This window comes from Mirounga leonina, unplaced genomic scaffold (assembly GCF_011800145.1).
Source record: "Mirounga leonina isolate KUSES-001 unplaced genomic scaffold, KU_Mleo_1.0 Mir_204, whole genome shotgun sequence".
NCBI classification, from domain to species: domain Eukaryota; kingdom Metazoa; phylum Chordata; class Mammalia; order Carnivora; family Phocidae; genus Mirounga; species Mirounga leonina.
The window spans coordinates 7,072,030-7,572,716 of record NW_023270513.1 but is presented as its reverse complement, the minus strand read 5'-3'; the positions used below and the strand labels follow the sequence as shown (position 1 = coordinate 7,572,716).

The 500,687-nt window shown below is 37.7% G+C and overlaps 4 protein-coding genes and 1 pseudogene across 9 annotated transcripts; 2 read left to right on the top strand and 3 right to left on the bottom strand.

Moving 5' to 3' along the window:
* Window positions 1-3,561: 3,561 nt before the first annotated feature.
* Window positions 3,562-8,486, bottom strand: LOC118026049 (cytochrome c oxidase subunit 7B, mitochondrial). The gene is made up of 3 exons (XM_035028791.1): window positions 8,326-8,486; window positions 4,938-5,062; window positions 3,562-3,762 (listed from the first exon to the last, which is right to left on the bottom strand). Exons 1-3 carry the CDS (start codon window positions 8,363-8,365, stop codon window positions 3,685-3,687), a joined length of 243 nt encoding a protein of 80 aa, XP_034884682.1. The 5' UTR covers window positions 8,366-8,486; the 3' UTR covers window positions 3,562-3,684.
* Window positions 8,487-14,639: 6,153 nt separating this feature from the next.
* Window positions 14,640-73,043, top strand: MAGT1 (magnesium transporter 1). The gene is made up of 10 exons (XM_035028790.1): window positions 14,640-14,840; window positions 24,533-24,702; window positions 28,140-28,257; window positions 60,051-60,191; window positions 60,804-60,944; window positions 62,015-62,104; window positions 62,743-62,806; window positions 67,913-67,987; window positions 70,780-70,870; window positions 72,986-73,043. The coding sequence occupies exons 1-10, from the start codon at window positions 14,739-14,741 to the stop codon at window positions 72,999-73,001; spliced, it is 1,008 nt and encodes a 335-aa protein (XP_034884681.1). The 5' UTR covers window positions 14,640-14,738; the 3' UTR covers window positions 73,002-73,043.
* Window positions 73,044-94,703: 21,660 nt separating this feature from the next.
* ATRX (ATRX chromatin remodeler) lies at window positions 94,704-404,247 on the top strand. Of its 6 annotated transcripts, none has more exons than XM_035028784.1 (36): window positions 94,704-94,934; window positions 101,910-101,971; window positions 154,676-154,788; window positions 180,115-180,170; window positions 181,285-181,337; window positions 182,312-182,436; window positions 185,106-185,219; window positions 191,333-191,439; window positions 193,278-193,345; window positions 193,647-196,732; window positions 209,174-209,246; window positions 219,034-219,167; window positions 219,645-219,821; window positions 226,557-226,650; window positions 243,945-244,047; window positions 245,420-245,638; window positions 281,693-281,834; window positions 282,912-283,021; window positions 293,481-293,627; window positions 293,791-293,968; window positions 302,532-302,669; window positions 304,483-304,658; window positions 305,964-306,081; window positions 323,605-323,735; window positions 324,428-324,516; window positions 324,645-324,817; window positions 342,920-343,073; window positions 349,095-349,201; window positions 360,413-360,521; window positions 375,965-376,142; window positions 377,469-377,663; window positions 397,581-397,730; window positions 398,584-398,709; window positions 399,463-399,558; window positions 400,081-400,209; window positions 401,131-404,247. In XM_035028784.1, the coding sequence occupies exons 2-36, from the start codon at window positions 101,916-101,918 to the stop codon at window positions 401,407-401,409; spliced, it is 7,503 nt and encodes a 2,500-aa protein (XP_034884675.1). In that variant the 5' UTR covers window positions 94,704-94,934; window positions 101,910-101,915; the 3' UTR covers window positions 401,410-404,247. The 6 variants fall into 6 exon arrangements, with proteins under 6 accessions (XP_034884675.1, XP_034884674.1, XP_034884678.1 ...); XM_035028783.1 differs by having other exon boundaries at window positions 191,330-191,439; XM_035028787.1 differs by lacking the exon at window positions 101,910-101,971.
* LOC118025883 lies at window positions 135,700-136,200 on the bottom strand (annotated as a pseudogene).
* A 29,064-nt stretch (window positions 404,248-433,311) lies between the features above and the next one.
* Window positions 433,312-442,207, bottom strand: FGF16 (fibroblast growth factor 16). Its single transcript, XM_035028782.1, has 3 exons — window positions 441,217-442,207; window positions 435,090-435,193; window positions 433,312-433,748 (listed from the first exon to the last, which is right to left on the bottom strand). Exons 1-3 carry the CDS (start codon window positions 441,488-441,490, stop codon window positions 433,503-433,505), a joined length of 624 nt encoding a protein of 207 aa, XP_034884673.1. The 5' UTR covers window positions 441,491-442,207; the 3' UTR covers window positions 433,312-433,502.
* Between the last annotated feature and the right edge of the window lie 58,480 nt (window positions 442,208-500,687).

Genomic DNA, 500,687 nt, shown 5'->3' with positions numbered 1-500,687 from the left:
TCTCTCTCTCTCAAATAAATAAATAAAATCTTTAAAAAAAGAAAAATGTGCCTTCAGCTCAGGTCATGATCTCAGGGTCCTGGGATCCAGCCCCACGTTGGGCTTCCCTACTCAACATGGAGCATGCCTCTCCCTATCCCTCTGCCCCTCTCCCTGCTTGTGCACGCGCGCGCGCTAATAAATAAAATCTTTTTAAAAATCACATCACATGAAATTAAGATGGCTTTTAAGTGGGCTCCCAATTATTAGCAAGTTGACAGTGACTTGCTTTATTTTAGTTTTTTACATCTTACATTTAACAATTTTCTTACAATACACAGTTAAGCTTTCAAAGAAATTCACTGAAAGTCAGAAACCATAAAGCTTTGTCAGTTTCAAATTTCCCAGTTAATTTTTATGTAAAGATTATGAGCTGCAAGACTATTACATACATCCTTAGTCATTGAAACTTTCCCTCACTCTAAAACACCTCACATCTCTAAGTGCATCATCCCTAAACCCCCTTATCAATGCACAAGCATACCAACAGTTGTATATACTCTATTACCTAAGCTTTCAAATAGAAGGGAATGTCTTCATGTAATCAGGTTTTCTGGTGTTGAGCATAGTAGGTGCCCCCAAAATGCTTATAAAGTGGTATTAATATCTCCAATAAAGTTAATAGTCACAAGGGTGAGAACTCATTATCTGTGCCTCTACAATTACTATAGTACCTAGTTCTAAGTAAGTTTAATGAATTTATTTTTTTAAATATTTGAGAGAGTGAGCACACAAGTGAGCCTGAGGAGGGGCAGAGGGGAGAGAATCCTCAAGCTGACTTCCCACTGAGCACAGAGCATGACCTGGGGCTTGATCTCACAACCCTGAGATCATGACCCAAGTGGAAACCAAGAGCCAGATGCCTGACTGAGCCATCCAGGCACCCCAATTTAATGAATTTAAAAGAACAGAAAACACATAGTAACATAACTTACATTTAAATGAAGAATGGGATTTATGACACTCACCCTAATTTAAAAAAAATACTTCATAGCCCTCCAACAAATAACATTTCAAGGATTGGCATGCTTCTGAAGTCACTTACCTAAATTCTTCAAATGTACGTATTTTTGATAGGAAGACTAATTTGACAACCTTCCCACTCTAGATATTAAAACACTCAATGATGTGTTTTGGGATAAATTGAGTGCCATTTGTGAAAGGATAAAACTTTGACTCAGTACATTAGGAAAGCTGCAAGGTCAGAACACTGTGATGAAACTAATTTAGACTTAAACTACTGCTTCATTTCTGGTAGTGGCTGAGGTAGTTTTAGAATTACTCATCAGGACAAGGTAACTACAAAATTAAGCTTTAAAAGCCTGTTCAAAAATGCCAACTACCGGGTGCCTGGGTGGCTCAGTTGGTTGGGCGACTGCCTTCGGCTCAGGTCATGATCCTGGAGTCCCGGGATCGAGTCCCGCATCGGGCTCCCTGCTCAGCGGGGAGTCTGCTTCTCCCTCTCCCGCTCCCCCCTCTTGTGCTCTTTCTCTCTCACTCACTCTCTCTCTCAAATAAATAAATAAAATCTTTAAAAAAAAAAAATGCCAACTACCACCACAAGGTTTTATCACACAAAACAATATATATGCTGGCAAATGGACAAATAGACATCTTTAAAGGTCATATTTTTTTGCCTATAATAGCTGACAATTACCACCTGACAGAAGTGGTACAAATCATACTGAAAATTACCTGTAGTCGTTAGTAATGCCAATTCAAAAATAAAAAGGTAAATAATCTAATGGAACATTGAAACTTCCTTAAGGACAAGTGTTTATTTTGCTTAATCGCATCTCAGGGTTACATGCATTTGTACACTTCACTCGTATTTTAACATGCTTTCTAAGTATGATCAAAGTGTTCATTCAAATTTTATCAAATACGGGCACTATCATGTAGTTACTAATCTTGCAACAGACTTATTTTGCAGGGACATTCAACTTACTTTTCCTACTCAATGAAATTACTTACTGGCTTTGATGCATTTAATGAGAAAACAAGACATACTGCCATGAGAGCATTCTTCTAGTATTTCATGTAGTAAGTAAAAATTTTTCAGATGTTTGGTTATGCATAAATCCTTATCTGTATCAGGTAAATTTGGAGAGTCCTAAAAGCCATTTACCTGAAAACTTACTGTATAGGTAAGTGAATTTTGGAATCTCTAATTTAGCTAATATAGATAGATTACTCCACTGAAATTTCATTTTCTGCTTATTTGAGCACTATCAACAAATGAGGCTTTTTACACCTTTAGCCAAGGAAGTACTGAAGTACATGGTGTAGATGTTTTCTTCAGTTAGCATCTTACATATAAAATCCAAAGTCATACTGAATTCAGGATAATACATGCATCAAAAAGTTGGTATAATTACAGAAAGTCAACAACAGAGGTCACCACCAATAGCTGGATAAGTGAAAATAAACTTTTTTTTTTTTTTTTTGGGCGCCTGGGTGGCTCGGTTGGTTGAGCGACTGCCTGCCTTCGGCTCAGGTCATGATCCTGGAGTCCCGGGATCGAGTCCCGCATCGGGCTCCCTGCTCGGCGGGGAGTCTGCTTCTCCCTCTGACCCTCCTCCCTCTCACGCTCTCTGTCTCAAACAAAAAAGTTTTGTTTTTTTTTTAAAGATTTTATTTATTTATTTGAGAGAGAATGAGAGAGAGAGAGAGAGAGAGAGAGCATGAGAGGGGGGAGGGTCAGAGGGAGAAGCAGACTCCCCGCCGAGCAGGGAGCCCGATGCGGGACTCGATCCCGGGACTCCAGGATCATGACCTGAGCCGAAGGCAGGCAGTCGCTCAACCAACCGAGCCACCCAGGCGCCCAAAATAAACTATTTTTGACAGATCCTTTCGTTAATACATCCTAAATAAATATAATGAAAGACCCAAAGCTCTAAGATTAATATGCCAAAGGAGCCAAGGAGCTAGCTAATCTTCAGACATCCTAAGAGTTCATTTGATAGGACCACTCTTCCCTTGGGTCTGGTGACACCCCAAGTTCTCTTGGCAGGAGTAAAAACAACTTAATACCAATTCCAAATATAAACATAAATTAGAGATGAAATGTAGTAGGCATAATCAGTATCTGGACACTCAAAGATGACCTAGAATAACTCTGTGATCAGTTATTCATGAACTGTAACTTTAGCCTACTATAAAGTTGACTTCCAGGTGACAGCCCAATTTTACTTTCATTACTACCTCAGAAAGAAAAATTATTTAAGGGGCACCTGGGTGGCTCAGTCGTTAAGCATCTGCCTTCGGCTCAGGTCTTGATCCCACTGGGATCAAGCCCCGCATCGGGCTCCCTGCTCCGCGGGAAGCCTGCTTCTCCCTCTCCCACTCCCCCTGCTTGTGTTCCCTCTCTCGCTGTCTCTCTCTGTCAAATAAATAAATAAAATCTTTAAAAAAGAAAAATTTAGGAAATTGTAAAGCATCTCACTTAAATAGTAACACTAAGATTAAATAAATGAAAAGTGATCAAGCTTGGTTTCATTACAAAAGAAATAAACCGACAACAAAGGTTTCAAATGTACTTTATTTCTTCAACCATGCCATATTTTAATGGGTGCACAGTGCTTTTACTTGGCATCAATTATGAGTTGGTTTTGAAACAATTCAGTATTACACCAACTGGGATGATTACTGATCTCTCCATTCCTTTGGGGTGACTCTGCCAACAGGGGACAGGTTCCATTCTATTCCAATTTGTGTTGCTGTCTGTAAGAATTAAAATGCTATTAGTTATAAACGTTTAAACCAGAGTCCACTCTCCCTTGGAGACTATTTCTTAAAAGTGACAAAGGCATTCTACTCTACAGGTTAAAAACACACAGAAATCCAGCTGGGATATAGTGCCACCTCCATGTAGGCCAAAGCTAATTGCTGTCCTAATTCTCTAGACCAGTACTGTTCAACAGAACTTCCTGAGATGCAAGAAATGTCTAGATCTTCACTGTCTAGCACAATAGCCACATATGGCTATTGAGCAACTGAAATGTGGCTAGTATGAGCAATTTTCATTAATTCAAATTTTTACCCCACATTTCTCTAGTACCTCCTCAAACACTGCTTCACTCAACCACAACTACCTAAATACTGCCAAAGAGCACTTTTATAATATCCTTTCATCAAGGAACACCACCTCCAAAAGTGCCCCTGAACACACATTTGTTCAACATCTAATTACTCTTCTAATTAAGTACACACACCTATTTTGACAGTATATTTAAGGAAGGTTAAAACAAGAATGAAAAGCCCCACTAATAAATATTTTTGTTTATTAAGGCAAGGTTAATTGGTATCTTTTAAGAACAACTTACATATTTATCCTTTTAACCAATAAGTACATCAACTAGTAAGAAGATTGTTAAATGTAAGAAGTAAAAAACTAAAATAATGAAAGCAAGTCACTGTACATCTCAACCATCAGAAATGTTGTACTCCATTCTGGAGCAGAGTTTTAGAAGAGAAATTGATTAAATGAAGGAAGGTGACCCAAGATGGTGAAAACCCTGGAAACCATGTAACAAAAAGTGATTAACAGAACTAAGGATGTTTAATCTGAAAGAGAAGATCCAGGAAACTAGTATCTAATTTTTCTAGTTTCTTTGGTTTCTAGTATCTAATGGTTGATACATGGAAATGGGATAATTTCTTGTTGCAAGAAAATGATGGGGAGTGCACCTGGCTGGCTCAGTTGGTGGAACGTGTAACTTCTGATTTCAGGGTTGGGAGTTCAAACCCCATGTTGGGTATACAGAATTACATCAGAAAATCTCTGAAGTCCCTCCTAACTAGAAATGTATACTACTCTGTGAAAACATTTTGAATACATAAAATAAATAGGAATGGAAGACATCTAATACAGAAAATTATCAGTCAATAGTACTTACATATGCCCATACAGCAATACAGAAAGTGGCTCCACTAGCTAGTATGGCATTACCATATTTGTCATGGAAATCAGACGTCCTTTTCTGGTGGCTCTGCCTTGCCATTGTTTGTGGAATGCTTTGAACTAAAGAAAAAAAAGGAATACAGAAGCATATCTATCAATTATAAGGAAAAAAGAACATGTAATTGATATTGCTAATCAGGAAAGCAATGGATGTTAACTTTATAGTACTTTGCGGTTCAATACAATGTTAAAACATATTGTAGCAAACAGCAAAGCAGTATACTTTAAATGCATCAAAAATAATATAATTTGACACATGTATAGATATGTGAGAAAACAAATATATCAAAATGTTAATTGTATCTATGCAGTGCAGTATGTGTGTTTATCATACAATTCTTCCAAATTTTCTCTGTCTTAAAAGTTTTCATAATAAAATCTTGGGGGATAAAACAGAACGGGTGATGCCAGTAACATTCACTACAAACCTCTGGAACTTGGCTCCTATTCATTTATTTGAATATCTAGGACTTAAATTTTCACTAGTTTACTCTGCAGTGCTCAGCAACTTACAACATAAAAGGGTAAACTCAAAATGAATTTCAAATTAAAGCATACCAAATGTTTATGACCTTAAAATTACAAAAAAAAAAAAACCCTCCAAAAACTAGAGTAATGTTGATTTTTTTTTTTTTTTTTTTGAAAATTATTAATGAGGGCGCCTGGGTGGCTCGGTCGGTTAAGTGTCTGCCTTCAGCTCAGGTCATGGTCCTAGGGTCCTGGGACTCAGTCCCGGGTCGGGCTCCCTGCTCAGCGGGGAATCTGCTTCTCCCTCTGCCCCTCCTCTCTCTCTCTCTCTCTCTCACACTCTCTCTCTCAAATAAATAAAATCTTTTAAAAAATAAATAATTACTAACGAATACAACACTATGCTAAAAGAAATACGGTACATGAAAATGTGTAAGACACAGACCCTGTCTTCAAGTAACCTCCAATCTAAAGGTGGATATGAGACATGTATACACAAATCGCTGTAATACAAAAAAAGTAGATTAGCAGCTAAGTACTCTGAACAGCAGGTAGGATTTGGTTATGTAGATGTAGGAAAGGGAAATCTGAAAAAAAGCAGAGGGAAAAAAAGCCCCATGTTCTAGAAAACAAATTATGTTTGAAGACGAGGTGTACAGACAAGCAATAGGGATAAAACTAGAAAGGATAATGGAGGGCCACTTTTTTGGTAGAGGCAAAGGTTTCTGAGCAGAATAACATTAAAACTTTGCTTTACTATTACTTTAGTAGAATGAGTTTTCAAACTGCCTCTAGAGGCTCTTAGGAGAGCTTGGCAAAGAGCCAAGACTGCAAAATACGTATTTCCAGATTTTTTTTTCTTTCCTAAGTAACAGATCCTTACTGTTTTATTTTAAGATTTTATTTGAGAGAGAGAGAGAGAGAGAGAAGGTGTGTGGGGGGGTGCGGCAGAGGGAGAAGCAGACTACCCACTGAGGAAGGAACAGGGAACCAGACGCGGGGCTTGATCCCAGGACCCTGAGATTATGACCTGAGCCGAAAGCACATGCTTAACCCACTGACCCAACCAGGCGCCCCAATCCTTATTGTTTTAGAGCCTCAAATGGTACTTATGTAATGGAAAGCATGTGTCTTTTTAAGATTTAACTGAGAGAAAGAGTAGGGAGAGAAACAGACGATCCCAAGACCCTTGAGATCACAACAACCCTAGCTGAAAGCTTAACGGACTGAGCCACCCAGGCGCCCCTGTAATGGAAAGCATATTTAAAAAACAAACAAACAAAAGAAACAGCAACACTGCCCATTCACTGGCATTTAAGAATATAATGGCTTCTGGGCGCCTGGGTGGCTCAGTTGGTTGAGCGACTGCCTTCGGCTCAGGTCATGATCCCGGAGTCCTGGGATTGAGTCCCGCATCGGGCTCCCGGCTCAGCGGGGAGCCTGCTTCTCCCTCTGACCCTATCCCCTCTCGTGCTGTTTCTCTCTCTCTCTCTCTCTCTAATAAATAAAAAATTAAAAAAAAAAAAAAGAATATAATGGCTTCTATGTGATACAATGGGTTATTTCCGGCTAGTTATTTGACCATTAATGATTTCTCTTCTTAATTGCCTTCCAGGTTTTCTTTTCACCTTTAGACACACTTGGAATGAGCAAATTTACAAACATTTCACAATATATTCTGCTCTAGAGCAGTTAAAAAGTGAGAGTGTGAATTCCACATTGGAAAAAAAACACAAAAAATTCCCTTTCCTAGGGTACAAGGCCCTACCTGCTCAAAGGGCAAATAAATTAAAATTACCAAACAATTCTGCAACATCTCATGACCTCAAAATTCAGGTAACCCAAGTGGATTTCTTTAGACTTCTCTTCTGTAACAAGAAATGGTTTAGTTACCACCTACTGGTCATCTCATATAATCCTCAACAATTGTTTGAGGTAGTAATTATTTGCTAACCCCCTGTTTTACAAAGCAGGAAAATGAGGTTCAGAGAAAAATCATTTGCCCAAAGTGAAAGAGATAACAGACGTGGCTTTTGGAATATTAAAAAACCAGTTGGGTAACTATTTTTTTGGTGACTGTCAAAGCTGCTTGAGTGTTTAGAACACAATCTAGTAATACCACTAATGACTGTAAACTGGAAATAAAAAGATGGCTAAAGAAACTAAATGGTAATTGCTTAAGGTCACTTTCAATGTAAAACAACTGCTCACATTACTCAAGGTCACCTTCACTGCAAATCAAGTACGGAAATGAATTTTCTCTTTCCAATCTAGTGCATTCTCAATACATAAGGCTGGTCTCCAAATTCCCTTGTACCTGCCAAACTTTTAGATAAGAAAAAATTACAATTGTTTTCGAATAAGCTAATATTCATTTAAAAAACCAACAAACAACATAAAAGCTGCATGGCCACCACTTGGGTTGTCTCCTTGCAATGAAACCAGAGAAAGAGCTAGATTTCCAGTTTCCTTCCGTTACAGTTACAGGAATTGGAGAGGAAGTTCTTTGGGGGTAAATGTACTCAAAGCTAAAATTTACGAAATTAGAAAGAATGAGTAGTGTCCACCAAGAACCTCCTTCCCTGAAATCATAGGTAAGTGAGTTTAAAAAGCAAAAACAAAAAACAAGGCTATGCTATGACTCTGGTAACAGAAAGTAAGCTGGGAACCAAAACAGAAACACTGGGTGATTAAGTAAATGCTAAGGACGGCTTCCCAATTACTTGGGGCGAGGCGGGAGACTGCGCATTCAGGATTAGAAATCGGGATGCAGGTGGAGGCAAAGGGCACGAGAGACCACTAGGACAAATAGGTAAAAGGCGGTTGGAAATAATTTGCTCACAGTTTTTGCTTACCTCGGAGACGACTTAGAGCGCTTCTGGCTATGGGAAACATTCTGAAGCTGAAGACAGAACGGTGCAACTGCAGCTGCTGCTTTGCTACGACTTCGTTCCAAGTCTCCTTGCAAAGAGCCCTGAAAAACAAAATGGCTTTCGGCTGGGCTCTTTAATGAGTTAATGAAATCTCGCGAGACCTGTAAAAAACCACACCCCCATAGATATTGTAATCCTCTCTACAGACAGGAAAGATAAAGGCTTTTTGGGAAATGTAGTTTCACGCTTTGTAAATGGGGTGTGCTGGTATTTAGTGAAGAATGAGAGAAACTCTCCCCGTCCCACCCGCCCCTTGGAGCCAGGTTTAGGAGCCGATACACTGATCTTAGATTGAATCATCAAAGGCACTAGCTTCAAGTTGGTGTTTCAGAGGCTAGCAGTTCTTTTGAGCCCCCCGAACTTCCTTCACTTCTCTAATTTTTTGTCTCCTATTACTGTATACTAATTTGTTTAACTTTTAATTTTGAAATGATTTCAAATTTAGAGAAAAGTTGCAAGAATAGCAAAAAATTTCGTAATATGTGGGTAAATACGTGATAAGTGGAAGTGGAAGAACCGGTAATGGACCTTCTGACTCCACCAGTCTGTGCTCTGTAACATTTTTGAAGAGTATAGGCCACAACATAAGATCATGGCCTGAAGAGTATAGGCCAGTTATTTTATAAAAGTTCCCACAAATTGTGTGTGCTTGATATTTTCTCATAATTAAATTCAGTTTATGCACTTCTGGCAGGAATACTACATAACAGATGTGTCTATTTAGGGTATCTTGTCAGGAAGCACACAATGTCCCATTATTGTCTCATTATTGCCAACTTTAATCCTTTGGTCCAAAGAGTGGCTTCCAAGTTCCTAAACTAAAGTTACTGTTTTTTCCCTTCGTAATAAAATAAGTAACGTGAAAAATACACCGACTTATGTGAATATCCTGTTCTTCATCAAAATTTCACCCACTAGTTTTTGTATCCATTGATGATTTTTGCCCAAATTATTAGTATGAAAGTTTCATATGGTGATTTTCTAATTCTATCATTCCTTCTCTTTTTTTTAAGAATTTATTTATTTGACAGAGAGAGAGAGACAGCGAGAGAGGGAACACAAGCAGGGGCAGCGGGAGAGGGAGAAGCAGGCTTCCTGCCTAGCAGGGAGCCCAATGCGGGGCTCGATCTCAGGCCGCTGGGATCATGACCTGAGCCGAAGGCAGACGCTTAACCAACTGAGCCACCCAGGCGCCCCTAATTCTATCATTCCTTCTATATTTAGTAGTGGGTGTTCTACTGTAAGGGAGGAATTTTATCCCCTCTCCAATTTATTTGTTCATTATCAATATGGATTTGTGGATTCAGTAGTTATAATCCATTACTATCATGATTTATTTTAGTAATCAAGAGTCCCAGATGTGATCAGTAGGATTCCCTTCAAGGTGTCTTATATGTATTTTTTGACATAACTTCATTTTTTTTTTCTTTTTGAGCACGTGTTTTGTTTTGTTTTTTTTTTCTGACACAAGATGTTCAAGGTTCATCTTGTACTTTCCCTGCCCAGCACTGGAACTAGCCAATCCTCTAAGAAGCTCTAATTTCTTTTAGAGATGGCATTTAGCAACATATATTCAGTACCAGGTATGCTCATTGATATTGGAGTGTCATTGCTTCTAGTCCTTTCAGCAAATAGAGCTAGGAATATATGTTATGAATGATAAATTTATACTAACACCTCCAATTCCAGTCCAAAAGCTCTTTTCTACTTTCCCTCATTTCATATTTGTATCTCCCTTCTTCCAGAGTGAGAATCCTGGCTCTAATATCAGTGTTTATGCTTATTGTATTAAACAAAATAAATTTTCAGGATTGCTATACTCATATTACTATGAAAAACAAACCTACTTAGCAGAATTTAAGATTTGCTTGTAGTTTTTTTTCTTTAGACTAATGGGATATAATCAAAGCGGTGTGTTCATAAATTGTTCAGATTAGTTTTTTTTTCTTTAGTGTGGTTGTTTTTCATTTGAAATAGTGTCAAGCTCCCTTTTTCTGTTTGTATTCAATTTAAGTTTTACCACATTCTTACTGATATGATTTAAATTTTTTCTAATTTTATTTTTTAAATTTTTATCTACTTATTTTTTTAAGTAAGCTCTACACCCAATGTGGGGCTCAAACTCACAACCCTGAGATCAAAAGTTGCATGCTCTACAAACTAAGCCAGCCAGGTACTCCTCTAATTTATTTTAAAAATTGTACATAACATAGTATTTACCATTAATAATTATTAAGTGTACAATTTAGTAGCATTAAGTACATCTACATTTTTGTACAGTCATCACCACTATTCATCTTATTCATCTTTAGAATTTTTTTATCTTGAAAAACCAAATGATTTGGTTTTATATTTGGATTATTTTAGAAATGTTTACATTATTACAAAAGTAAAAACTATAAAAACTTGTATACTTAGGGAAGTGTCATTCCCCACCATAACTGTTCCACTCCATTTCCTCCACCTCCTGTAGATAACCAATTTCGTTAGTTTCTGGTTTAACTTTTTCTGTGTTTCCTTTTGCAGGTCAACTGGCAGCCAAGTCCTCTTTATTACCTCCTCCAACAAACGTAAAATGGGCAAATATGTGTATATTTTCCTATTTCCTCTTCTATTTTACACAGTAGCATAATATGTATATTCTTTTGTACTTCGTTTTTTTTCACTTAACAATCGATCTTGAAAACCCATATCATTGGGTGCCTGGGTGGCTCAGTTGGTTAAGCGACTGCCTTCGGCTCAGGTCATGATCCTGGAGTCCTTGGATCGAGTCCGGCATCGGGCTCCCTGCTGAGCAGGGGGTCTGCTTCTCCCTCTGACCCTCTTCCTTCTTGTGCTGTCTCTCATTCTCTCTCGCAAATAAATAAAATCTTTAAAAAAAAAAAAAGAAAACCCATATCATTTACACAACTCTTCCTCATTCTTTTTTTTTTATAGCTGTGAAATACTCCATGGTATTTACAAATGTTGGAGGAGGTGTTAAAGAGGACTCGACTGCCAGTTGACCTGCAAGCTGGACCCAGGCAATCATATACTCCTCACCCAAACCCCATTTTGGGAATGTACATTCTTCCTAATTTTCCCAAGTGGGAGCTATTCCAACCACATAGCCTTGAGAAAGTAAGTTATTGTTGAGACCACCTGGACAGCATATGTGACTGAACCCAGTTAAGGCCTCTATATAAACTTTTGAGATTCTGGTGGGCAGGTGGGAATCTCTAGTCATTTTGCAGCTCCCCAGAACAAGCCTCATGAGTTCCCTTGTTTATTAAAAACAAAACCTAAGTGTCCATAGATAGATAAATGGGTAAAGTGTGTTATACACAGTGGAATATCACTTAGCCATAAAAAGAATGAAATCTTGCCACTTGTGACAACATGGATGGGCCTAGAGGGTATATACTAAGTAAAAGAAGTCAGATAAAGACAAATACCATATGATTTCACTTATATGTGGAATCTAAAAAAAAAAAACAAAATAAATTAAACAAAAAACAGAAACAGGCTCATAAATACAAGCTGGTGGTTGCCAGAGGGAGGGAGGATGGGTGAAATAGGTGGAGTGGATTAAAAGGTACAACTTTCCAGTTGTAAAATAAATAAGTCATGGAGATAAGGACAGCATAGGGAATTTAGTCCATAATATTTTTATAATGTGGTATGGTGACAGATGGTGACTACACTCATGGTGGTGAGCAGTGCATAATGTATAGAATTGTAAAATCACTATGTCGTACGCTTGGAACTAATGTAACATTGTATGTCAACTATACTTTAAGAAGAAAAATAAAAATTTTAGGGGCTCCTGAGTGGTTTAGTCGGTTAAGCATCTGACACTGGCTCAGGTCATGATCTCGGGGTCCCGGGATTGAGCCCCAGGTCAGACTCCGCACTCAGTGGGGAATCTGCTTCTCTCTCTCCCTCTCCCTCTGCCCCTACCCTGCTCATGCTCATGCATGCACTCTCTCACTCTCTCAAATAAATAAATAAAATCTTTAAAAATAAAAAATAAATAAAAATTTAGAAAAAACTATCAACTTAGAGTGGTCTGCCTCAGTCTCTCCTTGCCCTGCATATACAGTGTCCAGTTTGTAAACGAACAATGTACCGTAGTATATTCAATCAGTCTCCTGTATTTGAACATTTGGGTATTTTTGAGAATATTTAAATTATAAATAGTGCTAAAATGAATAATTTTGTGCACATATATTCTTATTTTTTGGATTAGATTCCTAGAAGTGGGATTCCACATATAAGTGAAATCATATGGTATTTGTCTTTATCTGACTTCTTTTACTTAGTATATACCCTCTAGGCCCATCCATGTTGTCACAAGTGGCAAGATTTCATTCTTTTTATGGCTAAGTGATTATCAGAGGATAAATGCATATGTAGTTTTGCTGGATATTTTCAGCTTAACCTCCATAGATATGCCATTTTGCATTTCCACCAGCATTGTATAAGGGTGCATGTTTCCCCACAGCCTTGATGATGGCATGTATTGAATTTTTGCCAACATGATAGGTGAGATTTCTGTGTTCTTTAAAAATTTACCTTAATTTTTATTCATTCAATTTGCATGCAGTAAAATTCATTCTTTTTTGGTGTACCAGTCTGTGAGTTTTGACAAGTGCCTAGTATAACCACCCCAACAATAAAGGACGTAACAATTACATCACCACAAAAATTTCCTTTGTGTGGCTCCTCTCTCCCCACATCCAGCCCCAGATAGCCACTGATCTATTCTCTGTCCCTTTGAGTTTGTCTTTTCCAGAATGTCATATAAATAGAATCAAACAGCATGTCCCCATATACTTTTATTTTGTATTATTCTTATTATGAGTGTCTGTAAATGTCTTAAAATGTTTTTCATATCTCCAGATCACATATTTTCACTTCAGAACCAGCTATTTTCCCTTCCATACACATATCCTTATCTCTGCAACATAATGAAATTCTTTTTCTCTGTGCGTGTGTGTGCATGTGTTTCCCAGCGAGGCCTAAAAGAGTAGTCATATGATGTTTCACATCATGGAAATAAATCCAAATTATAGACAAATGATTTTATTTTGTTGGTATTTTTCCTCTTGAGTATATTATTCTTCTCTAGTTAAATTATCCCAGTTTTACAACCCACTATGATAAACAAACCTGGACCAAATAAATGGAAACTTCTTCAGCTATGTAGGATTTTTATTATGTTTTACATAGGGGAAATGATGTTTAAAGAATATGGATTATGACACAAAAACTAAAAAGACAGAAATGCTTCCTTACAACCTTGGCTTCATGCTCATCTTCCAAACAAAATAAGAAGTCAGTATTTGCTGTCTATAACCAGAAATTTAAGTCCTTGTCTTAAAGTAATAAATTAATAAGTTTAACTTTAAAAATGTCATGAAAAAAACAACTTTAAAAAAATCACTTTTGATGTCCGCTCTGTGCACCACACATGGCACAGTTCCTGGGACACAGAAGGTATTCAACAAGCTCTAGCTCATTTACTTTTAAAAAGTCTTCAGTGCCTTTGGAGGCCAGGAGAGCATAGAGGGTATCACATCTCAGCCTTCAGCTACATCCTTGAGTTAATGATGCTGTCTTATGTACTCATTGTCTTAATTAGGAAAAGCAAATACTGGAACGCCTAGCTCACCTCTTTCTCACCCAACATACTTAGTAGTTTTCTGCCCCGGTTTTAATCATGCTTAATACTGCAAAACAAAAATAAATATTTCACAGTGTTGTTCTTTTTTTTTTTTTTAAAGTCTTCAGTGATAATAAGTCTGTATCTGTTTTCCTGCTTTTACTTTTTTCATCTTGATTTGAAAAACTTTAGAGGCAGAATGAGGGAATAAGATAGCTAACAATCACGTGGCTAGGTCCGAATTTTCTAGAATATTACACAAACAAGGAGGATTCCAAGGTACTTCTAAATGAATGGGGAAAACATTCCATCTTAACAGCCTGAAGCCATTTTGGACTAGGAAAAAACAAAAACTGCAACGCTTCACAACTGCGCATGCGCCTGTACAGACGCATTACACGCCTCATCTTTGCGTAAATGAAAGGGGCAGTTAATCATCCTTAGCGGACCAATGAAAAACCACCAGATTATCCTTTTTCTATTGGCTAACGGAGACCAATTAGAAGTGAACCGTCTTTTAGCGTGCGTCTAGCGGTAGAGCGTCGTGACGTAATGTGAAGGGTCGCCCAGAAGGGCTGAGCTGGACCAATGAGGCGGGACAGGGGGCTGGTTTGCCTGTTCTCACGCCCCGCGCTCAGACCCAGCCCGAGGAAAGTTTCGCTTCGAGAGAGAGAGAGAGAGAGAAGCGAACATGGCAGCGCGTTGGTGGTTTTGCTGTGTCTCCGCGAACATGGCGGTGGCGCTGCTGCTCAGTTACGGGGTTCCCTCAGCCTCTGCCCAAAGAAAGAAGGAGGTGAGGACGCTGTTGGCAGCAACACGGGCTTTTCCCAAAGAATGGGGCTTGAGAGGGTCTGTACTCCTTCCCATCCCCTTTCACCATTGGTTCTGTGTCTTTTGGTGGCTCCAGTTTCACCATTTTTAAGAATTAGGAGGTTCGCGAGAGAAGAAACTGTAACTCCTTGTCTTCTAGGGATGTAGAGCCTGAGAGGGGTGGGGTAGATGACAACCTGGCTTCTATAGGCCTGTGCGTGTACATAGCTGAGAGTTTTGACACTACTTTGAGTAGGGGCCCCATCAGGTGGTAGGGGAAGTTTGACTCTAGGTCCGGGGGTAGAATTTCTTGAATCTTTCTGCTGTCAGTAGATGTAACTCCCTTATAGACGTCTGAGAGCTATACGTTTGTAGCATTTTCGCTTCAGGAATGTGAGAATTAAACTGAAAAGCTAAACTAAGCCAGGTTTATGACATTGTCCAAATAATTGATTCAAAGCAATTTGCTGGGTTGGAGGCTCTTAAACCATTTTCAATCATTTACAAATATCAAACATGCCAAGCACTGTTGTAGAAGCTTGGTATGCATAAGTGAACAAAACTAAGATTCTGTCTTTGTGGAATTTACTGACTGTGGCAAGTAGAGGAGATAGAGTATTCTTTCCTTACCATTAAGCAATCCAAGCAAAGAAATTTTAACATTGTGTTTTGAAACATTTATGACTTAGAGCCATATGCTCTTAGAGCTTTCAGGATTACTCACAATTATTTATATTATTTATGCTCCCTGATTTTATGGATGAAGAAAACTGAGTCCTAAGCTTACACAGTTACTTGTTGGAGAACAAGGACTAAAACTCGAGGTCAGTCAGTTTTATGCTAGTTCCTGTACATTTTGTGCTGCTTCTAGTACTCAGGTCATGATGTCAGGGTCCTGGGATCAAACACCGCTTCGGGCTCCCTGCTCAGCAGGGAATCTGTTTCAGGATCCTCTCTCTCCCTCCCCCTTTGCCTCTCCCCCATTCCCCCACCCTGCTTGCACACACATTTCTCTCTTTCTCAAATAAAAATAAATCTTTAAGGGGCACCTGGGTTGCCCAGTCAGTTGAGCGTCTGCCTTTGGCTCAGGTCATGATCCCAGGGTCCTGGGATCAAATACCACGTCGGGCTCCCTGCTCAGCAGGAGCGTCTGCTTCTCCCCTCCCCTCTGTACCTTACCCCAGCTCCTGCTCTCTCTCTTGCTCGCTCTTTCTCTCAAATAAATAAAATCTTAAAAAATAAATAAAAATAAATCTTTAAAAAAAGATTACTGTGATACTACTTAGAGACAATTTTAAAATATAGGTGTTCTGTTGTAGAATACTTCTTTTGGTCAATTTTTGAAAACATTTTTTTTTTTTAATTCCCAGGTCTATCCACCATAGTAGATGTGGCTTTAAATAGGTTGATGCCTGGGCTTATAATCTTTAAGTATTCCTTTTAAAAAGACACTTTTCGGGATGCTTGGGTGGCTCAGTTGGTTAAGCGTCTGCCTTCAGCTCAGGTCATGATCTCGGGGTCCTGGGATCTAGTCCTGCATCAGGCTCCCTGCTCAGCAGGGAGCCTACTTCTCCCTCTTCCTCTCCCCCCAACCCCTGGCTTGTGCACCCTCTCTCTCTCTCTCTCTGACAAATAAATAAAAAAAATTAGACACTTTTCTTAAAATACTATAATTAAAAATCACTCCAGTTCGTCCTGGTTGTCTATTGTTAAATGTAATGCTATTCTTTTTTTTTTTTTTTTAAGATTTTATTTATTTATTTGAGAGAGAGAGAATGAGAGAGAGCACATGAGAGGGGGGAGGGTCAGCAGGAGAAGCAGACTCCCTGCCAAGCAGGGAGCCCGATGCGGGACTCGATCCAGGGACTCCAGGATCATGACCTGAGCCGAAGGCAGTCGCCCAACCAACTGAGCCACCCAGGCGCCCCGGAATGTAATGCTATTCTACTTACCTGATTATTTATACCTACAATAGTGTTTTCACGGGAACATTGACTTATTCTCTAATATTTATTCAATGCCTTCTACATGCCAGGCACAATGGTTTTATCTATAATCCTCACAATAACCCTGCAGAGTAAGTATTAACCCCTTTAGAAAGATGAGGGAAGAGGGGACTGATGTTGAACAAGAGAGATTATTGGGGACTTGCCCAAAGAAGACAGCTCTAGAGACTGAGCTGGGATTCCGCCCCTGCTCCCACTCCAAACTCAAAGCTCTTTGCTAGGTCACAAAGACTTCTTTTGAAATGACTTGTTTTATTTTTATGATGAATTATATCCCCTGTGGTAGAAGGGAAGTTGTTTGTCCTTGCATCTGGTGTCGTTTTAGGAAGGCAGCATGATAAAAATGAAAAAGCATGGCCTTTGATAAAATGATCTATATATCTTGGTCTACTTCTGGGAATCTGTAATAGAGAAATAAAATGAAATATGGAAAACAGTGAATGCACATAGCATACTGAAACCTAATAAAAATGATCATAATAGGGGCACCTGGGTGGCTCAGTTGGTTAAGCGACTGCCTTCGGCTCAGGTCATGATCCCAGGGTCCTGGGATCGAGCCCCGCATCGGGCTCTCTGCTCAGCTGGAAGCCTGCTTCTCCCTCGCCCACTCCCCCTACTTGTGTTCCCCCTCACGCTCTCTCTCTCTCTCTCTCTCAATTAAATAAATAAATAAATCTTTAAAAAAAATGATCATAATAATGCTAGGATGATAAATTTCCACCCTTTTCTCAGTTTTCAAAAAAATTTTGTAAAATTTTAAAGAGCATATATGTTAATGCAACCCTAATGATCCTTAGCCAGTTGCTGAGTTTCATTTTATCAGTAGAATGCAAAAATGCCTGTTTGCATATTGTGAAAATTAAATGAGGGCTGTAAAGTGTCTAATGCCACCCCTTGCATGTAGAAGACATTAGATGAATATTAGAAAATAAGATTGTGTTCCTCTGTGGTAGTAAAATATTTTTTGGTTGATCTTTTTTGTGATGTTCTTACGGATATTCAGAAAGTAGAATTACTGCATATTTTGACAAGGCAGGTTATTGTTGGAAAAACTTCTACATTTTCTGACCTTGCTTTGAAAACTGACAAATGAAATTGTCACATGTACAAAAAAGTCTCTGTGATTCTTTAGAAAATACCTTATTACTAAGAATCAAAGGCCCAGGAGCAGTTGCAAAACAAATGAAGTACCCCCTAAAACTAAAACATCAAGGAGAGGGGAGAGAATGTATTTTATCCCTGTCCAGAAAGTAGGTACACTGAGAATGGAGCAGATGACATTTAAGGATTAAAAATGCTCTCTGCTCTCTGTCTGTCTCCTTCAGTCGTTATCTGCCAGATGTGTTTCCAGATCTGTTCAGTGTCACTCTTAATTTAAGGATGGAGTTGGAAATGTATTGCTTAACCAGGACTCTTATTTTACTAATGTCTGAAAACAAGTGGATGATTAAGAAAGCTAAAAATACCAAGAATTTTTATAAATAAACCCTGATGGTGTAGAACACAGATACAGTCAAATAAGTTTGGGGAAAGGGGAAGGAGGTGCATTTTAGAGGAATTCATACTGGTGATGTTTAGCTTTATTACTTCTGAAATTCAGAAGAAATCTTAATGGCAGGATCAGATTTTAGCTTTAAATGATAATGGATTCCTGTATGCTATTTTTCATGAGAGATGTTCAGGGGCAGTAGGAGAATTTGTAGTTGTTAAGACTTAATCTAGTTTACTAGAGCTAATTTAGATAAATATTATGCAAGCAGGTAGAGTGAAATTAAACTATTGTGTCACTGCCTTTTCTTGGCCCTCTTAATTCTTTATAGGCCTAAAATGTTCATCATACTTGATTATTGCTAACAAGATTAGAGATATTAATTGACTTCCTGTTGGGATTATTTTGTGGTCATACTAATTAAAATGTTTTAAGAGCACAGAGAGTTCAAGCTTACTTTGCTGGTAAGTATTTTAATTGTGAATAATTGCTTTTTTTTGTTTTGTTTTATTTGAGTCGAAAAATAATGTCCAGAAAGGGGGGAAATTTATTATAAAAGTCCTTCCTTATACAGTTAATGTTTTTCCATAGCAAGCCTATATTTTGTTTTTTTGTTGTTGTTGTTGTTGTTGTTGTTTTAAAGATTTTATTTATTTATTTGAGAGAGAGAGAATGAGAGACAGAGAGCATGAGAGGGAGGAGGGTCAGAGGGAGAAGCAGACTCCCCGCCAAGCAGGGAGCCCGATGAGGGACTCGATCCCGGGACTCCAGGATCATGACCTGAGCCGAAGGCAGTCGCTTAACCAACTGAGCCACCCAGGCGCCCTATATTTTGTTTTGAATTAATATATCTAATGCAAATTAAAAACTGGATGGATATATTTTCATAAATGTTTAGTAAAGCTGTTAGTGGAAAAAGTATTTGCAATAGTTGTTTCCAAATCAATTGCTTTTTTTAGTTGCTGAATAATTCATTTGATAAACCTCTTACTTTTCCCTACTGTAGTCCTTTGTGGTTCTTAACTTTAAAGTACTAAATAATAGAAGGACGCAAAGGGTATGGGCAACATTTTAATCCTTTACTTTTGAAGGTTGTCTTTGGAAGATAAAGGGATATCTGGGGAGTGCATAGTGTGACTTAGTGAAGATGCTGTAGAAAAACAAAATTTTTATTTCTGAGCCATAGCTTTTAGTACTCAAACAATGGGCTCTTGACAAAGAATGAAAGGTACCCTAAGGAAGAAGGTTCTTCAGTACTAGAGATTTACTCCAATCAAGAAAGCTTTCAACTCAAATGTGAAGAAAAGAGAAATTCCTTTATAAAACCATATACTAGAGAAGACAGAGGACTAGTGAAAGAAGTGGCTAGGACCTGTACTCTAAAAACTATAAAACATTGATGAATGAAATTGGAGATGACATAAACAGTTGGAAAGATATTACATGCTCATGGATTGAAAGAACAAATAATGGGGCGCCTGGGTGGCTCAGTTGGTTAAGCGACTGCCTTCAGCTCAGGTCATGATCCTGGAGTCCCTGGATCGAGTCCCACATCGGGCTCCCTGCTCAGCAGGGAGTCTGCTTCTCCCTCTGACCCACCTCCCTCTCATGCTGTCTCTCATTCTCTCTCGCAAATAAATAAAATCTTTAAAAAAAAAAAAAAGAAAGAAAGAAAGAACAAATAATGTTAAAATGTCCATGCTACCCAAAGCAATCTGTAGATCTAATGTAATCCCCATCAAAGTACTAACAGCATTTAACACAGAACTAGAATAAACAATCTTAAAATTTGTATGGAGCCACAAAAGACCCTGAATAGAAAAAGCAATCTTGAAGAATAAAGCTGGGGGTATCACAATTCCAGGCTTCGAGTTGTACTGCAAAGCTACAATCAAAACAGTATGGCACTGGCACAAAAATAGACACATTGATCAATGGAACAGTATAGGAACCCCAGAAACAAACCCACAATTACATGGTCAGTTAATCTTCATCAAAGGATGCAAGAATGTGCAATGGGAAAAAGACAGTTTCTTCAGCAAATGGTGTTGGAAAAACTGGACCATATTCTTACATAGCATACAAAAATAAACTCAAAATGGATTAAGGACCTAAATGTAAGACCTGAAACTATTAAACCCTAGAAGAGCACAGACAGTAAAGTCTCTGACATTGGCCTTTTTTCCTAGATATGTCTAGAAAATGTGTCTGACATTTGGCAACATTTTTCTAAATACGTCTCCTGAGGCAAGGGAAACAAAAGCAAAAATAAACTATTCAGAATTCATTAAGATAAAAAGCTGCTGCCCAGCGAAGGAAACAATCAGCAAACTAAAGGCAACCTATGGAGTGGGAGAAGATATTTGCAAATTACATATCCAATAAAGGGTTAGTATCCAGAATATATAAAGAATTTCTATAACTCAACACCAGAAAAACACAAATAATCCAATTAAAAATAGACATCTCTCCATGGAAAGATGCTCAGTATCACTGATCATCAGGGAAATGCACATCAAAACATAAATGAGATGTCACCTCACACCTGTCAGAATGGCTAAAATGAAAAACACAAGAAACAAAAGGTGTTGGCGAGGATATGGAAAAAAAGGAACCCTCGTGCACTGTTGATGGAAATGCAAACTGGTGCAGCCACTGTGGCAGTATGGTGGTTCCTCAAAAAATTAAAAATAGAATTACCATATGATCCAGTAATCGCACTACTGGGTATTTACACAAAGAATACAAAAACACTAATTCAGAAGGATATATGCACCCCTATGTTTATCACAGCATTATTTACAATAGCCAAATTATGGAAGCATCCCAAGTGTCTATTGATAGAAGAATGGATAAATATGGATATATATATACAATAGAATATTATTCAGCCATAAGAATGAAATCTTGCCACTTGCAACAACATGGATGGAACTGGAGAGTATAATGCTATGTGAAGTAAGTCAGAGAAAGGCAAATACCATATGATTTCATTCATATGTGGAATTTAATAAGCAAAACAAACGAAGGAAAAAAAGACAAACCAAAAAGCAGACTCTTAACTATAGAGAACAAACCAGGTGGTTGCCAAAGGGGAGGTGGTTGGGGGGATGGGTGAAATAGGTGAAGGGGAAAAAATAAAAAATAAAAAAAAAATACAGGATTTTACAAATCTGAAAAAAAAATAGGTGAAGGGGATTAAGAGTACACTTAATTTGATGAGCACTGAGTAATGTATAGAATTGTTGAATCACACACAAAAAAAGAATTGTTGAATCACTGTATTGTACACCTGAAACTAATATAGCACTGTATATTAACTACTGGAATGTTTTAAAAGTATCTCAATTATTAAGATGTTATATTTGAGTTATCTAAAATATATCACATTCCTCAGTCATTCCAGGAACATCAAGTAGCAGTTTATTATTAGGAATGATATATTTTCCCCTCTTATTTATCATTTGAATAGCTTAATGTTTATTTAATTTCCCTGTGTTATACATAGATATTTATATAACATGTAGTCCCTACCCATAAGAATGAGAATGTATAGCAGTAGTTCTGAAACTTCAGTATATATAAAGAATCACTTGGGTTACCTGTTAAAATTTCGTATTCTCGGAACCTACTGTAGACCTACTGAATCAAATTTACTAGAGGATGAAACCTGGAAGTCTTAATATCTAACAAGCTCCTTTATACCAACCACACTTGGAGAAACATTGGTCTAGAAAGTTTATTACCCATTATGCTGAGGGCTTGCTCTGGGAAGTTTTGGTTTACTTTATCACCACATTTTTATATTGTGTTCTGATCAGTAATGAATTAAAAAATTGGATACATAATAAGATGATAAAAACTTAAATCATACTGTGAAAATTCTTTTCAGTTTAAACTGTGGTTCTCAATGAGGGAGGATGGGAATTTTGCTCCCAGGGGTTATCTGGCAATGTCTGGAGACATTTTTGGTTGTGGCAGCTGAAGGTAGGGGTACTACTGGCATCTGGTGCGTGAAGATCAGGGATGCTGCTCAGCATCCTACAATGTGCAGGACAACTCCAGACAACGAAGAATTATCTGGCTCAAGATGTCAGTATTGCCACTGTTGTAAAACCCTGGTTTAGAGTGATCTGTTTCCTCAGTATCATTGTTCCCCAAATCTTTTAATTATTTGTTATACTAATCTTTTGAGAGTGTATATATTTCTCTATGGGCTTAGAGTCTATATTTGGTTTTCCATTTGTGACATATTCATTTTATGACTCTTACCAGAATTATTCTGAATCTGCTACAAAAGTAATTTTTGTGCATTCTTTCTATGTTGTTCATAGGTATACTCAGGAAATATTTTTTTTTTCAGTATTGGCTGAATTTAGCCATGCTTTAAAGGTAAATCATGCATTTTTAGAATCCATGTTATTGTTCCCTTCCTGGAAAAACAAGTTCCATTTCTTTTTTTTTTTTTAAGATTTTATTTACTTATGGGCGCCTGGGTGGCTCAGTGGGTTAAGCGACTGCCTTCGGCTCAGGTCACGATCCTGGAGTCCCGGGGTCGAGTCCCATATTGGGCTCCCTGCTCAGCAGGGAGTCTGCTTCTCCCTCTGACCCTCCCCCCCCCGTGCTCTCTCTCTCTCTTGCTCTCATTCTCTCTCTCTCAAATAAAATCTTTTTTAAAAGATTTTATTTACTTATTTACTAGAGCAAGCACGTGCATATGAACAGGGACAGAGGAAGAGGGAGAGAATCTCAAGCAGACTCCCCACTGAGCACAGAGCCCAACATGGGGCTCGATCCCATGACCGTGAGATCATGACCTGAGCTGAAATCAAAAGTCAGATGCCTAACCAACTGAACCACCCAGGCACCCCAAGTTTTGATAGTTTTTAAAAATATAACTACTTATCTTTTGTCAGATATGTGGTTTGAAAATATTTTCTCCCACTCTGTAGCTTCTCTTTTCCTCCTCTTAAGATGGTTTTTTCTAGAGAAAAAAAATTTAATTTTGGTGAGGTTATCTTTTTATTTTCTTTTTTATGAATCATGCTTTTTGGCTTCAGGTCTAAGAACTCTTTCCCTACCCCAGGATCCTAAATGTTCTCTCCTAATCTTTTTCCTAAACAAAAAATTTTTTAAGTAAGCTGTATGCCTAGTGTGGGGCTTGAACTCACAACCCCAAGATCAAGAGTCACATGTTCCACTGACTGAGCGAGCCAGGTGCCCCTTTTTTCTTTTTTTCTAAAATTTTCATAGTTTTCATTTTTAGGTTTATGTGATCCAGTTTAAGTTTTGTATGAAGTATGAAGTTTAGTTCAAGATTCCTATTTTTGACTATGGATGTCCCATTGCTCCAGCACTATTTGTTGAAAACCTAGCCTTGCTTTACTGAGTTTTTGCACCTTTGTGAAAAATCAGTTGGCTATACTTAATGTAGATCTGTTTCTGTGCCATTGATCTGAGTCTATTCTGTCATCAGTACCACTCTGCCTTGCTTATTATAGCTATATAGTAAACCTTAAAATCAGGAGTGATCCTCCCATTTTATTCTTTGTTTTCAAGTGTTTTCAAGATTGTTTCAACTGGGATGCCTGGGTGGCTCAGTCGTTAAGCGTCTGCCTTCGGTTCAGGTCTTGATCCCAGGGTCCTGGGATTGAGTCCCACATCGGGTTCCCTGCTCAGCGGGGAGCCTTCTTCTCCCTCTCCCTCTGCCTGCCACTCCCCTGCTTGTGCTCTCTCTGTCAAATAAATAAAATCTTTAAAAAAAAAAAAAAAAGATTGTTTCAACTACTCCAGTTTCTTTATAGGTGTGTTTTGTTTTTATTTTGTTTTGGTTTTAAGAAGCAAAATCGTGTACAAAACTAACTGGTTTAACTCAACATTCTTTGGAATCTTTGGCAAATGAAAGGTTTTATGATTTTATATTTTATTTATTAGTATAAATAAATAATTCACATCAACAGGGCAGTATATGATTAAATCTCATCATGGAATAATAGAATTTTAAGAATAATTATCATTATCAGGCCCAATTATCAGATTTTATTTTTAGGTTTCTCACATTTTCTGTGTACCTCTCTACGTGTTAGTCTTGGTTTTAGGTAAGTTGCCTAGTTAAAAGGAACTTCAAATGCCATGCTAAGAGCATTAACACCACGTTCCTTCCTTTTTTTTTTTTTTTAGATGGTGTTATCAGAAAAGGTTAGTCAACTGATGGAATGGACCAATAAAAGACCTGTAATAAGAATGAATGGAGACAAGTTCCGTCGCCTTGTTAAAGCCCCACCAAGAAACTACTCCGTTATTGTCATGTTCACTGCTCTCCAACTTCACAGACAGTGTGTCGTGTGCAAGTATGAACTTTCAACTACACTTAAAAATTAAGTAACATTAGATTTTAACTGTTTCTCAATCCCAGAAGAACCAAATTAGTTCAGTGGGCACATAAACAATTATTGTATATACCTTACTTAGGATGTCTGTAGTAACACATGCTGCCCTTTCTTAGAGTCATTTCTTGGTTTCCACATTAGTCGGGGGAACAAAGAGCAAGGATAAAGTATTGTGGTAGCCATGATAGGAATAACTTAAAAACTGAATAATCATCATATAAATTGGTATCAATTTATATAAATGTATGCCAATAGGATTGATGTAGTATTTTATTATTTGTAAGTGCTTTCAGTTTCATACTCTTATTTTATACAACAACCCCAGAAGGTAAGTAAAGCAAGTATTCTCTCATTTATGAAGAAATAGGTTCCAAAATCTTTTAACTGGTCAATGCAAAGCTAGAGATAATTATTAATGCAATAATGGTAGCTACATCCAAATTTGGAATTACAGGAGAACATTTTTAGAAAATAAAGATGTATGATTTAGAGATGTTTTCTTTTTTCTAGATTATTTTGTAGTGATTGAAAACCTTGGAAATGGAGACTAATCTCACTTAAACTTTCATCAAACAATGGTTTATTGATTTTATTTTACTGTTTGAGTAATCTTAGGAACAAAGATTGATATTTCTTTAAACAAAAGGACTATATTTCTTTATTTTATTTTTTTAAAAGATTTTATTTATTCGTCAGAGACAGCGCAAGAGCGAGCACAAGCAGAGGAAGCGGCAGGCAGAGGGAGAAGCAGCAGGCAGGGGGAGAAGCAGGCTCCCCATTGAGCAAGGAGCCCAATATGGGACTCGATCCCAGGACTCTGGGATCGTGACCTGAGCTGAAGGCAGATGCTTAACCAACTAAGCCACCCAGGTGTCCCAGGACTATATTTCTTTAAAACAAAATTTAAAGTAGTGGGTACTAAAAAATAGAATAGCTTTTGCTTTTTGGTATTTTTTTAACTTATATTTTTAGATCAATATGTGTGATCTGGGAATTCACGTTAAATAAAATGACAGAGCTACCTGGTGAAGAACCAATTTAGTAAAATCTTGAAGGCTTCCCAAGTTCTGACAGCCTGTGGGTCCATGTGAAGGATTAGACAGTTTTTTTTTAGAATATGCATTACGTTACCCCAAGACTTGCTAACTTTTCTTAAAGGATTTTCCCCTCAGAGGTAGGAGATAGTCAAGGTATTTGATCCCAGAGTACTTATTTTTGAGTACATATGCTGGTTAGTAGGTATTAATTATGCATAAACTTAAAATCTAGAATCACAATTTAGTCATTTCAGCAATCAGGAGTATACAAAAATGTTAGGGAACAAATACAAACTCCTTCATAATTCTGTATTAAATGCAAATTAATGACATTTATTATTAACCTAAGTTTTTATTAGTATCTTACTTTCTATAAGACCGAATTTAAAATTAGCTCGCATTTTCCTAAACTCATTCAAAAAATAAAAATTAACAGCAATGTGTATAATACTATATATTTGGTGCTATCAGGATGAGAAGTATAAGATGCCCTACCTTATCATATGGCTAGGGAAATGAGTTCCACATGTGAAAATTTAGCTGGCAATATAAGGCAATTTATAACTAAGTACCAGATGGGTTATGTGCATAATAAATACTATAAAATTTCAGGGAGGACATATAACAGGAAGATTAGGGTTGGTCTAATGGAGAAGAAAGGATTTGTATTAGGGCTATACAGATGGATCAGATTTAGATAGAAGTGGGATATTTTGGTTAGAAGTAAAGATGTGTGTAAGGGCACAGAGATGGTGGTAAATAAAATGCTGGAATTAAGAGATCCTGTTTTATATTGATTAGTAGTAAGGCTACGTAAAAGTTAGATGCCTTATTGGAACTGGATGATAAAGAACCTTGAATAACCAGTGAAAAAGCGTGGAGACTGTTCTGAAGGTAGGAGAAAAACAACAATGGCTTCGGAGAAGAGTAGGAGTTTCAAAAAAGTAGTAATTTAAGAAGACTGATGTATATTGCAGCATAAGAATGATTGGAAGAGGAGAAACTAGAGTCAGTATTTTAATATTCTAATGTCAGATATTAAACATCTGCCTTTAGCTGATAGCAATAAAAATAAATGGGAAGGTAGGGCGCCTGGGTGGCTCAGTCGGTTAAGCGTCTGCCTTCGGCTCAGGTCATGATCCCAGGGTCCTGGGATCGAGCCCCGCATCGGGCTCCTTGCTCAGCGGAGAGCCTGCTTCTCCCTCTCCCACTCCTCCTGCTTGTGTTCCCTCTCTCGCTGTGTCTCTCTCTGTCAAATAAATAAATAAAAATCTTAAAAAATAAATAAATGGGAAGGGTTGGAGTTAAAAGATAATCACAAATGAAGAATTATCACATCTTGGAAACTGAAAGCATACGGGCAATAAGGAAAAAGTCAAACATGACTTGAGGTTTCAATTAATCTCAATTCCCTAGATTCTTTTTATCTTTCACCCTAATAATTCATCTGACTGTATTTTTATTTACTAAATAATAGCATGTTATATGTTAGATTTATAAAATGGGTTACTATTATAGTCTACTTTCTCTGGAAATACTTAAACCTTGTCTTTGAACACTTAAATTTAGAGTATTAAAAATTGTTGGGGCACCTGGGTGGCTCAGTTGGTTAAGCGACTGCCTTCGGCTCAGGTCATGATCCTGGAGTCCCGGGATCGAGTCCCACATTGGGCTCTCTGCTCAGCAGGGAGTCTGCTTCTCCCTCTGACCCTCCCCCTTCTCATGCTCTCTCTATCTCATTCTCTCTCTCAAATAAATAAATAAAATCTTTAAAAAAAATTGTACAGTTAGCTGGATTTTACCAATGACTACTTAAAGAGCTTTGAGATAAGAAACAAGCACAAAGTGTGAAGCTTAGTCAAGTAACTACTTTCTGTTGAAATCCCCAACACTTAGGATAAGGCTTCTCTTATGCCAAAACAATGGCAATATTTTCCAAGGTTTGTCCTAACCCTGTCAGCAGAACCTGACTGGTGTTTGTTTCTCTCTCTCTCCCTCTCCCTCTCCGTCTCTGTCTCTATATCTCTCAAAATATTTCCCCAATTGGAAAAACTGCTATTGCTTCGTTTCTGGTTTTTTTTTTTTTTAAGATTTTTATTTATTTATTTATTGAATGAGAGAGAGAATGATAGAGAGCATGAGAGGGAGGAGGGTCAGAGGGAAAAGCAGACTCCCCGCTGAGCAGGGAGCCTGATGCGGGACTCGATCCCGGGACTCCAGGATCATGACCTGAGCCGAAGGCAGTCGCTTAACCAACTGAGCCACCCAGGCGCCCCTCTTTGGCTCTGTTTTACTGCTGATAAATTAGATTGCTTTTAAAAGTGTTTTATATGTTATCTTCACAAATCTGATTGTATCCAGGCAAGCTGATGAAGAATTCCAGATCCTGGCAAACTCCTGGCGATACTCCAGTGCATTTACCAACAGGATATTTTTTGCTATGGTGGATTTTGATGAAGGCTCTGATGTATTTCAGATGGTAAGATCTTTGGCTTATTTTATTAAGTAAGGATAAGTTAACTATAGATAAAGTGGAATATATCTTTTTCAATAGCCACAAGAAGTTTTATTTATATATTCATTGTTATCTAAGTATACTGGGTATATAATGTTATATTGCTTTCAGGTGTACAACATAGTGATTTGACAGTTCCATACATTACTTAGTGCTCAACATGATAAGGGTAGTCACCATCCATTACCACAAAAGGTTATTACAATATTATTGACTGTATACACTGTGCTATACTTTACATTTCTGTGACTTACTTTATAACCAGAAGTTTGTTCCTCTCAATCCCCTTCACCTATTTTGCGCATCCGCCCTTCCCTCTGGCAACTAACCACGTTTGTTCTCTGTATTTCTGAGTCTGTTTGTTTGTGGGTGTGTTTTTTAGATTCCACATATAAGTGATATCATATGGTATTTGTCTTTCTCTGTCTGACTTATTTCGCTTAGCATAATACCCTCTAGGTCCATCCATGTTGTCATAAATGGCAAAATTTCATTCTTTTTTATGACTGAGTAATATGTGTGTGTGTGTGTGTGTGTGTACATACATGCATACATGTCATATCTTTTCTATCCATTAATCTATCGATGGACATGTGGGTTGCTTCTATATTTTGGCTATTATAGATGTCTCTGCAATAAATAGGAATGCATATATCCTTTCTAGCTAGTGTTTTCATTTTCTTTAGGTAAATACTCAATAGTGCAATTCCTGGATCATGTGATATTTCCATTTTTAATGTTTTGAGGAAGCTTCATACCGTTTTCCATACTGGTTGCACCAATGTACATTTCCACCAACAGTGCACAAGGGTTCTCTTTTATCCACATCTTCACCAACACTTGTTATTTCTTGTCTTTTTTATTTGAGCCATCCTGACAGGTGTGAGGTGATATCTCATTATGGATTTGATTTGCATGTCCCTGATGATTAGTGATGTTGAGCATCTTTTCATGTATCTGTTGGCCATCTGTATGTCTTCTTTGGAAAAATGTCTATTCAGGTTCTCTGCCCATTTTTATTTATTTATTTTTATTTTTTTTAAGATTTTATTTATTTGACAGAGATAGCGAGAACAGGAACACAAGCAGGGGGAGTGGGAGAGGGAGAAGCAGGCTTCCTGCTGAGCAGGGATCCCGATGTGGGACTCGATCCCAGGGCCCTGGGATCATGACCTGAGCTGAAGGCAGACGCTTAACGACTGAGCCACCCAGGCGCCCCGTCTCTGCCCATTTTTAAATTGGATTGTTTGGTTCTTTTTGGTGTTGAGTTATGTAAGTTCTTTATATAGTTTGGATATTAACCCCTTACTGTATATGTCATTTGCAGATATCTTCTATTCAGTAGGTTGCCTTTTCATTTTGTTGGTTTCTTTCACTATGCAAAAGCTTTTTATTTTGGTATAGTCCAATAATTTATTTTTTATTTAATTTCCCTTGCCTGAGGAGATATATACATAAATATGTTTCTATGGCCAATGTCCAAGAAATTAGTGTGTATGTTTTCCTTTAGATACATGGTTTCATGTCTCACATTTAGGTCTTTAATCCATTTTAAGTTTATTTTCGTATATGATGTAAGAAAGTGGTCTAGTTTCATTTTCATGTAGCTGTCTAGTTTTACCAGCACGATTTGTTGAAGAGACTGTCTTTTCCCCTTTGTATATTCTAGCCTCCTTTGTCATAGACTCATTGACCATATAAGCCTGGGTTTATTTTTGGGCTCTCTATTCTCTTCCATTGATCTATGTGTCTGTATATGTATATGTACCATAATGTTTTGATTACCTAACCTTGTAGTATATCTTGAAATCTGGGATTGTGATATATCCAGCTTTGTTCTTCTTTCTCAAGATTGCTTTGGCTATTTGGGGTCTTTTGTGGTTCCATACAAATTTTAGGGGTATTTGTTCTAGTTCTGTGGTAAATGCTGTTGGTATTTTGATAGGGATTGCATTGAATCTGTAGATTGCTTTGGGTAGTATGGACATTTTAACAATACTCTTCCAGTCATTGAGCATGGTATATTTTTCCATTTGTGTTGTCTTCAATTTCTTTCACCAGTGTGTTATAGTTTTCAGAGTAAAGGTCTTTCACCTCCTTGGTTGTATTTATTCCTAGGTATTTTATTCTTTTTGGTATAATTGTAAATGGGATTGTTTTCTTAATTTTTCTTTCTGCTACTTAGCTATTAGTGTATAGAAATGCAACAGATTTCTGTATATTTTGTATTCTACAACATCACTGAATTCATTACTAGTACTGATATATTGTTGGTGGGGTCTTTAAGTTTTTCTATATATAGTATCATGTCCTCTGAAAATAGTAACAGTTTTACTTCTTACCAATTTGGATATATTTTATTTCTTTTTTTTTAAGATTTTATTTATTTTTGCGGAAGAGAGAGCACACATGAGTGGGGGGAGGAGGGGCAGAGGGAGAAGCAGACTCTCTGGACTCAATCCCAGGACCCTGAAATCATGACCCAAGCCAAAGGCAGACACTTAATTGACCGAGCCACCCAGGTGCCCTGGATATCTTTTATTTCTTCTTCATGTCTCATTGCTGTGGCTGGGACTTCCAGTACTGTGTTGAATGAAAGTGACAAGAGTGGATATCCCTAACTTGTTGCTGATCTTAGAGGAAAAACTTTTAGTTAATTTCACCATTGACTATGTTTGCTGTGGGTTTTTCATATATGGCCTTTATTATGTGGAGGTATGTTCCCTCTAAAGCCACTTTGCTGAGAGTTTCCGTCGTGAACAGATGTATATTTCAGATGCTTTTTCTGCATCTGTTGAGATTATCACATAGTTGTTTTGTTTTTGTTTTTTTAAGATTTTCTTTATTTGACAGAGACAGACATAGTGAGAGAGGGGACACAAGCAGAGGGAGTGGGAGAGGGAGAAGCAGGCTTCCCACTGAGCAGGGAGCCCGATGCAGGGCCTGATCCCAGGACCCTGGGATCATGACCTGAGCCGAAGGCAGATGCTTAACGACTGAACCACCCAGGCACCCCGAGATTATTACATAGTTTTTAATCCATCCTCTTGTTAATATGATGTATTACGTTGATTTGTGAATATGGAATCATCCTTGCATCCCTAGAATAAATTCCAGTTGATTGTGGTGAATGATCCTTTTAATGCATTGTTGAATTCAGTTTGGTAATATTTTGTTGAAGATTTTTGTGTCTGTGTTTATCAGAGATACTGGACTGTAGTTTTCTTTATTGTAGTGTCTTTAATCTGGTTTTCGTTCAGGGTAATGCTGGCCTTATAGAGTAAGTAAATTTGGAAGATTTCCTTCCTCTTCTATTTTTTGGAATATTTTAAGAATAGGTATTAATGCTTTTTTAAATGTTTGGTGTAAAATTCACCTGTTAAGCCATCTGGTCCTGGATTTCTCTTTGTTAGGAGGGAATTTTTTTAAGATTTTATTTTTTTATTTGAGAGAGAGAAAGTGAGCATGAATGCACAAGCAAGGGGGTGGGCAGAGGGAGAGGGAGAAGCAGACTCCCAGCTGAGCAGGGAGCCCGACATGGGGCTCAATCCCAGTACTGTGGGATCATGACCTGAGCAGAAGGCAGTCGCTTTAACCGACTGAGCCACCCAGATGCCACTGTTGGGAGGGTTTTTTTTTGATGACCATTTTAATTTCATTACTAATTTTCTATTTTTTCCTGATGCACTTTGGAAGATTGTACATTTCTACAAATTTATCAGTTTTTTCTTTGGTTGTCTTTGGACAGCCTATAATTTTCAATAATATTCTTTCATAATCCTTTGTATTTCTGTGGTTTTGGTTTTTATTTCTCCTCTTTCATTTCTGATTTTATATATTTGCATCCTCTCTTCTTGTGTTGATGAGTCTGATAAAGGTTTATCAATTTTTTTCATCTTTTCAGAAAACCAGCTCTTGGTTTCATTGATCTTTTCTATTGTCTTTTTTTTAGTCTTTATTATATCTTTATTTCTGCTCTAATCTTAATTATTTACTTTCTTCTACTAACTTTGGGCTTTTGTGGCTCTTCTTTTTCTAGTTCCTTTAAGTGAAGGTTAGATTGATTTTTCTTTTTTTTATTTCTTTCGGTAGGTCTTTATTGCCATAAATTTCCCACTTGGAATTGCTTTTACTGTGTCCCAAAGATTTTGGACTGTTATTTTTTGATTTTCATTTGTCTCCATATATTCTTCAGTTTCCTTTTCAACTTTTTTGTTAACTCATTAGTTGTTTGGTGGCATATTTTTTTAGGTTCCATGTCTTTGTGTTTTTTCCTAGTTTTTTCTTGTAATTGATTTCTACTTTCATACCATTGTGATTGAAAAGATGCTTGAATATATACAATGGAATATTACTCAGCCATCAGAAAGGGTGAATACCTACCATTTACATCAACATGGATGGAACTGGAGGGTATGATGCTAAGTGAAATAAGTCAATCAGAGAAAGACAGTTATCATTATAGTTTCACTCATATGTGGAATATAAGAAATAGTGCAGAGGACAATAGGGGAAGGGAGGGAAAACTGGGAAGAAATCAGAGAGGGAGACAAACCCTGAGAGACTCTTGACTCTGGGAAACAAACTGAGGGTTGCGGAAAGGGAGGTGGGTGGGGGGATGGCGTAACTGGGTGATGGGCATTGAGGAGGGCACGTGATGTGATGAGCACTGGGTGTTAGACACAACTAATGAATCATTGAACGTTATATCAAGACTAATGATGTACTATATGTTGGCAAATTGAATTTAAATTAAAAACAAGAAAAGATGCTTGATATGATTCCAATAGTCTTAAATTTTGAGACTCGTGTCTAGCCTAATTTATTATCTGTTTAGGAGAATATTCCATGTGCACTTGAAAAGAATGTGTATTCTGCTGGGGTTTTTTTAGATAAAATGTTCTATATATGTCTGTTAAGTCCATCTGGTCTAATGTGTCATTCAAAGCTACTGTTTTTTTATTGATTATCTGTCTGAGTGATCTTAATTTTTTAAAGATTTATTTATTTATTTATTTGACAGAGAGAGAGAGAGAGGGAACACAAGCAGGGGGAGTGGGAGAGGGAGAAGCAGGCCTCCAGCCAAGCAGGGAGCCCGATGCGGGGCTCGGTACCAGGACTCTGGGATCATGGCCAGAGCGGAAGGCAGACGCCTAACGATTGAGCCACCCAGATGCCCCCTGTCTGAGTGGTCTATCCATTGATGTCAGTGGGATGTTAACATCCCCTACTATTATTGCATTACTGTCAGTTTCTCCCTTTATATCTGTTAATGTTTGTTTCATTTATTTAGGTGCTCCTATGTTGGGTGCATATTTATAATTGTTATATTCTCTTGTTAGGTTGATCTTTTTATCATTATGTAATGTCTTTTTACAGTCTTCTGTTTTAAGTCTATTTTCTCTGAATTAAGTATACCTGGATTTTTTTCCTGCTTCCATTTTCATGGAATATCTTTTCCACTCCTTTACTTTCAGTCTGTGTGTGTCTTTAGGTCTGAAATGAGTATCTTGTAGGCAGCACATAGATTGTTCTTGTTTTTTTTTTAATCCATTCAGTTACCATATATTTTTTGATTAGAGCATTTAGTCCAGTTAAAGTAATTATTGATAGGTATGTACTTATTGCCATTTGTTAATTTTTTCTGGTTGTCTTTATACTTCTCCTTTCCTTATTTTCTTCTCTTCCCTTGTGGTTTGATGGATTTGTCTAGTGTAATGCTTGGGTTATGATGTCCTGTTTTACATTTTTTTAAGTTTTTGTGTAACCCTTGAGTAATTTTTGTAGATATAATTGATTTTACTTCTTTTGTGTTTTAACTTCCATGCTGGCTTTATAAGTGAGTAATCTACTGCCTTTACTATATTTTTGCTTTCACCATTGAAATTTCCTCATTTTATACTTTTCTTACTTCTAGTTATGGCCTTTTTCCACTTAAAGAATTCCCTCATCATTTATCATAAGTTTGGGTTAGTCATGATGGACCTCTTTAACTTCTTTTTTTTTTTTTTAAAGATTTTTATTTATTTATTTGAGAAAGAGAGAATGAGAGAGACAGCATATGAGAGGGGGGAGGGTCAGAGGGAGAAGCAGACTCCCTGCTGAGCAGGGAGCCCGATGCGGGACTGGATCCAGGGACTCCAGGATCATGACCTGAGCCGAAGGCAGGCTTAAGCAACTGAGCCACCCAGGCGCCCTCTTTAACTTCTTTTTATCTCAGAAACTCTTTATCTGTTCTTTAGTTCTGTTGATAAACTTGCCCAGTAGAGTATTTTTGGTTGTAGGTTTTTTTTCTTTCAGCACTTTGAATATATCATGCCACTCTCTTCTGGCCTGCAAAGTCTCTGATGAAAAATCAGCTAGTAGCCTTATTGGGTTTCCCTAGTATGTAACTGTTTTTGTTTCTTTTGCTGCTTTTAAAATTCTTTATTATTAATTTCTGTCACTTTATTTTTTATTTTTTTAAAAGATATTTATTTATTTGACAGAGAGAAAAACAGCGAGAGAGAGGGAACACAAGCAGGGGCATGGGAGAGGGAGAAGCAGGCCTCCCGCTGAGCAGGGAACCTGATGCAGGGCTCGATCCCAGGACCCTGGGATTGTGACCTGAGCCAAAGGCAGACGCTTAATGACTGAGCCACCCAGGCACCCCAATTTCTGTCATTTTAATTATTATGTGTCTTTGTGTAGATCTACTTGGGTTCATCTTGTTTTGGACTTTCTGTGCTTCCTAGACCTGGATGTGCTTCCTAGTCCTGGATGTGCTTCCTAGTCCTTCCCCATATTAGAGAAGTTTTCAGCTATTATTTCTTCAAATAATTTTTTCTGCCCCTTCTCTCTTTCTTCTCCTTCTGGTATCCTTATAATGCAAATGTTATTACACTTGATGATGTCATAGAGGTCCCTTAAGCTGTTCTCTTTCTTAATTACTCTTTTATCTTTCTTCCTGTTCAGTTTTGTTCCTTTCTATTACCCTGTCTTCCAGATTGCTGATCCATTCTTCTGTGTCTCCCAATCTGCTGTTGATTCCCTCTAATGTATTTTTTAATTCAGTTATTGTGTTTTTCAGCTCTGTCTGGTTCTTTTTTTTTTTTTTTAAGATTTTATTTATTTATTTGAGAGTGAGAAGGAGAGAGCATGAGAGGGGGAGGGTCAGAGGGAGAAGCAGACTCCCTGCCGAGCAAGGAGCCCGATGCGGGACTCGATCCCGTGACTCCAGGATCATGACCTGAGCTGAAGGCAGTCGCTTATGTCTGGTTCTTTTTTTTATATTTTTTTATCTCTGTGTTGAAGTTCTCACTGAGTTCATCCACTCTTTTCTCAAGTCCAGTGAATACATTTACGACCATTACTTTGAATTCTTTATTGGGCATACTGCTTATGTCCTCTTTGTTTCACTCTTTTTCTGTGATTTTGCCTTGTTCTTTTATTTGGGACACATTCCTCTGTCTCCTTGTTTTGTCTATTTCTCTGTGTTTGTTAATGTGTATTAGGTAGGTCAACTACATCTCCTAGTCTTGAAAGTAGTGGCCTTGTGTAGAAGAGGCCTCATGGTGCCCTGCAGCACAACCACCCCTGTTCACCAGAACCAGGTGCTTCCTGTGTGAGCTGCATGTGCCCTCCTGTTGTGGATGAGCTATGATGACTGTGGGCATGCTGGTGGGCAGGGCTGGCCCTCAGCCAATCTGGCTTCAGTGACCTCCTTCACTTACTGCAGCTGCACCAGGCAGGGTTTTCTTCCCACACTGTTCAGAGGCCCTGCTGCAGCACTCACGGGCTTGCTGTTGGGTGGGTCTGGCCCCAACCCTGGTTGTCTACAGCTAGGTTCTGTGATAGCTGCAGATGCAGGGAAGGGCAGGGCTGGCTCTTTGCATAGTCATCTAAGAGGCTCAGCTCTAGGAATTGCAGGGATGCTGTTGTGTGTGGTTATTTCCTCCCCGTCCCAGGGCAGGAGTCACTTTGGAGGTTCCAGCTGAGGCTGCCTGCCAGGTGTGGTGGGGCAGGAGCCACTTTGGAGGGATACCTGCCAAGGTGAGTGGGTTGAGTGGGACAGGTCTACAGGGGAACACCAGGGCTGGGCATGTGACAGTAACAGGGTAGGTTGAAAGTGTTTAAACTGGCTCCCACAAGTGTGTGACCCTGTAGGCTGGGGAGGGCAATATAAATCGTGCCTGCCAGCACTTTTGTTCCCACAGAAATCTGTAGATCCCTGCCCCTCCAGCACATATCCTAAAATTAGTGAATAAAATTCCATCACGTATACCCCAGGTGCTTTTCAAACTACTGCTTATATTTATATTTCAGACTGAGTTATTTAGTGTGCTGACTCTTTGAGGACAGGGACTCATTTTCCTATTTCCTTCTTGCTCTCCCAGAGTTCAGACCCACTGATTTTCAGAGCAAGATGTTATAGGGACTCATCTTCCCGGTGTGGGCCCCCAGGGCCAGGGAAGCACTTTGTGGGATCTGATTGACTGCCTTGCTCCTCTGTGCTCCTAGTTCCTTGATCTGTTCTACTTTTCTTTTGATTTCTGTTTCATTGATTTCTGCTCTTCCTCCTCTTTGTGGTTAGTTGCACTGGGGTTTTGGTTTCTAACCACATCTCCATGCCTCCTACCCTTTTTGATGTAGTCTTCTATCTATGACTAGCTGTGTAAGATCTGTTCTCCAGTCTTCAGGTTATTTTCAGAGTTAGTGTGCAATACATGTAGGTGCTGACTCATTGTGTCCATGGGACAAGGTGAGCTTAGGATCCTCTCACTCTGCCATCTTCTCCCGGCCACAAGAAGTTTTGTTTGTTTGTTTTATTAGCTTCAGAGGTAAAATTTAGTTACTCATCAGTTACATATAACACCCAGTACTCATTACATCAAGTGCCTTCCTCAATGCCCATCACCCAGTTGCCCCCCCTTCCCCCTTGCCCCAGCAACCCTCAGTTTGCTTCCTGGAGTCAAGAGTCTCATATGGTTTGTCTCTGTCTCTGATTTTGTCTTATTTTATTTTTCCCTCCCTTCCGCTATGTTTATCTGTTTTATTTCTTAAATTCCACATATGAATGAAATCATATATTTGTCTTTCTCTGACTGACTTATTTAACTTAGCATAATATCCTCTAGTTGCATTGATGTTGTTGCAAATAGTAAGATTTCATTCTTGTTGTCTGAGTACTATCACACTGTATACCACATCTTCTTTATCCATTCATCTGCTGATGAATATCTGGGCTCTTTCCATATTTTGGCTATTGTAAACATTGCTGCTATAAACATTGGGGTGCATGTGCCCCTTGACCACTATGTTTGTATCCTTTGGATAAATACCTAGTAGTGTAACTGCTGGGTCAAAGGGTAGCTCTATTTTTAACTTTTTGAGGAACCTGCATACTGTTTCCCAGAATGGCTGTACCACTTTGCATTCCCACCAACAGTATAAGAGGGGTCTCCTTTCTCCACATCCCCACCAACATCTGTTGTTTCCTGAGTTGTTAATTTTAGCCATTCTAACTGGTGTGAGGTGGTATCTCATTGTGGTTTTGAATTGAATTTCCCTGATGCTGAGTGATGTTGAGCATTTTTTCATGTGTCTGTTGGCCATTTGGATGTCTTCTTTGCAGAAATGCCTGTTCATGTCTTCTGCCCGTTTCTTGACTGGATTATTTGTTTTTTGGGGTGTTGAGTTTGAGGAGTTCTTTATAGTTTTTGGATACTAGCCCTTTATCTGATAAGACATTTGCAAATATCTTCTCCCATTCTGTAGGTTGTCGTTTACTTTTTCTGTTTCCTTTGCTGTGCAAAAGCTTTTTATATTGATGAAGTCCTAATAGTTCATTTTTGCTTTTTGTTTCCCTTGCCTTTGGAGACATGTCTAGCAAGAAGTTGCTGTGGCCAGGTCACAGAGGTTGCTGCCTGTGTTCTCCTTTAGGATTTTGATGGATTCCTGTCTCACATTTAGGTCTTTCATCCATTTTGAGTCTATTTTTGTGTATGGTATAAGCAAGTGGTCCAGTTTCATTCCTCTACATGTGGCTATCCAATTTTCCCAACACCATTTGTTGAAGAGACTTTTTTCCACTGGATATTCTTTCCTGCTTTGTCAAAGATTAGTTGACCATAGAGTTGAGGGTCCATTTCTGGGTTCTCTGTTCTGTTCCATTGATCTATGTGTCTGTTTTTGTGCCAGTACCATACTGTCTTGATGATTTTTTTAAACAATTTTATTTATTTGAGAGAGAGAGAGAGAGAGAGACCAAGCATGAGCAGCATAAGTGAAGGGGGAAGCAGACTCCCTGCTGAGCATGGAGCCTGATGTGGACTCGATCCCAGGACTCTGGGATCATGATCTGAGCCAAAAGCAGATGCTTAACTGGCTGAGCCACCCAGGCACCCAATACTGTCTTATGATTACAGCTTTGTAACAGTTTGAACTCTGGAATTGTGATGCTACCGGCTTTGTTTTTCTTTTTCAACATTATTGTGGCTATTTGGGGTCTTTTCTGGTTCCATACAAATTATAGGATTATTTCTTCCAGCTCTGTGAAAAATGTTGATTGTATTTTGATAGGGATTACATTGAATGTTTAGATTGCTCTGGGTGTCACAGACATTTTAACATTATTTGTACTTCCAATCCATGAGCATGGAATGTTTTGCCATTTCTTTTTGTCTTCCTCAATTTGTGTCATGAGTGTTCTATAGTTTAGAGAGTACAGATCCTTTAGCTCCTTGGTTAGGTTTACTCCTAGAAATCTTACGGTTTTTGGTACAGTTGTAAATGGGATCAAGTCCTTGATTTCTCTTTCTTCTGCCTCATTGTTAGTGTGTAGAAACACAGCAGACTTCTGTGCATTGATGTTGTATCCTACCACTTTGTTGAATTCCTGTATGAGTTCTAGCAATTTTTGCATGGAGTCTTTTGGGTTTTTAACATAGAGTATCATGTCATGTGTGAAGAGTGAAAGTTTGACTTCTTTGGTGGTTTGGATGCCTTTTATTTCTTTTTGTTGTCTGTTGAGGCTAGGACTTCTAGTACTTTGTTGAACAACAGTGGTGGTAATGGACATCCCTGACATGTTCCTGACCTTAGGGGAAAAGCTCTCAGTTTTTCAGGATGATATTTGCTGTGGGTTTTTTGTATATGGCTTTTAATATTATTAAGGTATGTTCCCTCTAGTCCTACAATGCAGAAAGTTTTTATCATGAAAGGGTGCTGAATTTTCTCAAATGCTTTTTTGTATCTATTGAGAAGATTGTACGGTTCTTGTCCTTTCTTTTATTACTGTTGTGTATCACATTGACTTGTGGATGTTGAACCAACCTTATACACCAGGAATAAATCCCACTTGGGCGTGATGAATAATCCTTTTAATGGACTATTGGATCCCATTAGTTAGTATCTTGTTGAGAATTTTTGCATCCATGTTCATCAGGGATATTTGTCTGTAATTCTCCTTTCTGATGGGGTCTTTGCTTTTGAGATTAAAGTAATACTGCTCTCATTGAATAAGTTTGGAAGTTTTCCTTCCCTTTCTGCTTTTTGAAACAGCTTCAAAAGAATAGGTATTAATTCTTTAAATGTTTGGTGGAGGGGCGCCTGGGTGGCTCAGTCATTAAGTGTCTGCCTTCGGCTCAGGTCATGGTCCCAGGGTCCTGGGATCAGGCCTCGCATCAGGCTCGCCGCTCAGCGGGAAGCCTGCTTCTCCCTCTCCCACTCCCCCTGCTTGTGTTCCCTCTCTCGCTGTGTCTCTCTCTGTCAAATAAATAAATAAAATCTTTAAAAAAAAATGTTTGGTGGAATTCTGCTGGGAGGCCATCTGGCCCTGGACTCTTGTTTGTTGGGAGGTTTTTGATTACTGCTTCAATTTCTTTGCTAGTTATGGGTCTGTTCAGGGTTTCTATTTCTTCCTGTTTCAGTTTTGGTAGTTTATATGTTTCTGGGAATGCATCGATTTCTTCCAGCTTGCCTAATCTGTTGGCATATAGTTGCTCATAATATGTTCTTATAATTGTTTGTATTTCCTTAGTGTTGGTTGTGATGTCTCCTTTTTCATTTATGATTTTATCTATTTGGGTCTTTCCCTTTTCTTTTTGATAAGTCTCGCTAAGGGTTTATCAATCTTTTTTTTTTTAAAGATTTTATTTATTTGACAGAGAGAGACACAGCAAGAGAGGGAACACAAGCAGAGGGAGTGGGAGAGGGAGAATCAGGCTTCCCGTTGAGCAAAGAGCCTGATGTGGGGCTCGATCCCAGGACCCTGGGATCATGACCTGAGCCGAAGGCAGACGCCCAACGACTGAGCCACCCAGGCGCCCCGGGTTTATCAATCTTAATAATTCTTTCAAAGAACCAGCTCCTAGTTCCTTGGTCTGTTCTTTTCTTTTAATTTCTGTTTCATTGATTTCTGCTCTAATCTTTATTATTTCTCTTCTCCTGCTGCTGGATTTAGGCTTTATTTGCTGTTCTTTTTCCAGCTCCTTTTGATGTAAGGTTAGGTTGTGTAGTTGAGACTTTCCTTGTTTCTTGAGAAAGGCCTATATTGCTATATACTTCCCTCCTAGGACTGCCCTTGCTGCATCCCAAAGGTTCTGAACTGTGGTGTTTGCATTTTTGTTGGTTTCCGTGTGTTTTTTAAATTCTTCTTTAATTTCCTGGTTGACCTATTTATTCTTTAGTAGTATGCTCTTTAACCTCCATGTATTTGCGTTCCTTCTACATTTTCTGTTGTGATTGAGTTCAAGTTTTAAAGCATTGTTGTCTGAAAATATGCATGAAATAATCTCAGTCTTTTTGTACCGGTTGAGACCTGATTTGTGACCCTGTATGTCATCTCTTCTGGAGAATGTTCCTTGTGCACTTGAGAAGAATATGTATTCTGTTGCTTTAGGATGGAATGTTCTGAATATATATGTGAAGTCCATCTGGTTCAGTGTGTCATTCAGAGCCCTTGTTTCCTTGTTCATCTTCTGCATAGATGATCTGTCTACTGCTGTAAGTTGCGTGTAAAAGTTCCCTACTATTACTGTATTATTATCAGTGTGCTTCTTTAATTTTGTTATTAATTGGTTTATATAATTGGCTGCTGGCGAGTTAGGATAAATATGTACAATTGTTATATCTTTTTTTTGGATAGACCCTTTTATTATGATATAGTTTTCTTCTTTATCTCTTATTACAGTCTTTGGTTTAAAAGCTAGTTTGTCCAGGGGCACCTGGGTGGCTCAGTCATTAAGCATCTGCCTTCGGCTCAGGTCATGATCCCAGGGTCCTGGGATCGAGCCCTGCTTGGGCTCCCTGCTCTGTGGGAAGCCTGCTTCTCCCTGTCCCACTCCCCCTGCTTGTGTTCCCTCTCTGGCTGTATCTCTCTGTCAAATAAATAAATAAAATATTTTAAAAAATAAAATCTAGTTTGTCTGATAAAAGGATTGGTACTCCAGCTTTCTTTTGATGTCCATTAGCATGATAAATGGTCCAACACCCCCTCACTTTCAATCTGGAGGTGTCTTTGGGTCTAAAATGAGTCTCTTGTAGACAGCATATTGATGGGTCTTGTTTTTTTTTTTAAGATTTTATTTATTTATTTGCCAGAGAGAGCACAAGCAGGGGAGTGGCAGGCAGAGGGAGAGGGAGAAGCAGACTCCCCACTGAGCAAGGAGCCTCATGTGGGGCTCAATCCCAGGACCCTGGGATCATGACCTGAGCCAAAGGCAGATGCTTAACTGACTGAGCCACCCAGGCACCTCACGGTCTTATCCAATCTGATACCCTGTGTCTTTTGATTAGAGCACTTAGTCCATTTACATTCAGAGTAATTATTGAAAAATATGAATTTAGTACCATTGTATTACCTGTAAAGTCGCTGTTTTGTAGATTGTATCTGATTCCTTTTGGACTCTGTTACTTTTGGGATCTCTCTTTGCTCAACCATCCCCTTTAATATTTTTTGCAGTGCTAATGTAGTGTTCACAAATTCCTTTAGTTTTTGTTTGTCCTGGAAACTCTATCTGTCCTTCTATTCTGAATGATAACCTTGCTGGCTAAAGTATACTTGGCTGCATGTTTTTCTCATTTAGCACATTGAATATGTCATGCCAGTCATTTCTGGCCTTCCAGGTCTCTTTGGACAGGTCTGCTCTTGGCCTTATGTGTCTACCCTTCTAGGTTAAGGACCTCTTGTCCAGAGCTGCTTTCCGGATTTTCTCTTTATCTCTGAAATTTGCAAGCTTCACAATTATATGTTGAGGTATTGATCTATTTTTTATTTTATTTTATTTATTTATTTGACAGAAAGAGACACAGAGAGGGAACACAAGCAGGGGGAGTGGGAGAGGGAGAAGCAGGCTTCCTGCGGCACAGGGAGCCCGATGTGGGACTTGATCCCAGGACCCGGGGATCATGACCTGAGCCGAAGGCAGATGTTTAACGACTGAGCCACCCAGGCGCCCCTGCATTGATCTATTTTTATTGATTTTTGAGGGGTGTTCTCTGTGCCTCCTGGACTTGAATGCTTGTTTCCTTCCCCAGATTAGGGAAGTTCTCAGCTATAATTTGTTCAAATAAACTTTCTGCCCCCCTCTCTCTCCGTGCCTCTCTCTCTCTCTCCCCCTCTCTCTCTCTCCCCCTCTCTCCCTCTGCCCCTCCCCCTCCCCCTCCCCCCCTCCCTCGCTCCCTCCCTCTTCCTCTCTCCCCTCTTCTGGGACCCCTGTTACTTCGCTTTATGGTATCGCTGATTTCTCGAATCCTCCCTTTGTGATCCAGTAGTTGTTTTTTCTCTTTTTCTCAGGTTCCGTATTTTCCATCATTTTGTCTTCTATATCACTGACTCTTCTGCCTTGTTTATCCTTAGCAGTTAGAGCCTCCATTTTTGACTGCATCTCAGGAATAGCATTTTTAATTTTGGCCTGATTAGATTCTAGTTCTTTTATTTCTCCAGTGAGGGATTCTCCTACTCTTTTTTCAAGCCCAACTAGTATCATTATAATCGTTCTGAATTCTAGTTCTGACATCTTACTTATATCCATATTGATTAAATCCCTGATAGTGAGTACTGCCTCCTGTTCTTTCTTTTGGGGTGAGTTTCTCTGTCTTCATTATGTCCAGAAAAGATTAGATGAAAGAGAGAGAAAAGACAAAAATAGCAAAAACAACACCAGAAAAATACAAACAAAACAAATCAGAAGTAAAGAGAAACAAAACAAAAAATGAAACGAAGTAAAACAGAACAAAACAGTAAATTAGATCCTGGATTTATTGTGGTTTGTTTATTTAAAAAAAAAACAAAACAAAAAACTAGATCCCAAATTAGGAAAGTAAGAAAAACATATATATACAAAAATAAAATACAATGAAAGGAAACCAAAATAAAATATATATGTATACGTAATGTAAATATAAACATAAAAGTTAAAAAAGACTTAAAAAAGAATTGATTAAATAAGGAAATAGCTGGAAACAATAATAGAACTGAAAGACTAAAGAATTAAAAAAAAAAAACCCACAAATGCTATATACTGTTTTCTCTAGAGCTGAAGTTTTGCAATTCTCTGTGATCGGTAACCTTGGTGTTAGCTGGTTGTTCCTGTTGGTCTTCTGGGGGAGGGGCCTGTTGCACTGATTCTCAGGTGTTCTTGCTGTGGTGGAATTGTCCCTCCCTTGCGAGGAGGCCTGTTTCAGTGTAAGCGGCTCCCAGATTGCACTATGTTTTGCTCCCTGCAGGCTTTCATCACCAATGGGGGGATAAAAATTGCAGCACCCCGATCTCTAGCCTGGAGTTGAACGTTCGCACCTCCCATTTTTCAGTGAGCCCTCACAGAAAATCAGTCAATCGCTCTTGTTTCCCTGGTTTCCGTCTGAACTCTGTATTCACTCAGCCTATGACTGAGTGTTTTTCTCTCAGGTACATGACCCTGTTTTGAGTCTCCAAACTTTACAGACTCCTATGGTGCAGACCCGTGCCATTCCTCCCAGGGGAAGGAGGGGCACCTTGGCATGCTTCTGCCTTTTGCTGGGCCCTCTCCTGGAGAGCAGTTACCCGACCGTGCAGTGGTTCTGCAGTGGTTCATGGTTTATGGCAACATCGAGCAGAAAGCCGCCTCCTTGGGACACCTGGGTGGCTCAATCCCTTAGGCATCTGCCTTCGGCTCAGGTCATGATCCCAGGGTCCTGGGATCGAGTGCTGCATCGGGCTCCTTGCTGAGTGGGGAGCCTGCTTCTCCCTCTGCCTGCAGCTCCCTCTGCTTGTGCAGTCTCTCTCTCTCTCAAATAAATAAAATCTTAAAATAAAAAAAAGAAAAGAAAAGAAAGCTGGCTCCTAAGCTTGCTGTTTGCAGCCGGCTTCCTTGCTCTGATGCCTGGGAACTCTGTCGCAGTCAGGCACCCCCATTCTTTTTGTGACCCCGGGAATCCTGAGACCACCCTTTCCCATCTGGGATTCTGTCCCGCTTCACCACTTGAGCACCTTTAAGGCAGGGATGTTTCCCACTGGAGCAAACTTCTTAAAGTTCCGATTTTGCCTTCCACTGCTTGTAATACTTTCTGGTAGCTGGATTAAGGCAGCTCCCTCCTCGCTTTGGTTTTATCTTCCAATATATTGCCCTGGGTTCACATTTCCTCATCTACCTCGCAAAAAGTGGTCTCTTTCCTATTTGTAGAATTACAGCAATTCTTTTCTCAGATCTCTGGTTGATTTCTCTGGTGTTCAGAATGATTTGTTAACTATTGAGCTGAATTCCAGGAACCAGATGAAATTAGGGTCCCCTACTCCTCTGTCATCTTAACTCCTTCTGGCCACATGAAGTTTTTTTCTTTTTCTTTTTCTTTTTTAAAGATTTTATTTATTTATTTGACAGAGAGAGAGACAGCGAGAGAGGGAATACAAGCAGGGGGAGTGGGAGAGGGAGAAGTAGGCTTCCCACAGAGCAGGGAGCCCGATGTGGGGCTCGATCCCAGGACCCTGGGATCATGACCTGAGCCGAAGGCAGACGCTTAGCGACTGAGCCACCCAGGCAACAAGAAGTTTTAAATAGGACTTATCTTATATGAGATCTAGAGTAGTTAGTGAAATAAAAGCTGAACTTGAGCTAGCTATGAAATGTAATGGTGGATGCTAACCTATTAGAATATAGAAGATGGGTGGTAATCAAGTAGGTTTTATATTTTTTTTTATTATTTTAAACCACGTATAATACAAATGTTACCATTTTAACCAGTTTTAACTCTACAGTTTATCAAGTAACTTTTTATTTTATTTTTTAATTTTATTATGTTATGTCACCATACAATACATCATTAGTCAAGCAAATTTTTAAATCACAGTGTGAATCCCACCATTATGCCACATTGTAGTTCTTAGTAGAACTAGGTACCTGTCTGCCCTCTTGTTTCCTGACTTAGTGGAAAATCTCCTTCTTGTTCAAAGCTTAACCCTTTTCCTGTGTTCTGCATCCCATACCCATTGGCTCTATCAGTCATGACTTCTTGCACCTGTATTTTTTTTTTTTACAGCTTTTTTAAAAGATTTTATTTATTTGACAGAGAGAGAGAGCACAAGCAGGGGGAGTGGCAGGCAGAGGGAGAGGGAGAAGCAGGCTCCCCGCTGAGCAGGGAACCTGATGCAGGGCTCCATCCCAGGACCCTGAGATCACAACCTGAGCCAAAGGCAGACGCTTAACTGACTGAGCCATCCAGGTGTCCCTTGCACCTGTATTTTTTAAAATTAAGATTTTTTAAGAGCAGCTTAAGGTTCACGGAAGAATTGTGGGGCAGATATGGAGATTTCCCTTATACCCCTTGCCCCGACACATGGGTAGCCTCTCCCGTTATCAACATTCCCCACCAGAGTAGTACATTTGTTACAGTTGATGAACTTGTATTGACACATCATAATGACCAAAAGTATATAGTTTATATCAGTATTCACTCTTGTTCTTGTATATTCTCTTGGCTTAGACAAATATGTGATGATAAGTATCCATCAGTATGGTATCATAAAGAGTATTTTCACTGTCCTAATAATCCTCCATACTCTGCCAATTCATCCCTCCCCCCAACCCTTGGTAACCACTGAATTTTTTACCATTTCCGTGTTTTGCCCTTTCCAGAATGTCATATAGTTAGAATCATACAGTATGTAGAATTTTCAGGTTGACTTCTTTCACTGACTAATAGTACTTAAAGTTTCTCCATGTCTTTTCATGACTTGATAGCTCATTTCTCTGTAGTGCTGAATAATATTCTATTGTCTGGATGTACCAGAGTTTCTTTATACATTTCATGTATTGAAAGACATCTTGATTGCCTCCACATTTTAGCAATTATGAATACAACTCCTCATAAACATCCATGTTTATGGATTTGTGCAGACATAAGTTTCCAGCTCCTTTGGGTAAATATCAAGGAGTGTGATTGCTGGATCATAAGGTAAGATTATGTTTAGTTTTGTAAGAACCTGCCAAATAATCTTGCAACCTGGCTGTATCATTTTTCATTTCCAAGAGCAATAAATGAGGGTCTCCATTACTTCACATATTCATCAGTATTTGGTGTTGTCAGTATTCTGCATTTTGGCCATTGTAATAGTCATGTAGTGGTATCTTACTATTGTTTTAATTTGCATTTCCCTGATGACACATCATGTAGAGCATCTTCTCTTTTTTTTCTTTAAATAGGTAAAGAAGACTTTTTTTTCAAATTTTTAATTTCTAGTTAACATACAGTAAAATATTGGTTTCAGGAGTAGAATTCAGTGATTCATCACTTATATACAACACCTAATGCTCCTCATAACAAGTGCCCTCCTTAATGCCCATCACCCATCCAGCCCATCCCCCACCCTCCTCCCTCCATCAACTCTCAGTTTATTTTCTGTCATTAAGAGTCTCTTATGGTTTGTTTCATTTTTTCCCCCTTCCCATATGTTCATGTGTTTTGTTTCTTAAACTCCATATAGGAGTGAAATCATATGGTATTTGTCTTTCTCTGACTGACTTATTTTGTTTAGCATAATACACTCCTAGCTCCATCTACATTATTGCAAATGACAAGATTTCATGCTTTTTGATGGCTGAGTAATATTCCATCGTGTATATACCACGTCTTATTTATCCATTCATCAGTTGATGGACATTTGGGTTCTTTGCATGTTTTGCTATGTTGATAATGTTGCTGTAAACATCAGTATGTATTTAAATCTTTTAAATACCCCTTCAAATCTGTATTTTTGTATCCTTTGGGTAAATCCGGTAGTGCAATTGCTGGGTCATAGGGTAGTTCTATTTTTAAGTTTTTGAGGAACCCCCATGCTGTTTTTCAGAGTGGCTGCACCAGTTTGCATTCCCACCAACAGTGTAAGAGAGTTCCCCTTTCTCCACATCCTTGCCAACACCTGTTTTTCTTGTGATGTTAATATTAGCCATTCTGACAGGTATAAGGTGGTATCTCATCGTGGTTTTGATTTGTATTTCCCTGATGATGAGTGATGTTCAACATCTTTTCATCTGGATGTCTTCTGTGGGAAAATGTCTGTTCATTTCTTAACTGGATTATTTGTTTTTTGGGGTGTTGAGTTTGAGAAGTTCTTTATCAATTTTGGATACTAACCCTTTATCAGATAATGTTATTTGCAAGTATCTTCTCTTACTCCATAGGCTGCCTCTTAGTTTTATTAATTGTTTCCTTCCTAGGGAACATTTTCAAAAGCTTATTTACCATTCGTACATCTTCTTTAATGAGATGTTTGTTAGGTCTTTGGCCCATTTTTTAATCAGCTCATTTGTTCTCTTACTGTTGAATTTTAAGAGTTATTTGCATATCTTAGAGAACAGTCATTTATCAGATGTGTGTATTGCACATTTTTTCTCTTTGTCTGTGGCTTGTCATCTCACTCTCTTGACTTTGTTTTTCACCAAGCAGAAGTTTTTGATTTTAAGGAAGTACTACTTACCAGTTATTTCTATCATGGATCAAGTCTTTGGTATTGTATCTAAAAGTCACTATATCCATGGTCATCTAGGTTTTCTCCTATGTTTCCTTCTAGGAGTTTTATATTTTTTCCTTTTACATTTAGGTCTGTGATCCATTTTGAATTAATTTTTGTGAAAAGTATAAGGTCTGTGTCTAGATTAGGTGGGTTATTTATTTATTTATTTTAGCTCATGGGTGTCCAGTTGTTTTAACACCATTTTTTGAAAAGACTTTCTTCATTTATTTTTATTTTTTAATTTATTTATTTTTAGAGAAGAGAGAGAGTGAGCAAGTGGGGAGAAGGGCAGAGGGAGGGAATCTTCAAGCAGTCTCCCCACTGAGTGTGGAACCTGACGTGGGGCTCAATCTCATGACCCATGAGATCATGACCTGAGCCAAAACCAAGAGTCCAATGCTTAACTGACTGAGCCACCAAGGCGCCCCCCTTTCTCCATTAATTGCCTTTTCTCTTTTGTCAATGATCAATTGACTATATTTATGTGGGTTATTTCTGGGTTTTCTGTTTGTGCCGTTGATATATTTGTCTGTTTTTTGGCCAATACCACACTCTTGATTACCATAGCTTGAACCTGGGTAGTGACAATTATCCAGTTTTGCTCTCCTTCAGTATTATGTTGGTTTTTCTGAGTCTTTTTCCTCTCCGTGTAAACATTAGAATGACTTTGTCAATATCCATAAAATTACTTGCTGGGATTTTGACTGGGCTGCATTGAAACTATAGATGAAGCTGGGAAGACATCATGACAGTATTGAGTCTTCCTATCCTTGAACATGAACTATCTCTCCATTTCACTAGTTCTTCTTTTTTTAATATTTTATTTATTTGTCAGAGAGAGAGAGAGAGAGCACAAGCAGGGGGAGTGGCAGGCAGAGTAGGCAGAGGGAGAAGCAGGCTCCCCGGTGAGCAAGGAGCCCAGTGCAGGACTCGATCCCAGGACCATGGGGTCATGACCTGAGCCCAAGGCAGCCACTTAACTGACTGAGCCACCCAGGCGTCCCTCGCCAATTCTTTGATATCTTTCATTGGAGTTTTGTTAGTTTTCCTCATATTGATCTTGTACTTATTTTGTTAAATTTATACTTAAATATTTCATTGGGGGGGATGCTAATGTCAGTGCTATTGTTTTTTATTTCAAATTTCTCTTGTTCAGTGCTGGTATGTATGAAAGCAATTGACTTTTGTATATTGAATTTGTATCCTGTCACCTTGGCATAATGGCTTCTTAGTTACAGGAGTTATTTTGGTTGATTCTTTTGGATCTTTTACATAGATAATCATGTCATCCATGAACAAAGACAGCTTTTTTTCCCTTCCTTCCCAATGTATATGCCTTTTATTTCCTTTTTATCTTATTGCATTAGCTAGAACTTCTAGGATGATATTGAAAAGGATTGGTGACAAAGGCCATTCTTGTACCTGATCTTAGTAGGAAACCTTGGAGTTTCTCATCATTAAGTATAATGTTAGCTGTAGGATTTTTTTTTTTTTTTTTTTAAGATTTTATTTATTTATTTGAGAGAGAGAGAATGAGATAGAGAGCATGAGAGGGAGGAGGGTCAGAGGGAGAAGCAGGCTCCCCGCCGAGCAGGGAGCCCGATGCGGGACTCGATCCCGGGACTCCAGGATCATGACCTGAGCCGAAGGCAGTCGCTTAACCGACTGAGCCACCCAGGCGCCCCTAGCTGTAGGATTTTTGTAGACATTCTTTATCAAGTTGAGGAAGCTCCCCTCTAATCCTAGTTTACTGAGAAATTTGATCATGGATAGGTTTGGATTTTGTCAAATGCTTTTCCTGTATCTATTGATAAGATAATGTGATTCTTTTTTTAGCCTATTGTTATGATAGATTGCATTAATTGATTTTTAAATTTTATTTTAATTCTAATACAGTTAACATACAGTGTTATATTAGTTTCAGGTGTACAGTATAGTGATTCAGCAATTCCATACATCATACAATGCTCACCACAAGTGTACTCCTTAATCCCCATCACCTGTTTCACCCATCCCCCCACCCACCTCCCCTTTGGCAACCATCAGTTTGTTCTCTACTGTTAAGAGTCTGTTTCTTGGTCTGTCTCTCTCTTTTTTCCTCTGCTTATTTGTTTTGTTTTTCAGATTCCACATATGACTGAATCATATCCTTCTCTGGCTGACTTATTTCACTTAGCATTATGCTCTCTAGCTCCATCCATGTCATTGCAAATGACAAGATTTCATACTTTTTTATGGCTGAATTATATTCCAATGCATACATATACCACATACATGTACTACACCTTCTTTATCCATTTGTCTATTGATGGATACTTAGGCTGTTTCTGTATCTTGGTTATTGTAAATAGTGCTGCTATAGACGTAGGGGTGCATGTATCCATTTGAATTAGTGTTTTTGTATTTTTTGGGTAAATACCCAGTAGTGCAATTACTGGATGATAGGGTAGTTCTATTTTTACCTTTTTGAGGAATATCCATACTGTTTTCCACAGTGGCTGCACCAGTTTGTACTCCCAATAACAGTGCAGGAGGGTTCCTTTTTCTCCACTTCCTCACCAACACTTGTTGTTTCTTTGCATTAATTGAGTTTTAATATTGAACCACCCTTGCATGCTTGGAATAAATCCTCATTGGTTGTGGTATATAATTATTTTTGTACATTAATGATTTAATTTGCTAATATTTTGTTTAGAATTTTTGCATCTGTGTTCATGAGAGACCTCAATCTATAGTTTTCTTATGTCTTTGTCTGTTTTGGGTATGAGGATAGTGCTGGCCTCGTAGATTGACCTGTGTGTATTCCCTCTGCTTTATCCTCTTTTTTTTAAAGATTTACTTACTTAATTTTAGAGAGAGAGCTGGGGGAGGGGCAAAGGGAGAGGGAGAGAGAGAATCCCAAGCAGACTCTCTCCCGAGCATGGAGCCCAAGACCGGGCTTGTTCTCACAACCCTGAGATCATGACCTGAGCCCAAATCAAGAGTTGGACACTTAACCAACTGAGCCACCCAGGCACACCCCCCAAGTCCACTTTCAAATAACACTATACCACTTCATGCGTTGTGTGAGTAACTTAAAAAAAATATTCCTAACTTCTGTCTCCCATCCCTTGTATCATTTCTGTCATTTATTTCATTTATATTTAAACATACATAAATGCATACACAATTGAATACATTGTTAGTATTATTTTGAATAAACTGTTATCTTTTAGGTAAATTTAGAATAAGAAAAATAGGGGCACCTGGCTGACTCAGTCAGTGGAGCATGCAGCTCTTGATCTCAGGATTATGAGTTCAAGCTCCACATTGGGTATAGAGATTACTTAAAAATAAAATCTTTTTTTTAAAGATTTTATTGATTTATTTGCGAGAGAGAATGAGAGAGAGAGCACATGAGAGGGGGGGAGGGTCAGAGGGAGAAGCAGACTCCCTGCCGAGCAGGGAGCCCGATGTGGGACTCGATCCCGGGACTCCAGGATCATGACCTGAGCCGAAGGCAGTCGCTTAACCAGCTGAGCCACCCAGGCACCCCTTTTTAGGTTTTTTATTTATTTATTTGACAGAGAGAGACACAGCGAAAGAGGGAACACAAGCTGGGGGAGTGGGAGAGGGAGAAGCAGGCTTCCCGTGGAGCAGGGAGCCTGATGTGGGGCTCTATCCCAGGACCCTGGGATCATGACCTGAGCCGAAGGCAGAAGCTTAACAACTGAGCCACCCAGGCGCCCCAAAAATAAAATCTTAAAAAGAAAAAGAAAAGCATTTATTTTATTTTCACTTATTTCTTCTTCAGTGCTCTCCCTTACTTTATGTGGATCTAAGTTTCCGACCTTTCTTATTTTCCTTGTCTCTAATGAACTTCTTTTAACATTTCTTGCATGAAATTCCCCTAGTTTTTGTTTGTCTGAGACAGTCTTTTTTTTTTTTTTTTAAAGATTTTTATTTATTTATTTGACAGAGAAAGACACAGCGAGAGAGGGAACACAAGCAGGGGGAGTGGGGAGGGAGAAGCAGGCTTCCCGCCGAGCAGGGAGCCTGATGCGGGGCTTGATCCCAGGACCCTGGGATCATGACCTGAGCTGAAGGCAGACACTTAACGACTGAGCCACCCAGGTGCCCCTGTCTGAGACAGTCTATTTCTCCTTCACTTTTGAAGAATAATTTCTCAGGGTGCAGAATTTTAAGTTGGTGGGTTTTTTTCTCTTCACACTTTAAATATTTCACTCTCTTCTTGCTTGCATGGTTTCTAAAGAGAAGTTGGAAGTAATTCTTACCTCTCTTCCTCTCTGAGTAAGATGTTTTATTCCTCTGGCTTCTTTCAGGGTTTTTTGTTTTTTTTTTTTTTAATCTATGACTTTCTATAGTTCAAAGATGATATGCCTGAGTATCTTTTTTTGGCATTTATTCTGCTTGATGTTCTTGGAGCTTCCTGAATCTATGGTGTGGAGTCAGATGTTAATTTGGGGAATTCTCAATCATTACTGTTTTAAATATTTCTTCTATTCCTTTCTCTCTTTTCCTTCTGGTATTCCCATTATGTGTATGTTACATCTTTTATAGTAGTTGACCTATAGTCCTTGGATATTCTGTTCTGTTCTTTTTAGTCTTTATTCTCTGCTTTTCAGTTTTTGAGGATTCTGTTAATATATCCTCTAGCTCAGAGATTTTTTTCCTCAGCCATGTCTAGTGTACTAATAAGCCCATCAAAGGCATTTTTATTTCTGTTACAGTGTTTTTCATTCCAGCATTTCTTTTTGGTTCTTTTTTTTTTTTTTAAAGATTTTATTTATTTATTTGAGAGAGAGAAAGAGAGAGAGAGAGAGAGAGCATGAGAGGGGGGAGGGTCAGAGGGAGAAGCAGACCCCCTGCTGAGCAGGGAGCCCGATGTGGGACTTGATCCTGGGACTCCAGGATCATGACCTGAGCTGAAGGCAGTCGCTTAACCAACTGAGCCACCCAGGCGCCCGTCTTTTTGGTTCTTTTTTAGGATTTCCATCTCTCTTTTTACAGTGCCCATTTGTATTTGCATGCTGTATAATTTATCCATTAGAGCCATTAGCATATTAACTATAGATTTAAAAAATTCCCTGTCTGGGGGCACCTGGGTGGCTCAGATGGTTAAGCAACTGCCTTCGGCTCAGGTCATGATCTTGGAGTCCCTGGATCGAGTCCCGCATCGGGCTCCCTGCTCAGCGAGGAGCCTGCTTCTCCCTCTAACCCTCCCCCGTCTCATGTACTCGCTCTCTCTCTCATTCTCACTCTCTCAAATAAATAAATAAATCTTTAAAAAAAAAAATTCCCTGTCTGATAATTCCAACATCCTTGTCATATCTAGTTTTGATACTTGCTCTGTGTCTTCAAATCATGTTTTTTTTTTACTTTTAGTATGCCTTGTAATTTTTTTTTCATAGCCAGACATGATGTACTGGTTAAAATGAACTTCTGTAAATTGGCCTTTAGTAATGTGGTGGGAAGGGGGTACGTTCTATGGTCCTATGATTAGGTCTCAGTCTTTTAGTGAGACTATACCCCTGGACTATGAACTTCACAAGAGTTTCTCAGCTTTTTCTCCCCCCTTAGGGGACAGGATAGCATCTTCTTTCATTTGAACTAATACAGTAGCCTTTCAACTGGTTCACTTACCACCATCCATATAGTACACTCTCCCTATTACCTCTATAACAGTTTCCAGGGGGTTTTTTGGAGAGTATTTTTTTAAGCTTTATTTATTCATTTAAGAGAGGGAGAGAGAACGTGCATGTGAGTTGGGGGAGGGGGCAGAGGGAGAGGGAGAGAATCTCCAGCAGACTCCCCACTGAGTGCAGAGCCTGACACAGGGCTCAATCCCAGGACCATGAGATTATGACCTGAGCTGAAATCAAGAGTCGGATGCTTAACCAACTGAACCACCCAGGCATCTCTCTATAGAGTATTAATAAGAATAATTGGGGAAAATTAAATTTGGGAACCTTGAGGGTAAACAAAATTAAATTTTATTTTTTACATCAGAGTATCATGATCTATGAAGGATCTGAGGGCTTTATTCTACTTATAAGCTAATGAGTTAGCCTGCTATGGTTTCATAGATACTGGCAGAAGAAATGATACTCCTGGGTCGGAGTTAAAGGACTATTATTCACAGCAACAACGGTATACAGAGTATCAGCACTTTCTTGCACCATTTCCCTAAGCCCCACTTTCCATAGGACGATGCAATGAAGGCCAGTGGTTTGCATTATGGGAGAGTATCTCCAAGCTTTGGGAAATCCTTCTATAAAGGGTTGTAAGCATGCATGCCCTTTGGTTTGGAGGAGGTATATTTCTATCTTCTAAGACTATACAAACACCCTTGAGAAAATCATCCAGAACAAAGGTAGTCAATTCCTCGGCATGCAGCATGTGCAGAAACACAAGAAACCTATGGAGAATTGTCTCCCAACACAGGACTTCTCATAGACTTTAACATGCTGGTATATGTTATCTTTCAAATCCAGTAGTGGGCTGTGATATGCAGAATTTCCCAAATTATTGGACTATTTAATGGAGGATTTTGCTTATATTCTATGGAACATACTTTTGAAAATAGTGGCATATAAAAAAAAAAAGAAAGAAAATAGTGGCATATAGACTAAAGCCAAAATTCCTTAGTTTTCCATTCATTCACTCTTTACTACAGACACGTAACCACCTTTCTAATATTTATATTACATCATACACTCTTATTTCAGCATCGTTGCTTGTTTCCTACAACATGAAGTATCCTTACTCCCTTTCTCTCCTCTCTTAAAATTCTACATACCTTTAAGCCTCATTTCAGATACTCCCTTGCAGCCTTTTCAGATCCTCTAGATGAAATGTGAATCATCCCTTTTCTTGTGTTGCCATACTATTTTCTTATATTTCTATTATACATGTATCCACATTCTACCTTATAGTAGAATTAGCCCTATAGTTATTTGACGGTTCCTCTTAGAATATAGTCACTTAATTAAGAGCAGAGTCAACATCCTGTAGCTGTCAGTGTTGAGTACATAATGGGTGTTCAGTAAATATCAAACAGCTTAATGTTCCCATTTTACAGTATGTCATTGTGCCAGTCATATTCCAGTCACAGCCCCATAAATCAAAACCAGTACATTTATAAAACATGCTACAACCCAAAAGATTAGTGCATTTAGCCTTTATTAGACCACAGGAAACAATTTCTAGAGTTTAAGAAATTGCTTTCTCGGGCACCTGGGTGGCTCAGTTGGTTGGGCGACTGCCTTCAGCTCGGGTCATGATCCTGGAGTCCCGGGATCGAGTCCGGCATCGGGCTCCCTGCTCAGCAGGGAGTCTGCTTCTCCCTCTGACCCTCCCCCCCCTCATGTGCTCTCTCTCTCTCTCAAATAAATAAATAAAATCTTTTTTAAAAAAAAAGAAAAGAAATTGCTTTCTCATTGTCTGTTATTCAAGTTGGGATTGTTTTAGAAATTAAAAACTAATTCCACTTATTTTAACAATATACACAAAGAATTTCTGTTAGTGATTTATAAAAATACAAAACTAGTTTTCTTCTACATCAAATAGCTTTTCATAATTGATTCCCATTTTAGAACTATATTTAGAGTTAGTTGTATAAGGATGGTAGTATGTCCATTTGTGGAAGAAATTCAAATCTTGGGACGCCTGGGTGGCTCAGTTGGTTAAGCGTCTGCCTTTGGCTCAGGTCATGATCCCAGGGTCCTGGGATCAAGTCCTGCATCAGGCTCCTTGCTCAGCGGGGAGCCTGCTTCTCCCTCTGCCTGCCGCTCCCCGTGCTTGTGCATGCGTGTGTGCATTCTCTCCCTCTCTCTCTTTCTCTCTCTCTCTCTCACAAATAAATCTTTAAAAAAAAAGAAATTAAAATCTTTCTCCAAATAGTAGTGTCATATGCCACAGTATATGTGGGAAAATATATATAACACGTAATGTGCTATCTTTGCCAACCTTAAATATAAAATTCACTAGTGTTGAGTACACTCATATTGTTGTGCAACCAATCTCCAGAACTCTTTTCATTTTGTAAAACTGAAACTCATTACACATTAAATAATTCCCCATTCCCCCTTCTCACAGCACCTGGCAACTACTATTCTACTTTCAGTCTCTATGAATTTGACTACTGTAAGTACCTCATATAAATGTAATTGTATGGGGCGCCTGGGTGACTCAGTCTGTTAAGAGTCTGTCTTCACCTCAGGTTGTGATCCTAGGGTCCTGGGATCGAGCCCCACATCGGGCTCCCTGCTCAGCGGGGAGCCTGCCTCTTCCTCTCCCTCTGCCTGCTGCTCCCCGTTTGTGCTCTCTCTTGCTCTCTCTCTGTCAAATAAATAATAAAATATTAAAAAAATAAATATAATTATACAATATTGGTCTTTTTGTGACATTTGTATTATGTCCTCAAAGTTTATCCATGTTGTAGCATGTGTCAGAATTTTTTTTTCTTTTTTGAGGCTGAATAATGTTCCATTGTATGTATATAGCACATTTTATTTATCCATTCATCTATTGATAGACACTTGAGTTGCTTCCATCTTTTGGCTATTGTGAGTAATGCTACTGTGAATGTAAGTGTACAAATATCTCTTGGAGACCCTGCTTTCAATCATTTTAGGTATATACACCCAGAGTTGAAATTCCTAGATCATGTAATAGTTCTATTTTTAGTTTTTTAAGGAACCTCCATCTTGTTTTCCGTAGTGGCTGCACCATTTCATACTCCAACCAACTGTACACACAGGGGTACCAGTTTCTTTACATCCTCATGTAAAGTTGTTTTGTTTTGTTTTGTTTGATAGTAGCCATTCTAATAGGAATAAGGTAGTATTTCATTACAGTTTTGATTTGTATTTTCCTAATGATTAGTGATGTAGAGCATCTTTTCATGTGCTTGTTGCCCAGTTTATCTCTTTTTGAGAAACATCTATTCACATCCCTGCCCAGTTTTTAGTCTGTTTAGGGTTTTTTGGTTGTTGTTGGGGTTTTTTTTGTTGTTGTTGTTGTTATATTGTGGATATTAACCCTTTATCAGATATATGATTTGGAGATATTTTCTCCCATTCCATAGATTGCCTTTTCACTCTGTTGATTGTATCTTTAGTCTACAAAATATTTTTAAAGGGCTGATTTGGTATAAAGTTGTTACACTAGTAATTATGAAAATACAAGTTACAAGAATGGTGATGTACAATATTTGCCCATTATATGAACTTTTGGTAAAAATATAGAGAAATAGATACCTTCCTAATTGATGGGTAGAAGTATAAATTGGTACAGCCACTTTGGAAAGCAAGTTGACTCTATCCATTTTAATTTAAAACATTTCTACCCTATGACCTAACAAGTCCATTTTTTGGAGAAAAACTCTCACCAGATATACAGGAAGATATATATGTGGCTGTTCATTGCAACATTATATTTATTTGGAAAAAACTAAAGTCCAGCAATAGCATAGTTACTTGGTAATCTATAAGAGTGAGGTTAATACACACACACACACACACACACACAAACACACACACTATCACGGATAGATCCCTCACACATGGCTGCATATAAAAAGCAATTTGTAGAATATTATAGTTAATATGATACCATTTGTGTTAAAGCAGACGCAAAGCAATATTGTGTTTTCTGTTAGTATACACACATGTATATGAATAAATTCAGAAGGGTCTAGAAATAATAGTGGCTGCTAGAATTGACTGCAGTTGGTCCTTATAATCCTGTAACTTTTTTTATTTCATAAGGGAAATGGATTCATATATTACCTAGATTTTTACACATTTTTTAAAAAATCCAAAAGTGGTATAGTTAAATATTGAAGATTTTGTCCTAAGGGCACCTGGCTGGCTCAGTTGGAAGAACATGAGACTTTTGATCTCAAGATCGTGAGTTCGAGCACTCCCACATTGGGTGTAGAGATTACATATACACATACATACATACAAATAAAAAAAAAAGATTTTGACCTAAAATTTGGGTAGCAGTTTGGTGGAGTGAACACGGTCCAGGGTCTGGTTCTTAGCTTTTCAGACTCAGAAATTGATTTTTTTTTTTTTTAAAGATTTTATTTATTTATTTGACAGAAAGAGACACAGCGAAAGAGGGAACACAAGCAGGGGGAGTGGGAGAGGGAGAAGTAGGCTTCCCGCTGAGCAGGGAGCCTGATGTGGGGCTCGATCCCAGGACCCTGGGATCACGACCTGAGCCGAAGGCAGACGCTTGACGACTGAGCCACCCAGGCGCCCCCAGAAATTGAATTTTTAACAATGTAGCCGGAATTTATCTAGTTCTGGAGACCTTGTGCACACTCACCAAACTAAAAATCTGTCAATGAATCGTGGATCACCACATCCAAAACTAATGATGTATTGTATGGTGACTAATGTAACATAACAAAATAAAATTAAAAAAAAAATCTGTGGACGTTGGTAACTAAAGGACTCAGCTATTAATTCATTAATTTGCCATATTATACTGCCAAGGAGACCAAAATAATCATATCCATTAATCACTATACCCTCCTTCCTTATGGGAAAGTCTAAAAAATTACTGTTAGAGGGTTCTATTGTGAGTATAGAATCAAAGCAAGGGAGTTGGATTGTTTTATTGTCTGATGTCCTTAAATTATAAATGTTTTATACAAGCTAATCTCCCTTATAGGGTTACCTGTTGAGGGGACCTGAATGTTTGCGTCTGTTGGTCAACATCTTTTCCCTGGACTTAGACTTTTTCTTTCCTACAAATACAGTTATATCGGGAAAGATATAATGCAGATGAGTCAGTTATGGTTTCTTTACCTAAATAATTCCAATGTTGTCTTCTTTAAGCATACCATGGTCACATAGAGAATGTGATGCTTATCAGTAAACATTTATGAAACTTTTAGAATTAACTATTTCTGCATATGACTATTTTGTATTCTTTTTTTTTTTTAAGATTTTATTTATTTATTTGACAGAGACAGCGAGAGAGGGAACACAAGCGGGGGGAGTGGGAGAGGGAGAAGCAGGCTTCCCGCTTAGCAGGGAGCCCCATGCGGGGCTCGATCCCAGGACCCTGGGATCATGACCTGAGGCGAAGGCAGATGCTCAATGACTGAGCCACCCAGGCGCCCCTTGTATTGGTTTTCACTGCAATTTTAGAGCGCTATCTTGTTTACTCCCGATTGAGAATGTACTCTATTTGGAGCTTACTTCAGCTACAAAAGGCAGTTTTAGTTCTTGCAAATGTATTTTTTTTACATAATTTCTGAACAGATTAAAATGTTTGTGATATGGGAGATTTTCCATTCTAAAGGAGTAGAGTGTACGTTTCTTAGCCAGGAATTAATATTTGGTCAGTAAAGTGTACTAATTAAGGTCACAGGCAGTCTTGGGTTTGAATCCTAACTCCACCATTTTTCATTTTCCTTAGGCAAATCACTTGACCTACCTAAATCTGGGCTTCCTCGTCTTTGTAAAATGCCTAAATTTCAAGGTCGTATTTGCTGTTAAGATTATTTTCTTTTTAAATCTTTTTTTTTTTTAAGATTTTATTTATTTATTTGACAGAGAGAGAGATAGCGAGAGAGGGAACACAAGCAGGGGGAGTGGGAGAGGGAGAAGCAGGCCTCCCGCGGAGCAGGGAGCCTGATGTGGGACTCGATCCCAGGACCCTGGGATCATGACCTGAGCCGAAGGCAGACGCTTAACGACTGAGCCACCCAGGCGCCCAAGATTATTTTCTTGATAACTTATATTTTCATGGACTTCTTTTTATTCAGCTAAACATGAATTCAGCTCCAACTTTCATCAACTTTCCTGCAAAAGGGAAACCCAAGCGAGGTGATACATATGAGTTGCAGGTGCGTGGTTTTTCAGCTGAACAGATTGCCCGGTGGATTGCTGACAGAACTGACGTCAATGTAAGTTTCCCTACCTTGTAGAAAGTTACTTTTCCATTATCCACTTCCAGTCTTAGTGGGAGGTCCTAATTGGTCTCATCCCCATATCACTGAGGTGGTAATGGTCTGGCAGCCCCTTCATAAATAGCATTTAATAGAATCATCCTGATGAAAGAGTGAAATTATAAAACATTTTCTATTACCTTATTGGATTCAGCATGGAAACCACTCTTTTGACCTTATTTATTAAGTCCATGGACTATCTAGTGATACTTTGCAAATAATTCTTAATCTAAAAGATGTTATGTTGTAGTTAAACAGAATATTGTACCTATCCCATCCCATTTTGGGATACATTGTAGACTATTTTGATTAGGATGAAAAGAAGTATGATTTTTCCTGAAAATATAACCACACTAATTTTTTGAAATTTTTGTTTAAATTCCAGTTAACATACAGTGAAATACTAGTTTCAGGTGTAAAATATAATGATTTAACATTTCCATATAACACCCGGTGCTCATCACAACAATAACCACACTAATTTTGATTGCTTTCATTTTGAATTAGTTTGACCTATATAATTAACAAGTAAATTCCATGCTTAAAACATTTTTCTTTCCTTTCCATTAGATTAGAGTAATTAGACCCCCAAATTATGCTGGTCCTCTTATGTTGGGATTGCTTTTAGCTGTTATTGGTGGACTTGTGTATCTTCGACGAAGCAATATGGAATTTCTCTTTAATAAAACTGGATGGGCTTTTGCAGCTTTGGTAAGTGAATTTTAGAACAAAAATTGTTTGCATATATACAATATTGTATGTCAAATATATATAAATTAAAAATTTTTATAAGCTTAAAATAAAAGACTAATAAGATGTATTTTAAATAACAGCATCCCTATATTTGATTTTTTTCAATAGAATTTACACATTTCTCAGGAGTACTGTCTTGTGTAAATGAAGACAAAAGTGTTTCAAATACTGATACAGTAAACTATTTAGGAGATAATTATTTAAAGAACTATGATAATTTGGGCGCCTGGGTGGCTCAGTTGGTTGAGCGACTGCCTTCAGCTCAGGTCATGATCCCAGGGTCCTGGGATCGAGTCCCACATCGGGCTCCCTGCTTGGCGGGAGGCCTGCTTCTCCCTCTCCCACTCCCCCTGCTTGTGTTCCCTCTCTCGCTGTGTCTCTCTGTCAAATAAATAAATAAAAATCTTTAAAAAAAAAAAAAAGAACTATGATAATTTAAATAATTCTGTATTTAGATAAGTAGTAAAAAAACAATGATTTTTAAATACTTTGAATGTAATAAATATATCTAGAAGGGTAACAACCTCAGAAAATAAACCACCTCAAAACTTTTTAAAAAATTGTTTGCATACAATATTGTATTGTTAGGTAGCATTTTGTTTTATTTCCTACCTGTGAGAGGGATTTTATATATTTTTATTTCATGCCTTAAAATCAGTTTGTTTCCTCCAATATCTTATTAGCATGGTCCGAGTTTGGAGGAACTTGTACTCCTTTTTTGTCCAACCTAAATGATAGAATGTCACCCCTAAGAAAATATGCAGTTCTTTTGAAAATATTCTCATAAAAGGCTCTTCAGTTTTCAATTTTTAAACATCTTTCAGCTTATTTATAGTTTTAAAATAGGGGTTTCCTTTTGGAGTATTATTGATTCTCATGAAATACAAGCCTTAGTCAAAAATTATTCATCTAAAAAATTTGTTCATGTATTACTTGAGCAGACATGCTTTTTCATAAACCTGTTAATCTGATCAGTATAGGAGCAGCTGCACCATGATATGAGTATTTCCTTAATTTTTGTTTCCTAGTGTTTTGTGCTTGCTATGACATCTGGTCAGATGTGGAACCATATAAGAGGACCACCATATGCTCATAAAAATCCGCACACAGGACATGTGGTAAGGGAAGTTCAGAATTTCTTTCCATTATATACCAAAGTTAACCTTAATAATTATTATCTTGTGACACCATTGCCGAGATGTGAAGGAACTAGGTTTAGTTTTGACTTTTCAATCTGTCTTGGATGATGAGCTTCAATTTCTGAAACGTGCTCTTAAAAGTGGAAAGTTCTTTATCCTTATCACATTTGGTGAGTCCTTCTGACTAAGCTGGCTAAGAATGAAAGTCAGCTTTCAACTAAATAGAGTTGAAATGCTCAAGTACTTGCACATCTCCTGTTTCTAGCCACTGTGCGAAGTATTATTAGATACAGTGATAACAAGAAAAACAATCTTTGTCTTCATGGAGTTTACATTATTGTACCTCATGGTCTTGTACACTGAAATATTAGGTTTCTCATATATTCTGTTGTTGAGAACATAGTATAAGTACAATGAAAAGACAAATGAATAATAAATAACACAGAAATAGTGTTTATTTTTGTCCAGTTTATTGATGAATGCCACAGACCCAATGCTTATATACATCAGGTGAATTAATAATTTCATAGGGCTCAAAAATAGCCCATTTTAGGATTAGAATACCAAAAGTTAATGTATATTTAAATACTTAATTTTGTCTTTTTTCCTCCCCCCAGAATTATATCCACGGAAGCAGCCAAGCCCAGTTTGTAGCTGAAACACACATCGTTCTTCTGTTTAGTATCCTCTTTTTATAATAAGTCCTTGGTGCTGCATTTTAATTTATCTATCTATATGTTTTTATTTATATTGCTCCTGTTTTCTGGATTGCAGGACTTCCTAAATCTGTGGGTCAGTACCCTTAATTCATTTTAGAAAATGTTTGGGCTACTGTCTCTTCAGGATTGTTTTTCTCCCATTTTCTCCATCTTCTCCATCCATGGCTTTCAACTGAGAGCCTGGTGTATGAACCTTGTCATTCTTTCTGGTAGAACCTGAACCTTAATCATGGTCTCGAGACCTTAACACTGGAGGACTACCAAAATTCTTCTCTCCTAAGCTTTGTCCTAACTTTGTGAATATAATTATATAAAACGTTTAGGATATTGGAATATTCTTACTTTTTCTTTCTGCCTAAAGGTTAAACATTACTTAAGGCTTCACATACATTTGGAGCAGATTGCAAGCCTATTGAAATACTGCATTTTTTTCCTTTCCAAGTTTTAATTTAGATTCCAGTTAGTTAACATACAATGTAAATTTAGTTTCAGGTGTAGAATTTAGTGATTCAACACTTAAATACAACACCCAGTGCTTATCACAAGTACCCTGCTTAATCCCCATCACCTATTTCACCCATCCCCTCACCCACCTCCCCTCTGGTAACCATCAGTTTGTTCTCTATAGTGAAGAGTCTGTTTCTTGGTTTACCTCTCTTCCCCTCCTCTGCTGCCATTTTTGTTTCTTAAATTCTGCACATGAGTGAAATCATATGGTATTTGTCTTTCTCTGACTGACTTATTTTGCTTGGCATAATAGTCTTTAGCTCCATCCACATCATTGCAAATGGCAAGGTTTCATTCTTTTTTATGGCTGAATAATATTCCATTGTATATATACTAATACTTCTTTATTCATTCATTAGTCAGTGGACATTTGGGCTCTTTGTGTAATTTGGCTATTGTTGCTATAAACATTGGGGTACATGTATCCTTTCGAATAAATATTTTTGTATCCTTTGGGTAAATACCTAGTAGTGCAATTGCTGCACCGTAGGGTAGTTCTATTTTTAATTTTTTGAGGACCTTCCATACTGTTTTCCAGAGTGGCTGCACCAGTTTGCATTCCCACCAACAGTGTAGGAGGGTTCCCTTTACTCCACATCCTCGCCAACATCTGTTGTTTCCCGTGTTGTTAATGGTAGCCATTCTGACTGGTGTGAGGTGATATCTCGTTGTAGCTTTAATGTACATTTCCCTGATGATGAGTGATGTTGAGCATCTTTTCATATGTCTGCTGGCCATCTGTGTCTTCTCTGGAAAAATGTCTGTTCATGTCTTCTGCCCATTTTTTAACTGGACTGTTTTTTTGGGGGTGTTGTGTTTTATAAGTTATTTATATATTTTGGATGCTAACCCTTTATCAGATATGTCATTTGCAAGTAGCTTCTCCACTCCATAAGTTGCCCTTTTTAAAAAAAGAGTTATTTATTTATTTTTAGAGAGAGAGTATGAGTGAAGGGGAGGGAGGGGGAGAGAGGGAGAGACAAAGAGAGAGAAAGAGGAAGACAAGCAGACTCCCTGCTGAGTGCAGAGCCTGATGTGGGGCTTGATCCCACAACTTTGAGATCATGACCTGAACAGAAATCAAGAGTTGGATGCTTAACTGACTGAGCCACCCAGCCACCCCCGTAGGTTGCCTTTTAATTTTGTTGATTGTTTCTTTCACTGTGCAGAAGCTTTTTTTCTTGATGAAGTCCCAGTAGTTTATTTTTGGAAATAAAGCATATCTTGTAAATTTGGTTAATTGGATACAAAATGGGAATTTTTTTCGGGGTGATATTTTTTCCCTTATTTTGTTTTTGCTTCTTTGGTAGTGGTTAGGAAGATTTGGGTGATACTTTCTGAGCAATTATTTTGCTAGTTGCTGTGAATGTATGATTTGTCTAAGGAGTTTATAGTATTGGGATAAACAAAGGTTTACAGGTTATAAGAAAGGCCCTAAATGCTGTGTATCACTAGGTGTGAGACAATGAATAAAGCTATTTAACTTTGTTAGGGGTAGGAAACTTTAGGGAAGACTAAAAATCCTTTTTTTTTTAGTGGTCACAAAGCCTAAAAACTCAAAACTCAAAAGTTACCATGTTAAAAAAAAAAGTTACCCTGTTAATAAGAACAATAGAATGAGACTACTACTAACTAGTAGTTACGAGTTTAGAAAATATCCACATATTTATCATTATTTTAATATTGTATAATTTAATACATGATTAATAAAGCAAACTATATGAGTTGCTTGGTCCACTAAGCAGCTTTTAAACTTGTATTTTAAACTTTTTATGTGAATTACTATATTCATGCAGAAATGTTCACAATTCATAAGTGCAGTGTACAGTTTGATAAATTTTCACAAAATGAACACAACTGTGTAACCACCCAGTTGATGAAATAAAACTTCACTCATATCCCAAAGCATCCCCAATCTCATCACCCCCTCCTGATTGCTACCTTCCTACCCAAAATTAACTACTCTCCTGACTCCTAACAATATGGATTAATTTTACTTATTTTTTAACTTTACACAGATGGAATTATACTTTAAATATATTTAAATTAAAAAAATAAAACAGATTAGAAAATTTTCACCCATGTTCTGAAACCCTAATATTAAAATCTAGGTTTATTTTTGCATATCCTCTTGCATTCTTTGCTTAGTTGTGTCTTTTTGGGGGGAAGCTCCTTTTTTTGTAGTTACAGACATTGTGTGCAGTTTGGTTTCCTAACATAAGCATTTTCTATATGGTTGTATGACCTTTATAGTTACAAAAGTTGCATGAGATTTACAGATAAATAAGAAAATATGGGCAAGGAAAAGGAAAAATAGTGATCATTCTTAATGTTTATATAATGGGTATATCATAATTCAATTATTCTTCTATTGTTGAATGTTGCAAAGAATGTTTACTTGGATATAAAAATAATTTGGTGGGACACTTGGGTGGCTCAGTCGGTTAATCATCTGCCTTCAGTTCAGGTCATGATTTCCTGGTCCTCTGATTAAGCCCCACATTGAGCTCCCTGCTGAGTAGGGAGCCTGCTTCTCCCTCTCTCCCACCCCTGCTCATGCTCTCGTTATCTCTCCCTCAAATAACTAAATAAAATCTTTTTAAAAAGTACCCTGTAACAAAAGCCTATAGAAATGATCAATCTTTACATGTATCTGGATATAAAGAACCTCGGTTAGAAAAAGTTGTCATTGGAGAAAACAACTTGTCTAAGCAACTAAAAGCATGATGAATGGGCATCATCCCTAAAAAGAGGCTATTGACAACAGTACAAGATGGTAGTGAAGGGATGAATAGACAAACTATAGGGCCAATTACAAATTCAGGCCTTATCCGAACACCTGTTTTTCGCTTTCTGCTTAATCATACCCACGTGTGGTAGCCTACAATGTGCATGTGTGTATGCATAATTGATTTGGGCATTTTTAACTGTTGTTTATGTTCACCAAACTGCAGGGTAAATCTCTTTTTTTTAAAGATTTTATTTATTTGACAGAGACATAGCGAGAGAGGGAACACAAGCAGGGGGAGTGGGACAGGGAGAAGCAGGCTTCCTGCAGAGCAGGGAGCCCGATGTGGGGCTCGATCCCAGGACCCTGTGATCATGACCTGAGCAGAAGGCAGACACTTAATGACTGAGCCACCCAGGTGCCCCTCTTTTCTACCAAAACATATGGTATTTGCTTTAAAATTCAACTTTGCTTATTTTAGCATTCAACCATGCCACGTGTATCCTATTTGCATGAGTAGGTATATTTTTGTATTTATGTAGTTTCCATAGTAAGGTGAATAAAAGTGAGGTGATGACATATAGGATTCTCTTTTTTTATTAGAATAGGACAAACTTAGGTAGTTGAGTAGTAATTTGCGCTTTAGAGGTTGATTGTTGAAATTCTGGAGAATTTTTGAGAAGTTATTTTTCAAATAAAAATGAGTTGCTGTTCTCTTCAAATGGTGCACAGTTCAAGTGTATTCATTTTTGGAGGGTGGTTAAATATGCAAAAAGGCTATTTAATGTCTTAAAATATATCAGAGCACCTGGGTGGCTCAGTCGGTTAAGCGTCCGACTCTTGATCTCAGCTCAGGTCTTGATCTCAGGGTTGTGAGTTCAAGCCCCCAAAAAACAAAACAAAATAAAATATATACAAGGTTGGAGCAATAGTTGCAAGCATGTCCAGGAAGGTTATTTCAAAATACATGTCAGGAAAACTCATACTTCATCTGTAAGTTATAGTGGGGTGGACATTTGTTTAAGATACTGATTTTTCATTTGTACAGATGAAGTAATTTTCCAACTTTAATATTTTTATTATACCTTCATAGTAAATAATTGTCATGCTGCATAGATACAAGATTCCCTATTTTATATTTTTAATCACCCATCTTTTTTATTAAAGTGAAATTCACCTAACATAAAATTAAGTATTTTAAAGAGAACAGTCCAGGGGCGCCTGGGTGGCTCAGTTGGTTAAGCGACTGCCTTCGGCTCAGGTCATGATCCTGGAGTCCCTGGATCGAGTCCCGCATCAGGCTCCCTGCTCAGTGGGGAGTCTGCTTCTCCCTCTGACCCTCCCCCCTCTCATGTACTCCCTCTCTCTCATTCTCTCTCTCTCTCAAATAAAAATAAATAAAATCTTTAAAAAAAAAGAGAGAACAGTCCAGTGACGTTTATTTTTATTTATTTATTTTTTAAAAATATTTATTTATTTGACAGAGAGAGAGGTTTGACAGAGAGAGAGTACAAGCAGGGGGAGCAGCAGAGGGAGGGGGAGAAGCAGGCTCCCCGCTGAGCAGGGAGCCCGATGCGGCGCTCGATCCCAGGACCCTGGGATCATGGCCTGAGCCGAAGGCAGACGCTTAACCAACTGAGCCACCCAGGCGCCCCTCCAGTGATGTTTAGTTTAATACATTCATAAGGATTCCTTACTTTAGTAACAGTTTTTTTTAAATTGAAAGTTGGAGATCTATATATTCATTGTAATTTTCTTCATGAAAGAGTAGGAATATTAAAGTGGTATGTCTTTTGTGTCTGTATGAATTTCTCCTTAAACAATTTTTCTAAGATGGTGGGGTTACCTTAGGGATGGTGCTGTTATGTGAAGCTGCTACATCTGACATGGATATTGGAAAGCGAAAAAGTAAGTTATATATTATGCCAAAATGTAACAATTCTACCTTCTTTTTTTAGAATATATATATATATTTTTTGTTGTTATGTTAGTCACCATACAGTACATCATTAGTTTTTGATGTAGTGTTCCATGATTCATTGTTTGTGCATAACACCCAGTGTTCCATGCAATACGTGCCCTCCTTAATACTACCTTTTTAATTTGATTTTTATTTTTTATTATTGAATTATAGTTGACATACAATGTTATATAACAGTTCTGTGTTTAACACAGGAAAAAAAATATCCTCTTCATCACTTCCCCCTCTTAGTTATATTATTTTACTACTTTATTATTTTAAAAGTAACATATACTTATTGTAAAAAATGGAGGAAATCAGAGTGTGAAACATTTGGGGGGAGAGTTACCCATTATTCCATCACTGAGAAGCTAAAAATTTTAATGTTTTAATATAGTTTCTTCCATTTGTAAAAACATATTTAAAACTGTATAAAATTTTGAATCTTGTACCCCCCTCTTTTAACTGGAGTTAAATAATTCACTAATATTTTCCTACACATAATTTTAAATTTGTACCCTATGCTGTAATTTAACCATTCTGATTCTGTTAAACATTTAAGGTTTTTTTCTAACTTCTATTATAATAAATATTTCCTTAGTGACTATTGTAGTATATTAAGCTTTATTCTCATTTCATGTTAATTCCCTAAGGTAGATTCCTAAAAGTAGAATGACTGTATAGTCCTCTGTATTAGTATTTTTAATCCCCTTGATGTTTTAAACTGATGATGCTAAATTGTTTCCTCAGATATTATGATAGTTTAGATTCCTACTAGTGGTATTTAAGAATGCTTGTTTAAAAAAAAAAAAAAACAAAAAAACACTTGTTTCACAGTAACTTTGTCAGCATTAGCTAAGCTCATTAAAAGTGTGTGTGTGTGTGTACTTGCTAATCAGATAAGGGGCAAATGTTACAGTATTTTGTACTTTGGTTATTAATGAAGTTGAATATTTTTCTAAATGTTTATCAGCTGTTGTGTTTTCCCTTCTATAAAAAGTCTTTTTGTCTTTTGCCATTTATCTATTATTCTTAGCACTTTTTCTCTTGGTTTGTATGGACTTTTTATATATTAAAATATTCACACATTGGTATTTGTTGCAAGTAAATGCTAACAATGTAATTTTATTTTACTTACATAAAATACGTTTAAGTCAGAGTTTTCCTTGTATGGCTAAAAAGGTAAATGTCATCGAATTAACCTAGCTAAGTATAGTCTACTTTTTCATTTGAAAAAAGATGATGAGATTGGATTTCAAATTTGGGGATTCTTATTTTGCTGAATTGAAATGAATTTTTGCATATTGCAAAAATAGAGCTAATGTATCAATTTTTTTATCCAGTCAATATACATCCTTTCATTACCTGACTTTTAAAAACTTGCCTATTTCAGTATTCATTATTGGGAAAAGGCCCTCTGGGTACTACACTGGTAGTATGAATTTAAATTATAAAACATCTTGGTGACATATATTAAAATAATCACAAATAATAATAACAAATACTTAAACATTTATTATGTACCAGAAACTGCCCTAAAGACTTTTAGATATATTATGTGAAAAAAGTAGAATACAAACATAAATACACTGATACTATATATATACACACATAGGTGTGTGCATGTGTGTATTTAATTAGATAAGAAAGACTTCTACAATGGTCATGTGTTAATACTCATTAAAAGATATATTTAACATTTACATTTTAGCCCCTAATTATATTATGTGAAATTTTAAGAAGGAAAAAGAATTGTTCCCTAAGTATAACAAGACTACAAGTTGTTTTTAGTCGGCCAGTAAGTATGTTTCTTTAGAACTTCCACTGCCATAGCACACATGCTTTCCCACATCCCCACCTCTATGCTTCTTAGCCAGTCTTAGTCTGAGGACTTGAAGAGCCTCAAGTTATGAGAATCATGGCTGAGCATTGTGGGGTCAGCATCCAGAGGTAAGATTGTTAACTGCTATGCTAAACCAGAGCATATGAGATTAATGGAGAGAGCTATGAATTTAGAACTAGGATTCGTGGTATTTTCACCTCATTATTCAAAGGAGGAATCCATGTTGAATGAGTTCCTTACATAGGCAGTGTAGTTACCTGTAAATGAATAAAGTACTTTCAAGTGAGGGTGTCACAATGATGTTGTTAGATGTCTTTAAAACAATATCAATACAATAAGGCCACGTTTAAGGCTTTAGAAGAAATTTAATAAGTGAGTGATTTTCTTGTCAGTAGTAGAATTTTCTAACACTAAATTCTTTTTTTGTTTAAAGATTTATTAGCATGAGCATGCTCACATGAGTGGAGGGAGGGGCAGAGGGAGAGGGAAAGAAGCAGGCTCTGCTGAGCATGGAGCCTGACTCGAGGCTCTATCTCACAATCCTGAGATCATGACCTGTGCTGAAATCAAAAGTCAGATGCTTAACCTGCTGAGCCACCTTTGCACCCCTCTAACACTAAATTCTTGACTGTGATGACTTTAAAGGAATTTATTATTTCATACAATTAAATTGCACAGGTGTATAAATGGAACTACTCTATTATATTGTAATGGGTCAAATTAATTGGGAAGGCAGAATCCTAAAGATTTAAGAATGGGCATGAAAATTTTTGGAAACTTGAGGTTTACCACTAAATTATGTCCCTTGCTTTTCACTCTTGGAAATGTGACTAAAATTTATGCCCTAGTTCTTTATTATACTTAACATGCTCATTTTACACTTTTGTTTTTCTGCAGTAATGTGTGTGGCTGGTATTGGACTTGTTGTATTGTTCTTCAGTTGGATGCTGTCTATTTTCAGATCTAAATATCATGGATATCCATATAGGTATGATTATTTTATACTATTATATAGTGATTACCTATACTTACAATGATTAGAGTTGATGTTGCTTTATAATATTTTTTTTTTGCTTTACCTCCAAACTATTCTAGCTTCTAAAGCAGACATAGACTTTAACTTAGGTATGTTGCATGTAAAAGTTAACTTAAGATAATTATGATATAGTGGACAATAGTCTGTGATTTCTCACGAACATCTTTGAGGGTTATTCTGACATCACCTAATTTAATCTAGAAATCTAAAAAACACTTAATGATTAGAATATTTATACCTTGTCTGCATACTCTACTTTCTCTTGAGCAAATTATTTTTTAATGTTTTTTAAAACTTCTCACACCTCTACTTTTCAGGGCTCTTTAGATGGCATAAACAGAACATTTGATTAGAATCCAGTTTATAGAGAGTATAGGAAAGAGTGTTTAAGAAGATCTAAATGTCTTGAAATGTTCATAGAGATCTCTAAGGCTCAGGGAAGAAATTACTGTCCTGGTCCTAAATTCTTGATTTTATTCTGTTAATAGCCTTGAGAAAGGTACCTACATAATGGGGGATGTTGTGAATTAGTTTTATAATATGAGTGCCAGGTACCATAATTCATGTTCTTTTTTTTTTTTTTAAAGATTTTATTTATTTATTTGACAGAGAGGTAGAGAGAGAACACAAGTAGGCAGAGGGAGAGGGAGAAGCAGGCTCCCCGCAGAGCGGGGAGCCCGATGCGGGACTTGATCCCAGGACCCTGGGATCATGACCTGAGCCTCAGGCAGCCGCTTAACCTACTGAGCCACCCAGGCACCCTCATGTTCTTTTAATACAACATTGTCTTGTTGTATAAAGGATTGTGAACAACTAAAGATAAACTATATCAAGTGATATTTTTGAGAGACAAGTTCATTCTTCATATTACCTTTAATGCATTTTTAGTAGATAAGTTTTTTAAACATTTCATTTACTTATTTAGAGAGAGAGAGAACATGCACACAACGGGAGGGGCAGAGGGAGAGAGAGAATCTCAAGCAGGCTCCATGCCCAGTGCAGAGCCTGACACGGGGCTGGATCTCATAATCCTGAGATGATGACCTGAGCCGAAATTGGACGCTTAACCAAATGAGCCATGGAGACGTCCCTTGAATAGACAGTTTTGAATAACTCCCTGGTTGATTCATTATATTGTGACATTCCTGGATGCCTTTTGATCAATGAACAACATAAATTAATCTTTTTGCATTTTTTTTCTTCCAAACTTAATTTTATTTCTTTTTAAGTTTTTACTTAAATTCTAGTTAGTTAACATATGGTGTAATACTAGTTTCAGGTGTACAATTTAGTGATTCAACACCTCCATACAGTACCCAGTGCTCATTACAAGTACACTCCTTAATTCCTGTCACCTATTTAACCCATCCCCCCACTCACCTCCATTCTGGTAACCCTCAGTTTGTTCTCTATAGTTAAGTCTTTTTCTTGGTCTATCTCTCTTTTTTTTCCTTTTGCTTGTTTTATTTCTTAAATTCCACATATGAGTGAAATCATATGGTATTTGTCTTTCTCCAACTGACTTATTTCACTTAGCAGAATACTCTCTGGCTCATCCATGTCATTGCAAATGGCAAGAATTCCTTCTTTTTTATGGCTGAATAATATTCTATTGTGTATGCATGCCACATCTTCTTTATCCATTCATCAGTTGATGGACACTTGGGCTGGCAAATGTAAATTAATTTAAGAACAAAACCTACCAGAACTTTGATTCTTGATTTATTCTTCTGTGTATTTATATTTTAAAATAATTTCTCCTCTATAGAATATTAACTGGGATGCAAGGGTAATCTTGCTGGGATTTCTATTGCTTATTTCATCACCATGGTTGATCGAATTATTAATCAGTGTCTCTCTTCATGAGATTTTTTAACAAGTTTATGTCTATTTCCTTCTCTCCTAAGACTATCTTGATATCTTGGTGTTTATCACTTTTTGTTATTAATACTAAAAGTTTATTATACATCCACCCAAATGGTCTTTTGTCTAAAGTCAAGATATTTATTAGAAGTAAGGCTTGTTGTTTTTTCAGAGACTAATAGATTCTTAATATTTTTGTTTCAGCTTTCTGATGAGTTAAAAAGGATCCCAGAGATATGTAGACACTGGAGTAATGGAAATTGAAAAATGAAAAGAGTGTGTGTGTTTGAAAAGAAGAATGAAATTTGTGTATTTTGTATTACCTCTTTTTTTCAAGTGATTTAAATAGTTAATCATTTAACCAAAGAAGATTTGTAGTGCCTTAACAAGCAATTTCTTGTCGAAATCATGAAGTATTTGGATACAGTTCTCGTCTTAACCTTCCCTTCCTGATGAACTAGTTAATTTAGTAGAATTAAGTACATTATAAAAATTTTATAACTACATTTTAATTAAAACAAGGTTCAGAACTGCTTTAGTTAACTATTGGCCATCTGATTTTATATTATCTTATCCAAAGGTAGGGGAAAAAAAGTCCTGACCAGGTGTTCCTACATAAGCCTATTACAGACAGATGCATCAGGAATGCATTCTTAGCTGTTCCATCTTTGCATGTATGTGTATACTTTGTATATCTTTCCTTTTGGTCAGAGAAATCGTTATGTACTATGTGATCTTCTGACACGTCTAGCCTTTAGAAAAGATTAGCCGGTCCTCCCCCTCCTTTCATGTTTCCTACTGAAATACAGTGCTAGCTATGCTTCTTGGTCGCTGTAGACATTAAAAAGTCTAAATACAGGATTATGATTTCTGCATGAGTGTGGTGTTAACTACTTTTGTTTGGAAAGATTTCAAGTTCATCCTGTCTCCTTAATTTATTTAAGGTAGGTCCCTCTCTAATAAAAATGTAGCTTAGTGCTAAAATCAGTGTAACTTAAAAATGGTCTAAATTGTTTCTACAAATTAGAGATTGTCACTTCATTTGTACCCCACAGAAAAAAAATAGGTTCATCTAGTTAAGTCGATTTCTGTATTACAGTTACAACATATTTCATTAACCCTTGTATTTAGGAAAAGAACTCCCCTAGATTGGGAAAAGCATATCCTGATATATTGAGTTGTTGCTTATGAATAGAAAGTAAATTGTTTCTTGAAAGTTGTTATGTTTTTGCTATTATTTTAGCCTTCATTCTTTCACTTTAAGTGGAGAAACAGTAAACATTTGAAGAGGTTTTATTTGAATTTTGTCTTTTTTTTCTGTGAGTGGAAATAACCATATATGCTAACCAAATTTTTGTGAAGAATGAAAGTTGATGGTTATCATTAGATCTAGCCATAACCTCCCCCATAGTTATGAAGAGTATCCTGAAATTTCACTATTATGGAAATATAATAATGACTGTGAAAAAATTTTTAAAAAATCTTAGAAGTATTACATTAAAATAATACTTTGCCTACTACTATTTACCATCTAATAACTTTCCCATGTGGTCTAGAAGTCTTATATAATAGAGATTTGCAGAAGAGATGAATATAATTGCCTAAGAAGAAATGTTTTATGTGGATTTTTTGTTTTTGTTCCAAGATTTGGCAGGTCAGGGCATATAGTTGACCTTTTACTCTTTAGTGGATCCACTTTTTGTTAATTACTTCCCTATAAATTGTGTGATTCTGGATTCCTTATCTGCTGTTCTTGTAATTGTCTCAGGCCAAATAAGTTTATGCTGTGATTCTTACGAGATTTGTATGAAGATGCCCTGATTTGTACAGACTGACCAGGGTAATACTACTGCCATGTAATCTGTATAGCTTCAGATAATGTGCCATGAGCATTGAAAGAATGACACTTTTTTGTATTTGTTTTGTCTCCCTTAAGAGCACATTCTTCTTGTGCAAGGAGAAGAGTTGCATTCTGGCTAAAATCTGTAGAAAGCAGATTTACTAAACTTAGTTACTTTTGTGGAAGTTTTGAAATTCGCTTTCATCTGAAGTGCCTTAAGTAGACTCTTAATTTACTTTTCTAGTAATGTTTTAAATATTTCTTACGCATTTTAAAAATACTATTCAAAATGACACATTGTAGTAGCAAAGATAACCAAATGTCTGGCTGTTTGCTTTTTGACCATATCAATAAACTTTTACAATCTAAACTCTTAAGTTTTTTTATTAACATGTGAAGAGGGGTTAATTTAAAACACTAAATTAGGATTGTAATATTAGGTTATTTCATTTTTTAGAAAAGATTATTTGAGAGAGAGAGAGAGCATGCTCACGAGCAGGGGGAGGGGCAGAGGGAGAGAGAGAGAATCTCAAGCAGATTCCCTGCTAAGTGTAGAGCCTGATGCAGGGCTCTATCTCACAACCCTTAGATCATGACCTGAGCTGAAATCAAGAGTCAGTCACTTAACAGACTGAGCCATCCAGGTGCCTCTAGGTTATTTAATTTTGAGAATATAATTAAATTTCTTATTGTCCTAATGACAGTAAATTTGATAGGCCAATTTCCTTAAGTATTTCTAAATTGAGATACATTCTTCCAGGATTCCATATGTTATCTTTCATTAATGTTCTCACCCAATATGTTAGTCAAAACAGCCAAGATAAGTAGATGAATGGCTGTCTTCAATGGTTGATCTAGTTTTGTCCCAGTTGGTGAACATTGTGACTAGGTAATTAGCTTTTTGTACTAAATAATTTATTTGAAACAGTTACCCAGACAGATGATATCAAGTTATATGAGACTGGACAATAGTACATTTGCAAACATGGGATGGGAACACTGGACAGGAAGTAGAGAGATCCGGCTTTTAAACAGCTTTTAGTTCTTATTCTCTGTCTAGTTATGTGACCATAGGCAAGTCACTTGAAATAGGTTCTCTCAGGACCTATTTTTTTATTCTAAGGTGATTGCATTTGGACTAAATTACTTCAGTGTTCCTTCCAGCACCACTGTTTTAGGTGCAAAATATTAAAGATATATTTAAATTTGAATACATATGATTTGTGATATTCAGGTTTGGTATTGAATTAAATCAGTTGAAATGTAGGAGGTTTTGTAATCAGATTTCTGAAGAAGCTGTGAAATGCTTGTGGAGGCCATTATAACTGCAAGTTGTTTAATATGCATTGAAATATTTTTTAGAAAGGATATACTTGAAACTAAAATGTTAATATCAGATCTTGATTTAAATGCCCAAGTATAAGCAAGAATGAAATCAACTGTATGTAGCAGTATGCTACTATTGTAGAAAATCAAAGCCAAAGGAACCTTAAGATACCATTTAATCAATCCCTTCATTTTAACTGCTGAAGAAAATCTGCCTTAGATGGGTGACGCAGTTCACTGGAGGTTATTCCAAGGAAAGGCCTACAGGTTTCCAGTTTTGCTGCGAATTTCCTTTGGATTGGGTTTCAGTGAGAGATGTAAATGACTCCCTGGAGACATGGAAATCATAGTCTACCTTGATTGTTTCCTGACGTCTAGATCCTGAGAAAAGAGTCCTAATGAGAGAGGCATTTCCCTAGAATGGCTGATGTAGGCTTCAGAAGGGAGGAATTTCAGTGAACTCCCTTTAATCTGTGAAAGTAGAATTTAGGGGCACCTGGCTGGCTCAGTCAGTAGAACATGCAACTCTTGAGTTCAAGCCCCACATTGGGCCTAGAGCTTACTGTACAAAAAAAAAATGGTAAAGATGGCAAATCGTATGCATATTTTACCACACTTCAAAACTAAAACACTAGTGCCTTGGCCCCAACCCCATATTGGCATTTACTCACTGACACCACTTTGTATTTCATCATTGTCCTGAAAATACGAGTACAGTCGGATAAAGTCTGACTTATGGTTAAAATGTTGAAGCATGGTCTTCAGGCTCTTTTGGGGGACAATTTAAGGACATTCAGATAAACCTTGCCTGCACAGGCAGTGATGATTAGTATATTCCAATAAGTGCTTTGTAAATAATGACTTACAGCTGGAAGAAACTCATTGAGCTGTGTGGGCATCACCGAATATCCAGACTCAGAAATGATCCATTTGGTTTGAGCCTTCCAGTTTATGACGCCTGGCCATGGCTCTGTGGCCAGCAGTTGCAGCTGGAGAACTTCAGGTCTGAAGTTCTTTTTGTGACCTTCAAATAAAATTAATAAAATGTTTTTTCCCCCCTCAAACACATCTCACACATAATTTCTGGGAAGTTTTCCTGACCTCCCACTTTGGGTTCTATACTCCTCTTTTATATAGTGCATGCTGATCTCTGTTACTATCTTGTAATTACCTGTTTTCTCCCCTAAACTGTAATTTCTTTGAGAACAGGAGTACTGTCTTATTCATCTTTGTATGCTCATTTTCTAAAATGCCTGCCTAGTACATGCTCAGTAAATTTTCAGATTGAATAAAGAAAAAAAGGTCTTTGCTCTTGAGTTGTTTACAATCTTGTGATGGAAATAAACATGTAAACAAATGCAGTCCTATGTGCTGGTGGGAGAATATGTGTTATGGGTACAGAGAAAGGTTTCATTACTTTCTTGGGGTTGGGATGGGAGGCAAAGGGAGAGGTTTCTGAGACAAATTGAAATTTTAAAAGATGATTAGTCCACAAGATAGATTTTTAAGGTCCTAAAATGCCAAAATATTCTTTTGTTTTGGTCCCTGCCCCCACCTAAATGCCAAAATATTCCTGCAAATATAGTATCATATCACTTCAGTACTTAAAATCTGAAGTCAGAGTCATTTACACCTTGAGTCATGCCCAGAGTTACATGGTACTTGAAAACTTCTAAATGAACAAAATGCATACTTTAAAGATATTCTTACCGCCCTTATCCCTTTTCTTGTTTCAAAATTCTTTCAACATACCTCGTTTTAATTGCCCGTTCCCAAGTTATTAGTAACTCCAAACATCTTTTCTTGTATCTATTAGTCATTTGTATTTCTCTTACAGTTTGGGCCTCTAATTCTTATGGAGTCTTCTTAGAACTGAGGTGGAGAAACTTTAGGGAAACGGAGAGGATAGTAGGGAAATCTGAGGCAAAAAGGAAAAAGAGGGAGGGAGGGTTCTAGGACCAATTCCAGGGCCCCTTAAAACCCAACCTCTCTTTCTCCATGGTTAGATTTCCTCTTTCCTCCCTCTTTTGCCCTCTTAAATGTCAAATTCACTCTCATAAGGCTGACCTCTCTTTACTTCTTTTAATCAAGATTTTCTTTCTTTAAAAAGATTTTATTTATTAGAGAGAGCGGGGGGGGGGTGATGGGCAGAAGGAGAGGGAGAAGAGAGTCTTAAACAGCCTCCCTGCTGAGCATGAAGCCCAATGCAGGGCTTGATAGCACCACCCTGAGATCACAACCTGAGCCCAAAACAAGAGTCAGGACCTTAACCGACTGCACCACCCAGGCGCCCTGAGCTTTTCTTTCTTAAGCATGCTATTTGGAAAGATGCAAGCCAGAAGTATAAAGAACACTGAATCTTTCTTTCTGGCCCATTTTCAGGTGTAACATCTGAGGACAACATGTAGATGACTGACTGTTTTATCTCAGGTTTTTATAAAACACCAATGTCTTGGTAATATAAAAAACAAATACAAAAGTATCGGATTACCATTTTGCTGTAGTATACACAATAGGTTCAAGGCCCAACAGCTCAGCAGAAGAAAGGAAGATAGAATTCCTTAATAGTGATTAGGTAGCTAGTTCTGTCAAATATTAATTCAGATTAAGATATTAGGAATAAATGGCCAGAGGAGTTAAGATAGTGGAGGAGGAGAAGGACCCTAAGCTTGTCTCATCCCTCGAACACAGCTAGATAGTTATCAAATCATTCTGAACACCCAAGAAATCAATCAGAGGTCTGAGAGAACAAAAGCTGCAAATCAACAGGTACAAAAGCGACCACCTTTTGGAAGGTAGGAGGTGCAGAGAATTGACCTGGGGGAGATAGAGTTGTGGGTATGGGGGCGGGGAGGGAGCCTGCTTATGGAGGCCACTGCAAGGTATTATAAGCAGAAGAGCACCAAATCTGAATTAGAAGTCTGTTGCCATCGGGAACATGCCTAGCTTAAAGGTGCTCAGGTGGCAAAGCGGGGCAGAATCCCAGGCGTGACAGCAGGGTCTGAGGATCCCCTGAGTTGCAAGAACAGGGGCGCCAATGTGCTGCACTATTTCCAGGCAGAGGAGCGGGAAGCCAGCTGAGAGCACCAGGTCTTGGTACTGGTTTTCTGCTCTGTTTTGCCCTAAACTGTGAACCATTGTGTAGTTGTTCAACTGCTTTCTTAGGATTGGCTGGAAAATAGCAAAAGGGCGGCAAGACCTTCCACCAGAGGAAATGCTTGGGTCTATGTCATGGGAGTCCCCAAAGTTTGGAGTTTTGAAACTCAGTTGTGTGCCTGAGATAAAAAACCTTGGTCACAGGAAGGGTGAATGCAGGGTTCAGATGGAAACGAGGGACACGAGAAGGGTGATTGAATGCTCTCCTGTGTGGGCTCACTGAAAAGTGGGGTGGCATGAAATTTCGGTGCTGGGGCTAGAGAGCAGGGTGGTGGCATATTCATCCCTCCCATCAGCACTGAAACCCTTTGGGGAGCAGAACAGCGCCACCTGGTGGAGGCTGGAGACGCTTACAACAAGCCCCGCCCGCCTGTGCCCTAGAGGCACATTTCCACTGAAAAAAGTCTAAGAATCAGCACAGCAGGCTCTTATGCCAGAAGACCAGCGCAAACAACACTCCCACCAAGTCATAGAGTGCTGCAAAGCTTCAGCTCTAGAAGAAATGGGATCTAGCATCCTTTTTACATTTATTCTTTCTTTTTCTCTTATGTTTTCATTTCTTTTCTTATTTTTTCAATTCCTTTTTTATTATTTTTAAGTTATTTATATGCATTTATATATTTTTTATTTTTATTTTATTTTAGTTTTTATTTTGGGATCTACATTCTTTTAACAAGCAGACCAAAGCACACCCAGGATCTAGTTGTGGTTGTTTGTTTGTTTTTTTCCTGGTGTTTTTTGTTTTGTTTTCTTTCTTTTGTTTTCTAGACAGAATGATGAGATGGAGAAATTCACCCCAACAGAAAGAACAGGAAGTAGAACTCATGGACAGGGCTTTAACCAATACAGATATAAGAAAAATGTCTGAACTAGAATTTAAAACAACGATTATAAGGATACAATCTGGGGTTGAAAAAGCATAAAAGACACTAGAGAATCCCTTACTGCCGAGATAAAAGATCTAAAATCTAGTCCAGCCAAAATTAAAAATGCTATAACCAAGACGCAAACCCAAATGGAGACCATAAAAATGAGGATGGACAAAACAGAGGAGTGAATCAGTGATACAGAAGATAAAATTATGGAAAATAAGCTGAAAAGAAGAGGGGAAAAGGTAATGGATCACGAAGGTAGACTTAGGGAACTTAGCGACTTATTGAAATGGAATAGCATTTTTATCATAGGAGTCACAGAAGATGAAGAGAGAGAAAAAGGGGCAGAAGGTTTATTTGAATAAATTATAGCTGAAAACTTCCCTAATCCGGGGAAGGACAGAGACATCAAAATCCAAGAAACACAGAGAATTCCCATTACATTCAACAAAACCTAACCATTGCCAAGGCGCATAATTGTCAAATTCACAAAATACACAGACAAGAAAAGAATCCTGAAAGCAGCAAGGGAAAAAAAGTCCTTAACCTACAAAGGAAGACAGATCAGGTTTGCAGCAGATGTGTCTACAGAAATATGGCAGACCAGAGAGCAGTGGCAGGAAATATTCAACATGCTGAATGGGGAAAATATGCAGCCAAGAATTAATTATCCAGCAAGGCTGCCATTTAGGATAGAAGGAAAGATAAAGAGTTGCCCAGACAAACAAAAACTAGAGTTTGTGACCACTAAATCATCCTTGGAAGAAATTTTCAGAGGGGACTCTTTTTTTTTTTTTTTTTTTTTATCTTATTTATTTGAGGGAGAGAGAGAGAATGGGGGGAAGGGCAGAGGGAGAAAGAGAATCCCAAGCAGACTCCCCACTGAGTACAGACCCCAACACAGGGCTCGATCTCATGACCCTGAGATCATGACCTGAGCTGAAATGAAGAGTAGGACACTTAACCAACTGTGCAACCCAGGCACCCTGGGGACTCCATGAGTGAAGGAAAAAAAACCCAAAAGCAACAAAGACTAGAAAGGAACAGAGAACATCACCAGAAACACCAACTCTACAGGTAACACAATGGCATTAAATTCATACCTTTCAATAATCACTCTGAATGTAAATGGACTAAATGCTCCAATCAAAAGATACAGGGTATCAGAATGGATAAAAAACCACAACCCATCTATATGCTGCTTATAAGAGACTCACTTTAGACCTAAAGACACCTGCAGATGGAAAGTGAGGGGATGGAGAACCATCTATCCATGCTAATGGGTGTAAAAATAAAGTCAGAGTAGCCATACTTATATCAGAATAACTAGATTTTAAAACAAAGAGTGTTACAAGAGATAAAGTAGGGCATTATATCATAATGAAGGGGTCTATCCATCAAGAAGATCTATAACAGGGGCTCCTGGGTGGCTCAGATGGTTAAGCGTCTGCCTTTGGCTCAGGTCATGATCCGGGGGTGCTGGGATCGAGTCCCGCATCGGGCTCCCTGCTCAGCGGGGAGCCTGCTTCTCCCTCTGCCTCTCTGTCTCTGATGAATAAATAAAATCTTTTTTTTTTTTTTAAAAAAAGATCTATAACAATTGTAAATATTTATGGCCCCAACTTGGGAGCCCCCTAATATATAAATCAATTAATAACAAACATAAAGAAACTCTTGCATAGTAATACAATAATAGTAGGGGACTTTAACATCCCACTAACAGCAATGGACACATCATCTAAGCAGAAAATTAACAAGGAAACAATGCCTTTGAATGCCACACTGGACCAGATGAACTTAACAGATATATTCACAACATTCCATCCTAAAGCAGCAGAATACATATTCTTTTCAAGTGCACATGGCACATTCTCAAGAATAGATCACGTACTGGGTTATAAATCAGGCCTCAACTGGTACAAAAAGGTTGAGATCATACCATGCATATTTTCAGACCACAACACTATGAACCCTGAAATCAATCACAAGAAAAATTTAGAAAGACCTCAAATACATGGAGGTTATATAACATCCTACTAAAAAATCAACAGGTTACGGGCGCCTGGGTGGCTCAGTTGGTTAAGCGACTGCCTTTGGCTTGGGTCATGATCCCAGGGTCCTGGGATTGAGTCCCGCATCGGGCTCCCTGCTCAGCAGGGAGTCTGCTTCTCCCTCTGACCCTCCCCCCTCTCATGTGCTCTCTCTCATTCTCTCTCTCTCTCAAAAAAAAAAAAAATCTTTAAAAAAAATTAACAGGTTAATCAGTATATTAAAGAAGAATTTTTTAAAGATTTTATTTATTTATTTGGGAGAGAGAGTGAGAGAGAGGATGAGAGCGGGGTGAGGAGCAGAGGGGGAAGCAGACTCCCTACTGAGCAGGGAGCCCAATGCAGGGCTCGATCCCAGGACTCCAGGATCATGACCTGAGCCGAAGGCAGCCACTTAACTAACTGAACAACCCAGGCACCCCTAAGGAAGAAATTTTTAAAAATACATGGAAGCAAATAAAATTGAAAACAGGACAGTCCAAAACCTTTGGGATGGAGCAAAGGCAGTCCTAAGAGGGATGTATATAGCAATACAGGCCTACCTCAAGAAGTAAGGAAAATCTCAAATACACAAACTAACCTTACACCTAAAGGAGTTAGAAAAAAAACAGCAAATAAAACCTAAAGCCAGCAGAAGATGGGAAATAATAATGATTAGAGCAGAAGTAAATGATACAGAAACAAACAAAAAAACCCTGGTAGAACAGATTAACAAAACTAAGAGCTGGTTCATGGGGCACCTGGGTGGCTGGCTCAGTTGGTTAAGCATCCAGCTGTTGATTTTGGCTCAGGTCATGATCTTAGAGTTGTGAGATCGAGCTCCATGTTGGGTTCTACACTCAGCTGGGAGTGTCTCTGAAATTCTCTCCCTCTCCCTCATCCTCTACCACCCACTCCCTGTGCTCTCTCTCTCAAATAAATAAATAAATAAATAAATCCTTAAAAAATAAGAGCTAGTTCTTCAAAGGAATTAATAAAATTGATAAACCCCTAGCCAGACTTATAAAAAAGAAAAAAGGCAGGACCCAATTAGATAAAATCACGAATTCTGAGGAGAGATCACGACCAACACCACAGAAATACAAACAATTATAACAGAACATTTTGAAAGTTATATGCCAACAAACCGGGCAACCTAGAAGGAACAGACAAATTCCTAGAAATTTACAAACTACCAAAACTGAAACAGGAAGGCATAGAAATTTGAACAGACCTATAACCAGCAAAAAACTGAATCAGTAATCAAAATACTCCCAACAAACAAAGTTCCTGGGCCAGTTGGCCCAGTGGAATTCTACCAGACATTTAAAGAAGAGTTAATACTGATTCTTCTCAAACTGTTCCAAAAAATAGAAATGGAAGGAAAACTTGAAAACTCATTCTATGAAGCCAGCATTACCTTGATTCCAAAACCAAAGACCCCACCAAAAAGGAGAATTAGAGGCCCATATGCCTGATGAACACAGATGCAAAAATTCTCAATAAAATACTATCAAAGCAAGAGGCACCTGGGTGGCTCAGTTGGGTGAGCATCTGACTCTTGATTTTGGCTCAGGTCATGAGCCAAAATGATCTCAGGGTCATGAGACTGAGCCCCATGTGGGGCTCCACACTCAGTGGGGAGTATGCTTCTCTTTCTCCTTCTCCCTATGCCCTGCCCCCTGCTCCCGCTCTCTCCCTCTCTCTAAAATAAATAAATAAATCTTAATAAAATAAAATAAAATACTAGCAAATCAAATTCAAAAGTACATTTAAAAAATTATTCACCACAATCAAGTGGGATTTGTTCCTGGGCTGTAGAGGTAGTTCAATATCTGCAAATCAATCAAGGTGATACACCACATTAAAAAATAAAAGCATAAGGACCATATGATCTTCTCAATAAATGCAAAAAAATCATTTGACAAAATACAGCATCCTTTCTTGATAAAATCCCTCATCAAAGTAAGGATAGATGGAACAAAACTCAACATCATAAAGGCCATATACGAAAGACACACAGCTAATATTATCTTCAGTGGTAAAAAACTGAGAGCCTTTCCCCTATGGTCAGGAACAAGACAAGGATGTCCACTCTCACCATTACTATTTAACATAGTACTGGAAGTCCTTTCCTCAGTAATCAGACAACAAAAAGAAAGAAAGTGCATCCAAATTGGCAAGGAAGGAGCCAAACTTTCACTTTTTGCAGATGACATGATATTCTATGTATAAAACTAGACAGACTCCACCAAAAAATTGCTTGAAGTAACATGAATTCAGGAAAGTTGGAGGATATAAAATCAATGTGTAGAAATCTGTTGCATTTCTATACACCAATAATGAAGGAGCAGAAAAAGAAATCAAGGAACTGTTCCCATTTATAATTGCACCAAAAATAATGAGATACCTAGGAATAAACCTAACCAAAGAGGTAAAAGATCTGTCCTCTGAAAACTATAGAACATTCATGAAAGAAATTGAAGAGAACACAAAGAAATGGAAAAATATTCCATGCTCACAGGTTGGAAGAACACTGTCAAAATGTACTAACCAAAGCAATCTACACATTTAATGCAATCTCTACCAAAATACCACCTGCACAGAGCTAGAACACACTATCCTCAAATTTGTATGGGACCACAAAAGACCCCAAATAACCAAAGCAATTCTGAAAAAGAAAAACAAAACTGGAAGCATCACGATTCCATATTTCAAGCTACATGACAAAGCTGTAGTCATCATGACAGTATCCTACTGTCACAAAAACAGACACATAGATCAATGGAACAGAACAGAGAGCCCAGAAATGGACCCTCAACTCTATGGTCAACTAATCTTTGACAAAGCAGGAAAGAATATCCAATGGAAAAAAAAAGACAGTCTCTTCAAATGGTGTAGGGAAAACTGGACAGCCACATGCAGACGAATGAAACTGGACCACTTTCTTACATCATACACAAAAATAAATTCAAAATGGATGAAAGACCTAAATGTGAGACAGGAAACCATCAAAATCCTAGTGGAGAACACAGGCAGAAACCTCTTTGACCTCAGCTGTAGCAACTTCTTACTAGACATGTCTCTGGAGGCAAGGGAAATGAAAGCAAACATGAACTAGTGGGAATACATTAAGACAAAAGTTTCTGCACAAATCAACAAAACTAAAAGGCAGCCTACAGAATGGGAGACAATATTTTCAAATGACATATATGATAAAGGGTTAGTATCCAAGATCTATAAAGGACATGTGAAACTCAATGCCCAAAAAATAAATAATCAAGTCAAAAAATGGGCAGAAGACATGAATAGACATTTTCCCAAAGAAGACATACAAATGGCCAACAGACACATGAAAAAATGCTCAATAACACTCGGCATCAGGGAAATCCAAATCGGAACCACAGTGAGATACCACCTCACACCCATCAGAATAGCTAACATTAACAACACAAGAGACAACACATGTTGGTGAGGATGTGGAGAAATGGAAACTCTCTTACACTATTGGTGGGAATGCAAGCTGGTGCAGCCACTCTGGAGACGCTGAGATCATGACCTGAGCTGAAATCAAGAGTCTGACACTTAACCAACTGAGCCACCCAGGTGCCCCTGCACTGAATTCTACTCCATAATCCAGTATTGCACTGTATATTAATTAAATTTAATTAATTAATTAATTAATTAATTAAAAAATAAAATTACGACATGAAAAAAGGGAATAATGTAATAAAAGATGTGCAAGACATGTACTGAAAAGTAAAAACATTATTTCAAGAAATTAACACCCAAATAAAGGATATGCCCTCTTCATAGATGTCAGAATTCAATATTATAAAGCCCCCAATTTTCATATCAATTCCAATAAAAATTTCTGCAGAATTTTTTAGGGTGTGAAGATTGAAATGCTGATTTTAAATTTTATATGGAATTGTGAAGGGCCAAAAATAACCAAAACAGAAAATGGCAAACACCTTGGAGGACCCATCCCTCCATAGAAACACAAAAAATGAGCAAACACTGTCAGTATCAACGTTTCCCAAACTCTGGAAAATAGTCAAAGGTTGAAAACAACCAAGTGAATGCTGAATCAGGAAAAGGCAACTTAGGCATGGTAGGAGAGCTTCATGCTGTTTTAGCCTTGCCCTATTTTCCCACTTCAGTGTAGCAGAGTCTTGAACTCAGCCGTCTGTTTTCTCAGTGTGGGTAGCTGGGCCCAGAGAGAGCAGAGCAGACTTTGTTCCCAAAACATTGTGTTGATCTATTTTGACCTGTCTGTGGGTTCCCAAAAAGAATGGCACAAGGGGCTTTCCTTAGTTTTGCCTCATTCAGAAGTCTCTCAGAGCAGAAAAAGAACTAGGAACAGGGTGTTCCTTGAAAATATTGAAAGACAGATGAGCAAGCAACTGCTGCTTGGGGCAAAACGTTGCAGTTGTGACAAACAATAGATCCACTAAAAATCTAGGAAGAAAAGCTGAGAAGACACTTACTTTGAGAAAGAAAAAAGTTTTATATACCCCAAACAAGATACATACTCAGAAAAGACTTAAGAATTCTCTCAGCTTTCACCCTTGGCTGATCTTTATGCTCAGTAGGAGCAGGAATTGAAGGCTAGGGCAGAGTTGTAAACAGACTGGCTAAGCATGCTCCAGTGGCACAATTGGGTCACACACACTACTTACACAAAATTAGTTTAGAAGGCTCACTAAGCAAAAACTACAACCTACAATGAGCAACAACAGTCCCTGGGAAAGGAAGAGAATCTGGTTTCCAAAGTTACCACATTATGATATTCAAAATGTTGTTTTCAGAAAAAAAAAAAATATGAAACATACAAAGAAATAAAAAAATATGGCCTGTTCACAGGGAAAAAATAAAATTAACAGAAATTATACCTCAGGAAGCCTATATATTTTACTTACTAGAAAAAGACTTTAAATCACCTATTTAAATTATGTTCAGAGAGCTAAAGGAAACCATGTTCAAAGAACTAAAGAAAATCAAGTGAGCAGTGTCTCACCAAACAGAGAATATCAATATAGAGATAGATCATAACAACAACAAAATAGTTATTACGTGAGTAAAGGATGATGTGTTAACTAACCTAATTGTGGTAAATATTTCACAATGTGTATCAGATCATCGTATTGTATGTTTTACACGTATACAATGTTATATGCCAATTAGATCTCAGTAAAGCTGGTAAAATAAAACACATTAGTCTTGGGGAAAAAAATAAAGAAACAGATATCACAAAAAGGAACCAAATAGAAATACTTGAGCTGAAAGATACAGTAATGACAAAAATTTACTACTTCAAAAACACATTCGAGGGGCGCCTGGGTGGCTCAGTCGTTAAGCGTCTGCCTTCGGCTCAGGTCATGATCCTGGAGTCCCGGGATGGAGTCCCGCATCGGGCTTCCTGCTCGGCGGGAAGCCTGCTTCTCCCTCTCCCACTCCCCCTGCTTGTGTTCCTGCTTTCTCTGTCTCTCTCTCTCTGTCAAGTAAATAATAAAAATCTTAAAAACAAAACAAAACAAAACACATTTGAGCAGGCAGAAGAAAGAAATAGTAATCAGGAAGATAAACCAATTACAGTTATCCAGTTGGAGAAGCACAAAGAAAAAAAAGACGAAAGAAAATTAACAGAATCTAAGAGACATGTGTGACAGCATCAAGCACACCAATATACACATAATAAGAGTCCCAGAAGAAGAGGACAGAGAGAAAAGGCAGAAAGAATATATGCAGAAATAATGGCTGAAAATGTACCAAATTTGATGGAAGACATGAATCTACATAAGCTCACCAAACTCCAAGTAAAGCTTGGAGCTCTAACAAGCTCACCAAACTCCAAATAAGACAATAATAAAATAAACACACATAAATAAAATAAAAAATAAATAATAAAATAACACAAAGAGATCCATACCAAGAGAGGCAGGCAGATAGACAGAATATCTTCAAAGTGCCAAGAGAAAACTGATTTGTCACTTATAAGAGATCCTCAATAAGATCAACAGGCAATTTCTCATTAGAAACCAAGGAGGTCAAAAAGTAGTGGGATGACATATATAAAGTACTAAATGAAAAAATTATATGAACCAAGAATTTTATTTTATTTTTAATATTTTATTTATTTGACACGGAGAGAGAGAGCACAAGCAGGGGGAGCTCCCGGCAGAGGGAGAGGGAGAAGCAGGCTCTCCACTGAGCAGGGAGCCCGATGCGGGGCTTGAGCCCAGGACCCCGGGAACATGACCTGAGCCAAACGCAGTTGCTTTAACCAGCTGAGCCACCCAGGGGCCCCTGAACCAAGAATTTTAGATCTGGCAAAACAATCTTTCAAAAATGAGGGAAAAATTAAGACATTCCCAGATAAACAAAAGTAGAGAGCATTTGTTTCTAGTAGCTCTGCCCAACAAGAAATACTAAAGGAAGTTCTTTAGGTTGAAATTAAAGTACACTATACAGTACTCAAAACCATATGAAGAAATAAAGATCACTAATAAATGTAACTACATGGGGAAATATAAAAGCCAGTATTATTGCATTTTTGGTTCACATCTCCTTTTTATTTTCCCATATGATTTAAAATAATATACATAAAGCAATAATTATAAATGTATGTTAAAAGCACACAATGCATAAAGATATATTCGATGATAACAACATAAAAGGGGATAGATGGAGCTGTATAGAGTCACTGTTTTATATACTATTGAAGTTAAGTTGGCATTAACTCACACTACACTGTTGCAAGTTTAGGATATTTATTGTAGTTCTCAGGATAGCCACCAAGAAAATGATGTGAAAATATACAGAAAAGGAAACGAGAAGGGAATCAAAATGATACAGTCCAAAAAAAATCAATTAAACACAAAAGTGAGTAGTAATAGAGGAAATGAAGAAGAAAGTATATATGACATATAGAAAATAAATAGCAAAATAGCAGAAGTAAGCTCTTCCTTATCAATAATTATTTAAATATAAATGTATTAATTTCTCCACTTAGAAGGCAGAGAATAGCAAAATGGGTTTAAAAAAGCTCACAATTGGGCGCCTGGGTGGCTCAGTTGGTTAAGCGACTGCCTTCGGCTCAGGTCATGATCCTGGAGTCCCTGGATCGAGTCCCGCATCGGGCTCCCTGCTCGGCAGGGAGTCTGCTTCGTCCTCTGACCCTATCCCCTCTCATGTGTTCTCTCTCTCTCATTCTCTCTCTCAAATAAATAAATAAAATCTTAAAAAAAAAAAAGCTCACAATCCAACTATAGGCTGTCTACAAGAGACACACTGTAAATTCAAAGACACAAATAGGTCAAGAATAAAAGAACAGATAGAAAACCTTATTCCATGCAAATAGTAACCAAAGAGAGCTGGGGTAGCTGTCCTAATATCTGACTTTAGGTCAAAAATTGTTGTAAGTGACAAGAAAGCCATTATGTACTGATAAAGTATCAATTCCTTAAAAGAATGTAATAATTATAAACATATATTGATAGAATTGAAGGAAGAAACAGACAGTTCTACAATAATAGTTGGAAACTTCAGTATTCCACTTTCAATGATTAATAAAACAAGAAGGAAGATCTCTAAGGAAATAGAGGGCTTGAACAACACTATAAACCAACTATAATGACAGACTTATACAGAACACTCCACCCAACAATATCTTCTCTGACTACAATGGGACAAAACAAGAAATCAATAAAAGAAGGACATTTGGAAAATTCATAAGTATGTGGAAATTAAACAGCATACTCTAATTAAACAATTATGGGTCAAAGAAGAAATCACAAGGGAAGTTAGAAAATAATTTGAGATGAATGAAAACAAGAACATAAAGTACAAAAACATGGGATGTACTGAAATTATTGCTCAGAGGGAAAGTTATATCTGTAAATTTCTAAATTAAAAAGAAGAAAGAGCTCAAATCAATAATAATTTTATAACTTAAGTAACTAGAGAATAAGAAATTATAGATATATTATAGATATATAATATAATAACCTAAATATAGAAAATATATAGAAGTAGTTACACGAAAATCTAGCAGAAGGAATACTAAAGATTAAATTAGAATGAAGACACACAAAATAGAGAATAGGGAAAAAAAGAATTCAAAAACAATAGAGAAAATTAACAAACTCAAATGTTGGTTTTTTGAAAAGATCAACAAAATTGACACATGTTTAGTTACACTAAGAAAATGAGAGAAGACTTAAATTGCTAAAATTAGAAATAAAACTGAGGATATTACTACTAACATCACAGAAGTAAAAAGGATTATAATGGGATATTATGAATGATCGTACGCCAAGTAACTACATAATCTAAATGAAATGGACAAACTTCTGAAAACAGACACACTACCAAAGCAGCCTTGAAAAGAAATAGAAAATCTAGGAGTGTCTTGGTGGTGCAGTCTGTTAAGCATCCAACTCTAACCCTAACTGTTGGATGCTTAACAGACTGCACCACCAAGACAGGTCGTGATCTCAGGGTCCTGAGATCAAGCCTCACGTTGGGCTCCACCTATGGAGTCTGCTTAAGACTCTCTCTCCCTCTGCCCCTCCCCTCTCTGCATGTGTGTGTCTCTCTCTCTCCCTCAAATAAATAAATCTTAAAAAAAAGAAAATCTGAACATACCTATAAAAAGTAAGATTGAGTCAGTAATCAAAAACCTTCCGGGTTTTTGATAGATGGGTGGGTCAGTCGGTTAAATGTCTGCCTTCGGTTCAGGTCATGATCCCAGGGTCCTGGGATTGAGCCCCACATCTGACTCCCTGCTCAGCGGGGAGCCTGCTTCTCCCTCTCCCCAACCCCCTGCTTGTGCTCTCTCCCCCTCTTTCTCTCTCAAATAAATAAATAAAATCTTTTAAAAAATAAAATAAAATAATATTGAGCTAAGGTTTATGTTGGAATAATTGCTACTTGAATTCATATTTGCTAGCAGAAAATGGATAGTTGTTTTGTTGCTTACAACAAATACAATTATTTAACTTTCTCCCATCAACTTTATAATATATTCTTATTGTGGGAAATTCAGAGAAAATGGAAAAATAGAAAACAGGGAAAAAAAAATCACTCAGACATATCACCTGAAGATAATTAATCTTCATGTCTTTGGATGCATCATCCAGGGCTTTTTGCCCTACTAACACCTTTTCTTTAAAATGGAATTTTAAGGGCGTCTGGGTGGCTCAGATGGTTAAGCGTCTGCCTTCGGCTCAGGTCATGATCCCAGGGTCCCGGGATCGAGTCCTGCATCGCGTTCCCTCCTCAGCGGGGAGCCTGCTTCTCCCTCTGCCTCTCTCTCTCTCTGTCTTTACGAATAAATAAATAAAATCTTAAAAAAAAAAAAATGGAATTTTAGGGGGTGCCTGGGTGACTCAGTCGGTTAATCGTCCAACTCTTGTTTTTGGCTCAGGTTATGATCTCATGGGTCATGGGGTTGAGCCCTGCATTGGGGGGGCTCTGCGCTCAGCTGGGAGTCTGTTTGAGATTCTCTGCCTCTGGCCCTCCCCCCATCACACATGCCTCTCTTTCTCATAAATAAAAAAATCTTTAAAAAGATAAAATGGGATTTAAAAAATATTCAATGTAAATGCTGTATTTCTGTAACTGAAGGTAATATTTTAATGATTTGTATCATTCACATTGTGAGTGGTCACTGACTTTGCCCGTTTTTTAATGAAGGTATTTGTTTGTTGTTGTTGAGTTATAGATGTTCCTTACATTTTCTGATATTAACTCCTTATTCAGATATATAATTTGCAAATATTTTCTTCCATTCCATAGGCTGCCTTTTCACTCTGTTTATAGTCTCATTTGAAGTGCAGAAATTTTTAAATTTGATATAGTCTCATTTGTCTGTTTTACTTTTGTTGCCTATGCTTTTGGTGTCTCATCCAAGAAATTATTGCCAAATCCAATGTCCTGAAGTGTTTCCTTTATGTTTTCTTCTAGGAATTTTGTAGGTTTAGCTCTTTAATATATATATATATATATATATATATTTAAAGATTTTATTTATTTATTTGACAGAGAGAGACACAGCGAGAGAGGGAACACAAGCAGGGGGAGCAGAGGAGGGAGAAGAGGCTTCCCGCTGAGCAGGGAGCCCGATGCGGGGCTTGATCCCAGGACCCTGGGATCATGACCTGAGCCGAAGGCAGACGCTTAACGACTGAGCCACCCAGGCGCCCCAGCTCTTTAATATATTTTAGGTAATTTTTGTTCATGCTGTGAGTTAAGGGTCCAACTTCACTCTTTTGAAAGTGGATATCCAATTTTCCCAGCCCCATTTGTTGAAAAGACTGTCCTTTCCTCATTGTGTTGTCTTGGCAACCTTGTCGAAAATCATTTGGCCTTATCTGCAAGGGTTTATTTCTGGGCTCTTTTTTTCTGTTATATTGGAATATACATATATCTTTACAATAGCACACTGTCTTGATTACTGTTGCTTTATAGTATGTTTTGAAATCAGGAAATATGTGTTCCCCAACTTTGTTCCCCTTTTTCAAGATTGTGCTGGTTATTCATGGTCCCTTGAACTTCCATGTGAATTTTAGGATTTTTTTTGTCTAATTCTTCAGAAAGTACCATTGGGATTTTGATAGGGGTTTTATTGAATCTGTAGGTCCTTTTGGCTAGTAGAAACATTTTAACATTAAGTTTTCCAGCAATACATGGGAATGAGATGTCTTTCCACTCATTTGTATTTTCTTTGATTTCTGTTAGCAGTGTTTTGTAGATTTCAGAGAACAAGTCTTTCACCTACTTGGTTAAGTTTATTTCTAAGTATTTTATCCTTTCTGATGCTATAGTAAATGGGATTTTTAAAAAGATTTTTTATTTATTTATTTGACAGAGAGAGATAACAGCAAGAGAGGGAACACAAGCAGGGGGAGTGGGAGAGGGAGAAGCAGGCCTCCTGCCGAGCAGGGGGCCCGACGCGGGGCTCGATCCCAGGACGCTGGGATCACGACCGGAGCTGAAGGCAGATGCTTAATGAGTGAGCCACCCAGGCGCCTTGAGTGAACGGGATTATCTTACTTTACTTTTTAGATTAGTCATTTTTAGAAACAGCTGATTTTTGAAAATGTTTTTATTTTAAGGAGCTCTATGGTATTCTGTTGTATGGATAACATAATTCATTTAACTGTAGTCTCGCGGATATCTCATTTTTCCCACATAGGATATAACTGTTGGATAAGTTCCTACAAGTTAAATTCCTGGATTACAGGAATATGCATTTAAAAATTTAACTGATATGGGGCGCCTGGGTGGCTCAGTCGTTGAGCGTCTGCCTTCAGCTCAGGTCATGATCCCAGGGTCCTGGGATCAGGCCTCGCATCAGGCTCGCCGCTCAGCGGGAAGCCTGCTTCTCCCTCTCCCACTCCCCCTGCTTGTGTTCCCTCTCTCGCTGTGTCTCTATCAAATAAATAAAAATCTTAAAAAAAATTTGCCTGTGTTTATCAGGTTATCAAAGTGTTCCATTCAACAAAGGCTCACCGTTTGAAATTCCAGTAGAAAGCAGCACCTAAATACAACAGGAGTAATTATTTCAGAAAAAGCAAATAAAATGAACTAAAACATGTATGTCAGAATAAATTTGGAAATTAGAAACTATTTGACTTTACAGATCTAATTTGTGACTTGCAGAGATTACCAGTGGACAATTAGAGAACATAAAAGCTGGAAAGGCTTTTAGAGATCATCCAGCCGAACCTCTGTAATGAGAAGGAAATAGACCTTGATTGGTTGGTTTGTGAGCTAAACTTCACATCACATCCTGTGTGTGTGTGTGTGTGTTTCAGGTGGCAGTTTAGAGTTTATTCAGTATTGAAAGAATTACATGAAGATTTCAAGTTGGTCTTATATATATATTTGTAAGCATGCTGGCATGCTGAACAGTCTATATAAAACATCTAGAAAAGTAAAGAACTTGATCGTAACCTGGAATATGGGAAAGAAGACATACAGGATGGTCATATAGATTAGTGTTTAAGAGTGTGGTGTCTGGGGCGCCTGGGTGGCTCAGTCGTTAAGCGTCTGCCTTCGGCTCAGGTCATGATCCCAGGATCCTGGGATCGAGCCCCGCATCAGGCTCCCTACTCAGTGGGAAGCCTGCTCCTCCCTCTCCCACTCCCCCTGCTTGTGTTCCCTCTCTCGCTCTTTCTCTCTCTCTGTCAAATAAATAAATAAAATCTTAAAAAAAAAAAAAAAAAAGAGTGTGGTGTCTGGTCTGAATCTTGGCTCCACTACTACGAGACTTTGTGTTTTGGTTTCCTCATCTGGAAAATGTAGTTAACAAGCGTCCGTCTGCCTCAAAGAGAATAGGGATTACATGAGATAATCCGGATAAAGGATTAGTATAGTGCCGGGTATATAGTAAACACTCAATAAATGTAAATTGCTGTTATTGTTTTGTCAATATGTCAAGGAAAAGAGGATGGATCGAAAAGCATTTTCAGAATAAAGTCAAAATACGTCACTAGCACTTTCAGGTCATTGGGACTGAATTGGAGCCCCAATGAAAAGGTGGAGGGGATCAAATGACGTAGACCGCCTTAGCAACAGGCCCCCAAAGAAGGTGAATTTCAGTAACCAATAAGAGTTTGAGCTGTGGAGGAGGTAGCCAATCGGTAACGGAAAGAGGAAGAGGGAGGACGCGCCAATTCTTCTGCCTGAGCCTCGGCCCAACAAAATGGCGGCGGCGGCGGCGTCGCTTTGTTTCCGCGGCTCCTGCGGCGGGGGCAGTGGTAGCGGCCTTTGAGCTGTGGGGAGGATCCTGCACCAGCTATAGTGACGACTAAGAGTCCATTGCATTTCTGTCGTAACCCCGTGCCGGAGAGCGCAAAGCGGCGCCCTACGGTCGTTGAAGCTACACGGCGTTGAAGCGAAAACATGACTGCTGAGCCCATGAGGTAAAATACAGCCCCGTCTCACGGGTCCTAACGGTCTGGGTCTATGCGCCTTTTGAGTAGGGTGTTTGGGAAAGCTTTGGCTTGGTGGGTTAGGCCGCTGTGTTGCTTAGCGGAAAGAGACATCGTTTTCTCTTTCGGTGAGAAGGGTTTCGGAGTTTCGGCGGTAGGCTCCAGCCCGGGGTGGGGGTGGCGGTGGCGGTGGCGGTGGCGGTGGCGGTGGGGGGGGGCGCGGCCTGGCGTGTTGGGCGCTTCCTCCAACCTCCCCTAACCGGTGAAGCTTAGTTGGCCTCGTCTAGTTTATTCTTTGGTGCCTGTGGAATTGAGACCCCCGAAGTCGGAGGCGTTTTTGGTATCCCGGTCGTTCTTCCTAATTTTTGGGCCTGGAAGCTGCGTGGGTAAGGAGAGGAGGTGGGGGGGGGGGCGGTAGAGGGGGAGGGGCGGGCGGGAGGATGTGAGATCCTGGGACGAGTTAGTGGCGTTTGGATAGCAGGAGACGGGAAATACCCCAGCTTTGCGGATTTTATTTTTCTGCAGCCCCTGGGGACAAGCTCTTTTTTTGGGGGTGAACGGGTGGGTCTTGCTCGGTTTTTACATTCCTTCTCTACTCCAGATCCTGAAGGGTATCCTTGGATTTATCCCTAGGCAAGGGGGTACTAACGCAGTATACTTCTTGTGAAGTCAAGCTTTAATGGGTTGGTAAGGCAGACCTCAAATGTTTCTCCACTTTCTGGGCAAATTTCGAGCAAAAGTAATTAGACCCTACTTTTAAAAAATTTATTCCGTGAGGGATGAGGAGCAGGTTAATGTGGGTCGATGGGAAGTAAGATTTATTGCAAGGGAAGCTGTGCCTGGTAGGCCTCCTCTTCCCAATCAAGCACGTTTATTAGGTTGAGGTTGTTATTCTCTTGTGCTTCTGATTTGCCTCTTGATAGTGTCTAAAAATATGGGTTGTTAATATGAAATGTATACTACTTTTACACAGGTGGCTGGCTTGCTTTTCAGGCTGTTTGACATCTGACTTTTCATCCCTTGTGAATTAAGTAATTTTTCTGCTCTGAAATGTATCCTTGGCGCCTAGTGGCAAAATAAAACTACAGGGAGCATGGATCAGAATTGCATTGGTAGTTGGCAAAATGTGCCTTTGAGTAAGTATTAATGATGGTTGACGCTTTTAGAGCACTTTACCTAGCATGTAGAGTTTGGGAATGAGCCTGTGATACCTATTATGCCTATTTTTCTACATTAATAAGCAGTAGATCGATCATTTCCTTTCCTTGAGGGAAAAAAAAAACACTTTAGTTCTTAGATTATAGATCCCTAGCTATGTAAAGATTGTAGTCTCGGTTTCTGAATTTATGTTAATTGGTCCAGCTACAATAAACCTTTATTTATAGGGTATTGGGCATGTAAGAGGTACCCAGTACAACTTGTTGGCTGGTTATTAGATGCTCATGTTCATTTACATGAAGGGTGTACCTTACAGGTAAATATAACCTCTAGATTTTACTGAAAGTCTCACAAAAAGGAGACTTCATTTTATGCCAAGGTCAGTTTTTTTGTATTGGTCTTGAAAAGTGCTTATTGTTGACTTTCACCTGTATAATCTTAATTCTCAAAACAGCCATATGGGGTAGGTACTTAGTGTTCCTCATTTTACAGCTGAGGAGGAAACTGAGGCATAGGGAGATCAAAGAGCTTGACTAGAGCTATAGAGCTTGTAACTGGTAGAGCTGGAATTGAACCCAGTTTTGACTCCAGAACTTATGTTCTTAACCACAAGGCACTAATGCCTCCTTGAGCTGCCATGTCTAATGTGATTATGATCATTTTAATTTAGCCCAAGTATTACAGTGGAAGAAGTTTGTGTTAGCTACCATTGTGGTTATTTGTTGTAGGTCTTAGAGCTTGTAGCTTTTACAGTATTTTGCCTTTTATGTACAGATGAGATGATGAGAAAAACTGAAACACTTAATTCCAGGAGAGACTTAAGCTGCATGAAAAACCCCTTGTAAAGAACCACATATATAAATGTTAATTTAAAAATGTATGATGCTCCCTAATTATTTACTGTGAAGGAGCACCAAGTGGGTGTTCAGAACTGTCTCAGGCTGAAGTGTCATTCATCTCAAGTCATATTCATAGTCAAGGATAATCTGACAGGTAATGCTTGAATGAGTAGAACCCACAATACTGAATCACTCTTGATTCTCTCCTAATGTGAGGTAGAAATAATAGAGCAATTCTATACATTATCATTAATTTTATTTTACACAATAGTTACAGATTTTTTTGTATCAGAACTTTGAGCACTTAAAAATAAGAACAAAGAATAGTTCTGATTTTTACTAATGTTTATAAAAGATATTTTCTATGATTCTGTGGTGAAAAAATAGCCAAGAGGCAAGAAGGGGGGGAAATAAACTGATGACCTGGCTAAATCATACACTGAAAAATGAGTGGCTCAGTCTTTAAAAGATTTTGTTTTGTTTTGTATTTTATTTTAAATAAGATTGGCTTGTTTCTTGAAATATCATTATGATTGACAGATAAACTTTTTTTGTATAAAGGTCAGAGATTTGATGGGACTTGTCATTCTTTTTTTAAGATTTTACTTATTTATTTGCGATAGAGAGAGCACGAGCAGGGGGGAGGAACAGAGGGAGAGGGAGATGTAGGCTCCCCACTAAAGCAGGGAGCCTGACGCAGGGCTTGATCCCAGGACCCCAAGATCATGACCTGAGCCGAAGGCAGACACTTAACTGCTGAGCTACCCAGGCTCCCCGACTTGTCATTCTAATCATTATGGCAGCTGATTACTTGAAAACTGACAGCAGTATAACTTGTTATTGGTCTTAAATTTTATTTTTTAATTTATTTATTTGTTTTTAAGTAAGCTCTGTGCCCGGTGTAGGGCTTAAACTGATAACCCTGAGATCAAGAGTCATGTGCTCTTGTCGACTGAGACAGTCAGGTGCTCCATGGTCTTAAGTTTTAAAAGGCAGAAGTTATCTAAATGGAGAGAGAGATGCTGAGAAAGTGTCTTAGAAAGTATCTGTTAGGGTAGTAAGTCACAATCATTGCCTACTAACCTAATTTTGAAAAATGTTATCTGTGAAATATTTGCATTCCCACCGAGTGGAAAGTATTAAGCCAGGCTGTGGAGGGGGAGTACCTGCAATTTTTATAAAGGGTTTTGAAAGCTTTTAAATACCAGTTGTTTATGTTGCTAATTGGGTGAAAAGAAAGACCTTTGTGACTTTAATTTTGATCATACCAGTTCTCATTGGCAACCCTTGGTATAGTTGACCATAAGCTTTCAGTTATATATTATATTTCTAGAGATAAGATACATGTAGTACTTAAAGAAATTATAGATACAGGTGTGTGAAATAATTTTTTCTGTAAGAAATTGTGTGTATGTGTCTGTTTCACTCTTGGAGTCTGAATAAATTTATGGATTATATCAGACAAATCTTAGGTTTACATGAAGTCCTTTCCTCCAGAACTTGAATGTTCTCTTGCACTTTGGCAAAAGCTGTTCAAATGGTTTAAGCCACTGGAAAATGATGTTTAGATCTTCTCTTAGGAATGTTGAATATAGTAGGACAATAAAAGGAGCATCTAAGTAGGATTTCTCTGTACCTGTATGCTAATGTTTGTCTTGTGATTGGCTTGATAGCTGACATGCAAGGTATCATCCTCCGTTTCTCCATCTGTAAAATGGGAGTAAGTTTAATAGATACTGATAAAGCCTGCAGTTCTGGAGGAAGTAACATGGTTATAACAGTGGTTCTTAAAAGGCAATAAACTGAAGCTCTTTGTGATGTTTGCTAATTCTTAACTGTTTTAAGAGTGTAAAGAGGTCCTGAGATTAAAAGTGTGAGAACTGCTGGTGTAAGAGGAATGAACACTGAACTCTGAGCCAAACCAGGGTTTTCTAGGTATAGCTCTGTTGCTTAACTGATTGTAGGACCTTGGACCGATTTATCCTTTCCAGGCTTCTGCTTTGTCATTTGCAAAATGAACCTGTACTTGATGTTCTATAAGGTTATTAAAAAAAAATGGGGGCATCTGGTTGGCTCAGTCGATAGAGTAGGTGACTCTTGATCTTAGGGCTGTGAGTTTGAGCCCCACATTGGGCGTAGAGTTTTAAAAAAATAAAAAAATAATTCTGCTTATGTGAATGTTGATCATTTTTTGGTTTTACTTTGGGGGTAGGAAGAAAGGTAGTGCTGAAGGGAAGTTTCTTTAGCCACGTATGCATATCTTTTTTTTTTTTTTTTTAAACTTACATGGTTAGGATACAGGTGTTTTGTTGATGATATCATCTGTCATCAATGTACACGTATTTGTGCAAACATTGGAAAGGAAACACTTTTTGTTGAGTAGTTTGTTAATATTGTGGCTCAGGATATGTTCCATTTTGAAAGATTATTATATCCAGGATATTATATTTCTACCCTTTGTTATTTAAAGATTTATTTATTTATTTATTTGTTTATTTATTTATTTATTTTAGAGAGTGAGAGAGTGCAGTGGGGAGAGGGAGAGAGAGTTTCAAGCAGACTCCGTGCTGAGCACAGGGCCCAATGTGGGGCTCCATCTCACGACCCTGAGATCACAACCCGAGCTGAAACCAGGAGTCGGATGCTCAACCTACTGTGCCACTCAGGTGCCCCATTTCTCCCATTTCTGCCTTTTTTTTAAAGGTTTTATTTATTTATTTGTCAGAGAGACAGAGACAGAGAGAGCACAAGCAGGGGGAGCAGCAGGCAGAGGGAGAAGCAGGCTCCCCGCTGAGCATGGAGCCCTGTGCGGGGCTCGATCCCAGGACCCTGGGATCATGACCTGAGCCAAAGGCAGATGCTTAACCGACTGAGCCACACAGGCGTCCCGATTTCTGCCCTTTTATGTTTAGGGATGATACTTACGAAAAGACCTTTATTCTGGCCAATTGTGCTTTTTGCCCTGGGAAAAGGTTCTGTGAATTGTGTGCTATAGTCACTATTTTGAGATCCTGTTTCTTGAGACTTTGTCTTTCAGTTTTGGCTTGAAGTAGCCATTCTTGGTATCTATAGTCCAGCTTTCTTGTTGACTGTTATATACAATATTGTTTAAGAAATTATTGGTATGGCAGTGGTGTTCATGTGTTTATATCCTGCACTTCATATTTTAGGAGAATGCTTTATTAGTTGATCAAATACTTGAGTATCAACTAGGGGTCAGGCACTGTGCTATGGTATGCAAAGTTTAATACAAAATTCTCACCTCCCTAAGGCATTCTTAACCTAGTGAGGGAGATACTAAGTACATAAGCAGGTATGAAACAGTGCTAAAATAGAGGTATATTGGTTTTACTGGGTACCAGAAATGAAGGAAAGCCTAATTTGGGGGACGTCTAGGAAAGTTTTACAGAGGAGGTGGTATCTATATTGGGTCTTGAAGATGAGTTAGCAATTGAGGGCTGACTGTGAAAAAGGGCTGCCCATGCATCAGGATTAGTATGGCTAAAGATTAGTCTTATTTTCCGTATGGCAGAGGAAATTATAGACATGTACACAAATAATTTTGAAGCAGGATATAAAGTAGTAAATGCTGCAGTAGGTAAAAACTAAATTCAGAGTAGGAAGGTATTTCTGATGGGGTCCAGGGAAGGCCCTTGGAGGATAGGTACGGTTTTGACAAAGAAAACTGGAGGAGAGTCCAGATGTGAGATATAGTAGCTTGAGCAAAGGATTGTGGTATATATTAGTGTTTTCTCTTGGGAAGCAGGTCAACTTAGAATTTTTAACTCAGTTCCTGGACAAATATTGTATAACTATTGTGCAATTAGTATGTTTTTTTCCCCAGCTTTATTGATATATAGTTGACATACTACACTGTGTAAGTTTAAGATGTACAACGTGATGATTTGATATATGTATATATTTTGAAATGTTTACCATGATAAGGTTAGTTAACACATCCCTCACCTCACATAACCATTTTTTTGTTCTTATGGTGAGAACATTTTAAAATCTACTCTCTACCGACTTTCATGTAATAGAGTATAGTTAACTATAGTCACCATGCTATGTATTAGATGTCCAGAACTTATTCATCTTCTAGTGCAGTTTGTATGTTAACTTTTGTGGCTTGATGATCTTGAAAAAGCCATATGTGCCCTTTGTAAATGAGCCTGATAATTTCAGTTCAGAAGAACTGTCACAAATATTTTCCACTTTTCTTAAAGATTGTGTAGAATTTAATGCACGGATTTTGATTGACTATGATTGTTCAAAATCTATCCTTAGTTTTTATTTTGGTCATTTGAAGTGGTCAGTTGACTTTTGGATAATCACTGATTTATAAAGTCCAAAATCAAAGTAATTTATTTTCATGTAATACTAGATTTGTTATTTTGCTTATTTGAATTATCTTAACTGTTTTTTGATTTATATGATAGCATTCCAAACCTAGCTCTGCTATAATGCTTGTTTTGAATATGCATATTTGTCCCAACAAGATTGATACATCAGGGAACAATTTGAGCATAAGACAAAATTTGCATTTTCTTATGCAGGATTTTGTCTGCAAGGTCAGGGATCAGCAAATTATGACCACCAACCAGTGGCCTGTTTTTGTAAATAAAGTTCTGCTGGAACACACCCAAGCCCATTTGTCTGTATTGTCTGTGGCTGCTTTTGTACCACAATCTCAGAGTTGAGTAGTTGTAACAAAGACCTAACTGCCCACAAAGCCTAAAATATTTACTATCTGGTCCTTTATAGAAAGTTTTCCCTGGGTGAAAACAGGAAGCTACACCCAGCTGAACTAACTGCATTAAATCATGCATATACATGCACACACCTCACACCTCAAACATCTGTTGGCTAGCTCAGTGCACCCCTTGCGTTGTAAGCCACTCCCATCCACGTCTGTTGTTACAGTTTTCCATCCGATTTCAGATAACCCTCCTTCCATATCATTTCACAGTAATTCATGAGCTGCAGCCCTTCTGATGTACTTCCACAAGCAAACTTCAGGTCTTTTTCAAGGTAAAGTGCTGTATTTATTGTTGTGTTTGTGTATTTTTTAATCACCTCATGTATAAACTGTAAAATTGTGCTATCATTTTTATTAGGTTTCTGTCTTTTTAAAAAATGTGTCACTGATGAAGTTTTTTGAGTGTTGTAGTTCTAACCCCATTTTCCCTATGAATCCTTTGGTGTTCATTGCACAATTTTGCATAACCTGGTGATTTTTAGGAACTCATGTGATTTCAGAACTGACTGTAATTGTCATGCTGCAAAAAGTACTAATTCATTCACCAAATATTTCTTGGACTATGTGAAGATTAAATGAGTTAAAGGGCACAGATTAGTGTCTGGGACATACTAATTACTCAAATACTAGTTATTACTCATTACTATTGCCATGTGCCAAGAGCTGTTCAAAGTACTGCTTAGGTGAACAAGACAAATTAAAGCTTTGTCCCCATGGAGCTTATGTTATACTTCAAAAAAATCTGTATTAATACACATTTTGGCTAGTAACTTAGTCCTACTCCCATAAAAGACATTTGGTGTTTTTATAGATAACATTTTAAAAATACCCAGAGATCAAAGACATTTACTTAGAACAACTTTCTTGTCAGTGTCTCATTGATCTCATGCAGTATTTTATTGAATGATTTTTAAAGATGTTTTTAATAACTGTACCCTTGGGAGATGAATCTGATCTACCTTCAAGGAAATAAAGAATAATCATCTGCTTTTTACTATATTTCAAAATAAAAAGTTAAAAAATACAAATTCAGACTTAATTTGCAAAAATAGTATGCAGGTTGTCATAGGCCCTCCACCCAGATTCAGCAAATAGTAATTTTTTACATTTGCTTTATCATTCTGTCTGCATTATTTTTGAGCCATTTGAGAGTAAATTGCAGACATGATGCTCCTTTACCCCTGAATACTTCAATATGTATTTCCCCAAAATAGGAATATTCTCTTATGTAGCCTGAGTATAGTTAGCAAAATTAGAAATTAACATTGATACTATTTCTTTTTTTTAAGATTTTATTTGTTTATTTGAGAGAGAGAGGGAGGGAGAGAGCACAAGCAGGGGGAGCAGCAGAGGCAGAGGGAGAAGCAGACTCCCTGCAGAGCAGAGAGCCTGATGTGGGGCTCCATCCCAGGACCCTGGGATCATGACCTGAGCCGAAGGCAGCTGCTTAACCGACTGAGCCACCCAGGCGCCCCACTGTTTCTTTAATTAAAAGATTTTTTTAAAAGATTTTATTTATTTGAGAGAGAGAGTGCGTGCACACATGTACGCACGAGAGGGGGTCAGGGGCAGAGGGAGAGGGAGAAGCAGCCTCCCCATTGAGCAGGGAGCCTGAAGCGGGATCCCAGGACCCCGATATCATGACCTGAGCTGAAGGCAGATGCTTAACAGACTGAGCCACTCAGGCACCCTAAGATTTTATTTTATTTTTTATTTATTTGTTTGTTTGTTTGTTTGTTTGACAGAGACACAGTGAGAGAGGGAACACAAGCAGGGGGAGTGGGAGAGGGAGAAGCAGGCTTCCCGCTGAGCAGGGAGCCCAGTGGGGGGCTTGATCCCAGAACCCTGAGATCATGACCTGAGCCGAAGGCAGATGCTTAAGGACTGAGCCACCCAGGCGCCCCCTTAGGATTTTATTTTTAAGCAATCTCTACACTCAGTGTGGGGCTTTAACTCACAACCCTGAGATCAAGAGTCGCATGCTCCACTGACTGAGCCAGCCAGGCGCCCCCATACAATACTGTTCCTAATCTACAGACCTTATTCATGTTTTGCCAGTTGCTTCATAATGTCCTTTATAGTGAAAGAAAAAAAAATTTTTCTGGTCTAGCATCCAGTTTTGGAGCATGCATTGCAATTCATTGTCATGTCTCTTTAATCTTCTTTACTCTTGAGCACTGTACCGTGCTTTTTTTTCCCCCTTACATATTTTTGAAGAACAGGATAGTTAATTTGGGTTTGTCTGATATTTCCTTGTGATCACGTATTTTGCTAGAAATACTATGAAGTGATGTTGTGTCTTTCTCAGCACATTTTAATTTATTTTATTTTTAATTTTTATTTTTTTAAAGATTTTATTTATTTGACAGAGAGAGAGAGAGAGAGACAGCGAGAGAGGGAACACAAGCGAAGGGAGTGGGAAAGGGAGAAGCAGGCTTCCCCCTGAGCAGGGAGCCTGATGCGGGGCTCTTGATCCCAGGACCCCAGGATCATGACTGGAGCCAAAGGCAGATGCTTAATGACTGAGCCACCCAGGCGCCCCTTTCTCAGCACATTTTATCAGGAGGCATATGATATCTTTGCTTTTACTATATTTTAAAATGTATTTTCTTTTAATACTAAGATTATCAATCAGCTCATTCTCTGCCATTTAATTTAGGTATTTGAAGCTAGGTTTGGTTAATTTCTATAGAGTTGGGAAGAATTTGCCCACCTCTTATTGGTGGGTTTTTTTTTTTTTTTTTGCTTTTCCCCTTTTCCCCTTCTTCATATATGTATCCCCAACATTCAAAACCACAAAACACCCTATTTATGAATTTTCATAGTGTATTCTAAGTGTCTGCTAAAAGTAGAGAATCAAGAGTGAATGTTTCGGGGTGCCTGGGTGGCTCAGTCGTTAAGCATCTGCCTTCAGCTCAGGTCATAATCCCAGAGTCCTGGGATCGAGCCCCGCATTGGGCTACCTGCTCAGCTGGGAGCCTGCTTCTCCCTTTCCCACTCCCCCTGCTTGTGTTCCCTCTCTAGCTGTGTCTGTCAAATAAATAAAATCTTTAAAATATATATATATATATATAAATAAAAAAATAAATAGAAGCACTAAAAAAAAGAGTGAATGTTTCATGTTAAAGTGACTGCACCTGTTACTTGTTAAGTATATGAAATAATACATTTCTTTCAAAGGCTGACTATCATGCATCCAACACAGCTTACTGAATATCTCAGTTTAGACACCGAAGAGAAGATATTGGAGGGTACTAAATGACTTCAGGGTTGTTTTGTGGGGTTTTTTTCCCAGGGTTGTTTTTTTTAATACTCAACAAATCACTCTTCTTTTAAGGAATGCCTGAGCAGACATTATCTTCATTTTAATAAGCATTTATTATTCCTTTGTACAAGGCAATATGTTATTTCCCACATGGGAAAAAGATGAACCCTGACCAGTTTCCTCCTTTGAGGAGCTTACACTCCAGGAGAGAGTACTCTGAGTTTTAAACAAGGAACTCTAAGCAGAGTGTGTTGCTTATTATAAGAGAAGTAAAACAAAATTCAGAAGAGGGGAAGGGAACCTTCTTTGAGCTGAGTTGTGGTATGATTGGAAAGTCATGTGTGAATTATCTTGCAGAGAGCTTCGAATGCTATGCTTAGGAATTTCAGACTTTATAAACATAGGGAGCTTTTTTTTTAAAGATTTTATTTATTTATCTGACAGAGAGAGACACAGCGAGAGAGGGAACACAAGCAGGGGGAGTGGGAGAGGGAGGAGCAGGCTTCCCACTGAGCAGGGAGCCCGATGCGGGGCTCAATCCCAGGACCCTGGGATCATGACCTGAGCCTAAGGCAGGCGCTTAACGACTGAATGACTCAGGTGCCCCAGCATGGGGAGCCTTTGAATATTTTGAGCATGGGGTTACATTTGAGTTTACTCTATGCCAATCATTGGAAATACTGAGAAGATAGAACAGTCCTTTAGACAAGGAATATATTTAGGAGTATATAGACCTATATGTTCAATTCCCATTCCCCCTAAAAGTATAGTAGCAGATGCTAAGTACCAGCTGAGTACTAATGACATATATGGTATTAGAACACAGTAGTTTAGTACTTGAATCGGGTGGAATGAACTTGGATAAAAAATGGAATTTGAAGTCAGGAAAGGATGACTTTTGGGAACTTCTTCCTCCTTCATCCCCATTCCAGTAGATATTAAAAAAATTTAAATGACTTGTGTTCCTGAATATTGCCACCCACTTACTAGTGTATTCCATGATTTGTCTCTGACATCTGAATTCTAAACAATAACCTGATTATTCTGGATGGGAGCTAGGGTTACCTGCCTAACTTGAAGGATGAATTGTGGAAACAGGTGCTTTTTTTTGTCTCCAAAATCTAAATGTCTTAAATTTGTATTTATTTTTCTGCAGAGAAATAGAACCACAGTTCTCACCTAAAGACCCTTTTCTTATAACTCCTTAAAACAGGAATAAAACTTTTTGCTTTGCTTTCTTGCTGTTGCCACATTGTTTGCCTCTTGTCTCCATTTGCAGACTGTCTTTGGGTGGGGTGGGGTGTGGTGTATCATTGGAATGAGCTGTATTTACTAAAGCAGAAATCAATGTATGAGGTGAGATGAAACATTTCTTGAAGGTTTTAGTAATTAGGCCCACATGAACATGGTGACCTTTATTGCAATGTAATTTTTATTTAGAGTATTACACAGAGACCGCTATTTAAACATAATAAGGCAGAATGCTGACCTTATTCAAATATTGCTGCTTTATTACAAATTTGTAATTTCTTACCTCCATTAGAGCATGTATACTTTTATATTTAAAAAAATAGACTGGAATGTTTTTAGTCCTCCATTGTGTCTTTTTCTTTCTTTTCAAATTTTTATTTAAATTCTAGTTAACATACAGTATAGTATTGGTTTCAGGAAGTCTTCATTTTTTAAAAAATATTTATTTGAGAAAGAGAGAGAGAGAGCACAAGTAGGGGGAGGGATAGAGGGAGAGGGGGAGGGAGAAGCTGACTCCCTGCTGAGCATGGGCCCTGATGTGGGGTTTGATTCTAGGATCCTGCGATTGTGACCGAAGTCAAACACTTAACCGAATGAGCCACCCAGGTGCCCCCTTCATGGTTTCTTAAATGTTTTGGAAAGGTTGACATTTTTTTTTTAAAGATTTATTTGACAGAGATAGAACACAAGCAGGGGAAGTAGCAGATAGAGGCAGAGGGAGAAGCAGGTTCCTTGCTGAGTAGGGAACCTGATGCAGGGCTCCATCCCAGGACCCTGCAATCATGACCTGAGCTGAAGGTAGCTGCTTAACCGACTGAGCTACCCAGGCACCCGGGAAAGGTTGACATTTTCTTTTTTTTTTTTTTAAAGATTTTATTTATTTATTTGAGAGAGAGAGAATGAGAGAAAGAGAGCACAAGAGGGAAGAGGGCAGAGGGAGAAGCAGACCCCCTGCTGAGCAGGGAGCCCGATGTGGGACTTGATCCTGGGACTCCAGGATCATGACCTGAGCTGAAGGCAGTCGCTTAACCAACTGAGCCACCCAGGTGCCCAAGGTTGACATTTTCATACCAATTCTGAATAGTGTTTATTTGCCCAAGTAGGTACTGTTGGTACTGAGCCTAATTAAACCAGAAAAATTTAAGCTCTGCTCTTAAGTGCTTTTAGACTAAAAATAAATAACACAAGACAAGAAGATAATTAATAAATCACAGAGATATATTTCCCTGATAACAAATATGGCAGATACGGAGATAGCTTATACATGCATACCTATGAACTTTCGAAACAGATTTTAAGACATTTTTCTTGTGCTGGAAGGGAGAATGGTAATGGACAAATATTACTGTTACCAACCTTGTTGTTTGTATATTTCTTTTGTTATTTTTTAGTTGCAATAAAATATAAAATTTAGCATTTTAACCACTTTAAAGTGTATAATTCAGTGGCATTAAGTACATTAAATATATTCAGTGTTGTGCAACCATCATTGCTGTCAAATTCTGGAACATTTCCTTTACCTCCCAAAGAATCCCTGTATCTCCCAATATTCTGCATCATTGTGCATCCGTTACCTCTGTCCAACTCCAGAACTTTTTTGTCATCTCAAACTGAAACTGTACCCATTAAACAGTAAGTTTCATTCCCCTCTCCCCTAATCCCCTGGTAACTACCTTTTCACTTTCTGTCTCTGATTTTAACTATTCTAGATACTTCTTTATAAATGGAATTGCACAATATTTGTCCTTTTGTGTTTGGCTTATTTCATTATTTAGCATAATGTCCTCAAGGTTCACCCATTTTGTAGCATGTATCAGAATTTCATTACTTTTTTTTTTAAGATTTTATTTATTTATTTGACAGAGAGAGAGAGAGAGAGAGACAGTGAGAGAGGGAACACAAGCAGGGGAGTGGGAGAGGGAGAAGCAGGCCTCCTGCAGAGCAGGGAGCCTGACGCGGGGTTTGATCCCAGGACTCTGGGATCATGACCTGAGCCAAAGGCAGAGGCCCAGCGACTGAGCCACCCAGGCCCCCCTAGAATTTCATTCCTTTTTAAGGCTAAATAATATTCCATTCATTATGTATGTACCATACATATTTAGTTTATCCATTCATCTGTTGATGGACATTTGTGTTTTTATCTTGGCTGTTGTGCATAGTGCTTCTGTAAACATTGGTGAACAAATGTCTGTCCAAGTCTCTATTTTTAGTTCTTTTGGGTATGTACCTAGAAGTGGAATTCTAGCTTTAATTTTTTGATGAACCACTAAACTGTTTTCCATGGTGGCTGTGCTGTTTTACATTCCCACTTGCATTGTATAAGGGTAAGAATTTCTCTGCATTCTTGGTCAACAGTGCTTTTTGTTTTGTTTTGTCTTTTAGAAAAATGAGCTTATACAGTTTATTTTAGAATTAAATTAACTTAAAAAATTTAGTTGACTATGTCAATTATACTCAAAATATAAAACAAATGAATTGACAAGAAACTAAAATGAAATAAAGAGGATTAAGAGGTACAAACTTCCAGTTATAAAATAAATAAGTCATGGAGATGCACAGTACAGCATAGAGAATATAGTCAATAAGATTGTAATAATGTTTGGTACAGATAGTGACTACACTTATCATGGTGAGCACTGAGTAATGTGTAGAATTGTTGAGTATGTGTGTACCTGAAATTAAGATAACACTGTATATTATTTATACTTCAGTATTTTGTTTTTTTTTAATAATAGCTATACTAACAGGTGTGAAGTGTTACTGTAGTTTTTATTTGCATTTCCCTAATGACTTGTGATATAAAGCCTCTTTTCATGTGTTTATTGGCTGTTGGTATATCTTTGGAAAAATGTCTATTGAAGTCTTTTGCCCAATTTAAAATTTTTGTTGTTGTTGTTGTAGGAGTCATTTAAAAATTCTGGATATTGGGGTGCCTCAGTCAGTTAAGTGTCTAACTCTTGATCTTACCTCAGGTCTTGATCTCAGGATTGTGAGTTCAAGTCCCGGAAGGGGCTCCATGCTGCGTTTGGAACCTACTTAAAATAAATTCTGGTTATTAATCCCTTATCAAATACATGATTTGTGAATATCTTTCCCATTCTGTGGGTTGTCTTTTCACTCTTTTGGTAGTGTTCTTTGATGCATGAAAGTTTTCAGTTTGGATGAAGTCCCAAGTTATCTGTTTTTCTTTTGTTGTATGAGTGTTTGGTGCCATCCAAGAAATTATTGCCAAATCTAAAGTCATGAAGATTTATCCCTCTATTTTCTTCTTTTTCTTTTTAAAAGATTTTTTTTTTTAAGATTTTTTAATTTATTTGACAGAGAAAGACACAGCGAGAGAGGGAACACAAACGGGGAGTGGGAGAGGGAGAAGCAGACTCCCTGCCGAGCAGGGAGCCCGATGCGGGACTCGATCCAGGGACTCCAGGATCATGACCTGAGCTGAAGGCAGTCGCTTAACCAACTGAGCCACCCAGGCGCCCCTAAAAGATTTTTATTTGTCAGAGAGAGAGAGCACAAGCAGGGGGGAGCGGCGGGCAGAGGGAGAAGCAGGCTTCCCACTGAGCAAGGAGCCCGATGCGGGACTTGATCCCAGGACCCTGGGATCATAACCTGAGCTGAAGGCAGATGCTTAACTGAGTCACACAGGCATCCCTATTTTCTTCTAAGAATTTATAGTTTAGTTCATATGTAGGTCTTTGATCCAATTTGAATTAGTTTTTTAAAAAGATTTTAAAAATTTTATTTATGTATTTATGTATTTTAGAGAGGGAGCAGGGAGGGGCAGAGGTATAAGGAGAGAGAGAATCTTACACAGGCTCCACGCCCAGTGTGGAGCCCTTGCGTGGGGCTTGATCTCACAACCCTGAGATCATGACCTGAGCCAAAATCAAGAGTTGGATGTTTAATCGACCGAGCCACCCAGGTGCCCCAAGATTTTATTTTTAAGTAATTTCTACACCCATTGTGGGGCTTGAATTCACAACCCTGAGATCGAGTCACATGCTCTACTGACTGAGCCAGCCAGGCGCCCCTGGAATTAATTTTTGTATATGGTGTGAGATAGGGGTCCAGCTTCATTCTTTTGCATATGGATATCCAGTTCTCCTAGCACCATTTGCTGAAGAGACTGTTCTTTTTCCATTTAGTGGTCTTGGCGTCATTGTCTAATATCAGTTGACCATAGATGTATGGATATATTTGTTTTTTTTTGTTCTATTTGTCTAACCTTATGCCAGTAGCACACTGTTTGATTACTTGAGCTTTGTAGCAAGTTTTGAAATTGGGAAGTGAGAGTATTCCAACTTTGTCCTCTTTCAAGATTGGTTTAGCTATTTGGGGTTCCTTGAATTTGCATATGAATTTTAGGATTGACTTTTCAATTTTTGCAATAGTGGCTGGGGCAGTTTTAATAGAGATTACATTGAATCTGTATATTTTGGGGAGTATTGCTCTCAACAATATTAGATCTTTTGGAACATGAGATGTCACTCCATTTAATCGGAATTGTTTATTTTCTTTTTTTCATTTATTTTTTGTAGTAATCTTTACACCCTATGTGGGGCTTGAACTCATGAACCTGAAATCAAGAGTTGCAAGCTCTTCTGACTGAGCCAGCCAGGCTCCCCTTGAATTAATTTCTTTTAAGCAGTGTTTTGTAGTGTTCATTGTACAAGTTTTGAACCTCTTTGATTAAATTCATTCCTATATATTCTTTTTGATGCTTTTGTAAATGGAAGTGTTTTCTCAATATTCTCTTTGGATTGTTTATTGCTAGTGTATAGGAATATAACTACTCTCTGCTTGTTGATCTTATATCCTGCAACTGTGCTGAATTCATTTATTATCTCTACTTTTTTATGGATTGTTTAGGATTTTCTATATGTGAGATCATGTCCTCTACAAACTACTTTATCCTTTGCTGTTTGGATTGTTGTTTTCTTTTTAAATTTCTGTTGAATAGAAATGGCAAAAACAACCATACTTGTCTTGTTTCTGATCTTAGGTTGTAAGTTTTTAGTCTTTTCACTATTAAGTATGATGTTAGCTGTGAGTTTTTCATTAATACTCTTTATCCAATTGAGGAAGTTCCTTTCTCTTCCTAGTTCTCGGAGTGTTTTTATTGTGAAAGGGTGTTGAATTTTGTCAGATGATTTTTCTGTGTCAACTTAGATGATTATGTGATTTTCCCCCTTTTTCTATTTATGTGGTATTTTACATTGATTTATTTTTGCCACACTTTGCATTCCTGGGATAAATCCCACTTGGTCATGGTGTATAATTCTTTAATGTGTTACTGAATTCTACTTGCTAGCATTCTGTTTAGGATTTTGTATCAGTAGCTAGTATTTTTTTTTTTTTAAAGATTTTATTTATTTGACAGAGACACAGCGAGAGAGGGAACACAAGCAGGGGGAGTGGGGGAGGGAGAAGCAGGCTTCCTGCAGAGCAGGGAGCCCGATGTGGGGCTCGATCCCAGGACCCCAGGATCATGACCTGAGCTGAAGACAGACGCTTAACGACTGAGACACCCAGGCGCCCCAGTAGCTAGTATTTTGTTTAGGATTTTTGCGTCAGTATTCATAAGAGATATTGGCCTGTATTTTTCTTTTTTTGTGATGTCTTTGTGGTATCAGGGTAATGCTGGCCTTGTAGAATGAGTTAAATGTTCCCTTCTCTTCTGTTTTTGGGAAGAATTTGAGAGATGATAATTATTCATTAAATGTTTGGTAGAATTTACTGGTGAAGCCACTGATTCTGGGTTTTTCTTTTTTGGGATGTTTTTGATTATTTTTTTTATTTTTTTTTAAAGATTTTATTTATTTATTTGACAGAGAGAGACACAGCGAGAGAGGGAACATAAGCAGGGGGAGTGGGGGAGGGAGAAGCAGGCTTCCCGCCGAGCAGGGAGCCCGATGTGGGGCTTGATCCCAGGACCCTGGGATCATGACCTGAGCTGAAGGCAGACGCTTAACGACTGAGACACCCAGGCGCCCGGGATGTTTTTGATTATTAACTCAAGAGATTGAATAGTTACAAATCAAAAAAAGAAAAGAAAGAAAAAAGTGGCATTGGTATTTACCTAATGTGGTTGCTTTTACCATTGTTCTTTATTTTATAATACAGCTCCAGGTTACACTGTGGTGTTGTTTCATTTCAGCCTGATTGCTCCCTTTAGCATTTCTTGTAGGGCAAGTATACTAGCAGTGCATTTTCCTCAGCTTTTGATTTTTTAGCCTATTTATTCATTTTTCAGGGATACAGAATTCTTGTTTTTTTTTTTTTTTTTTTTGCAGCAGTTTAATACTCAATTTTTAAAAATGTATTTAAGAGAGAGAGCACAGGGGGAGGGGCAAAGGGAGAAGGGAGAGTCTTAAACAGACTCCACCAGGACTTGATCTCAGGGCCCTGAGATCATAACCTGAGCTGAAACCAAGAGTTAGATGCTTAACCAACTGCGCTACCCAGGCGCCCCTTTTTGCAACACTTTAAATATGTCATCTCACTTTATTGGTTTCCATGGTGTTAAACTGTTAATGAGGATCCATTGTACTTGTCAGTTGTACTCATTGATTTCTAGATTTTCTTTGGCTTTGACAGTTTAATTATATTTTGTCTCACTGTGGAACTCTGTTTATCCTTCTCAGAATTCATTGACCTTGGATATGTAGGTTCATGTATTTCATGAATTTGGGCTGCTTTGACTATTACTTAAATATTCTTACGGCTCCTTTTTCTTCTCTTCTGTGACTGTCATTATGCATGTGTTATGCTTGATAGTATCTCACAAGTTTCTGATGCTCTGTTCATTTTTCCTCATTCTGTTTTCTTTCTGCTTTTCATACTGGGTACTCTGAGTTGGTGCTAACTTTAAATTCACGTATTCTTTCTTATCCTTGGTCAGATCTGTTGAACCTTTGTCGTGAATTTTTCATGTCTGCTATTGTATTTTTCAACTCCAAAACTTTATTTGGTTCCTTTTTATAATTTGTGTATTTTTACTTCGGTAAGACATGCTGGTTTCTTTAGCTCTTTGTATTTAAAAGTTTATTTAAAGTCCTTGCCTATTAATTCCAACATCTGGGCCTCCTCAGGGACAGTTCTGTTAATTTCTTCTTTTTTCCCTGGGAATGGGCCATACGTTCTTATTTCTTGACATGCTTCTACGTTTTTGTTGAAAACAGATAATTTGAATATTGTAATATGGCAATTCTGGAAAACATTTTTCCCCCTCCCCAGGGTTTGTTGTTGCTTCTTGTTGTGGTTTTTGCTTAGTGAACTTTTTTTTTTAAGATTTTATTTATTTATTTGAGAGAGACAGAGAGAGCACAAGCAGTGGGGAAGGGAAGAGGGAGACAGAAGCAGGCTCCTGGCTGAGCAGGGAGCCCCATGTGGGGTTTGATGCCAGGACTCTGGGATCATGACCTGAGCTGAAGACAGGCGTTTAACCGACTGAGCCACCCAGGCGCTCCTGCTTAGTGAACTTTCTTACCTATTTTCACAAAGGCTATATTAGTTATGTCTGGATACTGAAGTGTTTGTTCTGGTAGCTTATTGGTTAGTTAGTGGTTTGACAAAACTTTCCTTAAATACATACAAGCAAAAAAAAAAAAAAAAAAGTTCAAAAACAAACAAAAACCCAAACCAAACCAAACCAACTCTCTCTCTTTGCAGATTGGCTCAGTGTTGGGGGTACTTCTCAGTGCTTTGCCAGTCCATTTAAAACTCTTTTGTGACTCTCACTTCCTGATTGGGTGGAGGCTAAAGGTCAGCTAAAGGTGAAAGTTTATGGTCTATTGTCTTTTCTGAGCATGTGTACAGTCTTGGGCATAGGTGTGGCCTTCCAAATTCCTTGGTATGTGCTGGAGCTTTTTGGAGCTCTTATTTTTTCCTGTATCTCTATCTGGCTTCTTTCTTCCCATCCTTTTATGTCTGTCAAGTGCCTGGCCCACTTGTTACCCCTTGCCCTGGTGGCTGTGGATAGTATATTTGCCTTTAAAAACTTTGGACAAATCCTGTTTGTTTTGGGAACTTGCTCCTCCTGAGAAAATTCTGAGGTGGGTGCAAGAAAGACAACCCTCATCCCAGTCTGTTAGATAATGGCCAAACAGGTCAAAACACACAACCACAATTTTTTAAGAATAGGATCCACATCACTACCTTTGGCATCTGCAAGTTCACTGGGAATGTGGACCACTATCTTCATGGCTGCCATCTAACTGGGAGTGGGACATGGTAGGTGCATAAAGTTAAAACACCACAGTGCTCTCATACTGATGTTCAGCAACTTTTTCTATTAACTGTTCCCTGTTAGTTGTAGGTTTTTTATTAGATTCTAGATTTCCAAAAATGTTGATTCAGAAATTTTTTACTAGTGTAATTGTTGCCTTAGTGGAGGGACAGAATTTTGGAATTACTTGCTCCACCATTGTATATGATGTCATTCCTGGTGTGTTTGTTGTAATCCCTATGCCAGTGCCACATATTCTTAATAACTATAGCTTTTTATGAAATCTGCTAGGGCATGAATGCCCACATTGCTCTTCTTTGTACTGTCTTGGCAATTCTTGAGCTTGTACTGTTCCATATTATATATCCCTTCTTATGTTTCCAAATTCTTTGATTAGTGTTTTATTCTATTTTCGTAAACATTTTTAAGGTCTAACATGAGCCAGGGATTGTTTTAGGTCAGGGCTTTTCAGTCTTGGCATTATAGACATTTGGTCCAGATAATTCTTTGCTGTGGGAGGCTGTTCTGTGTATGCATTGTATCCCCGGCCTCTGCGCAGTAGATAATAGTAACAACCCCCACCACCACCAGTTTTGACAACTGAAAATGTTTAAAGACACTGTCAGATGGTCCCTGTGGGTGGTGAGGGTGTGGGAGTGGCGCAGTCCTCCTGTTTGATAACCACAGTTCTAGATGATTGGAATTCATAGATAATTAATATTGAGCTAAGTGGAGGAATAAATGACTGAAATACACTGTGATGTGGTTAAGTACAGTTACAAAGATATGAACCAAGAAATGTGGAAGAACAGCAAAAAATTCCTTTGGAGAGTTAATGGCAATATTTTCCAAAGAGAGGGATGGCAGTTTTGAGTTGGGACTTAAGGCAAGGTGGTAGTGTTGACAAGGAGGGGAGATGTTCTAGGTGGTGCAAAGGTCATGTCTAGGGACTTGATAGAGGGGCCCTTTTGTGCCTTGAGAACAGTGAGACATTGTGATTGGAGAGGATATGGGAGGTAGAGGTGAAAAAAGGAAGGTTATTTGGGTTAGATTTGAAAAGGCTTTCTATGCTAGTTCTTCATTTTATGCCTTTTTATATCCTAGAAAATCAAATAATATGTCTTTAGAGTAATACAAACTTCTTTTCATGAACAATGATAAAGTGAAATGATTAAAATTACATGGTAAATATTACACTCAAGAAAATAGCTCTAGTCTGTGAAGTATGAAAATAGGAAGGGGTGGAGATTTATATAAAACTAAAACTAGATGTCCAATATTACTCTTAAATCATACCATCCTTCGTGTGGACTGTTTTCATCCTGTATTTGTCAAATTCTTAAATGTTATCATCCTCGATGATGATTCTTGGTATTTAAATAGAGGATTGAAGTGGCCAGATATACAAAGTTGTATGTTTTTGTCTAGCAAATTATCAGTGATATATTTTAAACTGTTCTGTTTTCTCAGATTAGACATGGAGTCAGATTAAGTGAAACTGGTCTCCTATAATAGTTCCATGTCCTTAGAAAAGGAAGATACTTGAAGAGTTAAAATGCTACAAAATTTTTTGTAACTTTTATCTTGATATTATTTCAAATTTAAGAAGTGTTATGAGTACGGGCGCCTGGGTGGCTCAGTCCTTGAGCATCTGCCTTCGGCTGGGGTCATGGTCCCGGGGTCCTGGGATTGAGTCCCACGTCGGGCTCCCTGCTCAGTGGGGAGCCTGCTTCTCCCTCTCCCACTCCCCCTGCTTGTGTTCCTTCTCTCTCTGTCAAATAAATAAAATCTTTAAAAGAAAAAAAAAAAAGAAGTGTTATGAGTACAAAACTCCTGTTTACCCTTTTTCTAGAGTCACTATTGTTAACATTTTGTTTCAACTACATTATCATTTGTATATTCTCTGGTTATATTCTTTAACTTGGAAGTTCTACCTCTCATTGTCTTCTTGACCTTGACAGGTGTTTTAAGTTTTAAATTCCAGTTAGTTAACATAAGTGTAATATTAGTTTCAGGTGTATAATATATAGTGATTAAACACTTCTGTACAACACCCAGTGCTTATCACAAGTACACTTCTTAATCCCTATTAACTATTTTATTTTTTAAAGATTTATTTATTTATTTTAGAGAGAGACAGAGAGAGAGAGAGAGCGCACGAGTGGGAGGGGGAGAGGGAGAGAGAATCTCAAGCAGACTGTGCTGAGCACTGAGCCTGATGTGGGGCTCATCTCATGACCTTGAGATCACGACTCACGCTGAAACCAAGAGTTGAAAAAAAAGAAAACAACAAAAATGAAACCAAGAATTCGATGCTCAACCAGCTGTACCACCCAGGCGCCCCTCCCTATCAGCTCCTTAACCCATAGCCCCACACACCTCCTCTGGTAATCATCAGTTTGTTCTCTGTAGTTGAGTTTGTTTCTTGGTTTGCTTCTCTCTCCGCCCCCCCCCCCATGCTTGTTTGTTTTGTTTCTTAAATTCCACATATGAGTGAAATTGTACGGTGTTTTTCTTCTAACCTTGATTTTTTTTTTTTTTTTTTTTGAGGGAGGGAGGGACAGAGAGAATCTCCAGCAGGCTCCATGCCCAGCAAGGAGCCCAGCATGGGGCTTGATCTCACAACCCTGAGATCATGACCTGAGCCGAAATCAAGAGTCAGACACTTAACCAACTGAACCACCCAGGCACCCTTGACTTTTTTGAAGAGTACAGTCTAGTTCTTTTTTTAGAATACCCCTCGCCCGCATCGGGCTCCCTGCCCGGCGGGAAGCCTGCTTCTCCCTCTCCCACTCCCCCTGCTTGTGTTCCCTCTCTAGCTGTCTCTCTCTCTCTGTTAAATAAATAAATAAATCTTTAAAAAAAAAATAGAATACTCCTCAATTTGGGTTTGTATGATGCTTCTTTATGATTAGATTATGGATTTTGGGCAGAAAAACAACAGGAGTGATGGTGTGTTCTTTTTAAGTGCCTCTTAGCAGGAGACACATGATGTCATTTGGTCCCATTACTGGTGATAATAATTTTGGTCACTTGGTTAAAGTGGTATCCACCAGATTTTTCTTTCTCTCTTTTTTTAAAGATTTTATTTATTTATTTGACAGAGAGAGAGAGACCGCGAGAGAGGGAACACAAGCAAGGGGAGTGTGAGAGGGAGAAGCAGGCTTCCCGCTGAGCCGGGAGCCCTATGCGGGGCCCATCATGACCTGAGCCGAAGGCAGACGCTTAATGACTGAGCCACCTAGGCGCCCCCCACCAGATTTTTCTATGTGAAGTTAATTTTTTTTCCATTTTTAACAAATGATTCTTGGGGAGATACCTTGTAAATATCTTGTTCTTCAGTAAACTTTCACTTACTAATTTTAGCATTCATTTATTACTGTGATTTTTTTTTAAAAATTGGTGATTGATTTCATTTCTTCAACATTTATTAGTTTGCATTTACAAAGCTGTGTTTGAGGAATAATATTTTTTAAAGTTATCATGGAGAAATAATGGTGTAAGACAGTAATAGGTCTCAAATTTGAAAATAAACAGCTATAATGAAATGAATGAGAAGTAATAAAATATAATAGAGAATAAAAAACCACCATATGGACAGGACCATGGAAATTGTGTTAAAGCCTATCAGTCCCAGATTTGTTCTGTTTGTTGTAATCCATTGAGGAACAGTTTGCAGAAAAATAATCCATGTGTGACAATTTGCTGTTTTCTCCATTTTTGTCCTTTGGTTCCCTACCTCTCTCTCTCTTTGGGGTAAAAATTATGGATTGTGATGGAAGTTCATAGGGGAAAGAAAAAGAGCCCAAAACTCTGAGCCTTTAATGCATTTTTATATTTACCATATAATCTTTAAAAAATATAGACACATTAAATATGGAAGACTCTTTGAATCGTATTACTTTAAACCAAGATTTCTGAATAGAATCACTGTTGACATTTTGGACTAGATAATTATTTGTTGTGAGGGGATTCTTGTGTGTATCATAAGATGTTTAGCAGTATCCTTTGTCCTTTATCCACTAGAAGCCAGCGATAATCCCATACAACCAAAATTGTTTCCAGACATTGTCATATGTACCCAGGGGCAAAACTGCCCCCATTGGGAACTGCTGCCTTACAGCCAGTGGTTTGTCTCATCTCCCCCACAAAGGTTCTTTTAATTCCTTGTACATGTGCATATATAATGTTCACATAGTTATAAATAGTTGTGATTAAATTTGGGAATCAGTTTTTTACTTAAAATCCTTTTTTGTAGTTATTTTTTCTTTTTATTATAGTATACAGAATAAAATTTACCATTTAATCATTTTTAGATCTACAATTCATAAAATTTACCATTTAACCATTTTTAAATGTACAGTTTTATGGCATTAAGTATATTAACTGTGTTGTGTAACTTTTACCACAATCAATTTGCAGAACTTTAAAAAAAATTTTTTTTTATTTTTGTGTATTTTTTAAATTTTATTTTATTATGTTAATCACCATACATTACATCATTAGTTTTTTTTAAAATTTTTATTGTTATGTTAATCCCCATACATTACATCATTAGTTTTTTTTTAATTTTTAATTTTTTTTAAATTTTTTTATTTTTTTAGATTTTATTTATTTATTCATGAGAGACAGAGAGAGAGAGAGAGAGGCAGAGGGAGAAGCAGGCTCCCAAGGAGCAGGGAGCCCGATGCGGGACTCGATCCCAGGACGCTGGGATCATGACCTGAGCCGAAGGCAGACGCTTAACCATCTGAGCCACCCAGGCGCCCTTACATCATTAGTTTTTGATGTAGTGTTCACGATTCATTGTTTGCACATAACACCCAGTGCTCCATTCAATACGTGCCCTCTTTAATACCCATCACCAGGCTAACCCCTCCCCCCACCCCAATTTGCAGAACTTTTTTTTTTTTTTTAAGATTTTATTTATTTATTTGACAGAGAGATAGCGAGAGCAGGAACACAAGCAGGGGGAGCGGGAGAGATAGAAGCAGGCTTCCCGCCGAGCAAGGAGCCCGATGTGGGGCTCGATCCCAGGACCCTGGGATCATGACCTGAGCCGAAGGCAGATGCTTAACGACTGAGCCACCCAGGCGCCCCTTGCAGAACTTTTTGATCATCCCAAAGAAAAACTGTTTACCCATTAAACAGTAATTCCCCATTCCTTCCTCCCCCAGTTCCCTGGTAATTTCTATTTTGCTTTCTGTTTCTTTCATAGTTAATTTTTTAAAAAATTTTAAAAAAAGATTTATTTGTTTATGTATTTGAGAGCGAGAGTGTGCGCATGCCTGAGGAAGGGAATGGCAGAGGGGGAGGGAGAGGGACAAGTAGACTGAGTGCTGACACCGATGTGGGGCTTGATCTCATGACACTGAGATCATGACCTGAGCCAAAATCAAGAGTTGGATGCTCAACTGACTGAGCCACCCAGGTTGCCCCTCTTTCATAGTTATTTTTAATCCATTTAGTTGCATCTCCTCTTACTGATTAAAATTCTAAAATTCTAATTTTTATGTGACAACAACTTTATACTTAAAATGCTTTTTAAAAGATCACCTTAGATTATATTCCTAAGAGAGGGATTAGTGAGTATAATGTTATGAATATTTATGATTCTTTGATCATTTACCAGTTGCTTTCTAAAGGGTTTGCAATTATTTACACTGTTAACAGAATGTGTGATTACCCATTTCACTGTACCTTGGACAGTGGACATTATTGCTATTTCAGTTATAGGGTATAAAGTGGTACTTTGCTATAAAGAGGTTAAAGGTAGTTTAACACGTTTTACTGATTACATCTTTTTTTTAAAGATTTTATTTATTTAGGGCGCCTGGGTGGCTCAGTTGGCTAAGCAACTGCCTTCGGCTCAGGTCATGATCCTGGAGTCCTGGGATCGAGTCCCGCATCGGGCTCCCTGCTCGGCAGGGAGTCTGCTTCTCCCTCTGACCCTCCTCCCTCTCATGCTCTCTGTCTCTCATTCTCTCTCTCTCTCAAATAAATAAATAAAATCTTAAAAAAAAAAAAGATTTTATTTATTTATTTGGCAGAGAGAGACACAGGGGAAAGAGGGAACACAAGCAGAGGGAGTGGTAGAGGGAGAAGCAGGCTTCCCGCTGAGCAGGTAGCCCAATGTGGGGCTCGATCCCAGGACCCTGGGATCATGACCTGAGCTGAAGGCAGATGTTTAACCGACTGAGGCACCCAGGCGTCCCCAATGACAAGATTTTTAAAATATGTTTAATAGAATACAGATTTTTTTTTTTTTTTTTTGAGAGAGAGCATGAGTGGGGAGGAGCAGAAGGGAGAGGGAGAGAGAGAATCTTAAGCAGGCTCCATGCCCAGGGTGGAGCCTGATGTGGGGCTCAATCTTAAACAACCTGAGATCAAGAGCTGAGCTGAAATCAAGAGTCGGACACTTAACCGACTGAGTCACCCAGGCACCCCCAGATGCTAGTCTTTTATATTTGCTGGAAGTGTTTTTCCTGGTTTTCCTTTATTTAAATTGTTACGGTCACACCTGGGTGGTTCAGTTGGTTGGGCTTCTGCCTTTGGCTCAGGTCATGGTCCCGGCCTGTGTCAGGTTCCCTGCTCAGCAAGGAGCCTGCTTCTCCCTCTCCTCCCCGCTGGTGCTCTCTCTGCTATCTCTGTCTCTCTCAAATAAATAAGATCTTTAAAAAAATAAATTGTTATGGTCTTGAAACTTAAATATAACTTTCTTGGCTTAGGTTTTCCAACATAAAAGAAAGATTGTAGTGGGAAGAGATAATAGCATTCAGTGAAAACCAGAAGTAATATTTATGTCACTGTAAATGTTCTTTTTAAATAGTCATAGTTGTAATCTAAGAATATACTATTTATACTGTTCAGCTTAATCTTTAATATTTGAGATTTTTCTCACTTGTTTTATTTCTGGTGTTATATTTAATTTGCTATTCCTTTCTCTAAAACATAGCTCTGAAAAAATCTTTAAAGATTTTATTTTATAGAGAGAGTGTGAGCAGGGTAGGAGCAGAGGGAGAGAGAGAGAATGTCAAGCAAACTCCTTTCTGACTGCAGAATTCAACGTGGGGTTTGATCCCACTATCCTGAGATCATGACCTGAGTCGAAACCAAGAGTCGGATGCTTAACCGACTGAGCCACCCAGGGGCCCCTGAAAATTTTTATGTAATAATGATTTCAGAAGTGAGGTTGTCATGGTTTTGAGTGCTATTATGATAATGGTATATATAGTGTTTTGCCTTCTAAGAAATGGCTAGGACTATATCTATAGGTAAACAAGAGATAGGAGTTAAAATAAACGTATCTCAGTTTTTCAGGAAAATTGCTGAAGAACAATTTTTTCTATTTGTGGATACTATTTATATTTAATGATATCCTTCTAAGGAAGCATGGATATGGTTCATATTTCCTTAGTTTTGAGTAGTGTGGCCTAGGCGTGATCAATTTTAAAAATGAGTTCAAAACATTTCCTTTTATTCATAAGTTTGTTTTATTAAAGTTATTGTTAAAACTAACATTTATTTGTATAATGATAGATAATAAATCTTTGTTATTTGTGTGTGTTTTTCTAAAAATTAGGAAACATGCCAGAGGGAGGAAGTTCTGTCCTTACTTTTACGCTAGATCTTTGTGAGGATTGTTCAGTTTCCTGGTTTTGACAGGATGCTAAGTTAACAAAGATAAACAGCAGGATGATTGGCACAGTAGATTTATTATATGACATACCTCCCATTTAGTGATGATAGCTAGCTTGATTTCTGTTTATACTTAAATAGTTTGTAAGGGAATGAAATGACTTTGAACCTTTGGGTAGTGTAAAATAAGTCAAGGTATTTTCACGTCATGGAACATAGTGTTACTAATAGAATGAAATATTGAGAAAGCACTGGACTAAGACCATGCTTTCTGTAACTTTTAGTTCTGGGTCTTCTGATAACTTTATGACCCTGGGTTTCAATTTTTTCCTTTTTATCTAGTCCAGTCCCTCATTTTAAAATGTTTTTAGCTCTAAAATTCTATCCCTGTGTTGGGTTATATAACAATCCTACGAGATAACCTAGATTAAGAGAGGAAGGGGCGCCTGGGTGGCTTAGTTGGTTAAGCGACTGCCTTTGGCTCGGGTCATGATCCCAGGGTCCTGGGATCGAGTCCCACATCGGGCTCCCGGCTCGGCGGGGAGCCTGCTTCTCCCTCTGACCCTATCCCCTCTCATGCTGTTTCTCTCTCTCTCTCTCTCTCTCTCAAATAAATAAATAAATAAAATCTTTAAAAAAAAAAAAAGAGGAAGGCAGTAGCATTTCAGAAATATGGTTTGGGGTTGAGTCTCAAGTGAGCTAGAGTTTTCCTTAAGTCTGAGGAGGGTATGAATTAAAATGGAGGGATGTTGTGATCTTTACATTGCAGAGGGAGAGGGAATTGCTGGTTGGTTATTATTTCCAGGAGTGGACATGGAGCGGATTTACTCTTTTTTTTTCTTTCTTTTGTAAAGTAATCTCTTTGCCCAGCATGGACCTCAAACTCATGACCTCAAGATCAAGAGTTGCATGCTCTACTGACTGAGCCAGCTAGGCACCTCTCAGCTGATTTATTTATTTATTTTTTAAGTAGGCTCCACAGCGTGGAGCCAAATGCAGGGCTTGAACTCATGACCCTGAGATCAAGACCTGAGCTGAGAGCTGAGATCAAGAGTCGGATGCTCAACCGACTGAGCCACCCAGGTGCCCTGCTGATTGACTCTTAAAATCAAAGATGAGGATGGATTGGTGATCCCTTTTGGCAAATTTAATAACTGGAAGGTATTTTAATAGTCATCTAGTAAAAATCTAGTTAGTTCTAGAACTATGACGAAGATTATTTCACTTCCAGTTCAGGGTTCTTGGTGTAATACTATATTTTTAATAGTCCATTAGGATGTTTCTATGTATTTTCTAACAATAAAGTAAGAATATTTTTATATGATGTGTGTCAGATCTCTGTTCAAGAAAATAAAGGACACTTGCTATGTTTTAAAGTGATTTTTACATTTTTTAATCACTGCCACAGTCTCAAGGAAGTAAATTAGCCACAATTCTCTTGTGACACTGAATTATTTGGAATATTCTTGATTTCCTGTATACTAGTTCACATGCTTCAGGTTGGTTCCTTAATATTTAAATTAAGATGAGGTAATTATTATTATTATTTTTTTAAAGATTTTATTTATTTATTTGAGACAGAGAGAATGAGAGAGATAGAGCACACGAGAGGGGGGTGGGTCAGAGGGAGAAGCAGGCTCCCTGCCGAGCAGGGAGCCCGATGCGGGACTGGATCCAGGGACTCCAGGATCATGACCTGAGCCGAAAGCAGTTGCTTAACCAACTGAGCCACCCAGGCGCCCATAAGATGAGGTAATTATTAACCGAAATCACTACAAAAAGCCCTCAGAAGGGCTAAGGGAGCTTTCCAAGAATGTGCAGTTAGTTAAATAGTTTTGATCAGAAAAGGTTTTTTTTTTTTTGTAAGATTTTATTTATTTGACAGAGAGCGAGAGGTTTGACAGAGAGAGAGCACAAGCAGGGGGAACAGTAGGCTGAGGGAGAGGGAGAAGCAGACTCCCTGCTTAGTAGAGAGCGCAACTTGGGGCTCAATCCCAGGACCCTGGGATCATGACCTGAGTTGGAGCAGATAAGATGCTTAAACGACTGAGCCACCCAGGCAGCCCGAAAAGTTTCTTTCTTTTTTTCTTTTTTGATTTTTTTTTTAAGATTTTATTTATTTATTTGATAGAGACACAGTGAGAGCGGAAACACAAGCAGGGGGAGTGGGAGAGGGAGCCTGCTGCGGGGCTCGATCCCAGGACCCTGGGACCCTGACCTGAGCCGAAGGCAGGCGCTTAACGACTGAGCCACCCAGGCGCCCCACTTTGAGTTTTTAAAAGATTTTATTTATTTGTCAGAGAGAGAGCACAGCAGGGGGAGAGGCAGGCAGAGGGAGAAGCAAGCTCCCCACTGAGCAAGGAGCCTGATGCAGGATTCGATCCCAGGACTCTGGGATCAAGACCTGAGCCAAAGGCACATGCTTAACTGACTGAGCCACCTAGGTGTCCTGAAAAGTTTCTTTTTCTAATCGCAAAGTAGTTTGTTGCAATGTGTAGTTTCTCCTTTGGATTTGCATAGTCCATAGTTTTGACCCTTTTTAAAGTTCAATAACCAGTTTAACAGTAAGACCTTTAGAGGTCAGAGAAGATTCCATTTGCTAGGAATAGTCCTGATGCCTTCTGGAGTATGAGGAAAAAGTGAGAAGAGTAAACCTCTGGTCTTTCATAAAATTTCAATAATTTTTACTTACCTTTCTTTTGTGAAACATTCCTTATTTGACTTTTCCATCATGTGTCTTCTATGTGTCAGAACTTGGGTCTCCTTCTCTTTATTACCTGTGTGATTTTATTACAGTGAAAAATGTGGAATAAGTTAGAAGTTGGCCATAAAACAGTTCACTTCTGTTACCTTCTTTGATCAGAGTGGGCAAAAGTCCAGAAGTTTGGATCAGATTTATGGAATTCAAGTCACGTCTTGGTAACTCTTAATACTTTCCTAAATGCAGGGAATATGGGAATTTGGAGGTACCCTTCAGATTTAGAAATGTCCATAAAATCCAGGATCAGTACCTTTTTACAAGATTATGGTTTAAGGTTGAGCCAGGATTAGTTATATCTTTAATATTATAAAAAATTGAGAGAAGATGGTGGAGGACTAGGAGGACCCTAGGCTTGTCTCATCCCATGTACACAACTAGATAACCATTAAATCATTCTAAATAACCCAGAAATCAACCTGAAGACTGACATAACAAACTCCACAACTAAAGGGAGAGAAGAAGTCACATTGAAGAAGGTAGAAAGTACGGAGACATGGTTTGGGGGGAGACATGGTTTGGGGGAGAAATGGATCGTGGTTTCTGCAAAGGGGAGGGAGCTGTGGTCACAGAGAAAGGCAAGACAGAGAGGAGGGCACAGAGGCACTCACAAGGAGAGTGCGTGCGTGTGTACACACGCACACATACACTTACACACATACACACACACAATGGAATATTACTCAGCCATAAAAAAGAGTAAAATTTTGCCTTTTGCAACAGTGGGGATGGAGAAGACAGTATTTCTGTAAGCAAAAAAGAGAAAGACAAATACCATATAATTTCACTCATATGTGGAATTTAAGAAACAAATGATCATAGAATTAAAATAAAAAACCACCAAGAATCAGACTCTTACCTACAAAGAACAAACTGATGCTTACTAGAGAGCAGGTGGGTGGGGGATGGGTGAAGTAGGTGATGTACATTAAAGAGTGCACTTACTGCGATGAGCACCAGGTGTTGTATCACTAAATTGTACACCTGAAACTAATACTACATTATATGTTAAGTAACTAGAATTTATATAAAAACATAAATTTAGTCTTCCATACAATAATATGATGTCTGGAATTTGTTTTAAAATAATTCAGTGAGGACATTCTATTTTTTTCTTCATACTTTTCTTTATATTGCACTTTCTATACTGAATTTATTAAGAAGGAGGATGTGGAGAAGAGTCCTTAGCAACAATAAGCTAAAAGTTCCATACCTAGAGTATTATAGAGAAGAGATGTGAGTAAATGAGCTGTAATTCTTTTCTTTTCTTTTTTTTTTTTTTTAAAGATTTTATTTATTTATTTCACAGAGAGATAGCGAGAGAAGGAACACAAGCAGGGGCAGTGGGAGAGGGATAAGCAGGCTTCCTGCCGAGCAGGGAGCCTGATGTGGGGCTCGATCCCAGGACCCTGGGATCATGACCTGAGCCAAAGGCAGACGCCCAACAACTGAGCCACCCAGGCGCCCTGGGCTGTAATTATTTTCATTTTAAAAGAGAAGTTAATACTTTTTTCTGTTAAATATCGGGCTTTCTTTAAGATACAAATGGAACCAAACTATAGTATAGTGTGCCCATTATTTGGCCAGTATTAGAGGAATGTTTCAAAGAATGTCTCAAATTATTTAGTGATTCTCATTTAACTTCATTAAGAGCTCTATTTGCATTTGATGTTTTCTAGTCTTGGGAAAAGGAAATAGTGGAAAATGGATTCATCCCCAATCCTTTGGAATAAAATTCAGGCAGTTTGAGCTTAACTTGCTTTTACTTTGTTTTGAAGGCTTTTTTAAATTTTTTATTTTAAGTATAGTCTACCCTCCAACGTTGGGTTCAAACTCACAACCCCAAGATCAGGAGTTGCATGCTCTCCCAACTGAGTCAGCCAGATGGCCCAAGCTCAGTTTGCTTTTAGTCTGAACTTACTTTCATTTGGAATTATATGATATAGTGATAGATTTGGGTTCAAATTCAGTTCTCTTGCTTTGTAACCTTTGGAAAGTTCCCCAATATCTGAGTTGTTTTTCATCTATGCAATAGAGACAGTACTTAAATGAAAATTTTTATGAGATGTCTAGCATAGTGTAAGCCCTTAACAAAACCGAGTTGCTTTCCCTCCTCCCTGTTTTTCAAAGTGGATGCATTTAATAGCTGGAGACAAAATTTCATGAAAGAGCTATGAATAGCTCTGATGTACATAACAAAAAATACAGAAGTTACCATATAAGTTGATTCTGATTTTTCATACCCCCCCCCAGGTGTATCTATCTCCTGGAACATTCTTTTTTTTTTAACCTTTTTTTTTAAAATTTTTTATTCTTATGTTAATCCCCATACATTACATCATTAGTTTTAGATGTAGTATTCCATGATTCATTGTTTGTGCATAACACCCAGTGCTCCATGCAGAATGTGCCCTCCTCAATACCCATCACCAGGCTAACTCATCCTCCCACCCCCCTCCCCTCTAGAACCCTCAGTTTGTTTTTCAGAGTCCATCGTCTCTCATGGTTCGTCTACCCCTCCGATTTCCCCCCCTTCATTCTTCCCCTCCTGCTACCTTCTTCTTCTCCTGGAATATTCTAAAGATAAACTAAAAACTGTAGTTTCAAAGATTATCTAATTCATCTGTTTATATACCTTTTGCCTCTAGCATGATGATTTTATTGCTTGTGTGAAAAAGTTAGTATATTTCAAGCCTTAATTAGCATTTGTCAAAACTTTTAATTAGCGCTTGCATTCAGCAAGATTTTATCTGATTCATTTTTTTTGTTGCTTGGGAAATAAACTTTATTTTTATCTGGAGAGATTTGCTTTTTAGAACTTCTTCAGAATTGAATAGTGATCCACAAATTAAATGATAACCCTAATGGCTTATAGATGGGCTTAAACCATTGAACATTTAGCTATATAGGAATATATGACTTTGTCTTATTTCAGAAAACCTAGATTTTGTTTTTCTCCCATTTCCTCTTCACCAAAAGAGAAATGAGTCTTATTTAAACTGAGTTCTAGTACTCTTTGCACTACAATATATAGGGATATAGATTCATTCTAAATCAAGTTCTAGAGGAAGATAGGATTTTTAAAAATTTATTATTATTAATTTTTACAGTGGGCAAAGTAAAATTGCATTTCGACTTCCCTTGAGGGTAGTCTTTTTTTTTTTTTTTTTTTACCTACGATTTTTTTAAATTTAAATTCCAGTTAGTCAACATGCATTGTACTATTGGTTTCTGGTATAGAATTCAGTGATTCATCACTTATATACAACAACCAGTGCTCATCACAACAAGTGCCCTTGGAGGGCAGTATTTTCACTTACTTAAATCTAAATTCATTCCTTTTGAGCTAAAATGTTCTTCATCTTGATAAAAACCTTCCAAAGCTTTCTTTTCTAAAAAGAATTTTGTATGCTTTTCTTACAAAATAAAAGCAGTAATACTTGTACTTACTTTTTACGTTAAAGTGAATAGAGTATATTGAATTTAGATAGATGTGCCTCAAATGGAACAAAGTAAATCTAAGCTTTTCAAATAGTTATCACATATTACCCACCCTCACGTGATCTTTATTTTCTCTTTATTCTATATAAAATAATTACATCTTTTCCTCTTTATTTTAAGTAAGCACTGTGCCCAACATGGGGCTTGAACTCACTATCAAGAATCACATGTTCAGGGTGCCTGGGTGGCTCAGTTGGTTAAGCTACTGCCTTCGGCTCGGGTCATGATCCTGGAGTCCTGGGATCGAGTCCCGCATCGGGCTCCCTGCTCGGCGGGGAGTCTGCTTCTCTCTCTCCCCCTCCCCCCTCTTGTGCTCTCTCTCTCTCTCACTCTCTCAAATAAAAAATAAATAAATAAATAAATAAATAAAATAAAAAAAAGAATCACGTGTTCAACCAACTGAGAGCCATTTGATAAGTCTAGTTATGTCACCATATAAAGTTATTATAATATTATTATATTCCTTATGTCGTACATTACATCTTCATGACTTATCATTTTATAACTGTGAGAAGAGTTTAAATGGAAGTTTTTCAGGCAGGAGATATTTGTGAAGATGACCTGAATTCCTTTTGCTTTGACATTTTATTTTTTTTTTAAAGATTTTATTTATTTATTTGAAAGAGAGAGACACAGCGAGAGAGGGAACACAAGCAGGGGGAGTGGGAGAGGGAGAAGCAGGCTTCCTGCTGAGCAGGGAGCCCAATGTGGGGCTTGATCCCAGGACCCTGGGATCATGACCTAGCTGAAGGCAGATGCTTAACGACTGAGCCACCCAGGCGCCCCTGCTTTGACATTTTAATGCTATACAGATGCTTTAGAGGATTTTCAAAAAAGCATGAACAATTAGGAAGTTCTATCTTTCAGTTCTATTCACTTATGTTATTACTCTTAGATTACAACTTATCTTTCCACTGAGGCTTCAGCTCATTGAAATAAACAGACTTATATGACTTTTTCAGATGTTAAGGCTAGACCTGAAAATTAGAAACTCAGGATTTTGGCCATTTCTGAATATCTTTTATTTAGTCATTGTGAAATGATAGGAATAACCATTTAATAGTTAAAGAACATACAACATTTGCATTCTGGTATTGATTTAAATTCTCCAGGATTGGAGCCATCAGCTGAAAAGAACTGAATGAGGAAGTTTAACCAGAGAAACAATTATTTTTAGCTTTTGGTGGTAAAACTGTCATGGAGTTAGGTTACACATGTTGGACAAGATTCTCAAATACCAGTATGATACAGAGTAGGAACTTTAGTTGTGTTGAGGTAGGATTAGGGATGGATAGGTTTATTGTATTATTTTCCACTCTTTTATCAGAGTGCAGAATATACTGATTTTCTCTTGTTTCTTTTTAGTTGAGTCCTCTCGTAATGCTAATCTTCATATAACTTTAATTTTTAGGCATGGATTACATAGTTTGCTTCTGATGAACTCCTTTTGAATGCTTCAGTTTACTTATAAGGTCTTATAAAAGGCTTAAAAAGACTTATCAGTCTTAAGATGGCTTCTACAAAATTTGGAACCACTATTCTGTTTATTAACTCAAATGAATTTGATCCAAGTTTTTGTGAAAAAGGAGATTGCCCCCTTTTTGTTTTTAGGGAAATGTTCAATGATATGCAGGAGATTTTCAGTGGCTCTTTGTATTCAGGATACTTATTTGTGAGGGACTGCCTTTTATGTTTTTTAAGATTTTATTTATTTATTTGGCAGAGAGAGATAGTGAGAGCAGGAACACAAGCAGGGGGAGTGGGAGAGGGAGAAGCAGGCTTCCTGCCAAGCAGGGAGCCCTATGCAGGGCTCTATCCCAGGACCCTGGGATCATGACCTGAGCCGAAGGCAGTCGCTTAATGACTGAGCCACCCAGGCACCCCGAGGGACTGCCTTTTAATGTATCTTATTTTAGGACTTGAGAAGGTTTAGATTTTAGTAATGCCTTGTTTTTTGTTGTAAATTTTGGATTCTGTCCTCAGAAAAATAAAATTTATCTTCTACAATGATTATTCTATGGTGCTCATGCTGAATGTGACTTGTCATCTGGTATACTTAATTTTCATGTTTTTAGATGGCTGAGAGGCCTCAGTGATTTTTAAAAAATTTTTTTAAGATTATTTATTTATATGACAGACACACAGCGAGAGAGGGAACACAAGCAGGGGGAGTGGGAGAGGGAGAAGCAGGCTTCCCGCTGAGCAGGGAGCCCGATGCAGGGCTCGATTCCAGGACCCTGGGACCATGACCTGAGCTGAAGGCAGATGCTTAACGACTGAGCCACCCAGGTGCCCTCATGTTAAATCTTTTAGTTTGAGTCCATTTTTTCCTAATTGAAAAACATTTTTTAAATTTGATTATAGTTGACACATTCTACTTCTTGTTTGGAGGAGAAATTGTATGAAAGATCAAAATTCAGGGATGCCTGGGTTGCTCAGTTGGTTAAGCGTCTGCCTTCGGCTCAGGTCATGAATCCAGGGTCCTGGGATTGAGTCCTGCATTGGGCTCCTTGCTCAGCAGGGAGCCTGCTTCTCCCTCTGCTGCTCTTCCTGCTTGTGCTCTCTCTCGCTATGTCAAGTAAATAAATAAAATCTTAAAAAAAAAGAAAGATCAAAATTCCAGTGCAGTTACTGTCAAAAGATCTATTAACAATTCAGTTAATGACAAAATCATTTTTTTTTTAAAGTATATTTAAGTAATCTCTGCCCAATGTGGGGCTCGAACTCATGACTCTGACAAGAGTTGCCTGCTCTTCTGACTAGCCAGACAGGTGTCCCCAAGTCACTTTTTAAAAATAACTTTATTGATATAAATCACATACCATACAGTTTATCCCTTTAAAGAGTACAGTTCAGTGGTTTTAGTATATTCATAAACCTATGTAGCCATCACTACAATATTCATCACTCCAGTAAGAAACTCCATACCAATTAGTGGTCATTCCTCATTTCCCCTCACATCCCCTACCCCAGATCCTAACAACCACTATTTTACTTCCTACCGTTATGGACTTGTGTATTCTGAACATTTCATATAAAACGAATCCCACAGCATGTGGTATTTTGTGACTGGCTACATTCATTTAGCATGTTTTCACAGTACATCCGTGTTGTAGAATGACTCAGAACTTTATTCCTTTTTATCACTGAATAATATTCCATTCATCATTCGATGGATATTTTGTTTGTTTGTACTTTTTGATTATTATTCATCATGCTGCTGTGAATATTCATGTATAAATTTTTGTGTGAGCATGTATTCTTATTTCTCTTTGTTATACCTAGGAGAATTGCTGTGTCATATGGTAACACTGTTTTGGGGGCTCCTGGGTGGCTCAGTTGTTAAGCATCTGCATTCCGCTCAGGTCATGATCTCAGGGTCCTGGGATTGAGCCCCACATCGGGCTCCTTGCTCTGTGGGAAGCCTGCTTCTCCCTCTCCCGCTCCCCCTGCTTGTGTTCCTGCTCTCACTGTCTCTCTCTCTGTCAAATAAAATCTTTAAAAAACAAAAAACACTGTGTTTAACCAACTGTTTTTCAAAGTGGCTGTATCATTCACATATATATCAGCTGTGTATGAAGGTTCCAGTTTTCGGGGTTTGTAGGTGGCTCAGTCAGTTGAGTGTCTGACTCTTGATTTTGGCTCAAGTTATGATCTTGGGGTTGTGAGATCAAGCCCTGCATGGGATTCTCTACTGGGTGTGGAGCCTGCTTGACATTCTCGCTCTGTCTCTCCCTCTGCTCCCCCCACTCCCCCACTCCCCGCTCATGCTCAATCTCTCCTCTCTCCTTAAAAAAAAAAAAAAAAGGTTCCAACTTTTAACATCATCAGCAACACCTCCTGTTGTCCATGTTTTTGATTATACCCATTCTGGTGGGTGTGAAGTGGTATCTTGCAATTATTTTTTATCTTGGTAAAGTATATATAACATTTAAGTATATATAATATTTATCATTTTAACTATTCTAAAATGTGCAATTTAGTGGTATTAAATACATTTACAATATGTAATAACCATATATACCCAAACTCTTTTATCATTCCAAACAAAAACTTTGTACCCATATTGGTAATTTCTTAAATAAATGGTGTTGAGTCAGCTATACATCCACGTGCAAGAGAATGAAGGTTGGACTCTTAACTCCTACCATATATAGCTCAACATGGAGCAAATACCTAAATTTAAGAGTTGAAACTATTACAGCTCTTAGGGGAAAACATAGGGGCTAATCTTCATGACCTTGGATTTGGCAATGATCTCTTAAATGAGATGTAAAAACTCAGGCAACAAAGAATAGATAATTTGAACTTCAAGAAAATGAAGAACTTCGTGCATCAAAGGATGCTATCAAGAGAGTGAAAAGATAAGCACAGAATGGGAGAAAATATTTGCAAATCATATATCTGATAAGTGTTTAATATCCAGAATACATAAAGTACTCTTACAACTCGGCAACAAAAAAACAACTGAATTAAAAAATAGACAAGGGACTTGAATAGATACCCCTTTAAAAAAAATTGTGGTAAAATATGTAACATAAAATTTACCACCTTAACCTTTTTTTAAGTGTATATTTCAGTAGTGTTAGGTACATTTCCATTGTTGTATAACCAATCTCCAGAGCATTTTCATCTTGAAAAACTGAAACTCAAAAAAAAGAAAGAAAAACTGAAACTCTATTCCCATTAAACAACAACTCCCAATTTTCCGTGGCATCCCTTTACTTGTAATCAGTGTCTTTATATTTAAAGTGTGTTTCTTGAAGACAACATATAATTGGGTCTTGTTTTTTAATCCACTCCGACACCTGAGTATATCTACAGTGATAATATGACACACTCTCTTAGTTGTCGTATTTAGATTATTCACATTTAAAGTGAAATTTGATATATAGTTGCATCAAGATCATGTTTGCACTTGTTTGCTTTTTTTTTTTTTAAAGATTTTGTTTATTTATTTAACAGAGAGAGACACATCGAGAGAGGGAACACAAGCAGGGGGAGTGGGAGAGGGAAAGCAGGCTTCCCGTGGAAAAGGGAGCCCGATGCGGGGCTCGATCCCAGGACCCTGGGATCATGACCTGAGCTGAAGGCAGACGCTTAACGACTGAGCCACCCAGGTGCCCTGCTTGTATCCTTTTTTATCTTCCCCCTTTTCATCTTCGGTTTTAATTGAACATTTTATATAATTTCATTTACTTTCCTCTTTTAAATTATACTTCTTACTTTTTTTTTTTATTGGTTGCCTTTAGTTTGCAGAATACATTAGTATCTTGTTTAAGTCCACTTTTAAGTAACACTATAGGTTTCCCGTGCTATGCTCAACATAGAGCATTCTTATGAAACCTTTCATAAGCTGAAATAGCTTGCGGTGAAGAAGCAGTTACCATTAGTTTACATGGAAAAAATTTTGAGCATTCCCAGACCTGAATAACCTCTTTTAGGCTTTTCTGATACCTTAGTACACATCTTGCTAATGGAATCACAAAATGAATCGAGATAAAGGACAAATGCTGACAGATGTAGTTACAAAGGTGAGAAGCTGGGTGTAGTTCCCTGGGGAAGGAGCTTGGCAGTGCCACTATTGCTGCTCAATGCGCATGTGCACTGCCTCTGTAACAGCCTGCTGTAAACCAAATGCTAAATGCTCTTCTCAATTTTGTCTTCTTTCATAAAAGTGAAAATCCTCTGAATTTCCTTTGGTTAGTGAAAACAAGTACTAATGTAGATGTTCCATAAAAGTGAAGTGGGGCACCTGGGTGGCTCAGTTAGTTAAGCATCTGACTCTTGATTTCAGCTCAGGTCATGATCTCAGGGTGGTGAGATTGAGCCCTGCGTAAGCACTGGGCGTGAAGCCTGCTTAAGATTCTCTCTCCCTCTGATCCCCCCACCCCATCATGCGAGTGTGTTCTCTCTAAGAAAGTGAAGTGGCATATCATAAATCCTAAGGGATTCAGTATAGGGTAGGCTTTGGAGATAGAGTTCCTGATTTTCAACTAAGTAGTTGTAGGTGAAAATTATTTAACTCCCTCATTGCATTCAGCAAGTAAGTGCCTTTCTGAGCCTCAGTTTCTTGAGTAATAAAGTTCTCATGCAGTTTAAATCAGGCCAATGTGTATAAAATGTACATACTAAATTTGGTAAGGTTATATAAGGAAACCCAAGACATAGGACCCGCTAAGAAAAATTCCACCATTTACCATAACAGCTGCTCTTCAGTAGTTGATATCCAGTGGCCTAGTAGAAACCTGCATGGGACTATATCACATTTGGGAATAAACTCAAAGCATAACAATTTTATAGACAATTAGACTTTATTTCATATGCTTATATATTTAATATTTGATAGCTTTTTTAAAGAAGATTTGTTTTTTCATTTCATTTTATTTTTTTAAAGATATTTATTTGACAGAGAGAGATGCACAGCGAGAGAGGGAACACAAGCAGGGGGAGTGGGAGAGGGAGAAGCAGGCTTCCCATGGAGCAGGGAGCCCAATGCAGGGCTGGATCCCAGGACCCTGGGATCATGACCTGAGCCGAAGGCAGATGCTTAATGACTGAGCCACCCAGGCGCCCCTTGATAGCTTTTTTTAAAAAAAGATTTATTTATTTAGAGCATGAGCATGAATTGGGGGGGTGGGGGGGGGAGAGAGAGAGATCTCTAGCAGATTCCCCGCTGAGCGGGGAGCCCCATGCAGGGCTTGATCTCATGACCCTGAGATCATGATCTGAGCTGCAATAAAGAGTTGGACACACAACTGACTGAACCACGCAGACACCCCAATATTTGGTGGCTTTTGAAAGAATTTCTTATAATTTCACTTGAATAAGGCCATAAGTTAGGAGATTTTCAACACTTTAGTAACTAGTAAACATGTAATAAATAAAGGAGATGTGGAAAGAATCTGTTGGATTAGTGAAAAGTCAATTATCACTTTTTAGAAGTGAAGTTAGGGATACTAACAAATAAATGAACTGTGTATTTTATAATCCATGTAAACATAATTTTAAAACTAGAAACACATGCACATATGAGTAATTTCTTGAAGTAGATTGTCTTGAAAAATCTCAGGAAATTATATTTTTAACTTAGTTTGAATTATATATATCCAATCTTCATTTATAAATTATAACTTTTCCAGCATGAAATCGGTGAATTTATTTTATCACAAAAAGGTAAAAGAATGTAATCTTATCATCTAGATAATACCCACTATTAACATTTTTGAGTATATTTTAAAATTTTTATGTATTTTTTTAAACATACATTTTAATTTGTTTGGTACTGGGGCTAAGAGGCAGGAAGGGTACCAAGGCAGAGTCTGGGATCAGAAAAATGTAGTAGAGTGGCGTTAAGTCAAGTGGTTGTGTCAGGGGAGGCAGCCACCTGCTGGGAAGGGTCAGCCTCAAAGTATTGATCCAGCATGGCCTCCACCTGTCCCTCTTCATAGTCCAACACCTGGAACCTGGAGCTGTCCGCCATTCTCCAGATCATGGCTGAAAGCAGTCGGCCAGACTGTGGACGGAATAGGCCCAGGATTTGCTTATTGAGAGCCACAGTCTGGCCCAGCTCATAGCCTATACCCAACAGTGGCTGGGTCACTTCTTCCACCACCACATATGCCTGCTGCAGCTGGGCCAGGTCCCCCTCATGGATGAGCCTGTCACCCCCAGCAGCCTCTTACCTGAGCTCGCCCAGCTCGGTGGCTACCATGTGCTCTGTGAGCGCCCCCTTGAAGCACCTCAGCTGAGACACGATCCGCCCCTACAGTGCCTGGTCCTTGCATCTACCATGGATGCTCCCGCTGAAGTACAGGGCCTTGTGGCCCCGCTGGCCTGGCTCCCTGTGTTCCTGCATTATGCCAGTGCTGCCTTTGTTCCCATCCCCACGCCCTATGTATTTTTAAGACATAGTTCCAATCATATTTCATGTACAATTTATAGCCTGCTATTTTTTGGTTAGCATTGTTGCATGAACTATTTTCTATATTGTAATTGAACTTTTCTGAATTTTTTTTTAAAGATTTTATTTATTTATTTATTTATTTATTTATTTATTTATTTATTTGACAGAGAGAGAGCGAGAGCAGGAACACAAGCAGGGGGAGTGGGAGAGGGAGAAGCAGGCTTCCCGCCAGGCAGGGAGCCCGATGTGGGACTCGATCCCAGGATCCTGGGATCATGATCTGAGCCGAAGGCAGACGCTTAACGACTGAGCCACCCAGTCGCCCACTTTTCTGAATTTTTTAAAAAAATTTATTTTGAGAGAGAGAGAGAGCGAGCGAGCAGGCTAGTGGAGGGGCAGAGGGAAAGAGAGAATCTCTAGCAGACTCCCTGTTGAGCGTGGAGCCCTGGAGCACACTGGAGCTTGATCTCACCATCGTAAGATCATGACTTGAGAAGAAATCGAGAGTCCAGTGCTTAATGGACTGAGTCACCCAGGTGCCCCATTTTTTGAATTGTTTTTAATGACTGGTAAGATATTGTATAACTTATGCATACCTGTTTACTCAGTATTAAACATATTATTTATAGATTTTTTGCTGTTGTAAATAATTCATAGATCATTATCATTTGTTATTAAAATTATTTATTTAGATTTATTTTCTTTGTCTAGATTAAATATAGGCAGAATTATTCAAGGTAGGATCAAAGGCTTTTTGCCAAGTTCTTTTCCAAATCCTTGTATTGCCACTGGACATTTGAGAGAGTCTATTTCATAGCACCTTGTCCTACAATGAGCAGTCATTTCTCCCTTAAATATTTCATAGGCAGCCCCCCCCATATTTAACACTTTGTAGCATTTAATAAAGTTGTAGTTTCATATTCATTTCTTAATGTATTTTATTTACTTTTTAGATGAAAATGTTCACAATTTTTTCAAAAGTTACTGTAAGGGGGTCAGAGCAAAGTAATGTGTTTTACATTGCTTTATTTTTTTAGCACATATTTATCTACTAACCAAAGGGATGATCCTAATAAAGTCAGTTCTTGGATAGTTGCATGTAAAATGTTTGTGATAGAGATAATTGAACATAGTAATGAATTCAAAAAAGATGCATTTGCTCATTGAACTGAGCTTGTTTATTTTAACAGCTTATTACTCTCTAAGGTGATGGTGGGATTTTTATTATACTTTTCATGTATCCCGGTGACATTGTTCATTGTATTACATTCCATTATTAATATCCTAATCTTCCATTTTCTTATTGTGCTTTCCTTCTAATTCCATTCCTGGTGTTAAGCCAATATACTATTTGTTTTTTTTTTTTTGTTTTTTTTAAAGATTTTTATTTATTTGAGAGAGAGAATGAGAGAGTGAGAGAGCACATGAGAGGGGGGAGGGTCAGAGGGAGAGGCAGCCTCCCTGCTGAGCAGGGAGCCCGATGCGGGACTCGATCCTGGGACTCCAGGATCGTGACCTGAGCCGAAGGCTGTCGCTTAACCGACTGAGCCACCCAGGCGCCCAAGCCAATATACTATTTGTAAAGTTGAAGGCATTCTGAGTTTTTCTGCCATCAGCTGAAGTTTCCACAAACCTCGTTCCCAGTTTACAAGAAAACTTTTAAAGTGCTCTCAGTTTTTATGGTGATAGTTTTGCTACCAGAAGTGTGACACAATCTGGCTTGGCCATTGTACCTATTTTTCACAGTGCCACTCCCATTTGTACTTCCTTCATATATCCATGAAAGCCTTTACTCTTCCTTCATACATTCCTTTTTTTTTTTTTTTTTTTAAAGATTTTATTTATTTATCTGAGAGAGAGAATGGGAGACAGCATGAGAGGGGAAGGGTCAGAGGGAGAAGCAGACCCCCCGCTGAGCAGGGAGCCCGATGCGGGACTCGATCCCAGGACTCCAGAATCATGACCTGAGCTGAAGGCAGTCGCTTAACCACTGAGCCACCCAGGCGCTCCCTTCATACATTCCTTAAAACCATCTTCCTATCAGCTGCTGAATTGTAGCCATGGTGGGCATGGGTAACAGGGTCTGGTGCAGGAAGCAAGGCACTTGGTCTTGGGAAATGTGCTTTGCTTGACACCTTCTAATCCCAACCCCTATACCCCCAATCCCAACCTCCAATCATCAGTTGATGGCTACTTGGACTGCTGCCGTATCTTGGCTATTGTAAATAATGCTTCTATAAACATAGGGATACATGTATCCCTTTGAATTAGTGTTTTTATATTCTTTGGGTAAATACCCAGTAGTGTGATTGCTGGATCATAGGTAGATCTACTTTTAACTTTTTGAGGAACCTCCTTACTGTTTTCTAGAGTGTCTGCACCAGTTTGCATTCCCACCAACAATGCATGAGGGTTCCTTTTTCTGCACATCCTTGCCACCACTTGTTTCTTCTGTTTTTGAATTTAGCCATTTTGACAGGTGTGAGGTGATCTCATTATAGTTTTGATTTGCATTTCCCTGATGATGAGTGATGTTGAGCATCCTTTTTTTGTCTTTTGGCCATCCGGCTGTCTTCTTTGGAGAAATGTCTATTCATGTTTTCTGGTAATTTTTAAATTGGATTATTTGGTTTTGGGTGTTGTATTCTTTATATATTTTGGATACTAACCCTTTATCAGATATGTCATTTGCAAATGTGTTCTCCCATTCCTTAGGTTGCCTTTTAGTTTTGTTGATGGTTTCCTTTGCTGTGCAGGAGCTTTTAATTTTGATGAAGCTCAGTAGTTTACTTTTGCTTTGTTTCCCTTGCCTCAGGAGACCTATCTAGAAAAATGTTGCTACAGCCGATATCAGGGACCTTACTACCTGTGCTTTCTTCCGGGATTTTAATGGATTCCTGTCTCCCATTTAGGTCTTTTATCCATTTTGAAATTATTTTTTGTGTATGGTGTAAGAAAGTGGTCCAGTTTTATCCTTTTGCATGTACCTGTCAAGTTTTCACAACAGCATTTGTTGAAGAGACTGTCCTTTTGCCATTGGATATTCCTTCCTGCTTTGTCGAAGATAATCGACCATATAGTTGTGGGTTTATTTCTGAGTTTTCTATTCTGTTTTATGTTTCTGTTTTTGTGCCAGTACCATACTTTTTGAGAACTACAGCTTTGTAATATAACTTGATATCCTGAATTGTCATACCTCCAGCTTTATTTTTCTTTTTTAAGATTACTTTGGCTATTCAGGGTCCTTTGTGGTTCCATACAAATTTTAAGATTTTTTTGTTCTAGTTTTGTGAAAAATGCTATTGGGATGCTTGGTTAGGTCAGTCAGTAGAGCATGGGACTTTTCAACTTTGGGCTGTGAGTTCAAGCCCCATGTTGGGCAGAGCTTACTTTGAAAAAATAAAGATTTGTTTTTAAAACTCAGTGTTGTTGGTATTTTGGTAGGGATTGCATTAAATATGTAGTTTTCTTTGGGTAGTATAGACATTTTAACAATATCTTTTAATCCAGTCCATGAGTGTGGAATGTCTTTTCATTTCTTTGTGTCCTCTTCAGTTTGTTTCATCAGTGTTATATAGTTTTAGAGTATAAGTCCTTCACTTTGTTGTTAGTTCCTAGGTATCTTTATTTTGGGGGCAACTGTAAATGAGATTGTTAATTTTTCTTTCTAACACTTCATTATTGGTGTATAGAAATGCATCAGATTTCTGTATGTTGGTTTTATATCCTGCAACTTTACTGAATTCATGTATCAGTTCTAACAATTTTTTGGTGGAGTCTTTTGGGTTTCCTATATAGAGTATCATGTCATCTGCAAATAGTGAGAATTTTACTTCCTCCTTACCAATTTGGATGCCCTTTATTTCTTTTTCTTGTCTGATTGCTGAGGCTAGGACTTCCAGTACTATGTTGAAAAAAGTGGTGAGAGTGGACATCCCTGTCTAGTTCCTGACCTTAGGGGCAAAGCTCTGTTTTTCCCCATTGGGGAAACTGATATTAGCTGTGGGTTTTTCATATGTGGCCCTTATTATGTTGAAGTACATTCCCTCTAAACCTACTTTGTTGAGAGTTTTTATCATAAATGGATGTTATACTTTGTCAGATGCTTTTTCTACATAGACTGAAATCATCATATGGTTTTTATCCTTCTCTTTATTGATGTGATAAATCACGTTGATTGATTTGTGAATATTGAACCACTCTTGAAACCTAGGAATGATCCCACTTGATCATGGTGAATGATTTTTTTAATGTACTGTTGGATTTGGCTTGATAGTATTTTGCTGAGAATTTTTACATCTATATTGATCAGGGATATAGGACTTCAGTTTTCTTTTTAAGTTGTGTGTTTTTCTGATTTTGGTATTAGCATAATGCTGGCCTCATAGAATGAGTGTAGAAGTTTTCCTTCCTTTTCTCTTTTTTGAAATAGTTTGAGAAAAATAGGTATTAGAAGAAAAGATGGTGGAGGAGTAGGGGACCCTATTTCAACTGGTCCCCGGAATTGAGCTGGATATCTACCAGACCACTCTGAGGACCCACGAAATCAGCCTGAGATGTAAAAAAATAGATCTGGATCTCTACAAACAGAATATCGCAGGTGGTTGGTTTCAAGGTACAAAGCAGGGAGCCGTGATTCCACAGGCAGATAATGGAGGATAAATGGCAGCGGGAGGGAGCCTGGCCGTTGGGGTCCTGTACCGCCAGTGAGCGATAGCCTCGCGCGCTGGGAATGGGCCACAGACTCGCAGACCGGTAGCCACGGGGAAAGGACGTTAGGGCAGCCCTAGGGCAGAAACGCAGAGCGGTGGGGTCATGCCTGCGAACTGGGAGCAGCTGGCGGTTTTAGAAGCACATGGGCAGAGACGTGCCGTGACCTGGAGGCAGGACTAGGAGCGCTGCAAAGGGGCGCACAACCCAGGACGCTGCAGTTTATAGCAGCATGGACAGAAACGGAGACAGTGTGGCCTGGAGAGCTCACTGAAGAACAGACTGCGATCTCTCTGTTCTGAGGCAGAGGGTTGGAAATGGTCTCTTCTGCTCTGACTCTCGGAAGAGACATGGAAAGCCGCCAGGGAAAGCCGCTAGAGAACAAGAGCCCCAATTAACTGATTCCCACTGAGCCCATCCCCCGCCACAGGGGGGCAGGGCAACTCCGCCCAAACAGGGTTGCCTGAGTAACAGCGTGGCAGGCCCCTCCTGCAGAAGACAGGCTGGGAAAACAGGCCAGCAACCCTAAGGTCCCTAGAAAACAGATGCATCTTGCTTGGGTTCTGGTCAGTAATTTGGATCTATACATTCCCTCAACCACCAATCAACAGAATGACTTAGGAGGAGGAATCCCCAAAATAGAAATACTCAGAGATTATGACTTATGCAGCAGATTTACAAATGGATGCAGATATAACCAAGATGTTGGAGATGGAATTCAGGCTAGCAATTGTGAAGACAATGGCTAGAATGGAGAAATAAATTAATGGCAACATAGAGTCTCTAAGGGCAGAAATGAAAACTGAATTGGCAGAACGTAAAAATGCTATCAGTGAGATCCAATCTGATCTAGATAATCTAACAGCTAGGATAAGTGAGGCAGAAGAACAAATAAGAGACCTGGAAGACAATTTAATAGCTAAAAAGGGAAAAGAGGAGGCCAGGGAAAAACAACTCAGAATCCATGAAAATAGAATCCGAGAAATAAGTGACACCATGAAGCATTCCAGTGTCAGAATAATTGGAATCCTGGAGGGAGTGGAGAGAGAGAGAGGACTAGAAGATGTATTTGAGCAAATCGTAGCTGAGAACTTCCCTAATCTGGGGAATGAAACAAACATTCGTGTCCTAGAGGCAGAGAGGACCCTTCCCAATATCAAGGAAAACAGGCCAACACCCCAGCATGTAATAGTAAAACTCGCAAATCTTAGAACCAAGGAAACCATCTTAAGGGCAGTTAGGGGGAAGAGATTCCTTATGTACAGAGGGAGGAACATCAGAATAGTGTCAGACCTAGCCACAGAGACCTGGCAAGCCAGAAAGGCCTGGCAAGACATATTCAGGGTACTAAACGAGAAGAACATGCAGCCAAGAATACTTTATGTGGCAAGGCTTTCATTTAGAATGGATGGAGAGATGCAGAGCTTCCAAGACTGGCAGAAACTGAAAGAATATGTAATCACTAAGCTGGCCCTGCCAGAAATATTAAGGGGGGTTCTATAAAAGGAGAAAGACCCCAAAAGTGATATACAACAGAAATTTACAGGGACAGTATAAAAACAACATCTTCACAGGCAACATGATGACAATTAATTCATATCTTTCAATAATCACTCTCAACGTGAACGGTCTAAACGCTCCCATAAAACGGCACAGGGTTACAGATTGGATAAAAAGACAGGACCCATCCATATGCTCTCTACAAGAGACTTATTTTGAACCTAAAGATACATCCAGACTGAAAGTGAAGGGATGGAGATCCATCTTCCATGCCAGCGGACCTCCAAAGAAAGCTGGGGTAGCAATTCTTATATCAGACAAATTAGATTTTAAACTGAAGACTGTAGTTAGAGACACAGAAGGACACTATATCATTCTTAAAGGGTCTATCCAACAAGATCTAACAATTGTAAATATCTGTGCCCCCAACATGGGAGAAGCCATCCACATAAGCCAACTGCTAACCAAAATAAAGAGTCATATTGATAACAATATGTTAATTGTAGGAGACCTCAATACTCCACTCTCAGCAATGGACAGATCATCTAAGCAGAAAATCAACAAGGAAACAAGAGCTTTGAATGATACACTAGGCCAGATGGACCTCATAGATATATACAGAACATTCCACCCTAAAACAACAGAATACTCGTTCTTATTGAGCGCACATGGAACTTTCTCCAGAATAGACCACATACTGGGTCACAAATCAGGTCTCAACTGATAACAAAAGATTGAGATTATTTCCTGCATATTCTCAGACCACAATGCTTTAAAATTGGAACTCAATCACAGGAAAAAATTTGGCAGAAATTCAAACACTGGAAGCTAAAGACCACTGTGCTCAAGAATGTTTGGGTCAACCAGGAAATCAAAGAAGAACTTAAACAATTCATGGAGACCAATGAGAATGAAAACACATCAGTCCAAAACCTATGGGATACTGCAAAGGCGGTCCTAAGGGGGAAATACATAGCCATCCAAGCCTCACTCTAAAAAATAGAAAAATCCCGAATTCACCAACTAACTCTACACCTTAAAGAACTAGAGGAAAAGCAACAAACGATGCCTAAGCCACGCATTAGAAGAGAAATAATGAAGAGCAGAGATCAATGAATCAGAAACCAGAAACACAGTAGATCAGAGCAACGAAACTAGAAGTTGGTTCTTTGAAAGAATTAGTAAGATCGATAAACCTCTGGCCAGACTTATCCAAAAGAAAAGAGAAAGGATCCAAATTAATAAAATTATGAATGAAAGTGGAGAGATCACATGACTAACACCAAGGAAATAGAAACACTTATTAGAGGGGCGCCTGGGTGGCTCAGTCGTTAAGCGTCTGCCTTCGGCTCAGGTCATGATCCCAGGGTCCTGGGATCAAGCCCCGCATCGGGCTCCTTGCTCTGTGGAGAGCCTGCTTCTCCCTCTCCCACTCCTCCTGCTTGTGTTTCCCTCTCTCACTATGTCTGTCTCTGTCAAATAAAGAAAATCTTAAAAAAAACCCTAGGAATTATTATCGACAACTATATGCCAGTAAACTGAGCAATCTGGATGAAATGGATGCCTTCTTGGAAATCTATAAGCTGCCAAGACTGAAGCAGGACAACCTGAATAGGCCAAGTACCAGTAACGAGATTGAAGCAGTGATCAAAAACCTTCCAAAAAACAAGAGTCCAGGGCCTGATGGATTCCCTGGTGAACTCTACCAAACATTCAAAGAAGAAACAATACCCTTTGTACTGAAGGTGTTTAAAAAAATAGAAACAGAAGGAAAACTTCCAAACTCACTCTATGAGGCCAGCATTACCTTAATCCCCAAACCAGGCAAAGACCCCATCAAAAAGGAGAATTTCAGGCCAGTATCCCTGATGAGTATGGATTCCAAAATCCTCAACAAAATCCTAGCTAGTAGGATCCAACAATACATTTAAAGGATCATCCACCATGACCAAGTAGGATTTATCCCTGGGATGGAAGGGTGGTTCAACATTTGAAAGTCAATCAGTGTGTTAGATCACAATAAGAGGAGGGAGAAGAACCATATGGTCCTCTCAATTGATGCAGAAAAAGCATTTTACAAAATACAACATCCTTTCCTGATTCAAACTCTTCAGAGTTTAGGGATAGAGGGAGCATTCCTCAAGTTCATAAAATCCATCTATGAAAAACCGACAGCGAATATCATCCTCATTGGGGAAAAGATGAGAGCCTTTCCCTTAAGATCAGGAACACGTCAAGGATGCCCACTCTCGCCACTGTTGTTCAACATAGTACTAGAAGTCCTAGCAACAGCAGTTAGACAACAGAAGGAAATAAAAGGTATTCAAATTGGCAAAGAAGAATTCAAACTCTCTTTGCAGATAACGTGATGCTTTATGTGGAAAACGCAGAAGACTCCACCCCCAAATTACTAGAACTCATCCAGCAATTCAGTAATGTGGCAGGACATAAAATCAATGCGCAGAAATCAGTTGCTTTCTTATACACTAACAATGCAACTGTAGAAAGAGAAATTAGAGAAACGATTCCATTTACAATAGCACCAAAAACCATAAGCTACCTCGGAATAAACCTAACCAAAGAGGTAAAGGATCTATACTCTAGGATCTACAGAACACTCATGAAAGAAATTGAAGAAGACACAAAAAGATGGAAAAATATTCCATGCTCATGGATCGGAAGAATAAACATTGTTAAAATGTCTGTGCTACCCAGAGCAATCTATACCTTCAATGCCATCCCAATCAAAATTCCAATGACATTTTTCAATGTGCTGGATCAAACAATCCTAAAATTTGTATGGAATCAGAAAAGACCCTGAATCACCAAGGAAATGCTGAAAAAGAAAAAGCTGGGGGCATCACGTTGCCCGATTTCAAGCTATATTACAAAGCAGTGATCACCTAGACAGCATGGTACTGGCACAAAAACAGACATACAGACCAATGGAACAGAAGAGAGAACCCAGATATGGACCCTCAACTCTGTGGTCAAATAATCTTCGACAAAGCAGGAAAAAACATGCAATGGAAAAAAGACAGTCTCTTCAGTAAATGGTGCTGGGAAAATTGGACAGCCACATGTAGAAGAATGAAACTGGACCATTCTCTAACACCATATACAAAGATAAAATGGATGAAAGACCTCAATGTGAGACAGGAATCCATCAAAATCCTAGAGGAGAACATAGGCAGTAACCTCTTTGACATCGACCACAGTAACTTCTTTCAAGATACATCTCCGGGCGCCTGGGTGGCTCAGTTGGTTAAGCAACCGCCTTCGGCTCAGGTCATGATCCTGGAGTCCGTGGATCGAGTCCCGCATCAGGCTCCCTGCTCGGCAGGGAGTCTGCTTCTGACCCTCCCGACCCTCCTCCCTCTCATGCTCTCTCTCTCTCAAATAAATAAATAAAATCTTAAAAAAAAAAAAAAAGATACATCTCCAAAAGCTAGTGAAACAAAAGCAAAAATGAACTTTTGGGACTTCATCAAGATAAAAAGCTTCTGCACAGCAAAGGAAACAAAGTCAACAAAACAAAGAGGCCACCCACAGAATGGGAGAAGATATTTGCAAAGGACACTACAGATAAAGGGCTGGTATCCAAGATCTATAAAGAACTTCTCAAACTCAACACCAAAAAAACAAATAAGTCAAAAAATGGGCAGAAGATACAAAAAGACACTTCTCTGAAGAAGACATACAAATGGCTAACAGACACATGAAAAAATGTTCATCATCATCAGCCATCAGGGAAATTCAACTCAAAACCACATTGAGATACCACCTTACACCAGTTAGAATGGCAAAAATGGACAGGGAAAGAAACAACAAATGTTGGAGAGGTTGTGGTTAAAGGGGAACCCTCTTACACTGTTGTTGGCAATGCAAGTTGGTACAGCCACTTTGGAAAACAGCGTGGAGGTTTCTCAAAAAAATTAAAAACAGAGCTACCTTATGACCCAGCAATTGCACTCCTGGGTATTTACCCCAAAGACACAGATGTAGTGAAAAGAAGGGCCATATGCATCCCAATGTTCATAGCAGCAATGTCTGCCTTAGCCAGACTGTTGAAAGCTGAGATGCCCTTCAGCAGATGAATGGATAAAGAAGATGTGGTCCATATATACAGTGGAATATGACTCAGTCATCAGAAAGGATGAATACCCACCTTTTACATCAACATGGATGGGACTGGAGAATATTATGCTAAGTGAAATAAGTCAAGCAGATTAAGTCAATTATCATAAGGTTTCACTTATTTGTGGAATATAAGGAATAGCATGGAGGCCATTAGGAGAAGGAAGGGAAAAATGAAGGGGGAGAAATCGGAGGGAGAGATGAACCATGAGAGACTGCGGACTCTGAGAGAGAAAGAGGGTTTTAGAGGGGAGGGGGGAGGGGGGATTGGTTAGCCCAGTGATGGGTATTAAGGTGGGCACGTACTGCATGGAGCACTGGGTGTTATAGGAAAACAATGGATCGTGGATCACCACATCAAAATCTAATGATGTATTATATGGTGACTAACATAAGATAATAAAATAAAAAAAAATAAATGGGGGACTCTTTCCCCGTTAAAAAAAAAAATAGGTATTAACTCTTAATTGTTTGGTAGAATTCGCCTGTGAAGCCACGTGGTCCTGGACTTGTGTTTGTTGGGAGTTTTTTAATTACTGATTCAGTTTATTTGCCAGTTATTGGTCTATTCAAAGTTTCTATTTCTTCCGGTTTCAGTTTTGGTAATTTATATGTTTCTAGGAATTTATTGATTTCTTGTAGGTTGTCTAATTTGTTAGCATTATAATTTTTCATAATCTCTAATAATTGTATTTCTCTGGTATTGCTTGTTACTTCTTTTCTCTCATTTATGATTTTTTTTTTACTTTGAGTCCTTTCTCTTTTTTCCTTGATAACTCTGGCTAGAGCTTTATCAATTTTGTTGTTCTTTTAAAAGAACCAGCTCCTGGTTTCATTGATCTGTTCTTTTTTTTTTTTAATTTTCTGTATCATTTATTTCTGCTCTAATCTTTATTTCCTTCTGCTGGTTTTAGGTTTTGTTTTTCTTTTACTAGCTCCTTTAGGTGTAAGGTTAGGTTGTTTATGTGAAAAATTTCTAGCATCTTGAGATATACCTATATTGTTGTAAGCTTTCCTCTTTGAACCACTTTTGCTTCCTCTCAGCGCTTTTGGACCAGTGTATTTTCATTTTCCTTTGTTTCCATGTCCTGTTTTATTTCTTCTTTGATTTCTTGGTTGACCCATTCATTGTTTAGTAGCATGTTATTTAACCTCCATGTATTTGTGGTATTTCCAGATTTTTTCTTGTGGTTGACTTCTAGTTTCATAGTGTTGTGATTAGAAAATACACATGGGATGAGTTCCATCTCTTTTAATTTGTTAGGGCTTGTTTTGTGGGCTGATGTGAAGATAAGTTGTTTTATTATTAAAATAAATGGCTATTGAAGTTTAATGGTATTTCCTTCAGATTTTTATATTCCTAGAATTTTGTAGATGAATCTGAAGTCCCATTTGAACTGTTTTTAGTCTATATTGATTCATGTGGCTTTATTTCATTCATTTAACTGCTTATAGTATTGTGTTATATGAACATACAGTCTATTCTGTTTTTTTTGTGAATAATTGTGTTATTCCCAAATTTTCTCTAGTGGAAGCAGTGCTGAAGTTTGTCTATTCTTTGTTCATATTTTTAGTGGCCATGTTCAACACAAACTTTTTCATAACTTTATATTTGTCTGATATATCCTACGTTTTTAAAGATATTTACCATTTTAACTATTTTTAAGTGTATAATTAATTGCCTTTAGGTACATACATTGGCATTCTTGTACTATCATTATCACTCTCTATTTCCAGAACTTTTTCATCATTTCCAACACAAAACTATACCCATTAAATAGTAACTGTGTATTACATCCCCGTTCCAGTCCTGTAATGTGCTTTCTGTCTCTATGAATTTAACTATTTTAGGACCCTCAACTATGTGGAATTATACAATATTTGTCCTATTGCTGTGTCTGGCTTATTTATTTAATATAAGGTTTTCAAAGTATATTTATTTTATAGCATGTGTAAGAATTTGATTCCTTTTGGGGGAATATAATTCCTTTTATTTCACGTGTCTGTTGTGTTTTATTGTTCCATTTATGTATCTTTGATGGAATTTGGTTATTTGTACCTTTTGGCTCTTATAAGTAATGCTGGTATGAATGTTGTTGTGTAAGTTCCTCCTTTCATTTCTTTTAGATATATACTTGGAGGTGGAATTGCTGGGTCATATGGCAGTTCCATGTTTAACTTTTTGAAGTATTACCATACTGTTTTTCTCCAGTGCTTGAACCATTCGATATTGCTACCAGCAGTACATTCAGGGTTCCAGTTTCTCCACATCCTCATCATGACTTGTTATTTTCCTTTTTTTTGTAATATAAATGGGTGCAAAATTGTATCTCATTTTGGTTTTGATTTGATTTTTCCTAATGATTAGTAATGTAGAGCCTGTTTTTGTGTGCTCACTGGATATTTGTACATCTTCTTGAAAATTTTCTATTTAAGTCATTTGCCTATTTTTAAATTTTGTTGTTGAGTTCTAGGATTTTCTTATGTATTCTGGATACCAGTATATATATGATTTGGAAATATTTTCTCATATTCTCTGGGTTGTCTTTTCACTCTCTTGATGGTGTCCTTTGATGCACAGAAGGTATCCATTTTGATGAAATCCAGTTTTTTTTTTCTTTTGTTGCATTGTACTTTTGGTGTTGTAGTCAAGAAATCAGGAAATACAATGTCATGAAGATTTTTTCCTATGTTTTCTTCCAGTAATTTAATAGTTTTAGCTACTATGTTTAGTTCTTTGATGCATTTTGTATTAATTTTTATATGTGATGTCAGGCAAGGGTCCAGCTTCATTCTTTGGCATGTGGATATCCAGTTTTCCCAGCACTATTTGTTGAAAGAGCTGCCCTTTCTCGATTGATCTTGCTGCCTTGTTAAAAAATCATTGACCATATCTACAAAAGGGTTTAGCTTTGGGTTTTCTATTCCATTGGTCTATATGTTTGTCCTTATGTCGATACCACACTGTTTCTATTATTTTAGCTCTGGTGTTAGTTTTGAAATCAAGAAGTGTGAGTTCTCTTTCTTCTTTTTCATGATTGTTATGGTTTTTTGGGATTAAGTGTGAGTTCTCTAACTTTCTTATTTTTCATGATTGTTATGGTTTTTTGGGATTCCATGAGCTTCTCCATGAATTTTAAGATGGGTTTTTCTATTTTTGCAAAAAATGCTGTTGGGATTTCGATAGGAGTTGAAATGAATCTCTAGGTGGTTTGTGGAGTATTGTTATTTTAACAATATTAACTTTTTCTAATCCATCAACACAGGGTATCTTTCCATTTATTTGTGTTTAATTTTTTTCAGCAGTGAAAGCAGTGCTGTTTTGCAGTTTTCAGTGCATAAATCTTTTGCCTCCTTGGTTAAATTAATTCTAAAATATTTAATTGTTTTCAATGCTATTGTAGTTGGAATTGTTTTCTTAATTTCCATTTTGGACTGTTCATTGTTAGTGATAGAAATGCAACTGGTTTTTGTGTGTTGATTTTGTATCCACTAACTTTACTGAGTTTGTTTATTAGCTGTCTCAGAAATATTTTGTGATCTATTTAAGGTTTTCTACATAGAAGATGCCATCTTGTGAATAGAGATAATGTAACTCCCGTTTGGATAATAATATTTTTATCAGTGCTATTTTCAACAATCATGATGTGAACAAAAATTTTAAATTACTGTTCATTTTTCCAGTAAAAAAGCCATTTTGGTCAATGTGATCATACTCATGATCATATAACCAAATTTCAGAGACTGTGTGTCTGTTTAAGACATTGTTGTGTCTTAAACACAGGTAGATGAATGAGTTGAAAGTGAAAAATAGTTTTGTAAGACATTATCATTGAAGGAAAGTGGGTAATGAATACACAGAATCTTTCTTAAAACTGCATGTGAATCTACATTTATCTCATAATAAAAAATTCAGTTTAAAAAGTGGTTAGTCCCTCTATGCATAAACATCTCCAAAATAATAGTATAAAAGAATACACATAAAATATTTGGTATCCCACAGTTTCTCCTGGAAAAAAAATAAAGCAGTAAACATTCAAGGGAAAGAACACAGCCCGTAGTTAAAAATATTGATATTAGGACTCAAAATTTGTCTAAAATCTAGTCATTCATGATATGGTTATTTTACAGGAAGAATTAAATTTTTCTTGATCCACTTGCATATAGGCAGGTCAGATTTCAGTAGTCATCTGCATCAAGCCACTGTTGAAATTGTGTGACTGTAAGCATGAAGGCTGAACACATTGTTCCTCAGTGGAGATTTTTAACCACTTTTAAAGGTTGGTTTAGTGGAGATTTTTAACCACTTTTAAAGGATGGTTTTAAGGACTTATTTAGCGTGTACAGTTAAGTAATGTATATAGTACTGGTTGAGTCAGCTTCATATTTTGGTAGAGAGGGGAAGAGAGTGACAACCATGTCTAGATCTAATAAAACATATCATTTGCAGTAGTTCACAATTATAAAACTGGTAAGTTAATGTGTGTGGTTTTGCCTTAGGAAGATTGTTCACTTCACAAAAGGATTGGTAAATGTTGCCTTTTTAAATAGTTGATTTTTGGTGTGTTTAAAATACCATTTCCACAAATGACACTTACACAATTACAAGGATCATCTCTGAAAGTGCGATTCTAAAAATGAGGCAGATTTAAAAAACTGACATCAGAGCTTTTATATGCAGATGAGTATTTCCCTTCTAAGTATTCACTGTAGGAGGCCATGCTGATATCAGTGATGTCATTCCTTAGGACATTTTGAGAACTCTCCTCTTGTAACCCATTTAGAAGGCATGCAAGAAAATAAATCTTCAGGAATACTTCAGATTTTGGCAAAAACTAATTTTACCCAACTTGATAACTCACCACATTTGATTCTAAATGACATTTGGCTATTTCTAAAAATCCCATCCACCCTCAACAAGAGAAGATTTGTCAAATCAATGGGCAAAATTTTTTAAGTATCATTTTTTTTTTTCTTTTACCACTTGGCTTCTACCTGGTCTCATAATTTATAATACAAACATGTTTATGTCTAAAAGTGCTATCCTTCACAGAAGGAAAGATTTCTACTGATTGTATCCAATCGTTTTAATTTTTGCATTTGGTGATACTAATATTAAAGGGTATGCTGATTTATCCATAGTCCTGACCTTGGCCAGCTACAGCATGAATTCATGTGATCACTGGCTTTGTGGTTGAATTTCTGTGAATTCTAGGAATGAGTGAGAAAATCGTTATTCTACCAGTTTGCTATATGCTCTTTTCTAAAGAACAACTTTTTTGCTCTTTGTAATCTGTTGATGGGACAAGATGTAGAATGACATCATTCATTCTTATTTTTGAATTTTGGTTACAAGGAGTTTTGTGTGCCATTGGTAGACATGTAGCATCTTTTTCTCTGGTTCCATTTTCTAATTTAAGATTAAGGACTCTGAGTAACTTGACAATTTTTCATACATCTAAGTGTTTTTGAAAGCAAGGTTATGGTAAAAAGTAGAAATTATACCAAGTCTTGGTACCTTTATTGTAGAGGCAAGTTTGTTGCAGAATTTTGTTAAAAAAGCAAACAAACAAAAAAACAAAAACCCTCTTCATCGAAACAAAGCCACCAAAATTCCACATAGTAATGTCTGTTATATCTCATTTCTTTTTCCTTCCCTTAATATCCTGGGTTCTCTCTAGCCAAACATAGGAAAATGGTGCAGAGGGGACTATTGCCCTTGGGGTGGGCCCAGTGCACTGCTTGAATGGGGATGGTGCCTGGCCCAGGAAGCACCAACACAGCTGTTACCCGATTCAGTGTTTTAATTTGCATTCTGTTAATTCTTAGTGAGGTTGCAGTGCTTTTTCTCCCAATTTTTTGTTACCCAGTTGTATTCCCTTTTCAAAAATTGTTTCTTTTCTTCATTTATCTACTAAGACTTGAGTATTTTTAAAAAATATGAGGATGTTTTTATCTCCTTATTTTCAAATTATTTGCCTTTTACATTTTGGTTATGGATATCTTTGGAAGTGTATGCACAAGTTTTTTTTTATGTAAATACATAGGTATGTTCTTGAATTCTGTTTGCATTTTTTATTGAGAAAATTTACATAAAATTCACTGTTTAAATCAATTTAGTTTATAAGTCAGTTTTTTTTTTAGAAAATGTACAATATTGTGCAACTGTCATACTTTGTAATTCAGAACATTTTCATTGCCCGAAAAAGTAGCCCATATCTCCCAATACCCCACTTCCGCCATCCCCTGGCAATCACTGATCTTAATGTCTCTATAGAATTGCCTGTTCTGGACATTTCATATATATATACAGGGAATCATCCAATATGTGGCATTTTGCATTTGCCTTTTTTAGCATAATGTTTCCAAGTGTCATCCATGTTTTAGCATGGGTGTATATTTTATTCCTTTTTATCGGGACCTAATATTCCATTGTTTATTTAACAGTTGGTAGACATTTGGGTACTTTCTACTTTTTTAGCTGTTACGAATATTGCTGCTATGGACATTTGTGTACAGTATTTGTGTGGATATATGATTTCATTGTTTTGGATATATATCTAGGTATGGAATTACTGAGTTATTTGGTAACTCTTTAAGTTTTTGAGTTACTACTAAACTTTTTCACAATGACTGCATCATTTTACATCTACATCAGCAATATATGTGGATTCCAGTTTCTCTACACCCTTGCCAACCCTTATTTTTCATTTAAAAAATTATATCCACCCTAATGAGTGTAAAATAGTATCTTGTGGTTTTGATTTGCATTTTTCTAATGACTAATAATCTTGAACATTTTTCATGTTTTACTGGTGCTTTGTATATCTTCTATGGAGAAGTGTATATCTATGTCCTTTGCCCATTTTATTTTTAGATTTTATTTATTTGAGAGAGAATGAAAGAAAGAGAGAGCATGAGAGGGTGGAAGGTCAGAGGGAGAAGCAGACTCCCGGCTGATCAGGGAGCCTGACAGGGGATTCTATTCTGGGACTCCAGGATTGTGACCTGAGCTGAAGGCAGTCACCTAACTGACTGAGCCACCTAGGCATCCATGTCCTTTGCCCATTTTTAAATTGGGACCTTTCTCTTTTTATTGTTAAATTATAAAAATTCTGTATTAAAAGGTTATAAATCCTTTAAAGAGATATATCATCTTATTTGAAGGATATATATTATGCAAAAGGATATTAATACCTTTTCAGATATATAATTTGAAAATAGTTTTCTTTAGTTGAATGGTTCATCTCTTCACTTTCTTGATGGTATCTTTGATACACAAAAGTTTTGAATTTCAATCAAGTCAGTTTTATCTATTTTCCCTTGTTTAAGTTTAGGAAATCCTGTATTAGAAATGGTATATATGCTTATTTGGTGCATTCTTTTAAGGTTTTAGCTTTTATAAATCTGTTGGATTACAGATGTACCTATTATATAACTTAGCAGGATATGCTGTAACAATTTAGTTATATAAATATTTCCCTGGGAATCTCTGAGCTCTTCTAAGTCCTGTTTTAGATTTTCTTCATCTTTTTGTCATTTATACAATTATTCTGTGACAAGCAGAAGATAGAGTGATTAAAAAAATACAGACGCCTTCCAGAGAGTGTTTAGTAAATATATTTGATATATTAGTCAATTGTTATTTTAAATGATGTAAAGCAAAATCACTCAGCATTTTACTCATGTTTTCAAATCCTCAATGAAATAACGAAAATTCGTTTTCTTTTACCTTTATTTTGAATATGCATTCTTTCAGACCACTTACAGTATAGGTATGTTTTCAGTTTGTTAGAAGTTTACATTTGGGGCGCCTGGGTGGCTCAGTTGGTTAAGCGACTGCCTTCGGCTCAGGTCATGATCCTGGAGTCCCTGGATCGAGTCCCGCATCGGGCTCCCTGCTCGACGGGGAGCCTGCTTCTCCTTCTGACCCTCCCCCCTCATGTGCTCTCTCTCTCTCATTCTCTCTGTCTCAAATAAATAAATAAAATCTTTAAAAAAAAAAAAAAAAAGAAGTTTACATTTGATTAAATAGGTGACAGGCTAATTAAAGAAGTTCTTTAAATTTTTGTTTTGATAGTGAAAGCAAGTTGAATACATTGGTGCAGAAGCTTCATGACTTCCTGGCACACTCATCAGAAGAATCTGAAGAAACAAGTTCTCCTCCAAGACTTGTGATGAACCAAAGCACAGGTAAATTGAGAAATAATGTACAATATCTTCTAGTCTATTTTCCATTTAGTTTGGGAGGGAGCAGCTATTGAAGGCTTTATTAGCCCTTCTGAATCTAGTGTTTAGCTAATATCTGATATTGGAGATTTTAATTTAGATAAGTAATGTAAGTTGTATGGTTATAGGTGCTTAGAGAAGGATGCACTATGGTTTTATGCGTTAATGGAGATATCGTACAGTATGGGTGATAAATGTTCACTATGAAAAATAGGTAGTATTAGAAGAGGTGGGAGCAGTGTAGAAATGTATTATTTTAGTTATTTGAGTATTATGAGTTAATTTTTTACGTCGTTTGATAACTGAGTAGAATTGGTGAATTTTTTAAATAAAAACTCAGTACCGGGCACCTGGGTGGCTCAGTCGTTAAGCGTCTGCCTTCGGCTCAGGTCATGATCCCAGGGTCCTGGGATCGAGTCCCCACATCGGGCTCCCTGCTCGGCGGGAAGCCTGCTTCTCCCTCTCCCGCTCCCCCTGCTTGTGTTCCTGCTCTCGCTGTCTCTCTCTCTCTGTCAAATAAATAAATAAAATCTTTAAAAAAAAAAAAAAAAAACTCAGTACCTCCTTTCTACCTCCTTTTCTCTTTTTAAAAAGTGTCCTGTATCATGTGATGATCACTTTTGAGGTTTTCAAGGGTAGCTACATATATGAGAGCTGAATACACACAGATACACACACACACAAGTGCATGTGCACCACAAATACAGTATGTACACAAAGTGTAAGAGTGGTAGACCACCGTGAGAAGTTCAACCATATATGTAATTAGAATCCCATAAGGGGAGAAAAGATAGAATGGGTCAGAAACCTAGCTGAGCATTTTCTGGAAGTGACGAAAGGCATCAGGCCATAGATTCATGAAACTCTGTGAACCTCAAGCGGGATAAATACGAAGAAAACTATAGCTAGATATATCATAATTAAACTCCTAAAGGACAAAAAACCAAGAGAAAAACTTACAAGCAGAGGAAAAATATCATTGCTTTCAAAGGAACAGCAATAACAATGATAGCACAGTTAGCAACATGAATGATAGAAACTACATGATAATGAAATGATTTCTTTAAAGTACCAAATGAAAATAATTGCCATCTTGGAAGTGTATAGTCAGTGAAAGCATCTTTCAAAAGTGAAGGTGAAATTAATATAGACAAAAAGTGAGAACTCCATCATGTCAGTAGACCTACAATAGATGAAATAGTAAAGGGTTTTCTTAAATCAGAAGGAAAATAATCTGAAATGGCAACACCAAAATATAGGAAGTATTGGATAATGGGAAGGGTAAGTAGGTGGGTGAAACTAAATATATAGTGTTATCTAATCCATAGTCTTTATTCTTTTTTTTTTTTTAATTTTTTTTTAAAAGATTTTATTTATTTATTCATTAGAGACAGAGAGAGAGAGAGGCAGAGGGAGAAGCAGGCTCCCAAGGAGCAGGGAGCCCGATGCGGGACTCGATCCCAGGACCCTGAGATCATGACCTGAGCCGAAGGCAGACGCTTAACCATCTGAGCCACCCAGGCGCCCCTATTCTTTTTTTTTTTTTTTTAATTTTATTATGTTATGTTAGTCACCATACAATACATCATTAGTTTTTGATGTAGTGATCCATGATCCATTGTTTTCATATAACACCCAGTGCTCCATGCAGTATGTGCCCTCCTTAATACCCATCACCGGGCTAACCAATCCCCCCCCCCAAACCCTGTTTGTTTCTCAGGTCCATGGTTGCTCATGGTTCATCTCTCCCTCCAATTCCCCCCGCCCATTTTTCCCTTCCTTCTCCTAATGTCCTCCATGTTATTCCTTATGTTCCACAAATAAGTGAAACCATATAATTGACTTTCTCTGCTTGACTTATTTCACTTAGCATAATCTCCTCCAGTCCCATCCATGTTGATGTAAAAGTTGGGTATTCATCTTTTCTGATGGCTGAGTCATATTCCATTGTATATATGGACCACATCTTCTTTATCCATTCATCTGTTGAAGGCATCTCGGCTCTTTCCACAGTTTGGCTATTGCGGACATTGCTGCTATGAACATTGGGGTGCATATGGCCCTTCTTTTCACTACATCTGTGTCTTTGGGGTAAATACCCAGGAGTGCAATTGCTGGGTCATAGGGTAGCTCTATTTTTAAATGTTTGAGGAACCTCCACACTGTTTTCCAAAGTGGCTGTACCAACTTGCATTCCCACCAACAGTGTAATAGGGTTCCCCTTTAACCACAACCTCTCCAACATTTGTTGTTTCTTTCCCTGTCCGTTTTTGCCATTCTAACTGGTGTAAGGTGGTATCTCAGTGTGGTTTTGATTTGGATTTCCCTGATGGCTAATGATGATGAATATTTTTTCATGTGTCTGTTAGCCATTTGTATGTCTTCTTCAGAGAAGTGTCTGTTCATCTCTTCTGCACACTTTTTGACTTGATTATTTGTTCTTTGCATGCTGAATTTGAGAAGTTCTTTATAGATCTTGGATACCAGCCCTTTATCTGTAGTGTCCTTTGCAAATATCTTCTCCCATTCTGTGGGTGGCCTCTTTGTTTTGTTGACTGTTTCCTTCGCTGTGCAGAAGCTTTTTATCTTGATGAAGTCCCAAAAGTTCATTTTTGCTTTTGTTTCACTAGCTTTTGGAGATGTATCTTGAAAGAAGTTGCTGTGGCCGATGTCAAAAGGGTTACTGCCTATGTTCTCCTCTAGGATTTTGATGGACTCCTGTCTTACACTGAGGTCTTTCATCCCATAGTCTTTATTCTTAATCAAAAATTACCAGAACAGTTTTTTTATAGGTAAATTTTTCCTCCCAAGTCAAGATCCACTTGAAGATAACATATATAGATAGCATATGGTTGTCTTGTCTCTTTAGTCTTTTTATTTTATTTTTTAAAAGATTTTATTTGTTTATTTATTTGAGAGAGTGCGCACTCGAGAGCAGAGTGGGAGGGAGAGGAAGGGGGAAAGAGTCTCAATCAGACTCTGTGCTGATAGATTATGGGCTTGGCTCGATCTCACCACCCATGAGATCATGACCTGAGCTGAAACCAAGAGTTGGATGCTTAACTGACTGAGCTACCCAGGTGCCCCTCTTTAGTCCTTTTAAATCTAAAACCATTTCTTTGTCTGTTGGAGCCATGATATTTTTGAAATGTACAGGTCTATAGTGACCGTTGATATGAATTTGTGTGATTAGTTATAATTAGATTCAGGTTATTTATTTTTATTGGGGTTAATATGTGGTATTGTGTTCTTGTCATTACATCATACCACAAGGCACATGATGTAATTTTCTTTTTTTTTTAAAGCTTTATTTTTTTTTAAGATTTTATTTATTTGACAGAGAGCATACATAAGCGCACAAGCAGGGGGCAGGCAGAGGGTGAGGGAGAAGCAGGCTCCTCATTTAGTAGAGAGCCCGACTTGGGGCTCAATCCCAGGACCCTGGGATGATGGATGACCTGAACCAAAGACAGACGCTTAACCGACTAAGCCACCCATGCACCCCTGTAATTTTTTCTTTTATTAGTGATGTTAGCTTACTTGACTGTGGTTGTTATGCTAGATTAATCCACTATAAACTTATGATTTATTCCTTTGTAACTAATAAGTAATTTGTAGGGTATTACTGTGAAACTATTTAGGTATTCTTTTTCATTATCAAAAGTTAACTTATGTGTTTTCTATTGCACATAACCACAAACATGGCATCTTATAATAATCTAGATGTATTATTTCACAGTTCTGTAGGTCAGGAGTCCAGTGAGCCTTTCTGGGCTCTCCTCAGGGTATCACAAGGCTAAAGTGAAAGTATCTTTGAGACTGTGTTCCTTTCTGAAAGCTCTGTGGAAAAATCCATTTCTGTGCTCATTTAGGTTGTTCGCAGAATTCAAGTCCTTGTGGTTATAGGCCTAAGGTTCCCATTTCTTGCTGGCTGTTGGTCAGGATCCTCTCTCTTAGCTTAAGGCTGTTTGTTTTTCTTCTCACATGGCCCCCTCCATATTCAAAGCCAGCACGTTGAGTCTTTCTCATGTTTTGAATCTCTTTTGCTTTCTTCTTCAGCCATCATCTGGAGCAATTTACCTACTGTTAAGGACTCATGTGATTACACTAGCCAAATCCCTTTCACCCCTTCCTCCAATTTTTAAGGTCAATGGTGCTATTTTATATAGTAAAGTCATGGAAGTAGCATTTCCTCACATTCATAGGTTCTGGAGATTAGGGAGCATGAAATCTTGGGGGCCATATGTAGAAAATCTGCATACTGCAGTATCCATTCATGATTCTTGGCTAAATGATATATTACATTGATGGGTTCCAAATGCTGAATAATCTATTATTACTTATGTCTTTTAGTTGATGTATTACTGTAAGTATACGGGAGGGCTTTACATTCTATTCTCTCTTCATTTGTTTAATTTGTATATACTCATATTCTTTCTTTATTCATTAATATCTCTATTTATTTCAGTGTTCTTTTGTATCACTGGTGGCAAGTGGGAGCCCCTTCTATATGGCTCCTGGTGACCTTTTTACAAATCATCATCCTAGAGCACTTCATTACTTTCTGCCCTCACAAGATGTTGAATGTGTATTTTGCACTGTCCTTTACCTGGCCCAGATATCAGTTATTTCTCCAAGGAGTTCCACTTCCTTTTAGTGAGATACTGTATTTAGAAACCAAGATCTGGTTGTACAGTGTTCTCATTGCCACCAGGATATCTTTGGTTACATGCCCTTTCACAGAGAAAATGGATATATGTGTTAATATTTTCATGAGTTGATATTGATACTTTTATTTTTTAATTAATTTATTTTTAAATTCCAGTATAACTAACCTTACAGTTTTATATTATTTTCAGGTGTACAATATAGTGATTCAACAATTCCATACATTAAGAGTACTCTTAGTCCCCTTTACTTGCTTCACCTACCCATCTGCCCTCTGGTAACCACCAGTTTGTTCTCTTTTGTTTGTTACTTTTTTATTTGTTTTGTTTCTTAAATTCCACATATGAGTAAAATCATGTATCTGTCTTTATCTGACTGGCTTATTCTGCTTAGCACTATATCCTTTAGATCTATCCATGTTATTGCAAATGGTAAGATTTCATTCTTTTTTATGGCTGAGTAATATTCCATTGTATATACATACCACATTGTCTTTATTCATCTATTGATGGACACTTGGGTTGCTTCCATATATTGGCTATTGTAAATAATACTTCAGTAAACATAGGTGTGCACATATCTTTTCAAATTAGTGTTTTTGTATTTTTGGGATAAATATCCAGTAGTGGAATTACTGGATCATATGATAATAATATTTTTAATTTTTTGAGGAACCTCTATATGGTTTTCAACAGTGGCTATACAGTTTGCATTCCCAGCAACAGTGCACAAGAGTTCCTTTTTCTTCACATCCTTGCCAACACTTGTGGTTTCTTGTGCTTTAAATTTCATCCATTCTGACAGGTGTGGTTTTGATTTGCATTTCCTTGACGAGTGATGTTGAGCATCTTTTCATGTTGGCCATCTGTATGTATTCTTTGGAAAAATGTCTGTTGATGTCTTTTGCCCATTTTAAAATTGGATTATCTGGGGTTTTTTGGTGTTGAGTTGTGTAAGTTCTTTATATATTTTGGATACTAACCCATATTGGGTATGTCATTTGCAAATATCTTTTCCCACTCAGTAGGTTATCTTTTAGTTTTGTTGATTGTTTCCTTTGCTGTGCAGAAGCATTGTATTTTGATGTAGTTTATTTTTGCTTTTGTTTCCCTTGCCTCAGAAGACACATCTAGAAAAATGTTGCTATGGTGGATGTCAGAGGAATTACTGTCTGTGCTCTCTTCTAGGATTTTTATGGTTTCAGGTCTCACATTTAGGTCTTTAATGCATTTTGAGTTTATGTTTGTGTATGGTGTCAGAAAGTGGTCCAGTTTCATTCTTCTCAAATTTTTATTTGCATGTTGCTGTCCAGTTTTCCCAGTATTTGTTGAAGAGACTTTTTCCCATTGCATATTCTTGCCTCCTTTGTTGAAAATTAATCAACCATATAATCTTGGATTTATTTCTAGGCTATTTTATTCCATTGATCTATGTGTCTTTTATTGTGCCAGTACCATACTGTTTTGATCACTACAGCTTTGTAGTATATCTTGAAATCTGGGATTGTGATACCTTCAGTTTTGTTCTTCCTTTTCAAGATTGCTTTGGTTATTTGGGGACTTCTGTGATTCTATACAAATTTTAGGATTGTTTGTTCTAGTTCTGTGAAAAATGCTGTTGGTATTTTGATAGGGATTGCATTAAATGTGTAGATTGCTTTGGTTAGTATAGACATTTTAACAATATATGTTCTTCCAATCCATGAGCTTGGAATGTTTTCCATTTCTTTGTGTCCTGTTCAATTTCTTTCACAAGTGTTCTTTAATTTTCAGAGTACAGATCTTTGGCTTCTTTGGTTAGGTTTCTTCCTAGGTATCTTCATGGTTTTGGTAAAATTATAAATGGGATTATTTTCTCAATTTTTTTTTTCTAGTACTTCATTATTAGTACATAAAAATTCAACAGATTTCTATAGATTGCTTTTGTATCCTGCAACTTTACTGAATTTGTGTATCAGTTCTACTAGTTTTTTGTTGGAGTCTTGAGGGTTTCCTCTATATAGTATCATGTCATCTGCAAATAGTAAAAGTTTGTGTTCTTCCTTACCAATTTGGATGCTTTTCATTTCTTTTTATTTTCTGATTCCTGTGGCTAAGATTTGCAGTACTATATTGTATAAGAGTGGTGAGGGTGGACATCCCATGTTTTGTTCCTCACCTTAGGGGAAAAACTCCCAGTTCTTTCCGCATTAAGGATGATGGTAGCTGTGGGTTTTTTATAAATGGCCTTTATTATTTTGAGGTATGTTCCCACTAAACCTACTATGAGTGTTTTTGTCATGAAAGGACGTCATACTTTGTCAAATCCTTTTTCTGCATCTTTTGAAATTATCATATGGTTTTTATCCTTTCTGTATTGAATGAGATGTATCTCATTGGCTGATTTGTGAATATTGACTCACCTTGCATCCCGGGAATAAATTCTGCCTGATCTTGGTAAATGATTCTTTAATGTATGTTGGATTCACTTTGCTTATATTTTGCTGAGGAATTTTGCATCTCTGTTCAGGGATATTGCCATGTGGTTCTCTTTTTTTTTAGTGGAGTCTTTATCTGGTTTTGGTATCAGGGTTACACTGGCCTGATTGAATGAATTTGAAAGCTTTCTTTCCTCTTCTATTTTTTGGCACAGTTTGAGAAGAAGAGGTATTAACTCTTTAAATGTTTGGTAGAATTCACCTGTGAAACCATCTGGTCATGGATTTTTGTTGGTTGTTTTTGAATACAGATTCAATCTTACTGCTGGTAATAGTCTGCTCAGATCATCTGTTTCTTACTGATTCAGTTTTGGGAGGTTATGTTTCTAGGAATTTATCCATTTCTTATAGGTTTTCCAGTTTGTTGGCATATACTTTTTCATAATATTTTCTTATAATCGTTTGTATTTCTGTGTTGTTGGTTGTTATTTCTCCTCTTATTTCCAGTTTTGAGTTCTGTTTTTGATGAGTCTGGATAAGATTTCAATTTTATTTCTATTTTGTTTATTTCTGCTCTTATTTTTTTTTTTTAAAGATTTACTTATTTGAGAGAGAGAGCGCATGCGTGTGAATAGGGGGAAGGGCAGAGGGGAAGCAGACCCCCGACTGAGTGGGGAGCCTGATGTAGATCTTCATCTCCCAACTGGGAATATCATGACCTGAGCCTAAACCAGGAGTTGGACCGTCAACTGGGTGAGCCACCCAGGTGCCCCTATTTCTGCTCTTATTTTTATTACTTCCGTCTGCTGTTTTTGGGTTTCATTTGTTATTCTTTTTCTAGTTCCTTTAGGTATAAGTTTAAGTTATTTATTTGAGGTTTTTCATACTTTGCCTGTTTTGCTATAAACTTCCTTCTTGGAACAGCTTTGGCTGCATCTGAAAGATTTTGGACCATTGTATTTTTGTTTTCACTTGTTTACATTTAGTTTTATTTCCTCTTTGATTTCTTGGTTGTCCCATTTATTGTTTATTAGCATGTTATTTAATCTTCATGTGTTTATGTGCTCTCCAGATTTTTTCTTCTGGTTGATTTTAGTTTCATAGTGCTAGTGTTGGAAAAGATGCATGGTATGACTTCCATCTTTTTGAATTTTTGGAGACTTGCTTTGTGGCCTAACATACGATCTGTTGTGCAGAATATTCCATGTGCATGTGAAAAGAATGTGTATTCTGCTGTTTTAGGATGGAATGTTCTGAATATATCTATTGGATTCATGTGTTCCAATATGTCCTTCAAAGCCACTGTTTACTTTTTGATTTTTTGTTTGGATGATCTATTGATGTAAGTTAAGTCCCCTACTGTTACTGAGTTACTATCAATTACTTCCTTTATGCTTGTTACTAGCTGCTTTGTTTTTGTGTGTGCTCCCATGTTGGGTTCATATATATATGCAATTGTTACATTTTCTTTTTGGATTGTTCCCTTTATGATTATGTAGTCTCCTTTTTTGTCTCGTTACAATGTTTTAAAGTCTATTTTGTCCTATATAAATATTGCTACCCCATCTTTCTTTTCACTTCCTTTCACATGATAAATGTTTTTCCATCCCTTCACTTTCAATATGCATGTGTCTTTAGGTCTGAAATGAGTCTTTTGTAGGTAGCACATAGATGGATCTTTCTTTATTATCCCTTCCTTCACCCTATGTCTTTTGATTGGAGTATTTATTTAGTCCATATACATTCAAAGTAATTATTAATATGTGTGTATTTATTGCCATTTTGTTATCTATTTTATGGTTGTTTTTGTAGTACTTCTGTCTCACTTCTCTTGCTCTGTTCTCATTGTTTGCTCCCATTCATTAGTGATGTGCTTGGATTCCTTTCTCTTTATGTTTTGCGTATCTCTTACCAGTTTTTGACTTGTGGTTATCATTATGCTTATATATATCATCTTCTGCATTTAGCAGTCTCTATTAAGCTGAGGTTGATTAAGTTCAAACCCATTCTGAATGTACTAAAGTTTTACTCCTCCCCCACCGTGTTTTCATATTTTTCATCCTTGTATTTTGTTAATTCTTTTATTTCTTAGGTATACTTAATTTTACTGCTTTTGTGCTTCCTATTCTTCTTACTCCTTATGGTGTAACCTTCCCACTCAGGTTATCCCTCTTACATTTCTTGTAAGGCTGGTTTAGTAGTTATGAATTACTTTAAGTTTTGTTTATCTGGGAGCTCTTTATCTGTCCTGTGAATGATAGCGTTGGTAGAATACTAATTTTTTCAAATTTTTATTTAAATTCTGGTTACCATATAGTGTAATATTGGTTTCAGGAGTAGAATTTAGTGATTCATCACTTACGTGTAACACCCAGTGCTCATTACAACAAGTACCCTCCTAAATACCCATGACCTATTTAGCCCATCCCCCACCCACCTCCCTTCATCAACCCTCAGTTTGTTCTCTATCATTAAGAGTCTCCATGGTTTATTTTCCTCTCCCATTTTTCCCCCTGCCCATATGTTCATCTGTTTTGTTTTTTAAATTCCATTTATGAGTGAAATCATATAGTATTTGTCTTTCTCTGACTTATTTCACTTAGCATAACATACTTAGATCCATCCATGTCAGTGAAATGGGCAAGATTTCATTCTTTTTGAGGGCTGAGTAATATTCCATTGTATATATACCACATCTTTATCCATTCATCAGTGGATCAACCTTTGGGCTCTCCCGTAGTTTGGCTATTGTTGATAATGCTGCTGTAAACGTTGGGGTACATGTGCCCTTTCGAATAATTTTTTATCCTTTCGGTAAATACCTAGTAGTGCAATTTTTGGGTCATAGGGTAGGTCTGTTTTCTCTTTTTGAGGAACCTTCATACTGTTTTCCAGAGTGGCTATTCCAGTTTGCATTCCCACCAACAGTGTAAGAGTGTTACCCTTTCTCTGCATCTTCACCACCATCTATTGTTTCCTGTATTGTTAATTTTAGCCATTCTGACAGGTGTGAGGTGGTATCTCATCATGGTTTTGATTTGTATTTTCCCTGATGATGAGTGATATTGAGCATCTTTTCTTGTGTCTGTTAGCCATCTATCTGGATGTCTTCTTTGAGAAAATGTCTATTCATGCCTTCTGCCCATTTCTTAACTGGGTTATTTTTTTTCATTTGGGTGATGACTTTTATAAGTTCTTTATAGATTTTGGATAATGACCCTTTATCAGATATGTCATTTGCAAATATCTTCTCTCATTCCATAGGCTGCCTTTTAATTTTGTTGATTGTTTCCTTTGCTGTGCAGAAGTTTTTTATTTTGATGAAGTCCCAATAGTTCATTGTTGGCTTTTGTTTCCTTTGCCCCTAGGCAACATGTCTAGTAAGAAGTTGCTACAGCCAAGGTCAAAGAGGTTTCTGCTTGTGTTCTCCACTAGGATTTTGTTGGTTTTCTGTCTCACATTTAGGTTTTTCATCCATTTTGAATTTATTTGTGTATATTGTGTAGGAAAGTGGCCCAGTTTTATTCTTCTGCATGTTGCTGTCCAGTTTTCCCAACACCTTTTGTTGAAGAGCCTGTCTTTTGTCCATTGGATATTCTTTCCTGCTTTGTCCAAGATTAGTTGACCATAGGTTGAGGGTCCATTTCTGGGCTCTCTGTTCTGTTCCATTGATCTATGTGTCTGTTTTTGTGCCAGTACCATACTGTCTTGATCGCTGCAGCTTTGTAATACACTTGACATCTGGAATTGTGTTGCCAGCAGCTTTGGATTTCTTTTTGAACATTATTTTGGCTATTCGGGGTCTTTTCTGGTTCCACACGAATTTTAGGATTGTTTTTTCTAGCTCTGTGAAAACTGCTGGTGGTATTTTGATAAGGAGTACATTAAATGTGTAGATTGCTTTAGGTAATAAATATATTTTAACAATGTATGTTCTTCCAATCCTTGAGCATGGAGTGTTTTTCCATTTCCTTCTTTCCTCTTTAGTTTCTTTCATCAGTGTTTTATAGTTTAGAGAGTACAGATCTTTTACCTCTTTGGTTAGGTTTATTTCTAGGTATCTTATGGGTTTTGGTACAGTTGTAAATGGGAACGATTCCTTGATTTTTTTTTTTCTCCTGCTTCATTATTGGTGTATAGAAATGCAACCAATTTCTGTACATTGATTTTGCTGAATTCATGTATTCTAGCTTTTTTTTTTGTGGAATCTTTCTGATTTTCTACATAGAGTATCATGTCATCTACAAATAGTGAAAGTTTGACTTCTTTCTTGCTGATTTGGATGTTTTTCTTTCTTTTTGTTTGATTGCTGAGACTAAGACTTCCAGTAGTATGTTAAATAGTAATGATGAGAGTGGATATCCCTGTCTTGTTCCTGACTGTAGCGGAAAAGCTGTCCTTTTTTTCTGCATTGAAGATATCAGCTGTGGGTCTTTCGTATATGGCCTTTATGATGTTGAGATATGTTCTATATATACCTTCTTTGTTGAGCAAGAATGGATGCTGTATTTTGTGAAATGCTTTTTCTGCATCTGTTGAGAGGATCATATGATTCTTATCCTTTCTTTTATTAATGTGGTTCATCACATTGATTGATTTGCATATATTGAACCACCCCTGCAGCCCAGGAATAAATCCCACTTGATCATGGTGAATAATCCTTTTAATGTACTGTTTGATTCGATTTGCTAGTTTCTTGTTGAGAATTTTTGCATCCTTGTTCATCAGGGATGTTGTCCTGTAATTCTCCTTTGTAGTGGGGTCTATGTGTGGTTTTGGAATCAAAGTAATCCTGGATTTGTAGGAGGATCTTGGATGTTTTCCTTCCCTTTCTACTTTTTGAGCATTTTGAGAAGACTAGGCATTAACTCTTATTTAAATGTCTGTTAAGGGGCACCTGGGTGGCTCGGTTGGTTAAGCGTCTGCCTTGGGCTCAGGTCATGATCCTGGGGTCCTGGGATCGAGCCCCACGTTGGGCTCCCTGCTCAGCGAGAAGCCTGCTTCTCACTCTCCTTCTGTTCATGCTCTCTTCTCGCAATCTCTGTCACTATCTCTGTCTGTCTCTCTCTCAAATAAATAAATAAAATCTTAAAAAAAAAAAAATGTCTGTTAAAATTACCCTGGGAAGCCATTTGGCCCTGAACTTTTGTTTGTTGGGAGATTTTTTTTAATCATGTCTTTTTTTTTTTTTTTAAGATTTATTTATTTTTTTATTTGAGAGAATGAGAGAGAAAACGAGTTGTGGGGAGGGGCAAAGGGAGAAGTAAACTCCCTGCTGAGCAGGAAGTCTGTCGTGGGGCCTGATCTCAGGACCCTGGGATCATGACCTGAGCCAGAGGCAGATGCTTAACTAACTGAGCCACCCAGGCACCCCTGTTGGGAGATTTTTAATTACTGATTCAATTTCTTTGCTGGTACTCAGTCTGTTTAAATTTTCTATTCCTGTTTCAGTTTGGTAATTTGTATGTTTCTAGGAATTTATCCATTTCTTCCAGTTTGCCCAATTGGCAAGTAATTTTTCATAGTATTCTTTTAAAATTGTATGTATTTCTGTGGCAGTTGTCATTTCTCCTCTTCCATTTGTCATTTCATTTATTTGGGTCTTTTCTCTCTCTCTAAGTCTGTCTAGTGGTTCATCAATTTTATTAATTCTTTCAGGGAATGAGCTCACAGTTTCGTTGGTCTGTTCTGCTGGTTTTTGTTGTTGTTGTTTATCCTTTATTTCTGCTCTAATCTTTATTATTTCCCTTCTTCTGCTGGCTTTAGGCTTTATTTGCTATTCCTTTTCTAGGTGTAAGTTTAGGTTTTTATTTGAGCCTTTTCTTGCTTCTTGAGGTAGGCCTGTATTTCACTGTACTTCCCTCTTAGGACTGCCTTTGCTGCATCCCAAAGGTTTTTGACTGTTGTGTTTTCATTTTCATTTGTTTCCGTGTATTTTTGAAATTTCTTCTTTGGTCTCCTGGTTAACCCTTTTATTCTTTAGTAGGATGTTCTTTAACCTCCATGTATTTGTGGTCTTTCCAAATTTTGTCTTGTGGTGGACTTCAAGATTTATAGTGTTGTACTCTGAAAATATGCATGGTCTGATCTCCATCTTTTTGTACTTTTTTAGGGCTGATTTGTAACCCAGTATGTGATCTATTCTGGAGAATGTCCATGTGCACTTAAAAAGAATGTGTATTCTGCTGCTTTAGGATAAAATGTTCTGTAATTTTAATATCCTCTCTTTATTACTATTTTTTGCCATTTTAATTATTATGTGTCTTGGTGTGGACCTCCTTGGATTGATTTTTTTTGGGGAGACTCTTTGTACCTCATTGTAGATCTGGGTTTCTGTTTCCTTCTCTAGATTTGGTAATTTTTCAGGTCTTATTTCTGCAAATAAACTTTCTGCCTCATTTTGTCTTTCTTCTCTTTCTAGGATCCCTAATATATATATGTTCCTATGCTTGATGGTGTTGCTGTGTTCCTTTAATCTGTTCTCATTTTTTATTCTGTTCTTTCTCTTGTGTAGCTTGATTACCTTCCAGTACTCTGTCTTCAAGGTCACCGATATGTTTTTGTGCTCCCTCTAGTCTACTACTTATTCCTTCTAGTATATTTTTAATTTCATTTATAGTATTCTTCATCTCTACTTGGTTCTTTTTTTATATTTTATACCTCTTTGTTGAGGTTCTCAGTGAGATCCCCCACTCTTCTCAGTTCTAGTGAGTATCTCTAGGACCATTATGTTGAATTTTCTCTCAGGCATATTGCTGATGTCTGTTTTGCTTGCTTCTCTTCCTGTCATTTATTGTTCTTTAATTTGATGCATATTCTTCTTTCTCCTTATTTTGTCTCACTCTCTGTGTCTATTTATATGTGTTAAGAAAGTCATCTGTGTCTTCTACACTTGTAAGTAGTGGTCCTATGAGGAAGATGTCCTGTAGTTCTCTGCAGTGCAAGGTTCCCTGTTCACCAGAACCTTGCACTTCAGGGGTGTCTCCTGTATGTGTTGTGTGCACCGTACCATTGTGGCTGAGCCACAGTTTTCTTCAGTGCAGTTGGATCCAATGGCTCCCTTTGCCTATTATGGGCAGAGTTTGGTCCCTGCATTGTTAATAGGGCAGTCTGGGGATGGCTCGTTCTTGAGTTCACTTACATGAGACATTTGCAGGGTGCACTCTTAACTGCAGGGTACTCTCTGTGTGTTGTCCCCTGAGACTTGTATAAGTTAGTGGGGCCTGCCATCGTACCGTTTGTCTGCCCTCAGCCTTCTGCAGGGCTGCAGTTGAACTGGTCTGTGTGCTTATTTTTATGTTTCCCCAGGTCATGAGTCACTTTGTATTGGTTCTGGCCACTTTCAGGTCTGCTTGTACAATGCCAGTTTTTTGGTTCCTCTTTAGGTGGACCTTTGCTGTTGTTGGGTTCAGTGGGGCAGATTGGAAGGAGAGGTGGGGGTGTAGGCAGAGCCCATGATAATTTGCAAGGTATGCACTAATCTGCTCTGGAGGGAACCTGGAGATACTTTGGAGAACTCTTATGGAGGGCATGGTGTGCTGTTTGCAAGCTAGATGGAGAGTGTTCACTGGTTCCCAAAAGTGCCCTGGTATCTGGACTTGGGGTTGGGGAGGTAAAGTGGCACCTGCCTACTCTTTTGTTCTTGGAGTAGTCTCCTGAAGTTCCCTTCCCTTCCTGTGCAGGTTCTGAGATTAGTAAATACATCAGTTTCCTTACCGTATACCCTGGTGGTTTTCAAATTGCTGCTTCTATGTGGTATCTCACTGGGGTTGTTTCTTTTTTTTTTAAAGATTTTATTTATTTATTTGAGAGAGAGAATGAGAGAGAGAGAGAGCATGAGAGGGGGGAGGGTCAGAGGGAGAAGCAGACTCCCTGCCAAGCAGGGAGCCTGATGCGGGACTCGATCCTGGGACTCCAGGATCATGACCTGAGCCGAAGGCAGTCGCTTAACCAACTGAGCCACCCAGGCGCCCCTCACTGGGGTTGTTTCTCATGCTGGCTCTTTAAGGGCAGGGACTCAGTTTCCTCTTGCCCTGTGGTTTTCCCAGAGCCCAGCCTGCTGATTTTTAAAGTTCAAAGTGTTGAACTGATTATGAAAATTTTCAGTGTTGAGTTTCTCTCATTTTCAAAGCCAAATGTTATGGGGACACATCTTTCCAGTGCAGGCCCCTCATGCCTAGGGAGCCTGGTGTGGGGTCTGCTTTTCTCCCTTCTCTGTGCTTGTGGTTTCCCTTCCGCTTGCAGACAGTCTCTTGGGTCAGTTTTGTTCTTAACCATGTCTGTGCCCTCTCTACCATTTTTGATGTGGCCTCTTCTCTATGATTGCTGTGGAGAATCTGTTTTGCCAGTCTTTGGGTTGTTTTCTGTTATTTACACTGATGGAGGTGTTTGCATGGATGGATGGGAGCTTAGGACCCTTCCACTTTATCATCCTCTCCTAAAGTTGGTATTGATACTTTTCTTTTTTTTAATTTTTTTGAAAGATTTTATTTATTTATTTGACAGAGAGGCACAGCTAGAGAGGGAACACAAGCAGAGGAAGTGGGAGAGGGAGAAGCAGGCCTCCCGTGGAGCAGGGAGCCCGATGTGGGGCTCGATTCCAGGACCTTGGGATCATGACCCGAGCCGAAGGCAGACACTGAACGACTGAGCCACCCAGGCACCCTGATACTTTTAATTCTAATTTGTTACTACAGATTTTATTGTAGTCTTCCTCTTTGTATTTTAACTTCTTTCTCTGACAGAGAAATCTGGCCCTGCTATCCTCAATTTTTGTACTCATTTGCTTAGTCCTCATATTATCCACCTAGTTGCAAATTTGCTAACCATACCATCACAACAGAGAAACCTAACCAGCATTAAGTATTTGTTTTAAATTCTCTTTGTCTTTAGAATGACATTATATTGTCAGAGTTCTGTGTTTAGTAGGTAGTTGGGGAATTCTGCCTCTGGTGGTGGCAAACTAGCTTCATTTGCACAAGCATATTATTTCCCGCAGATACCAGTTATAAGCTCTGGTCAAAATACTGAAAATAATTATGTGAAGGAACTAGAAAGTGACAAAAAGCAAACACAAATGGGAGGGGAGTGAACACATGGAAGAAGGAAATACTGTTAGTGAATTCCCAATTGTTAAGCCTTTTTTCCTTAAGGAAAGTTCCAGTTAGCTCAGTCAGGGGCAGTTAAGACTTGGATAGAAATCTGTATTCATATTGGATGAGGTATGAAGAAATTTAGGGGGACACTAGCAGCTTTTGTAAAATGAAGGGGGAGGATTCCATTCAGAAGGGAGCTACAAATTGGGAACTCCAAAAGCTGCAAAAACTCCAACCATACCTGCGATTGAATTGTTCAAGTGTAGCCCAGATTCCAGGCAGCTCAGTTAGGGGTAAAAAGAACAGTAGAAAAGTTTTAGTTGCTTCCAGTACAGGGTAAACAGTTTGGGGTTAGATTTCAGCTAAGTTAACTACCTCCTCATAACAGAAATATCAACTCTTTGGAGGAACATAATGGGTTGCAGTGTCTTCACTTTATCTTTCCAAATGACTAGTACCAATCCAAAATACTAGATAGATGAAGCAAGAAGAAATGTGACCCATGCTCAAAAGGAAAGACAGTCAATAGAGACCAATCTACAAATGACTCAAGCGTTGAGATTAGCAGAGAAGAACATTAAAGCAGCAATTACAGCTAAGCTCAAGCACAAAAAGGCAAATGAATTTATGATTAACAGAGAGATAGGAAATCTTAGCATAGGCATAGAAACTGTAAAAACCTATTTTGAAGTTCTAGAACTAAAAAATACAATTTTGAATAACAAATCATTGTACTTGACAGGAGATTAAAGGTAGCAGTATAAGTGTCAGTGAATTTGATGACAGACTAAGAGAATTTATCCATCTGAGAATAGGAAACATCAGAAAAGAAAGTGTGTGGAGTACTTGCTCTTCAAAGCCTTTCCCCAGTAAAACTGTATAGTTATCAATCAAACACATGCAAAGAATAAGAATGTGTAACCCATGCTCAGGAAAAAAGTCAATAGAAATTCTCAGTGGGCCCAGCACTTTATAGTTATCTGTATACTAATCTTGCACATATTTTGTTAGATTTTTACATAAGTATTTCAGGTATTTGGGGTGCTATTTTAAATTCTGTTGTTATTTGTAATTTAGATTTTATTTGTTCATTGCAGGTATGTAGGAATTTTATTCTCTTTTTATGTTGTCCTTGAATCCTGTGAACTTGCTGTAGGGAGGGTTTTTGTTTGTTTTATTTTTTTTTTGCCTTGTAGATTCCTTGGAATTTTCTACATAATCTTGTCTGAAAATAGGGACAGTTTTTTTTTTTTTTATTTTTTTAAAGATTTTATTTATTTGACAGAGGCACAGTGAGAGAGGGAACACAAGCAGGGGGAGTGGGAGAGGGAGAAGCAGGCTTCCCGCGGAGCAGGGAGCCCAATGTGGAGCTCGATCCCAGGACCCTGGGACCATGACCTGAGCCGAAGGCAGATGCTTAACGACTGAGCCACCCAGGCGCCCCTGAAAATAGGGACAGTTTTATTTCTTTGTTTCGTCTGTGTGCATTTTAATTCTGTTTCTTGCGTCATTATGCTGGGTAGGGGTTTTTGTATTTTCCATTATTATCTTGAAGAAGAATGGTGATGGCAGACATTCGCTTGGTGTTTATGATCTTGGTGGTAAAGCATTCAGTCTTTCACCATTAAGTATGATGGTTTCTGTATAAATGGTTTTTGTAAATACTCTACCAAGTTGAGGATATTTCTCTCTATTCCTAATTTTTTGACAGGTTTTTTTTTTTTTTAAAGATTTTATTTATTTGACAGAGAGAGATAGCGAGAGCAGGAACACAAGCAGGGGGAGTGGGAGAGGGAGGAGACTCCCCTCCGGGCAGGGAGCCCGATGTGGGACTCGATCCCAGGACCCTGGGATCATGACCTGAGCCGAAGGCAGGCGCTTAACGACTGAGCCACCCAGGCGCCCCTTTTTGACAGTTTTTTACAGTGACATTTATATTCAGATAATTATAGATTCACATGCAGTTGTAACAACTAATAGAGAGGTCTTACATACACTTTGTCTATTTTTCCCATAATGGAAACATTTTCTAAAACTATAATATATTATTATAGTCAGGTTATTGATATCCACTGATCTAGTTCAAATTTCCTAGATTTTCCTTGTACTTGTGTGGGTTTATTGAGTTTTATACAATTTTATTATTTGGGTTGATTCATATCTCCACCCTTATAGTCATATATCCATCCTCACAGTTTACTCATCCTGCCCTTTCATAATCATGCTTACTTCCTTAGCCTGACTCCTACCCAGGCCTAACAACCTGGCAATCACTAATCTATCCTCCATTTCTAAAATTCTGTCATTTTAAACATGTTACATAAATGGAATCGTATGAATGCATGTATTGGGGATTTGGTTTTTTCACTTAGCATAATTCCCTAGAGATTCATCTGAGTTTTAGCATATACCAGTAGTTATTTCCTTTTTAATTGCAGTGTAGTAGTGTTCCATGGTATGGGTATACCACAGTTTGTTTAACCATTCACCTGTTAAGGGACATCTGGGCTGATTCCATATTTGAGCTATTACAAATACAACTGCTGATGAACATTTGTGTGAACTACGTTTTCATTTCTCTGGGATAAATGCCTGGGAGTGCAGTTGGTGGGTCATATGATGGTTGCTTGTTTATTTTAAGATACTCCTAAATTGTAAACTGAGTTCCAGAGGGGCCACACCATTTTATATTCCCAAAGCAATGTATGAGTGACTCAGTTTCTCTGCATCTACACCAGCATTTGGTGTTACCACTATTTCCTTTTTAATTTTATGTATTCTGATAGATACTTAGTGATATCTTGTGGTTTTAATTGGCATTTCCCTAATGACTAATAGTAACACTTTTAACATTGTTTTTTTTTTTTTTTTAAAGATTTTATTTATTTATTTGAGAGAGAGAGAATGAGAGACAGAGAGCATGAGAGGGAGGAGGGTCAGAGGGAGAAGCAGACTCCCTGCCAAGCAGGGAGCCCGATGCGGGACTCGATCCCGGGACTCCAGGATCATGACCTGAGCCGAAGGCAGTCGCTTAACCAACTGAGCCACCCAGGCGCCCCACTTTTAACATTGTAATTGGGATATAATTTGTATAGCATAAAATTCACTCATTTAAAGTATACAATTTAGTAGTTTTTGTATTTCACAGATATGTGTAACCATCACCATAGTTAATTTTATAACCTTTTTATCACGTCAAAAGAAACATTCCCACCCCCTTACTAATCTACCAAGCAGCCTCACTAATCTACTTTCTTGGCTTTATGGATTTCTGTATTTTGGACTTTTCTTACGAGTGGCATTGTATAATATGTGGTCCTGTGTGACTGGCTTCTTTCACTTAGTGTAATGTGTTCAAGGTTTATCTGTGTTGTAGCATGTTTTAATACTTCATTCCTTTTTATGGCCAAATAACATTCTTTTTTTTTTTATTTAAAATTATTTATAAAGTGAAGAAACGATAAGACTCATAAACAACTGAAGGGAGAGTTGAGTATACATTTGTGTTGAGAGAGAACAAATCCGAAAATTAAACAGGAGAAACGGGGGTGGGGGTGGGGGGGTGCTCAGGCCCAGCTAGAGCCCCGAGGCAGGTGGGAGGACTGGAAGAACAGCAGCGGGAGATCAGCGTGCACCAAGCCTTTTCAGGTGCCTTTTCAGATGCCCTCTAGACTGAGGGCCCACTGCCTCCCTCCCAAAGATTTGCTACTGTCCTCCACCTTGCACTCAGAGCACCACTCATCCTCAAGACTGTTCTAGACTCTGAGTGTGAATACACACACAAGTATTTGCACACACTTCACGTGTGTCTTAAGTATTTCTTTACAAAGGGCAGTGTTATTTTTTTTTATTATTATTTTTTTTTATTCTTATGTTAATCCCCATACATTACATCATTAGTTCTAGATGAAGTGTTCCATGATTCATTGTTTGTGCATAGCACCCAGTGCTCCATGCAGAACGTACCCTCCTCAATACCCACCACCAGGCTAACCCATCCTCCCACCCCCCTCCCCTCCAGAACCCTCAGTTTGTTTTTCAGAGTCCATCGTCTCTCATGGTTCGTCCACCCCTCCGATTTCCCCCGCTTCATTCTTCCCCTCCCGCTACCTTCTTCTTCTTCTTTTTTTTTTCTTAACATATATTGCATTATTTGTTTCAGAGGTACAGATCTGAGATTCAGCAGTCTTGTACAATTCACAGCGCTTACCAGAGCACATACCCTCCCCAGTGTCTATCACCCAGTCACCCCATCCCTCCCACCCCACCCCCCACTCCAACAACACTCAGTTTGTTTCCTGCGATTAAGAATTCCTCATATCAGTGAGATCATATGATACATGTCTTTCTCTGTTTGACTTATTTCACTCAACATAATACCCTCCAGTTCCATCCACGTCGTTGCAAATGGCAAGATCTCATTCCTTTTGATGGCTGCATAATATTAAATAACATTCTTTTATATGACATTTGATCTGTTCATGGATACTTGTCTTGTTTATACTTTTTGGCTATTAATAATTCTGCTATAAACATTTGTGAACAAGTTTGTGTATGGCAGTGTATTTTCATTTTTCTTGGGTATACACTTAGGAGTAGAATTGCTAGGTTATATGGTAACTATGTTAAATCCTTTGAGGCAGTGCCAAAATGTTTTCCAAAGTGGCTGCACCCTTTTACATTCCTACCAGCAGTGTATGAGGATTCTGATTTCTCTGCATCCATGCCAACAATTATTATCTGACTTTTTGATTTTAGCCTTCGTAGTGCATGTGAAGTAGTGTCTCATTTTGGATTTGATTTTCATTTACCTAATGGCTAATGATACTGAGCATCTTTTTATGTGCTTGTTGGTAATTTGTATGTATTTTCCTTGGAGAATTGTCTATTCAGACCCTTTGCCCAATTTTTAATTGGGTTTTTGTTTTTGTTATTGATTTTTAGCATTCTTTATATCTTCTGAACTTTTTATTATGATAAAATTTATCATTAACCATTTTTAAGTGTGCAGTTCTCTGGCATTAAGTACATTCACATGGTTGTGCAAACATCACTACCACCTATCTCCAGAACTTTTCATCTTCAAATGAAACTCCGCACCCATTAAGGACTAACTTTCCAATCCTCTCTTCCCTAGCCTCTGGCAACCACCATTCTACATTCTGTCTCTATAATCTTGACTATTTTAGGATCCTCATATAAGTGGGAGGGCTAATACAGTTTTTGTCCTCTTGTGTCTGGCTTATTTTACTTAGCATAATGCCTTCAAGGTTCATCAGTGTTGTGGCATGTATCAAAATGTCCTTCCTTTTTAAGGCTGAGTAGCATTCCATTGTGTGTATATGGCATATTTAGTCATTTGTCTGTTAGTGGGAACTTGGATCAGATATATGATTTGCAAATATTTTCTCCCATTTTGTTGGTTGTCTTTCATCTTCTTGATGGTGTCCTTTGAAGCACAAAAGCTTTTAATTTTGATAAAGTATAGTTAGTCTAATTTTCTTTTTATTGCTCATGTTTTTGGTGTCATATCTAAGAATTCATAGTACTAAATCTGAGGTCACAACGATTTACCCCTATATTTTCTTCTAAGAGTTTTATAGTTTTAACTCTTTAGGTCTTTGGTGCATTTGGAATTCTTTTGTGTGTGGTGTGAGGCTCCAAGTTCACTTTTTGCATGTGGATACATAGTTATGTTAACATCATTTGTTGAAAAGACTATTTCCCCACTGAATGGTCTTGGCATCCTTATTGAAAATCAATTGGGGGGGGTTGGGAAGAAAACCAGTCAACCGCAGATAGGTGGTTTTATTTCTGGACTTTCAGTCTTTTTTTGACTCATCTATATGTCTATCCTTCTGTCAGTGCTACACTATGTTAATTATAATTGTTTTATAGTAAGTTTTGAAATTGTGAAGTGTGAATCTTCCTATTTTGTTCTTTATTTTGAAGGCTATTTTGGCTATTCCTGTTTAATTCTATACAAATTTTAGAATGAGCTTGTCAGTTTCTAGAAAAAAGTCAGCTGGGATTCTGACAGGGATTGCATTGTATTGGTAGATCAGTTTGGGGACTATTGCCATCTTACTGTTGGATTGTTTTCTTTATTTTCAGGTCATTCATTACAAGTGAATAGAAATACAATTGATTTTTGTATATTGTTCTTGTATTTTTCAATCTTTCTGTACTCTTTTACTAGTTCTAATAGTTTTGTGGTGGATTCCATAGATTTTCTATATATAAGATAATGTCATCTCCAAAGAGAGATAGTTTTACTTCTTTCTTTTCAATCTTGATGCCTTTTATTTCTTTCTCTTGATTACTTGCTCTGGCTAGAATCTTCATTACAATACTGAATAGAAGTGGCAAGAGTGGATTTCCTTTCTTGTTTCTGATCTTAGGAAAGCATTCAGTCTTTCACCATTTAGTATAATGTTAACCTGTGGGTATTTTGTAGATAGTTGAGGATATTCCATTTTTTTAGGGTCTTTTAAAATAGATTTTACTTTTTAGAGCTGTTTTATTTAATTGTTTTCCTAAGATTTTATTTATTTATTTAAGAGAGAGAATGAGAGAGCGAGAGAGAGAGAGAGAGAGAGAGAGAAAGAGAATGCATGAACCAGGGGCAGGGCAGAGAATCAGACTTCCTGCTGAGAAGGGAGCCCAATGCGGGACTTGATCCCAGGACTCTGGGATCATGACTTGAGCCGAAGGCAGACGGTTAACCAAGTGAGCCACCCAGGCACCCTGGAGCAGTTTTAGGTTCACAGTGTTTATAAGCATCTGTGTGCAGGTTTTTGAGTGGATTTAGTTTTCATCTTATTTGGATAATTATCAAGGAGTGTGATTGCTGGATCATATGGTAAGAGGATCGTTAATTTTGTAAGAAACTGCCCAGGGGCGCCTGGGTGGCTCAGTCATTAAGCGTCTACCTTCGGCTCAGGTCATGATCCCAGGGTCCTGGGATCGAGCCCCTCATTGGGCTCCCTGCTCAGCAGGAAGCCTGCTTCTCCCTCTCCCACTCTCCCTGCTTGTGTTCTCTCTCTCACTGTCTCTCTCTCTCTGTCAAAAAATAAATAAAATCTTAAAAAAAAAAAAGAAAGAAACTGCCCAAATGTCTTCCAAAGTGGTTGTACCGTTTTCCATTCCCAACAGCAATTGAATGAGACTTCTTTCTGTTGCTTCACATCTTCACCAGCATTTGGTGGTGTCAGTGTTCTGCATTTATCCATTGATTGCGTAGTATTATCTGATTGTTTTAATTTCCAGTTGTATCATGACATATGATGTGGAGCATTTTTTCATATGCTTATTTGTCACCTGTGTATCTTTGGTAAGATATTTTCAGATCTTTTGCCCATTTTTTTCTTTTTTTTAATTTAATTTTTATTTTTTTAAGGATCTTATTTATTTGATGGAGAGAGACACAGTGAGAGAGGGAACACAAGCAGGGGGAGTGGGAGAAGGAGAAGCAGGCTTCCCACCAAGCAGGGAACCTGACATGGGGCTCAATCCCAGGACCCTGGGACCTTGACCTGAGCCAAAGGCAGAGCCTTAATGACTGAACCACCTAGGCGCCCCTTTTTACCCATTTCTAATCATGTTGTTTATTATTATTGAGTTATTTGTATCTTTTATTTTTATTATTATTATTTTTAAATATTTTATTTATTTATTTGACAGAGAGAGCACAAGTAGGGGAGCAGCAGGCAGAGGGAGAAGGAGAAGCAGTCTCCTCATGCAGGGTTTGATCCCAGGACTCTGGGACCATGACCTGAGCCGAAGGCAGATGTTTAAGTGACTGAGCCACCCAGGTGCCCCCTTTGTATCTTTTAGATAATAGTCCTTTATCAGATAGGTCTTTAGGCAGATATTTTCTCCCAGTCTGTGGGAGAAAGACTTGTCTTCTGTTGAAGTTTGCTAGTATTTTGTTGAGGAGTATTCTGTCTATATTTGTGATAGTGTTCTGTAGATTTCTCATTTTTTGGTACCTTTACTGGTTTTGGTATGATACTGGTCTCATAAACATTAATTAGGAAGTATCCCTACTTTTTATATTGGAAGAGTTTGTGAAGACGTTTTTGAATGTGTGGTACATTTCAGTGGTGAAGCCTTCTAGACCTTTGCTTTTTTTTTTGTGGGTAGTTTTTTGATTACTAATTCAGTCTCTTCAGTTATAGGTCTATCACATTGTATATATTTTTTTTAGCCAGTTTTGTTAGTTTTGTGTGTGTTTAGGAATTTGTCCATATTTTGTTATCTAATATTTTGGCATACAGTTGTTCATAGTATTCCTTTATAATCTGTTTATTTCTTTAAGGTAGGTAGTAATGTCCCCTTCTTAATTTCTGATTCTGGTAATTTGAGTTTTGCTCTTTTTTTCTTGGTCAGTCTAGCTTAAGGTTGGTCAATTTCATTCATCTTTCCAAAGAACTTTTGGTTTCAGTGATTTTTCTTTATTTTTCTATTCTGTTTCATTAAATTTAGCTCTAATCTTTATTTTTTCTTTCCCTCTGCTTTCTTTAGGTTTAGTTTGCTGTTATTTTTCCAGTGTCTTAGGTGAAGGGAAATAAAATTTATTAATAGTATGATTGTATTGTTAGTAAAAGATGGAGGTTAAATTTTCTTTTAGGAGAAAATACCTTAGAAAATTGCAGTAGGAAATGTTTTGATACCAAAATGCTATTTTTAGAAACTTAGTGCTTTTATTTATTTTTATTTATTTATTTTTAAGGATTTTATTTGTCAGAGAGCACAAGCACGGGGGAGTGGCAGGCAGAGGGAGAAGCAGGCTTCTCGCTGAGCAAGGAGCCCGATGCTGGACTCGTTCTCAGGACCCTGGGATCATGACCTGAGCTGAAGGCAGATGCTTAACCGACTGAGCCACCCAGGCATCCCTAGAAACTTAGTGCTTTTGAAGAAGGGGTTAGTGTGTCAAGGGAGTGATTCTAGTGAGAAAATTCTTCTAGGAATATTTTAATGTGAGTAATGTATTACCAGTACTGTTGTACTTCATAGACTGAAAAATGGGTTCATGGAGTTGTAGTTTTGGTGTTCTGTCTGATAATGCTTTGAAGAGATAGATAAAGTTTTTATTTCTTCTCTTTTAAGAAAAAGTCAGTGGTTCTGGAAATAACTCAGATATGATGGAAAACAGCAAGGAAGAGGTAAGACTAATTTGAAGCATTTAAAAGATACTTATTAATTGCTAATAACCAACTAGAGTATATGTTATCAGATTGCTTCTGTTTTTTTTTTTTTTTTAAGATTTATTTATTTATTTTAGAGCAAGCATAGTGGGGAGGGGCAGAGGGAGAGAGAAACTCAAGCAGACTCCACACTAAGCATGGAACCCAACACGGGGCTTGATCTCATGACCCTGAAATCATGACCTGAGCTGAAACCAGGAGTTGGACACTCAACCGACTGCGCCACCCAGGCACCCCAGATTGCTTCTCTTTAATACATGCATGTGTTTAAGTTTACTGTTACATATTATGATACTTCATTTTGGGTAGTTGTTTATTTTTAGAAGGTGTTCATTGTTTTTATTACTGTGTGGTTCACTTTAGCAATATACCTAAAGCCAGACAACTGAAGGTTTGCTAACAGATAGGTAGTTGAACATTATTATATTGCAATAGTAGTGCTCAAGGTGGTTGTTATGGGCATGACTCCATGGTTCTGACATCTCTCAAAACTGGATATTTAGAGTATCTTAAGCATTATTATAGGAACCCATCCTGATATCCTTCACTCATGATACCCAAGCCTATGCTATAGTTTTGGGATTCTTTCCATCTAGTATAGAAATTTCAATCCAAAAAATATATTGATTATATTGGCAAAATGAGGATAAATTTAGTATCTCAAAGCAAATTGTAGAAGGTACTTTGTGCCATATGTTAGGATAGAGAAAATGACACATTTTTTAGATCCTCAAAACTCCCTACATCCACTGGGATCTGATTACTTCTGTACCTTTGTTTCGTCTTTGTTGACTTGGGTCAAGATCATGATAGAGTAGTGCATCCTCACCTACACCACACAATTCAGTAGAAATAATTTAATTAAAAAAAAAACAGGAAATTAATCTTAAATCAAGGAAGCCTGAGAATAAATGCAAATTAGTTTTTGAAGTTCCTTTTAAAAAATATTTTAGACATAAAAGTAATATCCCATTATTTTACTGTATCAGAGATCTTGGTATAGGGAAATAGTTAATTTTAGGGATGTTCCTTGAAAGTTGTATTCACTTTTTTGTTTATTTCTCACATTTAGGGAGCTAGCTCTTCAGAAAAATCCAGATCATCAGGATCATCACGATCAAAAAGGTTGGTTGATATTGAAGGGAAAACATTTTCAGATTATTTTCTTTTTCTAAGAATAATAATCTTTTCTAAACTTCAGGCACCCTTGTTCTAAGTGAATAAACTGTTTTATACAAACATACACATTAAAAACTGGACAGTATAGTATAATGAATTCTCTTATATCCATCAATTAATTTCAACAATTATTGAATTTTACTGGAATTTTCCAAGAAGGATTTATTATGCCTTAGTGGCCCTTGCAATATATAGATCATTTCTTTTAGATCATATATGTGCTCAAAAAAAGGACAGAAGGAAAATGAAATGAATGCCTCATGAAGCAATACAGGTTTTTTAGGATTATATCAAATTGTCCAGAATGATGGGGAGGGGTAGCCGTTATACTTATGAGGAAGTTATAATGAGATCAAAAAGTGGTAAAAATACTTTTCTGTGTTAAATTGTCAAAACAAATTGTACATACAAGGACTGAAACTACTTCTAATCATACTGTAAGGCGTAATAGAGAGTATAGATTTTATTAGAAGTTTGCAGTTATTGGGCATTTGTGTGTGTGTGTGTTAAGAAGGCTGCACGCCCAACATGGGGCTTGAACTCACAGCCTGAGATCAAGAGTCAGATGCTTTATCGACTGAGCCAGCCAGGTGCCCTGGGCATTTGTTGTTTCTTACCAGTGGGAATGTCTCTTAATAAACACAGTTTATTTTAACTTATTCTCTAAAGTGGTGATTCTTAAAGAGGAGATCCCTTTATGATCCGCCCCCGGTAGCTTTTTCAGAGTGAACATATCCTGGTCCTACCCCAGACCTACTGAATCATAATTTTCAGTAATACGGTACAGAGATGTGTGCTTTCGTAGGTGAATCTGATGTGTATCTCTGGTTAAGAGCCACCGTTCAATCTAAACATGTTCTTTGGTTATTATTCCAATTGTCAGAAATGTCCATAATTCTATGGACTTAATTCTTTCATAGGAAACCTTCAATTGTAACAAAGTATGTTGAATCTGATGATGAAAAACCTTTGGATGAAACTGTAAATGAAGATGCTTCTAATGAAAATTCAGAAAATGATATTACTATGCAAAGCTTGCCAAAAGGTAATGTGTATTAATTTTTCATATGAAGTTAAAGTTGAAATGTATTTTTAAATGTCATTATAAAATTGGAACTTGATTACTGTTAGCTGTGTGTAAAGGCACAAAACTAGCATTATAATAGTGGTTGTCTGGAAATGTATTAGAATGGTAATGAAAATGTGTGTTACTGAGGTTGAAAACAGAATATTTGCAGTCAGCTTTGAAAAAGAACAAAACCTATTTTCTCTTTCTATTGGGTTTTAGAAAAGGGATTTTAGTTTGTAAATTGTATTTGAATGTGGAAGTTAGTTTAAACGTTTATATGAAGTTTTGGTTCAGCAAATTTAAACATGCTTGCTTTATAGGAAAACATATGAATATTCTTAAAACTTTAAAAAACATTTAAAAATCTGGTTAATCTTACTGCATTCTTAAGTTCTCTAAGACTAAAAGCTGAAGTTAATTATCAAAGATAGATTTAGATGTATTTCTTGTAATTATCTCTTTAAAACGCCTTGTCACATGCCTTTCAACTGTTGCAGTTCTAACCTTAAAACCTCATTAATTAGATTGGGGGAGAAAAGCCAAATGAAAATCTTGGACATTTCATAGTCCAAGTCTGAGAGCAGTATGATTATATGATAAGAGTAATGACAAAGGTCTTGGTAATTTCATGGTGTTTCAGAGTCAAGAGTTTAGATTTTTTCTTTATTAATAATATGTGGAAGTATCTTAGCAGATTTTTCAAATTTATCCTCACAGATCATTTATAGCAGTGTTTACTAAACTTTGTTCTCTGTCTACATTTATATTTTTGTGAAACATTTTTTGATTATGGAAGTTTAAAAAAATGGTGGGAAGGAGCCTAAGACATTGCTTGACTAGGACAAATTAGGAGTTACAGTAGGTGAAATATGAAATGAGGAAAAGGAATGAATGAGAGAAAGCAGAAAGAAGGAAAATTGATGGGCCTACCATTTACTTGGCTTTGCAAATCATCTGTGACTATTTTATGTAATGGTTGGTGGCCGAGGGCAGAAACAACTCCTGAGGGAGTGTGAGTCCCATAGGCAGTGACTCACTTTAGATTGTAACATTCTCAGTGGTTGTCACTGGGAGTCCTTATGATGGTCACTGGGTGAGCTAAGAAATAGGAATTCAAATCTTTCTTTTAATGATACTGTGGAAAAAAGTTAGTATGGGATGTTTCTAACCTGAATTAATCATAATTCTCTCCCACCAAACCAAAAATAGACCCATTTCATAAGGTAGAATTTGGGTGATGATGATTATTATTATAATACTATATTGAGTATATATAGGTACCAGACTCTTACAGAACTAACTCATTTAATCCTCAAACCAATACTGTAAGGTAGTTACTGTTTCTACTTGTAGAAATAAAGGAACAAATTCAGAGCTCGAGGAACTTCTTCAGGCTTTAAATTGAGAAACTTAGGTCTGCTTGAACCCAAAGCTAGTGAGTGCTTTCTCCACTCTACTGCTTTCCTTCCATTTAGAGAAGAATCTTCAGAAATAATTTTGTTTTTTCATTAATTATAAATCTTGAGCTTTTTTCAAATGCTTTGGCTTCTCTGAGGGTATATATGTGAAATGGTTGCTGTAAACAAAGTTTTTTTTGTGTGTAGATTATTTAAATTTGCCAGTTTGTAAAAACTCAATCCTCTATGCCTGCTTTCCCCTCCTTTTTTTTCAGAGACTCAGAAATACATATAACTAGATGCTATACTTTGCCAAAATCTGCTTGCTGAATAACATAGGCCCATGTTTCAGGGAGACCGTCCCTGACAACTTACCAGGTTTTACTTTCTTAAATGTTGCCAATAATGCCCAATTACTAAGCCCAGCAACATAGGTAAATGTGAGACCTGGGACCCTTTTTACTATGCTCCTGCTTTATTTGCTCTTGAGAGATTATAATGAAAACTTAAATTAACAACCTGTCTTCTCAGTTCACATGTTCTTTAAGAAAGTACATTCTTTCTAAAATATTTCCATAGAGACCAATAATCGATCTCATTCTACAGTTTATTGTTAGAGCAGTTGAACTTAAATATCTTAAGGGAATCTTCTGTTTTAAGACTCTTTAAGGACTTTTCAGGGTGCTAAATGTTTGACACACTAGTTGGGAAATGCCTCAGAATAGGTATAGCAGTAATAGCAGAATTAACTTCTCACATTGCCTCCCACTGTCCTCCCCCAAAACAATATAAAAAAACCTTACAAATTTTTTCTGAGTTTGTGATTTGGATTATGAGAAGAATAGGATGTCTTCTTAAAATTTTCCTTCTGGTCCTTCTATTTTATAAACTTTATTCGAGCTTAGCATGGGTGTTTATACTCAAAACAGTTTTTGTGATAGGCAGTATAAAAATTCAGAACTGGGCTGAGGCTTTCTACTTTATTCACACATTTCTGTTATAATCAGTTCGTAATACCCGCACCCTACTTTTATTAATTATATTCCAACAAGTAATCTTACTGCTGACACCTGGCCCTTTTACTATTTCCCTGTTTTATTTACTCTTGAAGAGGTCCTTATACAAGTATTGAAAGCTTGAAAGAAACAAAATTATGTACCAGCAATGTTGGCTTTATCTGAACTGAAGTCTTGTACTTCATTTGCACATTTAATATGTGTAATGGTTTTTTAAATGAAATCATTCTAGGTACAGTGATTGTACAACCAGAGCCAGTGCTGAATGAAGACAAAGATGATTTTAAAGGGCCTGAATTTAGAAGCAGAAGTAAAATGAAAACTGAAAATCTCAAAAAACGCGGAGGTAAATACAAGTGAAAATGAAAACATGAGTTTAAATTGCTGTTTATGACCATATTGGAAAATCTGATGTGCTTATTAAAAATACCTCCACTTTTCTGCCCATTGTTTATTAAAAGCACTACTTAAAAATAACTTCTGTTTCTCTCTGAGCTCTGAAGCAGAAAAGGTTAAACATTTATCAAAATACCTTTGCCTTCAGTGGCTATAAAGTTATTTCAAGAAGCTTAGCATTCCCTTCTTGAATATTAGTTCTGTAATGCCTATATGCCAAAATACCATGTGTTCCCTCTCACCCCGAAAGAATTTCAGATTTGGACAAAACCTTGCCTGTGGCCTTGGGTAACTTTATATATATATAATGTATTGTATCACAGAGTTACCTGTGCCTTAGTATTATTTGGGGTGCTTGTTAAAAATGCAAGTCCCTTAACTCCACTAACAAATTAGAATTTCTGGGGATGATGTCAAGAATGAGCCCCATTTTGTTCTTTTGTATATTAAAGTTGGAGATCTACTGCTGTAAGGATAATAATGTAGAGATGAGTAGGAAGGAGAAGGGAGCTAGAGCTAGTAACCTTCCTTCCACCTGTCTGAGCCGTCTCTTCCTTTGTCTGTCTACCCCCACTTATACACACACCATGTTGGCTAATCATCTGTAAAAAGTTAGCATAAGGAGGATTCATTTAGAAATTTATGACAATGGAGTATGTTTCCCATTTGCTTGTGTGTGATTTTTAAATAGTGCCTGTATATTTTTTGGGCAGATTTACAGAGCCATAATCCATGACCATAAAGGGAACGAATCTCTAAAAAATAGAACAAGACACCAAATATCCAAGTAGAAGTGTGATGGAAGCATGTCTGTTTAATATTTATGTTACTTGTGAAATTATAGCATAGTACTTAATATTGATGAAATTTGTGCCGATTTTTATTTCAGTGCTATATGATTATCTTGATGGAATTAGTAAAATATATCTGTATTTGTTATATATATTTTCGGATTAAATAACTCATTAGGTTGTTGGAGAAAATCAAAGAAATGCTGTTTAGTCTGTTGTCCACAAGGGGGTGATCTGCTCCTTTCAAGCATACGGAAGATTTATGGAGAATGTAGTTCATAGTGGGGTAACTGCCATTGCAGCAACAGAGCTCACCAAAGCTGAATAGTTTTCTTAAAACAAGAGAATCAGCAAGTAGAAGGTGACCGTAGGGATCAGTAGCAAGAGTCTGGAGAACAGATAACTAAGTGTACTGCATTGTATCAAAATTAATATCTAAATGGTGTCTTTGGGGAGGGACTCTGGTGCAGTCAGTGTCTAGAATGTGTATAAGGGCCAAAAGGAGAATGAAAAAGAACTACAGTTGTTGGGGAATGTGTTCTTAGTGCCACTTCACTATGCTGCTGGTATTTGGTCTGAGCTGATATATTTGGAACATTTTATTGAGTGTTCTGTGTAAGAATGTTTATATTATGCTTAATGAAATATGTATGTTTATAGCCATATAATAGCACCTAAATCTCTCATGGTAATTTTTGTCTTAATGATTTGCTACATCTTTAAACTGTCAGAAATCACACAGGAAATTTAACTGTTTACTTATATATGCATGTATGAATAAACTAGTGATCTGAGGTACTGAATTGCTAGTTAATAATCAAACTTCCTGGGAAAGTTAGTTCTATAATTGAAGCCTAGTTTAGGAAACTATCAAGAAGGTAAACTGTGTATAAAGTAATCTTACATTGATTTGAAACAAAATTAAAGATACCACCATTTCAGGAGCCACTTTAAAAAACACCATAGCCTATTGACAACCTTTTCCCCAGTTTGTTAGAAAGTATACTTTACACCTAATTTTTCTATCTGGCACAATAATTTTATTTTAAATTCCAGTATAGTTAGCATACTGTGTTAATATTAGTTTTAAGTGTACAATATAGTGATTCAACAATTCCATACATCACACAGTGCTTATCATGACAAGTGTACTTCTTAATCTCCATTGCTTGTTTTACCCATCCCCATACCCACCTCCCCTCTGGTAACCATCAGTTTTGTTCGCTATAGTTAAGAGTCTGTTTCTTGGTTTATCTCTGTCTCTTTTTTTCTTTTGCTTGTTTTTTTGTCCCTTAAATTCCACATATGAGTGAAATTACATGGTATTTGTTTTTCTCTGACTTATTTTCCTTAGCATTATACTCTGTAGTTCTAGTCGTGTCGTTGCAAATGGCGAGATTTCATTCTTTTTTATGGCTGAATAATATTCCATTGTGTATATATACCATATCTTCTTTATCCATTCATCTATCAATGGATACTTGGGCTGTTTACATAATTTGGCTATTGTAAATAATGCTTCTATAAATATGTGCATGTGTCCCTTTGAATTAGTGTTTTTGTATTTTGGGGATAAATACCCAGTAGTACAATTACTGGATCCTAGGATAGTTCTATTTTTAACTTTTTGAGGAACTTCCATATTATTTTCCAGAGTGGCTGCACCAGTTGACATTCCCACCAACAGTGCAAGAGGGTTCCTTTTTCTCCACATCTTTGTCAATACTTGTTTTTCTTGTGTTTTTGATTTTAGCCTAATTCTGACAGGTGTGAGGTGATATCTCATTGTATTTATAATTTGCATTTCCCTGATAATGAGTGATGTTGAGCATCTTTTCATGTGTCTGTTGGCCACTTGGATGTCTTCTATGGAGAAATGTCTGCCCATTTTTTAATTGGATTATTCATTTTTTGGGTGTTGGGTTTTATAAGTTCGTTATATATTTTGAATACAACCCTTTATCAGATGTCATTTGCAAATATCTTCTCCCATTCTGTAGGTTACCTTTTAGTTTTGTTGATTGTTTCCTTCACTGTGCAGAAGCCTTTTATTTTGATGTAGTCCCAAGAGTTTATTTTTCTTTTATTTCCCTTGCCTCAAGAGACATATCTAGAAAAGTGTTGTGATGGCTGATGTCAGGGACATTACTGCCTGTGCTTTCTTCTAGGATTTTTTAAAAATTTAAATTCAGTTAACCAACATATAGTACACCCTTAGCTTTTGATGTAATGTTCTGTGATTCATTAGTTGTGTTTAACACCCAGTTAGGATTTTTTTTTATTAAAGGTTTTATTTATAAGTAATCTCTACACCCAGCATGGGGCTCAACCTCACAACCTTGAGATTGTGAGTTGCATGTTCCACTGATGGAGCCAACCAGGTGTCCCTCTTCTAAGATTTTTATAGTTTCAGGTCTCACATTTAGGGGTCTAATCCATTTTGAGTTTTATTTTTGTGTGTGGTGAAAGAAAGTGGTCTAGTTTCATTCTTTTGCATGTAGCTATCAAGTTTTCCCAACACCGTTTGTTGAAGAGACTGTCTTTTTCCCACTGGATAGTCTTTTCTTGCTTTGTCAAAGGTTGACCATATAATTATGGGCTTATTTCTGGGTTTTCTATTCTGTTCCATTGATGTGTATGTCTATTTTTGTACCAGTACCATACTGTTTTGATTACTACAGCTTTGCAAATAATTTAAGTCTGGAATTGTAATACCTTCAGCTTTGCTTTTCATTTTCAAGGTTGCTTTCGCTATTTGGGGTCTTTTGTAGTTCCATGCAAATTTTAGGATTGTTTGTTCTAGCTCTGTGAAAAATGCTATACCATGGTATTTTGATAGGGATTGCATTAAATGTGTAGATTGCCTTGAGTAATTTTAGACATTTTAACAATATTTGTTCTTCCAATCCATTAGCATGGAATGTCTCCATTTCTTTGTGTCATCTTCAGTTTTTATCGTTAATGTTTCACAGAAATTTGTTCTTTTTAAATCTATTAAAATGTGTTGAACTCAGAAATGAAAATGCTTCTTTTCCATTTATACACTGTATTATGATCATTAAGATATTTCATAGCTAAAAATAAAAATGTAAAGGATATACATGTAGAAACAAGTACATAAAGTAATATTTCACCATTATTCAGTATTGGCTTTACATCTCACTTAAATAAAATAATTGGTTCAGTTTTACTCCTCCATTTCCTCCTCCTCCCACCCCTCTAATGATTATTTTGAAGTTTCTGTGCATGTGTGTGTGTATTATTTTCATATATGTTTTTATATTTTTCCTATACATGTTTTTTCATAAAGCATTTATTTTTCACTTAAAATATATAAAGTGGTATCCTGTGTATATCCTTTTGCAACATTTCACATTCAGCATTGCTTTTGAAGTGTGTCCATCTCAGTGAATGTACATCTAGTTTTTTATTTTCCACTGCTCTATAGAATTTTGTTATATGAATAAACCACTGTCCATTTCCCAAATGGAAGTTATTTCCAAGTTTTTGTTTTCAGAGTTTTCTGATTTCCTACTTAGTGCTGCAATGAATATCGTATATACGATTCTTTGTGCACATGTGGGAGAAATTCTCCAAAGGATCACCTAGTTTTGTTTAATTTTTTTTAAGATTTATTTTATTTATTTATTAGAGAGCACAAGAGGGGGTACGGTCAGAGGGAGAAGCAGACTCCCTGCCAAGCAGGGAGCCTGATACGGGACTTGATTCCGGGACTCTGGGATCATGACCTGAGCTAAAGGCAGTCGCTTAACCAACTGAGCCACGCAGGTGCCCTAGTTTTGTTTAATTTTTGAGTGATATATGTGCAAAAGCATATAGAAGATGCTTAATATTTATTATGTTAACATTGGATGAGCATTCATATTCTAGCTTTTATTAGTATATCTTAATGCAATCATTATTTGAAATGAAGCACACCGTGTATTTGTTTCTGTTAAATACAGAATATATGAGTACTTGAGATCAATCACGAATGTAGGACAGTATGATATAAAATATTAGCAACTTATATAGTGAGTCTTCAAATTCTCTACATTGTCTGGAAAAGTATGATGGCACCCTTAAAATTGGGTTAAACTTTTTTAACTTCTGTGAATAAGAATATTTGTGATAATATTTGGGTTCATGGTGATTTGGATCTATAAAGAGTAAGAAAAAAACAAAATAGAAAATTGAGAGGTGGGAAATGTGTGTATTGTTTTGTCTTTATTTAGAGATATAGTTTATTCTTTTAGTTATCTCCTTTTTATTTGTGAATGCAGGCATTTTCATTGGCCTGTTTGGAATCATAATCTGTCATCTTATATCAAGATCTTGGTTGCACATCGGAATCATCTGTAAAACTAAAAAAAAAATGTCTAGGAGATTCTCATTCAGTGGTTTAGGGGTGGGAATGGCAGCCTCTGATTTTAAAAAGTTTCTTCAGATGATTCTGATGTCAGCTCAGATTGTAAAGCACTGCTGTAAGCAGAACTAAGGATGAGATTGAGGCAGCAGAGGTTTCCTTTTTGTTGCATTGGGTTATCTTCAGCCTGTTTTCCTGCAAACACTGTGGAGTGGGGCTCTTCCTTCCCCCTCCTCCGAGTCATTCTCAGGTTTTGCTGCCAAGATAGATAGATATACCTGCAAGTCTTATTTGTCCTTAATTGGAAATAGTAGTGCTGATATGGAGTAGATAGTGAAATAGAAGACAGGTTAATGGGGATTATGGATAGTATTGAAGTAAATCTGAGGTAAGAAATTGGTAATTTAAAATTATCAGGTTTTCACATACTATATTGGAAGAGTCTGTGCAGACATTTTCATTTTGAGGATAAAAAATTAATGGCGTTCCTAACTTTTAAGTATAAGGATGCAAAAGACTGTTCCACATATGTCACTTGCTTCCCCATTCTTTAAGAACTGATAATTTATTTGCAAACAATAGCAAAATGAAAACGAGCTCTTGACCCCTATTTTTAGAACTTCTCTTATGGAGTCTCTTCATGTTTTATCCAGTTGTTGTGAGAAATAGGGTTTGCATCTGTAAAAGGAAACAGATTAGGATTTGTAGTTCTGGCATTTGCCAAGGTTGTCATGTTTTTAGTAAGTCCATAAAATTGTTAGCCTTTTGTGTCCAAAATGTCACTTTTCTAAGAATTATGAAGTATTTAATTTATAATATGAAAATTGTAAAATGCTGACTAAAGTAAATATCTTTTCTTACGTGTGTGTGTATGTCTGAATAATGGTCACTCCTTTCTCCTAGAAGATGGGCTTCATGGGATTGTGAGCTGCACAGCTTGTGGACAACAGGTCAATCATTTTCAAAAAGATTCCATTTACAGACATCCTTCACTGCAAGTACTTATTTGTAAGGTATGTAATGGTCTTTTTATAATTCATTCTAGAAATATTTAAATGTTTACTGTGTGTTAGACATTTGGTTTACAGTGTCAGACTTTTGGTGCATAGTGATGAAGAAGATGGACGTGGTCTCTTGTCTTTGGAGGGCTTATATTGTAACGGGGAGGACAGCTATTAAAAAAAGGCCAGTAAGTGCCATGATAGGGGAAGTACTGTGTACTGTGGGAACACACAGGAAGCCTGTGTACTTTGGAGTTAGGTAGGGGGGCTTTATAATGGAGATGATATAAGCTGGTATCTGAGCTATAAATAGGAATTAGCCTGGTGAAGTGGGATTGGCTCAGCATATTCTAAGCAGAGGCAACATGGTATTCAGAGGCTGGTAAGTGAAGCAGAGCATGGTGTGTTGGCAAATCTGAAGAGTTTACATGTGTGCAGATGTATATGTTTTATAACCTTCCATCTTATGTATTCTAATTACCCAAATCTAAACTCTCCACGTGGGGCAGGGTTTTGACATTAAGTTGGTGATGATAGAATTAAAAATGCTTTATATGTGTTGAAGATAGTTTTAACAGTCTGTGTATACTCTTTTATTAGTAATACCTTGGAGTTAATTTTAAATATAATATCAAGGTTATGATTTCCCTAACTCATTAATGCTAAGATTAATTCTGGGTTAGTTTGTTCCCCAACAAAATGCCTCCTTGAAGTGCAGGGGCAGACTAGATTTTCCTCAGAGTTCCACTTCTAGGCCTTTTTTTTTTTTAAGATTTTATTTATTTATTTGAGAGAGAGAGCACAATCGAGGAGGAGGATCAGAGGGAGGAAGAGGGAGAGGCAGACTCCCCACTGAGCAGAGAGCCAGATGTGGGGCTTGATCCCAGGACCCTGAGATCACGACCTGAGCTGAAAGTAGACGCTTAACTGACTGAGACACCCAGGTGCCCCTTTAGGTCTTTTATTGTGTGAGTTTTTGATACAGATCTACTTAAGTGGACTAAATTTACTTTTTCTTTTAGCAATTTGTGTCCCTTCATTCCTTGAATTCAGTTCAACCGGGAGCCTATTTAGGGGGACATGTTGTAGCTTCTAGTTTTAAAATGGGATAGCTGAATTTCATATTGCTGGATTTGTAATGTGCATTTCCTTTCTCTTTTCTAATATATGTAATTGGTTTTTTTCAAGGGCTGGCCTGTTGAGCCTAGCCCATTTTGGTAATCAGTACTTTTCATCACTGGGCATAAAACCTTCCCTTTCTCCAGGCTTAATGAAAATGAATTTAGAGTCATTCAGACTTGGATTTGAATACCTACTTTACCTGTTACCTAATTGTATGGCTTGAGGAGATTTACTTACGTATTAGCCTTTTCTCTCAAATTGGATGTAATACTTCCTATCTTGCATAATGTTTTGAGATTTAAAGAGAATGTAGCTTAATGTAGGATAATGTTGCTTAGCTGTACACATAGCAGCTGTTTATATATGAAGGCTATTAAATACATTAAGTAGCAGCATCATCTAATACATCTTTATGTAGAGATTTAGTAGCTCATTGTATGAAATTAGAAACTTGCTTTACCAAAATCTTTTATAAACTTTATATAAGGAATAGTGGTACTTGATGATAGGAAAATCTATTTCAAGGAATTAATTTATTGAGGTATTTCTATGTCTGGAAAATACTAGTATTGGGTAGTGCAGTGGTTTTGCTTTGATTCTGTAAAACACACACAACACACACACATTCCCTTTACTTTTTTTTAATGACTTAAAAATAAACTTTTTGTCCTTGATGAATGTTATCCATTTTGAATATAAAATTTCCCCTTCCCCTTTTCTTTTAATAGAATTGCTTTAAATATTACATGAGTGATGATATTAGCCGTGACTCTGATGGAATGGATGAACAATGTAGGTAGGTAATAAATCAAGATGAACTAACATTCTGTATTGTCTACTTTTTTGGGGGAAATTCTTACATAGTATGTTATTAGATCCATTTTTTTTTTGTAGTATCATCATTGATCTCTTTAATGGAAGGTTACCCTTTTCCATAAAACCTTAGGTTTATGTCTGTTTTAAGTTTCTAGTAAAGAATAAGCAGATGACCCAAATTATTAAAATTCCTGGCAGGAAAATTTAAATTGCTTTAATAATGAAAAAATTTAGAGTGAGTTTCATTTTGTAATAATATTTTCATCTTTTAATAATTTCAGGTGGTGTGCAGAAGGTGGGAACTTGATTTGTTGTGACTTTTGCCATAATGCCTTCTGCAAGAAATGCATTCTGCGCAACCTTGGTCGAAAGGAGCTCTCTACGATAATGGATGAAAACAACCAGTGGTATTGCTACATTTGTCATCCAGAACCTTTGTTGGACTTGGTCACTGCATGTAATAGTGTATTTGAAAATTTAGAACAGTTGTTGCAACAAAATAAGAAGAAGATAAAAGTTGACAATGAAAAGAGTAATAAAGTATATGACCATACACCCAGATTTTCTCCAAAGAAAAATATTTCCAATTGTAATGGAGAAGAAAAGAAATTAGATGATTCATGTTCTGGTTCGGTAACCTACTCTTATTCAGCACTAATTGTGCCCAAAGAGATGATTAAGAAGGCAAAAAAACTGATTGAGACCACAACTAACATGAACTCCAGTTATGTTAAGTTTTTGAAGCAGGCAGCAGATAATTCAGAAACCAGTTCTGCTACAAAGTTACGCCAGCTTAAGGCTTTTAAATCTGTGTTAGCTGATATCAAGAAAGCTCATCTTGCATTAGAAGAAGATTTGAATTCAGAGATTCAAGCTTTGGATGCTGTAAACAAAGAGAAAAATACCAAAGAGCATAAGGTCATAGATGCTAAGTCTGAAACAAAAGTACGAAAAGGAGAAAAACCCTGTGCTTTAGAAAGAAAAGATATTTCAAAATCAGAAGCTAAACTGGCAAGAAAGCAGCTGGATAGTGAGCACATGGATCAGAGTATTACAGTACAGGAACAAAGAGCAAATAAAAGTGCCAGTGGTGAACATAAGAAATCTGATAAAAAAGAAGAACCTCAATATGAACCTGCTAACACTTCTGAAGATTTAGACATGGATATTGTTTCTGTTCCTTCCTCAGTTCCAGAAGACATTTTTGAGAATCTTGAGACAGCTATGGAAGTTCAGAGTTCAGTAGATAATCAGGGAGATGGCAATAGTGGAACTGAGCAAGAACTGGAGAGTTCTTCTGTAAAATTAAATATTACTTCAAAAGACAACAGAGGAGGTATTAAGTCAAAAACTACAGCTAAAGTAACAAAAGAATTATATGTTAAACTTACCCCTGTTTCCCTTTCTAATTCTCCAATTAAAGGTGCTGATTGTCAGGAAGTACCACAAGATAAAGATGGCTATAAAAGCTCTGGTCTGAACCCCAAGCCAGAGAACTGTGGACTTGGACAGGAAAAGAATGATAATGAGCATTTGTTTGAAAGTGAAGTTCCATTACTTTCAGAAGAATCTGATCTTCGAAGATCTCCACGTGTAAAGACTACTCCCTTGAGGCGACAGACAGAAACCAATCCTGCAACATCTAATTCAGATGAAGAAAGTAATGAAACAGTTAAGGAGAAACAAAAAGTATCAGTTCCAATGAGAAAAAAGGATAAACGGAATTCTTCTGACAGTGCTATAGATAATCCTAAACCTAATAAATTGCCTAAATCTAAGCAGTCAGAGATTGTGGATCAGAATTCAGATTCTGATGAAATGTTAGCAATCCTCAAAGAGGTGTCCAGGATGAATCACAGTTCTTCTTCAGATACTGATATTAATGAAACTCATACAAATCATGAGAAGACTTTATATGATTTAAAGACTCAAACAGGGAAAGATGATAAAGGAAAAAGGAAACGAAAAAGTTCTACTTCTGGCTCAGATTATGATATTAAAAAAGGCAAATCAGCTAAAAGGTCTATAATTTCTAAAAAGAAACGACAAAACCAGTCTGAGTCTTCCAATTATGACTCAGAATTAGAAAAAGAGATAAAGAGCATGAGTAAAATTGGGGCTGCCAGAACAACCAAAAAAAGAGTTCCAAATAAAGAAGATTATGATTCTTCTGAAGATGAAAAACACAGAAAAAAAGGAATGGATAATCAAGGGCAGAAAAATTTGAAGACTGCACAAGAAGGGTCATCTGATGATGCTGAAAGGAAACAAGAGAGAGAGAATTTCTCTTCAGCAGAAGGCACAGTCGATAAAGACAGGACCAACATGGACTTAAGAGATCGAATCTCTAAGAAGCAGCAGTCAGGTGTTTCTTCTGATGGTGCTGATAAGCTGCCTTCAGGGAAAGAGGAGAGTTTTAATTCTCCAGAAGACAAAAAGGTTGCTGAAACTAAAGAAAAGAGTAAGCATTTGAAAACCAAATCATGTAAGAAAGTACAGACTGGCTTATCTGACATTGCTGAGAATTTCCCAAAGAGAGAGCAGAGTGATGAATCCTCTGAAGATGATAAAAAGCAGAGCAAAAAGGGAACTGAAGTAAAAGAAAAGAAAACTACAGACTTGAAGAAAAATATAATTAAGATGGAACAACAGTATGAATCATCATCTGATAGCACTGAGAAATTACCTGAGGGAGAAGAGATTTCTCGTTTTCCTAAAGGCATAAAACAAAATAAGAATGACACAACTTACGGAGAAAAGAAAAGTAAAAAAATAAAAGATAAAACTTCTAAAAAGAAGGATGACGTGTCCGATAATGCTGAGAAATTACAGGGAAAAAGAGATAGTTGTGATTCTTCAGAAGATAAAAGGAGTAAGAATGGGGCATCCAGTAGAGTGAAGAAAAGATGCAACTTGCCTGAAAAGAGTTCAAGGAAGAGACAAGATTGTTCATCATCTGATACTGAGAAATATTCCATGAAAGAAGACGGTTGTGATTCTTCTGACAAGAGACTGAAAAGAATAGAACTGAGGGAAAGAAGAAATTTAAATTCAAAGAGAAATACCAAGGAAGTACATAGTGGCTCATCATCTTCTGATGGTGAGGAAAGTTCTGAAGACAATAAAAAGCTGAAGAAACAGAGAACTTCAGCTAAAAAGAAGACAGTCAGTGTCAAGGAGAAAATGAGAAACTCCCTAAGAACAAGCACTAAAAGGAAGCAAGCTGACATTACATCGTCATCTTCTTCTGATATAGGAGATGATGATCAGAATTCTGTAGGCGAGGGGAGCAGTGATGAGCAGAAAATTAAGCCTGTGACCGAAAATTTAGTGCTGTCTTCACATACTGGATTTTGCCAATCTTCAGGTAAGCAAAAATAAATAAATTCATAATTTATGCTTTTACCCTCTTGAATAACTACATTGTTTAATTTTCCCTGAAGCCAATCAAATGCAAGGTTACTGTTTAGGAAAAGGCTCTTCAAAATTTAAAGATTTACTAAAAAGCCTTCATTTATTTTTATGCCATCATTGGAAGGTGTTTCACTATCATTAGTATTCTGTATCAGATATACCAGGTTTGTTGGATAGATAACAGAATTTCTTTACCAATGTTTAGTGCTTTTTCTGGAGTAATAAACCGTAGTTTATGAAGGAAAATAAGACCTGTGCCAGTAGTTCAGTAGGTATATATTCACGTAATGGAGATGTGTGCTTGGTGCTAGTATAACATAGTGTGTGGGAGTTTAAACTGCCTTGCCATGCATATGACTTTTTATGTAATCAGTGTGGGGCTCGAACTCACAACCCCAAGATCAAGAGTTGCATGTTCTTCCAACTGAGCCAGCCAGGCATCCCTGCATATGACTTTTTAAATTGGACAGATTAACTTTGTGTCCAGTGAAATTCTCTGAAAACTTTAAATTTACATCATTAAACCCACTGCTGATGCTTGTCAATTTTTTCTAATCACATGAACAGATGTTTCTGTCTATAATAATAACAAAATAAAAGAAAAATCCAAAAAGTAGATGAATTACCTTACCCTGAGGAGATAGAGAACTAGGACAATTAGTGGGTCAGTGATGCCCCCCAAAAGAGTTATAAAAATAATTTTTATCACTGTTGTAGTTCTTAAAAATCAGTTGTATAATACATGTGCATATGTCACTTGCATTGTCTTTTTTAAGTTAGTAAACCTGTCAGTTAACCAGGGACATGTTAAACTTACTCATTCATATATTCATTCATTCATTCATTCTAAAAATTTATTTATATCCAACTCCAGCTTGCTTGCTTATGTATTTATTTATTTTATTCCTTTAAATTCCAGTATGTGTAACATACAGTGTTATATTAGTTTCAGGTGTACAGTATAGTGGCTCAGCAACTATACATTACTCAGTGCTCATCACGATAAGTGTACTCTTAATCCCCTTCACCTATTTCACCCATCCCCTCCTTCCCCTTTGGTAACCATCAGTTTGTTCCCTATAGTTAAGAGTCTGTTATTTTATGTTTGTCTTTTTTCTTTGTTCATTTATTTTGACTTATTTTATTTAGCATTATACTCTCATGATCCACCCATGTTGTTGCAAACAGTAAGATTTCATTCTTTTTTTTATGGCTGAGTAATATTCCATTGTGTGTGTGTGTGTGTGTGTGTGTACACCACATCTTTATCCATCTATTGTTGGACACTTGAGTTGCTTCTATAATTTGGCTATTGTAAATAATGCTGCGATAAACTTGAGGGGTGCTTATATCTTCATAAATTAGTGTTTTTCTCTTCTTTGGATATATACTAGTGGAATTACTGGATCATATAGTAATTTTCTTTTTAATTTTTGAGGAATGTTCGTACTGTGTTCCACAGTGGCTGTACCAGTTTGCATTTTCACCAACAGATTCCTTTTTCTCTACATCCTTACCAACACCTGTTGTTTCTTGAGTTTTTGATTTTAGCCATTCTGATAGGTGTGAGGTGGTATCTCATTGTGGTTTTGATTTGCATTTCCCTGATGATGAGTGATGTTGAGCGTCTTTTCATGTGTCTGTTGGCCAGCCTTATGTCTTCTTTGGAATAATGCCTGTTTATGTCTTTTGCCCATTTTTAATTGGATTATTTCTGGGGGTTTTTGGTGTTGAGTTGTATAAGTTCTTTATATATTTTGGATACTAACCCTTTATTGGATATATTGTTTGCAAGAATCTTTTCCCATTCTATAGGTTGTCTTTTAGTTTTGTGATTGTTTCCTTTGCTGTGCAGAAGCATTTTATTTTGATGTAGTCCCAATAGTTTATTTTTGCTTTTGTTTCCCTTGCCTCAGAAGATGTATCTATAAAAATGTTGCTATGGTAGATGTCATAGAAATTACTGCCTATGCTCTCTCCTAGGATTTTTATGGTTTCAGGTTTCACATTTAGGTCTTTAATCCATTTTGAGTTTATTTTTGTATATGGTATAAGAAAGTGGTCCAGTTTCATTCTTTTGCATGTTGCTGTCCAGTTTTCTCAACACCATTTGTTGAAGAGACTGTCTTTTTCCTATTGCATATTCTTGCCTCTGTTGAAAAATTAATTTTGTTGGAAATTGATTGACCATATAATGTTGAATTTAATTCTGGGCTTTCTATCCTGTTCTGTTGATCTGTGTGTCTGTTAATTGTGCCAGTACCATACTGTTTTCATTACTATAGCTTCGTAGTGTATCTTGAAATCTGGGATTGTGATACTTCAAGTTTTGCTCTTCTTTTTTGAGATTGCTTTGGCTTTCAGAGTGTTTAGTGGTTCCATACAAATGTTAAGATTATTTGTTCCAGGTCTGTGAAAAATGCTGTTGGTATTTTGATAGGGATTTCATTAAATCTGTTGATTGCTCTGGGTAGTAGGGATGTTTTAACAGTATTTGTTCTCCCAGTCCATGAGCATGGAATATCTTTCCATTTGTGTCATCTTCAGTTTCTTTCATCAGTGTTTTATTGTTTTCAAAGTACAGTTCTTTCATGTTCTTGGTTAACTTTATTCCTAGGTATTTTATTATTTTTGGTACAATTGTCAGTGGGACAGTTTTCTTAATTTGTAATTCATTATTAGTGGCATTTGTACATCATTATTAGTGTATAGAGATGCAGTGGTTTTCTGTACATTGATTTTGTATCATGTGACCTTACTGAATTCATCTGTCCTAGTAGTTTTTTGGTGGAGTCTTTAGGGTTTTCTATATATGGTATCATGCCATCTGCAAGTAATGAAAGTTTTACTTCTTCCTTACCAATTTGGATGCCTTTTATTTGTTTTTGTTTTCTGATGGCTGTGGTTAGGACTTCCAGTACTATGTTGAATAAAAGTGGTTTGAGTGGACATCCTTGTCTTATTTCTGATGTTAGGGGAAAAGCTCTCAGTGAACTCCATGGTGAACATGGAGTACGATGTTAGCTGTGCGTTTTTCATAAATGGCCATTATCGTGTTGTGGTATGTTCCTTCTAAACATACTTTGAGAGTTTTGATCATGAATGGATTTTATACTTTGTCACATGCTTTTTTTACATCTGTTGAAATGATCATATGTTTATTATCCTTTCTCTTATTGTTATGAGGTATCACATTGGTTGATTTGCAAACATTGAACCACCCTTGCAGCCCAGGAATAAATCCTACCTGATCATGTGAATGATTTTTTTTAAAAGATTTTATTTATTTGACAGAGAGAGACACAGTGAGAGAGGGAACACAAGCAGGGGGAGTGGGAGAGGGAGAAGCAGGCTTCCTGTGGAGCAGGGAGCCCGATGTGGGGCTCGATCCCAGGACCCTGGGATCATGACCTGAGCTGAAGGCAGACGCTTAACGACTGAGCCACCCAGGCACCTGTGAATGATTTTTTAAATGTATTGTTGGATTCTGTTTGCTAGTATTTTATGGAGGATTTTTGCATCTATGTTTTTCAGAGATACTGGCCTGTAGTTCTCTTTTTTAGGGATGTCTTTATCTGGTTTTTGTATCAGGGTAATGCCTCGTAGAATGAATTTGGAAGCTTTCATTTGTCTTCCATTTTTTTGAATAATTTGAGAAGAATTGGGTATTAACTTCTTAAAATATTTAGTAGACTTCACCTGTGAAGGCATGTGGTTCAGGAGTTTTTTGATTACTGATTTAATTTCACTTTTGGCAGTCAACCTGTTCAAATGTTAAATTTCTTTGCAATGGAGTTTTGGGAAGTTAAATGTTTCTAGAAATTTATCCATTTGTTCTGTTTTGTTCAATTTGTTAGCATATAATTTTTCATAATCTTCTCTTACAACCCTTTTTATTTCTATGGTGTCCACTGTTATTTCTCCTCTTTCATTTTTTATTTTGTTTGAGTCCTCTCTCATTTTTTTGATGTGTCTGGATGAAGGTTTATCAGTTTTGTTGATCTTTTCAAAGAACCAGTTTCTGGTTTCATTGATCCATTGTTTTTTTGTTTTGTTTTGTTTTTTAGTTTGTATTTTGTTTATTTATGCTCTGAACTTTATTATTTTTTTCTCCCACAGGTTTTGGGTTTCATTTGTTCTTCTTTTTGTAGCTTGTTTAGGTGTAAGGTTATGTTGTTTGTGGGTTTTCTCTTCTTAAGGTAGGCCTGTAGTGTTATAAATTTCCCTCTTAGAGTAGCTTTTGCTGCATGCCAAAGATTTTGGAGCATTGTGTTTCGTTTTCATTTGTCTCCTTGCATTTTTTGATTATCTCTTTGATATCTTGATTGACACATTCATTGTTTAGTAGTGTGTATTTAACCTCCACGTATTTGTGTTCTTCCAGATTTTTTCTTGTGGCTGATTACTAGTTTCATAGCATTGTGGTTGGAAAAGATGCATGGTATGACTTTGATCTTCTTGAATTTGTTAAAGTTTGTTTCGTGACCTCACATGTGATCTAGTCTGGAGAATATTCCGTGTGCACATGCAAAGAATTATGTTCTTTTTTAGGATGGAATGTTCTGAATATATCTGTTAGATCCATCTGGTCCAATATGTCCTTCAAAGCTACTGTTTTCATGTTGATTTCTGTTTGAATGATGTAAGCAGGGAGTTAAAAGTCCTCTGCTGTTATTATGTTACTGTTGATTACTTTGTTATTAGCTGTTTTATGTTTTTGGGTGCTCTCATGTTGGGTTCTTAAACATTTATGGTTGTTATACCTTCTTTTTAGGTTGTACTCTTTATGGTTATATGGTATCCTTCTTTGTCTCTTGTTACAGTCTTTTTAAGGTCTGTTTTTTTTCCGTTACATGTATTGCTACCTGTCTTTCTTTTTACATCTATTTGCATGATACATGTTTTTGAATCCCTTCACTTTATGTCTTTATGTCAGAAGTGAGTTTCTTGTTGTTCATATAGATTGGTTTTGCTTTCTTATCTGTTCACTCCATGTTTTTTGATTGGATCATTTAGTCCATTTACATTCAGAGTAATTATTGGTAGGCATGTATTGCCATTTTGCTACTTGTTTTATGTTTGTTTTTGTAGTTTTTCTCTGTTCCTTTCTTCTCTTGCTCTCTTCTCTCATTGCTGGCTTTATTAGTGATATGCTTGCATTCCTTTCTCTTTACTTTTTTGCATTATCAGTTTTGGATTTGTGGTTGTCATTAGTTTTATATAAAACATCTTCTGCATGTAGCAGTCTATATTAAGTTAATGGTTGCTTAAGTTTGAATGTACTAAATTTTTGTCCCTCTCCCCCATGTTTTAGATATATGGTGTCCTACTTTATTTCCTTTTATTTTGTGAATCCCTTAACTGATTTTTATTGATATACTTAATTTTATTGCTTTAGTGCTACCTACTTTTCTTTACTCCTAATTATGGTCTTACCTTTACACTCAGAGAATCCCCTTTAATATTTCTTTCTTTTTAAGATTTTTATTTATTTATTTAACAGAGATAGCACAAGTAGGCAGAGTGGCAGACAGAGGGATAGGGAGAAGCAGGCTCTCCGCCAAGCAGGGATGCGGGGCGGGACTCGATCCCAGGACTCTGGGATCATGACCTGAGCCAAAGGCAGCCGCTTAACCGACTGAGCCACCCAGGCGTCCCCCCTTTAATATTTCTTGTATGGCTGGTTTAGTTGTGACGAATTCCTTTAACTTTATTTGTTTGGGAACTCTTTCTTTCTATTCTGAATGATTGTCTTGGTGGAGAGAGTATTTTTGGTTGCAGTTTTGTTTTCCTTCAGCACTTTGAATATATCATGCCAGTCTCTTCTGGCCTGCAAAGTTTCTTCTGAAAAATCTGCTCCTATCTTTATGGAGTTTCCCTTGCATGTATCTGTTTTCCTTTTTCCTGTTCCTTTTAAAATTCCCTCTTTATCACTACATTTTCCTATTTTAATTACTATGTGTCTTGGTGTGGACCTTCTTGGGTTGATTTTATTGTGCCTCCTGAATCTGGATGTATGTTTCCCTCCCCAGATTCGGGAAGTTTTGAGCTATTATTTCTTCAAGTAAATTTTCTGCCCCTTTTTCTTTCTCGTGTCTTTTTGGGGTCCTTATAATGTGCCAGTTACCATGCATGATTGTGTTACTGAGTTCCTTAAGTCTATTTTCATTTTTTATTATTTTCTTTCTCCCTTCTGTTCACCTTGATTGCTTTCCATTACTGTCTTGTAGGTCACTGGTCCATTCTTCTACTTCCTCTATTCTACTATTTATTCCCTCTAGTGTATATTCAATTTTAGTTACTGAGTCCTTCATCTCTGATTGGTTCTTGTTTATGTTTTCTACCTCTTTGTTGAGTATCTCAGTGAGGTTCTCCACTCTTTTCTCGATTCCAGTGAGTATCTTTATGACCATTACTTTAAATTCTCCTTTAGGCATATTACTTATCTCTGTTTTGTTTAGCTCTCTTGCTGTGATTTTGTCATGTTCTTTCATTTGGGACATATTCCTTTTTCTCCTCATTTTGTCCAATTCTCTGTGTCTTTTTCTACATGTTAGCCACGTGCTTTTGTAAGTAGTGGTCTTATGAAGAACAGGTCCTGTAGTGCCCTACAGTGCCGTGTCCCTCGTTCACCAGAACCTGACACTTCAGAATGTCTCCTGTGTGTGTTGTTGTACCCTAGTTTTATGGCTGAGCCTCATTTGCCTTCATTCCAGGCATCTGCAATGGCTCTGTTTGCCTCTTGTGGGCAGGGTTTGGTCCCTGTGTTGTTATGGGTCAGTCTGGTGCTTGCCTTGGGCTTGAGTTGAGTCACACCAGCCATTTGTCAGAAATGCGGTAGCTTGGAACTGCAGGGTATTCTCCCCATGTTGTCTCCTGAGAAGTTTTTGTTGGTAGCCTGAGCCTGCCATTAGACTGGATTTCTGCCCTCAACCTGCTGCTGGGGCCACATGTGGACTCATGTGTATGCTTATTGTTCCCTCTGCTTCAGGGCAGAGTCATTTTGGAGTGGTGCTGGCCACTCTTGGGGCTGTAAGCACACTGCCAGATTTGTGTCACTTCTTTGGATGGTCTCCTGCCAAGGGTATGTTGGTGGGAGCTGTCTGTAGAAGAACGTGGGGGCAGGGTATGTGTGGTGCCAGCAAGGTCAATGCCACTTATGGAAGGTATCTGGCAGCCACCTGAGAAAACTTTCCAGAGTCCAGGCTGGTGTGGAGGGGGCAAGTCTACAGAAGACATAGTGGGGTGGGACATGCTTTTAGCAAGGTATGTGGAGAGTGTTGGTGCCGTGCTGGTTCCTGCAGGAATGGGGAGGGAAATGACACCAGCCAGCTTTTTGGTCTTGCAGAAGTCTCCCAATGATCTCTGCCCTTCCAGCACATGCTCTGAGGTTAATAAAGAAACCACCTTCTCATATACCCCAGGCCCTTTTCAAACTGCTGTTTGTATGCTGTATCTCAGTGGGGTTGTTTGTTGTGTTGTCTCTTAAGGATGGGGACTCAATTTCCTCTTGTTCCCTGGTTCTTCCAGAGTTGAGCCTGCTGATTTTTAAAATGTAATGTGTGAAGCCCCAGAAGTTGTAAGTTCTTGGGAAGTTAGGTCCCTCTGGTTTTCAGAGCCAAATGTTATTGAGATTTGTCTCCCTGGTGTGTGGGTCTACCATGCCTGGGGTGCATAGCTTAGGGTCTGCTCTTTTTCCCTGTATGCACCCGTGGCATCCTTCCTTTCTTCTGACAGATCCACAGGTCACTTTGGCTCACACTGCATCTTCGCCCTTTCTACCCTCTTTATTGTGGCTTCGTCTCTACATTTAGCTGTGGAAAGTCTGTTTTGCCCGTCTTCAGGTCATTTTCTTTTTTATTTGCGCTGATGTGGCTGTTACGTAGATGTGACCATAGGATGAGGTGAGCCTGGGATCCTCCTGCTCTGCCATCTTCACCAGAAATCCACCTGAACTTTATTTTTAAATTTTTATAAAAGAGATTTTAGGTATAAATGTGTTCCCAGCACAGGCAGAATGTTTAAATTTTTTCTTTCAGTCCTTAGGTTAGGAGTTTCCATTTATCCCAATTAGGTTTTGTATAATTAACTTGAATTGTTTTTTAAGATTTTTATTTATTTTTATTTTTTTATTTTTTTAAAAGATTTTATTTGAGAGAGAGAGAATCGGGGGGAGGGGGCAGAGGGAAAAAGAGAAGCAGACTCCCTGCTGAGCAGGGAGCCGGACACAGAGCTCCATCCCAGGATCCTGGGATCATGACCTGAGCTGAAGGCAGACACTTAACCAACTGAGTCACCCACGCATCCCTGAATATTGCTTTTTAATAAAACTTCACATTCCTTGTATGGAGTGCTTATCTGATGAGTTGTTTTGAAAACCAAGTGTGATTTTCATGGCATATTCAGTTTAATGCATTGCTGTATCAGATGCCTGTATGGCTTTTAACTACTGTCTGCAAAATTGTTGGCCTCAGTGTTTCAGAATTTCCAACTTTTTGACTTTTAGAAAGATAATATCGAGTAGTTAGCATATATTATGTAATAGTCCCAATCACATGTGAGGCAACACTCCCATAATTAAACAAATTAGTATTTCTGCACAAAACGTGTGAACATTCATACTTAAAGGAATAAACAGTTTAGATTAGGTTTTGCAGCCAAATGAACTTTGGCAACAGCTTGTAAAACTTAGTTTTGAGAGCCTTGATTTCAGAATTTCGGTTGACCTTTGAAGAATGCAGGGGGTAGGGATGCTCACCCCCTGTTCAGTCAAAAACCCATGTTTAGCTTTTGACTTCTCAAATACTTCTTTTTTTTTTTAAAGATTTTATTTATGTATTTGACAGAGAGAGACAGCGAGAGAGGGAACACAAGCAGGGGGGAAGTGGGAGAGGGAGAAGCAGGCTTCCCGCTGAGCAGGGAGCCTGATGCAGGACTCCATCCCAGGACCCTGGGATCATGACCTGAGCCAGAGACAGACGCTTAACGCCTGAGCCACCCAGGCGCCCCTCAAATACTTAATTCTTAATAGCCTACTCTTCTTACAAATGACGTAAATAGTTGATTAACACATATTTTGTATATTTTATATACTATATACTATATTCTTACAGTAAAGTATAAGCTAGAGAAAAGGAAATAACAAGAAAATCATAAGGAAGAGAAAGTAATTATAGTGTAAAAAAAAAAATCCATGTATAAGTGGAGCTCTGCAGTTCAAAGCTGTGTTGTTCAAGGCTCAACTGTATGGTAGTGTAAGAGATTGTTTGTATTCAGTGTTTTGTTATCAGGTTAGTTGGGAAAACTCTTATTAAGGATTAGAGTATAAGAATAATAAATCGTGAGTAGTTACATGGAGTATTCTCATTGGCAAATTGTAGGCTATTGAATTAAACTTTGGAAAACTGGTTTCCATGATTAAACAGCTTCCCTAGTGAAATCAACATGTTTGATTTCAATTGCTGATTTTCATTTCCCCAAATCTAACTTGATTTGACACATATGAGAGGTTTGTATGATATACCTCTCATGTTTGGTATTATTAATACATAGTGTAATATGTATTCATTAGATCTTAAGAAGAGATGGCAACGTATGGCAAATATTTGTAGGGTGCATTTCCCAATAATTCCTTACCTGAGCACTGGTCTAGATCACTGTGTTCCATTTTGATCATTGTGTTCCATATAACTTTGTTCTGAAGGATCATCGTGCTGATTAGGAGGTGATCCTTTTTTCATGTATGTATCCACAGAAGCCTTGAGAATTGAGCTTTTCTGCAGATGCCAGTCTCTCAACTATTTAGTGGAATAAGCCATGTTGTTTGGATTTTCTTTACCCTGGATATTTCTTGGAACTGATTACTTTAGATGAAAAAAAGAAGATGATTTTGCTTGGGAATTAACACATCTAAAAATTGGCCTTTGTAAAAATGCTTAAGCAGAAAAGATTATGAAGGGTGTTGAAAATAAGCACTATGAAAAGTACTGTTTCAAGATAAGTTTGGGTGTGAGCCAATGATAAGTGGCATTCCTTTTATTTTTTTGAAGATTTTATTTATTTGTCAGAGAGAGAGCACACAAGCAGTGGGGGTGGCAGGCAGAGGGAGAAACAGGCTGCTAGCTGAGCAAGGGAGCCTGACGCGGGACTCAATCCCAGGACCCTGCAATCATGACCTGAGCCGAAGGCAGACGCTTAACTGACTGAGCCACCCAGGCGTCCCCGATAAGTGGCATTCCTTAATACTTTGTATGCATATAGAAACATAGTATATTTTCTTAATGTGTCCAACTTAATTAAGGGAACATTATTTTTGAACTTTTAAAAAGGCTCCCCTGCTCCCTTATATTTAGATAATTCCAGTTTATTCAGCCATAGTTGAGTATCCTATTATGAGGTACAATAGTTTACTAGAAATATTTGGACTTGGGAATGGCATGAGCAACTAAAATGAAGAACGTGGTCCTAGGAGATTGCAGTCCAGTGAACAAGATAGACATAGATAAGTCATTATTTAAAAAAATACCAGAAGAAACATATAAAACTAAAATGGGGCTGCATAATAAATAGCAAGTGGGCCATTTAATCTAAATATTAGAGGAAGACTTAGAAGAACAGGTAACATTTGAACTCCACTTTGAAGGATGTGCCAGATTTTGAAAAGTGTAATAGAGGAATGACAGTAGTATTCTAGTAATATTTCATTTGAAGATTGGTCTGCTTGAGGTATTTATTGTGAGTTTGGTAGGATATTCTAAGATTTGTTTTTGCCTTTCTGTATTTAGCATATTTCTTTTATTTTCTTTTATTTTTTTTTATTTAGCATATTTCTATCCTGAACCTATGGTTATCTGTGTTCTTTATGATTTTTTTTCCTTCATTTTCTCCCTATATTTTATTATAAAGCAATTTTATTTTATTTTTTTTTTAAGATTCATTTATTTAGAGAAGGAGAGAGCGCTTGAGCTGGGGGAGGGGGAGGGAGAAGAGAGAGAATCTCAAGGAGGTTCCTTGCTCAGCACAGAGCCTGATCTCATGACTCTGAGATCATGACCTGAGCCGAAATCGAGTCAGACACTTAACTGATTGAGCAACCCAGGTGCCCTCAAAGCAGTTTTAAATATACAGGAAAGTTTCTGTCATTAACATTGTACTGTGTTTGCTTTATCACATACCTGTTTATATATCCTTCTATTTATCCATCAATGTACCTAATTTTTTTCCCTTTTTAATTGTTCATTTTGAATTAATTATAAATTCACAGGATATTGCAAAAAAAATAAAAAACAAAAATCATAACAGGGAGATCTTGAACAATACCCTTAATTCAGTTTCCCCCAGTGGTGACATCTTGTATAACTATAATACAATATCAAAACCAGGAAACTGAAGATTTATTGCAGTTTCACTAGTTTTTCATGCACTGATTTGTGAGTGTATGTATATGTAAGTATAGTTCTATGCAATTGTTATCACATGTGTAGCTTTGTATAACCACTACTACAACCAAGATACTGAACTATTCCATTACCACAAGGGTCCCTTGTGCTACCCCTTATACACATCCCCTTGCTTATCCCCATTCTTAACCCCTGGCAAGTGTTAATTTCATTTTCATCTCTAATTTTGTTATTTTGGGGTGGAATCATGAGGTGTGTAACCTTTAGAGATTGGCTTTTTTCACTCAATGTAATGCCCTTGAAATCTTTGCATTTCAAAATAAATGGTAAACATCAGCATACTACTCCCTAATTACTTCAGCCTATATAGTATTAATTAGAGGTTAATATATAAGTTTGTTTTTGAGGTAAAATTTACATACAGTGAAGTGCACAAATCCTAACCTCTTTAGATTTTTAATCAAAGGATAGCAGTGTAGCTTTTTATAAGGAAATCAGTTTTACTATACTTGAATATATCTCTTGGTAATTCTGATCATGACTACAATACAGATTTAAGTATTATTTTACTTGCTACTACCGAAATATTAATAGCAATTTTGCTATTCTTCAGTTTAAAACAGAATAAATTAGACGTCTGTTAACTTTAAACTTAAAATGGATCACTACAAAGCTTATTTCAGCAAGAAAAGTTTTGGTACTGTGATGCCAAATTGATAAAGACTTGTTACTAGGAAGGATTAGCTTTAAAACTGTTGTATTCTGGGAAGGAACTTTGAAATATATAAAATCCAACTATTGTTTTACTGCTGGCACTTCATAAATTCCCCATTGTGCTTTCCCTATAAATTTCTTTTTACTCATGTTTTGGATCCAGAGTACAGTTTAGAACCCACTAATTGTTTTGATGTTTTTGGCTTTCAGTTTTATTTTACATGATTTTACTTATATAGATAATTTAAAGCTAATTTTAAGTACACTTTTTTCCCCTCAAGGAGATGAAGCCTTATCTAAATCAGTGCCTGTCACAGTGGATGATGATGATGACGACAATGATCCTGAGAATAGGTATGATTCCATCTGTAAGGACTTAAAAAAGATTATAACACACCCTAGGCGTGGGCACAAACAGCAGCAACGGAACCGCAAGCCGGTTGTAAAAACCAGGAGTGCCTGCCTTAGAAAGACTCGCTCACAGTCTTCCTGCAAGTTTGAAAGAAAGGCCAGAAAATGGGCTAAAACTCAGAAACCTTAAGAGAAAGTAAATATAAATATTAACACACCTAGCATAGGGTGTGTTATAAATACAGCACTGTCAATTTTACGTTCCCATGTAAACTGTGATAATTTTTTGAGAATATTTTAATTTCAGATTATTTTATTGATGAAGATAAATCATATCAATAAATTGGTGACAACAGACATCTCTCTCCTCAATATCTGATTATTGTTTTTAATTGCCATCTAATGTGGTCCTATTTATTAAGACCCATTCAAAGTGAAGAAAAGGAGATTGCTCTGATATGTAAGATTAAGAAATTCTTTTCAAAATAAGTATCAATTTACAAGGTGTCCAGACTGATTTGGATTTTAACCATTTTTCAAATAAAATAGATAGTATGATAGTATTAACTTTAATAAGACTTAAACAGTAGGTTAGAAGTAAACAGTGTAGCCTTTACAGATTCACTTAACCTAAGGGATGGCTGGGAGAAGAAAAAAATACAAAGACACACCCATATCCCAACAATGAAGAATAATGAAAATGTATTAAAGAATATAACCCTAATTTTTTTTTTTTACCTATCTTTTAAACCCTTCCTGAAATATAGTATATCCCACACTCATAATCTTAAACAAGATTGTGTGGTGTAGTAGGTGGAATTTTAGAATAATGGGGATAAGAATATCTGATTTCTAGTTGTAAAACTTCTTTAGCTGTCTGTGTGATTGTGCGCAAGTGACTTAACTACTCTGCCAAAAATTTCTGATTCCTAAAATGAAAGGGTTGGATGAAATTTTCCCTAATTACTTCCAACACCGATTATCAATGATAGACTTGATGGTTTTACTAAAGAACACTATATTAACCATCCATTTATTCCTACTAGTAAGTTACAATATTAAGAAAACATGAAAATATGCATGTAATTTTTGTGTCATAATTTTGTGGGAAATTAACTGAGTTAATAAATGCTGTGGGCCGGCTGTTATTCTAGCTCTGTTTTCTATATCTTGTTGATGCTGATAGGGTTTTCTGTTTCTAATATCAGCATTCTTCTAATAGAATGTTTTTATTAAGGTAAATGAACAATTTTATTTTGTACTTTTAAATAGAGATTAATCATGGGCACAATGATTCAGATGCTGCTTACCTACTTATGTTTTTTTATTAAGAAATATATGTATCCATTATTTTATGAGATGGGGTGGGGTCCAGAAGATTGGTAAAGGCATACATTTTATTCATCAGCAATTTTTATAGTACATGATCATAGCACGATTATGAAAGCATTTAAAAAAAATCTCTTTTAAAATGCTTTAATTCCTTTTTATTTATTTAGACTACTAATTTGTTTTCCTGTAAACCATGAGGACTCAAATGTTATTAAAAGGCTAATAATGTTTAATACATGCTATATTCTAATTTAACTATATACGTGATGAACCTTAATCTCATATTTAGCCACCAAATGAGAGTGTCATTGAGGTATGATAATTTTATATTTGCGTTAGAACTTGTCAAAATATGAATATCATTTTCATCTTTTAAGTTGCTTGATTATATCTCTCTGTAACTGGCAAGTATTTTATTGGAAAGTCTATTTAATTCCATCTTGTATTTGTGATTACAAAATACAACCCTGTTCAGTACTTTTGAGAAGAATTTTATCTTGAACATGTTTTTCTTTATACTTATTTCAATGTGCCTTTATAAAATATATCATTAATAACTTGTTTCATTTTCAACATACCAAAGAGGTATCTAATACCCACGATGGGCATACAAATACCTTCTGGAACTATTTTAGCATAGATAATGTATTTGAGCATATTTGAATATGCACTAAGCAACTTTTAAAAATTTATTTGCGGATCATGATTAAGTCTTGGAGTTATATTTACCAATTTCACATTTTTGAGTAGGTTGTATTTTAGTACATAGCGTATTGTAATTCTGTGTAAATTTGTACACAATTGTGTAATTGTGTATAAATTGTGTATACCTTTCTTATGCTTTTAACTTTTTAGCAATGTTGTTAATACATTTTCAGTGTTGACGTTTATGGAGGGGTAAATAGTGTATTAATGCCAATGCTTAAGTATTTGGATGCAATAAATTTCTATAAAACTTTTTTCTTGTTCAAGCATTTAATTTTAATTATAATGCATCTTTTCATGAAAGTTGAAAGAATTTGTTAAAATCAAGGTATGGAGGGTAGTTTGTAGCCAAAGAAGTTTTGATATTTCTGATATTGAGGAAGTAAATACTTTATAATTCCCTAAACATATGTACTTATATATATTTATGGGAAAGTTTTACAATGGATTTCACTACTGTTTCTGTCTTTTCTGTTTTTAAAGCTATAATAGTTTTTGAGGTCATTTAAAAAACTTAGCCATGTCCTAAATAGTTTAGTATGTGTGAATATATAAATTTGGTATTTTAGCATACTGTTATGTAGCATCATTCATATTTGAAAGTAAATGTATGCTGTTGTGAGATAGAGTGGTCTAATTTATAAATTAATTTCTGTTTAATTGCATTTATTTAATAAACAGTGAAAAAATATAGGTTGACAGTTTAACTTTTTTTGGTTGAACTTTTTAGAAAAAAATGTAAATAGACTAACTTTATAGTTTGAATTTTGTGTAATTGGGAATTTACTTAGAATTTTCTAGCTTAGACTTAATGTACTTTTTGAAAGGGAGAATAATATGAAATAGTTTGTCAGGTTATTTAAATTACACATGTAATTTTAAAGTCAGCTGTTTGAATTTGCCATTATGTTAATGTTGCCTTTCAGATACCTATTGTGTTTTAAATTGGTTCTTTCATTGAAAAAATATTTATGTAATTTTTTTATTATGGTTGCATTTCTACAGTTATCTGGCATTGAAAATACAGTATGATTCTGTAAAAGGGATATTTTGACCAAACATTTTCTAATATCCTATATTTGAATACCTACACTGTGAATTAGCCTGAGTGGTAAGATGTTAGTTTGTTCAAGTTTAACAGTGTTAGTGTTGAGGATCATTAAACCAGGCTTGTCTTTAGAGGTTGCATTACTAAATCAGTGAGGAGTCCATTCTCTCCGAAAAAGAATTCTTTTCAGTATGTTCTTTATTTATAGATTTTTTCTAAGTATTCTTTCTTTATTCCAATTTTGACTAAAAGCTGAGATTTTTTTATATGGATACCCTCCCCTGGAACACACATGCAAATATTTACCTTATATTTGAAGAATGCTTAATTGGGTCTAATAATACTCCATAGTTTTCTCATAATTTCTTTCTCAGTGGGGCTAAATACTTATTACATAGAAGCAAAATTTGATGTGGAGATTGCTTAAAAGAATTGCCCATTGTTAATAGAAGTTCTACTTAATTACAGTGGGACTACACTGTAGCCTTAAAAATTTCCAATTATTTTGTTATTTGGTAATACTTTACTTTTCAACTGGTAAATATACAAATGACTGTTTTTTCCCTACTAGCTTGGTGGGGGTATTCTGTTGATTAAGGTTCTGTACTATTAATTCAGCATATTTTCAGAAGTAATTAATTGTTCCTCGATGTTGTTCATGCTAATGAGATATTTAATGATTGTTTACCTGATTTCAGCAATGTTTAATGGGTTGAGTATATCTCAAGTCCCTTCAGCAAGACTTTTCATTTGGTTTCCATTTTAAGCACTTTTCAGAATGTTCATCTTCTACACCTGTCTTTATTCTTTATACGAATTTGCTAAATCTGGAATAATTTTTTCTCTGTGAAACGTTTTTTTTTTTTTTTTTTTTTTTCCATGATGGTCCTGTTTGGTTACCAAAATTGCTTTGGTTCTCCTTTATTGTTTTGAAAAACCTGAAGCATTTTACTTGTTTTTATCTTTGAGCAAGGGTTTTTAATTCCTGGCAATTTTAAGGTAACTCTTTTTCAGTTTACTTTGTTTTTATAGTGCAGGTAAGTATTGTAAGTCATTTAAGTATATATATAGGTGTCTAGTCTGTATATAGGATCCATTTGTAGATAACTAAACTGGTTGCAGTTGCCATAAGATCTCTTTCTTTTGCTAGAATTTTCAGCAAGGAAATAAATATGATCAGTAGTGGTGATCTCTCTGCTTAAGGTTTAAACATTATATCTAGCCTTCCTTTCCTGTTCTCTGTTCTTTGGTGATATTGGGACTTTTAGAGAATGGAAAATAGCCCCCCCACCCCCATAAAGGGAGTTTGTATTTTCTAGTGTTAGCAAAAATTGATTCATTTTTCTGACTTAATATGTCTCCTTCGTCTTTAGCCTTGAAGTTTATAAATAAAAATGAGTCAATCCTGTTTTTATCTTTCAAGTATAAGAAAATATTAAACTAGTTCTTTAATATGATCAAATTTTCTAAATTTATATCAATGTTAATAAAATTTTTCTTGTTAAAATTTCCTCTAAAACTGCTTTGGATTTTGTATAAAATCAGAGAATGCACATTTTGTAATTTGAGTTTATTTAAACATTATAGCTTATATATAAATTGTTAATAAACTGTGGGTATTTCATAAGCCTTATTTCTACTTCTAAGATTTTTTTTAAAAAGTTACTTGATACTAATTTTCCTGGTACCCTCACTAAAAAGAAAACAGTGCTGTTTTTCATTAACTGCAAACATTGTAGGACATATGACTAACAAGTGTTTGAAACCATTGTTTAGCTTTTTGATTATTCACTTACATCATCATTATCTCATAAACTCCACCATTTTTGGGTACAGATCATAATGCCTTAGTCATTTTTTATAGAAGGTTCATATCAAGAATACTACTTTTGAACTAAGGAGTTAAAAAAATACTAATACAGATTTTGAAGATGAGGAATTAAATAGTAATTCTATGAAATATTTTTAGGTTTTTTTAAAACATTTTTAAAATTTAAATTCATTTAGTTAACATATAATGTATTATTGGTTTTAGAGGTACAGGCCTGTGATTCTTCAGTCTTATATAATAAATACCCAGTGCTCATTACATCACATGCCCTCCTTAGTGTCCATCAACCAGTTTGAAATACTTGTTTTTATTCCTAACCCTGAAGTATATAACATTTGTTAATGCCTCACACTTTATTAGAAGAATATGGGTTCACCATCTTGTTTTCACAAAAAGTTTTTAATATTCTTTGGCTGTAGTCATTTGAGTTATTTTACATATCAACATTTTGAATACGGTATGATATTTTAGCCTAGCATATACATATATACTTGTTTTGTGTCTCTAAAGGGTATGCATTTAAACCTATAATATTATTCCAGATTCTCTGTTTAAAAGAAAAAGAATTCTCTGTTTAAACTAATTCTATTGTCTATCTACACAAAATGTAAGCAGTTTTTAAAAAAATTTGTCATCTTTGTGCATGGATGCACCATAGTTTTTGGCCTTCTAAAATTGTATTTTTTATTTAGCAATTTTCTTCAAACCTGTTTTCAGAACCTCCTAAAAGATAAAACAGTAGATTATAGGGATATATCTGAGGTGGCCTGTCAAGTGCATTTTAGAGATGGAGCATACTGGACTAAAGATGTAACTTCTTAAAAAAAATTTTAAAAATTGAAGCGTCAATTCTTCCATTTCTAAATGCATATTTGGAAATCAATAAAATACAGTTATCTTTAAGAATGTGACTATAGTAGATTCACCAAGTACTCATAAGCATAGTAGTAGTGAATGAGTAGAGACTATAGCACTGGCATAGTAAAATTAGAGAATATTGGGATTCAGGATCTTAGGTGCTACTTCTCGCTTTGCCACTAACTAGCTTTGTTTCTTTGGCCACAACATTTTCCCTTGCTAAGCCTGTTTCTTCATCTGTAAAATGACAGTATTGGGACTCTAAGGTCCCTTTTTCTAGCTGTAAAATTTTGTGTTGCTTTTGTAATGGCTGTTTCTCTAAAACCTCCATGGTGCAACAGATCCCTCTCTTGATTGCTCCTATTTTAGAAATTTAATGTTTTGAATTATTGATTTATGTACCAGCAAGAGGTAGTTTACTTTCTTTCCCTGTTTGAGTGCTTACACAAGGAACATTATGCATTTCCTTTCTAGATAGGATCAGAATAACTAAAGGCTTTCTTGGCTTTCTCTCTCTCTCTCTCCCCCCCTCTCCCTCTCTCTCTCTCTCTTTTTCCTGCTTGGGTGTTTGTCTTTGTATTGTTGGGCTGATTCCTTATTTTATTTTTGCTTCCTTTTAGTAGATGAAGGTGTAAGGGGTAATAAGACATTATCTTGATATTATGTGCTTTAGATGCCTTAGCTTGTTTGGGTTTTGGGGTTCTATTATTCTCTCATGCACCATTTCCGATCATTGTTTTTTTGTGGGTTTTTACCCTTCCTCCCATATTGTTTTGCTTTCTCCCCCTCTCCCTTCCCTCCCTTTCAGGAAAATGGAGGAGTGGCTCCATTACTTCCAGCTCTGCCCAGGTTTTCTGCCACAGAGTGGCACAGCCTGTGTCTCTAATGCTTCTGATAGAGTCGTGACTGCTTTGGATGCTACACCTGCCCCAAGATGTAATATTGAGCATTGAGATTCCAGGGGGGCAGTACCTTGTTGCCTGGATGATTTTCTCAGAAACGTCCTGGAAAGCCTCAAGAAAGGAAACTTCAGAGCAAACAGAAATCAACTAGGGATCATGACTATACATCCATCACATGCATACCAGCACGGGTCCAGCCGAGGCCTCCAAAATGATGCTTTGCCAGCCTCAGCTGGTTCTCGAGTGATGATGTCCTTGAAGTCTCTGTGGCCCGTGACTCAAGAGTTAAGGTAGTGGAGTTTCCCTTAAAGCATCTCACAGCAGGCTTTGTAGATGGGACACATCTCACCTCAACATGTTTGCTGACTACTCAGGTTGAAGGTCAGCCTCAGCCCTTAGGTCCTTCAAATTAAGTTCTAACTTTGAGGTGTAGGTTATGTGGTAGGCTAGGTTTATGATACAGCGTGTCTTTGACATAGTGGACTTGAGCCATCAGTCATGCAAAATGATTTAACTTTATTCTTTTTAGGGCTTAATATACATGGCTATACATTAGGTTTTCCATTGGTCAAAAGGTGTTAGAGGGTAAATCTAAACCATCTTAGGGAGGTAAAGCTAAGGGAATCTCCATCACTCTGTATGTAACTTTTCAGTTTGGAGAAAAATGACCATTCTCTGAATTTTGTAATTTTTTTCCTACTTCTAAAGTGATTGTGATTGTTCTATATATTATGTTCTTAATGAAGGTTGTTGATTGATAAATCATGTAATTTTTCAGTGTATGGATCTCGTATAATTTTCCATGATTTATTATGTAATTTCACAGTTGATATAAAATTGTATCTTATTTTCTCATGTGTATCATATTTCTCAGTTTTTTCATGACAGTCTAGAACTTGAGTATGAGTTAGGTAGGTTTACATATTATGACCTTCCATTTAGTAGACATATTCTTAGGAGTCTAGAGTTTGAAAGAAGACAAATTTTATGGTTTCTTAAAATTAACCAAGTCTTTACAGATAACATAGAATTTTAGACTTTTTTTGAACTTGTAAATACAAACTGAAATCAGGTGATTGAAGTAACCTTTAGTGTAACTAAATTAGTACTTGTGTTTTTATTGGTTATTATTGTACTACCTAAATGGTTATATAAGATCTTGTAACTGCAAGTGAACTATGTTTTTCTATTTGCAATCTGTTATTCAACACTTTACATTTATATGTGTGTGTGTGTATACACACACACACATTCCAAAACAGTGGTTTTACCCAAATTGGTTCAAGAAAGTTTCTCCTTGTCCATGGGAAATGACAAATGTAGTGTGTATTAAAGATGATTTTAGAGAGTTTTTCTAGGCAGATACTTTTATTAAATTTAAAGAACCACCCTTCATTCTGAAACTGTTTCCTAATTTGTGGAGGGTGTGTTGAAATAGTCTATTTTTATAAAATGGTGAAAATAAACAGTTTTGGCTTTAAATTTTTATTCTTGGCAAAATGAGAAGTTGACAATCCTATATTATTCTCCACTTAAAAAAGTTTACTGTGTACAATCCAAGTCAGCAAACCACTGATCTAGAAATGTAATAACAACACTTTATAGCTCAACTCCAGTAGGATTTAAATTGGAGTGATCTAATCTTCACTTTATTGAAACACAAATCAGATAAAAAACCCTCAAAAAAGCAAACTCATCTGTGGTTTCCTTTAGCACTTGGTAACTCTCTGTGTTGTCTAAATATTTCTAATCTGTCTGTTTAGGGAAGGAAGCACCAAAGGCTTAAATATAAGTATTAATGAAGTGATCACCTATTTTGCTTCAGTCTGTTTTGGTGCCTTTGCCTATATATCTTTGTATAAAACTAGTATTGAACAGTCTGCCTTTCAAATAAAATTACCAAGGCATTAACATCTTCTACCATTGAGTGAATCTTGATTGAAATGTGAGTGTATGTTAAGAAATCTAAAGAAGGGTTTCAAATCCAAAAATAACAGAAGTTCCATAATTCCAGCTGTAAGTTTTTGACTGAGCTAGAGAGTTAATCTTGATTGCAGAGTGGATGTTTATCCCATAAGAGTTAGTATTAGTTCATGGGAAACTGAGAATCATGCTGCCTTCGTTTTGAACCTTTCTATAAGGTATTCCTTTGTTACTGTCATTTATAAATTTATATCACAAAGACACTCCAGGTGCAAAACACCTCCTCTTATACAAAAGCTGCGTGATTGCTTTTATTTTACATTTTCAGATGTTTTCCTTTAGCGTAAACATGGAAATTTATTAGGATTATATTTTATTTTAACATAAGATGGCATTAAAGAAGTATCTTCTCATGCTTTTAGTAGTTGATTTTTCCATTAACAAATTGGTCTTTGAGGAACATCTTGAGAAATTTTGGTATGAGTGAGGCTACTGCACTGTCTACTTCTTTGGAAAGTGAAGATTCATTTATGGTATTTTGTGTTCTTTTACCATGTGTATAATTAATAGCACTCATGTCCCTTCTCTTATCTGCCCTAGTTTGAATATTATTAGGGATTTCTGATTGCTTCAATACTTAGTATATGGTATATGCTTTCGTTTCATTTACAGAATTTATGAATTAAATTGAAATTTAAGTGCCAGAAATATTATTCACTAGTTTGAGGCACTGTTTGATAAGAAAGTGCCTCAACCTTGATTTTCTAAGAATATGTTTTGCTTTGAATAGTCTTCTCATGTGGAGTTTTGTCTTGGAATGCCATTTGTCTGAATAAGTTGATTTATTATGTGGGCCTATCTGATATTGTAGTTGTTGGATGATGGCAGCAGAGCAAATATAGGATTGGAAGATTATGCAGCATGAAATTGCAATTGGTCAAAATAGTAGAAATGTCCCTCAGATTTTGAAATAAATTGCAGAAGTATTTAGAATTGGAAAAAAAAATCAGTGCTAAGAGCATTTTCAAAAGTTTTGCTTGGTAGCTTAGGTGAAAACATGGTTTTGGTAGTCTTTTATTGACAGTATAAAATCTTTTTGCACATTTATTTCTATTTTGATAGAAGTTTTTAAAAAATTTGTTACACTTCACCACCAAATATATAGTTTTTTTTACTGTCTTTTTACTCAAGAATTGCCAAGAAGATGCTTTTAGAAGAAATTAAAGCCAATCTTTCCTCTGATGAGGATGGATCTTCAGATGATGAGCCAGAAGAAGGGAAAAAAAGAACTGGAAAACACAATGAAGAAAACCCAGGAGATGAGGGTGAGCTTCAAAGAGAAGTGTAGGATGTCATAACTTGATTGTTTGATCAGTTCAGTCTTTGAGGACTATCTGACCATGAAATTTCATAATACATGTATTTGGAGTTTATTAAGATATTTAAAACTTTACTACTACTTTGACTCCTTTTGAGTATCTGGTAATAATTGTGCACGTTTTGTCAGTTATTGCCAATAAACAGATGATTTCTAAAGCAAAATATTTTTTACCTTTTAAAAAATCTACAAGTGATATTTAGATTTAAAAAATCTATTGGTGATATTTAATCAGTATTTAATCATAGTAATAGATCAAGTCTGATGTATGAGGTTGCCTGGTATTACCAGTGATATCAAAGTAAGTGCAAGCTCTGATCTTTTTCATTAAATCTTGATAATTTTCAACAAACAAAATAGTTTTATAAAACATTTTAAAGGAAAAAAAGTCTGAAGGCTTTACTGATTCATTTTCTCCATTTAGAAGCAAAAAATCAAGTCAATTCTGAATCAGATTCAGATTCTGAAGAATCTAAGAAGCCAAGATACAGACATAGGCTTTTGAGGCACAAACTCACTGTGAGTGATGGAGAATCTGGAGAAGAAAAAAAGATGAAGCCTAAAGAACACAAAGAAGCCAAAGGCAGAAATAGAAGGAAAGGTAAGACATTTTAATTCTGAATGTAAGGAATATACTGGGTTTTAAGAGAGGGAGGGGGTGCCTGGGTGGCTCAGTCAGTTAAGCATCTGTCTTTGGCTCAGATCATGATCCTGGAGTCCCAGGATCAAGTCCCGCATCAGGCTCCCTGCCCAGCAGGGTGTCTGCTTCTCCCTCTGACCCTCCCCCCTCCTGTGCTTTCTCTCTCTCTCTCAAATAAGTAAATCTTTTAAAAAAAGAGAGGGAGGGAGAGAGAAAGAGGAGGACGGGAGAGGGAGAAGGAGAGAGAAAATCCCAAGCAGGCGCCATGCTCAGTGTGGAGCCCGACGTGGGGCTTGATCTCTCAACCCTGCGATCATGACCTGAGCTGAAATCAAAAGTCAGACACTTAACTGACTGAGCCACCCAGGTGCCCAGGGAAGATATTGGTTTTATAAACTAATTATAGTAATGAAATTTAAATATACCTGGACCAGCTATATTAAATGAATATCAGCACACTGGTAACAGTTGTTCTCTTACATGAGAGTGAAATAAAGAATTTAGAGTGGGAAGAGAACCGAGAAACTTGAGAGATGACACAAAGAATATTTTTAACCTTTAGTAGTCATACACACTTAGATTAAAAAGATAAATATGACAATAAATAAGATATACTTAAGGGCTATGTAGACTATACGATTGCTTATAACTGCAGGAAGAAATAATGCTTTCCTAAGGAAGGATAGAAGATGCAATTAATTTGGGTGGATTTATTATATGCAAAGCTTGTATGTAGTCAGATTAAATTTTCATTATATTAAAAGTCTGAATCCTTCTGCATTGAGTGCTTACCTATTTCCAGCATCATGGTAAACACTGAGAATACAAAAATGAATAACAAAATCATTGTCTTGTATGGTGGTTTTCAGCCTGGCTACACATGTGGATTATTTGGGGGATTTTGAAATATACATATGACAGGACTCCATCCCAAGCCAATTACAGCATAATTGGTGGTGGTGAGACCTAGGTATCCATGTATTTTATAAAGCACCTCTGACATGATTCTGATATGTAGCCAGGATTGGCGTCAGTAGTTTTGTAAGAATTATTGACATTAATATTATATGAAATTATAGCACTGTGAGGGATGTCTTCTATAACAGAGGTATTGTATAGTGTGGCACAAAGGAAGATTTCTTTAGCTTCTTGGGGGATGGCAGTTATCCCCAGAGACGACTTCACAAAGATGAAGAGTTTCACTCAGCAGACCAAGTTGTAATTGAGGAGCAGGTAGATGTGAAGATTTATAATATAAACGGGGGAAAAGCTTTAGAAGCCTCTGCAAAATGTTTGGCACATGGTGGACAGGATACAGTTAACATGGTATAGCTGGACTATAGGAGGGAATAGGGAAAGTAACAACAGGAAATGAAGCTGGGGGAAGACAGACACCAAGTGTGGGAGACACTTGTAAGCTTTTGTTTCTCAAACTGGAGTACTTGGCAGTGGACCCATGGGTACATGAGGCTGTAGACTAAACATTGCACACCTCTTTGGTGTGCCCATTTTACTTGAACATTGGGGGAGAGCATTCTTTAAGTAATCACAAGTATATGGAAAAATTAAATGTGAAATTTTCTTGAACATTTTGGCTAACAAAATGTTCAGAGAAACTTTGGTTTCTTGGGGCAGATTCTGAAAACTTTACTGCCAAACTCCTGGAGGGCAAATAAACTCTTTTTTGCCACTAGGAACAGGAAAACATTTTTGAAAGTGGCTGAGAAGTACAGTAGGCTCTATAGGCTGGAGAGCCGTAGAAAGTTCCCTTTATTTTTTAATTTTAAAAAGTATTTCTATTTTTTATTTTTTTGAATTGTAGCTGTATTGAGATATAATTCACAAACCATACAGTTTGCCTGTTTACAGTGTACAATTTAACTGTTTTTAGTATATTCACAGAGGAATACCACCACTTTTTAAAACAACTTTGGTGTATACTATACATACAGACAAGGACACATTTTATAAGCAGACATCTTGATGAACATGTATGGCACAGGACATTCATTACTAGTACTCATGAATCACAGCCTCAGCCCAACCACTCATTGTTTCCATTGAGATTTTAACCAAGAATGTAATATGACCAGATTAGTTGCCTGTTATTCTGTGATACTCAGAGCTTAGATTTGCATCTGTTTGGAGGATACTGCTATAGTTGATACCAGGTGCGGTTGTTGAAGAGGAGAATTGACTTTGGTCATATAGAGACTGAATTGTTAGCTCTTGTTAACTGATGTGAAAGAGAGAAGTCTGGGATGACTGTCAGGTGTTTGGAGTTTTCATGGTATATGTATAATATGACAAAAGTAATGAGATGGCCTAGTAGAGCCTGTAATGTGCAGATGAAGGGCTAAGGAAAGAATCTTGGAATCCTGAATATTTAAAGGGCTGTTGAGCAGCAGTTATTCATTAAAGAGGAAGAGGATGGCTTCCCCCCATGCCCATATACTTAATATGTCAAGGACATTTTCCTATCAATAAATAACTAATAATACATCATTTTGTGAATGCTTAATTTACAGATTTCCTTGCAGCATGACTACAAGCTTGTCTTTCAGATTCTATAAAGAACTGAGCAATTTAAGCAGGTTACATAACTTAACATGATTCCTGTGCATCTTCAACAAAAGGGGAAATACTGATTTTGCCTCTGAGGGCTCAGTTCAGAATATAGAGTCCTTTAGTAGGCAGAGTTATATTTGAAATATTTTATTAAAATGTAAGTTTTTTGTGACCTGACCTGTGTCCACTGGCCTCTTCTGTGGGTAATTTATTACCCAAGTGTCTTTTTTTTTCCTTAAGATTTTATTTATTTATTTGACAGAAACAGAGATAGCGAGAGCAGGAACACAAGCAGGGGGAGTGGGAGAGGAAGAAGCAGGCTTCACGCCGAGCAGGGAGCCTAATGTGGGACTCCAGCCCAGCACCCTGGGATCATGACGTGAGCCGAAGGCGGATGCTTAACGACGGAGCCACCCAGGCGCCCTACCCAAGTGTTTTTTCATTTGTTTGTGAAAGACGGAGTAAACCAAAATCCCATCATATTTATGTTTCTAATATGGATTATGATCATAGTGATTGATACTACATTTAAAGTTGCATGATTTTCCAAGTTTTGCAAACTCCTGATATGCCTGTGTTGTCTGGAAACTTAAGTTAGGCAGTGGGGAGAAATCAAGAGAGTAGCTGACTTAGTAAATCAAGGACAACATGTGAACTTACAGTTTCCACCTGAATTTGTAAAAGGTTATAATAATTATTTTGGTGATAATTTTAAAAATGTAATTATTGCCTTTATATTAGATGATATTAAATTGATGTGTTTTTTTTAACGATTTTATTTATTTGAGAGAGTGAGAGAGAGCACTAGAATGGGGTGAGGGGCAGAGGGAGAAGCAGACTCTGCTGAGCAGGGAGCCTGATGCGATGTGGGGCTCGATCCTGGGACTCCAGGATCATGACCTGAGCCGAAGGCAGATACCTAACCGACTGAGCCACCCAAGTGCCCCTGATATTATTTTTCTAAGTGTGGTAATGTTACTTAGTTATATAGGACAGTATCCTTATGTTTAAGGGTAAAGTGTCATGATATCTGCACTTAAATTCAAATGGTTCAGTATAAAAAAGTGTGCGTGTATAGAGAGCGAGCAAGCAAATGTGATAAACTTAACAGTAAGTAAATTGTAGGGATGTAGAAGGGAGAAGGGATGTAGATGTTCATTCAGTAATTCTCTCAAATTTTTGGTAGGTTTGAAAATTTTCAAAATAAAGTGATGAAAAATTAATAATAGGTTTAGATTTTTACTTTTTTTAAAAAAAGATTTTATTTATTTTTGTGAGAGAGAGAGCGTGTGAGAGAGAGCATGAGTTGGGGGAGAGGCAGATGGAGAGGGAGAGACAGACTCCCCGCTGAACAGGGAGCTCAATGCAGGGCTCGAACCCAGGACCTTAGGATCATGAACTGAGCTGAAGGCATACGCTTAACCGATTGAACCACCCAGGCGCCCCTAGAATTCTACTCAATCAAAGGATTTGTATGTATGTGCATGTGGGCCTGTGTGCTCCCCCACGTTCTGAGTTGCTTAGTTCTTTTATTATTATTACTATTATTATTATTATTATTATTATTATTATTATTATTTATTTTTATTGTGGTATAATACAACATAAAATTTTAACCATTTTAACCATTTTTAATTGTACAATTTAGTGACATTAGGTATATTCATATTGTTGTACAACAATCAACACTCTGTCTTCACAACTGTTACGTCATCCCAAACTGACACTCTTTAAACAGTAACTCCTTATTCCCGTCTCCCCCAATAGCAATTCTTTACTTACGTTAGCCTGTTTTTTTTTATTTTTATTTATTTATTTTTTTTGGATAGAACAGACATTAGATTCTGATCTCAGGTCATGATCTTTAACAATTTTTTTTTTATTATGTTCAGTTAGCCAACATTTAGTACATCATTTATTTTTGATGTAGTGTTCAGTGATTCATTAGTCATGTATAACACCCAGTGCTCATCACATCACATACCCTCCTTAATACCCATCATCTGGTTACCCCACTCCCACCCCCCTCCCTTCTGTAACCACCCTCAGTTTGTTTCCCGGAGTCCAGAGTCTCTCATGTTTTGTCTCCCTCTCTGATTCTTCCCATTCAGCAATTTTTTTTTTGAAATTTTAGGTTTAAAGAAATGTAAAAATAGTACAGAGTTCCTATATACCTTCTACCCAGCTTCCCTAATTTAACTCTTTAAACTTACTATATAACTCTTTAAACTTACTATTTAACTCTTTAAACTTACTATATAACTAAAACCAGGAAATTAACATTGATACAATGCTAATTAGTTAAACTAGGGGTTGGCTAACTATACCTGAAGGCTATACCTGAACCGCATTATACTTACTCACTGTTCTCATGTGTTTATAGTGGCAGAGTTGAGTAGAGATAAGTAGTTGCAACAGAGACCATATAGCCTACAAAACTGAAAATATTTACCATCAGACTTCTCACATAAAATGTTTTCTGACCTCTGAAGTAAACTATAGATCTTATTTGCTTATTATTAGTTTTTCCACTAATGTCTTTTCTGCTCCAGAATCCAATGTAGGATGCCACATTGCTTTTAGTTGTGATGTCTCCTTAATCTATTCCAATCTGTGACAGTTTCTCCTTTTCTTTCATGATCTTGACACTTTTGAAGAGTATTGATCAGTTATTTTCTAGACTGGCCATCTATATGTATTTGTCTAATGTTTTCTTATGATTGGATTGAGGTTATTATTGCATTTTGACAAGAGTACCACAAAAGTGATATTTAATCTTTCTCAGTATATCATACACCAAGGTTATATGACAGTTATTACTGGTAATATTAATATTGATTGCTTTGTTCATTTGGGGTCTGCTGGGTTTTTCCACTGCAGAAATATCTCTTTTTCTATTCACGTTGAATTAATACCTTGTGGAGAGAGACTATTCAAATACCCTGTTACTTATCATACTTCAGCCACTAATTCTAACATTCATCTTGCCTGAAGCAATTACTGTGATGTTTATCTAGCTGTGATTTTCTAATTCTTTCATTACTTATACAATAGTAATCGTAAGAAAGGGCTGTTTGCATTATTTATTTATCCCATTACTTATGTTAATATGGATTTATAGATATTTTATTCTGAGAGTTGTAATCCAGTTGTTCATTTTGTCGCTCAGATTGTTTCAGCTTTGGCTATTGGAAGCTCCTTCAAGTTGGATCACATGTCCTTTTAATATACCCCCATAATGTTTTGAGCACTGCTTTACTTTCTGGTACCACAAGATATTTCAGGCTTATCTTGTATTTTCCCTGGCTGGCTTCCTCTGGCCAGAAAGATGGGTATTGTCCTAGGGTTTTAGATACCTGTGTCATAGTGGCACTTTTGGTACAGAAAAAAAGTTTTGAGAGAAAAATAAAATTGGGGATTCCCTTTATTTTCATGATTTGCAGGGCCCAGGTCCCTTTTCTCAGTGCTGTGGCTAGAAATGGGGTTCTCCCAGTTTGACCGTCAGCACCCTCTGCATGGTTTTGGAATTCAGCCTGCCTTCTTGTTGAAACCAGGAAGAAAGGAGGGGAAAAAAAACCAATGACACTCACAGTCAATGCCCTAACCCCAATTTTATAGGGATCATTATTCAGGTTTTTATTTCAGTTCCCAATCTGCTGACTATTATTTCCTTTTCATAGTGCTTAGGCCACTTCTTTATGTATTCTGTTCATAGTTTCTAGTTGTCATAAATGGCAGAAGAGTCTTTATTTGCCCTTACTCCATCTTGGTCAGCCTACTTCAGCTTGTTTTGAATAACCAGAATTCTTTTTACTCACCTTTGGTAATAATGAATTTATTTTATTGATAGTTAAATTCTCATTTTGTTAATTCATACACAATTAATACTTATATTTCAATATAGAACCATAATTTTATAACCATAGTTGGAATACATTTGAATTATTTTTATAAATACTATTTGAATTATTAACTGATCTAATCTGTATGATGTGTAATATCCACGAATGTATATACTATAGATAGTCTCACAGTGGTCCATGTTTTAATGTGAATGTATTGACAAATTTGGTGAATTGCATTTCTGTTGGGAAGTATTTAATAACTTAATATTTTTTTTTATTCAAGTGAGCAGTGAAGATTCTGAAGATTCTGATTTCCAGGAATCAGGAGTTAGTGAAGAAGTTAGTGAATCCGAAGATGAACAACGGCCCAGAACAAGGTAAATATTATATCACTTTTTCAAAAATTGTAAGAATTAATATGAATAACCATGCTTCAAGTTATTTGTAGAAAGGTTGCTGTTACCAATAAAGTAAAATATTTAATATTTTGATTTGATACTAATTGTGAAAAGTAAGAATACATATAAACATATATGGTTGAATTATGTGTTATAAACCAGGTGGGCTTTCAGTGTGCAAAAACACTCTTCACTGTACTTTTTGGTTGTTATGGGGGGATGCTATAGTGTAGTAAATAAGAGGCTATGTAGACAAACTACCTCCTGGCTTTACTATTTGCTCTTTGTATGAATATTCTGTGCTTCAGTTTCCTTGTCTTTAAAATGGGGATTACAATAGTACTTACCTTATTGATTATTATGGACATTGAATGGGTTTATAATATGCCTACTTGGCAAATAGTAAATGTTCCTGAATGTTAATTATTGGTCCTGGTAGTATACTAGTATTATAGTAATTAAGGTTTGTTTGTTCTCTTAATACACATAGCTACTGATCTAGATTAGTAGTTATTTAAAATTCTGCTTACTTCTTAGTGTAGTATTTTAGCTAATACTAACCATTCTAAGAATTTTTTTGTTTCCTCCAGAATATTGCATCTTGGTGTTTTGGCTAAGATCAAGTGTAGTTCCCCTAGAGTAGTATCTTTTTATAATTTATCAAATGGGCTGTTTGTGTTTGTGTGGATGTGGTATGTGTGTTAATACTTGTAAATTTTAAAACATTTGAGATCTTTTTAGATTAGCACTTACCAGGTTCTGCCTGGAATATAGCAACATATACATTGGGGAAATAACAATCTAGTTTGAGAACATTTTCACCACCACAGAAAGAAACCCTGTACCATTCTTCCTGCCCTCCATTCCCTGGCAAAAGCTAATCTACTTTGTATGTGGATTTGCCTATTCTGGACATTTTATATGATTGGTTTCATATAGTATTTTTTAAATTTTATTTATTTATTTATTTTATTTTATTATGTTATGTTAGTCACCATACAGTACATCATTAATTTTTGATGTGGTGATCCATGATCCATTGTTTTCGTATAACACCCAGTGCTCCATGCAGTACGTGCCCTCCTTAATACCCATCACCGGGCCAACCAATCCCCCCTCCCCCCTCCCCTCTAAAACCCTGTTTGTTTCTCAGAGTCCATAGTCTTTCATGGTTCATCTCTCCCTCCAAATCCCACCCCCCATTTTCCCTTCCTTCTCCTAATGTCCTCCATGCTATTCCTTATGTTCCACAAATAAGTGAAACCATATGATAATTGACTTTCTCTGCTTGACTTATTTCACTTAGCATAATCTCCTCCAGTCCCATCCATGTTGATGTAAAAGTTGGGTATTCATCCTTTCTGATGGCTGAGTCATGTTCCATTGTATATATGGACCACATCTTCTTTATCCATTCATCTGTTGAAGGGCATCTCGGCTCTTTCCACAGTTTGGCTATTGCGGACATTGCTGCTATGAACATTGGGGTGCATATGGCCCTTCTTTTCACTACATCTGTGTCTTTGGGGTAAATACCCAGGAGTGCAATTGCTGGGTCAGAGGGTACGTTTATTTTGAATTTTTTGAGGCACCTCCACACTGTTTTCCAAAGTGGCTGTACCAACTTGCATTCCCACCAACAGTGTAAGAGGGTTCCCCTTTCTCCACAACCTCTCCAACATGTGTTGTTTCTTACCTTGTCAATTTTTGCCATTCTAACTGATGTAAGATGATATCTCAGTGTGGTTTTGATTTGAATTTCCCTGATGGCTAATGATGATGAACATTTTTTCATGTGTCTGTTAGCCATTTGTATGTCTTCTTCAGAGAAGTGTCTTTTTGTATCTTCTGCCCATTTTTTCACTTATTTGTTTTTTGGGTGTTGAGTTTGAGAAGTTCTTTATAGATCTTGGATACCAGCCCTTTATAAACCAGCCCTTTATCTGTAGTGTCCTTTGCAAATCTCTTCTCCCATTCTGTGGGTGGCCTCTTTGTTTTGTTGACTGTTTCCTTTGCTGTGCAGAAGCTTTTTATCTTGATGAAGTCCCAAAAGTTCATTTTTGCTTTTGTTTCACTAGCTTTTGGAGATGTATCTTGAAAGAAGTTGCTGTGGCGGATGTCATAGAGGTTACTGCCTGTGTTCTCCTCTAGGATTTTGATGGATTCCTGTCTCACATTGAGGTCTTAATCCATTTTATGTTTATCTTTGTGAATGGTGTTAGAGAATGGTCGAGTTTCATTTTTCTGCATGTGGCTGTCCAATTTTCCCAGCACCATTTATTGAAGAGACTTTTTTTAAAAATATTTTATTTTTATTTATTTGAGAGAGAGAGAATGAGAGACAGAGAGCAAGAGAGGGAGGAGGGTCAGAGGGCAGTTGCCCAACCAGCTGAGCCACCCAGGCGCCCGATGAGGCTGTCTTTTTTCCATTGCATGTTTTTTCCTGCTTTGTCAAAGATTTTTTGACCATAGAGTTGAGGGTCCATATCTGGGCTCTCTCTTCTGTTCCATTGGTCTATATGTCTGTTTTTGTGCCAGTACCATGCTGTCTTGGTGATCACTGCTTTGTAATATAATAGCTTGAAATCGGGCAATGTGATGCCCCCAGCTTTGTTTTTCTTTTTCAACATCTCCTTGGCGATTCGGGGTCTTTCTGATTCCATACAAATTTTAGGATTGTTCGTTCCAGCACTTTGAAAAATGTCATTGGAATTTAGATCGAGATGGCATTGAAGGTATAGATTGCTCTGGGTAGCATAGACATTTTAACAATGTTTATTCTTCCGATGCATGAGCATGGAATATTTTTCCATCTTTTTGTGTCTTCCTCAATTTCTTTCATGAATGTTCTGTAGTCTCTAGAGTATAGATCCTTTACCTCTTTGGATAAGTTTATTCCGAGGTATCTTATGGTTTTTGGTGTTACTGTAAATGGAATAGTTTCTCTAATTTCTCTTTCTACAGTGGCATTGTTAGTGTATAAGAAAGCAGCTGATTGCTGTGCATTGATTTTGTGTTCTGCCACATTACTGAATTGCTGTATGAGTTCTAGTAATTTGGGGGTGGAGTCTTTTGGGTTTTCCACATAAAGTATCATGTCATCTGTGAAAAGAGAGAGTTTGACCTCTTCTTTGCCAATTTGAATACCTTTTATTTCTTTCTGTTGTCTAATTGCTGATGCTAGGACTTCTAGTCCTATGTTGAACAATAGTGGCTAGAGTGGGCATCCTTGATGTGTTCCTGATCTTAAGGGAAAGGCTCTCAGCTTTTCCCCATTGAGGATGATATGCACTGTGGGTTTTTCATAGATGGATTTTATGAACTTGAGGAATGTTCCCTCTATCCCTGTACTCTGAAGAGGTTTAATCAAGAAAGGATGTTGTATTTTGTCAAATGCTTTTTCTGCATCAATTGAGAGGACCTATGGTTCTTCTATCTCCTCTTATTAATGTGTTCTGTCACATTTATTGATTTGCAAATGTTGAACTACCCTTGCATCGTGGGGATAAATCCCACTTGGTCGTGGTGGATGATCCTTTTAATGTATTGTTGGATCCTATTAGCTAGGATTTTGTTGAGGATTTTGGAATCCATATTCATCAGGGATATCGGTCTGAGATTCTTTTTGATGGGGTCTTTACCTGGTTTGGGGATTAAGGTAATGCTGGCCTCATGGAATGAGCCTGGAAGCTTTCCTTCTGTTTCTGTGTTTTGAAACAGCTTCAGTGGAATAAGTATTATTTCTTCTTTGAGTGTTTGGTAGAGTTCCCCAGGGAATCCATCAGGCCTTGGACTCTTGTTTTTTGGGAGGTTTTTGATCACTGCTTCAATCTCATTACTGGTCATTGGCCTATTCAGGTTGTCAATTTCTTCCTGTTTCAGTCTTGGCAGCTTATAGGTTTCCAGGAAGGCCTCCATTTCATCCAGATTGCTCAGTTTATGGGCATAGAGTTGTTGATACTAATTTCTAATAATTGTTTCTATTTCCTTGGTGTTAGTCGTGATCTCTCCCCTTTCATTCCTCATTTTATTAATTTGGGTCCTTTCTCTTTTATTTTGGGTAAGTCTGGCCAGTGGTTTATCAATCTTATTAATTCTTTCATAGAACCAGCTTCTAGTTTGGTTGATCTGATCTACTGTGTTTCTGGGTTCTAATTCATTGATCTCTGCCCTAATCTTAATTATTTCTCTTCTAATGCATGGCTTAGGCATCGTTTGTTGCTTTTTCTCTAGTTCTTTAAGGTGTAGAGTTAGTTGATGAATTCGGGATTTTTCTATTTTTTTGAGTGAGGCTAGGATTGCTATATATTTCTGCCTTAGGACCACCTTTGCAGTATCCCATAGGTTTTGGACTGATGTGTTTTCGTTCTCATTGGTTTCCATGAATTGTTTAAGTTCTTCTTTGATTTCCTGGTTGACCCAAACATTCTTGAGCAGAGTGGTCTTTAGCTTCCAAGTGTTTGAATTTGTTCCAAATTTTTTCTTGTGATTGAGTTCCAGTTTTAAAGCATTATGGTCTGAGAATATGCAGCGAATAGGTCTTGTTTCCTTGTTGATTTTCTGCTTAGATGATCTGTCCATTGCTGAGAGTGGAGTATTGAGGTCTCCTACAGTTAACGTATTGTTATCAATATGACTCTTTATTTTGGTTAACAGTTGGCTTATGTAGATGGCTGCTCCCATGTTGGGGGCATAGATATTTACAATTGTTAGATCTTGTTGGATGATACAGTGTCCTTCTTTGTCTCTAACTACAGTCTTTATTTTAAAATCTAATTTGTTTGATATAAGAATTGCTACCCCAGCTCTCTTTTGAGGTCCGCTGGCATGGAAGATGGATCTCCATCCCTTCACTTTCAGTCTGGATGTATCTTTAGGTTCAAAATGAGTCTCTTGTAGACAGCATATGGATGAGTCCTGTCTTTTTATCCAATCTGCAACCCTGTGCCATTTTATGGGAGCGTTTAGGCCGTTCATATTGAGAGTGATGATTGGAAGATATGAATTAATTGTCATCATGTTGCCTGTGAAGACATTGTTTTTATAGATTGTCCCTGTAACTTTCTGTTGTATATCACTCTTGGGGTCTTTCTCCTTTTATAGAATCCCCCTTAATATTTCTTGCAGGGCTGGCTTAGTGGTCACATATTCTTTCATTTTCTGCCGGTCTTGGAAGCTCTGCATCTCTCCATCCATTCTTAATGACAGCCTTGCCAGATAAAGTATTCTTGGCTGCATGTTCTTCTCATTTAGTACCCTGAATATTTCTTGCTAGCCCTTTCTGCCTTGCCAGGTCTCTGTGGATAGGTCTGACGTTATTCTTATGTTCCTCCCTCTGTACCTAAGGAATCTCTTCTCCCTAACTGCCCTTAAGATGGTTTCCTTGGTTCTAAGATTTGCGAGTTTTACTATTACCTGCTGGGGTGTTGACCTGTTTTCCTTGATCTTGGGAGGGGTCCTCTCTGCCTCTAGGACACGAATGTTTGTTTCATTCCCCAGATTAGGGAAGTTCCCAGCTACAATTTGCTCAGATATGTCTTCTAGTCCTCTCTCTCTCTCTCCACCCCCTCTGGGATTCCAATAATTCTGACATTGGAACGCTTCATGGTGTCAGTTATTTCTCTGATTCTATTTTCATGGATTCTGAGTTGTTTTTCCCTGGCCTCCTCTTTTCCCTTTTTATCTATTAAATTGTTTTCCAGGTCACTGATTCGTTCTTCTGCCTCACTTACCCTAGCCATTAGATTATCTAGATTAGATTGGATCTCATTGATAGCATTTTCTTTTTTTTTTTTTTTAAGATTTTATTTATTTATTTGAGAGAGAGAGAATGAGAGAGAGCACATGAGAGGGGGGAGGGTCAGAGGGAGAAGCAGACTCCCTGCCGAGCAGGGAGCCTGATGCGGGACTCGATCCAGGGACTCCAGGATCATGACCTGAGCCGAAGGCAGTCGCCTAACCAACTGAGCCACCCAGGCGCCCTCATTGATAGCATTTTCAAGTTCTGCCAATTCAGCTTTCATTTCTGCCCTTAGAGACTCTATGTTGCCCTTAATTGATTTTTCCATTCTAGCCATTGTCTTCACAATTGCTAGCCTGAATTCCATCTCCGACATCTTGGTTATATCTGCATCCATTTGTAAATTTGCGGCATAAGTCATAATCTCTGAGTCTTTCCTATTTTGGAGGTTCCTCCTCCTAGTCATTCTGTTGATGGGTGGTTGAGGGAATATATAAAGTCTAAATTATTGATCATAACCCAAGCAAGATGCACCTGTTTTCTAGGGACCTTAGGGTTGCTGGCCTCTTGTTCTCCCACCCTGTCTTCTGGGGGAGGGGCCTGCCATGCTGGTACTCAGGCAACCCTGTTTGTGCAGAGTTGTCCTGCCCCCCTGTGGTGGGGGATGGGCTTAGTGGGAGCGGGTATTTTGGGGCTTTCGTTCTCTGGTGGCTTTCCACGTCTCTTCCGAGAATTAGAGCAGAAGAGACTGTTTCCAACTCTACCTCAAAGCAGAGAGATCGCAGTCTGTTCTTCATTGAGCTCTCCAGGCCACACTATCTCTGTTTCTGTCTGTGCTGCTATAAGCTGCAGCTTCCTGGGTTGTGCGCCCCTCTGCAGCGCTCCCAGTCCTGCCTCCATGTTGGGGCACATCTCTGCCCTTTGTGTTTCTAAAACTGCCAGCCGCTCCCAGTTCACACGTGCAACCCCACCACTCCGGTTTCCATCTAAAGTCCTTTCCCCGCCACTACCGGTCTGCGAGTCTGTGCCCGGTCCCTAGCATGGGAGGCTGTTGCTCACCGGCGGTGTAGGATCCCCATGGCCAGGCTCCCTCCCGCTGCCGTTTATCCTCTGATATCTGCCCGCGGAATCATGGCTCCACACTTCTTACCTGGAAACCAACTTGTATTTGTGGGATCTTCTGTTTGTAGAAATCCAGATCTTCTTACGTCTCAGGCTGTTTTCATGGTTGCTCAGAGTGGACTGGTAGATATCCAGATCAATTCCAGGGACCAGTTGGAATAGGGTCCCGTACTCCTCTGCCATCTTTTCCCAATCCGGTTTCATATGGTATTTTTTTAATGATTCTTTCAGTTAGCATAATGTTTTCAAACTTCATGCGTATCTTGTATTAGTACTTTTATCTTCTTAAAATATTTTTAGATTATCATAAAATACATGTAACCTAAACTTCACCATCTTATCCATTAAGTGTACAGTTCAGTAGTGTTAAGTACACTCACATCATTCTGCAGCCAATCTCTATAACTTTTAGTCTTGCAAAACAAACTCTTTACACATTAAACAATAACTTCCCCTTCCCCAACATCCTCAAGAAACTACCATTCTACCTTGTGTTCAGTCTCTATGAATTTGGCTCCTGTAGGTATGTTATGTAAGTGGAATCATGTAGTATTTGTTGTCTTATTGTGGCTGGCTTATTTCACTTAGTACAGTATCCTCAAGTGTCATCCATGTTGCAGCATGTATCACAGTATCCTTCCTTTTTAAGGTAAAATAATGTTCCACTTTGTGCATATGCCACATTTTATCTCTTCGTCCATCGTTGAACACTTGGCTTACTTGTACCCTTTGCTATTGTGAATAATACTTCTGTGAACATGGGTGTACAAATATCTCTTCAGTCCCTGCTTTCAGTTCTTTTGGTTTTATACCCAGAAGTGGAATTGCTGGATCATATATGGTAATTCTGTGTTTAACTGAGGAATTGCCACATTGTTTTTCATAGTGGCTGTATCATTTTATATTCTTACCAACAGCACATATTCTACGCTTTCTACATCCTCACCAATATTTGTTCTTTTCTGTTTTTTATGGGGTGGATGGTGATCTCACCATCCTAAAGACTGTGAGGTGGTATCTCATTGTGGTTTTTATTTGTATTTTCCCTAATGGTTAGTGATGTTGAGCCTCTTTTCATGTGCTTTTGTGTGCTCTGAGTTAAGGGAGACAGAATCCTGTCCCTTGGGCAGCCCGTAGAAAATCCAGCACGTTGTGAGCAAGTTTCACTCTTTACCTTCCTTCTTGGTAGAGGAGCTGAGAATTGGGCAGCTTCCTGGTGACTTCCTTGAGCTGAGCAGGAAAGGGAGTACAAGTATGAGCAGAAACACTACAAAATATCCAGCCATTTTAAGTGTGACTTTTGGTTAGGTGTTCACTTGGTTACTAAAGTTTCTTAACTCGTTTGTGGAATTCTCATAAAGTTACTTTTTACTATATGTTGTTTATTCTGTGTTTCTGTGGGAGAACAAGAGCCTGGAGCTTCCTAGCCTGCCATCTTGCTGTGGTTACCTGGCTATTTTGTTACTTTTAATTGCTGAATAATATTCCATTGTATAGATAATACCACATTTTATTTATCCATTTTTCATCTGTTGATAGACATTTGGGTTGTTTCCATTTTTTGGCTCTTTTATGAATAATGCTGCTGTGAACATTTGTATATGATTTTTGTATAGTCATATTTTCATATTCATTCATAGGAATATATCTATATCTATGAGTGGAATTGTAGGGTCATATGGTAACACTACGCTCAACTTTCTAAGGTAACTGTCAGACTGTTTTGTACAGTGGCTCATCATTGTACATTTCCACCAGCAATGCACCAGAGTTCTGATTTCTGCACATCTTCACAAACATTTATTATTTTTGTTTTGTTTTGTTTTGATTATAGCCAACCTGGTGGGTGTGTGGTGGCATCTCATTGTGATGTTGATTTACTTTTCCCAAATGATTAACAATGTTGAGCATTTTTTGCATGTGCTTACTAGCCATTTGTATATCTTCTTTGGAGAAACATCTGTCTAAATTCTTTTCCCAATTTTTAATTGTGTTGTCTTTTTATTGTTGATTCATAACAGTGCTTTATATATTCTGGATACAATACCCATATCAGAATCCATTGCCTAATCCAAGGTCATATAGATTTATCATTCTTTTCACTGACAAATTTTATAGTTTTACCTATTATATGTAGACTTTGATCTTTTTATCCCCTATAACCTTTATGAAATTTTATTGAAATAAGCTTCTAGGTTTCTATGTTTAGATAGTTCTCATTATTTTCTAGTATAAATACTATTCTCATAAAAATATTTGTAGGGGCACCTGGGTGGTGCAGTTGGTTAAGCATCTGACTCTTGGTTTTGGCTCAGGTACTGATCTCAGGGTTGTGAGATCAATCTCCACATCACGCTCTGCACTCAGGGCAGAATCTACTTGGGACTCTCTCTCTGTCTCCCTCTGCCCCACCCCCCCAAAATAAATAAATCTTTAAAAAATGTGTATACACAAACAATAGAGATGTAGAAATATTTTTATTACACATTGTTATATATATACACACATATATGCATGTGGGTATATTGACACACTCGTTTGATTACTTCTCTTAGAGTAAATTACTAAAAGTGGCATTGTTAAGTCCAAGTTGTACAATTTTAAGACTTTTGTCACACATATTTTCATCTTTTTTTTCTTTTTTCCTCAAGTTTTTATTTAAATTCCAGTTAACCTACAGTGTAACATTAGTTTCAGATGTAGAATTTAGTGATTCATCACTTATATATAACACCCAGTGCTCATCATAACAAGTGCCTTCCTTAATTCCCATCACCCATTTAACCAATCCTCCTGCCCAGCTCCCCTCCAGTAACCATCAGTCTATTCTCTACAGTCAATAGTTGGTTTTCTGGTTTGCCTCTTTTTTCTCCCTATGTTCATCTGTTTTGTTTCTTAAATTCTACATGAGTGAAATCATATGGTATTTGTCTTTCTCTAACTTATTTTGCTTAGCATAATACTCTCTAGCTGCAAACATGTCATTGCAAATGGCAGGATTTCATTATTTTTGATGACTGAGTAATATTTCATTATAGGTACACACACACACACACACACACACATATATATATATATATATATATATATACACACACACACACACACACATACATATATACCAAATCTTCTTTATCCATTTGTCAGATGGGGGATGTTTGGGGTTTTTACAGAATTTGGCTATTATTGATAATGCTGCAATAACTACAGGGTGCAGGTATCCCTTTGAATCAGTATTTTTAATCCTTTGGGTAAATACCTAGTAGTGCATATACTGGATCATAGGGTAGTTCTATTTTTACTTTTTGAGAAATCTCCTTACTGTTCTCCAGAGTGGCTGCACCAGTTTGCATTCCCACCAACAGCGTAAGAGGGTTTGCCTTTCTTCCATATCTTCGCGAACATCTGATGTTTCCTGTGTTGTTAATGTTGGCCATTCTGACTGGTGTGAGTTGATATCACATTGTAGTTTTGATTTGTGTTTTTCTGATAATGAATGATGTTGAGTATCTTTTCATGTGTCTGATGACCATTTGTATGTCTTTTTTGGAAAAGTACCAATTCATGTCTTCTGCCCATTTTTGAACTGGATTATTTGTGTTTTGGGTGTTGAGTTTTATAAGTTTTTTATGTATTTTGGTTACTAACCCTTTATCAGATGTCATTTGCAAATATCTTCTCACAATCCAAAGGTTGCTTTTTAGTATTGTTGATGGTTTCTTTCGCTGTGCAAAAAATTTTTTATCTTGATGAAGTCCCAGTAGTTCATTTTTGCTTTTGTTTCCCTTGCCTCAGGAGACCTATCTAGTAAGTTGCTAAGGCCGATGGCAGGGTTACTGCCTGTGTTCTCCTTTCCTGTCTCACATTTAGGTCTTTCATCCATTTGGAATTTATTTTTGTGTATGGTGTAAGAAAGTGATCCAGTTTCATTCTTCTGCATGTGGCTGTCCAGTTTTCCCAATACCATTTGTTAAAGAGACTCTTTCTTCCATTGGATATCCTTTTGTGCTTTGTTGAATATTAGTTGACCATATAGTTGTGGGTCCATTTCTGGGTTTTCTATTCTGTTCCATTGATCTGTGTGTCTCTTTTTTGGGCTAGTACCCCACTGTCTTGATGACTACAGCTTTGTAATAGAGTTTGATGTCTGGAATGATGCCCCCAGCTTTGCTTTTCTTTTTCAGGATTGCTTTGGCTATTCAGGGTCTTTGTGGTTCCATACAAATTTTAGAATTGTTCTAGCTCTGTGAAAAATGCTAGTGGTATTTTGATAGGGATTACATTAAATTTGTAGGTTGCTTTGTGTAGTATAGACATTTTAACAATATTTGTTCTTTCAGTCCATGAGCATGGAATGTTTTTTCATTTCTTTTTGGCATCTTCAATTTCTTTCATCAGTGTTTTATAGTTATCAGAATACATGTCTTTTACTTCTTTGATTACGTTTATTCCTAGGTATCTTACTATTTTTGGTGCGATTGTAAATGGGATTGATTCCTTTATTTCTCCTTTTGCTGCTTTATTATTGGTGTATGGAAATGCAAAGATGCATTTTGCTGATTTTGTATCCTGTGACTTTACCTAATTTGTGTATCAGTTTTAGCAGTTTTTTGGTGGAGTCTTTTAGGTTTTCTATATAGAGTATCATGTCATCTGCAGATATTGAAATTTTGACTTCTTCCTTGCTGATTTTGATACCTCTTCATTCTTTTTGTTGTCTGATTGCTGAGGCTAGGACTTCAGTACAATGTTAAAGTAACAGTGATCCAGTTTCATTCTTCCGCATGTGGCTGTCCAGTTTTCCCAATACCATTTGTTAAAGAGACTCTTTTATCCATTGGATATCCTTTTGTGCTTTGTTGAATATTAGTTGACCATATAGTTGTGGGTCCATTTCTGGGTTTTCTATTCTGTTCCATTGATCTGAGTGGAACATCCCTGTCTTGTTCCTGACCATAGAGAAGAGGTTCTCAGTTTTTTTCCCCACTGAGGATGATATTAGATGTGGGTTTTTCATATATGGCCCTTATGATGTTGAGGTGTGTTCCCTGTATCCTCACTTTGTTGAAGGTTTTTATCATGAATGGATGTTGATTGATTTGCAAATATTGAACCACCCCTGCAGCCCATGAATAAATCCTACTTGATCATGGTCAGTGAGTCTTTTAGTATACTTTTGGATTAGATTTGCTAGTAGTTTTTTGAGAATTTTCACATCCATGTTCATCAGGATTATTGGCCTACATGTAGTTTTCTATTTTAGTGGCGTTTTTGTCTGGTTTTGGTATCAGAATAATACTGGTCTCATAGAATAAATTTGGTAGTTTTTCTTCCATTTCTATGTTTTGGAATATTTTCAGAAGAATAGGCATTAACTCTTCTTTAAACGTTTGGTAGAATTCCCCTGTGAAGCCATCTGGCCCTGGACTTTTGTTTGTTGGGAGATTTTTGAGTACTGATTCAGTTTCTTTGCTGATTATTGGTCTGTTCAAGTTTTCTATTTCTTCTTGTTTCAGTTTTGGTAGTTTCTATGTTTCTAGGAATTTATCCGTTTCTTCCAGATTGCCTAATTTGTTGGCATATAATTTTTCATAATATTCTCTTATAATTGTATTTCTGTGGCTTTGGTTATTTCTTTCTCTCACTTGTGATTTTATTTGGATCATTTCTCTTTTTGGTAAGTCTGGCTCTGGGTTTATCAGTATTATTAATTTTTTCAAAGAACCACCATCTGGTTTTATTAATGTTTTCAGCTATTTTTTCTTTTTTATTGTTTCTTTGTCATTTATTTCTGCTCTTTATTATTTCTCTTCTGGCTTTAGGCTTCATTTGTTGTTCTTTTTCTATATCCTTTAGGTGTGAAGTTAGGTTGTTTATTTGAGAATTTTCTTGCTTCTTGAGGTAGGCCTGTATTGCTATATACTTCCATCTTATGACTGGTTGCATCCCAGTAGATTTTGACTGTTGTGTTTTCATTTTCATTTGTTTCCGTGTATTTTTTTTCTTTTTTAATTTCCTGGTTGACCCATTCATTTTTTAGTTCTTTAACCTTGTATTTGTGGTCTTTCTAAATTTTTTCTTGTGGTCGACTTTAAGTTTCATAGCCTTGTGGTCAGAGAAGTTGCATTGAGTGATCTCAGTCTTTCTGTACTTGTTGAGTCCTGATTTGTGATTTAGTATGTGATCTATTCTGTAAAATGTCCCATGTACACTTGAATGTGTATTCTGCTGCTTCAGGATGAAATGTTCTGAATATATCTGTTAAGTCCATCTGGTTCCGTGTGTCATTCAAAGCCATTGTTTCCTTGTTGATTTTCTGCTTAGATGATCTGTCCATTGATGTAAGTGGGGTGTTAACGTCCCCTAGTATTATTGTATTATTATCAGTGAGTTTCTTTATTTTTGTTATTAATTGACTTATATATTTGGGTGCTCCCAAGTTGGGGACATAGATATTTATAATTGTTAGATCTTCTTAATTATGCCTGATGGATAGACCCCTTAATTATGATATAATGCCCTTCTTTATCTCTTGTTACAGTCTTGGTTTAAAGTCTAGTTTCCTTGATATAAGTATTGTTTCTCTGGCTTTCTTTGACATCCATTTGGAAGATAAGTGTTTTTCCATCCCCTCATTTTCAATTTGCAGTTGTCTTAAGGTCTGAAATGACTCTTTTAGGCAGCATATAGATGGGTCTTGTTTTTTTTTTTTTTTTTTTTTTTATCCATTCTGACATCCTTTGTCTTTTGATTGGAGCATTTAGTCCATTTACATTCAGGGTGATTATTGGTAGATATGGATTTCATGCCTTTGTATTACTTGTTTTGTTGTTGTTTCTGAAGATTTTCTCTGTTCCTTTCTAGTCTTTGTCGCTTTTGGTCTTTCTTTCCCACTCAAAAAGTCCCCTTTAATATTTCTTTCCGAGCTGTTTTAGTGGGCATGAACTTCTTTAGTTTTTGTTTGTCTAGGATACTCTCTATGTCTCCTTTTCTAAATGATAGCCTTCGTGGATAGAGTATTCTTGTTTGCATATTTTTCCCATTCAGCACGTTTTATATATCACGCCCACTGACTTCTGGCCTGTCAAATTTCTGTGGATAGATCTGCTGCTATCCTTTTGGGTCTTGTGAGTTCAAGATTTCTTTTGTCTTCCTGCTTTTAGGAGTTTCTCTTTGTCACTATATTTTACAAATATAACTTCAATATATCTTGTTATCCTGCTTTTGTTGATGTTGATGGGAGTTCTCTGTGCCTCCTGGATCTGTATGTCTGTTTCCTTCCCCAAATTAGGGAAGTTTTCAGCTATTATTTTCTCAAAAATACACCTTCTGCCCCCTTTAATTTCTCTTCTTCTGGGACACGCATGATACGAATGTTATTACATTTGATGGAGCCACTGCATTCCCCAAGTCTACTCTCGTGATCCATCATTATTCTTCCTCTCTTTTGTTCAGTTTCATTATTTTCCATAATTCTGTTTTCTATATAACTTGTTTCTACATCTCTTTCTTCCATCATTGTGGTAATTACATCCAGTCTGTTTGGAATCTCAGTTACTACGTTTTTCATTTTTGCCTAATTGTCTTTTTACCTTTATTATTTCTGCGGGAACTGTCTCCCTGATGTCTTCCATGTTTTTCTGAAGTCCAGTGACTATCTTTATGATTGTTGCTTTAAAATTATCCATCAGGCATATTACTTTATATCTGTTTCCATTAGATCTCTGTCCATGAACTTTTCTTGTTTTTTCTTTGGGGATGAATTTCTCCGTCTCTTGGCATTTTGTCTAGGTTTCTGTCTTCTGTATGTTAGAGAAGCCTGTTATGTTTCCTGCTCCTGAGAGTAATGGCTTTTTGAAGAAGAGGTCATATACTGTCCAGGGCCTGGCGCTTCAGGAAGTGTCTCTGGTGTGTGCTGCGTGCACTCTGCTGCTGGATTTTGGCTACTCTGTCCCTCGGTTTAGTTGTCTGTAGAGGTTCTCCTTGCCTGGTGTTTGGAGCGTGGCCAGAGTGTGGCAAGTTTTAACTAGCTGTGCTTTGGTCTGCTTTCTAAAAGAGACCTGATGCTATTTCCACTAGAATGGAAGCTTTGCAGCAGTCTGTGGTTAGGTAGATGTCTTGCGTGCCTGGGTTTGTGCTGGTCTTCTGGGGATGGGGTCTCCTGCCCTGGTTCTTGGTGATACTTGCCTGAGAAAAGCAGTAACAGTGTAGCTCAGGGGTGTGAGAATTGGTATAAGCAGATTAGGTACTTCTATTGGTGCTGTACTATTTCCTAAAGTTGGTTTATGCTGAGGGGTGGGGGAGGGAAATGATGTCAACCAGGTCTTTTTTCCTTGTAGAGGGGAGTCTGTGCTTGCTGCTCTCAGTAATGCACTCCCAGAAGAGTAATTTCCCCTTGTGCATCCTAGGTGTTTTTCAGATAATTGTTTTCACACTGTCTCCAGGTTGCTTGCCTGCCTGGAGCAATGCAGTGCGCTTTGGGATCTATCCTAGCTAAGCCTGCTGACTTTTTAAATTTCAAACTTAGAGACCTGGTGTGGTGGGGATCTGCACTGGTCTTCTGTGGGAGAGTCTTGCCATGCCTGGACTGATGCAGGTTTGACCCAGAAGGGCAGTCACTCCAGAGTGCACGGTCATTGGATTTAGAGCAAATCAGGCTAAACATCCAGTGTACAGGTTAGCTGCCCTCAGCAGGTGTGTCTGCACCTATCTATGCTGAGGTGTGCAGTGTAGGGCTGATGGCGTCTTCTGGTTCTTTTCTCCCTGTACGTGCAATGCCAACTCTCATAAATGCACTCCAAGAGGAGGGAACGGTCTCTCCCATTGCACCTTAGGTGATCCTCAGATCATGTCATCTGCCTGCAAGTTGCTTCCTTGCCTGCCTTCTGTCTAGGAGTAGGGCAGCGCCCTCAGGTCTCTACCCCAGGGACCTTTAAAACTCTAGTCTTTGAGCCCCTCTGGTTGCAAAAACTCATGAAAATCAGCCCCTTTCGTTTTCTCAGCCAGTGGCTTTGGGGAAGTATTCCTCTTGTGTGCATCCCTGTGTGCTCTGCTCTCTCTCGTCTTTCTCTGCCACCAGGGCTCCTTCCCCTCTGCAGCAACCATGATAAATTTCTCCCCTAAACCACCTCTCCACACTTACTACCTTCCCAAATGTGCCCTCTTCTCTCCCTCTAATTGTGCTGTTTGTTCTATCAGTCTTCAGGTCTCTTCCTTGGTATTCAGAGTGATTTGATAATTATTTACCTGTGTTTGAGGGGTGAGGCAAGCCTAGGGTCCTTCTATTCTGCCATCTTAACTCTCTCCTGTCATACATATTTTCAGACTGTCTTAATAGAGGTCATTTTTTCCTCCCCCCAGCATAATAGGTAAATAACTGTTTTTTACTTTTTCAACAGTGAAATAGTGAGTAGTCTGTTAGGTAGAACATGTATATTAGGGGGATTTTGATCCATTTTGAGTTAATTTTTATATATGATGTAAGATAGGGGTCCAACTTCATTCCTTTGCATGTACGTAGATAGCTAGTTGTCTCAGCACCATTAATCTGTATGTCTGCTATTTATGACCTGTATGTACTGTCTTTATATACGTAACTTTGTACACCAGTTTCTAAGCCCAGAAGTCCTTTTTTTGCCAAAAGTTGTTACTGTTTTTTTTTTTTTTTTTTTTTTTTAAAGATTTTATTTATTTGAGAGAGAGAGACTGAGAGAGAGAGAGAGCATGAGAGGGGGTAGGGTCGGGAGGGTCAGAGAGAGAAGCAGACTCCCTGCCGAGCAGGGAGCCCAATGCAGGACTCGATCCAGGGACTCCAGGATCATGACCTGAGCTGAAGGCAGTCGCTTAACCAACTGAGCCACCCAGGCGCCCCTGTTTTCTTTTTTTAATGTATGTGTACTCATATGAAGAAAACAGTCTCTAGCCCTTATAATCTGCCTTTTTTCCCTAAGAGATGGTGAATATTTTTCATTTGTATATTGGCTATTAATATTTCTAAAGGCCCTCCATCCATCTTTTTTTAAAAATTAATTTATTTTAGAGACTAAGTGAGTCAGGGGAAGGGCAGAGGGAGAGGGAGAGAGAGAATTTAAAGCAGACTTCACGTGGGGCTGGATCCTATGACCCTGAGATTATGACCTGAGCTGAAATCAAGAGTTGGATTCTTAACCGAGTGAGCCACCCAGGTGCTCTCATCCATCTTATTACTTATGCCAAACCTCCCCCCTGAATAACTTAAAATATGGATCATTGGATTAAAATTAAGGGTTATCTAGTGAAGAGTTTTTGCTTTTTGTTTTCCTTGTCTTTTTAAGGAATGTACGCAAAGGGAAATTAGCTGTAGAATAGTATGCAATTAGTTTAAGGAAATTCATCATGAAGTATTTCATTTTGCATTTTAAATGTTTTTTAGGTCTGCAAAGAAAGCAGAGTTGGAAGAAAATCAGCGGAGTTATAAACAGAAAAAGAAAAGGCGACGCATTAAGGTTCAAGAAGACTCATCGAGTGAAAACAAGGTGATGACATTTATTATATACTTGAATTATAACTACAGTAGAGTGTAGTAAATATGTTACCTCCTTTTCTGCATTCCATTTGTTAGTTTAATTCTGATTTATTTACATTTTAACACCTTTGTGGAAGGATTGACTTATTGAACGTATAAGTATGCAGAAATAGTATGACACATTGTTGATTTTTTTTCTGTTTCTTAACTAAATCTGATGGAAATTTTAAGTTGCTCTTTTTCATTAGTTTACACTCTTGGGGATATAAAGTTGATGAGTAGAGTTCTATTTTCTGAAGACATAAAACATTTTATCCTGAATAATGACTCATGTGTGAGTAAATTTCTTCCAGAAGTGATTGTTAGCAAATTCGTTTCTTATATATAAGCAGGATTATGTAAAGTAGAAGTTCTCTGTAATATGTTTCACCCTGTGAGTACAGAATGAATCTGTAACATGATTAATTCATGTTCTCCTTGGCGGGGGGGGAAGGGGGTCTTTTTTTTAAATGATCCTTTTAACCATTTCTAAGTGTACATTTCAGTGGTCTCAATTAAACTCAAAATTGGAGACTCTGTACCCAGCCCCTTGTAACCTCATCTAATTTCTGTGTTCGTGAATTTGCCAATTTTAGGTACCTCATATTAAGTGGAGTCATACAGTATTTGTCCTTTTGTGTCTGGTTTATTTCACTGACAGTGTTTTCAGGGTTCATCTGTGTTGTAGACTATATCACAATTTCCTTTCTTTTTAATGCTAAATAATACTCTATTGTATGTATATATCACATTGTGTTTATCCATTCATTTGTTGATGGACATTTGGGTTGTTTCCATCTTAGGCTATTTTGAGTAATGGTGTTGTGAATGTGGGTGTAGAAATATTTTAGTCCCTGCTTTTAAATCTTTTGGTTATAATCTGAAATATGGAATTGGTGGATCATCTGATAATTCTATGTTTAACTTTTTGAGGGACCATCACATTGTTTTCCCAGTGCACCAGGCTTCTAGTTTTTCTGCATTCTCACCAAAACTTGTTATTTTCTGTTTTTTTTTTTTCTTTTTCTAATAGCCATCCTAATATGTGCAAAATAGTATCTCATTTATGGTTTTGATTTCAATTTCCCTAATGACAAGTAATGTTGAACATCTTTTCACGTGATTATTGGATATTTCTGTATCGTCTTTGGAGAAATGTCTGTTGCATTCCTTTGCCCCCTTTTCTGGGTTGTTTTTTAATGCTCTTTTTTATTGCAAAATATAATTCTAAAGCTTTTCAGTATGTTCTCTTTCACTTTTCCTTAGTATATTAATTATTGGAATAAGAAATGGGTAAATTAGATAACTTTGTGTATTTACCTCTGATTATTTAAATTCCATAGAGTAATTCTGAAGCAGATAAAGAAGAAGAGGAAGAGGAAGAGGAAGAAGAAGAAGATGAAAATGATGATTCCAAGTCTCCTGGAAAAGGCAGAAAGAAAATTAGAAAGATTCTTAAAGATGATAAACTAAGAACTGAGACACAAAATGCTCTTAAGGAAGAGGAAGAGAGGCGAAAACGTATTGCTGAGAGGGAACGTGAGCGAGAAAAATTGAGAGAGGTAAACCAGTTATTATTTATGATTTCAAAAAATATGACTTTAATAGATTCACACACACACATTACTCAGTTTATTAAGAACAGAATGTTGTAATCACCAGAGATTTTTAGTTATACTTGCTTTTCCCTATTAGCAGTATGTTATGCCACTTTTATTTTTTAAGATTTTATTATTTATTTATTTATTTATTTATTTATTTATTTTAGAGATAGCGAGTGTGCAAATGGGGGAGGAGCAAATGGAGAGGGACAAGCAGACTACACTGAGCGCAGAGCCCAATGTGGGTTTTTTTTTTTTAAAGATTTTATTTATTCATTCGAGACACAGAGATAGAGAGATAGAGAGAGAGAGAGAGAGCATGAGCAGGGGGAGAGGCAGAGGGAGAAGCAGGCTCCCTGCTGAGCCAGGAGCCAGACGGGGCTCGATTCCAGGGCTCTGGGATCATGACCTGAGCTGAAGGCAGAAGCTTAACAACTGAGCCACCCAGGCGCCACTCCCCAACGTGGGGTTTGATCCCACAACCCTGAGATCATGACCTGAGCTAAAATCAAGAGTCGGATGTTTAACCGACTGGGCAACCCACGCACCCCTATTTTATGAAACTTAAAAATCTTCATTAGGCTATATTAATATAATTAGAGACATGAAATGACTTGAGATTCTTGAATGTTCACCAAAGTGATTGTTTTATCTGGGGTAGAAAAATGTTTAAATATTATTGCTTAAATTCATAAAAGATTTTAATTTTTTTTGGTTAATCTTTTTATTTCTTTTTATTTTTTTTTAACTCAGAGAGAGAGAGTGAGCAAGCACAAAGAGGGGAAGTGGCAGGCAGAGGGAGAAGCAGGCGGTAGGTAGAGGGAGAAGCAGGCTCCCTATTGAGCAAGGAGCCTGATAGGAGACTTGAACCCAGGACCTTATGATCCTGACCTGAGCCAAAGGCAGCCACTTAACCGGCTGAGCCACCCAACCGGCTGAGCCACCCAACTGGCTGAGCCACCCAGGCATCCCAAAGATGTTAATTTTTTATTTATTTATTTTTTATTTTTTTTAAAGATTTTATTTATTTATTTGACAGAGAGACACAGTGAGAGAGGGAACACAAGCAGGGGGAGTGGGAGAGGGAGAAGCAGGCTTCCCACCGAGCAGGGAGCCCGATGTGGGGCTCAATCCCAGGACCCTGGGATCATGACCTGAGCCGAAGGCAGACGCTTAACGACTGAGCCACCCAGGTGCCCCGATGTTAATTTTTTAAATAAGCTTTTTTTTTATTGTAATAGTTTTCAAGCATATGTATAGGCAGAGGGAATAGTATTATAAATTTCCATGTACCAGATACTCAGCTTCAACAGTTACCAACACATGGCCAATCTTGTTTCATCTATTCTCTTCAGATTATTTTGGAGAAGTCTCAGAAATCATCTCATTGTGTATATATATAGTTCAGAATATATTGTCAAAAGATAAGGAAGGACCCTTAGACATTATTACAGTACCATTATTAACACTTAAAAATGATCATTAATTCCATAGTGTTATATCTAGTTAATATTCCAAATCCCTTCAATTTCCTCAGAAACATATTAGTGGTTTTTAAAGATTTATTTATTTGAGAGAGAGAGAGAGCGAGAGAGAGTGTGAGTGCGGGGCAGGGGCAGAGGGAGAGTGGGAGAGAGAATCCCAAGCAGATTCCCCACTGAGTGCAGAGCCTGATGCGGGGCTCAATTTCATGACCCCAAGATCATGACCTGAGCTAAAACCAAGAGTTGGATGTATAACCAACTGAGCCACCCAGGTGTCCAAATGTTAGTGGTTTTTAAAAATAGTTGGTATGAATTTAGGATATTAAGAAAGTCTTACTTCATGTTATGTTTCATTTGGATGTTATACCTCATAAGTCTATTTTTATTTTAAATATGAAGTTTTCCTTTTTCCATTTTTTTCTTTCTTATAGTACATGTGTTTAAAAAGCTAGATAATTTGTGTAGAATTTCCTATATTTGAGCTTTGCTGGTCACATTTCTGTGGTATATTTTCACTGGTTCCCGTATGTCCTATAAACTCTTGGATATAGAGGTCTGATCAGATTTAGATTCAGTTCTTTTTTGGCAAAAATACTCATGGGTGGTAATATATAGCTTCTTGCATCTCACTTAGAGGTACTTCTAAGAGTAGTTGTCTTTTTGTGATGTTATTTAAATTTTATTTAAAAAATCTGAATAGTAGCATTTGATAAATAGACATTAAAATTCTATATTATCATTTTCTTCTGATCCCTATCAGTATACACACATGTGTTTCACATAAATGCAGTCACTATATGTGGTATATGCTGTATTTTCCTCTCCCTTTCATTTCATATAATTTGAATATATATTAACGTGTTCCCTGTACTTTTCATTGTTTTATAATGTTTATTTTCTAATTAACTTTTTTTACTAAATTGAATCTGTGTGCTTTTTTAAAAATCAAGTATTAGCGTAAGGCTACATTGAAAAATCAATAGTCTTCTGTTTTACCCAGACTCTACTCAAAGGTAATGACTCAATTCTTCTAGCTGTTCTTTGCTTTTACTTGTATGTTTCTGTTTAATATGCTTATAATGCTATTTCTTTATTTTTCAGTTTTAGACATTACCATTATTATATGATAGTTGTGGATTTAGTTCTCATATACTGCCTGCCAAAGACAGAGTTTCCTCCTCCCATTCTCTCAGTATGGTTATACCACAGTTCTGGTGGAATAATTTTCATTGTTTGCATGACTATAACTATGTAAATATTCACAAAAGGGCTATGTAGTGTATATTGCATATATTTCTCATACATACACATATACATGTGTATATACACATAGTATATGATGATTACATTCCTTTGTCCTTTTTGTTTGCTTTTCCTAGAGTTAATAATGTTTTGGATTTTTTTGTCTTATTTTCTGCGTACTTTTGACTACTTAATTTCCTGTGTATTTAGCAAAACCCTAAAATTCCTCAGTAACTTTAACACATCAGGTGAATGATCAGTTTAGTTTTTTTCTTTGAAATGACACTAATGGAGCCTTTCCCCCCCCTTCTAATCTGGTCTGTTTCATCTACTTTCACTCTTCTGGGAATTTCCTCACCCATTTCTTGTTTTGGATCTCTTATTTCCTAGATACTTATTTTCCCATGCACTGTACTTCCCAGAGTTTTTCAAGTGGGTTAGTCACCTTACTTTAATAATGGACTAATTTGGCAATCTGGTAGGTCTGTGACTCTTCCTTATTTAGCCTTTCAACCAATTTTCCTGCTTTCACTCCACACTTCTCCCGAACTGTTTGTGTTAACTGATGCCTCCTTGTCCTTAATCTTCTGAGGAATATCAAATATGTGATTCTTGTTTTTCTCCTCCATGGTAACTTAAGTTTCAACCTTCTTTATTTTTTTATGTCATTTGACATTTGTCCATATGCCTTCTAGCTTTCACAGTTTTGTTGACATTTCACTTCTGTCAGGATCTTCCTTTTTCTTCTTTTTCACCTGTGGGATTATAACTTTTTTGTTCTTTCATATCATTTTAGTAAAGAAATATGTTCATTCCACCATTCTGAGCCACTTGCAATGGTTTTGCTTAAGTAAACTGTCCCAAGAAATTAATTAATTAATTTATAAGATCTTATTTATTTATTTGACAGAGAGAGAGTACAAGTAGGGGGAGTGGCAGGCAGAGGAAGAGGGAGAAGGAGAAGCAGGTTCCTTGCTGAGCTGGGAGCCCGATGTGGGGCTTGATCCTAGGACCATGAGATCATGACCTGAGCCAAAGGCAGGTGCTTAACTGACTGAGCCACCCAGGCGCCCCATTTCCAAAAAAATTTAATATAGTTTTGTATAGCCACCAATTACGTATGATGTATTTCCTATACTAAGTTCACAATGAAAGGATTTTATCAAAAGTGTATTTCCCAGTAGCCATTACCACAATTAAGATGTAGAAAACTTTAATCAGTACTTCTTGGTCAGTCCTGAACCCTATATACCTAGCTGTAGGGAATCTGTGATCTACTTTTCTCACTATAGATTATATTTGTCTTTTTAAAAGTTTCATGTCAATGAAATCACATAGTATGTTCTTTTATGTAATTTTCAGTTTAACAGTTTTGAGATTCATCCATGTTTATGTGTTCCAAGTACTTTGTTGTTTGTATTGTTGAGTACTATTCCACTGTATGGATGGGCTACAGGTTATTTACTTATTGATGGACATTTGGGTTATTTTTGGCTTATGAATCAGTTTGTTACAAGTATTTCTGTACAGGTCTTTGTGTAGAAAGATGCTTTCGTTTCCCTTGGAAAAATATCTAGAAGTGGTATTACTGGGCCATATGGTATGCGGACCATGCCATATGGGCCAAATGGAACCAGTGTTCCATTTCTTCATTGCTAGTGTATAGGAAAGCAGTATCTTTCATATATTAACCTTATATCCTGCAACCTTGCTCTAATCACTTAGTTCCTGGATTTTTTCAGTAGTTGTTTTGGATTTTCTTTATATGAGATCATTTCATCTGTGAACAAAGACAGTTTTATTTTTTTCTTCCCAATCTGTGTATCTTTTTTTTTTTTTTTTAAAGATTGTATTTATTTATTTGACAGAGAGAGACACAGCAAGAGAGAGAACACAAGCAGGGGGAGTGGGAGAGGGAGAAGCAGGCTTCCCGCCAAGCAGGGAGCCCGATGCGGGACTCCATCCCGGGACTCCAGGATCATGACCTGAGCCGAAGGCAGATGCTTAACGACTGAGCCCCACCCAGGCGCCCCTCTGTGTACCTTTTAATTGCTTTTCTTGTTTTATTGCATTAGCTAAAATTTCTGGTATGATGTTCAAAAGGAGTGGTGAGAAGGGATATCCTTGCCTTTACCTGACCTTAGTGTGAAAGCTTATAGTTTCTCACCATTAAGCATTATGTTAGCTATTGATTTTTTTGTAGGTACTTATCAAGTTGTGTAAGTTCTCTATTTCTCATTTACTGAGAATTTTTATCATGAGTGCGTGCTGGATCTTTGTCAGATGCTTTTGCTGCATCTATTGTTATGATCATGTGATCTTTAAAGCCTGTTGATATGATGGATTATGTTGATTTTTGAATGTTGAACCAGTGTTCCATATCTGGGATAAATCCTACTTGGTTATGGTGTATAATTCTTTTAATACATTTTTGGATTTTATTTGCTAACAGTTTGTTGAGGATTTTAAGCATTTATGATTATGAGATATATTGGTTTGTAGTTTATATCATGTCTTGGTATTAGGGTAATGTTGGCCTGATATATTGAATTAGGAAGTGTTCCCTCTGCTTTATCTTCTAAAATAGATTGTAGAGCATTGGTATAATGCCTTCCTTAAATGTTTGTTGAATTCACCCCTAAACCCACCAGCGATGCTTTCTGTTTTGGAAGATTATTAATTATTGACATAATTTCTGTAATATGTATGAGCCTATGTAGATTACTTGATGATTAGCTTTATAGTAAACTGCCAAATTGTTTTCTAGTGTGGCTATAACATTTTGAATTACCATCAGCAATATATGAGAATTCCAGTTTCTCCATGTCCTTACCAATAATAGTTATTAGCAGTTTTTAACATTTCAGCCATTTTAATAGATGTGTAGTGTTACTTCATTGTTATTTTAATTTGCATTTCTCTGATGACTAATGAGATTAAACATCTTTTCATGGGTTTAATGGCCATTTATATATCCTCGTGATGTGTTTATTCAAATGTTTTCCTCTTTTTTGTGTGTGGGGAGTTTTGTCTTTTTATTTAGTTAAGATAGTTCTTTATTTTTTATACAAGTCATTTTTAAGGTTTATGTATTTTGTATATTTTCTTCCTTTGTGACTTCTCTTTTCATTTCTTTAATGGTGTCTTTCAAAAAAGCAGAAGATTTGAATTTTGATAAAGTGTTACTCATCAGTTTTTTAATGTTTGCTTTTTTTTTTTGGTGTGCATGTGTGTGTCCTATTTAAAAAATCTTGGTTTACCCCAAGGTTGCAAATATTTTCCTCTCTGATTTCTTCTCAAAATTATGTATTTTTATTTTTTTTTCTTAGATTTTATTTATTTATTAGAGAGAGACACAGCGAGAGAGAGGGGACACAAGCAGGGGGAGTGGGAGAGGGAGAAGCAGGCTCCCTGCAGAGCAGGGAGCCTGATGCGGGGCTGGATCCCAGGACCGTGGGATTGTGACCTGAGCTGAAGGCAGATGCTTAATGACTGAGCCACCCAGGCGCCCCATGTTCTTTTTATTTTTAAGTTAGAGTTTGTGATTTCTTTCATGTTAATTTTAGCATGTTAATGATATGTGAGCTATGGGTGAAGATTCATATTTTATTCCAATATAGTCAGTTATTCCTCTGTCATGTGTTGTAAGACTTATTTCTTCATGGAATTACTTTGCATCTTTGTAAAAAATCAACTTATCACATATTTGTGAATCAGTTGATCTATATGTCTATCCTTAAACTAATACCATACTGTTTTGATTACTGTAACCTTGTATTTTATAGTAAATCTTGAAATCAGATACTGTGACTCCTACATCTTTGTTCTACTTTTTCAGAATTGTTTTGGCTATTAACTGTTACTTGCATTTCCATATAAATTTTAGTATCATGTTGCCACTTTTCATAAGAGTCCTTCTGGAACTTTTATTGGGATTATGTTGGATCTTTTTATCAGTGACATCTTAGCAGTGTTTTTCTCCTGTTACATGAATATAGTATGTCTCTCCATTTATGTAGTTTTCCTTTGATTTCTCTTAGCAGTGTTTCGTACTTTTCATTATACAAATCTAGCATATATTTTGCTAAATTTATCTGTAAGTAGTTCATGTTTTCTGATGTCATGATAAATGAAATTTCAAGTGATTTAATGACTTTGTATTCTGTGATTTAGCTAAATTCTCTTAACTAGTTCAAGTAGCTTTTTTGTAGATTCTTGACAATTTTCATTTCTTTAATGGTGTCTTTCAAAAAAGCAGAAGATTTGAATTTTGATAAAGTGTTACTCATCAGTTTTTTAATGTTTGCTTTTTTTTTTGGTGTGCATGTGTGTGTCCTATTTAAAAAATCTTGGTTTACCCCAAGGTTGCAAATATTTTCCTCTCTGATTTCTTCTCAAAATTATGTATTTTTATTTTTTTTTCTTAGATTTTATTTATTTATTAGAGAGAGACACAGCGAGAGAGAGGGGACACAAGCAGGGGGAGTGGGAGAGGGAGAAGCAGGCTCCCTGCAGAGGTCGCTCTACCTTTACAATCATATCCTTACATACATAACCATTTCACTAATTTCTTTCAAACCTATTGTTAATTTCTGTTTTAAAATATTAAATGGATGTAATTTCACTCTTACTCTTTTTTTTAGAGAGGGAGAAAGAGGGAGTGTGTGTACAAGTAGGGGGGAGGGGCAGAGGTTGAGGAAGAGAATCTTAAGCAGGTTCTATGCTCAGTGCAGAGCCCAGCACAGGGCTCGATCTCATGACCCTGAGATCATGATCTTAGCTGAAATCAAGAGTCAAGACATTTAGATGTCCCTTAATTTCTCTTTTTTAATTGAAGTATAGTTGACATACAATATTATATTAGTTTTAGGTGGACAACATAGTGATTCAGCATATACATTATGAAATGATCAGCACTGTAATTCTAGTTGCCATCTGTCAGCAATGTTTTGTTACAATATTATTGATTATATTCCCTATACTTTAGTATTCACAGTACTTTAGTTCCCTGTGACTTATTTATTGTATAATTGGAAGTTTGTACCTCTTGATTGCTTTTACTTCACTCATCCACTCTACCTCCCTCCCCTCTGGCAACCACCAGTTTGTTCTCTGTATTTCAGTGTGTTTTTATTTTATTTTGTTATAGATTCTGCATATAAGTGAAATAATATGGTATTTATCTTTCTCTAAATTATTTCACTTTGCATAATGCCCTCTAAGTCCATCCATATTGTCGCAAATGGTAAGATTTTATTCTTTTCTTATAGCTGAGTAATACACACACACACACACACACACAACACATCTTCTTTATACATTAATCTATTGATGGGCACTTAGGTTGTTTCCATATCTTGGCTATTGTAAATAATGCTGCACTTACCATAGAGGTGCATATATCTTTTTTTGAATTAGTGTTTTCAGTTTCTTTGGATAAATACCCAGAGTGGAATAGCGGGATTGTATGGTCGCTCTATTTGATCATTTTGAGGAACCTCCATACTGTTTCCCATAGTAGTTGTACCAATTTTTATTCCTGTATCAGTAGTGAACGAGGCTTCCCTTTTTCCCACATCTTCATCAACACTTACTATTTCCTGTCTTTTTGATACTAGCCATTCTGATTTGTGTGAGGTGATATCTCATTGTTGCTTTGATTTGCATTTCCCTTATGATGAGTGATGTTGAGCATTTTTTTCATGTGTCTCCTGGTCATTTGTTTGTCTTCTTCGAAAAATGTCTGTTCAGGTTCTCTGCCCATTTTGTAATCGGATTGTTTTTGTGTGTGTGTATGTTGAGTTGTGTGAGTTCTTTATATATTTTAGATATTAATCCCTTATCAGGTATATCATTTACAAATATCTTCTCCCCTTTATTAGGTTGCCTAATCATTTTGTTGATGTCTTCCTTTGCTGTGCATAAATTTTTTAGTTTGAGGTAGTCCCCGTTACTTATTTTTACATTTTGTTGCCCTTCCTTGAGGATATAAATTCAAAAAGGTATTGCTAAGACTTATGTCCTACGGTTTGCTGCCTGTGGTTTCTTTTAGGAGTCTTAGGGTTTGAGGTTTTACATTTAGGACTTTATTTTGAGTCTGTTTTTGTGCAGGGTATAAGAAAGTGTTTTAGTTCGTTCTTTCTCATGTAGCTATCCAGTTTTCCCAATAACATTTATTGAAGACTGCATCTTTTTCCCATTGTATATTCTTACATTCTTCATGGTAGATTAATTGACTGTATAAGTGTGGGTTTATTTCTGGGTTCTCACTTCTGTTCCACTGATCTATGTGTCTGGTTTTTTGTGCTAGTACCATACTGTTTTCATTAGCTTTGTAGCTATAAGCTTTGTAGCTATAAGCTTTGTAGTATAGTTTGAAATCTGGTGCTACTTCCAAATACCTCTAGCTTTGTTCTTTTTTCTCAAGATTGCTTTGGCTATCTGGGGTCTTTTGTGATTACATACAAATTTTAGGATTCTTTGTTTTAGTTCTGTAGAAAATGCTGTTGGTATTTTGATAGATACTGCATTGAGTTTGTAGATCACTTTGGGTAGTATGGACATTTTAACAATATTAATTCTTCCAGTCCGTGAGCATGGTACATCTTTTCATATATTTGTATCATCTTCAATTTTTTTCATCAAATATACAATAATATTGTATTCTTTTGCTCTGATTGGTTCTTTTTAAATATTTTCTATTGACGTTCTCACTTTGTTTATCTATTCTTTTCCTGAGTTTGATGAACATCTTGATGACCATTACTTTGAACTTTTTATCAGGTAGATTGCTTATCTCTGTTTGTTTAGTTCTTTTTTCTGAGGTTTTGTCTTGTTTTGTTTGGAACACATTCTTCTGTCTTCTCTTTTTGTTTCTTTGTGTTTGTTTTTATGTATTAGAATAGCTACTGCTCTTGGTCTTGAAGGAGTGGCTTTATGTAGAAGACATCCTCTGGGATGCAGAAGTGCAGTCCCCATTAGTCCACCAGAACCAGGCCCACCAGGGCTGTCTCTTGTGTGGCTGCCTGCATCTTCCTATTGTGGCTGGGCTGAGACTCTTGCAGGTATGCTGGTAGGCAGGGTTAGCCACCATTACCCCCAGGAGCCATCAACCTCAGGTGCCACTTTGGAGGTACACCAGTCCCAGCTGAGGCCACCTATCAAATGTGGTAGGGTGGGTGGGGAGGGGGTTGGTACTGGCCGAGACCACCTGCCAGGTGTGGTGGTAGATGCTTACTTTCTTCAAATGCTTTTTAATGTATCTCTTTTGGTAAAAATCTAGAAAATCAGTCTTGCATTCCTAGAATAAGCCTTGCTTGGTCATGGTACATTACACTTTTTATATATTGTTGTATTTCTTTTTTTAAAAAAAGATTTATTTATTTGAGAGAGAGAGAGAATGAGCATGAGCAGGAAGGGCAGAGGGAGAGGGAGAGATTCTCAAGCAGACTCTGCACCGAGTGCAGAGCCCAACGCAGGGCTAGATCCCATGACCGTGAGATCACAACCCCAGCCGAAACCAAGAGCCAGGTGCCTACATGATTGCACCAACCAGGGGCCTCTGTTGTTGTATTTCTTTTGCTAATATTTCAACAGTGTTTTTACCTCAGTGTTAGGTATGCATGTTCCTTTGAAGATTTCTTATATATATGTTTCTGGTTTTGCTATCACAGTAATACTGTTCTCATATAAAGTGAGTAGGGAAGTGTTCCCACCTCCTCTGTCTTCTTAACGAATATTTGTAGGATAGATATTATTTCATTCTTAAAAGCTTCATAGAGGGGCACCTGGGTCGCTCAGTTGTTAAGCGTCTGCCTTCGGCTCAGGTCATGATCCCAGGGTCCTGGGATGGAGCCTCACATCGGGCTCCCTGCTCTGCAGGAAGCCTGCTTCTCCCTGTCCCACTCCCCCTGCTTGTGTTCCCTCTCGCTGTGTCTCTCTCTGTCAAATAAATAAAATCTTAAAAAAAAAAAAAAAGTTTCATAGAATTCTCCAGTGAATCATGGGTGTGTAGTTTTCTGGGTGTTTTTTTTTTTTTTAACAGCTTCAGTTTCTTTAATAAATGTACGGCTATTTAGACTGTTTCTCCTTAGATCTGTTTTGGTAAATTTTGTCTTAAACGAATTTGCTCATTTCATTTCAATAGCCAAATTTATTGGTGTAAATTTGTTCATGATATTCTGTTTTTTTTCGTGTTTTTTTGTAGGCTTTGTTATGACATCTCATCTTTCATTTCTGTTGTTGATAATTTGTGTCTTATCTTTTTTCCTGTTTAGTCTCTTTAGAGGTTTAGCAATTTTACTCTCATTTTCAAAAATACCAGCTTTAGGTTTCATTAATTACTCTATTGTTTCACTTTTTTCCATTTCATTGATTTCCAGTCTTTATCTTATCCATCTTCTTTGGGTTTCATTTACTCTTCTTTTTCTAGCTAATTAAGGTAGATTTTAGATCTTGCTTTTTAGAAAATATATGTATTTAATGGTATAAATTTCTTTACTGTGTTAAGCACTGTGCTATATGAATTTTGATTTTTTTTGTTTCACTTTTACTGTGTTCAGAGTCTTCTCTAATTTAAAACCTAGAAATGCTGTTTATTTTTTAATTTTTTTCCTTTTATATATTCTGTTGTTTCTAGCTGCAGTATTCTATAAATTTTAATTAATTGTGCTGGTTGATTATATTTCAGGTCTCATAATGTGTTTTTTTAAATTTTTTAATTAATTTATTTTTTAATTTTATTAGGTTATGTTAGTCACCATACAATACATCATTGGTTTTTGATGTGGTGATCCATGATCCATTGTTTTCATATAACACCCAGTGCTCCATGCAGTACATGCCCTCCTTAATACCCATCACTGGGCTAACCAATCCCCCCTCCCCCCTCCCCTCTAAAACCCTGTTTGTTTCTCAGAGTCCATAATCTCTCATGGTTCATCTCTCCCTCCAATCCCCCCCCCATTTTCCCGTCCTTCTCCTAATGTCCTCCCTGCTATTCCTTATGTTCCACAAATAAGAAACCATATGGTAATTGACTTTCTCTGCTTGACTTATTTCACTTAGCATAATCTCCTCCGGTCCCATCCATGTTGATGTAAAAGTTGGGTATTCATCCTTTCTGATGGCTGAGTCATATTCCATTGTATATATGGACCACATCTTCTTTATCCATTCATCTGTTGAAGGGCATCTCGGCTCTTTCCACAGTTTGGCTATTGCGGACATTGCTGCTATGAACATTGGGGTGCATATGGCCCTTCTTTTCACTACATCTGTGTCTTTGGGGTAAATACCCAGGAGTGCAATTGCTGGGTCATAGGGTAGCTCTTTTTTTAAATTTTTGAGGCACCTCCACACTGTTTTCCAAAGTGGCTATACCAACTTACATTCCCACCAACAGTGTAAGAGGGTTCCCCTTTTTCCACAACCTCTCCAACATTTGTTGTTTCTTTCCCTGTCCATTTTTGCCATTCTAACTGGTGTAAGGTGGTATCTCAACAGGTCTCATATGTTTTACGATGTTCTAATATTGAGAGAGCAATGTTGAGGTCTCCAAGTATAATTGTTGATTTGTTGTTTTCTCCTTGCAGTTCTCAGTTTTTCCTTCTTGTGTGTTGAAGCTCTGTTGTTAGGTACATGTACTTGTAGGATTGTTGTCTTTCTAGTGCATTGATCCATTATCAATAAGTATATGTGCTGCCGAAGCGAGCACGATCCATTATCAATAAGTAATGTACCCTTTTATCTCTGTAATTTTCCTTCATCCGAAATCTTACCTACTTTATGTGGTAATAATACATCTACTCCATCTCTCTTTTCCAATGTTTTATTTTGAAAAGTTCCAACATACAGCAAGGTGAACAGAATTTCACAGTGATTTCCCATAAGCTCACCTCCTTGAGTCTTCCATTAATGTTTTAGTATACTTGGTTTATTACATTTCTGTTTATCTACTAATCTATCAGTTACTACATTTCTTATGCATTTTAGTGTCCATTGTAGAATCATTTCACTTAACCCAAATGCTTTAGCATGCATATCTTTTTTAAAAATTAAAAAAAAACATTTTTTTAAGTAGGCTCCACACCCAGCATGGAGCCCAATGTGGGGCTCGAACTCACAACCATGAGATCAAGACCTGAGCCGAGATAAGAGTTGGACACTTAACCCAATTGAGCCACCCAGGCGCCCCTAGCATGCATATTGTGAGCTGGAATTTGTAAAGATTTACAAGCTTTCCTTTTTATGTAAAATTTACATTCAGTGAAATGTACTAATCTTAAGTGTACATTTGTTTTCAACATACCATGGAATGCACAGATCTATCTTATATATTTTTGTGGTTTTCTTCAACTTGCCTTTTTTCCTTTTCCTTAATGTTTTGAAAGTTTTACATGTTGTGTCTGTCCTTAACTGTGGTACAACTTACCTGTTGAATGGATATAGTACTGTCAGTCCTTTCCATCTCCACATCCTCTTTTGAGGGACGGTTAGGTTGTTGGAACATTTTTCACTAAATTGGAGTATCCTGTTACATATTAGAATGACTTCTGTTGTGCTTCTTTGGCTCCTTTTCTAAAAAAATTATTAGGAGCCTAGGTGGCTCAGTCGGTTAAGTGTCCGACTCTTGACTTCGGCTCAGGACATGATCTCAGTGTTGTGAGATTGAGCCTCACATTGGGCTTCGTGCTGGGTGTGGAGCCTTCTTAAGATTCTCTCTCTCCCTCTCTTTCTCTCTTTTTCTGCCTGTCCCACCTCCACCCCTGCACCAAAATTATTTACAATATAAGTGTTTTAAGTGCACAGTTCAAAGAAGTGCATTCACAGTGTTATGCAATCATCACCACCATTTGTTTTCATGAATTTACCATTATCTTAAACAGAAGACTCTACACATCTAAAAATAAACCCCATTCTTCCCAGCCCCTTTTAACCTCTCTTTTATTTTCTGTCTCTAAGTATTTGTCTGTTCTAGGTACCTCATATAAATGGAATCATACAATATTTGTCCCTTTCTGTCCAGCTTATTTCATATGGCATAATGTTTTCAAGATTACTCCATTTTAGGGGCGCCTTGGTGGCTCAGTTGTTGGGCGTCTATCTTCGGCTCAGGTCATGATCCCAGGATCCTGGGATCGAGCCCCGCATCGGGCTCCCCGCTCAGCGGGAAGCCTGCTTCTCCCTCTCCCACTCCCCCCTGCTTGTGTTCCCTCTCTTGCTGTCAATCTCTCTGTCAAATAAATAAAATCTTTAAAAAAAAAATTTACTCCATTTTATATTAGCTATCAGAATTTCATTACTTTCTAAGGATGAATAATATATGGTATATATATATCATATTATATTTATCCGATTATATGTCAGTGGGTACTTGGGTTTCTTCCACCTTTTGCCTGTTGTGAATAGTGCTGTTATAAACATGGGTATACAGATATATCTCTTCAAGTTCCTGCTTTCCATTCCATTGCGTATATACACAGAAGTGGAATTGCTGAACATAACATAATTCTGGATGTAATTTTTTGAGGAATTGCCATACCACTTTCCACAACACCTGCACCATTCTATGTTGCCACCAGCAATACATACAGGTTTTAATTTCTCCACATTTTCACTAACAATTTTCTTTTCTTTCTTTCTTTCCTTATTTCTTTTCTCTTATTTTCTGGGGGTTTATTTGGGGGGGTAATGGATGTGAAGTGATGTCTTATGGTTTTGATTTGCATTTTCTATATGACTAATGATGTTGAACATGTTTCTTCCACCTCCAGGGTGCAGTGGGGCGGGGCTTGGTGTAGCAGCTCCGTTTGCCATTTGGTGGCACTGTTTAGCTCAGGTCATTATTGCTGGTGGGTGTGGAGTAAAATAGCTTCTTTCCCTTTTCTCATCTGAGGAGTGGGAAATTTACGCCCACCACTCTTCATGAAACCCTTGTAGATGACCAAAGAGTCACCCCTTTTTGTCCCCAGCTTCTTTCAGATTCCCACCTTCGCTTTTTTCGTGACTGAGCTGTCAGCCTGCAAGGTGGTGCAGGACTCTCGTGTTTTATCTCAGACATAGCTGTGTTTCAAAACCTCACACTTCAAAGACCCGCACGGTGTGTTCCCACGCTAGTCCTCTGTGGTAGGGTCGCTGCACTGTAGGTGGGGCCAGCTTGTCCCAGAAAACAGTTGTGCAGTGGTGCATGTGTTCTTTATATTTTCTGTATATTAATTCCTTATCATATATGTGATTTGCAAATATTTCTCCCATTTGTGGATTACCTTTAACTGTATTGATGTGTCCTTTGCACAAAAGTTAAAAAATTTGATGAAGTCCAGTTTATCTAATTTTCCTTTCATTGCTTGTGCTTTTGGTGTCATACTGAAGATATCATTGGCAAATCCTATGTTACGAAGATTTTTTCCTTTTGTCACATTGGACAATTATGTTAATGTGCTGTTGAATTTGGTTTGCCAGAATTTTTTGTGGATTTTTGAATCTGTATTCATATAGAATCTGTAGTTTTCTTATAGGTGATCAGTCTGGGTTTCAAATCAGGTTATTACTGGATTCATTGAGTGAATTGCAAAGTGTTCCCTCCTCTTCAGTTTCCTTGAAGAATTTGAGAAGATTGATATTATTTTTGAAATGTTTGGTAGAATTCATCAGGGAAACTATCTAGTTGTGTTCTTTGTTGGAAGTTTTGATTACTGATTCAGTGTTCTTATTTGTTTAGTGGTCTGTGCAGTTTTTATTTTCCCTCATGAGTCTCTCTGGTAGATTGTGTTTCTAGAAATTTTTCCATTTCATCTAGGTTATTTATTTTATTGCTGTACAGTCATTCATGGTATTTTTCATAATTATTTTTTCCATAAAATTGTGCTTGTAATGTCCCCACTTTTATTTCAGGTTATAGTAATTTCAGTCCACTCTTTTTGTCTTAGTCTAAGGTTTATGAATATTTTACTTTTTGAAGAACCAACTATTGATTATATTGATTTTCTTTTTTTCCTAGTGTCTGTTTTATTTATGTCTGTTCTAATCTTTATTATTTCCTACCATTCAATAGGTTAGGTTTAGTTTGCTCTTCTTTTTCTACTTCTTTAGAGGAGTTCTTGATTTGTGATATTATTTTCTTTTAATGTATGTGTTTAGTGCCATTATTCCCCTTTTAGCACTGCTTTTGCTGAATTCCTTTACTTTTAGCTTTCTGTGGTTTTGTTTTCCTTTTTCTGAAGGTTTTTTCTAATTTCTCCTTAGATTTCTTATTTGACCCATTGTTTTTTTTAAGTGTGTCTTGGTTAATTTTGACATACTTGCATTTTTTCCAGTTTTCCTTCTGTTACTGATTTCCAGCTTCTTTCAATTTTGAGTAGAAAAGATACTTTTTATGATTTCAGTCCTTTATAATTTTTAAGGCTTGTTCTGTGCCACAACATGTGGTTTGTCTTTTAGAATGTTACACATATACTTGTGAAAATTCATGTCCTGCTGTTGAGTGAATGTTACCTATATATCTGTTATGGTAAATTGTTTTATAGTGTTGTTCACATTTTCTATTTTCTTATTGATCTTTTTTGGCTTCTTTTTTGCTTTATTGAAAGTTGGGTGTTGATGTCTCCAAACTGTTATTATAGAACTCCTTTTATTCTGTCAGTGTTTGTTTCAATATCTTGGGGCTCTGTTGTTGGTGCATTTATATTTATTAGTGTTATATCTTCTTGATTAATTGACTCTTTTATCAATGTACAATATCTTTTGCCAATATATTTTCTTGACTTAAGGTTCAATTATCTGCTGTCTGTGTAGTCACCCCTGCTTTTTTAGGTATGGTGTTCATGAAATATCTTTTGTCATTCTTTCATTTACATCTTATTTGTGTCTTTTAATTTAAGTTGGGTCTTTTGTAGATAACCAGTATTTACATCATCTTTTAATCCTTTTTCTCAATCTATGCCTTTTTTAAATTTAATTTTATTATGTTATGTTAATCACTATACATTATATCATTAGTTTTTGATGTAGTCTTCCATGATTCTTTGTCTGCATATAACACCCAGTGTGTTCCATGCAGAACGTGCCCTCTTTAATACCCATCACCAGGCTAACCCATCCTCCCACCCCCCTCCCCTCTAGAACCCTCAGTTTGTTGCTCAGAGTCCATAGTCTCTCATGGTTCGTCTCCCCCTCCGATTTGCCCCCCTTCATTCTTCCCCTCCTGCTATCTTCTTCTTCTTCTTCTTTTTTAAACATACAATGTATTATTTGCTTCAGAGGCACAGATCTGTGATTCAACACTCTTGCACACTTCACAGCGCTCACCATAGCACATACCCTCCCCAGTGTCTGTCACGCAGCCACAGCATCCCTCCCACCCCTGACCACTCCAGCAACCCTCAGTTTGTTTCCTGAGATTAAGAATTCCTCATATCAGTGAGGTCATATGATACATGTCTTTCTCTGATTGACTTATTTCGCTCAGCATAAGACCCTCCAGTTCCATCCATGTCGTTGCAAATGGCAAGATCTCATTCCTTTTGATGGCTGCATAATATTCCATTGTATATATATACCAAATCTTCTTTATCCATTCATCTGTCGATGGACATCTTGGCTATTGTGGCTATTGCTGCTATAAACATTGGGGTGCACGTACCCCTTCAGATCCCTACATTTGTATCTTTGGGGTAAATACCCAGTAGTGCAATTGCTTGATCGTATGGTAGCTCTATTTTCAACTTTTTGAAGAACCTCCTTACTGTTTTCCAGAGGGGCTGCACCAGCTTGCATTCCCACCAACAGTGTAGGAGGGTTCCCCTTTCTCCGCATCCCCGCCAACATCTGTCGTTTCCTGACTTGTTAATTTTAGCCATTCTGACTGGTGTGAGGTGATATCTCATTGAGGTTTTGATTTGGATTTCCCTGATGCCGAGCGATGTTGAGCACTTTTTCATGTGTCTGTTGGCCGTTTGGATGTCTTCTTTGGAGAAATGTCTGTTCATGTCTTGCCCATTGCTTGATTGGATCATTTGTTCTTTGGGTGTTGAGTTTAAGAAGTTCTTTATAGATTTTGGATACTAGCCCTTTATCTGATATGTCATTTGCAAATATCTTCTCCATTCTGTCAGTTGTCTTTTGGTTTTGTTGACGGTTTCTTTTGCTGTGCAAAAGCTTTTTATCTTGATGAGATCCCAATAGTTCATTTTTGCCCTTGCTACCCTTGTCTTTGGCAATATTTCTAGGAAGAAGTTGCTGCGGCTGAGGTCGAAGAGGTGCCTGTGTTCTCCTTTAGGATGTTGATGGACTCCTGTCTCACATTTAGGTCCTCCAACCATTTTGAGTCTATTTTTGTGAGTGGTGTAAGGAAATGGTCCAGTTTCATTCTTCTGCATATGGCTGTCCAATTTTCCCAACACCATTTGTTGAAGAGACTGTCTTTTTTCACTGGACATTCTTTCCTGCTTTGTCGAAGATTAGTTGACCATAGAGTTGAGGGTCCATTTCTGGGCTGTATTCTGTTCCATTGATGAATGTGTCTGTTTTTGTGCCAGTACCATACCGTATTGATGATAACAGCTTTGTAATAGAGCTTGAAGTCCGGAATTGTGATGCCGCCGGCTTTGCTTTTCTTTTTCAACATTCCTCTGGTATTCGAGGTCTTTTCTGGTTCCATACAAATTTTAGGGTTATTCCATTTCTTTGAAAAAAGTGGATAGTATTTTGATGGGGATTGCATTGAATGTGTAGATTGCTCTAGGTAGCATTGACATCTTCACAATATTTGTTCTTCCAATCCATGAGCATGGAACGTTTTTCCATTTCTTTGTGTCTTCCTCAATTTCTTCATGAGTATTTTATAGTTTTATAGTTTTCTGAGTACAGATCCTTTGCCTCTTTGGTTAGATTTATTCCTAGGTATCTTATGGTTGTGGGTGCAATTGTAAATGGGATCGACTCCTTAATTCCTCTTTCTTCTGTCTTGTTGTTGGTGTATAGGAATGCCACTGATTTCTGTGCGCTGATTTTATATCTTGCCACTTTACTGACTTCCTGTATGAGCTCTAGCAGTTTTGGGGTGGAGTCTTTTGGGTTTTCCACATAAAGTATCATATCATCTGCAAAGAGTGAGAGTTTGACTTCTTCTTTGCCGATTCGGATGCTTTTTATTTCTTTTTGTTTTCTGATTGCTGTGGCTAGGACTTCTAATACTATGTTGAATAGCAGTGGTGATAGTGGACATTCCTGCCGTGTTCCTGACCTTAGGGGGAAAGCTCTCCATTTTTCCCCATTGAGAGTGATATTCGCTGTGGGTTTTTCATAGATGGCTTTTATGACCTTGAGGTATGTACCCTCTGTGCCTATACTCTGTAGAGTTTTGATCAAGAAAGGATGCTGTATTTTGTTAAATGCTTTTTCTGCATCTCTTGAGAGGATAATATGGTTCTTGTTCTTTCTTTTATTAATGTATTGTATCACATTGATTGATTTGCGGATGTTGGAAGGCAGCTATGCTCACCACTATACCACCAACGCTGATTTGTGGATGTTGAACCAGCCATGCAGCCCAGGGATAAATCCCACTTTGTCGTGGTGAATAATCCTTTTAATGGACTGTTGGATCCTATTGGCTAGTATTTTGGTGAGAATTTTTGCATCCGTGTTCATCAAGGATGTTGGTCTGTAATTCTCCTTTTTGATGGGGTCTTTGGTTTGGGGATCAAGGTAATGGTGGCCTCATAAAACGAGCTTGAAATTTTCCTTCCATTTCTATTTTTTGGAACAGTTTCAGAAGAATAGGTATTAATTCTTCTTAATTGTTTGGTGAATACCCCTGGGAAGCCATCTGGCCCTGGGCTTTTGTTTTTTGGGAGATTTTTGATGACTGCTTCCATTCCCTTACTGGTTATGGGTCTGTTCAGGTTTTCTATTTCTTCCTGGTTCAGTTTTGGTAGTTGATACATCTCTAGGAATGCCTCCATTTCTTTCAGGTTATTTAATTTGCTGGCATATAGTTGCTCATAATATGTTCTTATAATTGTTTGTATTTCTTTGGTGTTGGTTGTGATCTTTCCTCTTTCATTCATGATTTTGTTGATTTGGGTCCTTTCTCTTTTCTTTTTGATAAGGCTGGCCTGGCGTTTATCAGTCTTGTTAATTCTTTCAAAGAACCAGCTCCTTGTTTTGTTGATCTGTTCTACTGTTCTTTTGGTTTCTATTTCATTGATTTCTGCTCTGATCTTTCTTATTTCTCTTCTCCTGCTGGGTTTAGGCTTTATTTGCTGTTCTTTCTCCAGCTCCTTTAGGTGTAGGGTTGGGTTGTGTATTTGAGACCTTTCTTGTTTCTTGAGAAAGGGTTGTATTGCTATATACTTTCCTCTTAGGACTGCCTTTGCTGCATCCCAAAGATTTTGAATAGTTGTGTTTTCATTTTCATTGGTTTCCATGATTTTTTTAAATTCTTCTTTAATTTCCTGGTTGACTCATTCATTCTTCAGTAGGATGCTCTTTCGCCTCCATGTATTTGAGTTCTTTCTGACTTTCCTCTTGTGATTGAGTTCTAGTTTCAAAGCATTGTGGTCTGAAAATAGGCAGGGAATGATCCCAATCTTTTGGTACTGGTTGAGACCTGATTTATGACCTAGGATGTGATCTATTCTGGAGAATGTTCCATGGGGACTAGAGAAGAATGTGTATTCCGTTGCTTTGGGATGGAATGTTCTGAATAGGTCTGTGAAGTCCATTTGGTCCAGTGTGTCATTTAAAGTCTTTATTTCCTTGTTGATCTTTTGTTTAGATGATCTGTCCATTTCAGTGAGGGGGGTGTTAAAGTCCCCCACTATTATTGTATTTTTGTCGACGTGTTTCTTTGATTTTGTTATTAATTGCCGTATATAATTGGCTGCTCCCATGTTAGGGGCATAGTTATTTACAATTGTTAGATCTTTTTGTTGGATAGACCCTTTAAGTACGATATAGTGTCCTTCCTTATCTCTTACTACAGTCTTTGGTTTAAAATCTAATTTGTGTGATATAAGGATTGCCACCCCAGCTTTCTTTTGGTGTTCATTAGCATGGTAAATGGTTTTCCACCCCCTCCCTTTCAATCTGGGGGTGTCTTTGGGTCTAACATGAGTGTTGCAGATAGCATATCGACAGGTCTTGTTTCTTTATCTGATCTGATAGCCTTTGTCTTTTGATTGGTGCATTTAGCCCATTTACATTCAGGGTAACTTTTGAAAGATATGAATTTAGTGCCATTGTATTTCCTGTAAGGTGACTGTTACTGTATATTGTCTGTGTTCCTTTCTGGTGTATGTTGCTTTTAGGCTCTCTCTTTGCTTAGAGGACCCCTTTCAAGATTTCTTGTAGTAGGGCTGGTTTTGTGTTTGCAAATTCCTTTAGTTTTTGTTTGTCCTGGAAGCTTTTTATCTCTCCTTCTATTTTCAATGACAGTCTAGCTGGATATAGTATTCTTGGCTGCACATTTTTCTCATTTAGTGCTCTGACTATATCATGCCAGTCCTTTCTGGCCTGCCAGGTCTCTCTGGATAGGTCTGTCGCCAATACAATGTTTCTACCATTGTAGGTTCCCAATCCCTTCTCCCGAGCTGCTTTCAGGATTTTCTCTTTGTCTCTGAGACTCGTTAGTTTTACTACTAGATGTCGGGGTGTTGACCTATTTTTATTGATTTTTAGGGGGGTTCTCTGTGCTTCCTAGAGTTTGATGCCTGTTTCCTTCCCCAAATTAGGGAAGTTCTCTCCTATAATTTGCTCCAATATACCTTCTGCCCCTCTCTCTCTTTCTTCTTCTTCTGGGATCCCAATTATTCTAATGTTGTTTTGTCTTATGGTATCGCTTATCTCTCGAATTCTGCCCTCTTGATCCAGTAGTTGTTCTATCTCTCTTTTTCTCAGCTTCTTTATTCTCCATCATTTGATTTTCTATATCACTAATTCTCTCTTGTGCTTCATTTGTTGTAGCAGTTATAGCCTCTGGTTCTGATTGCACCTCATTAATAGCGTTTTTGATTTCGACTTGGTTAGATTTTAGTTCATTTATTTCTCCAGAAAGGGTTTCTCTAGTATCTTCCGTGCCTTTTTCAAGCCCAGCTATTATGTTTATAATTGTCATTCTGAACTCTAGTTCCGACATCTTACTAATGTCCGTATTGATTAGGTCCCTGGTAGTCGGTACTGCCTCTTTTTCTTTTTTTTTGAGGTGAGTTTTTCCTTATTGTCATTTTGTCCACAGGAGAATAGGTGAATGAGAGAATAAAATGCTAAGAGGGTAAGAATGACCCTAGAAAAATATACACTAAACAAATCATAAGAGACCTGAAACCTGGGGAAAAGAAAGAGAAAGAAAGAAAAGAGAAAAAAAAAATATATGATTAAATCTATTCAGGCTGGTGAATAGATCAGTGCCACACACTAGAATTTGGGTGTATTTTGGTCTGTTAGAAGAAACTGCCTCCCAAAATTTTAAAGAAAGAAAACTTACATATGTACAAAAATAAGGGTAAATGCGATGGGATGGAATATGACTGTAAAGATGAAAAGTATAAAAGATTTAATTAAAGGAATTGATAAGAACTTGGTTGAAAAAAGAAAGAAGAGAAATTTAAAACACAAAAAAGGGAGAGAATGTGATCAGGCAGGAGACTAGAACATAGCCATACACTAGAGATTTAGGGTATATTTTGGTCTGTTAGAAGAATGTATATCCCAAAATGTGAAAGAGAAAACAGCTTATAGATATACCAAAAATAAGGTTAACTACAATGAAATGATAGAATATCAGTGTAAAAATGAAAAATAAAAAAGATTTTTAAAAAAGGGATTGATGAGATGTTGGTTGAAAAAGGGAAAAAGAAAAATTCAAAAAAAGAATATTAAAAAAATTACCTTTGAAAGACTATAGAATCATGGGGGAAAAAGCCATGAATTCTATGTGCAGTATTCCCTTAGTGGTGGAGTTCTGCTGTTCTCATTGTTAGGTAAACTTGGTGGTGGCTGGCTGTTCTTGCTGATCTGGGGGAGGGGCCTGTCGCCGTGGTTCTCAGATGTCTTTGGTGGAGGCAGAATTGCACCACCCTTGCTGGGGGCTGGGCTAAGTCATCTGCTCGGGTTTGCTCTTGGGAGCTTTTGTTCCCTGCAAGCTTTCCGTACAGCTTTTTAGGATGACAGTGAAAATGGCAGCCTCCCAATCTCCATCCCAGAGGAGCCGAGAACTCGGGGCCCCACTCCTCAGTGTGCCCCCAGAGAAAAGCATTCAATCACTCCTGTATCCCCGGTCTCAGGCCGCATTCCGTGCTCCCCCGGCCTGTGACTGACTGTGACTGGGCATTTCTATCTCTGGCACTCGAGACCATGTGGAGTCTCCAAACCCCGCAGATTCCTGCGGTGCGCTCCTGTGCCGCTCCTCCCTGGGGAGGAAGGGGAGTCTCCCTGGATCTGCCACTTGTTGGGTCCCTGCTGGAAGATTAGTGGCCCGACTGTGCCACGGATCACAGTTTACAGCATCCCTAAGCTGAGAGCCCACTCCTCAGCTCTGTCTCTGCAGCCAGCTTCCCTGATCCAATATCTGGGAGCTTTGCCATACTCAGGCACCCCTGGTCTTTCTGTGACCCCAAGGGTCCTGAGACCACACTGTCTCAGCGAGGGTTCCATCCTCCGCTTAGCCACTGTAGCGACGTCCCTCAGCGGAGCCGACTTCTAAAAGTTCCGATTTTGTGCTCCACTGCTCTGTCACTTGATAGTAGCGGCTGACGGAGGCTCCCTCCCCCGCGCCGTCTATCTTCCTGCATGTCGTCTTGGAGTCACTTCTCCGCACATCCTACCTTCCATAAAGGGTTCGCTTTTCTGTTCAGAGAGTTGCTGCTATGCTTTTCTTCGGTCTCCTCTTGAGTTCATAGGTGTTCAGAATGGTTTGATCCCTATCTAGCTGAATTCCTGGGACCAGACGAAATTTAGGTCTCCTAGTCCTCCGCCATCTTGCTCCTCCCTCTCAATCCTTGCCTTTTAATTGAGGGTTTAATCCATTTGTGTTTTAAGTAAGTACTGATGAGTAAGAATTTACTTTTGCCATTTTGATACTTTTTGTTTGTCTTACTGCTTTTTTTCATCATTTTCTCCATTGCTGCCTTTTTTTTTTTTTTTTTTAAGATTTTATTTACTTATTTGACAGAGAAAGACAGTGAGAGAGGGAACACAAGCACGGGAGGAGCCCGATATGGGCTCGATCCCAAGACCTGCGCCGAAGGCAGACACCTAACAACTGAGCCACCCAGGCCCCCTTGCTTCTTTTTTTGTTTAGTTGACTTTTTTGAACGAGGACGCATTTTAATTCGCATCTCAGTTTTGTGCATAATCATTAGATATTTTTTTTGTCGTTATAATGGTATAAAATATACTAATGTTATAATGATGTAGTTTGATTTGATATGAACTTAATTGAATCATATACAAAACTGTAGGTTTCTTTTTTTTTTAAATTTTATTATGTTAGTCACCATACAATACATCATTAGTTTTTGATGTAGTGATCCATGATCCATTGTTTTCGTATAACACCCAGTGCTCCATGCAATACGTGCCCTACTTAATACCCATCACCGGGCCAACCAATGCCCCCTCCCCCCTCTCCTCTAAAACCCTGTTTGTTTCTCAGAGTCCATAGTCTCTCATGGTTCATCTCCCCCTCCAATTCACACCCCCCCATTTTTCCCGTCCTTCTCCTAATGTCCTCCATGTTATTCCTTATGTTCCACAAATAATGAAACCATATGATAATTGACTTTCTCTGCTTGACTTATTTCACTTAGCATAATCTCCTCCCGTCCCATCCATGTTGATATAAAAGTTGGGTATTCATCTTTTCTGATGGCTGAGTCATATTCCATTGTATATATGGACCACATCTTCTTTATCTGTTCATCTGTTGAAGGGCATCTCGGCTCTTTCCACAGTTTGGCTATTGCGGACATTACTGCTATGAACATGGGGGTGCATATGGCCCTTCTTTTCACTACATCTGTGTCTTTGGGGTAAAAACCCAGGAGTGCAATTGATGGGTCATAGGGTACCTCTATTTTTAAATTTTTGAGGCACCTCCACACTGTTTTCCAAAGTGGCTGTACCAACTTGCATTCCCACCAACAGTGTAAGAGGTTCCCCTTTCTCCACAACCTCTCCCAACATTTGTTGTTTCTTTCCTTGTCCATTTTTGCCATTCTAACTGGTGTAAGGTGGTATCTCAGTGTGGTTTTGATTTGGATTTCCCTGATGGCTAATGATGATGAACATTTTTTCATGTGTCTGTTAGCCATTTGTATGTCTTCTTCGGGGAACTGTCTGTTCATCTCTTCTGCCCACTTTTTGACTTGATTATTTGTTTTTTGGGTGTTGAGTTTGAGAAGTTCTTTATAGATTTTGGATACCAGCCCTTTATCTGTAGTGTCCTTTGCAAATATCTTCTCCCATTCTGTGGGATGCCTCTTTGTTTTGTTGACTGTTTCCTTTGCTGTGCAGAAGCTTTTTATCTTGATGAAGTCCCAAAAGTTCATTTTTGCTTTTGTTTCACTAGCTTTTGGAGATGTATCTTGAAAGAAGTTGCTGTGGCTGATGTCAAAGAGGTTACTGCCTATGTTCTCCTCGAGGATTTTGATGGATTCCTGTCTCATATTGAGGTCTTTCATCCACTTTGAGTTTATCTTTGTGAATGGTGTTAGAGAATGGTCGAGTTTCATTTTTCTGCATGTGGCTGTCCAGTTTTCCCAGCACCATTTATTGAAGAGACTGTCTTTTTTCCATTGCATGTTTTCTCCTGCTTTGTCAAAGATTATTTGACCACAGAGTTGAGGGTCCATATCTGGGTTCTCTATTCTGTTCCATTGGTCTATATGTCTGTTTTTGTGCCAGTACCATGCTGTCTTGGTGATCACAGCTTTGTAATAGAGCTTGAAATCGCGCAAATGCCCCCAGCTTTATTTTTCGTTTTCAACATCTCCTTGGCGATTCGGGATCTTTTCTGATTCCATACAAATTTTAGGATTGTTTGTTCCAGCACTTTGAAAAATGTCATTGGAATTTTGATCGGGATGGCATTGAAGGTATAGATTGCTCTGGGTAGCATAGACATTTTAACAATGTTTATTCTTCCGATCCATGAGCATGGAATATTTTTCCATCTTTTTGTGTCTTCTTCAATTTCTTTCATGAGTGTTTTGTAGTTCCTAGAGTCTAGATCCTTTACCTCTTTGGTTAGGTTTATTTTGAGGTATCTTATGGTTTTTGGTGCTATTGTAAATGGAATCGTTTCTTTAATTTCTCTTTCTACAGTTGCATTGTTAGTGTATAAGAAAGCAACTGATTTCTGTGCATTGATTTTTTTTTTTTAAAGATTTTATTTATTTGAGACAGAGAGAATGAAAGAGAGAGAGCACATGAGAGGGGGGAGGGTCAGAGGGAGAAGCAGACTCCCTGTTGACAGGGAGCCCGATGCGGGACTCGATCCAGGGACTCCAGGATCATGATCTGAGCTGAAGGCAGTCGCTTAACCAACTGAGCCACCCAGGCGCCCTGTGCATTGATTTTGTATCCTGCCACATTACTGAATTGCTGGATGAGTTCTGGTAATTTGGGGATGGAGTCTTTTGGGTTTTCCACGTAAAGTGTCATGTCGTCTGTGAAAAGAGAGAGTTTGACTTCTTCTTTGCCAATTTGAATATTGGAAAATATTTCTTTTTGTTGTCTGATTGCTGTTGCTAGGACTTATAGTACTATGTTGAACAACGGTGGTGAGAGTGGGCACCCTTGACGTGTTCCTGATCTTAAGGGAAAGGCTCTCAGCTTTTCCCCATTGAGGATGATATGCACTGTGGGTTTTTCATAGATGGATTTCATGAGCTTGAGGAATGTTCCCTCTATCCCTATACTCTGGAAGAGTTTTTCTTTTTTTCTTTTTTTAAAGATTTTTATTTATTTATTTGACAGAGAGAGAGAGCACAAGTAGGCAGAGCGGTAGGCAGAGGGAGAGGGAGAAGCAGGCTCCCCACTGAGCAGGGAGCCGGACGTGGGGCTCGATCCCAGGACCCAGGATTATGACCTGAGCCGATGGCCGCTGATTAACTGACTGAGCCACCCAGGCGCCCCTACTCTGGAGAGTTTTAATCAGGAAAGGATGTTGTATTTTGTCAAATGCTTTTTCTACATCAATTGAGAGGACCATATGGTTCTTCTCTCTCCTCTTATTAATGTGTTCTATCACGATTGATTTGCGAATGTTGAACCACCCTTGCATCCCGGGGATAAATCCCACTTGGTCGTGATGGATGATCCTTTAATGTTTTGTTGGATCGTATTAGGTAGGATTTTGTTAAGGATTTTGGGATCCATATTCATCAGGGATATCAGTCTGAAATTCTCCTTTTTGATGTGGTCTTTGCCTGGTTTGGGGATTAATGTAATGTTGGCCTCATAGAATGAGTTTGGAAGTTTTCTTTCTGTTTCTATTTTTTTTTTTTTCTGTTTCTATTTTTTGAAACAGCTTCAAGAGAATAGGTATTATTTCTTCTTTGAATGTTTGGTAGCATTCCCCAGGGAATTCATCATGCCCTGGACTCTTGTTTTTTGGGAGGTTTTTGATCAGTGCTTCAATCTCGTTACTGGTTCTTGCCCTATTCAGGTTGTCAGTTTCTTCCTGTTTCAGTCTTGGCAGCTTATAGGTTTCCAGGAAGGCCTGCATTTCATCCCGATTGCTCAGTTTATGGGCATATAGTTGTTGATAATAATTTCTAATAATTGTTTCTATTTCCTTGGTGTTAGTCGTGATCTCTCCCCTTTCATTCATAATTTTATTAATTTGGGTCCTCTCTCTTTTCTTTTGGATAAGTCTGGCCAGTGGTTTATCGATCTTATTAATTCTTTCAAAGAACCAACTTTTAGTTTCGTTGATCTGATCTACTATGTTTCTGGTTTCTAATTCATTGATCCCTGCTCTAATTTTAGTTATTTCTCTTCTAATGCATGGCTTCGGCATCGTTTATTGCTTTTCCTTTAGTTCTTTAAGGTGTAGAGTTAGTTGGTGAATTCGGGATTTTCCTATTTTTTTGAGTGAGGCTTGTATGGCTATGTATTTCCCCTTTAGGACCGCCTTTGCAATATCCCATAGGTTTTGGACCGATGTGTTTTCGTTCTCATTGATTTCCATGAATTGTTTAAGTTTTTCTTTGATTTCTTGGTTGACCCCAACATTTTTGAGCAGAGTGGTCTTTAGCTTCTAAGTGTTTGAATTTCTGCCAAATTTTTTCTTGTGATTGAGTTCCAGTTTTAGAGCACTGTAGTCTGAGAATATGCAGGGAATAACCTCAGTCTTTTGGTATCGGTTGAGACCAGATTTGTGACCCTGTATTTGGTCTATTCTGGAGAAAGTTCCATGTGCGCTTGAGAAGAATGAGTATTCTGTTGTTTTAGGGTGGAATATTCTGTAAATATCTCTGAGGTCCATCTGGTCCAGTGTTTCATTCGAAGGTCTTGTTTCCTTGTTCATTTTCTGCTTAGATGATCTGTCCATTGTTGAGAGTGCAGTATTGTGGTCTCCTACACTTAACGTATTGTTATCAATATGACTCTTTATTTTCGTTAACAGTTGGCTTATGTAGATGGCTGCTCCCATGTTGGGGGCATAGACATTTACAATTGTTAGATCTTCTTGTTGGATAGACCCTTTAAGAATGATATAGTGTCCTTCTGTCTCTTATTACAGACTTTTGTTTTAAATCTAATTTGTCTGATATAAGAATTGCTACCCCAGCTTTCTTTGGAGGTCCGCTGGCATGGGAGATGGATCTCCATCCCTTCACTTTCAGTCTGGATGTATCTTTAGGTTCAAAATGAGTCTCTTGTAGACAGCATATGGATGGGTCCTGTCTTTTTATCCAATCTGCAACCCTGTGCCGTTTTATGGGAGCGTTTAGGCCATTCACGTTGAGAGTGATTATTGAAAGATGTGAATTAAATGTCATTATGTTGCCTGTGAAGACGTTGTTTTTATAGATTGTCCCTGTAAATTTCTGTTGTATCTCACTCTTGGGGTCTTTCTCCTTTTATAGAACCCCACTTAATATTTCTTGCAGGGTTGACTTAGTGGTCACATACTCTTTCATTTTCTGCCAGTCGTGGAAGCTCTGCATCTCTCCATCCATTGTAAATGAAAGCCTTGGCAGATAAAGTATTCTTGGCTGCATGTTCTTCTCATTTAGTACCCTGAATATGTCTTGCCAGGCCTTTCTGGCTTGCCAGGTCTCTGTGGATAGGTTTGATGTTATTCTGATGTTCCTCCATCTGTACCTAAGGAATCTCTTCCCCCTAACTGCCCTTAAGATGGTTTCCTTGGGTCTAAGATTTGCAAGTTTTGTTATTACATGCCGGGGTGTTGGCCCATTTTCCTTGATCTTAGGAGGGGTCCTCTCTGCCTCTAGGACTCGAATGTTTGTTTCATTCCCCAGATTAGGGAAGTTCTCAGCTACGATTTGCTCAAATACATCTTCTAGTCCTCTCTCTATCCACTGCCTCTGGATTCCAATTATTCTGACATTGGAACGCTTCATGGTGTCACTGATTTCTCTGATTCTGTTTTCATGGATTCTGAGTTTTTCCCTGGCCTCCTCTTTTCCCTTTCTATCTATTATATTGTCTTACAGGTCGCTTATTCTCTCTTCTGCCTCACTTACCCTAGCTGTTAGATTATCTAGATTGGATTGAATCTCAGTGACAGCATTTTTAAGTTCTGCCAGTTCACCTTTTATTTCTGCCCTTAGAGACTCTGTGTTGCCATTAATTGATTTTTCCATTCTAGCCATTGTCTTCACAATTGCTAGCCTGTATTCCATCTCCGACATCTTGGTTATATCTGCATTCATTTATAAATATGCAGCATAAGTCATAATCTCTGAGTCTTTTTTGTTTTGGGGGCTCCTCCTCCTAGTCATTCTGTTGATGGGTGGTTGAGGGGATGTATAGAGTCCAAATTATTGACCAGAACCCAAGCAAGATGCACCTGTTTTCTGGGACCTTAGGGTTGCTGGCCTCTTGTTTTCCCAGCCTGTCTTCTTCCCGAAGGGCCTGCCGCGCTGTTACTCAGGCATCCCTGTTTGGGTGGAGTTGCCCTGCGCCCCTGTGGCGGGGGATGGGCTCAGTGGGAATCAGTCTTTGGGGCTTTTATTCTCTGGCGCCTTTCCCTGGCGGCTTTCCGTGTCTCTTCCATGAGTCAGAGCAGAAGAGATCGTTTCCAACCCTGTGCCTCAGAGCAGAGAAACCACGGTCTGTTCTTCAGTGAGCTCTCCAGGCCACACTGTCTCCGTTTCTGTCCGTGCTGGTATAAACTGCAGCGTCCTGGGTTGTGTGCCCCTCCGCAGCGTCCCCAGTCCTGCCTCCAGGTCGGGGCACGTCTCTGCCCCTTGTGCTTCTAAAACTGCCACCCGCTCCCAGTTCACGCGCACGCGACTCCGCCGCTTGAGGTTTCCACCCCGGGGGTTGTAGTTCCCCGGCCTAACCCCAGCACACCGGTTTCTGTCTCAGAGGCTGCAGTTCGCGTGCGCACGGCCGTCCCTCTGGGTTTCTTTCCGGGGGGCTGCGGGTCACGTGTGCACGACCCTGCTGGTCTGGTTTTCCACCCTGGGGGCTGCCCTAAAGTCCTTTCCCGCCGCTACCGGTCTGGGAGTCTGTGCCCGGTCCACAGCGTGCGAGGCTGTCACTCACCGGCGGTGTAGGATCCCCTCAGCCAGGCACCCTCCCGCTGCCGTTTATCCTGCGATATCTGCCCACCGAATCCCGGCTCTCCGCTTCGTACCTCAAAATCAACTGCCTGTGATATTCTGTTTGTAGAGATCCAGATCTTCTTACATTTCAGGCTGGTTTCGTGCGTGTTCAGAGTCGTCTGGTAGATATCCAGCTCAATTCCGGGGACCAGTTGAAATAGGGTCCCCTACTCCTCCGCCATCTTCCCCCCTCCATAATCTATATTTTATATCCTGGGATGCCAGAGTTTTTGTTGAAAGCCAAAACTGTAGGTTTCTAAAGCTTCATTCCCCCTGTATATTATTCATGTCAGAAATTATATTTCTATACACTTTATGCCCAATAACATATATTTTTAATTACATTTTAATGCTTTTGTCTTTTACATGCATAGAGAGCAAACCTAGAGTTATAAACCAAAATTATAATAATAGTGGGTTTTATATTTGCCCCGTATATATCTTTTCCATAGGTATTTATTTATTCATACATCTTTGAGTTACTGTGTAGCATCCTTTCATTTTATCCTGAACACCTTCCTTTAGCATTTCTTGTCTAGTTGTAATGAACTCCCTCAGTTTAGGAATGTTTCAATTTCTCCTTCTTTTTTGAAGGATATTTTGTTTGCTATGAAGTTTTCAGCTGACAGTTACTTTATTTGAACACTTTAAAATATATTGTCCGGGTGCTTGTGTGGCACAGTTGGTTAAACATCTGACTCTTGGTTTCAGGTCAGGTCATGGTATCTGGGTCTTGAAATCACGTCCCATATTGGTCTCCGTGCTCTACATGCAGTTTGTTTAAGACTTTCCCTCCTTCTGCCCCTCCTCCTTGTACTTGCTCACTCTCACTCACTCTAAAAAATAAATAAGTATTCCCTCTCTTGCTGTGTCTCTCTGTCAAAGAAACAGAATCTTTAAAAAAAAAAAAAAGAAAGAAAGTTGAGTAGGAATTTTAAAAAAATAAATAAATAAATAAGTAAACCTTTAAAAAGTGTTATCACACTACCGTCTGGCCTCTAATTTTCTGACGAGAAGTCAGCCGATAATGTTATTGATGATCCCTGTATCTCACAGGTTCTCTCTAGCTATTTTCAAGATTCTCTTTGTCGGGTGCCTGGGTGGCTCAGTTGGTTGAGTGACTGCCTTCGGCTCAGGTCATGATCCTGGAGTCCCTGGATCGAGTCCCACATCGGGCTCCCTGCTCGGCAGGGAGTCTGCTTCTCCCTCTGACCCTCTTCCCTCTCATGCTCTCTGTATCTCATTCTCTCTGTCTCAAATAAATAAATAAAATCTTTAAAAAAAAAAAAAGATTCTCTTTGTCTTTGGCTTTCAAAGCTTTGATTATAATGTGTTGAGTCTCGGTCTCTTTTAGTTTATCTCAGTTCTGATTTGTTGCATTCCTTGGATTTGTAGGTTCTGGTCATTACTCTTGTGGAGTTTTGGGCCAGTATTTCCTCAAATAATCTTTTAGCCCCTTTCTCATTGTCGTCTTTGACTCTCATAATGTATATGTTGGTGCACTTGATCGTGTCCCACAAGTCCCTTAGTCTTTCATTTTTCATTATTCTTTTTTCTTTCTGCTCTGTACGTTGTAATTTCAGTTGTCACCTTCATGTTTGTTAATTATTCTGTATGCTCATACTATTGTTAAATCCCTTTTGTATTTTTATTTGGTTTTTTATTTAAGTATAGTTAACACACAGTATTTTAGTTATTTCAGGTGTACAGTGTAGTGATTCAACAACTTTACATTATTATATTCCCAACATCACTGATCATCCGGAAAATGTACATCAAAGCTACATTGAAATACCACCTCACACCTGTCAGAATGGCTAAAATGAAAAACCCAAGAAACAAAGTGTTGGCAAGGCTGTGGAGAAAATGAACTGCCTTGCACTGTTGGTGGGAATGGAAATTGGTGAAGCCATTTTGGGAAACAGTATGGAAGTTCCTCAAAAAATTAAAAATAGTACTACCCTATGATCCAGGAATCACACTACTGGGTATTTACCCCCAAAATATAAAAGCACTAATTCAGAGGGATACATGCACCACTGTGTTTGTTGCAGCATTATTTGCAGTAGCCAAACTATGGAAGCAGCTCAAGTGTCCATCGATAGATGAATGGATAAGAAAAAGTGTTACATATATGCATGGAATATTATTTAGCCATAAAAAGAATGAAATCCTGCCATTTGCAATGATGTGGCTAGAGATATCGAGTATAATGCTGATCAAAATAAGTCAGCTAGAGAAAGACAAATACCATATGATCTCACTGCTTTGTCCAAATTTAAGAAACAAAACAAATGAGTAAAGGAAAAAAAGAGAGACAGACCAAGAAACAGACTCTTAATTATAGAGAACAAACTGATGGTTTCCAGAGGGGAGGTGGGCAGGGGTGTGGGGGAAATATGGGACGAGGAATAAAGAGTACAGTTATGGGGGCGCCTGGGTGGCTCAGTTGGTTAAGCGACTGCCTTCGGCTCAGGTCATGATCCTGGAGTCCCAGGATCGAGTCCCACATCGGGCTCCCTGCTCGGCAGGGAGCCTGCTTCTGCCTCTGACCCTCCCCCCTCTCATGCTCTCTGTCTCTCATTCTCTCTGTCTCAAATAAATAAATAAAATCTTAAAAAAAAAAAAGAGTACAGTTATGATGGCGAAAAAAAAATGAAATGATAAAAAAGGTAAATTATCTCCTCCTACATTTAGGATGAAGATTCACTAATTCTCAATCCAAAGACAGCACTTAATAACAAAAATATCATGCAAATTACTAATGAACATAACGGTTCCAAAGTCTTAATTACAGCAATGTATATTATTTTTCTAGTGATGTGTTAGAATATTATCAAAAACAGCCTCTTAAGACAATATTATTATGTCACAGTCCTATAAATCAGGAATTTCAGAGTGGCTTAACTAAGTTTGGCTCTACTGGGTTACCTACTCAGTGTCTCACTGAGTAGACATTAAGGTTTTAGCCAGGGCTCAGATTTTCATATAAGACTTTCTGTCCCTTTTAATCTCCCTTTTGGTCAGAATTCAATTTTTTGTAGTTGTAGCACTGAGATCCTTAGGTCCTAGACATTTCTCTGCAACATGGCTTCAAGACTAGTAAAAGAACATTTCTTACACTTTTGAAGGGCTCATTTTGATTAGGTCTGGCCCACCTAGGAGAATCCTCTTTTTGATTAAGTCAAACCCATCATAATTACAGATCTCAACCACCCTCAATGGCATCGGACGGTACAGGATATTTGCACCAGAGGATGGGATCTTAGGGACCATTTTTATGATTCTGCCTGCTACATTTTGCAAAAAGGACAAGACATTCAGGAAATTTTCCATTTTGATTAATGGATTTGCCCCATTAATATGAAGCTTGTACACATCCAAGCTAGCATACAATAAAAATTTAGTGAATATTTAGTCTATGTCAGTTACTTTGCATACATTGTCTTATTTAATCTCCATAACAACCCCATGAAGGCTGTTTATAATCCTTCCCAGTTTGTAGGTGAAAAAACTGAAGCTAGGAGGGTTTAAGTAACTTGTTAAAATGGGAGTTTGGATCTAAATGGCCCATGGTATTTATACTCCACCATGGTGTCACCTAGTATTAATCTTGATTTGTCTATCATTTACACTTCTATGTAAGTGCAGTATCTATTCAGGTAATTTATCACAGATTTGTGACTCATAATTTTTTTACTTTCAGTAATGATAATGTAGGGGTGTCTGGGTGGCTCAGTCATTAAGCGTCTGCCTTCGGCTCAGGTCATGATCCCAGGGTCCTGGGATCGAGCCCCACATCAGGCTCTCTGCTTGGCGGGAAGCCTGCTTCTCCCTCTCCCACTCCCCCTGCTTGTGTTCCCTCTTTCGCTGTGTTCCTCTCTGTCAAATAAATAAAATCTTAAAATTAAAAAAAAAATGATAATGTAGTTACGGTTTAAAAAAGAGAGTATCCTTTTAAAGAGACATTTAAAAACATTTACAGATGAAATTCCGTGCTTTCTCACGTTTGCTTCAAAATCATTTGTGGGATCTTTGGAGTTGGAGAATGAGTAGGAGGCTGTCGGTGAAAAAAAAACTGACCAGAAGTTGATAATATTTGAAGCTGGATAATGGGGAACAGGGTTTATTATGCTATTCTATTTTTTTTTTACATTTGAAAATCTCCATGGTGAATATTAAGTAATCCATAGTTACAGTTCTAAATAAGGAAGTACTGGGTAAATGTATTCCTTAAATATCATGATGTCTGTATTTTTAAAATCATGAATCTTATAAAAAACAAAATCATGAATCTTTATTGGTTTTCATGGAATCATAGAAGTGTTTGTTTAGGGGCGCCTGGGTGGCTCAGTTGTTGGGCGTCTGCCTTCGGCTCGCGTCATGATCCCAGGGTCCTGGGATCGAGCCCCGCATCGGGCTCCCTGCTCAGCGGGAAGCCTGCTTCTCCCTCTCCCACTCCCCTTGCTTGTGTTCCCTCTTTCGCTGTGTTTCTCTCTCAAGTAAAGAAATAAAATCTTAAAAAAAAAAATGTTTGTTTATATAAGCATTTCCTTTATTAAAGTAGTACTGTGTAGTGGTTAAGAGCAAGGACTCTAGTGTCTGACCCTCTGGGTATCTTAGTGCTGTAATACTTAAGAGTTTTACGACTTTGTGTAAGTTATTTAACTTCTGTGTCCTTCACTTTTTATTTGTAAAATGGGAATATTTGTACCTACCTTATGCAGTTCTTGGGTGTAGTATGTAATGGATAGATATTGGGATAAGACAGCAAAAAATGCATACACATACATGTATTCATTTGTATATATAAGTTTTTTCTTAAATAGGAAACTTGAGATAATTGTTTCCGTTTTGCATTAGAGGATATTTTATGTTTTTGTAATGTTTTTTGAGCCTGTGGTTCTCAAACCAATGTTTCTAACCCTTTCACAACACATATTTATGCTGTTTTGCAGTGGGAGTCGTTTCGCATTTTGGGTGGAACAGTTCTTGTTTAGGACTTTTACGTTATTGAACATCTGTATTTACTTTCCCCTCTGCCTACATTAAATACCAGTCCTGACCAGTCTTTGTGACAACCTTAAGTGCCTTTGCACATTTTCAGATGTCTTCTAGAAAAATAGAACCATCCTTGTTTGGGAGCCATGGGTCTATTAAAATTTGTAGGGTGCTATTATAGTTTATTTTAGAGCACTGGTTTTCTCACAGCTCTACCTGTCATGTGTGTTGAGATACATTGGGTGAGAACTGATGAGCTTAATTACTGATATTTCCACAGTGGTTCAAAGTCTTGTACAAGTATTAATTTTGGAAAACGTGTTAACCTGTGATCTGTCCTGATCTTAATTGAACCAAAATATTGGATGTGTGGTGTGTAAGTAGATGGGTCTATATTTTGGAAAATTTCCCTTAGTAATACTAATACTCCACCATTGCTTGAAAGATTGCTATGAGTTAGCTAACTGTAATTCCCTTTCTTGTAGGTGATAGAAATTGAAGATGCTTCACCCACCAAATGTCCAATAACAACCAAGTTGGTTTTAGATGAAGATGAAGAAACCAAAGAACCTTTAGTGCAGGTTCATAGAAATATGGTTATCAAATTGAAACCACATCAAGTAGATGGTAAGAAACAATTATATGATTAAAGCATTTTTTTTAAGTAGGCTCCTTGCCCAGCATGGAGCTCAATGTGGGGCTTGAACTCATGACCCTGAGATCAAGACCAGAGCCTAAATCAAGAGTCGGATGCCTAACCAAGTCAGCCAGGTGCCCCATGATTAAAGCATTTTTAATTACATTTTACCAATATTTGGTGTCTCCTGTGTGCCTCACATTCTGCTAAGCACTAGAGGCACATTGGTGAGGAAAACAAATGTGAACCCAGCCCCCTATGGAGCTCATAAATAAATGAGGAGAAACAATTGAATGATTGCCAAAAAAATAATTGTTATAGGATGGGAAATAAGTGCCACATATAAATGGGTATATATAGCAAGTGGGTTTCATATAGTCTGCAATGGTTGGGTTAAGGGCAGCTGCAGGGTAGGGAGAGATACCACTGTTAGCTAAAAGCCTTCTTTAGGAAATGCTATTTCAACATTTTTTCAGGTATGTTTGTTAATAATATTCTGACATTGGTATTTTGAAAGATACCAAATTATCCGTGTTCTCTGTTTTGTTAAAGTGGAAACAGTAAGTCAGTTTTGAGTGTGTATGTGAATGAATTCATAAGGGAAGTTCTACAATTCTGCTTCTTGGGTAGTGAGCCCCCTTTCTTGTTTAGTCTTTACTATTAAATAAAAGGAGAAATGATAAATTATCTCCTGGGTAGTTTTCCTAATCAACTCAATAAACCTTAAAGAATATGTGATAGGAATCTATAAATTAGATAAAATTTTAGATAACATTTCTATATTAGAGTATGCATATGTTTCTTCAGATTGTCCCAGGGAATGAAGGTTTGCTGTGCTAGAATAGATGAATGAAGGAAAGTCACCCTGTTGTATGCTTCAGTTTACTATCTTTTTTTTTTCTAATTAACCTTATTGAGGGTGGGGGCATTTCATATATAATTATGAGATTCTTTATCTCATTTTAAAATTCTGTTTCTTAGAAGTTTTAGTTGTTTTTGATGTGTGTATGAAGGAAGATTTTTAACTTGGATCTTTAAATTTAATTTAATGAAGCTATCATTTTTAGGTGTTCAGTTTATGTGGGATTGCTGCTGTGAATCTGTAAAAAAAACAAAGAAATCTCCAGGTTCAGGATGCATTCTAGCACACTGCATGGGCCTTGGTAAGACGTTACAGGTAAGAACATGAAGGTATCCTGTTCTTGTGCATTCATGATTTCAAGAATATATATTGGATTCTATTCTGTGTCCCAGGCAGAGTTACAGGGTCTGGAGATATAGCAGCCAGTAAACAAGAATAACAAGATACCTCTCTCAGGAAGCTTATATTGTAGTGCAGTTGAGAGATTTTAATCAAATAAGAAATATGTACTTTCAGGTAGTAAGTGTTCAGAGAGAATAGAGAGGGAATGCAACTTTAAGGAGGTGATGTATGAGCAGAGATCCTAATGAAGTGAAGGAATGGGGTTACAAGGCATAGGCAGTAAAAACTGCAAAGATTCTGAGGTGGAAATGAACTTCCTTACAATTTTTAATAGTCTGTGATCCTACAGTAATGAGAATGTAAAATATTTTTCATTATTAAAATACTGAATTTCTGATTGGCAGGACTTGTAGCAGAGATGACATTAGTGAATATGTATGTAATATTATATATTTTTGAATATATATGTAATATTAAGCCATGAGATAATTACAGATTGAGTGAGTCAAAGAACACTTTATTTTTTATTTTTTAACCAATTTTCTTGGCTTTTAAGGTTCTTTTTTTGTTCTCAGATTTTATTGAAATTTAAGTTACTTACAGTGTAGTATTGGTTTCAGGAGTAGAATTTAGTGATTCATCACTTAAATATAACACCCAGTGCTCATCACAATGAGTGCCCTCCTTAATGCCCATCACCTATTTAGCCCATCTTCCAACCCCACCCCACCTCCCTTCCAACAACCCTCTGTAGGTAACTCTATTATGGTTTGCCTGCCTCTCAGGCTTTATCCTGTTTCTTTTCCTTCCCTTCCACTATGTTCATCTATTTTGCTTTTTAAATTCCACATATGAGTGAAGTCATTTGGTATTTGTCTTTCTCTGACTGGCTTATTTCACTCTAGTTCCATCCATGTCCTTGCTAGTGTGGCCACATTTCATTCTTTTGATGGCAGAGTAATATTCTATTGTATATATTTACCATATCTTAATTATCCATTCATCGGTTAATGGACATTTGGGCTCTTTCCATAATTTGGCTATTGTTGATAGTGTTGCTATAAACATAGGGGTGCATGTGCCCCTTCGAACAGTAGTTTTGTTATCCATTGGATAAATACCTAGTAGTACAATTGCTGGGTCGTAGGGTAGTTCTATTTTTAACTTTTTGAGGAACCTCTGTACTCTTTTCCAGAGTGGTTGCACCACCTTGCATTCCCACCAACAGTGTAAGAGCATTCCCTTTTCTCTGCATCCTCGCCAACATCTGTTGTTTCCTGATTGTTAATTTTCTCCATTCTCACCCGTGTGAGGTGGTATCTCATTGTGGTTTTGATTTGTATTTCCCTGATGATAAATGATGAGCGTTTTTTCATGTCTTCTGTGGAGAAATCTCCGTTCATGTCTTCTCACCATTTCTTAACTGGATTATTTATTTTTTGGGTGTTCAGGTTGGTAAGTTTTTTATAGATATTGGATGCTAGACCTTTATCCGATATATCATTTGCAAGTGTCTTCTCCCATTTGGTAGGTTGCCTTTTAATTTTGTTGTTTCCTTCACTGTGCAGAAGCTTTTTATCTTGATGAAGTCACAGTAGTTCATTTTTGCTTTTGTTTCCCTTACCTCTGTAGATGTGTCTGGTAAGACGTTGCTATGGCTGAGGTCAAAGAGGTTGCTGCCTGTTTTCTCCTCTAAGACTGTGATGGTTTCCTGTCTCACATTTAGGTCTTTCATCCATTGGAAATTTATTTTTGTGTATGGTGGAAAAAAGTTGTCCAGTTTCATTCTTTTGCAGGTTGCTGTCCATTTTTCCCAGCACCATTTGTTGAAGAGACTGTCTTTTTTCCAGTGGATATTCCTTTTTGCTTTGTCAGAGATTAGTTGACCATATAGTTGTGGGTCCATTTCTGGGTTTTCTCTTCTGTTCCATTCCTTTATGTGTCTGTTTTTGGGCCAGTACCATACTGTCTTGATGATTACAGCTTTGTAATACAGCCTGAAGTCTGAAATCGTGATGCCTCCAGCTTTGCTTTTCCTTTTCAAGATTGCTTTGGCTATTTGGGGTCTCTTGTGGTTCCATACACATTTTAGGATTGTTTGTTCTAGCTCTGTGAAAAATGCTAATGGTAATTTGATAGGGATTGCATTAAATGTGTAGATTGCTTTCGGTAGTATAAACATTTCGACTATTTGTTCTTCCTATCCATGAGAATGGAATGTTTTTTCTATTTCTTTGTGTCCACTTCAATTTCTTTCGTAAGTGTTCTGTAGTTTTCAGAGTGCAAAGCTCTTACAAGAGGTTAGGCTATTCATAGATGTCTTATATTTTTTTGGTGCAATCGTAAATGGGATCAGTTCCTTGATTTCTCTTTTTGCTGCTTAATTATTGGTGTATAGACATGCAGGAGCATTCTGTAAATTGATTTTATATACTGACGCTGCTGAATTTGTGTATCAGTTCTATCAATTTTTTGTTGGAGTCTTTTGGGTTTTCTACAGAGTATTGTGTTGTCTGCAAAGACTGAAAGTTTTCCTTCTTCCTTGTTGATTTGGATGCCTTTTATTTCTTTTTGTTGTCTGATTGCTGAGGCTAGCACTTCCAGTACTATGTTGAACAATAGTGGTGAGAGTGGAATCCCTGTTATGTTCCTATCCTTAGTGGGAAACTCTTCAGTTTGTCCCCATTGAGGATGATATTAGCTGTGAGTCTTTCATGGATGGCCTTTATGATGTTGAGGTAGGTTCCAATCTTTCCCTACTTTTTTGAGGATTTTTATCAAGAAAGGATGCTGTATTTTGCCATGCCTTTTCTGAATCTGTTGAGAGGATGATATGGTTCTTACGCTTTCTTTTATTAATGTGGCATATCACATTGATGGATTTGTGGGTATTGAACTACCCCTGCATTGGCTTTTAAGTTTTTAATTCCATTCAGTTAATGTACAGTGTTATGTTAGTTTGAGGTATACAATATAGTTATTCACTAATTCCATACATCACCCAGGGCTCATTATGACAAGTGCACCCCTTCGTCCCCATCATCTACTAATTCTACCCCCTTAACACCCTCCCCTCTGGTTACCATCAGTTTGTTCTCTATAATTAAGGATCTGTTTCTTGATTTGTCTCTCTTTTTTGTCCTTTGTTCATTTTTTTTTTGTTTCTTAAATTTCACATATGAGTGAAATCCTGTGGTATTTTTGTTACTCTGACTGACTTATTACAGTTAGCATTTTGCTCTCTAGCTCTGTCCATGTTGTAGCAAATCGGAAGATTTCATTCTTACTTATGGCTAAATAATATTCTTCTGTGTGTGTGTGTATATCTCACATCTTTATCCATTCATCTATGGATGGACACTTGGGCAGCTTCCATATTTGGCTATTGTAAATCATGCTTTTTTAAACATAGGTGTACATGTATGCCTCTGAATTCATGTTTTTCTATTCCTTGGGTAAATACCCAGTAGTGTGATTGCTGGATTGTAGGGCAGTTCTATTTTTAACTTTTTGAGGAATCTCCATTCTGTTTTCCCACCAACAGTGCAAGATGGTTCCTTTTTTCCCACATTTTTGTCAACACTTCTTTGTCTTGTGTTTTTGACGTTAGCCATTCTGACAGGGGTAAGGTTATATTTCATTGTTTTGATTGCATTTCCTTGTTGATGAGTGATGTTTATCTTTTCTGTGTCTGTTGGCCATCTGTTTATCTTCTTTGGAAAAGTGTTCATGTCTTGTGTACATTTTTCAACTGGATGATTATTATTTTTTTTTGGTGTTGAGTTTTAAAGGTTCTTTATATATTTTGGATACATAACCCTTTATCAGATATGTCCTTTGCAAATACTTCTCTGATTCTGAAGGTTACCTTTTAGTTTGGTTGATTGTTTCCTTTGCTCTGCAGAAGCTTTCCATTTTGTTGAAGCCCAATAGTTTATTTTTGCTTTTGTTTCCCTTGCCTCAGAGCCATATCTCTTAACATGTTCCTACAGCTGATGTCAGAGAACCTACTGCTTGTGCTCTCTTTGAATATTTTTATGGGTTTAGGTCTCAAATTTAGGTCTTTCATCCATTTTGAATTTATCTTTTTGTGTGGTGTAGGAAAGTGGTCCAATTTCTTTCTTTTGCATGTCACTGTCCAGTTTTCTCAACACCATTTCTTCAAGAGACTGTGTTTTTCTCATTGGATAGTCTTTCCTGGTTTGTCAAAGATTAATTCACCATATAATTGTGGGTTTATTTCTGGGTTTTCTATTCTGTTCAATTGCTTTATGTGTGTATTTTTGTGCCAGTACCATACTATTTCGATTACTACAGCTTTATAGTATAACCTTCATGTCTGGAATTATAATGCTTTTCTTTTTTTTTTTTAATGTTTATTTATTTATTTTAGAAAGAGTAAGAGTGTGCATGAGCGGGGGAGGGGTATAGGGAGAGGTGGGGAGAGAATCCCAAGCAGACTCCCTGTTGAGTGTGGAGCCTGTCTTGGAGCTCTATCCCAAGACCTTGAGATCATGACCCAAGCTGAAACCATGAGTCGGATGCTCAACCGACTGAGCCACCCAGGTGCACTTATGTTTTGCTTTTCTTTTTTCAGAAAAGATTACTTTGGCTATTGGGGATCCTTGTGGTCCATACAGATTTTAGGATTGTTTGTTCTAGCTCTGTGAAAAATGCTGGTGGTATTTTGATAGGGATTGTGTTAAATGTGTAGGTTGCTTTGGGTAGTATAGACATTTTAACAATATTTGTTCTTCCAATCCATGAACATGGAATGTCTTTACATTTCTTCATCTTCAGTTTCTTTCATCGGTATTTTTACTTTTCAGAGTACAGGTGTTTCACCTCTGGTTAAGTTTATTCCTAGGTATCTTAATACTTTTAGTGCAATTGTAAATGGTATTGTTTTCTTAATTTCTGTTTCTGCCTCTTCATCATTGGTGTATAGAAATGCAACAGATTTCTGTTTGTTGATTTTGTGTCCTGTGACTTCCCTGAGTTTATCAGTTCTAGCAGTTTTTTGGTGGAGTCTTTCATATGTTCAGGTATGGTTCCTCTAAATCTACTTTGTTGAGGTTTTTATCATGAATGAATATTGTAGTTTGTCAAATCTTTTTTCTGCTTCTGTTGAAATGATTATATGGTATTTATCCTTTCTTTTATTGTTGTGGTGTATGACATTGATTGATTTGCCAGTATTGACCGACCCTTGCAGCCCAGGAATAAATTGCAATTGATCATGGTGTATGATTTTTCAAATGCATTGTTGGATTTGTTTCGCTAGCATTTTGTTGAGCATTTTTACATCAGTGTTTACCAGGGATATTAGCCTGTAGTTCTCCTTTTTAGTGATTTCTTTGTTTTTGGAATCAGGGTAATGCTGGCCTCATAGAGTGAATTTGGAAGTTTTTATTCCTTTTCTGTATTTTTTAGTAGTTCAAGAAGAATAGGTATTAACTCTTCTTTAAATGTTTGGTAGAATTCACCTATGAAGTCCTTTTTTCCTGCTCTTTAGTTTGTTAGGGTTTTTTTGATTACTGATTCAATTTCTTTGCTGGTTATGGTTGTGATTGAATTTTCTATATCTTCCTTTTTCAGTTTTGTCAGTTTATATTTTTCTAGGAATTTATCCATTCTGGGTTGTCCATATTTTTTAGTATGTAGTTTTTCATAATATTCTCTCTTTTTTTTTTTAAGATTTTATTTATTTATTTGAGACAGAATGAGAGAGAGAGAGAGCACATGAGAGGGGGGAGGGTCAGAGGGAGAAGCAGGCTCCCTGCCGAGCAGGGAGCCCGATGCGGGACTCGATCCAGGGACTCCAGGATCATGACCTGAGCCGAAGGCAGTCGCTTAACCAACTGAGCCACCCAGGCGCCCCATAATATTCTCTTATAATTGTATTTTTATAATGTCATTTGTTATTTCTCCTCTCTCATTTATAATTTTATTTACTTGAGTACTTTCTCTTTTTTTACTTCTCAGTCTAGCTAGAGGTTTATATATTTTCTTGCATTTTTTTAAGGAACCAGCTCCTTGTTTCATTGATCTTTTCTATTGTTTTTTTTTTTTATTTTCTGAATCACTTATTTCTGCTGTAATTTTTATTATCGCCTTCCTTTTGCTTGTTTTAGTTTTGTTTGTTGCTCTTTTTCTAGCGTCTTTAGGTGTAAGGATAGGTTGTTTATTTCAGATTCTTCTTGCTTCTATTTTGTTCCATCTCAGGGGTTTTTGGTCATTGTGTTTTCATTTTCATTTGTTTTTCATGTAGTTTTTTATTTCTTCTTTTATTTCCCGATTGACCCATTAATTGTTTAATAGTATGTTATATAATTTCCAAGTATTTGTTATTTTCTAGATTTTTTCTTGTGGTTGACTTCTAGTTTAATAGCATTTTGGTCAGAAAAGGTTTATGGTATGAATTCTGTTTTCTTTTGTTTGTTGAGGCTTGTTTTTTGGACTAATATGTCATATTCTGGAGAATGTTTCGTGCTCTTGAAAAGAATGTGTATTCTGCTGTTTCACGATGGAATGTTCTGCCTGGATCTGTTAAATTCATCTGTTCCAATGTGTCATTCAGAGGCAATGTTTCCTTGTTGGTTTTCTGTTTAGATGATCTGTCCATTGATGTAAGCGGGGTGTTAATATCTCCACTATTATTTTTTCTTTTTTTAAGATATTTATTGAGAGAGAGCACAAGCGGGGGGGAGCAGTAGAGGGAGAGGGAGAAGCAGGCTCCCTGTTGAGCAGGGAGCCTGATGTGGAGCTTGATCCCAGGACCCTGAGATTATAACCTGGGCCAAAGGTAGACGCTTAACTGCCTGAGCCACCCAGACACCCCTATCCCCACTATTATTGTATTATTATCAATTCCTTTATGTTTGTTATTTATTGTTTTAGGTATTTGGGTGCTCCCATGTTGGGTGCATAAATATTCACGGTTGTTACATCTTTTTAAATTTTTCCCTTTATGATTATATAGTGTCCTACTTTGTCCCTTGCTCCATCTTTGTTTTAAAGTCTGTTTTGTCTGATATAGGTATTGCTATTCTGGCTTTTTTTTTTTTTTTTTTGACATCCATTTGTGTGATAGATGTTTTCTCCATTCCTTCACTTTTAATCATCAGGTTCATTTAGGTCTCAGATGGGTTTGTTATAGGTAGCATATGGATGGGTCTTTTTGTTTTTTTTTTACCCATTCTGTCACCCTATGTCTTTTTTGGGAGCACTTAGTCCAGTTACATTCAAAGTAATTATTGATAGTTATGTATTTAGTGTCATTTTATTATTCATTTTGTGGTTGTTTCTGAAGATTTTCTTCGATTCTTTCTTGTCTTTTTCTCCCATGTTTTGCTGATTTTCTTTAGTGATATATTTGGATTTCTTTCTCTTTATTCTTTGCATGTTTATTAGTGGTTTTTGACATATGGTTACCATTAAGGTTTTATATAACTTCTGCATATAGCAGTCTGTATTAAGTTGATGGTCGTTTAAGTTCAAGCCCATTCTTTACTCCTCTCTTCCACATGTTTTCAGTATATGGTGTCATATTTTACATCCTTTTATTTGTTCCTTTATTGATTTTTTACAGAAACATTTATTTTTAATCCTTTTGGTCTCTCCTTTCAACTGAGTCACCTTTAATATTTCTTGCTACATTAGTTTTTCTATGTATGGTAAACTCTTTATTTCTCCTTCTATTTTGAATGATACTCTTTCTGGATAGAGTATTCTTGGTCACACATTTTTCCCATTCAGCACTTTGAATATATCATGCCACTTTCTCCTTGCCTGCAAAGTTTCAACTTTTAAGGCTGCTGGTAGCCTTATGGGTTTTATGTTACTTTTTCTTTTGTCTTAGTGCTTTAAAATTTTTTTCCACTATATTTTGTCAATTTAATTACAGTATGTCTTGGTATGTGTCTGCTTTTGTTGACTTTGTTGGGAGTTCTCTGTGCTTCCTGGATTTGGATATCTGCTTCCTTTCCCAAATTAGGGAAGTTTTCAGCTATTATCTTTTCAAATAAATTTTCTGCCCTCTTTTCTCTGTCATCTTTTTTTTTTTTTAAGATTTTATTTATTTATTTGACAGAGAGAGACACAGCGAGAGAGGGAACACAAGCAGGGGGAGTGGGAGAGGGAGAAGCAGGCTTCCTGTGGAGCGGGGAGCCTGACGCAGGGCTCGATCCCAGGATGCCAGGATCATGACCCAAGCTGAAGGCAGACACTTAACGACTGAGCCACCCAGGCGCCCCTCTGTCATCTTCCTTTGGGATTCCTGTAATACAAAATGTTACTGTGTTTGATGGAGTCATTTCCCTATGTCTCTTCTCATTTTGCATAATATTTTTTTTCTCTCTTTTGTTTAGCTTGATTACTTTACATTACTCTGTCTTCTAGGTCATTAATTTGTTTCTGCACTTCTTCCAGCCTGCTGTTCATTCCATCTAACCTGTTTTTCATTACATTTATTGAGCCCCACCCCGCCTTTTTTAGATTTTATTTATTTATTTGAGAGTGAGCAGGATAGACAGCAGGGGGGGAGGTGGAGGGAGAAGCCAGCTCCCCACTGAGCAAGGAGCCCAGCACGGGGCTCCATTCCAGGACCCCGGGAGATTCACTTAACTGACTGATCCACCAAGGCACCCCTCATTTTGTTTATTGAGCCTTTTATCTCTGCTGTGTTATTTCTTACCTCTCTGTTAAGGGTCTCACTCATGTCTTCCTCTCTTTTCACAAGTCCAGTAGGTATCCTTATGATCATTCCTTTAAATTATTTATCAGGCATATTACTTATATCTGTTTCACTTCGATCTGTGGTTGTGGCCTTGTTGTGTTCTTTCATTTGGGATAAATTTCTCTGTCTTCTCATTTTGTCTGTGTCTCTGTGTGTGTTTCTGTGTGTTAGAAAAGTGAGCTCAGTCTCCTGTTCTTTAGAGTAATGGCCTTATGAAGAAAAGGTCTTGAGTGATGTGCCATATAGTGTCCCCTGTGTCCTAGTGTCTGGTGTTTGTACGAGTGTCTCCAGTGGGTGCTGCGTGTGCTTTGTTGTTTTGTTCCGGCCACTTTATCCTTCACAGCAGCCGTCTGCAGAGGCTCTCTTTGTCTGTTGTGGGCAGTGTTTGATTTCTTGCCGGAATGTGGCATCTTTTAACTAGGTGTGCTGAGGTCTGCTTGTGAAATGAGAAGTGTTGCAACGACTACTGAACTGAGATCCTGAAAACTCCCAGGTCGGGAGACATGGTGTGAACAGGGATTTGGGTTGGTCTTCTGGGGGAGAGGGCCTTCTGCCCCGGGACTAAGGGAAGCATGACCCAGAGGGGTGCTTCTGCTGGAATGTTGGCAGTTGGGCTTAGTCTAAGCAAGTTAGGTAACAAGTGTCAGTGCTCTTCTGCTTCCCACAGGTGACCTTGTGCTTATGCTGAGGGGAGGGTTGGGAAGATGATGTTGCCAGGTTTCTTTGTTCCTGGAGGGGTCTCTTTGTGAATGCTGTTTCCCTGGGATGTGGTCTGAGATGAGCGAATACCCTCCCACTGTGTGCCCCAGGTACTCTTCATTTTGCTGTTTCTATGGTGTATGTCCGTGCACTGTTTGCCTTCTCTCCAAGAGCAGCACATTGTCCTCTGGGCTGTATCTCAGTCATGCCTGCTGACCTTTAAAACTCTGGACTTCAAGCCCCACTGGTTGCAAGAACTCACCAAATTCAGCCTCCTCACATTTCAAGCCAGTTGCTTTGGGGATTCATTTTCCCTCTGTGCTCCCCTGTGTGGTAGGCTGTCTTTTGTCCTTCTCCATGACCACATTTCCCTCCCCACCATAGTGGCCTTGAACCATTTCTGTCCCAAACCACATCTCTGTACTTTCTACCTTCTTTGATGTGGCCTCTTCTCTACCTTCACTTGTGGCGTTTGTTCTGCCAGTTTCTTTAAGTTAATTTCTGGGATATTTATGATGATTTGATAGTTATTTTAATTGTGGGATGAGGCGAGCCTAGGGTCCTTGTACTCCACCTTCATCTTCCCAAGATACCAATTCAGAACACTTTAGAATGGAAAAATACCGTATAACACTGTTCTCTTCTAAATTGGCAATAGCAGTTTCTGAGTTTGTGGGGAGGGACATTGTGCAGAGACTAGGGACTTAGTCGTAGTTTTGGTATGGTTATTTCTTATATTCATATTATTATTGATCATAGGATCATGGAGCTTTAGAGTTGGAAGAACCTTATACATCATGTAATCAAACTCCGTCTTTTTATATATTATATCTCTTTCCCCGTACTTTGCCTGGTATGGGAATTGTGACCTTTGGTTGGTTGCTTTATTGTTTAAAGGTAAAAGAAAACAAAACTAGTAAATTGTAAGATTGTTTTATTTTAACTTTCTTGCCGATATTTTAGTTGAAGATGGTAACTTAATTTGTTTTCTTGTAGGTGGTAAGTTTTCTTCATACGGTTCTTTTGTGTGACAAATTGGATTTCAGCACAGCTTTAGTGGTTTGTCCTCTTAATACCGCTTTGAATTGGATGAATGAATTTGAGAAGTGGCAGGAGGGATTAAAAGATGATGAGAAGCTTGAGGTATTATAATTTAAATATTTTCTTTTATTAAAATAACTACATGAAATTCATATAGTAAAAGAAAAAGATTTTTAATTACCAATTATGCATATTTCCATGGGAATATGCAGTATTCCTACATTCCTAATAGCTACCTTTAAGAATCTTTATTTTCCCGCAAAAGGTCTCTGAATTAGCAACTGTGAAACGTCCTCAGGAGAGAAGCTACATGCTGCAGAGGTGGCAAGAAGATGGTGGTGTTATGATCATAGGCTATGAGATGTACAGAAATCTTGCTCAAGGAAGGAATGTGAAGAGTAGGAAACTTAAGGAAATCTTTAACAAAGCTTTGGTTGATCCAGGTAATATATTAACAGACACTGAGGTAAATAAGCAAGTTGAATAAAAAATATGCTGATGTTCTGTTTAACAAGCAACTACTCAGTATCTGGTTTTTCTTTCATTTGTCCTTCTGGTTTTTTCCTTCTTTCTGTTTCTTAGTATAATTTTATTAAGGTGAAAGCACTCTTAATGTTGCCAAATTTTCAGAATTCAGTTGCTGAGTCTGGAAGTGTTTGAGGTTTTTAGGGAGATCTTGTAAACAACTAAAAATGCATCAGGTACCTAAGTCACAATTGCATTTTCTTCCAACTGTCTGAATATTAGATGGTAACAACACCTCTCTCCATACTCTGGAAACAGTTAAATTTCTTTCCTAATTTTATGTCATTAGAAGAATTGCTGCATGTTTTTTTTTTCCTGTGTGTTAAAGTGTTATCACTATGGAAGGTTAATATTTACAATACTGTCTAGCCTTATGACAGTAATTCTCATAATGCAAGATCCAAATATTTAATTCTTATTTGGCACCTGGAAAAGCAGCAAGTTGTATTATTCACAAAACTAATTAATTTTTAATTATTTGTATTTTTTTTAAACTTTATCTTATCTAGTTACTTTGAAGCACTTATTGAGGCTTTAGATGTATGTTAAGAAAGTCTAATTTTCACTTTTTCACTGTCAAAATAACAGTATTCTTTAGAATCCATCAATTTGCCTCCTTTTTATTAAATTTTATTTATTGTTTTCAGGTTTATTCAGATATAATGGACTGAGTTGTAAAATATTTAAAGTGTACAATGTATGATTTTGATAAATGAATACATTTTGGAAGTGTTACTGAGAGAATGAAAGGAAAGAAGCCTCAGTTATTTTCACTGCCCACATTAAAGAATTACAGGAGAGGAAAATGAAAGAAAAGCAGAGCAAAGTTTTATTAAAGTATACCAAAGGAGGGGTCGGCTACTCAAGAGACAAAGGCCCAGAAAACTCCTGGGTGGGGGCTTATATCAATTTTTTCTTTTGGGTGGGTCCTAGGGTCAAAACATTTGAGTGACAGGCCCGGATTATATAATGATGAGCCGACTATCCATGTCCTTTCCCAAAATATATTTGAAATGCCTTAATGGGGTAGGAAACCACAACATTATTTCTATTTTAGAGACATCGGTCAAATGAGGACAAGTGACTGCTTTCTGCACAAGTGCAACAAGCACAACAAATTTAACTCTAACTCTGTCGGGATGTTGTAACTGCAAACTGACTGCTAGATGGGTGGAATGGAGTGGTCCCTGGGTGGTCCTCAGTTGGGGGCTCTCTATCAGGACATCTGGTTCCATCCTCCTGTTGCTTAGGCCTAGCTTCCTGCCTAACAGAAGGATTCACTCCTTTGAGTTACACATCTATGACCTCACATAGTTACTACCTCCATTTTTTTGGTGAGAGCATTTAAGTTTTACTCTTTTAGCAAATTTTAATTATACAGTACAGTGTTATCAGCTATACTTACCATGTTATAAATTAGATTCTCAGACCTTATTCATCTTATAACTGAATGTTTGTACTGTTTTGCCTCTTTTTTAAGATAATGATTTAATTAACGTGTACCAAAGTAACATTGCCATTGTAAATCTAAGGCTCAATAAGTTTATCAATTATTTGTCTGAAAGTTCTGTGGTTTTATCGTCAGAGAACTTTAAGCTAGTGAATAGTACTGCAACAGATTTTTAAGAAGATTGCTTTGGAATAGGTAAAACAACAGTTTCAGGTGCTTAACATTGTGATTTGTTCATGAGGAAATACATTTTTAAAAAATTAAATAACATTTGTTATTTCCATGTAAATCATTTAGTGACATTTTAAAAATGTTTTACTTTGGAATAATTTTTTACAGAAAATTTGAAAGGATAGTAAAAATAAACATTTGTTATTTCCATGTAAATCATTTAGTGACATTTTAAAAATGTTTTACTTTGGAATAATTTTTTACAGAAAATTTGAAAGGATAGTAAAAATAAAAAACAACAAAAAAACAACTCCCATATTCCATGCACCCAGATTTCCCACTGTTAACATTTTACATTGCCATGGTAGATTTGTCAAAACTAAGAAATTGGGCGCCTGGGTGGCTCAGTTGGTTGAGCGACTGCCTTCGACTCAGGTCATGATCCTGGAGTCCCAGGATCGAGTCCCACATCGGGCTCCCTGCTCAGCGGGGAGTCTGCTTCTCCCTCTGACCCTCCTCCCTCTCATGCTCTCTGTCTCTCATTCTCTCTCTCGCAAGTAAAATCTTAAAAAACAAACAAACAACAACAACAAAAAAACTAAGAAATTGATACATTGTTGGCATATGTTAGTAACTAAACTCCAAACTGTATTTGAATTTCACCATTTTTCTTGTCCACATTCTGTTCCAGGATCTGATCTAGGGTGTATTACACTGCATTTAATTGTCATGTCTCCACAGTCTTGTCTGGTCTATGACAACTTCTCAGTCTTTATTTTTCATTATCTTGTCAGTCTTGAATGTTGTGCAAGTAGTCTATAGAATGTTCACTAGTGTGTGTTTGTTGTTCTTCTTGTAATTAGACTGGGGTTATAGGTTTTTTAAAAAATTTACCAGAGGTGAAATACCTTTCTCATCACATCATATCCAGGGTACATTAGATCGACATGACATTACTGGATCTACCATTTTCACTTGTCTCTACTCTGTTCTTTGGAAGTCAGTCACAAAGTCTAGCTTACCCAAGTTGGGGGAAGGCAGAAATTAAGCTCTGTCTCCCTTAGTGGCCATTATCTGCACATAAAATTTGGAGTTTTTCTTCAAGAAAGATTTGTCCTTTCTACTTATTTATATAATCAATCATTGATTTGTATCAGTACAGACTATTACTATTTTATATGTTAGATTATAAACTAATCCTATGTTATTTATTTTGTTGTTCAAATTGTTCCAATTTGGGCATCGAGAGCTCTTTCAGGTTTGTAGATTGGTTCCTGTATCCCTTTAATATGTCATACTTTTTGTTGTTGTTTTAAGCACTTCATTACTTTCTGGTACTGTAAGGTACTCCGGGCTTATGTTATATTGTCTCTGCCTCCTGCCCCAGTATTAACCATTTTAGTAGTGTGCCATGGTGCCTTTTATTGAAAAATGGTGTTTACAAACCAAGATCTGGGTGCTTGGGAATGTTTGTTGCTATTGGAGTATCTTTGCTTCTAGGTCCTCTCAGCAGGTGATATGTGTACAAATCTGCATCTACACACAAATCTATCCCTTTGTGTGTGAGTGCATAAACTTGATTTCGTAATGGTGTCTTCGAGTCTAATCCAGTATCAGTGTTCATTTTCACCTTCTTTGTTAATCTGTTACTTTTCCAACTATGAGAATCCTGGCTCCACCTATCCACCATCCATTTATTTATTTGTCCAGACTCATTATACATGCAAAGTAATTTCGGAATTGTTAACCTGTACCTCTGTGAGAAACAAGTTTACCAACTATATATAGTACAGTGTTTATATGATTATTTTTGTCTATGGCTTTATAATTTATAGTTAAAATATTTTCTAAAGTCACTTAGGTCAGTTCCTTTGTTTTATTATTTAGATACATTAAAGTTTATTCTTTGTAATGTGGAGTTTATTGGGCTTTGACAAATGAATAGTCTGTTTATAACCTCATTACTATACTTGCCTTTTTAAATTCATACCACAGTTACTTACTTTAAGTCATGCTAAACATTTATTCATTGTGGTAGCTTGAATATTAATCTGCATTATCCCACATTTTAATTTAATGACTAGAGTTTATTGCGGTAAAAATACACATAACATAAAATCCATTTAACCATTTTAAAGTTTACAATTCAGTGGCATTTAATGTATTCACATGTTATGTAACTCTCACAACTATTCCCTTGAACTCCACAGCATTTTCATCACCTCAGAAAGAAATTCTGTACTCATTAGCAGTCATTCCCAAATGCCCTATCCACGGGAAACTACCAATGTACTTTTTGTCTCAGTGGATTTGCCTTTTCTGGACATTTCATAAAAATATTTCTGGACATTTTGTAAAAGTAAAATCATAAAATATCTAACTTTTTTCACTTAGGGTAAGGCTTTCAAGTTTTATTTGTGTTGTAGCATGTTACCAGTACTTCAATCCTTTATGCACACACAGAATATTAATTTAAGGTACTGTTTGATTTAAACAATAAAATAGACCTATGTAATTATATAAAATAATGACAAATTTCCATGGTGTATTGAACTATTTCAGTCAGGCTTTATTTTTGAACAGGAGAACTTTTGTCTAAGCCTCTTGCCAAATCCCTTTTCTTCCACTCTCCAGAGCCTTATGACTACATTCTCCCTGTACTTTGTCTAGAATGATTTCTACAATAGCTATTTTCAAATCCTACCACCTCATTGGAATGAGGTTTTCCAGAAAATACATTTCCAAGATTATTAAAACTTATTTCTTTTAAACATTAAAGATTTTAATGTTAGCATGTTATATACATTCCTATCTTAGTAAATAGAATATGAATAACATATTGTAGCTTTTTTGTTGACTCAGGATTATTCATGAATATATTTACTTTTATTCTTTCTTCCTACTTTTATTCCCTCAGATATCTTTACTAAGGATAGGGTCCCCTTTCCTTTCATTGTCACACTAATAAATAGTTCTTTTTAAGTTAAATTATAAAAGCAATACATGTTTTGAGCAAAATATAAACAGAAGGAAAAGGTGTATATTAAAAAGTAAAAGTTCCCTTCCTCCTGTTTCACTGTTGTTTCCTGTATATCCTTCCAGAAATTTTTTTGTGTTTATGCAAACAAGCATGTACTTTTTGAGATATGATTGACCTATAGCCTTATAGTAGTTTCAGGTATACAACATAATGATTCAATATATGTATATATTGCAAAATGATCACCATAATGATTCTAGTTAACATCCCATCAACCACATAGCTAAAATTTTTTTCTTGTGATGAGAACTTTTAATATTTACTCTCTCAGCAACTTTTAAGTATATAATACAGTATTGTTATTTATGATTATCATGCTGTATATTATATTCCCAGGGCTTATTTATCTTGTAATTGGAAGGTTATAACTTTTGACCATCTTTACCCATTTCACTCATTCTTATCACCTGCCTCTGGCAACTACCAATTTATTTTCTGTATCTTTGAGTTTGTTTTGTTTTGTTTTGTTTTTAGATTCCATGTAAGTGAGATCATAGAGTTATTGCCTTTTTTGTCTGATTTATTTCACTTGACATAATGCCCTCAAGTTTCATTCATGTTGTCACAAATGGCTGCATTTCCTTTTTTATGGCTGAATAATATACCATTGTATATAGATATATACCCCACATTTTCTTTATCCATTCATCTGTCAGTGGACACTTAGGTTGTTTCCCTGTCTTGGCTCTCGCAAATAATGCTGCAGTGAGCATGGTAGTTCAGATACTTCTTTGAGATAATGATTTTGTTTCCTTGGATATATACCCAGAAGTAGAAATGCTGGTTCATGTTGTAGTTCTACTTTTCAATTTTTGAGGAACCTTCATAGTGCCTGCACCAATTTACATTCTTACCAATGGTGCACAAGGGTTTCCTTCTCTCCACATCCTCACCAGCACTTGTTATCTCTTGTTCTTTTGAGAATAGCCATTCTAACAGGTGTGAGGTGATGCCTCATTGTGGTTTTTGATTTGCATTTTCCTGATGATTAGTGATGTTGAGGTCTTTTTCATGTACCTGTTGCCCATTTGCATGTCTTCTTTGGAAAATTCTCTAATCAGATCCTCTCTCCACTTTTTAATCAGATTGTGTGGGTTTTTTTTTTCAAGCATGTATTTTATATTGCAGTGTTTAGAAGTCCAAGACTACTCTCAGGTTCAGTAATTTACTAGGACTCAATACAACTCAGAAAAGCTGTTATACTCGTGGTTATGGGTTATTACAGTGAAAGGATACAAATTAAAATCAGCAACAGGAAAAGGCACATAGGGCGGCAGGGTCCAGGAGAGTTCCAGGGCTGATCTGTCAGTGGAATTATGCAGACAGTAGTTATTTCTTCCAGCAGTGATACATAACAGTAAGTATGGAGTGTTGCTAAGCAAGTACACTTTTACAAACCTTGGTGTTCAGAGTTTGGACTTGGTCACATAGACATGTGTGACCACCCATGTGACTGATCTTAGTCTTTAGTCCCTCCAAAGTTCAAGAAGATGCCATATGGCCCAAAGGCACCACTGCCCCCATAAATGACCTCGTTAGACTATCTGGTGTGTGTCCCAAGCCATCCAGGTAAACAAAGACCATCTTCTCCCGCAGGACATTCCAAGTTTAGAGGTTACCTCCCAGGTGCTGAGGGCAAAGGCCTAACCTTTCTTTGGGCATGGTTAATCCTTTACTACATATATGTATACATAGATAAAACCACCCTGTTTGAGGTGGCTTTTTTTTAAGATTTTAATCATTTATTTGACAGAGAATACAAGCAGGGGGAATGCAGGCAGAGGGAGAGGGAGAAGCAGGCTCCCTGCTGACCATGGAGGCCGATGTGGGGCTTAATCCCAGGACCCTAGGATCATGACCCGAGCCGAAGGCAGATGCTTAACTGACTGAGCCACCCAGGTGCCCCAGAGGTGGTTGTTTAAATACAAATAGTATTATAATATAGATTGTGCAACTTGCTTCTTTTTATTTAATAATGTATTTGGCGTATATTTCCAGATTAGTACATAGAGATCTGTATCATTAATTTTAGTTCTGCAATATTCCATTATAGTTTTATTAATGCCCTTTGAAAAGCTTTTAGGTTGTTTTCAATTTTTCACCAAAACAAGCAATGCTTCAGGGACTATTTTATGTATCTTTGGGTACTTGGGGAAGTAATACCTTTAGGATAAATTCCCAGAAATTGAAATATGGGTCAAAGGGTGCATACATTTTACATTTTAATAGATACTGTAAAGTTGTCTTCCAAGATATCTAATAGTAATTTAGACTCTCACAAAGATTGTATGAGAGTACCTGTTTTACCATACCCTCATGAACAGTGAATATGGTGGTGAAAATCATTTAAGTCACATGTAAAAGGCAATTTTTCTCCTCAGAAAACTTTTTAGGATTAAAAAAAACAGTATGTAGTCTTTTAATACAAAGCTAGGTATAGATTTTAGTTTTTAAGAAAGTATATAAGTAATTTTAAAAAGTCTTAATATTTGTGTAGCCCCATCTGAATACTGATTAACAGTTACATTATTTGATCAATCATACTGAAGCATTTACTTTTGAAATCATGTAGAAGATAAATTTTCTCTACTGCCAACAGATAGGGAGTAATTTGATAGCTGTTATTGTTAAAATCAATATTTAAGTAGAATGTATGTATATTAACCAGCAAACAAATTGTATATAAACCATACTTTAGAAAACAATAATATGTTATTTTAATAAAGTGTATATGTTTCTTTTGAAAGAGTCACTTTCAGCTGTAAGATCTTTTATAGCTTGTAGCCCTGTAGCCATATAACAATCAATTTAGCTGTCCGTTATCAGTTAAACTTTCTCCCTGCAAAGAGTGTTCATTATTTGGAATATGTTAAATGGGAGATACTGCAGAGTCTATTGTGATTTATTTTTATTTTAATTTTTTAAAAGATTTTATTTATTAGAGAGAACACGAGTGGTAGGGGCAGAGGGAGAGGGAGAAGCAGACTGACTTCCTGCTGAGCAGGGAGCCTGATACAGGGCTCCCCAATCCCAGGACCCTGAGATCATGACCTGAGCCTAAGGCAGACACTTAACTGACTGAGCCATCCAGGCGCCCCTCTATTGTGATTTATGTAGTATTCCTTAAAAGGTAATTTTTGAAATTTGTCTTTTCATGTATATATAAATTGCTAGTAGTGTTAGGCAGTTGTGTTCACTTGATACACTAGTGCTGAAATATATCTTTAGATACTGTTTTCCAATTATAAAAGATTTTATTTTTCGAATACCTTAAATCTGTTGGGAGGGATCTTTTTACTCTTTTGATTTTTTTTATTTTTGTTTATTTTTGTTTCTTATTGAGAGAATCTTAAGTACCATCTATAGTATTAGTTTAATACTCTACTGTTGGGATATAATTAATACTAGTTAGTGCCACATTACAAAATACAGTAAATACAGCAGCAGATAAAATATGACTTTTTTTTTTTTTTTAAGATTTTATGTATTTATTTGACAGAGAGACCGCAAAAGAGGGAACACAAGCAGGGGGAGTGCGAGAGGGAGAAGCAGGCCACCTGCCAAGCAGGGAGCCTGACATGGGGCTCAATCCCAGGACCCCAGGATCATGACCCGAGCCAAAGGCAGGCGCTTAATGACTGAGCCACCCGGGAGCCCAAAATACGACTATTACTATGAGGATATTGTTTTATCTTCCCACAAGAGCAGCACTTTAAAGAGTTAACTTATTTGCTTAAATGGATTACATATTCGATTTGTAATTACATTTTGAATTTTATTATATACTAATTAAATATTGTTTTTCCAAACATTTTTATAGGCCCTGACTTTGTTGTTTGTGATGAAGGTCATATTCTAAAAAATGAAGCATCTGCTGTTTCAAAAGCTATGAATTCTATACGCTCAAGGAGGAGGATTATTTTAACAGGAACACCACTTCAAAATAACCTAATTGAGTGTGAGTTAATATCTGCAATTATGCTGTAGAGTTGGCATTGCCTCAGATACATTTTTGCCACTTTGCCATTTGCCTTTCTTCTGTCTAATATAGTGTCTGACTATGATCTGCGTAGGTCCATCTTAGTCTGCTGTGAAAGAATACCATACATTTCAAGTGGAATGCTTTGTAAATATGAATGGTAAACCACAGTCAACAGGTGTGCTATTTTGAGTGTTTAAATATAAACATAGAATTTGAAATTTAAAAAAATTATCAGAAGTCTTAATGATTGCTTTACAAATTCAGGAGATATTGTAAATGAAATATATCTAATTTGGGGGGAGTTACTATAGGAAATTGAAAAGAAATGGCACGTGTGAATGTTTTAGGAATGTGAAGATGGGATAAGGAGAGTTGTGTTGAATCTCTATATCAGCATAGAATTTGTTGAGACTGAGGACAGATGAGAATCCATATAACTTGTGATTTTTTTCTCATTTTCATATATGTGGTGATACTTAAGAGGGAACATGAGTTATTCAGCAAATAAATAGAAATTTCCTATTATAATCCAATGTAATAGTTTTTTTGTTATTTTTATTATTTCCATTCATTTAGTGTATGGTAACTTAGCTGTTTTTTATTATTTGTAGAACTGGTTATTATTTCACTGTAACCTATATTTTATCTTTATTTTTATCTGTTGTAGTTTCCCCTTTTTCTGTTACTCCATTTGTAGAAATGCTACTTCACATTGCAAAAACAATAAAATATTAGTTAGAAGAGTATTATGATCCAGTGAAGAAAGCAAACCTATGGTGTTTGCCAATGAAATTCACATCCATAGTAGTATACTCCCATGGAACTTTGATTTCAGTGACACTGCATGTAGAGTTCATTTCGAGTTCTTGATTGAACTGCATTTAATTCTCATTATTATTCATGACTTTTTAAGGACTGTCCTATAATGAGAATATGTTCTATCTTACTGTTAAAATCCAAATACATATTCCTTAGAATTTTCTTTTTTTTTTTAAAGATTTTATTTATTTATTTATTTGAGAGAGAGAGAGTGAGAGAGAGAGAGAGCACAAGAGGGGGGAGCAGGAGAGGGAGAAGCAGACTCCCTGCCGAGCAGGGAGCCCGATGCGGGACTCGATCCAGGGACTCCAGGATCATGACCTGAGCCGAAGGCAGTCGCTTAACCAACTGAGCCACCCAGGCGCCCCTCCTTAGAATTTTCTAAGACAGTCCGTTGGCTCCTATAAATATCAATTTTGATGTAATAACTACTAATAAAATTATATTGAAACAGTGGAAAAAATGCTATTTCACATTGTGGTCCTATGTAGTATAGGGCAGCTGATAACTCTCTTAAGGGCTTCTGGAACTAGATCAGTTAATATAAAGTTTGATATAGTGGTTTATTATCTGATTTTATTATTTCGATTCAGTATCTATGTATTTTTCACAAGATACCCTTGCTGACCATAAAATCATGGTTAGAATTATAGAATACTTGTTTTATACTCCATATCTGTTATAGAGAATAGTGAATTAGAATAAAATGTTCTTAGATGTTGTTTTTAAACGTTCATGTCTAGAATTTAGGAATGGTTTTTATTTGAATTTCTCATCTGGGTTAGGTAATCCAGTTCCAGATCAGACTTAAAACCAGTGTTTAGTCTATGCTCAGTTTGCTGTTCTTTCTTTGTAGCTAATTCTAATGCTTCCATGGCATGTGTTTTTGACACGAACATTTTATCAGAGAATTTGTCTGAGTTCCTTTTAGCCATTATTGTTATTAGTGAACTAATGTCTTCTCTCTTAGATCATTGCATGGTTAACTTTATCAAGGAAAATTTGCTGGGATCCATTAAAGAGTTCAGAAATCGATTTATAAATCCAATCCAAAATGGTCAGTGTGCAGATTCTACCATGGTAGATGTCAGAGTGATGAAGAAGCGTGCTCACATTCTCTATGAGATGTTAGCTGGATGTGTTCAGGTACAAATACATTCCATATAATAAAATATTGTTACTGTTATAATCCCAAATGTTTTCTGAATTTAATTATTTTGTGTTTTCTTTCCCCCTTTTTAGTATATAGTTTTATAGTAAATCTTCTTGCATTGTCTTCAAAAGTTTTTGAAACTTTGAACTTTAAAAAAGAGTTCCATTTATAGCATAATTGATTAATTCATTTGCCAAGTGTATAGCTTCATATTTTACTATGCTAATGTTTAGATTTCTCATCTTTAAGATAGGGAGTATGTAAAAGGAACATAGCTGTTATGATTAAGAAATTCCTATGTCCACCCTAATTTTATAGTAGAGTGGCCTGAACCTCACTTATTTGAAATTGTTGTAGGAAAGGCAATTATGAATTGTGGAGGAGCCATTTTTAATGTAATCCTGAAGAAACAGTTTTATTACTTTGAAGTCATACACTAACCTGAATGGGTTAATAGTGTTTATATACAGATATTTAGTGAATCTGTATTAATGAGTAAGCAGTTAGTAGATCTCAAAATCTGCACTTTTTCTTTAGACACTAGATACTAATTGTAGCCACAAAGATGTAACAAATAAACAAATGGGCTGTCCTTCTGGCTGGATATTCTGCCATCATATAAGGCAGTCATCCTTTTTGTTCAGGTTAGCCACAGGTACTAGCAAGTCCTCAGTTTCTGTATTGCTGCTACTACCTAGACAGTATTTTCCTGGTTTAGGTAGTCATTTGTACCTAGCACATTAGTGTTCTTTCTTTCTTGTTTCTTTAATTAAATGGTATCAAGAGTGCTTATACATGGCTTGCTTTCTCAACTGGGTAAACAGTTTCCCTAAAGCTATGTGTTATCCTCCGGCGTAATGGCATATCTTACCCAAAGGACAAACCAGACTGCATCAGACATTGATTCATTGCTTTTAGTGTATGATTAAAGCAAGTCTTTTTTTCCTAACACTGCTTACTGTATCCCCTATATACTTTTTTTCTTTTTTGTTTTTCTGTATAGAGAAGACCATTTGGTAATATGACCACTTCAATTTAAAACCTGCCTGGTGTATTGCAGTATCCGTTTACCAGTGCATCATATTATGTAGTCATATGATATATATTAACTGCAATCATATAATGATGATTATGTGATTAAAGAGGCTAAATATGTTTAAGAAAATGTTTTCTTGTATGTTTGGTACCTATTTATTTATGTGTATCTTTTAGTTGCAAGCAATGATGATTCTTAGAGCAGTCAATTCCTGTCATGTATTTAGGTTAACTAATTTCGTTCTCTTTCTTGTTAATTACAGAGGAAAGATTATACGGCATTAACAAAGTTCTTGCCTCCAAAACATGAATATGTGTTAGCTGTGAGAATGACTCCTATTCAGTGCAAGCTCTATCAGTACTACTTAGATCACTTAACAGGTAACAGATGCACTTAGTGTTTTTATCTTCAAAAGACATTCTTTTTCTGATGAGTGTTGTTTTAGTAATTTTACCATGTAAGTTCTTTTTCATTTGTGCATTTGAATAAAATGGATGTGTTCATTTTGTAAAAGCACAAAATAGTTCTAATTTAAAAACCACTAAATTGTCAAGCTAAACTAGGAACAAACTGGTGAAAAAACATATACAGTATATTGGAATAATGCCCTTAGTTTGTAAAGAGCTTTTATTTCAGAAAAATTATTAGTGTAAATAAATCCGTAAAAGAAAATATATAAAATTCCAGTGTGTTACTTAAAAAATTGAACCACAATAATAAAAGGCATATAAACCAAATCCATGAAATCATTTCTCATCAAATTGACAAAGGTTGAAGGAAAAGAAGCAAAATGCAAGGCAGGACATATATTATGCTCCCAACCTTATAGTAAAAATGTACACAGATACCTAAAATACACCAAAATGCTAACAGAAATTGGTTTTTTTTCGGTGGATTCATTATGAGGATCTTTTAGAATGTTTCTTATTCTTTTCTGTGGGCTTTTAAAAAATACAATGAATAGTTACTTTTTATCATCAATAAATTCATGTGTCTGTATGTGTGTCTGTGACTGTATGCCCAAGGTTGTCACTGTTCACAGAGCAAAACCTAGCCTCTTTTTGGTCTGGAGTGAGATTTCTTACTTGTTAGTCACCTTATTCTGGTACTTTCCCCAAGTGATATGTCAGGTTTATTTAGAGGATACAGGTTAGAAAATACCCATTAGCCATTGTGGATAAAATACACTTAATCTTAGCCAGAAGGCCGAGAAGTGATGCCATTGTGGATAAAATAAATTATAAAAAATAATAGGGGGTGGAAGTGTGTACATGCACCCTAAAATGATACCTCATTTCATATCACTAGTTACAGTGATATACCTTATAACAGCAGTGCATTTTAGAGAATGGAATAATGATGATGGTTCTCAAGAATGATTTTGCTTTGGGGAAAACAATTTGAATGTTAGTATTTTACAGAACTGCTTTTTTGCTATATTATAAACAGATTTTTACAGACTTTTAGAAGAAAATCACTTGTAATAAGGCACACATTTTCATTTTTATATCAGCCAGAAACTTTTAGATTTATTGTACCATTGTGTTTTGGATGACAAAAATTGGAGACATAATTAAGTAACCAAAGGTGGTCATCCCAATAAGAGAGCTACAGTGTAGTTAAAGAAGAAAAGGGATGTCCAGAGCTATCTTTATTAATATCTGAGTAATTAAGGGTACTAAATTTGGTCATTTAATTTTTTTTTCATTTAAAATTTTGTTTTATCTTAGAGAAAATGCCAGCTGCAGTGTTTTCAAATATTAGAGAATCACTTGTCTTTAATAACCAGTAGCAAAATGTTAATAGCTCATATATAGATCTTAAAGTGTATACTTTTGAAGGCAATGCAATATTTAAGCACTAAGAGGGCCTCATTCGTTGTGATTTTAAATGATAGGCAGTATCTAAAGTACTAACTGTTAAAAGCTTCTAAACTCTGTAAAGTATAATTGTTTTTTTAAGTTTTTATTTAAATTCTAGTTAGTTAAAATATAGTGGAATATATTCAGGAGTAGAATTTAGTGATTCATCACATACATATAACACCCAGTGCTCATCACAAGTGCTCTCCTTAAGCAAACAAACAAACAAGCAAAAAAAACAAGTGCTTTCCTTAATACCCATCACACATTTAGCTCATCCCCTGCCTACCTCCCCTCCAGCAACCCTCAGTTTCTTTTCTGTAGTCAAGAGTCTCTTATGGTTTGCCTCCCTCTATTTTTTCTTTCCCTTCCCCTATGTTCATCTATTTTGTTTCTTAAGTTCCACATATGAGTGAAATCATAGTATTTGTCTTTCTCTAACTTATTTCACTGAGCACAATACACTCTAGCTTGATCCACATCCTTGCAGATGGTAAGATTTCATTCTTTGTTATGGCTGAGTAATATCTATCGTGTATGTACACTACATCTTCTTTATCCATTCATCAGTTGATAGATGTTTGGGCTCTTTCCAAAATTTGGCTACTGTTGATAATGCTGCTGTAAAGATCCGGGTGCATGTGCCCCTTCAAGTCAGTATTTCTGTATCTTTTGGGTAAATACATAGTAATTTAATTGCTGCGTTATAGGGCAGTTCTACTTTTAACATTTTAAAGAACCTCCATACTGTTTCTCAGAGTGGCTGCACCAGTTTACATTCCCACCAACAGTTTAAGAGCGTTCCCCTTTCTCTGCATCCTTGCCAACACCTGTTATTTCCTGCATTGTTAATTTTAGCCATTCTGAGAGGTGTGAGGTGGAATTTCATTGTGGTTTTGATTTGTATTTCCTGGTGATGAGTGATGTTGAACATCTTTTTATGTGTCTGTTAGCCATCTGTATATCTTCCTTGGAAAAAATGTCTACTAATGTCTTTTGCCCATTTCTTAACTCGATCATTTTTGGGGGGTTGTTGAGTTTGTTAAGTTCTTTATAGATTTTGGATACTAACCCTTTATCAGATATGTCATGTGCAAATATTTTCTCCCATACCAGAGGTTGCCTTTTAGTTTTGTTGATTGTTTCCTTTGCTGTACTGAAGCTTTTTATCTTTTTTTAAAATTTATTTATTTATTTTAAATAGAACGTTAGCAGGGGGAGGAGCCGGGGGGGAGGAAGAGAGAGAATCCCAAGCAGACTCCACGCTGAGCATGGAGCCTGACATGGGGCTTGATGTCATGACCCTGAGATCATGACCTGAGCCAAAACCCAGGAGTTGGATACTTAACTGACTGACCACCCACATGCCCCAAGAAGCTTTTTATTTTGACGAAGTCCCAATAGTTCATTTTTGCTTTTGTTTTCCTTGTCTCCAGAGACGTGTCTAGTAAGAAGTTGCTACAGCCAAGGTCAGAGAGGTTGCTGCCTGTGTTCTTCTTCAGGATTGTGATAGTTTCCTGTCTCATATTTAGGTCTTTCATCCATTTTGAGTTTATTTTTGTGTACGGTGGGAAAAAAACTGGTCTACTTACATTCTTCTGCGTGTAGCTGTCCAATTTTCCCAGTACCTTTTGTTGAAGAGACTGTCTTTTTTCCATTGGATATTCTTTTCTGCTTTGTCTAAGATTACTTGAACATATAGTTGTGGGTCCATTTGTAGGTTTTCTGTTCTGTTCCATTGATCTTTGTGTCCTTTTTGATGCCAGTACCGTACTGTCTTGATGGACTACAGCTTTGTCATATAGCTTGAAGTCCAGAATTGTGATGCCTCCAGCTTTGCTTTTCTTTTTCAGGATTGCTGTGACTATTTAGGGTCTTTTGTGGTTCCATATAAATTTTAGGATTGTTTCTTCTAGCTCTATGAAAAATGCTAGTGGTATTGTGATAGGGATTGCATTGAAGGTGTAGATTGCTTTGGGTAGTATGGACATTTTAACAATGTTTGTTCTTCTAATCCATGAGAATGGAATGTTTTTCCATTCCTTTGTGTCTTCTTTTTTTTTTTCATAAGTGTTGTATAGTTTTCAGAGTACAAGTCTTTTATCTCTTTGCTTAGGTTTATCTTGCTTAGGTTTATTCCTAGATATCTTATGGTTTTTGCTGCAGTTGTAACTGGGATTGATTTCTTGATTTCTCTTTCTGCTGCTTCATATTGGTGTATAGAAGTGCCAAGATTTCTGTATGTTGATTTTGTATCCTGTGACTTTGCTGAATTCATGTATTAATTGTACCAATTTTTTGGTGGAGTCTTTTGGGTTTTCTATATAGAATATGTCATCTTTGAATAGTGAAAGTTTGACTTCTTGCCATTTTGGATGCCTTTTATTTCTTTTTGTTGTCTCATTGGGAGAATAGGACTTCCAGTAATATGTTAAATAATAATAGCGTGCACATCCCTCTCTTGTTCCTGACCTGGAGGAAAAGCTCTCAGTATTTCCCAGTTGAGGATAATATGACCTCTGGGTCTTTCCTACATGGCCTTTATGATGTTGAGGTATGTTCTCTCTATCCCTATTTTGTTGAGGGTTTTTATCAGGAATGGATGCTGTATTTTGTCAAATGCTTTTTGTGCCTCCATTGAGAGGATCATATGGTTCCTATTCTTTCTTTTATTAATGTGGTGTATCACGTTGATTGATTTGTGAATATTGAATCACCCTTGTAGCCCAGGAATGAATTCCTCTTGATCATGGTGAATGATTCTTTCAGTATATGTGTTGGATTCCATTTGCTAGTATTCTGTTCAGAATTTTTGCATTCATGTTCATCAGGGATATTGGCTTGTACTTGTTTTTTTTTAGTGGTGTCTATATCTGGTTTTGGAAGCAAGGTAATGCTGGCCTCCTAGAATGATTTTGGAAGTTTTTCCTTCCATTTCTATTTTTGGATTAGTTTGAGAAGAATAGGTATTAATTCTTCTTTAAATGTTTGGTAGAATTCCCTTGGGAAGCCATCTGATCCTGGACTTCTCTTTTTTCGGAGTTTTGTTTGTTTGTTTGTTTTTTGATTACTGACTGAATTTCTTTGCTGTCTCTTGGTCTGTTCAAGTTTTCTATTTCTTCTGTTTTGGTTTTGGAAGTTTATATGCTCCTAGGAATTTATCCATTTCTTCCAGATTGCCCAATCTGCTGGCATATAATTTTTCATAGTATTTTCTTACAACTGTATTTTTGTAGTGGTGGTTGTGGTTTCTCCTCTCTCACTTGTGATTTTATTTTGGTCCTTTCTGTTTTCTTTTTGATAAGTCTGGCTAGGGGTTTATCAATTTTATTAAAATTTTCAAAGAGCTCCTGGTTTCATTCATCTGTTCTGCTGTTCTTTTTTGTTTCTATATCAATTATTTTTGCTCTAGTATTTACCATTTCCCTTCTTCTGCTGGCTTTAGGCTTTATTTGCTATTTCTTTTCTAGCTCTTTTAGGTGTAAGGTTAGGTTTTATATTTGAGACTTTTCTTACTTCTTGGGGTAGGCCTGTATTGCTGTATACTTCCCTTTTATGACTGTTCTTGCTGCATCCCAAAGGTTTTGGACCGTCATGTTTTCATTTTCATTTGCTTCCATGTATTCCTTTATTTCTCCTTTAATTTCCTGGTTAACCCATTCATTCTTTAGTAGTGTGTTCTTTAACTTCCATGTATTTATGTTCTTTCCAAAGTTTTTCTTGTGGTTGACTTCAAGTTTCATAGTATTGTGGTCAGAAAATACGTATGGTATGATCTAAATCTGTACTTGTTGAGGCCTGATTTGTGACCCAGTATGTATTCTCTTTTGGAGAGTGTTCCATGTGCACTGGAAAAGAATGTGTATTCTTCTGCTTTAGGATGAAATGTTCTGAATTCATCTGTTAAGTCCATTTGGTCTAGTATGTCATTCAAAGCCATTGTTTCCTTGTTGATTTTCTGCTTAGATGATCTGTCCATTGCTGTTAGTGGGGTTTTAAAGTCCCCTACTATTATTCTATTGTTATAAATGATTTTCCTTGTTATTGATTTTTATATTTGGGTTCTCCCAAGTTGGGGGCATAAATATTTACAATTGTTACATCTCCTTATTGGATAGACCCCTTTATCACCATATAGTGCCCTTCTTCATCTCTTATTACAGTCTTTGGTTTAAAATCTAGTTTGTCTTGTATAATTATTGCTACTCTGGCTTTCATTTGACATACATTTGCATGGTAAGGATTTTTCTGTCCCCTCACTTTCAATCTGCAGGTGTCTTTAGGTCTAAAATGAATCTCTTGTAGGCAGCATATAGATGGGTCTTTTTTTTTTTTTTTTAAATCCATTTTGACACCCTATGTCTTTTGATTGGAGCATTTAGTCCATTTACATTCACAGTGATTTGATAGATATGAATGTGGTGCCATTGTATTAAATGTAACATTGATATTTCTGGAGATTTTCTCTGTTCCTTTGTAGTCTTTGTTGCTTTTGGTCTTTCTTTCCCACTCAAAGTGTCCCCTTTAATATTTCTTGAAGGGCTGGTTTAGTGGTCACAAACTTCTTTAATTTTTGTTTGTCTGGGAAACCCTTTATCTCACCTTCTATTCTGAATGACAGCCTTGCTGTATCGGTTATTCTTGGTTGCATATATTTCCTATTCAGCATGTTGAATGTATCATGCCACTCTCTTCTGGCCTGTGAAGTTTCTGTGGTTAGATGTGCTGCTAACCTTATTCGTCTTCCCTTGTACATTAGGGATTTCTTTTTCTTTAAAGATTTATTTATTTGCGAGAGAAGGAGCAGGGGTAGGAGGGGCGGAGGGAGAGGGAGAGAGAGAATCTCAAGCAGACTCTCTGCTGAAGTGCAGAGCCACACACGGGGCTCGATCCCTATTGAGATCATGAACTGAACCGAAATCAAGAGTAGCCACCCAGACATTCCAGGGATTTATTTTCCATTGCTGTTTTTAGGATTCTGTCTGTATCTCTGTATTTTATTCTGCAAATTTTACTATGATATCTCTTGGTGTTGCCCTGCTTTTGTTGATTTTGATGGGAGTTCTCTGTGCCTCCTGGATTTGGATGTCTGTTTCCTTCCCCAGATCAGGGAAGTTTTCAGCTATAGTTTCCTCAAAGAAACCTTCTGCTCCCTTTACCCACTCTACTTATGGGATTCCTATGATACAAATGTTATGCTTTATGGAGTTGCTCATTTCTCTACTGTACATTCGTGATCTAACATTTTTCTTTCCCTCTTCAGCTTCATTATTTTCATAATTTTATCTTCAATATCACTTACTCATTATTCTTCTTCCATCTTTGTGGTCATTACATCCAGTCGGTTTTGCATCTTGGTTATAGTAGTTTTTATTTTGGCATGACTAGTTCGTAGGTCTTTATTTCTGCGCCGGGGGACTCCCTAGTGTCTTCCTTGCTTTTCTCAAGCCCAGCTAGTGTCCTCATAATTGTTGTTTTAAATTCTGGTTCAGGCATATTACTTATATCTGGTTTGATTAGATCCCTGCCTGTGACCTCTTCTTGTTCTTTGTTTTGGGACGAATTCCTCCATCTTGTTATTTTGTCTAGGTCTTTGTCTTCTCCTGTGTCTTATGAAAGCCTGTTACATTTTCTGCTCCTGAGAGTATTGGTTGTATTAAGAAGAGGTCATATACTGTCCAGGGCCTGGTGCTTCAGAAAGTGTTTCTGGTGTGTGCTGTGTGCACTCTGCTGTTGTGTTTTCGCTGCTCTTTCCTTCAGGTCAGTCCTCTGCAGAATTTCTCCTTGCCTACAGCGTGGAGTGTTTGCTCCTTTTCCAGTGTGTGGTGAGTTTTAAGTAGGTGTTTTTGGTCCACTTGTTAAAACAGGCTGATCCTATTTCCCCTAGAGCTGAAGCTTTGCAGCTTTCTGTGGCTAGTAGACTTGGAGGTTTGTGCTGGTCTTCTGGTGGGAGGGGTGTGGCGCTCCTGCTCTGAGTATTAGCTATACTTGTCCTAGCAAAAAAAAGAAAGAAAGAAAAAAGCACCTGCAGAGTCCAGGGGGCTGGGGTTTGGTGTAAGTAGCTCAAGCCTCCACTGTGGGCACTGTATTTCTCACTGCAGTCTGTCTGTTCTTACGGGCAGGGGTAAAAATGTCAGCCATCTCTTTCATCCCCAGAGAGGGAAGTTTGCACCTGCCAATGTTCAGAAAGCCCTCATAGAAGAGCGAACAGTCTCCCCTCATTTGTCCCATGTATTCTTCAGATATATGTCTTCACCCTCTCTCTATCTGAGCGTCTGCCCACCTGGTGGTGCCATGCTCCTGTGTTTTATCAGAGGCATACAGACTGGGTTTCAGAACTCCAAATTTTAGGTACCCTGTGATGCATGGACCTGCACTGATCCTCTGGGGGAGGGTCTTGTCACACTGTGGCTGGTGCTGGTTTGGTCCAGGAGGGTAGTTGCAGGAATGCACAGGGGCTTGGAGTTTACCATAAAGCACAAGAAGCTGGTGTGCAGGTTAGCTGCCCTAAGCAGGTGTCTCCTATGCTAAAGAATGGGGCAGCTCAATGGCACCTGCCTGCTCTTTCGTTCCCACAAAGGCAGTGCCATTCTCCCAAATGCTCTCCATGAAAGGGAATTGTCTCTCCTAGTGCAACCCAGGGGATCCTCAGATCATGCTGTCTGCTCCCCAGCCTCTGCCTTTCTTCTCCACAGGAGCACCTCTTCGCCAGCCAGGTTCAATCCCAGTGATGACATTGGACTTCCTTTTTTTTAATTAAAAAAAAAATTTTTTTTTAAAGATTTTATTTATTTGACAGAGAGAGACACAGCAAGAGAAGGAACACAAGCGGGGGAGTGGGAGAGGGAGAAGCAGACTCCCTGTGGAGCAGGGAGCCCAATGTCGGGTTCGATCCCAGGACCCGGGTATCATGGCCTGAGCTGAAGGCAGACGCTGAACGACTGAGCCACCCAGGCACCCCTATTTTTTAAATTTTTAAAAAGATTTTATTTATTTATTTGACAGAGAGAGACACAGCGAGAGAGGGAACACAAGCAGGGGGAGTGGGAGAGGGAGAAGCAGGCTTCCCGCGGAGCAGGGAGCCTGATGCAGGGCTCCATCCCAGGACCCTGGGATTATGACCTGAGCCAAAGGCAGATGCTTAACGACTGAGCCACCCAGGCGCCCCATGGCATGGACTTCTAAAACCAGACTTTGTGCTCCACTGCTTGTAAATACTTGTGATAATTAGCCCCCTCACTTTGCCCATCAGTGGTGTAGGGGAAGTGTTTTTCTTGTCTCTCTGTCTCTCTGTCTCTCTCTCTGTCTCCTTCTCTCTTTTCCTGATCTGGTCTTCCTCTCCTCTGCCTCACCAGCAGTTCTTTTCTTCTGCAAATTACGTCTCCTCACCTCCTAACTTCCATGATGTGGCTGGCCTCTTTTCTCCCTCTAGTTGTGCAGTTTCTTCTGTCAGTCCTCAGATTGATTTCCTGGGTGTTCAGAATGATTTGATATTTATCTAGCTGTGTTCATTGGAGGGGGCAAGCATAGGTCCCCCTATTACTCTGCCTCTTAACTCTTTCTGAAAAGTGTGTTTGTTAAATTATCATCTGATGTCATGAATCTTTCATTTGTGAAAATGTTTGGGGTTCCACCCAACTAAATGTGATGTTTTATTTTCCTTAAAGTAGCATTAACCTGAGTTAATATTCCCTTTGAAAAAAAACCTACATGAAAGGCCAAATGGGTTATATTAAAGGCTACTCTATCTTGATTCTCACTACCAACCATCACAGTATTTCTCCTGAAATTTCACGCACGTATTTCACTTAAACTTAAAATGTTTGGTGTTTTTCTGTCACACGTTCCAAAATTTCTTTTGTTTTTATATGTGACTCTTTCTAGATACTATTTGGTTTTAAGAAGTTCACTTAAATTTTGCTTTTTATACTAGGAACAGTTTTGTGTTAATGTTAATAGTAATAATTTGTAATATTTTAATATTTATAGAATTAAAGTAATAAGAAACTGAGTTTTCATGAATTTTAAAGAAATTATAGTCCTTAATTTTCCTTTGTTCCCCCTTTTCAGTATAATCCTGCAGTATTCCTTTTACCATCGGTTATCAGTTTATATTTACATGTAAGCCTCTGCCTTCAGTAAACACTTCATGTTTTAAAATGTGGATACTTAATTTTTTAAAGTTTTTATTTAAATTCCAGTTAGTTACTGTATAGGGTAATATTATTTTCAATACACTATAGTGTACAATATAGTGATTCAACACTTCCATACAACATCCGGAGCTCATCACATGTGCACTCCTTAATCTCCATAAACTATTTTAGACATCCCCCCTTTCCCTCCCCCCTGGTAATCATCAGTTTGTTACTTAATTTTTTAATCAGTAAATGTTAGCCTGATTTTAAGCATAAGTCAGTATTAAAATCCATACAGTGTTTTAAGGCATGCAGAAATGGAGCACATTAAAAGACAACCCACAGAATGGGAGAAAATTTTTTGAAATCCTGTATCTGAGAAGGGATTAATAACCAGAATATATAAAGAACTCCTATAACTCAACGACAATAAAACTCAACACAATTGGAAAATGAGTGAAGGACTTCAGTAGACATTTCTCCAAAGAATATATACAAATCGCCAATAAGCACATGAAAAGATGTTCTACATCATCACTGGTTATTATAGAAATGCCAATAGCAAAACACAAGATATCACTTAATACCTGATAAGATGCGTATTACCAAAAAAAAAAGAGAGAGAGAGAGAAAGAACAGGTATTGTTAAGAAAGTGGAGAAACTATAACCCTGGTGCATTGCTGGTGACAGTGTAAAATGTTGTAGCTGCTATGGGAAAAGCAGTGCAGCCATTCCTCAAAGAGTTAAACATAGAATTATTTCTATAATGATCCAGTATATGATCCAGCAATTCCACTTCTAGGTATATACACCAAATAATTGAAAGCAGGAACTTAAATAGATACTTGCACACTCATGTTTACACAGCAGTAGTGTTCTTAATAGCCAAAAAGGTGGAAGCAATCCCAGTGTCCATTGACAGATGAATAGAGAAAGGCAATTTGATATATATATAATGATATATATAAATATATTTATCATGTATAAATCATATATAAATGTTATATATAAATATGATCTATACATACATACACATACATACATACACACATACACATACATACATACATACCATGGGATATTATTTAGTCTTAAAAAGAAAGGAAATGCTGACACTTTACAATATTAATGAATCCCAAAGCTATCATGATAAGTGAAATAAGCCAGATGCAAAATGACAAATACTGTTTCATTCCACTTAGAGGTACCTAGAGTAAGATTCATAGAGGCAGAAAGTAGGTTTGGGGGAGAGGAAAATACAGAGTTATTTTTAATATGTACAGAGTTTCTTTCTAGGACCATGATAAAGTTTTAGGAATGGAGTGTTGATGGTTGCACAACATTGTGATTGTACTCAGTGCCACTGAATTGTACTCATAAATAGAGAACATTCATATGCATGCGTCCAAGTGCCACCCTTTAGACATTGATTAAGTGGATCTGGAGTAGGGCTCAGGGACCTGCATTTTTATAAGCCCTACAGGTGATTTTGATGTACCTGCAGCATGAGAACCACTGCTCTAAATGATGCTCAGCATAATTGGAAATGTAACTCAAAACCACAGTGGGATACCTTTTGTTACTCACTAGGATGGCTATAATCCAAGAAATAGAAAAATAGTAAGTGGTGAGGATGTGGAGGAATTGGAACCCTGTGTTTTGCTGGTTTCAAATGTCAAATGGTGTAATTTATGTGGAGCTCAATTTGGCAATCAAAGGTTCAATATAGAGTTACCATATAACCCAGCAATTATACTTCTGGGTGTATACTCAATAGAAAGGAAAACACTTGTACACCCAAAGATTTGTACACCAATGTTCATAGCATCATTGTTCATAATAGTTTAAAGCTAGAAACAACCTATATGCCCATCAACTGGTGAATGGTTAAACAGATTTGATATATGCATATCATAGAACATTATTAAGCAACGAAAAGGAAGAAAATGCTGATACATGCTACAACGCAGATCAACCTTGAAAACATATGCTAAGTGAAAGAAGCTAGTCACAAATGACCAGATGTTGTATGATTCCATTTACATGAAGTGTCCAGAGTAGGCAGATCTGTAGAGACAAAGTAGATTAGTGGTTTCCTAGGGGTGTAGGAGAAATAAATAAATTGGGGGATGATGGCTAGGGGTATAGGGTCTCTTTTGGGGGTGATAAAAATGTTTTAAAAACTAGATTTTGGTGATGGTTGCTCAGCTCCGTGAATACACTAGTGAATTGTAAATGGTAAATTGTGAACTATATCTGAATAAAACTTAAAAAAAACTCAGTGGCTTACTTTTTTATCTACAGAAGTTTTATTTAGTTATCTTCCAGCTAATTGCTCATTCTTTATGATTTCCTGTGTCTTGCATGTACTTTCTAGATTAACATTTCTTTAAACATAGTAAACAGTTATAGTCTATGTCTGATTATTACAGTTTTTGAAATCTTTATAGATTTGTTTCATCTCTCTAATTTCTGTCAATTTTTCAGGCATGCTGCCTTGTTTCCATGTGTGTTTAAGTACTTTTGACCACAAGTTCCTAATATCCTTTGGAGTATTAATATGTGGTAATTCTTTGAGGCCTAGGCTAACATTTGATTACTCCAGAAAGGATTTGCTGTTGTTTCTGCCAGGGGTCTGGGGATATTTTTAGTCTCAGATCCCTTGATATTACAATTTGCGCTTGAAGCACTCTTAACTTTTAAGTTAGTGGGAATTTGGGCAAATGAGGGGCTATTTGATGATATGAACTGGGGCCTCTCCGGTACTTAAAATATTATTCCTTTGTTTCTTTTACTTTCTGCATAAATCAAATAAGCATACTCCAGAGAATGTTAACCAATTTCAGTGGTCTTTGCATGCTAGTTCAAGGGTGGTAATTTTTATGTGAGATTCCTATAGTGTGTGACTAATCAGAAGGTGGTATGACTACAAGATTTAGATTTAGACTTGAACAGATACAACAGCATATGTTTAGATTATCAAAACTGAGCCATCTGCTTAAAGTCAGCTTTATGGGACCTGCATTGATGTATTGAGGCAGTGCAATAACTAATATCATTGAGGTACTCTTTTTCACTTACTGTTCATTATAAGTAGAATTCTTCTGGGCACCTCCTAGTAGTTGTGTTATTGCTTGGATTTTAAGCTTTCCGAAGTCTTTGTTATGTTTAAAAGTGGCCTTGAGTCCTGCAAGTTAACCGAAGGAGCATTGGAGGAAAGGAAAACAGATTTCTGAAATAGTACAAAGGAATTATTTGATTAGTAAGGATTTTGTGATAAAACGGTGTGGAAGTCCTAGAAGGTGTTTCCAAATTCTTAGTGGCTAAACTACTCCCACGGTTCTTTAGATCAACCCTTTTAAATCATTTATGTGGAAAATTCTTTGAAATAATTTTCAGGACTTGGGGAAACTCTATAAAATGTATTGATATAGCCCATGGTGTTTTATTATCATCTCCAGTTCCCTGTTTATTATAGCTGTATTGATCATCAGAATACTCCGGTGAGACTGGTTTATTTTAATAGTGTAATTCTAATTTGTAAGGGGTCAGAAGGGAAATTGAATATAAAAAGCTTTTAGTATTATATTTTTGGAAAGTTTGCTTTAGCTCTACTGTCTTGAATAACCTTGAAAGGCACTTAAGGCAGCGTGGTAGGCTGAACAATGGCCACCTGGAGATGTCAGATCTTACCTAGGTCCTGGAACCTGTGTTACCTTATAAGAAAAGGGATTTTTTTAGAGGCGACTAAACTAAGGATCTTGAGATGAGGAGATTGTCCTGGATTGTCCAGATGGCTCCTAATTCCATTTGCAGGTATCTTTGCAGGAGAGAGTCTGAGGGAGATTTGATATACACAGAAGAGGAGGAATTGTGACCACAGAGGCAGAGATTGATGTGGCTGCAAGTCAGGGAATGCCAGCAGCCACCCTGTGCCTGAGGAGGCAAGGAATAAATTCTCTCCTGGAGCTTCCAGAGGGAGTGTAGATGGCCCTGTGGACACTTTGATTTTGGCTCAGTAGGACAGATTTTGGACTTCTGATCTCCCAAACTGTGAAGGAGTATATTTCTGTGGTCTTAAGATTTTGGGTTTGTGGTGATTTGCTATGGCAGCCCTAGCAAACTAATTGAAGCAGTGAGTTTTCCCAACCATTCTTCTTTATGACTTGTACCCTAGTTTGCAGCACAAGCACCTGAGAACCTTCTTAGAAAGTTTATATTTCTGTGCCTCATCACATATCTAGGAAATCAGAATTTATAGGAATGGGATCCAAGTGTGTGTATAACACATTGCCCAGGTGATTCTGATGTGCGCCAAGTTTGATAAACATTTCACTAGGATGCTGTGTTGACTTCCTCTTGCTGCTGTAGGAAATTACCACAAATTTGATGGCTTAGAACAACACAAGTTTATTCTCTTACTGTTCTGGGGGTTGAGGGTCCAAGGTTAGTGTTACTGGGCTAAAGTCAGCAGGGCTGGTTCCTTTTGGCTGCTCTAGGGAGGGAAAATATTTCCTTGTCTTTTTCAGCTTCTGGTGGCTGTCTGTATTCTCCATATTGAACGTGTGTCACTCCATTTGTGCATATGTCATCACATCACCTTCTACTCTCACTTCTGGATCCCTCTTACAGGGATTATTGTGGTTGCATTGGATCCTCCTGGATAAACTAGGATGGTCTTCTTCAATTTCAGGTCATTTTTTTGATTGCATCTGCACATCTTCTTTTTCCATGGGTGGATTGGAATGTAGATATATTTGGCAGATGTATATAGGGTTGGAATGTAGATATATTTGGAAGACCATTATTGAGTTTACTACAGACCCCATGATAACATCTCATGTAAAAACTGTAGGTGTAAATAAGGTTCAATAACAGATTGTCATGATTAATTAATCATGTATTCACCTAACCTTTTTTGGTATATTTTCCCAATAAAGTGATTTGGAGTCAAAAACATTATTTTTTTGAAAAGATAGAATAATTCAGTAATAATTATCAATACTCTTGAGTAGAGAACATTTTTCTGTGGATATTTATTTGGCTAGGTTATTAACATATCCTTTTTATGTGGTTCCCATTTCCACAGAGAATATCAACTCTAATATAAATCAATGGTGTAGGTAGAAGAAACTTTTCCCTTTTCAGGTAGAATTTTTTTCCCTTTAAAAATGTCCTCGCTTTTCCTATCTTAGCCAGTTAGGCCTAAAAGTCTTATGAAGTTTTTCTATAATAGAAGATATTTATGATATATGCAAGAGTAGTTTTTGCCCCCACAAAACAAGAATTGGCTTTTAGTCTTTCTTGGAGTATAAAATGATAAAGTATAGATTACCTTTTTAAAAAAAAAATCTCTCTTTATATTAATTTTTTTTAAGAAAGAGAACATGAGTGGTGGGGGGAGGAGAGCAGAGGGAGAGGGAAAGAGAATCTTGAGCAGATTCCATGCCCAGCATGGAGCCTGATGCAGGGCTTGATCTTAAGACCCTGAGATCATGACCTGAGCTGAAATCAAGAGTCAGACACTTAACCAACTGAACCATCTGGGTGCCCCTCCTTTACATTAATTTTAACTCATAAGGTGTTCAGTGATAGAACAGCTGGGTAGAAGATCAACAAGGAAATAGAAGACTTGGAAAACACTATAAACCAACCAGACTTAACAGACCTCTAAAAGAACACTCCATCGAGCTGCAGCAGAATACATATTCCTCTCAAGTGCATGTGGAATATTCTCCAAGATAGACCATATTTTAGATTATAAAACAAGTTTCAATTAACATAAGAGGATAAAATCACACAAAATGTTTTCTTTAACCACATGGGAATGAAATTACAAACCAGTAACAGAAGGAAAGTTAGAACATTCACAATTGTATATAAATAACAGACTCCCAAATAGCCAGTAGATAAAAGAAGAAATCACAAGGACAATTAAAAAATATTTAGACGTGGATGAAAACAAGAACACAAGGTACTAAAATATGGGATGCAGATAAAGCATGCTTAAAGAGGGAAAATTATAACAGTAAATGCCTATAATTTAAAAAGAAGAAAGATCTCAAATTTATAATCTTACCTCTTACGTTTAAGGAACTAAAGTTAGGGCAGACTAAACCCAAAGCAAGTAGAAAGAAAGAATAAAGACTGAAACAGAAATAAATATAAAGGAGGAAAAAACAGAGAAAATCATTGAAACTGAAATTTGCTTTTTTGAAAAGATCGATTGATACCTTTTTAGCTGTACTTGCAAAGTAATAGAGGAGACACAACTAAAATCAGGAATATGAAAGAACATCACTACTGATTTGCAGAAATAAAAAATTATAAAGGAATGCTATGAGCAGTTGTATGTCAAGAAATTAGATTCTTCATTTTCACAGCAATGATTCCTATTATACACAGTGGAAATACCTCTTAAAAGGCAAAATAATCACTACCAGATTTTCATGCATTTTTATTAGTGTTTCATATCATTAAATTTTCTCTTGCCATGAGTGGAGGCAAGACTTATTAGTTATTGGTGAATTTACATCTTTTAAAACTGTGGACAGAAAAATATGTTATTGCTTAAATGCTGCTTTTTTTGTTTAACCAGTTTTGTTTTGCATCTTACCTCCTTGATAAGTGTCATATAAATGAAATGTCTATTCATTTCATTTTCATTTCGCTTTTATAGAAAAAACTTAATTTTGTTGAAATTACTGAGCAGAAGAAATTAATGTTTTCAACATGAAAAACAGTTTTTAGGAGTACATTTTTTTGTGTAAGAAGCGTTGGAAAGAGTTTCTAAAAGATGGGATACAGAGAGGCTTTATCTAAAACAAGAGCTTTTAAGTTTTCATTTGAATTCCAGTTAGAGGCGCGTAGGTGGCCCAGTTGGTTAAGTGTCCAAGTCTTGGTTTCGGCCCAAGTCATGATTTCAAGCCCTGCCTTGGGCTCCTCGCTCAGTGCAGAGGCTGCTTAAGACTCTCTCTGTCCCCCTCCTCCAATAGAATAAAATTTAAAATTCCAGTTAGTTAACATACAGTGTAAATTTAGTTTCAGGTGTACAATATAATGATTCAACACTTCCGTACATCACCCTGTGCTCATCATGGCAAATGCACTCCTTAATTCCCATCACCTCTTTAACCCATCCCCCCACCCACCTCCCCTCTGCTAACCATCAGTTTTAAAAGAGGAGTTTGTAATCCAGGGTCCACAGATGGAATTATGGGGGGGTATGTGAACCTGAATAAGAAAAAATCACATTAATTTTTACTAACCTCTGATGAAAACTAGCATTTTTTCCAATTATAATGTGGGCAATAAACCATAGTAGTAGTAGTGATAACTATGACTTTGTTACCAATAGAAATCAAATATTTCTGTTATTGTTACTGATATCTCAAAATTATTTACCTTTACCAGAACTTCAGAATTTCAGAAAATTCTTAGACTTGCTGCTATATTTTGTTATTTAATGCATTAACAAAGTACACATATTCCTGTATCACAACTATGTTTAGTATTTTGATAATTTATATATAATGGGTTTCTTTTGTTTTCCTATTTTATGTTTCAAAACATTATTCAAAGAAAGATGTCTATAAACTTCTCTATACTGCCACGAGAGTCCATGGCACAAAATAAAGTTAAAATCCCTAATTTAGAAAAGCATGCTGGTTGACATAGAGAATTCTTTTTTTCCCTAAGTTTTTATTTAAAATCCAGTTAGTTAACATACAGTGTAATTAGTTTTAGATGTACAATTTGGTGATTCAGTACTTCATACAACTCCTGGTACTCATCCCAAGTGTACTCCTTAATCCCCATCACCTATTTAACCCATCCCTCCACCCACCTCTCCTGACATAGAGAATTCTTATGTCTTAACATTAACTACTTTTTTTTGATCAGGTGTAGGTAATAGCAATGAAGGTGGAAGAGGAAAGGCAGGTGCAAAACTTTTCCAAGATTTTCAGATGTTAAGTAGAATCTGGACTCATCCTTGGTGTTTGCAGCTGGACTACATTAGCAAAGAAAATAAGGTAAATCAGGTAACCTAAAATCGATTAAGACCTATCTGTTGGAAGCAGAATAACTTCAGGAAAAAGGTTGATCTATATAGACTTACTGTATATTGGAATTTTCCTTTGCTTTGTAGTACAGTATTTCAACCCATTTTATTTCTAGTTAATTTCAATATGTTAGAATGCATTATGATTATGGAAGGAGTATTAAATGTTATTCTTAACATCTGTATAACCATGGTAAAATGATAAAAATTTAAAAAGTAACATTGGGTCAATAGTATTAACTAAACAATAGACTATTTTTTTAAATTTAATTTAATTTTATTATGTTAGTCACCATACATCATTAGTTTTTGATGTAGTGATCCATGATTCATTGTTTTCGTATAACACCCAGTGCTCCATGCAGTACGTGCCCTCCTTAATACCCATCACTGGGCTAACCCATACAATAGACTTTAATTGGATTTCACCAGTTTTTGTACTTATGTCCTTTTTCTTTTCCATGATTCAATCCAAGGTTTTGCATTGCATTTAGTCATCATATCTGTTATGCCTCCTTTCCTTTTTTAATCTATGGTAGTTCTTTCAGGTCTTTTTTTATCCCATGACAATTAACTTATCCTCAGGTAAAGTAAACATCATTATAATTTTCAATATAAGTTGAAGTAAACTATTAAAATATTCATCATTTTTTTTTCCTCTAGGGATACTTTGATGAAGACAGTATGGATGAATTTATAGCTTCAGATTCCGATGAAACCTCCATGAGTTTAAGCTCCGATGATTATACAAAGTAAATTGAATAATTTTTGTGTCCTGTGTTGACACAGTTAAAATCCCTAATTGCTGATTGTTCTCTCATAATTGGCATTTATATCTTTTCTGTGCTTTCCTAACAGTTTGAATTTGTTCCTTTTATAGAAAGAAGAAAACGAAGGGGAAGAAAGGGAAGAAAGATAGTAGCTCAAGTGGAAGTGGCAGTGACAATGATGTTGAAGTGATTAAAGTCTGGAATTCAAGATCTCGAGGAGGTGGTGAAGGAAATGTGGATGAAACAGGAAGCAATCCCTCAGTTTCATTAAAGCTGGAAGAAAGTGAGTCTAATGAATGTTGCCTTTATAATGGAACACTGATTTAGAAATTATCATGTCCATGCTTTTTTTCAATAATTAATTTATCCTTACTATTTCTCTCAAAGGAATATCTTTCCTAGATGCTTTTAGTAAGCATCTTGGATAATCAGGTCACATAATGACAAATATCTGGTGAATGTTTAATTAAAAGCAAGCCATTGTGCTCTCTCTGATATTTAAAGAAGAAAGAAAAACTAATGTTTATTTACATGTATATAAACTAAATGCTATATTTTCACTCCGTGTGTTAGCTGACTTAATTCTTGAGCAGATTTACAATGCTGTTGATATCTTTATTTTTATAAATGATCAGTAGAAGTTGGATTTAGACCTAGATACATCCAATTTCAGAGCCATGATGGTATTTTCAATTAACTACATATAAATAACTGGAAACATTTCATGTAATAGAGTATCATTGTAATTAACTTTATACAATGAAACTAGTGTTAATGTTTTAGCCTTTTTCCTTTGTAATTCTTCATAATCTATAATTGTTGCATACTTTAAGTTTTCCCTTTTTCATATACAGTTTATCACTTCTTTTTAAAATTAATTTATTTCTATTTTTTTAATTTAAATTTTAGGTAGTTAACATACAGTGCAATATTGGTTTCTGGAGTAGAATTTAGTGAATCATCACTTACATACAACACCCGGTGCTCATCAAAATAAGTGCCCTCCTCAATACCCATCACCCATCTAGCTCATCCCCCACCCATCTCCTTCTGTCAACCCTCAGTTTGTTCTCTATACTTAAAAGAGTCTTATGGCTGGAGGGTTGGGTGGGGGATGGGGTAACTGGGGGGATGGGCATTAAAGAGGAGGGCACTTGATGTAATGAGTACTTGGTGTTACATGTAACTGATGAATCACTAAATTATATCCCTGAAACTAATAATAACTATATGTTAACTAAATTGAATTTAAATAAAAATTTTTAAAAAGAGTCTCTTATGGCTTGTTTCCCTCTCTCCTTTTTTCTTTTCTCCCTTCCCGTATGTTCATCTGTTTTCTTTCTTAAATTCCACCTATGAGTGAGATCATATGGTATTTGTCTTTCTCTGACTGGCTTATGTCACTTAGCATAATGCATTCTAGCTCCATCCATGTCTTTGCAAATGTCAAGATTCTATTCTATATTATGGCTGAGTAATATTCCATTGTATATATATACCACATCTTCTTTATCCATTCTTATGTTGATGGACATCTGGGCTCTCCCCATAGTTTGGCTATTGTTGATAGTGCTACTATAAGCATCAGGGTACATGTATCCCTTCAAATCTGTATTTTTGTATCTTTTGGGTAAATACCTATTAGTGCAATTGCTGGATCATAGGGTAGTTCTATTTTTAACATTTTGAGGAACCTCCGTACTGTTCAGAGTGGCTGCAGCAGTTTGCATTCCCACCAACAGTGCAAGAGGGTTCTCCTTTCTCTGTATCCTCACCAACACCTGTTGTTCTTCTGTTGTTAATTTTAACCATCCTGATAAGTGTGCGATGGTATCTCATCATGGTTTTGATTTGTATTTCCCTGATGATGTGATGTTGAGCATTTTTTCATGTGTCTGTTAGCCATCTGTATGTCTTTTTTGGAAAAGTGTCTATTCATGCCTTCTGCCCATTTATTAACTGGATTATTTGTTTTTTGGGTGTTGAGTTTGATAAGTTGTTTATAGATTTTGCATATTAACCCTTTAACAGATACGTTGTTTGCAAATACCTTCTCCCATTCCGTAGGCTGCCTTATAGTTTTGTTGATTATTTCCTTCACTGTGCAGGCTGCCTTATAGTTTTGTTGATTATTTCCTTCACTGTGCAGTCCCAGTAGTTCATTTTTGCTTTTGTTTCCCTTGCCTTTGGTGACGTGTCTAGTAAGAAGTTGCTATGGCTGAGGTCAAAGAGGTTTCTGCCTGTGTTCTCCTCTATCACCTCTTTTGTTTTCTCTTTCTCTCCTTTTCTTGTGCATGAGTGTACACATAAGTGAAAGTCTGAATTTTTTATTGGCTGAAGTTGTCTTGACCCATATCTACATTTGAAGGATTAGTGTTGAGGCTCCATATATTCTTGGTGCAGCCTGACTGGGTGTCTAGGAACTCCAAAGTTGGGACCAAATGTCTGAATATTTTAAATAAAATATCTAAAGATAGAACAGTATAAATAGCTCTAAATATTTGTCATTTGAGGGGCGCCTGGGTGGCTCAGGTGGTTAAGCATCTGCCTTCGGCTTGGGTCATGATCCCAGGGTCCTGTGATCGAGCCCCACGTTGGGCTCCTGGCTCAGCGGGGAGCCTACTTCTCCCTCTCCCTCTGCTCATGCGCTCTCTCTCTTTCTCTCTCTCTCTATATATATTTCTGTGTCTCAAATGAATAAATTAAAAAAAAATCTTAAAAAAAATAATTGTCATTTGAGAGTCATATAGCAAAGCAATTGACTGAAGAAAAGAGAGATATGGAGGCCAGCTTGGTGAATGACCCTGGGTTCAAACAAGCTTGGCTGGTTTTAGGTCTGCACCTGAACTAATTTCATGCTTCCTTAATAAACATTTCTCTTTTCAAGAGAATAGGGGGCAGAAAGTGTACTTGGAAGAATAATAGCTGAGAACGTCCTTGCTCAGAAACACACATCCAGATCCAGGAGGCACAGAAAACTCCCATCAAAATCAACAAAAGCAGGCCAACACCAAGACATACTCTAATTAAATTTGTAAAATATAGTGATAAAGAAAAATATCTTAAAACAGGACAAAAGAAGTCCTTAACTTACAAGGGAAAAGCCGTAAGGCTTGCTGGAGATTTCTCAACAGAAATTTGGCAAGCCAGAAGAGAATGGCCTGATATATTCAAAGTGCTGAAAGGGAAAAATATGCAACCAAGAATACTTTATCCAGCAAGGCTGTGATTCAGAATAAATAGGAGAGATAGAGTTTCCCCAGACAAACAGAAACTAAAGGAGTTCATGACCGGTAAATGAGCCCTGCAAGAAATATTAAAGGGGACTCTTTGAGTGGGAAAGAAAGACCAAAAATGACAAAGTCCAGAAAGGAACAGAGAAAATCTCCAGAAACAACAACAAAACAAGTAATACAATGGCACTAAATACATACTCTTGTCAATAATCATTCTGAATGTAAATGGACTAAATGCTCCAATCAAAAGTCATAGGATGTCAGAATGGTTACAAAAAAATAAGACCCATCTATATGCTGCCTACAAGAGACCCATTTTAGACCTAAAGACACCTTCAAATTGAAAGTAAGGTGATGGAGAAACATTTATCTTGCAAATGGATGTCAAAAGAAAGTCGGAGTAGCCATACTTCTATCAGACAAACTGGGTTTTAACCAAAGACTCTAATAGGAGATGAAGAAGCATATTATATCATAATAAAGGGGTCTATCCAACAAGATCTAAGAATTGTAAATATTTATGCCACCAACTTGGGAGCACCCAAATATGTAAAACAATAACAAATGTAAAGGAATTCATTGATAATAATACAATAATAGTAGGTGACATTAAACCCTTTTATGAAGACAGCATTACCCTGATCGCAAAACCAGATAAAGAGTACCCTAAAAAATAGAACTCTAGGCTAATACTATAGATGCACATAGATGCAAAATTCTCAATAACATTCTAGCAACCAAATTCAACAATACATTTTAAAAAAATCATTCACAGTGATCAAGTGGGACTTATTACTGGGTTGCAAGGGGGGTGGTTCAGCATTCACAGATCAATCAACTACATTATACTACATTAATAAAGGATAAAAACCATACAATCATTTTAGTAGATTCAGAAAAAGCTTTGACATAGTATAGCATCCATTCATGATAAAAACCCTCAACAATGTAGGTTTAGAGGGAGCATACCTCATCACCAGAAAGGCCATATATGAAAAACCCACAGTAGTATCATGCCCAGTGGGGGAAAACTGAGAGCTTTTCCTCTGTGGTCAGGAGCAAGACAGGGATGTCCATTCTCACCACTGTTACTTAACATAGTACTGGAAATCCTACTCACAGCAATCAGACAACAAAAGGAAAGAAAAGACACCCAAATTGGCAAGGAAGAAGTAAAACTTTTATTTGCAGATGACAAGACACTCTATATAGAAAACCCAAAGACTCCACCAAAAAGCTGCTAGAACTGATACATGAATCCAGTGAAGTGGCAGGATACAAAATGAATGTAGAGAAATCTGTTGGATTTCTATACACCAATAATGAAGCAGCATAAACAAAAATTAAGGAGTCAGTCTCATTTATAATTTTACCAAAAGTAAGAAGATAGGTAGGAATAAACTCAACCAAGAAGGTGAAAGATCTGTACTCTAAAAAGAATAAAACACTGATGAAAGAAATTGAAGAGGACACAAACAGAATGACATTCCATACTCATGGATTGGAGGAAAACATTGTCAAAATGTCTATGCTACCTAAAGCAATTTACATATTTAATGCTATCCCTATCAAAATACCAAGAGCATTTGTCACAGAGCGAGAACAAACAATCCTAAAATTTCTGTGGGACCACCAGTACCTCAAGTAGCCAAAGCAACCTTGAAAAAGAAACAAAAGCTGGAGGTATCACAATTTCAGTCTTCAAGTTCTACTATACAGCCATATTAATCAAAATAGTATGGTGTGGTGTAAAAATACTCACAAAGATTAATGGAACAGAATCAAAAGCCCAGAAATGAACCTACAACTCTATGGACAATTAGTCTTTGACAAAGTAGGAAAGAGTATCTAATGGGAGAGGGGCGCCTGCGTGGCCCAGTCATTAAGCATCTGCCTTCGGCTCAGGTCATGATCCCAGGGTCCTGGGATTGAGCCCTGTGTGGGGCTCCCTGCTCTGCGGGAAGCCTGCTTCTCCCTCTCCCAACCCCCCTGCTTGTGTTCCCTTTCTCACTGTCTCTCTGTCAAATAAATAAATAAAATCTTTTTTTTTTTAAAGATTTTATTTATTTATTTATTTGAGAGAAAGAGAGAAACAGCATGAGAGGGGATAGGGTCAGAGGGAGAAGCAGGCTCCCTGCTGAGCCGGGAGCACGATGTGGGACTCGATCCCAGGACTCCGGGATCATGACCTGAGCCGAAGGCAGTCGCTTAACCAACTGAGCCACCCAGGTGCCCATAAATAAAATCTTAAAAAAAAAAAAAAAAAAAGAGTATCTAATGGGAGAAACAGTGTTTCTTCAACAAGTGGTGTTGGGAAAACTGGACAGCAACATGCAAAGGAATGAAATGGGGCCACTTTATTATACCACACACAAATAGAAATTCAAAATGGATTAAAAGACATAACTGTGAGGCCTGAAACCATAAAAAATCCTAGAAGAGAACACAGGCAGTAATACCTCTGACATTGGCTCTAGCAAGTTGTTTCTAGATATGTCTCCTGAGGCAGGGGAAGTAAAAGCAGAAATAAACTATTGGGACTTCATCAAAATAAACAGCTTCTGCACGGTGAAGGAAACACCCAACAAAACTAAAAGGCAGCCTTCAGAATGGGAGACAATATTTGCAAATTACATATCTGATAGAGGGTTAATATCTGGAATATATAAAGAACCTCTAAACATCAACACCCAAGAAATGAACAATCTAAGTAAAAATGCACAGCCGACATGAATAGCCATTTTTCCAAAGAAGATACACAGATGGCCAATAGAGACCACGTATCATCAGGGAAATGCAAATCAAAACTACAGTGAGATATCACCTCATACCTGTCAGAATGGCTAAAATGATCAACAGTAGAAACAACAGATGCTGGTGAGGATATGGAAAAAAAGGAACACTTTTGCACTCTTGGTGGGAATGCAAACTAGTGCAGCCACTCTGGAAAACAGTATGAAGATTCCACAGAAAGTTAAAAATAGAACTACTCTACGATCCCATAATTTCAGTACTGGGTATTTACCCATAAAATACAAAAAAATTAATTCAAAAGGATATATGCGCCCCTATGTGTAAAACAGCAATTATCAACAATAGCCAAATTAAGGAATAAGCCCTTGTGTCCATCTGTAGACAAATGGATGAAGAAGAGGTGATATATAATTAAAATGGAATATTACTCAACCATCAAAAAGAATGAAATCTTGACCTTTGAAACAACATGGATAGAACTAGAGAGTATTATGCTAAGCAAAGTAAGTCACTCTAAGAATGATAAATACCCTGTGATTTCACATATATGTGGAATTTAAGAAACAAATTTGTAAGGGCAGCAGGATGGTGCCTGACTGTGGGGATCCTACACCGCTGGAGAGTGACAGACTCGCACGCTGTGGAAGGGCCACAGACTTGCAGACTGGTAGCGGCGGGGAAAGGACTTTAGGGCAGCCCCCGGGATGGAAACCTGGAGCGGCGGGGTCACGCGCACGAAAACTGGAAGCGGCTGGCGGTTTTAGAAGTACAAAGGGCAGAGACGTGCTCCAATCTGGAGGCAGGAGTGGGAGCGCTGCGGAGGGGCGCACAACCCAGAACGCTGCAGTTCATAGCAGCATGGACAGAAACGGAGACAGTGTGGCCTGGAGAGCTCACTGAAGAACAGACTGCGCTCTCTCTGCTCTGAGGCAGAGGGTTGGAAACGGTCTCTTCTGCACTGACTCGCGGAAGAGATGCAGAAAGCCGCCAGGGAAAGCCACCAGAGAACAAAAGCCGGCAAAACTGATTCCCACTGAGCCCATCCCCCGCCACAGGGGCGCAGGGCAACTCCGCCCAAACAGGGTTGCCTGAGTAACAGCGTGGCAGGCCCCTCCCGCAGAAGACAGGCTGGGAAAATAAGAGGCCAGCAACCCTAAGGTCCCAAGAAAACAGGTGCATCTTGCTGGGGTTCTGGTCAATAATTTGGACTCTATACATTCCCTCAAACACCAATCCACAGAATGACTAGGAGGAGGAGCCCCCAAAATAGAAAAGACTCACAGATTATGACTTATGCTGCATATTTACAAATGGATGCAGATATAACCAAGATGTCGGAGATGGAATTCAGGCTAACAATTGTGAAGACAATGGCTAGAATGGAAAAATCAATTAATGGCAACATAGGGTCTCTAAGAGCAGAAATGAAAGCTGAATTGGCAGAACTTGAAAATGCTATCAATGAGATCCAATCTAATCTAGATAATCTTAACGGCTAGGGTAAGTGAGGCAGAAGAACGAATCAGTGACCTGGAAAACAATTTAATAGATAAAAAGGGAAAAGAGGAGGCCAGGGAAAAACAACTCAGAATCCATGAAAATAGAATCAGAGAAATAACTGACACCATGAAGCGTTTCAGTGTCAGAATAATTGGAATCCTGGAGGGAGTGGAGAGAGAGACAGGACTAGAAGATGTATTTGAGCAAATTGTAGCTGAGAACTTCCCTAATCTGGGGAATGAAACAAACATTCGAGTCCTAGAGGCAGAGAGGACCCCTCCCAAGATCAAGGAAAACAGGCCAACACCCCGGCATGTAATAGTAAAACTTGCAAATCTTAGACCCAAGGAAACCATCCTAAGGGCAGTTAGGCGGAAGAGATTCCTTAGGTACAGAGGGAGGAACATCAGAATAACATCAGACCTATCCACAGAGACCTGGCAAGCCAGAAAGGCCTGGCAAGACATATTCAGGGTACTAAATGAGAAGAACATGCAGCCAAGAATACTTTATCTGGCAAGGCTTTCATTTACAATGGATGGAGAGATGCAGAGCTTCCACGACAGGCAGAAAATGAAAGAATATGTGACCACTAAGCTGACCCTGCAAGAAATATTAAGGAGGGTTCTATAAAAGGAGAAAGACCCCAAAAGTGATCTACAACAGAAATTTACAGGGACAATCTATAAAAACAACGTCTTCACAGGCAACATGACAATTAATTCATATCTTTCAATAATCACTCTCAACGTGAATGGCCTAAACGCTCCCATAAAACGGCACAGGGTTGCAGATTGGATAAAAAGACAGGACCCATCCATATGCTGTCTACAAGAGACTCATTTTGAACCTAAAGATACATCCAGACTGAAAGTGAAGGGATGGAGATCCATCTCCCATGCCAGCAGACCTCCAAAGAAAGCTGGGGTAGCAATTCTTATATCAGACAAATTAGATTTAAAACAAAAGTCTGTAATAAGAGACAGAAGGACACTATATCATTCTTAAAGGGTCTATCCAACAAGAAGATCTAACAATTGTAAATATCTATGCCCCCAACATGGGAGCAGCCCTCTACATAAGCCAACTGTTAACCAAAATAAAGAGTCATATTGATAACAATATGTTAATTGTAGGAGACCTCAATACTCCACTCTAAGCAATGGACAGTTCATCTAAGCAGAAAATCAACAAAGAAACAAGAGCTTTGAATAATACACTGGACCAGGTGGACCTCATAGATATTTACAGAACATTCCACCCTAAAGCAACAGAATACTCATTCTTCTCAAGCACACATGGAACTTTCTCCAGAATAGACCATATACTGGGTCACAAATCAGGTCTCAACCGATACCAAAAATTGAGGTTATTCCCTGCATATTCTCAGACCACAATGCTCTAAAACTGGAACTCAATCACAAGAAAAAATTTGGCAGAAATTCAAACACTTGGAACCTAAAGACCACTCTGCTCAAAAATGTTGGGGTCAACCAGGAAATCAAAGAAGAACTTAAACAATTCATGGAAATCAATGAGAACGAAAACACATCGGTCCAAAACCTATGGGATACTGCAAAGGCGGTCCTAAGGGGGAAATACATAGCCATCCAAGCCTCACTCAAAAAAATAGAAAAATCCCGAATTCACCAACTAACTCTACACCTAAAAGAACTAGAGGAAAAGCAACAAACGATGCCTAAGCCATGCAGTAGAAGAGAAATAACTAAAATTAGAGCAGGGATCAATGAATTAGAAACCAGAAACATAGTAGATCAGATCAACGAAACTAAAAGTTGGTTCTTTGAAAGAATTAATAAGATCGATAAACCACTGGCCAGACTTATCCAAAAGAAAAGAGAAAGGACGCAAATTAATAAAATTATGACTGAAAGGGGAGAGATTACGACTAACACCAAGGAAATAGAAACAATTATTAGAAATTATTATCAACAACTCTATGCCAATAAACTGAGCAATCTGGATAAAATGGAGGCCTTCCTGGAAACCTATAAGCTGCCAAGACTGAAACAGGAAGAAATTGACAACCTGAATAGGGCAAGAACCAGTAACGAGATTGAAGCAGTGATCCAAAACCTCCCAAAAAACAAGAGCCCAGGGCCTGATGGATTCCCTGGGGAATTCTACCAAACATTCAAAGAAGAAATAATACCTACTCTCCTGAAGCTGTTTCAAAAAATAGAAACAGAAGGAAAACTTCCAAACTCATTCTATGAGGCCAGTGTTACCTTAATCCCCAAAACAGGCAAAAACCCCATCAAAAAGGAGAATTTCAGACGAATTTCCCTGATGATATGGATTCCAAAATCCTCAACAAAATCCTAGCTAATAGCATCCAACCATACTTTAAAAGGATCATCCACCACGACTAAGTGGGATTTATCCCCGGGATGCAAGGGTGGTTCAACATTCCCAAATCAATCAGTGTGATAGAACACATTAATAAGAGGAGAGAGAAGAACTGTATGGTCCTCTCAATTGATGCAGAAAAAGCATTTGACAAAATACAACATCCTTTCCTGATTCAGACTCTTCAGAGTATAGGGATAGAGGGAACATTCCTCAAGTTCATAAGATCCATCTATGAAAAACCCACAGTGCCTATCATCCTCAATGGGGAAAAGCTGAGAGCCTTTCCCTTAAGATCAGGAACACGTCAAGTATGCCCACTCTCGCCACTATTGTTCAACATAGTACTAGAAATCCTAGCAACAGCAATCAGACAACAAAAAGAAATAAAAGGTATTCAAATTGGCAAAGAAGAAGTCAAACTCTCTCTTTTCGCAGACAACATGATACTTTATGTGGAAAACCCAAAGACTCCACCCCCAAATTACTAGAACTCATCCAGCAATTCAGTAATGTGGCAGGATACAAAATCAATGCACAGAAATCAGTTGCTTTCTTATACACTAACAACGCAACTCTAGAAAGAGAAATTAAATGATTCCATTTACAATAGCACCAAAAACCATAAGATACCTCGGAATAAACCTAACTAAAGAGGTAAAGGATCTATACTCTAGGAACTACAGAACACTCATGAAAAAAATTGAAGAAGACACAAAAAGATGGAAAACCATTCCATGCTCATGGATCAGAAGAATAAACATTGTTAAAATCTCTTTGCTACCCTGAGCAATCTATACCTTCAATGCCATCCATATAAAATTCCAGTGACATTTTTCAAAGTGCTGGAACAAACAATCCTAAAATTTGTATGGAATCAGAAAAGACCCCGAATCGCCAAGGAGATGTTGAAAAAGAAAAACAAAGCTGGGGGCATCACGTTGCCCGATTTCAAGCTATACTACAAAGCAGTGATCACTAGACAGCATGGTACTGGCACAAAAACAGACCTACAGACCAATGGAACAGAAGAGAGAGCCCAGATATGGACCCTCAACTCTATGGTCAAATAATCTTTGACAAAGCAGGAGAAAACATGCAATGGAAAAAAGACAGTCTATTCAATAAATGGTGCTGGGAAAATTGGACAGCCACATGCAGAAGAATGAAACTCGACCATTCTCTAACGCCATTCACAAAGATCAACTCAAAGTGGATGAAAGACCTCAATGTGAGACAGGAATCCATCAAAATCCTCGAGGAGAACATAGGCAGTAACCTCTTTGACATCAGCCACAGCAACTTCTTTCAAGATACATCTCCAAAAGCTAGTGAAACAAAAGCAAAAATGAACTTTTGGGACTTCATCAAGATAAAAAGCTTCTGCACAGCAAAGGAAACAGTCAACAAAACAAAGAGGGAACCCACAGAACGGGAAAAGATTTTTGCAAATGACACTACAGATAAAGGGCTGGTATCCAAGATCTATAAAGAACTTCTCGGGCGCCTGGGTGGCTCAGTTGGTTAAGCGACTGCCTTCGGCTCAGGTCATGATCCCGGAGTCCTGGGATCGAGTCCCACATTGGGCTCCCGGCTCAGCAGGGAGCCTGCTTCTCCCTCTGACCCTATCCCCTCTCATGCTGTTTCTCTCTCTCTCTCTCTCTCAAATAAATAAATAAATAAAATCTTTAAAAAAAAAAAAAAGAACTTCTCAAACTCAACACCCAAAAAACAATCAAGTGAAAAAGTGGGCAGAAGATATGAAAAAACACTTCTCTGAAGAAGACATACAAATGGCTCAGAGACACATGAAAAAATGTTCATCATCATTAGCCATCAGGGAAATCCAAATCAAAACCACATTGAGATACCACCTTATACCAGTCAGAATGGCAAAAATGGATAGGGCAAGAAACAACAAATGTTGGAGAGGTTGTGGAGAAAGGGGAACCCTCTTACACTGTTGGTAGGAATGCAAATTGGTATAGCCACTTTGGAAAACAGTGTGGAGGTTCCTCAAACATTTAAAAATAGAGCTACCCTATGACCCAGCAATTGCAGTCCTGGGTATTTACCCAAAAGACACAGATGTAGTGAAAAGAAGGGCCATATGCACCCCAATGTTCATAGCAGCAATGTCCGCAATAGCCAAACTGTGGAAAGAGCCGAGATGCCCTTCAACAGATGAATGGATAAAGAAGATGTGGTCCATATATACAATGGAATATGACTCAGCCATCAGAAAGGATGAATACCCAACTTTTACATCAACATGGATGGGACTGGAGGAGATTATGCTAAGTGAAATAAGTCAAGCAGAGAAAGTCAATTATCATATGGTTTCATTATTTGTGGAACATAAGAAATAACATGGAGGACATTAGGACAAGGAAGGGAAAAATGGGGGGGTGGGAATTGGAGGGGGAGATGAACCATGAGAGAGTATGGACTCTGAGAAACAAACAGGGTTTTAGAGGAGAGGGGGGAGGGGGGATTGGTTAGCCCGGTGATGGGTATTAAGGAGGGCACGTACTGCATGGAGCACTGGGTGTTATACGAAAACAATGGATCGTGGATCACCACATCAAAAACTAATGATGTATTGTATGGTGACTAACATAATAAAATTTCAATAAAACAAAACAAACAAAAACAAAAACAAAAAACAAAATTGTAACAGTAAAGGGATAAAAAGAGAGAGATGCAAACTAAGAAATAGACTCTTAACTATAGAGAACAAAGTGATGTTTACCAGAGGGAAGATGGATGGGGGAATGGGTTAAAAAATGTGTTGGGGATCGAGGAGTGCACTTATGATGAGCATTGGGTCTTGTATGAAAGAGTTGAATCAGTATATTGTACACCTGAAATTGATAGTACACTGTATGTTAACTAACTGGAATTAAAATAAAACTTTCAAAAAATAGAACAAAATAAAACATTTTTCTCCTCACTACCTTATTGGAATAAGCAGATGGCAGCCTAACCACAGACCTCGGTTTACTTATCTTAGAAATCAGGGGGATAGTAAAAATTAAACTACCAAACTATCCTCCTTGTTCTTCTCTACTCTTGTCCCATAAAGGCAGTTTACTATCAGTGTTAATCTTCCAATTAGATTTAAAGAGTATTTTTCTAAGAATAGTAAAGGAATGGTTCTAGTTTAATAGGAAGCTTCTGTTATCTCTCTCCCTGCTCTCCCGGTCTGACTTTTCACTTAAATTTCTCCTCAGTCATCTCAGAATTGGAAATAAATAGCTTAAAATTTATGTGTTCCTGGGAATGGTTTTCTTAAAACGTTCTTGTTGAAATTTTTTTTCATAACTTTTGGTTAGGAGAACAGGGAGAGTATGCAAACCAGTATGTCTCATTCTGTGCTGTAAATGGGTTAAATAAAAGTGCTGAGGTCTTGATCCCTTCATCTCGTAGAAGTACAAGTGGGGTCTGAGGTAGCTGGGTCACCTCCAGAAATGAGTGGCCTCTTTCGTTTTCTCCTGGTATGTTAGGTATGTTAGGTAAACATTATTGTTTTTCATATATTTCACAAGGTGAAAATGTTTAGAAAGAATTGGGGCATGTCATGAACTTAAAAGCGGATAGGGCAGGCTGTGGGTTCCAAATGACAAATTGGTCCAGGCACTGCTATAGAAGCTTGGGTTCTATCAGTCAACAAAATGCACTCATGGAGCTTAACATTCTACTACTAGTACTACATAGATACATAATACTTTAATGATATTGCTACTTTTCTTTATAAAACTGCAGTGTATCTTGATGCAAATATGGTGGTTAATATATATTTAGAAAAATGTGCTTCAAAAATTAGGGGTAAAGTTGTTGATTTTTATTTGTTTGTATTTCTTTTTGCGTTACCTTGTAAGCATTTTGTGATATCCAGAGTGGATATTAAGGAGTGGCTTTGATTGATTAATTTACTGTTTCTTATCAGATATATAAGGACAAAGTTATAACAGAAGTAATAGTTAATCCATGTGGATGTTGAAATAAGAATATCCAACATAAAATACCAGTTTGTAAGTTTTAATTACATATTCAGGGTATTTATTAACTGGAGTTATAAACCCTTATTTTCTGAATCAGTTTTTATTTTTTTAGACATTACTGTATTTTCATTATATCCAATAGGATCAAAATTAGAATGGAATCTTTTGCACAGAAATTATCACCTATCCTAAGCTTTGGGATTTCTTACCTAGCTGCCACATTTTTACTAACTTTATGCTAGCATTTTTTTATTGCTAACATTTTCACTTTACTTAAATTACCTCTAGTATATTTGGGTAACCATTACTGAAGTTATGTGCAATCTGTGGAACTGCAGAATTCCCTAAATGCATTTGTTATTTGTCAGTTGTAGAGAGGAGTTTAGTTAACATTGGCTTCATAAGCTGTTTATCAGTTGCCCCAAGACCATCCTCAGGTTCAGTGATTCACAAGACAGCATGTAGTCATATTCAGGTCTATGATTTATTACAGTGAAAGGGTAGAAAGCAAAATCAGCAAAGGGAAAAAGCAGATGGGGCAGAGTCCAGAGGAAACCAGGCATAACCTTCTAAGAGTCTTCTCCCAATGGAGTCACCTAAGATGTACTAATTTCTCCAGAAATAAGTTGTGATAATATATATAAAGTGTCATCTACCAAAGAAGCTCATTAGAGACTAAGTATCTAAGTTTTATGTGCTTTATTTATTTTTCTTTTTTTTAAAGATTTTATTTATTTATTTGAGAGAGAGAGTGAGAGAGAGAAAGAGCACAAGAGGGGGGAGCGGGAGAGGGAGAAGCAGACTCCCTGCCGAGCAGGGAGCCTGATGCGGGACTCGATCCTGGGACTCCAGGATCATGACCTGAGCCGAAGGCAGTCGCTTAACCAACTGAGCCACCCAGGCGCCCGTTTTATGTGCTTTAAACACACTGTCTGTCTGGCTCTTACCAAATCTCAGACTCCCAGAAAGGAAACGGGGGTTCAGAACAAACCCCATTGTACAATCTAGGCACAGTGAGCCATTCTTATCAGGGAAAGTTTTATAATAGTACAAGGAGCTATGTACCATTCAAGTGTGCAGACAACAGCCTAGGGCCAGCCTTGCAAAGGAAGCTTTCTAAGGTGAAATTTCAGTTGATTCTTAAAGGATAGTGAAGCATAAAAAGAAGTTTGCCAAGTAAAGAAGGGGAGAAAATAATATAAGGCATTCAAGGAAAGGTATGGATTCTTGCAAATATGTGACATGTTTAGGCAGTAGTTAATTGTGGTTTGAATATCAATACATAATGAGCTCTCTATAAGTAATGGAAATCACCAGGACCCAGACACAAAGAAGGAACTGATCATTTATTTATTTAGTTAGTTAGTTTTATTTATTTATTTGACAGAGAGAGACACAGCGAGAGAGGGAACACAAGCAGGGGGAGCGGGGGAGGGAGAAGCAGGCTTCCCGCTGAGCAGGGAGCCCGATGATGGGCTTAATCCCAGGACCCTGGGACCATGACCTGAGCTGAAGACAGACGCTTAATGACAGCCACCCAGGTGCCCGGGAACTGATAATTTAAACAGTAATTTCAAGAAGGTATGCTGTGAAAGCCTTAGGGATATGCTAGTCTTCAGACTAGCAACTTTGGTTTTCACCTACCCAGGGATAGGATACAAGGCCTTGAGCCCTGTATAAGGTGGAGAGTTCTTTGAACCCAGATTAAAGCTGAATCTCTTCAAAGGGTACGTAGACCATTGAAGAATAGGGTAGAAGAAAAATTTGCCCATCCATCCAGGGAGATGTCAGGGAAGCTTATCTGTTTCACCCTGGTCTCTGGGTTGAGAAAAATAGTTTCCTTGGATTCATAATCATGGGCTTACATAGGTTATGATTTGAATTTATGTTACTTAGTCTAAAAATCTCAAGCTGATGGGGCTCCTGGGTGGCTCAGGCAACTGAATGACCAACTCTTGATTTCATCTCAGGTCATGATCTCAGGGTTGTGGGAACAAGCCCCGGGTCGGGCTCTTCCTTCAGCAGGGAGTCTGCTGGAGATTCTCTTTCTTCTCTCCCTTTGCCCCTCTCCCCCATGCTCGCGTCCTCTCTCTCTTTCTCAAATAAATAAATAAATCTTTAAGAATTAAATAATAAATAAATAAAGATCTCAAGCTGCAGTACCTCAAAAGTAATCCTGGATTGTTGATCCCCTGGAGCACCTGGCAGAAACAGATGCAGAGTAAGTGTGGAGATGTATGATCTCTACCCAGGATTCTCACATATTACAGCTACACTGAAAGTGAAATGAAAATAAAAATGATAGAATACCTGAGGAAACAATTAACTGTAGAAAAAGTTAGCAACAAAATAAGTTAGCAGTCAGCCTGGCAAAAGTTAACACACAAAACAAACAGCATAATTAGATTCTTAAGGGCCTCCAATAATAGAAATATTTGATAAAGACTGTATTATGTTTAAAGTGATAATTTTAAAAATCAACAGTGTAAGTTTATGCCAGAAAATTTAAAACTTAGATGAAGTGGACAATATTCTAGAAAAATATAACAAAATTGAGTGTTCATTTGACAGTAGCCAAAAATTAGAAATAATCTAAATATCTGTGAGACTAATGAGATGTTTATAATGTCTATGAGGAGAGCTAATAAATGATGGTATATTTGTGCAGAATTCTACATAGCAGTTAGAGTGATTGAATAAGTCTCACTTTGAGTGAAAAATGAAAAACTACACTTAATGAAAAAGTAAGTCATAGAAAGATACAGCCTGCTTACATACAGTTTGAAAACATGAATGGTAATGTACAGTTTAAGGATACATGTGTAGTAAAAATATAAAACATACACAGAAATAGTAAATACAGAATTTAGGATTTTATTTTATTTATTTTGATACATAATAAATTTTATTTTGTTCTTTTACATTTTTTTAGTATAATTGACACAATATTACATTAGTTCCAAGTGTACAACCTAGTTATTGGACAAGTTTATGCATTATACTATATTCACCACAAGTGTAGCTACCATCTGTCCTGTTACATTGCTGTTACAATATCATTGACTTTTATTGACAATATCATGTGCCTTTTATTCCCATGACTTAGTTTGTTCTCTGTATTTATAGGTCTGATTCTGCTTTTTGTTTGTTTATTCATTTGTTTTGCTTTGTATTGTTTTTAGATTTCCATGACTTACTCATTCCATAACTGGAGGCCTGTATCTCCCTCTCCCCTTCACCCATTTTTCCCAAACCCCCACTCCCTCCCCTCTGGCAACCATCAGTTTTTTCTATTTATAGGTCTGATCCTGCTTTTCATTTGTTTATTCATTTTTTAAAATTCCATTTATGAGTGGAATCATATGGTATTTATCTTTCTCAGTCTGACTTATTTCACATAGCTTAATACCCTCTAAACCGAGAGATTATTAGAATTTAGGATTTTAGATATCTCTCAGAAAGATGGGAGGGAAAGAAGATAATGAGATTGGGTATGGTCACATATTAGTTGTCAATTGCATCAGAAGCAGATTTAGCAAGTGGTAAAATTTAATGAAGGTGGGATGTGGGAACATGGCTATTCACCATATTCTGTATACTTTTGTGAATATGTATACTTTTGTAAAATATATATAACAAAAATATGGAAAAATTTAAAATACATTAAAAAGCAATTGAGGGAAGGTACAAAAACAGGTAAACCTTATGTTCCTAATTTTGAATTGAACTGTTTATGTTTAGATATTTAATACATTATTTTGTGTTACTTTCTTTTCAGAGTTTGTGGAGAAAATAACAAAGCGATTTAATATGATATGGTCATTCTGGGATCAATCACTTTTTGTTTTCCAGAATTCTGTTATGACTGTGAAATATTTCCTGCCCCTAAGATCTTTTCTCTCTTGATCTCTGAATCAGTCTATTTCTCTTCCCTCCCTCTTCTCCTCCCTACCTCTGTCTGTCTCTCTTTGGTTCTCTAGGTCTTTTTCTGTCCTAGTCCCTATCTCTTGGAGTTTGTGTTGGGAGTTACACACTCTCAGTGCCTGGAGCAGGGGCGGGCTTTGTCTCTTAGGGTCTCTGTTTTTCGAGCCCCCTGCTCCTAGGCACTGTTTCTCATAGTTGTACTTTCTCAGGGTCTTTCTCTTGCTTACTCTCTTACTTGGTGTGCATGCCTCCTCCCCTCAATGTTTTTCTTCCTTTGCATTCATTTGTGCCTGTTTGTATGTGTCCCACTCCCTGTCTTTCTCTCCTCCTAGAGTTGGGTTTGTCCCCTCTACTACACTGCCCACCTTGTGTCTTTTCTGCACAGTAAAGCTCTCCCTTTCCTGGGGTGGTCTTTTTTTCTCTTCTTGAAAGAGGGTGCCCTCCTTCCCCTTCTTCCCCCTTCTCCCCTCCTCCCTTCTCTTCCCTCCCCTTTCCCCCCTTCCTCCTATTTCTCTTGGTCTCTTAATCCTTCTCTCTGGATCTTTGAGTTTCTTTTCTTATTTGCCTACTTACTTATGTTTCATTTATTTTATTTAGGTAAAGCTACTTCCTCTTCTAATCCAAGCAGCCCAGCTCCAGACTGGTACAAAGATTTTGTTACAGATGCTGATGCTGAGGTTTTAGAACATTCTGGAAAAATGGTACTTCTCTTTGAAATTCTTCGAATGGCAGAGGAAATTGGTGATAAAGTGTAAGTTTCTTCTATTTTTATTATATAAATGAACCTTTTTATAACCTTTCTATTGTTTAAACAATTTATTTGAAAGAAATCTGCTTTGTTTTCTTCCTTTCTGAAGATGTAATTTCTTTAGTAGTGTAGTGATTGATAACTCTCTTCCTTCTAAGCCACTAGTTCTGAGTACATAGTCTGGTTACTTCTTCAGTGCTGTTTTCCCTTTCTGGCTGTTGCACCTTGAACTTATTTCTTTGAGCCAGGTCTCTAGTGGATATCTATATTTCACCATCTTTAAAAATTATTTTTCAATCCATGCAGTGTGGTTCCTACTTTATTGAGACTTTTTCCCCCTAAAGTCAATTAGTGACCTTTTAATCCCCAAATCTAGTGGATACCTCTGACTTTATTTCACCTGTTTGACTATTCTCTATCATATCTCCTTTGTTTTTGTTCTTGTTCTCATCCTTCAAATTACTGTTCGAAAAAAACATACTTTTAAAGTTTTGAACCAGACTTACTTTTTAGGTTGTTACAAGGTCCCAACATGTGTTCATGAAATATTTTTAAAATATATCTGTAGGTTTTTTTTTTTAAGATTTTATTTATTTATTTGATGGGGAGAGAGAGAGAGAATGTGAGCACAAACGGGGGGAGTGGCAGGCAGAGGCAGAGGGAGAAGCAAGCTCCCCGCAGAGCAGGGGGAGCCCAATGTGGGACTCGATCCCAGGACCCCGGGATCATGACCTGAGCCGAAGGCAGTCGCTTAACCAGCTGAGCCACCCAGCCGCCCTCTGTGATTCTTCTATTTTTTTATTTTATTTATTTATTTATTTTAAAGATTTTATCCATTCAACAGAGAGAGACACAGCAAGAGAGGGACTACAAGCAGGGGGAGTGGGAGAGGGAGAAGCAGGCTTCCCGCCGAGCGGGGAGCCCGATGCGGGGCTCGATCCCAGTAGCCCGGGATCACGACCCGAGCCGAAGGCAGGCGCTTAACAACTGAGCGACCCAGGCGCCCCTTTGTGACTCTTTTAGTAACAGTTTAATATAAGACTTAAATTAAACGTTTTATCTTAAAGAAGTTTCAAACTTAGTTCCTTTAACTTTCCTGGGAAGAGGTAGATCCACTATTAATATAATTACTATACCATCTTTTAATATACTTCTACTATTTACACATTCTAATATTCTTGTATGTTTTTCACTGGATAGTGAGTTTGAAGACAGACTGTTTCATTATTTTTTGTTAACCATTATGCCTTGCACTTAGTAAGTACTCACTAAAATTTATTTTTGTTGTATATTGCCACTTTTTAAATACAGAAACAAGTGGTTCAGATAAGGGATGATGTTGGCCTGGAATGGAGTTGGTAGTATTGGAGGTAAAGGATATGTTTTGGAATAGAAACAACAGGATTTGGTACATTAATGCAGGGCAGTAAGAATGTGAGAGTAGTCAGAGATGACTCTCAGGCTTCCAGATTCAGTGGCTGGTGGATCCTGGTGTTACTTACTAAAATGGAGAACAGTAGGGAAGAACTAAGTTTATTAGAGGTAGTAAAGAGTTCTGCTCTGGCCATGTTAAGTTTGAGAGGCCTATTAGATATCCATGAGAGATGCAAGTAGAAAGTGGGTATTTGAATTCAGAGTTCCTAAAAGTTCAGGAGAGATTATTGCTGTGATGTGCTCATGCTTTTTTTCTGCTATCAACTTAGGTAGTTTAAAATTAATTTTTTTTGGATACCATACAAAAATTTAAGAGTGTGGAAGGGATTTTAGTGGTCCTTTAATTTCCTCACCAGTGCAAGAAGCTCCTCTACCATATTCATCATAGATGTTCTCCTAACCTCTCCCATGATAGAACATTTGCAATTTCAGAGGGATACCTACAGTTGAATACTTCACATTTTTAGAAATCATATCCTTATCTTTAGTTTATACTTTATCCCTATAGCTGTTTTCCTTATGGTTTAAAATTGAACATACCTACTGCCTTTTTTTAGACTCATATAGTGATTTTTTTTAAGTTCTGAGTCCAACTGATAGACATTATCAGTGTTAGGACTATAAAACTATCCATTTCCATAACTGTGATTACCACTATTTTTTATTTGTCCAACATTTCCTTGTGGAAATTTTCAAACATAAAAAAAAAGCAGAAAGAATTTTATAGTGAATACCCATATACCTGTCACCTAGAATCTATACTATATTCTATATTTTATTGTACTTTCTTTTTTTTTTTTAAAGATTTTATTTATTTATTTGAGAGAGAGAGAATGAGAGAGAGCGAGTACATGAGAGGGGGGAGGGTCAGAGGGAGAAGCAGACTCCCTGCCGAGCAGGGAGCCCGATGCGGGACTCGATCCAGGGACTCCAGGATCATGACCTGAGCCGAAGGCAGTCGCTTAACCAACTGAGCCACCCAGGCGCCCGTACTTTCTTTATTACATATCTGTTTATCTATCCATCTTATTTTCCTGATGCCTTTCAATGTAGGTTGCAGACATCAGTACTACTGTTTCAGTTGTCTCCTCTTCAAAAAATGGTGGGTTTATCTCTCTTGTCACTTTTAGCTTTTCTTCTGAGTTCATTGATCTGTTCTTCGTATGGCATAATTTCAATCCTGACCATATGGTCTTGAACATACTTCAGTTTTTTAGCACCCATCTCAAAATATGGTCATAGTAAACAAAATACTTCAGCTGAGTTTTGATTAACAGAGAGTTACAATGAAGCTGGTTCTTGTTTATTCAGGACCCTGTACTTCCATTCATGCAATCCGATAGAGAGGTTTTCTAACATCTAAATAACACTGTTGGTTCATATTAAACATACGGTCAACTGAGACTCTTTTTTTTTTTTTTTTTTTAAGAAGAACTGGTGTCAAATCAGATTCATCTATTCTCTATTTGTGCAGTTGATCTTTTGACCCATGTGAAAACTTGATATTTCATAGGGCAAGAGAAAAATGAATTTTAGTGATTTTTAGCCAGTGGTGTGTTGATAAATGTTTGACAACTGACTCTTCAAAAAATGATAACAGAGAAAGCAAAGAAGCACATAGAGCCCTAATTTGTAACATTTGCTGATATCCTTGGTAAAATACTCCCACTGTGGCCAATCTTAAGCTACTAACAGTCGTGGGAAAAAATGCTAACAATCCACTTTCCTGTTTCAAGCAAGTTACAGCTAATTCCAGTACACTACTAGTTTCAGCCCAGCCTTTCTGACTTACTTTCTGTCATTTAAGTATTAAATTTTGATTGAATTGTAATTTCCAGATTTTTTGATTTGTATGAATTTGATTTGTATTGCTTCTGTATTTTCATATGGGTCATTAATAAAATGGATAAAGCCAAAATAGTTTATACAAGGATGAAAATTATTACCAGTCAGGGCGTAGTTGTTCATGTTATCTGCAACTAGAAGAAGTTAAGAGATAACCATTAGTATGTAGCCACTTAGTTCTAATAACATCTTTTTCATAGATTTTTCTGAGCTCAGTGGTTCCCAGAACCAGCCTTAATGTGGACTCAAGTCAACCTTTTCCAGAACAGTACCCCAAATCTCAGATTAATTCCAATTAAATAAATAATAAGTATTTCTAAGAATTTAAATTTCCCAGTTATAGGAACTGCCAAAAACCTGAATTTGTAGCTCAAAAAGAATTGATTAAATAAAGTGTTTGATTCTAGGAAAAATAATCAGTCTATTGAGGGTTCAAGACTGTTGGTCATTTACACTGAGTACTAGGAATACATTCATTTCCTTACCAGTATTCTAGGAATACCAACTGGGAGACGGTAGACCCCCATAGTGCAGAGTTTAGGAAGTCATACAATAGCCAAAGCACATGTTAAAAACTCCCAACAGCTGTTTCATAACTTGAGTTGTTTTTTTCAGTTCTACTAAATCTGAAGACTTCGAGCAATGAGTGTTGAAGGATCTTTTGGAGTCATAAAAGTATCTCTCTCCTAGAGTACAGCTTTCAGAATCAAATAAAACCAAACAATATGCTTGGACAGGTGTCTAGTTCCTTGTATACTGACCTACTTTGTTTGCATATATAAGGGAGAGAACGAGCCCTCCTTTATCCTTTATTCTCTTTCTAGATTTTTTTCATTTCCTGTGTATAATTGTGTCCACTTCTCACCAATGGGATAGATGAGACCAGTGGTTTTCAAACTGTTTTTCAGAACCCATGAAAGTTGGTGAAAAGAGAAGGCTAGAGCAGAAGCTGAGGGGCCAGGGACACTTTTATCTTCTCCCCCAAGGCCTAAAGCACCCTGCTTTGTTTGTTTGTTTTATTTGTTTAAAAAAAATTTTTAATATTTTTTTTTAAGATTTTTTATTTATTTATCAGAGAGAGAGAGAGACAGAGGCAGGCAGAGGGAGAAGCAGGCTCCTTGCTGAGCAAGGAGCCCGATGTGGGACTCAATCCCAGGACCCTGGGATCATGACCTGAGCCGAAGGAAGACGCTTAACCAACTGAGCCACCCAGGGTTCCTGTTTAAAAAGATTTTTTTATTTGAGAGAGAGAGAGAGCATAAGTGGGGGGTGGGTGGGAGGTGGGGCAGAGGGAGAGGGAATCTCAAGCAGACTCCCAGCTGAGCGTAGAGCCTGACCTGGGGCTGTATCTCATGACCCTGAGGTCGTGACCTGAGCCAAAATCAGAGTCACTTAACCAACTGAGCTACCCAGGTGCCCTTTATTTATTTATTTACTTATTTACTATTTTATATATATATATATATTAAAGTTTTTATTTAAATTCCAGTTAGTTAACATACAGTGTAATGAATAATGTTAGTTTCATGTTAAATAGATGATGGGGATTAAAGAGTGCACTTGTGATGAGTACCAGGTGTTGTATGGAAGTGTTGAATCAGTATACTGTACACCTGAAATTATTTTTAGTTTCATTTTAATACCACGTAAGACTTTATGTGAACATTTTAATAACACTTAAGACTTTATGTGAACAAATAGTTTTCATGGCTCAAAACAGGAGTTAGGGAACTACTGGGATGGAGAATCAGGAATCTGCAGACATATTTGAAATGAACAACAAAGTGTTTTAGAATGTGTACAAGTCTAAAATTACTCAAATTCTTTTTTTTTTAATATTTTATTTATTTGAGAGAGAGAGAATGAGAGACAGAGAGCACGAGAGGGAAGAGGGTCAGAGGGAGAAGCAGACCCCCACTGAGCAGGGAGCCCGATGTGGGACTCGATCCCAGGACTCCAGGATCATGACCTGAGCCGAAGGCAGTCGCTTAACCAACTGAGCCACCCAGGCGCCCTACTCAAATTCTTTTAATAGTTAACATTTTTTCTCATATTCTTTAAATAGTTTCTTTTGTACACCAGAAGTTTTTAATTTTGATGAAATCCACTTCATCAACTTTTTTTCCCCATAGATCATACTTTTGGTGTTATGTCTCAGAATTGTCTAACCCCAAGTTATGAGGATTTTCTTCTTGCGTTTTTCTAAACATTCTACAGTTTTACATTTTGAAATCAGATTTATATTCCATTTTGAATTATTTTTTCTATAAAGTGTGAGGTTTAAGCCAAAGTTCTTTTTTTTTTTTTTTTTGCATATGGATGTTGAATTTTGCCAAGACCATTGTTGAAAAGATTATCTTTTTTCCACTGAATTGCCTTTGCCCCCTTGTGAAAAGCCATTTAGCTAACTATATATTGTGTGGCTCTACATCTGAACTCTGTATTCTGTACCATCAATATGTGCTTGTCCCTTAATCAGTACTACACCATTCTGATTACTCTAGCTTTTTAAGTGTTGAAATCATGTAGAGTTAGGTCTCCAACTTTTTCTCTTTCAAAGTTGTTTTGGCTACTCTGTGTGTTCAGCATTCTCATATAAACTTTATAGAATCAGCTCGTTAATTTCTCAAAATTCCTACTGTGGTTTTGATTAGAATTGTGTTGAATTTGTAAGTCAATTTGGGAAGAAGTGATATTTTTACTATGTGACCCTTCTAATCCATTAACACCAATCCATTTTTTTAGCCTTGTTTTCAGCCAGTCTCTCATATCTCTGGACTTGATTGAAGATTTTCTTGAATTGGCCAGTAGGGAAAAGACAGAAGATAAAGATAAACCTCTTATTTATAAAGGTGAGTTACAAACATTTCTATATCATAATTTTTGGAACCTTCATTTAAACGTATTATACAAACATTTTAACAATAAAAGAAAAAATACTCCCCAGACACACAACTTTAATATATCTATTTTTTCTGTACATTCTTCTTGTCCTTATCTATATATATATGGTCTTTATTGTTGCAATTGCAACATGAAATAAGATTTTTTGTTCTTTTTTTTTTTTAAGATTTTTTTAAAAATTTATCTAAGGGAGATAGTGAGAGCAGGAACACAAGCAGGGGGAGAGGGAGAGGGTGAAGCAGGCTTCCTGTGGAGCAGGGAGCCCGATGTGGGGCTCGATCTCAGGACCCTGGGATTGTGACCTGAGCTGAAGGCAGATGCTTAACGACTGACCCACCCAGGTGCCCCAAGAGTTTTTGTTCTTATAAAGAGCTTTATTGAGATAATTCACATATAATGCAGTTCATCCATTTTAAGTGAACAATTCAGTGGTTTTTAGTATTTTCATAGAGTTCTGCAACTGTCACCACAATTTTCAGCCTTTTTAATCACCACCAAAGAAACCCTGTACCCTTTAGCTATTACCCTCCTACCCCTGCCTTCCACCTCTTCAGATCTTAAGCAATCACTAATGAAACTACTTTCTGTTTCTACAGATTGACCTATTCTGAAACTTTCATATAAATGGATTCATATAATATGTGGTCTTTTGTGACTGGCTTCTTTCACGTAGTATGTTTTCAAAGTTCTTCCATGTTGTAGCATGTGTCAGTACTTCATTCATTAGGCCATAAAGATCTAATAATATTCCATTGTATGGATAATACCCACATTTTGATTATCCATTTATTCATTCACAGATATCTGGGTTGTTTTCATTTTCTGACTGTTCTGACTAGTGCTGTGATAAATATTTATATGCAAGTTTTTATTTAAACATCTGTTTTCACTTCTTTTGGATATATACTTAGGAATGGAATTATTGGGTCATATGGTAATTTTAACTTATTGAGGAACCACCAGACTGTTTTCCATACTGGCTGCACTATTTTACATTTCCACAAGCCGTATAAAAGGGTTCCAGTTTCTCCACATCTTCACCAATACTTACCTTCTGTTTTGTTTTGTTTTGTTTTGTTTTGTTTTATTACAGGTATACCTCAGAGTTATTGCGGGTTTGGTTCCAGACCACTGCAATAATGTGAATACTTCAATAAAGGGAGTCAAATTAGTTTTTTTTGGTTTCCCAGTGCATATAAAAGTGCATACAAAAGTTATATTTACACTATTCTGTAGTCTGTTAAGTGTGCAATAGCATTATATCTAAAAAAAAGTATATACTTTAATTAAAAAATACTTTATTGCTAAAAGACACCAACCATCATCTGAGTTTTCAGCAAGTTGTAATTTTTTTCTGGTGGAGGATTTTGCCATGGTGTTGGCATTTCAGTAATCTTCACAGCATCTTCACCAGGAGTAGATTCCACCTGAGGAAACCACTTTCTTTGCTCACCTGTAAGAGGCAACTCCTCATCTGTTCAAGTTTTATAATGACATTGTAGCAATTCAGTCCTATCTTCAGGCTTCACTTCTAATTCTAGTTCTCTTGCTATTTCAACCACATCTGCAGTTATGTCCTCCTCTCAAAGTCATCCATGAGGGTTGGATTCAACTTCTTCCAAACTCCTGTTAATGTTGATATTTTGAACTCTTCCCATGAATCACAAATGTTTTTAATAGCATGTAGAATGGTGAATCCTTTCCAGAAGGTTTTCAGTTTACCTAGATCCATCAGAGGAGTCACTATCTGTATAAGTTTTGGTGAAAGTGAGTCCTCCTACTTTGTTTCTCTTCAACATTATTTTGGCTATTCTGGGTCCCTGGCAATTCCATATGAATTTTAGAATCACCTTGTAAATTTCTACAGAGAAATCAGCATAGGGATTCTGATTAAGATTCTGATAGGGATTACCTTGAATCTGTATTTCATTTTAGGAAGTATTGCCATCTTAACAATATTAAGTCTTCTGATCCATGAACATAGAACGTTTTAGCATTTGTTTAGGTCTTTAATTTTCTTTCACCAGTATTTTGTGGTTTTTAGTGTATACATTTTAAATGTCATGTGTTAAATTTATTCTTATTTTATTCTTTTTGATGGTATTGTAATAGAATTTTCTTAATTATATTTTTGGATTATTCCTTGCAAATGTTTAAAAAAATTGAGTTTTGTATATTAACTCATTTATTAGTCCTGATAGTTTTTAAGTGGATATTTGTTTATTTATTTATTTATTTTGTTAGTCACTATACACTACTTCATTAGTTTGTGGTGTAGTGTTCCATAATTCATTGTTTGCATATAACACCCAGTGCTCATTGCTGTACGTGCCCTCCTTAATACCAATCACTGGGCTAACCCATCCCCTACCGCCCTCCCCTCTGAAACCCTCAGTTTGTTTCCCAGAGTCCATAGTCTCTCATGGTTCATCTCTCCCTCTGATTTCCCCTCCTTCATTTTTCCCTTCCTTCTAATGTCCTCCATGCTATTCCTTATGTTCCACATATAAGTGAAACCATATGATAATTGTCTTTCTCTGCTTGACTTACTTCACTTAGCATAATCCCCTTCAGTTCCATCCATGTTGATGCAATTGGTGGGTATTCATCCTTTCTGATGGCTAATATTCCATTGTGTATATGGACCACATCTTCTTTATCCATTCGTCTGCTGAAGGGCATCTCAGCTCCTTCTACAGTTTGGCTATTGTGGGCATTGCTGCTATGAACATTAGGGTGCATGTGCCCCTTCTTTTCAGTACATCTGTATTTTTGGGTTAAATGCCAATAACCAGTAACAGAATTGAAGCAATGATCAAAAACCTCCCAAAAAACAAGAGTCCAGGGCCTGATGGGTTCCCAGGGGAATTCTCCCAAACATTTAAAGAAGAAGTAATACCTATTCTTCTGAAGCTATTTTAAAAAATAGAAATGGAAGGAATACTTCCAAACTCATTCTATGAGGGCAGCATTACCTTGATCCCAAAACCAGGCAAAGACACCATCAAAAAGGAGAATTACAGACCAATATCCCTGATTAATATGGATGCCAAAATTCTCAACAAGATCCTAGGCAATAGGGATCCAACAGTACATTAAAAAGATTATCCATCATGACCAGGTGGGATTTATTCCTGGGATGCAGGTTATGGTGTATAATTCTCTTTATATGTTGCTGGATTCTGTTCACTAGTATTTTGTTGAGGATTTGTGCATCCTTACACATAAGATATAACTAATTTTCAGTTTGCTTTCTTTTAATATCTTTGTCTGGTTTTGATAGGAGGCTAATACTGGCCTCATTTAATGAGTCAAGAAGTATTCCTTTTCCTGGTTTTTGAAAGAGTTTGGGAAGAATTGGTATGAGTTCTTTAAATGTTTGCCAAAATTTAGCACTGAAACCATCTGGACCTGGGTTTTTCCTGTGGGTAGTTTTTATCATCAGCAGCAGCAATATTATGAAATATATATATATAACATAAAATTTAACATTTTGTCAGAGTGAAAAAGCAACCTACAGAATAGGAGAAAACATTTGCAAATCATCTATCTTGTAAGGGGTTAATATTCAGAATACATAAAGAACTACTATAATTCAACAACAAACAGATAACCTGATTCAGAAAATGGCTAGAAGATTCAAATAGACATATCTCTGAAGATAATACACAAATGACCTACAAGCACATGAAAATATGCCCAACATCATTAATCTTTAGAGAAACACAAATCAAAACCACAGTGAAATATAACCTCACACTATTAGAATGGCTACTGTCAAACAAATCCGTAAATAACAGGTTGGTGATGATGTGGAGAAATTGGAACATTGGTGCACTCTTGGTGGGAATGTAAAATGATACAACTACTGTGTAAATCAGTATGGCAGTTCCTCAGAAAATTAAAACTAGAATTATATGATCCAACAACACTACTTCTGGGTAAATACTCAAAAGAATTGAAAGCGTAGTCTTGAAAGAGATTTTTTTTTTTAAAAACTTTATTTATTTGACAGAGAGAGACACAGCAAGAGAGGGAACACAAGCAGGGGGAGTGGGAGAGGGAGGAGCAGGCTTCCCGCTGAGCAGGGAGCCCGATGCGGGGCTCGATCCCAGGACCCTGGGATCATGACCTGAGCCGAAGGCAGATGCTTAACGACTGAGCCACCCAGGCGCCCCTTGAAAGAGATATTTGTACACTCATATTCATAGCCACATTATTCACAATAATGAAAAGGTAGAAATAATCCGAGTGTATGTTGGTGGGTGAATGGATAAACAGAATGTGGTATATACACAGTGGAGTATTTTTCAGCTCTTAAAAGGAAGGAAATCTCGTCACATGCTACAACCCTGAAGAAATAAACCAGCACAAAAGTGAAATAAACCACAAAAAAAGGTGAATACTGTGTGATTTCATTTACTTCACATATCTAAGGTAGTCAGATACACAGAGACAAAGTAGATCGGTGCTTACTGTGGGGAAGGAGAGAATGGGGAGTTGTGGTTTAGTGGATATAGAGTTTCAGTTTGCAAGTATAAAAAGTTCTGGAGATCTGTTAACACAACTGAATTATACACTTAAAATGGTTAAGATGGTAAATTTTATGGTATGTGGTTGTTTTTTGTTTTTGTTTTTTTTTCTTAGTACAATATAAGAAGTTACATAGCCAGCTGCTAGTGGAGGTTGGGTAAAACAGGAGTTTGTTTTGTTTTGTTTTGCACCAAATCTTTCTGATTTATCTGTCTTTTATTAAAAATACAAATTTTAAAAAACTGATAAGAGATACGGGACAAGAAACTTAAAACTCCATAATGATTTGTTTACTCTATAAGACAGATTTATATATAAAGTTAATGGACATTGAATTTAAAAAAATTTGATGAGTACCTACCAGCTGTTCTGCCAACGACTAGGAAACACAGTTGTAGTCCCTTTCTTGAGGAGCTAATAGTCTAATGGTGAATACAGATGTTAAAGACAAAAAAATTAAATGTCCAGGAAATTGAGGGGCAGTATTTCTGTGATTTAAGAAGTTGTTCTAATCTCTCTGCCTCAAACTATCTCAGACAACTCCTTAACCATATTTCCCCTAATCAGTCAATTAATTGGGGGAAAAAAGCCAAATTGGGAGGGGAGAGATAGGAAGGGAAACAGGTTTTTACCATTTTGGTCATTTTTTTTTTTTAAAGATTTTATTTATTTATTCATGAGAGAGAGAGAGAGAGGCAGAGGCAGAGGGAGAAGCAGGCTCCCCGCGGAGCAGGGAGCCCGATGCGGGACTCGATCCCAGGACTCTGGGATCATGACCTGAGCTGAAGGCAGATGCTTAACCGACTGAGCCACCCAGGCGTCCCCATTTTGGTCATTTTTAAGTGTATAGTTCTATGGCATTAAGTACACCCATATTACCATGCAACCATCACCACCATTTTAAAATTTTCACTTTTGCTGGGGAGCAAGTCTAAGAAGCTCCTTATGTTGTCATACCAGAAGTCCCTCTCCCCATAAATTAAATTTTGTTTTTTTCACTGATTTCATAAACATTTTGATGTCACTCCACATATGATGTTCTGTCACTTTCAGCTCTATAATCATCTGTCCAGTAAAATCGTAATTTACTTATTTCTCCATTATTATATATCAGGATTATTATATTCAATTTTTCACTATTACTGGTAGTCTACTGTAGGTGCCTTGATGAGAGTAGATTTTTAAAAATTTCTTCTGGTTAAATTTCCATGTAAAATGATGATTTTAGGGTATACTATTTTTCTATTTGAGAATAATAATACAGTGTATGTTATAAATACTATTTACAGTACTCATATTTCTTTATCTAAATATTGAAGTTGAGGGGTGCCTGGCTGGCTCAGTTGGAAGAACATGCAACTCTTGATCTTGGGGTTGTGGGTTTGAGCCCCACATTGGGTGTAGAGATTACTTAAATAAAACTTTAAAAATAAATACATAAATATTAAAGTTGACAGTTACCTTGTTAGCAACAATATAAAGACTACATTTAGGTTTCCTTTCTAATAAAAGGGAATCTTTATTATTTATATCTTTTCTGTGGATAATTATGTAGTTATTTGAATGATCAGAATCCTGTTTTTCTTTTAACAGCTATTGAGATATAAACCTATTTTTGATGAAGAAATACTTTCAAAAAGGAGGCTATAATTGTGGCCTTTTTTAAATTTGAAGTATATCTGACACACAGTACCCTATTCGTTTCAAGTGTACATCATAGTGATTTGATATTTTTATACATTATGAGATGACCTCCATGATAAGTCTAGTTACCATGTGTTTACTGCACAAAGTTATTACAATACTATTGGCCATATTCTTTATGCTGTACATTACATGCCATGACTTTATTTAATAGCTGGAAGTTTGTATCTCTTAATTCTGTTCACATTTTTTGCTCATTCCCCAACTCCTCCCCACTCTGGTAACTAACAGCTTGTTTCCTGTAACTATGAGTCTCTTTCTGTCTTTCTGTTTGTTAGATTCCACATATGAGTAAAATCATATAGTATTTGTCTTTCTCTGTCTTACTTATTTTGCTTAGCATAATACCTTCTAGGTCCATCCATGTTGTTGCCAGGTGGCAAGATCTCATCCTTGTTTATGGCTGAGTAATATTCCTCTCTGTGTGTGTGTGTGTGTGTGTGTGTTATTTTATTTTATTAGGTTGCTTCCATATCTTAGCTATTGTAAATAATGCTGCAGTGAAAATAGGGGTTAATATATCTCTTTGATTTGGTGTTTCCGTTTTCTTTGGAAAAATACCCCAAAGTGGAATATTGGATCATGGGGTAGTTCTATTCTAATTTTTTGAGGAACCTCCATAGTGGCTGCATCAATTTTACATTCCCACCAACAGTGTATAAAGGTTCCCTTTTTTCAACATCCTTGCTGACACTTGTTATTTTTTGTCTTTTTGATAATAGCTAATCTAAGCAGTGTGGAGTGATACCTTATTGTGGTTTTAATTTGCACTTTGCTGATGCCTAGTGATGTTGTGTATCTTTTCATGTGCCTATTGGCCATCTTTATGTTGTCTTTGAAAAAATGTCTATTCAAGTCTTCTGCCCATTTTTAAATCATTTTATTTGGGTTTTTTGATATTAAGTTGTGTAAGTTCTTTATATGTTTTGGAATTGAACCCCTTATTGGGTTTATGATTTGCAAATATCTTCTCCCATTCAGTAAATTGCCATTTTGTTTTGTTGAAGGTTTTCTTCACTGCAAAAACTTTCTAATTTGATATAATCCCATTTGTTTATTTTAGCTTTCATTGCCCTTGCTTGAGAAGACTGGTCCAAAAAAAAAAATATTGCTAAAATGGATGTCAGTGAGCTTATTGCCTATGTTTTCTTCTGGGAGTTTTATTGTTTCAGGTCTTACATTCAAGTCTTTAAACCATTTTCAATTTATTTTTGTATATGGTGTAAGATAGTGGTCCAGTTTCATTCTTTTGCATGTAGCTGTTTAGTTTTCCCTACATCATTTATTGAAGAGGCTTTTTTCCCCCCATTGCATATTCTTGCCTCCTTTGGCATAGATTAATTTACCATATATGGATGGTTTATTTATGGGCTCTCTATCTTATTCCATTGTTTTATGTATCTGCTTTTGCTCTAGTACCATACTGTTTTGATGACTATATCTTTGTAGTATAGTTTGAGACCAGGGAGCATGATACCTCCAGCTTTATTCTTCTTTCTCAAGATTGCTTAGACTATTTGGCATATTTTGTGGTTCTATACAAATTTTAGGATTCTTTGTTCTAGTTCTGTGAAAAAATGTATTGTGATCTTTTCTTTTTTTGTCTGATGGTACCTGGAGTACTCTTGGAATATAGTGCTATTGTTTTTAATTTTAATTTTCTAATCCTGTTGATAATATTGGTAGTATTTTCTCTTATTGTACTCATTTTAAATATAATAATTTTTTAGGTAGGAAATAAAACCCTAATAACCTCCTGTGCAAGCTGTAGGCAGGTGGTATCTTTATTTTTAGACAGGTGCATTGGTTGCTTAGATCACTGTAGTAATTGAAAAGGAACATTTGCTCTTTATTTGATACCATACCATATACTATGTCATTGGTTTACTAAGACATTTACCTAGTAAAAAAGAGTAGAATTCCTTTTTTACCAAGCAAAATCTTACATGGAATATTAGTACATTGGGCCTGGGTTGCTAAAGAAGTGAAGAGATCACTCCTCCTTCCCTAACTGGGGTTAAGAGTCACCACTAAGCCACTGCCTCATTAGCACACCTCAAATTAGCTGTTTACAGAACCCATAAAGTATTCCAGGGTTTATTTCATTTTGTAAGTATAGGGTACTTACCACGTGCAAGGCACAATCTAGATGCTAAGGATAAAGAAGCTAACAAAAAAAATATGTCCCTAACCTCCTAGAGACTACATTTTTGTTAGGGAAGACCAATAAGAAACAAACAGGAAATGTATAGTTTAAAAATGCAATGGAGAAATAATGAAATACTTTAAAGGTGATAGGCAGTTTTGGGGGACAATATGTAAATTGACCGGGCAAGGCTTTACTGATGTCCCTCATAGAACTGGACATGTAGTAGGTCCATAGTAAATGTTTGCTGAACTGGCAGGGTAATACATTGCCCTTACCTGGATATTCTTTAGTTATTTTCCATAGAGAATCATGCTCTGGTGATGCATTTTTTATGTTCCCATTACGTTTAAGTGCTAGGTATACACTGGCACTTTTTAATCCTTATCGCTACCCCCTTCTTTGTTTCTAAGGCCCCTCCTTATTGATATGTCTTTAACCTATATATGGGTAGTGTATATATGTATTCCTTGATTTGAGTATGGTTAAGTATAATGTTGGCTTAAATGGATTTTTCTGTTATCTATTATTAGTTTTATTAGTTCAATTCAATTAGTTCAATTTATTAGTGTTCTGGCAGTGCTTCATTATCTGAAAGACAAAGTACCAGAAAAGTTACATCAATTTATTCTACTATCATGAATAAATGGAAAATGCCTATTTTACTATATACCTGTAGTACTATAATTACATTTTCCCCATCTTTAATGGGTAAAAACAATTGTCATTGTTTTAATTTGTACTTTTTTGACCACTGGCAAGATTGAATATTTTTCCATATGGTTGTTAGTTTATATTTAATTTAATAAATTATCTTCAGCAAACATTTGTTTTAACTATTAGTTCAGTTTGTCCTTTGTATCACTATTACTACTACTACTGCTGTGTACTGGACACTGAACTAGGTTCAAGGGTATTACAGGAAATCATGTTATAGGGATGATCACATATAAATGTGCCCTAGTAGAGACAGATATAATTTGATGTGGGATCTTGGATGATAATATTAAGTACTCAGTGAGCTTAATTACTGTGTGACAGGCACTGTTCTAAGGGATTTTTTTCCTTATATCAGCTCATTTAAAAAACAGTAGCCCTATACAATAGGTGCTCAGCTAGCTCCATTTTTAAAGATAAACACATTTTCACATTTTCTGAATGAAAATGCTAATAAATGGTGAACCTGGGATTTTTTTAAAAATCTATAATTTTGGTGACTAACCTGTGCTGACTTTATCACTTTTTAAGTGTTGGATTCATAGTACAGATTATTCATTTGTATTATCAGAGAAAGGTGAGTATGTTGAAATACTTTAAAAATATTAATACCATATTTAATTTATTTATGATTAGCATATTAACTTTAATAATTACCCTGTTAGGTGAACAATTAATGGAAATGTGACTCCAGCCTCTTTTTTATCCAACCATCTATCTCAAATTCTTTTTTCCTTAGCTGTGTATGCCTTTTTTTTTCCAATTGAAAGAAATAAAAATCACAAATAAATAAATAGACTTTCTTACCAATTGCCAAATTTCCAGCAAGGAAATTACAAGTTTTCAGTATAAGTAAAGATACGGGTAAGTAATAAACATGTTGAAAAGCACCTTTTAAACGAAGTACTAAATTTAAATAAAAACTTTGCTGAAAGATCTAAATCTCAGTTTTGTCAACTTCTTGTTTTTATGTTAAGATTCTAGGATGTGACTCTGGAGGGGAAATAGTAGTAGTATGTTTACAATTAAAAGAACTGGAATGGAAATTATGTATAATAAAATATAAAAATATCATAAGTACTTAATTTGGTATTTTAGTTTTAATGTAAGTCTTGGGTAAATATTCACCTCACTGTCCAAAAGTCGATCAGTATCAACTTGTTAATAAGGGAGGAAACCTGGCCATTTACAGATTTAATTAAAAGCAAGCTTCATGAACATAATGCAGTTTAATCATATTCTTTTTACGGTTTTAAAGGTTTCTAATCAAGGAAATCTTTTAAGAAATTCACATGTAGATGAAATACTTTCTTTTTTCTTGTTATTTGTGGATCCCACATTTGTGAATTTGCCTTTCTGCTAAATTTATTTGTAACTCCAAAATCAGTACTTGCCGTACTTCAGCAGTTATTCGCCAACACGTGCTGAGTGGCAAAAAACTCGAGTTGCCTGAGAAACACACTTCCAGTCAAGGTGGGACAAGATGATACCTTCCTTCTTTCTTGTTTCAGTTCTGATCCGGTAAATAAGCTTCTGTTCCACAGCCTATTTAGTGTTATGGTCTTCACATTTTTGAGCTTTTTGGTGGCAATCTTTCGGTTTCAAGTGGCCTTCAGGCTGGCGTTTAAGTGTTGTCCAGTTTCCTAAGTACCAGGAGGCTGCAATGCACCTTACAGAGAACAGCAGCGGACAGGCTGGGTTCAGGAATGACTTACAGCACTGCTGGCCATGAGTTCAATGCAAACAAATCAACAACATATCAGTGCAAGTTGTCTCGTGGTGGCACCTCTGCCTTGTGGGCTCAGACCCTCTCCGTGTGCGGCTCCCAGTGATGAAATACTTTTTTAAAGTACCTTTGCTATTCAATATCTATTGGAAATAAATCTGTGGTGAATTTATTTGTTAATATAGTGAATTACACCTTGATTAAAAAAATTTATATTTTACTATGCAAATAAAATATATATAACCAGATTTTAAATGGTGAGCAGGGAAGAAAATCTGTTATTACTAGCAGAACAATATATATCAAATCTCTCTTTTCTTGTTAAATTTTCAGGTGAAGGGAAGTGGCTGCGAAACATTGACTATTACCGTTTAGATGGTTCTACTACTGCACAGTCAAGGAAAAAATGGGCTGAAGAATTTAATGATGAAACTAATGTGAGGTAGGAAACATTTTTTGTTTGCACAGAGAGTTTTTAAAAAATAATTTTATATCTGGGACACCTGGGTAGTTCAGTCGGTTAAGCGGCCAGCTCTTGATTTCAACTCAGGACATGATCTCAGGGGCCTAGGATCAAGTCCCGCATTGGGCTCCCCACTCAGCAGGGACTCTGCTTGTCTTCCTTTCTTTCTGTCCCTCCCCCTGCCTGCTTGCTCTCTCTCTCTCTCAAATAAATAAATCTTAAAAAAAAAAAAAAGCTGCTGTGAATGTTGTGTACAGGTTTAGTGTAGACCTATAATTTCATTTCTCTAGTATAAATGCCCAGGAGTATGATAGCTAGGTTGCATGGTAAGTGGCTGGTTTTTTAATAAACTGCCAAGTTGTTTTCCAGAGTGGCTGTACTTCTTTACAATGCCACCAATAAAGTGCGAAAGATCAAGTTTTTCTGCATCCTCACCAGGATTTGGTGTTAGCACTGTTTTTTATTTTGGCTGTTCTGATGGGTATGTAGTGGTAAATCATTGTGTCTTAAATTTGCATTTCCCTGATGGCTGGTTATGTTGAGCAGTCTTTTCATATATTTATCTGCTATCTTTATATCCTCTTTAGTGAAATGTTGGTCTTTTGCCCATTTTGTTAAGTTTTGGAAATTTTTTATGTGATTTAGATATGAGTCATTTGTCAGGTATGTGGTTTGCCAGTATTTTCTGCCAGTCTACAGCATGTCTTTTCATCCCCTTCACAAGGTTGTTCACAGAGCAAAAGTTTTTAGTTTTGATCAAGTCTAGTTTGTTAATTTTATATATTATGTTTTTGGTGTCAAGTCTGTGAATTCTTCCACAAGTGCTAGTTCATACAGATTTCCTCTTTTGCTCTAGTTTTATAGTTTTACATTTTACAATTTATATTTTATATTTAAGTCTGAGGTGCATTTTGAGGTAATTTTTCTATAAATTGTGAGATTTGGGTCAAGTTCACTTTTTTCTTTTTCTCGTGTTTTGCCTACAGATACCCATTTGCTCTAGCATCATTTGTTAAAAAAGCCATCCTTCCTCCACCAAATTGCTTTTGCACTTCTATAAAAAATCAGTCTATTTCTTGGTTCACTGTTCTGTTCCATTGATCTGTATGTCTGTTCTTTTGTCATTGCCACATAGTCTTGAATATTGTAGCTGTTAGAGTAAGCTTTAATGACAGGTTGAGTGATATCTCCTACTTTATTCTACTTTTTCCAAATTGTTTTAGCTAGTCTAATATCTTTGCCTTCATATATAAATTTTAGAATCTTCATATATCTACAAATGTCTTGCAAGGCTTGTAATAGTAATTGCATTAAATGTCTTAGCATTGGGGAGAACTGATAGTTTTACTATATTGAGCCTCCTGTGAACATATTTTTTCTATTTATATGGATCTTTTATTTCTTTCATCAGTGTTGATAGTTTTCAACAATAAGTCCTGTATTTGTTTTGTTAGGTTTACACCTAGATATTTTATTTTTCTGAATGACTGTATATGATATAATTTTGGCTTTTGCATGTTCATTGCTAGTATGAAGAGATGCAGTTGACTTTTGTTTTGATCTTATTACCTGTGATCTTGCTGAACTCACTTACTTATTCTAGGAGTTTGTTTAATAGATTCTCTGAGATTTTCTACTAGACCATTATGTCATCTGCAAGTAAGGATAGTTTTACTATTTCTACCTTTCTGATCTGTATGCTGTTTATTTCCTTTTCTTTCCATATTGCACTGGCTACAACTTCAGTAATATGTTAAATAGCAATGATGAGAGTGAACATTCTTGCATACTTCTTGATATTAAGAGCATTCAATGTTGGTTAACTATACTGTTAGCTATATAATTTTTTAGGTATTCTTTATAAATTTGAGGAAGTTCCCTTCTGTTCCTAGTTTGTGGAGAGTTTTTATTTGAATGGGTATTTAATTTTGTCAGATGCTTTTCCTGTCTCATTTAATTTTAATAAGTTTTCTTCTTTAGCCTGTTACATGCTATATTACGTAGATTGATTTTCAAATATTGAACCAGCCTTGCATCCCTGGAATAAACCCCATTTGGTCATGGTGTATAATTCTTTTTGTATACTAAGGGTTTTATTTGCTAATACTTTGTTGTGGGATATTTATGAGATATTGGTCTGTATCCATTTTTTTTTTTTGTATTGTCTTTATCTGATTTTGGCATCAGGATAGTATTAACCTCATAAAATGAGTTGAAGTGTTCTTGTATTTTCTAAAAGAGATGTAGAATTTGTGTTGATTAATCTTAAATTTTTGGTAGAATTTTCCAGTGAAACTTTCTAGCTTTGAATATTTTGGGGGAACTTTTAAATCACTAATTCAGTTTCCTTAATAGTTATAGGATCATTCAAATTATTTCTTATTGAATGAGTTGTGGTAGTTTTTGCTTTTTGAGGAATTGGTTCATTTCAGCTAAATTTCAAATTTATGTATAGAATTGTTCATAGCATATCAGGATCTGTAGTGATAGCCTTTCTTTCATTGTTGCGATTGGTAATTTATGTATTTGCTTGTTTGACAAAATTTTGCTAGAGGTTTGTCAATTTTATTGGGTTTTCAAAGAACCAGTGTTTTATTTTCTCTATTTTTTTCTATTTTTCAGTTTCATCTTGCTTTGACTTTATTTTGCTCATTTTTTCTTGAGGTAGAACGTTGGATTACTAATTTAAGACTTTTCCTTTTTTCTAATGTAAGTATTCAGTGCTGTAAATTTCCCTCTCACCACTGCTTTAGCTGGGTCATATAAATTTTGACATGTTGTATTTTCATTTCCATTCAATTTAGTGTTATTTTTTTTCCTTGGAGACTTCCTTTTTGACTCATGGCTAGAAAGTATGTTGTTTCATTTCCAAATATTTGGAGATTTGCATTATTTTGCTGTTATTATAGTTTGATTCAGTTCTGTACAGAGAACATGTTCTGTATGATTTCAGTTCCTTTAAATTTGTTATGTTTTGTTATCTGGCTGAAGATATGGTATATCTTGGTGTATTTTATATTAGCCCTTGAAAAGAATGTGTATTTTGCTGTTGTTGGGTATTGTGTTCTATAAATGTAGATCATATCTTCTTTGATGGGGTTATGTTCTTCTTTGCTGATTTTTGTCTAGTTATTGATCTTTGAGAGAGGAGGGTTGAAGCCTCCAACTGTAATTGTGTATTTGTCTGTTTCTCCTTTCAGTTCTGCTGCTTACATTTTCAGGTTTGTTGTTTGGTGTATACACATTTAGGGTTGCTGTGTTCCTCTCTATCCCTTGTTGTTTTTCTTTGCTCTGAAACCTACTTTATCTCTTACTAATATAGCCACTCCTACTTTATTTTGATTGTCATTTGTATGATGTATCCTTTTTCATCCTTTTACTTTCAACCCACGTATTTCATTATATTTGAAGTGAGCTTCTTGTAGACAACATATGGTTGGGTCATGTTTTTTTACCCATTCTGTTGGTCTCTTTTAAATGGTGTATAGAGACCATTTAAATTTTTTAATTGAAGTATAATTGACATATAATATTATGTTAATTTCAGGTGTACAACTATTTACATTTAATATAGGGCTTCAGGCTGCTATTTTATTTTTTGTTCAATTTGTTCTCTTTCTTTTTTTCTGATTTCTTATTCTACCCTTCCTGTGGGTTACTTTATTCATCTATAGTATTTTTTAGTGTATCTTTCTATAACTTTCATAGTGGTTGCTGTAAGTGTTACATTACATGGACATAATTTATCATAGTCAACTAATGTCATCATTTTACCATTTTAATTGAAGTGTAGAAACCTTACGCTCTTACATCCCTTTCTCTTCCCCATTGATAATTGTCTTAAGGGTTTTCTCTACATAAATGGATTACCAGACAGTGTAATAATTTTTCTTCAATTATTAAACACAATTTAGAAAAATTAGAAGGAAAATCTTCCTTATTCACACATTTTTTGGGTACTTTTTATTGTTTCTTCCAAATGTTTCAGTATTTCTTCTTTTATAGTTTCTATTCTTTTTTAGAGAAATTCCTTTAGTCATTCTTTTGGGGCAGGTCTGCTGGCAACAAATTTTCTGAGTACCTTCATATGAGAATTTCTTGATTTCCTCTTCATTTTTGAAGAGTATTTTAGATGGGTATAGAATTATGGGTTGGCAGTTCTCTTCTTTCAGCACTTGAAAAATGTTGTACCATTTTCTTCAGGATTTCATAATTTCTTATGAAAAACCTGCTGTTATTACTGAGTTTGACTTTTTGAATTTCACATATAAGTGATACCATGCAGTATTTGTCTTTCTCACTTAGCATAATGTGCTCAAGGTACATTCATGTTGCCACATATGGCAGGATGTCCTTTTTTCTCATGGCTGAATACTATCCCATTGTATATATATATCACATCTTTTTTATCCATTCATCTGTTCATGGGCCCTTGGGTTGTTTTCATATCTTGGTTATTGTAGATAATGCTGTAGTAAACATGGGAGTGCATGTATCTCTTTGACATCTTACTTTCATTTCTTTTGTATATATATCCAGAAGTTGAATTGCTGGCTCATATGGTAGATCTATTTTTAGTATTTTGAGGAAACTCCATATTGTTTTTTCATAGTGGCTAAACCAGTAAGTGAATGTAGACTACAATATTTTATTATAATCATTAAACTTCCTAAGAGACTAGAAATTATTCCAACCAGTAAAAAGAAATGATAATTATTTAACATGATGGAGGTGCTAATTTTTGCTACATTGGCAATCATATTACAATATATAAATGTATGAAACTAACATGTTGTATACCTTAATTTTATACAATATTTTATGTTAAATATATTTTAATTTTTACAAAACCTTCTGTTTTTCAGATCATTTTTCTTTCCTGTCAGTAGGTCCTGTTTCTTGCTGCTTTCAAGATTTTTTAAATCTTAGTTTCAGAAGTTTGACTATGGTGTGTCTTGGCATTAATTTCTTTGGGTTTTCCCTGTTTGTGGTTCATTCAACTTCTTGAATCTGTAAGTTTGTGTTTCTTGCTAAATTTTGGTAATTTTTCAGCCATTATTTCTTTCAAATACTATTATAACCCCTTCTTTTTTTTCCTATCCTCTCCTTTTAAGACTCCCAAAGACATGAATGTTAGATCTTTTATTATATTCCTATAGGTCCCTGAGCCTATGTTTGGTCTTTCTGGCTTTTTAAAATTTGATTTCTACCTATTGTTTAGATTGGGTCATTTCTATTGCTCTGTTTTCAAAGTTCCTGAATCTCCGTTCTTTATATTCTACTGTTTAGTCCATCTATTGAGTTTTTTATTGTATTTTTCAGTTCTGAAGTTTCTGTTTGGTTCTTCTTTATGTCTTATATTTCTCTGCTGAGGCTTTCTGTTTTTTTTCCATTTGTCTCAGGTGTGTTAACAATTGCTTAATGAAGCATTTTTATAAATGTAGCTACTTTTTCCATCCTTGTCAGACAGTTCTAACATTTATGTCATCTCAGTGTTGGTGTCTGCTGATTGTCTTTTCTCGTTGAAGTTGAGATTTTACTAGTTCTTACTATGACAGAGATCTATTTTAACTAAAATGTCGAGACTGTGGATCTTACTTAAATCATCTGTCATAGCAGGCCTCTTTTGACACATGTTCTGATGGAAGATGAGGTGCCCCACCTCATTTACTGTCAGTTGAGAGTGGGATTTCAGTCTCCCCAGTAGGCTTCTGCTGATCCTGTCCTGGCTGGGAGGATTAGGATCGCCTATTTACAACCTCTCCCCCATTGGCCTCCACTGACACTACAGGGGTAGCTCATTACTGTTTGGGTTGTGGTATAATTCCTGACTCTCCACTAGACCTCCTTGGATACTACCCTAATAGGGAGGGAGAGGGTTTTTCTTGTGACTGCTGGATGAAGGTGGATGTCTGGGTTCCCTACATGGTCTTTACTGACACTGCTGCGTTGAGGGGAGGACTGTGTTAACTCAGACTTCTCTGACACCACTCTGGCAATGCCTTGTTACAACTAGGTGAGGGTAGCAGTCTGAACTCCCCACTTAGCCTTTAGTGACAAGGGTGGAGGTGCACCACATTTTACTGTTTGACTAGAATTGAGTGGTGTTTATTTTAAAGTTTTCTGTCTTTCTAGGGTGCCCCTTTTTTGGTCCTTTGGCTAGAGAGAGCAGGATTTTCTTAGAGATTTTTTTGGCAGCATCCACTGGCATTTCCAGGTTGCTGGGTTCTTTAGCACTCATTCTGGGATGTATGAGACCAAAAGAAAGCCAGTGGAACTCAGTGCCATGTTGTTCCTTAGGACCTAAGGTCCCTAGCCAGTCTGTCTCCTCCTCCTCACTTTTCAGAAACTTCTTATGATTGTTTTATATATAATGTCCAAGGTCTTTAGCTTTACTTATTGTAAGGAATAGGGAACAGTATGTCTACTCCCATCTTTCCAGAGGTGGAAGTCCAAAGATTCAACTTTTTAAAGATTGTTCTGTCATTTGGCAAACATGTATGTGTGTTTCTGTTGGGTATATGCCCAGAAGTGAGATTGCTGAGTAATAGATAACATGTATCTTCAGCTTTAGCTTATATTGCCAAAACATTTTTCCAGAATAGTTGTACCAATTTGCACTCCCCCCAGTAGCACATAGGTGTTTCAGTTGTTCTCTGTCATCATCACTTGACAGTGTCTTTTTTTTTTAAGCTGTTATGATACATATGTACTGGTAAGACTTAATAGTCTTTTTTTTTTTTAAGATTTTATTTATTTATTTGAGAGGGAGAGCAAGAGAGCACAAGCAGGGGGAGTGGCAGAGGGAGAGGGAGAGGGAGAAGTAGGCTCCCCACTGAGCAGGGAGCCCGACATGGGGTTTGATCCCAGGACCCTGAGAGCATGACCTGAGCCAAAGGCAGCCACTTAACTGACTGAGCCACCCAGGTGCCCCAAGACTTAATAGTCTTAATTTGTACTTCCCTGATAACTAATTCCAAGTGGTTTGTAGATTTAAGTGTGGAAGCTAAAACAAAAGTTTTAGAAGGAAACAGCAAAGAATATTTCCCTGATCTTGCGTTAGGAAAACTCATAGGGGCACCTGGATAGCCCAGTCAGTTAAGTGTCCAACTCTTGATTTTGGCTCAGGTCATGATCTCAGGGTCATGAGTTCGAGCCCTGCGTTGGCCTCCTTGCTCAGTGGGGAGTCTGCTTGAGATTCTCTTTCTCTCTCCCTCTGCCCCTTCCCCCTCTTACATGCGTGTTCTCTCTCTCTCTAAAATAAAAAGAAAGAAAACTTTCATAAACAGGACACACAAAGTACTAAACCATAAAAGGAAATATAGATAAGTTGAACTTCATTAAAATTAAGAATTTCTAGTCATCAAAGGAATTTCATATTAAAAATGAAAAGGCAAGGGGCGCCTGGGTGACTCAGTCAGTTAAACGTCTGACTCTTTAATTTCAGCTCAGGTCATGATCTCAGGGTCATGGAATTGAGCCCTGAGTCAGGCTCCACGCTCAGCGTGGAGTCTGTCCCTCTCCCTCTGCTCCTCCCCCTGCTCTCTCTCTCTCTCAAATAAATAAATAAAATCTTTTTTTTAAAAAAAAATGAAAATGCAAGCCACAAAGTAGGAGAATCTGTTTTCTCATTTTTAAAAATAATATGGAAAAACACAAAGACAATAAATGTTATTCAGTTCAATAGCCCAGATATAACTACAGTTAAAGTTTCTATGCTTATACAGACATACCTTTTTTTTTTTTGGTTTCTGGGTTTGTTTTCATTTTTTTATTGAAGTATAATTAACATACACTGTTAGATTAGTTTCAGGTATAGAATATAATTAAGTAATTTTATGCATTAGTCAGTGCTCATCAAAATAAGCATACTCTTGGGTGCCTGGGTGGCTCAGTTGGTTAAGTGACTGCCTTCAGCTCAGGTCATGATCTCGGAGTCCCAGGATCAAGTCCCGCATCGGGCTCCCTGCTCAGCGAGGAGCCTGCTTCTCCCTCTGACCCTCCCCCCTTCATGTACTCTCTCTCTCTCTCTCATTCTCGCTCTCTCAAATAAATAAATAAATCTTAAAAAAAAAAAAGCATACTCTTGATCCCCTTTATCTATTTCACCCCTCCCCCACCCACTTCCCCTTTGGCAACCATCAGTTTGTTCTCTGTATTTAAGAGTCTGGTTTTTTGTTTGTTCATTTTTTTTCTTAAATTCCACATGAGTGAAATCATACGGTATTTGTCTTTCTCTGTCTGACTTATTTTACTTAGCAGTAAACTCTCTAGGTCCGTCCATGTTGTCTGAAATGACATGATCTTGTTCTTTTTATGGCTGAGTAATATTCCATTGTGTATATATATATTTGTGTAATATACACACACAAACACACACACCACATCTTCTTTATCCATTCATTTATCAGTGGACATTTGGGTTGCTTTCATGTCTTGTCTATTGTAAATAATGCTGCTGTAAATGAACATAGGGGTGCATATATCTTTTTGCAGTAGCGTTTTCATTTTCTTTGGGTAAATACCCAGTAGTGGAATTACTGGATCGTATGGTAATCCTATGTTTAATTTTTTGAGGAGCCTCCATACTGTTTTCCACAGTGGCTGTACCAGTGTGCATCCCCACCAACAATGCACACAGGTTCTTTTTCCTCTACATCCTCACTAACACTTGTTATTTCTTGTGTTTTTCATTTTAGCCATTCTGACAGGTGTGAGATGATATCTCATTGTGGTTTTGATTTGCATTTCCCTGATGGTTAATGATGTTGAGCATCTTTTCATGTGTCTATTGGTCATCTGTATGTCTTATTTGGAAAAATGTCTATTCAAATCCCCTGCCCACTTATTAATAGAATTATTTCGGTTTTTTGGTGTTGAGTTGTAGAAGTTCTTTATATATTTTGGATATTAACCCCTTATTGGATATGTCATTTGCAAATATCTAAGAGGAGCTGTTCTCAATACATAGATTCAAAAAGGACTTTTACCCAGAAAATACAAAGAATTCTTAAAAATAAGTAGGATAAACCAGACAGTTCCATAGAAAGATGAGAAAAGAACTTCAAAAGAACTTTACAAAAGATGGTATGCATATGGCCAGTAAACATATGGAAGGGTGCTCACCTTTTTAAACATCAGAGAAATGCAAGTTAAAAATGTTTTTGACAAAGGTGCAAAAGTGTTTCAGTGAAGGGAGGATAGTCTCTTCAACAAATGGAATTCAAACAATTGGCTATTCATAGACTGAAACGAACCTTGACCTAACCCTCACCCCTATTCAAAAATTAAGTAAAAATGGGTCATAAATCTGAATGTGAAACATTATACTTGTTAAGAAAGCATAGAAGAAAATCTTCAGGAGCTAATGTAGGCAAAGAGTTTTTAGTCATGACACCAAAGGGATATAATCCATTAAAGAAAAAAGTCAGTAATTGTACAATCGAAATTAAAAACTTTTGTCTATGAACGACCCTGTTAAGAAAAGGAAAAGACAAACTACAGATTTGGAGAAAATATTTGCAAATAGCATATCTAATAAAGGACTCATTCAGAATATATAAAAATTCTTTAACAGTAAGACAGCAAATAACAATTTTCAGTTAGAAAATGGACCAAGGACTTAAACTGACATTTCATTTAAGAGGATCTATGCATGGCAAATAAGCACTTGAAAAGATGTTCATCACTAGCCAATAGGGAAATGTAAACTGAAACCACAACAGGATAGAACATGTCTATTAGAATGGCTAAAATAAAAAATAGTGACACTACCAAATGCTGGTAAGGATGCAGAGAAACTGGATCTCTCCCACAGTGCTGGTGAGAATATAAAATGGCACAGCCACTCTTGTAGAACAACTTGGAGATTTTTTGTTCTTGTTTTTTTTAATGAAACAATTAAACATATTCTTACTATACAACCCTGCAATCACATTTTTGAAAATTTATGCCAGAGAAATGAAAACTTACTTTCACATAGAAACCTATACACAGGTGTTCGCAGCAGCTTTATTTGTAATAGTCAAAAACTGGAAATAACCCAGGTGTCTTATAACATGTGAATGGATAAACAAATTATGTTATATCTATATATGGGAATAGTGCTCAGCAATAAAAAGGAATGAACTATTGATACTGATCCATAGGACTTGGATGAATCTCAAGGGCATTATACTGAATGAAGAATGCCACTTTTGAAAGGTTACATACTATATAATTCCTTTCATATGGCATTCTTAATGTGACAGAATTATAGTGATGGAGAACAGATAAGTGGTTGCCAGAGATTAGGGTTGGTGGGGGGAAGGTGTGAATACTAGGGGATAACACAAAAGAGGTTTTTTGTGGTGATGGTAGAGTTTTGTGCCCTGCTTGTGGTAATGGTTGCATGAGTCTACAAACATGATAAATTTCATACAGCTATACACCAAACAGAAAAGCATTTATAAAAACTGGTGAAATCAAATAAGCCTGTGTTCACAGTATTGTACCAACATCAATTTCCTGGTTTTGACAATGTACTCTAGTTATGTAAGTTAGTGCCATTAGGGAGAGCTGGATGAAGGGTACATGGGAACTCTCTATACTACTGTTAAAAATTCTTGTGAACCTTAAGCTAATTTTTTTAAAGGTTACAATAATGACAGGTAATACCATGAGTTATCAAGGATCTGGAGCAGTTGGAACTCTCACACACTGCTGGTGGGAAGGTAAATTGGAATGACCACTTTGGGGAACTATTTGTTCAGCGTTAACAGTGCTATATACATACCCTCTGACCCAGCAGTTCTACTCTTGGGTATATACCTAACAGAAATGCTTACATGTCTTTAAAAACACATACCCAGAAGTTTTATAGCAGCATTATTCAAATAGTTCATATTTTAATTGTGTTTGAGTGTATATTTTAATAGTATTAGGAAAATCTAAAAATATTCTGATTAGCTTATCTCAGTATGGATTTACATATTCTGTACTGAATAATATTAAAGGTTAAATATTTGTAAAATAATTCTTAATACTCATTTACTTGACTTTGTTTCTTTATTTTTCTTTTGGGCACAAAATTAAACAGTTTTGCTTCCCACTTATGTGCTTTTAAAAACTAGAATATGTCATTGATCACATCAATACCATGTAAATCAATACCTCCATTATTGTAAATTAGACTGCATATGTTTTATATGCTTTTTGTCTCGTAGTTGCACTCCTTTAGTGCAGTGAATGGGTATTTTTTCATCTTTTGTATTAGCAGTCTAGTTCAGTACTTGGGATGCATTCAACTCTTCATTACTGGATAGATACCAAAGTATTTTGACGTTCTCTACAAGGTTTCCTGGTGTGTGTGTGTGTGTGTGTGTGTTTACTGGATAGATACCAAAGTATTTTGACGTTCTCTACAAGGTTTCCTGGTGTGTGTGTGTGTGTGTTTAACCTACATAGTTAATGCCATTCTATATGCTTGATCCTTTCACTGGTGTGGAATAGATGTAAATAACTGGAATAATTTTGGAGCCCTAGCTGTCCATAATCCCTTAAATATGTCCACTAATTAAACAAAGCACAGTTCTCTGTAGTATTACAGAGAAATATAAAGAAGAAAATAAGTATCATAATTCCATTGACCAAAAAGAACTGTTAACATTGTATGAATGTATATGTTTTGGTTTTTAGTGCAGTTGCAGTTATACTTAATAATGTTCTATATACTGCTTTTTTCACATACTATTATAGGTTTTTATTGGTAATGTAACTCATTGAATAGGCAGAGTGTAATCTAGTCCTCTGTGTTGTACATATTCTTTATTTTCAACCTTATGCTCTTATCAATAACAGTGTGAATGAATGTATTTTCTTGCATTTCTGTTAATTTCTATAGCCTATATTCTTAGATATGTGGTAGCTCCAAATCAATATAAAACATGGATTTAGTACCTGTTTTTATTTTCTACAGGATTTTTCTTAATTGTAAGCTCTTTCCTGTTATTTAAATTTTGAGCTTCTTTGCATTTTAGTTTATAATACTATATATGTAATCAGTATGGTATTTTAGTTATTTCCCTTCATGAAATTACAGAAAATAAGGCTTGGTGTATAAAGGCATTTTATAGAGAATTTTGAGAGTTTACTATATTCCAGGGATTTTCTCACTCTTAAGTTGGCCAACAGTAAACAAATTATATAGTCATCCAATGGAATATGATTTAGCTACCAAGCATGATGTTTACCAAGAAATTTGAGGAAATGCTCATAATATAAACTATATACAGAGATATCATATCTATGGAAAACCAAAAATATATATGCTTAGAAAAAGAAACCTTAGGAAATATACCATAATTTGAAAGGAAGTTGTTTCTGGGGAATGGAACTGAGTAGTTTTTTTTTCTTTAAATTTGTTTATATTTTCAAAAAATGTTACATAAAATCTTTCTAAATTAGTTTTATTTATATCGAAGTAATATATTTACATATTTTTTAAAAACGGTTCTATAAGGCTTGAGATCAAAACCAGTCCCTTGACCAACCCCTTCGTATACATGGTACCTGACTTGCTCCAGGTAACAGATTTCAACTCTTGGCAATTTTTCTGATATTCACTTTCTAAAATCTAAGGTGGGAATTTACCTACATGCACACACACACTTTTCCTAATATATTTCCCCGGCATGTTTTTGTAGTATTTGCCCAACTCAGTTTGGAGTGTTTGCTTTATTGTGACTACGTAAATATTCACACATAAACCATTTACAATACTGTGATTACTTTTCCCTTTTTTATGCACAAGGTTCATTTTTGTTCAATTAATGGTTTATTTTTTAACATTTGCTTAGTTTTCTATGAACCTGTCAACTAATTCATTCCCAAGTTCTCAGAAATACAAATTCTTGTGTTAAAACACAGCATGTAATCTATCAGTTTCTTTCCTTTTTTAATTTACTTTTTAGGTTTTTATTTAAATTCTGAATGGAGCACTGGGTGTTATACGCAAACAAGGAATCAATGAACACTACATCAAAAACTAATGATGTAATGTATGGTGATTAATATAATAAAATAAATTCTGTTAACATATAGTGTAATTTTGGTTTCAGGAGTAGAAATTAGTAATTCATCACTTATATATAACACCCAGTGCTCATCATAAGTGCCCTCCTTAATACCCATCACCCATTTAACCCCTCCCCTACCCATGTCCCCTCCAGCAGCCCTCACTTTGTTTTCTATAGTTAAGAGTCTCTTATGGTTTGCCTCCCTCTCTGTTTTTCCCCTTCCCCTATGTTCATCTGCTTTGTTTCTTTAGTTCCAAAAATGAGTGAAATCATATGGTATTTGTCTTTCTCTGACTGACTTATTTTGCTTAACATAATACACTCTAGTTCCATCCACATCATTGCAAATGGCAAGATTTCATTCTTTTTGATGGCTGAGTAATATTCCACTGTGTGTGTGTGTGTGTGTGTGTACACACACACACCACATCTTTTTTATCCATTCATCAGTCATTGGACATCTGGGCTCTTTCCATATTTTGGCTATTGTGGACATTGCTGTTATAAACAATGGGGTGCATGTGCCCCTTTGAATCAGTATTTTTATATCCTTTGGCTAAATACCTAGTAGTGCAATTGCTGGGTCATAGGGTAGTTCTGTTTTTAACTTTTTGAGGAACCCCCCCATACTGTTTTTTCCAGAGTGGCTGCACCAGTTTGCATTCCCACCAGCAGTGTAAGAGGGTTCCCCTTTCTCTGCATCCTCCCCAACATCTGTCGTTTCCTGTGTTAATTTTAGTCATTCTGACCCGTGTGAGGTAGTATCTCATTGTGGTTTTGATTTGTATTTCCCTGATGATGAGTGATGTTGATCATCTTTTCATGTGTCTGTTAGCTATTTGTATGTCTTCTTTGGTAAAATGTCTTTGCATATCTTCTGCCCATTTCTTAACTGGATTATTTGTTTTTTGGGTATTGAGTTTGATAAGTTCTTTGTAGATTTTGGATACTAGCCCTTTATCTGATATGTCATTTGCAAATATCTTCTCCCATTCTGTCTGTTGTCTTTTGGTTTTGTTGACTGTTTCCTTTGCTTTACAAAAGCTTTTTATCTTGATGAAGTCCCAATAGTTCATTTTTGCCCTTGCTTCCCTTGCCTTTGGCGATGTTTCTAGGAATAAGTTGCTGCAGCTGAGGTCGAAGAGGTTGCTGCCTGTGTTCTCCTTTAGGATTTTGATGGACTCCTGTCTCACATTTAGGTCTTTCAACCATTTTGAGTCTATTTCTGTGTGTGGTGTAAGGAAATGGTCCATTTTCATTCTTCTCCATGTGGCTATCCAGTTTTCCCAACACCATTTGTTGAAGAGACTGTCTTTTTTCCACTGGATATTCTTTTCCTGCTTTGTCAAAGATGAGTTGACCATAGAGTTGAGGGTCCATTTCTGGGCTCTCTATTCTGTTCCATTGATGAATGTGTCTGTTTTTGTGCTAGTAGCATACTGTCTTGATCACTACAGCTTTGTCATATACCTTGAAGTCTGGAATTACGATGCCGCCAGCTTTACTTTTCTTTTTCAAAAATGCCTTGGCTATTCGGGGTCTTTTGTGGTTCCATACAAATTTTAGGATTGTTTGTTCTAGCTCTGGAAAATGCCTGTGGGATTTTGATAAGGATTGCACTAAACATGTAGATTGCTTTGCATAGTATAGACATTTTAACAGTATTTGTTCTTCCTATCCATGAGTATGGAATGTTTTTCCATTTCTTTGTGTCCTCTTCAATTTCTTTCATAAGCATTCAATAGTTTTTAGAGTACAGATCTTTTACCTCTTTGGTTAGTTTTATTCCTAGGTATCTTATGGTTTTTGGTCTTTTTTCTTTCTTTTTTTTTTTTTTTTTTTTTAACACATCCTTCCTGGAGCCCTCTGTCTTCTTGATTTGATTTTAGCTACTTTAGTACCTTGCATCTGTCTAACTTCTCTCCTTATGTTTATTACACTATATTATAATTGCCTATCACTCACCCCTACTGCACTTAGGCCCTTGAGCACTATCCTTCATTTTGATGTACTTAGTACTTGCTCATAACAGTACTGAACACAGTATGGACTTTTGCGTTATACATGGATTTTCTACATTTATTGAGAATCTGTATATACCTTGAATACTTTGTAAACATGTGCTTTCCATATATATCTTTATTCCTAAATCAGACTCTTTCATTTTGCAGCAGTAAGATTCTTCCTGCACATATAAATCATCAACCTGACTCCTTAGACATGTCTTGTTTTCTTCAGTAAGTGAGAAATGAATTCTTTGAACTCCTGATTGTTCAAAAAATGCCTTAGTATTTAAAAGTCATATCATAATGAAAATATCTCTGAAGCACTTATTACTAAAGCATTTATGCATGTTTTTATTTTCAGAGGACGATTATTTATCATTTCCACCAAAGCAGGATCTCTTGGAATTAATCTGGTAGCTGCTAATCGAGTGATTATATTTGATGCTTCTTGGAATCCATCTTATGACATCCAGAGTATATTCCGAGTTTATCGCTTTGGACAAACTAAACCTGTGTATGTATATAGGTTCTTAGCTCAGGTAGGTTTACAGTTTATATTCTCTTTTTCATAGTGAAAGGTTGGGTGAAATTGATAATGTTTTTGGAGTGCCAAACATATATGCATTATAGAAAAGCAAATGAAATTGAAAACTTCAACCCTAATACTATCATAAAGCAGCAGAAGTCAATTTTGGCCTCTCATGATTTTCTGTTTTGTAGTTCATCCATGTCTATAATGTCAACTTTCTCAGATTGAGATGGATTTGCATGGGTAAACAGATTTAGAATTTTCTTGCTTGTTCAGGAAAGTTAAACATTTATAGTTCTTTTACTTAGCATACATAGAAAAGCAAATAAGTTAATCTAATTTGCTTATAGATGTAAAGGTCAAATGATCATTGTTTTTAGTCGCTACCAGATACTCTCTTAATTTGAAAAATATGGGGAAACAGGAAGGAAAAATTAACTTATAATGACAAAAAATCATTACAAAGGATATTTAATACTTTCTAGGAAAAGAATATTAAAGTCATTTCCTTTAAATATAAACTCAGATATTAAAAAACAAACTGAAATTTAAGAAAAATGAGTAAAATCAAAGAGGTGGATGCAATATAAGGTAATACAGGTTTATAAAATCAAGTTGCCTTTTTACTGGTACATCTGTTTTGGGAACAGATGCGATTCTCTCCACCTGCCTCCAAATCTGGGCTTCTGAACCAGAGACTGAGTTTTATTGGTAAATCGATCCTTGCTCATTTGATCTTCTTTAGTACTTAATATAATTGGCAAACTGCAGTGTAATCCCTTTCCTGTCATTTAAATTAAAAGCTCTTTTACATTCTGGCTTAAAAGGATATATATGTAATAATTATGGCATTTTATTTGTTAATTTTCTGTCCTGAAATTATAGAAAGTAAGACTTGATAGAAAGGGTGTTTATAGTGATTATTGAGAGCTTATTATATTCCACTGAGAAGGAATTAAACTGCTTTCTTGAATTATTATTTTTATAACCCTCTAAAATCTTATTTCATATACTTCTTTATTTCTGTTCACCTTGGTGTCTAACTACTCTTCTGCTTCCACTAAGTACAGAAATATATAAAGCAAAACCTGAATGTATATTGGTCAGATAATACAGGATGATTATCAGTAATGTACTTTTCTTTTTTCTCAAGGTAAACTATGGTGAACAGATGAAATCTCTCATGAATTAAGCAGCATTGCTAATAAAACTTGCTTTATGGCAGTATATTACTATGAAGTTTTGCTATTTTATATTAACCAATAATTATATTTCTCCTTGATTAAGTTTCATGTGTACAAAATTTATTTATATATTGTTCCTTCTTTTTACAAAGGGAACCATGGAAGATAAGATTTATGATCGGCAAGTAACTAAGCAGTCACTGTCTTTTCGAGTTGTTGATCAGCAGCAGGTTGAGCGTCATTTTACCATGAATGAGCTTACGGAACTTTATACTTTTGAGCCAGACTTATTAGATGACCCTAATTCAGAAAAAAAGAAGAAGAGGGATACTCCCATGCTGCCAAAGGTAAATATCTTTAGATTATTAGCTTTAAAAAAAACCTACCATGGACCAAAGATATTTTACTATTACGGTGAAAGTTAGTCATTTGACTAAGGCTGTATTTCAGAATTTTCCAAAGAGAATAAAATCGTATTTCAATGAGAGGGCGCTTGGTCAGGTCTCCACATAACACCACAAAAAGATAGTGTAATCTGAAATACGTATTTTATGCCAAGTAAAAAGTTCAGCCCTGTAGAAAAAACTTTCTGAGTAGAAACCTTAAAGGAAACAGTATGTTTCTCTTTTAATAATCTCCAGTAGAGGGCATACATAATTTTAATATTTCTATATGAAATTTAAGTATCTCTTCCTTAACATTCTTTGCTGTCATATAGCAGTTAAGAATCAGCAAGTAGAAGTGTCTCTTGATATTTTTCACTGTCCCAAAGCAAGTAAGACTTTCACACTTGGAAAAGGATGCTTAGAGGTAATCTTGTCAAGCCCTCATATTTTATATAAGTAGGGAAACCTAGGGTCAGAGATATTCAATGACTTGCTCATAATGTCCAGCTAATAAGTGGCAGAGCCAGGAGTATTATCTATATCTGTCTTCTGGTCCACTGTTCTTGGATTTTAAAAAAGACATTATTTAGATTAGTATAGAAATTTATTATGATAGTAGATATAATTTTGACCTTTTTAAACATAAGAGAAAGCCATATGTTCTCTGGTCTAATATAATGATCTAAATATATTTAAACCCATTCTAGTTAATCTAAAAAGGCATTTTAGGGAGAATTGTTGGGGGGTTGCTTTTCCTGTTGTCTTGGCTTCAAATTCAAGCACTTAATGTTCTATGTAGCTGTTAAGAGAATTGGAAAAGCAGCCACCTGGTTATGGTGTCACTCTACCAAAGTCACTTTAGTCATTTGTTTAAAAAACAAAAACAAACAAAACAAAACAAAAAAAACCCAAACCTCCTAAGTATTTTAGTTCTTCATATGGTTGGACACATTTAATTAAAGCAAAAAGTAATAGTAATAAATATCTAATGTTAACATAAATCAGTGATTTCTCCAGTTAACTTTTAATGTACATGTCAATTCAAGTAACATGAACAGTAAACATTTGGAAATTTTTTAAAAATGTCTTTTGTCTATATAAAAAATATTTTGTTTTTCTAATCAGTGAACTATTCTTCCATTTAAAGTTTACTGATAGAGCATCTAAGAAAAAAGAGCTTTTGCGACAACCTCTATCAAATCCCTTTGATAATGGCTTAGGGCCACATGGGGGTTTAAATCTACTGTTTTTATGTTACATTTAAAACACTTCTTTAAAGAATATTGTTTCATTTTAATGTTATGAAATATTAAATTGATAGTGATTTGACTTTCTTACGTTATTATAGAATGTGAATAGGATCTTGAATACTTTGGAAAATTTTCTGTATGTAAATTTGTATACCTTTAAAAACATACAAACACAAATGGAATCATATCATATGTACTCTTCTGCAACTTGTTCTTTTTACCTAGATGTTTCTTGAACATCTTTCCATATTGGTACATATACTTCTGCTTTTTTAAAAACAACTGCATAGTGTTCACTTGCCTTGATTTAATTCTTGTATCCCCCACAGCTTTCTTATTAGTTACTTAATTCTGTATGGCAAGAAGTATTCTTTAAAGGACTTCGACATATGTTTGTTTATAATTTTAAAGATAGTGAAGTTTCCCTTTTCAGTTTGAGAATGATTTTTATCTAATTAGCATCTTTCCTAAAATTATACTTAACTTTAAGCTTCAATTTTTATAAGAAATACATCATGCTTAGTAATATTTCTGATAGGAAGCAAACATTCCACATTAAAAGGGGGCAGTTGCTTTGAAGTTATTCGTTATATGGTAAATTTCTGATTTTAGGAATTGTTTACTTTGATAAACATTTATCGATTATTTGCTGACTTTGAGGTGTACTGTGAGGGTATACTAAGAACAACAAGACCTTGTCTGTACTTTAAAGAAGATTTTAAAAATCCAGTAGGAAAGAAATGCTATTTAATTGTTATAGGATGTCTGGAAAGAAACCATCTGTTTTATAACTTGGTATGCTGAGTTGTTAAAGGTGTCATGCTTTTTCATTTATAGACTTTACTTACTGTATTTTGCTTTTGGTGCTATAACCCTTTGCCCAAGAACAAAAAGGAAAAGGAATATTGAATACCAAATTAACACAAAGTGCTTCAACTCTCCCACAGCTCTTCCCAAAAGGAAAATAATAAAATAAATATAAAAATAAAAGGATGTTAGTCCTTTTTTTTCCCCTTACTGTCTGCTTTTTATTCCCATAACTTAGATATTAGTGCTTTTTTAAAAAGGTTTTTATAACAGTGTACTAGGGACGCTTCAGTGGACTCAGTCGGTTGAGCGTCTGCATTTAGCTCAGGTCATGATCCCAGGGTCTTGGGATCGAGCCCCACATCAGGCTCCCTGCTTAGCAGGGAGCCTGCTTCTCCCTCTGCCTGCTGCTCTCCCTGCTTGTGTGCATGCTCTCTCTCTCTCTCTCTCTCGCTCTGACAAATAAATAAAAATATTTAAAAAATAAAACCGTGTACTATACCACAGTGCCTTTCTAACTATCACAGTAACTAAGAACTGTCAGGGATCTAAAAGGAAATACAATAGGATATTGTATGAGATTTACCTGAAGGAGGTGGTAGTCTACTTGGGGAGAGAAAAATAACATTATTTTAAGAAAAAGAATCACTACATCAAAAACTAATGATGCATGGTGAGTAATATAATAAAACAAAATAAAATTAAAAAAAAAATGAAGTGCTGATATGACTGGTACTGAATGTGTTGTCCATATAGTATATGGTTAAAAAATGGAGAATGGAGCATTCAGGTACAGTTTTAGTGGAAAAAAATCAGACTGGCCAATAAAAGGTGGTTAGTATTTGGTTGGATTAGGAAAGAATGAGGTTTGAATGCAGGATGAAACAATTTGGGCAAAGGGAAAGATAATGATTTATGTACCAGACTCAAGGTATGATAAAGAAATTGGCCAGATAAAGAGTTGAAATTGGATAGGTGAAGTGTGGATAAGGTGGGGCCAGCTTATGGAGAGCCATAAAAGGTAAATGGAGCATTTGGATTTAAAATAGTATTCACTGTAAGTTCATGAATGGACCTGTTATATGATGAATGTAGGCTTTTGGAAAATTAGCCTGTTAGTAAAATGCAGGATGAGGACATATAATAGGGTGATGGTTATGGAGTGAATCAAACACTTCAAGAAAATAAATGAGAGAACTCAATAACTGATGCTAGACTGTAGCTTTCAGTAGGTAGGCAGTGAAAAATTTACCTAAATAATGAAGACTATTTACTCATTAAAAGCTATTCAGATACCTGCAAAGTACCAATTATTATGCTGGTTACTAAGGATACATTGGTAAATATGACTAGGTTCCTGCTCCTAAGGAGTCTAATCAATGTACTGTAAGCAAGTAAATGTAATAAAAGCTAACGGGTCCCATAATATAAATCTGTATAGACATCAAGGAAGGAATATTCAGTTCTTTCTTGGAAAAGCTGGAGATGGGAAATTGACGTTAGGAGGACTTGAACTGATGTTGAAAATAGAAGTGAGTAGCTGTTTGCATTGCTATGAGGGCAAAAGGTGAAGGCCCTTGAAGAGGAAGAGTAGGAAAAAAACATATGCATCAAACAGCATGGCAAATTTTAGGAGCCTCAAGTAGTTTAAAAATAATAGAGTAAAAGGAGATAGTGGTAGAGTAAGGGAGGGTAGGCATGGGGAAGAGATAAAAGACTGGAGAGACAGACGGGAATCAGATCATAGAAGTTAGAATTTGGACAATGTGTTATAGGCTGTTGGATCTATTGTAATGATTTTAAGAAAACCACCAAAATCAAATTTTCATTTTAGAAAATCACTTAGGGTATCAGTGTTCAGGATGGATTGGAGAAAGGAAAGTAGATGTAAAGATACTTGTTAGGAGGCTATTTTTATTTTTTTTTCAATTTTATTTTATTTTGTTATGTTAGTCACCATACAGTACATCATTAGTTTTTAATGTAGTGTTCCATGATTAGGATGCTATTTTTAATAGCATTTTACAGTCCAGATGAGAGAGGTATTGCAGGCCTGAAGTAAGGTGGCAGCAGTGGGGATAGAGAAGTACCAAGCACAGTGTAGGTACTCAGTAAATGTTAACTTTGTTCCCTAGGCTTATATTTAGAATTTCACTTAACTTTGCCCATTACTGTTTGGTTTTGATTTCCTTTAATAATTTGAAAATTGGTCTTCTCTGAAATAGGTACAAGTGGGTGTTTTTGATATTCATAGTGAGGGATTTCTTAGTATTTGAACCTGCTCTTATTAAAGACATTTCAGAGTTGGTTCCTATTATTATAGTACAGTTGCAAGCACCCTTCTTTTTTATACATCATGTTCAAGATGAAAGACTGCTAAAAATGATATATTTTCATTTCCCCTTCAAATTGTTATTATCTAAATAATGATTAAATTGCATGCCTTTTAATTTTCATTGCCCTTTGATATTTCTTGAAGTGCTTATTTTCAATTTACTTGGTATGTGATTATTATATCTTTTTCTGCCTTATCACTTCCTCTTTAATTATTATATAGCTCCTCCTCCTATATTTCTGTTCTTGTTTACTTTTCTCTTTTTTTAATTTTTTAAAATTAGATTTAATATCTCAGACTTTTTAAGTTTATTAACCACTTGACTGTTTTTCTTGTCTTTTTATCTTTGCAGCTCTTTAAAGGCAAGAACTATATCCTTTGCTCCTTTTCTTTCATCCATAGTGAATTATATAATGCTGGCACTTTTATATGGCCTTTTTTGAAATCCGAGTCGCCTTTATAGTGATATTTAACTGGACTTTTTATTGTTCCTTAATGATCCATATTATCATTGAAAGGCAGTGTCAGACTTATTATTGCAAGTAGTAAAATTGAAATGAAGAGTGATCTGTCTGTCACAGCAGGTGTGTGAAAGGAAGAGAATTGGAGTTTTTAATTCATGTCTTCAGTTCTATACTGAATTAGCTATTTTAGTCAGCCCTGTTCTCCACTCCACCCCATGAATTATATTTTGTTAAATCCCCTCATTGGTTTCTTGCTGTTGTTGGTACTGCTTTTCTTTTTTTGAAATATAACGCTTTGTGGTCCTGTGAACCTATTTTTTAAATATATTGATTTTAGGGTCTCCTGAATCATGTCTACAAAGTGTTGGTGCAGCTCTTTAGTTGTTCAGGGTAATAATGTTTTCAGCCATTTTGAAACTTCCAACATTATCTAAACTTAACATTTTAACATAAGTTTCTAGTGATAAAGATTTGTTGACTGATTCTTAACTATTTATTTTTTAACTATTAAAGTAATAACTTGCTTCTGTTAACGTTTATGTAGACTATGTTAGACCAAATATCTTTTTCTGGTAGTAAACTTATGAATAATGAATTATTGAACACTACAACAAAAATTATCATGTACTATATGCTGGCTAACTGAACATAATTAAAAAACTTATGAATTACACAGATAGCAGAGATGCAAATCTTGGTCAGGGTCATGTTTCCTAATATGCTTAAGTGAGTATACAGCCTAAGCTCTGTACCCTTTATTAAGAAAACAAAAGTCAGTAAACCTGGCATAAAAGTTTTTTTGTACTTCCCTTTTCTAGCACTGTACTGCCTGTCTTTTTAAAGGTGTACTGCGTGTTGGTAATTATAGAGAGAACAAAATGGAGATTTAAACTAAAGTATCCAAAGTGAGGCTTTAGGTCTGCTTCCTCCACCCTGATCTTGTGTACAGTTTTCTCCCTTTGTCTTCACCCTTTATTAAAGTTTTAATACCTCAGAGCATAGTTTACTGAACAGAGATGTTATTGTGCAGTGTTAATGCAGGGGTTTTATCTTAGTCTTTTTTAACATTAGAGAGAAATATACTCACTAAAAAAATTGATGTGAAGTCTAAAATAGCTAATCAACTTATTTAGGGAACTTTCACACATTTATTTTTAGGAATAAAAGTTCAAAAGGACCCATTTAATTATAGGGCAAGTGTCAGTAACCTATAGCATATTAACCACATGGTGGCACATGAACCCAGTTTTTGTTGACATGTACCTATAAGGAGCCATGCTCATAATTGAAGCATATATGAGGTTTGATGTCATTGTTTCCTACTTCTCTGCCTCTTTTATTACAAGTTACATGTTTATTATTTAATAAAACAAGTTCTAGTATTGTTTCTTTGTATTCACTGGCATAAAAATGATTATTCACCTGAATAAGAATAGAGCACCAGAAATCATAATGTACTCTAGAGAAACTGTTTTAATTTTACAACTTCTTTGTAGGTTATAATTATATCCAGTGTTTTCCAGGATGGTTGATACCTAGTAAAAAGAGCAAATGGTTTAAGCCTGTTCCTTTTTCCAGTCACCTGTCAACTGCTCTTTTTAGGATGTAATCTTAGGCAAGCCACATAAGCTTTCCAAGCTTCACTTCCCTCAAGAACGTAAGATAGTAGTACCTTTCTCACAGAGGAGATAATCCACATAAAGCCACTGCCTAACACATAGTAAGTGCTCAAATATTAGCTGCTCTTTTTGTTTCCATAATTGTTACTAATATTGCCATTATACTTGGTTCATCTCTCTGAAACCAGTATAGACATAAATTTTTAGAATTTCAGAGAAGCCGGGAAGTCCTGATCCTTAGGAGATTAAGCTTGACATATGACAGATTAGTAGAAGACTAAAAACATTTAGGGTCCAGAGGCAGGCAGTAATCTCAGCTAGACTGCAGAAGAGACAGGTATTTGAGGCTTGAATTCTTTGAGAGATCAATTATAATCAAGAGTGAATAATACTAGATATTGATAATCACTTTTAATGATGTTAGCATGCATTTGACTATAAACTACTACCCTTTCTAACATTCAGGGATTTTTTCTTAAATAATACATATGACTTTAGAAGAATTGTCTACCTTATAGCCAGCTGATACCTCTGTAGTTTTAAAGTGAAGAGGTGCTTCTAGTGTCCCTCCACAAACCAGAAAAACAATAGACTGACCATGCTTGCTTGCTTGCTTTCCTTCCTTCCTTCGTCCTTCCTTCCTTCCAAGATTTTTTATTTATTTGAGAGAGAGTGAGTGAGAGAGAGCACAAGCGGGGGGGGGGGGGGGGGGGGGGAGGAACAGAGGGAGAAGCAAGATCCCCGCTGAGCAGGGAGCCATCATGCGGCTCAATCCCAGGACCCTGGGATCATGACCTGAGCTGAACCAACTGAAGCACTCAGGCCCCCCTGTCCATGCTTTATTTAAAGTGCTGCTTTGTTTGTTTGTTTGTTTGTTTTTAAAGATTTTATTTATTTATTTGAGAGAGAGAGACACAGCGAGAGAGGGAACCACAAGCAGGGGGAGTGGGAGAGGGAGAAGCAGGCTTCCCGCCGAGCAGGGAGCCCAATGAGGGTCTCGATCCCGGGACCCTGGGATCATGACCTGAGCCGAAGGCCGACGCTTAGAGCCAACCAGGCACCCCTAAAGTGCTGCTTTGTATCTTATTTTGATTATATCACCTTATAACACAAAAATTATTAAGGAGCCAAGGTTACCAAGTATTTTAGGGAAAACATATGGATTAAATGGACTTTGGTGCCAGTGATGCCCCTGAATAGCAGCCTCCCTAACCCTGACAGGATGCCTTGCAAATCACTGCTAATGGAAACATCAACATCTATGAGGCCACCTTACTGGCAGAGTTGGGGGTGGAATTCAAGATTCTGTTGGGGAGGATGTGTGAGGTAGACTTCAGGAAGTGTCTCCTTTTGAAACACTAGAAAGATCTGCTACTCAAGATTATGGAAATTCTGAAATTTAAAATAGGTTTATATTTAGTAAATGCTCACTGATTAAACGAATTTTAATTCATTTATTAGGAATTCAAAATTCATTAGGAATTCAAAATTCATTAGGAATTCAAAAGCAGGAACTTTTTTTGGCTCTGTAGACAAATTAAATGATATGTCTGTTCTTTCTAGATTATAAGCTTCCTACTACTGGCTTGTGAGGGTAGGAATTGTGTCAGTGAATCTTCATCACTATATTCCTAGCACCTGGCATAATAGCTAGCACATAGCAAGTATTTGTTTAAAATGTGACAAGTGAACAAATGAGTTTTTGTCCTGTAATTGCAAGCTGACGGTTGTAAGGCAGTGGTTGACACGCCTTTAAAATACGACATCAAAAACTAATGATGTATGGTGACTAACATAACATAATAAAATGAAAATAAAATAAAATAGTGTTTTTTCTTGTGTGTAGTTCTTAGACTAAGAGTAATAGCATCAGAATAGATTCTGAATAGCATCAGAATCACCTGGCAGCTTGATAAAAATGCAGATTCCTGGCTGCTTCTTAGACCTACTGAATCCGTTTCTGGGAGTGGGCCCTGGGAGTCTGTATTTTTAACAAGGTCCACCACTGTTTTATAGCTATCAGGTATGTAGTAGTATGATTTGCCTTTATAGTTATTATCAGCTAAACCTTTGAATTAAGAATAAGATAAACAGTAGCTAACATTTTTTGAGTGCTTTTTATGCCAGACACTGTACTAAGGGCTTTACTCGTATTGAATCATTTATTTATTGTTACTGTTTTTTAATTCTTATAGCCACCTTACAAAGCCGGTACAGTTTGTTTTTATCTTATAGATGATGAAATTATAACAGAGAAGTGGTGACACCTGCATTTGATCTCAGTGCCATAACCAGACCCCATACCCTTCAACCACTACACTCTACTGTGCTGACGTTAATTTGTTACGTGATTAAACTTGTGGAAAAAGTAAACTGAGGCACTCTCCTTTGATATGACTTCACAACTCCTTTTTTTAATTTCCCACTTTCTTTTTCATTGATATATAATTGACATAGAATAGTTTTAGGTGTACAAAATGATGATTCAGTATATGTATATATTGCTAAATGATCACCACAGTAAGTCTAGTTAACATCCATCACCACACATAGTTAAACAAATTTTTTTTCTTGTGATAAGAACTTTTAAGATCAATTCTCTTAGTAACTTTGAAATATACACTACAGTATTATTAACTATAGTTGCCATGCTATACATTACATCACCAGAATTTATTCATCTTACCCTTTGACAAACATCTCCCCATTTCACACACAGTTGCAGCTCCTGGTAACCACCACTCTACTCTGTTTCTATGAATTCAGCTTTTTAGATTCCACATGTAAGTGAGATCATAGGTATTCGTCTTTCTCAGTCTGACTTATTTCACTTAGCATGATGCCCTCAAGGTCCCTCCATGTTATTGCATTGACAGGATTTCCTTATTTTTTATGGCCAAATAATACTCCATTGTCCATATGTACCACATTTTCTTTATCCATTCATCCATCAGTGGACTTAGGTTGTTTCCATGTCTTGACTCTTGTAAATAATGCTGTGATGAATGTGGGGTTCAGGTATCTTTTTGAGTGTTTTTCTTTCCTTCTGATTAATACCCAGAAGTGAAATTACTAGATCATATGGTAGTTTTATTTGTAATTTTTTTGAGGAACCTTCAGGCTATTTTCCATAATGGTTGTATCAATTTCTATTCCCACCAACAGTGCACAAGTATCCCCTTTTCTTCACATCCTCATACTTCTTGATCAGTACTATGGGTTTATGAAAAAGCATTTTCAGTGTTACCAAGGTGTGTAATACTGGAGAATATAGATTTTATCCTTTAGTTACTGCAAAATCCTAGGGTGGCAAAGCTGATCCTAGTCCTCTTTAAGTATCTTGGATGCTGAACTTATCTCTAGCCCCAAGTCAGTACAGCATAGTTACTAAGAATAAGAGCCCTTGAGAAAGACCACCTGGATTTGAATCTTGACCTTCGTCAAGTTATTTGACTTCTCTGTGCCTCAGTTTCTTGATCTATAATTCCAAGATACTTATGTCTGTTGTTCTTCAAAAATCTCATCTTCATTTTTTTCATCTCCTTCTGAGACTGTTATTAGTAAATGCCTGACCTTCTGCTTTTAGCTTCCATATCTTATAGCTTTTATTTTGCCTCATTCTGATCTCCTAGCTCACTATTTTTTAGCTATATCTCTTCTGCTTTTTATATTATCCATTGAGTTATTTATTTTAGTGATTATTTCTTATCTCTAATATTTCATTTTGGCTCTTTTTAGATAATTTTTGTTTGAATTTCATATTTGCAATACCTTTCCTTATTTCCTGAAATGCTTATTTTGAATTATTGGTACATTTTTTCAGTAACTCTGCTTCAAATGGCATATGGTGCCAGTTTGTTGTCACCCTAGGGATGGTGTGTGTGTGTGTGTGTTTGCATGTGTGTTTGCATGTGTGTGTAAGTTCCTGGAATTTATGTTTCTTTTTCCTTTCTGTAGTTTCTGTGGGTTGATTGTGGTGGGGGGGAGCCAGCAGCCCATGCTGATTCATGGTCTTAGAAATCTCATCAGTTATATGGTGATAATAACAGTATGTACTTCATAGAGTTACTATGAAAATTAGATACTCTGTGTAAAGTTCTTAGAACAGTGTTAGCATGCAATTATGCATTCAGTTTAGCTTTAAAAAAAAAATCTATGGAGAGGTGACTTGAATTCAGATCCCAGCTTTAGAAAACTGTTTTTGATAGGTTAAATATAGAGCTAACTAGGGGTAAAAAGGATATTGACACATCTTTCAGACTTTGTGCTGTCTCAGAATTCTGTCACATTGTCTAGTGTTATCTGTCTCCATTATTGCTAAGAAAATAAGGAAAAAATGGTTAATTTAAAATTTTTTCCTATTTTGAAAATTTTCAAACTAGAAAAATATAATGGATACTCATACGCCCATCACCTAGTTTTAGTAATTGCTAATATTTTGCCACATTTGCCTCCTCTATTTTTCTGAAATATTTTAAGTTCTATTTTTATAAATTATGTATTTATTTTTTAGAGAGAGAGTGTGAGTGGGGTGGGGAGAGGGGCAGAGGGAGAGAGAGTGAATCTTAAGCAGGCTCCTTGCTGAGTGTAGAGCCCGATGTAGGGCACGATCTCATGACCCTGAGATCATGACCTCAGCCAAAATCAAGAGTCAAATGCTTAACCAGCTGAGCCACCCAGGTGCCCCAAATTATATGTATATATTTAAATTATAAGATTATACTTCACTTGTAAATATTTCAGTATAAATCTCTAAAATATAAAGACATTTCAAAAAATAGACATTCCTTCTATAACCACTATTCCATAAAATTAATAACTTAATTTCCCAACATCATCTAATACCATACCTGTATTCAAATTACTCCAGTTGTCTTGAAAATGTCTTTTATAGCTTCTTTGTTCAAATCAGGTTCCGTTCAAGGTACACACACTGTATTTGATTGTTGTATTTCATTTTTCTATTCCTTTTAATTTAGTGCACTCATCCTCTCTCCATTCTTGATTTATTTCCTGGTGGTGTGTTTGAACTTCCATCTCTTACATATTCTATAAACTGGAAATTAGACCCAAAGGCTTGATTAAATTCATGGCAGATATTTCTGGCAAGAATGTTTTATAGATAATGTATAAAAAGACATTAATATTTTTTAAAAATACAGGATAAGGCAAAGTGTGAAGCAAAAGGAGTAATACATACTGAGTGCTTGTGCTATGTTCCTTTAAATACACTCTCTTATTTAATTCTTACAATAACTCCATGAGTTACTGATGGTATTATCTCTTTGTAGTAAGGGAATTGGTTCCAAGAGATCACCGAACTTTAAATGGCAAAGTTAGAATTCAAAAAGAGAAAGAAAAAAGTCAAACAAGGCCGTTTATCTTTACATAAACAAAAAAATTTACTAACAAATCACTTGCTCTCTCTGCCTCAATCTCTAGTAAAATAAGAGCACAAATTGACTTGACTTTAACATAAATAAAATGCTCTGGCTTATCATGCTCTCATTTTAGGCAATGAGAGGTATCCTTTAAACATCAGCAAAAAATTTTTTTAACATATATACATTCGCAGAACAGGTAATAACTCACTGGTCCTTCTATGACAACCATATATCTAGGATTTTCTAGGACAATTCTGATACCCAACAATCTTTCCTATCAAACATCTGAATTTTTCATTAGAAAAACTTGGTTAAAGTGTAAAACTCTCTCTCTCTGTACAGTAATACATTGTTTTTTAAAGTGGGGGGGGTGCTTTAGACTTTTAGAAAAGGTGTTGGAAGTAAGAGAAAGTAGTAAAGAACACCAGTAGAATTCTTCCAGTTAGCTGACCAAGAGAAGAAAATATTTTGATCAAGAGAAGGATTAAATTCTATTAGATGTTGCTGGGGGATCAACAGGATCAGGTCTGAGAATTGACCATCAGATTTAGCAATGCAAAGGTCATCATAAACCTGGCACAGTGCTTAAGCACTTCATGTGTAATATTTAATCTCCACAGTAGATCTTGTGAAGTAGATACTTATTAGGCTGATTTTACAGACCAGGAGACTGAGATTCAGAGAGATGACTCACTCAAGGACATAGGGCCAATAAGTGTTAGAACTAGGATTTAAACCCAGTAAGACTGTAGGTCTGCACTGTCCAATACAAGAGCTGGCTACATGTGGTTATTTACATTTGCATTTAAATGTATTAAATTAAACTTTTAGTTCCTCAGTCGCACTAGTAACATTTCAGGTGCTTAGAAGTCACATGTAGCTCCCATTGGACAGCACAGACAGAACATTTCCATCATTGCCCAGAGTTCTGTTGGATAGCAGTACTCTAGAGCCTGTGATCTTAACCACTATACATAAAGTCTCCCAATTTACATTTTATATATATATATAATGAAATTTAAACTAAGTCTTGCCATTAAATTTTCCTCTGAAATTCAAAAGGCTGACACAGGTCTTTTTATCAGATCAGCAAAATTATATTGGTGTTTATATTTCAAACAGTCTGGTCATGAAATTGTCTGTTGTAGAGAGAAACCTGGAAAGCAAGGCTATATGTCCTTTCACTGTTTTCCATTTTCATTTAGGGGAGTTCAGAAGGACATAACTAACATGTTGGAATGATCAGTGATCCTGAATTAATATAAGGTACTTGAGTGCCACAGTATCTGTATGTTAATATCCTAAAGTATGTTACTTGAATGGTTAGGTTAGCTGATTGAAATGTCTTGTAACATTTTAGGAATAGTGGAAAATGTAGGCTGTGATACTTCTGGGTGAATTAAGTAGGTGAATGCCTCCTTCTGTCTCTTCAGTTACTGATGTTTTCATGACCAAGATTTTTACATCATATTCATTACTTTGGACCCTTAAAGGAATATAAATTGCATGAGAGATTTGGTCAATATAAGAATCACTAGATGGCCTTATTTATGTATTTTGTTCTTATTACTTTACCTTTTTAATGTTTTCTTTCTTTAAAATGTAATTTGAACTGCTAAATATCTGCTTTCATTCCTATTTCATATGTCTTCTGTTTATATCCTTTTTATTAGCATACCTATAGTTGAGTTAGAGGATGTTAACAGTGTTTATGAAATAAAGAGATAATATGAACTCCACATTGTATAGCATGAGAATCCAGTTCCAATTCAGGCTCTACTTGGAAAGCTGCAACCTCTAGAAAGTCATTAGTCATATAAAATCTTGACTGACAGTCTTTACCTCAACAGTGAATGATATGTGGCTTATGTAGTAATTATAATGGATAACAAATTTTTAAAGGTTAAATGCTAAGTATACTTTCTAGTTCCTTGAATGTTAAATTGAGTAGAAAACATTCTTCTGATCAAAGGAGACTTTGGCTCTTACCTTCCACCAAAGTCAGTGTGGTAGGCCTGCCTTTTCCTTCCGTGAAAGTGACAAGTTTTGTAGTTTCCACTATCTTACTTTTACCTATAATTTGGGAATCTAGATATGTTTATAAATGCTCTTTGGCAAAAGTATGTGCTCTTGATCTAAAAATCTGATATGAGGTGGTATGTGAACTTTATTCAGTATCTCTCTAGTTACTTATCAAGTATGTTGCTTTTATTTTTTTTCCAGTGTGGTTTGGGAAAAAACAGCCTTCAAATTTGAAAGTAAAAACTTTTTTTTTTTTCACCAGGAATATTAAGTCTCTTTACTAAAAATCTAGACTTATTGAAGTAATAAAAGGAATTTTTTCATAGCTTTTTGAGTGGGTCCTGTGGCACTTAAGTATTCCAGTGGCATTTTATTTCCAGAGATTATAGAATTCAAATTCAAAGTGATGGCAAGCAAAATATTTTGAAACATGGCAAACCCGCACCCCTACCCTCAGGCAAAGACTTGATTGTTTTTAAAAATTTTATTTTCAGGGTTGAATTTCAGGATTGACTAGATGGGAATTTTTGTCAGCTTGCCAAATACTTTAAACTTATAAGTAAATGAACTTAAACTTTTAATTTACCATTAATTTTGTTTCATTAATTAAACTAGTCATTTTTAAAGCTTAAACTAATGTAGCTCTTAACTAGAATATAGACCATGCTTTTCCCCAGCTTGTAAGCTTTTTCACTTACTGAAGGAAAAATAAAGTTTAGACAAAGAAAAGGTACACATTTGGATATAATTTAAACCTCATTTTCACGACTGTTGGCCTAGTGATTATAGATTCTGTTCCAGTATTGTTTTCAATAATAGTGTTGCTATAGCAACTAATAAATGCATGCTTCAAAGAGAAGAAACAAAAAACCTTTCCACCGATTGTGTTGTATATTGAGATGAAATTTTTCTTTATTAACTTATATAATTTGCTCTAGACTTTGCAAAACTGTTTTTCCCAAAGAAATATTCTGAGAATCCTGTTACACGTTTTTTTTGCTGTCTTAATCTCATCATCTGTTTCTTGTATTAACAGTATGCTACAATTAATTTACAAAGATGTAGAAACAGTATATATCAGAAATTCTGTATCTTCTTTCTTTTATTTGTGTCTCACACAGCACTCTAGAGGAAAGAAAGATTTTTGCCCTCCAGCTTCTGAACTATGTAAATGAATCTTGTTCCTATAAAAGTCAGTTAACACATATAGTGTCTTTTCTTTGTTAAAATGAAGATTGTGGTAAACATACTTAAGTCCTTGAATATTATTGGCATAGTTATTGTATGAACAAGTAGTTGAAATACACTAAAATTTGTCCGTTAACCTGTTTTGTTGCAGATTTAGTAATAATGAAGAACTGGAAGTGGCCTAAGTATTAATAAACCCTTAAATAGAAGAATAATTAAATAGATTATAAGATTTATCTGTATAATTTGTAAGCACCTTACAGCCATTAAAAATGATAATTTGTATTTGATGTAAAATGATGTCCATGGAAAGATACTAATTCAGAAAAGTGGTTTCAAAACTATAGTACAATCCCATTTAAAAAAAATTTTAATTTTATTTTATTGTCAGTCACCATACATCATTAGTTTTTTGATGTAGTGATCCAAGATTCATTATTTTCGTATAACACGCAGTGCTCCATGCAGTATGTGCCCTCCATAATACCCATCACCTGGCTAACCCATCCCCCCACCCACCTCCCCTCTAAAACCTTCAGTTTGTTTCTCGGAGTCCATAGTCTCTCATGATTCGTCTCTCCCTCCGATTTCCCCCCTTCATTTTTCCCTTCCTTCTCCTAATGACCTCCATGCTATTCCTTATGTTCTACAAATAAGTGAAACCGTATGATAATTGACTTTCTCTGCTTGACTTATTTCACTTAGCATAATCTCCTCCAGTCCCATCCATGTTGATGTAAAAGTTGGGTATTCATCCTTTCGGATGGCTGAGGAATATTCCAGTGTATATATGGACCACATCTTCCTTATCCATTCATCTGTTGAAGGGCATCTCAGCTCTTTCCACAGTTTGACTATAGTACAATCCCATTTTTATGTAAAAGCATGTGTGAGTGTGAGTGTAAAGTGTAAATGTGTGCAGAAATATATGACAGATTGTGCCATTAGTTATCTCTAGGTTTTATAATAGGAAATTAGCATTGTTTCCTTAATTTTTTTTTAAAGTTCTTTGAAAAGAAGGGAGCGTCTGTAGCCAGTAGAAACAATTTGAATGGTTATTCGGTTTGATGTTAGGAGGGAGCTAATGTTTTAGGAAAAGGGTCCAAAAATTTTTAATGATACAAAATAAAGTCACATGCACTTTTCCTCTGACTTGTTGGCATTTTAGTTGACTGTGGGTCAAAGGAAAGTTATTGCATGGATAGAGGCTGAGCCTCTACCATAATCTGACCTTAATAAAGCAATCATGTTTAACTTAAGAGGATAGATCTTAAATCTGAAATTGGTGGGGAGAAGACATTAAAATGTTTTGGAAGTGGTGTTTCCTAAAATGAATATCTCCTGAAGATGAAAATGGTAAAATAGTTCATGTCAGGTTTAGGCTAAGCATGAACTGGTTTTTTACAGGTTTGTGTCTGAGAATTGTGTTTGCTTCAGTTTTTATATTTTCCTTTATTAAAAAATTAGCATATTTTTAAAAAAACTTCAAAAAGTACAAAAGTGTTAAAAGTGAGGGGAAAAATAGACATACTTAGGTTTCTCCCACCTCAAAATCCTTCAGGGTAGTGTTTTTTATTTGAGAACAGATCTGGGAGATGGAGGAACTATGCCTCAAGAAAACATTCTTTATAGTGTGATAGAATGATCACTGGAAAGAAGTCAGAAAATTCAGCTTCTAGTCCCAGCTAGTCTGAGCTGTGTGATTGGAACAGGTTACTTTGCCTCTCTGGGCATGGGTTTCTACCAATTCCAAGGTGATGAGTTTGGACTTTGAAATTATAGGATGATAAGGACTGACTTGATAAAACTCCCTGATAGTTCAGACATATTTTAAAGGGTATAAATGAGAGTGTGTGTGCGTGCCTGCACATGCACATTGCATACATGCAATCTCTGGAAAGGCTTTCTCTCTGACCATAAAAGAGTAATTAATATATGAACTCTGGTGTTTATAATTGAGAAGTAAACACTGCACTTAATTGACATAAGATTTATTTCCAAAGATTTGGGTGTTTCATCTATTTCTGCTTATTCTCATATCATCCTGTTATACATGTGAATGGATAGGATTTCATTTTGTTCAACTGACAGTTATAGCTAGACTAAATTATTATTCATTGTTACAGAGAGAATCAGTGGCACAGCTGAAAGTAAATCAGTTCCTAGCACACAATTCTCTTGGTCTTTCCCTTAGGTTGCTTTCTTTTTTTTTTTCTTTTTAATTTTATTTTATTATGTTTTTTTTTTTTTAAAGATTTTATTTTTATTTATTTATTTGAGAGAGAGAGAATGAGAGACAGAGAGCATGAGAGGGAGGAGGGTCAGAGGGAGAAGCAGACTCCCCGCCGAGCAGGGAGCCCGATGCGGGACTCGATCCCGGGACTCCAGGATCATGACCTGAGCCGAAGGCAGTCGCCCAACCAACTGAGCCACCCAGGCGCCCCTTATTTTATTATGTTAATCACCATACATTACATCATTAGTTTTAGATGTAGTGTTCCATGATTCATTGTTTGCGTATAACACCCAGTGCTTCATTTAATACGTGCCCTCTTTAATACCCATCACCAGGCTAACCCATCCCCCATCCCCCCCGCCCTCTAGAACCCTCAGTTTGTTTCTCAGAGTCCATAGTCTCTCATGGTTTGTCTCCCCCTCCGTTTTCCCCCCTTCATTTTTCCCTTCCTACTATCTTCTTCTTCTTTTTTTAAACATATAATGTATTATTTGCTTCAGAGGTACAGGTCTGTGATTCAACAGTCTTACACAATTCACAGCGCTCACCATAGCACATACCCTCCCCAGTGTCTATCACCCAGCCACCCCGTCCCTCCCACCCCCCACCTTAGGTTGCTTTCTTAGAGAAATGAAGTTATTTTTGACTATGGTTAAGAACATCACTTATTGCTAGGCAGAAGTTAAATTAGGGACTATCCATAGAACATTTCTACCTTGTAATTTATTTGGTATTCTGTAGAATAGCTGACTTTTCTAATTGTATTTGGCATGATCACTTGCTAAAAATATAAGTCAGTGTATCTGGTTTTATTATATACCTCTCTCTTGAGTCATAGTTTGGGGGGTGCGCATGGGAGACATACATCTGAAGAAGCATTATCTTTTAATAGAATTTAATTCATATTGGCCTATCTCCCTGCCTACCTGGTCAGTAACTGTGAACTTTGGAGATCTGTCTACTGATGATAAACCTCTTTTATATGGCATAGGCATGGGAAGTCAGCTTTGATGACAGATTTCTACACTGGTATAGAAGAGAAATGTTTAGCTAGTGTTTCAAAAGAACGAAACCTGTTAGCATTTATGTATTCCACCATTAGGCTTTCTTGAGCCCTCCCCTATGTGTGGCCTCTAATGTTTTCGGTTTTCAACAAAAGAAATAACGTATCATGTCAGAATGAAGTATAAAATCTCAATTACAGTTGTATTCATTAATGAAATCAATTCCTTTTATCTCATGGAATGATGAAATAATTATTTCAAATATTTATTAGGGTAGCAAAATAAAAAGTTGTTTAAATGATACCAAATATTCTGATTATTTGGAATTAGTGTCAGCATTTCCTATTGTACAGAAAAAATCATAGGGCCTCATGATTTGAATTTTTCATCTTGAGTTATTTAACAGACATTTGAGTTCCTACCATGTGTTGTAATACTCTGGGGGTGGATGAAGATGTAAAGACAGAATTATTTTCAAGTGTGGGATTTGTCTATGCTAAAACTTAGGAAGGCATTAAGCATTACTAGATGTAGATTAAATTTAAATTTAATGTACTTATACCCCTGCAACCTTTCCTTTGCTCTGTTATTTATGTTCCTTCACTAGATTCACACTCAATTTAGAAAGTGTGTTCTAAGAGAACTTGCTGTTAGAGGCTATGAAAAATCCTTTTATAAAGTGAGTTAATTTGCCTTTTATATATCCAGGTTTTCATCTGTGATTTCTTAATAAACAACTTGTATTTTAATTTTTTATTAGCAAGTAACATATCTATGGTTCACTTTAACCCCCTACTCCCAATCTTTCTTTGTCTCTCTCTCATAATCATAATTACACAGAGCAGGAGTTTGGTTGTTCTTACTAAGTATATAAATGATCCCAATTTTTAGCTTTTAAATTTTTTTAACCTTAAAAGACTCACTTAAGACACTGTGACTTAAAAAAAAACCCACTGTGACAATAAAATGATAGTATATATCAGTTTAAATTTGACCCATGCATCTTTACAATGTAATTTATAATTGACCTTTCTACAATTGAAATATAAGGACTGTATGTTCTAGTGAAACTGTCCTGTAGCTGTTTAGATTAATTTAGATTTGCTTTTCGTTAGTATAGTGGCTGGTGGCCAAAGTGATTGTGAAAGAAAGAAAGATAAATATGTATAAACAGTAGTAGCCATGATTTTTAGCACAAGCATCCAATGCAATCTCTGATTTAAGCAGACTTATATTAGCATTTATAATCAATTCAGAACAAATACAAAACAAAATGTACATGAAAAATTAGAAAAAAAGAGGAAAAAACCTCAAAAAAAACCCCCACATTTAAAACATTGTGAACGCCTAAAACATGCTTATATAAACATTGTTATATAGGAAGTTCTTACAGAAGAGGCTGGTGTTGCATGTATTGTGACTGTTTTCTAAGTAATTTATATCATATATATCAGAATTATGTGTAGCAGCCAGTGTCTAGTTTCTAGTCTGACAATAGACCAAAGAACTATGGAGATAGGATCCAGAGAGAAAAAAATAATTCTCTGTTATTTCAACCCCTCTAAACAGGACACCATACTTGCAGAACTTCTTCAAATACATAAAGAACACATTGTAGGATATCATGAACATGATTCTCTTTTGGACCACAAAGAAGAAGAAGAGTTGACTGAAGAAGAAAGAAAAGCAGCTTGGGCTGAGTATGAAGCAGAGAAGAAGGTAGTAGTTCATTCAGAATGCTTTTTGGTTTTGGTTTTTGTGTTAGTCATTTGAAAGAGCAGTGAGTAAGAAAAGGGTCACATTTGGAACAGGTAATAATAATAGGGAATCTTTAGGAACAGAGTCCGAAATACGAGTCTGTTTATAGGCTTTGGTTACCTTTGGTGGTAGAGTGGGAAGAAGGGAAAGAAGAAAATAGTTTCCATTTAAAGAGTAGTAAGCCCAGTTCTGCTTAGCACTTGCTGAATTGAGATATTAGTGGGAAGCTGTATATTTAGCATCACTTAACTCCCGTCAACACCCTCACTCTAGTAACAGACATACAGGAGCTTAGAGTTTGGAGGTAGGAGGAAATGTTTCTTTGACTTGTGTACCATGAAATCAAAATTTTGACTGAATGTCAGAACACAAAAATATTCCATTATTGGACTTTAATGTCAGTCTCCAACAGCAACTTTAAAATAGTTCCATGTCTGTTTTAAACACCAACCCACTTGAGCAAAAATGTGCCTAAGCATGGGAAACTTTATCCTAATACCTGAATTCTTTTTAAACTCTTAACTCATTGTACCAAGCTTCTTTAACGTTAATGTGATGTTAGGAGTCTCATTAGAATTCTCTGAGTTGCCCCATTCTGTGCGAATTTTCAGAAAAAAGAATACACCTTTAGGGGTTAAAGCTTTCCATGTAATAAGATCTTGGTTTCGGGTGAAAAGGATGTTTTGTTTGTGTGTGGAAGAGTGTTAATAATTTCTTAGATCTGAGAATGTGGATTCTTTTCTAAACCAGTAGGTGATGTAGAATTTCAAGTTTTAAATCACAATGTGGAAAGTGCATAATTTTTTGTTTTTAGGGACTGACCATGCGTTTCAACATACCAACTGGGACCAATTTACCCCCTGTCACTTTCAACTCTCAAACTCCTTATATTCCTTTCAATTTGGGAGCCCTGTCAGCAATGAGTAATCAACAGCTGGAGGTAAGTTGTGAAGTACAAAAGTAGTTTAACTTGAATTAAAGGCAATTTCAAATACCCTGTTGTTGAGGGTTCCCTATGCAGGAATATCACATTCTCCAAAAGATTACCTCTGAATAGACCAAGAAATTTTTCTTTTATTTGTTGACCTTTTTGAACCATCATAGTATAGGAAAATATGGTTTGTTCAGAGCACAAGAGAATTCGGCCTTGAATTAATGTTCTTTGAATTATTTTAATTAAGGAACAATAGGGCAGTTGACTGGCTAGGGAAATAGCACTTTCTTAGTTATAAAATATTTTGAATAAACAAATTAACTTGCTTAATGTTTGAAAATAGGATAAATACATTTATATTCTGATGCAATGTAGGTGCAGCATTAAATATATGCTAATGTCCAGTATTATGAAGTAAGTTATTTGAAACTAGAATCAATTATGAATTAAATAAGAAAGATTAGGTTTTATTATACCAATTATGTAGTAACTTAATTGAATCTGTGGTTTCCTTTTGAAAATGTACTTATGGAGTCATTTAAATTGATAAACTATTGGTGCAAACCCAAACTTTTATCTTCCTAACAAGACCCTCACTGATAAGTTTTACCCACGTTATTGATGCTGCATTTTGCTGCTTTTCAATTATTTGAAGAGTTTTAAAACCAAGTGCTATAAATTGGCAAAAGGAAGGATCCCTATACTTTATAACCATGTGTGTTTTATATGTCCTATATAACATTTCTTGCATTCTTCTAGGACCTCATTAATCAAGGAAGAGAAAAAGTTGTGGAAGCAACAAACAGTGTGACAGCAGTGAGGATTCAGCCTCTTGAAGATATAATTTCAGCTGTAGTAAGTTAATAGGCAGTTATCTTACTCCAACTTGATATTTCTGTCGTGTTCCCCCTCTAGCCCTTTTGTTTTTATTTGTAATTGTTGTTTGCCTCACTCCTTCTGTGGGGAAAACCACATAATTCTTCTAACTTGATTTGCAATAGTAAAATACTAGTAAACTGGATAATAGTGCTAAGCTGTAATTCAGCATTTTTGCTTAAATGTTGGCCCAAAAGAGAAATGGGTAATATCCCAAATGATTGGGAAATCAGTCAGTCAGAGAAATGTATGTGTTGTTTACTTAAACATATTTTATCAGTTACACAAATTAAATCCAAGTAGTTTCATTCCAGAGATAGCCAAACCTTGTACGACAGTGGTTAACGCAGTACCCTGCTTTTACATCCTTGTTTTCTTTAGAAAAGAATAAAGGAAAGGGGGGGGGGAAACCTTTTTAAAATCCTGAATATTTTTGAGTACCTTAATTATTTGTCCTCAATTCTATTGCAATAAGAGGTAAATGGAACCTTTTTCTTTTAGTGGAAGGAAAACATGAATCTCTCAGAGGCCCAAGTACAGGCGTTAGCATTAAGTAGACAAGCCAGCCAGGAGCTTGATGTTAAACGAAGAGAAGCAATCTACAATGATGTATTGACAAAACAACAGATGGTAAGAGTTTGACTATCTCTAAGTTATGTCCAATTTTCTTGAATTTATAATAATGGGTTTGTGTGACATCTGTGTCAGTAATCATCTTTCCTTCATATGGATGGATGACTGGTCATTTTTCCTGGAAGAAATTTTGTCAGAAAACATATCTCGTCCACATAATTTTATTTTTTTGTGTATTCTGGACATCTAAAAAGGAATTTTTGCCAGACTTTTACCGTATTTACCATTTTTAAACAATTAAGTATACTTTTTAATATATTTAATTTGAGAGTAAAAAAAAGTGGAGCTATAGATTATATATGTCACAGGTTCCTACTTAATTACATAATTCTTTAAAAGACTAGCATATTCCATTTTTCCCATCATAGTTGTTTGCCAGCCATCTGCCTTTCACTGGGAAATTTCAACTCTTGACTCCAGGGAATCAGTTTCTGTGGCATGAATTTTACTTAGCACTGTAGAATTATTGATTTTAAATTCTCTTAGGAAATTTAAGACACTCCAGGTAGGAATTATTCCCACTACAAGTGTTTTTTCCCTTTGGTGTTTGTCACTACAAATGTTTGTCATTATGTGAAATGTTTAAAAGAATGAAGAAGAAATGAGATTTGACAAAAAGTGCTGTAACTAATACTTGAAACTAATCATTGTGCGGGACAGGTTACTATGGCAACTAAACTAAATGCTGCTTGCAATACAATAGTCAAGTCATTAAGAGAATTTAGCCCTAAATGGTGTTACTAAGTGGTTTCTACAGTAATGGTCCTGTGAATGCCTCAAATTAGTAATGGTGATAACAATAATGTGTTTTCCTTTTGGTATGGTACACCCTTAACAAATTGATTTTAACTTAAAACTTGATACTTACCTCTTTGAGACAGGTCATGCACTTGTAACAGCTCCCTTTTCTCTCTTTAGTTAATCAGCTGCGTTCAGCGAATACTTATGAACCGAAGGCTCCAGCAGCAGTACAATCAGCAGCAACAACAACAAATGACTTATCAGCAAGCAACACTGGGTCACCTCATGATGCCAAAGCCTCCAAATTTAATCATGAATCCTTCTAACTACCAGCAAATTGATATGAGAGGAATGTATCAGTCAGTAGCTGGTGGTATGCAGCCACCACCCTTACAGCGTGCACCACCCCCAATGAGAAGCAAAAATCCAGGACCTTCCCAAGGGAAATCAATGTGATTTTGCACTAAAAGCTTAAAGGATTGTTAAAATCATAGAAAGATCTTTTATTTTTTTAGGAATCAATGACTTAACAGAACTCAACTGTATAAATAGTTTGGTCCCCTTAAATGCCAATCTTCCATATTAGTTTTAATTTTTTTAATAGGGCATACCATTTTTTCCTGACTTTTGTCAGTGATGTTGCCTAGAATCTTCTTACACACATTGAGTACAGAAGATATTTCAAATTGTTTTCAGTGAAAACAAGTCCTTCCATAACAGTAACAACTCCACAGATTTCCTCTCTAAATTTTTATGCCTGCTTTTAGCAACCATAAAATTGTCATAAAATTAATGAATTTAGGAAAGAATACAGATTTATATATTCGTTCTTTACATATAAAAACACACAGCTGAGTTCTTAGAGTTGATTCCTCAAGTTCCGAAATACTTTTGTACTTAATCCATTTCTTTATTAAAATGATGGAAATGGTTTTAATGTTCTTTTGACTGAAGTCTGCAACTGGGCTCCTGCTGTATCATCTCCGTGACTGAAAGTTAGAAACTAAGGGTTATCTTCGACACAGAATTGTGTGCAATATTCTCAAATACTACTGCTCTAAAACTTGGAGGAGTCTTGCAGTTATCTTAGCATTGTATAAACAGCCTTAAGTATAGCCTAAGAAGAGAATTCCTTTTTCTTCTTTAGTCTTTCTGCCATTTTTTATTTTCAGTTATATGTGCTGAAATAATTACTGGTAAAATTTCAGGGTTGTGGATTATCTTCCACACATGAGTTTTCTCTCTCCTGGCACTGATATAAAGCACATCTCTTAACTGCTTGGTGCCAGTGCTAGTGCTTCATCCTGTTGCTGGCAGTGGGATGTGGACTAACAAAATCAAGTTCTAGCATTTTAGGAGGTTAAGGATGATGGTGTGGTTGTAGGGTCACACCCTGTTTTATAAACAATATCAAAATGGCAGAACCATTGCTGACTTTTTAAGTTCACATGAGGAATGTGCTTTAATAATTCCCAGTACTGTCAGTATTGTGAAATAATTCCTCTGAAAGATAAGGATCACTGGCTTCTCTGCTCTTCCTCTTTTCTGTCATCATCATGTTCTTTTCCCCCAACTTCCCTGTTATTTTAAATAAATCACATTTCAAAGTTCGATTTTGTTTTTAGTTTAGATCTGTGAGGCAATTTTCTGATCAAAGTTAATTCATCTAATACCCTTTTTTGAAGTTTTACTAGAAAATCATTGCATTGTTTTTTTAATCCAGGCCTATAAACATGACCTGTAAGTTTATTCATGTACAATTTGGTTGCTTGAATTTCTTGAAGAAAAAGATTGTTAGACTATGGGAGTCAACTCAACATGGCAAAACCATTTTTGAGATGGTGTTGTAACAGGTAGTGGAAATAGCTAAGGAATTTCATAAAAAAAGAAAGTTGGGTGGAGGAATTGCTCTAGGTATCACTGGATTAGAATGAGTTTAACATTAGCTAGAACTGTTTTGAGTTATTTGGATGATTAAGAGATTTCCATTTTTATCTTGAAAGAACTAGTGGTAAACATCTAAGAGCACTAGGTTTGTGATACGGAATTTGTGAGGTTAGGTGGTTCCATTTCATCCCCCCCCCACTTTACCATGGTGAGTTACCACTAACAAATTCCATATATTTGGATATTGTGCCAGCCATATAATCAGATTTACTTAATTAGGGTGGGGGGGGATGTGTGTTTACTCCAGAAGAAATGAAAAAGACAAGATTTATGAGATAAGTATTTGAAGGCAGTACACTCTGGCCAACTGTTGTCAGTTGGTATTTCTGTAAGTCCAGAATACCTTAAACCTGATTTACTAGACCTGGGAATTTTCAACGTGGTCTGATTACTTGTGCAAAGACATGGATGTAAAAATTTTAGGCAACCTTCTAAACCTTTTTCACCATGGATGAAACTATGACTTAAGGAATAATACATAGAAAGGATTAATTGGAACTAAGAGAGTTTGAAATAAAACTTGGACCACTTTGCATACACTCTTCTCACTTGACATTTTAGCTACATAATATGTACTTTGAGTATAACATCAAGCTTTAACAAATATTTAAAGAAAAAAATCACATCAATAAGATACTAAAAGGCTCATTTTTATATTTGTTTTAGATGTTTTAAATAGTTGCAATGGCTTAAAAAATGACGATTTAAAATGTTGCTTGTAATACAGTTTTGCCTGCTAAATTCTCCATATTTTGTAACCTGTTTTATTTCTTTGGGTGTAAAGCGTTTTTGCTTAGTATTGTGATATTGTATATGTTTTGTCCCAGTTGTATAGTACTGTTTCAGTCCATCATCCAGCTTTGGCTGCTGAAATCATACAGCTGTGAAGACTTGCCTTTGTTTCTGTTAGACTGCTTTTCAGTTCCGTATTGAGTATCTTAAGTACTGTAGAAAAGATGTCACTTCTTCCTTTAAGGCTGTTTTGTAATATATATAAGGACTGGAATTGTGTTTTTAAAGAAAAGCATTCAAGTATGACAATAATACTATCTGTGTTTTCACCATTCAAAGTGCTGTTTAGTAGTTGAAACTTAAACTATTTAATGTCATTTAATAAAGTGACCAAAATGTGTTGTGCTCTTTATTGCATTTTCACAGCTTTGAAGATCTGTGCACATATTGTTTCATAGAAAATGTATAGCTTTTGATGTCCTATTTAATGGTGATTCTTTTGCACATTTAGTTATTTAATATTGGGAGGTCAAAAAGTTTGGTTTTTGAATCTGTTATATACTAAATTCTGTAAAAGGAGATCTCTAACCTCAAAAATAATTTACATACCAGGAAGCCTATGTGTGTTTGTGTTAGTTTTGGTTGTCTCTTTGTAATCCAGCACCATTTCCTGCTTCCCAACAGCTGCATCACTCATTTAAATCAAGCAGGACTACCAATCCACACTTGATAGAAAAGCTGCTTACCCTCCTGAAGCCATAGCAGGTTAATGGAAGCCTTATTACCTGGCCTCCAAAGAAGCTGAATATTTTGTAGTCTTCCCTTAGCTATGCCCATTTTCCCTCTATCACAAAATCAGATACTTAACATCTGTGCCCCAAACAAAACTTTAAGATAATTACTTACCTATCTCAGTACCATTATTTCCTTTGAGGGTGGCATGTTGTGAAGGTATAGATACTTATTCTAACAGTAAATTAGGTCATTCTTTTACATGCTCATTTCACTAAAAATTATGTTCAGATTATTCCCATCTTACTTCACCAGACTTAGTCTCAAGTGACTTTTAGCTATCTCCACATCAAATCTACCCTTAGAGATGAAAATTCCTCCACCATGGATTTTTTTTTCAAGTCTGTAATCTGTGCCAATCCCAAAGGAGTTACCAAATTTCAGAAATGCTTTTTGTCTGTGCAACATTTTATATATGCTGTTATATGGAGGTGAATAAAAATTTAAAATCCAAAATATATATTGTTTCTAAGCTCAATATCTGCTAGGTAACCAAACTCTGCCCACATTACTCATGTTGGATACAATAATGGAATGGCCCCACCCTCCCAACCTAAGAGTTTTACTCCCCAGAGTATGTACCACCATAAAATTCCTTTACAATATATACTGCCACTCTCTCTGTGGAGTAACCTTCCTGTCACCATTGTGCCTACTTGGCTAACTAAGGCAATCGCCCTTCCTCTCCTCACTTGAGAGATCTTTCTGATAGTGACCACTACATACGTTCACCAAGGAAGACAGCGTATAAATCGAGGCCTTAATAAAGATAATGAAGATCAAGCTGTAATTGAAGGAATGGAAGAGACAAATCCTAAAATATGGCAGGCCCTCTTTAATACTCAGAACTACCACATATTCCAAGCAATTTCTACCCTGCAGCACTCCTCCAAATTCACCTCACCATTCATTCTGTCCTCACTTTCTCCCTGGTAGAAACATAAGGGAGGGAATTTGGCTCCAGTCTCCTTTAGTTAATCATATCAGATCAGAGACTTCTACCTGTTTATAGACTCCGCCCTCTCCGTATAGTCCTCACATCAAATACATGTTAGTTTTCAAGAAAGGTGAAGAGATGACATCAGATGCAAGGATGGAATTTGTTTCAGGTACATGAAGAGGAAGTGTAGTATTAAAAGGAATAAAGATAGGGATAGGGAAAGAGACTAGATTGGAATGGATTAATGAAGGATCTTGAAATCCTGAATAATTTCAGTACAGAGGATAACAAGGGTTTGTGAGGTGGTTGATGTGTTCAAAGTAGCAATAAAGATGGTGATTTGGGCAGAGATAATTTGGCTTAGGATGCAAAGTGAAGAAAGACGGGAGACAGGAAGATAATGAATCCAGGCATTCAGTGACAAGACTATAGACAACTTTAAGGAAAAAAATCACACTGAACTTCTTAAATTGCAAGAAAAAAACTGTTACTTCCTACCCCTCACCCAAGGAGTCAACTTTCTTCAGGACTTCTGGTTTTATGTGCAGAATTTCACTTACTCTTTTTGATTACCCTCTCAAGCCTAATGATAAAACCGTTAGTGGCATTCCTGTTCTTAATTTTTCATTACTCCTAATTATACCCTTACACGTATATACAGAAAGTGAGTTTGGTCCATTTAACTAAACTGAGTGTAATTCTATTTCCTCAAGCTAATTCTTCAAAGGGCTAAATCCATTCCTTTTAGTTTTTCTTAAGACCCATCCATTCCAAGTGCTAGTATCTGTTAATATAAGTTTCCTTTGGCATTTTCGAAGTGCCTTGTGGTTATTACGTGTTAACCTGTATACAACATATCTGTGAAAAAAGTGAGAATAATTACATTCTCCGCGTGACAGTTAAGATAAAAGTAAGAAAATAAAATCCATTGCACTCAGGAGGCAGAAAACATTAAGTTACTTGGGTCTTTATATCTCATTTGGAAAATAGGACTATAATAACTTTCCTGAAGGCAGGAGCCTGGACCAGGTGATTTCCTGAGGTCTTTCAGCTTCAAGAGTTAGGGTTTAACTGTGAGCAAAGCACAATTTGAAGCCAAAAGGCAATGGGTTTGTCTTAGGTTACACGGTAAGTTTGTGAACAGAATTAGAAATCCCTTGCCTTTGGTTAACGCTCTCACAGACTAAGGTATACCTTTTCTTTTCCTCTGTTTAGAAAAATGAGAGGTCTGGCAGGCATTTTAATGACAAAGCAGATAAGTCGAGTTGTAATGGGCTCTAATTACCACTTCCACAGCTGTAACCTTCTTTATCTTTTGCCCAGAGGCACTCCCAGAGCTGATTTCTTACTGCCTCTGGCACTCAGAAAATGAAAAACCATATTTAAGAATGATTCTTATATCCTTGTTGCCTGATTGGTTTATATACATTGACAAAACATCAAGGTAAATATAAGTCAGCTTCTGTAAAGTCAGCTTTTAATGATAACTTCCCATTCTATTCATAGCTATAAAGCCCAAATTAGGCCAATGTTTAACTTGTCTGGTCTGGATGAAGTTTATAGTAAGACAATATTTGTTTATATTGAGTCTTATGTCGCAACACATACGGCATACTTTTTGAGATGTAGATTTTATTAAAAAATCTTGTGACAAAAACTAATAGAAGGGGCGCCTGGGTGGCTCAGTCGGTTAAGCGTCTGCCTTCGGCTCAGGTCATGATCCCAGGGTCCTGGGATCAAGCCCCGCATCAGGCTCCCTGCTCCGCGGGAAGCCTGCTTCTCCCTCTCCCACTCTCCCTGCATGTGTTCCCTCTCTCGCTGTCTCTCTCTGTCAAATAAATAAAATCTTAAAAAAAAACAAAAAACTAATAGAAGAGTGAAATAGTAATAATTTTTTTTTTTTCTGTAGCTGCTTGTCCTTACGTGCCAGTAGCAAAGCAGGTAGAAGACTATGTCTAGCCCGCTGAATACATTTTAGTGGAAACAAAACCAAACTTAAGAAAAAAGAAACTGGTTAATATAAATCACCTGAGGTCTTGTTAGTTCATTCCCAGTTCTTGGTAGGCTTTCAACTATACAGCATGGAGCCTTTAGTGATGCAGGCTTGCTTGAATACTATCCTTAGTAAAGTAAACCTTTTGTTAACAAGTTTTCCCACCCTCTCTTCCCTTAACTTGCACACACTACTGGATGTGTAGGCTCAAATGAAGTGCCTGCCTGCAATTTTTCCTGCTTTACTTCTTCAAATGATCTCCCCCCACCCTATCAAATACATGCACCCCTTTATATTCTAATACTTCCGAGGGGGGCACTCATAGAATCATAGAATGCTAGAGATAGTTGGGGTCTTAGATACCCTGTAGCCCAGCCATCTCCCTTAACAATCTGGAAAACAAAGGCCCAGAAAGGGAAAGAAGTTCAAGGGTACCAATGTCTTCTAGCTTCTCTTCCACTTCTCATTCCATTCCATTCAGATGCCTGCTGTTACACTTGAATTCCAGTTCATTTTCTTCAGTCTGCCAGACCACATTAAGTAAATTTTCAGAATACCTCGTATTGAAATAAGCTTTAGAATGGGAAATGTTTATGGGAAGTAGAGGAATACGTGAACCAAAATGAAAGGGAAAATGGGAAGACCCCTGACATATACCCCAAGCTTTTAATTTGGTATCCAGGGTGTTGGCTTCAGGACTTTGTTTCAGAGGGATATTTAATTTGTTTAAACAGTTCTTTCACCACAGTCAGCAAAGTTTAGACCAATAAGATCTAGAAGCACTCTTCTACTTTCCAGATCTTAGTGTCCTTCAGTGCCAAGGATGGAATCATTCAGCCTTCCTCAAAGGAGGCAGGTTAATGTACCAAGTACTTTAAAATCTTCTATTTCAGGGGCGCCTGGGTGGCTCAGCCGTTAAGTGGCTGCCTTCAGCTCAGGTCATGATCTCAGGGTCCTGGGATCAAGTCCCTCATTGGGCTCCCTGCTCAGCGGGGAGTCTGTTTCTCCCTCTGCCTCTGTGGCTTCCCCCTCCTTGTGCTCTCTCCCTCTCTCTCAAATAAATAAAATCTAAAAAATAAATCTTCTATTTCAAATGAGAAATGCTGCTGTATTCACAAGGAACAAGATAGAAAGCTCTGTTTTAGTGTAATGATCTCAGGATAGTGGCAACTACTCTTGAGTTACAGAGATGTGCTATAAGGACCATGAATAGTTTTTCATATTTCCAAAGAACTGAAAAAAAACCCCAGCAAAACGATTTTAATATACTAGAATTTGGGGGCCTGGTTCTATCTGCATAAATTTAGACAAGTTACTTTACCTCTCTGAATCTTCACTCACAAAGCAATAAAGTTTTATTGAACGCTTACTATATGTCAGGCACTATCATTAGTCACTTCTGTAATTCCTGTTTTACAGATGAGGAAACAGGTTTAAAATAATTAAATTATTCACCCAGTGTCTCACAACTAACTGGAAGAGGCGATATTCAACAACGTGTATCACATTCTATGTTTTTGCCATTGAACAAGCTTGCAACCCTTCCTAGAACCATGATTTAATCTCAGCCTTTAGCAAACCACTTAGAGTAACTTATCATTTTGTTCTTTTGCATATCAGCTCTCATTTGTCTGATTTTACTGTAAGCAAGGTCTTAAATAGAATATTCCTCCTGGTGTGGTGTTTTCAAGGCACTTCCTTCTGTCCCTCTTCACTGGTGCCTGGAGGGCTTGGCTTTCTCCTTTCATTTCCTTCTGTGAACCAAACAGAAGTGTCTGAAAAATCCAGTGTGAATACTGTAAGGTAAGTTTTAAGATATCACAACTCATTTTGAAAGTGCTATCACAAGTTCAATTAGACACCAATTGAGAATATTAAAAGGTAGAAATGTTCTGAACAAAGTTTATTTTTCGTTTTTCCACCCGATAAAGTCTAAGTACCATTTGAGCAAAGTCTTAAAAGATAGCTAGAATTTGGATATGTAGGGATTGAGGAGGATGGCATCTCAAAGGAAACAGCAAACAAATGTATGTAGGCAGCAAAGAATAGAATTCAGAATAGTATAATTCCAGAAAATGCCATGCTTCTGTACTTGTGCACGGGAGTTTATAGCCCTGTTTAAGGCAATAGCATCTGTAATGCACAATTTGTAGATAAATGGTGTGGTAGGCAGAATAATGGAGCCCCAAAGATGTCCATGTCCTAATCTCAGAACCTGTGAATGTGTTAGGTTACATGACAAAAGAGAATTAAAGTTGTGGGAATTAAGGTTGCTAATCAGCTGACCTTGAAATGGGGAGTCGCCTGGATTATCCAGGCGAGCCCAATGTAATTACAAGGGTCCTTAAAACTGGAAGAGGGAGGCAGAGAGAATAAGTAAGTAATTCTCACCTAGAGCCTCTAAAAAGGAGTACAGCTCCACTGACACCTTGATTTTAGCCCAGTGAGACCCATATCAGACTTCTACCTACAGAACCGAAGGATGATAAATGGGTATTGTTGTAAACCATCAAGTTCATGGTTATTTGCTACAACAGTAATAGGAAACTAATACAAGGGTTATTTGTGTGAATACTTGATCAATGTCTTGGTCTCCTGCTAGATATGTGAGCTTAAGGGCAGGGACCCATATTCACTTTAATATCCTTGGCACCTGACACAGAAAAAGTGTGAGAAAATTTGTTTGATGAATTTATGTGTGAATGTCTTGGCAGTCATATCTTACCTGAGAACATTATGGCAATGTCAACAGCATCAAAGTCTGTTTCTGTATGCCCAAATGTATATATATGTATGTCTGTTCTCTTTTACTTTGGGTCCCTATGTCTTCCTCCTTCCCTTCATTTTCTCTTCTCTCTTCCTTACTTCTGTCCCTATTTCTTAATTGGCCATAACAAAGGACTGAAGTACACCTTGTAATTTTCCCTTATGTTTATGGAATAAAGTTTTACATTTTCTGTTCATAGTTTTTAAGAAGAAGTAATACAGCTTATTGCACTGAAAAAAATGCTTTATACTCAGGGGTCCCTTCATTTATTACCTATTTAATTTATATCAGTAGGTAAGTGATCCTTGATAGAAGTTTCTCATTTCTGACAGGATGTGTGTAGAACCCAGGGGCAGAAACATCCCACAGAAGCTTTCTTGTTATACCTGCTAGTGGGAACTTGTTCCCTGATTGCATGGTCCACATTGTCCAAACAACATAATTTCCTCTCAGAAGAGAGGAAATTGTTTGACACTGTTTATCCAGAAGAAATCAGATGCTCCATTAGGACCAGAATTATTCAGTCTTTTCCCTGGCTCCATCCTCTGTCTACTGAGTTTTATCATAAAGATGTTTAATGTTTGATTGGGATACACTGGAATCCTGGGAAGGCATAGGACCTATTGTTCACCTCCAAAGCTCAGCCTGTTCCACAAAACAGAATGACCTAATGAAAGGTAAAACTTTTGATGGGAAAGTTCTTGAAGTTTCTAGTGATTAAGAACATTTAGGGAAATCTTCATCCCTAGAATTGGAAGGACATGGGCTAGTTCAGTGCTTCTCAAGTTTAATGTATATGCAAGTCACCTGGGAAACTCATTAAACTTTAGATTCTGATAGAGTAGATCTGGGATGGGGCCTAAGAATTTGCATTTCCAGCAAGCTTCTGGGTGATGTTGATGCAGCTGGTCCAGGGACCACACTTCAAGGAGCAAGGGGATAATGGATCTAGGACAGTCAGAGATAGGGTATCTGTATTCTGCATAGGGGAACTGAAAAGTGGGCGTTTCTAGAACCAGAGCCTCAGAGAAGGTACCTGAGCTTCCTTCTCCTCTCCGGGAGATACAGGGCCTCCTGGTAGGTCTCTCATGTGTTGGGTTCCCCAGAACCAGGGGTGGGGAAGTTCCCTGGGTGTGTATTAGGGTAATTTAACCCTAGCTGCCACAGAGACCAAAACACAATTTGAAAGCTATTACTGAATGAATAGAAAAAAGTCTTGAATGATATTCCCCAGAATGTTAAAGATGATAGGGAACGAAAACACGGCTGCTTTTGTTTTCTTCTTTTTGCTGATCTGTATTTTCTGATTTTTCTTTGGAAAAAAATGTATAATTTTGCAAAAGCTACTTTTTAAAAAGACATATATATTACTTCTACAACAGTAAGGAAAAAAGCTCATCAAAATCAAAACAAATCCAATCAGATCCTGCATGTACTTTTTGCTTGAATCCTGATAATAATACCTAACGCTCATCAAGCACTTACTACACGCCAGTTATCATTCTGTTTCACAAATATTATTTATTACTTGCAAAAATTCTGATGTAGTTACTCTAATTTCCCCCATTTTGCCATTGGGAAAACTGAGGCACAGAGAGATTTAAGTGACTTATTTAATTTTAAGGTAAGTGGCAAAGCCAGAATTTGAGCCTAGGCACTAATGACTCTAGAGCACGTGCTCTAAAACACTACTATATGTTACCTCCATTAGAGTACATACAAAGCATCTTTTTTAGGCCTCAAAGTCAATCCTACCCTAAAAACAAATGCAGAGTCCTTTCTCTGCTTTTCCCTCAAGCCATAGCCCTATCTCCCCTTTCTCTTTTCTGCTAAACCTTTTGAAAGTGTGGTCTATACTTGCTGCCTGCAATTCCCCTCACCCTGCCCTTTACTCCTCAGGCCCAACAGTATGCCTTCTGCTCCAACTCTGCCACAGAAGATACTTTCTTGACAGGAACTCATGATATCCTAATCACCAAAGCCTATGACTTTTTCTCAGAGAAAATCCCACAACTCCGAGGACTAGAGTCACAACAAAATAATGATCTCTAAACTCAGCTGCCTTAGAAACCCTTCTAAGTGTCCTTAATCAGCCTTGCCTCCTAGTTCACTGAGAATGACAAAAGCATCAGGTCAGAACCTCTCAACCTCTTTTCCCTCCCAGTCCCCTTCACAAACACACCTTTCCCTTCTCTTGTGTTTCAGAGTCAGTGTCTCCCTTCCAGTAAGAAATGAATTCCTCAGCCTGTGCTATGGGGCCAAACTCCTCCCCCCTCCTTAGAGATCTGACTGTATCCATCTCCCCCTCTCTCCTACACTTTCGACCTCCATTTACCCAATCCTGAGCTCTTCCTGACTGGTTAACCACAGTGGGCTTTTAATTGGTCTTCCCACCTTCATCCAATCCATCTTTCACGCTGAATCCAGAGTGATATTAAAATGCAAATCTGATCATGTTACATTTCCTTAGGTTGCTCCCCACCATATGGCAGCTCATGTAACAGGGAATGTAATGATACATTCTTCACTAAATTCCTAAAAGTCATCAAAACTGCAAGGGGGCTTGGCCTCTTTAGCCTCGGATTTCTGTGCCCCGCTCCCCAGATGTGCCTTGAAGAGTAGTGTGGGAGGAACTAGTGGTTGTTTTCTCTGTCAGTTGGCTGCAGGGTTTGAGTCATTACTGTGCAGCCAACCGCTGTACATGGGGGCAAAAAAACTCCAGGGCAAAAGACAGCAGGCTGCAGGGCAATAGGATTTCTCTCTGCTTTTGGAACTTCTATTATACTGTAAGCTTCTCCTCAAGTCAAGTCAATGAATAGTTGTTAACACCTACTGAGTTCCTGGCAGTGTGAATGGTATGATAAAGAAGTTATAGAGAACTTGCTATGGTCTGGATTCTGGCATTAAGAAGTTTCTGTATTTATATCTCCTATTTATGAATTATCTTCTGTGTGCCAGCCACTATCCTATGTTATTTACAAACTCATTGTGTCATTTAGTCTTGTATTATGCTCCATTTTATAAATGAGAAAACTGAGACTTGCCAAAGGGTCACACACAGAACACGGAACATCCGGGTTTCAAATCCAAGTCGGCCACCTGCAAAGCCCCTTCTATTTTTTTAAGTGGCACTTCTTGCAACCTGTTTGAGAATATAGGGCTGGTGTTCTTGATATGAAGACAGCACACTGGAGCAGTATATGATCAGGTGGTAATTTGTGGTACTGGTAAAGACAAAATGATGTGATATGAAGAGTCTAGGATGGAAGTTTGGTAAATTCTGGAGCCAGTTTTGATTCTGCCACTAATTAGGTATGTACCCTTAAATATATTACCCTCTTTGGGCATCAATCTCCCATTTTTTATTTTTATTTTTTTAAATTTTAATTCCAATATAGTTAACATATAGTGTTATATTAGTTTCAAGTGTACAATATAGTGATTCAACAATTCTATACTTTATTCAGTGCTGATCACAATAAATATGCTCATAATCCCCTTAACCTATTTCACCCATCCCTCCACCCACCTCCCCTCTGGTAACCATCAATTTGTTCTCTATAGTTAAGAATCTGTTTCTTGGGGGTACCTGGGTGGCTCAGTCGTTAAGCATCTGCCTTCGGCTCAGGTCATGATCCCAGGGTCCTGGGATCGAGCCCTGCATCGGGCTCCCTGCTCGGCAGGAAGCCTGCTTCTCCCTCTCCACTCCCCCTGCTTGTGTTCCCTCTCTCCCTGTGTCTCTCTCTGTCAAATAAATAAATAAAATCTTTAAAAAAAAAAAAGAATCTGTTTCTTTGTTTGTCTCTTTTTTTCCCCTTTTTTTAAATAAAGATTTTATTTATTTATTTGAGGGAAAGAGAGAGAGGAATCACAAGTGGTGGGGAGGGGCAGAGGGAGAGGGAGGGGGAGAAGCAGACTCCCCACTGAGCAGGGAGGCTGATGCAGGGCAGTCTCTTTTTTCCTTTGTTCATTTGTTTGGTTTCTTAAATTCCACATATGAGAGAAATCATATGAAATATTCCTTTCTCTGACTAACTTATTTCACTTAGCATTATACCCTCTAGATCTATCCATGTTGTTGCAAATGACATGATTTAATTCTTTATTCATGGCTGAATAATACTCCATTGTATATACATATTATTTCTTTTTTTAATTTTTATTTTTAACTTTTAAAAAAAATTTTAAAAGATTTTATTTATTTATTTGAGAGATAGAGAGCTCACAAACAGGGGGATTGGGAGAGGGAGAAGCAGGCTCCCCGCTGAGCAGGAAGCCTGATGCAGAGCTTGATCCCAGGACCCTGGGATCATGATCTGAGCTGAAAGCAGACACTTAACGGATTGAGCCACCCAGGCGCCCCTTAAGTTTTTATTTTAATGCCAATATAGTTAACATACAGTTATATTAGTTTCAGGTATACAATGCAGTGATTCAAAAACTCTATACATTACTCAGTGCTCATCATGATAAATGTACTTACTCTTTAATTCCCATCACCTATTTCACCCATCCCCCCCCACCTCCCCTCTGATAACCATCAGTTTGTTCTCTATAGTTAAGAGTCTGTTTCTTGGTTTCTCTCTCTCTCTCTCTCTTTTACTTTGCTATTAGGTTTTGTTTCTTAAATATGAGAGAAATCAATTCATATTTGTCTTTCTGTGACTATTTCACTTAGCATTATACTCTCTACCTCCATCCATATTATCACAAATGGCAAGATTTCTTTTTTTTTTTTTTGGCTGAGTAATATTCCATTGTGTATAAATACCACTTCTTTATCCATTCACCTATGGATAGACACTTGTGCCATTTCCAAAATTTGGCTATTGTAAATAATGCTACTATAAACATAAGGGTGCATGTATCCCTTTAAATTAGTGTTTTTGATTTTGAGGGATAAATACCCAGTAGTGTGATTCCTGAATTAATTCCTATTAATTTTTTGAGGATCCTCAATACTGTTTTACACAGTGGCTGCACTGGTTTGCATTCCCACCAATAGTGCACGAGTGTTTCTTTTTCTCCATCCTTAGCAACACGTGTTGTTTCTTGTATTTTTTATTTGAGCCTTTCTGACAGGTATGAAGTGATATCTCATTGTGGTTTTGATTTGCATTTCCCTGATGCTGACTGATGTTGAACATCTTTTCATGTGTCTGTTGGCCATCTGTATGTTTTCTTTGGAGAAATGTCTGTTCATGTCTTCTGCCCATTTTTAATTAGATTATTTGTGTTTTTTTTGGTGTTGAGTTGTATGGTTCTTAATATATTTTGGATACTAACCCTTATCAAATATGTCATTTGCAAATATCTTCTCCCATTCACTAGGTTGTATTTTGGTTTTGTTTATTGTTTCCTTTGTTGTGCAGAAGCTTTTTATTTTGGTGTAGTCCCAATAGTTTCTTTTTGCTTTCATTTCCCTTGCCTCAGGAGACATATCTAGAAAAATGTTGGTAGATCCAATGTCAGATAAATTACTGCTTGTGCTCACTTGTAGGATTTTTATAGTTTCAGGTCTCACATATATCTTTCTGTATGGTGTAACCCAGTGGTCCAGTTTCATTCTTTTGCATATAGCTGTCCAGTTTTCCCAACACCATTTGTTGAAGAGACTGTCTTTTTCCCATTGCATATCCTTGCTTTCTTTGTCAAAGATTAATTGACCATATAAATATGAGTTTATTTCTGGGCTTTCCATTCTATTCGATTAATCTATGTGCTTATTTTTGTGCCAGTACCATACTGTTTTCATTACTAGAGCTTTGTAGTATAACTTGAAGCCTGGAATTTTGATGCCTGCAGCTTTGTTTTTCTTTTTCCCAAGACTGTTTTGGATATTTGTGGTCTTCTGTGTTCCCATACAAATTTTAGGATTGTTTGTTCTAATTTGGTGAAAAATGTTGGTATTTTGATATGGATTGCATTAAATTTATAGAATGCTTTGTGTAGTATGGACATTTTAACAATATTTGTTCCTCTACTCCATGAGCATGGAATGTCTTCCCACTTTTTTTGTGTTATTTTCAATTTCTTTCATCAATGTTTTATAGTTTTCAGAATACAGGTCTTTCACCTCCTTGGTTAAGTTTATTCCTAGGTACTTTATTGTCTTTGGTGCAATTGTAAATGGTATAGATTTCTTAATTTCTTTTTCTGTTTCTTCATTATTAATATAAAAAAATGCCACGGATTTCTGAACATTAGTTTTCATTTTGTATCCTGTGACCTTACTGAATTCATTTATCAGTTCTAGTAGTGTTTTGGTGGAGTCTTTAGGGTTTTCTATATAAAGTATCATGTTGTCTGCAAATAGTGAAAGTTTTACTTCTTCCTTACCAATTTGGATGCTTTTTTATTTCTTTTGTTGTCTGATTGCTGACGCTAGGCCTTCCAGTACTATGTTGAATAAAGGTGGTGAGAATGGGCATCCCTGTTTTGTTCCTGACCTTAGCAGAAATGCTTTCAGTTTTTCACCATTGAGTATGACGTTAGCTGTGAGCTTTTCCTATATGGCCTTTATTATGTTGAGGTATGATTCCTCTAATCCTACTTTGTTCAGAGTTTTTATCATAAATGGATGTTGTACTTTGTCGAATGTCTTTTCTGCATGTATTGAAATGATCATATGGTTTTTATCCCTTCTTTTATTGATGTGATGTATCACATTGATTGACTTATGAATATTGAACAATCCTTGCATCCTGGAGATAAATCCCACTTGATTGTAATTGTATCACTGGATTTGGTTTGTTAATATTTTGTTGAGGATTTTTGCATGTATATTCATCAGAGATATTGGCCTTTAGTTCTCTTTTTTTGTAGTGTCTTTATCTGGCTTTGGTATCAGTGTAATGCTGGCTTCATAGAAGGAATTTGGAAGTTTTCTGTCCTCTTCTACTTTTTGGAATACTTTGAGAAGAATAGGTATTAACTCTTCTTTAAATGTTTGGTAAACTTAACCTGAGAAGCCATTTGGTCCTGGATTTTTGTTTGCTGGGAATTTTTTTATTACTGATTCAATGTCATTGCTGGTAATTGATCTGTTAAATTTTCTATTTCTTTCTGATTCAATTTTGGGATGTTATATGTTATATGTTTCTAGGAAGTTATTCAGTTCTTTTAGGTTGTCCAATTTGATGGCATATAATTTTTCTTACAATCTTTTGTATTTCTATGGTTCTGGTTGTTATTTCTCCTCTTTCATTTCTGATTTTATTTTTATTTATTTGAGTCCTCTCCCTCTCTCTCTCTGATGAGCCTGGCTAAAGGTTTATCGATTTTGTTGATCTTTTGAAAGAACCAGCTCCTTGTTTCATTGCTCTGTTCTATTGTTTTTTAGTTCCTATTTTGTTTATTTCTGCTGTAATCTTTATTATTTCCTTCCTTCTACTGGTTTTAGGTATTGTTTGTTCTTTTCCTCATTCCTTTAGATGTAAGGCCAGGTTGTATATTTGGGATTTTTATTGTTTCTTGAGGTAGGCCTGTATTGTTACAAACTTCCCTCTTGAGAACAGCTTTTGTTGTATCCCAAAGACTTTCGACCATTGTGTTTCATTTTCCTTTGTCTCCATGTATTATTTGATTTCCTCTTTGATTTCTTTGTTGACCCATTCATTGTTAAGTAGCATGTTATTTAGCCTCCATATGTTTGTGTCCTTTCCAGGTTTTTTCTTGTGGTTGATTTCTAGTTTCATAGCATTGTTGGTTGGGAGAGATGCGTGATATTACTTCAATCTTTTTTAATTTATTGAGACTTGTTTTGTGGCCTAATATGTGATCTATTCTGGAGAATGTGCCATGTGCACTTGAAAGGAATGTGTATTCTGCTGTTTTAGGATAGAATGTTCTGAATATATCTGTTAGAGTCATGTGGTCCAATGTGCCATTCAAAGCCACTGTTTCCTTGTTGGTTTTCCATTTGGATGATCTATCCAATAATGTAAGTGGGGAGTTAAAGTCCCCTACTATTATTGTATTACTGCTGATTACTTCCTTTATGTTTTTTTTTTTAAAGATTTTATTTATTTATTTATTTGACAGAGAGAGAGCACAAGCAGGGGGAGTGACAGAGGGAGAGGGAGAAGCATGCTCCCTGCTGATCAGGGAGCCCAACGCAGGGCTTGATCCCAAGACCCCAGTTTCATGACCTGAGCCCAAGGCAGACACTTAACCAACTGAGCCACCCAGGCGCCTCCCTTTATGTTTGTTATTAATTGCTTTATGTATTTGGGTGCTCCCATGTTGGGTGCATAAATATTTACAACTGTTATATCTTCTTGTTGGATTGTTCTGCTTATGTATATATAGTGTCCATCTTTGTCTCTTGTTACAACCTTTGTTTTAAAGTCTATTTTGTCTGATATAAGTATTGCCACTTCAGCTTTCTTTTCATATTCATTTACATGATAAATGTTTCTCCATCCCCTCACTTTCTTTTTTTTTTAAGTATTTTTATTTATTTATTTTTGAGAGAGAGAGAGAGAATGAGCATGAGCAGGGGGGAGTAGCAGAAGGAGAGGGAGAAGCAGGCTCCCCAATGAGCAGGGAGCCCAACGTGGGACTTGATCCCAGGACACTGGGATCATGACCTGAGCTGAAGGCAGATGTTCAACCGACCAAGCCACCCAGGTGCCCACCATCCCCTCACTTTCAATCTGCATGTTTTTAGGTCTGAAATGAGTCTCTTGTAGGCAGCATATAGGTGGGTCTTGTTTTTTATCCATTCTGTCACCCTATGTTTTTTGATTGGAGCATTTAGTCCGTTTACATTCAAAGTAATTACTGATATGTATTTATTGCCTTTTGTTACTTGTTTTATGGTTGTTTTTTAAAGACTTTATTTATTTATTTGAGAGAGAGAGACAGAAAGAGAGAGAAAGAGCATAAACAGGGGGGTGGGGAAGGGTGGAGGGAAAAGGAGAAGCAGACTGCTCACTGAACAGGCAGCCCGATGTGGGGCTCGATCCCAGGACCCTGAGATCATGACCTGAGACAAAGGCAGATGCTTGACTGACTGAGCTACCTAGGTGCCCCATTTTTATGGGTTTTTTTAGTTCCTCTCTGTTCCTTTTTTCTCTTACTCTCTTCTCTCATGATTAGTTGGCTTTCTTTAGCAAAATACTTGGATTCCTTACTCTTTAGTTTTTGCATATCTATTGTTTTTTTTAAGATTTTATTTATTTACTTGAGAGAGAAAGAGAGTGAGTGGGGGAAGGGGCAGAGGAGAGAATATCCAAGCAAACTTGCACTGAACATGGAGCCTGATATGGGCTGGATCTCATGACCCAAGATATCAGAACCTGAGCCCAAACCAAGCATCAGACACTTAACTGACTGAGCCACCCAGGCACCCCTCTATTATGTTTCTTGACTTGTGGTTACCATTTAGTTTATATAGAACATCTTGTGCATATAGCAGTCTATACTAAGCTGATGGTCACTTAATTTTGAATTCATTCTTTACTCCTCCTTCCATGTTTTAGATATTTGGTATTGTATTTTACATCCTTTTATTTTGTGTTTTTTTATTGGTTTTTACAGATATACTTAATTTTTTTGCCATTGTGCTTCCTATTTTTCTTACTCTTACTTATGATATTTGTTTTCCACTCAGAGTCCCCTTTAACATTTCTTGTAGGGCTGGTTTTGTGATCATGAATTCTTTTAATTTTTGTTTATCTGGGAAACTATCTTTCCTTCTATTCTGAATGCTAGCCTTGTTGGACAGAATATTCTTGGCTGCAGATTTTTCCCTTTCAGCAATTTGAATATATTGTGCCATGCTCGTCTGGACTGCAAAGTTTCTGCTGAAAAATCAGCTGACAGGCTTATGTGGTTTCCTTTGTATGTAACTGTCTTCTTTTCTGTTGTAACCGTTAAAATTCTCTATCACTATTTTTTGCCATTTTAATTACTATGTGTCTTGGTATGGACCTCCTTAGGTTCAATTTGTTGGGGTATCTGTGTGGCTCCTGAATCTGGATCTGTTTCCCTCCCCAGATTTGGAACATTTTCAGCTGTTCTTTTTTTTTTTTTTTTACATTTTTTTAATTTTTAAAGTTTTTATTTTAATTCCAGTTAACATACAGTGTTATTTAGTTTCACGTGTACAATATAGTAATTCAACACTTCCATACATCATACTGTTCTCATCACAACAAGTGCACTCCTTAAACCCCATCACCTCTTTAACCCATCCCCCAGCTATTATTTCTTCAAATACATTTTCTACCCCCCCTTTCTCTCTGTTCTCCTTCTGGGATCCCTGTAATAATATGAATGTTGTTACACTTGATGGTGTCACTGAGTTCTCTAAGTCTATTCTCATTATGCCATATTTGTCTCTCACCTGTTCATCTTATTGCTTTCCATTACTCTATCATCCAGGTCACTGATACATTCCTCTGCTTCCTATAGCCTACTATGTATTCCATATATTGTATTTTTAATTTCATTTATTAAGTTCTTCACCTATAATGTTATTTTAAATCTTTTTTTCCCAAGGGTCTCACTGATGTCCTCCACCCTTTTCTGAAGTCCAATGAGCATCTTTATGATCATTACTTTAAAATCTCTATGAGGCATATTATTTCTTATTTGCTTAGATGTACTGCTGTGATTTTGTCCTGTTCTTTCATTTGGGACGTATTTCTCCTGTCTCCTCATTTTGTCTACCTCTCTGTGTCTGTTTCTGTGTTAGGAAAGTCAGCTGGGTCTTCTATTCTTAAAAGTAGTGGCTTTAAGAGGAAGAGTTCTGTCATGCCCTGCAGTGTGGTGTCCCCTGTTCACCAGATACTGGCATTTCAGGTGAGTCTCCTATATGTGTTGTTGGCATCCTGCTGTTGTGTCTGAGTCACTTTTTCTTTCCATCTAGATGTCTGCACTGGTTCTCTGACTGTTGTAGTTGTGCTTGCTCTCTGTGGTGTTAGTGGGACCCAGGCAGGCTGACTGTGAGGTGACATGACCACAGGAGGGCTGGGAGCAGGGTCGTGGTGTTAGCAAAATTTGTGGTTATCCCAGGGCTGAAGCCAGCAGCCTTGGAGTGGGTGAGTCCTTGGGAGAATGCATGGGTGGGGTGCACTGCTAGCAGGTTAGATAGCAAGTGTCTGTGTAGTGCTGCCTCCAACAGGTGGTTCTGTGTTTATGCTGGGGCGTGGGGGATGAAAATGGTGCCTGCCATCCCCTTTTCTCCTGGAGAAGTCTCCCAATACACTCTGAAATCAGTATAAACAGATCTTCCTCCCTTTTGTCCCAGGTGTTGTGAAAACTGCCATTTCTTTGTTGCCTCTCTGAGGGCAGCTGTCTCTTTTTTAAAATTTTTTCTATGAAAGAACACTTTTTTAAATTTAAATTCAGTCAGCCAACTTATAGTACATCATCAGTTTCAGATGTAGTATTCAATACTTTATCAGTTGCGCATAACACCCAGTGCTCATTACATCACGTGCCCTCCTTAATGCCCATCATTCTCTTTAAGGGTGGGGACCCAGCTATCTCACCCTCCAGGCTTTCACAGTGCTAAGTCAGCTGATTTTTTTTTTTTAAGATTTTTATTTATTTATTTGAGAGAGAGAGTGAGAGAGAGAGAGAGCACAAGAGGGAGGAGCGGGAGAGGGAGAAGCAGACTCCCTGCAGGGCAGGGAGCCCGACGCGGGACTCGATCCCGGGACTCCAGGATCATGACCTGAGCCGAAGGCAGTCGCTTAACCAACTGAGCCACCCAGGCGCCCCAGTCAGCTGATTTTTAAAGCTCTAGGCTCCAAGTCCTGCTGGTTATACAAACTCACAAAATTCAACTCCTCTGATTTTTAAAGCCAGATATTATGGAGATTTGTCTCCCATGTGGGTTCCCTGGTGAGAGGAACCATTTCTTTCCCCTCTCTGCACCCACAGCTCCCTCCCTCCTGTGGGCAACTCCTGAACACTCTGCCTTTCCTAGCCTCTCAGATGCAACTTCTTTACATTTAGTTGTGGAGTTTGTTCTGCAAGTCTTCAGATCACTCTCTGGGTTATTTACATGGATGTGAGGGATATCTAGTTGTAAATGTGGGACACAGTGAACTTAGAGTCCTCTTATTCCACCATCTTCCCTATTCCACATCTTCTTCCTCCCTCCCTTCCTTCCCTCTTTCCTTTCCTTTCCTTTCCTTTTCCTTCCGTCCTTCCTTCCTTCCTTCCTTCCTTCCTTCCTTCCTTCCTTCTCTCCCTCTCTCCTTTCTTTCTTTTTTTCTTTCTTTCTTCTTTCTTTCCCAGTATAGTTAACATACAATGTTAAATAACTTCAGTTATACAATATAGTGATTGAACAATTCTATATATTACTCAGTGCTCATCAAGATAAGTGTACTCTTAATCCCCTTCACCTGTTTTACACATTCCCCTATGCACCTCCACTCTGGTAACCATCAGTTTGTTCTCTATAGTTAAGAGTTTGTTTCTTGTTTTTCTCTTTTTTTTCTTTGTTCATTTATTTTGTTTCTTGGATTCCAGGTATGTGTGAAATCATATGGTATTTGTCTTACTGTGACTGACTGATTTTGCTTAGCATTATATTTTCTGGATCCATCCATGTTGTTGCAAATGGCAAGATTTCATTCTTTTTTATGGCTGAATAATATTCCATTGTAGATATACACCATATATTTTTTATCCATTCATCTACTGATGAACACTTGGGCTGCTTCCACAATTTGGCTATCATAAATAATGCTGTAATAAACATAGGGGTGCATATATCCTTTTTAATTAGTGTTTTCATATTATTTGGCTAAATACTCAGTAGTGCAACTACTGGATCATATGGTAGTTCCATTTTTAATTTTTAAAGGAACCTCCATACTGTTTTCCATAGTGGCTGCATCAGTTTGCATTCCCACCAATAGTGCATGCGGGTTCCTTTTTTTCCACATTCTCACCAACACTTGTTGTTTCTTGTGGTTTTGATTTTAGTCATTCTGACAGGTGTAAGGTGATAGCTTACTGTGATATCTCATTGTGGTTTTGATTTGCATTTCCCTGATGAGTAGTGACATTATCAACCTCATTTTAAATGGATTGCATAATCATAGTGAGGTACCATAACTTATAGTCTTTCTTCTATTGTTGGAAAGTCAGGGTTTTTTGCCTTTATACATAATGTTGCAATGAGCATCTTTGTGTATAAGTCTTTGATTGAATTATTAGAAGTGTATTTACAGGATCAAAAGTCATGGACATTTTTAAATTTCTTGATTTATATTATCAGGTTACAACATCAGTATTCTCCCAATAGCAGTATATGATTGGGCCTAGTTCTCTACTCTTACTGTGGTTTTGAGTATTATCATATTTTTAAAAACTTTGTCAATATGATAAGAAAAATATATTTCATTGTTTTATATTTCATTAATTATTTTTGAGGTTGAAGTATATTGCTTATGTTTTTTGCAAGTTATATATCTTATTTTGTGAATTACCTATGTTCTTGGGCCATATTCTATTGGGGCTTGGTGTTTTTATTATATATTTGTGAGGATCTTATAATCAGTATATTTAAAGATTTATTCATTTATTTAAGGAGAGAGAATGGTGGGGATGCGGAGCAGGGGGAGAGGAAAAGAGAGTCTCAAGCAGACTCCGTGCAGAGTGCAGAGCCCTACGTGCAGCTCCATCTCATGACCCTGAGATCACAAACTGAGCCAAAACCAAGAGTCAGATGCTTAACTGACTGTGCCACCCAGGCACCCCTAAAGGTAATAACTTTTTGTAGTCTGTGGTAAGTGCTTCCCTAGGGTTTTTTTACCTTTTAATTTTATTAATTATTGTTTATATTTAGGAGTTTACAAACTTCCTGATACTTTCCTTAATAGTTTCATCATTTACTTGTATGTTTAGGAAGTTCTTCAAGAATTAGAGAAATTTGGACATGTTGCAAAGACAAGGCTGTGTGGAGGACTTGGAATCAAACGTGCAAAGAAAGGACATAGTTTTCAGAGAAAGAGGAACACTCTCTGAAAAAGGAGGAAAGGAAAAATGAATCTAAAGCTTGCTAGAAAGAAATTAAAGGAGGCTTAAATAAATGGAAAGACATCCTATGTTCAGGGACAGGAAGACTTAATATTATTAAAATGGTAATTCTCCCTAAATTGATCTAAAAGATTCAATGCAATCTCCATCAAAACCTGGAAGGCTTCTTTGTATAAATTGACAAATTAATCCTAAAATTCATATAGAATTGACAGTGATCCAAAATAGCTAAAACAGTCTTGAAAAAGAACAAAGTTGGAGACTCCCACATCCTGATTCAAAACTTACTACAAATCTACAGTAATCATGATTGTGTGGTACCATCATGAAGATAGACATATAGATCAATGTTTAGAACTGAGGATGCAGAAGTAAACCATACATCTATGGTCAAATGATTATCAGTAAGAGTGCCAAGACTATTCAATGGGGGAGAGTATAGTTTTTTTTTAGCAAATGGTGTAATGCCAAAACATCTGGGCATACAACATGCAAAAATATGAAGTTGAACTCTACCTCACACCATATAATTGTGTCCAGACCATATAAAGGAATCTTATAATTCAATAATAAAAAGACATATAACCCAATTATGGGCAATGAATTGGAACAGACATTTCTCCAAGGAAGATACACAAACAGCCACTAAGCACATGAAAAGGTGCTCAACATCATTAGTCATCAGGAAAATGCAAATCAAAACTATAGTGAGATACACTTCACACCCACTAGGATGGCTACCATAAAAAGTTGGAAAATAACAAGTGATCATGAGGATGTGCATAAGTTGGAACCCTCATATATTTCTGGTGGGAATGTAAAATGATACAATCTCTTTGAAAAAAATGTTTGGTAGCTTCTTAAATGGTTGACCATAGAGGTACCATGTAACCCAGCAATTCTACTCCTAGGTATATATCCAAAAGAAATGAAAACATGTGTTCACACAGACTTGTATACAAATGTTAATAGCAGCATTATTCATAATGGCCTCAAAGTGAAAACAACCCAAATATCCATCAACTGATGAATGGATAAACAAAATATGGTATATCCATACAATGAAATACTATTCAGCAATAAAAAGAAATGCAGTATTGACACATGCTACAATATGGATGAACCTTCAAAACATTATGCTACATGAAAGAAGCCAGTCACAAAAGACCACATATTGTATGATTGCATTTATATGAAATGTTCAGAAAAGGAAAATCCATAGAGACAAAGTAGATTAAGCGTTACCAGGGACTGAGAAGAGGAGGTAATAGGAAGTTTGTCTTTAATGGTTTCAGAGTTTTTGTTTGGGGTGATGAAAAGTTTTGGAAATAGATAGTGGTGATGGTTGCATAACATTGTGAATGTAATTAATGCTAAATGAATTGTACATGTAAAAATGGTTAAAATGGTGAGGCACCTGGGTGGCATAGTCAGTTGAGCGTCTGACGCTTGGTTTCAGCTCAGGTTGTGATCTCAGGGTCATGATATCAAGCCTTGCATCAGGCTCCATGCTAAGCGTGGAGTCTGCTTGAAATTCTCCCTCTCCCTCTGCCCCTCCTGCTCACATGCACTCTCTCTCTAAAATAAATACATAAATCTTTAAAAAATGGTTAAAATGGCAAATTTTGTTATATATATTATATCACAATAAAAGATTCAAAAAATGTTTTCTTTAAAAGAAAAAAACAAAACTAAAAATACCAAAGAATGATTGATGGGAAGCCACAATTAGATGGCTTGGGTCTTAGTAACATTGAGGGAGGTTTCATCTACAGAGACCAGAGAGTGCCCGATCCAGAACAGGCTGGAGCTGAGAGCTGGAGACAAATGGAGATTTATATTGTCTCACATGAACTAATGTAATGTTTACCACCTATTCTCATGACAAGAATTACTTGGGGACTTCTTAAATATACAGATCAGTGAGTCTCAAAGTTCGGTCTAAGGACTCTGGGGGGTGGTTTGTGGGTTCCCTCCTTTTCTAATTACAGATCTAGGAGAAGCCAAATTTTCTTCTTATACTTCAGTCAAAAGAACATATAGCAATAGATTGAACGCAGAAGCAGATATAAGAATCCAGCTGTCTTCTATTAAGGGAGATATCAAAGATGTTTGGAAAACAATATCATTCACTAAATTTTTTAGAATAAGGTTATTTTTCATTAAAATGTGATTTATATTGATGTTAATGGGTTTATTATTATAAATGAATTATTAGATAATAAAAATTTTGAAATTAAAAAAATTTTGAGTTTCTAATATGTTAAATACCAATAGCTATAACCCACATAAACAAAAGCTCTTGGAGGTCCTCAATAATTTCTAAGTGTTTAAGGATTCCTCAGAATAAAAAGTTTGAGAACCATTGATATAGATAATCAAGCCTATCTTTGGAAATTCTGATTTAGGAAGTCCCAATAGAGCCCAGGAGTCTGTATTTTTAGATAATTACACCAGTTGCTGAGCAGAGTTTGGTTAACACTGAGCCAATATAAAGGTGTTTAAGTGTTAGGGATTTTTATGATGAGCTACGGTGAATGCCAGACAGAATCAAAACTAAGTGAGTAAAAGGATTGTCAAGCAGAAGAAGGCTGGTCCATTTGAGGTTGACAAGGCTGTATTTGTAGTGGAGCCATTTAATGACCCAATTTTCGTAATTTTCCTAAGCAATGTTGGGACTCCAGAGCAGAAGCAGAGAAAGTAGGCACTTTAAACTAGAGATGGATGGGGCTTTGGGTGGGGGCTAAGTTACTCTGTAATTAGCTAGATATATGAGTATATTCAGATTTTATATTGAGGAGGCTATACTCTGGGTTTATACTGCAGGAGAGTTGTGGGACCTATTAGGTGTGGTATAATAGTACAATAGGGGATGCCTGGGGAAATCTATTGGATACAGTGTTAGGTGAGGTTAGGATGGTGTTATGGGTTTTAGAAACTTAGAGCATTTGCAACTGGTGAGATAAGGGAAAATTAGAAACCAACAAAGTAAGCATGCATCTGCCAACAGGGATTTAGTGTGTGGAACGTTAAAGGAGACTGGGCGGGGGCTCAGAGGACACAACTATAAGGAAGAGAAATGAAGATAAGGGGTTCTGGATATGTGGGACTTGGGTGACACTGTTCATGGTGTGGTTATGGGAGCCTAGAGAATGGAAGATCCTGGGACCCTAGAATGCACTGCTAAAATATAACTAAAGCAGAAGTTAGGTGAGGGCTGAGAGATTCTGTTGGTTTACTTCATACCAGGTTCATTCAAAGATGGAGTTTCCAAGTAGGTGCTCCCATTATATGTTCTTACTAAGAGGCCAGCATTTGAATGGCATGACTGTCTCATGTACCACCTTGCTTTCTGGAACCTGTCTTTCCGACTAGACTATGTCATGAGGAGAGGAATGCTTGTCTTGTTCTATATCTTTAAAGACATAATAAGTGCTCAATAAATATCTGTTACATGAATGAACGATGAATTTGGGGTCAAAGAGTTAGGAAGTAAAGGAATGTGGATGTAAAACCAGGTTGATCTGACTCCAGGATCTGAAGAACATGTTATCTGTGTCTTTTGCCTCATTGCCAGTGATAAAGAACAGGGCTGATCCCATACCTTGTCTGGGAATTGGAAACAGATGCAGAGGGGAAACAGCCTGTGCTGGGATGAAGGGGTGGAGAGAGACTATTGAGGATTAAGGAGATAATTGCTTATCTCTGCAATTGCCACCAGAGCCCTGGTGTAGAAAGACCTATTAAAAAGGTCTTCCATTTTCTCTTGAGAACAGAGGGAGCTCTAGGAATGATAAACTAAATTATGTTCTGATTCTTCTGTAGAGCAAGGGAATTAAATGACAAACGGGGAACATGTCGTTCCAAAGGAGAGGATCTCTTCTCTCTGGTCCCCTTCTCCCTAACCTCCCACATTCCTCCTCAAAAGATCCCTATTCTTGAAGTCCTGGGGAAAAGCAGTGTAGCTCCAACTAGTCCAGAGAGAAGGAAAGCAGTTCCCAAGGGCCGGCCTTTTTAGCAGGAGGAAGGTTAGGTCTGTACTCCAGGCAACTTGGACTAAGCCCATGGGACCTATGGTCCCACTAGAACCCTGAACCTGATGGATTTCTGACTATGCAGCCAAGGATTTGGTGGCTGAGCACTGCAGTGGCTTGAAGATAGATAAATTCAAGTTCTTTTATTATTTCAAGACTTTGATTAAATTCCTTTTGGGAAGAAGTCTCTGCTTTGGTGGCTTTGATAAGCTCCTTGAGTCTGGGCCTGGTGGGTTCAGTCTCTGCTTGTTTTTTGAGCATGAGCAACATTCGGCTGTGGCAGTGGGGTTGAAAGAGAGATGTGTAGGGAGGGGAAGGAGAGTCTGGTTGCTATTGGGAATGTTGTAGGGGCTGGCCCTGGGTTGAGCTTTCTTCAGAACCATGGGAACAGTTAAGCCACCCCAGCTCTTTCTTCCCCTCACTTCCACCTCTCTGTCACCAAACTTGAAGCTATCTCTTAGAGGATAGGAGTCAAAGCTTTCACACATAAAATCTACATCTTTGAAATAAAAAACCTAAAGCCTCTGTCAAGGTTTTTGCATAGGATCACAGTGGCCATGGGGCCACCAGTTCTTATACCAGATGCTTTGAGGCTGTGGAAACTCCTAGAGTAGTTGTTCCTAACATTTTGGGAGAATCTTTGAGAACCAATGAAAGGTTAAATGTACATATACATAAAAATTGGCATACTATTTTGGGAGTTCAGTCTCAGGGAAACTTCCATGGATCTTTAAGGACCTTGTGAACCCCAAGTGTGGGTTTTGTTTTGTTTTTTGCCTGGAATAGCAGTTGGGTAGCACTCATAGCTAGGTCTTATATATTCTTTCTTAGAACATAATTGGTGTTCAAGAGAAATCTGGGGGTCCCGCAGAATATAGAATTAGTAAACTAATGCCACATTCTGCCATTTTAATCTAGTATTCACCTCAACCCTTCTAAATGATACCATATCCTTGTCAAGAGATTGTTTAACTTCTGCTTAAACACTTCCAGTGACAGGAAATTCACTGTCTTTCCTGAGACACACTGTAGTTTTTCATAGTGCCTATTTAAGTATACTTGGAACCTAACATCAGTTCAGATGATTCTGTTATATAATGTATTTGCTCTCTCTAGCCCAGTATTTGTATCATACACATATTTACAAACGGTGTCTATGTCTTTGTCCATTCATTCATTTGCTCATTCGTTCTTTCAACCAACCATATGTCTATTCAAACAAACATTTCCTAAGTGTTTGTTTTGTTCCAGGAATACCCTAAACACTGGGAGGGGATGCAAAGATGAATTAGAAATGGTCTCGGAGCATATTTTCATCCAAAACCAAAGGTCTAGAGTTTACTACTCCAAAATCCCCTCTAGGTTGGCACAAAAGAATTACTTTTGCACTTTAGAGCTGTGGTGTCAATCAGCTGTCAACTGATCTAGTGGTGCTAGATCATCTATCTTACATTTCCATTTCCAGAATTTACCTTTCCCATCTTTTTGAAAATGAGAACAGTTGCCCACTGACATTTTCTGGCCATGTGCCCCATTCACTGTTATTCCTAAAGTTCAATACCAAGAGTGCTTCCCCTATGAACTCCTGGACCCTGGGGCCCTACACCATTCTAGTCTTTTTCCCTGTACTTCCACTGAGAAGAGAAAGGTAAGGCCTAACCCTAAGACTTGGAGCCTTTCCCTTTTTCATTATAGTGGCATTTTCCTTGTAGATCTTGCCCTGGAGTGTCATGCTGTGGCCTTGCCAGGGTCATGTCAAGTGCCTTACTAGAGTAACGCTGGCCTTACTCACAGGGAAGTGCAAGCTTCCTATTGGTTAAAACAGATTTCCTTTATCTCACAAATCCTCAGAAGTTGTGGCTGGGTATCAAAAGTTACAGGTAGGGGCGCCTGGGTGGCTCAGTCGTTAAGCGTCTGCCTTCGGCTCAGGTCATGATCCCAGGGTCCTGGGATCGAGCCCCGCATCGGGCTCCCTGCTCCGCGGGAAGCCTGTTTCTCCCTCTCCCTCTCCCCCTGCTTGTGATCCTGCTCTCACTGTGTCTCTCTCTGTCAAATAAATAAATAAAATCTTAAAAAAAAAAAAGTTACAGGTAGCTGACCATAGATAATACAGGTAAAATTTCAGTTTAAAATAAATGTGATGCTTATTAAAAATGTGATAAAAATATCACACACCTGATGTTTGCACTTATCCTAGAGACCTCTAGATGTCATGTCTCAGCCTGCAGCTTAACACGGACCTTGCCATCAGCCTCTTTGCCTCTCCAAATTCTGTTGGCTCTTCACAGCTGGCATTACCCCTTTTAGGAAGCTGTCCCTACTCACCCTAGCCCTGTGAGATCTTCATCTTGGTGGATCCACTGGTGAGCACTCTAATCTATGATCATACATAATTGTGCAACCTAGCACTTTTTATCATATAATCTTATTTGCTATCTCGTGTATATATTCCCTTACGTGTGGTTTCTCTGTTGGGTACTTAGATTTGGATGAGCTTTTAGACTTTTTGATTTTGATTTTTAAGTGAGCTGCTACCTCAGCTATTTGTTTCATCCCTACAGTCAGTTAGAAAAACAGTGGATGCCTACATGATGTGACTGAGGAGCATCAGAAGGAACTAGCCTAAACCTAAAACCTTTTTCCACCAGTCCTGTATGGTGTCTGAGTACTCAGTGAGACTTTTATTCCCTTGGCTGTTTTTTCCTGAAAGCATATGCTTTGAAAACTCAAATAACCTTATGCTCTTATCTAAGTAAATATCAGTAAAGAGGCTAGGGATTTTAAACCAAGATATCTCAGGGGCTCCTCTGGAGAAGAGGGAGTTCCAGGAATGCCATCTCCACCTGAACTAGAGCAACTCTATTTTTGTTTTATGGACCAAAGTTATCCTAAAACTTTATTTATAAGCCATTCATCTGCAAAAATAATTCTTTTTGAAAACTATTCCTTTAGGGCACTAGGTTTCGAAATTTATCCTGCACAGGAATCCTCTGGGAAGCTTGTAAACATGTTGGGCCCCACCTCCCAGAGTTTCTGATTTGGCAGGTTTAGGTTGGGGCATGATAATCTACATTTCTTTTTTCTTTTTTTAAAGATTTTATTTATTTATTTTGAGAGAGAGAGAATGAGAGAGAGCACATGAGAGGGGGGAGCGTCAGAGGGAGAAGCAGACTCCCTGCCGAGCAGGGAGCCCGAGGCAGGACTCGATCCTGGGACTCCAGGATCATGACCTGAGCCGAAGGCAGTCGCTTAACCAACTGAGCCACCCAGGCACCCCAATAATCTACATTTCTAACAAGTTCCCAGCTGCTGCTGCTGGTCAAGAGACCATACACTTTGAGAACTACTTTTTTTTTTTTTAAGATGTTTTATTTATCTATTTCACAGAGAGAGAGAGAGAGAGTACAAGCAGAGGGAACAGCAGAAGGAGAGGGAGAAGCAGGCTCCCCGCCGAGCAGGGAGCCCGATGCGGGGCTCGATCCCAGGACCCTGAGACCATGACTGGAGCCGAAGGCAGATGCTTAACCGACTGAGTCACCCAGGCACCCCGAGAACTATTTCTTTAGGGAAGTGTGTTAACAGCTTCCCAGAACTCTCTAGGAGAAGCACTGGCAGGGGATGGGGATCAGGGGTTGGAGAGGGAGTGGGAGAATGCTTCCAGAAGGGAAGTTGACTGGTTCAAAAAATAGGTGCCCCTACTGATTGTTGTTTATTTTGAATCCCTTCATCTTCCTATCTTCGTAAGACCATCAGGCTTTGATCCCTAATCAAATCCCAAAGGAGGGTTCTTCTATGCCTTGTCCTAAGCACAAATAGGAGCTTCTGTAAGAGCCATTGGTCCAGGGCTTCCTGAAGCTTTGATTCCTCACTAAGTTTAAAGTCATAGCAGCAATGTCCACAATAGCCACACTGTGGAAGGAGCCGAGATGCCCTTCAACAGATTAATGGGTCAAGAAGATGTGGTTCATATATATAATGGAATATTAGTCATCAGAAAGGATGAATACCCACCATTTGCATCGACATGGATGGAACTGGAAGGGATTATGCTGAGTGAAATAAGTCAAGCAGAGAAAGTCAATTATCATATGGTTTCACTTATTTGTGGAACATAAGGAATAGCATGGAGGACATTAGGAGAAGGAAGGGAAAAATGAAGGGGGGAATCAGAGGGGGAGACGAACCATGAGAGACTATGGACTCCGAGAAACAATCTGAGGGTTTCAGAGGGGAGGGTGGAGTGGGGGGATGAGGTAGCCGGGTGATGGGTATTAAGAAGGGCATGTGTTGTAATGAGCACAGGGTGTTATCTGCAACTAATGAATCACTGAACACTACATCAAAAACTAATGATGTTCTATGTGGTGGCTAACTGAACATCATAAAGAAAAAGCAACTCCCCCCCAAAATGAAGTCAAAGAACCAGAAAGGACCTCAGATAAGGCCCCTAAATAATGCTAGTGTTGTTGGTGATGGGTCATCTAGGCTAGGCAGTGTGATGCTGACATCAGGAGATTCTAATAGGTTGGAGAGAGAGAAGCTAACCAACCTTCTAATCCTACTAAATGTACAACTCAATGGAATTAGACAATGGTTACAATATAAAATTTTATTGCCAATAAAAGCCTTTAATAACTCATTTATCCCGTTTCAGTAGGACCTTATTCTTTCTGATGAAAATCCAGTCATAGCATCTCTCATTAAAAATAAAATTATTTTGAAATAAATAAATATATAAAATAAATAGCATATACATTTCATAAATAGTTTGTTCTTATGCACAGTATCCATGCTTACATTTTAATATCATTTTCTTACAACCTACCCCATCTCCCACTTCCAGTGGCAGGAAAACTGCATGTCAGGACAGGTGGGAAATCTCTAGAGCCAATGCAGGGATGGCCTGCACCAGGTCATAGACCCAAGGATTTTAATGAGACTTTTCCAAAGCTCTGCATGTGGCATCTATGGAGATTCCTTGGCTTTTCATTTACCCAATGTCAAAGTTTTTGGGTAGATTGTGGGGCAAGATATCCCTGGCCCTTGGCAGGGGCCCCATTTCTTTCTTGTGCCACCTCAGGGGAAAGAACATGAGTAAAGAAAAAAGTATATACAGGATTCCCTCCAGCCCACCCCCTCCACCCATCTCCCTCCCCCAAATAACCCAACCTTGATATACACTTTGAACAAAGGAACAGCTGGGTTGAGTTGAACAGGAAGTGGTCCTCTGTTATCTAAATTGATAGGAAAGAGGATTGAAAAGCTATGAGTATAGTGCTTGCAGAGACGACTGTGGCCCTAGAGTACAGGGGTCACAGAGGTCACACTAGGGGTCCATTACCTATAGCGGAAGAGGTCTCTGGACATGGAGGGCAACTTAGAAGGATCTACTGGCCTGGGCAAAAAGTGAGTAAATTTCTGGTGTCGTTTAGTCCTGTATCCCTCCCGGGGTGAGCCGTCTTTATTCAAGGCCACATAATACTGTCTCTCCGAGTCCAAGTGTTTGTACAAGGTGGAAGCATAGGTGTTGTACCAGTTTTCTTCAAATTGTTCCCGGAACACACATTCACGTGTGAGTTTCTTCTGTGAAGATGAGAAAATAAAGCAGAGCCTATTATATGACTATTTCTCCCATCCCAGCTTGCAGAAATAGCAATAACACATTGATGTTAGAAAATTTCAGTCCTATTTCCCAGTATTCCTGAGGCATCTTCTTTCCAAATAGCACAAAACAGTCCTGTCTGTATGGCCTTCATCCTCTTTCATGAACCACACAGAAATGTTTTAGGTGAGATCTTTCCCAAAGGCAGGAGACCAAAGGAGATGGCCTCACCTGGCTCTCTGAGCCTGAAAATTTCTGCTATGGCCTCCCAATGCTCCTCTGGCCCCTGAGTTTTCTCCCTACTTCGGGCAAATAATGTCAAATCCATTGAGATTACAGTCAACCATGTCACCTAACAGGCAAAGGCCTTGGATCTATATAAAGCTCCATGGGAGGTGAGTTATGATCTCTCCTAATGAAGGGTCTCAGGCCTGTCAGTTGGAAGCTCAGAAAAGATCTCCTTGAAAAGTGCCTCCAATCTGGCTACTTCAAGCTAGCAGCTCCTGAGGCAGGTCTCTTGCCTCTGTGCCTTCTCACACTTGATCCAGCTGGCATACTGCTTGCTGGGGTTGCCGATATGGAGTGCTGGGGACAGGCCTATCTCTTAGGTGTCAGGGAAAAATGTGCTCTGAGTTCATGGGGTGCAGGCAGCCAGAAAGCATGCTCTGTGACTCAAAAGGCAAACCCAGGAGTTGGGCTCCCCCGAAAGGGTTAAGGTCAGCGAAGTCACTCACCATTCCCCAGCTCTGGGCTAGGTTCCAGAATAGAGAACGTGTACTGCGGCCAACCCAGTCCTAGCTGGGGACTTAGGGCTGTCACCAGACCCTGGAGCCCTCACTCTTCATTTGTTTGTTTCATTTGGCCTCTGGGATTCAGCTGAAGCAGTCTGGAAATCAGGGACTGTGTTTTCAGTCTCAGAATCTCTATCTGAAGGCCAGCCCTTCCACTGCCTATTTTTGTGCCAGCTCGTCTGCTACTCTTCTAGGTGCCCAGTAAAATTCATAGGTGCTCCTCGGGAGTGCAAATGCCCCCAACCCTTACCCTCTGTTGACAAACCAGCACAATTTACTGTTATCACCAGGCTGGCTGGGCCTCTAATGGAAGAGGTGAAAGCAAAGGTACCATAGAAAAGCTGATGTTTTGATGGGAACTGGATGAGTGAAAGTGTTATTATATAGCAAGCTCCTGGGCAGCCAAGAAGCACCTAGAAGACACTAATCCTTCGCAGTTGATAGAAGTATTTCAAGTGTGAGATAAATGTTTTTATGTTTTTGCCTTACGTAGTCCAAATACCTCTGATGAAAAGAAAACCTTCAACTTACCGACCCATATAGTTCTCCTCGCTCATTCATTCCTAAGTACAGGCCAGAGTCCACTCCCCGGATGCTGATCAACCCCACTGCCAGGCTGATAAACTCCAGGATTCCTAGAGCAAAAAAGTGAATGCCATTTCTATTACTGATGTCAAGCTAAGAGGGAGCTGTTCAGGTGACATGAGCTACTAGTCATTTATCCTCAACTGGAGGCCAGCCCTGTATGCCTTTGGTGAGTTACCTCATGAAACCATCTTTTGCAGCAAGAATGGAACCTCAGAAAATGTACTGAGTCTCCCCGGGCCTCGGTTTTTCCCCATGTAAGAGGGGCGAAACAATCTGTTACTCAACACTCTTAGAGATATTATGAGGAAGAGACCACGAGCAGGCTTTGGCTACGAAAGCTCCATGATTACAAGGTACCATTGCTGTTAAATACCACCATTTCAAGAAATGGGAGGGTAGCTTTCTAAATGGAAGAATGTGGCTAGATTTCTGTATCTTCGCAAAGTCACTTCCCTCCTCCCTAGAGCACACAGCATTACCCTCTTGTCCTCTAGGCTGAATTTGTTTTGCACCCTCTTAGCTCCCATGTCCTCAAAGCCACATGAGGCTGTCAACTGCCTGCAGCTGACTCTAACAAAGGCCACACAGTCTACTCACTAAGTCTGTGTGTCCTGCCTATGGCAGTAGGCAAAAAACATGGCCTGGTGAGAGCTTTCTCCTAAAATATGCTCTTAGCCAGTGCAGACCCAGGCTGACAAGCCTGTCGTTTTTCCCCTTGTCTCTTTAGAATTTTAAGTTTATCCATGGCAAGGAGTTGACAGGTAGTACTCGACTTGATACTGATTTGAGATGTTGCAACTTTAAGGGGAAAGTTTGGAAGACATTCAGAAACATCCCTCTAGCTGACAAGGATAGAGGTGAGGAGTTGGAAATGTTTTCATTTACCCAGCAGCAGCAGGAGAAAAAAAAAATCAACTTCTAAGAGGGGAAAAAAGACCCAGAACTTAAAACCTGGTGGTGCTGAAGACTACAGTTTTGTCCTAAGATAGCACATCTTTTATTCTATGGATACAGATATAGCGGTCAAGTAGATTCCTCTTTGATATTCCTGTCTCTAACCATGTCTTCCAACGTACAGACCAAAGCTTGATATGACTGACTCACAGAGGCATCCAAAGGTATGAAATGAGCTCACATCTGGCTGCTTTTCTTACCCCCCAAAATGCAATTCTTAAGAGTAATCGTATTCTATGTAATCTACATAGGGAGTGGAACTGATTCCTTAAAGATTACTTAAGAAATGAAGTGGTTAATTTTGAAATTGGACTCAAAGCTCCAGTGGGAAGTCTCCTGAAAAGCCCCAGTGATTTGGGCTGGTGGATGGGTGTGCAGATGTGGCAGCTTTAGGGCACATGTTTCCACGACCCACTTGGATCTCTTTGAAGAATGCAAAGGTCTGTTGCCATCGTATGGCCTCCGACATTGAAATCCTTCAAGTTTTATTCTCAGTCAGGTTGCTCTTAACTTCTACAGTACAAGGAAGGCATTTTGGGAAAAGAGACTGACACATGATGGTAGGAGGAGAAGGGCTGGTGTCAAGTAGGGATTAAGCAGGAAGGGATGTGATGGATCAAACCCATTAGTTGCATTGCGCAAGTTGTCCGATTTGGGTTCTGCCTCGTTTAACATTTTAATAAATGACTTGTAAGAGGACATAGAGGAACCACTTACCCTAGTTCCAGAAGATGTACAGCCGAGGAGGTGACACCACAATCAAAATCCAAAGAGATTTCAAGAGGATGGGAAAATGAGCTGACTCCAACAAAATAAGCTTTAATTAGAATAAATGTAAAGTCCTGCACTTTGGTCCCCAGACGGATTACTCAAGATGTGTTGTGCTTGGGTTTTTGTTGGGGGATGGTGAGCCTCAAGTGCAGACAGTTGAGTTAATCGTGCTCCTTGTCTTATGGCCTAGTATCATAATTGGTCTGTGCAAGGGCTTTTTATTCATCCATTTCTTTTTATTTCTGTATTCTGCTCTCATCCTCCTCCCCACTTCAGGCAACCATGTATATTTTCTTGAAAACACGTAATATTCTTTTGTGTTTCCATGCATTTGCTTTAAATACAAGTCAGCGCACCTCTGGAATGTGGAGATGTGGCTTAGCAACACATACACGACAATGACCAAGAGATTTGACTGAACAAGGTAAGCTCAGTATGAGTGATTCATGATATTAAAAAGCTGATGTAGAACTAGTCATGTAAAAATTAAAGTTTATCGAAAAGCTAATGTGAAACAAACAAAGAAAAGCTAATGTGACCGAAGGCTGCACTGACAGAGGCCTAGCAACCGGCAAAAGGGAAGAGACGGCCCCACTCTGTCCCGCCTTAGAGCACCCTGAGCACTGGTTTTAGTTCTACTGTGTTTAAAGAGGTCTACGGAGAAACAGGAGTGTGTTCAAAGGAGAGTGGCCAGGATGGCAGGCAAACAAGAAACCAGGTCACGGTTCGGTTCTGTGTGCTAAACTTTGAGGGACACCAACCTGCTGGAGCCTTCGAGTTTGCTAACTCTTTCCTCTTTGTTAATTCTTTCCTCTGCTTAAACTGCTTCTGAGCTTCAAATCTTAGTTCCCTCATTCTCTAAGTATCTCATGTCTCTGACCACCCTGAGCTCATGAAGTAGCAGAAGGCAGCTTGTGATCTCACTGGCCAAGACCTGGTGTGAGAACAAATCATGAAACACAAGAGGTGTGGCCATTTGAGTCACCACAGTTTTTCTCCAACTCTCTGTTAACCCCGATGCCAAAGGACAGATCATACAGGAAGCCACTTGGGTTGTGTCCAGTAACAAGGGTCTCCAACAGCTGGAATCATCCCTGCCCAGCTGTCTTGGGGCATCATTTTCCTTTGCCAACTTTCCTATTAGCTGGATTCAAACTGTGGGAACCCAGGGGCACATGATGATGGAACAGATACTCCTAAACCTCCTGAATCCCAGCCAGCATGAAGGGAGAGAGAAAACAAGCTGTTTTCACATTTTCCCAGTTACAGTTGGAGAGGGGTATTAACAGCGAAGTGTGGAGGCCAAGTATCAAGCAGACAATGTTTGTCTTCAGTACTCTCGCCCCCTTCGAGGTCCAGGACCTCCCTCTACTCTGCCTCATCTTGACCTGTCCATCTCAGGCTCTGGCCTCCGCTTGACAATTTCCAGACTCTTCTTCCATCTTTCCCCCCATGGCCTCAGTCAAAACAGATCTGTCCTGAGCTCCACTGCTCCAGAACCTCGCTAGACCGTTGGCTAACGTGTCCTTGAATCAGTCTGGCTCCATGATTTGCCTGAGCCCCCTCAATCATCCTTTCAGGGCCTTCGGGGCCAAGACAGTGCTGCTCTGGCATCCTGACAACTAAGGAGCAGACTGCTCAAAAACCAAAGCAGCTGCATTAGCCTGCCCCTTCACACCTGGTGGGAGGCCTCTCCTCCAGTCTGGCTCCCAGGCTCTGCTCTGCCAGTCCACAGGTGCCCCCTCAGGAATGTCAGTACCCCGTGAACCTCATGTAAATGCCACCAGCCAAGCAGAGATTGAAATACTCCCAACCACTGATTGAAGAATGGAGTGGGGGAGGGGGGGGAGTGTAGGCTATGCCAACAGGTTATTATTTGGAGTCGTGGCTGCTCTTGGGCTCAGCCTGACTCGTTCTGAACACATGGATTCCAGGGTAATCCTTGGGGGCCCTGCTCTCCAATTACAACAAATAGCTATTTACTTTACATGGCCTTTGGAGACTACCTCCTCCCCCCAAGCAGAAATCTATAATATTTTATATCTTAAGTCTGGCCTACTTTACCCTGCTGGAATGTTGACTGCTAAGGCACTTATGGAATGTTAAAGTTTCGATTTATTGAATACCCTGGCTGATTAACTCAAATGTGGAGGGAGGAGAGTTAGCAAACTCAAACGCCACCTCTTTCTTTGCCAAAAGCTAAACTGAGAAAGAGTAAATGTGTGTTTGAAAGTTGGCAGGGCAGGTTACAAAGAGACAGCTTTGACTAGTTATCATTTCCTTTACAGGAAATACATGGAACTGCCAGGAAGCCAGGGAAGGAGGAAAGGGAAAAGGTGGTGCAGAGGTGGTCTCAGGCAGTGTTATTTTAAAAGGCAAAACCAAAAATGAAGCAGTCAGTGAAGCAGCAATGAAAACATCCCTTCCTCCTGCCAGTTTTATTTCCTTTGGTTTCTCCTTAAACTTACCCTTAGCAGGCCTGAGAGATGAAAGGAAATCAAGATGTGTCCTTAGGGAGGTAATTAAAGACCACTTATCCCAAGAGCCTATTACTAATTTATGTTGACCTTGTAGGTTATTGGGCTCAGCTCAGGCACGGAGTCAGACAAACGCTAGCTGCTGGAAGCCAAGCTCATAGTTCCTCCACCTCTGTTGCTCCCACCCTACATTTCTCCCTCATTTCGCGATTTTTCTTTTTATATACCAGGAATGAGCTACTCCAATATCTTCAGGCCATTTCTGGGAGACTTTGGGAGGTTCTGAGGCCGGGGTGGGAGTCCCATTCCTTCCGAAGAGGAACAAAAGGGAACTGCAAAGTCACGAGTGATGGAAGGGGAAGGAGCCAAGTTAATACTCCCTCCTCCCTGACCGCACCTATCACCCTTTGGAGGACCCGCTGCAAATTCATACAGACACCTGCACCCCTCCATTACTCCCACCCCACACACAACCCACTGTCCTCCAGATCTGTGAGGGCCTTTTTCCAAGATGACATAGACCTCATTAGGGTTCCTGCTTGCTCCCAGCAAGGAAGACCAGCCCTGACCTTAAGTTGTTTGCTAGACTTGGCCTTGCCCAGGCACTGGCCTCTGGGACCCCCACCCCTGCCCCCGCCCTGCCTTTTACTGTGCACTCCAGATGCAGCTCTAGCAAGGCAGGGGAATAGGCGGATGGGGAGGTTGGGGGGGGGGAGGGAAGGGGGGGGAGGGTGGGATAAAGAAGGCAACGGGTATCATGCCGGAGGGTTGGCAGAGCCTCTTACTGGCTTAGGGATAGAAGGTGTCCTTGGGCCGCAGGGTTCTTGGGAAGAAGTGGAGGGCATTGGGGGATGGGGTTCCCAAGTAAAGGTAGCTGTCACAGCACCTGAATTATGGTTTAGTAGAGAATAGGAAATTGAAAATAAAAGTGGCCAAATTACTGAGGAATGAACACATTTGTTTAGAAACCTAATGATCTCCATCCCACATCAAGGTTTATACTAATTATGTTTTGTACGTGAGACAGGCAGCTGTGCCCTTTCAACAATCCGCCGGGTGTTGAGCAGAGAAAATCCTGTTCGGAGCCTGTACATTTCCTGTCCTGGGCCCAGGAGACACCTGTTTCTGGGGCTGGGAGTGGGCCCAGGACCGTTTCCTCCCTGTGAGGCAAGGAGTCCAGACGTATGTCCAGGCAAAAGCAGACCCAGGGCTGTGCCCTTCCAGAGTGGACAGCGGGAGGCTGCCCCAGTTTCTCCAAGACCCAGCTCGCGCCTTGCTGCCCGGACTGGCCTCCTCCCCGGGCAGAGCAAGCCAGACGCAGGCAGGTGCCACGGCTGCCGGCTGCCGAGTCCCCGTCTGCCAAAAGCGATTCCGGCGCGGACCGCGCGCCCACCACATCCACAGCCCAGGAAGGCTTCTGCGGCAGACAATCGGCCGCGACAACCCCGCTGCCCTCGAGACGCCGCGCCACAGCCACGGTCCCTGGCCTCCTCGGCGGGTGGCGGGCGCTCCTACCCTTCTCCAGCTCCACCTGCTTTTCATCCTAAGCGCGGCGTCGGGTGTCAGAATGCTCCCCCGGCTACGGGGGAGGGAAGAAGGGTGGAGTGGGGGAATGCGAGGCCGCACCTCAAGGCGCCCCCGCCTCCTCCCGAGAGCGTCTGAGGGTGCCAGGCGCCCTGACGCCGCGAGGCTCAAGTTTGCGCCATCCGATCCCGCCTGCCCCGCGTCCCTGGCCGTCTCCCGCCTCGACGGGCCCGGACGGCACGGAGCTGGGGGCGGCCCGCGCGGGCCCGGAGCCGGAGCCCCGCGCCGTTGGCTCCCCAGCGAGCCGTCCGCTTGCTTCCCGTCCCTCCCGGCCGCGTCCTCACCGAAACGGCTGTGGTCGTGGCGGGTGCCGTGCACTGTGCCGTTGGGGAAGATCTCCAGGTGGAAGCCGGTGCGGCAGTAGAGCTGGCGGCGCCGCAGGATCCCCTTCAGGTGGGCGAAGTCTGTGGGCGAGCCGCGCTGCAGCTTCCCCTCGATCTGGCCTAGGCGCTCGTTCAGGAAACCCGGGGAGTCAGCTAAGGGCACGGTCCCCAGAGACGAGGAGAAGCCGTGCAGATCCCAGTCCAAGGAGGCGAAGACCCCCCCCACCTCCGCCATGGCGGGGTGCGCGGGGCCGAGCTGGGGCCGCGGGGCGCCAACTACCTCTCCCCTCAGCGAGCGCAGGCGACTCCGCGGCGCTTGTTCGCTCCCTCGCTCGCTCCGCGCTCTGCCTAGCTGCAGTCGACGTCTGTTCGCGTCCAAGGAACTTCTCAGCGGCGGGGCAACGAGCTCCTGACCTTGCTCTCAGTCAAAGTGGCGCTTCCCTTACGCGTCCATCTCCCTAGGCCTCTCATAGCTGGCTTCGTCGAGCTATCAGATGCAAACGGCACTTTATATACATACCCACTCCCCTTACATTGACATATTGGATATTTAAATACAAGCCACACCTCACTGGCATCCCCTCGGAGATTGGTGTGTGGGTCCCCCCCCCCCCTTGTATCCATTTGGCTCTTTTTGGAAGGGAGGGGGTGAGGGAGGAGAGAGCGAGCGAGCTTCACTCCCTCTTTTATTATGAAAAAAATGGCAGGAAAAAGCTACACATTGCAGTGAGGCATAACTGCTTTTGGCAGGTTTTTCTGAAACTGCTGATGAAATAACGGAGCCCAGTGCGTGGAGACTGTTGGCGCCCACGTCCACTCAGGCCTGTTGAGTGGAGGTCTGTTGGCTGCGCGGGGGCAGTTCCCACCTCCCACGCGTCGTCAGGCTCCTCGCGTTCGGAAAGTGGCTTGAGACCAGGGGTGGGGGTTCACGCGTTCCTGAGCCCTTCTGGTTCCCCAGCTGGCCGAAAACTGCAGAAGGGGCGCCTGGCCCGGGACTGGGGCTCCTTGGTTTCTTTGTTCTGTTGCCCATCTCCAGTCCCACTCCCCACCTGTAGGTCGGTGGGGGCTGAGGAAGTGAAAAATCCGGAGGCGAATGAAGTTGCAAAATTTGGGAATGGGGGTGGTAGCGGTCCCTGCCGGCACCAAGGCGGGGTCTTTAAGGGGTCTGGGAGGAGCGGGAAACCCCACGGAGGAAAGAAGCCTTTTTTTTTTTTTTTTTAAGGGACGTTTACAGCTTAGGAAAAGTATGGGGGAGTAAGAAATAGAAAGTGATCTTTTTGAAAACCGATCTCCACTGGCTTTCTGGGCGCGCTTTTACAAGGCTCTTGAGAGCAAACCCGATGAGAGGCCATTGGAAGGCTGGTGGGGGCTTCCCCCCACCTCTTTTCTTGTTGGAAACAGGTGTTTCCTTGCTGTGTCCTGTGTCCTGCTCCGAGATATTCTATCAGGAAGAGCCGCAGTTGGAGCAGGAACTAGCGGCAGTCAAGGGCAACCCGTAGCGTCAAGAAGACCTGGGGAGCAGGTGCCCAGCCTGCCCAGCTCCCCCACGCCTCTGCCCCACACCTGAACCCTGGGGCCCCTCTCAGGCCCTGGCGCTCAGCGACCCGCTCGCCTATTCACCTGCGTTGTCGCCTGCGGTTTGCACCCGCAGTGGGCTCTGGCTGTGTTACGGTCTCCCGCAGGAGAAGCTGAGCAGAGCGAGCACCTCCACCTCCGCCGCGCTCCCGCCTTTGCAGCGCCTCCTGCTGGAGAACCCGTGTCTCACGGCCAGTTTGAACTCAGGGTCTCCCTGAGAAGAAAACCGATTTAGCTCTTCAGTTAGGGCAATTTGATTTCTGCTCCTGGGCACCCACGTGCACCGCAGGCTCACTCTGTGGAACTGTAGCAATTCTCGGTTTGGAACATCGTGGCTTGGTTCTGGTGTGCCTCCTTAGCCTAAGACAGAACCTCCTGAGCCAAGCACAAGATCCGGCACACAGTAGGTGCTCAGAAATCATCTTCTGATGTGCTCCCAGTAGTCGGGGACACAGATGAAAATGCTCTTCCCATTGTAAGGGACACAGAAATGCAAACGATGGCGTCCCTATTGGAGTATTTATGGATGAAAGGACAGGCTATCTGGGATTTACTGTAATCCAGTGTGAGACGGCAGAGGGAGTGGAGGTATAGTTGCAATGATAGTGTTCATAGGTTACTCATTGTTGAGGCTGGGTGATGGGTACATGGATGTTCAATTTAAATTCCCTCTACTTGATATAAAAACATACACACGTGAACTCTTTCATAATAAAAAGCTTTTGAAAGTGGGACTGACATAAAACGAGGAAATCATTCCTTCGTTCTTCATTCTTCCCTTTGAAGAGGTGAATTTAGTGAGAAGGTAGGGCAGAGGGGCGGAGGTTAAGACAAGTACATAAAAGACTAGAGGGCCTGGGTGGCTCAGTCAGTGAAGCGGCTGCCTTCAGCGCAGGTCATGATCTCGGGGTCCTGGGATGGAGCCCCCCCTTCGCACTCAGCTGGGAATCTGCTTGTCCCTCTCCCTCTGCCCCTCCCCCCGCTTGTGCTCCCTCTGTCTCTCTCTCGAATAAATAAAATCTTTAAACGTCTAGAATACCAGCTAGTATAAGGTGCACAGTGCTGTGTGAATTCAGAAGGCAGAAAGAAGACTGATCTGGGGCTTTAGGGCTAGATTCTGGGCCAAAGTGTGGCCTTTGTAATGGATGGACCATGAAGGGAAGATGGGAAGGGTCTTGCAAATTTTGATGGGCCACTTCCAGGAAGGGGAAAAGAGTAACAAAGCAAATGGGACAATTTAAATGATAAAGACTAATTCTTGGGAGTTTTAATGTCACATGAAACAATGTAGATGAAACTGCTTTGAGAAGTATGTGATTGTAAAGGATTTAGATGTCTCTGTGATGATATAAAGGTGAAAGGCCATTTCCTCAACAATTACATCAGGGAATTTCTGCATTCTTTGTCCCCCAACATTCCTAAAGTCACCAACCACAGTTGCAGATCTGGTGTCCTACCTGATCAAAGGTCAGGGATATAAGCATTCTATCGCCCCTCTGGGGCTTTTCTGAGATTAAGCTGACTGATGATTCTATTTTAAAGATTTTGCTTATTTATGGATTTGAAAGAGAGAGGGAAGAGTGAGTGGGGGGAGGGGCAGCGGGAGAGGGAGAGAGAATCCCAAGCCAACAACTCCGTGCTGAATGCAGAGCTGAGGTGGGCTCCATCTCACAACCCAGAGAGATCAAGACCTGAGCCAAAACCAAGGGTGGACACTTAATTGACTGAACCACCCAGGTGCCCCCTGATGATTCTATTATAAACAATGTTTCCATGAAGTGGTCCAATTGACAGCACTTTTATGAGAGTTATTTAATTTTCACAACATTGTGGATTAGGAAGTGCCATATCCCTATTTTAGAGGGGAGGTTAGGTGACTAACACAGAATCATATAGTTAATAAGCAGAGTCGTAATTTCATCTCAGATCCACTGGGGGCAAATTACTGTCAATTTATGGGTCTTGGGATTATGCAAAGATCAGTGTGTTGAGGACAGTGAGATATCAGAATATTTTGTTTAATAGAAAACCCTCAGCAGGACACAACCTCTGGCCAGGGTTGTGTTGGATATATGGGATGAGAGGAAAATGTACATGAAAAAAGAAGCAACCCACACTGGATTGAGGACAACACTTTTAAAGTGAAGATGACTTCACAGTGGTGTTGTGAGGATGTAATGAAGTCACCGATGGAAAGTGTCCAGCATTCTGTCTGGTACATAAAAGACACTCAACACATCTGAGATTCCATCCTTCTTTCCCAATATCTCATAGGGTTGATATGAAAAATAAAGCAACCTATGTGAAAAAGACATAGGAAAAAAAAAAAAAAACCTCCTTAAGAAACAAGAGAGTTCTGACTCGGGCTGTAAGTGACCAGAAACTGGGGGCAGCCCGCTGGGATCTGTTCCTTGAGGAAGGAGACAGTGAAGCTAATAATGCTGGTACTCACTTCCCACCCCCACCACTCACTGCCCCCTACACACCCAGGAGGTGGGAAAGATGTCTGGAATTGTTGCTCAGCCTAGTTCTTAATTTTCCCTACAGCTTATAAATGTTTTCTCCTTTCTAACTTAGTTTCCTCGAGAAGGGGCATGGGGAGCTGTATTGCTAGGCAAATCCTGAAGGGGGTGTAGTTAATACCATCAATGGCTCCTATTTACTGGGCGCTCACCTTGGGTTAAGCATTGCCCTAGGTGCTTTACGTGCATTATCTTCCTAAGCCTTATCGCAACTCTGAGAAACAGTTTTGTTCCCATTTCACAGCTGAGGAAGCTGAGGCACAAAGATATTCAATAATTGGTAGCAGAGGTTGGACTTAAACTGTTGATTTTAAGTTAGGACCTGACCCTAGCATTACACCGCCTCGGTCTATTTACTTCAAAAAGAACTTATATTGCTCCTTTATCCTTCGTTCCTACCTTTCCTTTCTTTCTGCTTTCCTTGTGGAAAAGTATATAGTGTAGCAGTTGCACACTTCATCTCTGGTGTCAGACTGCCTGGGTTCAAATCCCAACTTGAAGCCATTCTAGGTGTTGAAGCCTCAGTTTCCTCTTTCTGGATGATGATGACGATGACGATAGTCATGACCTCCTAGGGTTGCTGTGAGGTTTAAATGAAATAATACACAGAATGTACTTAAACCTGTGCCTGGCACATGTTAAGTGGTCATTGTTCTTAGTAGTATTTACATCCTGCCTGGCCCCAGTCCGATTTCCTCCCCAGGTTTCCTCAAGCCATGCTCATTTTTTCCTAAGGGAGAGATGAGAACACTGGCCGAGTCATCCCAAAGCAATCAGTTTCAATTCTATTACTCCTTCTCTGTGATATTGGGCCAGTCTTGTTCTCTCTGGGCTTTAGAGGCTTGTCTCAGAAATGAGATGACCAAACTGTCACCTGTCTGTGGGCAGGCAGGTAATGACAGAGTGGCGGTCTGAGAAAAACAGGAAATTGCTCTTTTGTAAATTCCATATACTGAACATTCTAAGTGCCTGGCATTATCTAAGTGCCTTACATTTAAATCACTTCACACCACCACCAGGTAGATGCTATTATTACTCCGATTTCTAACGGATGGCAAAACTGAGGGCTAGAAAGATTAAGTAACTTGCTCAAGGTGATACAGATTATAGGTGCTGGGGCTGAAATTCAGACCCTGGAAAGTGGCCTCAGAGTCCATCCTGTTGGTCACCACACTACTCTGAAAAAGTGTTGGGACCTGGTTCAAAAGAGATGTTACCCAATCTTCTTCTGGACAAAAAAAATCCAGGTAAAAAGACCAGTCTTTTTTTTCCTCTAGGGGGGTTTATAGCTGAGTTTGAGAAGTCTGCAAAAAGTCAGACTACATTCCGATTTCCCCACTCCAACTCAAGGGCGCAAAGAGGAAAGGTGGTCTCTTTGGCTGGAACAAGCCCCCATCTTACCTGTCTGGTCAGTCTCCTGCAGTGAGACTCAAGTCTCAAGTCTCCTTTGGGCCTACTTGCAATGGGGATAGGTAATGAACCATTTATTCTGGCTGTAACTTGCCATTAGTTGGCAGGTGATGACGTCTTTGTGAAATGATCTGTTAGTTCTTTGAGAGGAATGGGACACTGTGGAATGTGGCTCTAACCCTGGAAACCTGGGTCAATTCTCAACCTGGAGTGTGTGACTGTGAATATGAGTATCAATGGTGGATGTGTAGGTTCGGAGCTGAGTGTTGGGGGAGAAGTGTGGGCCGAGACTATGATTGTATTGGTTTTCCCAACACAAATGCATGCTTATATTTGTATTTGTGACACTGTGCAGAAGAATTTGCTTATGTCTGTGTAATAGCAAGAGTTGTGTGTTTTTTTTAATTTTTAAAGATTTTATTTATTTATTCATGAGAGACAGAGAGAGAGAGAGAGAGGCAGAGGGAGAGGGAGAAGCAGGCTCCCAAGGAGCAGGGAGCCCGATGCGGGACTCGATCCCAGGACCCTGAGATCATGACCTGAGCCGAAGGCAGATGCTTAACCATCTGAGCCACCCAGGCGCCCAAGAGTTGTGTGTTTAAGGTGTGAATAGGTGGATGAAAGTATGTGAATCTACAGAGCTCCTGCTTATTTGCCCAAAGAATATATATGAGGGTTGTGAAGCTAAACTCATTTGAATCCAAAGTCACTTCCTTTTTTTTTTTTTAACCTGAGATGATTTAGTCCCACAGCCTGATGACACATTTACCTCAGGAGATAGAGAAGCCAGCTGGGGGGGCTTCTCTGAGGTCCCAGTTTCCTTGGAACCTTGCCCAGGTAGCCTTTTAGCATCTCCTTCACACATAAAGGAAGGGAAAAAGCAGGGTCTTAAGATCAGCTCTTTGCTTCCTGGCTATGGCCTCCAATTAGGAGGACTGCCTCTCTGCTTTGCTTCTCTCTCCCTAAAACTGGGGACTTCATTCCCTTTCTGTGAGGGGTCTAAATCTCATCAGTTACACTCTGATTTCTGGATATTCGGCATTTTATTCGCTGTGTTTGAAGCTATAGAAAGAGACTAAATGTTCTGGTCTGCTCTCGGAACTGCTGGTGCCACAGGCTTCCCTAAGGATAGGTTGTATAACCCAGGGAAAGAAAAAAATTGCTGTAGGCTACAAGGGGCAAGAACAGAGTTAGCAAGGAGTAGCAAGTGTAGTTCATGGCCAAGAGTTACTGGAGCAAGTCACCAGGAAGAAATGTACATTCTGATGGGGGTGATTGTGGTCCTAGCTCTTGCTGAACTACTGTCTGGGACTTTGGCTAAATTATTTCTCATCTGCGGACCTCAGTTTTCCTAACTGTGGAACGAGGGGGCTGGACTAGATCAGCCTCCCCAAACTTTTTATTTATTTATTTATTTTAAACAAATAAAGTATTATTTGTTTCAGGGGTACAGGTCTGTGATTCATCAGTCTTACAGAACACACAGCGCTCCCCACAACACATACCCTCCCCAATGTCCATCACCCAGCCACCCCGTCCCCTCCCCTCCCTCCTCTCCAGCAACCCTCAGTTTGTTTTTTTAACTGAAGTAACCCTAATGACAGAGGAGAGGAAAAATGAAATCCCCAGCATGGGTAGGGGAGAGGGGTTGAACGGGGTAACCCAAAGCAGCCTACTGCAAGCTCCAAGTATCTTTGAGGTCTTATGTTTTATCCTAAAAATGTATGCAAAGTTTGCATTTTCCTACACGATATAGCCATATTTGTTTTAATATAGAAGTATTTTAAATTTCTTTTTTTTTTAAAGATTTTATTTATTTATTTGACAGAGAGAGACAGAGAGAGGGAACACAAGCAGGGGGAGTGGGAGAGGGAGAAGCAGGCCTCCCACTGAGCCGGGAGCCCGATGCGGGGCTCGATCCCAGGACTCTGGGACATGACCTGAGCTGAAGGCAGACACTTAACGACTGAGCCACCCGGGCGCCCCTTAAATTTCTTATACTCTAGTAAAATGGACACTCTAAGGAAGCATTCCATGTTTATCCTGTGGCTTTGTGGACCCCCTGGCACACTGCCATGGACCCCCCAGAGGAGTGCATGCCCCAGTTTAAAAGTTTGAGAGTAAAGATTCCTTTGAGCTCTGACACTCTGTGGTCTAATGACCTGGGAATACTTTTGGTGTCTTTGATAGCTGCTCCCCAGGATGCTGGCCTTTTTTTTTTTTTTATGGCTGCATCTGAGCACTCTGTTTTCTAGCCAGTTGTGCAAAAATAATGGAAAACCCTGATTTTGTTTCTAGACCAAGCATCTCCAGTGTGTCTTTGCTGAGCCCCAACTACAGGCTCAGGCTTATGCAAAGTGTCCTGAGGGAGGTCAAGAAGGATACTTAGGGTACTATTGTGGAGCATAAACTAGCCTACATGAAGCAACAGAGGTTAAGAGTTTGATGAGTTAAATACTAAATTGTGTGGTGTAGATTTTAAGTGCTGTAGAGGTTAAGAAGCAGGACACAGATGTGGTTCCTGGAAGAGGTAATAGAGCTAGCGAGGGGTTTTGAAGAATGAGCATGGTTCAGATAAATGGAGTGGAGGAAGAGTGGTATTATAGGTAGGAGGAGGGCATGAGTAAAGGTCTGGAGGCTGTCAGGATTGTGGCCTGCTTAGGCCTAGGCTAGAGTCTTGCTCAGTGGCAGGAGGCATGGACAGCTGAAGTAGAGTCATTTCCTCCCTGGGCATGAGTTTTAGCTACTTGCCAGTCCACTGCCTTTTTTTTTTCCTTTCTTTCTTTTTCTTAATACAGGAGGCTGTGACTAGGGCTGAATCACTCTTCTGCAAGGAGTCAGAAATCTTTGGAACAAAACAAAATGACCCTCAGAAAGGGATTTGGGAGAGAGAGTGGAGCATAAAAATTATCCAAATGACCTCATACACTGTCATTCAATCCAATCTGTGATTAGATGTAGGTTTATTCTGTAAGCCATTAGATTTCTGGTCTTTTGGGTGCATGTTATTTCTTCTGGTTTTTTTAATTGAAGTATAGTAGACATACAATATTATATTAGTTTCAGGTATATAACATAGTGATTCAATAATTATATACATTACAAAATGTTCACCATGATAAGTGTAGTTACCATCTGTCAACATACAAAATTACTACAATATTATTGACTATATTCTCTATGCTGTGCTTTTTATCCCTGTGACTTATTTATTTTATAACTGGAAGTTTGTACCTCTTACTCCCCTTCACTTATTTCATCCCCCTGCTCCTTCCCCTCCAGCAAACACGAGTTTGTTCTCTGTATTTATGAGCCTGTTTCTGTCTTTTGTTTGTTCATTTGTTTTTTTTTTTTTTTTTGATTCCACAAAAGTGAAATCATATGGTATTTGTCTTTTTCTGGTCTGACTTCTTTCACTTAGCATAATACCCTCTAGATACATACATGTTGTCACAAAGGGCAAGATTTCATTATTTCTGATGGCTGAGTAATATTCCACATGCACACGCACACACACACACACCACTTCTTTATCCATTCATCTATTGATGGATATCCTCTGGTTTTCTTTAATTTACTGGTAAAGGTTCCTTTCAAGGGAGTCTGGATAGTACCTGCACAGTGCATATGGTTCAGGACAGCCTAGAGCACAAGGGGGTTCAAAGCATCTGTCCATGTCACCTCAGAGCAGAGTGTGTGAGCCAGAATGAAGGGACCTACCCATGACCCGCTGGTAACTGGAGATGGTGATACCAGAACTGCCTCAGAGCATAACTTAAGGAGAGACACACCCAAGAGGAGCAGAGTCAGTGTCAAGGGGAGGTTTTAACAACAAGCCCAGGGACGACTAGGTTGTGGGTTGGCGGTCAGGACCAGGGAGCCTAGCAGCAGACTTTAGATAAGGGTCTAGGTAGTGAGCCGGTGTCAAGGAAGTACAGTTGAGGGTGGCAAGGACTCATTACCAATAGGTTAGAAATCTAAACAAAGTAGAAATGTTAATATGACTCACAAAAATAAGGAGGTGATGGGAGAGATAACAAGCAGAGATGAATAAGTGACGGTTTTTTGAACTACTTTATTGAAGCATAATGACATATAAAAAGCTGTACATATTTAATATACACAACTTGATGTGTTTGGGGATAAATATATACCCATGAAACCATCACCACAATCTATGCCATAAACATATCCATCACCTGCAAAAGTTTCATCTCATCCTGTTTGTTTTTTTTAATTATTATTACTATTATTTTTGGTGATAAGAACACTTAACATAAGATCTACTTTCTTAGCCAAATTTTAAGTATACAATATGATATTATTAACCATAAGTACTATACTGTACAGTAGATCTCTAGGGCTTATTCACTTACCATAACTGAGTGTTGATTTGTTATTCTTTCCTACCAGGGAATCAAATGATAACATCTAAAACTGAAATATGTAAATTTTAAAGTACTCCAGGGGCACCTAGCTGGCTCAGTCTGTAAAGCATGTGACTCTTGATCTCAGGGTCATCAGGTCGAGCCCCACATTGGGTGTAGAGTTTACCTAAAAAATTTTTTTTAAAGTACTCCAATTGTGAGAAAGGACCCAGGTTGGGTAGGGATTGGAGGAACTGGCAAGGAAGCCCCCTCTCCCCTCAGTGCTAGAAGAATTTGGATTCCTAGGGAACTACAGGGTCTCAGATATTGAGGGAATAAGATAGGAGCTCAATCACAGGAAATGGGTATAAGGCAGGAACCTAGACGTTAGGGAAGGGACAAGAGCCCAATTACTGGAACTGGAATTATGAGATCCGAGCAGGGCCAGACACTACTTACTTGAGCCTCAGCTGGTGAGGTGTGGATGGAGATGTCTTATATTTTCTCCTGATTCAGAATAGAATAAATCCCAGAGTCCAAGTCTTGAAATGGAGGGGAAAAAAACCAATCAGTGGGGGTTAGGTGGCGTTAGAAGGGGCATGGAGCTGGACAGGTCATCACAGTGTCACCCAGACAAGCTCACATAACCGTATTACCACTCAAAATGCCTGCAGCAGTGTCCAGAGGTGTTTGTTTCCTCATTTCCTGCACCCTCGGTCCTCCCCACTGCCCAAAGAAAGGAGCACAAAATTGTTCTATCGTGGTATTGCTTTCACTGTCTGGACCTCCCCAGATCCAGGCCTTTCTTGATTAGCATCTCAGGCCCATAATGGAGGATGAGGTCACCCCGGTATGAGATGAGATGACAGTATCATGACTTGGCTGGCCATAAAACAACTGCTTTAAAAGCTAAATTTTGTAATTTCATAGTTTACCCAAGGGGTTAGGTAGTTCAAAGCAACGACCATAACATGAAGCTATTTGTAAAATTCTGACTTTCTCCTGAGCCCAGTGTGGGTTAGCGAATGGTTTATGGTGGTATTAGGGAAGGAAGAGCTGAGAGCTGGGGAAGGCAAGCAAGGAAGGCCCAGATGGCTCAAGGGTGAGACCAATACTCCTGGGTTCTCTAAATGTGACAGGGGTCTGTCTCCTCTTCTGCAGATACAAAACGCTTTGTCTTTTTTCAAGGGCCTTGAAGATTTCCAAAGCAGAGGGTGCTTAACCTACTGACCGAACCTGGAAAAAAATAGTAAGATTGAGAGAGAAAGTCCCAGTAGGAATTGCTTAGCTGCCTAAACCATAACTGGGGCCAGCTGGCTGCTTGTGTGGGGCAGGATGACTTGCCCTCCACCAGCAGTTTGGAGCTGGGCCGTTCTGGGGGCTGACAGCCTTGGAATTAGATACATACCATAACAGGTGAGTCTCAGGCTTAGTCTCTGGGTCCAACAGTGAATTTGTAGAAGGCATGAAATATCAGGTAAAGAACTGATATGCAGTGGAGTGTACTGGGTGTAGAATCAGAACTGAGTTTGACTCCTGGCTCTAGCACTGGCTGTGTGAACTTAGACAAGGCATTTAATTCTCTCCAATTCTGTTTCTTCCACTATAAAATTGAAACCATAATTGAACCTACCCCTTAGGTGATTGTGAGACTAAAATGTGGTTTATATATGTGTGTATATACATATATAAAATTTTCCATGAGGGTGTCACTGAGTTAGTAACACTGTTACTAACTGTAACTAGTTAGTTGCACAGTGTTATGTATGCCATGGACCCTTGTGGTTCTACATTAGTGGGTCTTGTGATTCTTTTTCATTTCCATGACTGCTTATTACAGTGGTTTTTGAGAGGTGGGGGCGTGGGTTAGAGTATTTTTGCAGCAGTAGAGGATTGTTTTATGAATACATGCTCCTTCGTTGACTTTTCCCCTTTTATCTACCCATCATGTTTTCAAAGGATGAGAGGCAGCCTGGTATGGAGCAGAGTCAGATAAATGGGGTTCGAACACCAGGTGTGTCACTCAGAGGCCATAGAACACCAGATGAGTCACAGTAACTTCTCTGAGCTTTATTTTCCTTGAAGGGTTTTGTTTTGTTTTTTTTTTATGAATTAAAAGAGATAATGCGTGTAACATGTCTGGCACTTAAATATGCAGAGAGTTTTTATTCTATCAAATCATTGTTCAGAGATTTTAGATTTTTAAAGATGTATGGCTTAGCTAAGGCTGTGAAAGGCTTATTAACACTGCATGATTTCAAGGATTTCAAATGTAGATTTCTCTTTTTTAAAATTTTAATTGCAGTATAGTTAACATACACTGCTATATTAATTTCAGGTGTACAATATACTGATTCAAAAATTCCATACATCACCCCGTGCTCATCATGACAAGTGCACTCCTTAATCCCCATCACCTATTTCACCCACTTCCCATCTGGTAACCATCAATTTGTTCTCTACAGTTAAGAGTCTGTTTTTTGGTTTGTTTCTCTCTCTTTTCCTTTGCTCATTTGTTTTGTTTCTTAAATTCCACATATGAGTGAAATCATACGGTATTTATATTCTTCTGACGGACTTATTTCACTTACCATTATATCCTCTAGCTCCATCCATGTTGTTGCAAATGACAAGATTTCTTTCAACTTTATGGCTGAATAATATTCCATTGTATATATATACAACATCTTCTTTATCCATTTATCAGTGGATGCTTAGGGTGCTTCCATGATTTGGCTATTTTAAGTAATGCTGCTATAAACATAGGAGTGCATGTATCCCTTTGAATTAGTGTTTTTGGATTTTTTGGTAGATACCCAGTTGCATGATTACTGGGTCATAGGGTAGTTCTCTTTTTAATTTTTTGAGGAATCTCCATTCTGTTTGCCACAGTGGCTGCACCAGTTTGCATTCCCACCAACAGTGCAAGAGGGTTCCCCTTTCTCTGTATGACTGATTCTTTTTTTTAATTATTTATTTACTTATTTGTCAGAGAGAGAGCACAAGCAGGGGAAGCAGGAGAGGGAGAAGCAAGCTCCCTGCTGAACAGTATAGAAAGCCCAGAAATAAACCCACTATTATATAGTTAATTAATCTTTAAGTTTATTCCTAAGTATTTTATTATTTTTGTTATAAATGTAAATGGCATTATTTTCTCAATTTCTCTTTCTGCTGCTTTATTATTAGTGTATGGAAATGTGACAAATTTCTGTACCTCAATTCTGTATCCTGTGACCTTACTGAATTCATTTATCAGGTTTTTTTTTTTTTGTAGAATTTATGGTTTTCTCTATATAGTATTATGTCATCTGCAAATAGTGAAAATTTTACTTCTTCCTTACCAATTTGGATGCCTTTGATTCCTTTTTCTTATCTGATTGCTGTGCTTAGGACTTCCAGTACTATGTTGAATAAAAATGGTGAGAATGGACATCCTTATCTTATTCCTGACCTAAGGGGAAATGCTCTCAGTTTCTCACCACTGTGTATAATATTAACTGTTGGTTTTTCATATATGGCCTTTTTTATGTTGAGGTATGTTCCCCCTAAACCTACTTTGTTGAGGGTTTTCATCATGAATGGATGTTGTACTTTGTCAAATGCTTTTTCTGCATCTACTGAAATGGTTCTTATCCTTTCTCTTATTAATGTGATGTATCGTGTTGGTTGATTTGCAAATGTTGTACCACCCTTGTATCCTGTGAATAAATCCCACTTGAGTGTGGGGAATGATTATTTTAATATATTGTTAGATTGGCTTTGCTAGTATTTTGTTGAGGAATTATGCATGCATGTTCATAAGAGATATTGTCCTGTAGTTCTCTTTTTTTGTAGTGTCTTTTCCTGGTTTTGGTGTCAGGATAATGCCACCTCATGGAATGAATTTGGAAGATTTCCTTCCTCTTCTATTTTTTGAAATAGTTTGAGAAGAATAAGTATTAACTCTTCTTTAAATGTTTGGTAGGATTCATCTGTGAAGCCATCTGGTCCTGGACTTTTGTTTGGTGAGAGTGTTTTCTGTTTTGTTCTGCTTTAAATATTTATGCCTGGGTTTTCCCAGGCAATTTTATTTTTTTTAATTTAAATTTAATTTAGGTAACATATAGTGCATTATTAGTTTCAGGGGTAAATTTTAGTGATTCATCAGTTGCATATAACACCCAGTGCTCATTACATCAAGTGGCCTCGTTAATGCCCATCCCTCAATTACCCCATCCCCCCACCCATTTCCCCTCCAGCAACCCTCAGTTTGTCTCCTAGAATTAAGAGTCTCTTATGGTTTGCCTCCCTCTCTGTTTTCATCTTATTTTATTTTTCCTTCCTTTCCCCTATGTTTATCTGTTTTGTTTCTTAAATTCCACATATGAGTGAAATCATATGGTATTTGTCTTTCTCTGACTTATTTCACTTAGCATAATACCATCTAGTTCTATCCATGTTGTTACAAATGGCAAGATTTCATTCTCTTTGATGACTAATACTCCATTGTATATATATACCACATCTTAATCCATTCATCAGTTGATGGACATCTGGGCTCTTTCCATATTTTGGCTATTGTAGACATTGCTGCTATAAACATTGGGATACAAGGGCCTTTTTGAATCACTATGTTTGTATCCTTTGGATAAATACCTAGTAGTGCAATTGCTGGGTCATAGGGTAGTTCTATTTTTAACTTTCTGAGGAACCTCTGTACTATTTTCCAGAGCCCCTTTCATGTAGTGGTCATGAACTCCTTTAGTTTTTATTTGAGAAACTTTTTAATCTCTCCTATTCTGAATGATAACCTTGCTGAATAGGGTACTCTTGGCTGCAGATTTTTCCTGTTCAGAACTTTGAATATACCATGCCACTCTCTTTTGCCCTGCAGAGTTTCTGCTGAAAAAGTCACTGAGAGCCTTATGGGGTTTCCCTTGTGTGTAACTGTCTTGTCTTGCTGCTTTAAATTTTTTTTCTTTATCACTACTTACTGCCATTTTAATTACCATGTGTCTTAATGTGGACCTCCTTTGGTTGATTTTGTTGGGGGATCTCTGTGTTTCCTGGAGCTGGATATCTGTTTCCTTCCCCAAATTTGGGAAGTTTTCAGTTATTATTTCTTCAAATAGAATTTTTTTTGCTCCCTTTTCTCTCTCCCTCTTTCTGGGATCCTTATAATGAAAATGTTCTTATGCTTGATGGTGTCACTGGGTTCCCTAAATCTATTCTCATTTTGCATATTTTTTTCTCTTGCTTGCTCAGCTTGATTACTTCTCATTACTCTGTCCTCCAGGTCTCTCAATCTTCTGCTTCATCTAGCCTACTATTTATTCCATCTAGTGTATTTTTAATTTCATTTATTGTGTTCTTCTGTGATTGGTTCTTTTTTATCTCTTTGTTAAGGGTCTCACTGATGTCCTCCACTCTTTTTTCAAGTTCAGTGAGTATCTTTACAACCATTACTTTAAATTATCTCTCAGGCATGTTATTTATCTCCATGTCACTTCGGTATCTTGCTGTGATTTTGTCATGTTCTTTCATTTGGGACACATTCCTCTCCCTTCTCATTTTGTCTCTCTGTGTCTGTTTCTATGTGTTAGGAAAGTAAAGTAATTTATGTCTCCTGTACTTGAGAGTAATGGCCTTATGAAGAAGAGGCCCTATAGTGCTCTTCAGTGCAGTGTCCCCTGTTCTCCAGACCTGGTGCTTCATGGGTGCCTCCTATGTGTGTTGTGTGCACCCTGCTGTCGTGAGCCACTTTTTCCTTCAGTCTCAAAATCTGCAGTGGCTCTCTCTGCTTGTTGTGGGCAGTGTTTGGTCCCTGTGATGTTAGTGGCCCAGTCTGGGGATGCCTTGGGCTTGAGTTGAGTCTGGCCGGGCATTTGTCAGAGATGCTGTAGCACCAAACTGCTGGGTGCATTCCCTGTGTTGTCCCCTGAGAGGCTTTCATTAGTGGGCAGGGCCTGCAGTTGAGACCAGCTGTCTGCCCCCAGCCTATTTTCTGGGGCAGTCTGACTGGTGTGTGTGGTTATCTTTCCTTCTCCCCAGGGCAAGAATGACTTCAGCATGGGGCTCCTTGCACACTGTCAGGCCTATAGCACCACTGTGGTTGGGCTCCAGCTATGAACATATTGGATGGGATGGATCTGCAATGTGTTGAGGGGGGCAGGGTGGTGGTTAGCAAGTTAGGTCATGAGTGTCTGTGCCACACTTGTTCCCACAGGTGTCCATGTGTTTATGCTGGGGGTGGTGAAGGGAAATGGCACCTGCCAGCTCCTTTGTTCCTGGAAGAGTCTCCCAGTGATCTCTGTCCTTCTGGGACATGCTCTGAGTTGAATAACTACTCTCGCTCCCATATGCCCCAGGCTTTTTTTTTTTTTTCTCCAAACTGCTACTTCTGTGCTGTATCTCTGTGGGGCTGTTGTGCGGTCTCTTTAAGGGTGGGGACTCAGCTTCCTCTTGCCCTCGGAGCTCTCCCAGAGCTGATTCCACTGATTTTTAAAATTCTAGGCTTTAAGTCCCACTGGTTTTAAGAACTCACGAAATTTGGACCCTCTAGTTTCCAAAGCCAAATATGGGGATTCATCTTCTTGGAAGGGGCTCCCCAGGATGAGGGTCTGTTTTTTTTCCTGGAGAAGTGGTCTCCTGTGGACAGACCCATGGGTTCATTTAACTCCCAACCTTGTCTTTACCCTTCATGCTCTCTTATATGTGGCCTCTTCTCTACATTTAGCTGTGGAGAGTTTGTTCTGCCAGTCTTCAGGTTGTTTTCTGGGTTATTTACACTGATGTGAGTATTATCTAGCTGTATCTGTTGGACAAGGTGAGCTTAGGGTCCTCTTACTCCACCATCTTCCCCAGAAGTTCTTGGCTCCATCATTTTTGACAATGGTTTACCTTAGTTGGGCTTAAGGAGTTTTTGTTGTTGTTGTTGTTTTTAAGGAAACTTAGCTGAGCTGTTGCCATCAGAACTTGTCACCCGTAAGCAAATGGTCAGGCTGAAAGGATAGTCCAGAGATAACAATGCACTAATGGGGCTATTTAGGCAAGATTGGCCACTAAGATTTGCCAGGTTTCTCATTGCTCAGCAAGTTGCTCCATGTTTGACATCAGGAGTCAGTACTAGTGTATTATTAAGAGGACAAAACCTTAAGACTTTGATTTACGATCTATATCTACATTCAACTGTCTCTTCTGCTTTCCAGAATTTCTGTATTTTTGCCTCTTCATAATTTGCTGTTCCTCATTTGTTGTGGCTATGAAAACAATAAATACACTTGTAAGGGTTTAGTCTAAAGTAAATTGGCTCCAGAAAGATTCTTTTGAGTAAACCCTGCAAACTTTACTGTATAGACAGTGACATCTATTCTGACTTCCTTGAGACTTTTTTCCCCCCCCTTTCCTTTTATTTTCTTCTTTGTTCCAGATATATGAGATTTCTAGAGAAGTGACCTCTGGATGAATGAGGTGTTATTCATTTGGATTCTGAAGGGGGGGTTCTTATCTTGATTCAACACTTTTACTGTTGGTTTGGGCCCCCTTCTCCTCTGGGGCCAGTGAGACCCACTGCTATAAGTCAAAGGTAGCAGTCAGGTAATAGAGGTGTATATATCATCTCAGTTCAACTGTCTAGGTAGACCTGCCTTAAGGGGGTAGTCTCTAGGGGCATCAAGAAGAGGCCTTTTTGTTTTGGTGGTAAATGGGGGTTAAGAAATGTGACATTTTTCCTCTTGAATATAATAAGACCATTTGGAATAGATATTTTCCTGCTAAACTATCTTTGCTCAGGCCCCTTGGGGAATGGCAGAGGGAACTAACATCTGTGAAATATATAGGTCAAGCAGCAAGTAGGCTGGGCAGGCCCAGCAATTCCTTCACAATAGTTGAAGCCCAAGGCTCCTGAGCCTGAGCCAACATGTCTGGGGAAGAAAAAGGGGCTGGCCCAGGGGAGACTAATGAGTGTGTGTGTGTGTGTGTGTGTGTGCGCCCAAGATAGTGCAGAATGAGGGGTGGGGAGAAGAGAAAGAGAATCAATTTGTACTATAACTTAGGGCCCCAAAGCTTCCTGGGATTGCATGTTGTTCTTTTTCAAACATTCATTCAGCCATCCTTTTTTCTTCCAAATCTTTTCCCAGCTTCTTTCCTTTCTTTTCTCCCTCACTTTTTCCTTTCCTTCTCAATTCCTCCTTTCATCTCCTCTCCTTCTCTCTCTCCAGGATAGTGAAGGACATCTGGAGAGTTGGAGTGGCCTGATGCTGGAGAAGCATCTTTTTTTTAAAAAAAGATTTTATTTATTTATTTTTGCGAGAAGGAGAGAGAGAGAGAGAGAGAAAACGAGCAAGGGGGAGGGGCAGAGAGAGAAGCAGACTCCCTGCTGAACAGGAGCCCATTGCGGGACTCGATCCCAAGACCCAGGGATCGTGACCTGAGCTGAAGGCAGACTTAACCGACTGAGCCACCCAGGTGCCCGAGAAGCATCTTTTAAAAGAGGAGACTCATTTTGCTGCCCTTCTCTACAATTCAGGGATTTCCAATTCATACATTTAGGTTCTGTTTGTGTCTCTCCTTCCTGTTCATTTTGGGAGGCTGAATGAAAGCACATGAACTGCAACCCTCTCCTCTGATAACCCTGTTTCTCCGCATTTTTCCTTGACTCACTAGGGAGAATCACACATCTTTTTGGATGGAGCACTTGGCTGGAGGCAAAGGACCTGGCTCCTGTTCCCAAGCTCTACTCTATACTTTTGGTGTGACCTTGGGCAAGTTCCTGCTCTCTTTGGGGCCTTAGCTTCCCTTTCAATAAGTATGATAAATGGAAAGGAAAACCTTTGCAGCCTGCACTCAAAAGTGATGCTAATTAGAATACTAGGGCTTCCAAGATCTTCTTAGACCTTGCCCCACCCCCTTCCTTCCTACCTCTCTTCCTCCCAGGAAGCAGTTAGTTAAGTGAAAAGCCACACCTAAGGGTATGGTCTGAGTAGAAGGACTGAGTTATTTTTCACTTCTTAGTGCAAAATATAAAATCACAAAGAGTCCCTAAGCAAGAAGAGGGCAGGGGTAAGGTTCTGAAAGTGTAGGAATTTTATAGGAATAAAAACAAAGTTATCACTCTGACATTTTGCTCAAAAGTCCAGGATGAAGTGTTTGGATTGCTGTTAAACAGGGAGTTTGGCCTAGAAGCAGGCCATTTCCCAGGTGGCGGTTGGGGGTGAGGGAACTGTTGGTCTGAACAGGACATAACTTGGCTGTACTGTGTGGCGATTTGTGAGCCCAGTCCTCCTTTCCTTATGACTGGGCACCTAGCAGCAGGGGTGTGGGTCTGCTTTGGTTTGTCTAACTGTGAAAGAAGTAAGAACAGGAGCCTCTATGAAGGCCTACAGCTGCCTTCCAAGGAATTTCAGTGTATCTGGGAGCACAGAGGCTGAGTCATATTTTGGGAGAGGATTGTGTTTTTATACCCGCAATGCAGGGTGTTGCCATAATATTAATCATTATTATGGTTAAAAACAAATAAACTCATCCTGCAGTTATGACAAATCTGTGTTTTGGCTCTTTCTTGCCCCTGCATTGTCTTTCTTTTAGCTTCTGCCTTAGGGAACCAGAGTTTAACTCCATATTTCCAGAATAGGCAACTGCCTTTTTAACATCATTTTTTTGGGATTGCACGCAAAGTACCTAATTAAAAAAAAATTCCACATCTATTAACTGATATCTACAATTTCATTGTGTCAAAATTCAAATACTCTTTTAAGATAAACTGAAATATAATTAGATACAAAGATTTTAAGTGTACAAGTCAATGAGTTTTGGCAAATGTTTACATCTGTGAAACCCAAACCCCTATCAAAATACAGATCATTACCATCACCCAAAATATTCCTTCTCAGTCAATCCCCAACTCACCCCATAGACAACCATTGTGATTATTTTTTTCTACCATAGATTATTCTGCCTGCCCTTGGAGTGTGTGGATTTTTAAAAAATTTCACAGAAACCCTTATTTATTCAAATGTACAGCCCAGTTTTCTTTATAAAAATCCAGAAAATTTCATTCAAAATATTTGGAATGGAAATACCTATCCTTAAAGGGCATACTATGCTTTCAACATGCATAATTATCACTAAAAATGAATCACATGCATTTTTAGAGTAAAGAATACACCAAAGGTAGGTCTATTCAGAGACTAAGAATAGACACACACCCCCTCCAGCCCCCCCCTCTCCCCGGGGCTCTCACCCTTATGGAGCCTATGAAAACCAAGGGCTGGGGGCTGCTAGCACACTAGTTTGCCTGAGGTCAAAGCATCTGTTTTCTCTTTCTTCTGGAAACTTTGCAAGGCTCTGTATGCATAATGTACTCATCAAGGAAACTCTGGTTGAATGGGTGACAAAATTAGCACTTATCAAGCACTTAGGATATACCAGGCCCTGAACTAGGCATTCTACATATATGATATCATCTAGCCTTCAAACCTCTGAAGAAATCATCATTATTTAATTTTACGTGTCAAAAAATGGAGACTTCAGGTTAAATAATTTGCTCAAGGTCACAGTGCTGCTTAATAGTGGTCAAATGGAGTCTGAGTGACTTTTCTGTACCTTCCTACACTGAATGTACAGCCACCTGGAGTTAAAGTCCCAATTTCTCAAATTAAGCAATATGAAAAGATGGTACCACTGCCTAAATGGACCACAAGTAACAAAATTTAGTTTTAGTAAAGAATCTGGTGTACTTGTAGGGAAATTGAATTGTTTATCTCCAAAGAAAAACAACTGAAAATAATGTTGACCTCTCATTAACGGTATACATGCTGAAATGTTTATGGCTGAAATATGCTGATGCCTGCAATTTATTTTTAAATGAGGAAATCAATAATCAAATGAATTAGGATTAAATGTGATTGTGCTGATGATATGTGATAATGTTGGTCAAGCACTTAATGCAATGCCTGGTACACAGTGATTATATTTTTAGCATGGCAGCTACTGTTTTCTGTGTAAGTATAAAAAATTATTAGGGAAGGTATTTAGTGTTAACTGCCATGCTAGTGTCTACTGTGGATTTGTCTTGTAGATGGCCTTGCTGATCAGAGTTATAAGGAGATCTTGTTAAGTTGTGAATAGAGGAAGAGAAGCAAAGAAAGTACACATTCAGGATCTTTTAGGGGGCAGTGGCTCCTTTGACACAGTTTTTGGTGGTTCCAGGACTAACTTGTCTTTTTTTTTTTTTTTTTTTAGGTCACTTCATTTCTTTTCTTTTTTTTTTTTTTTTAAGATTATTTATTTGACAGAGAGAGAGAGACAGTGAGAGAGGGAACACAAGCAGGGGGAGTGGGAGAGGGAGAAGCAGGCTCCCCGCGGAGCAGGGAGCCCGATGTGGGGCTCGGTCCGAGGACCCTGGGACCATGACCTGAGCCGAAGGCAGGCGCTTAACAACTGAGCCACCCAGGTACCCCTAGATCACTCCATTTCTGAAAGTCAGTACTTAATGTGATTCCTTTGAGTTTTCTGGTTTATATTCTCCTCCCCTTGAAATAGTTCTTTAAGATGCCTTGGCTGTACTGTATATGACCAACACCATTTTTAGTATCAGTTTCCACTGTTTTTGGTTTTTACTATTTTGGCAATCACCAGTGTGATGTATTATCCCCAATGGCCAGTCCCCAAGAGTGTTACATCTTATCTATTCTACATTTATCTAAATATTATTTAAGCCTCAAGACCCTTTTGAGTTACACTGCTCTCTCGCCTTTCTGGTCTTTATTGTTCTTATCATTTGTAACACACCATTTAGCACATTATTATTTCCTGCTTCTATCACTCAAGTTAGATGATGGTGAACAACTTGAAAGTGGGGCCATATCTTGGAGAAACTTCATAGTTAATATCAATATTTATGCTATTGCTTGTCATATGTATTATTAGTTCATATAATTGCCAAAGTATAATATAGGTATTATAAAAATAAGTAGTGGAGGACTATGAATACTCCCCTCCCCCCTTTATTAAGACTAGAAATACAATTTACTAAATTCTCTTAATTTTTTTCTCTACTTGTTTGTTTTGTGCTAAGTGAAATATATTTTTTGGTAAACGATAAATGCAAACAAAGCAGCCCTTTTATGCTGCAAACTACATTTGCCTTCAAGCCAGAGAAATATGGAAACTTGCCTACATTAATGAAAAAGAATCACTAGTTTTTATTTTTTATGTTTCTACTTTAAAGTTTATTGAGATTATCCCAGGCAGCATTAAACTTGAGGCTTCCATGTGAAAAACATTCAAATGCTCCTTCCCCCACAGACACAAAACCCCTGTAGTAATAGCCATGACCTGTGTCTATGAAGAGTCCATGGAAAAAACAACAGGTTGATGATTTGTCTGCAGTGCCCCAGCATCAAATGCTCCTTAAGCCTCATTATTTACTTTGGTCTTAATATTAATGGACTTTTACTCTTGTTTCCCGAGAGAAGGAGGTGGGATGCTTTAAAGGAGAGACCATGAGGGTCCTGGACATTTGGCCAGGGAGAGATTGTCCTGAAGGGGAGAGAAGGGCATAGATAGGGGATGTTGGGGCACTGCAGACAAATCATCAACCTGTTGTTTTTTCCATGGACTCTTCATAGACACAGGTCATGGCTATTGCTGCTGGGGTTTTGTGACTGTGGGGGAAGGCAAGGGAGGGGTAAAAGGAAGATCACTTAACTTAAATGAACCATTTTCCTAGCATGGATCTCAGGCCCTGGCTCTAGAACAACAGACTCAGGCCTCAAAAAAAGAGAGAGATAACTGTCTGCTTATGTGTTTGGGCCATTTTAGGCTGAGCCCGTGGGCACTGGGCAATTTTTGTGGGTCAGGTCGTGGCTCCAGAGCCCATGGTTCCCACAGAGTTGAGAAAGCTGAACCAGTTTGGGAACTGCTGGGTATCTGAGGGGAAAAGGGAGAGGTGTGACGGCCTCGACTTAGTGAAAGACATCAATGTTAGGGCAAAGTGTGCCCTTAGATGAACCCATTCTGTCAGGCTAGGCCCCCAAATTGACTTTACCCAGTGACCCAGAAACACATTTTGCCTTTTTCTAGAGCCCACCTTATCTTTTTTTTTTTTTTTAACTGGCTGCTTGGAGTTTATTTTCCACTTACTGCAAGGCATACAGTTATAGGGTGTCAGGAAGGCTCATATTTGGCTTGGATAGTAAAGAGTAGAGTTCTCTCAACTGCCTTTTTTGGTGTTTTGCTGTCTTGATATAAAAGAACCCAATTGCTTCTGCTTGCTACAGTCTGCCCAATCCACAGGGGAGGGGAAGAGATGGGCTCTGATGAGCCTAACGCCTCCTGAAGCCTGGTGGCTGGTGGTAGCCACTCAGGACTGGGGCCTGGTATTGGCTTTGCCAGGCTGGCCAAAAGGCTGCTTCTTCATGGCTTCCAGAGCCAAGTCACAGGTGATTGTACCACTGGAGGCCTGGGGAGATAGACCCCACCCTATCTTGATTAAATAAAACAAAAACAAAAACAAAAACACAGGCTCAACGCTGCCTTATGTGTCTTTCACCTGAGTTTAGAGGAAAACAGATAAACTAGGGTGGAGAGTCCCCAATTATGGTCTCAACAACTGTCTTTCCTGTCATTCTCCACTGCTATCCTACATCTACCCTCATTTAGTGGCAAAAATGGCACCTCTTCAGAAGCTGTCCTTCACTTCGCTAGTTAGATAGCTCCTTCCAACCCCAGCCAAATCACTGTTTATTGTCATCACAACACCTATCACTACTTCAAATTGCCATTTGGTTATTTGGTTGTTTATTGCTCCCTCTCCATCCCCCTGTCCCATGTATGTTCCATGAGAGCAGGGGCTGGCTGTGTTTGATCTCCTACCGTATATCCCCAGAATCTGGCAGAATTAGGCAGACCTCTTCTCTGTCTCCTGAACACACCCTGCGTATCTTCACTTTGTACCTTTGCTCAAAGTATTTCCCCTCTCTGGAATGTATTTTTCCCTGTCCACCCAATCTTTCTTATCCTGCAATGCTGGACTCATGTCCCACTTCCTCCAGAAAGGCCTCCCTGATCACTTCAGCCCACAGAGATGTTTTCCTTCTCTGGCTGTTATAGCCTTATTGTCTTTGCTATGTATTTTGCTAATTCTTTCTGTATTGTTATGTGTTCCTTCCCAAATGTTTTCTTTGCATTGGTCTTACCTCTCCAAGTGGATTGTATCCACAATACTTTCCTGCTTTTGATCAGGTCTAGATCTTTCTCACTTCAGGGTAAAATGAACTTGATTGTACTCACTCAGTGATACAGATAATGCATCTGGACACAGTATACAGTTTCTTTGTGTGTCCTAAGGAACATGTGCAGCTCGTTGTTAAATGCAGATTCCCAGGTATTACCTCCACAGATTCAGAATGTGTAGTTTGGGATGGGGCTCTGGAATCTTTGTTTGAAAGAAGATTCTTCTGATATGCAAAGTTTGAGAGCCAGTAATTTAGGGAGCCCCATCTTGGTCCTGGCTCAGCCACTAACTAGCTGCGTGACTTTGGATGACTCACTTGTCCCCTCCGGGCTTCTCTTTCCTCATTATAGGATGAATGTGACCTTTCAGTTCTAAATTTCAGCAAGTTTATGTTCTGTGAAATCCTGGAAGGTAAATTCCTTCGTTTACGTATCTTAAAATCTCAATTACAGCATATTCAAGTATAGTACCTTAAAGGTAGTAGGTGGTTAATAAACACCAATGAATGAATGAATAGAGAAAGTAGCTGGGAAGCAGGGAAGGGGAAATTTACAACAATCCAGGAACAATAGTGTAGTGGACTACATTACACAAGCCTGAGTTAGAATCCCAGTCTCTGCCAAGTCAATTGATTTCTCCAACTCTCCATTTCCTCATCTGTAAATTGGAGGTGTTAATAGTACCTACTGCATAAGGCTGTTGGAGGATGAAATGAGATAATGTCTATAAAAAGCTTAGCATAGTGTCTGGCATATAGTAAACACTTAATACTTTTGTTTTCAATTTGTTCACCCCAAAGAGGAGTAAATGATTGCTTTTCAATGAGGCAGAACCTGAACTTCAACCATATCCCAGACTCCTCAGGTCTTCCGCTTTCCCACTGGCCTGCAAGTTAAAGGGTAAGAACAGTGAATGTTGTGGGAAGCCTATAGAGGCCCTGACTATGAGGGCAGGACCTGGAAACCTGGCTTATCTGATTTAGAACTTGGGAGTGGTGGCCTGGGGTCTTGGAGCATGCTATACCTTATCTGTGGACTGGGAAAACCAAAGTGTCCAAGCATCATGATACTTATCATCAGAGGTATGGAGAGAGTATGGGGTTTGGAATGAAAGTATTTGAGTTCAAGTCTTAGTTCTTGCAGGAAGCCTTCCTCAACTTTGTTGTACCCCCATATCCCTATATGGGTCAGGTGCCCCTTCTCTGTGTTTCCACAGTACCTACAATTTCCCTTATCATACTGTTAGGCTGTGTCACTACCTCTTGACTGTCATCTATAGTAGACTGAGCTCCTTGAGAATGAGGACACTGTCTTGACATCTCTGTATCCTGGACAAAGAGCATATTGTCTGAGTAGAGCAAATGTGCAGAAAATGTTTTGGAGCTCAACTCAAATGATTAGCTGATGTACTGTTGAATTTAGCCATTGATTAGCTTTGGGCAAGTCAGTTAACCTCTTTAAGCCTATAAGAGGAAGGTGGATAAACAACTTACCAGGGTGAGAGAGAGAGAGAAAGAGAGAGACAGAGGCAAACCAAGAAACAGCTTCTAACCTATGGAGAACAAACTGATGGTTATTAGAGGTGAGGTGGGGGGGATGGGTGAAATAGGTGATGGAGATTGAAGAGTGCACTTGTCATGAGCATCAGGTAATATATGGAATTGTTGAATCAGTATATTTCACACTTGAAACTAGCATAACATTGTACGTTAACTAACTAGAATTAAAATTAAAACTTTTAAAAAGAATAACTTATCGTGCAAGAGATGCCTGAGGAGTTCTTTCATCCTAGGTGGAACTGGTTTTTACCAGTTATTGTGATGAGCACTGGGTGTTGTGTGGAAGTGTTGAATCGCTATATTGTACACCTGAAACTAATATTACACTGTATGTTAACTAACTGGAATTTAAATAAAAACTTAAAAAAACCCCACAACTTACCAGGGTTATTATGGGGCCCAAGCACTTTCAGGCTTCTTTCTTGGCCCTTCCCACCCCTTAGCCTTGTTGACCTTTATCTAAACCTATTTACCATCCCTTTAGGACTCTATTTTCCGTTCTCTAGGCTGTTTAATCACCAAATCTGGAAAAGAAATCAATGCTAATGTGTTAATGGGTGTTAATTGTATGATATATTTACATTTCAACAGGGAGCTTTTCCTGCTTCAGGAGGAATGAGTAATGGTAGATTCCAGGTGCTTGGGCAAGGGAGGGCTGGGTTTTGTTGTTGTTAGGGGGCCTTTTAAGCCATTTCTCAAACTGCCCTGGTAGGGAGCCACCTACTTTTTGTCTACAAAGGGCTTGCTGCTGCAGTTTACACTGTTTTCCCATGCAGAAAATGCCTGAGGCCTCTAGGGCCACACTGGGGGATTCTCTCTTTCTTTTTAAGATTTTATTTATTTGAGAGAGAGTGCGAGCTGGAGAGTACAAGGGCTCATGAGCGGGGCGGTGGTGGTGGTGGTGGGGGGACAGACGGAGAGGGATAAGCAGACTCCCCGCTGAGCAGGGAGCCCTATGCAGGGCTTGATCCCAGGACCCCAGGATCATGACCTGAGCCAAAGGCAGGCGCTTAACCGACTGAGCCACCTAGGTGCCCCAGGGGATTCTCTCTTGTGAGGCCTCCAAGAGCACACAGAACCAATCTCTAGCGATTTACCTGTGCCTCCCCTGAGTTTTGAGTCACACTGACTCAAGAGGCCTGATGAGCTCTGTACCAGGCTTGGAGATCAGACCTGGGCTCCAGAAAAGCCATTAGTCTGGAAAGATTATTTCTGCTAATCCCCCTAATCAGCTCCTGAGGCTTTTCACATGCTCACAGAATAGCCTGGGGTCTTCGCTGGGGTCCGGGGTTAAACTCCTTTGGAAAGAGATGTAATTCTTAGTTAAAAGTTCCTCTGGTGCTATTAATGTTGAACAGAAATAGATTTTGTGCCTAAAATATCAATGCCAACAATTTCATGTGTATTGAGGACCAGTAGGGGAAGGTGAGGGGTTTACTGGTTGAGGGTAGTTTGAGTTTGCAGGTATGGGCAGGGCTGGAGTAAGGATGTCCCTGTATGGCCTGTGGGCATGAGTGTGTATTTTGAGTGTGCATGCCCTATATGCATATTCTATGAATTTGTCCTTTTGTTCTTTTCAGTATTCTATAGTGCAAGATTTGGCTATGAAAAGAAATTTTTCTTCCTTCCTGCTTTACATGTAAACCACACCTAAGCTTCTTGAAGCATCATTTTTTTTTTTTAAAGATTTTATTTATTTATTTGACAGAGAAAGACACAGCGAGAGAGGGAACACAAGCAGGGGGAGTGGGAGAGGGAGAAGCAGACTCCCTGCCGAGCAGGGAGCCCGATGCGGGACTCGATCCCAGGACTCCAGGATCATGACCTGAGCTGAAGGCAGTCGCTTAACCAACTGAGCCACCCAGGCGCCCGAAGCATCATTCTTGATTGTGTTGAGATCTGAAATACTGAGGGCATGATATGTTGCCACTCTGGGTCTCAGAGTTTTCTACTCAGAATGTGGAGACCTTGCATAAATTTTGGGAAAGTGATCCAGGAGAGGCTGGACCAGAGGACCTGAATTTGCCAGAGGCTGGTTGTCTTGTGGCTGGTATCATAGGGCTTGTCTGCCATTTCTACTCCTCTGCCTCTTGCCCACTTCTCCAGAGGAGGAATGAAGAGGGAAAGAGCTGAACCTCACTTCCCTTCAGTTGGAAAATATCTTGTTTCCCAGCCTTTGTGGGGTTAGTGGCCACTAGGTTGCCCTACACCTCAAACCCTGCCAGGAGCAATGATGAAGCCTCCACTCATATGTGTATTGGAATTCCACCCTTTCTCTGTAACTCAGACTCAGATGAATCTATTTCTTTTAATGGGGCTGGCTTAATATGTAAATGTGGATACTAAATGTGTTCATGAGCCAAGAGGTGATTGACAGGTGATTTACTTTCAGTGCAGTGGGATTGTAAGTTAATTCTTTGTTGGGCCAAGGGCACCAGAACAGGGGCTTGGACATCTGTTGGCTGATGGGGTGGGGAGCAGGCTGAGAGGGGCAGAATCTCTTTGGGGATGAGAGTAGAAGTTGCCAAGTGGGAATCTTGAAGGCTAAATCCAGCATTTACATTTTATGTGACTTGAACAGTGTTTTAAAACATTTTGAATTGGTTGCCCACATTTAAAAATTTAGAAACTGAAAATAATAGGATCATATAACACTGGGTAAGGTGCCTACTTGATAACAATTATATTGAGTAGTGTCTGCTACATTTGGGCAGGATCTGCACTTTCTAGTTTTCCACACTCCCCCATTTTCTTACTTGTGCGCTTCTCTCATTTAGACTACCTATCTGGCTCCTATAGACCAATTTGTGATCCCTGGACTTTTAACACTCATCATTGTTGGATAGGTCTTATGGGGAGAGTCTGCTGCAAGGGATGGAAGACGAGATGAATAGTAGGGCCTGAAATAATCCAAAAGCCTGAAAGAGGCAGCCTGGGGTCACCATTGGGCATCCTGTCAGGCAGAGGGATCACAGCAATAGAGAACCTATCCTGTGAAGACCTGGGCAGGAAGCATTGAGGGAAGGGATATTCTAAAGGAGGGCAGAGGAGGATAGAGCCAGATGGTCTGAGGTCAAGTGACCCTGCCATAGTTCTACTTAAACCCTCAATGACTTCCTATTGTTCTTAGGATAAAGGCAAACAGCTTTACAATGGTCAACAAGATGCTGCATGGTTTGGCCTGACAATGTTGAACTTTATCTTGAGCCCTGTGCTTCTAAAAAAATCCTTACCCTAAGACCATCTTGGATCATTATAAGATCTCCACCCTTTCTGAATGACTCAGATATAACCCACTCCAAGTTTTCTCCCTCTTCTTTGATACATTTCTTATTCATGAACACTCTCCCTATTGCAATAGCCTGAATAAAATCATGTCCTTAATTGTGTGTTGAATTTTGTCCTTCATGGTTTTGGCATTGTTGCAAGCATGCTATGAAGGCACACACACGAGTTGTGTCTTTCCATAATGTCGGCTTTATTCAATCATAAAGCAAGGTTAACATAATTATAAAGCAGGTTCAGAATTCCAAACTCAATGACATTTCATTATGCATTTAACCTGGCTTCATATACAGTACACAAAGCAAAGCACAAAACAAAGTCACACAACAAACAAGACACAACGAGGGGTAAGGTGTGAACAACCCTAATGCAAAGTCAGTTAGTCCTTGTGTGTGCAGTTGAGATGAGGCTTTGGTCCAGTCTAGGTCAGCTTTCTGCAGGTGCTGCTTATTATGTTTAAGCAGTGGAGAATCTCTGTTATGTCCAGAGATCAATCGGGCAGAGTCTTTGGTGGCATTTGACTTTTTGATGTGGTCAGATGTGAAAGGGTCAGCATCTGGAGAGTCTGACAGTTTGCTGCAAAAATTCTCGCTTTTTAAAGGAGTTTAATCAGTCTTGGGCCTTTTCAGAACCCCCCTGGTTCTGCAGCTTGTCCGTTCAGGGCGTTATCAGCCTGTGCTGGTTTTGGCAATATTTGGTCTTAGTTCCAATGCCCTTGGCTGCTTACATCACTGCTTGACATAAGTCACTGCTTGACATGAGTGACTCCATCTTGTTCTCTACTCAGGATCAGACCTCACCTTCAGATCCATATTTATTACACCGAGGTAACAAGGCCTCTCAAAACCCTTTGTGTTCCTCTTCTGACCTGTGATCTGTGGACCCAACAGTGAGTCCAGCTCCAGATTCTATGTTCCAGACTCTTGTCCACTGCTAGAACTGTAAGGATTTGATTATTTTTGAGTACTTGCTTGATTTCTGGTGCTGGCTTCTTTTGGTTTCATGATCTGACCATTCAGTGATCTCTGTTAAATAGAGTCATGGTTTGTGGACATCTTGTCTCTGTTGGGTGAAAGAAGACAGTATCTGATCAGTCTTTTCTATTTTGAGCTCAGATCAATTAAGAATTCCATGCCCATCAGGAAGAGAACAGCTCTTTGATATGGATCGTGAGTTTTTAAATTCTGTGTTTACATTTGACTCATACTTAAATTTTAGAATTAAAGCTACAGCTGTCTTTCTATCTGTGTCTGTCTGTATGTTTATATATAATTCAGAAAGACCTCTATCTTTCATTGTGTGAGTATGTAATATTTTTCTACCTTTGGATGGTATTACCAAATTAGATTATAAAATCTTTTAAAAGGAGCTCTATTCTGATTGGCTTAGAAATAAATAAGTGCTTGTATAAATTGAATGTTCTTAAAATTCCCAGAAATTAAGAAAATTGCATTGTATTAGATACTTATAATGTGCTAAACAAAAGTGTTCTTATGGAAACCAATTCAAATATTTTAAGAATTCAAGTTCACATAATTTAGAAAAATCTAGCAAATGACAGTAGTTTAATATTTTCATTTAATAAAACAACCATGCTTTTTTTGATTTATCAGTGTTGAATATACTATAAGCATACATTTTCATTCTACTTGGGTATGTTCTTCCTAAATTTATACAAGTTTACTGATCAAATGAGCTAGCAATACTTCTACTAAATGTTTAAGATTATGAAAAATGTAAATTTGTGTTTAACCACATAAAATCATTAATTTCAAGAATAATTATGTTTTATAGCATGTCAGCTTGAAGATAATTTCCAAAATATTTAGGTAACTTAAAACCTTTGAGTGATACTAAACTGAGTTGATTAATGGATATTCATTATATGTCTTAGATAATTTCCAAGATAGAATACTGAAACATTAATTATTAAGCATAATTTTGTTTATATACTTTGCATCTCATTTTTATGTGCTACAGAGGCTATATATATAGTTAGGTCTGTTAATCAATGTGTTCATTTTTACCATTTTAAAAAGTTGTACTCTAAAGGTTGTATACAGATATAGAAAGTTGTAGAAGGCTTGTGGAAAGAGTTTAATTTGTTGTGTTCAAAGCTGGTTAAGGCTTGATGTGCTTATTTATAAGATTTTCAAAAAGCTTTAGTATCAACTATTATACTGATGCAAAACTAGAATTGGATTTTTTTTCTCTGTTAAAATGACAAATTTTTCTTGGATTATTGGTCTGCTCTTAATAAGAGCTTGTAAAAGGTTATTCTTTACTTTCTGTGTCATTTGCTTAGAAGACAAAGTTTCAGTGTCTTGCTAGAATAACCTTCTATGGTTTATGTTGACTTTACATCCTTGATTATTTAAGAAAAGAAAGTCTTCTTACTTAGAAAAGAGCTATGATTCTTTATAATCATGTTATCTCTTATCTGTACTTTTCAAATCTTGTATTGTTAAATTGGTCAAATAGACAGTCAAGTATTGTTTTTCAGTAATCCATGATCCTATCTTAATCAAGTGTTCAAATATCTTGACAAATTTTGATATTTTGGCTTCTCTTCTTCCTAAATATCTTTTGCACTTACAACTGTCTTTCAGATTTCCCAGAGGGCTTGTGGAAAATTAAAAACAAAAAAAGAATTTGTTCTTTTACCTTGTAAAAATAGAACTGCTAGAGATAATTGGGTTTGTTTGATATATTACTCTTGAAGAGTTGCATGAGTAGAGTGATTAAAGGAGGGGAGATTCTCAGCCTTTCTTAGGTTAAAGTGGTATAGGTAAAATGTTATTGATATAAATATTTCATAAATTATTTTCTGTATGGGAAGTTCCCAGAGAATTGTCAATGCCCTCACTGTCCATGAAATGTTTCTTTTTGTCAGAGTCCTAGTGTTGCTTTGCCAGATAATAGAACTCAAAGATAGTATTATCAGTCATAATGTCATGATTTCAGTTATTTTTTTAAATGTTACCTTGGTCACAACTTTGCTTATTTAGTTTGAATCTAGCTTCTTCTAAGCCAGTGGGGTTTTAAAACGTTTTATTTATTTATGAGAGAGAGGAGGAGGAGAGGGAGAGGGACAAGCAGACTCTGTGCTGAACATGGAGCCCAACTCAGGGCTCGATCCCACTACCCATGAGATCATGACGTGAGCAGAAACCAACAGCTGGACTCTGAACCGATTGAGCCATCTAGGCACCCCTTTAGTGGTTTTTTTTTTTTTAATTGAACTATAGTTGAAACACAATGTTACATTAGTTTCAGGTGTACAACATAATGATTTGACAACTCTGTATGTTGTGCTATGCTTGTCACAAATGTAGCTACCATCTGTCACCATACGACGCTACTACAATACCATAGACTATATTTTCTATGCTGTGCCTTTCATCTCTGTGACTTATTCATTCCATAACTGGAAGCCTGTACCTCCCATTCCCCTTCACCCATTTTGGCCAACCCCCCACCTCCTCCCCTCGGGCAACCACCAGTTTGTTCTCTGTATTTATGGATCTGCTTCTGCTTCTGTTTGTTTGTTCATTTGTTTTGTTTTTTGGATTCCACATATAAGTGAAATGATATGGTATTTGTCTTTCTCTGTCTGACTTATTTCACTTAGCATAATGCCCTCTAGGTCCATCCATGTTGTTACAAATGTAAGCCGGGGGTTTTTAATTGGGGTATTCACATCACTTTCATATGGAGTTTGATTAATATACACTGTTCAGGACCTACTTTAAACTTGTAGAAGCTCTTTAGTTGATATTCACTTTTTAAAAAAGATTTATTTACTTGAGAGAGAGAGAGAGAGGGAGGGAGGGGGAAGGGCAGTGAGAAAGGGAGAGAGAATCTCCAGCAGACTCCCCACTGAGCGAGAAGCCCAATGCGGAGCTCCATCTCACAACCCTGAGATCATGACCTGAGCTGAAACCAAGAGTCGGATGCTTAACTGACTGAGCCACCCAGGCTCCCCTTTAGTTGATATTCTTGATATATTCTTGATATAGTCTAATGATTGCTTAACATGTTCATGACATGTTATATTAGGATTATTATGTTATACGTAAGGTTTTTTCCTTTGGAAAGATTATGTTAATCCATTCTTATAAATTAGATGTAATATTTACTCTTCTTTAAAATAGGTTAATTATTATGTTTGTAGATATTTTGTTTAAAACTTTATTTTGAATTGACTTTATTGTCTTATTTTGACAGTTACTTTATTTATGTAATGAACTCTCATCAGATCTCTCACTTTTGAAAATGATCAATAGTAAGTTAATCATAGCTATTGTCTTTCATCATCTACAGATAGTTTTTTATGTTTTGATTTGATGCTCCCTTGAAAGCATTGCAATTAGCTATAGGCCAGAGTGCTCAATCTTCCAAAAAAGGGCTCAAAGTTCCTTTGAAAAGGACTATGTCAAGTACTGTTGGGTATAGGGTTCTGATGGCATCATTTAGACAACTTTGAGACTATACCAATGACCCAAGTTTGGATTTTCAGAACTCTAATTAAGAAACAGATGGGTCCATGAGATCACTAGGCCAAAACTATATAGAAAAAGGACTAATTATATAGACCTGAATGAACTGATGAAGGATGATTGTGGGTTTTGTTTGGAGTATTGCTAATGTTTTAATGTTTTATTTTCTTGGTATGTAAGGAACCCTGTTCTCTTTTGTCTTAAGTTATCTATAACTCATGACAACTTAGTAGACTATGCTTTCATAAATAGAAAGGAAATATTTATAAATGATATCTTATTCTTCCTGTTTAATCACTCCAGAATTCTGAAACTTTTATTGAGTATTTTAATTTTCATGGCAATATGATTATTTATATAGGTTCAATAAGAATTTGTTGTCTTTCTCACATTTTTACAAAGAAGACAAAGAGATGGCTAACAGACATATGAAAAGATGCTCAACATCACTCATTATCAGGGAAATACAAATCAAAGATATCACCTCACACCGGTCAGAATGGCTAAAATTAACAACACAGGAAAGAATAGGTGTTGACGAGGATGTGGAGAAAGGGGAAATCCTCTGACACTGTTGGTGGGAATGCACCAGCAGCCACTCTGGAAAACAGTATGGAGGTTCCTCAAAAAGTGAAAAATAGGGTGCATGGGTGGCTCAGATGGTTAAGCGTCTGCCTTCGGCTCAGGTCATGATCCCAGGGTCCTGGGATCGAGTCCCGCATCTGGCTCTCTGCTCCTTGGGAGCCTGCTTCTCCCTCTGCCTCTCTCTCTCTCTGTCTCTCATGAATAAATAAATAAAATCTTTCAAAAAAAAAAAGTGAAAAATAGAACCACCCTATGATCCAGTAATTGCAGTACTAGGTATTTACCCAAAGAATACAAAATACTGATTTGAAGGGATACATGAACCTCGATGTTTCTTATAATATTTATTTGTTTGTTTTAGAGAGACAGCACGAGTGGGAGGGGAAGAGGGAGGGGAGAGAGCATCTCAAGCAGACTACATGCTGAGCATGGAGCTCCACATGGGGCTTGATCTCATGACCCTGAGATCATGACCCCAGCCAAAACCAAGAGCCAGCCACTTAACTGACTGCATCACCCAGGCACCCCCATGAGCCCTGATGTTTACAGTAGCATTATCAACAATAGTCAAAATTATGGAAACAGCCCAGATGTCCACTGGCTGATGGATAAAGAAGATGTTATACACACACACGTGCACACACACACACAGTGAAATATTACTCAGCCATCAAAAAATGAAATCTTGCCATTTGCAATGATGTGGTTGGAGCTACAGAGTATTATGCTAAGTGAAATAAGTCAGTCAGAGAAAGACACATTCCATATGATTTCATTCATATGTAGAGTTTAAGAAACAAAACAGATGACAAAACAGGGGGGAAAAAAGAGAGGCAAACCAGGAAACAGGCTCTTAACTATAGAGAACAAACTGAGGGTTACTGAAGGGGAGGTGAGCAAGGAGGATGGGTTAAATAAGTGATGGGTATTTAGGAGGGCACTTGTTATGATGAGCACTGGGTGTTGTATGTAAGTGATGAATTACTAAATTCTATACCTGAAACTGATATTACACTGTATGTTAACTAACTGGAATTTAAATAAAAATTTGGAAAAAAAGAATTTGTTGTCCTTGTTAACAGGACATAATTGGAAACACTGGTTATGCAGCTAAGGCCTTGCCAGATGTCATATTTGAAAATGATGCTTATTGAATCAGATCCGACCAGATGCTTTTCAGGAATTAGATTGACTTTATGGAGCCAATGCTTACACAGCCCTCTTGGGAAAACTTGCCTGGTACCTGGTTTACAGGGTTCCCAGTCTTCCAGGTGAGTAAGGAAAGTTGCTTCTAGGCAGGTCAGGGACCCTAGGATATCTTGGGAAACTTGAAAAGAGCAGAGATTGTCCGGATTTATAGGTAGTAAGGTGAAATCTGATGGTGAGTTCTTGATTTGGCTTCCCAGCCTCAGGAGCTTTCAAAAATCTAATCTGAGATTCTATATGAAAACTTCCAGCAAAGTAAACTTAAGAAGGCCTATAATTATTTATTTTTATTCTTGCTGCAGCTATGTAAATAATTAGGTCAAATCTAATGAGACCAGCCTATTTGTGTGATCAAGAATGATTCTTCTTTGAGATTCTCTTTCATCCAAAGGGGGAGATGGTAGAGATAAATTTTATGTTTCAATAGAAAACTATAGAACATCTTTATAGTCCTGTTCATTGTCTTTGAGCTACTTTGCATCTCTTTGTAAAGTGCAAGCAACTGATGGGTATATAAACTCTGTCTTGTCTGGTGGAGATTTAATGGACTTCCTCCCCAACTATGGAAAAGCAATTTTTATACCTATCTGCAAATTGGACTAGATCCTGTTACTTTGCCCAAACTGCTAATCCTTACCATATTTTCACGTCTTCCAGTTTCCTTCAGTGTCTTACTATAACCCTGCAAATTAACTTTCCAATTTCTCTCCCTCCTCTTGACTTGCATGGAGAACTAAAACCTGATGGCCTAGACTCCTATCCGTACTGTAGCTTGCCTTGTAGCTTGCCCTTTTCTCTAGCTTCCAAAACAGTTGTGAAAGCTAAAGCTTAATGACTTGATACAAACTTGGAAGAACACATCACTGCAGCAGACCATGCATCAATCAGTTTTCTCCTTAGACAAGCTGCTGCCTGGACCACTAGGAAGTTGAGTGAAATGTTGGGGTTATGTATGTTGTTCTACGAGAAGTAACCAAGACAGTGGGCAACATCACCAAGAGTAGTAGCATCTTAGTTTCAAAAAACTCAAGTGGTGCTACATAACCAAGAATTTCCCTCACTGACTTCTTGGAATCTACCAAGCTGGTTACCCTCAGGGTTCAGCTCCTGCCTCTTTACTTTTATATAACTTTTTATATTAATATTTTTCTATTTTACTTTATACATCCCTCTTTCAGAATGCCTAATCTTAGGACCCTAAAGCAGCTAATCTTTGCCACCACTTCTCAACAGATGGTTTAATGGTTTTGCAGAACAATGCCAACAAAAGTCTTTGACAGACTATTTCTCAGACTCTGCTGTACCCCACTTAAGAGGTTTGTGGTTGCCTCTGAGTTGTTCAGGGATGAATAATATTTATTTATCTTGAACAAAATGGGGAACTGATGATGTTGAATTTTATCTGAGCCCTGTGCTCCTGGAAAGCAATGATGAATAAGAAATCTTCCATCCTTTTAAGACCCACCTCCACCCTTCCTCAGGGACTTCTTTGTTTTATAAAAACCTTGTGTTTCCTTCATTTTTTGGAAATGTTTCTCATTAAAGAACATGTTCCCTATTGTAATAGCATGAATAAAATCATCTTAGGGAAGCCTGGGTGGCTCAGTTAGTTAAGCGTCTGCCTTTGACTCAGGTCATGATCCCAGGATCCTGGGATGGAGTCCCGCGTTGGGCTCCCTGCTCATTGGGGGGGTCTGCTTCTTCCTCTCCCTCTGCCCAGCCCACTCGTGCTCTCTCTCTCTCTCAAATAAATAAATAAATAATCTTAAAAAATCATCTCCTTAATTATCCAGTGCATTTTGTCTTTTACGAGCTCCTACCTTTCTCTCCAGCTTTATCACCTAACATTTTTCCCCCTGTTCATTACACGCAAACCATACTGGTGTTTTTGTCCCTAGAGCACACATAACTTATCTCTGCCTTAGAGACTGTGCACATGCTCTTTCCTATGCTGGAGTCTTCTTTTTCACCTTTCCCTCTAATCCAGCTTAGCTCAAATGTGCCAAGGTAGGTTTAGATGTCCCTTCTCCCCCATTATTCTCTCTCATAGTATAGTCGATCTTCATTATTTGTAGGTTCTTTATTTGGAAATTTGCCTACTCAATACAATTTGTTTGTAACCTCAAAATCAGTACTCATGGCAGGGTTCTGGTTCAAGATTGCTGTGTAGGAAGATCCTGAACTCACCTCCCATGGACACACTGAGTTGATAGCTACATATGGAACAATTTGCTTTCGAAAATCCTAATGTCTGGCTGAGTGATGACTACACATCGGGCAAATGAGAAGAAAACCATATCAAAGTGGGTAGGAGATGCTGGGACACAACCTTGCCATAAATCCCACCCTTAGCAGAACAACGCACAACTGGGAGGGAACTCAAAACCCAGAACTTCTCCCTGAGGAGTAAAGGGCTCAAATTGCATATTGGGCCCCTCACCTTTTAAGGTGTGCACTTGAGAGATGAACCCCCCAAACATTTAATTTTGTTTTTTTAATTTTAATTTTTAAAATTTTAATTTAATTAATTAATTTATTTTTATTTAAATTCAATTAGCCAACATATAGTATATCATTAGTTTCAGATCTAGTGTTCAATGATTCATGAGTTGCATATAACACCCAGTGCTCATCACATCACGTGCCCTCCTTACCAATGGGGCTTGTGTACCAAGACCTACAAGATGGTAGCTATCTGAGAAATGTTTCTTGAAGTTTGTACAGTCAGATTCACTTGCCCCAGGGCCCAGCTCAGAGGCAACAGATTGTGCCCAGACTTAAAGTGAAGGAGGCTCACCTGCTTATATTAAAACTGACCTGAGGGGTAGGCATGTAATTTAACACAAACATCTAGGAGTCTGCTAGAATACTCTCCAAGGAATGGAGACTGGTGTGTACCATCTTTGCACTCTCCCTTTGCCATGCTCCCTTTACACATGTCTGGTGCCTTGATTTTTGTGGCTGCTTCCCAGGAGATACCTCTTGATTACCTGGCTCTGGTGGCTAGGGGAGCTTGTGTTCCTAGTCACATTGGACTGTAATAATCAATGCCATTCAGAAAGGAAATCATACCCCTCTCTAGTGCCCCAGTTTTTGTGACTGCTGCCAGGGGACACCTATACATTGCTTGGCTTTGGTGGCCAGTGGGGCTAATGTCTGTGGGTCCCACAGGACTGTAACCACCCCCAAGGCACTGCACAGAGAGCAGACTGAGGCACACCCCCAGTCTTTCTGAGAAGAAGGCCACTTTGCTTGTCCTGGAGCTTCAGACTGAGGGGGAATCTTCAGGCATACATTTAGTGACCTATAGAGCAGCTCTCAAGGAATGCAGGCTGTGGAAGCCATCTTGGCACTGTTCTTCTGCCTTGCTCTGGCTTGCTGGTATCTCCCAGAATCAAGCTTATACCCTCACCTGGATCTCCAAGTTTCCTGATTGCCACCCAGGGAGACCTCAAAATTGCCTAGTCTGGTGGACAGAAGGTCTTACACTTGTAGCACCTCAGGACAGCATATACTTGCAAATGTTTAAAAGCTGCTGCCTAAGGGTCAGGCTTCCTGTCAGTCTGAATCTAGGTGCTGAGGTCCTCTCCCTTAGGACACTGACAGGTCTTGGCTCATCCTCAACTACTGAGAGCTATTAAAAACATAATAGGCTGCTTGGACAAGCACAGATCAAGAGCTGGGATAGGGCTGAAAGAAAAGGTTCATCTCTTATACAAGGTTACTCCTTCAAAACTGGGAAAGGTGGTTGTTTCATTTGCTATAGAGAAACCAACAGAGAGTCAAGCAAAATGAAGAAACAAAAGAATATGTTTCAAATGAGAAAACAAGATAAAACCACAGGAAAGAATATTAATGAAATGGAAATAAGTAATTTACATGATAAAGAGTTCAAAGTAATGGTCATAAAGATGATCACTGAACTGGGGAGAAGAATGGATGAATACAGTTAGAATTTCAACAAAGAGATGGAAAATATAAGAAGGTACCAAACAGAAGTCTCAAAGCTGAAGAATAAAATTAACTGAACTGAAAATACACTAGAGGGCTTCAGCAGCAGATTAGAAGAAACAAAGAAAAAAAATCATTCAACATAAAGACAAGGCAGTAGAACTCACCCAATCAGAGTAGAAAAAAAAGAATGAAAAAAGTGAAGATAACTTAAGGGGCTTATGGGACAACATCAAACAGACTAACATTCTCATTATTAGGGTCCTAGAAGGAGAAGAGAGAGAGAAAGGGGAAGAAATCTTATTTGCAGAAATAATGGTTGAAAATTTCTCTAACTTGGGGAAGGGAATAGACATCCATCCTGGAAGCCCAGAGAGTTCCACATAAGATGAACTCAAAGAGACCCACATGAAGACATAATTAAAATGTCAAAACTTAAAGAGAAGGAAATAATCTTAAAAGCAACAAAAGAAAAACAACTTGTTATGTACAGGGAACCACCCATAAAACTCTCAGCAGATTTTCAGCACAAACTTTGCAAGCCATAAGGGAGTGACACAATATATTCAAAGTACTGAAAGAGGGATGCCTGGCTGGCTCAGTCAGTAGAGCATGCAACTCTTGATCTCGGGGTAGTGAGTTCAAGTCCCATGTTGGGCATAGAGCTTACTTAAAAAAAAAAGTGCTGGGGGAAAACAACAACAACAACCTTTTAACTAAAGATACCTTACCTGGCAAAGTTATTATTCAGAACTGAAGGAGAGATAAAACATTTTCCAGACAAGCAAAAGTTAAAGGAGTTCACCACCACTAAACTGGCCTTACAAGAAATGTTAAAGGGACTTCTTTAAGCTGAAAAGACAATATGTATGAAAGAATAAATCTCACTGAAGAAGTAATTACATAATAAAAGTAGTGGATTACTTATAAAGCTAATATGAAGATTAAAAGACAAAAGTAGTAAAAATAACTGTGATAACAACATATTAGTTAAGGGACACACAAGATAAAAAGATGTAAAATGTGACATCAAAAACATAAAACATTGTGGGGGGGAGAGTAAAAAATGATGAGCTTTAGAATGGGATCAAATGTAAGTTGTTATTAACTTAAAATAGACTGTTATGGATATGTTATTATATATAAGCCACATGGTAACCACAAAGCAAAAACCTATAGAAGATACACAAAATTTAAAGAAAGGGGATTATAAGCATACCACTAAAGAAAGTCATTAAAACCACAAAGGAAGAGAGAAAGTAAAAAAGAAAGGAACAGAGAAAAACTACAAAACAGCTAGAAACTAATTAACAAAATGGCAATAGGCATGTTCCTATCAATAATTATTTTAAATGTAAATGGACTAAATTCTCTGATTAAAAGACGTAGAGTGGCTGAATGGATAAAAATACACGTCATCTATAAGCTGCCTACAAGAGACTCACTTTAGATATAAGGACACACAGACACTGAAAGTGAAGTGATGGAAGAAAATACCCCATGCAAATAGAAACCAAAAGAAAGCTGGAATAGCTATACTTACATCAGAAAAAGGGGACTTTAAAACAAAAACTATAATAGGACAAAGGAAAGTGTTACATAATTATAAAGGGATCAATCCAACAAGAGGATATAACATTTGCAGGTATTTATGATACAAAAGAGCACCTAAATATATAAAGCAAATATTAATAGATATAAAGGGAAAAATAGAGAGCAATACAATAATAGTAGGGCTCTTTAATATCCCACTTACATCAATGGACAGATCACCCAGACAGAATATCAATAAGGAAACATCAGCCTTAAACAACATGTTAAACCAGATGAACTTAACAGATATTTATAGATCATTCCATCCAAAAGCAACAGAATACACATTCCCCTGAAGTGCACATGGGACATTTTCCAAGACAGATTATATGTTAGACCATAAAACAAGCATTAATAAATTTGAGGATTGAAATCATATGAGGCATCTTTTCCAACCACAGTGGTATGAAACTAGAAATTAATTATATGAAAAAAACCTGGAAAATTCCTAAATATGTGGAGATTAAACAAAATGCTACTGAACAACCATAGGTCAAAGAAAAAATTAAAAAAATAAAAAAATACCTTGAGACAAATGAAAAATGGATGTAACATACCAAAATTTATAGGATGTAGCAAAAGCAGTCCTGAGGGAAGTTCATAGGAATGGAAGCCTACTTCAAGAAACAAGAAAAGTCTGAAAAAAAAAAAAAACCCCAAGTATTTTACACCTCAAGGAACTAGAAAAAGAAGAACAAGAGAAGTTCAAAGTTAGTAGGAGGAAGGAAATAACAAAGATCAGAGCGGAAATAAATAACATAGAGACTAAACAAAACAAAAAACCAACCAATAGAAAATTCAATGACTTTATCACCCAGCTAATGAATCACTGAACATTTTTTTAAATTTAATTTAATTTTATTATGTTATGTTAGTCACCATACAATACATCATTAGTTTTTGATGTAGTGATCCATGATTCATTGTTTTTGTAAAACACCCAGTGCTCCATGCAGTACGTGCCCTCCTTAATACCCATCATCAGGCTAGCCCATCCCCCTCCCCCCTCCCCTCTAAAACCCTCAGTTTGTTTCTCGGAGTCCATAGTCTCTCATGGTTCGTCTCTCCCTCCTATTTCCCACCGTTCATCTTTCCTTTCCTTCTCTGAATGTCCTCCATGCTATTCCTTATGTTCCACAAGTAATTGAAACCATATGATAATTGACTTTCTCTGCTTGACTTATTTCACTTAGCATAAACTCCTCTAGTCCCATTCATGTTGATGTAAAAGTTGAGTATTCATCCTTTCTGCTGGCTCAGTAATATTCCATTGTATATCTGGACCACATCTTTTTTATCCATTCACCTGTTGAAGGGCATCTCGGCTCTTTCCACAGTTTGGCTATTGTGGACATTGTTGCTATGAACATTGGGGTGCATATGGTCCTTCTTTTCACTACATCTGTGTCTTTGGGTTAAATACCCAGTAGTGCAATTGCTGGTTTATAGGTAAATACCCAGTAGTGCAATTGCTGATTCATTGTTTTCCAAAGTGGCTGTACCAACTTGCATTCCCACCAACAGTGTAAGAGGGTTCCCCTTTCTCCACAACCTCTCCAACATTTGTTGTTTCTTGCCTTGTCAATTTTTGCCATTCTAACTGGTGTAAGGTGGTATCTCAATGTGGTTTTGATTTGAATTTCCTTGATGGCTAATGTTGATGAACATGTTTGCATGTGTCTGTTAGCCATTTATATGTCTTCTTTGGAGAAGTGTCTGTTCATGTCTTCTGCCCATTTTTTGACTTGATTATTTGTTTTTTGGGTGTTGAGCTTGAGAAGTTCTTTATAGAGCTTGGAAATCAGGGCTTTGTCTGTAGTGTCATTTGCAAATATCTTCTCCCATTATCTGGGCTGCCTCTTTGTTTGGTTGACTGTTTCCTTTGGTGTGCAGAAGCTTTTTATCTTGATGAAGTCCCAAAAGTTCATATTTGCTTTTGTTTCACTACCCTTTGGAGATGTATCTTCAAAGAAGTTGCTGTGGCTGACATCAAAGAGGTTACTGCTTGTGTTCTCCTCTAGGATTTTGATGGGCTCCTGTCTCACATTGAGGTCTTTCATCCATTTTGAGTTTATCTTTGTGTATGGTGTTAGAGAATGCTCGAGTTTCATTCTTCTGCATGTGGCTGTCCATCTTTCCCAGCACCATTTATTGAAGACACTGTCTTTTTTCCATTGCATGCTTTTTCCTGCTTTGTCAAAGATTATTTGACCATAGAGTTGAGGGTCCATATCTGGGTTCTTTATTCTGTTCCATTGGTCTATATGTCTGTTTTTGTGCCAGTACCATGCTGTCTTGGTGATCACAGCTCTGTAATATAGCTTGAAATCCGACAATGTGATGCCCCCAGCTTTGTTTTTCTTTTTCCACATTTCCTTCGTGATTCAGGGTCTTTTCTGATTCCATACAAATTTTAGGATGGTTTGTTCCAGCACTTTGAAAAAGTCATTGGAATTTTGATTGGGATGGAGTTGAGGGTATAGATTGCTCTGGGTAGCATAGACATTTTAACAATGTTTATTCTTCTGATCCATGAGCATGGAATGGTTTTCCATCTTTTTGTGACTTCTTCAATTTCTTTCATGAGTATTCTGTAGTTCTTAGAGTATAGAGCCTTTACCTCTTTGGTTAGGTTTATTCTGAGGTATCTTATGGTTTTTGGTGCTATTGTAAATGGAATAGTTTCTCTAATTTCTCTTTCTACACTTGCATTGTTAGTGTATAAGAAAGCAACTGATTGCTGTGCATTGATTTTGTATCCTGCCACATTACTGAATTGCTGGATGAGTTCTAGTAATTTGGGGGTGGAGTCTTTTGGATTTTCCACATAACATATCATGTCATCTGTGAAGAGAGAGAGTTTGACTTCCTCTTTGCCAATTTGAATACCTTTTATTTCTTTTTGTTGTGTGATTGCTGTTGCTAGGACTTCTAGTACTATGTTGAACAACAGTGGTGAGAGTGGGCATCTTTGACGTGTTCCTGATCTTAAGGGAAAGGCTCTCAGCTTTTCCCCATTAAAGATGATATTTGCTGTGGTTTTTTTCATAGATGGATTTTATGAACTTGAGGAATGTTCCCTCTATCCCTATACTCTGAAGAGTTTTAATCAGGAAAGGATGTTGTATTTTGTCAAATGCTTTTTCTGCATCAATTGAGAGGACCATATGGTTTTTCTCTCTCATCTTATTAACGTGTTCTATCACACTGACTGATTTGCGAATGTTGAACCACCCTTGCATCCCGGGGATAAGTCCCACTTGGTCGTGGTGGATGATCCTTTTAATGTATTGTTGGATCCTATTAGCTAGGATTTTTTTTTTGAGAATTTTGGAATCCATATTCATCAATGATATCGGTCTGAAATTCTCCTTTTTGATGGGGTCTTTGCCTGGTTTGGGGATGAAGGTAATGCTGGCTTCATAGAATGAGTCTGGAAGTTTTCCTTCTGTTTCTATTTTTTGAAACAGCTTCAGTAGAATAGGTATTATTTTTTCTTTGAATGTTTGGTAGAATTCCCCAGAGAATCCATCAGGCCCTGGACTCTTGTTTTTTGGGAGGTTTTTGATCACTGCTTCAATCTCGTTACTGGTTATTGGCCTACTCAGGCTGTCAATTTCTTACTGTTTCAGTCTTGGGAGTCTATAGGTTTCCAGGAAGGCATCCATTTCTTCCAGGTTGCTTAATTTATTGGCATAGACTTGTTGATAATAATTTCTAATAATTGTTTCTATTTCCTTGGTGTTAGTTGTGATCTCTCCCCTTTCATTCATAATTTTATTAATTTGGGTCCTTTCTCTTTTCTTTTGGGTAAGTCTGGCCAGTGGTTTATCTATCTTATTAATTCTATCAAAGAACCAGCTTCTAGTTTCATGATCTGATCTACTGTGTTTCTGGTTTCTAATTCATTGATCTCTGCTCTAATCTTAATTTTTTCTCTTCTAATGTGTGGCTTAGTCATTGTTTGTTGCTTTTTCTCTAGTTCTTTAAGGTGTAGAGTTAGTTGGTGAATTCGGGATTTTTCTATTTTTTTGAGTGAGGCTTGGATGGCTATGTATGTCCCTCTTAGGACTGCCTTTGCAGTATCCCATAGGTTTTGGACCAATGTGTTTTCATTCTCATTGGTTTCCATGAAATGTTTAAGTTCTTCTTCGATTTCCTGGTTGACCCAAATATTCTTTTTTTAAAAAATATTTTATTTATTTATTCATGAGAGAGAGAGAGAGAGAGAGGGAGGGAGAGGCAGAGGCAGAGGGAGAAGCAGGCTCCCTGTGGAGCAGGGAGCCTGATGTGGGACTCGATCCCAGGACCCTGGGATCATGACCTGAGCGGAAGGCAGATGCTTAATGACTGAGCCACCCAGGTGTCCCTGACCCAAACATTCTTGAGCAGAGTGGTGTTTAGCTTCCAAGTGTTTGAATTTCCTCCAAATTTTTTCTTGTGATTGAGTTCCAGTTTTAAAGCATTATGGTCTGAGAATATGCAGGGAATACTTTCAGTCTTTTGGTATCATTTGAGACCTGATTTGTGACCCAGTATGTGGTCTATTCTGGAGAAAGTTCCATGTGCACTTGAGAGGAATGAGTGTTCTGTTGTTTTAGGGTGGAATGTTCTGTAAATATCTATGAGGTCCATCTTGTCCAGTGTGTCCTTCAAAGCTCTTGTTTCTTTGTTGATTTTCTGCTTAGATGATCTGTCTATTGCTGAGAGTGGAGTACTGAGGTCTCCTTCAATTAATGTATTGTTATCAATATGACTTTATTTTGGTTAACAGTTGGCTTATGTAGAGGGCTGCTCCCATGTTGGGGGCATAGATATTTACAATTGTTAGATCTTCTTGTTGGATAGACCATTTAAGAATGATATAGTGTCCTTCTGTGTCTCTAATTATAGACTTTAGTTTAAAATCTCATTTGTCTGATATAAGAATTGCTACCCCAGCTTTCTTTGGAGGTCCGCTGGCATGGAAGATGGATCTCCATCCCTTCACTTTCAGTCTGGATGTATCTTTAGGTTCAAAATGAGTCTCTTGTAGACAGCATGTGGATGGGTCCTGTCTTTGTATCCAATCTGCAGCCCTGTGCCATTTTATGGGAGTATTTAGGCTGTTCACGTTGAGAGTGATTATTGAAAGATATGAATTTATTGTCATCATGTTGCCTGTGAAGACCTTGTTTCTATAATTTGTCTCTAATTTCTGTTCTGTGTCACTCTTGGGGTCTTTCTCCTTTTATAGAACCCCCTAACTATTTCTTTTTTTTTTTTAAGATTTTATTTATTTATTTTACAGAGAGAGAGAGAGAGTTAGCGAGAGCAGAAACACAAGCAGGGAGAGTGGGAGAGGGAGAAGCAGACTTCCCGCTGAGCAGGGAGCCTGATGCGGGGCTCGATCCCAGGACCCTGGGACATGACTTGAGCCGAATGCAGAGCTTAACAACTGAGCCACCCAGGAGCCCCCCCCCTTAATATTTCTTGCAGGGCAGGCTTAGTGGTCACATATTCTTTCAGTTTCTGCTGGTCGTGGAAGCTCTGCATCTCTCCATCCATTCTAAATGACAGCCTTGCTGGATAAAGTATTCTTAGCTGCATGTTCTTCTTGTCTTGTACCCTGAATATTGTCTTGCCAGGCCTTTCTGGCTTGCCAGATCTCTGTGGGTAGGTCTGACATTATTCTGATGTTCCTCCCTCTGTACGTAAGGAATCTCTTCCCCCTAACTGTCCTTAAGATGTTTTCCTTGGTTCTAAGATTTGCGAGTTTTACTATTACATGCCGGGGAGTTGATCTGTTTTCCTTGATCTTGGGAGGGGTCCTCCCTGCCTCTAGGACATGAATGTTTGTTTCCTTCTCCAGATTAGGGAAGTTCTCAGCTATGATTTGCTCAAATATACCTTCTAGTCCTCTCTCTCCACCCCTTCAGGGATCCCAATAATTCTGACACTGGAAGGTTTCATGGTGTCATTTATTTCTCTAATTCTGTTTTCATGGATTATATGCTGTTTTTCCCAGGCCTCCTCTTTTTCCTTCTTTTTTATCGGTTGGTCTTTAGATCACTTATTCATTTTTTCTGCCTTGCTTACCCTAGCTATTAGATTATCTAGATTAGATTGGATCTCATTGATAGCATTTTTAAGTTTTGCCAGTTCAGCTTTCATTTCTGCCCTTAGAGACTCTATGTTGTCATTAATCGATTCCTCCATTCTAGCTATCGTCTTTATAACTGTTACCCTGAAGTCCATTTCCGACATCTTGGTTATGTCTGTATCCATTTGTAAATTGTGGCAGAAGTCACAGTCTCTGAGTCCTTCCTCTTTTGGTGGTTCCTCCCCTTAGTCATTCTGTTGAGGGGTGGTTGAGGGAATGCATAGAGTCCAAATTATTGACCACAACCCATGCAAGATGCACCTGTTTTGTTGGGATCTTAGGGTTGCCCACCTCTTGTTCTCCCAGCCTGTCTTCTGGGGGAGGGGCCTGCTGCGCTGTCACTCAGGCAACCCTGTTTAGGCAGAGTTGCCCTGCCCCCTGTGGCAGGGGATGGGCTCAGTGAAAACCAGTTTTTTCGGGCTTTTGTTCTCTGGCTGCTTTACCTTTTGGCTTTCCGTGCCTCTTCCAAGAGTCAGAGCAGAAGAGATAATTTCCAACCCTCTGCCTCAGAGCAGAGAGACTGCAGTTTGTTCTTCAGTGAGCTCTCCAGGCCACACTGTCTCCGTTTCTGTCTGTGCTGCTATGAACTGCAGCATCCTGGGTTGTGAGCCCCTCATCAGCGCTCCCAGTCCTCACCTCCAGGATGGGGTACACCTCTGCCTTTTGTGTTTCTAAAACTGCCAGCTGCCCCCAGTTCACATGGGCCGCCCCACTGCTCTGGGTTTTAGTCCTTGGGGCTGCCCTAAAGTCCTTTCCCAGCCACTACTGGTCTGTGAGTTTGTGCCCTGTCCCCAGCCTGGGAGGCTGTTGCTCACCAGCTGTGTTGGATCCTTACGGCTCCCTCCTCCTGCGTTTATCTTATGATATCTGCCCGCAGAATCACAGCTCACTGCTTCATATCTTGAAACCAACTGCCTGCGATATTCTGTTTGTAGAGATCCAGATCTACCTTCTTACATCTCAGGCTGATTTTATGGGTGTTCAGAGTGGTCTGGTAGATATCCAGCTCAGTTCTGGGGAGCAGTTGGAATAGGGTCTCCTACTCCTCTGACATCTTTTCCTGAATCATTGAACCTTATATCAAAAACTAATGATGTGCTATACCTTGGCTAATTGAATTTAAATAAAAAAAATTCAGTGTCAATTAAAAAAAAGAAAATTCAATGAAATTAAGAGCTGGTTCTTTGAAAAGGTAAACAAATTGACAAACCTTTAGCTTGACTCACCAAGAGAAAAAGAGAGGACTTATATAAATAAAATCAGAAATGAAGGAGATGTTACAACTGGTACCAGAGAGATACAAAGTATCATGAGATTACTATGAATAATTATATGCCAACAAATTGGAGAATATAGAAGAAATGTATAAATTCCCAGAAACATACAACCTACAGAGACTGAATCATGATGAAATAAAAAATGTGAACAGACCACTTACTCATAAAGAGATTAAATAAATAGTCAAAATTCTCCCAACACATAAAAGTTCAGGACCAGATGACTTCATTGGTCAATTCTAATAAACATTCAAATAATTAATACCAATCTTTTCCAAAGTCTTCCAAAAAATAGAAGAGGGAGGATCTCTTCTAAACACATTTTACAAGGCCAGCATTACCTTGATACCAAAACCAGTCACCATGATGAAGTGGGATTTATTCCAGGGATGCAAGGATTGTTCAACATCCATAGATCACCCAGTGTGATACAGCACATTAACAAAATGAAGGATAAAAACAATATGATTATCTTAATAGATATAGAAAAAGTATTTGACAAAATAATCCTTTTATGATAAAAATTCTCAAAAAAGTGGGTATAGAGTGAATGCATTTCAAAATAATAAGGGCCATGTACAAACCACAGCTAACAGTGAAAAGCTGGTAGCTTTTTCTCCAAGATCAGAAACAAGAATGTCCACTCTTACCGCTTTATTCAACATAATATTGGAAGTTCTAGGCACAGCAATTAGGTAAGAAAAAGAAATAAAAGGCATCCAAATTGGAAAGGAAGAAGTAAAACTGTCACTATTTACAGATGACATGATATATATAGAAAACCCTAGAGACTCCATCAAACAACTGTTAGAACTAATAAACTCACTGAGTAAAGTTGTAGGATACAAAACCAATACACAAAAATCTGTTGTGTGTCTTTAATAACAAACTATCAGAAGGAGAAATTAAAACAATCTCATTTATAATTGCATCAAAGTAATAAAATATCTAGGAATAAATTTAACCAAGGAGGTGAAAGACCTGCATATTGGAAACTATAAGACATGGATGAAAGAAATTGAAGAAGACACAAATAAATGGGAAGATATTTTATGCTTATGCACTGGAAGAATTAATATTGTTAAATTGTCCATACTATCCAAAGCAATCTACAGATTCAGTGCAATTCCTATCAAAATTCTAATGGTATTTTTCACAGAAATATTAAAAAATCTTAAAATTTGTATGGAACCATTAAAAGATCTCAAATAGACAAAGCAGTCTTGAGAAGGAAGAACAAAGCTGGAGGCACCACATCCCCCCTGATTTCAAACTATATTAATAAGCTATAATAATAATAGAACAAAATAGAGAGTGTAGAAATAAACCCACATATATATGTTCAATTAATTTACAACAAAGAAGGCAAGAATAAATAATGGGGAAAAGAGGACCTCTTCAATAAATGGTGCTGGGAAAATTGGACGGCTACATGCAGAAGAATGAAACTGGTCCACTATCTTATATCATATACAAAAATTAACTCAAAATGGATTAAAGACATAAACGTAAGGCCTAAATCTATAAAACTCCTAGAAGGAAACAGGCAGTGAGCACCTTAAAAAAAAAAAGATTTTATTTATTTATTTGAGAGGGAAAGAATGAGCACGACAGGGGAGACAGTTAGAGGGAGAAGCAGACTCCCTGCTGAGCAGGGACCCCAGTTTGGGACTCAATTCTGGGATTCCAGCATCATGACCTGAGCCGAAGGCAGTCGCTTAATCAACTGAGCCACCCAGGCACCTGGCAGTAAACTCCTTGACATAGGTCTTGGTGATGATTCTTTGAATCTGATACCAAAAGCAAAAGCAACAAAAGCAAAAATAAACAAGTAGGACTACATCAAACTAAAAAGCTTCTGCACAGTAAAGGAAACCATCAACAAAATGAGCAGGTAACCTACTGAATGGGAGAATATAATTGCAAACCATATAACTGAAAGAGGCTAATATCTAAAGTGTATAAAGAACTCATACAACCCAAAAGCAAGAAAAATCTGATTTAAAAAATGGTCGGAAGATCTGAATAGACATTTTTTTTTCCAAGGAAGACATACAGATGGCCAATAGGCAAATGAAAAGATGTCGACATCATTAATCATCAGGGAAATGCAAATCAAAACCACAGTGAAATATCACCTCACACCTCTTAGAATGGCTATTGTCAAAATGACAAAAAATAACAAGTATTGGCAAGGACGTGGAGAAAAGGGAACGCTTGTGCATTGTTGGTGGGAATGTAATTATGTACAATCACCATGGAAAACAATTTGGAGGTTCCTCAAAAAATTAAAAATGTAAGTACCGTATGATCCAGCATTCCCACTTCTGGGTATTTATTTGAAGAAATCGCAAACACTAATTCAATCAGAGGGGAGGCAAGCAGGGGGATGGATTAAATAGGTGGTGGAGATTAAGGAGTGCACTTGTCATGATGAGCACTAAGTGATGTTTGGAACTGTTGAATCACTATATTGTACACCTGAAACTAGTATAACACAGTATGTTGCCTAACTGAAATTAAAATAAAAACTTAAACACTAATTCAAAAAAAGATATATGCACTCCCATGTTCACTGCACATTAGCTGAGATATGGAAACCACCTAAGTTGCCATCAATAGATGAATGGATAAAGAAACTGTGGTGTATGTATACAGTGGAATATTATTCAGCCATTAAGAATGAAATCTTGCCATTTGTAACAACATGGGTGGATCTTGAGGGCTTTATGCAAAGTGAAATAAGTCAGACAGAGAAAGACAAATACCTTATGATCTCTCTTACATGTGGAATCTAAAACACACACACACACACACACACACACACCTCAAACAAAACAAGCTCATAGATACAGAGAACTGAATGTTGGTTTCATGAGGTAGAGGTTGGGGGAATGGTGGTTTCAAGAGATGGGGTTGGGGGTGGGAGAAATAGGTGAACTGTTTTTTTTTTTTTTAGTTTAAATTAGTTGAATAAAAAGTTTAAAATTTACTCATGGTTCTTTGGCTATTCATGACAGGCACAGAATGGAAAACTTTGAGTTGTCTAAGGCATGTGTTTCTGCTGAGGTTGAACAGGGTAATACTCTGCTTTCTTATTTCAGCTCGTATACTATAAACAAGAGTCCTTTTTGTGATCGACTTAGTGCCACATTTTTTGAATTTTATTGTTCTTTTTGTTGGTATTTTGTTGTTTAAAATGGCCCTCATGTGTAGTGATGAAGTGCTATCTAGCATTCCTAAGCACAAGACTGTGATGTGTCTTACAAAGAAAATTTGTGTGTTAGATAAGCTTCACTCAGGCCTGAGTTATAATGCTGTTGGCTGTGAGTTCAATATTAATGAATCAATAATATATATTAAATAAAGTGCCTTTGAACAGAGGCACACATAAAACAAGTTTATGTATTGATTGGTTGATGAAAATATTGTGACCCAGAGACTCACAGGAACTTAACCTTGTATTTTCCTAGGAGTAATGATTCAAGATCTTTAGTAGTTACACTACTGCAAATAATGAGAATCAACTGTACTTTGTTTTTTTCCTTCATAGCATTGGTCACAGGTTGTAGGTACACATTTATTCCTGTAATTTTTATTTTTATTTATTTTTATTTTTTTATTATGTTTTGTATAGTATAGTACTATACAGTATAGTACATCATATATATATAGTACACATATATATATATACTATATATATACTATACAGTATAGTACATCATTAGTTTTTGATGTAGTGTTCAATGATTCATTAGTTGTGTATAACACCCAGTGCTCATCACAACATGTGTTCTCCTCAATACCCATCACCCAGCTATCCCATCCCCCCACTCCCCTCCCCTCTGAAACCCTCATTTTGTTTCCCGGAGTCCAGAGTCTCTCATGGTTTGTCTCCCTCTCTGATTTCTCCCCCTTCAGTTTTCCCTCCCTTCCCCTGTGGTCCTCCACTCTATTCCTTATGTTCCACATATGAGTGAAACCATAATGATAATTGTCTTTCTCTGCTTGACTTATTTCACTTAGCATAATCCCCTCCAGGTCCATCCATGTCAATGCAAATGGTGGGTATTCATGTGATTTTTAAATGTTTGTCTTCTCCACTAACATTTAAGCTTCAGGAGGACAGAGACTAGGATTATTTCATTTGATTAGATCTCCAGTACTGATACAGGGCCTAATATAGAGCTAGTATCTATATTAGGAGCTAGTATCTAGTAAAAATTGTTGAAGAAGTGAATGAATGACTGAGTGAACAAAGTGCCTGTAGCTATGTGGCACAGAGGAATACCTGGGCAGGGAGCCAGGCAGGTCATTACGGAGGGAAGTTGCAGACTGTGGTAAGAGAGACCATTGGTCTCTTCCCTTTTTCCATTATAGTAACTCTTGTCCTATAGTTGACTGTACTCCGTGTATAATGAGAGGATTTTCCTTTGAGAGTAGGATGCATTTCAGATGTCAAAGTAAAATAGCATCTTCCCTTAAGTAGTTTCATATCCTTTCATTTTGTTTACAGTGAAAACAGTCAAAAGCAGCTCCTATAACCTGGTGGCTGCAGATACCATATAAATTTAGAAGGGGGATGGGGTTTTCATCTTTCTTTCCACTGGAGGCTCCATGTGGGCTCTCAGATGTGGCTACAACTCCTTTTGGGGTTTATAAATGCTAACATACCCCAGGAAGAAGGCCTGGAGCACATCTCTACATCAGGTTTTTTGAAATTAAGTCACTCAGGCCTTTCTAGGCATCCTGACGTAACATGGCCAGACAGATATTTATCTAGCAATCCCAGATGGTAGGTGATGGAGCGTAATCCATCTATCAGAGGGCATATTGAAGAGCCAGCCGGTCGGGCCATTGTGGAAAGGAAGTCGCAAGAGACCTAGGGCCAAGTCAGGGAAGGCCATATTCACCTTAGTAAAGGAGTGTTTGAAAGCTGACCTCATGTGTAGGCAGAACAGTAAGGAACCTATGCTGTGGTCACCTACGTACAATGTTTTCAGGGTCATCAGGGAAAGTCCTCCCACCCCTATTCCTTGATGAGATTTTTTTTTTTTTTTTACACTCAAACTATCCTCTTGGTTGTTCTATTCCCCTGGATAGACCTTCCTTTTTTGGTAAAGCCATGCTAAATCTTACCTATCATTCAAGGCCTTGCTCTTCTCAGAAGTCTTTTTGGACATTAGATCTCAGGAGTCTCTCTGTAGTCCACTGTCTGGGCACCCTAGGACGGCTTTGCTTGTACCGCCTGCCTTTATCAGTGATAAACAGTGAAACAGTGACACAACTAACGTTGATGGCTCTGTTGATGTTTTTCTGGAGGACGTTATATGCTATTGGAGGGCAGGGACCTTGTCCAGCATTTCCTTTGTATTCTCAAGATCCCTAGCACAATCTTCTGCACAATTTTGGTTCTTAGTAAAGATTTGTTCAACAAATGGAGTCAGCCAATAAACCTTTGTGAAGCCTTTTCTGCCCACCTTATTTGGAAGGGATCTGTCTTTCCCTAGGACGCTATATTGCCTTGAAAGTTGACTATATGGAAGACACAACTTTGGGTAAAGGAAGTTTGAGTGGTAGGGGCTGATACAAAAAATATGATTACCCTCTCCACCAACCAAGCAAAAGTTGTTATTGGTGTCCAGGGCCAGCCCAAACACACTTGATCTGCAGATAGAGATGGGGTTTTTGTGTGTCCTGCATTATCTTTTTGGTTTCTTGTTTCCCCTGAGATTCAGTAGCCTCTTGCCCATGATCCCCCTACCCCTATCCCAACTATTTCCTTTAGCTGTGTTTATATGGTTCAAATACATGCATATTGCTAGTGCCCTCCTCAGGTTTGCTCTAGTCCAGACTTAGTTTCTTTCATCTGTCTTAATCAATTATACCTGCTGATTCTCCAGTATCGTATTTTAAGATCTTTTCTAGGTCTCTGCTGGCAGTTTGCTCAGCTTAGAGTATTTTTCCCAATGACCAGGACCCTGGATAGGGTGCCAGATTTCCCTGTGCCTCAGTTGGACCCTGGGACAGACCAAAATGACTTCTGCAACTCACCATAGGTTAAGGCCAACCTCTGGCTCATGGGTTAGTAGGGCCAGGGTTCCAAAGCTTTCAGCTTTGATGTTCTTCAGCTTCCCCCTATCTCAGAAATATTTGCCTTTGAGATTAACTTTTCCCAGTTACATGATTTATTTTGTGGGTATCCAAATGGATACTTGGCTATTTCCTGTGCATATTCTTCTTTTTTTTGCATGCTGCCCATGTCCCTGTTTCTGTTTCTCTGCTTTTTTCTCTGTCTTCCTTTCTGCTGAGTCTTCTCTCCTTTGTGAGCATAAGTTACTCTCACTCATAGTAGTGTGGATAGTGCTTCTAGAATTGTGATGGGAACTGTGGTTGTAAAGTTCCCTTTCAAAAGTTCCAGACGGGGGAGAGTTGGAGCATTGCTTTTAGGGCTCTTAACCAAAAGATCTCTATGGCAGGGGTAGACATTGTGATGTCTGGGCCCTGGCATTCCTCCATTGCCTTATTTTCTATTTCATTCCCTATATATAGCTAAAAGAAGCATAGTCCCTCATCTTCAGCCAATTTCCTACACCCTATGTCAAACTTGCTCAACCTTGACACTCTTGACATTTTGGGCCACATAGTTCTTTGTGTGTATGTGTGTGTGTGTGTGTGTGTGTGTATGCTGTCTTGTGCATTGTAGGTTGTCTAGTAGCATCCCTGGCATCTACCTACTAGATGCCAATACATCCTCTTACCCAGTCGCAGACTCTCACCCAGTTGTGACAATTTAAAATGTCTCCAGACATCAAATGTCCCCTGGAGGGACAAAATCATGAATTTTTTTGGAGACTGGAGTTGAAGAATGTCACCTTGTTCTAAGAGAATAAACAGCTTCTGGAGGCACATTTGCTCTTATAAGCAGGGAAGAAAGAGGAAGATCCATGAAGCGTCAATCAGCAGTTTTTTTTTTTCCATTTTACTAATTAAAGAGCACAAATCTACAAACTTCAGTTAGTGGTCCAAAGACCACAGGGCAGGTTAGGCCAGGCGAGAAGGTAGGATTTCCGGTGGCCAGAGTTCTGAAAATCTCTCTGACTGGCTAGAGAAGTGACTGAAAGGTTGGTTCAAAAAGGTATGCAACCCCAAAGATTAATCTCTGGGACAAGAAAGGAAGGGACCTTTCTGTTCTAGAAGGTTAGGAAGGCTTTGGAGGTAAAACAGGGCCTAGTCCAGAACCTAGGGTTCTATGTCTTAGTGGCTTGCTTTAGCATTGATTCTCTCACCCCAGATGGTGCTAAAGTGTTTGGAATATCCAAATATGTTTGGAAATTTGAAAAAAGTGAATTGTCCATGAAGAAGGAATGGGGATGGGATATCCCATTAGCTGTGTCAGGTCAACCTGTGGAACTACTTGAGTTACTTTAGGATTAGAATTCAATGTCAAGTAAAATTAGCTGGCTCTGTGTTCGTGTTTTTTTCCTCATTCCCTTGGTTTCCTGGTAAAAACTCTTTTTGACAAATCCCAACCTTATCTTCATTGAACTAAGGGAAAAGAGAGATTTCCCACACTATTAGATTTCTATTGCTGTGTAACAAATTGCCACAAATTCGGTGACTTAAAACAAAACAAACTTATTATCTCTCAGTTTCTATGGGTCAGGGTCACAGTACAGATTAGCTGGTTCTCTGCTCAGGGTCTCACCAGGCTAAAATCAAGGTTTCCACAAGGCTACACTTCCATCTGAGGCTTGAGTCCTCTTCTAAGCTCACTGATTTTTTGGCAGAATATATTTCCTTGTGGTTGTAGGACTGAGGTCTTCATTTTCTTTCTCGCTGTTGGCTGGGGACCACTCTCAACTCTTAACCTCAGATCCTTACCATGTGGCCCCCTCCACAGGCAGTTCACAACATGGTTTGTTTGCCTCTCCAAGGCCAATAGGAGAACCTCTGCTGACTTAAGTATCTCTAACTTATTTTAAGTGTACACTTGATTAGGTCAGGTCCACCTAGAATAATTTTAAAATAAAGTCAATTCATTAGGAACTTTAATCACATCTGCAAAATCCCTTCACAACAACACCTAAATTAGTGTTTGAATAAATGGGAGAGGATGTATACATCTGGGGCTGGAAATCTTGGGGGCACATCTTAGAATTCTGCTTACTATATACAACTTGGTCAAGAAGTATGGCGATGGGGCCCAGAAAGAAAATTGTCCAAGGCTATGGGTGGATTGTGTTTGGGTTAGGGCTTCCCCTACTTTGTAATGTATAATAACAGGGAGTGTTAGGCAAATCTTTTCAGCAACTTGGCTCCTCTTGGAGAGGGGAAGGATATGCCACCCTCTCTTTGCTATCCTACGTTACTTATTTGGCTTACAGGGCAAATATTCCAGTCAGTTTTTCCCCCACCTGTGATTTTCAAGTAGATTGGACTGTGATTTTAAACAGAAGGGCAGTGTGGTATAGAAGAAAGTTACTTCCTTTGACAGAGACCTTTTCAGCCCATTGCAAGTGTTCTCTCTCCAAGTACTCCAAATTATGGTGCAACAAAGACAGATGAGAAAGGAGTCACCTGACCATGAAGGAAGCTCTATAATTTCACGTTAGGGTGACTGGGTGTCAAGGGATGTGAAGGTTGGAGAAAATTGTCTCTTTTGGGAGAAAGAACAAACTCCTATTGATGTGGGGACCTCAGAAAACCTAGGAGACAATTCATGAATTTGTGTGTTAGGAGGGATAGGAGAGGAAGGAAGGGATGCAATGGAGTGGGTGGGATTTGCTATAGTACTAATAATAATGATGAGTTTTTTGGACTATTTTCTATATGTAGGCACTATTCTAAGTGTTTACATGTATTTTAAAAAAGATTTTGTCTATTTGCGAGAGAGAGCATGAGTGCACACAAGCATGGAGAGGGGCTGAGGGAGAAGGAGAAGCAGACTCCTTGCTGAACAGGGAGCCTGATGCAGGGCTTGATCCTAGGACCCTGAGATCATGATCTGAGCCAAAGGCAGCCACTTAACTGACTGAGCCACCCAGGCAACCCTAAGTGTTTACATGTATTAACTCTTGCCCAAATCTTCTGAGGTAGGTACTATCATTTCCCTCTTCTATAGATGAGGAAACTGAGACACAGAGAAGTTAAATGCAAATAATTCTAAACTCTAGTTAATAACATGCATGCTGAAGTGTTTAGGGGGAAGTGTACTGATGTATGCAATGTGCTATGAGATACAACAACAAATGGATGGCCTGATGCATGGATAGAGGGATGGATAATAAGTATGTGTGTATATATATATGATAAAACAAGTACAGTAAAATTTTAATGGTAGAATCTAGTGGTAGGTTTATGGGTGTTCATTGTAAAATTCCTTCAACTTTTGTATATGTTTGGAAATTTGAAAAAAGTGAATTATCCAACATCACAGAGCTAACAATGGTGGAGCTAAATTTTAATTCAAGTAGTCTGGCTCTAAAGCATGTGCTCTTAACAACTATGCTAAACTGCTTCTCAGAAGCTGATTTTCTAAGGATTTATAGTGTATTGAATACTTGAAATCAGATTCCTTTCTCAGGTCAGTTGCTCTTTATAAGTTTTGCCATGGAAGCTATGGAATAGTGTAACAGTCTCTGTCACAGGGTCTTGCTGGGGAGAAAAAGTGCACACATTTAAATCAACCCAAGAGGGAGTAGAGCTCTGGATGGGGACTGGTGGGAACTGAATTGAAAGCATGGATTGAGGCACTGGTTAATTTCTTCAAAGACAGGAGGGAGAGGAATGAGAGCTAGGTATAGCGTTTGAGATATTTAAGGTAGAGTGGAAGGTTTTTGGGCCTGATAAGACTATCTTGTAGGTATAGAAGGAGGTAAGATCATCTGCTAAGAAAGAGTGGGAGGAGGCCAGTGCATTAAGGAAAGTGGGCAAGAATTGAAACTGTTGCTTTGGAGAATGAACATGAGATGACTAGAAAATATGTTAAGTAGTAGGCAGATCCCAGTGGGGGGGGTGAGAGGGCAAGTATCTGCAGTTGTTCTATACTTCTTCAGTCAAGTTTATCATAGCCTATTAGAAACAGGATAGGACAAAGTACAAAGTGGGTTAGGCTCAGAAAAAGACAAGAATGAGACCAAGGGGTCAAAGGTGACTTTGATAGAATAATAGGGAGGACAGAAAACTCAGCTATCCCTCTCCTTGAAAGTTCTCTGCTTGACATTGCTGTTCATGTAAGAATCTGACTGTTTCCTACATCTTGTCATTGGCCTGCAAAACTTTCAAATCTGAGTACTAGCTCTGGCAACCTTACCTCTCAGGCCTTAGTTCTCTGCTATTTTTTGCCCCATTTCTCAAAGTAATTGGGTCTAGGAGTTCATCCTCGGCTTTCTTCCAACTTTAGATAGGAGCTAAGTTGGGATCATAATGAAAAGAAGGGATCATCTCCTTGCATAAGCCCAGCAAAGGTTGGTCTTGTTGCAGGATTGAATTAATAGCAGGTAGAAAAGAGAGCTGGGTGAGGGTAGGCACTGATGTTCTTTGTACATGGGTGTGATTCACATACTTTGGGCACATTAACCATTATGCCTCTTGGCATCCCTAGTACCCTTACTTCAATGCTTGCTCATACATATGTAGACTCATGCCCAGACCCTTCTTGTGCCTGCTGTGGAAGCACCCCCCCTACACACACACATTCTTTACATGCCACCCCCATCAGCCTCAATTTAGATAACCTTCAGACTCAGAGAAAAGAGTAGAGGATGGGGCCTGGAAAGGCAGTGTGTGTTTTAACTGCTTTGCTGTCCTTTGAACACTCTTATCCACTAACCAAGGACTAACTGTGCCTTAGGGCTGGGACTGAGGGATAGTGGGCTGAACAAGTTTATTCTATACTTTGTCATTTATTTTTGGATACAGCTTTTCATTTTCTGTGCAAACCCTTATGGAGGCAGGCTGGGAAGCCACTATTATATTTGCCTTCTAGATGAGAAAACTCTGTGAAATGATTTGAGATAGGTAGGCTTAGGAGTACTGGGCTGCTCGTTTTCAGCCTCGGGCGCTTGCCAATTCCCCACACAACTAAACTCTATTCTTGGAGGTCCTGGTTCCTAATTCAAGTAAGCAGTTAGCACTTAAGGGAGATGTTGCTGGGCCAAACTGAGCTGGGATTCTGTTTGCTTTGCTTAGGAGATGGTGGGGCAATCAGAGAGCAGGGGACTGTGAGCTGCTGTGAGAAGGAAA

What these genes read in the sequence shown, in the direction of transcription:
- LOC118026049 (XM_035028791.1), bottom strand. Translation starts at nt 8,365, where the DNA reads ATGTTTCCCATAGCCAGAAGCGCTCTAAGTCGTCTCCGAG. An exon ending in CGCTCTAAGTCGTCTCCGAG is followed by an intron (nt 5,063 to 8,325) that starts GTAAGCAAAAAC and finishes TTTTTTCTTTAG; the next exon opens with TTCAAAGCATTCCACAAACA. An exon ending in GTATTGCTGTATGGGCATAT is followed by an intron (nt 3,763 to 4,937) that starts GTAAGTACTATT and finishes TAATTCTTACAG; the next exon opens with ACAGCAACACAAATTGGAAT.
- MAGT1 (XM_035028790.1), top strand. Translation starts at nt 14,739, where the DNA reads ATGGCAGCGCGTTGGTGGTTTTGCTGTGTCTCCGCGAACATGGCGGTG. An exon ending in AGACAGTGTGTCGTGTGCAA is followed by an intron (nt 24,703 to 28,139) that starts GTATGAACTTTC and finishes GATTGTATCCAG; the next exon opens with GCAAGCTGATGAAGAATTCC. An exon ending in GCTCTGATGTATTTCAGATG is followed by an intron (nt 28,258 to 60,050) that starts GTAAGATCTTTG and finishes CTTTTTATTCAG; the next exon opens with CTAAACATGAATTCAGCTCC.
- ATRX (XM_035028783.1), top strand. Translation starts at nt 101,916, where the DNA reads ATGAGCTGCAGCCCTTCTGATGTACTTCCACAAGCAAACTTCAGGTCT. An exon ending in GACAATGATCCTGAGAATAG is followed by an intron (nt 209,247 to 219,033) that starts GTATGATTCCAT and finishes TTTTTACTCAAG; the next exon opens with AATTGCCAAGAAGATGCTTT. An exon ending in ACTCATCGAGTGAAAACAAG is followed by an intron (nt 244,048 to 245,419) that starts GTGATGACATTT and finishes TAAATTCCATAG; the next exon opens with AGTAATTCTGAAGCAGATAA.
- FGF16 (XM_035028782.1), bottom strand. Translation starts at nt 441,490, where the DNA reads ATGGCGGAGGTGGGGGGGGTCTTCGCCTCCTTGGACTGGGATCTGCAC. An exon ending in CCACGACCACAGCCGTTTCG is followed by an intron (nt 435,194 to 441,216) that starts GTGAGGACGCGG and finishes TTTTTGCTCTAG; the next exon opens with GAATCCTGGAGTTTATCAGC. An exon ending in GAGGAGAACTATATGGGTCG is followed by an intron (nt 433,749 to 435,089) that starts GTAAGTTGAAGG and finishes TCATCTTCACAG; the next exon opens with AAGAAACTCACACGTGAATG.